Source organism: Prinia subflava, chromosome 22, assembly GCF_021018805.1.
Source record: "Prinia subflava isolate CZ2003 ecotype Zambia chromosome 22, Cam_Psub_1.2, whole genome shotgun sequence".
NCBI classification, from domain to species: Eukaryota; Metazoa; Chordata; class Aves; order Passeriformes; family Cisticolidae; genus Prinia; species Prinia subflava.
In genome coordinates, this window is record NC_086268.1 from 5,515,718 (window position 1) to 6,081,690 (window position 565,973).

Below are 565,973 nucleotides of genomic sequence, written 5' to 3' on the forward strand. Positions count from 1 at the left end.
CTGACAGGAGGATCCAGGGGCCAAACCTTCTGCAAAAACTCACCTTACACCATCCTCTGGGCATGTGATGACCTCCAAAATTCATTTTCCCAAAGAAATAAAACAGGAAAAAATGCTCAAACCGAGAGCTAATGTTGCCCACGATGTTTCTGGAAGGGATTTTTGCAGGAGTTTCCTTAACAGACTCCTCTGCATTTTTGCTTTTATTAATGTGGCGGCATTCCCGAGGCTGCTGCGATGCTTTTGCATGAGCTAAAACATCTCCTGAGTTAAAAATCCAACAAATCCAGCCCCTCAGGCACCTCCACAGTGGGAAATGCTAAGGAGAGAGGAGGGAAATGCTGGATTTGGGTGTCTGCAGATGGAATTGCTCCAGCTTTAGGGTTTTTATTTTTTTCTCTAAATAAATATTTCTGTCCTGGAGACACCAGGCGGATAGGGCAGTTTAGAAAATTAAAATACTTCTGGAATCAGATTGGATTTCCAGTCCCCAAAAAACTGATGTTATTGGGAGATTCTCTCACTTGCCCCTAAAAATCAGAGGGAAAATGATTCCACCATTCTTCTCTGCTTGAAGTGGTGCCTCACCATCCTGGAGATTCATTGGTGCTCCACATCTCCATCCCGAATCCAGCACCTACATCCTGCATCCCACTCCTGCATCCTGGATTCTGCATTCCATTTCTTCTATCCCAGAGCTGCACCCTCCAACTGCATCCTGCTTTTGCATCCCACACCCATCCCTGGATCAGCATCCTGTGGCTGTCGCCTGCATCCCAAATCCTTCATCTGCACCCCTCATCCCATATCCTGCACCATGCATCCCACTTCTCCCACCCTGCAGCTGCATCCTGCATCCCAAATCCTGTATCCATACCCTGTGCCCTGCATTCCATGCCCTGCATCTGAACCCCTCACTCCACACCCTGCCCTGTGCATCCCAATTCTTGCAGCCAGCATCCTGCACTCTGCATCCTGATTCCTGCATGCCAAATCTACATCCCAGACCCTGCAGCTGCACCATGTCCTGCATGTGCAGCCTTCATCCCACGTCCTCCATCTGCACCTGCATCCTGCCCCTCCTCCTACACCTGCACCTTGCATCATCCCTGTGCCTACACCCCAAACTCTGCATCTGCATTCCACATCTTCCCAACCCCTGCATCCCTCATCTCCATCCTGTCCCTGCATCCTGCATCTCCACCCAACCTCCTGTATCCCACTTCTCCATCCCACCCCTGGCATCTCCATTCCACCCCTGGCATCTCCATCCCACCCTTGGCATCCCACCTCTCCATTCCATCTCCCACATCCACGTCTCCATCCCACTGCCTGGATCCCGAGGGCACCAACCACCCCAGACAGTCCAGTTGGCCTCACCAGGAGCTCCCAGCCCACCCAGGGCCCTGGCTGAGTTCAGCCCTTGGTCCTTACTGGGGCACACTGGGCCATACTGGGCTGTGCTCCCAGCACCCTGCCTGTGTCTCATTGCCACCTCCCCCAGCCACAGGACAAAAACTTCATTGCAATGAAAATTATTTGTGAGGCTGCATTGGTCCCTTCCAGTCCTTCCTTCCCCCTGCTTCCTGGTCCCATCCAGGCGTTTCTCCAGAGCAGGTGTGATATGGTCGAGCTGCATTCCCAACCTGGCCTGCACACAGGGGACTGGGGAGGTTTCCCATCCACAGGGGCTCTGCTCCCCTCCCCAGCACATCTGGCAGGCAGATGTGGCCAAAAGGCCGGGATCTGCCTCCCAGATGGGGGACGAGCTGCAAAATGTCTGTCTGGGGTTGGAAAGCGATAACTTCTTCCTTGGAAGGCTGCATTTCCTGGCTCGTTGCACGCACTCCCCATCTCCAGGGATGCTGCAAAATCCCTGTGCAGAGCTGGGGCTGCGCTGTGGTGCTCTGGTGCTGCAGCATCCCATGGCCTGCACCTCCATCCCACTTCTGCATTCCATGTCCTGTGTCCACATCCCATCTCCTGTGCCCTGTATCCCACCTTGGCATCCCAAATCCCTCTTCTGCAACCCATGCCCTGCACATCCTTCATCTGTGTCTTATATTCCATGGCCCTCATCACCTGTCCTAGATCCCACCTCTGCATACTAAATTCTACTTCTGGACCCCACGTTCTGTATCTGCATCCCATATTCTCCACTGACCCTTTTATCCCATGTCCTGTGTCCTGCATCCCACATCTGCAGCCCCTCTCCTGTGTCTCATGTTCTGTGTCTGGAAAACTGCATCTGCCTCCTAGATCCTCCATCCTGCATCTGGGAACCTGTGTCCACATCCTAAATTCTCTATCTGCTTCTTAAATTACTGTTTCTTTCCTAAATCCTGTGTCTGCATCCTGAATCCTGCATCTCACATCCTAAATGCTTCCACAGTCCCTGTTCTGTGCCCCACATCTGGCTCCTTGTATCTGCATCCCAAATCCTGTGTCTCACATCTGCATCCCAAATCCTCCATCCTGTGCTCTGCATCTACATCCTAAATCCTCCATCCCCCCATCCTGCACCTCTGTCCTGAATCTTATGTCCTACACCTGCATCCTAAATCCTTCATCCTCTGTTTATATCCCAAATCCCATGTCTCCATTTACATTCCAAATATTCCATTCCAAACCTGCATCCTGGCTTCTCCATTCTGTGACCATTCAGCATCCTCATCCCCCACCTGCATCCTAAATCCTCTATCCTGCATTTACATCCCCAGTCCTATGTCCCACATCTGCATTCTAATTTCTCCATCCTGCATTCTGTATCTACACTGTGAATCCTGCATCCACCATCCTAAATCCCATATTCCACATCTCCGTTCTAACTCCTGCATCCTAAATCCTACATTTTAGATCCTATGTCCCTCATTTGCATCCCAAGTCCTCTGTCCTGCATCCTGCACCCACATGCTAAATTCTGTGTCCCCATTTCAATCCTAAATCGTCCATCCCCCATCCTGCATCTATGTCCTAAATCCTGTGTTCCATATCTGCATCCTAAATCCTCCATCCTGTATCTACATTTGAAATCCTGAGTCTCCATGCAACTCCTAAATGCTCTATCCCACATCTACATCCGAAGTCTTCTATCCCACAGTTGCATCCTGGATCCTCCATCCTGTGTTTTGCAACTTCATCCTACATTCCATGTCCCACATCTGCATCCTGAAACCTGCACCTGTGTCCTAAATCCTACGACCCCATCTACATCCTAAATCCTCTGCTGCATCCCATGTCTAAATCCTAAATACTCTATCCTGCATTGTGAGTCTACATCCTAAATCCTGCATCCACAGCCTAAATCCTAAGTCCCATATCTGCATCATAAATTCCATTTCACATCCTGCATCTACATCCTAAACCCTCCATCCTGTGTCTACATCCCAAATCCTATGTCCCACATTTGCATCCCAAATTCTCTGTCCCACAACCAACACCTACATCCTAAATCCCCATCTAGATCCTAAATTCTTCCTGTGTCCTAAATCCTACATTCCATCCCTGAAGCCTGAATCCTCCATCCTGCATCCAGCACCACATCCCTAACTCTGCATTCCCAAACTCTCTGTCCCACAACCAACACCTACATCCTAAATCCCCATCTAGATCCTGAATCCTCCGTCTTCCATCCTTCGTGTCCTAAATCCTGCATCCTATCCCTGAACCCTGAATCCTGCATCCAGCACATCCATAGCTCTGCATCCTAAATTCTGTGCCACAACCAACATCTACATCCTAAATCCTACATCCCCCTCTAGATCCTAAATCGTCCATCCCCTCTCCTCCGTGTCCTAAATCCTGCACCCCATCCGTGAATCCTGCATCCAGCACCACATCCCTAACTCTGCATCCTAAATTCTTTGCACCACAACCAACACCTACATCCTTAATCCCCATCTAAATCCTAAATCCTCCATCCTCATCTACATCCTGAATCCTAAATCCAACATCCCATTCCTGAACCCTGAATCCTGCATCCAGCACCACATCCCTAACTCCACATCCCAAATTCTCTGTGCCACAACCAACACCTACATCCTAAATCCCCATCTAGATCTTAAATCCTCCATCCCCCATTCTCCATCTGTGTCCTAAATCCTGCACTCCATCCATGAACCCTGAACCCTGCATCCAGCACCGCATCCCTGCATCCCAAACTCCGCTCCCGGGCCGCTGCGGGCCGGCAGCACCCCCGTGCCCGCGGGAGCGCCATGAATTGGGGATGAGGGGGGCAGGAGCCCGCCCGGGGCTGTTGGTTTAAGGATTTGCCACGCTCCGGTGCCCCCGAGCGCGCCGGGCCCGCACAAAGGGCGCTTTCAGGGCCCGCCTCAGCACGGCCCCCCCGACCCGGCCAGAGGAACACAAACCTTTTATCCCCCCCCGAGTTTCCCCCACACGCCCCGAAAGAGGAAAGGAATCCCCTCCACGGAGTTCAAAAAACCAAAAGGACCCTAAAAATTCGGGTGGAAAACGATTCCCATGGGAATGGAGCCTGGTTAATGCACGAGTCCGTGGTGGAGGAGAAGCAGTGTCCAACCTTCCCTGAAGCATCCTGGGGAGGAGGGGACGTGCCCATGACTCCCCAAAATATCCCACTTACAGCAGGTAACAGGTGAAAAACGAAATTGTTTTGACAGCAAGACCCACTCATGCAACGAGTTGTGCCCAGCCTCATACCCCCCCACAACCCTCCCTTCCCCAGGCATTCCCAAAGATTTTCTTTCTTATGCCCTTAGAAATATAAATTCCTGGGGGGAATGAACCAGAAAACCCTGTATTCAGCCTAATTATCCCCCCTGGCCGCAATCTGTGATCTCTGGGACAATTAAAAGTGCTTAATCCCAGCTGAAAAGCAAACAAGGTCGGAGCGCGGCGTCTTCCTGCTTTCCCCTCGCCCGCTGCCGGGGTCTCGCTCCCCAGCTGCAATATAAATATGCAATTAAAAAATCGCCGCTAATTGCTTCACCCAAGGGGGGTTCCCACCAGGGAAACAAAAAAGCTGGGGAAAGGGATGTTAAAAAAAAAAAAAAAATAAAGAAGGGGTAAACAAGTAAAAAGTGAGTTCTTTAGCCTAGTAATTAAACAGTGATGCAGATTTAGGGAGAAATTGTGGTGCTATCTCAGGGTTTGCACCCTGGGGTGGGTTTTTTTTGGGGGGATGCTCTTTTTTGGGGGGGATGGGGTTAATCCCTGCCTCTCCTCTCTCGCTCCAGCGCTAACAACCCCTGGCAGCTCTCGGGCTCGTTAGTCCTTCCGAAAAGCAATTAAGAGAGGTTGGAAAATGAGGGCAGGCGCTGCCCTGTGACAGGGCAGGAACGGGGGGCGGGGGGGGTCAGCTCCCAAACCTTGGGGCTGGTTTAGGGCTGCAGGGCTCGGCGCAGATCCCGCAGTGGGGTTTGGGCTGGCTGAGCAAAGCTGCGCCGTCAGGAGGTGTCAGAGTGAACAAACCCCACTGCAGCCTCCCCCTGCAGCAACCACCTCACTTCGTGTCCCCCAGGGCTTTATTGAACCTTCAAAACCTAAAACAGGTGGCCAGACACCTTGACAGCGTTTGGGTGCTGCTGCCAGAGCCCAGCCAGGAGGAAGAGCAGGAGGAGAAAGAGGAGGCGGAGGTGGAGAAAGAGGAGGAAGAGGCAGAGAAGGGGTGTGAGGGCTCAGGTGCCAGGCAGCCAGACTTTCTGGGTGCTGACAATGTCGCTGAGCTTGGCCTTGATCTTCAGGAAATGCCTCTTGAACTCCAGGCCGTCGCCCTGGGTGGGAGAGACAGGGGTTTGCATCTCCCTACGCCCACCTGCACCCCCCCATCCCCTGGCACCTCCCATGGTCACCCCCGCCCAGCACAGTCCTGCACTCCCTCTACCAGGTCCTTCCCCACCCTGCGCCAGCTGTGCAGCCCCCACACACCTTGGAGAGGCGAAAATCCACCAAAATCTTGCTCTCCATCTCCACCAGGTTCACCTTGAAGATGAGTTTGTTGTTCCTCCTGTCTGTGGTTGAGATGGTGACCTGCAAAGGGGGGGAGGGTGCCTCAAATCATCCTCTGATGACCCAGCACGGGGGTCCCAGCCCCAGTGCCATCCCCTGGCCCCCACCTGGTTGGTGCAGCTCATCTTCCAGCCGTAGCCCATCCTCTCACACACCTCCTTCAGCGCACGGTAGGAGCCGTCGGCGTCCAGCTTGGTGAAGAACCGCGTCATCCGCTTCACCAGCCGCTGCCACGGGCTCTGCCGCCCCCAAAAACACCCCAAAGGTTACAAACCCCGCCAAAAAGGTCACCAGCCCCACCAGGCTCCAGCCCCAGCTCTGACAAATCCCGGCCTTGGGTGAGGAAATGTTGGGAAGCTGCACCCCCTGATGGCACGAGCCGACAGCCGCATCCCAAACACCGGGAATGCTGCACAGCCGCGTCCCCAGCGGCACCAAGGCAGCCCCTGGCACCATCAAAACGCTCTTTAATGCCACATAGATGATGCAAAGTTGCACCCCAGTGGTATAAATAGAGCAACAATGGACTCTGGTATTGTGATTGGATGCAAAGTTGCGTCCCAAATGCTGCAGAGCTGTACCCTGGAAATGGGAAGTTGCATTTTATTACTCAAAATGCTGCAAAACTGTGCCCCAAATACCACAAGGTTGCACCCCAAGATGCCAAACCTTGCCCAGCTGCACCCCAATGCTGCCAAGCTGTTCCCTGATGCAAAGCTGCTCCCCAAACACCACAGAGCAGCCCCCAACCACTGCAGAAAGCAATGCACAAACATCCTGATGCCATAAATGATGCACATTTGCACCCCAAATCTTGAGACGTGGCACCCTGAGTGATGAAACTCACAGCTGCATCCCAGCCTTGTCAAGCTGCTCCCTGATATTCCACATACAGCAAAGTTGCTCTTTAATGTGGTATTTATGATGCTAAGTCACACCCCAATATTTTATACAGCACAATGCTGCACCCCAATGCTGTAAATCAGATGTTGGACTGCCCCTTAAGTCCCTGGCAAAGTGACAAATTGACACTAAAAGTGTTGCAAATTTGCACCCCAAATCCTGCACCTCACACCCTCAGGCGGTAAATATTCAACAGCCACAGCCCCAACACGCTGCCTGATATTACAAATATGACAAAAGTTACTCCTTGATTTTACATATCTAAGGCAAAGTTGCACCCCAGTAGTATAAAAGGTACAACACTGGATGCTGACGTTGTAAATTGGATGAGACTCTGCCCCCTCAAATGCTGCAGAATTCCACCCCAAGGCAATAAATCTCACCCAGCCACACCCCAAACACTGCCAAGCTGCTCCCTGGTGTTATAAATATGGCAAAATTGCTTCTCATCATCATATATATGATGCAAAGTTGCACCCCAGTTTATACAATGCCACACTGGACCCCAGAGTTGTAAACTGGATGTGAAGCTGCGCCCCAAACACCTCAAGGCCATGGCAAAGTGTCACCCTGACACTAAAAACACTGAAAAGCTGCGCCCCAAATCCTGCAAAGCCGCACCCGAGGTGATAAACAAGAAGTTACACCTCCAGTACTGCCAAGCTGCTCCCTGATATTCCCCACTGGGCAAAGCTGCACCTCAAACACGGCAGAGCAGCCCCCAAGCACTGCAAGGTGCACCCCAAACACGGCAGAGCAGCCCCCAACCACGGCAAGGTGCACCCCAAACATGGCAGAGCAGCCCCAAGCACTGCAAGGTGCACCCCAAACACTGCAGAGCAGCCCCAAGCACTGCAAGGTGCACCCCAAACACGGCAGAGCAGCCCCCAACCACGGCAAGGTGCCCCCCAAACACGGCAGAGCAGCCCCAAGCACTGCAAGGTGCACCCCAAACACTGCAGAGCAGCCCCAAGCACTGCAAGGTGCACCTCAAACATGGCAGAGCAGCCCCAAGCACTGCAAGGTGGACCCCAAACACTGCAGAGCAGCCCCCAAGCACTGCAAGGTGCACCCCAAACATGGCAGAGCAGCCCCCAAGCACTGCAAGGTGCCCCCTGACACCCTCGGCGATGCCGAGCTGCGCCCCGAACACGGCGAGGCGAAATCCCAAGAGCATCAGCCTCGCCCAGCCGCACCCCGAACGCTGCAGGGCAGCATCCAGACATGCCAAGAGGTGCCAGGTGTCCCTGCAGCCCCTGACCTGGGAGGAGCCTGGGGTGCCCAGGAGTTGGCTGTTGACCAGCATGTGCTCGGGGCAGGCGGGCTGCGAGAAGCTGAAGCCCTGCACCAGCTGGTCGATGCTTGCCGCGCCACTCTCCCAGGGCATCCCGCCCGTGCCGGGCTCCGGCTGTGACGTGGAATAGCTTGCCTTGTCCTCACTGCAAGGCAAGGGGGGACACACGGGTTAGCAGCGCCGCACAGAGCCGGAGGTGGGAACTGCGCGGGATTTTGCAGGATCTGGGACCATCGCGGGGGTTGTGCGGGGTTTCCACGCGACCACCTCCGGGAGGAAAGGCGGGGAAAGCCCCGAGGCGTGCAAGGAACTGCAGACCCGTGTGGAGGGAAGCAGAGGCTCACCCCAGTGCTCCCTTCACCGGTGAGAAGTCTGTGTCAGATCGGATGTGCTTGGAGAAGCCTCCAGGGGAGTCGCTGACCCCCCCCGAGGAGAGCCGAGCCCGCTTGACATCTGCAAAGGGACAGGACACCCAATAACCCCCAAATCCGGGGGCACCAGCGCGATCCCCCGCAGCCCCTTACCCTTTTTGAGGGGCCTGCTGTACCACCGGTCCTTCTGGATGTCGGGAATGGTGATCCTTGCCGTCGGGCTCTCCGTGAGGATCTTGTGCAGCAGCGCTGGGGGAGACGAGGGGGTGGAACACAATATGGTTGTGTGTGTGTGTGTATGCACATATTTGTGTGTATACATATGTACGTGTTTGTGTGTATATATATACGCATATATTTATGGACCTGCTGGGTGCTGGGTGCTTACCCAAGGGAGCCGAATCGATCTTCTTCCAGGGTGAGAGGTAGGTTTTCTTCTCCTTCCAGTCGCTGTACTCCTGGCAGCTGTCGCTGGGCTGGTCCCAGGGCAGTTCTGCCGGGAGATCCCACTGCTGTCACCCCCTGGTGCCACAGCCCCCCAGGCACACACGTGGCACTGCAGGGACAGGGTGTGCCAGGTGACCCTGCCCTGCCACGGACCCTGTGTGCTCCCCATGCAACCCAAACCTCCCTGTGCATCCCACACCTCCCTGTGCATTCCAGACCTCCCTGTGCATCCCAGACCTCCCCTCTGCCTCTCAAAACTCCCCTTTAGTCTCATACATTCCCTTTCTGCAGCCCTCTATTCCTTCCATACATCCCTATGGATATTCCAAACACCCCCCTCCATGTATTTCACATCTCCCTTATGGATCCCACACCTTCCATCTCTGTGTCTCACACATCCCTGTGCACTCCATGCATCCCTCCCATCTCATGTGCTCCTTCCCCATCCCGTACATCCCCTGGTGCAATCCATGCACTTCCCCTCACGCATTTCACCCGTGCACCCCTTCTGCATCCCATACATACACCCTGTACACCCCACAAATACTCCCCCGTGTCCTCTGCGCCCCTCCTGCATTTCCCCCACACCCCCTGAACACATCACGTGCATTCCAAACATTCCTAGAGGCATTCCTGTGTTCCCACCTCCACTGGCCACATGTCACCCCCTGTGAATTCTGCACATCCCAACATTCCCACCTCCGGCCAGCATGGACATCAGCACATGTGAATTCCATCCATCCCAACATTCCCAGCATGGCCATCAGCACCTGACCTCTGTGAATTCTGTACATCCCAACATTCCCACTTCCAGCCAGCACGGCCATCACCACCAGGTCACCCTCTGTGAATTCTGCAAATCCCAACATTCCCACTTCCATCAGCACATCATCCCCTGACAATCCCACCCATGGCACGCTCCCACCTCCGGCCAGCATGGCTGTCAGCACCACGCCGCAGGCCCAGACGTCGACGGGCTCAGCGCGGAACTCGGGGCGCCGCAGCAGCTCGGGGGCCACGTAGGGCAGGGTCCCGCACATCTTGTTCAGCAGCCGCTCCCGCCCGTTGTGCCGGAACACCGTGGCCAGCCCGAAATCCGAGATCTTCAGGTTGTCTGGGCCCAAACAGAAGCGAAAAGCCAAGTTAAAACTTGAAATCAAAAGTCAAAATTACCCTAACCCCCCAACAAAATTAATTTAAAAACTGAGTTAAATTTCTATTTAAATCAAAACCTAAGTAAAAATTTTAACTACAAATTCAAACCTAAAATTTCTGATTAAAAATTTCCCATTAAAATTTTCTCGTTAAAAATTTGGATTGAAAATAAGCTTAAAATAAAAATTCAAGTTAAGATTTTAAAGTCCTAAGTTTAAAAGCTGACCTGAAAATTTGAACCTAAAATATAAATAGAATTGAAAGAAGACATTAAAATTAAAATGCAGATTCAAATAGAAGTGTAACTTAAGAATGAAGCCAAAAAATTGAAAAATTTTAAATTAAAAATGCACAGTAAAATTTAAATTCAGAATAAAATTAAACCCCTGCATTAAAAAACCAAATGCAAAACATTAGCATTGAAATTAAAACTTTAAAAGAAAGATTAAGAAACGAAAACTCAGTGGGGGTCGGAGAGGGCCGCGCCTGCGCCCACCTCGCTCGTCCAGCAGCAGGTTCTCCGGCTTCAGGTCGCGGTGGGTGATGCCGATGCTGTGCAGGTACACCTGGGAGGGGGGCAAGGGTCAGCACCATGGGGGAATCACGGGAAGGGTCAGCACCGTGGGGGGATCACGGGAAGGGTCAGCACCGTGGGGGGATCACGGGAAGGGTCAGCACCGTGGGGGGATCACGGGAAGGGTCAGCACCGTGGGGGGATCACGGGAAGGGTCAGCACCGTGGGGGGATCACGGGAAGGGTCAGCACCGTGGGGGGACCACGGGAAGGGTCAGTGCCATGCAGGAATCGCAGGAAGGGTCAGTGCCATGCAGGAATCACAGGAAGGGTCAGTGCCATGCAGGAATCACAGGAAGGGTCAGCGCTGTGGGGGAACCATGGGAAGGGTCAGTGCCATGCAGGAATCACGGGAAGGGTCAGTGCCATGCAGGAATCACGGGAAGGGTCAGTGCCATGCAGGAATCATGGTAAGGGTCAGTGCCATGCAGGAATCATGGTAAGGGTCAGTGCCATGCAGGAATCACGGGAAGGGTCAGTGCCATGCAGGAATCACGGGAAGGGTCAGTGCCATGCAGGAATCACAGGAAGGGTCAGTGCTGAGTGGGAATCACGGGAAGGGTCAGTGCTGAGTGGGAATCACGGGAAGGGTCAGTGCCATGCAGGAATCACGGGAAGGGTCAGTGCCATGCAGGAATCACAGGAAGGGTCAGTGCCATGCAGGAATCACGGGAAGGGTCAGTGTCATGCAGGAATCATGGTAAGGGTCAGTGCCATGCAGGAATCACAGGAAGGGTCAGTGCCATGCAGGAATTGCCACTGGCACCAGCGGCATCGCTGCCTCCAGCGCCACCGCTGACCGCTCACCACACCGGCGATCAGCTGCTGGAACAACCGCTGCGCCTCTGGCTCTGGCATCCCAACATCTGGCTCTGCATGTGAGGAAGAAGAAGAGCAGTGCTCAGCCGTGTGGGGATGACAATTTAGGATGCCCCGTTGCCCCTAAAACCCCGGGCAGCCCCATGCCCACCAATGCGGTCGAAGAGCTCTCCGCCACGGCAGTACTCCAGGAACAGGTACTGCGTGGCCCCTTCCCGCCGGTGTCCATAGAACCGGACGATGTTTTCGTGGCTCAGCATCTTGTTGATGCAGATTTCCTTCTTGATGTTCTCCGGGCACTCAGCCGCGCGCTTCATGTCCACAATCTTCACAGCCACGGCCTCCTCCGTGCGGCGGTTCATGGCCAGCTGCACCCTGCGGTGGGGGCATGGAACAGGCAGGGAATGGGCACAGGAATGCTTCCCCCAGAGACAGGCAACAGGCAGGGAATGGGCATGGGAATGCTTCCCCCATAGACAGGCAGCAGGCAGGGAATGTGCAGGGGAATGGGCATGGGAATGGGCACAGGAATGGACACAGGAATGGACACAGGAATGGACATGCGAATGGGCACGGGAATGGACATGGGAATGCTTCCTCCAGAGACAGGCACCAGGCAGGGAATGGGGAGGAAATGTTGCCTCTGGAGCCAGGCAGCAGGAAGGGAATTGGAGGCAAGGAACGGGCTGGGAATGGTCAGCAAACTCTGCCCCTGGAGACAGGGAGCGGGCAGGAAAGGCAGGCAGGGAAGGCAGGCACAGGCAGGTGCACGGTGGGCACACAGGGTGTGCAAGGGGATGTGATGGGCAAGCAGGGGGCACATAAGGGCAAGCAATGGTGCTGCATCAGGGGCACGGACGGGGCATGTGATGGGCGAGCAGTGTGGACTGGGCAAACTGTGGGCACACACACGGCCTGTGATGGCCAAGAGGCGACCAAACAGTGGGCACGCAGTGGCCGTGCAGGACCACGCAGGGACAAGCAGCGGATGTGCCAGTGGCACACGGGGGGCAAGGGGGACAGCAGCCACGCAAGGGACAGGGTAAGGGCCTGGGTCGCACAAGGGGCAGGGCAGGGGCGTGCAAGGGGCGGACCCGGCCGGCAGCAACCCCGCCCTCCCCGGCCCCGCCGCACTCACTCCCCGTAGGCGCCTTCGCCCAGCGTCTGCACCAGGTCCCAGTCCTCCACGAAGGGCACCGCCATCCCCGGCCCCGGGCCCGGGCCCGCTCCGGGCCGCGCTCCCGCCCTCGGTCCCGGCAGCCTCCCGGCCACGCCGCCTTTTCCCGCCAGAGCCGCGAGCCCCGCCCCGCCGGCGCACTCACGTCACAAGCCACGCCCATCACGTCACCCAGGCCACGCCCTCACCTGAACCCCGCGCCCGTGCCAGGCCACGCCCCCCGCCTCTATTTCCATTCGAATCGATTAAAAGCAGCTTAAGGGGCCCCAACGCCCCTCTGACGGAATGCGGGAAACAAAACCACCAAATTTATTTTCATTTATTTGTATTCTTCACAATTCCTGGTCAATCAGCCCCGGTGAGAGCCGCAATTCCTGATTTGGCGACGGCTCCGTGTGTATATAAAAATCACTCCCGGCAGGATGGGGCAGGCAGGGTGCTCCCGCCGCTGCCTGCACTTACAAACGGTATAAAACAAACCCGAAACAGCCCCCCTCGAAACCCCACCAAACCCCCGAATCTCTGCTGCACAGGCCAAGGCTGGGTCAGTGCGGTGTCCGGCGCGGCCGGCGCCGGCTCCTCTACGTCCTCGACAACCCGCGGTTGTCCAAATCTTTCACCTGGGCAGTAAAAGAAGGTTCATTAGGTAGAATTCTACATTTTTTTTCCCCACACTGGGTGGGTCTGGGCTCATTCTGGAGCCGTACCTTGTATATTCGGACCAGCCAGTGCTCTGTGGTGTACGCCTCCTCCAGCACGTCCAGCTCAAAGTCCTTGTTGCCGATTTCGGCGTTCCTCACCCGGTCGTAGCCTGGCGGTCGCTCTAGGAGAGGGCAAAGGACAGGCAGTGCTGCTGCATCGTACCCCGGAGATGTCAGGGCGCAGTGGGGCCCCCCAGAAGTGGTGCCACGGCCTGGGGGTGACTCAGGGACTCACTGGCCTCAGTGTAGACCTGGCCGAAGCGGTAGTAGCACATCTTGTACATGAGGCAGTTGAGCAGCACCGGGGAGCCCTCGCGGTCGACCCGGAACTCCCCGGTGGGGGTGTAATAGTCGTGCTCCTTGATGTGGCGCCCCGTGTCCGTGCTGCCCCCGATCCGCACCATCCACAGGAACTTGTTGATGTCTGCAAGGCAGAGTTGGGGGCAAAGAATGAGGGCTTGAGTTGATTTGGGGGGCAAAGACCAAGGGGTTGAATTGGGGTGAAAGAACAGGAGGTTGGGATGAGGTAAAAGAATGAGGAGTCGAGCTGGGGGCCAGCAGGGAGGGTTGAGGTGATGTAAGGGGGCCAAAAGCAAGGTTGAGTTGAGGGAGACTCCAAAGGCCCGTGCAGCTCCAGAGAGGAGCATTCCAGCCCCGTTTTCACTCCACAACCCCAGCTGGAAGTGGGACTCGGTCCCCAGTGCCCCTGGCTGGGTCTCACCCGGCTCACAGCGGGATCTTACCGTCCGATGAGTACCCGGTGAGGCCGCCAAAGATGACCAGCACGTAGCTGACGTCCAGCTCCCTCATGATCTCGTAGGCTTTCTCCTCTGTCGATGCCATGGCCTGGGGCAGACGTGGTGTCAGCCAGTGCTGACGTGGTGCCCACAAAGGCTGTCCATGCAGCGGGGCAGGGAGGGGCTCACCTGGCCGACGCGTGAGATGTGCGTGTTGTTCCAGGTGTTGTTGTCCACCAGGATGGTCCGGTTGGCCATGGCAGTGATCTGGTACCCGTAGTCCCACCAGGACATCACCTTGGCATCCTGCACCAAACACCGGCCGTGCATCAGCCCCTCAGTGGGCAATGCCAGGTGCCCAAGGCCCCAACCCCCCGTACCTCGGGCGTGTTGTGCCGCAGCCAGTAATAAGCTTCTCGGAAGTCGTCGAAGATGATCCTGCTGCCATCCCCGCCGCGGGCAGAGAGGACGATGGAGGGGGAGGAATAGGCCTCGCTGGTCACCCAGGTGGAGTGGAAGGTGTAGGTGATGAGGAAGAACGCCATGACCAGGATCATGCCGCTGGCAACCTGTGGGAATAACCCAGGGTCTCAGCACTGGAGGGACGGGGCTGTCAGCCTCCCGCACTCAGCCCATCAGGACCAGGGGTCTTCCCGAGCTGGCCTGGTGCTCACCTCATTTTTAATGGGGTAGGTGGAGTCTTGCTGCTTTTTGCTCTTCTTGTCTGGCCGGCTGATATCCAGGTTCTTCATGTAGGTGGACAACACTTGAGAGACCCCGATGCCGGACAGGATGCACATCACCGGAGCCAGCACCAGCATGAGCCGCACCTACAGCAACAGCAGGACTGTCGGAGAAGGAATCCAGCAGAAATCCAACAGAAGAAGGAATTGGATGCCATTCCTAATCCAGCATCTCAAATTCAGTGGCTACATCAGCCTCAGGATAAACCCATGGCTGTTTTTTTATGTGGGGAGCTGCCACCATCTCAGACACCCCCGAGGGAAATGCCCTGACGTGCTCAACATTGGCCCACATGGGAAAGTGAGGTCACTTAGCAATCTTAGGTGGAAGCAAGGATTGGTAGTTGCCTCCACACCAGAACTCAATAATTTAGTGTTCAGGGTGCCACAGGAGGAGTGGAAATGGGCTCATCAGCAACTGTTAGTCACCAGTCCCTGCTTGAAAACCCAGAGAATTTGTTTGAGATTGCACTGGGAGCTTGGCTCTGGGAGAGCAGGAACACTGACCAGGCAGTGCTGGCCACAGGGACACGAGTAACACCCAAACCACTGAGTTTTGCAACTTCACCTTTCCTCACTGCAGGGAGGGGTGGAACAAAACCACATTTAAGGTAGGAAGAGAAGCCCTCAGGGTTAAAAAGTCATCACCAAGTTCAGAAAAACAAACTGAATTGTTCTGAGCACTCGAAGGCGGTGCTGGTGCCCACAGCCCTCACCATGACAGCTGAGAAGTACATGCTGGTCACGCCGTACATGATGATGAAGATACGGGCGTCCGAGAGGTTGCTGAAGCAGTAGTAGAGACCAACTGTGAAGGGGGAGAAAAAGGGGTCAGGCTCAGCTCAGAGATGAAATAAAACGAGGCACAGAGGGACACAGAGGGACACAAAGGGACACAGTGCTCAACAGCAGGCTTGGCACGGCCAGAGGAGGCAGGAAAACCCTCTGGTGACTAACTCAGGGTCCGGTGACTCACCTGGGAACATGAAAACAAGGAGCTGCAGGTCGAAGTAGTAGGAGGACCACGTGGTGGGCTGGTGCTCAGAGACAGAGGCGATGATGGGGATGTTGTTCTTGGCGTAGGAGGGGTCCAGCAGGGAATAGAAACGCCCTGTCCATGGGGAGATTTTCCCTAGGAAAGCGGAGAAAAAAAAATCCTTTTTGGATCCAGCAGAGTAACAGGCAATGTCGACAGGCACTCTCCCAGGGAAGCACATGTGAGGCTGAATGGGTGATCCCAGACCTCATTTACAACTTCTATGACTCAAACCTGCCATTTGAGAAAGGAAATACAATGCAATTTCACTCTAAAAAACTCCTCCCTGCCCAACCTTTTTTTTTTAGCATTTCTTTGCTACTACAGAGCAACAATCAGTATCTGCAGCATCAGCCTGGTGTCCCCAGAGTCTCTGCCTCTCCTATCTTACAGCTGCTGCTTAAATATTCCTTGCTAATGCACAAATTTGGGCTTGTCCCAACCTCCCCCTTCGAGGGGACTCACAGGCACTGGCATCACAGAAACAGAAGGTTAGGATGGACAAATTCCATGCCTTTGGAAACAAGGAAAGAGAGTGAAAAACCCTTGTAATGGCCACAGCCTGAGATTACCTGTGAGCATCAGCACGGCCCCGATGGAGAGGAGGACGAAGCCGACCAGGGAAATGACACTCCTGAAGAGGATTTCGAACTGCTGTGGGTTCAGCTTGCTCCGGAGGTAGTCCACAAAGGCGTGGATCTGGCACAGGCCGAAGACTCCAAGGGCAGCCATATGCTCCGAGGAGAGGACAGGCTGGGAGTGGGGCAGAGCGTGGTCAGTACGGAGACAAACAGGAGCCATTACCGGCTTTTTACACAAATCACTGCTGGCCACAATCTGTGCCAGCCACAGGAAAACCTTCAAATGTTCCCTCCCTGTGATTGGCACAGCTGGCACGAGTCCTGTTCCTACATCTGCTCTGATTCTGATAAGAGTCCACATGGAAAATTAACCAGATTCTCTTGAAAACATGAGCCAGGGAGGCCTGTCTCCTGCCGCACAAAGACACACATGGCATGAGGCTTCCTTCAACAAAGATATTTTAAAAGACAACCAGTGCTGGGAAGGTTAGTAGGAGCTTTGAAAGTCATCCAGCACAGCCAAAGGCTCATTTTGCCAAAGGTGGCAAGGAATCAGCACAATGGAAGCTGGAAGAAGGAGTCAGCACCCTTGCTATAAGCTCAAAGAGCAACCAATTATAACCTCAATGATGAAGGCAAGAAGTAAAACCAGATGCCAGCACGCTGCTTCTCTGTTACAACCCATCCCTGAGCCTGCAAACCCTCCTGGTGCCCACCTGGAAGCCAACAAAGGAGATCTGCATGGAGAGGATGGTTCCCAAGCAGTAGACTGTGCAGTAGGCTACGTAGATCCTGTGGGAGAAGCGCCCAGTGAGCATCAGCACCAGGACGTGCAGGGGGATGAGGTTGATCAGGAAGACGTAGCCGCCCCACGAGGAGACCTGCCAGGACACAAACCAGACACACACCCACAAGTTCCAGGACTGAACAGCTGCAGAGCTGAGGTGAAGCACAGAGGTTCAGCTTTCCTGGGATCACAGGAGGGATTTTCACACAGCAGCAATACCAGCTGGGATCTGCTCTATCTTAGGGCATCCTCCACACCCCAGCTGCCAGAAACATGGATTTTTCAACACTACTAAGAACACCTCACAAAACCCCACTAGTTTAGGGAAAAAAGGACCCATTCCATTTCCACCTCCACAGAGGTTCTAGCTCTCTGGACACAAACACAGGAACAGCACAGAATAGCTTCCTGGTGAGTGCATCCAGAGGAATCTCAGAGTCAGTTTTACCCCAGAGCAGGGAGGAGGGACACTCACCATGTAGAAATAGGCAAGGGCACACATGGCTGCCCAATAGATGGAGCCAGTTTTGACGGCCTTGATCCACATGTAGTAGGTCAAGAGCATGCAGAATATGGCGATACCTGCGGGAGGACCCGGAGCCGTTAATGTCATCCCTGAGGCACGGCAGAGCACTCAAGCCATTAAACACATATCTGTAAATGCTTTTGCTGCTCCACCACACAAAGAGCCAGGCCTGGGAAAAGAGCTTGATCTCTGGTTTCTAGATTGAAACACTGCAGAGTTTGCGTCTAACAGCTCACGTGGTTCCTTCCAGCCACACCAGCTGGAAGAACTCCTACACAGCCCCAAAAGCCCAGCCACAGCAAAGGAACTTGGATCCTCTTCTGCCCCAGGCATGGGCAGTGAGATTGCTGCCTTTGCCAGTCCCAATGTCACTGCTGGAACAGGGATAAAAGCAGAGGGGAACCACACATTAGCTCCAGTTGTAGGCAGAGTTTGGGGAGGTGACAAAACCCTTTTTGACTGGCAAACAAGGATAGTGGAGTAAACTCTCTGCCAGAGTTGGGAAACACTCCATGGCATGGCCAAGAATGACCAATGATCTCTGATGGGTCGAGTTTGTACAGCAGAAACCCAGCAGGGTCCACCGGGAAAGGACAGAGCCTCTATTGTGCCCTGTAGCGCCTTCCAGCACCACCCTCCAGCACCCAATATTCCTTAAAGGGTGACAAACTCACCTTCATTATCATAGGAGCCAGCAACAGATCGAGAGATGTATCCAGGCACAACAGCAATCATGGCAGCAGCGAGGAGTCCTGCCCCTGCATCCTGGGAAAAACAGCCAGGAGAAAGACATCAGGGTTTAGGGGTTTTGTTACTCAAAGGAATAAAAATTGAGCGTGGAAATAAAGTTCTCAAATAGATCTCCGACTTCCCAGAAGGTCAGGGTTTTGAGGAGGGTGGTGGTCACCTCCTGACCCAAATGGAAATTAGCTCCTGCTCCTCTGGAAAGCCAAAGCCTGTGGAGCACACCCTGCTGGCCCCCGTACCTTGAGCTCTTTGGTGAGGTGGTAAGTCACGATGGTGGTGAAGGAGGAGAAGAGGGGAGCCAGGAACACGCAGACGTTACGGATGTCGATGGTGATGTGGAAGAAGTGCAGCACATGGTAAATCGCTGCTGATGTGATCATCAGGCCTGCGGATGGAAATGACACCGTTACCAGAGTGCTCCAAAGAGAGACTCGCCAGGAAGCAGCTGCTGCCCAGGATGCATCCCCAAGCTGCCCTCTGTTCCAGCTGGCACTCCTGGCTGCAGTCCGCACCCCGATTTTCCCTTGCACCAGCTTCATTTCAGCTTTACCTGGGTAAATGGTACCCCCAATGATCCTGCCCAGGGGGTACCACGCTCGGTCATCAAACCAGTTGTGGAATTTGTAGAAGCCCTCCTCAGCCAGGAAGCGGGTGGTGCGGTAGTTGAAATACCTGGAAGGGTGACAAGGTGTGACAGTAGTGTGGGGGTGGATCCCGTGTGTTCCATGCACAGGGAACTGGCCCAGTTTCCCTCAACTGTCCCAAACCTCAGCTGCAAAGGCTCATCCTTCTCCCAGTGGGCCTATTAGTGTGTCTACAAAGGTGACAGTGTCCCCTGGGACTGATTCAATCAGCAACAAGCTTGGGGCACTGACAAAAATTGTGCCAGAGCGCTCTCTCTCCTGCTGTGCCCAGGTCAGGAATAACCATCTCCCAGGAGAAAAGCACTGGCAGGTGATTCTTGGATCTGGGTTGCAGGAAGAGCCTGGGGTACCAAGTAAATTTGGGTGGGGAAGAACAAAACCAAGCTGTACTAAAACACACCCTCCAGATCCCACATCCTCAGTGGGGATTAACTTGAGCCTGGCACCATCGCCTGAATTCCGTGTGCTCCAGAAGAGGAAAAGCCCAACAGGCCCCCAGGAAAGGAGAGGACAATACTTACGGGTCAAACTCATGGATGACACTTTCAAATCTTAAGACGGAAAAAAGTCTCGTGGAGAAAGCTGCAAACACAGAGGAGGGGCAGAGTGAACACACAGAGCTCACGAGTTCCCCTCGGTTTTCCTGCACCACAAGCCATCCCTGAGGGCACAGACTTACACAGGACAGCTGCCATTGACAGGATGAGGAGCTTGAGCAGCGTGTCCTGCTTCTCATAGGAGAGCCGGAGAAACCCCAGCTTGGTCATTTTCACATCAAATGCGGGGCCTGAGGATCCTTGAACACAATCAGGAAGATATCAAAAATATCAAAGAGCGACTCAGACCACATTGTCTTTAAAGCCTTCATGAGCCTTTGGACTTTAAATCCCCCACTCTGGCCCAGCCTTCATCCCTGCCAGGTGCTTGTGCCTCCCCCACTCCTCACCTCCTGTGCTGTCACCTCAAATCCTGGCTGGTTTTCCTTCCTTTACCGAGCCCAGAACTTCTCCGGGGCAGAGGACGCGCCTGTTTCTCTGTGCACAGAACAAAACCCCCGTGTAAACTTGAGCAAAACCCCTGCTTTCCCTCTGGATGCTCTCTGCAGTTTAACCATCACCTACAAACAATGTACAAAAAATATAATAATCCATGCAGAATGCAAGAAATGGGTGCTTTTTCTTACACACAGGAGATCTGAATGGCTTCTGGTTACTCCCACTTTGGATTACTTATGTCAAATATATACATCCCAGTAGTTTGTTAATGCAGACCAGGATAATAAATCGGTTTTGCTCACACCAGACAATGTGACTGTTTAATTCAAACTCCCTGGGGGGAGGAAAAGCCACAGAAATCGTGGAGTTGCACACCAAGGAAGTGAAACTCTAACTGAAGAATCACAGCTTTAACACCTTTCTACATTGAAAACACTCAGATTTCTTCAAATCGTCTCTTGTCCAATTAGTCAGGAAATCCCCTCCCAGTGCCCCGGGCAGGCCCAGTCCCAGCACGGGTGGGTAAATGTGCAGTTCAGGTCTCTACAGCATCAGGAAGGACGCACTGGGACAGGCTGAGATTTAAAACCCAAACGGCCTGGAAAAGCCTTCCTGTGCCCAGAAGTGATTCTGAGTGGCGCACACCGGGCACTGCCCGGTACAAAAATGCCGTGTGGTGGTTATTTCCTGGATCCCTGGGATAACGCAGCAGAGGGTAGGTGCCTCCGGGCACGGGTGGCGCTGCCCTGGGGTGCCCCGATGTCCTGGGGGGACCCTTCACCCCCCGGGAACTCCCAGTGGCACGGAGCACCCCCGGCCCCACGGCCCCCGGGCACCTCCAGGCTCCGGCCCCTGAGCAGCCCCAGGGTCTCAGCGCACACGCCTGGGGAATCCTCAGCCCCCCGGGCTCCCTCTCCCCACACGCCTGGGCACCCTCCAAGGCCCGGGCACCCCGTGACCCCTCAGCTCCCTCACCCCACACACCCGGGCACCCCCCAGCCCGGGCACCCCTCCACCCCCAGCCCCGGTCGGGTCCCGGTCCCGGTCCGGTCCCGTCCCTCACCGCGGCCCCGCCGCCCCGTCCATCCGCCCCGCGCAGCCGCCCTGCTGCCGCCGCCGCCAGCCCGCACCCCGCCCCCGCCCGCTTCCCATTGGCCGACGCGCACGCCACTCCAGATGCGGCCGCTCTCATTGGCCGAAACACGGAACAATCAATCGGGCGCGGGGCGGTGCATGCGGCTCACGGCGCCTCCTGATTGGCGGAGTGGTAGGTGGGCGGTGCCGGCGGCGAATGAGCCGTGACGTGTCCGTCCGGGTTGGCGGGGCGGGCTGGGTCACGTGGGCGCAGGCGGAAGCGGGCATGCCCGGCCACGTGGGCGGCGGAACCACTGCGGGGCGCGGGGGGAGCCCGGCCCGGAGAGCCCCGGCCGGAGTAACGACAGCGGCAGGCGCAGAAGGGCTGAGAATCGTGGTTTCTCCGTTTAATGTTTCAGTGTGAAAATACTAGAGAAAAGTTGATAAACCGGCCCGAAATATCCAAAGGGGTTTGAACGTCACCGGTTCGTTCCCCGACCCGACAGAAACGGTACATGCACGGGAGGGGGACGCTGTGCTCGACGGCAGCGGGAGCTCCCGGAAATGCCCGCCCCCCTCCCACGACCTGAGTTAGGGGAGATGGAGGGAGCGGGAAGGGGACGAGGGGACACGGGGGACACACGGGAGGGACACAACGGCAAAACGGGGCGACGGCGTTCCCACCCACCGGCCCGAGGCTGGGAGATGGCACGGGAAAGGCGTACAAAAGAGTCCACTATAAAACAAACGCAGGGCACAACCCGGCTCCTGGAAACTCACAAAGGTGTTAAAAACCCAGGTTCTCCCCGAAAAAACTTTCCAGGGGGAGATGCAGAACTGACAGTGACACCTCGTGGGGCTGGGTGCTGCCTGTCCCTGGAGATCGGGGGCGCAGAAGCCCGTGGGGGTCCCCCCTCCCCGGGCTCTGGGGGCAGCTCAGTGCCCCGGAGCAGCCGCGTGTTTGGCAGGAGAGGGCGAAGAGGAGGAGGAAGAGGAGGAGGAGGGGGAGGAGGAAGCCCCGCTCAGGGCGGACTGAAGGTAAACGGTCTTGTGAAAGAGTCTGTTGCTGAGGAAAACCACCAAGGAGAAGAGACGGAGCTGGAAGTGGCTGGAAGGGAAGAGAGTCCATCAGCTCCCGATGGCAGCAGCGCCCCCGCGGGGTTGTGGGGAGCGCTGCGGGTGTGGGACAAGGATCGGGGAATGAAGGATACTCACTAGGTTTTGCCGGGGGTCCTGGCTTCGTTGGCGCTGATGATGAAGAGAGGGAACAGGATGGAAAAGAGGCAACCGCTGCAAGGGAAAAATAAAATGGAATAAAAGAAGCGGCACTTGGGGGTCAGGAGGAGGAGCAGGGCCAGAGTGGCTCTCCCACCTGATGATGTAGGAGGACTGCATGGCTGTGAGAAATGCCAGGGGCAAGCCGAAGCCAAAGTAGTAGGGCCAGTTCCTCTCGATGTTGGACAACCGTTGGTGCATTTCGATTCCTGCCAAGAGGAAAATCCCATGGAAATGAAGCCATGGTGAGGAAACACCCTCACTACTGAATCACAGAACCATTTAGGCTGGAAAAGACCTCCAGAAAAGACCTCAGTCAAATCTCCTTTGACTGATCCCCACCTTGTCAATAGGCCAGACTGGACTGAGTGCCACATCCAGTCATCTCCTGAACAACTCCAGGGATGGGGACTACACCACCTCCCTGGGCAGCCCCTTCCAATGCCTGACCACCCTTTCAGTGAAGAAATTCACCCTGATGTTCAATCTGAAACTCCCTGGCACAGCTTGAGGCCATGTCTTCTCATCCTGTCACTTTTTACGTGGGAGCAGAGCCCAACCCCCACCTGGCTGTCCCCTCCTATCAGGAGTTGTGCAGAGCCAGAAGGTCCCCCCTGAGCCTCCTTTTCTCCAGGCTGAGCTCCCTCAGCTGCTCCAGACTCCTCCCCAGCTCTGTACCCATCTCTGGACACGATCCAGCACCTCAATGTCCTTCTTGTCTTGAGGGGCCCAAAGCTGGACACAGCACTTGAGGTCTGCCTCAAGGGGCACAGAACGGGCCACAGGGGGACAGGCAATGCCCTGGAGCTGTGGCCACACTGGGGCTGGCACAGGCCAGGCACCACTGGCCTTCTTACCACCCAAGCACACTGCTGGCTCACATTTAGCCTTCATCCCATATAAAAACTGATGGGAGATCAGCCTCTGACACCCCATTTGGATGCTCCTTCAGCAGAGAAACACTCAGTCCAGGTAGATTGCCCCTTTCCACGCAGGGAGGCTCCTTCACCTTTGTTAAACCAGCGGTACTCGAAGCAGTAGAGCGAGTAGAGCAGCGACATGTGCAGGAGGCTGATCAGCTGCCCAATGAGGTCGATGGGGAACAGGCTCACGATCATTCCCTGGGGCAGGAAAGGAGCAGATTGAGAGGGGAACACTCTGGGTTTGGGCAAGGGCATCCCCTGAGCTGCTGGGGTGGTTGCCTGTCTCACCTGGATGAGGAAAAGTGCCTGCAAGAGCAGGTTGAACAGCATGTCAGCGATGATCTTGCTGACGCTGGGGAAGGGGTGAGGCTTCCTGCCCGACACTTCGAACGCCAGATCCGCGATGTCCTGCCAGCACAGACAGGGCGTGAGGCAAAGGGAACTGCAGAGCACTGCGGGCTTCAGGGAAATCAAACCCACAGTGATGCTCCTGAGCTGCTTTCGCCCATCAGGAATAGACCCAGAACCCATTTTGGGGTGGGATTTCATCTCATGCCCCCACGTCACCTGATCAAGCCCCACACAGTGAGGGAAATCCCCGTTTGCTCAAGGCAGGGCCCAGGTTCCTGTCACCTACCTGAAACCAGATGGCATTGACCACCTTACTGAGCACAAAGAGGGGCAGGACCCAGAGAGCGCTGAAAATGGAGGTGAGGATGAACTCCAGCCAGGACCAGACATCACCATGTAAGGAAGGGTCACCTTTGGAAGAGAGACAGTGAAGAACTGGTGTAGGAACCTCCAAATGCTTCCTGGCACAGCCATCAAGGAGTTTCTCCTGACTCTAGTCCTCTAAATGTCTTTAAAAGCACATTTCCACCCACTAGATTTTTATTTAAATGCAAGAACACAGAGACAAATGTGTTTGAAATGGCAAGACCCCTGGGCTGGGTCCCTGACGTGCACAGGCTGGCAGCAGGGTGATCCATCCCTGGTTTTCTACGGGATGATTGATGATGAGATCGGTACTGGGAAGAAGAGGAAAACCACACATAGACAGAGGTGTGAGGAACAGCTCAATAGGAAAAGACTCTGAACTCATGCCATGGACTGCTGAGCACCCTGGAACACCCCAAGGGGAAAGGCACCCACCGATGATCTGCGCCGTGACCGACTGAAGGACGGGGATGAACACTCGGTAGAACAAGAAGAGACTAAGCTGCAGGGAAAAACAAACAAGGGCTCTCAGTGAGGCACTGCACGGGCATTTTGTGCTCCAGTGGCTACAGATCCAAAGGCACATGTGCCTCTCCCTCCCCAGTGATCCACAAATACAGAGGAGTAAGGATTTCTGTTTAAATACAGCCACAACCTGCAGCTGAATGCTTAAACATTTCCGTGCCAATCCCTTGTACTCTGCACCACTGTAATGAGAAAATGAAGCCATTTATTTGGTTATTCAATTTCTGAAGTGTTGGCTCCATTAAGGATCAGCAATATGAACCAGGCACGGTCAGAGCTGAGGAAATGTCTTTAAGACGTCAATATCCAATTAGCAAAACAGTATCCCAGGCTGCAGCAAAGCAGGAATTGCATATTCAGGTGGAGAGCAGTCTCAAAGACTGGGAAAGCAGCTTGGGTTTCATATATGGGTCTCTTGAGTAAGTCTGTGGTCTTGTATCCCATAGTGAATCTCTTAAAACACAGCATTGGGATGGGAATGTGGTGGTTCCCAGCAATTCCTGCTGCCAAGTTGATGGCTCACCACTCACAGCCTACGAGGGCTGGAGCAGGACATGGGTTTTCACAGGGGTTTTCAAATAAGAACCGTAATAAATAAGAAAAATCTCCACATACCCAGAAGACGCCTCCATTCCAGGCACAACACTGAAATATCCGGCTCACTATCCGGGGTTCACTGCAGGAGAGAGGTGTGTTAATGTCCCAGCACCTGCACAAATGTCCCCTCACAAGTACCAACTGCTTCTGCCCCACGTTTTGGACACCTTGGAAAAGTCACCAAGAACCAGCTCAACACCAATCGTGCTGATTTTATCCAAACACAGAAATCCTGGAAGGAATCCCTGCACAGACTCACCCCATGTCTCAGCCAGTGCACTTTCTACAAGACTTACATCAGGGAGACTCAACCTTTATTAATTCCCCAAATCTGCACTGAAACAGAAGAAAAGCAAAGTTCTCTTCCAGATTTTTAGGCACATATTGGAGATCTCGGGCTTTGTCCTCTCCAAACTCTTGCCACAACAAAATTAGTACATTTTGGGCATTTTCTGGTCTTGGAAGAGGCTGTTTCAGCTTGGGGTTTTGGTGTCTCTGGACATGAAAGAGCAGCTCTGTGGGACTCTGCAGCACTTTCCAGTCAGCTCTTGACACCAGAGTGATTTTGCTATAAAGAAAACTAGCAAAATTCAGCTGTTTATTTATATAAACAAAATGAAAGTTATACTTTTCTTCAGAGGCAGCTGAGATGTGGAGCTGCAGAAACCCCTGAGGAGTATTGGGATCACGAGACACTTTTTTTTCACCTTTCAGCCAGCCACAATAATTGGTAAATATTAGTTTTAGAATGTGCATTACTGCCCAAAACCGCTGTGTGAGGTGCCAGCCCAGTGCCACCAGGGCAGCACAGACATCCTGGCATGTCTGGGAGGCAGACAAGGGAACAGATGCTGTTTGCTCCTCCATGGGGATAATTCTGACATTTGCAGAACCACCGAGGTTCTGCAGCTCCAAACTCCACAAAACACAGCAGGGCTGAGGAAAAGAGACACTCAATCTGCCCTGACATGGACACTGGATCCAAGCTGCTCTTTCTTCCCTGATCCCACAATTACCAGCAACAACAATGGATCTGAGACAGCACGTGGATTCAGCAGAAAAAGAAACCCATAAATCCATGTTCTTTCAGAGGTAATTCAGACTGCAAAGGTAAAAGGTCTGACTTCTTATCTCATGGTAACAGCTCCAGCTCCATTATGCAGTGCAAAAAGGGAGTTTCATGCCACGTGTTTCCCATTTATTGGCTCTGACTACCAGAGGAGAAGGGAATTACCCCATTTCTGAGCAGCCACGCCCCACACTCACTTCTCTTGCTTCTTCTCTTCCATGTGAAACCTCCGCTGGGCGAGCGCGCTGTTGGCTCTCCTCCGCCTCTGCTCTTCCCTTTTCTGCTGGATCCGGGCATCCAGCTTGGAGATGGTGCAGATGCCCCAGATGGAGTCCTTAATTCCCTGTGGACACAAGGAGGGAGGAGCAATGGGCTGTGGCTGACCCAGGCCAAACTCTCCTGGTGCACGGCTGGCCTCGCTCCCTGGCTGCTTGGGCTCAGCCGGAGCCAAGGCCTGGAGCAGCAACATCACCTCTCTTCCATGGCCCAGTGACCTGAATCACTGCACATTCCAGCATCACCTCAACCAGCAGTATTTTTTCTGTAAAGGTGTAATTTCTCTTCCAATCTGCACTATTTTAAACCCTGGCAAAAAAATCAGTCGGATCTCTCCCAGCCTTGTCTGGCAGGAAGCCCCTCATCTCCTGCCAGCTCTCTGAGGCCACTAAAATGGAATTACACCAATATTTGGGATGTGCAAAGTCTGACTGTATGTTAGGAGTTTGATGCTTATTCCTTCACAAATAAAAGCATCTGTCCTCATCCTAGAAACTTCCTCCCACCAGCCACATCCATGCAAGCCTGGGAATAGGAGAGTGCCCAGAAGTTTTTCCTTACTCCATGTTTGGAAGATTTGCAGAGCTGCCTCCTAGGACTTGGCTGGTTCCGAGAGGTTGTGGCTGTCCCACCCCTGGAAGTGTCCAAGGCCAGGCTGGATGGGGCTCAGAGCAACCTCGGACAGTGGAAGGTGCCCCTGCCCTTCCATGGAACGAGAAAGGCTTAAAGGTCCCTTCCAGCCCAAACCACTCTGGGATCCTGTTCAGTTATCTGCAGCTCCAGGTGACCCCATAACCATCGTCATCCCAATCTCCTTTTAAAATAAAGATCATAAGCATGAGCCAGGACAGTGTCACCACCCTGGTGGCAGTTAGGTTCATGGAGCTCTTGACCAAAGAGGATCAATTCCACTGCCAAATTCATGTCTGAAACAGCAGAGCTGGGCCCTGACCAAGCAGCTCTTCCAGCTGATGTAGGAGCACTGGGAAATGACACAACACCTGCTTTTAGGCTGTGGCCACAGGGCTTTGATCAAACATTTGTCTGTTTTCCAAACCAAGTTATTTCTGAGCATGAGGTATTGCTCACTGTCACAGCATGAGTGGCTTTTGCCGTGTATTTAACCCTGGATGATGGAAGACAGGGTGGGAGCAGTGAGGTGACACAGACCTCATTGCTGGGACAGAGCTGCTGTGGTCACAGACATTCATTTATTATTGTTGTTATTATTATTAAATTACACACAATATTATATATTCTATATCAAAAATATTATAAACTTTGTGTGTTGTTATATGTTTCCACTTTATAATTAATATTATTATTTATATTATCGAGATTTTTCATTAATTTGTGCCCAAAGAAAATCTGTCAGAGGTTCAGCAGCAAACACTGAGCCCTTTGCAATAGACACACCACACAACAGTGTTGAAAAACACCTGGAGACCCTTTTCCCTCAAATCCCCTGATGCCATAGGAAGGAGGGTGCTCCTCAAGAGCACAGGAGCAGCCCCAGGGCGCGGAGCTCACCCTGACGAGGTCATGAAGGAAGATTCTCACGCTGTCGGCCATCTCGACTCCAGCATCACCTCTGCTTCCCAAACTATCAACTACAGGGAGAGGGGGAGAGCCGGGCCCAAGCCTCTCTCATCCTGGAGAGATGGGAAACGGATGGAGCCTGTGGAGACAGAACACACAGGGCCATGGCAGGACTGGAAACCTTGGGCTGACCAGGAACTGCAAGTCCAGTCACACCCCGGTGATCTCCAGCAGAATTCCCGGCCCTCACTGGCTTCCCATGGGGCACAACCATCCTGCAACAGGCCAGGGAAGGGACCCACCCTGTTCATATCACCCTGTTAGCGAGCTCAGGATTAGAGCAACAGCTCTTGTAAACCACCGCAAAAATAAAACCAGCACCTGAAACACGGCAAAAAAGAAACCACCAGCTAACAAAACTCGTGCTTTCCCAGCAAACGGCTCATTCCTCCCAGGCAGAGCTCCCAGCAGCTCGGGAGTCAGACCCCGGCTCGCCAGTGGGGCTGCTGCAGCCGCGGGACACAAACAACTAAAATTCATTTCAAAAAACGTGTTTGTTTTGGTTATTCCGAGTCAGACCCTGCCGGGGTCTAAGCTGCAGAACCAGAGTCGGCCTCCAGATTTATTACCGAGGTAATCACAGGCAGCTTCCGCCTAAAAATCCGAGTCATGGAATACCCTGAAGGGGAAGGCACCCACAGGAATCGCGCCCTGCTGAGGGGTGACCTGCGGGTCCGTACGCCCTGACAGCTGACAGGCTGACCCTCAGGCACCCGGGCAGGGGCAGAACCCCCTCGTGGCTGCCGGGGCTCTGCGTGACCCCATAATTCGGGGAGGGCCGTACTTTACCTCAGGGCTGTCCCCACAGTCTTCCCACCCAATGTGTTTGAGGAGGGACGGTTCCCAAATGCCCTCAGGGCCGCCCCCGCAGTGCCCAGGATCCCCTCGGGGTTTGTTTCGCCACGGGAGGCCCGCGGTTCCCGGCGCTGGCCCCCGCGTGTCTCTCCGTGTGCCGCCCCCGGCCCCCCGGTCCCCCCGCACTCACCGGGGCCGGGCCGGGGGCGCACGGCGGGACGGGCCCGGCTCACACGGCCCGGCCGCGCCCACCGCGCATGCGCCGCGCGCACCGCGCACACGCACTGCCGCGGCCCCGCCCGCCGCCGCTCGCTCCGCCCGCCGCGCGGGCCCCGCCCACCCACGGGGCCCCGCCCACCGCCCCGGCACCGCCCTTTGCCTCCAGTGCGCACGCGCCAAAGGCCAATGCACTCGACCCCCCGCCCCGAATGCTGCGCGTGCGCGCTGCTGCGTCCCGCCGCCAGAGGGCGCCACGTGCACGGGCAAGGGAATTGGGGACGGGGGCGTAACGGGGGATACTGGGAACACTGGGGGATACTGGGGACACTGGGGGATACTGGGGACACTGGGAGGATGCTGGGGACACTGGGGGATACTGGGGACACTGAGGGGAAATTGGGGACACTGGGGGATACTGGGTATACTGGGGGATACTGGGAACACTGGGGGGATACTGGGGACACTGAGGGGATATTGGGGACACTGGGGTCTACTGGGAGCACTGGGGGGGATACTGGGAACACTGGGGGGGATACTGGGAACACTGGGGGGGATACTGGGGGGATACTGGGAACGCTGGGGGATACTGGGAACACTGGGGGGGATACTGGGAACACTGTGGGGATACTGGGGATATGGGGGGATACTGGGAACACTGGGGGGATACTAGGGACACCGAGGGGAACGGGCGTACTGGGGCCAGGGGTACTGCGAGGATACTGGGAACACTGAGAGGATACTGGGAACACTGGGGGAATACTGTTGATACTGGGGGGATATGGGGGGGAACAGGCGTACTGGGGCTGGGGGCACTGCCGGGATACTGGGAACACTGGGGGGATAGTGGGAACACTGGGGGGATACTGGGGCTGGGGGCACTAGGGTGATAATGGGAGCACTGGATATGGTAATGGGTACACTGTTACTGGGGTCACTTGGGCAGATACTGGGGGCACTGAGGGGATACTGGGGATAATGGGAACACTGGAGGTAGGGACAGAGCAGGACAGTGGTGGGGATACTGAGGATACTCGGGCTGGAGGCACTGGGGGAATATTGAGGGCACTGGATCATAATGGAAGTACTGGGGGAAATGGGAGTTCATGGGAACACTGTGGGGACAACGTGGGACACTGGGGGAACAACACGGACACTGGATCTGGAGGATAGGAATGTAATGGGGGTACTGGAGGACATTGGAGGGATAATGGGAGCACTGGGAGAATGGGGGACTGTGAGGACACTGGAACTAAGGGGAATTTGGGGAGGCAATACGTAACATTGTGGGATACTGGGGACACTGCGGGAACATAAGGGGGATACTGGGAGGGAATGGGGTGTAGTGGGGACACAGAAGTTGTGGAGGACATTAGAATTCAGGCTACTGGGGAGGATACTGGTAGCACTGGTGGAGGGAGCATAGCAGGTGCAGACCCCATTAATTACCTGGCATGCTCATCATCCATCCATCCATTTTATTCCTACAGGACACGACCTCTGGCCTGGGGAGGGGGTGCACGGTTGTGCCTCAGTTTCCCCCCTCCCCACCCCCATCAAATCACACTGTGCTCCTCCAGTGGCTCCCCATCCACCAGCCTGTCCCACCCCAGCCTCCGCAGATCCAGGGTCTCATACCGGCCCTTCATCACCAGCTCGGCCACCGCCCTGCCAGTGGCCGGCGCGTGTTGGAGCCCGTGGCCGCTGAAACCCGCGGCTGAGAACAGGTTTTCCAGGCGGGGGTGTGGGCCCAGCACCCCGTTCTGGTCGAAGGTGTTGTAGTCATAGTACCCAGCCCAAGAGCCCCCGACCCGCAGGGATTCGAAAGCCGGGACCCGCCGGGCCAGCAGGGGCCAGATCCGCTCCTGGAAATAATCGTGATCCACCGAGAGATCGCTGGTATCCGGCTCTTCCTCCTGGAAAAGGACACGCTTGGAGGCGTCTGATAAACAACGGGGGTGAATGATCTGAGGGGACCCCGCGGGCTCACCTCAGGGGGGCTCATCCCGCCCAGGTAATTCCCGGCGAAGCCGTCCCGACGGAAATAAGCACCAGAGGTGTCGATGAGGAAGGGGCAGGAGAGGCCAGGGCCATTGGGGCAGTGCCAGGTGAACACATACCTGGGGAACCCCCAAAGAGAGCATGAGGGGTGCTCCCCTTGCCCCCCAGTATGGTGCGGTGGGGCTGGGATGTGGAGATGTTGGTAACCCCCCAAAAACAACATTGGGGGATCATGTCACTCCTAGGTACACCGGAGGGGCTGGGACTGTGGGCACTGGGGGGAAAATTGAAGTACTGGGGGGGATAATGGGGGTAATAGGGCTATGAGCATTGGCAGGGTAATGGGGGCACTGGGGGAGTAATAGGGGTTCTGGGAATATGGGGGAATACTGTGGTACTGGGGCTGGGGACCCTGGGGGACAACAGGTGACACTGAGGGTAATAATGGGGACACCAGGATTGGGAGTATGGAGACATAATGGGGACACTGGGGCTGAGGGCACTTGAGGAATAATGGGAGCTCCAGGATGCAAGACCCCACCTCCAAATAAAAAACTGAGGAAGCTCACCATCCCCCCCAGAAGTTGGATGGTGGCGGGTGCTGGAATATGTGTCCCATTCTGTGATCCCCAAAAAATAGCACCTAGGGATTCATGTCACCCCCTCATAGACAGAGGGGTGCCAGGATGACACTCCCCAAAAATGAAAGTGCTGAGGATGACACAGGGGTGGTGGGTGCTAGAGTACCCCCCAAAACAGCACCAAGGGCATCACCCCCTGAAAGAGGAGTTGCTGGGATGTGCCCCCACTCTGACCCACAACAGAGGGGGTGCTGCCAGGCTGTCCCTGCTGTGAGCCCCCCAGTACCTCTTCCTGGGCTGGATGGGCAGCGGGGGCCGGCACAGCCCCCTGGGCAGCCCTTCTGCCTCCAGCAGCTGCCCAGCCCAGGCACCCGCAGCATTGACCACGATGGCACAGGCGACCGGCTGGTACTCCAGGCTGTCTGGCATGTGGACCTGGGAGGGCACAGACAGGGAGTCACGGGCACATGGGGTCACGGGCACACGGGGGTCACGGGCACACGGGGGTCACGGGCACACAGGGGTCACGGGCACTCCCGGGGAGCGGGGGTGTCACACACACACTCACGTGGACGTATTTGATGCGTGCAGACAGCTGTGCTGATGGCATCATGTGGTTGGCCGAGGTGACAAAACCTGGAGGGTTTTAGGGTGAGGTGAGGGGTCCTGGGGGTGGCAGGGGGCAAACCTCGCTGTGTACCCCCATCCCTCACCTCGCACCTCCCCGGAGCAGCTCTGGACTCCCAGGGATGTGGCTTTGCGCCGGAAAGCGTTGAGGAGGGTCCAGGGGTCAAACCAGCCTTCATCCTCCAGACCTGGGCACGGAAACATGGAGGGGGGCACTACTGTGTGACCCCCCCAATACACACACTTTGGGGGACTGGACCACATCCTCCCCATCTTCCCACATACCATAAGATGCCACAGCCACATCCTCCGTGTTTATCCAGGGGAACTTTGTCTTCAGCTGGGTGGGAGACAGCAAGGTCACCTGCGCCCCTTCATCCCTGGGATGGGCAGCATGTGGAGGAGGCTGTAGCATCACAAAGTCACCCTAGGACATTCCACCCCATATCCCCAATTGTCTGTTCTGTGTGTGACCGAGGGGTGTATACCTACATTTAACTGGCTGATCTGTGTTAATTTCAAAGTCAATCACTAACTGTTTTTTACCATCCGTGTTAAACCAACACATTGGGTCAGGGTGACCCCCAGCCCCTGAAACCTCCCCTCCCGGGAGGGTCCCATGTGGGTCCCCCACCTCTGGAGCTGGACGGTGGCCTCCAGGGCAGCAGCGTTCTGGGGAGATGCGAGGAACAGGTACCCAGAGGGCTGGAACTGGATGTCAATGGGGGGCTCATTCGGCACCCCAAGGTGCTCCTGTAAGGAGACAGGGGCACCACAGTGAGCAGGGCTGGATTCCCCAAATTACCCTCTGCCCACATAACCCCACGTACATTGATGTCACGGAGGAAGCTGGCAGAGAAACGGGACATTTGGATGTTTTCCGGGAGGGAAAACTGCTGCCGGATCCCCCCCGCTGACAGCACCGTGGAGGCTCTGGAATACTGAAGGAGAGGACCAGCCAGAATACAAGGGGTTCAGGGGGGTCCCCAAGGCCATACCCTGCCCGGGGAGGGGGTGTCTCACCATGGGGTCCCGCTCCACCACCAGCACCTTCATCCCGTGCCGCCTCCGGCCCTCCAGCACCTTCAGCCAGTACGCCACGGACCAGCCCACCACGCCACCGCCCACCACCACCACATCGGCCTCGTCGGGGGGCCGGGGGTCGGGGTGGGTCCCCGGGGGAATCCAGCCCCGTCCTCCGCTCCCCGAGGATGGCAGCTGATCCCGCAGGGTCTGTGCCATGCGCTCCAGGGTCTGCCCCAGCTCTGCCGGCGGAACGGGGGCTGCCGAGCCTGGGGGCACAGCTGGCAGCTCCCCGTGCACCACCCCGGTACCCCCTGCATCCCTTGGGACTCCTCTAGACCCGTCTAGGACCTTCCCAGGATACCCCCGGTTCCTCAGACTCCCCCCAGGCCTCTCTGCGAATCCCCCCAGGTCCCCTTGGGTGATTGGGAAAGCGCCCCCAGACCCTCTCTGAACCACCAGAACCGCTCCCCTGTCCCCCGGGATCCCCACCAGCCCCTCCCGGTCCCCCAGTCCGCTCTCGGGAATCACTCAAGACCTCCACCAGGCCCCTGCGATGCACCCCCTTGGGACCCCCGATCCCCACTGGGACCCTCTCTCCAGTTTCCCCCGAACCCCCCAGTTCCCTGAGACCAGCAGCCACCCAATTCTGCCCCAAGCCCTCCAGTGCCCACTGCCATCTCCCGCCATCTCACTGCCATCTCCCGCAGTCCCCGGGGATCGCCTCAAGCCCGAGCGCCATTCCCCGGGACCCCCCATTCCCAGGGACCCCCCCATTCCCTGCCACCCCCATTCCCAGCAATCCCGACCCTGCCGTGTATCCTTACACACCCCAGCAACCCCTCCATTCACTGGGACACCCCGATTTACCTGACCCCCTCCCCATTCCCGGGGATCCACACCCCGCCTCCCCTCCATTCTCCCCGTGCCCCGAATCCCCGGCGCGGTGCCAGGGACCCCTCGGATCTCACCGCGGAAGAAGTCGGCGCTGAGCGGACCCGCGGTGCGGAGGGGGCGGCCCGAGACCCCTGCCGGGATCGCCCCCGGTTCCGGGGCTCCCCCCGGGGTCCTCCCCCATCCCGGGGCCCTTCCCGCTGTTCCCCCCCCCAGCCCCCCCAACCCCAGCGCGCGCCGCGCGCGCCCCCACCGCAGCATGGCCCCGCCCCCTCCCCGTGACCCCGCCCCCACGGGCCGGGCCTCCGCCCCGCCCCCGCCCGCCGCCGTCCCGCCAATGGCGCGAGGGGGCGGGGCTTCCGGCGGAAGCGCGGGGCAGAGCGACGTGTGCGCCCCGCCGGGCCCGGCGCCGCCGCCATGCTCGACTTCTTCACCATCTTCAGCAAGGGCGGCCTCGTCCTCTGGTGCTTCCAGGGCGTGCGCGGGCCCGCCGCCACCGCCCCCGTCAACGCCCTCATCCGCTCCGTCCTCCTGCAGGTCGGGCGGGAGCGGCTGCCGGGGCGCGGAGGGTTGGGCGGGGGTCACATACCTGGGCGGGGGGAGTGGGAGAGCCCACCTGCCGCGAGGGGGGGGCGGCGGGAACCATCCGCCCGGGGAGGGGGGAGGGGTGAGACCGCAGACATGGCGGGGGAGGCGGGGATGGCACCGGCTACCTGGGAAGGGAAATCAGGTGAGGCCACGCAGCTGGCGGGGGAACGGGGACTGGGACCGTGGGGGAAACACGGGAACGAGCATCTCGGGGGGAATGGGATCAGGGCATTGAGGGGGCGGTGGATGGGAGGCCCTGCATGGGGAGGAAGGACATGAGTGGGACCATCTGCCTGGGGACAGAGGAGAGGGGTGGCACACAGGTGGGATCACCTGTTGGGGGGACACAGGCACGGCCAGCTCTGGGGGTGCGGACGGGTGTGGGGTCACCCATCTGGGGGTGTGGGACCGTCACCTTGGGAGGAGAGAGACTCGGGTGGGATCACTGGCCTGGGACGGGCAGAGAGGGACACGAGCACCCCGGGGTGGGTGGGCTCTGCAGCTGAGGGGGATGGATGGGACCACCTGCCCAGGGCGTGTGGGGTCATGTGTAAGGGATGCTGGACCACTTTGGGAAAGGGAGGTGACAGGGATGATGGTGGGGAGAGGGGGATGACAGGGATGAGGGGATGGTGGGTGCTGCTGGCACCCCCATTCTGACAGCTCCTCTCCCCCAGGAGAGAGGTGGCAACAACTCCTTCACCCATGAAGCCCTCACACTTAAGTACAAACTGGACAACCAGTTTGAGCTGGTGTTTGTGGTAAGTGACCCCCCCAGGCACCCCTGGGGTGGCAGGAGGGTCCCTCAAACCCCCTACATGTCCCCAGACCCAGAGGAAGGGTATTGCCTCAGAAGAGAGGGGAACAGTTCCCGTTGTGCTGAGGTTTGAGCAAACAGCTGTTAGCATTGCGTAGGGCTGACCTCGGCTCCCAGACTGCTTTGGCTCCTCTGTCTCTGGGATTTTGGGGGGTGAGGGGCTGTGATGAGTGTTTCAGGGGGATGAGCAGTGACCCCCGTGTAGCCAGGCTCCCTCCAGAGGGGGAACAGGGGTGTCTGTCAGCTGAATGCCACTGCAGTAGCAGCTTTTTTTAATCATCTGCAACAGGATTAAAACTAATCAAACCTCAAATAGAAGCTGCAGCCTTGTAAAACTTCACTTTGGCCAGATCTATTGAAAAAAAGCCAGAAATGTGTCATTCTTGTCACTTTATGGAGCATTTAACGCTCTCTTTTTCGGTCTCTTGGCACCTTATCTCCATAAATCCATACAACCTTCCCTGTTTACCCACAGATAAGCTAAAGGTTTTCTGCCCTTGCCCTGTGTGTCTTTCTTGCCATGAGACAGCTTTTGTGTGTTAGGGTCACCTGTTGAAGTGAAGCACTGGGCTCTTTTTCACCTTTTTGGGGGCATTTTAAAAGCCTGGGAAGATGAAGCAGCAAGTGCAGGCTGAAGCTTGTGCAAGCTAAAGAACTCTGAATTAAACAGAGAGGTTTTTGCTTGCTTGCTGCTGTTGAATGAGCTGGAAGTGCAGTGTCTGTTGGCCATGCCCCTTGGCAGGTGGGCTTCCAGAAAATCCTGACTCTAACCTACGTGGACAAGTTGATAGACGACGTCCATAAGGAGTTCCGAGACAAGTACCGCAACGAGTTCCAGCAGAAGGGCGCCCTGGGCCTCCTAAATGGCACCTTTGATTTTAAAGATGACTTCATGCGCCTCCTCCGGTAGAGAGCTTGGGTTTTGTCTTGAATTTCTGTTTTGAGCAGAGATGGGAGCGGGGGAAGAGCTGAAATCCAGGCTAATGGGTCACCTCCCTGCAGGGATGCGGAGGAGAGCAGCAAAGTCCGAGCTCCCACGGTAATGAAGACGTTTGAGCAGTCTCTGAAATCCCAGAAGACTGTCAAGTGTATGATTGAAACCCGAGGGGAGAAACCAAAGGAGAAGGTCAAGAACAAGAAGAACAAAGGTTCCAAAAAGGATGGTGAGTTGATGGGGAAGATGAATGGGAGGGAAATAAATATTCCAGAGTAATGTGTTGCAGCCTGTGCTTTCCCAATTTGCTTGGAGCTGGACTGAGCTTGTATTTGGGCTCTTCCTGTCAGGAACAGAAGCTGTGGCAGTGCCCAGTAAAGCATCTGCAGCTGACAAGCAGCACTCAGCAGGGGATAAGGAAGAACTGACTAAAGATGAAATCCTGCAGAAGAATCGGGAGGAATTCTTCAGGAGACACATGAAAGCTGGGGAGAAGTCCAGGTGGGTGATGAGGGCATTTCAGTCTGCCTGTGCTTTGAACTAGGCCATGGCTGGATCTCCTCCTTTTGGTGATTCCTGGAAGCCAAAGCTCACTTTCCTGGACCTTATTTCCCTGATTTCCCTCCTTGCTGAAAAGACTGGGAGAAGACACCTGGGGGTCCTGGAGGGGTAATAGAACCTGATTTTCTTTGCTGTGAGATCCCAAAACCCTGGGAGAGGTCCAGACCTATGTTTAGTGAGCAGACAACAGTGCATTGATACCTGGCTTGAGGGGAAGTGGTGCCATACAGGGTTAAAGTCCAGATAAACTCTGGAGATCGGATCAGTCAATTTCTGCGTTTTTGGGTAATCCAGGCTTTTATTTTTCACATCTCCAAAGGAGGTGATGGCTGCTGCTTCCCTGCACTGAACACAACACGTTTCTGGTCTTTGTTCCACCAGATCTCCAAAGCCTGACACACAGAAGGAGAAGGGGAAGAAGCCCCGGGTGTGGGATCTGGGGAACTCTAATGCCAAAGTCCTCGATTACAGTAATTCCGCTACCAACGGCAGCGCAGAGGCTTGTCCTGTGGAGGAGTTTGACCCTGACATGGTAAGGAGAGGTCAGGCTCCATTTGCTGTGCTGCATCCTCTGGGCATAATGAACCCAGCCCAGTCTCTGTGCCTGGATGAGAAGGGATCATAAACATGAAACAAGGATTGTGGCACTCAGCCCATAAAGCTGCTTCCTCCCCTTGCAGGCCCTGGGGGACAAAAATCGTGAGCCTGGCCGCCTCTATGACCTGGAGTATGAGAGTGATGATGAAGCTGAAGAGGAGAAAGTTGTCCAGAACCCTTCAAAACCCAGGTAGAGGCTCCACAGCCCTTGCTTGTCACACGGTTCTTGATTTGTCTCCCGTAACTCCTGTTCCAGTCTAACCAGTAATGCAGGAAGCACAAACTGATGTGTTTGTCCGCTCAGGGCAAGTCCTTCTGCATCTGACCTTTGCAGATGGTCACCCTCAAACCTCAATGTAACTCTTCTGCTTGTCCACAGTGCGAAGAAGGGTGGCCTGGGGGGCATGTTTGGCATGCTGAAGGGCCTGGTGGGTTCCAAGAGCTTGACCAGAGATGACATGGACCCTGTGCTGGAGAAGATGAAGGATCACTTGATTGGTACGTCTGGATCTGTGGTGTGAGGGGTTAGTGGTGGTTCCCTGTGCTCTGTTGGGTGGGCCCCAGTGTGGGTAGTGCCTGTGGTTTGGAATATTCTTGCCCCCAGGAACTGTGGTGGGCTCTTTCCTCACCCCTGAGGAGTCCTCGAGAGTGCAGCAAAAGGGGGGCACAGTCAGGTCTGGTGGGAATCCTGCACACTGACTCCATCCTTCCCTTGACACCAATGTGGGACATGCGTAACCTTCTCAGCAGCACTGACTCTGCTCTGTCTTCCTCAAAGCTAAAAATGTGGCAGCTGAGATTGCAGTGCAGCTCTGTGAATCTGTGGCCAAGAAACTGGAAGGGAAGGTGATGGGAACGTTCACCAGTAAGTGTCCATGTGGCAGCCTGCCTGTGGTTTGGAGCTCAGTATTCCCCATGTGTGACATGTGCTGTTTCCATGCCCTTTTCCCAGCGGTGACCTCGACGGTGAAGCAGGCGCTGCAGGAGGCACTGGTGCAGATCCTGCAGCCGCAGCGCCGTGTGGACGTGCTCCGCGATGTCATGGACGCCCAGCGCCATCGCCGGCCCTATGTTGTCACCTTCTGTGGCGTCAACGGTGTCGGGAAATCCACCAACCTGGCCAAGGCAGGACAGGATCCCGGACTGCAGGACTGGGGCGATGGGGTCAGGTTGTGTAGCTACTAACGGGCTTTTCTGACCTGCTGCTACCTGCAGATCTCGTTCTGGCTCATCGAGAACGGCTTCAGCGTCCTCATTGCCGCCTGTGACACGTTCCGCGCGGGAGCGGTGGAGCAGCTGCGCACCCACACGCGCCGCCTCAACGCGCTGCACCCTCCGGAGAGCCACGGTGGGCGCACCATGGTGCAGCTCTACGAGAAGGGATACGGCAAGGACGCCGCGGGCATCGCCATGGAGGCCATCTCCTACGGTACGCGCGGAGCCGGGGCGGGCGGCGCTGCCCTGGCAGTGCCCTCCTTCACGCTGCCTCCCTGCCACCCCAGCTCGGAACCAGGGCTTTGACGTGGTGCTGGTGGACACGGCGGGACGCATGCAGGACAACGCACCCCTGATGACCGCGCTGGCCAAACTCATCGCTGTCAACGCTCCTGACCTGGTCCTGTTCGTTGGGGAAGCACTGGTGGGAAACGAGGCTGTGGATCAGCTGGTGAGTGTGGAGGCTTTGCTCCTGAGAGATGAGGAGGGAAAAGAACCCTTTTCTGTAGGTTTTAGCAGAGAATTGGGCAGTGGCAGTGCCACAAATGAATTCCTTGGATCTTTTTTCTCCCTCAGGTCAAGTTCAACAAGGCCCTGGCTGATCACTCCATGGCCCAGACACCACGGCTCATCGATGGGATCGTCCTCACCAAGTTCGATACCATCGATGACAAGGTAAGGAGGCTGCTGAGGTGGCTGCAGAGCTTCCTGACCCTGACTGGAGAGGAGAGACAGGAACTGTCAAACACAGGGCACTCCTGCACTTTCTTCTTGTGTTTAAGCCATTGAACCCGAATTTACAAGTCTGGTTTCCACGCATGGGGGATGAATGAATGACGAGCTCCCTGAAGGGAGTGCAGGATTTCATGGTGCTGCTTGTCCCTGCAGGTGGGCGCCGCCATCTCCATGACCTACATCACGAGCAAGCCCATCGTTTTCGTTGGTACCGGACAAACCTACTGTGATCTGAGAAGCCTTAACGCCAAGGCCGTGGTCGCAGCACTCATGAAGGCCTAAACACCAAATTGCTGTGTGCAGATGTCCCAGAAGAACCTGCTTTACCCTGTCACCATCTAGTCTTTCCCGTGTAGTGCGGAACAGAATGGAGGAATAGCAGCACAAGGAGTACTTTTTTTGGATAAACCTCCTTTTATCCAGAAAAAGCCCTTCCCGGGGTTCCTCCATTCTGTGTCCAGTGACGCAGACTCCCTTGCAGGGAGGCCGAATCCAGAGCTTTGTATTGTTCATGCTGCACGGGGGGGTGGGTGGTGCCAGGATCTGCTGTGCTTTTTGGTGGGTTTGAAGGGTTTTTTTTGAGTTGCTTTTGATTTTTAGACCAGCTTAGGGAGGAGGAGAGAGGGACTTGGGCTTAGGGGCAGCGTTAGATCTGGCTGTTGATGTCGCTGCTCATGGCAGCCCCACTGAAGCTGATAAACCAAAAAAAGGTGACGGCCTGTGCTGGGCAGGAGGGGACATGCTAAATTGCCTTAAAGTCACCCATATCTGTCCTCACTTGGACTTCAGAGCAGGGTCCCTAGACACCATGGATTTGGGCAGGAGCTGGACAGCTGCAGCAGCCAAGTCCAGAGGAGGAAGGCAGCATGCCCTGCCTGGCACCTGCCTGCTGGTCTTGGCATTATTTGCTAGTAAAAAGGAAAAAACAAACCAAACCACATTAATACTGGAAGAGAATGGTTCTGCTGGTGGCTGCTTGCTGCTTTCCTGCACCCTTTCTCCCCCCTCCGAGTGCCTCTTGATCCCAGTTGGAAGTGCTACACTGAATAATACAAACCTCTCTGACAATGTCTTGTAGCTCTGTATTGCAGATGTGCTATAGTGCAATAAATTGAATGCTGTCTGCTAAGAGACATAATTTATATAAAATAAACTTCATAATTTGTTCTCTGTGTATAAATAACTTGCCTCCAGCCAGGACCTGTTTCCTACTGGGTTTAGGGGAGATGAACTCCCACCAGTGTGATTGTGAAGGGGCCTTTAAATGACAGAGCAGCCAAAGTTCAGTGAGCAGGCCTTTAATACAACTTCAACATACAAAATACTGTACAGTAAAAAGACAGGACTAGAAAACTAGAGCTTCCAGTAAAAAAAAAAAGCTCAAGTTTCATTTTTTAATTGAAATACAGAATATAAAAGCACTAGGTATGAAGTTAGAGAGGCTGCAGCTCCCTCAGGGACACCGCGCTCCACAGGCACATGCAGCCCCAGTAAAACCACAATTACTATGTTAGACCAGGTGTTCATCCGTGGAGGCTCTGTCCTGGCCTCTTCCCTGCCAGAAGGGTCCTGCCTCGGTGCTGACAGCAGTGGGACAGTGGTGGGCTCCAGCCTCCCTGAGGGCTGCGTGCCATGGCTCAGGGGCTGTCCCAGGAGCCCCTGCCACGGCTCAGGGGCTGGGCAGGGCTGAGGCTCAGGAGCTGCATCCTGTGTGGAAGCAAAGGCTGAAAAAACCTGCCGAGACTCCAGGGAGCAACACAGGGTGAAGCCTGGGCTCCAGAGAGCCTTCCTTACCTTTCACCTCAGTGTGGGCACCTGCAGAGCCGTTCAGCTGCTGCCCCTCCTTGGGCACACCTGGGGCAGAGCAGAGAGCAGTGTCGGGGGAGAGCCAGCTGCCCACGTTGTGGTTTCACACAGCCTTTCCTGGCTGGGTTAACCCTCAGAATACCTGCCAGCAAGGCTCTGGCCAGTGAACCCACTTTCCCCCACTTTTATGATTTATTTGTGATACCTATAGTATAAAAGCATTGGCTTGGGCTGAGCAGCACAAGGGTCAGTGAGACTAAATATCCCTTCACTAAAAAGGGAACAGCTTCACATGAAAAACAAAGTTTGCAGGCGTGGGAGGCAGCACAGCTGTTTAAACTGTTAAAACACAGTGATTTCAAAAAAGTAACCTGCAAATCCAGCTACACTTAGAGACATGTTTGCTTTTTTTATAAAAAAGGGCTTCAGGAATCTCTGTGTAGCACAGAGAACAGGTGCTGCTAACCCTGTCTGCTCTGCATGGACAGCCAGGGGTCCCCAGCCCCGTACCTGTGCGGCCCCGCATGGCGATCTCGCTTGTCAGCCGCTCGAAGTACTCGGGCAGGTCAGCGTATTCGTCTCCGTAGGAAATCACTTTGATCCCTTTGTCCAGCATGTTCTCACGGAGCTTCTTGAACTCGTCCACATCCCCCCTCCGCACCAGCATGAAGTGCTCCAGGTCTGACTTGTGCTTGACAGCCTCTAAAAACAGGGCCTGAAACGTGGTGTCATCAACTGTCCAACCACAGCCCAAGAAGAGGAAGGACTTATTTTCATACAGCTTCTGAATCTCTCGCTTTAAGAAAGGGAAAGATGTTCTCGGTCAAGGTGAGCTTCATCCTCACAAGACACAGCACCTGCCCTATCCCTGGGGAGGCTCTGCAGCAATGCCATCCTTCAGCAAGTGTGGGAAGTGTTCCAGCACCTCATCGGGCTAGGGAATTCACCCCTTCTATTTTCCACATCTAATGGATTCTCCCCCACCCTCTGTGAAGCTCAGACTGAACCCCGGCGGGAGCTGTGGCTCACCATGACCTCGGTGTTGCGCAGCACGTTCTGGTATCCGGCCGGGTGCAGGACGATGCCGCTGGGGTTGGTGTAGACGCCGTGGATGTGCAGGACACTGAGCTTCCTCTTCTCTTGTGCCCACTCCAGCACCTGCACAACACAAACCCGGGGAGATTGTCACACTGGCCACCACAGCACTGCTATATGTAACATCTGGGGAAGCATTCCAAAGAGAGTGCTTCCTCCTCATCTTCTCTCCAACAGCCTCTACACCATGGCCTGCAGCCACAGCCTGTGTAAAAAGGTGGTGCCTGTGGTGCTTGTTTGGGTCAACACTTCAGCTGACTGGTGAATGTGATGAGAAGACTGAATCAAAATGCCAAATTGACCAGAAAAAGGGGAACAAGCTACAAATCCTATGTCAGTATGTTCCTCAAGCCTACTGAGTTTTATTTTGAGGCCCCTACTGGCTCTGAGGGAGTCACCAGCTGAGCTGACCTCCATTTCAGACAGCTGCTTCTGAGGCTCTCGGTTTACTCCTGCAGACCTCAGCTCGTTTAAGCTTGCAATAATTAGAATGCTTATTTGTAACACTTTAAGTACTTCCAGCTACGTAGATTAAGAGGTCACACAGGAAACGTGAAGCACAGAAATGAGAACGAAAAGAGAGTGAGGACTGCACAGGACACACACATGGGGGGTGTTTAACATGCAAACAGAAGGATGAGATGCTCCCCACCAGCAAAACCCACAATGGAGAGATGAGGTGGGCAGGTGCAAAGAACTCAGGGTTTCACAGCCTGACTGGGGCAGGAGGGGGATGTTTGCATGAAGAGAGTGCAGCAGGAGGAGCCATTCCAGCTACTAAAGGAAGAGGACACGGGACAAGAGGGGAGCCTCAAAGGCTGCAGCCCTGAATGGCCACCACAAAAAAGCACTTTGCAGCACCTTATAAAAAGTTCAGCTTTGCATCTTGTGTGGAGTTTCCCATATTGGTTAGAAACATCAACCCGAGCCTTATGTGGAAGCAAGGCCAAGCCAGAAGTTTCAAGGACAGAGATCAAAGGAATAGCAGGCTTAAGGACTCCTCCTGAGCACTGGATGGCAGCCAGCAAAGCAGTGTTCCAGAAAGGAGCGTTCCCTCATTCCTCAGCTTGCTGCCCCGGACAGTCAGAGCCTCTGCCTGCAGCTTGTCTGCCACCACTTAAACTACTACAGTCAGTACAATGTCCTCAGGCAGCATGAGACCACATCCTGCACCCCACAGTCCCTGACAAAAGAAATAATCATCCTTTACCTTCTTTTCATCAGTCAGGTCAAGAGACTCAAGATGCTTCCCCTGGTGTGCTGCGTACAGCTCCAGCAGGTTATCAAAGTTTGTGGTTAACACAAGGGCCCCGTTTTCCATCAAGTGAAGCACAGACTGAAGCAGCTGCTTCCCAGAATCTTCCATTTTGGATTCCAGGTCATCAAACACCTCATACAAACAGTCCTTGAAAAAGGTTGAGCGAACATTGCTTGTGCGCTGAGAAGGGGAGACAGACTGAGATCAGAGCCCAGACCTTAACACCTCATGCCAAATGACTCCATGAAAAACTATCCACATTTCCCCAACACCCTGCAAAGCTCTGGGTCCTTGCAGGGCAAACACAGAGCCCTGGCTGCACTAGTTTGGGTGCTCTGCTTCAGCAGAGTCATAGGATCACAGAATCCCAGACTGGTTTGGGTGGGGAAGGCCCTTAAAGCCCACTCTGTGCCCTGGACAGGAACACTCCAAACCCCTCCAGCCTGGCCTTGAACACTCCCAGGGATGGGGCAGCCACAGCTTCTCTGGGCAATCTCACCGCCCTCACAGGCAACAATTCCTTCCCAATATCCCATCTAACCCTGCCCTCTGGCAGTAGGAAGTCATTCCCTCTTGTCCTGTCACCCCAGGCCTTTGTCCACAGTCTCTCTCCATCTTTCTTGTCAGCTCCCTTCAGGTACTGGACGGCCACAATTAGGTCACCCCTGAAGCCCTCTTCTCCAGGTTTAACAATCCCAGTTCTCTCAGCCCTTCCTCACAGGAATGTGCTCCATCCCTCTGATCATCTTGGTCCAGGTGAAATACCTAAACCCCACATCTGCAGCAGGGTTATCTCTAAGGCACCTGGCACAGTAACTGCACTGGGGTTCCCTGTACACAGAGAAATTGTTGGGGTGGGGGCTCCATTGCTGGAGAACCAAATCTGGCTATTTCCAAAAAGCCAAATCCTACACTCAGGGCAGGTACAAGCTCACTGACCGGAGACAGCTTCTGAATAAGGTCATGGGCAACATGAACCAGGTTCTTGTCCTCATGAAGACACTTCTGGAACCGTTTGCTCTCTTCATCTTCCAGGAGATCAAAGTCAATAGCAGCATCCAGAAGGGCCTGAATCAGCCCCTTCCAGGACTTCAGCGCTGGGACCTGGGGAGCAACTGCAGCACTAATTCCTGTCCCAATCACCAAAACAAGTTCCCGAGGCTTCTTGGTTTTGAGGCTTGGCAACAGCTTCCTGCAAAAGGAGCAAGGAGCACAGCTGGTACCACCATGAGTGGAAGGGTGTCTGGAGCGGTGGAATATGCAAACTGAGGGAGATGGAGGTACCCTGTGCCTAAATTTTGAATCAAATATCCATTGGGGCTCTCTGATAAAGAGCATGAGAGGAGCAGCTTGGTATCCTTACAAGACAGCAGGCAGCTGCATGGATCAGCAGCACAAATGCTCCCAATACAAGGTCCATAATTACAACATTTTTGGGAATCAAATTTGTTGCCAGGATGGTTACTGGGGAAGTCAGTGATGCCCTGGGGTGCTTCTGCAGCAAAGCTAAACCACTAAAAATTTGGAATAAGGGAAGTCTATTAATAAAAGTTACCTGGAAGGCTGGAGGGCATGGGACAGGTGTGGTGAGCACTAGAGAATGAGACACACACACGCTCTATGTCCAGAGACAAAACGTGTGTTGGATCCCATGCAGGTCGGAAATGTGATCTGGTTTAAACAAGGTGCAGAACAGGGGCCTGGAAACAACAGCTCCATTTATCCAGCACAGAGAAAAGCAAGGGAAGGCTTCCTCCTGGCTCTGCCCTGGAGAGCCCAGCCCCAGTTTGCTGAGGAACTCCCTCAGCTCTACCAGCAATCCCTCCCCTGTGATGCCTGCAATTCCAGCAGGAATGCTCCAGGCCAATCTTTTGGAATATCCCAGATGATACAGAGTCACATGAAAGGGCTGCAGGGCTGTATTCTCCTTATTCCTCCTCCCCTCCTCCCTGTTTTCCTGGCTTTACACCTGCACAGTGCTTTTAAACTTGACCTTTATCATTTATTAAGCACATGTGCTGCTTCTTGCCTTGCCTTGCCTTGCCTGGTGTCCAGCTGCTTTCTGCAGCAGGGACCTGCTGCAGCTTCCCAGGATGGGAGCAGCAGCCCAGGGAAGCAGCTTGTATGGAAGAAATGGGCTTTATCAGCAAACACGTGATATTTAGTGAGAAGGGGAGAAGAAACCAACACCACACAGATGGAACTGTGCCTTCCCTCAGCTCCTGCCTATGAAAACAGACTTGTTAACCCTTTCCTCCAGGAGGGCTTGACTGTTACTGCTGATAAACAGGGTTTAATTTGAGGAATACAAGCCTGTGTGAAGAATAAATTAGTATTCATGCTATTGAGCTAGTATGAAAACACTATTGGAAATACAGGGACTGAAATCCAAAATAATAACAAATACCCAAGTCTTAATGTCCTGCATACCTGAAAGAGGCATTCTACCCCTACTGATAAATGAACTTGTTTCTACCCTGATATCCTGAGCAAGGAAAAAAAATCATCTTCCAGTGTCTTTTCTGCACATTCCAGGGTCACTGATCAACCTCGAGACCACACAGAAATATCCTGCAGCCCTCCAGAACTTGCAAATAAATCAAATTAGCAGGAGACAACCCCCCAGATAAATTAGCTGCTTGTTCACAAGAACTTTGGAGCTTGCACCAGCCAGTCTCAGTCTCCAACAGATAGAATTATCCATCAGTCAGGTCCTCAATCACAAAACTGTAAGAACACCTATTTCTAAGCACAAGGAGCCTCAGAGTGAATTATTCAGCCTTTACATGCAGTTCAATCATACTAATCTGAGTATCCAACTCAAGCAAAAGAGCACAACCACCATGTCCGACCTGACACTGCGAGGGCACAGGACCATGGAGACAGGACAGTAAAATAAATACAGCTTTGAGTGTGACCCCATCCCCTGGCTGAGGATTAAAACCCCAGAAAAGGACATGCTGGGTGTGAAGGAGTTTGTTGCACAAACAGCAGGGAAGCCCAGGGCATGGCCAGAAGCCAGCGCGGGGTTCTTGGATCAGGAAGCGAAACAGCTGCGGTCGCCAGGGGTCACAATCCTTAAAGAACAATGCGAGGCACAGGAAAAGGCTCCTGTTAGAACAAATTCACTGGAGTATAAATAAATTTACCTGGGCTTTTTTGCAGGTGGCATTCCATCTTCCAATAATGTTTCCTTGCCCAGGCTCACCGTAGAAGCCATCCAGTTTCTACAGTAGACAAATCACCACAAGCGAAGTCACTGCACATGGACAACACCACCTGGACAACAAGGTTTTACAGAACCAGCTTTGCACAGGTGGATAAACACCAGGTTTGTTATCATTCCAAGATCACCTCTGGGCTGGGAATTGCATGTTTTTGTCGCTGAACTTTGCCCCACAGTCTCATCCACTTCCTTAACCTCTTTTATCATAAAATCCTTGGCTGTTTTGCCCAGGTGTGATTGCCTCAGCAAAACACACTTGGCCAGACCCTTCATTTCACCTCAGCTGCTCATTTTCCCAGTGAGCTGGATCTTGGAGCAGCCTCACCCCTTCCTGACAAGGCCTGTAGCAAACTTGCTGCTCGGGAAACAGTGGGAGGGAAGAGAAGACAAAGAGATTTTTGTTGGCTCCAAAAAGCCACGGAAAGCATTTCATTCCCTGGTGATGAGAGCAGGGTTTCCCAGCCCGCCATATGTCTGCAAGCACTGGGAAATGACCTTAGAGCCCACGGAAAGGAAGTGCAGTTTGAGAACTCTTTCAACAGCCCATGACATAAAATACAAAAGCTCTGCCAGCACGCAGTCCTCTCCCACTCCGCTTCTCCCAAATAAGTCTATGAAAAGGGAATGAAAATGAACACAACTGCTCACCCTCCTCTGCAAATGAACACAACTGTTCACCCTCCTCTGCTTTTTCCTTGCCAATTGTAATGAAGAGTCCAGCAAAAACTGTGTTAGACAAGGGCTTTTGGCCAGAGGAAATGCTGAGGAAGAGCTGCTGACCCAAAATCACAGTTTTTGCAGGTTTTTCCATCTCAGGGAGATCTGAGGGTTTGTTCTAGAGTTGAGATGCTGCGATTGCTCCCTGGCAGCAGAGCAGGAGACAATGGGCAGGTCTCTCCAGGTAGGACACCTCAGCTGTGCTGCAAGTGTTGCCATGGATCATGTGAGAAATCAGGCAGTATTCTAGGAAATCACCACCTTTCAGTGCTGGGTGAAGAGCGCAGGGCAAAGTGACACGCTCAGATACACCGTGTGTGCAGCCTTTACCTCCTGACCTCTTATGAAAACTTTATACAATGGCATTATGGAACGGTTTGGGTCGGACAGAACCTTAAAGCTCATGTCATTCCACCCCTCTGCCATAGGCAGGGACACTTTCCACCACGCCAGGCTGCTCAGTAATAAATCATTGTAACAACAGTAGAACACCTCAGAGAGCTGGGTTTCACCACCCACCTCCTGAAACATTACTGAGCACGTGCTGCTCATGACTTGAAATAATCACCTTTTTATCTTACTGGGCCTTACTGTAGGCCCCAGATTTTGGATAAAAGTGTCAAAGGCCTTTAGCAAGTGAGGAATCTCGTGGTTTCCCCCCTCCGTGCATGCCAGGCAGGGCTCCTCCATCACACAGTCTTGTGAATGTTGTACTCTGTATTTTTCCAACCCACACTGAGCCCAGGAGCACTTCAGTGCTGTTCTGACAATGAATCTCTTCAGCCTCATCAGCCCTGAGCATATGCAACCTGTTAGGCTTCCTGGTGAACTATTTTGGGGGGGTTAAACCTCCAAAGACCACAGTAGGGCCTCTCAGGAAGATAGCAGGACCTGCTGGACACAGGATCTGTCAGATCCACCATCAAATCCCTGCTGAGTGAATGCAGTCAGGATAAAGGGGGGGAAAAGCCCCTCTCTTTCCTTCCCAGGAGGCTCCCATCTCTTCTTTTAGATTAGCTGATTTTTCTGGAAGGACAGGCTGCTTCCACAAAGCCAGCCAGATTTTATTTAGTGGTGCAAAGATGCTTTAGATGAGCTAGGGACTAACAATAGATAACTGGAGTGTTTCAGAGGGAAGTTTCAGCTCCTGCTGGTGTTGGGTCTACCCTTGGCCCCTCTGCAGCAGCAGAGCTACAGCTGAAGGTAAATTCTTCCTCACTTTCTATACTAGATATAATTTAAGCTTATATTATCTTTGCATTGTGAATCACCAGCTGAGCCTCGAATATGGAGGCTGTTTGTAAGCTCCCATCTAGGAGCTCCCTGTTTGCTTCCAGCTGCCTCAGCACTGCTCCCATCTCACTCTGCACATTCCCATGCTATTAACAGCAGGAATGGAGCCATCAAATCAATTTTAAGTGCCTCTAAATGACATTTCAGAAGTAATTTTAAATTTAGGATAAAACACCTTTTGGAATTATAATCACCTTGTAAGGTTTTCTCATACAATGATCTTCAACCTTCAGGTCTATTATTTAGTGCAGAGAGCCATAAAGGAACAAAACCCCCATTATAAATACAGTCTAGTTCCAAAAAAGTTATTATTGGTCTTAAAAAGAATTCATGAGGATTCAGCCAAGAAATAGAAACGTCTGGTTTTCAGTCCTGGAGAGAAGCTTTGCTCCCTAGGGGGATGGATCATGCTGGCACAGCTGAGGTAGCCAAAATTAAGTGGAATTACCTCAGAGCATGACACTGCCACAGGAAAAAAAACCACACCAGGTACTGCAGGCTCCCCCTGGGAAGACAGGTGCCATGAAGGAGAGGGAGGCACAGGCATTTACAAGATAAGAGTCTCTCCAGCCCTCTTCAGACATTGGGAACTTTCCAGCTATTTAGACCACAGGGAGTTGAAGATTGTAAACACAACACTCCATGGATTCCTGGCTCAGCTGCCCCGTTCCCCTGTTCCCAGCCTTGTTCCCAGCACTTTTATCAAGGTTAGTAAGAGACTCCCTGTGTGGGATTGCTGCATTCTCTTTCTCTCTCCACATCACAGAAATCCCTTAATTCATCCTAAAGTCTTCTAGACTTCAGTTTTAAACTGTGCCCAAGTCACCAAAACTGGATAAACCCAACCACAGCAATCCCCTGTGTGACACAGACATATCCAGCTGCAGAAATGTTGGAAATACGAAGGTGTATCCCAGGTAAAAGCAAACACCTGAACACCCCATGTGTCAAACGAAGGCCGAGGTTCACACAGGGTGTGTATTTACAAAAACCTCTCTGCAGCTCTGCAAAACACAACCACGGCCACACAGCCAACACCAGAGCCCAACCTGCAGAACCAAAATGGGGAATTAATGGAACATCTTCTCCTCCAAGTCATGGAGAAGTTGCTGCTGACACCATCTCCATGCTCAGCACCCAACACACAACTAAAGCTACACTTGGATGTTTAAAATTGAAGCCAAGTGATCCAGCCCCATGCTGGAAGACAGGGTCCTCCAGAAGAGCCCCCAGAAATTCCCAAAAGAAACAGGTACAAACATACTGCTCATCCATCATTTTTAGCTTCGAGTGCTGAGAACTGCCACCAGCAAGGATGTAATTCCCCGCCTATTTTTCAGTTCAGCGACTTTAAGGCATTGTGATAAGATAGTTTAAAAGCCGCTATGTCTCAGCTAAAAGTTGAGCAGTCTGGCCAATTCCCAAGCCTCTCCCTCCATGTGGAAACTACACTGGAGCTGGATCAAACCCATCCTAGAAACACACAGGCTCCAGGGACAATGGGACCGAGGACAAACCCTGCTCCTGTCCAAGCCACAAAACCACAGGATTCAGCCTCCTTGGATGTGAATCAAAACACACCAGAGGTTTTTATTCAACGCTGTAATTCTCCACGTGCTTCCCAATGGCTCCATGAGCAAGGAGAGGGTGACACAGCAAAGCCTGCCTGAGCTCTGTATCCCACAGACCCCCACAGAAGCACGCTGGCATTCCAGGACTGACTCTGGAAAGGGAAGCAGGGAGGGGGGGTCGCACCTTCGGGGTTGCTCGAGCCCTTACCTGTCCTCTCCGTTGTGCCCTCCTCGCTAAACCTGCAGGAAAAGCAACAACACGGGGATTCAGCAGGCGGGGAGGACACCGAGGATCCTTTCCCAGGGGGAACCATCAATAAAAAGGAGCTTTTATAGAGGGCTTTGGCGCGGCGGGGCGAGTTACAGCCGAGCCGCCCGCCGCCGCCAGAGGCTTCCCGGCCCCCCGGCTCACCCCCGGCCCCGCCGGTCTCCTCCGCTCCCCTCAGGCCGCTGCGTCCCCTCAGGCCGGCGGCCATGGGACCCCCCCATTATGGCGGCCCCCGTCGCTATGGCAACAGCTTCACCACCCCCCGCTGTCTCCATGGCAACCGCGCCCTGCCCGCCCCCCGCCCCCGCGCGCCCCGCACGCACCTGGCGCCGCGCGCGCGGCCCCATTGAGGAGACGCCGCCGCGCCGCGCGCAGCCGCCTCGCGCCCGGCCACGCCCCGCCCCGTGCGACGCTTGGCCACGCCTCCTCCCGCCCCGCCCCGTCATTGGCTCCCAGCGGAAGAGGCGGGGCCAGGCGTGGGAACGCGGCGCGGCTCTCGCGGCGCTTTGCGAAGCTCTAAAGCGGGTGCGCGCATGCGTGGCGCAGTGGCGGGCTGAGAGCGGCGCCGAGCGGGTTCGTGTGCCCGAGCCGGGGCTGCGCCGGGCCTGGCGGGGTCTTCCTTCCCCCGTGCCCCCCCTACCCCTCTGGGGCCTCTGCTCCGCCAGCTGCCGCTGACTGGGTTCGTGTATGTGTGACCGCTTCTCCAGCCCTATGAGGTATATGCGGTGCCTGGGCCTGGACGGCCGCTATGATGCCTTCAAGCATCTGTGTGGCAGAATTTGGGTGTATTTAGAGCTTATCAGGAGAAAAACTATTCTGTGTGGGAGCTGCACACTGTTTTGTACTGGCTCCGTAAATGAAGCATTCATGGTGCTTTTAGGGACAAAATTAGTCTTACTTTCTCACCAGAACCACCTTTGATCCTGCCTAGCAGCACCTGGTCTTCACCGTTTCTTAAATCCACAGGCAATTCTGTAAACCACAGGCTCCTCGTGATGACCAGCCTGAAACTCCTGCTGCAGGAATTTCAGTGTAGTGCTGCTGCTGGTGGGTCAAGGCACGTTGTGAATAGAGCTGTGCCTGCTTAGTTACTCCTTTAATAATGATTATATTATTTCTGAGGTAGGGTGAAATCCAGAGGGTGCTGTCTCTTGGGGTTTAGAGTTTAGGTTTTGAGAATGCAGCGAACCCAAACACCCCTTGCTCAGGTTCCCTCGCTGAGGCGGCTCTGGGGTTTCCAGGTGGGGTGACTCACACAGGCAGGTGACTCCCCCTCCTCTGGGTCCTGTCCTCGGGTGGGGAGTTGATTTTTGGGGTGGTGGCAGCAGTGCCAGGGCAGGGACTAATGCAAAACAGATCCCCGTGGGATGAGTGGTGCCGGGCCTATGACTGGTGGTAGTCTGTGTGTTCCTGTGGGGCTCAGCACCACTCAGCCTTGGGCTTTTTCCTTTGGGATTTGGCCACCAAGGGGCCCACTGGTGTCCCCTGCTTAGTGGAGAGAAAGGCAGCTGAGGTGGTGGCAGGAGGTAGGGAGGAGCCTAGAGTCTCTCAGGGAATTTATTGTGGGTTTGGGCAGAGGCTTCCCAGGTTCCTTGCTCTTAGCACCGTGTTTGAGGGTGGGCTGGGGACCCTGCAGGAGGATCCTGCCTGCTGCTGCACCCCCAGGGTGCCTCCTAGGGCTCATAGATGGACTGGCTGGTGAAATCCTTGGGGATGGGGTGGTGTTTATGGCAAAGGGGAAAGGCCATCAGGGAGCCCCCCCCATTTCACCTGGTTTTATGGTGCTGTGCCCTGGTATGTTGTTTTGCTGAAAGTGGTGGGTGAGTAGACATGGGAATACCTGTGGAAGCCACAGCCAGGTGGTGGCATGGAGGGAACAATCAGTGTCCAACAGGAGCTCTTCAAACACCTGTGGGACACAGTGGTGGTGTAGCCATGGGGTTCCCAAAAGCCTGATGGGTGTTGGGGGATCTCCTGACCTTCTGTCCTTCCCAGGAGACTCGAAGGTCCCTGGGGGTGAGCAAGCAAACAGCAGTGTGCTGAACAAGGAGGTGGATTCAGCCCTGGGGCACAGCTGGGTCATGGTGGCATTGATGAAAGGGTGTCTTGACTAGCCCTGGCATGGGGTGTTGAGGTTAAATGGGGTGTGGGGGATATTTTAGGGGGTCAGAACACATGGGACTTTTCCCTGAGGAAAACACTTCCCTTCAGACATGGAGGTGTGGGGGTTGTTGTCCCAGTCAGCTTGCAAGCAGATGGGGGACACCAGGGTTGTGTTGTGGGGGCAGGTGCTGCAGTCCTGAAGTTGGTGTGATGGGCACTGGGCATGGGCCACCCTTTCATGAACATGTTGAGTTAGGTGAGCACAGCCATCCGCCAAGGCCAGGCCTTCAAAGGCCAGTGCTTGGAGCAACCTGGACTACTGGAAGGTGTCCCTGCCCATGGCAGGGACTTGGAGCAAGATGATCTTTAAGGTCCTTTCCAACTCAAACTATTCTGGGATTCTGTGATTCTCCCTTCTGGGGTAGAGGTGAGGACCCACCTTGGTGGGTGCTAGCTCAGCTCCTGCAGGTTGGAGACCCCCAGCTGGAGCTGTGGTACTGTGCACAGTGGGAGTGTGATGGCCACCACTCCACTTCAGGGTTAACAGCGAGGGAGATGCTGACCCAGCTTTGTACTCTGGTCCACCCTGGGCTCACTCTGGAGATGCTCCTGTGTGGGTGCCAGGGACAGCTGCTCTGGGCATCTGAGGTCAAGGGGCTTTGTTGTTATCCAGGGTGAGGACTCAGGTGAGAGAGGGAGGGACACATTCAGCACTAGGGCTGGACCCCCAGGCCCCCACCTCCTGGTGGGACACCTCCTGGATCACCTCCACTCTGTGCTGGGCCACCAGCTTGGCCATGGTGACACTGCAGCAGCAGGTGGAGGGCTTAGTGTCCACATCAGAGGTCCTGGCATTGTCCCCTAGACAGGGGAGAGATGGAGAAATCTCCAGTGCTAGGAACAGCCTGTCAGGGAGCTGGATGGGCATGCAGGCCCTGGAGACCCCCCAGATTCCTGGGGGATGGAACCAGGACTCACCTGGAGCTCATCTCTCACAGGGCATTGAGGAGGAACTGCCAGGCTTTGGGAGGTCGAGGATAATGAGATGAAGGCAGTGTCAGTTGTTGGCCACCACCAGGGGAATGAGACCTGGGAAAGGAAATACAGGAGGGATTTTGGGGTGAAAAAATCACTTGTTTGGTAAAAGTAACTTGTAAAATAAGTGTGAGTGGCAAACATGCACCTGTCAGTATTTAGTCAGGAAACCAGGGAGGAAAACAGATCAGGGTGCTGGTGAGGGCTGGGCACTCTGGCACCCAGGCAGTGACGACATATGGCGGATGTGGGAGGAGGCCCTCGGGAGGGCTTGGCTTCCTGTCCCTGGAGTCCCAGCCCATTTACCCGGCCTGGGCTTTCACATTCCCTGGCACAGGCTGGAGGTGCTGGGGGCACCTGGGTGTTTGGGGAGCTCCTCCACTCTGTCCCTGGGGAGGCAGGTGGATGTCCCTGCCCTCATTTCCACCCCAGGGCAGCTTCACTGGGAACCGCTCCTGGATGTGGAAGCTGCAAGGATGGATCAGCCTCGCCATTCACTGCAGATCCCACTAGACTGCAGAGTGAACGTGCTGCATTCTACCTGTCCTTTGCCACCCAGGTAATCCCAGAAGATCTTCCTTTGCCAAACCCAGGGGCTGATGCATCCCCTTCCCTGCTCCGGTGCCGGACTCCTGCATTCCAGGTAAGCATCCCTCCAACTTTCCCCTCCACTGCTCATTGTTCCGGTCACGCTTGAGCTTTTGGCCGTCACTAAGTGGTGACACTTGGGCACTGTGGTTTCCGTGGGCGTGCCAAGGTTTTGCTGGCGTTTCTTGCAGTCCTGTGCTGTTTTTGAAGTAGGGGAAAGGCTTCAGTGTGACTTGGGGTGTTTCATTTCGGAAGGGGTGATGCCAGCAGTGGAAAACAGCAGCTGTTTCCCATGACGCTGTTCCGGGGTGTCTGCAGGGAGTGTCTGGGCTCTCTAAACCACGTTGGGAGCACGATACTGAGGCATGGGATAGTGGGGAACAGACAGGAATGCCAGAGCAGGCAGCACCAAGGATGCACAGCTCTGGGCATCACCCACACTGCCTTTGGTTTGCCAGCACTCTGTCCATCCCTGGTGATCTCAGCTGATTCCCACTTCTCCCCTCCACAGGATCCTTTTACCACTGATGGGAATGAGGGTTTCTCCTCCCCATTCCCTCTCGGCCTTGCTTGGTGCAGGTGTGTATCTCCAGTGGAGAGAGCCAGTAACAGGTAAATATTCCTTCCCAGCACATTTTGGGGAGGCAGATGCAGAAAACCTTGCTGGGTGTGATTTTGGGGCTGTAAGAGAACACCCCAGAGGTGCAGGTCCCTGGAACAGACCACATGGAGCTCCTGGGGCTGAGACCTGCAGTGAAGTGGTTCTTGCTCTGTTTTTTATCCCTCTTTTCTGCTCTCAGGAGAGGTGTCCTGCTGGCAATCGGTGGCTGAGCAGCGTGCTGCCCATTATGGCTAGTGAGTCTAAGAATAAACCCCCTGGCTCTGTCCTCTCCCTCACAGCAGCCCCTCCCCAACACAACACTAAGGTGCCAATGGGCAATGATGCCACAGCATTCAGGTGTCGGTGGCAGCTCAGGTTTTAGGGACCAGGATGGTTTTTGGGGTCAAGGCGAGATCCCACCCACCCTTTTCCATCTGGGGGAACTCTGCAGATTGAATGATGCTGTGCTTGGGAAGTCCAGGGGGTGTCGAGCCCCCTAAAACTCACTGTGGCCTCACTCTGCAGGTTGGTTTAGGCGACTCCTGCAGAAACCCAAGCCCAGCTCAGTGGAGAGCCTCAAGTCCAGCCACTCTGCTTCATCCTCGCCTTCCTCCTCTTCATCCTCTGCCAAGAGCTCCAGCTCTTCTCCTGGCACGAGCTTGGCCACCAGCTCCATCTCCCTGTCGCCTGTGTCAGCACTGGACATCAGCGCCTCAGACAGTCCCCGGTGGGACAAGAGCTACGATGTGTGCATCTGCCACAGCGAGCAGGACATGGAGCTGGTGGAGGAGCTGGTGTCCTACCTGGAGGGCCAACCCGAGAGCTTCCGCTGCTTCCTGCAGCTGCGGGATGCGGTGGCGGGAAGCGCAGTGGTGACAGAGCTGTGTGATGCCGTGCAGAACAGCCACTGCTGGGTCATGCTCATCACCCCCGGCTTCCTGCAGGACCCCTGGTGCAGGTACCAGATGCACCAGGCCTTGGCTGAGGCTCCCATGGCCAATGGACGCACCATCCCAGTGCTGAAGGACGTGGATCGCAAGGATTACCCCAGGGAGCTGCGGAACATCTACTACATCTACATGGCGCTGAAGGAGAAAAGCTTCAGGCAGATCAGAGACACTGTCATGCGCTGTGAGTATCCTGTGGGAGGCTGAGGAAACGTCAGTCCATTGGGGTGAGGACCATAGGAAGGGACTAGATTCTGTAAGTTTATTTAAAGTTGATTTTTAGAGTAATTGTTTGCTAATGGAGCTCATCTGCTCTCTCTGCAGACCTCCAGGAACTGTGCCGGAGTTCCACAAAAAGGATGGAGTAGTGCTGGGAGCAGGCAGATGCATCCCCATGGGCATCACAGAGCTGTTGCCATTGGATCTGGATGTTGGCATGTTCCATTGGACCTTGAGGTCAAACCTGAGCTGCTCAGACCAGACCTGGGAGCCAAGGTTGGGGAATTCCCCACATCCATGAGGGACAGCAGACTGGAGCCCACCATGTCCTGGTGGCCAAAATCTCCTCAGCGGGGACAGCGACGTCTTTCACACAAACACTAAGCTCTGACAACAGGTGGTTCTCCGGGTCACGAGAGCTCTTTACTGCCCTGGCATTCTCTGCCCTGAGAGCTCGAGGACCCCTACTAAGCTGACAAGGCGCCTGCTGGGCTGTGGGCAGGACAAGTTGAGGCAGGCAGTGACTTTGCACGGAATCGTTGCGACTACGAAAATGCAGAAGTTATAAAATTTTGGTGGTTTTCCGTATTTTTGTCTCAATCCCGGTTCGGGCGTTTGTGGGAGTGGGAGCGGCGGGGGTGCGGGACCTCCGAGCCGCCAGGGGGCGCGATTCCGAGGCGCCGCGCGTGCGCAGTGCAGTGCGGGGGCGCGCGCGAGCCATGGCGGAGGGCCCGCAGCCGAAGAGGAAGCGGGAGGAGGAGGAAGAGAAAAATGGCGAGGCCGCCAATCAGGGCGGCGCCGCCGCCTCCTTCACGCTGTCGGACCTGCGGGTGCGGCGCGTCCTGCGGGAGTCGGCACGGGACAAGATCGTGTTCCTGCACGCGGAGGTACCGGGGAGTGGGGGGGCGGCCGAGGCCGCCGCCATTTTCCCCGCTGTGTGCACGGCCCCGCCCCCGGCCGCGCGCTCGGGCAGGCCCCGCCCCCGGCACCGCGAGCCCTGGGCCACGCCCCCGGGCCATCCCGGCCCGGTCCAGAGCCGCTTTTCCAGCCGGGCGCTCCCCGAACCGGGCTAAGCTGGCGGCCAAGAAGGCGGCTGGAGACCTTACTGCAGCCCTCTTTCTTGTTGGTATAATTTGGTGCTTTTGGATTCAAGCGTGTTGTTCGTGCTTGGTCGGTAAAGTGGCACTGGATTGCACGCAGCATGCCGACTCTGGGACTGTAAATAGTACAGCCATTACAGGAAAGTTTGTAAAAACTCCTGACATTGTCTGTCCATGGCGAGGGAACCATGCAGCTGCCTTGGCTCCTGTCTCCTGAAGGTGTGCATCCAAGCAGAAGATGAGGATAGGGAAGTTCCAGGCTGTGGGCGGTGGGTTGCTGCAGTAACTGAGCTGGGCTCAGATCTCCTGCTCTGCCCTGTGAGCGTGTCAGGAAAATCCATGAACGCCAGAGGTCTGTGTCCAAAAAGGAGATAAGAGGAATCCTTCAACTTTATTCCAATAAAGGGAGATCCCACTGGGCAACATCCCCGCGGGGTTTTCTTTCTGGAGGTTTCAGAGGGCACAGCCTCCCTTTTTATCCCAACTCCCGGCCACATGTTTCCCTCTTCCCCACTGGCCGAGGTCCTGGGAAGGTACAGCCTTCTGAACCGCCTAACCCCTATCCCCCTTAAACCTGTCATTTTACCCCAAACTTCAGAAGTTCAGGCTTGTGCAGACCTGTGTCTCTTTCAGGAGCCGAACTGCCCAAAGTCAATAGAGACCCATCAAATTGTTTGTAAAGGTATTAGTACACGTCTTCTCAAGCAAGCCTGAAAGGGTTGGGAACCCCAGGTGAGCCCTACTGCGCTCCCAGGTGGTGTGGTGAGGCCTCACCCAGGTCTTGTACGGACCACGAGTGATGTTGGGGGTTTTTCCACACCCACCCAGCACCTCCCAAAACCAGCACGCTGAGGCCACTGGAACGAGGGCTGGGGTTCCTTGGAGCAGGGCAACAGTAAGTGCCCCCTGCTCCAGAACTTGCTGCCTGACTGATGCAAATCTCCGTGCCTTTGCCCTCTTCCTGGGAAGTGTCAGAGATGAAATTGGTGCTGTGGGTCAGCAGGAAACCTGGGAGCATCTGGGGACATGCAGATGGGCTGAGTCATTGCCCACATCCCCTGCTCCCCCAAAAACCACCTGTGTTCCCTGGTGGGGAGCAAATTTCTGCTGTGCTTCTGTGCTATTTATTTTTGGATGGATGTCTGGCCTGCAGGACTGGGGGGCTCCAAGGTGTCTGCTGTGATCCCTGACCACAGTGTGCACCCAGTGCTGGATCAGGGTTTGCTGATGACTTTATCCGTTCATATTCCAGAAGGTTGGCCTCTCTGGAGAGGGCACAGATGCTGTGGTCATCCTGGAAAAGACTCCTTTCCAAGAGGAGAAGATCCCAGACCTGCTGAAGAAGCCCATGAACGCGGAGCTGCAGATGCACAATGACATTTACTGCACGTTCTACCTGAGCCCTCCCCCGGAGCTGAGTGGTGAGTGCCCTCAGCTCTGCTCAGGGATCCTGGGAGGGTGGCTGGGACACCGGGATGTGGTTCCCACCCATTCCAGAGGGGAGGATGCAGTGAGATGGGCAAGTGCCGCTGCTGGACCTGGCTGTGCCACCTTGGTTGTGGTTTGGTGACAGCAGCTCACCTGGCCCAGGAGGGGAGGTCAGTGTGTTGTTGCCACACTGCAGGCAGTGTCTTCTCCTGAGGCTTTGAATGCTGCCCTGTTTCATCCCCTTCTCCTCGTGCCATGGACACATGGCTCAGCGGATGAGGCACTGAATGGCCATTGCTGGAGCACCTTGTGTGTGAAGGTGCAGAAAGGCCCAGGGGTGTGAGGACTCTCTGTGGGTGACTGTCAGTGCTCTTACTTGGGTAAGAGTTGTCTCCTTCCAGAATGTTTCTCTTGAAACAGTCTGCAGGGCATGTGCAGCTGCTTCTCATCCCAGGGTGGCATCTCATGGGCTTTTTTGTCACCTGGTATCAACAGACAGCTTGTATTTGGGGGAGGATTTAAGTGCTGATAACCTCAAGTGCTGAGGCAGTTGAGCCCCATACCCCTGCTCATTTCACACATCTATGTGTTATGAAACTCTTTTAATAACCGAGTATGACAAGGACAGGTGGGCAGGTTGGGGAGCTGCAGTGGAGGGCTCTTGCCCTGTGTGTGGAGGGGACTCTGGTCCCAGCAGGAAGGTGTCCTACAGTGGTGGTGCTTTCCAGCTGCCACTGGAGAGCAGGGCTGGTCTTTGGGCACTTCAGTTTAATTACAGAATCCCAGACTGTTTTGGGTTGGAAAGAACCTTAAAGCTTGTCTTGTTCCAACCTCTGCCATGAGCAGGGGCACCTTCCACTATCCCCAGTGGCTCCCAGCCCCATCCAGCCTGGCCTTGGACACTGCCAGGGATCCAGGGGCAGCCACAGCTGCTCTGGGCACCCTGTGCCAGGGCCTGCCCACCCTCACAGGGAACAATTCCTTCCCAGTATCCCATCTAGCCCTGCCCTTTGGCAGTGGGAAGCCATTCTCCCTTCTCCTGTCCCTCCATCCCTTGCCCCCAGTCCCTCTGCAGCTCTCCTGGAGCCTCTTTAGGCCCTGGCCAGGGGCTCTAAGTTCTCCCCAGAGCCTTTTCCTGTCTAGGCTGAACATCCCCAGGTTTCCCAGCCTGTCTCCAGAGCAGAGCTCCTCCAATCCTCAGAGCATCTCTGTGGCCTCCTCTGGACTTGCTCCAGTGGCTCCATGTTCTGGCTGAGGACCCCTGAGCTGGAGGCAGCTCTGCAGGTGGGGTCTCACCTGAGCAGAGCAGAATCACCTTCCACAATTAATTCCGTGTGAATGCTGGTATATATTTAAATTCCAGAAGTGCAGTGATAAATTCCATGTCAATGCTTTCATAAACACAATAACAGCCAAACAGGTTTAATAGTCAAAATTGATCCAAGTGCCTTAAGTAACGTGTTGTCGCAGGGCCAAGTTAAATTTTCAGGATGCTTGATGTGCCTTCCCAAAAATGCTCTTGTTTTAGCTCTGTTCCCATGGTGTAGGAGGGAGCACTGTCTGGATTTGTCAGCTTGAGTTGTGCAGAACTCCTTTTCTCCTGTGAAGGACTCAAAATGAAAGATTTTGTTGTTACCCTGAGTTTCTGTCTGAGGAAAACACCATAACACCACGGGTGTTGTTGGAGCAAAAGCAAAAGCTCCTCTTTCTTGGCTGGGAAAGCTCCTGCTTGGGTGCCTGCCGTGTTCCAGCCCGGCAGGAGTTGCAGTGTTTCCCACAAGGTGGCATTGCAAGACTGAAATCCCCTGGGCTGCCTCCAGCTCAGCCCTGCCAGCTGTGCTGGCCTTTGCCTTCCTCACAGCACTTTGCTGCAGCGCTGTGTAACCTCACATTGCTCTGATAACAGAATTCCTTATTTTGTTTAAGGCTCATGCCAGGGTGCATGTTTGAATGGGGAATAAGCCTCCGGCTTTCTTCTGCTAAACTTTATCTTTTTAATGACTTTTAAATGCATCTTTAAAAGGTAAGTTTTTTCAGAAATATTACCCAGAGGTGCATCTTTGCTTCTCACCCCTCTCCTTGGCATGCCTCAACTCACTCTGGATGCTGAGCAGCCCCAAGCAGGAGGTCAGGAGGGGGCTGTGGGCCCTGGAGCTGCTGTCCAGGCTCAGAGTGGAGAGCAGGCAGGCCTCTTCTTTTGAAGCAATTAGCAGCCAATAGCTGTTTGATGGGCACATTGCATGAGCTGCTGGTGAGCAGCTGGGTTGGCACTGGGGAAACAGCCCTGAGTGTCAGGAGGGGAAGGAAATCAACCATTGGAGCTGAGTCACCGTAGTTGACACGTGGAATGCAGTTGAGATGCGGAATGTGGCTTCAAAACCTAAACAGGAGGAATTGGCTGTAGAGCTGCCGTCAGGGTTTGACTGACCTGGGGTGTCAGTGGCAATGTGGAGACCCAGGGAGCCCTTGCACAGGGTCTGTCAGCTCCTTGCCCCGTTAGAGTTACAGGTTTTATCTCCTGGTCCGTGCAAGTTCACACTTGGGTACAAGATACAGTAAAATATTTTGTAGAAAAGGCCAGACTTTGGCATTAAGCAGTTTGATGGAACAGTCCTGTGTTGTGGTGTTGTGTGATGAAGGAATTCACCTGGGGGATTTCACAGCTGAGCCCTGCCCCCCTCAGTCTCTTGCAGTCTGAGGTAAGATAGACCTCGAGACAGAGGAAGTGGTCCCGAGGACAGGGTGTGACTCGTGCTGATGCTGCGAGGAGCTGCCTCCAGAGCATTTCTCAATGCTGCCTCTGTGGTCCCACGTACCTGGGGCTCTTCATTCAGCTGGGAGTGGAGACTTCCTTCACTTTTTACTCACCCCCATGTTGAAGAGAGTTGGGTGTTGCCCTCTCTGCACAGTCAAACCAGCACAGGCCCCGTGCAGTGATGACTTGTTTGTGTGGTGACACAGGGAAAGAGAGACCACAGCATGTTACTTGAGCAAATGAGTCCCCTCTGACCTCAGGGAATTCACTCGGGGAGGATGAATTTCACTCTGGTCAGATTTTTAGGTCTGGGAGCACACCAGTGTGAAGGCAGAACCAGATGAGTGTTGCTCATCTCATTGATTTTACTGCATTTGTCAAGGCTAAAATGGGAAATAACATTTGCAGACAAGCCAGTAATGGTCAGAGTTTGTCTGAAGGGCAGCCCAAACCCCTGGAGTGAGGAGAGGGGACTTTGTGAATTTGTGTGGAGTAGTGTGTCAGAGCTGATGTGACTGTGCTGCTACCAAAGGCAGGCATGTGCAACTTAAATCAAAACAATATCCAGAAAGTGGCCTTAAAATAAGAGGCAGCTTCACCCTAGATGTAAGGGGAATCCCCCCAGCCTTGTCCTTCCCCTGCAGGGAGAGCAAGGGCTGGTCTCATAGAGCGGGAAACATTTGCCTGCTCCCAAAGGTTGCATTACAAAAGCCAGATGGTTCAATGTACACAGTCCCTGATAACATCTAGTTCCTCACACCCATTTACCAAGGAGGGCTTGATGTTTGTGGCAAAAAGCTGCCTCTTAGTGCCTGGCTGCTGCAGGACTGTGTTTCTCCAAAGCTGTGCTGGTGTGATTTAAGGGCTCTTATCAGTCCTCTAAGGAGTCTTTGCTCCCTGGCTGCAGGCTGAAGCTTATTAAAAACATCTTAAAACAAGCACAACGGGAGAAGCTCTGGCTCCAGTGCTCCAACCCAGGGTGGAGAAATTGTGAGAAGAATGGGAGAGTGTGGAAGGAAAGTTTTCAGTCATGCAGGAAGCAATCCACGTCCTAAAAAGAGTCTGGTTTCAGGCAGCGAGGAGCTGGAGAAACTTGCAGGAGCTGCAGTGGGAAGGCTGGTTCTTCTCCCTGCATTTCCATGCTTTGGCTGCCTCTGGGGTTTGCCCAGCCAAGGAAATTTCTTGCATTTACACTTAAATAAAATCTTGAGCCTGAAGCTGTGGGAGTGTGTGGGGTGGTTTGGAGGGTGGTGGGGCGTGTCATTGTGCTTTGCTTTGTGTTTTGCAGGGGTGCTAAACTGCAACTTTCCTCTTTGCAGTGCCTGTTGCAGCTGAAGTCCCCTGAGCCCCCAGGCCCTCCTGGCCGTGAGCTGCAGGGGTTGGGCAGCCTTTGCTGAGTCCCTGGCAGCATGCTTGGCTTGCCCTGGCATGTGCTGGCCTTGGAAACTGTGAGCTCTTGCAGGCTTTATTCTTCACAGCTTTAATTCATTCACTGAAGAGTGCCCCAGCTGTTTGGGACAAAGCCATGGGCATACCTGCCTGGGGCTGGGTTGGAATCTGGTGTTCCCGTGTGACACCTGTGCAGTCGTGATCGTAAAACCAAAGAGACCATTCATGTAGAGGGGGAAATTTTGTGTTATGCATTTACTTAGGGCATTATTTATTTACTTAGGGCTGCACCCAAGGCACTGTCTTCCTACCTGGTGACCATCTCAGAGCTGAGTGCAGCAGGAATGAGGCTTGTAAAGGCAAAGAAAACTTGAAAGACTGCAAATGTTGACATGCCTGTTGTTCCTGACTTTGGCACCTTCCTGCACCTGATGGTCAGGTTGATTAGGGAGCTTGTAAGTGAAAGCTCTGCTTCCTGCTAGCAAAGAGAAGAAAAAGCACCCCTGCCCAAAGAAGTAGGTTGTGCCTGCCCTGTGTACTTCTGGCTCCCTGGCAGGGTTAAATCTGTCTAAAACAGGCTGGCAGTCAGTGTTAATGCTGCACTGGGGTGGGAGAAGAGAGTGCAAGGCCTCTCCTCACTGATGTGCTGAGCTGGAGGGGGATTTTGGCAGAGCCTGGGGGCATGAGAGGATGAAGGGGATGAGGCATCATTAGTGAGCTCAGTGTGCCCTTTCCTACCTGCATGAGCTTTCTCTGCTTGTATTTCATCCTCTCCTCCTGACAACAGCTGCCTCCAGCCCTTTTTCCCTTAAGTTCCCCAAATGGTGTTCTGATTTTCTTTTTGTCTTGGGTTGTGTTTTCCTCTTGTTTTTTGCAGTAGAGGGAAGAAGTGTGTGCCTTGTCAATCTGAGCCGCCTTTTCTCCTGGGCAGTTTTCCAGCACTGTGGTGTTTCCCCTCAAATGCCCATTGTAGAGTGACCAGCCTGGGCAGTTGTTCTCTGCCTCATGCTCATCCAGGTTCCTTCAGTTAAACTTCCTGGCTTTTTATAACCTGCAGTTAGTTGAGAGTCAGTCCTGTCTTCCAGAATAAACCACAGATGCTCCGTGGTGGCCCCGGGCCGGCATTCAGGAACAGGCTGGCTGATGTGACTCAGATGTGAGCAGAGACAATCCCTGGTGCTTCAGCCAGCTTAGAAACCCACATCATGTGTCCAGCGGTTCCCTACCCCCATTTCCAGGCCAGGGCAGGTTTTGGGTGCCCCACAGCCTACGTGCTGCTCCGGTGCACACGGAGCCTGCCAGGAGCAGACTTGGAAACCGGAGCGTGGCCGTGTGCCAGCACTGGAAAGACTTTGAGGCGAGCCTGGTCTCGCTGTGGATGTTTCCTGCAGCCAAGCCCGGGCTCAGCTGCGCCTTTGCATCCTGTGTGCAGCTCCTAAGGACTGTCAGCCTCTGAGCAGGTATCAAACAGCCTCTCTGGCTGCAGTGATTGATGCTAATTAGCATCGCTGGGGCATTTTGGGGTTGATGAGACCTTTAGAAGGGAAATAATCCTAAGTGAACCACAGCCTTTCCCTTGTCTCCTCTTCCAAACATCTGCTCAGCTGCAGCTGCACATTAAGGAGTTCTATGATCTCTCATTTAAAGCACCCTGAGTTCTCTCCCCATCATGAGCAGCCAGCCCCAACTTGGGGAGGTGCCAGGGAAGCCATTATGGGTCCCCTGCACCCCCACGCACCGTGGTTATCACCACCCAGCACTGAGGGGCTTCTGCTGCAGTTCTTGCTCTATTTTTGGGGTATAAAATCAAATTGTGAAAGCTTCAGCCTGAGGCTGGCTGTGGTATTTTATCTTTTGCCTTTTTTGTTTTCTCCCTAGTGCTTTGCTGATCTTTTTAAGTGAGGAGAGCTACAGCCTTGTCTTTTTTTTCTTTGGTATTACATCATCCTGCTAGAAGTGCTAATTGAGTCCTGGAAAACAACCTTGTTTGAACATGTGTATGGTGGGAATCAGACCAGACTGCCCTTGTGGTTTGCATTTTCATATTTCATGTTACCAGCATTTTCCTGTGGATTTCATTAAGCTGGGTTTGGCATGGAATGAAAAGGCAGAGTCTCTCAGATTGTGCAGTGCTGACCTTAAAAAAACAGAAAGCAGAAAACTAAAAAAGACTCAAACCATCTTAAATCCTGGCTCTGGGAACAAATAGGTGTTTATATTCAGTGTCTAGCTAGGCTGTATACGTACTTAAAGCATGAAGCACAACTTTGGTGTCCTGGTGTGTGTGCAGCCCGTGGTTTTCTGTTGCAGACCCTGGGCACAGACTGCAGTGTTCACAGTGCCCTGGTCACTCACCTCAGTTTGATCTGAGTGGGGTTTGCCCAGCCTCATGGGGCTTTTCTCCTTCCTGCACTGGAGTTTGTAGCAGCTCTGTGTCATCTGGGAAGGCAAAGGCACTCCTGTGCCCTTGGAGCACCTTGGAGCTGTGGCAGGCTCTGTATCGCACATCCAGTCTTGGCCAAAGACGGATGTTTTCTGTGTGTTTTAGCCCTGTGGGTAGGATTTACTGCTGCTGACATCACCTCTGCCAGGTTGACAAGGTGAGCATTTGCATCCTGTTTAATGCCTCAGAAATTGGACGGTAAAGTTCTAATCTTGAGGCAAACAGAAAATGTTTTCTTTTTGCCAGGGTAAATGGTGAAATGCTTTTTGTGGGCAGAGGGTCACTCAGCCCTCTTCCCTTGGCTTATCCTGAGCTGTGTTGACCCATCAGCTCATGTTGCTTGCTTTGGATCTGTCATTGTGCTTTGCCTCCTGTGCTTGGGGCTGAAGGCCAAGCACTCTGACTGAGGTCTGGGAAGAAGCTGTTCCTTGGAGTTCATCTGGGTTTGTGTCTGGATGGAGTTGCTGGGTGCGTCCTGTGAGCTTTGAATTTAAGTATGAAGAAGATGTGTCTCTGTCCCCAGGGTCGTGTTTCTGTCCGGGTTGTTGACTGCACATAAACACTGCCCTGGGAGCCCCACCTCTGCCCTGATGTTGCTAATAGGCGTGAAAGAGCGAGTGTGGAAAAACTCAGCAAACTCCTCCACCTGAACTGGAAAGACAGGCCTTGGCTGTGCCGTTGGCTTTTTCTTCCTCCAGAAAAGCAGCAGCAGTGCAGGAGGTTAAAGCACTTACTTGCTTTCCACGTCCATTCTCCCTCACCCTCTTCAAAATGTCTTAGTGTGGCATTTTTTGGAAGGGAAAACAGATTTGCTAGGGACTGAAGGAAGCAACGTGGGTGGTAACTCAGTCAACGTGTTTGTTCCTAGAGATCAAAGCCACAGTGGTGTACCCTGCCACGGAGAAACACATCCAGAAATACCTCCGTCAGGAAGTGCACCTCATCCGCGAGACCTGGGAGGATTACAAGAACATCACCCTGCCCTTCATCCAGTCCCAGAGCTTCAGCATCCAGGTATGGGTACCGTGCCCTCTCCTGCAGACTTGGATGCCTGTGGTCTCCTCTGTCAAACGCTGCTTCACAAGGCTTCTCTGAAGCCCAGGCTGGAGAGCCCAGCTGTTCTGCCCCATCTCCCCACTGGTTTCGTTGCCAGCTCCATGGGGCTGTCCCCTCTTGTTTGGTTTGGCTGGGACATCCTTTTCCATCTTTGCAGAAAAATGTTTGCCTTGGAGGTGTACTTTCAAGTTGCCTTTCCCAAGGTTTCTGGATAAACTCTTGAGGCTTTTTTTCTCCTTTCCAGGATTTGCTTCCTGGATGTTGGTGTTCACTGGGCTTCTTAGGAGTCTCTGGGTTGTTGTGGAAATGGAAAGGCACAGATTGTGCTTGGATTCCTGCATCACAACTCACTCCTTGTGAGTTCAGCCCCTCAGTCCATATTCCCTGTGGTGAAACTGTTACTTTTAGTGTGCTACTTGCCCCAGGCAGCCCCAGCTTTTCCCTTGGCTTTATCCTTTATCCTTTTTGACTGTTTCTCTCCCATAGAGACCAAAGGAATACAAGTCTGTAGGGATCAATTCATGCCAGCCTTTGCAGAAGGGAGAATAAACCAAATCCTGGGGCTGCTGAGGCTCTCCATTAAAATTAACTCCCCAAAACTAACCAGGAGCCTTGGATGCCCCCATCCCCTTACCCCATCTTTCCTGCTGCCTTAAACTGCAGCATTGATTGGCTGGAGAAAGACAAGTGTGTGTTTCCACCAGGCCACAGCCTTCATGGAATTATTTCTCTGTGCTTTTGCTCCCAAATTTCTTACATTTCTTGGTGCAGCAGCTGCCTTCAGGAAGTTCTTGAGCTCTCACTCTGCCTCTTCCCCCTAATGCTTGTGAGCTGGTTTCAGTGCATGGGAACATATTCCTGGTGACCATCAGGAGCATCTGCTGAGAAATCATGGTCAGTCCTTGACCTCTGGGATTTAATAATGCTGTTCCTTGTCTTTATCCAATTAGCTTTGCCAAGTGGAAGGGGAAATCTGAGGGGTGACAGAAATACCAGCGGACTACAGAGGAGTCTGTGTTTCCTGCTGGAGGATACAAAGCGTGGATGCTTTCAGGATAATGGTTTTATTGTGGTGCCAGTCCCTGGACATGTGTTCTGCTTGCTGGGCTTGTGCTGGGAGCAGCAGGAGCAGTCAGCCAAGGACCTGCCCATCACAAGGCAGCCTTGGGTTTAAAATTCAGCTCATTTGATCAGTGAACTTATTTAGGGCACTGATAGCTTGGCACTTGTGATGAGAACAGGCATAAAAATCCCAGAAAAAGGCAAATGTCAATTTTCTGCTGGGTTTCCTCCTGAACTTTCCTCCCAGGGTTACAGAACAGAGTGAGCTTGTGCCATGCTGTTGGGAATGAAGAAGAATTTAATCTCTTAGATGATGTTAAGGAGAAAAGATAGCAATTTAAGCAAAAAATCCCAGATCAAGGAATGAGAAGTATTTTTTTCCTGCCAGATGTATTCAGGTCAGTTTTCAGCAATCCTAAGTGTTGATTAAATTAATTAAACTCTTGATGGATTTCCCCCAAAGTGTCTGGTGGGCACAGCAGCTCCAGCCCAGTTCATTCAGTGTATTTGTGAAACTGTCTGCACCTTCCCTGCCCACCTGGGGCAGCCAGAATATTTCAGACCTATATTTGGTGGGGAAGATGATGCTTACAAACATTTTCAGCTTCCAAGCTTTAGCAGTTTCCTGCTGCCTTGTGTTACCACCTTCCAGGGACCTGGCTGGGGACTCCCTTGCCAGTTCAATACTTAAGGCAGGCATAAGCTAGAGTATAACATGCATTTTGGAAGTGCAAAAAAGGATGCTGGAGATGAGACTGGGAGCCAGGGAGAGCAAAGATGCTTTTCTCTGGTCTTTCTCTATCACTTAGCCCTGGTATCTTCCATTTCCATAACTCTTCTCTGAATGGTGCTTTGCCTTGCAGGAGGAGCACGGGGGGATAACCAGAGCAGGGATTACAGGCAGGCTGGAGCTGGAACCTTAAGTATGGAAGAAGAAGAGTGGTGAGCTGTTTTCTAATCAGCCAGGGAGCCAAGAGACATGCATTGCCCAAAAAACCACAGGCCTTTCATATCCCTGCAGAGAGCTGCCAGCAGCCAGAGCCACTTCCAACTCTGGATGACTGCTCCTTCCTCTTTGAATAGGGAACAAAATCAGCTGAGTTCCCTTCCCAGACCTGGTTGTAAAGATTTTGCTGTAGCTTGCAGGGTAAAAAAGATGTAAACAGCCTCCTGGTGCTGCAAGAGGTGTGTGCTGAGCCCCACAGGAGCTGGGTTCCTGTGCTTTTCCTGAAGTTCTCATAATATTCTGGAGTTTATTGGTTGATTAAGTGTTTTATGACGAATTAATTACATATTATTTGGTCATCTTAAAAAATAAAATTGTGGTTTTTTCAATCTGTCCTAGTTGCAGAGAATATGCAGTAATCCATGAGCTTGGGCTAAATGCACCTGAGATGTTGGTTTTATTCTCTGCTGATTTATAAATCACCTATTTCTCTTTCAGTGGGTGTATAATATCCTGGAGAAGAAAGCTGAGGCTGATCGAATCGTCCATGAAAACCCAGATCCTTCCAATGGCTTTGTGATGGTTCCAGATTTAAAGTGGAATCAAAACCAGGTTGGTTTGCTGCTCTAATGCTGCCTGTCTGAAGTTAATCCACAGGAAATGTCCACTTTCAGACTACTAAGAGCACCCTGAGGAGTCTGAGTAGATTTCTGTGCACACTGTTGTTGGTGATGACATTACCAGGGCCTTTTTAGCACAAGCTGATTAAGGATGCTGCTGGCCCAGGTGTTTTCTCTGCTGCTGAGATGTATTTATTAGGTTCACTTTCACTTCCATATCAGCCCAAATGTTGTCAAAATGTGTTCAAACCAAAATCCTGTGTATTTGTTCTGCTGAACTTGTCTGGTTTTTTTTTATTTTATTTTTATTTTATAAGCCTTGACTTGAGGTGCAAACCAGGCAGCTGTGTTGTCCTTTGATTGCTGCAATTAACTCTCCTGCAGTGTTAAACAGATGGTTCTTGGCTGATGAGCAGCTGCTTTACCCCTTGTGGGAGTGGCCACTTGGTGGAAGTGATTTTTAAGAGCAGGTTGTAATTCTAAACTGAGAATTAGTCCTTGGGTTCCAGCTTCCTTTCATGCTTTAAATTTGGGAAGGTGAAACTCCATACACACACCCCTCCCTTGAAGCTGGTGGCATCAAAAAGTTCCCATTGTGTTTCTGATCCTCATAGGCTTCTGCAAGGGACATGTGGGGAGAGTTGCTGTATGATTAAGACTTAGAAATGGAAATTAAAACTCAAAAAAATGGGAACACAAGGCTGCTGGTGGCCAGCTCCATCCTGTGTGTCCGTGCCAGGGAGCAGCTGTTTGTGGTGTGGAGCTGAGTTGTCTTGGGGAGTCCCTGCAGGGCAGTTTCTGCTCCCTGTGAGTTCCTTGCACATCACTTACTCCAAAAATCCCCTGTCAAGTGGTGATGGGGTAACTAAGCTCAGATTTCCACTTTGCCACCAGAGGCACAGCCTTCTTGCTGATGAGATTTTGCAGGGGATACATGTCCAGCTTGTAGGATGTGCCCTGTTCAGTGCTCTCCCTGTGGGGCAGTATTTAGGGAACCTAAAACATGCAGCATGTTGTTCCTTTCCTGGCTGTGAGCAAAGCCTCGGTGGAAATCCTTGTATGCTGCAACCAAGCTTTGCAACTCACATCTGGACTGGGCTAAAATTTGTGCTTTGGCTTTCTCTAGAGACCTGCTGCATCCACATCTCCCAGCTGCCATGGTCAGGGGGTGCCTCAGTGGTAGGATTTGTCCTTAGGGGAGGTTTACCCACATTCCCATTGCTTCTTGGAGTGCTGAACAGGATCTTCTGGACTTCTCCACAACTGCTGGGCTGCTGTCTGCACCCCAGTCATCCCTGCAGCTGTCTGGGCCCTTTGCACTGCTGATCTCTTTCCCAGCATCCAGGTTGCCTTGGAGCCAAGGAATTTCTTCCTGGCTGTGGGTGGCACTGAGCCAGAGCTGATCCCGACAGCCCCGGGGCGGCCGGGAACTCCGGTTCCTTCTGCCACATCCCTCCTGACAGGCAAGGTGCTGAAGGAAACCAGGGAAGTGAGATGCAGCTCCCAGCAGGGCTCTCTGAGCCTTCCCTCAGAAGTCCTTTCAGCAGTGTGGCCTCACACTCCTTTAGTTCCTGGCCCACAGATCCTGTGAATTCACCTGTAGTTATTTCAGACTAATGGATGGGGGGGAATTTCTCTTTAGCACTGTGAAATTTGCTGGCCTCAGCTTTCTGGGTGCTGCTGCCCAATCTTGATAATGGTTTGAGTTGGTTTCTTGGTCTCTTTTTAAATTTTTTCTTTGGTGTGTGTTTTTTTTTTCTTCCACAACTTTTGAGTTGGTTTCAAATCTGCAGGAGCCCTGAGGCGTTGCCTGAAGCTATGCCTGGCATGACATCATTCCAGGCCTTTTTAGCAACAGGCTTATTTGTTTCAAACAACAACATGCAGATGTTATTGTAAGGAGAAGAGCTGTTTGCTTTTCCTCTCACCAGCCAGCCTGGAGCCAAAGAGCACAAGCTGATACACTGTCTTTTTCTGGAGCTGTGCATGGGAATCAAATGGAACCCTGAGTGTGGCTGTGTTGCCTGGTGCAGGAACAGCTCTGTGCTTCAAGAGCCCTGTGAAGGATCCTGAGGGCATCCTTTGAGACGAGCATCTATTTCCAAAGAGCTGCATTGGTTTTCTCACAGCCCTGAAGAGACCTGCTGGATCTCAAATATCCAAACCTTTGGCTTCCCAGTGTTTATATTATAAAGTCACTAACTGAGCTGGTGGAGACCGGGAATTTTATTTTTATTTTTTTAAAGTGTAATGATCCACAACTTTGTGTTGTGTTAAACATTGAACATGCTGAGTACTTCGGGAGATGCCAAAGGTTTGTCTGAGAGCTGCTCAAAGGACATATTTTAACTGCCCTGGGTTTGTACAGTGACCACTTAGGTCTTGAAACTTGTTTTTTATAGAACTGATATGACTCAAAAGTGGCCAGCTGTTTGCAGAGTGGAAAAGTAGAAAGCTTATCACGGGGGAAGTTTTCAGTTTCAATTTTAGCTGCTGTGGTTCACTGTAAACCCTCATCTGAGCGTGCTGCAGATCAACTGTCACTGTGGGGTGTGCATGGAGGGTGCTGCCAGGGCCTGAGTGACCCCACATACCTGGGTGTGTGCCTGCGCCTGGTCTCCAGCCTCAGTCACACAGAAAAAGCGTTTTTGAGGTGCTCAGGAAGATGTGGAGGTGGAAGGGCAGCACAGAGCATGATGCTCACAGTATGAGAGGGCTGGTCACTCCATCTGCCTCTAAAGCTGAGAAGGTGTTTGTGATCCCACTGTTTATGGGTTGGGATGAGGCTGTTCTCTTCTGGTTATTTCTGGACAAAACCCAGTTTCTCCAGAAATGATGCTTTGAGGTGCAGTGGGATTGTGGGTGAGCACATCCCATACTGGGAAATTCAGCCTAGTGTGGGTGTTGAGGACAAGTATCCCTGTATGGCACAAGAATCCCTTTATAGCATAAATATCCCTGTGTAACACAAATATCCCTGTGTAACACAAATATCCCTGTATGGCACAAATATCCTTGTGCAGCACAGATATCCCTGTATGACACCAGGACCCCTACATAATCGCCTGGGGAGCTGTGAATGGTGTGTCAGGTCCAAAGCACTGCTGCCTGCATGTGCTCTTCCCGTGTCCCCTCCACCCCTGTGGTGTCTCTGCAGCTGGATGACCTGTACCTGATCGCCCTCGTGCACCGCCGGGACATCAAATCCCTGCGGGATCTCACAGCCGAGCACCTCCCGCTGCTGAGGAATGTCCTGCAGGAGGGGAAGGTGAGTGTGAGGCTGGTCCCACGCTGCTGTCCTGGCCTCTGCAAAGGCACTCGCTGCTTTTTCTGGCACAGCATCTGCCTGGGGACCGCTCCTCAGGAGATAGTAAGTCATGAAACAAGGCTGTGTTGCCCTGTCTGCCCGGACACCCTGGCTCCTGCTCTCCATCAGCACTTTCCCCAGGTGCTGTAGGAATGCTCTATACTTCCTGTTAGCAGTGAGCTCTTCATATTAACAACCCTGTCCCAATCCCTTGCCTGTTCTCACCGGCTGATGTGTTTTTCCACAGGGTGTGTTTGGGAGATGGATGTGCAGTAGCTTCTCTTTCCTTCACTGCGTTAGAATTTGGAAAGTAATTGCACTAGGGAAGGTGGGAGATTAATTAAGAGATTAGTCAGGGGATTGCAGCGAGTGGAGCCGGCGTGCCAGAGTTGGCTGTTGCTGTTTATAGCTTTAATTACACTGGCTGGTAACGGATCCCTGTTACTTTTCCAATGAGTTAGAGTGATAAGGGTGAAAGGGAAAGCGATAGGGGTGGATAGCACATCCCATCATGGAGAGATAAAAGTGGGGCAGCTGGAGGCTTCACTCTATCCCCGCAGAGGCTGAAATGGAGGGTGGGGAAGAGCTCTGTCCTTCCAAACTTCCCCATTTCCCTTGCTGTGAGGAAGCTGAATTCCCTTTTACCTTTCTCTATGCCTTTCCTACCATCCAGAGCTGCCCCTTCCCATCCATTCCAAGGTTTAGTCAATGCTGAGCTCTCCGTTTCCCCTCCCCAGGAGGCCATAGTGAAGCGGTTCGGCGTGCCCGGCTCCCAGCTGCGGATCTACCTGCACTACCAGCCCTCCTACCACCACCTGCACGTGCATTTCACTGCGCTGGGATACGACGCGCCGGGCAGCTCCGTGGAGAGAGCCCATCTCCTGGCCGACGTCATCGACAACCTGGCCATGGACTCCTCCTACTACCAGAAACGGGCTCTGACCTTCCCCCTGCGGGCTGATGAACCCCTGTTTAAAAAATTCCAGGAGGCAGGAAAGGTGTGAGGAGGCAGAGGGTGCTTTTGTATATATATATTTTTAAAATAAATACCCATTTTGGGGCTTTTTTAAAAGGTTGTGTTCCTTTTATGTTTTTAAACTCTGTTTTTGTACAAGGTGGGGCTGATGATCCTTTGCTATGGAAACCGTGTTGTCTGTTCAAGTCCATTAAAACATTGAATAAACCCCTTTGAGTGTGCTGGATTTTACCTCAGACTGGGCATCTGTGGAAGCAGAGGGGTTTGGGTGGGAGTGGCTGTCTGTATCCATCTTTTCCACCCGTCCCCAGATGTCAGCCCAAATAGGGTGGTAGGTAGATGGCCAGGTCCAAAAAACCCTGCTCTCCTCAGAAAGCTTCGTGTGTTTCGTACAGATTTTCCCCTGGGAGTGAGATTGCAGCTTTCCTCGAGCAGGGAGGGGTGCATTGCTCCAAAGAGCTCCAATGACTAACCCAAGTCCTCACCCTTCCTGTCTGGCTGTGTGGAGACAAGCGCTGTGTGCTGATCCCCAGCCTGGGAGCCATCACCCCTCTGCTGCTCCTTACTCATCTGTGTCTGAAACAGCCTCCTGTGCAGGGGCAGCCCCTTCCTGACAGGGGCTGCTTGAGGGCTTGCAAGGATTATGGGTTAAAGCCCCCCAAAAGTAAATAATAGTGCTCTTCCTTCTGCTAAGGACAGGCAAGTGCCAGGAGCTGGATTCAATGATCCCTGGTGGTGAAAGACCCAGTTTCTCTCTAGGCAGGGAGCTTGCTTGGCCACCCAGCACTGGTTCCCTGGCAGCTTCTCCCCTGAGCACCAACCTCTGAAAACTTCATGAGTTCTTGGTGCCAAAAAGGGCTCTGGTTTCTGGTCGGTAACCAGGGATGTAATTGCAGGAATTATCTTGCTGCTACCCCAGTTCTTTGCTTCTTTCCACACCATGAGCTCTAGGAGGGTTTTTTTTTGCTGATGGGGGAAAACCCAGATGTGATTTATTTTTTCCAGGCTGCTGGCTGTGCTGGAGCTGGCCGGAGCGAAGTGGCATCATTGGAGCTGCCCTGGGGCTCTGCTCAGCTCATCCCTTTTAGAAATATTCAGGTCAGGCAGCTCCCTGGTGCCTTTTAGCAGCAGGGAGAGGCAGAGCAGCTGGATGCAGCCACCTTCCCTTATTTCTCTACAGAAATTCCCATTTCCTGGGTGAACAGTTGGGCTTGATGAGCTTAGAGGTGTTTTCCAAATTATTCTTGGAGTTTAGAAGTGCAATCCATAGTAAGAAAGCTGCAGTGATCTGCTGTGGGAACCTTTCTTTCTTGCTTCAGCTCTGCCCACCTCCTGAGCAGGCAGAGCAGTTGAACTGGGGAGCTGGGGAGCTTTAGGATCTGGACATGGTCAGCGGGGTTGCCTGTCCCATGGCTCTCCTCTTCCCTAGGTTTTAAATTGCTAAGGGACAGGGATGAATTTTATTTCCATACCAAAGCATTTTCTCTGCCAAGGGGGAGCTTGGTCTCTTTTGGTGAGGGAGCATTTCAGTTTTATCTCTCCACCCAGGCCTGCTCAGGAATGGAGATGGTTAAATAACACATCCTGTCTCCAAGGAAGGCTCACTGGTCCTCAGGTATTGAAAAAACACCCTCAGTCTTGAAAATAGACTCTCAGAGGGCTGTGACAGACAACAAGGCAGCACATCTTCCACAGACCATCTGCCTGGCTACAAATCGTGTTCCTGGGAGGCTGCACTGGAGAGCAGGGAGGTGCATGGAGCCCAGGCTGTCTCTGCCTGGCCCAAAAGAAGGGCTCAGGGGGAAGCATTCTGATGGATCTGGAGCCTTCAAAAGATTAACTGAGGTCCTGCAAAGCCAGATGGCATTCCCAGGCTGTGGCTTGAGGAGGGGTGAGCCTGAGGTGATCCAGGACAAAGGCAGCTTGTGCTGGGCATGAATCGTCACATTCTTGTCCCTGTGGAGCAGATGCTGAGAGCCTGGCTGAGGGCAGCCCCTTCCTCCTTTCTGAACAGCTCCCGCTCCTGCTTTGGCCTCATCACCCTCTTGGGAGCACTGTGGCTGTGGTGGGAGGGATGGCACAGCCTCTGCCCGTGCCCTGCTGGGGCAGGACACCAATTCTGTCCTGTCCTGTCCTGTCCTGTCCTGTCCTGCCCTGTGGCGGCCGCGGTGCTCCCCAAACCTTCTGTCGGCGTGAGTTCCAGAGGGTGATGGCACAGCTCGTTACAAATTCACTTCTCAAACAGCCCCCTCTTTTCTTCTCCCAATTACTCAGTGCTCATCATGCTGAATTAATCCGACTGGCAATTTATCCTTTGTAAATTAAATATTAGGGCAGGGTGTAGTCATTAACAGTGACTAACAAGCCAGTGAAGGCTCCTGGCACTCTGCTGTGGCAGCAAATCTATTCTCATTTTCTGGTGGGCTTTAAACCCCTGGTGTCTGCTGAGGCTGTGGTGGCCACAGGGAGCTCATGGCTGGTTTGGGGGTCCACCCAAGGCAACACAGGTACCTTGACTGCTCCATGGATGCAAGCAGGAGTCCTGAGATTCCTGTGGGGTGGACACTGCTGGTGTCCAACACTTGGTATGGGATCCCCATTGCTTCCCCAAAGCTCGGTGATGCCTGAGCCACAGCACCATGACCTCTTGGCACAGAGGTCTGGGCAATCCCTGATCCTGAATTTGCATCTCTGCAAGGCTTTCATTCTTCTCCCTGTCCTGTTGATGTTGCCCTGGGCCGTGGGGGGATGCTGGGGATGGAGACCATCACCCCAAAATGAGCCCATCCACCATCACCAGCAGAACACAGCTGGTGGGGACTGAGAAGATCCTGGGAAGTGAAGCTTCGCAGCCTCTTTTAATATTCTGTCTTGGGGCACAGCAAAAGACATTTGGGATGCATTATTATTGCTGGAGCTTCATTGAATGCCGTTTATTATTTTCAGATGCAATAAACCAAGCAGTAGAACCCATGAGACTGAAGGGTCAAAATATCCTTCAAGCAAATCCCTGTTGAGCTGTGGCCCCACTAATTATCCCAGATTGTCTACAAGCCCGTGGCAATTAAAACCTAATTACGGCGAGTTTGCCTGTCACCACGGGTAAAATTCTGCCCCACTTGTTAACAGCAAGGAAATCCCAGCCTAAGGAGGATGAGGAACGAGGCAAGGATTCTCTTCAAATATTCATGTAGTTCCCTTGGCAAAATCAGATGTGTCAGCTTGACGGGTATTTTACCAATTTATATTGGCACCGGACATGTGGTCTCAGGGATTGGCAAAACTCACCCTGGGCAGGGGGGATGAGTTTGAGGCTGCACAAATAATAATAAAAAAATGTTCTGAAGGTAATTAAAAAAACTTCAAAAGTTGACTGCTAATTTAGTGTATTGTGGGGTGGGATGGAAATGGAATGCCGTGGGAGAGTGGGGTGGCCTGACATGGGGCATTCCTGTGGTGAGGATTAATTTATTTTCAGGAAAAAGAAAAACGCTTAATATCACTTGATGATTTTAAGCAAAGCCATCCCCAGGCCGTTTGTGTGTCATCTCATGACGGTTTGAGCAGAATCTCAGGGGGCTTCCAGCATCATCTCATGGGGGTTCAGTGAGGGAACAGTGCAAACCCCCTGGCTCAGTGTAAATCTCCAGCAGGATGAGCTTTGTCCGCCCCCCAAAATTTGCTGTGAGACAATTTTGGCGGGTTTGGGGGGGGTGGGGCGGGGGTGTTTGCCTTGGGAGGCGCTGCCCCCAGCCCCATGATTTTTGGGGGTCCAAAGGGCCTGGGAATGGCGCTGTTGCCCTCCCCCACCTCTCCCGTGCCGGGGACGAGGGATCGGTGCCTTCATCTCCCGGGATGCTCTTCCCCTCGCTCCTTCCTCCTCCTCCTCCTCGCTCCGCCGCCCATCCCGCGCTGTGCGCAAGCGTGTCCGCCCCCCGCCCGCCCCTCCGGGCCGGCCCGCAGCCTCCCCCGCCCCTCCCGCCGCGCCGACCCCCGCCCGCCCCATGGTGAGTCCGCAGCCGGGGACCCCCGCGCCCCCCGAGCCCCCCGGGGCCGCGTGTCCGCAGCGGGTTTGCGGGTCGGGGGGTGCTGAGCGGAAGAAGAGCGGTGGGAAGCGAAGCTCTGGTGTTTTTTGGAGGGCTCGGAGGACAGGGCAGGAGCTGTGCCCGCCTGGCAGCTCCCGGCAGGGTTGGCATGGGGGGTGCAGGCTGGAGTATGGGGGTACCCCCCCTTCACCCCGGCTCGGACCCTCCCGGTGCATCCCACGCCTTTGGCATCGATGTCCTGGCGAGCGCGGCGCATCGGGAAGGGAGAAAGTGGCTTTATTTCCACGTTTTGTGGGGGTTTGAAAAATAATTATTACGACTATTTTTTTTTAATTAACGCAATTAATCAGCGCCTGAAGTGTGAGTGTGGGCAGCGGCGAGAGGAAAGCTCCCGCTCTGCCGGTGCCCTTCCATCTGCTGTCTCCCCATTCCCGGCAAAACAAACCCCCTCATCTCGCCGGGAAAAGACGGCCCTTGGCATCGCTCCTGCCCGTGGCCACTCCCGGGGAAGGAGATTCCACCCCGAAAACCCGGGAGGAGAGGGTCTGGCATCTCCCCGCAGAGCGGGGTGGGCTCCTTGCGATGGGTCTGGGTGATGGGAATGCCCGGGAGCCGGGCTAGGGAAGGGAAAATCCTCCCGGAGGCCCTGGGAGGGGAGGACGTGCCCCGTGTGCGGCTCAGGACGGCATCGCTCCCGGGTGGAACAACGGGCTGAGGAGGGTTTATGTGGTCTGAGCCTTTTTTCCCCCATCCCTGGGCATGCTCTGACTGGTGGATGGATGTGCTCCAGTAGCCTGGTGATCCCAAAGGGGTAGGAGGGGTCCCTGCCGGTCCCTCACCCAAGGCTGGTGTGGACAGAGCTGCTGGGAGCGGGATCTGGGCATGTTGGTGCAGGAGGAACCCCGTCCTGTCCCGCTCTGTGTGCCTGGAGCCCTCTTCTCCCACGGGACAGGATTGTTTCCAGGGAGAGATGAGGATGAGACCAGCAGGAGAAGGACCAGCTGGACCTTTCCCCATTGATCTTTTCATGTCAGGTCTTTGCAGGGTGAACCAGTGGTGTCTCATTGTTCTGGGGAGTGGAGAACAAAGGAAAGTTTTTCCTCTGGGTGCTTTTTTTGTGTTCCTCAGTTTGGACACCATCTCCCCTGTTGGATCAGTAGGGTGATGCCTGGTGGGTTGATGCTGGCTGCTTGGCAAGTCTGGTCTCCATCTCTTGGTGAGATGAGCTGAAAAAAAGTCTTGTGGTGGAGCTTTTCAGGAAGCTCTGCTGAATTTCCCCTTCTTTTCTGCTGAGCTCTCCCTCTGGATGCTCCTGGAGGCAGAGGATGGATTGCCCAGGCTTTGCCAGCTGTCCCTGCAAGGATGTCCATGGGACAGGCACCCCAGGCAGGCCAGAACCTGGGATCAGTGGTAGAACTGATGGTTTAAATGTCCTCTTCCTACTCTGGCTCCTAACAATGTGTCCAGTGCTTAATGAGCTCCTCATGTCGCTGTAAGCTGTAGGATGGGATCAACATGCATGCAACTTTCTCTAACCCCTGTCCCTAATCATCTGCATCATTTGAGGGCTGCTTGCTCATCCAGCTTCAGGCAGGGAGTCACTAGCAGCTGCTCCAGCAAGGCACCGAATTCTGAGGAATAATGGCTCTGTAAATGTAAACAAAAAAGGAGGAACTGTGTGTAGACAGTGATTTTAAGGGATGTCCACTATGGAGATCTGCAAGTAGGGTGTGTTCCACAGCTGGGATTGGAGCATCCTCCTGGAGGATCCACCCTGGAGGGGAAACATCCATTTCGAACTCTGGAGCAGCTGTACTGATGTCTACAAGTCTGTATTTTTATAGCTTGTGTTATCCCCATCCTTGCAACCAGCATCAGAGGTGGATGCCAGGCTGCAGAGTGTGGGAATGCTGAGACCAGTGCCCTCCCCATGCCTGTTTCAGCTGGCAGCAATTCTCAGGTTGAATCCTGCTAATTAATTATTTGGCAATATCTCTAAATCCCATGTATTCTGTTGCTTATTCTCTTTGATGAAGTGATGGTCCCATTGCTTTAGCTTTGAATATTCCAGAGCTGATGCAGGCTGGCAGCATGGAATCTGCTTCCCCACAGCTTTCCCTATTGTGCTTTATTTTTTTAATTTTTTTGTTTTGTTTTGTTTTATGTCATTTTTCCCCTTTCATTTTTTTTCCTCTGGATGTAGCCTGATGGCTGTGTAAGGAGCAGGGATGTGGTCCTATTCCTGCTGAGGCTGAGATCCTGGATTCACTGGGATCCCTCTGGGATCCCATCCTGCTCTGCCCATTCCAGGCTGGGACCCCTCCTGTACGCGGCCCCCAGGGACACTTGCATGAGTGGTTTTGGTTTTGCAGTTAGGAAAGGAAATGATTTGATGCTTTCATGCTGCTTGTTGCAACTTCTTTTTTTTTTTTTTTTTTCCTGGTGTTTCTTAAGTTCCCATCACTTTGCTTTCGCACTTCTCTGTCCTCCAGCTGTAATCCTCGTGCTTACTGAGCTTTTTCTAGGAAAACTCTGTGTCTTCGTGGGAGGGAAGGGGAAAAAAATCCCCAGTACTTGCTCATGTCTTGCTTTTCCAGCTGCTGACCCCTTGCATGTGACTGGGGTTGGGCTGGAGTTTCCTTGGAGGAAGGAGAAAGGCATTTGGCTGTGAGGGAACGGAAAACCCGAGGGATCCGCTCTCCGTGCTGGTTTTCGCCGGGGCTGGCGCGGGCTGCGGCCGCTCTCCGGGATGTGCTTTGCGCCCGCCGGGGCGCTCCGGGATCGGCGCGGGACGGGCCCGGCCCGGCCGGGGAGGTGCGAGCGGGGCTGGAGTCTGCCCGCCCCACCGGGATCTGCCCTGCCGTAAATTGCTCTGCTGGGATGTCTGGTGAAGGGGGTTTGAGAACTGCTGCTCCCTGTCCCTTGGCTCTGGGAAGGCTGGAAGGGACCGGGGACTCCCCACTGCGTCAGCTCCTTGTGGAGGATCGCTCGGTCCAAGCCAGGCTGGCAATCTCCGTCGGCTCTTCCATGCCATCCTGAGGATGTTGGGATGCTCCTGGACCATCGTGGGATGCAGCCTCTGCTGGCAGGGGATGCTCGGGGGTGGGATGCAGTGGTCCCAAGGGATGGATGGTGTAGTGCTGAAGGAAGACTTCTTACACCACAACAGAAGTTAGATCCACAAATCCATGGGAAGATTTCTGCTCCTTTTCGGAGTTTTGGTTTCTTTTTATTGTAAGTCAGAGTGACCCTAAATCACCAAATCACGTCCAGATAGGACCAAGCAGGAAGCCGGCTCCCTTTCCCTTGTTTTTTGTAGGTTTAAAAGCACATGTCTGTGCTGCAGTTTGGTTCTCCTCTTTAATCCTGGCTCTGTGAAGGAGGCTTTAACCTGAGCTCACGCCGTTGGAATTCCCTGCTGCGCCAGGGAGAGGCTCCTTGCCTTCAATCGCTTCCAGATGCCATTCCTGTTCCGGCTCTTCCCCTTGCAAAATGTCTCCCCCAGCCTGCCGAAGCTTTCCCGGCCGGATTCGACATCCCCATATCCGGCCAGGCTGAGTAAGCTGAGCCTTAATTTTTTAAGCAGAGCCCGGTGCCAGTGGCGGGAGGTTGGAACTCGCCCCGCGGTGTTGCACAAGCCGGAGCCCCGGGGTGGATCCTCTGTCAGGGTTTGAGCTGCTTGCGACATCGGGTGGATTTTTAAATTTCTTTCAAAATGGAGATAAATGAGCTGGGATTGAGTTTGGGGCTCGGGATCCCTTGCTGCTCTTCCTGCCTGCGTTGCCAATGGGGCAGAGCTTCCCTGAGCCCCAAAATGGCAGAAACTGAGGCAAGAGAGTGCTGAGCAAGAGTTGAGGAGTCTTAAACACGGCTCTGGGGCTTTGCTGATGCTATGTGCACCCAGCCAGCCCAGCATTCCCACCGTGGATCATAAAACACCCCTGGATGGGGATTAAACCTCCAGCACAGCAGCTCTGTGGCTGCTGGGCTCACCTGACCCCCTGGCTTGTGGTCTGTGGGTGGGATTTTTATGGCACGAGGATGGATCAGACCCGTCTGTGTTGGGAATGGAGGAAAGTGCTGAAGCATTGAGGGGGAAAATGAGGTGGAAAGTGAGAAGTGAGGGAGAAAAACTCAGAGAGAGGGGATGCAAGTGAACTTTGGGGATACAGGACTGAGCAGGACTAGGGTGTGGGAAGTGGGATAGTGTCAGAAATGAAGGGCAGTGAGGGGCTTTAGGGGTTAAATGTGGTGCTGCCTTCGAACAAGGAGCAGTGCCAAGGGCTGGGAAGTCCTCGGGCCCATCCCTGTGCGATCACCAGCACTACTTCCAAACCAAAAAATAGACGGGAAAAAAAAGGAATCACAAAGAACTGTCTGTTCTTTGGGCATACTCGGGCTCAACAGGTTTCACTCCCGGGTGGGGTCTGGTATTTGGGGTGGAGGAGCCGAGGGCGGCCAAGAGCCCGGCTGTCAGAGCAGGCTCTTTGTGCAACGAAAAGATGTGATTTGTCCTCAGAAACCTTACCCCGGGCTCCTTTTCCACTGCCTCTTTTCTTGTGGGGTGACGGCAGCCCTCAAGGGCTTGGGTGGTGCAGGCAGAGTGGGAAGGGATGGGCAGCTCCTGATGAAGGCCTGGGGAGCTGGGGGGGATTTTCAGTTAAAATACGGATTAACAAAAGGTTTTGGAGCCCTGACACCACGGCACCTGCCCCATGTCCCACTGCCAAAGCCCGGTGTCCCCTGCACACTGATCTTCTTCAGTATCCTGGTGGTCCATCAGCATCTGCCCTGGAGCTGGGGCTTCCCCGGCCCCTTTGCTGCCTAATTAACAACGTTGCTGCATAATCTCCCCTGCATTTACAAGTTAAATCGTCCGATTATCTGTATTATGCAAAGGCAGCTTTAAATCTTAATTATTTATTTGCATGGGGTGTCTGGAAATCAGCAGCACTAAGCATGGGGATGCTGTTCTCTTGGAAGTGCAGACTTGTTTTCAGAAATAAACCCAAAATGGGCTTTTTTTGGTGTGGTGGGTGATGCTCAAAACCCCAGCTTGGGAATGTGTCTATTTTTTCCTTTTATTTTTTTTTGGGGGTGGGGGGTGGTTATTGTGGGAGGCTCATCCTTAAATAGCAGTGGTTTATTTTTAGGTCGGTTGCTGCTTTGGATAATCCGGCTTGGCTGGGCAGCTTTGCTTTTCTCCCCATTCTCAGGGATTTGATAGAAATAGGTTTATGAAATTATTTTATTTTTAATAAAAAGTGTTTAATGAATTTAATAAACTATGAATAGAATTAAAGAAACACAGGGTTGGAGGATGCAGGTTCTGCTGGTGGTGGCCCTTTTGTGCTGTCTAGAACAGGGAGCATCCTCTGGGATGACCATTAGCGAAACGTCTTCCCAAAGTGTATTCCCACACTGGAATTACACCTTTGGCTCGGCCAAAGGATGGTTGGGAAGCGGCTGGATTATCTCCCACTAAATGCTTGCTGAATGAATAAGCTGCTGGTCCCGGGGCCACGACTGGGCTGACGTGAGGGATGTGCTGGGCTTGGAAACACCTTGCTCACGCCAGCTGGAGACGTTTTCTCTGGAGGAGGATGAGCTCACCTGGATTTTATTCCCCTCCCAGCCTGGCTTTTGCTCTCTCCCCCCTCGGGAGGTAATTTTAACCGAGGGAGGCTGGCACAGGCGATGGAGCACCGAGGGACGGACGGACAGACGGCTGCCTCCCTGCAGGTCTGGCGGGCACAAGGGCGAGAGACTCGTCCCCATCACCCCCTCCCCTCTTTTAACAGCCCTGGGGGGATTTGGTCCTCGATGGGGCGGATGATGACAGGAGGAATTTGGAGGCTTCTCCCTGCCCTGTGTGTGTCCCCTCCTGCCTCTGGAACATCCATTCCTGCCAGGATGCTCCTATACTGGGGCTGAGCTCCTCAAAGGGCCAGTTCTGGCACAGTCTTTGGCACAGGAAGGGATGTGCCCACTGGGTTTTTGTTTTCTTTTGCCCAAAGCTATGAGCATCGTGGAGGGAGATGTTGGGGAGTGGGCAGAAGGTGCCTTTTTCCCCCTCAGATTTGGAAATTGTCATTTAAACGGATGGACAGGAGAGGAAACTGAGGAAACTGAGAGGTAACACAGCTGGAGGAGGAAAGGAGCAAAATCCAGCTTGTGTAGGGTTTCTTGAGGGGCCTTGAATCAGCTGCCGGGTGGGTTGAGCTGCCTGTGGCGAGTGGTGGAGACAGCAGCTCCTGCCCTGGTGGGTGCTGGAATGGTGAAGGGACTTTTGTGGACCTTGGGCTGGGAACGACTGATTGCATCGACTCACAGCGGGGAAACCACTCGGGCGGCTGGAAACAACCCCGGGAAGACCGGCAGCAATCCAGCTCCTGGCTCTGCCAGTGGAGCTGGAAAGACAAGCTTAGGGCAAGACCTCGGATCCACCAGGATCCTGCCTGGCTGATGTGCTTTAGGGTATGGCAGTCTCCTACTCATCCAGGGCTGCAGGATCCTCCTGGAACCCCCAGGCAGCCCTGAACATCTTCATTTCCATGGGCAGGGGCTGATGCTGTGCCCTGAAGTGCTTTAGCAGGAGCTCCCCAGGGAGAGTTTAACCTTGTTAGTGGATCCTATAATTCACAGATCTAAATGAAAAGGCTCTTTGTCAGAGGCAGCAATGTTGGATGCTCTGGTGGATTCAGGGCTTCTGGAAAGATCCTGGTGCCAAAGGTGAATTTTGTGGCCTCAAGTGCATTTGGTTTGGCTGCTGATTGCCCTGAGCCCTTGGGATTAATTGCCCTCCAAGGCAAAGAGCGATGGAAGGAGGGAGCAAAAGTTCTTCGGGTGGAGAGGGAAGGTGTGACACTGGGATGGAGCCATCCCTGTCATCCCAGGCCATGTGCAGAAAGCCTGATCCCTGGCGAGAGTATCCATGAGAAACCATCTCAGGCTGCTGGGTGGTAGACAAGGATGTAACCCTCTTTGTTAAATTAATGGGATATTAAGAGGGCAGCGTGCTGTGGAGAAGGCTTGCATCTCTCTCACCTCTACTTTTTCCAGCTGGAGGAGAGAGGTGAGGAAAACTCTGGCCCTTCAGAGCTTTCCCTTGGAAGCACCTTCCCTGCCAGGGCTTAAGGAGCAGCTGACAGAGAGAGGCTTCTCTTCCTCACCTGCATCACTGTTTGTGATGTGAGCTGTCGTTCCCTCTCGTGTGTTTTTGGGGGAGAGCCGTGATTCCCACCACACCTCATCCATCCCAGGGGCACAGGGGGAAGAGCAAAGGGGCTGCCCCTCTGGCTGGCTCCTTTCCCCCTGCCTGGGAACATTACAGGGGATGCAGAGCAGAGAGGCTTTCTCTGAGTGGCAGCGTGGCAGGAGGTTTTCTGTGCGCGGCGCGGTTTCTCGGCAGGGCTTTTCCTCCCCCCAGATCATAAGGATTTTACAGAGCTGGGCCAGGATGTGCGGTTGGGAAAGTTTTAGGGGAGAAGATGCCAGAGGAGGAATGGAATATTGGAATAAGGAGCGTCCTCTACGCAGGAGGGCAGGAAAGCTGCACTCCCCTTTCCCTGGGAAAGGGCACCGCTCCATCTCGTGGGGTCTTCCTGAAAGTCCGAGCGAGTCACGGGGGGCGGATTTCGGTGTGAAAGGCCACGGGGTGTCGGGGAAAGCCGCGGAGCTCTGCGCTCCGATCGGCCACACCTCTTCCTTCAGAGCGGCCGGGAGCCCGGCCCCGGGGCTGCTGCTGCCGGCCCGGGGGAGTGGGAGGTGGGGGTCTGTCCGGGGATGGGTGTCTGTCCGGAGGTGGGGGTCTGTCCGGAGAGCTCACACTCCTGTGCCGGCTCCGCTGCCCCGGGGCCGGCTCCGCCCGGCGCTGCCCCGGCCGGGAAGCCGGGGGAGGGTGGCTGCGCTGCCGCCGTGGGTGGCTGCAGCCCTAAGGATGTTCTCCCTTCTCCCTTTCCCAGGGGAAGAGAGCGCGGCCCCCCAGATCCCGCCGAGCTCCCGCCTGCTCCGCCTGGACCGAGAGGACGGGCCGTAAGTAGCCGCTAATCCCCGCCCTGCTGGGGCTGGCTTCAGCCTCTCCCGCTGCTGGGGATGCAGGAAAAGCTGTCCCTGAGATGAGAATCCTCCTCCCTGCGTGGGTTAACGCAGCACGGAGGTGATGCTGGGGTGCAAAAGGATGGGCCGGGTTATTTGCTGGGAATCTCCTTTTGTAGAAAATCTCCTTTTGGGAGAAAAGAGCAGAGAGGAACCGAGGGGGTTTGGGGTTGGCCAGATCGGGCTGTGGGGTTGCCCTGGGGGTTCCGCTGCTCTGAATCCGGTGCAAAACAGGAAACAGAGGAGAAATCACGGGGCCAAGGTTGTACATGAGCCTTGCAAGGGGGGATGGCGACTGCAGGCAGCCTCTGAGCCCCCAAAAGGAGTTAAAAGCCACTGGGAGCAGCGGCTGCCTGCAGGATAACTCAGCCCTGGTGTGTGATATCCTTTAATTTCCCACCCCTTTTCCCAGAAGAACTAGGGCACTGCTTGAGTTTGGGTTGGGGATGGGCTGGAGCATCTCCATGGTTTAGTTTTTACCTTCCAGAGCTGTAAGGGAGTGGTGCTCCCGCTGGATGTTCTGCCTGCTGCTCCCAGGAGAGCGGGGAGAGGCTGCCTGCACCCTGCCTGACCCTGCCTGCACCCTGCCTGACCCTGCCTGCACCCTGCCTGACCCTGCCTGCACCCCCAGATCACTGCCTCCCCCTTTCTGCTGCTTTCTGGGGGCCTTAGCCCTCACCACGGGTTCAAAGCTGTTTTGCCAAAGCCGCTTTTGCTGTTGCTGCTGCATCCCTGGGTGATCCCTGAGGATGGAGATACTGGAGAGTAAACACGGCACCGAGGTGAGGTGGCAGCACAGGGGGGCTGGGTGGGGCAGGCAGGAGAAGGGTGTGGCTGGATCCATGTCAGGGGATCAGGGATGAAATTCCACAGGTCACATTATCACTGCCCTCCTCTCCTTAGCAGGGGCTTGTCACTCCGTGGGTGGCTCTGCTCTTTCCAGCAGCTCGGCCGTAACCTCCAGGGTGTAGTGAGCTGCATGTAGCAAGAAATGTGTTATTTTAGTGTTCTAAATAGCAAAAGAGCGATTAAACCTATATAATAAAAATAATAATATATAATCTCTAAAATTGTAGCTTAACTGTGGCCCTGTAGCTGCATGATGGCCCGGGTTTACCCCAGAGCTGTGAGATAATCAGGTATATCCACACAGCCGGTGTTTCAGGGCTGTAGGAAGGGATTTGTGTCCCATCCCTTTGTTTTTTTCTCCTGCAAGGATTGAAAAAAACATAGGGGGAGAGGAGAGTATGGAGCCAGGGCTGGTCTGAATTGCTCTGGAGCACATTAAAATCAACAGTGCCACGGGAAGGCAGAAGCAGCCTGGATTTATCCTGAGGACCTGCCACTGTGGAAATACTTGTTGTACCTGAGCTTATTTGCTGTTGCCACGTTCAAAATTGCAGTCTGGTCATAGGTAAATGTTTTGTTAAGACTCACAGGCCAATGAGGGGTTGTTTTCCCCTACTGTAAATCTTTGGCTGGGTTATTGTGTGCATGGGATACCATGGCAAAGGAACAGCGTTGCCTCTCTGAGTAAGAGGCAATTAAGATTCCTTTAAAGATTCCTTTAAAGTGACTCGTAGGGCTCTTAAAATAGGATAAATGTGGGTATCAGTGCACGGGCCAGGCTGGCTCCACACCCTCTGTGGGGTCAAGCCCAATGTCCGGTGGAGTTGGTTTTTGCAGCGCTGTGTCCTCAGGACCCTCTTCACCCCCCCAGCCCGTGGCCCTGCAGCTCCGGCTCGTGACATTGCTCTGCTCTGCAGTTTTTGGCACCCCTGTCCCCTCCCAGCATCCCCGGTCCCCCCTCGGTATTCCTCTTTCCCCATCCTATGCCACATCTCTTGGAGGCAGCTCATATCTGACCCCTGCTGCCTTTTGGGCTTGCAGTGCTGGTTGTTGCCATCCCACAAGGATTTTCTTCCCAGCTTGGAAAAAACCTCCCTGAGCACCAGGAGCTCGCAGCAGCCTGGGCGAGGAAGCTTTGGGATGCCAGGCTGGGGATTTGGGCGCCTTTGATGCTCTGCCAAGCCCAGGCAATGCCTGCAGTTGGCGGGATGCTCTCCCTGCAGGATGGCCCCCGGCCGCCTCCCAGGTTGCGCTCAGGCTCCGGCACGCCCGGGCTGAGCCGGCGCTGCGGGGCTCTGTGCGATCCCGGCCCCGCCGCTGCGGAACACCCGCGGTGTAAAACTGCTTCTGTGCGGGTCGGCCCTGTTCTCCAGGGAGCACAGATCTGCCCTGCTGCTTCCCGAAAGCTCCGGGTGCCTGGAAAGCTGTGGCTGGGACTGGAGGGGTCCGTGCTGTCCTGGCTGTCTGTCTGTCTCCCTTTGGTTCCCACTGCTGAGAGTGAGTCCTTAGTGAATCCTTACCCCTTCCTCGGGTGCTATCCAACTCTCCTTCGGTTAAAAATAAAGGCATGTTTTTTTGAGATAAACTGTCAGAGATGCTTCTTTTTCAGTGAGCATCCTTCTTACCCAGGGGAGCTGGACCAGGCAGTGGGTGGCTCCGTGTCCCGTGGGCACGTGGGATGGGACGGTGGCAGCACAGGGGAGGTGTCCTTGCCTCGTGTCATGCTTTTCCCAATCCATAGGTTACCATGGAAACATAAAAGTACCAAGCCTGCTGGTCCATGATGCTTTGCCAGGATGGCCTGGGACCACCATCCATCCGTGCTAGGATGGTTTGGGGGAATTTATAACCACTCCCCACCTGCGTGCTCCTTTAAAGTCCTTTAAATTCCTTTCCCCTCCTTTTTTTTTGGCTGGTGCTTGCTGCCACTTTGTGAATTGACATGACTTAAATCTGAAATGCTGGAGCTGTTCAGGGGAGATGGGAATGGGTGGATGGAGACACAGGGATGAACTCTGAGTGTCCCCCCTGGCAGGAGCGTTGGTCTGTGTGGATGTTGCTGGCATGTCCCAGGGACATGGTGAAACTGGGAGGTAAAACCCTGCTCCAGGTCAGAGGTAGACAAGGAAACTCCATGAGGCTTGGACATGAGTTGCCTCTGCACCACCCTGGGATGGGGCTTTCCCAGAAGACGGGTGGGGAAGGGAGTGGGAGAGGGGGAATGGGCCATGGGGCTTTTGGATCCTTTGTGCAGCAATAATTGCAGCCCGCGGTGCTGTGGGGGTGCATCCTCCAGCATCAAAGGAGGGCTTTTCCAGTCACTGCTTCCAGGTGTGGGGAGCTCCATCCAGCTGGGACTTTCCCCCCAGCTTCAGGGCTTGGCAGGGCAGGCAAAGCCCTGGACCAGTCCTGGGGAGGGAGGGTTGATCCCAGCCAGGGCTGAGTCTCTCCCTGCCGGGCAGGGATGCTGCAGTGCAGGATCCAGGGAGGATGGTGTGCTGAGGGGTCTGTGTTGGGGATCTGAGGGATGCTGCACTGGCTCTGAGGATGCTGTGATGGGACAGGGATGTTGCAGGGGGCTCTGAGGATGCTGTGATGGGACAGGGATGTTGCAGGGGGCTCTGAAGATGCTGTGATGGGACAGGGATGTTGCAGGGGGCTCTGAAGATGCTGTGATGGGACAGGGATGTTGCAGGGGACACTGGGGATGCTGTGATGGGACAGGGATGTTGCAGGGGACACTGGGGATGCTGTGATGGGACAGGGATGTTGCAGGGGACACTGGGGATGCTGTGATGGGACAGGGATGTTGCAGGGGGCTCTGAGGATGCTGTGATGGGACAGTGATGTTGCAGGGGACACTGGGGATGCTGTGATGGGATAGGGATGTTGCAGGGGGCTCTGAGGATGCTGTGATGGGACAGGGGTACTCGGGGGCACTGGGGATGCTGTGATGGGACAGGGATGTTGCAGGGGGCTCTGAAGATGCTGTGATGGGACAGGGATGCTGCAGCTCTGTGCATGCTGCAGGACTGGGGATGCTGTGGGGACCAGCAGGACCCTTCAGCACTGCTCCCTCCAGCAGCCCATGACAAGGACACAGGGCTTGGCTCAGACCTTCCTGCTTTCACCAGCTGCTCTGGTTTGGGCTGTGGATCTGGGAGGGCTGTGGGGAGCTTGAACTCCTTCCAGAGGCACCACGGGTGCGGGGGCAGCCGGGTGTGCTCTGTTTTGCTCCGCATTCCCTGAACGCTTCACTAAACAACCTTCCTTCTCCTCGGGGATTATTAGCCGTGTTTGCCTTAGATAAGTTTTGCATCAGGCCCAGCTTGTGTATACAAGCCTGGGAAAAAACTATAAAGCTGCCAAAAAATATTCTTTAAAGAAAAGCTGGTATGAAAAGGCAAACATTGCGGGCAGAGCAGATTTTCCTGGTGTTATCACCAGTGGAAGGTGAAGTACACTTGGTTGAGTGTTATCATTGGTGGAAGGAATGAAGTACATTTGGTTGGGTATTTTGACACCCAAGGATGAAGCTGGGGGGTGAATTTGGTGCTAAAATCAGTCCCGATGCCCAGCAGTTTCCCAGCCCTGGGCAAACAGGGGCACTCAGGCCCCCAGGAGTATTCCCAGGCTCCAGCTGAGGCAGTGGATTTCCCCTTGGGGCTTTTCTGGCCAGTTTTGCTAAGAACGAAACCTCCCCGGAAGCACAACCTGCTTTTTACCTTCCCCTAATTTTACTTTTTCCAAGAAATTGTAACATGTAAGGGGATGAGATCCCCCCTGTGTCTTCTCCCTGCATTGCTCCCACTCGTGAAGATTCAGCCGTGGGTTTCATCTTCCCAAGCAGGAAGGGCTTGTTGAGTTGGAAATACGGATGCAGGTTGAGAGCCAGGGTCTCAGTTGGGGTGGGGGATTGCTTCCCCTTTCTGGAGCCCCCAGGTAATGGTGGGGCACAATTATCCATGTTTTATGAAGGAGAAGTGGTTCAGAGGGAGAGAGGTGCTTTCCTAGGGGACACCTCACTTGTCCCTATCCCTGTCCCCATCTCTCTGCTGTCAAATGGGCACAATTTTCTTTTTCCAGTGTCCTGGCCCGTTGCTTTTAGTGTGGTGTAATTGACCTTAATTGGCTTTTAATTGCCCTTCCTGCCCTTTTTAATTAACTGCTCTCCTGCCCGTTTAACTTCAGAAACCCATGACAAGGAAGGGAAGAGCCTGGCTCTTGTGGGACCATCTTTGGTCCCGTTCCTGCTCATTCTTGATACATTTTTGCCCCCAAGCCTGGTGTTCTTGGCTGGCTGAGGCGGCGGCCCTGTTTGGCAGATGCCAGGTTTGTTAGCGGCACTTCCTTGGGCAGGGAGGGGGTGAGGTGGGTGCCCTCCCTCGGCAGGTGACTAATCCCTGGAGACTCTGATGGGCAGGCTCTGATTGACTTTGGATCGCCCAGCCTGTGCGTGCAGCTTCCCCCTTGGCTGGCATTTCACACGCCGAGCCGTGGCTGGTCGGAGCCGGGAGGATCTCAGTTACCGGGGGCAAAGCTAAGCCCAGCTCTGAGCCTGGCTTAGAGCAGGATTTACCCTGGGAGCAAAGCCTCCCCTGTACCCCAAAGCTTCTCCCACCTGGTAAGTTCATTTTGCGTCCTTGCCGTGTCCTGATGGGATGGGATGAGCCAATCCTGGGATGGCTCCGACCACGGCTCTTTGCTCCTTATTCCAGGAGCAAGAGGTTTCGGTCCCTGCTTCCCTGGGCAGTGTTTGTGTGGGCACTAAGGTCGTGGCACCTCCTTTCCCTGGGCCAGGATGGGCGAATCCAAGGTGTTGGAGGTTCCACAAGTATGTGATGCTCTTTGGTTTGATCCTGCTCAGCTGCTCCTGTCCCTTCTGACTGGCTTTGTGGTGGCACATTGGGCTTCGTACCTGCTGCTGCCAGGTGGGTGCTTAAGCTGGGCTTAGTCTCCCCCCATGAGATTTCGTGGTTGAAACCCCACTCGGGGCTTGTTTTCTCTCTCTAATTTTTTTTTTTTCCTTTGGCCTCTACTCTGTAGGGCTGAAGCTCCTTGGGAAGTGTGGCAGCTTGCCTGGCTTTGATAAGCTCTCTAAACCAACCTTTTGGCAGTAAAGAAATGGGAATTTAAATAAATAAATCCCCTGGGGAACCCTTGCACCTGCTTGTCCACAAATGCATATGGGCAAGCAGGGGGTGATGCCTCGTGGATGGGGTTTTAGGGTCAGCTCTGACGGGTTTTCCCTGTTTTCCTGCTGCAGGTGACCAGCCACGATGAGAGCTCCGGCCCTCGCCTGATCCCTTTCCTGCTGATAAAAATGATCAACAAGTCTCGTGAGTCCCACAGTGGTTCCCATCTGCCTCTGTCCAAGCAGGGATGGGGAGCCTGGGGAATTTGCACTTGGAAATCTGGGGATTGGGTGCTGCTTTGCTGTGGTCCCAGTGGAGTGATGGAGTATTGGGGAATCACAGGAGAAGGTCACAGCGGGAAGGGTGGTTTTGGGGACCTTGATTTCTGGGCTTGGGAACCTGGAACCCCTTGACTTTGTTGCATGGAAATGGGGTGGAGGCACACGGAAAAACGAATATTTGCCTAGGCTTTGATGCAAAGCAGACAGGAGGAAACAGAACATCACAATGGCTTTTAAACTTTGGACAAAACTACATGACTCATCTTTGAGCCGCTCCTTTTTGGGTCATGGTGCCAGCTGACCCAGCTCCCCGAGGAGAAGGCCCTGCCATCCTGGCTCTAGCTAGGGATGCTGTAGGACTCCACAAGCAATCATCTAATCCCCATGGCTGATGCTGGTTTTTCTCTCCCCCTCCCCTCTGGGCATGCAGGAGGGAAGATACTCGGGGTGCTGGCGCTGTTTCTGGTGATGGTTTGGTACTCGATCTACCGGGAAGACAGGTACACACAGCTGTGAGTGCTTCTTACTCAAGTTTAAAGGACCTCCTGCCCTTTCCTTCACTCCTGGGAGGCAGCTTCTTCCTGCCCATCCCACACAGGGATGCCAGAGCATGGCAGATTCCCTGGATCTGAGGGGATTGGGGAGGTGGCAGCATCCTCGGCTGCTGCTGGAGAATGGGGTGCACAGAGAGGTTCCCCCTCGGTGTGTGGTGGTGGTTGGGCTCTGTGGGGTTTTTTGCAAGTGCTGGTGCTTTTCTGAGCCCGGGAGGATGGGAAAGCCCAGCTCTCTTCCCAGTGCCAGCGATGCTGATGGAGATGGGGAAAGTGGAGTGTGAGGTTCATGAGCAGAGCAAGAGAGACCTCTTCTGATGCAAGCCTGCAAGCCCAGCAGATAAATACCCAGGCAGTGTCGGTCTTAAATCCGGCTGGAAATCTCTCTCTCACAGCCTGAATCCCACAGTGAAGATGCCTGGGGGTGCCATAGCCCTTTTGCCAGGAGGGGGCTGCAGAGGAACAGGCATCATTTGATTTAATTAACCTCTTCCTTTACAGCTTTTATTTCCCTGTGCAAGAAAACAACAAGACAGCGTGTCCTGTTGGGGAGGTGGAAAAAAAAGCAGCGCAGCTCATTGGGAAGTGAGTTTTGGGGCTGGGAGCAGGGATTGGCGGGGGATGCAGAGCCAGGACCCTCCTGTCTGTGCCACCCCTGATCCCAGCCTCACTCACCCTTTGCTCCCTGGCAGCTACACGAGGGACCACCCACTGTTCTTGCAGCTGAAGGATTATTTTTGGGTGAAGACGCCGTCTCTTTACGAGCTGCCCTACGGCACCAAGGGAAGTGGTAAGCCTGACAATGCCCCATGGGGTCTGTCTGTCTGTCCTGCTGCTGCTCCTGGGCTTTCAGCTTCCCTTTTCCTAAAGACATCCACAGGCTGATTTTGTTGGGGATTATTCCCTAGCTACTTTCATGGGTTTTAGACTCTGCAGTGTGTATCTCCTCACCCTGGGTGCACATGGTGCCTCTAAAAGCGTTTAGGATGGGCCAGATTTTACTAAGCCCCAGAGACAGATTAGCTGCCTGAAACTGGGATTAACAGTAGGAGCAAATTCAGCAGGGATGGGGCAGCACTCAGCGTGTTGTGCCAGGCAAGAGCTGCCGTCCTCACCCTCCTCACCCTCCTCACCCTCCTCACCCTCCTCACCCTCCTCACCCTCCTCACCCTCCTCACCCTCCTCACCCTCCTCACCCTCCTCACCCTCCTCACCCTCCTCACCCTCCTCACCCTCCTCACCCTCCTCACCCTCCTCACCCTCCTCACCCTCCTCACCCTCCTCACCCTCCTCACCCTCCTCACCCTGTCCTTGCCCTTGCTTTGCAGAAGACGTCCTCCTGCGCCTGCTGTCTATCACCCACTACTCCCTGCCTGAGAGCATCCAGAGGTAACACCGGGGTGGGTTTAGGGGCTTTTCTTTCTTTTTCTTCATCATTGCTGTCATGAGGGGTGGTTGGAAGTTGTCTGTTGTGGGCCCAGGATTTGGCAAAATGAACCTCTGCAACCCAGGGGTGGTGGATGGAGCATGGGAAGGTTTGGAGACTGGACAACACCGGGTTTAACCCCCCCAGGGGCTAAAATCACACAGGTTTTGGAATAGGTCTGGTTGAGATAGGGTTTTCTCTCGCAGCCTGAAGTGCCGCAGGTGTGCCGTGGTGGGCAACGGCCACCGGCTCCGCAACAGCTCCATGGGGGACACCATCAACACCTACGATGTGGTGATCAGGTACAGCCCTGGGCCCGGCCCCCGCCCCCTCCCCAGTGCCACCCGCAGCTGGGGCTGACACCTGTGATGTCCCAAAGGCTGAACAACGCCCCGGTCCATGGTTATGAGCAGGACGTGGGCTCCAAGACCACCATGCGCCTCTTCTACCCGGAGTCGGCCCACTTCGACCCTCGGGCCGAGAACAACCCCGACACGCTGCTGGTGCTCGTGCCCTTCAAGCCCATGGACGTCCAGTGGATGGAGGCCATCCTTAATGACAAGAAGAGGGTGAGTGTGGGGGGGAACCAGGTCCAGCCCCTCCCTGGCTGCTCCAGGCTCCAGCTGTCATACCACCTCACACTTGGGGACATCTGGCCTCTTGCAGGTTCATAAAGGGTTTTGGAAACAACCCCCATTGCTCTGGGACGCCAAACCGGAGCAAGTGCGCATCCTCAATCCCTACTACATGGAAGTAACTGCTGCTAAACTGCTCAACCTCTCCCTGAAGCAACCACAGAAGGTCAAACAGGTAAGGGGTGGGGATGGCCAGTCCCCCTGTCCCCCCTGAGGGGGTACAGGCTGTCCCCGTGCAGCTCCCTGAAGGCTGTGGCTCTCTGCTCCCCAGAAGCCCACCACGGGGCTGGTGGCCATCACCCTGGCACTGCACTTCTGTGACCTGGTGCACATCGCGGGCTTTGGCTACCCCGATTCGGCCAACAAGAAGCAAACTATCCACTACTACGAACAGATCACGCTCAAGTCCATGGCTGTAAGTGTTTGCCCCACACTTTTGTCCCTGTTCCCCCCTTTTTTCCCCCAGGATGGGGAATGGCAGCCCAGGAGAGCAGTGCCAGGATGCTGAAAGGCGTGGGAGGCTTTTGCCTCTCAACTCCCCTCCCATGATGAAGGTTGAAGTCCACCTTTGGATGGTCATCATCCAACATCTCTTGGTAGCCCAATGTCTTTGGAGGCATGGAGAGTTGTAGCCATCCCCAGTTTATGTGTGAGGAGAAGGGCTTGTGGACAGTGGGATTGGGGCAGGGAGGGTTCCATCCCTGCTTTTGGGGAGCTGAAGTTCCCACTGATAGGGCAGGCAAGGGTGGAAGGGTGGGAAGGGTGGAAGGAAGGAAAGCTCATGGCCCCTTCTTGCCAGGCTCTGGTGTCACCCCTTGCTCCTTGTCCCACAGGGGTCGGGGCACAACGTTCTACACGAGGCCGTGGCCATCAAGCGGATGCTGGAGCTGGGACTGGTCAAGAACCTCACCTACTTCTGAGGGCGACAGGGCTGCAAGGGGACAGACACCGTCCCCTTCAGTGGGGGGACACCGTCCCCCTCAGCGAGGGGACACAGCGCTGGCATGGCCGGAGTGAGCGAGGGCACAGCACCCTTGTCACCGCCACCACCACGCCCCGGGACTCTCGGAGCAGGGCTGGGGCTGGGGCCGCGCTGGCCCGCGGGTGCCCAGGGTGGGGCAGCCCCTGGGGGTGCAGGGCCCGGCAGGGCCGTGGCCCAGTGCCTTTTCTACTGACGCACTGAAGCTACCGAGGACTTGGAGGGGATTTTGGGGTAGGGGGGCCTCCCTCCCAGCGGGCCTGAGGGGGTGAGTCAGGGCAGGAGCCCTAGCCCCGGACATTCTCTTTCCCTTAATTCTCTCATACACTGACGAGGGCCCTGCTGAGGGGCTGATTTTGGGGGTCCTGGCCCTCCTCCCCAGGCAATGGGAGCCTTTGGAGGCTAATGTTGCCTCCTCCCTGCCATGGACCTCTCCCCAAATATTTAATTCCCCCCCTTTTATTTTTAATTTCCTTTTTTACTTGGCGGCCCTGTCCTGTGCCTTAGCGCTGGCGTAGGGACTCGTCCCCACAGCCCCCCTGGGTGGGGGCACCCTGGGGTGCTTGGCTTCGGGGTCTGCCAGGGCCCTCTAGTGGTGCAGATTAATTTAATTAATTTAAATGCTTATTTATGGTGGAGCCTTCACCCAGGGCCCGCATGCCGCTGGTGTCAGGGACAAGAGGCCTTGGGTGGGCTGGTGTGTGCTCGGCTCCAGGGGTGGGCATTTGGGATGTCCCCCCACCACGGAGGGGTTGACTGGTGCCTTCTCCCTGCTGGTGTAGGGCCCCCTCTGCCCCCATGGGGCTGCAGCTGTTGGGGGGACCCATGGATGGGGGTGTTGGGGCTCGTGCTGGCACCCAATAAAGTCCTGGTGAGGCTGGGATGGGCTGTGCACTCCTGGGGCGTGACGGGGGGGCTGTGAGGGAGGTTTGGGGCTGTGAGATGTAGGGAGGGTGGCCTGTCCCCATGCCCCTGTGTCCCCACATCCCCCTTACCTGTTCTGACGCCCCATGTCCTGGCTCCCACGCTGGGATTGTGAGGTGCCAGCTGCCCCGTGCCTCAGTTTCCCTTCACCACTGGCCATTTCTGCCCCAGGAGGCCACGGCACACCCCGGCTCCAGGCCAGGTCTGTGCCGGGGAAGCTGCTGTCCCCGCGGGGCGCCCATCAGCCCAGGCGTGCCACGAGAAACACCTCTTGTATTGACCGCGGTGCCGCGATACAGCGTGGAGAGGCCCTTCCCGGGGGGTCCCTGTGCCACCCATGTCCCCCCCTCCTGTCCCACATGGCGGGACCCCCCGACCCCCTCGAAACGGACGCTATAAGTATGGACACCGAACACCACGAAGGAAGGGGAGGAGGCGGGTGGGAGAGGGCGGCGGGAAGCGGGGGCGAGCGGCTGGGGGGGCGCGGGGGTGCGCGGTGGGGCCGGGGCCGTCCCCAGCCCCGCGGAGGGAGCGGCTCCCCGGGGCTCAGCGCGTCCTCGGCGGGGTTGTGCTTAGCATGTACCAGGGAGGGGGGATGCTCGGCCGGCCCCCTGCCCCACAGCCCCGCTCCGGGAGGGGCTGGACCCGGCCTCTTCCCCCCGCCGCTGCCGGCGGGCGCGACTGTCCGAGCGCGGAGCCACGGCGCCCACGGTGGCCGAGGGTCCCGAGCGCCCCCGGAGGGGCTCAAACGTGCGTCTGCATCCGCCTCTGCAGGGGCCGGCTGGGGTCTGAGTTTTGGGAAGACGACTGGGAGTGGTGGGAGGAGGATGCGGAGGCCTTGCTGGCCTTGTCGAACTGCACGTAGCCGTCCTGCTTGCCGCTGCTGCTGATGCTGCTGTCGCACTGGGTGTCGAGGAAGGAGCTGCTGTCGCTCATGGAGCCGCGCTGGAACTCGCGCTCGCACAGCTCGATGGAGCTGCTGCCCATGCCCAGCACGAAGCGCTGGCTGTAGTCGTAGAGGCGGCTCTGCCCGCTCAGGGTGCTGTAGATGTTGGTGAAGGACATGCCCGTGGGCACCCGCTGCTTGCCGGCCGGGCGCAGGTCGGCCGGGCAGCCCGACAGAGAGATGGTGGGCGTGGAGTGGTGCTCCTTGAAGGTGTTCACGCTGTAGTAGCCGTTGGTGGGGTCCTGGGGAGCGGGAGAAGCGGGGCAGGTTGGTGGTGGCATCCCTGGGTACCGTGGCATTTGGGGTGCCCACCCTGCCCATCCACACGGGACATGTGAGGCTTATCAGAACCATTGAATCTCCTGAGCCAGAGGGACCCACCAGGACCATCCACTCCAACCCCTGGCCCTGCACAGACCCCCAACAATCCCACTCTGGGCACCCCTGGCAGCGCTGTCCAAGCTCTCCTGGAGCTCTGGCAGCCTCGGGGCTGTGCCCATTCCCTGGGGAGCCTGGGCAGTGCCAGCACTGTCTGAGGGAAGAACCTTTCCCCGACATTCAGCCTAACCCTGCCCTGGAACAGCTCCAGCTGTTCTCAGGTCCTGTTGCTGGTCACAGAGAGCAGAGATTAGACTGTTCCTTCCTCTCAGGAAGAAGCTGCAGATCCTGATGAGTCTCCCTTTGCTCTCCTCCAGGCTGAACAAGCCAAGTCACCTCAGCTGCTCCTCGTATGAGCCCTGCAGACACTTCCCCATTTTCATAGCCCTGCTCTGGAGGACACCTCAACCACCAAACTGTCCAGCAATGTCCTCTCGTGCCACCAGTGCATTCCAATCTGTTCAGCCCCCTCCAGGACGGGACACAAGTGCCCCTTGCACACCACTGTCCTGGCACCACACCTTGGTGTTATCCCTAAAAGCTGCTGGGGCCACCAAACAGTGCCAGCATGCCAGAGCCTCTCTTCCTGCACAGGGACAGCCCTCTGGGACAGGCCACCACTGGGGACATGGCCCAAGGCCAGACAGCCTGGCAGCAGCAGTGCTGGGTGCGGCATGAGCTGGTTCTGCCCGGTGGTGGGCACGGGGAGGGGTTCCCAGCACCCCGGGGTGCAGCCCCTCTGCCAGGAGTGAGCGGGGGGGCTCTGACCCCACCTCTTCACTGGGTACAGTGGCAGGCCCCAGGATCCAACTCACCTTCAGGTTTTGAAACTCCTTCTCCTCCTCCTTGAGCACCTCGAGCTGCTTCAGCACCGAATCCTGCTGGAACTCGCCCCGGTCCATCTAGGAGAGGATGCAGGCAGGGGTCAGCATCCCTGGCACCGCCTGACCCCGGGTTCCCCATCACCCCCGGGCCGTGTGGGGTGAGCCCCACATCCACCCCAGGGCACCGGGAAGTTGCCACCAGCTGGATTCAAGGACTTGCCCAGGGGTGCCCCAGCGGTGTCCGAGGGTGGTGGAGCCCAAAAGCCACACAATTCTCTGGGTTATAAATGGTTTTCCCCTGTTTGGGACACAAAAACCGGGCTGATGCAGAAAACGAATTATTTCCCGTGGTGAGGGTTGAGGCTGCACCCGCATGCCTAAAGAAACACCTCCCAAATCGGCTTTTTAAATTTTTTTCCCTTCTTTTCATCCTTTCCTCCTCAGCTGAACTTGGCCGCCTCATTAGTTTTCCTTTGAAGGCTGGCTGTGATCGGGGGGAGGCGGAGAGGAGGGACAAGGTGCACATTAATTACACCACGGCTTTAATTACCCTTCCTTCAGCACGCGGGGCTGAGCAGGAAGCAGGATAATTATCAACCAATTTCTCAGTTGCCTTTTTTTAGCTTCTCCCGTGTTCACCGGACGCCTCCAGCCCGGCTTCTCTGGGATTACAGCCCCACATCAGCCCCAAAATCCCCTTTTATTGCCCAAATTCTCTCCTCTTTAAGATGGTAAGTGGCTGTGGAAATTCACCCTGCGGCGCTTGCTGTTCATCTCCCGAAAGCCTTTGATGTGGCTGTTTAAGGCAATAAATTAAAGTACCTGAGTTTTCCTAGGGAAAAGAAAGCCCGTATCAGCCATTGATTTGCCAGGATAAATACGAGTGTCGCCAAGGATTAAACGAGTGCAGCTAAAATGGGACGTGGAGGGTTTTTTTTGCTCTGCTAGCCCCGGCGACCCCCTCGATCCCTTAAAGCATCTCTGCAAAGGCAGAGACTGAGGGTGTTAACCCTATTGAAAGGGTTTAACCGGTCCCAGCTCGGAATGAAAAGGAAAAACCACTTCTCCTCCTTGGTTCTGGCTTTTTTTTTCGTGTTGGTGTGTTTGATCCAAGCGGGCAGGGCCAGACCCAAAGATGGAGAGGGGAGAAGGGACGTAGGAACCACGGGGACAGAGCCACTGTGACCAAACCTCCCCGGAATTAAAGTCGGGCTTGATGGGGTGTTTTAAGCCATTTCACGTTGCCTCTTGAAGTGATGGTGGGAATGATCCAGGCACTGGGATGTTCCCTGAGCCCCGTGGGGACGCTGCCTGTCCCCGGGGTTGCCAGGATGAACTGGGCCACATCCCGTGGATTTGGGGACTGCATGAGATCCACAAAGCGCCATCACATCACTGAACCTCCAATTCCCTCACTACAGCCGGTCATTAATGTCAGCTTTATCAAAGTTTTATACCATTAATTAGTGGGCGGTGGGATCCTCGTTAGTGTGATTTCCACTTTGTCATCACTGAGTGAACACCGGGAAGGGACGGAAGTTAACTCAAGTTCACTCCATCACCAATATTAACGCGGATTATGGAGAGGGAAATACCCGGAAAAAGAGACCAGAGTTGTCTCAGTGCCCCAGTGTCATTCCTGGACTCTTTTCCAGAGCCATGGCTTTCTCCAGGTGACAGCCCCGATATGCTCCGGGCCTTGCCGTGCAGACGGCTGGGGACAGACCCACCTGTTAGAGCCATGTCCCCACCATTCCCCTCCTGCCAGCGCCGTTCCCATCCTGGGAACCTCATGCCAGGACTTAATCCTGCTTGGCACTGCCAGGTGCCAGCAGCCTTCCCCATCCCCAGGATAGCGGGGCATGGCAAGTGGGGTGTAAATCAGAACCCCGCCAGTGCCTCCCGGATCAGCTGAGGGATGAGGGATGTGACAAACTGCATCCCTGCATCCCTGACCGCCACCACTGCCTCGGTTTCCCCCACTGCAAAAAGCAGGGAGCCCCTCCAGGCCCGGCAGCATCCCCTCAGCCTCGCCGTGCTGGCTCCCCGCGCCCAGGGAGCGCATCCCTGCAGAGCAAAGCGCCTTCCAGGGGCACCCAGTGCAGGGAAACCCGGGACGGGAACAGCGGGCAGTGCCGCGCCTCCCGGTCCGCTCGGGAAATGCGCAGCTCTCCCGCCTTTCACGCCACCGAATGAAGCCTCTGAGATGGAGGATGCCACAGGATATTAAATTCTTGGCTTTCATTAGTGGACACAATATGTTTTTTAAAATGCTGCTTCAGGTCCCTGAGTGTCCTCCAGACCTGGCGGGCTCGGAGTGCCTTCCCCCGCCTCGCTCCAGGTTTAATTACAATATTTCCGGCTGGTTGGGTAATTGGATGCCACCCGGCAGCTCTTGTGAGGGCCAGACGTTACCAGGGATGTTGATGACGATGCTCTAACAGCGACTTCCTCTGCTCCCGGGGAGGGAACAAGCCCATGAATAAAAATCCCCTCTGGGAATTCGCAGCTCGATGAAGCTTTATCGCCTTCAAACACCGGCTCTGGCCTCGGTGGCACGGTGATGTGAGCTCCGCTGGGGTGGGTGTGACTGCCACCACAGGAGAGGCTACAGCGCCTTGTCCCACCTCTCCCCAAAATGCGCTTTTGGATGGGCTGGTGCAGCTGGAAGGGCTCGGCTCGGAGGGAGGGATGCTCCCCGGGCTCCCGGGCGAGGCTGGATGTTGTGGGGATGCAGCCCGGCTCCAGTTTAGGCCCGGCTCTGACAGCTCAGGGCTGCCGGTGCTCCCCGGGGTGGTGGCGGTCACTGGGCACATGGAACAGGTCCCAGCCCGCGGGCACGGGGGGAGGCAGGGAAGGGGACGCTGGAATGAGCCTCGCCCAGAATGGAAATGCTGCTTCTTTGATTTTTCCTCTTCCGCAGGGATCTTAAGCTGCACCAGGGGAAATATAGGTTGGATATTAGGAAAAAGCTTTTTACAGAAAGGGTGACAGAGTACTGGAATGATCTGCCTGGGGAGGTGGTGGAGTCACCATCCCTGCATGTGTTTGAAGAGAGACTGGATGTGGCACTGGTGCCATGGTTTAGTTGAGGTGTTGGGGCTGGGTTGGACTCGATGATCTTGAAGGTCTCTTCCAACCTGGTGATTCTGTGACTCTGTGTGATCTGAGAGGAACACCTGTCTGGAAAAAGTGTCTGGTGCTGATCACCTGTGAGGGCTGCGAACAAACTAGGAACAGCCCTTGGAGCAGAGGGATGGGTTTAAGGAGACAGGAAAAGATAAACCTATCACTGGATTGATAATTTTGACTGCTCCACTCCAAATATGAACCAAAGGTGATGCCTGGATCTGCCTGGCCACCCTGGATCCCCTCTGATGGAGGGGATGATCCAGAGGTGGAGGTCTCTGCCTGCCTGGCACTTTGGGATCGTCTCTGACTGCTCATGGCAGTGAGGATGGCTCCTTTGGGATGATCAGCCCCATTTCACAGGTGGAGAGGCACGGGGTCTGACCAGCCAGGAACAAAGCCAGCTGTGGCAAGGGAGGAGGCTGTGCCACGCCGGAGCTGGTGATTCTCTTCATCTCCCTCCTCACAGCCCGGGCTCAACGGAGCTGCCTTGCTGGTGCAATGCATCCCTCAGGAGGGAGAATGGGGTTGTTGTGGTTCATTTTCGCCAGGATCAGACCCTTTACCAGGCTCTTTTGCCTCCAGCCACTGGAGCTGGCAGCCTTTTCCCTGCCCGTAGGCACTGCCTGGCAGAACAGCTCTCGGAGCAGGGAGTGGGAACGCCGCTGAGGCAATGTGAACATATGCAAATCAGCCAGCGTGACGCGTATCCTAAGGTGTTAATGAATTTATAGATGCATGAATAATTACTTGTGAAAAGCACGGTGGGCTGCGGAGGTCACAGATGGCTGGAGAATGACAAAACAGCGTTTGAGGGGACGCAGAATCAGAGCGGGACACTGTGGGAAACCGAGGAGCAAAGGCACATCCAGGGTGCTGAGGATCCTGAAATTCAGCAGGAGCAGGGGAGGCTGTGCTGGAGTCAGGGGCTCGGCCGGGAGCCGGGATTGGGTTAGGATGGAGAGCAGCGAGGAGCTGTTTGCCAGCGTGGCTGCTCCTCGTTAACATCACATTAACGACCCTGAGCCCCGGCAGGGCAGTGACAGTCACAGTTGCTATTAAACTGCAAGGTGTGATGAACACTGGTGAGGGCGAGGAGATCATCTCAAGGGATGGAGATCTCGCAGGACGCTCAGAGAAGGCAGATGGGGAAGCAGAGGGAATAATGCTGGCACTGGGAGGAGGGAGAGCTGGAAGATCCCGGGGTGAGGGTAGGGACGTGCTGAGCACTCCCTCTTCCTCCTGCTGGAGAGGTCTCATTGCTCCTCATCAGCAAGAGGAAGTTTTTAACTCAATCTTTCATTTAACTGACAAAGTTGGAACATTTTATCAGGAACCTGTTTGGCATCCAAGGCTGGGTGTCTGGCAGCCCGAGGAGGATGCCCACACCAGCTGTTGGACAGAGCAAAGATGTGGATGAAGGACAGAGGGGGTTCCTGCAGACTCTGAGGAGAGAAGGAATTGGTGAGTATTTCCTGGGAACGTGCTTGCTGAGGGGAGGTGAGGGTGGGGAGGCTCTGGTCTAGGCAGGGGAGGGGGCTTTGATGCCTTCTCCCTGCAGGTAGGGTGTCCCAGCTGTACCAAACCCCACCAGCATCAGGGTCAGAGACCAGGGACCATCTCTTCCACTCCTGAACAGCACTGATGCAATGGTGTCATTTCCAACTGCTGTATTTTCAGGGAAAATGCCTGGATTTGGCCAGGAAAGGGGAAGAATTGCCCTCTTCCAGTCCAGCCAGGCTGTGAGTCTCTGTTGTGTCTCGGAAGCGCTCGGCTTTGCCTCCTCTGTTCACACTTACACACTTCCATTGTACCATGACCAAACCACCTCTCACCACTCTGGCTGATAAACCCAGGAGCTCCACAACCTCTACCTCAGAAAACCCCACATTTTTTCCCAACGCTCAAACAAATGTTGTCAGTTTTTTCAGCACCATTTCCACCCTGCCAAAATCCTCATTGCGACATGCCCAGCACATCTCCACTCCCAGGCACAGGCTGATGTGAAATCACCCCCTGGCTCCTGCAAATAACCTAAGAAAGTCCCCAGGATGGCTCCCAAGATCCCACCACCATCCTCGTCCTTGTTCACTCCCAATGGTAAATGTTCTCTTCTGCTGAGGCTTTGTGCGTGCTTCCAGCATGGCAGTTACACTCTGGAGTGGGATTTGGGATGATCCCGATGCCCCTGTGGGAGCCAGATCTGGGTTTGGCACTGCTGATCACACAGATGATGTACAGAGTCCCATGGAGAGTAAGCTCCTTATTCCCTTCATCCCAGCAGATCGCTCCACATCCAGCCCCAGCCTCCTCTGTCCTTCCAGCCTTGCAAATCCCACCACAGACTTGCAGATCTCTCAAGGCAAAGCCCTACTGGGAACAAAGGATCTTGCACAGGAACCTCAGTGGTGCTGGGATAAGTTGCCAAATCTCCACCTCCTCCTGCCTCATTGTTTGGAGGCTCCCTGGCTGTCTAAATACTCTGGCAATCCTGACAATTTCAGCAAGCAATTCCACCCACCCTAGGATGATCAGCCTTGCCTTCCCACCAGGCATTCATGGAATGGCTTCTGCAGGCAGGACATACAATTGTTGCCCAAAAAACCTGAGAGTTAGAGGAGGGAAAAAACCACCCAGCAGCCTAGAAAGCAGCCACCAGCTTCTTCAATCCCTTCTCCCTTTCCCATTTGCTCTTTTATCTCCTTTTTTTTTTTTTTCCCTTCCTTTTTTTTTTCCTCCGGGTTTCTTTGCTGTTTCTCAGCTTCTGTTTGTCACCAGCAAGCGAAAGCCAAGACAAACTGTGGCTGAGACACAGAGAGCAGTGACCATAGCACGCAGAGGGGCTGGAGGTGAGGGTGAACCAGCATCAGGGCACACGCTGCGTTTCTGGGCTCTCGGGCATCCAGCTCCTGCCCTGCCCGTGTCTGTGGGTGCCCTGCCCGTGTCTGTGGGTGCCCTGCCCGTGTCTGTGGGTGCCCCCGGGCGCAGGCAGTGCCTCGGGGAGGTGCCACCTCCCGGTGTTACAGACCCAGGTGCAGACTGGCCCCACACCCGCGGCGTTCCGGGTGTGCACCCAACCCTGTGCACACACCTCGGTGCTGCCCACGCAGGTGTGTGGGCACAGCCCTGGCTGGGTAATGAGCTCGTTATCGCCCCGTGTGCACCCGCTGCGTGTCTCCCTGCCCTCCGCAGCTCTCCAGCTGGGAGGCGGCAAATTTGCTTTGCGGTTCGTCCGGCGGGCAGATGGGCCGCTGCAATGAACCCCTGACAGCCTCTCCCTCCTCATTAGCCAAGTTTCACTAGAGGAGTTTTTATGGCAAGAGAATGTGGATCTCGAGAACAGGATTTTGGGAAGAGCATCTCTGCCCTGAGTGGTTATTACGGGACTGACACGTGTGGGCTCGTCACCATCGGACTTTGCCCGGAGCGATCGCTTAGGGAGGGGAAGGAATTCCTCACCATCAGCTGCTTGATGGTCGGGTGCTCCTCTGCCTCCCTGCCCGAGGCCGGCTCCTTGTGCACGATCTCCACACGGATATCGTTCTTGGCAGAAACCACACCCTTGAGATCTGGGAAAAGAGGGAGATGGAAAACGGGGTTAATCCGAGGGCAGTGGTGGAGCTTCTGCAGGGACCTGGCTGAGGATTCCTGGCAGCACCAGAGAAAACAAACCCGGCTCAGCAAGCCCATTGGAGAGCTGGAGGAGCAATATTTGCGTTGCCATAAGGTATGGACAGCTCAGACTCCTATGGGAATTCCTTTTGGAGCTCGGTTGGGCTCTGCCACACTCGCGGTGCTGTTACCAGGGGCTGGGCTGTAACAGAACTGCACCCACACGGAGTGAAATCGTTGTCCAGGCTGCTGATCCGTGGGAAAAACTGCTCCTGAGGGATGGACCAGCTCTGCCCAGGCACTGGGAACCCCTGAGAAAAGCCTCCCGCAGTCTGGGGTGCAGACAACACATGAAAAAGGCCAAGCAATGAGCACAGACATAGCCAGGGACGGTTTTATCATCTCCAAGCAGCCTGGAAATGACAATGAGAGAGGAGAGAAATTCCTGGAGAGACTCCCTGCCTTCCCTGAAGGTGTCAGGCGTGCTTTGAACAAGTCATTTTAGCAGAATTAAACCACAGACGTGGAGCAGCGGGAGCAGAACGGCGGCGCAAAGCCGGGATGAAAAGCAGAGATGGAGGCAAATCTGAGCAGCGAGACCTCAACAGCTTTGAAGCTGGCCCCTGGCCACGGATCTGGCTCTCACCTCCCAGGATGGCTGTGCCAGCCCAAAACCTGCCTTGAACCGCTGGTTTGTCAGATCTACCTCCAGCTGACGGATACAGCCAAGCCAGGATTGCGGGGATCAGTCCAGAAAAGGCTGGAGCCCCCGGGAGTTTTATCTCTAAACCGAACTGCATGATGTAACCCACACCAGCTCAAAGCTCTGTCCTTGAATTCATTTCTCCCGGCATCCCTCCACACCCGCATCCCTCAGACCTCTCCAAGTCTCAGGGCACAAGGCAAAGCTTTTCACTGGGAAGTTACTATAGCTTATTTTTTTAATGTTGTCCTGCTGGGACCACGTTCCTGGTGCTGGAGCCTCTGTCTTTAATCACAAGGAGAAGCTAATCAGTGTCTTGCAGCTCCTCTCCCAGGAGTGTTCCCCCTTACATAACTCTGGGCTGTTAAGTCACTGAAGATATAACAACAGATGTGCAGTAAATGTTTTTTCTTTTCCAGAGCCTCCAGGCTCCGTGTGTTTGCACCTGGTCCTTTTATTTTGCTGCATTTTCCCAAAACACGGTCAGGAATTGCCTCCCCCATTGCTGTTAGTTGTGGTCAGTGCCTGGGTCAGGAGATTCCTTCTCCAGAGCTACTGCTGGGTCACTGTGTCCCCTTGACACACAACTGTTCCTGCACCAGGTTGTTGTTGTAAATGATGGCACAATGCTCCAGTATTTGTCTTGGGAGAGGAATCCGCAGTCATCCTGGCAGGAAATGAGTCCTTCTCCTGATATCCAAGTGCTCTGTCAATCCCATCATTCCTGAGCTGATCTCTGTAATAACTCTGCACGTTTCACACCACTAACAGTGATGAAATCCCTTTCCTCACCTTCCAGCCTGGTGTTTCTATCCTTCTGCCACTGGAGACAGCGTTCAGCTGGCATCAGCACCTCAAACCTGGGGTAAAAGCCCATCCACCTGGCACATCCAAGTCCTTCCCTGCAGGGTTCTTCACCCTCAGTGTCACTGGGGTCTGCTTCAGCTGCTGATGCTCCCAGTTCCCCCCAAACCCAAGGAGAGATTGTGTTACTGTGTTTTGGTAGCTTCCAGTGGCTTTTGGAGCCAGGTAAAGTGGAACTGAGCGGCCTCAGTGCCACCAGCATCCCATGGTGGAGCTCAGGCTGGGGAATCCCGCCTGCACTCTGGATTTGCTGCTGTCCCCAGCTGGGTCTGGATCTTCCCTTCCCAAAAGGTTTTGGGGAGGGAAGGGAGATCAGGGCAGGGATGTATGCTGATCTCTCGGATGATCTCTCACTCATTCTGATGCCAAAGTGGGTGAAGAAACCTTGTAGGGAGCACAGGAACCCCTGCCCTGGCCTGGGGACACTGCTGACCTCTCCCCAGGGAATCACCCTGCCAGAGGTGCAGCAGAGCAGGGAAGATGCCCAGGCCCAGCAGCCTCTGTTGTATCAGAGACCCGAAAACCTTTTCTAAATGGGATAGCACCACAAGCACAGTGGAGAAAAGGGACTTCAAACCCTGCCACCACGCCCCCAGTGGCCTCTTTCCAGAACTTATTTTCCCAGCCCTGGTGAGGAAAATGCCTTTTCTTCTTGATTTATCAATGGGATAAATAACACAAGGCATTTGTGGGGGATGGCCTTGTCCCCTCCTGGCTTTCCCCTTGAAGAGCAGCCCATCCCTGCATGCCTGCAGCTTGTGGGGGTCTAAATCCTGGCATTTTCACCACGTCTGGGATCTGTTGTCATGGCGTTCCTGTGAAATCGTGTGTCCTGTGAAGAGCCCTGCACCATCTGGTTCCATCAAACGAGAGGGAAATAATGAACCACACGCTCTCTGTTTTTCTGAAGGATGCAGAATGGGGAAAAAACAGCCCATGGACATGGGAACACGGCTTGGCCCTGCTTCCTTCAGGTGCTTGCATTGTCTCTTGCTGCCAAATGACCTCCATGACAACAACTTGCCTGGTTTTGGGTCCTGTCCATCAGCAATCCTTCCCCAAAAAGCAAGATAAATGACTTCCCCTATTTAATTCATTAATTCTTGCTAATGGAGGCTGTGAGAGTTCAAAAAAAATGGGATAAAACAGGGAAAGGCATCATTATCACGCTGAAAATTAAACACATTTCTGCAGTGGGGGGCCGTGTGTCCTTACTGAATCCAGCAGCAGCCTGGTGTCTTTGATGGCTTTGAAAACCATCAAGGAGGGGGAAAATAAAAGAACAACAACTGGGTTTCCTGGCACACACATGGAGACTTTGGCATCCCAGAATCCACACCACGCGTCTCACGAGCCGGGAGCAGCGCCAAGGATCTCCTCCTCTCTTCAGAGGCTTGGAATGCTCTAGACAATCACCCTCTTCTCCTTCCTGGTTTGGTGCCTTTTCATGGAGCCAACAATCCTCCTTTAATTTCCTGGTGTCTTTTTAATGAGGCCCCGCTGCGTCCCCCTCCTCCTCCTCTACCTGTGTCTCTAATGTCACTTTAACTTGTATTCCCACTGCAGCCAGACTCCAAAATGCACAAGTCCCATGAAAAACCCCTCTGGTGGCTGTCATTCCTGCCAGCAATATGCATGTCACGAAAATTGGAATTAAAACAGAAGCAGAACTGTGGAGGGTTTTTAAGCACCGATGTGGCACAGTGAGGATGCTTCTCCCTCTTGGACCTCAGGATTTCTCAAGGGAGAGATTAAAAGGTCCCCTGCACACCTCCTGAGCTGCCTGTGCTGCTAACAGGGATCAGGAGTTACCCTGGCATGTTTTCCATAAAACCTTCCCTTTTCCCACAGGGCTGCTGTTTGCAGCAAACACTTGGTAGATGAACACGAGAAGTGGCTTGTGTGGAGAAGTAAATTCAGTAAATCGTGCCGGTAAATTCAGGCTCTGATTTCTCCCTGATCCACCTGATTCACCCTCCCCAAAGTTCTCTCCCCAGCCCTTCCAAAGGGATGCAGCGTGGGGGTTGTGGATGCTGACAGCCTGGTCAGAGAGGAATTTTCAAGTATCAGGCAGCAGCAGAGCCTGTGGGAGAGAAAGTCAAATAACCTTCTCATACAATGGTCTGCAAAGCTGTGAGATAACTCAGGAAGGAACCCAAACAATCCTGCAGCTGAGGTTTTGAACTTGTTGACTTGCAAGATGTTTACACAGAGGTGTTGCTCCTAATTACCCAGTGATGGTGAGGAGTGTTGATTAAAGGACCAATGTCTTGGGTTGAAAAATGTAACCAAAATTGTGTATTCTGTTTTCATCTGTTGAAGTGGGTTGGGAGATATTGTTCTTTATCTCTTGTAACTCTAGAGGGGGAAGAGGGCAGGTGCCTTCTGTTAATGGACACCTGATAACAGCAGATAAGGCAGGGCCTCCTTATCTCTTCCTCCACCCATCCTCCTCTGAGGGACATCCCCTGTGAATGGGCCATTGAAGGCCTCTCCCATGACTGATAACATCACCTCATTCCACTGGGAGATGCTCCATCCTGTGGGAGGAGCCAAAGCCTTTCCACCGGGATAAAACCTGCAATCCCAAACACCAATTCATCTGGTTTTCCACTGAATTCTCGGAGCAAGACCAGACCCATCTCGCCAGCATTGGACCCTTTTTTCTACAGGATCATCACTGCTTGACAGAACAACCTCTGTTACTCCAGGAAGACTTATTTAGACTGCTTGCAACACCCTGACAACAGGGTTTCAGGTCATATCTCTGACTCTGTCAGGGTTTTCTAGGACTTTTGTTTGTTTGCTTGTTTTTTTTGTACTACTGGATTTGCATTTTTAATATTCCTAGTAAAGAACTGTTATTCCTATTCCCATATAGGAATCCAATTTTGACTGAAAGCTCCCAATTGCAAAATTGTAATAATTTGGAGGGAGGGGGTTTTTGCATTCTCCATCCCAAGGGCAACTCCAGTTTTCCCTGACAGATATCTGTCTTTCCAAACCAAGACAACCAATCACATCCAGCTGCCTCAGAACAGCCCATAAAATAATATGATGTCCGATAAAAACATTGCTTTTGCCTTCTGAGAAGACCTTGGAGCCTGGTGTCGCTGTCCCTAATCCAGTGGTGACAGGGCTGACACTTACTCCTCTGGGAGCGGGCGCAGCAGAAGGCGACGATGGTGGCCATCAGCACCAGGAACGCCACGCCAGCCCCCACGGCCACTCCGATGATCACCGCCATCGGCACCGACTCTGCAAGAGGAAGGAGAGGATGCATGAAGCAGGATGAAGGTCACTGAGGGGCCTTTTCCCCCAGGGACCCACCCCTGGCTACTGGCAAGAGGCTCAGGGATGAGGCCGGGGAGGGTTTTGGGGTCTCCTTGCCTGCTCCCCATCCCTGCGTGGTGATGTCAGCACGGGGACACTGCAGTTTGTACAACCCTGCTCGTTCTGTGCCTCAGTTTACCCTGGGAGGAGAGGAGGGGGGAGCCAGAGGAGATTAGCAACTGCTCTTGTTAGTGCCTGTGGGTTAGTGAATGAGCTTCTCTACAGGATGAAGTGCAATAGAAGACCATGTGTTAATAATATTAAGAGAAATGACATCCGAGCAGGCTGATGGATGACTTAACCCAAGCCATCATTCACAGCCCTGCCTGTTTTATATTCCAATTTCCTGCCTTCTCCCTTATCAACTGTCATCCTTCCCAAATTCCGGAGGGTGCTACAAAGACTGGGACAGGAGGGATGGCCCATGCTGGGGCTGAGCACTGCGGGGTGGGATGTGGGAGGCAGAGCAGGGGATGCATCCTCACATCCTTCTGCCTACAAGAACTCTGTCACCAAGTTCCTGGTGGGGATATTGGGCTCTGGCTCAGCCAGCAAAGCTGGCACAGGATGAGGAACCACAAGGGCAGCACATCCCACAGCATCTGCCCCAAGATCCATCTAAATCTGCTCTGGTGCCAATTGATGCTGGCCAGCACTCTCCCACCATGCTGAACCAAGCTGATGTTTGCAAATGACCCTGGAAACATGTACTTTTCCCTGTTTTTGTCCCAAAGTAGCACTCTATGGGACTTCTGCAACATTTTGAACATGCCTGAGTAACAGCATCCCCCTCCCAGTGACTGGGGAGCTGGGGCAAAGAAAGTGCTGTTTCCAGAGTGGGTCAGTGGCACAGGGGGGACTGGACCACTCCAGCTTCCCAGTCCTGCCCCAGTCACTGCCCTGCAGTTCCCTATGTCCCTTCCTGCCCTGCCTGCCCTACGGAAAGCTGCCGGGCCAGGAGGAGGACCCTCAGGTGTGGTAATGGCTGGGGACAATTCACATTCACCGTCAGCTCATGATTTCCATACCTGCTTGAATACCAGCTCCTGATTTCATTTCCGTACCTGTTTGAAAATAAAGCAAGTGTCCACAGCCTTGCACAGCCCACGCGCCCACCGCAGCCTTGCTGAGCGCTCAGCCCTCTGCTCTGCTCTGCTCCAGGGCCCCGTGAAGGGGATGGCCTCTGCCACCCTGTGGTGTCCCCCTGGCCCGGGGCAGGGCTGCCCCTCTGCCACCCTGTGGTGTCCCCCTGGCCTGGGCAGGGCTGTGCCCTCTGCCACCCTGTGGTGTCCCCCTGGCCTGGGCAGGGCTGTCCCCCCTGGCCTGGGCAGGACTGCCCCTCTGCCACCCTGTGGTGTCCCCTGGCCCGGGCAGGGCTGTCCCCTGTCCCTGCTGTGGTGTCCCCTGGCCCAGGCAGGGCTGTCCCTGTGTCACCCTGTGGTGTCCCCTGGCCCGGGCAGGGCTGTCCCCTGGCGTGGCCCTGCAGGGATGCCTGGATGTGAGCTGGGAGCTGCCTGGGCTGCCCGGCCACCCTCTGCCGGGACCCAGGCTCGCTGCCGAGCGCTGCTGCTGACTGGCAGAGGACCTGGAAAAACCACTGGCTCTGTTTGCATTGGAAGAAGCCCAAGGCTAATTTTAAGGGGTTCATTTAGCTCTGATTTAATCTGGACGCCAGCCTTGCCTATAAATCACGGCTTAATGAGAACAATCCACCTGCCTGCCCTGGCATTTAATAAAATAGAGGAGAACTGGAGTTCCTCCAGGAGCTAAGCATTCCTCACACAAGCCGTCTCCCTCCCCTGCTGTGGAGAGCCCCAAGAGTGGAATTTCCCTGGCCATCCCCTGGGAATTGCTGGGTGTGTGAGCCCAGCCCTGTGTGACATGCTGGCATTGTGGCTGGTGGCTGGGATGGAGAGTTGCCACCAGCCCAGACGCCTTCCTCCCCTTCACTGCCATCACCGAGGAGTAGTGGGCTCTGCTGGGAGCAGCCACTCCTGTTTCTCCAAGGCTATAAATGTTCCTCCAGCCTGGGACAGTGCCATCACCTTGTGCTGTGGGACAGGGAGTAAGGGGTGCAGGATCAGCCCGTGCCCTCCAGCCTTAGCAGGACAGATAAAATCAGGAATACCGTATCAAGCAGAGACTTTACAGGGCTTGTCCTTGCTCCTGCCCCTTTAACAAGATCATGTGCCCTAAGGATGCAATCCTACAGCTAGCACAGCTGGAGCCTTGTCACCGTCCTTCCTAATCTCCTTTTTGGCATCCCAAGAGCTCTCCTGAGCACCTCCTGCCTCTCACAGCATCTCCCCATGCTCACAGCCCAGCCAGGTGCTCGTCCCCGCTGCCCAGCAGCCCCCAGCAGCCCCCAGCAGTGCCCACCTTGCTCCTTGAGCCGGATGATCTCCGTGTCGGAGCCGAAGCTGTTCCAGGCGGTGCAGTTGTAGATGGTTTGGAAATCAGCCCGGACAATGTTGCTGATGGTCAGTGTGGAGATGACCCCCTCGTCTGTGCTCACCGTCTCCACCGTGTAGCGCCCGGAGGTCCCAGATTCCAGGACGTTCTCCTTCCAGGACCAAGCCTGCCAAGCGAGAGAGGGGTGAGCCCAGGGCGCCCCGAGCCCCCAGCACCCGCCGTGCCCCAGGGGGATACTCACGATGCGGTCTGGCGGCGGCGTGCTGCGGATGAAGCACTTGATCTGCCCCTTCTGGCCGTGCAGGGCGTGCTGGGTCTGGGTGCTGGAGATAATGGGGGGCCCTGTGGAGACAGGAGAGGCTGCTGGCACCCCGTGGGACTGCTGGGGATGGGGGCTGTTAGGGGAGCCCCGGATGGATATTGAGGTCCATCTCTGAAGGGCAGGGATGGAGAAACAGCCCCATCACCTCCTGTGATGGAAAACATGGGGTGGAGGCTCTGGGCTCTGCTGGGTTTTTGCAAAGCCCCCACAAAGCCCAGGGTCTCCCATCTCTGTACCCCCATCCCTGGTGTAAAGGACGCTGCCCCCATCTCCTTGGTGAGCCTGGTCTCTGAGAAGGGCTGTTTGCTGCAGAAGCCCAGCAGGATCCCACCCCACCTGGTGTTCCTCTTCTGTGCTCTCCTGGATTCATTAAGCAACCATTTAACTAATTGCTCTCCAGGGCATTAAAGGAAGATGTGGTGGAGAAGTTTCTACTGGAAAACCTTGATACCCATCAGCTGGGCTCTCCTGTGCCATGTGGATCATGAGAGGAGCCTGGGAGAAAGGGTAGGAAAGGCTCCTCCTGAGCCAAACACCAGCTGAAGTGGCTTGGGGTGGGAAATGTCCTTGTCCTGCCTTGGTGAACATCCTGTGATTGGGAGAACAGTGGTGGGAGAGGAGAGCATGGCTTGGTGAGATCAGCATGTCCCTCACTCTTGTAACAGCTCTGATCACCCCAGGGGAGCAGCACAAGAGCTGGTATCCTAATTGCTGTTTATTAACCTCTTTAATTAAAGCAGATTTGCATTTCCATGAGTGGCTTGCTGCTGGCAGAAAACAGCAGCAACTCAGCTGCAGGGCAGGGAGAGAGGGGTGGCAGGGGCTGTCAGAACTCCCCCTACTCCAGCTCTGAAACTTTGGGTGCTCACTCAGGTTGGTTTGGAGCACATCTCTGGGTTTATCCATAATACAGCCTTGTGGATTTAGTCTCATTTTCCCCACATCGCTGCCCTGCACCTGACATGTTCCTTCAAAAAAAGTCTCAGGGATTTGGGGTAAAGTGGGAAGAAAGACTTGCCTTGTGTATTCCTGCCTGATTCTCATCCAAATCACCCATTTATGAATTTCATGAATGCACAAAAATGTACCAAAATGCTAAATCCTTCACTCTGGGGAACTTGTACATACAGCTGCCTTTTGGAACTGTCCCAGTGACCCCTTCCTGCAGCAAACTTGCACACTCCCCACACACTTCCCACTGAGGCACAGCCCTGTCCCTGCTTCCTTACACTGTTCCAAGGGGAGATGGATGGAAAACAAGCTCATTGAAGCACAATTCACTGACCAGTGACCACGGTTCTGGCAGCTCAGGAAATTACTACTGGAAGGGAGCCGCCATCAACATCAGGAATAGCCAGGGCTGGGTGTGAAGGTCAGGACTTGTTTTTCTGTAATGGGCATAGCAGTTCGGTGGTGGAAACTGCTGTGGCCTTTTTGATTGAAGAAGGAAAAAAAAAAAAAGGCGAAGGAAAAAAAAAAAAGGCAAGAAAAAAAAAAAAGGCATTTTGTTGTGTTTTTCTCTCTAAATGCTCAAGATGTTGTTCTAGGCACGATCCCAAGGTGTGATTCTCGTTTATCCACCGCTGAAAGCCCAGCTTTCTGAAGGGTCTCAGTGGAGGTGACTCCTTGCTTTGCCTGAGGAGCCTCCTGTGGTCATTGAAGCTCCTGCCCACCTGATGATTCCAAAGCCAGCAGAGGCAACAGCAGTGATGGGATCTGCAGGCCAGGCCTAAACAGTAATAGAAAGAACCATCTCCTTTCCATTTTGATGGTTGTGTGTTACTTATAAATTCTGGAAGTGCTCCAAGAGTGGGTGACGCTAGAGAAAAATGGCTTAATAATCATTAAAAGGATCATTTTCCCCAAGGCGAGTGGATTTTAAATGGCACAAATGCCAGTGGCTTTGGCTTTTATTATTGCTTCAGGAGCTCAGAGTCGAAGGCTTATGATCATGATAATAGTGGATGACTAAAGACTATTTGTGAGATGAACATGCTCAGAAATAATAGCATGAAGTTGCAGCCTCTTCGCATTCAGGGCCGGTGTTTGATTCTCCACCAGGCTCTGGCTCCTTATGAAAGCTGCCAATCTCCAGCTTGGCATTCAGAGCCGAGTGTGAGACAGCCCACAGGCAGGGAAAAGGCTCTAAGCAATGTTGCTATGGATATAAATGATGGAGCTATTGGTGGAGGTTATTTTTAGCACCTTGGTGCCAATTTATTTGTGCGGTCCTGGCAGCTCACACAAAAGAGAAGTCTGAGGTGGGAGACTTCAGGAATGAAAGGATAGGATGGCCTTGGCTTCTCCAGTCTGCTCAAGTCCATCTGAACCTTTCTCCCAAGCACTCAAAATGGTTTGGCAGGAGAGTTTTGTTTAACTCCTTGCTTCCTGCAGAAATCTTGGGCTGGTTGGTTCTGCCTGGTATTGCAAAAGAACATCACAGAATGATTTGGGTTGGAAAAGACTTTAAAACCCATCTCATTCCAGATCCCCTAGCATGGCCAGAGGCACCTCCCACCAGACCAGGTTGTTCCAAGCTGGCCTTGAGCACTTTCTGACACCATGATGTGCCCCTCACCAAGTGGGGTGGCAGGCCAGCCCTGCTCCCAGCTCTTGGGCATGCCTGGCTTCCTTACTGGGGTGAATCCCCGGCAAATTGCATCCTGAATTAGTCACCTGGGGTTGTCCAGCCCTTCCAGCAAACTTCTCTTGCAGAACAAGGTGGGCAGGGGTGGTGGTCCCTGCTCAGCAGCCCCTGCCAAGCCCAGATGGTGCAGTGACAGATGGGACTGCTGGTGACCTTGAGGGGCTTCTGCTGGGGTGGGAGCTGCGACCAGGCTGGGTGCAGTCAACAGCGTTGAGAGGCTTTGGGTGTAAATCCAGCTGCTGCTGATTTATGATGGCACCAAGTTCCTCCCTTCCCTCGAGCCTCTGCTGCTCCAGCCCTGCCAAATGCTGCTGCTTTGCATAATCCTCCTTCCCACTCACCAGACTCTGAATCCTATCTGCTTCCTTGCAGGCTGGTGGCCTTGGCTCTGGCAGGGGACTGAGCTGCTCTGCAACCACAGCCCTGTCTGGTGAGGCTGGGTGGGAGGGACAGAAGGATGCTCTCCCACCCCAACATCATCCTGCCATGATTTTGGACGGTTTGGGTGTGGATGGCCTGGTGGGACCACAGCTCAGAGTGGCCCAGGTGATGCCCCAGTTGGGATCTCTGTGCTTGGTGGGATGGATCAGCTCCCACAAAGTCCACGTGCCCTGATCAGGGACAGTGCAGCCCAGAACACAACTTCTCATTGCCTGATTTTTCTGTGACAGAGGGGGAGGCATCTGCTGATACCAATTGTATCACCCTCTTGATTTAAAATCACTTCAAAATATGAAGCATTCAAGTTCCCCCTTGAATTACATCAGAACAGGCTTCCAGCAGAATTCATTAGCTGGATTAGACACACTGCGCCGTGCTCTGGAGCTGGAACACTGCTCCTGCTGCAGGACAGGCTGCCAAGCCCCGGCTCTTGGTGGATGTTAGATGTGGAGATGCTGCTCATGGGCTCGATTCTCCTCCCTTGGAGGGCCAGGAGATCATCCTGACCCAGAGGTGTGGGATTCTCCCTTGGTCCAACACCCGCAGTGAGATGTCCCAAGGCTGTCACCTTTGGGGCGCACCCCCAGTGTCCATCCCATGGGGTGGGATGTGCAGGCAGTCACCTCCTGGGAGATGCTCAAGGCTGAGCAACGAACCCCATGCATGGAATTCATTTGCTCTCCATCAGTTTCCCCAGGCATAAGCTGGGGAAGAAAAAAAAGTTGCTGGAGAGCTGGAGAGCAACTTTTCCAGCCAGTGCTGCATGCTCTGAATGCCCCGAGCCCATGGGGAGCTCTGCTCTGCTCTCAGGGCATCCCTGTGCCCGGTAGGCGTCAGAGAAAGAGCATGTTCTTTGTGCTAATTTGTTGCTTTGTTTTCCATGAGCTCATTTAATTGTAATTAAAACCCAGCAGCTGCTGGGGAAGGAGGCTGAAGGCTCTGAGGAGCTGGGTCCAAGTCAAGGGAGTGGTTGGTTTTCAGTCCCTGCTCTGTTGCCCTTCCTTTTCTAGGATTATAGAAACATGGAATAGTTTGGGTGGGAAGTGACATTTAAAGGTCATCCAGTCCAACCCCCTTGCCATGACAGGGACATCTTCAGCTAGATCAGGTTGCTCAGAGCCCTGTCCAGCCTGTCTTTGAATGTTTCCAGGGAACTGGGGCATCAACCATCTGCGATAGCTGTGTGTGAAATCACTGGTTGCCTGAGCTGCCTCCTGCTTATGTTCTTCTCTTGTGACAGTGAGTGGGGAGTGAAACCTGCCAGTTTGTCATGCAGGTGGGAGACAATGCAAAATTCATCTCTGCTCACACCATTTGCAGCCCTCCTGGCTCTTTCCCTGCCATATTTATGCTGAAATTTGTTACCAGCTGCTGCGAGGTCCTGGCCAGGGCATCATTAAACTCCAGAGCTCTGGGTGTGAGGCCAGGGCACATCCTGACACAGTGCTGGATGAGCCCCAAGCAGCCATGGAGGTATCCTGGCAGGAATGTTCACAAGTATCCTCACAGGAATCCTCACAGGTATCCTCATGTGGGTTGGAGAGAGTGATTAGGCTGCTGGTCTTGGATCCAGACTCAATTCCCAGCTCCCCAGGTGTACAACAGAGACAACAGCACTCTCTGACCTTGTGAGGGTTTTGCAAGATTAATCTATTAAAGATTTACAGCTGCCAGCTCCCAACTACTCAATAAACCCCTGTTGATAATAAGGAACTGTGCGGGGCTGAGCAAACGTTGATTTTTTTTTTTTTTTTGCTTTAAATTGTGCATTTCCAGGCAAAATAATGCAAAATCTACTTTAGTCCAATTGCCTGGATCCCTGTTCTAGCTAGGGATGGGATTTGCTCCAAAATGAAGTATCTGAGGGGATAATTTGGGAAGAGGAGCTGTCAGAGCAAGAGGATCAAGGCAGGAAGGGAATGGTGGAAGGGCAGCAGGAAAGAATGACAGAAGGGAAGCAGGAGGGAATGGTGGAAGAGAAGCAGGAGAGAATGAATGGTCAAAGGGAACCTGGAGGAAATGAGTAGCAGGAGGGGAAGCAGGAAGGAATGAATGGTAGAAGGGAAGCAGGAATGGCAGGAGGGAAGCAGGAGGGAATGAGTGGCAGGAGGGAAGGCATGGCAGGAGGGAAGCAGGAAGGAATGAATGGTAGAAGGGAAGCAGGAATGGCAGGAGGGAAGCAGGAGGAAATGAGTGGCAGGAGGGAAGCAGGAGGGAATGAGTGGCAGGAGGGAAGGCATGGCAGGAGGGAAGCAGGAATGGTGGAAGGGAAGCAGGAATGGCAGGAGGAAAACAGGAGGGAATGAGTGGCAGGAGGGAAGGCATGGCAGGAGGGAAGCAGGAATGAATGAATGGTGGAAGGGAAGCAGGAATGGCAGGAGGGAAGCAGGAATGGTGGAAGGGAGGCAGGAGGGAATGAGTGGCAGGAGGGAAGCAGGAGGTACCGTTGACGGTGAGTGTCACCTCCCGCTCCCCCGCACCCACGCGCGGCACCACGGCCCGGCACACGTATTTCCCAGCGTCTTCCTGGCGGACTGACTTCAAGATCAGCTTGTTCTCATTGCTCAGGACCTGAAAGAGAGGAGGGGGGCTTTCAGGTGGGCCGTGAGAAATTACAGACAAAACAAATCACCTGAGTGACAAGAACCGTGTCACCAGCTTCTGAGCATCCTTGGGAAAGCCAAGTGGACGAGCCCAAAGTTTGGCATTGGATGGAAATATCACTTACTGCTGTTGGCCAAAGTGATTACTTAAGTTTTAGCTCTCATGTTTTTCAGATTCTGTGCTGCCTAGGGGTGTAGCTCTGAGCCTCATATTACATGTTAGCAAGCTCTCAAGCTCTCTTCTCAGAGCAGGGACACAAAACAAATCCTTTTCCTGCTGGAGACCAAGGACAAGGAGTGCAGCCTTCAGGCCCAAGAGCATAAACAAGGGTGGGCTGAAGAGAGAAAACAAGGATGGGACTTCCTAACCTGGAGCTGTAATTAGACAATTAAACCCCAATATGTAAATGGACCAAAACTTATAAAAGTGTGAGACCTCGTGACCGCTTGTCCATTTGTGACCACTTTAATTCCACCTTGGGTGTAGCTTTGGCGGACTCTTGTCCTGCCCAAGGTATACCCTTAAAGGTCCTTCAATAAACTGAATTGAAATTCAATAAATATCTACTTTATTCTCTAGCTCTGTCCAGTCTCTGTTCCAGGTTAGCCTTCCCAAGGCATCAAAAGATTAAAGAAACACCACAGGGTTTTTTTGGGATGGAATCCTGTTCCTATTCATTTGAATTTTTCTAAACTCCAGTTTTGCAAGCTCAAGATACAAGAGAAAACTTTTGCTGATTGCAGTGACACAGGCAGAAAAACCTCAGCGGGAACCACACTCCACATTTGCACCTCCACATGCACATCCACAGGGGAGACTGCTGGCATTGACTCAGGGATTTTTAGCCCAGAAGTGGTGGCAGAGGTGGCAGACACCTTGGAGCAGGGTCTGGATATCCAGGGAAATCTCAGCTGGCCCTGGCCAGCCCTGCCATGGACTGGCTGACGGTGTCTCAGCCCTGTTGCTCCCCTGCCCTGCTGTGCCAGGAGCAGCTTTATTAAACCTGGGACAGCACAGAAGCTGAGGGATCTGGCTGAGGCTGACAGCAGGATCTGGGCCCTGCTGGGTTTGAAAAAAACATGGCAGATCTCAAACAGAGAATGGTTTCTGCAGCAAGGTCTGGGAGCAAACTCCTCCAGTTGCCCTTGGCTTTCTCCTTGAGGGCTCTGCAGGTCACAGCCCATCATCTCCCCTCCTCCTCAGCACCCACTGCTGGGTGAGCCTCTGGCTCTGCTGGTTGCTGCTCCCACAGCTCCAGGAATCGGTGCTGATGCAGTTGCTGGATGTGGATCTGGGTCTCCCTGTAGCGAGGTGGGGGTCTCAGCCCTAACGTGGCATGAGGCAGAGACACAGAGGGTCAGATCCCTTTTAAACCCACTGTGTTAGCATCAGTTGCAGTTAGCCATAAAAATGCTTGTGTTTACTTGGCCTCAACCTCTCTTTGGTCTCTGACTTGCTTCCCTTTTGTGAAAAAAGGAGAAAAGAGGCAATCTTGAGGGACTTCAACCTGGCTCTGGAAACAGAGGGGCTGGTGAAGAAACAGCCATGATCCCAGATCCCAGTGGGATGGCTGGATGCTGATGGCTCTACAGAGCAGCATCCTCTGCCAGCATCCCTCTGGGAAAATGGAGGTGGCTCTGGTGACCAGCATAACCATCTCTGCTGGGATACACCAGCTGGAGGGTCTGTCCTGAGATCACAGACTGATGGAATTGTTGGGCTTGGAAGGGGCTTTGGACACATCTCATTCCAATCCCCTGCCATGGCAGGGACACTTTCCACAATCCCAGGTTGCTCCAAGCCCCGTCCAGCCTGGTCTTGGACACTCCCAGGGATCCAGGGACAGCCACAGCTGCTCTGGGCACCCTGTGCCAGGGCCTCAGCACCCTCACAGAGGAGAATTTCTCCCCAATCTCCCATCCATCCCTGCCCTCTGGCAGTGGAAGCCATTCCCTGTGTCCTGTCCCTCCATCCCTTGTCCCCAGTCCCTCTCCAGCTCTCCTGGAGCCCCTTTAGGCCCTGGCAGGGGCTCTGAGCTCTCCCTGGAGCCTTCTCCTCTCCAGGTGAGCACCCCCAGCTCTCCCAGCCTGGCTCCAGAGCAGAGGGGCTCCAGCCCTGGGAGCATCTCCATGGCCTCCTCTGGACTCACTCCAGAGCTCCCTGTCCTTCTGAAGTTGGGGACCCCAGTGCTGGACCTAGCACTGCAGATGAGGGCATAGAGGAAGGGCAGAATCATCTCCTTCATTCTGCTCCAAGAAGTTCCAAGGTGACAGAACTCAGCTGGAGGGGGCAGATACAAAGGGAGAAGGAGGCTGTCCCTGGGCATTGCTGGATAGCAAAGACAAGCCCTGATGGTGTCTGGAGCAGGAGGGTGAGGCAGCCCTTGTTCCCAGCTCCTGCAGCCACCCTGGGACAGTGGAACAACTGTCTGTGTGTGAGAGCCTACAGTGACAACCCAGAGAAACAGCCATGGCAGCTGTGGGAGGGGAAACCACCAGGAATTACTGACCCACTGGGATTCCTCGGCTGATTCAAGCCATCAGCTCTCCCAAGTCTGTAGGAGATGGCCTTCACCGAGGTCATTATGGTTTGGAAGAAGCACCCCAGCAGTTAATGCCTCAGTGTCCCCTGAGGAGGAGGGGACTCAGGCCCTCTGTGGGGATCCAGCTCTACAATTACACCCTTGAGTGAAACAGCAGCGTTTCCTCATCCACAGATCTGTCCAGGTGATGCTGGGAGATGCTTTTCAAACCCAAACCTGTGTGTGCTCCTGAATGAGTCTCACATCTCAGCCCTCCTTTAGCTGTTTCCCATGGCTCTGCTCAGCCCCCCTGTCTGTAAGGAGGGATCAGAGCATCTCCTGCCTCCTGGGGCTGACTGAGCTGTGATTATGATTGGCAAAGCTCCTTATGAATTTCAGTACAAAAGAGACGTCGAGAAGTCTGCTGGGACTGATCCAAGCTCCTCCCTGGAGCAGGCTGCAGTTGACAGCAGAGAGTGCTGGGGTGAACATGTAAGGGATGTGGGATCCCAGGCCTGGGGGGCAGAAAGGACCATCCCAGGAAGGACCAACCCAGGAAGAGCCATCCCAGAAAGGACCATCCCTGCAAAGACCATCCCAGGAAGAGCCATCCCAGAAAGGACTATGCCACATAGGACCATCCCAGAAGGAACCACAGGCAGGTGAACTGCAGAACTGCTCCTCATCAGTGAGCTGCTGAGTGATGCTCTGGTCCAACCCTTCTGTCCATCACCACAGAAATAAATTCCCCCCCTCTCAGGACCCCTTTGTGTTTGGAGGAGCCAGCATTCACCCAGCCAGGAGCCCTCAGACCACGTGGGTTCTGCTCCATGGGAAGCATCCCGCAGCCCTGGACATGTTCCCTGCCCGGGAGCAGTTCTTACCACGCCCGAGCCTCGTTTCATCCAGACGATGGTGAGGGAGGGGTTCCCAGTCCAGGCACAGTTGAACACGGCGTCTGAGCCCAGGTCCACCAGGAGGGACTGTGGTTCTGTCGCCATCCTGGGCCCAACTGCGCAGAGGAAACAGGAGTTACTGCCAGGGATGGGCTCTGCCAGCCAGAAACCCTCAAACCAGACAGGCAGAGGGGGCAGTGGCAGATCCTGATGGGCCCCAAATAAAGAAAAGCCTCAGGCAGGTCCCTGCTGCAGCTCCAGAGGGAGCAGCTCCCCACTGACCACCCCCTGAGCTCGCAAGGAAATCACAGGTCCAACCACCAGAGCACTTACAATGCATGAGCTGCAGGAGAGCCCAGCAAGTGCTGCCACCCTGGGCAAGGCAGACTGAGCTGTGCCTGCTCCCTGCTGATTTTCAGCAGCTCTGCTGAGCCTGGAAGCCAGACTCAAGCCAACAGGTTACTCACAGTAGACATCCACGGTCCTGCTGATGTTTGTGCTGCCCAGAGCGTTGGTGACCTCGCAGGAGACTGGCTCAAAGAAGAACGTGTGGTCCACGATGGTTTCGTAGAAGTCACCGGAGGCTTCCTTTATAACCTGGCCTTTTTTTGCCCACCTGTTGAGGAAAACAGAGCACTGTCATGGTGCTGTTTTGTGTCTCTTGCCACCTCCACGTGTAGCTGTCACAGTGCTGGGGGCAGCACACCCGGAGTGCCCCTGATTTCAGAAGGGACATGCACTTGTTCTCAGAATCATCCCCTTCCCTGGGGATTTAGGGATTACAGCCACAGGTTTTGGAGAGGAGCCATCAGAGAGGTGCATGTTTGTACCCCTACAGAAACCTTTCCAAAAGAAACCAAAATTCTATTACCCTGTTTCACTGGGAATACACTCTCACACCTCATTCTTTAGGATTGTGAGGGACCTCAGTGATGGGATGAATGGGACATGGAGGGTCTCTTCTTGATGGGGAATGACAGCCCCTTGCTGAACGCTTGCCACCAACACTGCTGGTCCTTCCACATCAAAACCCCTGAAAACATTTTCTGCTGCCTCCCACTTTGGCTCTTTTCTTCCTTCTTTTTTTTTTTTTTTTTTTTTTTTTTAACCCAGTCAAAGAGAACTTTATCCCTTTAAGGCAGCTAAAATAACATTTCCCGAAAAGCCAAGCTGGCATTTGCAACACTGCAACTTGCAAATTGTCTTGGAGAACAAGCTGTCAGCTCAGCACTTGAATTAAGCCCTGTTTGCCAAACAATGAGCAAATCTGACCTAATGGAGCACCATCTGGCAACCTGCCACTCCAGAACGGGTGGGAAAGGCGGGAGATGCTGTCAGGCAGTGTGAAACTCCAGCCACTCTTTGGGGAAGAGAAAAACAGCCTGGGAAAAAAGCATATAATAATCCTCCCCCAACAACTGACAGGTAAATTGGAGAGAAGAGGGTTTCCCTGAGGAGACTCTGCCTTGTTGTTTTGGGGTTGTGCCTTCTGGTTGTGCTGGATGGGTTGGGAAAAACGTGGGCACTGGAAGCTGGGCTCTGGAGAGAGGCAGGACCCACGGAGGCTGCTGCCCACACGGGGTCGGTGGGGTGGTTTGGGGAAAGCTGTCCCCTTCAAGGGGAGCAGCTCCTGGTCCTCCCAGCACTTTCCTGCTCCCCTCTGCTTGTTCCTGTCACTCTGCCATGGTTCCTCACCACTTCAGTGCTGCCCCAAAAGCAGCCAAGGACAACTGGAGTTGCAGGGAGCTCCTGCTGGAGGTCCATGGACACTGATGTGCCTCCGTGGGGCTGCAGAGAGAGCAGAGTGCTGGTCCACGGCAAGCTGGAGAATACCCTGAGTGCTGCCAAGGCCAAGTCCCCGAGCACCTGCTACTGTGAACTCCTGCCAGTGAGCTGCCCAGCCTCCCCCGTGATGACACAGCGCTCCGAGAGCTGCTCCCGCCTGGCTGGCAGTGATTTGTATGCACTGACCTGCCCTCGCCTCCCATTTATCTTTGCACTTCTAACAGATGCTGAGTGGCCACTTCAGCCTCGCTCCCCTGCCTCCCTCCCCCTCCAATAATTAATCAGGAGCGCCGGCTTTATCTCTAGGGCTGCGCTTCGTGTGTGAGTGAGGGACGTTCCTGCACAAGCGGGGCCTCCCAGGTGCTGCTCCGCAGGTCTGAATGGTCAGTGACGCTTTGGTGACGCCTTTCTCCTCCCGCAGGGAATTGCAGCCCAAGCCAAGCGGCTTGCTCGGGGTCAGCCTGCAAGGCTGAGCTCAGCATCCTGAGCTTCCATTCCTGAGCTTCCCTGCCTCCCCATGGACCCGCCCTGCTGCCTCCCTGCCACGGGAGCGCTGCTGCCCGTGGTGGAAGGCATCTTCCAGTGCTGTGGCAGCAGCTGCGCCTTGGGGATGGGGCAGGAGAGGGACCTGCCAGAGGGATGGGACCTCACGCCCAAAGCTTAGCACAGCTTGGGGGGTGGACAGGAGATGTGTTCCTGATGCTTCCTGTTCAGTTTGCTGGTCCAGAAGGCCTGAAATCATATCAGGAACTGTGGATGGATGAAAGCAAAGAGGGAAGGAAGGAATGGAGGAACAAAGCTAGAGCGACAGGGAAACTCCAGCTGGTAAATGTGGAAATGCCTCATGCTCTTTGTCAGGAATATTTCTGCTCCATTAAGCTCCTTTTACAACTTTGTCCCTGTAGAGATTCCCCCAGCCATGATCAGTTCTCCAGCCTCTGGAGGGTCTTGTTCTGCTCCTCAGGTGCTCAAGGGAGGCATTTTTTTCCTGAAGCCATTTTTTTCATCAGTCAGTGGGACAGGCACCAAACTTTTGGGACAATCCAGAGCTTCTCTAGTGCGAGGCACTTCCCTGGTTATTTTGCACAAATTCACCCTCCCTGCTGTGCAAAGCACAAGAGGGAGGCTTTAAGATGAGGATAAAAGTGACTTGTGGCCTCCCTGGGTCACGTCCTTGCACCTGCCTGCAGCTCATCCTCCCAACATTCCCGGAGAGCACCAGGAACTGGAAGCAGATGGGGAAGTGTCTGGAGGTGGGTTTGAGCTGGGCAGACTCCAGACGAGATCCTTCTGGATGTTGCAAAAGAGAGAACAAGGTTTCCAAGAGCTGCTAGACATCGCAGCTGCTTGGGAAAACACCCCCCAACAACCGTGGCACGGGGCTTTATGGATTTGTTCAAAACCCATCGCCGCTGCAAAACTGGATTTCCCGAGCGCGGAGATGTGTCACAAACACCAATTTTTCGTGCTTCAGCAGAGTTCAAGGTTCTTGCTCCAGTTTTCCAAGGCTTAACATGGCTAAATCAATGTGGCTGAACGAGCAGTATGGATCTTTTATAATGTCAAATTGGTTTTTAATAATGGCAGCTGATAACCCTCTTGTAAAGCTTCCTGTGATGGGCTCGTGGACAGCCAGAAGGCAACTTACTGAGGGTTTTAACGAGCCCATAACGTGCCTTCCTCACCTATTAACCATTCAGTTGTTATTTATAAACAGATCCTGAATAAAATGCAGCAGAGAAGATGAGAGGATGCTCCTGCAGCCCCATCCACCACATCCACTGCTGCGGCTCTCTGTGATTTCTTCCCCCTGTCTCTGTGGCTGTGGTGCACCAAGCCTGGCTCCCAGCCAGCGCTCCTGGCCCTGCCAGCCTGGAGACCAGGGGCTCCTTTCATTTACTGTTGTTCCCTTGAAGGTATTTATAGATTGCAAATGTGCCACCCAGGGTCTTTTCCAGACGATATATATTTACCTCCTTTAGTCTCTCCCCGGATGTCTTGGCCACTAACTCACCCATTTGCTGATTTTCACTCTTGGCCAGGCTCCACTGCAGGGGCTGCAGGGGCAGGGCTGGGCAGGGGGGGCTCCCCTGTGCCAGGAGAGGGGTGAGGGTCTGTCTGTGGGGATCCTGCCCAGAGGACCTATTTCTGGGGCTCCCTTGGGCTCTCCAGGCTGAAGGGTAGCACAGGCAGAGGGGATGCCCTGGGACCTATCCCAGTGCCCCTGTGCCTCTCCCCACAGGGTGACAGTGGAGTTCTTAATTTCCTTCACTCTACCACTGAGAGGCACCTTTGGAGCACCCAGCTTTGAATTCAGCCCTTCTCCCACCATCCCATGTCTTATGACCAAATCAGATCATAGAATCATAATCCAGAAGGGTTTGGGTTGGATGTTACCTTAAAGCTCATCTTGTCCCCTGAGCAGGGACACCTTCCACCATCCCAGGCTGCTCCAAGCCCTGTCCAGCCTGGCCTTGGACACTGCCAGGGATCCAGGGGCAGCCACAGCTGCTCTGGGCACCCTGTGCCAGGGCCTGCCCACCCTCCCAGGGAACAATTCCTTCCCAATCTCCCATCCAGCCCTGTCCTCTGGCAGTGGAAGCCATTCCCTGTGTCCTGTCCCTCCATCCCTTGTCCCCAGTCCCTCTCCAGCTCTCCTGGAGCCCCTTGAGGCCCTGGCAGGGGCTCTGAGCTCTCCCTGGAGCCTTCTCCTGTCCAGGTGAGCACCCCCAGCTCTCCCAGCCTGGCTCCAGGGTAAAGATGTGCACATTTTCTCATCTTCCTTTCTCTTCACCAAGCACCATCTCAGTCTGTGTCCCTAGATGGGCATTTCTTCCCCTGCAGGCTGAGTTTCATTCTTTTGTTTCCATTCCCATATTTCTAATGTGCTTTTGTTTTCCTCTGGCCTCTCTGGAGGGAGTACCAGGTGCCTCCCAATTCAGTATCTTCTGCAAATTGAATTTGTTCGGGTGATGGAAGAAAACAAATTTCAACCAGGAAAGAGATATTTTGATCCAAGTTTCAAAGGGGTTATTACAGTCAGCACTGAAAAGGTAGTGATTAAAGAATGAACAAAAATAGAATACCTGCAGTGGGTCCTTTTAACACTGAAGAGGGAGGGAGGAACTTTTCTAAGGAGACATTCTTCAGGGAAATAGCATTTTTCTGACTCCATTGATTGCTTCCCAACTATGAGTACACACAAGCAAATAAGCAAGGGCAGTTTGGGATTTGTCAGCTCCTAAACAATGCTGGGGCTTTGTTTTGGTTTTTGTGTCTTAGTGTTTTATCCTCTTCTGTCTGGTTTCTGAAGGAAAGCTGCCAAACCCTGGGATGACACACCTGTGCTCTCAGTGGGATGCTCAGCTGCCTCTCCCTCTGCACAAGGGGTTTTACCCAGTTTTATCCATCCCTCTTTCCCTTGAATCCTGTTTCTGGCTGGGCTTCCAGGCTGGTGGAGCCCCCGAGGAGCTCCCCACACTGGCAGTGAGAGCACAGCAAAGCCCACAGGGTGTCAGTCCGTGGGGAGCATTGCTAACACACATCTCATCCATGCTCACACCCACCTGAACTAACACCTCCCTCTGCCTGCCCTATAGGCTTGTAATCCTTCAACACCCAGCGTGTGGGAACAAACTACTGACTTCCGACCCTGGGAAAGCTGGAGGACTCGACAGAACCTTCTTTAGAAAGGTCTTCATCAGGCCACGGCTCCTTCCAGCAGCACGGGGACTCCTGGGGGTTAACACGGGGCTCTCTGAACTCTGACACGCCCCACCAAGCACTGCACAAATCCACCCTGCAGGTTCTGAGGGAGGATTTTGGAGCTGCCAGCAGCTCTGAACGAGCACTCCTGGCAGCGTGGCTGCTCTGGTGGCGAATAACCCGGGGAAGTGGAGTGTGTCGTCGGTTTTAATTAACAATGCAAAATAAAGTGGTTGCTTGCCATATAAATCGTGTTTACTAAGAATTACTTAAAATGGATAAATATTTTCTTGGCCGCATTTTAATTGCTTAATAAAAGTACCAAGAACACCCACAAATACCTTAAATAAATGCATGGCTCAGGGAAAGAATTAATTAACATTTCATTCCTGGGAATGGCTATTAATTGCTACAAATTGCTCAAGAGAATGGGTTTTGTTGCTTTATTGCCAGCAGTACCATCCTAGTGTGTGATGTGACAGTCCCCTCCTCTCACCCTCACAGGAGAGCTGTCCCAAGCACCACCTCCAATCCCCCGAGGCCCCAGAGCCTGGGTACCCTCCACGGGGAGGAGATGGTGCTTTGTCGATGACGTTCTGCCATCCTTTGGAGGTCCAAAGAGGGACAGGGACAATGGATGATGGCTCCTGCCAGTGACAGCCTTGTGAGAAATGATGGAGTGAGGTTCCCAGCCCGAGCAGTGTCACGGTACCCCCCGCGCGGCTCCGGCGTGATGCATCGTGCAAATTATTTCTTTATTACGGGTGAATTTTCATAATGGTGATGTATGGGGCTATTCCTCCCTCCCTAATGAAGACATGTGGGCCTCGTGCTGTTCCTCCTCCACTCCCATGCCTCCCTCTGAGTGTGGGCTCATTTATCAGCGGGCAGGCTCTGGGTAACCTCTCCCCCACCAAATTACACGGCCCAGCCTTCCAGATTGGGTTTCATCAAGCTCAGGAGGAAAGAGCCCCGAGAATTCTGGCTGGGGCTTGGCTGGCTGTGGATGCTGGATGTGAGAGATCAGGCTGCAGCACAGTGTCTGTGTGAAACTGAGGCACAAAACTCTCTCACACAGGCCTGAGAAAGCGGCCTGAGAAACTGTGAGGAGGAATTCAAACAGTCCTTGGAGCAGGAAAAAAACCTTTGCAGGTGGTGTTTGTGTGACTGGTTGTTTACTTGCAAGAAACGGTCGAGGAGTGTTGTTCCTGACTGTCCAATGATGGTCTTGGGTTGGTTTGCTGAGCAATAAAACTATTATTTCGGAACTGTCTATAAAAGAGGATTGGAAGAATAAAGATCGCTCTCACTTGCTGTAAGTTGGGAGTCATGTTGTTATTTTCGTGCCGTCCATAATACAATAATGACAGCTGGCCCTTGAGCACGGGGACTGGGGTGTGCCACCACAGAGCCAGGGAATTGCTCAGGTTGGAAAGATCATCAGTCCAACTGCTAACCCAGCACTGCCAAGGTTACACCAACCCTTGCCCCTAAACACCACAACCACTCGTTTTTTTAACAGGGATGGTGATACCACCACTGCCCTGGGTAGGCTGTGCCAATTCCTGACAGCCCTTTCCATGGAAAAAAAATTCCCTAATATCCAACTTAAACCTGACCTAGGGGAACTTGAGGCCGTTCCCTCTCCTCCTGTCCCTGTTCCCTGGGAGCAGAGCCCGACCACCCCCGGCTGTCCCCTCCTGTCAGAAGTTGTGCAGAGCCACAAGGTCCCCCTGAGTCTCCTTTTCTCCAGGCTCAGCCCCTTTCCAGCTCCCCCAGACACTCCTGGGGCTCCAGCCCCTTCCCCAGCTCCACTCCTTTCTCTGGACAAGCTCCAGCACCTCAATGTCTTTTTTTGTAGTGAGGGAGCCAAAACTGGCCACAGGCTTTGAGATGTGGCCTCACCTGTGCTGACTACAGGGGAAGAAAGCACATGGGAAGGGATTTCCTTGTGTATCGTATCCACTGTACTCAAAGGAAAGGTTTCCAAGCCTCCAGCTCCCATCCTGACAGACCTCCATGCACACACAGCTGCTGTGATGACCTCTTCCCAAACCTCTCTATCCCAGTTTAGGGACCTTGGCTCCACTAAGAAGTGAACCTCGAGTTCTAATGGTGGAAATGCCACAGCTCAGATGCAGAGATGCCAAATTTGCTCATCTCCTCCTGCCTATTTTTTTTTTCCTTTTTTTTTTTTTCTTTTAATAAATAAACAAGGAGAAAGATTGCAACTTTTTCCCAAATTTTCAGACTTTCACCGCTTACAAGGACATGTTTGGTGTCTGATTGGGCTCACTGCGATGCACCAGTTGCCGCTACTGGGGTTGGATTGTTTTTAAACACTCTGGGATTTTGATGATCATAATAACACCTCACTGCAGAGGAAAATTCTGGCTTGATTTTCCATCTCATCTCGGCTCCAGCGCTCCCACTCCTGCCAAGCCAGGAGGCTGGGATGAGCCTGATTGCTCATCAGCTGCAGTCTTCAAGGGCAGGGCCTGGGTTTTGCATCTCCTCCTCGCCATCAGCAGGTCCCGTGGGTGGAAAAAATCCATGAGGGGCTACCTAGAGCTCTCCAAATCACACTTGAAGGTGTTCAGTGAGAGTTCAGCTCTGAGGAGAGCACGGGGGAGAGATTATCAGGGACATTTTGGGATCAGGTCTGTGCTGCCCAAGGCACAGGAACCCGAAAGAATTGAGGTGAGGAGGTTTCTCTCTCCCAGATGACAATTAAAGCCATGCCACCAGTCCAGGCACCATGGCTCATTTTTGGTGAGAAACCAGTCAAAGGAGTCTTTCTCTTAGCAGTGATCAGAACAAATTGGCTGCAGAAGCGAGAGGGAGAAGTAAACAAAGCTGTTAACTTGTCAATGACTTGACCGATCAACCGTGGGGAATAGTTGCAGAGGGCTGATGAGCCGTGCAGATAATCAATGGAGCCGGCACTGCCGGGAGAGCTCCGGAGACACCGAGAGGCCACGGAGCCACGGGCTGGGCTTGGCCAGGGGATGGTGGGGAATAAAACCTGCCCAGGGCATGTGCACCCCAGCGGAGCAGAGCTGGGAGGATCACGGAGGGCATGGCCAAATCCCATCCCACCGTGTCCCCCTGGCTCCTTCCCTGCACCAGGGGCTGGGAGGGACCCTCGACCCTCCTCTGGAAGGAAACCAGAGAGGCCCTGCTGGAAAAGCTGTTAGTGTTTCAAAGGGAAAGCATCAAGCTTCATGGACTGGGTGATTCCTTCTGCAAATTGAGCTGTTCTCGTGACAGATCAAAACAAAATGCAGACGCTTTAGACGTTGTGCTGTTTTAATCCTGCTGTTTAAAATTTCCCCTCCTCCTACACCCCATCACATGACAGGGCTGGGCACAAAACCTGTCCCTATTAATCCCTGTTTGGCATTTCTCTTGCCACTCTGCATGTTTTTCTGCCCCTCCCCTTTCACAAATTCACAGTCTTTTCCAATAAGTCCTTTTCCCTCCAAGGAGGGGACTTTAGATTTATAAATCTTTGGTCCCAGAGCCATGGAATCATATGAAAATTGTACTTTTCTTCCCGAAGTTAAATTATGAACATTGAATTCCTCGTTTTAATGTATGTGGAGAAAGTTTAAAACCATTCAGACTATGACAGCCAGCTGCCAAAACTGCTTATCCTGGGGAAATACTGGGGATGTGAGTCACCCCCCAGCCCTGGATGAGCTTGGAGATGTCACCTCTCCTCGGGGAGTTTTTTACCCCTTTGGCAGTGATGCTGCATTTCATTTCTCCTGCCTACATCATCTTGACTTACCCCGCCACACAATAGACATGACTAATAGCTTAACTATTATTTTGGGTAATCCAATTTCATCACGTGGTTTGTGTTTTCTCAAATCGTTTAACAGGATTAGTCCTTTCCGGGGTCTTCCTACCCCACTCCACCCCCGTAGCAGAATGTCTTTAGCCAGATTTATGGATGCTGGCAGGTTGAAGAGCTAATTCTCTGCCGTGTTTAACCTCCTCCTCAGTGCAAAGTGAATCTTAGTGCTGTGAAGCTGCTTGAATTTGCCTTTCCCTCTATTCCAGTTCTTATTTTCCACCTGTGCTTGAGGCCTTTGCAACTTTACACCTCAAAGTGCAATTCCGTTGGGATTGGCAGGAAAAAGACAACGGTGAATGGAGACAGAAACTCAGAGGTCTTCATCAGCATAAGAAGCTGCTGCCTGGGGATCTTGAAAGTGGTGCTGGGCTGGGACCTCATGTTCCAGATCACTGGAGCTGCCAAATCCACAAATTTCAGGGCAGAAATGATTGGCACAGCAGGCAGGAATGGCTCATGCCTTTCTGCACATGGAACTCATGCAACAGAGAGTTGCTGAGTGTCTGTGTCTTCTCCAAGGATTTTCTTTTCCTTGGCTGGCTCTTAAAGCTTCTTGGAGGCTTTGACCTGGCCCTGAGTTTGGGATGTTTTCAAGGGCTTTGTGGTTTGACCTCTGTAGCATGAGAGGGTCTGGCCTCTCTCTGGCATGGCAAGGGGAGACAGACCTCAGGCCAAGTTTATATTAACTCTTCAAGGATGGTGGTCAACCATGGACAGGTCAAACAGCCCAGGCAATGCTTTGGGTCACAAAAATGTTGCCCACCAGCCTCAGCAGGCTCTGTCTGATTTTCCAGCCCCAGCAGTGCTCCTAAAGCCCCTCCTTACCTATGACAGCCACTGTTCCCATCCCATTGCTCAGGCTTGTTCCTTGTGCTCTGTCTGACTCCTGGCATGTCCTCAGGTTGCTGTGAGGCACAGCTCCTTCTCTGGCAGGTTCCCTGGCCTGCCCTGCCAGAACAGTTAATTATTCAGGGCTCAACTGTGTCTAGATCAGATGGTTCACATTAGGATTATCAACAGGATATCAGGTTCACGTTAGGATTATCAACAGACACAGCTGAGTCACCCTGGGTGAGATGGGCAGAGCCCTAATTTTGTGGGAATCTCCTCACAGAAGGTGCCAAGGGCAGGGATTTCTGTGTGAGGAACTTGGACTTCTGCTGGCTGGAGTGTGAGCAGCTTGGGAATCTGGCAAGTCATGAGGAGGAATAATAAATATCCAAAGTGTGTTCCCTCATGCTAATGCAAACACACAAGCAGCTCACAGGGGAGTAGAATAAAGTTATGAGTTCACCCAAAGATCTGTTCATCTTTTCAGTATGAAATTCATCCATGGAATAACAGAATTGCTCACTTTGGAAAAGACCTCCAAGGTCGAGTCTGGGCATGACCTGGCACTGCCAAGGTCACCACTAACCCATGTCCCCAAGTGCTACAGGTACACACCTTCTAAATCCGTCCAGGGATGGGGACTCCACCACTTCCCTGGGCAGGCTGTGCCAGGGCTGTTCAGCCTTTTTGGACAAGAAATTGTTCCTAACATCCTATGTAAACCTCTGGTGGTCCAATGTGAGGCTGTTTGTTCTTATTCTATTACTTGTTACTTGACACAAGAAGCCAATCCCCACCTCACTACAACCTCCTTTCAGGCAGCTGTAGAGAGCAAGAAGGTCTCTCCTGAGCCTCCTTTTCACCAGCTGAAACAACCCCAGCTCCCTCAGCCATCCCTCCATCATCCATCCATATATCCATATATCCATATATCCATATATCCATATATCCATCCACCATCCATCCATCCATCCATCCATCCATCCATCCATCCATCCATCCATCCACCCATCCATCCATCCATCATCCCTCCATCGCTCCATCGCTCCATCCATCCATCCATCCATCCACCCATCCATCCATCCCTCCATCACTCCATCCATCCATCCATCCATCCATCCATCCATCCATCCATCCATCCATCCATCCATCCATCCATCCATCACTCCATCCACCCAGCCATCCATCCATCCCTCCATCGCTCCATCGCTCCATCCATCCAGCTGTCCATCCGTGCCCAAAATTATGGTCAAGTCCCTCTTCTCTCCCAAGCCTCTGGAATGCCCTTGACACCCTGACACAACTCTGCCCTTCTCAGCCATGTCATGGGGAAATAACCCAAAGTGGCTGTGTCCTCGTACAACAGACTGACCCAAAGAGATCTGTGATTATCTATTGACTTCTCCACAAAACAGCATGAAATGTCATTAAAAAAAAAAAAAAAAAAGAACATCTCCAGAAGTAACAACCATGAAGTTCTTCGCTACCCACTTCAGTAGCAAAGTGGAGCTGAGCAATAAATGCTGGTTGATGCTTTACAAACAAGTTTCTAATTCAGAGACAGCATCCTGCCTTTTCTCTTTGCTTTAATATTAGCCAGCAGCTTCTAGAGTGGAACAGAAAGCCAAGGGTATCTCTGAGCCCTAAAGTGAACAGGGTTGCTCCCCAGTCTCATGTTGGAGGAGACCAGAATTTGTCTGGGGTCTCTCTGGGAAGGGGTGTGCATGAGTTGGTGCTGTGTACCCCAAACAGTTGTGCCAAGATAACTCCATGCCAGGTGGAGAGGATGCTCAGGGTGCACAGCATGTCCTTGGCACAAGTGCCACTGTCACACAGGTTTGGGGAGGAAAGGCTCCCCTGCCCCAGCTCAGCCTGAGCCAGCTCGATCCTTTCTTGTTTTTGCTGCTTCCTAACGAACTCAGCCTGACTTCCCAGCTGCAGCTCAGCCCTGGATCCACATTCCAGCAGCTGACGTGTGGCAGGATGAGCCCTCTGGCTGCCAGTGTCCAGTCAGGGGTCCTGTGGCAGTCACCAGGACACCTGGTGGTCCTGGAGGGCATGTGGGACCCACGGGGTTTGTTGTGGGACACCAGCACCCACTGGGTGTCCCCATTCTCCTGCCATGCCTGCTGGCCTACGTTTTGAAGCTCTCCTGACCACTCTTTTGCAGAGATGTGTCCAAGGGTGGCACTTTGGGAATGAGTCAAATGAACAACCACTGATGCTGCTGCAGTCACCAAATCCCCACTGGTGTACTGGGGCAGAGACAGTGACAGCAGTAGATGCTCACAGATTTGTCCTCCATTTAAACACGCTTCTAAGCCCCCAAAATCTGAAACAGAGGAGCAAAGAGTGAATAAAGGAGTGAAATCCCTTAGAACAGCTCCTGCAGGGCTGTGCTGGGTGCCACCTCTGTCCCTGTCCCACATCCTCCTTGCACACTCTGCTTCACCTTCACGCCTCGCTCGTCCCTGGTCATTCTTCCCCTTCTGGCAGAAAAGCCTCAAACAGAGCTGAAGACCTCTTAAATCAACATCTTTCCTGACTCAGAAGCTGTAAGAGGATTCATTATTTATGTGGCAGAAACACAAAAGCTTAGCATATTTTAAGCTGTCTGAAACAACTTCAAGGCAACTCTTCCTCTGTCTTCTTTTTTTTAACAAAACACATTGAGATGTCTCTGAACAGAGCAGCGGGGGAAACTGTATTTTTAATTCTAAAAGATAAAATAATATGTACAGATCGAGGGACAAAATGAAAAACCCCTGTAATCTAGTTTGGGATCACCAAGGAATGCCCATTAGGGGATGTTCCCTGTGAGGTGTTGGCATAATCCTTGGACAGACTCCATTGTGACGTAGCATCGATGTTATGGCAGTGCGAGAGGTCAAGGAGACAGCTCTGCTGCTTCACAAGCACACACAGCTGTATCCTTCAGAGGCAGCAGCAGAGGAGGTGCTGGGTGTCTTTTTTCCCCCTCTTTCTCCCCATTTTTATATTTTCAATTTAGTCACAGCATCTCTAATTTCCTTAGATCTGAAGCCACCTCGTGAGACTGGAAGGGAACGATATAGAAGAAAGATGAGGAGAAAAAAACCACCAGTAATCTTGTAAAAGTCAGTTTTGAAAAATCAATTTTCTTGTGTGACAAGATTTGCTTAAGGCTTTTCGTTCTGTGAAATCAGCCCATCATCCTGTGGGAACGCATGAAGGAAGTGGCAAGTATGGTTTGGAATAACTCAGATTAAAGACTGCTAAATTAGGCTCAAAAAGCTGCTGCTTCTTGCAAAGGGAGAGGACATCTGGCCAGAGGAGGCAATGATGTTCCCTTCCAAATCACATTCCCAGCTCCAGGAGCAAGTCTTGAAGAAGGTGTGACTGACAAGGCTGGGAAAACACAGCCACAGCCCTGAGGTCTGCTGGAAATGAGCTGCTGCTTTGGAGACAGGCTCACTCTAATGCTGGGAAAGGGCTGGAGCAGAGTCTGGAAAATCCACAATGCTGCTGACTCCTGGGGTGGTCCCGGCTGGGATGGTGATGAACACCACCATGGGGCACCCCATGTTTCTGTGAGCCCTCCTGGAACTCCCCACCCCCTCTGGCAGCCCCACCATCGGAGAGGCCCCATCCAGCCCCGGGCTGGCTGCTCCATCACTCTTTGCTTTGGTACCTTTCATCCTGTGTGCAGCAGGAGCTGTGCCCACCAGTACAAAGCGCTTTCCTTCCCCCTCCTTTCCCCCTCCATCACACTCTCTCTCCTCCACACTCTCTCCTAATTAGTTCAAGCTGCCTCTGAACATCTCCCACCCGCTTGTTCCCATTACCTTGACAAGCCAGGGAATGGGAAGACAAATCTCCCTGTCCTCACACCTCCATGAGGGAAGGCTCTTCCAACCTTGTCTTCCCACTCTCACCTGGAGCTCTGTGCCTTGGCAGAGCCCCCTCAGCAGCCCAGTCTCACTTCCCAGCTGCAGGGATAGTTGTGCCTTTTATTTTACTTTATTTCCTTTTTTTAAAACCTGTCTCTCCACCTGCCACCCAGCCATGCTCCGTTCCCTGTCACAGGGAGCTGGCAGATGGGGCTGATGCATCACAAAGGAGATCTGAAGAATTCATTTCCTGGTATTTTTTTTTTTTCCCCAGCTTTCATTTTCACTTCAGAGCAAAGGTCCAGTTGTCTGTGAGGAAGCTACAAAGACAAACCCAGGCAGGAAAACAGAGATAGTCAGGAAAAATGTTACAGTGCTGATAACTTGAGACCTCGGTGTGCTTTGCATTTATTCAACTCCCGCTTTGGCTGCATTTTGCTGTGTCTATAAATTAGATTTATTCTGTTACTGCTGTGAAATGCCTGCGGGCCCCTTCCTCACTCCAGCTTCTCTTCCCTTCCCTGCCAAGCTTGGCTGCAGGAGGCAGCAGGAGAGGTGACAGCCCTGCCGAGGGACAACATATGGACTCACAGCGTCCGCCGCTGGACAGACGGCAGCCTCGGCCACTGCAGCGGGATGGAGCAGATGGGAGCGGGGGAGGAGGGCAACAAAAACTGCACACTGGCATAAATGAGAACTTTCCCAAGCTGGACTGGAGGAGGGAGCTGGTTCTGGGGGGAAGAAGGTCCAAAGCGTGCCAAGAAATGGCAGCAAAACCAAACTGACCATTCCATTTCAAGATGCTGAAACGCCTCTGGTCTGGACCAGACATTTGTTGAGCTGCTCCCCACCTCATCCCCCTGCAGCCTTCTGGGCAGCTGGGACCCCTGAGGCTCTGCAGAAGCTCTTGTGGGGCTGCCCTGATGCCTTGGGAAGGCTGACCTGGAACAGAGACTGGACAGAGCTAGAGAATAAAGTAGAGATTTATTAAAAGGCCTTTAATAAAACCTTTAATAAAAAAGGCCTTTAAAATACCTTGGTTAGTACAAGAGACTGGCCAAGGCTACACTCAAGGTGGACCCAAAATGGTCACAAATGGACAAACAGTCACAAGGTCTCACACTTTTATAAGTTTTGGTCCATTTGCATTTTAATTGTCCAGTTACAGCTTCAGGTTATGAAGTCCCATCCTTCTTGTTTTCTCTCTTCAGCCCACCCTTGTTTGTGCTTTTGGGCCTGAAAATTTGTACCAGTTGTCCTTGGTCTCCATCTGGAAAAGGATTTGTTTTGTGTCCCTGCTCTGTGCAGAGCTGAGTGACCCTGACTGTGAGCTCAGAGCTGCACCCCTGGGCAGCACAGAGTCTGAAATTCATGAAAGCTAAAACTTAAGGCATCAGCCCCAGATCACAGAATCCCAGAATAATTTGGGTGGGAAAGGACCTTAATGCTCATCTCATTCTAACACCTTGCACTAGACCAAGCTGCTCCAAGGCCCATCCAACCCAGCCTTGAAAGGGTCCCTGTGCAGTCCCCAGAGGAAGTCTGGATGATTTTCCAGTGAGTAGGACACTGACTGCAATGGATGTGGAGAAAAGTGCCTGAGCACCCACAGACTTCACACCTTGTCTGCAGCCACTGGGGCCCTGCAGCATTTCAAACCCTTGACAGTACCTTTAAATATTAAGAGAGGTGTGATTGTAATTTAATAAGAGTTAATATGGCAGATGCCCCTTCTCTGGCCAGTCTGGTTGTGGTCTCAGTGTTCAGAAGCTCTGGGAATGCAGGGCACGAGGGGTTGGTCACTTTTATCCTGGATATTCCATGAACGGGCAGAGGAAAGCAAGGAACTCAAAATCACACCAACTCCAAGGGGACACTTTTCAAAGCCACCAGAATTGCATATTAAAATACATCCAGGTTTTACAGTGCCAGAAGAGGGAAAACAGCCTCTGCTCTGGCTTGGCTGGAGGCAGTGTCCATTAAATGGATCGTTTGCCACTTCTCTCTCAAAAGTTGCCAATGAAATCATCGCTCTGAATCTCTGATCAGCTTCCCACCATCCAATAATCCCTTCTGGCCTTTACAGCCTACAGATCTGGGAACATATTCAGCTGAATGGAAGAGGCAGGGACAACTCTGGTGTCATGAAAGGGTGTTAAACTCCAAATATGCCTTTCCCTGGCCTTTCACCCAGGAACAGGGATCTGTGCACACCCAGAAGCTTGACTGACCAAGCAAAGAAACAATGGAGATCTAGCTGGAACAGAGACATCTTGGTCCCACTGTCTGGAGTGATTTCTCCTTCTGCTCATCTGACCTGTCAGCAGCAAACAATTCCCATGGCTCTTCCTTCCCTAAGACCTGAATTCCCTGACTCTGTTACAGATATTGCTTCCTCATGCTCAGATAAAACAGGATGCATGCATTTATGAGCCCAGCTCTCTCACTGCCTGGATGTGGGAAGCAGTTTTATTTCACCTTCCCTTTTATCCTGCTAAGGATGTGTCCCTGGAGGCAGACCTCTGGCATGGGAACAGGTCTGATCACTGTGAAGTGTGAGGAATTAGGGATGGGATTCCCTGGGTTCTCAATGAGAATCAGTGATGTGGGACAAGCGGAAACAGCCTCAAATTTCATCAAGGGAGGTTTAGATTGGCTATTAGGAGACATTTCTTCACTAAAATGTGGGTCAGACATTTGAACAGACTGCCCAGGACAGTGGTGGAGTTCCCATGCCTGGAGGAATTTGAAAGATGTGTGGATGTGGCACTTGGGGACATGGGTTAGTGGTGGCCTTGGGAGTGCAGGGTTAACAGTTGGACTCAATGATTTTAGAGGGTTTTTCCAACATAATTAATTCTGTGATTCCCTGACTGGCTGACCTTCATTCTGGGCTTCCCCCTCTGCCATAACCAACCACTCAGGGACAGCAGGGAATGTCCCTTGGCTCTTTCCTTGGGATTTGTTTTGGAGAAGCTGGGTCTGTATGTTCAGCCCATGACTGACTGATGATGGAAGTGCTCCTGGCAATGAGCTGGTCTATCCAGCCACATCCACTAGGGCAGTGAAAGTGCAATGATTCTGCCAAGCCAAGCAAGGGCTGGCCAGCTGCTCATTCCCTCCTCCATTCCCCATCCGTTTCATAAGGCTTTCCCAGTTTTCTTCTGCTTTTTCTGCTCTTTGCCAGGCACCAAAGCAATACTGAGCCATGGAGGAGCTGGTTCAAGTGTCTGAGCAAACTTCCAAGCTGTTTCCAGCAGGACATGGGGCATGTGCTCTTAAGATCTTGACTCCCCCGTGGGAGCTGAGGCATCTCACGAATAAATCTGGTGAGATGCCAGCAGGTCCCCAAATGGGGCACACAAAGCTTGAAGGGTAAAGAGCAGCAAAGCTCTGTGGAGTTTGAACTTCTCCCCAGGTTTGTGGGAAGGTGTCTCGGTGGGAGGAATGCCTCCAAGGCGCACAGTGTAAGGCAGGCAGGCCAATGCACAGATGATGCACATTATGATTTTTTCTTTCTCACAGCTCCTTGATGTCAGGTGAAATTTTTCTCTATCTACCTGAACTCACAAAAATCTGCCACTTTTTTCCCCAAGGCCAGCAGCCAAAACACCCCAAACCCAAACCTGGGCATGTAGGATCCTTGGAGACACCAGGTCTACCGAAGGCTCTTGAGCTCTTCATCCACTTGTTTTCCTAAAGCTGGGTGGGAAATGCCTATCCTGTGGAGAAGGCTGGAGAAACAGGACCAGGGATCTTTTCCCTGTTGTTGTCCCTTTGTTTTCCCAGGGCAAAGCCAGGGGGAAGCCAGGGCACTGCCTCCCACCAGGTGTGTTCGAGCTCCAATGCCTTTAAAGAAAACCTTGTTAGGAAGCAGTTGAGTTTGGATTAATATTTGATGAGCGACAGTGAGCTGCTGTTCAGAGATAAAACACTATTTACTGAGCAAGGGCTTTCATGCCTGCCCGAGCTTACTGAGCCAACAAACAAACAGTGCTCCAGGGGGAAGCACGAGGAGGTGAGGACAGGGGATGCTGTGGGATGGCTCTGAGCTCGGCACAGCATGACCAGGGGGATGGTGGGGCTCAAGCCCTGAGCTGCAGCTGCCACCCACAAAGCTGGTTGGTGCAGGAGGATTTGGGCAGGCAGCACCCAGGGCTTCAGTCCAGCAAGAGTGGGTGAAACTTGCTTGGACTGCACCTGCTGTGATCCCTGTTTGGCCAGGGGATGGGAAGAAGTGGGGCACCACCATCCCTTGGCTGGCTGACAAATGAATGACCCCCAGCTCCTCCTGACCTCTGCTCCTGCTGCAGCTCCTTCTGGACCTTCTGCACCCTCCTTCAGCTATGGAGAGCTGTGTGTTGCTCATAGCTGCCATGCTCAACACCTTGCAGCAGCTGGGAGGGATGTCTCCCTCTTCCCAGCTATTTCTGTGTGTCTGTCTGTCAGTCCCACACCTTTCTTTGGAAGTGCAGTAGTCCCCAGAACTGCAGCTGGTGCTGGAGGGTGGCTCCACGTGTCCCCCTCTGCCTCCAAAGATAACATTATTTGCAAAGGTCTCCGCCAGCCCTGGGGGCGAGAGCTCTGTGTGGATGCACACAATGAGATTTGTATCAGTGCCCTGCCTGCACCAACTCCCCATCACTCCGCAAAAATAATCACCAGCCCAGGAGCCCGAAAGGCTGAGGGACTCTGCCTCCTGCAATATTAAACCTTCCCATTTTCTTCTGCCACTTTAAAGATTCTCTTTCTTACTGCGAGTGATAAATAATAACAGCAAAAAAACACCCCACAGACACACAACAGACATCAAAAGCCACGAGAAGATTGGCAAATAGAGAGATCTGAGGGGAGCAAAGAGGAGGCCTGGTTGGGAGTCGCTTCACGTAGCCGCGACTTCTGTTGCTTTCCATTAATTTTACCCACCATCGCAGGTAGCAGAACAGTGGCGACAGCTAATTACTCTCCCTTTCCCTTTCCTGCCCGTTTGCTTGCAGCTAAAGAAAGCCAGTAAATTCCCAAAGTCCCCCCCTCCCCATCCCAGAGCTGTCCAGGGAGCCGCAGAGGCACGTGGGAGACGGGTGTTGAGGTGGGATGTGCCTGCATGTGCTGCTCTAGCCTGGCACCGGGCTGGCAGAGGCTGGCAGTGGTTCAGGGGAGGGGTGAGGAAAGGTTAGTGTGGTCCCCTATCACCCTTGGGACACCAGGGAGCCTCTTTGGGCTCCCAGCCCCACGCCCATGGTGCTAAAGCAGATGGGGACACATCCGTGGAGGTGCTGCTGAGGAGCCCGGGTCCCCTTGAGCCTTTTCCAAGTGGAGGATGCTGTACTGGCAACACCAAGGAGTTTCTGGTGGGCTGAGCTGCTCTTCAGCTCCAAAGGGAACGTGACAGAGGTGGGATAAACCCACCAGATGGGGTATAAGACCCTACAGAAGCTGCAGGATGTGTCTGTGCAAAGCTTGCTCCATATGGAAGGAGGGAAAACATCCAAAGGAGCAAACCCCTGCTGTCAGAGGGTGAATTCACCCCTGTGCCAGAACCCCCTGCTCAGGATCACTGTGACACCTCGCCAGCCTCTGCCCTCCACTTGCTTCTGGTGACACTGGCCTGTCCTGTGTCCAAAAGCGAGTGACAGCCTGGGTGACATCGTGGGCAAACAAACCTCCCTGGGGAAAACGCTGCTGCCAGCGAGAGAGGAGGGCTGGGATTTCAGCTCCAGCGTCCTCAGCTGAGGGAAGCAGCAGAGGAGCTGTGCCTCCAGCACAGGACAGCCTGCCCCAGCCCTGCCTGCCTCCCAGCATCATGAGATGCCAGCAGATTTTAAAGAAGAGAGATTCTCACTTAGAAAATGCCACTGAGGACAAAGATTTTGTGAAAATCTGTCAGTTTTGAGAAAATGCCATTAACCCTCTGCCTTCAGAAGAGGAAATACTGTGCAGGCTGTAACTTTCCACTCTGGCTCTGGGAGTGGATTGCTCCAAGGTCTCTTTTCCAACCAGGTTTTTCTTGCATTAAAATCGACCTGTGTGTGATTATATAAGCGAGCACAAAGAAAACTTCCTAAGGAAAAAGCAGCTCAATTTCATCAAAACTATGTTCTCTACAGGGGCAGAGGGGGATTTTTGTCTCTTGGGAAATTGTGTTGAATTTTCTTTTCCCTTACCCTCCTAAGAGAATGAGAGGCCTGGGCTTAAAATCTTGGGTTGGCAGGACCACGGAGGTGGTTTTAGTGGCTTTATCCTAACAAAGAGCCCAGTTCATGGATGCTTCCCAAGGGAACATCTGTGGCTGAGTGATTTGACCTCATGTGCTTTTCCCAGGAAGAAAACCCAGGATGCAAACCCAATGCAAAACCTATGGCTCTTCAGAAACTCCAGCAAGGTGACAGCTGGCTGGTGTGTTGGTAGCAGGGGTGGTCCTGTGGAGCTGGCTGTGGACTTATGCCCACAAAAGGGGATTGAGGTTGTTTAAACATTTGTCCTTTGTGCTCAGAGTTATTTACTGACAAACATATTGGGGAGGGATTAAAAATAAATATTGTCTGAAGATCTGGAATCTCTGTCTGAGCATGAGGGAAGCCATAGGAGATATATTAGAGTGGTCCTTGCCCAAGGACAAAAAAAAAATCACCCTTCCTATTTTTTTTTTAAGGCAGAATAAGTTCATTTTCACCAGTGGTGGGGTCCTGAGTGACCCTGGGGATGGCACCAAGCTCACGTTGTGCCTTCTCAAACCTCCAGACATCTCAGTCCTGGGGCTTTACACATCCCATCTTTCTCTCCTGGCCAGTGTTGAGGTTCAGGGGGCTCCTTGCTTGGATGTCCTACTCCAGAGGGTTCCAAGCTTCAGTGCTCAAACATCTGCCACTTTTACATAGTGAAGAGCTTTGGGACCTTATGGAAGGAAACAAATCCCCCCTCCATCAATCAGAGCCTTTAAGCAGAAGGAAGCCCCAGCGAGCACTGCTGAGTCCTGTTTGCTTGTCACAGTGGTAGGGAAAAAGCCTCGTGTGAAGTTTACGTGCTAAGGGAACTCAAGAAATGAAAAACCCAAAGTGACTGAATTTGTCATGCTTCTTTTTTTTTCCTCCTGCCCAAAACCTTTTTTATGGGAAAGCATAGCCTGAAAAAACCTGCAATTAGTTTTGAGAGTAAAATATATTGTGAGGTGAATCCCAAAGCCATTTGCAGCCAAGTAGAGTCATGGAGGCTCAGGGGACAGGAAGGGTGACAAGACCTCTGGCCTCAGGATGTGTGAGAAGGAAGGAAGGGGGCAGAGGTGGGCATTTGCAGCCAGAGGAGAGAGCAAAAACCCGCACTACCAAGATGGCAGCAAAGATGGGAGAGGAGTGTTGGGTCCACCTCTGTTTGGTGGAGAAAAGCAACACAACTTGGCTTGGGCACAGACCCCAAGCTTGGAAACAGCTAAGCGGAATCACAGAATGCCAAAATGGTTTGCGCTGGAAGGGACCTTAAAACTCATCTTGTTCCACCCCTGCCATGGCAGGGACACCTTCCACTATCCCAGGCTGCTCCAAGCCCTGTCCAGCCTGGCCTTGGACACTGCCAGGGACCCAGGGGCAGCCACAGCTGCTCTGGGCACCCTGTGCCAGGGCCTGCCCACCCTCACAGGGAAGAATTCCCTCCCAGTATCCCATCCAGCCCTGCCCTCTGGCACTGGGAAACCATTCTCCCTTGTCCGAAGTCCCTCTCCAAGGAAGTGGAAACCCTAGACTGGAGCCTTCCAGTCTGCTCCAGTGTCCAAGGGATCAGCCCCGCTGCATTCAGGGGTGATGTGGAAGGTTTCTTTGTTAAGAATCAGTCTGATGAAGCAGAAGTTTTGCCAGGGTCTTGCCACTGTCTGGTTCCTTGACCAGAGGTGATTGTTTTGCCTTGGACTGTACCAGAATCAATCCTGGGGTAAGAACCACGTGGGTCCTTCCTCAGCCTGCCACACACTTTGTTTTCCTACCAGCTGTAAATATGAAACCAGAGCTATTTGTATCTTTGACATTAATTGACTTCTGGAATTAATAACTCTTCTGTGTAACCAGGAACACAATTATTGCTTTGTTGTGCTGATATCCAGCTGGAAGGGATCGTTCCTACCAGGAAACTTGATTGTACTAATTAAGCTGTATGAGGCGGGCCATGGTAACCTGTCCCCGGAGGTGTCTCCTCTGTTATCATCCATGGATGGTTCTGCAGAGCCAGAAAGGATGGTGAGCCTGTGTGCATGCTCAGGCCTTCCAGGCAGGAGGGGTGAGTGGCTGATGGATGAGGCAGGACAGGGATGTACCTGGTTACACAAAGCTCTTTTCTCCCAAAGTGTGCTGACAGCCTGCCCTGCTCCCCATACCCCTATTTTGTCTGCTCAGACAAAAATACCCCTGTGAGACGAGGGGTGTTTTCTGATGCAGACCTCAGACCCAAAGCCAAGGGCCTGTGGCAGTGACTCTGCTCAGTGCAGAGCATCTGCTCTCCTGCTCATCAGTCCCTGGATGAGCACTCACAGAATCACAGAATGTCCTGAGCTGGGAGGCACCCACAAGAATCACCAAGTCCAACTCCCAACTCACCAAGTCCAACTCCTGGCCCTGCACAGACACCCCAACAACCCTGGGCATCCCTGGCAGTGCTGTCCAAAGGCTCCTGGAGCTCTGGCAGCCTTGGGGCTGTGCCCATTCCCTGGGGAGCCTGGGCAGTGTCCAGTACCCTCTGGGGGAAGAACCTTTCCCTAAATCCAACCTAAACCTCCCTGGGCACAGCTCCAGCCATTCCTTCAGGTCCTTTCCTTGGTCACCAGAGAGAAGAGAGGACCCATGGAGCCTCGGGGCTGGCAGGGACCCCATGCACTGCCTGCACCCCAGACCTTTGTCAGCAACAAGTGACGCATTTCCTCCTGCTCCAAATCTCCTGCACCACCTGTGCCCTGCTCTGAGCTCACCGTGCCAGTGCAGAGGCACTGCAGACTGTGGCTAGCAGAGATGACCCCACCCACTCAGGGAGAATGTCCCACTCAAGGGGATCCCATCCCCTGTGACCCCTCACATCTCCAGCACCTGCACCTCTGCTCTGGTCCCTCCCGAGCTCAGCTCCACCATGCTGGGCACAGTTAGGGTGGTTGCTTAAGGGCCATGTGGAGATGGTGATAGAGATGCTTTGCTCAAACCATGAAAGAGTGTGCAAAAAAAAGGAGAGGCATTTTCCCATAATAGACTTTTCACTCGGTGTGCATTGCTCAAGATGTCCCCAAACAGATGGCTCTGCCAGCTCAGTGCCAGGCCTCTTAATCCACTCCAGGCGCCGACAGATCCCTGACCGAGGAGCTGTTGCAGCAGAACGCAGCAGACACCTGGCGAGGGGCAGAAGAGGAGCCTCTCAATGTGCAACAGCGTCATCAAGGCCAGAGCAGCACCAGAGAGTGACCAGAGTGGGGATAAGGACCCTGCCACAGCAGGGAGGAGGGGCTGGCTGCAGCCATCGCATCCCTGGGCACGGCACGGGGGCAGCAGAGGCCACGGGGATGAGCCCCAGTGAGCACCAGGCAGTGAGAAACACGTGAGGGGTGGAACGGCCACCAGAAACCACAGCCAGAGGTGCTCAGCTCTCCTGTGTGGGGCTGACTTTGTTCTGAATTTAGGCTTCAAGCTCTGCTAGTTTCTGTGTGAAAGGCAAGTGAGCAATTTTCTCGTGTTAGCCTGAGAAATCTTAAGGAGGAATTCAAACAAACCTTGGGCAGTGAGCAACCACCTGCAGGTGGTGTTTTTCCAACACATTTACTGACTAAAGAAATGTTTACAAAAGGGTGTAGACACTGAATAACCAATTGTGTTCTTTGTACTGAACTACTCTATAAAAGTAGAATTTAGAAGAATAAAGTTTGCTCTCATCTTTACCATCATGGAATTGTTATTCCTGTGCCATCTGAAAATCAGTAACAACACTTCTGGGTTGCCTGGGTGAGGAGTGTTGCAGAGGAAGGTGAGACGCTCTCAGCAGAGGGCTGGGCGGAGGTGCCAGGGGTGCCAGGAGTGCCACCTTACCTGTACTGGGTGACAGCAGGGTTGGCCTTGGCGGAGCAGTGGAACTTCACAGTGTTGTCCTCCAGCACCGGCTGCGGCTCCACGGACAGGTTCACCAGGGGCGGGTCTGCAGACAGAGACAGCCCCATGAGCCACCCAAAGACACGGTGCTGCATTCCCCCCCTGCTGCCTGTCACTCTGATTTTTTCAGCCTTCTGATGTTTTCATATTTTCTGAATTCTTTCTCACATGAGTGTTATAAATAGAAGTAATGTTTATATTAATACAAGTATGTTTTTCATTCCTCTCTTGAAGAGGGAGCAATTGATGGACTTTTGGTTTGACCAGCGGAGTTGGAGATATAGCAACCTTATCCCCCAATCCATAGTCTGAGTGAAAAAACTATATCTATTGGAGTCAGATAATAAAGGTTGCTTTTTCACCCTGTGAACACATGGAGTCTGTGCGTTCCTTTCTTGTCTTATTGTGACAGCTGCCTGCCAGGTTCTCAGGCTACAAGGCAAAATTTGGCTGTAAGAAAGCCTGGCAAAAGCACTGACTGTGACAGCACAAAATGGCAGAATGGCTTGGATTGGAAGGGACCTTAAAGATTGTCCAGTTCCACCCCCTGCTACAGGCAGGGACACCTTCCACTAGACCAAGTTGCTTCAAGTCCTGTCCAACCTGGCCTTGAACACTTCCAGCTTCTCTGGGAAACCTCTGCCAGAGCCTCAGCACTCTCACAGGGAAGAATTTCTTCCTGAAATCTCATCTAACCCTGCCCTCTGGCAGTGGGAAGCCATTTCTCAGTTTAAAGCCATATAACGATTGTCAGACAGGCCGATGCCATGAACGCTGCTCTTCTCTTGAAGGGCTTCAGTGAATAAGACAGGAAGAGGAGCCACAGACACCATTTGATGTAACATTTCACTTGGAAAATGTGACTGCTGCCTCTGATTCTCATTTAAGGACATAAACTCGCCTGCTTTGAGACATACCAGTTTAATATCCCGCTGTATAACAATGATTTTTTGTCTATCCTCTAACTTTAAAGTGGCATTTCTGCTCTTTCATCAGCCTAATCATCTCTGCCAAGGCCTTACTGGTGTCATAGGCTGCTCCAGTCTTCCAACTGCTCCTCAGTTTCTCTCTTTTTCACGTGAGAAGCATCTAAATGCTTTAGCAGCAAATAAAATTTAGAAAAGAACTGACAAAAGCAAGTGGAAAATGGGCAAAATGTTCAGATGAAGAATATCCAGAGTTGTAATTTTTCATGATGACTGAGGTGGAGTGTCAGGCCTTCAGCTTTAGGTTTTAAGCATGGGACCTAATTTGAGGGGAAAAAGCAGAAAGAAATGGATCTGTGAAGGGTTTTTTTGGTGCCTGAAGAACGAGCTGTCCCATAGCAGAGGGGCTCTCCTGCCCTTGAGGTTGGAGTCTGCTGCACATATGCAAAACCACATCCTAAAAACAGGACATGTTACGTGTTCAACTTTACCTGCAGCCTCCCTCCTCTTCCAAGTATTCCAGCAATGTCCTTCCCAGCTGGAAAATGGGGAAAAGGGGGCAGAGAAGGAAAATGGGCAGAGAAGCTGGGTGGTACCCTGTTGCCCTGGTTTTTCTGTTTTTTTTTAAAGCCTTCTACTTTTTCATAAGATGGAATCAGTTCTTTAGTTCCTGTACAATATTAAGAGTCAGTTTTTCACTTTTGCACACTTTGGAACATAAACAATTATTGTTTTTGTTTACTGTCCTTTGTTTACATATTTCTAGCCTGAAAATAATCTTGGTTGACAGCTGGTCTGGCTAGTGGGGTGAAGGTGTCGTAACCCCAGAAGCCAATCCATAACCAGACCCACAAATGTATAAAAATGGAAGAACTAAACAGGCTCGCCCTCTTTTTGGGGAGCAGCTTTTCACTGCAGAGGTGCTGCCCCCATGTTGTTGTTTTGTGTGCTGCTTTCACAGCACCCCTGGTCCAGGGCCCCTCCCTTGGCCTCAGCTGTGCTGGGGCACCCCAGAGCCCTGGGCTGGGTGTGGGGTCAGCGCCGCAGGGCTGGACACGGCCCAGGGCTGCAGGGATGCTGTGGAGCCACGGCTCCAGACAAGCCCAGGAGTGCCCTTGTGTTGAACAGGGATGGAAGCTCCCTGCTGGCCTCTCCCTCCACCACCCCTGACACATATCAGGGTCCTGCCGGGGTCACCTGGCTCTGGCAGCTCCTCAGTGCCTTTTCCCAACTGGGCATACTGGTGTGGGAACTAACCCCAAAGCCACCCCGGGTCATTCCAGCCCTGCCAGGTGCAGGGTCGGCAGCCTGGGGACAGCAGCGGAGGTGGCCTCGGTAGTGACCTGGCTGGGCAGGAGGGAGAAGCAAAGGCGGGGTCCCGGCGGAGCTCCAGCGCCTCCTTCTCCTCCGCCCCGCGGTGTTTACCCAGCCGGAGCCTGGCTTTGTTGTGAGCAAAGCCACCTGCCTTCCTGATGGGAAATTATGACGGGGAAATTATAGGTATTTTCAATTTACCCTAATTTCATTTTAAAATGTGCAATTCAAATGACAATAAAGATGGGCGCAGTTGGGAATATAAATGAGCTTCCCTGACATAGCAGCCCAGAGATGTATGGCGGGCTCCTAATTCATTCCCAGGCATCCTGACACTTCCCTATTGTTAGACAACAACAGCTAATCACCTTCCTTTGTTAAGTATGAATCACACTTCTCTTTAGTAGCTTCCCCATTGTTTGATGGGTTAGGAGCTGTGCCTACGATTTACAGAGAGGAGCCTCTTTGTATTAAAATGAGCCCGTCTCCCTCCTGCAATCAAAATAATAAAAAAAATAAAATTAAAAAGACAAAAAAAAAAAAAAAAAAAAAGAGCAAAGGAAATGAATTAAAGTCTTTGATCTCGCTTTTCAAAAATGGGATTGGGCTTTCGAGTATTGTGGGTGCTGTGGATCGCGTGGGCTTGTGTGTGCCAGAGTGTTTCGGGGCATTTTAAAGGGAAAAGAGACACAAATTGTAACTCATCAAGATGTAATTCCACTCGATTACAATTATAATTCCTGCCTGGCTTCTTGTAATGAATTTGAATGATGGAATGAGATAGAGCCAGCCCACAGGCAGTGGGAGGAGAGAGTGCGAGTGCTCGTGCAGGTGCCGTGTTGCACCGGGATGGGCACCGGGACTGGCACCGGGATTGGAACCGGGACTGGAACCGGGACTGGCACTGGGACTGGAACTGGGACTGGAACTGGGACTGGAACTGGGACTGGCACCGGGACTGACACTGGGACTGGCACCAGGGCTGGTACCAGGACTGGGACTGGGACTGGGACTGGAACCGGGACTGGCACTGGGACTGGCATCAAGACTGGCACCAGGACTGGCACCGGGACTGGCACTGGGACTGGTACCAGGACTTGCACCGGGACTGGCACTGGGACTGGTACCAGGACTTGCACGGGGAATGACACCAGGATGGGCACCAGGACTGGCATGGGGACTGACAACAGGACTGGCACTGGGGCTGGTACCAGAACTGGCACCAGAACCATTCGTCACCAGCCCCGCAGCCCGGGAGGCACCTTGACAAACCTCTCAGCTCCTGCTGTTCCCACTCAGCACCTCAGGACTGTCCGCAGGCTGAGCTGTGTGGGCTGTGCTGGCATTGCCCTGCCAGGTGCAGATCCCTCTCCGTGCCCCTCTCCTCTGTGGACAAGCCCTTCCAAACCTCTTCACTAAGCCTAAGAGGCCACTTCAGCCCTGGGCTATGCAGCCCCCAGTGGGAAGCACAAAAGCAAATCAAACACTGCAAAGCTCCAAGGATGAACACAGCAGGAGACTCTCCTGCACAGCCATGTGGCCCTCATCACCCTCCACTTTCCTTCTCCTCCCACCTCCTGCAGAAACATACAGATGAAGCCAAATCCCTTCTTGGTATGACAGAAAGGTGTAAAAATGAGCAACTGCACGTGTGTGTGCAGAGGCTTGGAGCAATGGCTTTGGATAAGCAATAACCCTGCTCCTCCCCATCCCGGCACAGCATTGCCATGGAGCCACTGGGCTCCTGCAGTATAAATAGTTTATGGCATATCAAACTATTAAACATGATTTTAATCCCACTTGTGATGTTCGAGGCATAACTCACAGGAGGCTGACTTTGATGTGGCTGGTGGAACGGAAATCACATTGAACAGATGTTCCAGCTGGAGCCGCTTAGCGTTTCCATTACAGACCCTGCACTGGGGCTTTTTCCTTTCTCTTTCTGCCAACCCCCCTTTTTTTATATATTTGGAAGGGGAGGGTTTTATGACTCAGCTCTTTCATTGCTGCTCTGATGGTCAGGCATGAGATTGATGGGACCCCAACTTCAATTTCCCATCAGGTGAAAGAGGATAATCTCTCCCACCATGCTCACCCTTCCTAGGGATAACCTCCATCCTGGTGTTCTCTGCTGCCTGTGAACATTGGCTGATGTTCTTTTGAGTTGCAGAAGAAAATAAAAGAAAGCAGTAGGAGGGATTTACCAGGCTGCTGCTTCTTGGGAAGGATTATTTTTGGTTCTCTGGGATTATTTTGCAAGGCCATCTCTCAAACCATGCAGCTGGGAGATGTTTGCTGTGGTGCCTCCACTGCTGGAGGTGGAGAGTGCAGGGTCCAGGGCGATGCTGCAGCTCATGCCAGGCTGGGAAGAGCTCCCCAGCCAGCAACTGCTGCCTGCTTTTCCTTATTCTTGCAGAAACCACTTCTTTCCCCAAGGTGCTGCTTCTCTGCTGGATATTGGAAGAAGACCCATGAGCAGGACTTCCCAGAACAATTCCCAAGGGGAAAATTAGTGGCCCAGGTATTTTTTGCTTAAGAAAAGCACCTTTAGCTCTTTGCAAAGTGCTCGCAGTTGGTTGTCTACAAGGCTGGGAGTGAAACCTCATGAGCTAAAGCTGGGTTAAGAGTTGCACTTGATGATCTTAGAGGTCTTTTCCAACCTTAACAATTCTGTGACTCTGTTAATAGATGCAGCTAGAGCAGGCTTTTGCATCCAGGTCAAAATCCATCCCATCTCAGCTTGGTTAATCCATCTTAGTATTTTCCTATCCCATCATCCATCCAGCTTTGGGAAATTGATATCCTCATTAGCCCCCATTAAGAACAACATTCTTTTAGTAGCTGGGTAGAATATTATTGTTATTATATTCACAGCATGGAGTATTTAATAGCTCAGAGTGGAAACTGGTGTTCTTTATCAGGTTTTTCTCTTTCCCAAGCAGATTGCAAGTGGCTCGGGGATTCAGCTCACGTCTCCAGCCCACACTGTACTGCCCGGTGTAATGATGTCTCTGCTCCACGTTGTTTGTGTGAGTGTGTCTCCAGCTATTGTAGCTGTTTGCTGGCTGTGAAATAACCCAAGCTATTATCTCATTTTATCTGCCCAGTTCTGTCAGGACATGCAGCCAGCGACCCAAGAGCCTGGTAATCTTCCGGCAGCAAAAGCTGGAAGTCTTAAATGGTGAATTTTCTGCTGTGCTTGAGTTTGTTCAGTTGAGTTTGCCAGTTTTAATTGGTCTCTGGAAAGCAGCTGGCATGCTAATACTGAACATCCTGCTTTTGCAAGTCGTGGGTAAATAACAGCTGCAGGAACTGGGTGTGTGAATGGAGCCTGGCTGGAAGGGGTCAGGAGCAATGGCTACTGCAGAGGAGGAGGGAAGAGGCCTGTGAATTTTGAAGGATGGCAGGTTTTGCTCTGTGGATTTACAGTAAAGGGTGAATAGTACAGCTCTGAACACAGCCCTGTCCCCTGAGGTGGTGACTGGCTTTGTGTCATGCGAGGGACACTGTTCCGATCAGATGTCTCACAAAAACATCACTGAACTGCCTGTAAGTCTGGAAACACATGATTCTGCACCAGAAACCCTAACAGGACTTATCTCTGCTACTGGCCATGCCCATAGATGTTGATTGCTCACCCAAATCCCTTTGGGATCCATCCCTGCTCCAAAGACACCCGAGGGCCTGGATTGGGGCACGTTGGTCCACCCAGAGCACAGCAGCTGGTGCTGCTTTTGCTCAAATCCATGGACACGTGGGAAGCAGGATATCCCTGCTGTGTGGGCCTTCCTTGGTGCTCCAGGGGAGTCATGAGATCTCCCAGCTGTGACTTCACTCTGTCCACACACCAGTACATCCCAGTAAAGAGAGACCCCCAGTCCCAGCATGCTGCTCCTGACTGCAGCCAGAGCGCCGTGGGGCAGTGGTGGGGAGGGCAGAGGACCGGGGTCCCCCAGCAGCCAGGGGTGCTCAGCTGGCTGTGCACTCACGCTGGATGTCGATGGTGACAGAGGTCTCCTTCCCGCTGGGAATGGCTTTGTTGGTGGCACGGCACACGATGCTCTCCCCGTTCTCGATGTCCGAGGGCGCGATGAACAGGGTGCTCACGATGCTCTCCCTCTTGCCATCACGGAGGAGAGTCTGTGAGGGGGAAACAGGGATGAAGAAAGAATTTCCCCACTGGAGAGGGGCTCCTTCCCCATCCCCAGGCTCAATAAGAGCTTCTCAGCCAAGCAGCTTCCTGCAATAACGATTCCTCCGGCTGGAATCTGCCAAAAGCCTTAGGGGAATAACAAAGACAAATTTCACAGCACTTCTCTGGGAATTGAGCTCTTAACTCCCATCTGCTTCCCTGCAGCCCTGCTGTGCCCAGGCCAGGGAGGGAAGCTCCAGTGAGACACATCACCCACAATCCCAGGAATGAGGGGGCCAAAAGGCTTCATGACCCTGCTGTCATCTGCCAGGTGAGTGCACAAAGCTGCCTGGGCATTTGTGGGGGGCGATGGGGGGTGATGCCAGCTGCCAGCAGCACGGACAGACCCTGGCCATGGGTCCTTGGCTGCCAGGCTGTGGTCTGGCCCAGCCTATGGTAAAACATCACCTGTCAGGTGTTCCCTGATGGGGGCCAGACATCCAAATCCTGGTGGTAACCAGCTCTGCCTGCTTGGCCTTGGCACTGTGCTTCTTCCCTGGATTTATCTGACTTCAGCTGTGGTGCCCTGCCATGCCTCTTTTGGGAGCACAGGAGCCTGGGAGCGCTTCCTTACCACCCCCTAATCCTCCTGCAAGTTCTTACAGGAGGGCACGTCACCCCATAACCCTGACTTTGATAAACTGAGCCCTCAGAGCTCTCAAGATGTTGAGTGGTTTTCAGTCTTTTAATCATTCTCCAACCTCTGACCTTGCTCTGGTTTATCAACAGTGGATTTTTGACCCTGCCAGGCAGTTTTTCCTTCTAAGTCGGTATCCTTCAAGTTTGTTCCTCACACTGTAAGACAGAGCTTTATTGGGAGATAAACAGATGTCAGCAAGATGTGTGCATGTGGCACTTGGGGAAATGGTTTAGAGGTGGCCTTGGCAGTGCTGGGGAAGTGGTTGGACTTGATTTTGGAGGGCTTTTCCAACCTAAATGATTGCTTGATTCCAAGACTAATGCTTTCCCTGGGCTCATTGTGGCACAGCCTTCAAACTTCACATAGGTTTGTGCCTCTCAAGCACATGAGACAAGGAATGATGCTGAGAAATTGTCACCACAATCAGCCCAGAATCCCAGAGCCATTAAGATTGGAAAATCCCTCTGAGATCGAGTCCATCCATTTACCCAGCACTGACAGCACTGACTCGCCAAACCACCTCCCTCTCCACCACAGCCACAGGTTTTTGGAACACTTCCAGGGATGGGGAATCCACCACCATGCTGAGAGCCTGTTTCAGTGTCTGAATACCTTTCCAGTAAAGAAATTTTCCCAATATCCAATCTAAACATCCCCTGGAACAATTTTAGGCCATTTCCTCTCATCCTGTCCCTTGTTCCCTGGGAGCTCAGCCTGACTCCTGTCCTGGCTCCCTCTCCTGTCAGGGAGTTGTGGAGAGCAAGAAGGGTCCCCTGAGCCTCTTTTTCTCCAGGCTGAGCTCCCACAGCTCCCTCAGACACTCCTGGTCCTGCAGCTGGTCCCTCCCCAGCCCTGTTCCCACCTCTGCACACAAATGCAGGATGCTGCTCTGGCCTTGCTTTGCTGTCACCCTGTGTGCTCTTCCCTTGGGGAACAGCCCCACTTTTGATGCTGGGATGGAGGTGAACCCTAAATCTGTGCAGAATTTCCCCTGTTTGAGGTTAACCTCCAAATCCTGCAGGATCCTGTAATGCTCCCTGTCCCCTTCAACACGGATCAGGTGGATTTCAGTCAGCTGTGGCTGTTCTGTGCTGCCTGGCTGGGATTGCAGGGGGCTGCATATGGATCAGCTGGTGGACCGGAAATTCAGAGTAAAAAAGAAATTATCACTCAGTGTGAATGGTTTCAGGCAGTCTGTAACTCAAAGAGGGCTTCTTTTTGGTTGGCTGGAATATCTGGATCCAAGGAAAGCTGGGTTGGGTTTCAGTTTTCATGAAAAAGCAGAAAGAGGCAGATTGAGGAACTATTTTACAGGGAGCTTCAAAAGGGAAATGTTTCTAGACCACACAGACACCAAAAATACAAACTTGCCACTCAAAGAAATGTCTAAAATGGTCTTGTAGTTTTTCTAAAGGCTGATTTTCTTTTTTTTTTAATGTGGAAGGGCCTCATGGAAACCTTCAGGAAGTCAGGAGAAAATGAGGTTCAGCCTCAGAAACAGAGGTTTTCCTGACTCCAGGCAGAGGGAAGGATGCTTCCCTCAAGCAGAACAGGGCTCCCCTCCCAGCCCATCCCTGCCAACAAAATGCCATGGAGATCTCTGTGCTGTGGGAGATGTATCTGCAGCCTGGAAAACTCTGCTTTGGAAGGGGGTTTTGTTGGAAATATTTTCAAGATGGGCATTCCCCCTTCTCTGCCCCCCACTGCTTGTGGGTCTGAAACGGAGAGGGCTCAAAATTTTTTTCCTCAGGGCCAGGCCTGGCAGCCCTGGAAGGGAGAGCTGGGGGTGAGGGGGATAAGCTGTGAACAACAGCACGTCAACGGCCTGGATTTTAATTAAATCCACTCGATTTGAGTGGGAGAGAGAGGTCAGTTCTCTCTGGCTCTAATTAGTGCTGCCTCTCGCATCGCACGCAGGGAGACGGGGCAGGTTCCCCTCTGCTCGCCCCCGCTGCAGGGAAGCAGCTCAGCTCCAGCAAGGAGGAGGAGGAGGAGGCAGGGAGGATGTTCTGCCTCCTCTGCTCTCCCCAGCAAATCAGGGTATTGCTGGAATGAGGCTGGATGGAGGCTTCACAGTGGCAGCCGAGGATGAAATGTTTATTAAAGATCTTCGGGAGCTCGAGGAATGGCTCTGACTGCCCACTTTGAAGTTTTGGCTGCAAACTGACCCATTTTACTGTTTAGAAATTTTCATTAAAACTGTCGAGTGTTACTGAATCTTTCACACTCACCAACCATCAGGAGCCCATAAACGGGAGAACATGTGGGGGTCTCATTCCCAGTGTGCTGCTGATCGCTCTTTGATGATTTCCTTCACGACCCAATAAAGACTTTCTGTCTAAATTAAAAATATGCCAAGAACCCTGATAATTTTTCATGGAAAACTGCAGTTGGAGGAGGGGACACCCTTTTGATCCAGAGGTTCTGTTGCAGGACCAGAACCAGGACTGGGTCAGTGCTGCTGTACACAATATTAACAGCACACCCAGGTGGGATTAACAGGGCAGGAGTGGCCACACCAGGTGATTACGAGCTGGGAGAAGGTACAAAAAGCAAAATTCAGAGCAGAGCCCATTTTGGTGACAGTTTGTGTCTTCTCACTTCCATCCTCCTGACTTTTCCTCCCAGCCTCCCCACTGGGAAGGTTTTATGGAGGGATGCAGGGTGAGAGTCTCAGCTCTGCAGAGCTGAGGGTGCTGCTCCAAATGCTTTGGGGTTGTGTGAAAGTGTCAGGCCTGGTACCCCTGTCATGAGCCAGGGAAGAGCACAGGCCTTGTCCCAGCCCATCCTGCCTCACCTTGGAATAGGTGGCTCCGTTGATGACTTCTCCCCTCCGCATCCAGATGATGGAGGCTGCTGGCTTGGCGTTGTCTGCGTGGCAGGTCAGGTTCAGGGGATCTCCTGCTCTCAGGCTGATGATGGGCCCCCCCATAATGACAGGGTCATCTGGAGGAACTGCAAGGAAAGCACAGAGCAGACAATGTCATCTGAAGCATGAAACCTGGAGTCACCTGTGGGGCTGGGCTGCCAGGACTGGCCTGTGACCTCTCAGACCCTGCAGGTGGTTTGGGATGGCCATGGCAGTGCCACTCCTGTCTCCAAGTTAGAGCCACCTGCCTTTTGCTGCTCTCATGAGAGCTGTGCCCCAGATTTGAACTCCAGCAGCAGCAACTGGGGAAGTTTCTGAGAGGACTTGGGCAAGGTGGCTGCAAGCTTTGCAGGAATATGAGGGATCAGGTCTGTGGCAGATAAATCCACCGAAGGCTACTAAATCCTCAAAGCCCTGGATGTCCCTGAGCTGCAGACTCTGTGAGGATGGGAAGTACTTGAAAGCAATAGCCCTGCTTGAAATAAATATCCCTGCTTCCCATGCCTGTTCCTCTCTTCCTCCCTGGCGATCTCTAACTGGCTGCTGCTGGACACAGGGTGTGGGGATTGGAGGATTGGGTGTGACCCCTGCTCTTCTGACTGCAGAGTGGGAGGGAGGTGAGGGTGTTTGGGGGTAGAAGGGCAGGACAAGTTGGATTTGGACCTACAGGACTCAGGGTGGAATAACCTCTGTGACTTCCAGGTGCCTGCTTTTGAGGAGGGCTCCCTTGGCAGCTCTCTGTCCCAGAGGGACCACGGAGGAATGGGGGAAGCCCTGGGCACTCCCTGCTCTCTTTGATGTCCCTGTCACTCCTCACAAGCAGGTTTGGTCTCTTCCTGCCACAGGGAGGCTTCTCAGCACCTCCTTCTGGGAATGCAGATCTAGCCAGGGGGGGCACAGAGACATTTAAGACCTTGGTCTTCCTTTGTAAAAAGTTTAGTTTGTAAATGAAACAAATTTAGTTTATTTGTTCTTTCTTTTTGTTATGGATTTTGGAAGTGAAGAATGTGTTTTGATATGAGAAATGAAATATTGGTTAGTTTTGAGTTGTAAAATTGTATAAAGATACGAAAGATATTGATGTAAGGTATTATTGTTAACTTTTTTAAAAACTGACTTTTAAGAGATGGGAAATCCAGCTGGAGAGAGAGGCTGTTCTTTAATCCTGCAGAGAGGAGCTTTTATCTCTGCCACCCTGATGGGTCTGCTCCATCCAGGATCTGTGCTGGACATGGAGCTTTGTCCAGCTCCTCATGGAATCAGAGCATAATCTGGGTTGGAAAAGACCTTTAAGATCAAGTCCAACCATTCCTCCGTTACTGCCAAGCCCACCACTAAACCATGTCCTCAGGTGTCACATCCACATGGCTTTTAAATCCCCCCAGGGAGCAGTACTGCATCCTGTTCAGAGGTGAGCCATGAAAAGTTCAGCCTTACTGACCATTGGTGGGTGTTTCATCAAGAGATAAAATATTCCTGACTCAGTAAGACAAATGCACTTTTACTTCTGCTCTGTGAGAGACCTGAGTTTGGCCCTCCCTCTCCCTGGCTCTTTACAGCATTCCCAATTCCATGGATACCTCACATTATTCCAGGGAAACAGCAGGGAACTTCCCTGATGCTGAAAGCTGCTGGGAACCTCCTCATTGAGAGCCCTTCCAGCCCAAACCACTGCCCAAAAACACTGAGCTTTTCCCAGCCACGACCCTTGGGAAGCCAAATGCTGTTCTTGCTACAGACAGATGTGTTGCCCATCCATCCATGCCTGTCTGGGGGCTCCTGGGGCCCACGTGGGGCTGGGAGGCCAGCAGGAATGTGAAGGACACATGAAAGCCATTCTCAAGAAATGGGAAATTGCTCAAACCCTGCTCAGAAGTGAGTTGTTGGAGCCCTGGAAGCTGAGAACTTCAGGCTTTCTGTGCTGACAGGCACTGACCCTCAAGCAAGCATCACATTTGACCTGAGGCTGTGGAACAGGCTTCCAAAATTGAGCGATAGCACCGGGATTATGGCTGTGTAGTTTGAATAGAATTGTGTAATATCACCGGGTGGAAAACTTAGAATTTAAGGCTTTAGACTATAGTAAGATATATATAGCAATATGGAGGATTTAGGATGTTGGCTAAGTTCTTCTTTCACCTTCTTCTTCATGGGTTTGGGTGGTTTTTCCTAATTGGGTGGAAAGGTCCACATTGCAGACCTTGGGTGGTCAATTATTGGGTTAAAAGTATAAACAACATAGGTGTCATCTCGTTAGAGGATACTTAGCACTTAAAAGACCTTGGAAAGAGTTAGAAACAGAGCCATTTTCTACCTTGTTAACTGGGACTCACAATTCCTGAGACTGCACTGCAGATAAGAATTAATAAACCTCTGAGTCTGAACACGAAACTGCAGCTCCCGTGCATTTAATCCCAGCTCTAACACGAAGAACAGAAGATAACAAACCAACAGGGGGTGGCAGAACCTCCAAACCTCATCATCCTTCTGAGGGGATGTTGGGTGAAATCCGACAGTTTTTTGCCAAAGTGGAGCTGGTTTTGTTCCGAGTCAGTGCTGTTCCCCCTCAGAGCCAAAGTTGGCCTAAGCCCGCTCTGAAATCCCCAAGCTTGTCTCTACTCCTCAACTGTCCCCACGTTGTGGTTGGCTGAGGAATATTTAAAAACTCCTCCCTGGCTCCTCCAGCGCCCGGCTGGGGTCGGGAATTGGGAAGGGATTCTGTTCCCTGACAATGCAGAGGTGGCTGCCTGCCCCAGGCCGGGATTTGCAGATGTGCTGCGGGCACACCCCGCTGCGCACACGCTACTGCCAAGCGCCGGGAGTAATGGGATTTTTCAGCTCAGTGGGTGGAACCCAAGGACGGGGGGAAAAAGCTTTTCTACACGGATCCAAAATGTACTTTTTATTTTTTATTTATTTATTTTTTTTTCAGACTAAAAGAGTGGAAAAAGAAAGTGAAAATCTGTGGTTTGGGTTAGCTGGAATGCCTGTCACTGAGATTTTAAAGTGGGAACAATTCTGCTCCATTCTGATGTTATTTAACTATAAAGGAAGTATGAATTTTAATTTAAAAATTATTTATTTTATTTCATTGGATGAGTTTATGCTGTTTAAAACCAAATCTGGCATTTTTCAATAGTTTTTTTCCCCTTCACTGAATGCATTAATTGAATTTGACCTCTGGTTGTAAAAAATATTGAAAATTCATCTTGTAGAGTAGGGAATAAACCAACCCACAAATCTTTCTCTGAAGACCCTCTTGGAATTTAATAAAGAAACATTTATGGTGGGATGTTTGACATTCCTGCCTTTTTTTCCTCATATTCCTCCAGCAACATCTCCCCTGCAAAGCAATATAGTGTGTCCACTAGGGGATATTATGGGACAGGGGACAACATAAGGCAAACAAGCATGGAATCACTTGTGTGGCCTGTGCCAGAAATCCTCAGTTTTTACTGTTTTGGTCCTGTTTCTTCCTATGGGATCAGCAGCCAGCCTTGAGGAGCTGCTTATGGCAATGAGGAGAGGATGGGTTCTGGCTACCTCTTCCCAAGTAAATGGTTTTCATCACCCAGTCCTCCAGGTAGCCGTGAATTATTGATGTCTCCAGGCTCCCTAACAGGGAATTTGCTTGGGGTGGAGAGTCTGATGAAGAGGAATCAGTGATGTCTCTCTAACTTCTGCAATATGAAGGATGGATGCATTCCTTCCCCACCCCAACTCCAGCCTGGGAGAGGAGGCAGAGGAGGAGGAGAACGAAAAGATGAAAAGGGGAGAAGAAGAAAGGAGGGAAAGCAAAAAGAGTAGTATAGAGCCATGATCCATTATTCATCCACTGTGCTCCCAGGATTGGTTGTTATTATGAGGCACCACTACAGAATCTGGTCTCCTAATTTCTAATCACGTAGCTATGGAAGCGCTAGCCTTCGTGATTAAACCAGGGCTATAAATAGGAAGAGTTGTTTGGGGTTGCAGGGGGTTATACCTGACAGCAAAGCAAATGGACTTAACCTGCACATGGTCAGGAAGATTCAAATGATGGAGAAGGGATCCAGGGCAGCTCAAGCCCACAGGAACAGAAAGCTGGATGGAAAGGACCTCAAGATGCACCAGGGGAGTTGTAGTTGGGATATTAGGGAAAAATTCTTCACTGAAAGGGTGGTCAGGTGGGAACAGGCTGCTCAAGGCAGTGGTGGAGTCCCCATCCCTGGATGTGGCACCTGGGGACGTGGTTAGTGGTGAACATGGTGGCAGTGCTGGGGGGATGGTTGGACTCCATGGGCTTACAGGGCTTTCCCAACCTGAATGATTCCAGAGTCTATGACATGCAGCTTTTTAGGGGGTGGGAGTCCCCCTAAATTATCCCCACATGGACATGAGAGTGACAGTGAGACCTTCTGGAGGTTAATCACCCCAGCAGAAGTCTCCTGTTCCCCACATTGCCCTCAAGACCTCAGCTGGACACTTGTCCCTCTCTTCACTGCAGACAAAACTTTCCGAAGAAATGCTGACAAACTTCTCCCTGCCAAACCCCTCATTTTCTGTCAAAATACAGGAATTGCTGAGTATTTCTAAACCAGTCCTGGACAGGCTTAAATCCATTCTCCATAGCTCTGGGCTGCCTGGATGAGAGGGGACAGCTTGGGGTCTCTGCTCCCTGCCCTTTGGAAAAGTGCACTCACAGCACATCATCATAACGAAACACAATTAAATGATGGTGCTCTTGGTGCATTCTTCAGCTTTTTAAATTAGTTATTGGAGGCTTTCCTGCACACTGTCCCACCCTGCACAATGTGATTAATTAGTGAACCCCACAGAATTCTTCAGCGCTGGGCTGAGACCCCAGGCTAAGGCTGCCTTTGGGTCAGGAACGACGTGGATCTCTTTCAATGCTCCCGGCAGCTGGACGAGGATGTGGCAAGCAAACAGAGCCTCAGTCATTAGCAATATTTACTGAGACAACAGGATCCTCCAGCAGCCAGGTCCTGGAAGTGGAGGAAGCAAAAAGCCCTGCAGCCACCAGTACATTTTCCCTAATTAAGGCTGCTTTCCTGTGTTGTGGCTGGTACCTTACTGCTGCTGGGTTTGTGTAATCAACCTCCTCTTCTTGGGGCCAACCTCTTCTTCAGTGTTAAGTGATTCAACCCCAACTCCTGCTGTTGGGAAGGACCAGCCAGCTGCTGGGCTGGAGAGGCAGACACTGAGCAGCCCCTGAGGCTTGCCCTGGGCCAAATATCTGCAAGGAATGCTCAGCTGGTGTTAGACTCAGCACAAGAGTCCCCTGTGGAAGAAAATTCCTTAGATAAGGCCTTGCTGATTGCATTGCTCATCTTCATGGCTCCCCTTCCCCAGGGGCTCTGGGCCCAGCTCATGTGGGAGTTTAACAAATAACAGTGACCAGAGGATGCTCCTGGTGATCACAGTGTGCCATGGACCACTGGAGGGTGCTTCCTGGCCCCAAAGCTGAGAGAACAAGTGTAAATCATTTGGGCGTGTTCAGCTTGGAGAGGAGAAGGCTCCAGGGAGAGCTCAGAGCCCCTGCCAGGGCCTGAAGGGGCTCCAGGAGAGCTGAGAGGGACTGGGGACAAGGGATGGAGGGACAGGACACAGGGAATGGCTTCCACTGCCAGAGGGCAGGGCTGGATGGGAGATTGGGAAAGAATTGTTCCCTGTGAGGGTGGGCAGGCCCTGGCACAGGCTGCCCAGAGCAGCTGTGGCTGCCCCTGGATCCCTGGAAATGTCCAAGGCCAGACTGGACAGGGCTTGGATCAACCTGGGATAGTGGAAGGTGTCCTTGCCCATGGCAGAGGGTGGCACTGGATGGGCATTAGGGTCCCTTCCAAACCTATTCTGTGATGAATCAAGAGCATCCCCAGGCTCCCCAGTGGGGACAGCTGCCTCGCAGTGAGCACTCGGTGAGAACACGAGGCCCTGTGGAGATGAAAAAGCCAAGCTGAGCACAGGTACCTTTGCTCCTGTGTTTTGTCTCTGCAGTCAGAGAAGCCCTGGGGAGCCAGCCCAGAGGGATCCAGCCGCCTCAGCTGAGCCTCTGTGCAGCGAGGGAGGGTGTGGGAGCTCTGCTCTGCTGTGGCAAAGTGTTTGTGCATTCAGGCACGGCGTTGCAGCTTGTCAGGGAAGCATGTTCAGCTCTTGTAGACAAGCCAGGCTTATGAGGCATCACAGAGCAGGTGCTGGGCCTGACCGGGCCCGGCGCTGCCCTGACCCGCACAGGCCGCTTGGCCATGGGGAGGTTTTGGAATACAAACCCTGCAAACAGAGCCTGCCTTTGCAAATCCCATCTCTGCTCCACGCTGGAGCATTTGGAGTCCAGGTTTGCTGGCAAGGCCCTTGTGAAAGAATCAGGATTCAATCTGCAGCCTCTGGAAGATGCTTGCCTGGAAGATGGTGATCCTCTGATCTCGTGGAAGGCGTTCCTGCTCGTGGCAGGGGTTGGACTAGCTGGCCTTCCAACCCCACATATTCTGTGTATTTATTATCCTGTCCTGTCCAAAAGGTGGTCAATGTATCACGACTTTGGGGGTGTGACTTTGGCAGTAAGCCCTTGCTGATGATATCCAGCAGAATGAAGAGTTAATTGGCTGTGGTATCGTTTCCGTGCATCATTTGGGAACATCCTCTTCTCTGCTTGAGAGCTGCAGGGAGCTGCCTCCTCTTCCCAGACAGTGTCTACTTTCCCCACCAGCCTTGGGGGCATTTTGGAGCTTTAGTGGTGTTGCTCTGCATGATGCTTTTGAGATCCTGGGGGGTTTTGGCCACAGTCATGGATGTTGAACTCCCTGGAGCTGATCAAAGGAAAAGAGCAGCTCCCCTACCAGGAGAAATCGGCAGAGGTTGCCTTGTTTAACTGGCAATATGAATTGGCTTCATTGGGGTGAGTTACAGTGAAAGAATCAGGAGCAGGTTGGGAGAAGACACAGGAAAAAGGAGGAAAATTTGGATGCTGGGGGAGAAAGAAGGTTCTCTGTTTCATCAAGTGTCTAGGAAAGCTTTCTAAAGGGAGGAAAAGAGTTAGAACACAAAACTGCTTTTAAGATGAAGCTTGCTACACTGGGTAAGAGAATCCCCTTACAGGGATTGTGTTTCTGGCAGAGTTTTCCAGCAGACTGCTCAGGGTCTCGCTGTATTATCAGCCCTGAAGGCTGTGAATTGTGAGGGCCTAAACCACTGCAGAGCAGCTTACAGCTCCAGGAGTCTTTAGCTTTCCATTTATCAGGCCTTTACACATTTAGGATTCAGATTTCCAGCAGTTCTTCAGAGCTAGGAAGGATATAAACAGACTCTTAGGTTTTGTGCAACACTTGAAAAGCAGGGATTTTGCTGTCTGAGCATTGTCATGGGCTGGGCTTCTCAGGGCAGCACCAGCTGGGGACTTGGGGCAGGACTGTGGGGCTCGGTGAGCTAAGATCTGGAGGAAACCTAGCCTGGATTCCAATTGCATCCTCCCCTCCACTGGCTTAATGTGTATCCATTCTACCTCTCCCCTTCCTGATGTAATTAGGACTTCAATCCTTTTGTTTTGGCAGGTAAGGAAAAATGAACAACACAGAGTGAATGGTCTGAGTTTAAATGGGGTCAGCACAGGGCTTGGAGCCCTTCCTGACTCCAGGGTGTAATATTCCCCCTTCAAGTGTGACTGATCAGATCTTCCTTTGCAACCTACATCTGAAACCTGGAGACCATTCCTGTCTGCAGCTGCTCAGCAGGAGGAGGCTCCACTCTTCTTATCCTTACCTTTGCATCCTGGGCTCAATCCCAGCAGTGTGGGATTCTGCCCTTCTGCTCTGCCCTTGTGAGACCCCATCCACAGAGCTGAGTCCAGCTCTGGAGCCCTCAGCACAGGAAGGAAATGGAGCTGCTGGAGTGAATCCATGGAAATGCTCCGGGCTGGAGCCCCTCTGCTCTGGAGCCAGGCTGGGAGAGCTGGGAGTGCTCACCTGGAGAGGAGAAGGCTCCAGGGAGAGCTCAGAGCCCCTGCCAGGTCCTAAAGGGGCTCCAGGAGAGCTGGAGAGGGACTGGGGACAAGGATGGAGGGACAAGAAACAGGGAATGGCTTCCCACTGCCTGAGGGCAGGGCTGGATGGGATACTGGGCAGGAATTGTTCCCTGGGAGGGTGGGCAGGCCCTGGCACAGGGTGCTCAGAGAAGCTGATGCTGCCCCTGGATCCCTGGCAGTGTCCAAGGCCAGGTTGGACAGGGCTTGGAGCAACCTGAGACAGTGGAAGATGCCCCTGCCCATGGCAGGGGGTGGAATGAGATGAGCTTCAAGGTCCCTTCCAAGCTGAACCAGTCCATGATTCTCTGATTCTGCAAAACAATCCCTGGAGCTGTCTGCACCTTCCCTACACAAGACAGGCTGAAAACAACCCAGCCCGTATTGTCCATGGTCAATTTACAGAGGCCACGCTGGCTCTGGGATGAGCTCTGGCGCTGTTTCCAAGCATGCAGCCCCCTCTGTGTGCTGCCAGCCTCTGGCCCTGCTGAGATTGGCATGGCACAGAAGGCTGGTGCTTTGTGTGATGCCTGCATGACTGGCACCCTTCCTGCATCAATCCCATGCCAAGCCCTGGCAGGGTCACCAGCCCTGGGACGGGTGGCAGTGGGATGGGATTCTTGCTCCATGCCATACAGAGCTGTCCCCTAGTCCTTGCTCGGTCAGGGAAGGATGGGAAAAGGAGGATGTTGTGTCTACAGGTCCCCTGTTGTCCCTGCTGTGTCCTGGCCACATCTTCCCCAGCCTGATGCTGCCTCATTCCTCCTGCCTACCCATGGGAGCTGAGCCTGGACAGCCTGAAAAATGCTGGGCAGCTCCTGGTGCCCCGGAATGGTGGCGGCTGCTGCTGGGAGAAGAAGGAGAGGAAAGAGATGCAGGCAAACAGCACAGCCAGGGGAAAACACACTAAAAAATAAATCAAAAGAAACAAGGCAAGCCAGGGAGAAAAATAGTGATGAAAGTTTAAATAGCGCATCTCTCTCTGGGTCCTATTTGTCTTGTGGCACTTCGGTGTGTGTGTGAGCGGGAGGGGCCCAGGCAGCTGCCAGCAGTGCTGCCTCCTGTCCATCCAAGCAGACACCTGTATCCCTGTTTCCCTCCTGTCTCTGCAGCTGAGCCTCATTCATGGACCCTCCTCACATCAAGGAGCTCATGAGAAAAAAACCACTGATATTTCCTAAAATTCGCCCTTCCTACCGCACCCCCCCCCCCCCCTCCCTTTTTTCTTTCCTGTTTTCTGCTAATGATTTGTCTCTTTTTTCATCCAGCCTCTGGAAGTCTCACACATTCCACATTTCTAGGGTCAGCAGGATGGATTTCTCCAGTGGAACAATGTCTTGCTGGAGAGTGCAAATCCCTAAAATTCAGAAATGATTCCTAGAGATGGCTTCATCTCACTGCAGCAAAGCTCAGCTCTGCTTTCCCACTCAGCACCCTGGAGGGTCTGATTTTCCTCCATCTAAGCCCTCTCCAGGTCATTTCGAGGAATATCACTGGAATACTCTGCTTTTGCACGCTGAGGAAGGGTTTGCTCCTAGATTCTTGGCTAGAGAGTGTTTTAAATATTCAGTTTTCACAATGGATTGGAATTAAACCAGATGTCAAAGTTGTGAAATCCTTTGTGAGAGCTGGCTCTGGGCAGGATCCATTTTGGAGAGCACACAAGCAGATCTGACATGGGATAAGTGAGCATTTGTGTTCTATTGAAAAGCCTTCTATGTGAGGAGAAAGAAGTTTTGGCAGCCTCCTTCCACACTTCAACAAAGAGCCAGACGCTGTGCAGGCAGGTGGCTGGCCAGGTATGGAATGTTCACTCTGCAAAGAGCAAAAAACTTAAAATTTTCTCTCCCAGCTGAAAGGGCAACACAATGCCAAAGAATATATTGCATTTGTCAGGTCCTTGTTCTATTCTCCCCACCAAGGCAGCGTTTTTGGATGGATCATGTCAACAGCTACTGCCAAGCCCTAACTCAGGGTGGGGGGATTTGGAGGGAGCTGTTTTGCTTTGCTGTGTCTGCTCTGGCTGCCTGTAAAATGAAGATTGTTGCCCACAACTGAGAGAGGTGGGTCCGTGATCCAGGACAACCATGATTAATGGCTCCAATTCTGCCTGTCAGGATGGTGGAAAGTCAGGGTAAAGCTTCCTAGATGTATCAGCAGGGATGGGAGAGGAATGGAGGAAAAATTACCTGCCCACCTGGCCTTGTTACCACTGATGTAATCGAATTTCCTGATAAGAGCCCCTATCACACGCAGGATCCTGTGTTGGGGATGCCCCTCCCCAGCACAGGCAGCTGAGTATAAAATCCTGGAACTGTGGAACAGTTTGAGCTGGAAAGGACTTTAAAGCTCATCTTGTTCCACCCCCTGCCATGGACAGGGACACCTTCCACTATCCCAGGTTGCTCCAAGCCCTGTCCAACCTGGTCTTGGACTCTTGCAGGGATGGGGCAGCCACAGCTTCTCTGGGCACAGGGGAAACTGAGGCACAGATAGACCAGGTGTTCAGAATCCCAGACCTTCCCAGCTGGACTATCCCTTCATACCTGCTGTTGTGCAGGCCTCCTGCTCTGCCCAGCTGCCCTGCACCAAGACCTGTGCCAGCCCCATGCAAAGCCCCCACCTGCTTTGGAGGGACAGCAGGGGCTGTGGTTTGGGCATCCCACATGGGACCTTCTGTGAGAAAAGGAGGCTCAGGGGGGACAACTGCCTGACAGGAGAGTGGAACCAGGTGGAGGTCTGGCTCTGCTCCCAGGGAACAACAGACAGGACAACAGGAATGCATGAGGGGAGGGTCAGGTTGGACATCAGGAGAAATTTCCCCATGGAAGGGGTGCTCAGGCATTGGAAGGGGCTGCCCAGGGTGATGGAGTCCCCACCTCTGGAGGTGTTCAAGGAACAACTGGATGTGGCACTCAGTGCTCTGGGCTGACAAGAAGGGATTGGTCACAGGTTGGACCTGGGAGGTCTTTTCCAGCCAAAATGCTTCTGGAACTCTCCAAATGAACCTGGGACTCCACAGAGGCTGCAGCATCCTCACTAATCCTACACCAGACTGGTTAGAGATGCTCTTGGGGCTGAAACTAAAGAGCACAGCCCTGGGTCAATCTCCTTTGGAGGCAGCAGGGATCTGGTAAATTCAGTCCTGGAGCCCCTGGGAATCAGGGAAGAGCCCACGAGACTGCAGAGATGCTCCAAGCACATCTCGCTTTACTGCAGCTACAAACACCCTCCCACAAAGAGAAATACAAAGCTGAAGGGAAAAGCTGTGGTGTACCCTGGCTCGCCTCAGCTGCAGGACATGCCTGAACCTTCTCCTGGAGGGGGATCAGCAGGAACATCATTATCTCCCCAATGTAGGGCAGCACCCCTGCCTCCTCCTCCCCCTGCGCGCGGCTCCCGGGTGCAGACTGACAGATCAGAGAACGCAGGCAAAAAACCGAATTCATTATTTTTTCCATATGTCAGATAGTTTCAAATTGTTAAAAAAAAGAAAGAGAGAGTGAGAGAAAGAGGGGGATTATTACTGTTCATTAAAATATAGGGAAAAAAAGGAAAAGAGGAGCAAAACCCTGAGCTGGTCCCCTCCTTCAGGTGAGAGTGCTCTTAGATCCCCTCTCTTGTAGGATGGGGGGAGAACTCCTGCCTGCCTCCTCCCAGGAGGTGCCATGGAAATCCAGCGATGCAGAGCACAGTGGGATGACACAGGAGACTGGGACCTGGTCGTTAAGGTTTGGGGCTTGATTATCTGGATCTGTTTTGAGGCTGCACGTGCCTTGAGCTCATTAGTCAACACCTCTTCTGTTAATTAGCCGTGGTATTTACTATCCTAACAGCACCTTACAGGCCCGGGAGCCTCAGCAGAGCTGAATCCTGCATTTCCCTTGGGATGGGCCTGGCAGGGAGCCTGGCACACCAACCCATGTGTAAGGAGCTGGAAGGGCACGAGAGCAAGGCAGGCACCTCTCTCATTGTGCAGCACCAGGAGACCTCCCTGTCTCAGCTACGTCCAGGGCAGATGGTGGGTGGGTGATCCCAGGGGTGGGCACAGCCCTTCCCAGCTGCCTGCAGGCTGAAGAGGGCGAGGGGAGGTTTGTATTTTGAGCTTTGCTGCTTCTCTGTCCTCAGTCCGGGCTCCTGTCTGCTGCTCAGGGACAAGAAGACAGAACAAGATGCAAATTTCCAGCTCAGGAGCTCATCTTCACCGTTGTGGCCTTGGTGCTGATGCACTTGCTCAGTGCCAGAGGCTTTGCTCTCCCTTCTCCCATTTCCCTGCCTGGCACTGCTGGGATGTGCAGGTACCTGGTCTGATCCAGATATTCCAGACTCAGATGACAGAGAAGCACCTGCTCTCACCAATGCCAGGCACTCCAGTGCAGGATGGAGACATCACAGGGGTGCTTCATCATTCCCAGACTGCACTTTGGGAGGGATTCTACCTTCCTTTGGGTCTGCAAGGACTGATTTTATTTATTTGTTTTTAAGGTGAAAGGCTGATTTTTCTTTTTTCTTCTCTTTCCCTTAAAGGCCACAGCTTTGTCATGTGCTCCCCCTTAAAACATTCCCTGCCCCAAAGCCGTGGCTATTGCTGCTTTTCCCAGCTGCAGCCCAGGGCTGGAGAAAACCTGGATCTGGCTCCTGGGCTGTGTCACTGAGGAAACTGGGAACAGGAAAGGGTGAGAGAGACAAGACTTTAGGCCAGGCTGGGAAAATCTCCCTCGCATTTCCTTTGCTTAGGATTTAAAATATGACTGCCATTTCAAGGAAGAAGGATGCCTTTTCATTTGTAGAATCTCATAATTGGTTTGGGTTGGAAGGGACCTTAAAGACCATCCCATTCCACCCCCTGCCATGGGCAGGGACACCTTCCACTATCCCAGGTGGCTCCAAGATCCATCCAACCTGGCCTTGGACACTTCAAGAGATGGGGCAGCCACAGCTTCTCTGGGCACCCTGTGCCAGAGCCTCAGCACCCTCACAGGGAAGGATTTGTCCCTGTGGTTTCTCTGTCCCTGGCTGTTTGCACAGCAGGAGGATCAAACTGAGGGAAAGGATGAAGATTTTTCCCACCTGTTCAATCTGGGTCACTAGGGTGGGGATTCCCCAGGATTTTAGGCTGTTCCCTTGTGCTGCTCTCCATGGACACGTTGGGATGGACACACCAGGGCTGGGAAAGCTCCTACCTCACTCTGCAGGAATGATGAGAAGATTTCTTGACCCAACCACCCTTCCTTGGGCATGGATCCTTGTTCCTAAGTACTGAGTACCTGACATCAGCACAGACTGAGTTTGGAGGGATGGAGAGAGCATGGCTGACTGTGATGGAGATGGGCTAATGTGGGATCACAGGAGGATGTGGAGTGTTCCCTACAGCTCATGTCTACGCTGTGGCTGTTGGAAACAAAGGACAACCACGACAGATCTGTCCCTTTCCAGCACCCATTCCAGGCCATGGCAGTGAAGGCCTGGCACAGGTTGCCCAGAGCAGCTGTGGATGCCCCTCGATCCCTGGAAGTATCCAAGACCAGGTTGGACAGGGCTTGGAGCACCCTGGGGTGGTGGAAAGTGTCCCTGCCCATGGCAGAAGGGGATGGAATGAAATGGACTTCAGGGTTCCTTCCAACTCAAACCACTGCTGGATTCTGTGAATACTCTCATTTGCAGATCGCCAATTGGAAGTTCTTACATCCCTCCTTCCTTGGCAGGAACAGGCTGTGCATCGTGTTGAGTGATGCTCTTTCCAGCTCCACAGGAGACATTCCTACTCAGATCCCTGGCTGTGCTGCTGCAGAGGAATTGAGGGCAGCTCACACCAGGGACGTGGAAATTCAGTGGTGAAGAGGCACCAAGATGGACGAGGCGGGAAGGGCTGGGCTGGGAGCTGGGAGCTTTGATCTGGGTACCAGCCAAACCCTCCCAGGTATAAGACACCACCAGAAATAATAAATGAAGGCCTTAGAAAGAGATTTATCCCATGTCCCAGATCTGTCAGTGCCTTGCTTCCCTCCCCTCTCCCCAGCACCACGGGCCTGCAAACAGCTGGACTCAACCCCCCTGTGGCAGCTCCAGCCAGATAAAAACACTCCCTGTTCAACACACCCAGCCTGAGCCACCTCAGGCCTCTCACACCCCACATCCTCCCACTGCTGTGCTGGGCAGGGTCCTAAACCCTGTCCCTCACTCAGGCCAGGGGAATCCCAGGGATGCCATGCTAACCATCTCCTCAGGGAAAAGTGTAGCTGGAACTGGACATCCAGCTCTGCCAAACAAGCAACAACCCCCGGCTGTGCTTGAAGCACCGTGCAGAGCATTTAAAGATCAAACAGACCGAGCCCCTGATGATGTTGTGGCAGATCCCATGGGAGCTTGCTGGACACCAGGGCTGTGTCCCTGAGCTGCAGGGGTCACGAGCTCTGCAGACCTTCAGCCGCTCTGCAGTGAGGGCTGGGCAAATCCCCACGGATGAATCCAGCATCCATCAGCTGAGCTGGATCAATGCAGTGCAATTCCTTATCTCCAATGTGGCTGGGCCACACATTTCAAAGGAAACCAAACCCAGCCCGTCCAGGAGGGAGCACGATCAATCCCAGTGTCCCTGCACTGACACATGTCTGGGTTTGGGCTGAATCCCTTATCAGGCAGCGGCACAGCTCCACAAGGGAAAGGTTCAGCCTCACAGACACTTTAGTGACCTTGTCTCCCCTCCAGTCCCGCAGCCTTTCCCGGGATTATTCATCCTGCACAGATCATTAGCACACCCCCATTTTAAGATAAATTACCCAAATCTTTAAACCTCTTCTCAAAGGGAATCCCCTGGGGTGGCTGTTCACAGTCAAGTCCCTCTGTGAAGGCATCCCTTTGGAGCCAGAGCCATTAATACTGCATTCCCAGAGAGCCTGCAAATTGCATAGTAGCAGGAAAATGGGGCTGGAAAAACAGGAATCCTGCTTAAAGCCATGACACAAGGATCCTGAGCATACTGGCTTTGGGATTGCTCTGCCCCCATGATTTACCAGAGGTTTTTCTTTGAGAGCAACACAAAGATAGAGGTGTCATCCATCCTCAGGGACACGGTGCCTGTGCACAGGACCCTGCAGGGAAGCAGGCAGGTTCCCTGGGCTTCATCCTCTAGAAATGGTGACAACCCTGCCAGAAATGGTGGGATTTGTACCCCAAAGTCCAGAGGAAAGGATGCCAGTGGAGAGAAGAGGGACTGGAGAGCATGGGAAGGCAGAGCAAACACAACTCGTTAGAGAAGGGAGTAGATGTACTACCTGGGGCTGCTCCAAAATCTGCTCCCAAATGTGTTTTTTTTTTAATAGGATATTGATTTTGTTTCCTCTTCTTCTTTTTTTTTTAAATTTTTTATTTTTTTTTTTAATTTTGACTGATGGAGTGTTTTGGAGAAACGTCTGCTTTGGTGGAATTTTATTCTTTTTTAATTAAGGAATCAATAGCAAAAAAAAAAGGCAGCAACATGTCAATACGGGAAATGTTTTGGTCTCGTTCCTCTTGAAAGGTGATGGCGAATCTGAGCAGGTCTGGCCTGACCTGGGAAATGAGGCGAGGAAAGAGCAGGGGAGGGAGCATCAGATATCTGAGTGATGGCTCCCAGGAGCTTCTGCAGCAGAAATAGTTGTGTTATAGTTGTGTTTCCTTCTGACTTTTTTTTTTTTTTTTTTTTCTCCTTCTTGATTTTTTTTTGTTTTCTCTTTTCTGGCAGTTCTCATTACTGTTCTCTATCCAACACCTCTGAAATGTTATTGGCTGACAAGCAGCAGCTCCCCTAGGGCTGTTCCCCTCTTTAGACTGAGACATGCACAAAGCAATTAGGACAGCACTAACAACATCCCAACTCCTGGTTCCTGCCCACAGATCCCAGCTTCCACTGTACCAGGATCCCCCTCATCAATCCTACCACACCAGGTTCCTGCTCACCAAATCCACCACACCCAGTTCCTGCCCACCAGGTGTGCTGGGCTCTACCAGGTTGAAGCAGAAATGACCCTGCTCAGGCACAGCAAAGGAGCCACCAAGGACACAGAACAAGCTGAGACGCGATGCTGCTGTTGGTAATGGAGTATCAGCTTTTCATTCCATGGGGAAGCCCCCCTTGAGGGGTCCTACCACACCTTTTCCCATTATTCCCACTATCCAAGTGCATCAGGAGCTCTTGCTCAGTTTGAGTCACAAATCGATCCCAAAGTTTATATATCATAAACCCATAAATGGTAACAGATAAGTAACCAGGTAAGTAAAATCACTGGTCTGGAGCCCCAAGGTGATGCCTGTGGGATGCTCCAGCTCCCTGGCTCTGAGCTGTTCTGGGTCTCTTTCCAGTGCAGCCATGGACAGCACAAATAGTTGGAGCTGCTGCCAGGCCATCGTTGGCCACAGCTCTTTTTCCTGGTGGCAGAGGCAGCCCAGCTGAGAGCTGCAGGGTTTGGGATGCATTCCTGGACTGCTGGCAGCCACACATCCTGTGGGATGGGGCGTGAGCTATCCCATCCCATCTGCCACAAGGAGAGGTGGATCTGCTCCCACTGCCATGGGGAGGCCACTGGAAATGCTCAGCTTGTCCTGTTGGCATCAACCCTCAGGGCCGGCCACGTGCCCAGGGCTGCCAGGAGCCCCCGTTCTGGGGAGATGGATTTTCCTGCTGGGGAGCACAGAGAGAGGTGCCACTGGCATGATCCAAAGCATCCATCACCATCCCCCTCCTGCCTCCTGAGGGGTTAATCTGTTGGGTCCCGGCTGCCTAAAGGAAGTGAAAAGAGATGAGAAAGCCCAAAATTAGTTGGCCCAAGGGGCAGGACAGTACCTTGCTGTGTCACAGCTGAAGGGAGAAGGGGAGAAGGCAGGACAGAAACTGTCCTGGATGGAAAGGAAATGGAAAAAAAAACCCTACTAAGGAATTTAGTTTGGTTGTTGTTGTTGTTTTTTTTTTGTTTTTTTTTTGTTTTTTTTTTTTTTAATAGTTATCAAAAAAGGAGATGTTTGGGAGATGGCAAAACACAGGTTTTGGGTTTTCCCTGGCTAACCTTTCATTTTGAAAAAGCTCGTGAAGTTCGTGGCTGCTTTTAGGAACATAAACCCCTCTGCTGCCCTGTCTTAGCTGGAATGCTTTCCCAGCTTTGAATCCCACAACAAACAGCTCCCAGTGAGTTTTAATGGAAAACCAATCACTCAGCCCTGCACCACTGGCTCCGTCATTTTATGAGCTCTCATTTTGGGACAAGATGAGCCTGACCAGAGAGACAGGGCATGCAGGCCTGGAGGTGGTGGGTTAAATAGAACAGACTGAGGAAGAAGAGGCAAAAAGCTGGGAGAAGGGGGAGCCAAGCAGTGGTTGGTGGGAAACTGGTTGGAAAAGGATGAGGTCCAGCCAGGACATGTGGGCTTGGAAGGCAGGGGAGTGATGCAAAGCTCCTTCCTGAGCTCCCCACTGATCCCTGTAGCCCATGGAGCCAGTTCCCAGCCCTGTCCCTGAACCTTCACTGTTAGTCATGACAGCCTGATGGTGCCATTTATCGAGCCTAATAATTAGAAAATACCACAAGGTTCAAAAGTGGAGAGGCTGTTCAGAGGTTGATGAAGGAGGGAAGAGACAGCGGGATCCAAGTCCCAGCTGCAGCAGGAGGGGACAGCCAAAGCCTGGCTTGTCCCTGTGTGACCAACCTCCTCTGGCAGCAGCAGATTTCAGGGCAGCAGCCCAGGGTGCAGCCCCTGCAGAGGCAGCTGGGCCCTGTGTGAGCTCCCCTCGGCCCATCCCGCTCCCACGGATCCGGCAGCATCCGCCGCCCCGAGCTGGCTCCCGGCAAAGTTCTCTCCTTCCTTTTCAAAGCGCTGGAGACGAGGACGGCACATGGGGGAACTCCCAGCCCTTGGGTACTTGTCAGTTATCCCTGAGATGCTCCAGCTAATTATTTTTATCCTTCACGAGTTGTGTGGCATTCGGCAGGTGTGGAAAATGGGACATTCTCGGCATCTCTCTCTCTGGTGTGGGCTAATGGTACCTGTAAATTGCTGCTCCGTGTCAGGGGATCACTGTTCCTAATCAGGCTGAGATTTCTGATGGGCTCTATGCTGACCACATCTCTTCCTCCCCTGCTTTGCTTCAGGATGTTTTTTTTCAGTGACAAAAGATTTTCCTTCCCCTTGTGCCCACCTCAGTCTATTATGGCTTGCAGGACTCTGGCAGGAGGGAGGCAGGAGTCTCTGGGAAGGGATGTATGGACTGGAATGCCATTCCTTTTGTGGCCTGCAGACCACCAAGACCATCAGAAAACTGTCTCACAAGGAGGCAAATGACTGCTTTGGCTCTGCAAACACACGGTTGTCTCCTGTTCCTGTCTTTTTTGAGAAGCGGAAGGTGCTGAAGACTGGAAGGTGAATTTGTGCTTTCCCTGGGCTCATTCCTCCTGGAGACCTTTGGCCCTGAGGGCTGTGAATGGAAGAGCTTTTCAGGAATGGGGGGCAGGTGGTGGGGGTGAGCTGTGGGTGCTCTCCATCCCCAGAGAGCCTCCAAGGCGCGCTGTGACCGCGGCATTGAACGCTCTGGGTGGGGATGGTGCTCACAGACCTGGCGGTACCACAGCGCCGTGGGAGCTCTGCCCACACACAGGAATTCAGGTGGTGACAAGACAAGGCAGAGGAGAAGGTGTTTGTTTCCCATCAAACAAACAAACAAAGCAACCAGATCTGCTTGTGACTATCTTCCAGCTACTCCAGGCAGCGACAGAGGAGTTGGTTTGTTGTTTACCCACTTGGAGGGGAGATAAGGTCAGGAAATCATAGCTGGCTTTGCAATCCTGTGGGGGAGAGCAAAGCTCAATCTGGCAGATGAATCACTCGCTATTGACTGCTCTTCTCAATTATTCCTCCATTTCAGGAGAAACCTCCAAAACACACACAAATATTTCCACCCAGGCCACAGCGATGCTCGATGCTCTCCCAGCTCTGCCTCACCACGAGTTGCTGCAAGTCCTGTTGCAGATTCTGGGTCAGGGCAGATCTTCTCCTGGAGAAGATTTTTGGAAGTCAGTGACTGCCATCACAGCCATGGGACAGGTAGGAGATCTGCAGGCAGGGATGTCGGGCCTCAGCACAGGCTGCCTCGTCACAGCTGGATGCAAACTACCATTTGCATTAGGTTAAAATCTTGAGTAAATTGAAATCACAGCAACATCTGCTGCTTTTTCATTAAGCTAGTGTTGACACCAGAGGAGGGGGACCTTGGAAAGACAGATGGAAAGGAGGGGGAAAGGTGGATTGACTCAGCACAGGCTCTTGAATTGCCTCTGGCAGGAGCCATGGGCTGGTCCCAGGCTGGGCATTGCAGTTTGGGTAAAATGACCTCAAACAAGAAGGTCCCTCCACCTTGGGCTCTGCTTTTCCCCCAGAGAGGGATCAGGGAATGCAGGGCACAGCTATTCACCTAAGGAGTCACCTCCTCCCCAGAAAAGGGGCCTATGGCACTGCCAAGAGAGCTCCCAGGGGTCTTGGATTGGTTTTGAGAGAGCCTCGCTTGGCTTCTGCAGAGCAGAAGGGATGGGGGCGAACATCTGCCAGCAAACTGAGCGTCACCAAATCCACAGCAGCTGTGCCCTGCTTGTCACATCATCTCTCACTCTTCTTCCAGCCCAGATTCTAAAACCATCGGAGGCGAGGAGGAGTGGAGCTTTTCATCATGGAAAAAACAACACAATGCTCATCCTCAGCACTGCAAAGCTTCAGAACATGACCCTGGCATGCTCCACCAATAACAGAGGCAAAGCAGATTTATTTTCACTAGAAATTCCCTCACTTCTTCATGCAGTCTCAAGGCTTTGGGAACCTGACATCTGATTCTGGAGTGCCACTTGTGCAGCGCAGCTGTTTCTAAGCCTCATCCCAGGGCCTCACAGCAGCAGCTTCCCAAACAAACTCAGCTCAAATAAAAAGGGTTATACATGGCTGCAAACAGCCACTCTTGTGCCAGAGCTTGTTTGGAGGATTGTTTGTGGAGGAAAAAAAACACACTGAGGAGCATTTGTTGGGCTGTCCAGCTCTAGTCACTGTAATCACTGACATGGGGCTGCCTCCATGGTTGCTGTTCCCACTGCATTCCATGCTGGGACAGCACCCACGGCACACTCCAGAGTCCTGGCTGTGGCACTGCCAGCACAGTCACACCATCTGCAGCCATGGAAGGGAGGGAAAGCCTTATCTGTGTGGGGAATTATGGGCTGGCACTGGTTTTTGGGGAGCACGCCTCTGTATTCCATAGGCAGGAATACACTGCAGCTTCGGATGGGTCCCCTGAGAGCACAGAAGTGATGGACTCACAGTCCCAGCCCCAAGTACCAACGTACTGGGACCGTGCTGAGGACACAGGGGACACTTTTACCTGCTGGAGAGACACCAGCAAGTGCCAGTGGCCACCTTAGCCCTGGTCACTGCACTCCAGGGCTGGAACCAGCACCATGCCAGCTCAAGGCACAAAACCAGGAGCATCCTCAGAGCCTGTGGCTTTGCTCCACACACAGAGCTGTCCCTGCAGGTCCCTCCCTCACACTGTACCACCCACCAGCATCATTCCATGATTTCCCAGGCTGTGGCTCACTCTGGCTATGCCAAGTCCTGCCAGCTCCTCTTGAGGGGCTCACACAAGCTCATTAGGACTGTGGTTGACACTGGGATTTGCCACTTGAGGTGGCAAATTTGTTTCTCATTTCTCTGGTGATTTTGTTTTCCCACATCCCCAAAGAGAAAGGGATGATTGTTCCCATTTGTCCAAGAGGAGTGTCCAAGTGGTCATCGGGTGCCCTAGCAAAGCCAGGGATTAACACACCAATTCCTGTGTCCTTGCTCTGCTCTTGTCCATGTTTGGGGCCCAAGCAGAGAGCAATTACAGCTGACAATGAGCTGCAAAGATCGTCTGGAGATCCTGCCAGGATGAGCAACACTGCAGGTCAGGAGAGCAGGAATACTTCAGGAGAAATGACTCATTCCAGTTGAGAAAAGGATGCTGCTGCTCCTGCCCTGGGCTCATTTTGTACCAATTCAGTTCATCATTTGCTGTGCTGCACTAATGCAAAGGTGACATGAGGGGCAGGGCAGGGAGAACACCCAACATGGGGGTTCAGCTCTGCCCTGCCTGGAGCAGGGTTGGTTTCTCCTTTGTTGGATCCTCGAATGGGTCAAACAGATTTACAAACCTAAAGGCTTGATGTGGCTGCCTGTTCCCAGCAAACCCTGAGTGCTCTCTGCAAATAAAACCCCCAACACTCACCAGATTTCAAAAGTGATTTGGATGAAGGAATTGTCCCCAAAGCAGGAAGTGCTGTTAATTTTCTCCTTCACTGCAGCAAGGCTGCTCGAGGAATGGGGTGGGGCTCCAGGCAGCCGTCCCAGCCCTGCCCGGGTGGCATAGCAGAATAATTCCCAGCTCTCATGAATATTAGGTGTGATGTGAATAAAGAACACCCACTTTCCTTCTCTGATTCCCCAGGGCAGAACCTGCCGGGGGAAAAATCCTCTAACACAACCTTCACCAGCCCCACAAGGGAAATGAGTGGGGCGCAGGATGGGAGCAGCATAAACACCCTCAGAGGGCTCTGCCCTTCCCACCTCCCTGTTGGCACCTGTCCCTCCACCCTGGTACCCACAGAGGTACCACAAGTGCCCCCAGGGGACACTGCCAGCACCAGCCCCTCCAGTCCTGTCACTCCATGAGCAGGGCAGGGGTCCCTGCTGACTGCCAGCTCTGCAGGCACTGGGAGGAGCAGGCAAAACCCCATTAGAAGTCATCATGCTTGCATAGAATGAACAATAAACTCCAACATTTCATTCTGGACAGACAAGATGGAATTCTTCAGTTTTCCAATGACAAAAAACCTGAAAAATGAAGGTTATTCACCTAATTTTAACTCAGTCATTTCTTTTCTTTCTTTCTCTCTGTAGAAAAGAAATCGAGGAAAGAAGAATTACAAAGCTTAAAACCTCAACGACGTCATGTGAGTGTCTTCCACTGAAATCAAGGAGGAAAAAGAGCATCTTGGCTGTTCACTGATAAACTTTTCATGCCAGCTCCTGCATCTTCCCAAAGTATCTCCCCAAAGCCCATGGGAAGTGTGCCCTGTGTCCATCTCCCTCCCGTGCTGACGGCACTGTCTGTATTAACAGCAACCTTAGCACTGCAGAAGTGCCACCACTCCCTGCCTGGCCTGGGTTTGCCCATCTAGAGGCCAGCTGGGAATTCCTGTTCAAAGTGGAGCTGCCTGGATGGAGGCTCAGCCTGCAGGAACTGCAGATGGAGGGCTAAACCAGAACTGGGGTGGAGCTCCTGGATTAAGGGGAAAAAACAAGAGTGGCTAAAGATGCAGTAACAGCCCCATGTCCAGCGGGGCTTTGATAATGGGGATTAGGGATGAAGCCATCAGGTAAAGGTGGAGAAGTTGGTGAAATTGTAGTAAGACACAATTTTCAAAGTCTGTCAGATTCATGGGTTTGAACTGGAAGGATGATTTATCCAAAGGCTTGGGTCAGAGACTGTGCTATTCTTTCCCTCCAGCAGCCTCTGCTACACTATTCTTTAGGATGATTCAGCCTCCTACACGACAGAAGCAAAGCAACAGTCCATGTTACCCCCCACTGCCACTGCCAAAAGTCTGATCATCCATTTTCTGGAGCCCTATGGACAGAGCTGGCTCTCCCAGAAACCACATTCTGCTCACCAGTAATTCCCTTCATGCTGAAAAAAGAAAAACCCTCAAACCACCTGATGATTATTTTGTTTGGCCCATTGCTATTAAAAAATCTCCCAGTTCCTTGTTGGACGATTGCTCATAATGCTGAGCACCAGCCTTGGTTTTGGAGCTATTAAGCCGCGTGTTAAATGTGAGTGAGCGTTGGGTTTAGGATCGTTAGGGGAAATCCACCCCATTTCTGCTATTGCTCTGAGCATAGCCGTGCCCTGAGCAGGAAGTGTGGGATGGGCACTTCGGGATGCTCTCAGCATGGCAGAGACTCACAGGCAGAGCTCATTGAAGCTGGGGGGGCTGAAATGCCACAGGTTTGGGTCTGGCCCTGTGGTTTCATGGAATATCCTGAGTTGGAAGGGATCCACAAGGATCATCGAGTCCAGATCCTGGCCCTGCACAGACCCCAAACAACCCCACCCTGTGCTTGGGAGCTTTGAGCTCCTTGAGCTTTGGCAGGCTTCAGGCCTGAGCTTTCGTGGAGCAGGAGGAGTGAGGAGATGCGAATGCAGATTTCACTCTGAGGCAAACCAGAGAAATGAGTTGCTGCCACTTTCTGTGTTTTTTGCCCAGTCAAATACCACAATCAACACACAGAGCAGTATAACCAACCCAGAGGCAACTCCGTGGAAGAAAATAAAGGGAAGCAGATGAAAGAAACCCTCTTATTCTTAATTTACTCCAGTTAATTTTAGTCTAATTTGATCACCATGTTCTTCTGTAAATATCAGCCTTTCTTTAATAAGGCAGCGTTGGCCACAGAGGCTGTGATTGCGATGTAATCACCCGGTGTGTCGTAAAAGACTTTCTCTGTTAATTGTTAGGAGGAACTGGAGCTATTCTGAGGCAGGTATGGGATTGCAAAGAGAGATAATTATAACCCGATCTAATTAGTAATTATAGCAGACCTCTCCTAGAAATTATTTTTTATTTAAATATTCCCCTGGTCCTCCTGAGCAGCTGCCAGGAGGTCCCTGGGTGGCACTGGTGCCAGGACAGGGTTTGGGCACTGGGCTGCTGTGTCGCTGTCCCCATGGCCTCACCCCGGGATGTGATGGAGCCTCGGCCCTGGCATCTGCCAGGGGAGGGAGCAGGGAGACAGGCAGAGCTGAGACAGGAGAGGGTGCTCTCGCCGCAGCAATGGAGACGTGGAGGCACATGGGGTGTCCTGGGGGGCTCACAGGGTGAGGGTCCTGCTGCCTCGACCTGCATCCCAGGAATGCTGCTCCTCCTGGAGTCTGCAACAGCAGCAGAAATCAGAAAGGGTTTAGGGGAGATGACAAGACAGGAGAGGCTACACAGAAAGCTGGGAGTCAGCTGGGAATGGCTCCTGTTTCTTTTTCCAGTTGTGTTAGTGGACACAATCCCCCCAAACCTTCCTGTGACACAGCTCCGACCCCAGGACAGAGCCCGGGGCTCTCAGCCAGAGAGACACATCCAGGCACACCCAGGGTGTGGCAGCTTTCTAGGTGGGTGAACTAGTTTTGTCTCAGTGGAGGTCTGCCCAAATCAACTGTTTTTCAGTTCAGTTGCAGCAGAATCCTTCATTCCAAAAGAGAAACATTTCAAATCTCTGCAGTTTTCCTCTCTCACTCTTCTTGCTGCCTCTCCACCAGACAAAGGTATCGCTGAACAGCAAAATACCTCCAAGAGCTGCCCAGGGAGCTGAGACAGAAACCAACAGTACCAGGAAATGGAGCAGCACAACCTGAGGAGCCTCTGCATAGAAATCCTTGCTCCAGGATATTTCTTGAACCTATATCCCCTTTTCAGCTCTTCCAGAGGCACCATCCAGAGCAGTGGGTGCTCCCTTTCCTCCCCATCCCACTCTGGGTTTTTATGATGCACTGGGACCACCCAACGTGCTTTGAAGGAGTTGCACAGCTCAGCCCCTGCAGCACAGACAGGCAGGACTTTGCTGCCCAGACTGCCAAGAAAGGCTGCAACCTCAGGAACCAGGCAGAAAAGTCTCAACAAGCAGAAAACTTCAGTGGTGGAGCGGGAGCTGTCCCGACGTGGTCCTTTCTGCGAAGACAGAGCTGGCAAGGTGTAATTAAACACAGCTACTGAAAGCTGGCCTTAAAGGATTTAATCTCTGAAATCCAGGCTCTAATTATGGGGCTGCACCAATTCTGACCCTGAACTGATGCGCTGTTTTTTAATCGAGTTATTTCTTCCAAGCTGAGCCGTCTCCGGGGGCTCGCCTGGGCAGCAGCGTTAGCTCGCAGCTGGGAACGGGCTAACTAGGCCAGCACTGCGGGAATTCTCTGGGATTGTTTTTTTGTGCACGTCTCAGTATCATTCCAGCAGGGAACACCTGCAGACAGGAACCTGTGAGCAGCACACGTGTGTGTGGCAGGGGGAACCACGGCAAGAGGAGCAGGAGGCAGCAGGCGAGGCATGGGGCTCACTGTGTCCAGGGGGATGCTGCTCTGAGAGCGGGATGCTAAACCTGGAGCAGGACGCTAATTTGAGAGCACAATGCTAATCTGAGAGTGGGATGCTGCTCTGAGAGCGGGATGCTAATTTGAGAGTTGCATACTAAATGAGATCTGGGATGCTAAACCAGGAGTGGGATGCTAAACCAGGAGTGGGATGCTAATCCAAGAGTGGGATGCTAATCTGAGAGTGGGATGCTAATCTGAGAGTGGGAAGCTAATCTGAGAGTGGGATGCTAATCTGAGAGTGGGAAGATAATCTGAGAGTCGCGTGCTAATCTAAATCTGGGATGCTAAACCAGGAGCAGAATGCTAATCTGAGAGCAAGATGTTACTTTTAGAGTGGGATACCAGTCTGAGATCAGGATGTTAATCTGAGAGCAGGATAATAATCTGAGAGTGCGATGTTCCCTTGACAGCAGGATGTTAATCCAAGAGCAGGATGTTAATCCAAGCACAGACGCCCATTTCCCAACCCACAGTGCCATCCCTGAAACAAAAGAAATCCCCCTGAAGCCCTTTGCTGTGGTTCAGCTGCTGTTGCTGTGTGTGGATGGATAGACCACCACCTCCACCTCCATCCTGAGCTGGCCTGGAGCAGGATGTGCTGCATCCCGCTGTGTTATCACCATGGCTCCCACCTCTCTAATCAGGGCTTCTCACTCCCAGACAGAGCTGCTGACCTTGATCCCTTCCAGTTCGAGGCCCCTCCATGGCAAAGTGATTCAATTAAGCCCTGGTTCACAGAGAAGGGTGAAAACAAGGAGGGAGGAAAAAAGATGTGCCCAAGAACAACAAAAATCCGCACTCCTGAGAACAATTTCCTTCTATGGATTTTTAAGACCAGCGGCTGGAGAATCACTTTCTCGTTTCTGTGCTGTCTCTCCAGTCAATAAATAAGAGGGAAATAAAGGATTTCAGAGAAAATAGAATGCAGTCAAAAGGTAAATTGTGGTCTTAAAAGCCCCTAAGAGACTGTCACCGACTTTGAAATGTTTCCTAGTTTGAGACCATTTCTTCCTGACTACATGGTTTCCGCTCCTTTATTTGCATCTCTGGGAGGTAATCTTTAAAACTGATTTTCCCCTGGTTGCATTTCATTGGCAAAGAAACTAAACAGGCTGCTGCATTACAGTAATAACATCAACACTGCAGCCACCTTCGCCTTAATTATTTCTCTGTCTTGCCAACAGAACCAGTTAAACGAGATTTATATTTGGGTGGAGAGGAGGGGGGTTAAGTGGCAAGTGTGTGGATGGGTGAGATAACCTGGAAAAACCGATTTCTCTCTTGTTATGTGTCACCAGCAGTAAAAAAAAAGGTAAAACAATAATAAAAAATACACGAGGTAAAAGGTTTGGGCCATTTAAGTAATAATAATGTCAGCGTTTCACCTGTCTCTTGCTTAATTATTTCCTTCTCTCAGCCCTGCCACCTGAACCAGTTTAGATAAGATTTCAGTGTGGATAAAGAGGAAGAACCTGTATTCTCCAAAGCAGATAAGCTGCTTTTTCCAGTCAAAAAGAAGAGAATACGTCACTAAAGCCTTCCTGCTGCCTACTCCAGATTTATCAACAGCCTCTTAGCAAAAGTCTTGCCACTAAAAGCTTGTGAAGTTTTGCAAAATAGTACCAGATAAGAGAGAAGCACTTGTAAAGACAAGAAAGAGGCTGGATGTGCAAAGTAGCTTGTCACAATCTGTGTCCTGCCAACACACGCTCAAGGTCACCCCAAAAAGCCCCAGGGAGGGGGAAACCTGTGTCTAAGGAGAGTCCACAGGCTCTGTGAAGGTCTCCTTGCACATGCAGGATGTCCAAGCTGCCTTCTGAGCTGTGCTTAAAAGTCAACTCCTTCTATCCATCACCAAGGGGCTTTAGAACAGCACGGACTTGCCAGGAAAGGAGCTTGATGGAACATAAACCCATAGAATCATAGAATCTCAGAATGGATTGGAATGGTTGGAAGGGACGTTAAAGATCACCTTGTTCCAACCCGCTGCCATGGGCAGGGACACCTTCTACCCAACCAGGCTGCTCCAAGCCTCAAGCTCCAGAAAATCCCACTGCCACCATCCTTCCTATCCACTTCCACCGTAAATACAGCTTGGATCTTCCATCTGGCTCTCTCTCTTTACTGACATCACAGAGATCACAGAATCTTAGAATCCCAGACTGGTTTGGGTTGAGCAGAACCTTTAAACCCATCCAGTTCCACCCCCTGCCATGGACAGGGACACCTTCCACCGGACCAAGTTCCTCCAAGCCCCATCCAACCTGGCCTTGAACACTTCCAGGGATGCAGCAGCCGCTCTGGGCAATCCTCACAAGGAAGAATTTCTTCCCAATATCCAGCCCAAATCTCTCTCAGTTTAAAGCCATTCCCCCTTGGAGCCCTGCGTGCCTCTGCAGCCGGGGAGAGGAGGTGGGACACTGCTGCTGTGGGTGCACCAGGCTGAGGGCGGGTTGGGATCCACAGCTCTGGGTGCCTGTGCCTGCTGCTTCTACCCAAACCCCCCAGCCACGTGCTCCGCTGCTGCCAAGGCGCCCGGCGCTGCAGATGGGCCTCGAGGGTCTGTGTGCAAACATCCCCCCACAGCTCAGGCGCCCGCCAAGCTGCGGCAGGCGGCTGGAACCCGTCCATGGCGGGAGAGGGCTGGGCTGAGCCGGAGCTGCTGCCGGCGGAGGATGAGACGCTCTTGGCTGCTCTGCACTGCACGACACCTCTGGTAGTGCAGAGGAGTATTTTAAAAGGGAGAGAAGCAGCTCCCCAGTACAAAGCCAAGAGTTTTTCCTCTGCTTGTACTGCAGAGTTTACTTTTATTATACAATTTTCACCCTTCATGGCTCAGATGTTTTGCCAGTGTTTCATTGCTGACCCGCAGGCCAATCCTCAAAGCAATATTTGCTCAAGGTTTTGCGTGTATGTGGCTTTAAAGTTCTTTTTGTAAAAAATAAATTCACTGTGCGCAAAACTTTTTTTCTTGATTTATAACAGGCAAGGGAGTGATGATGGATTTTTGTGCTGGAAGGCAGGAGAGTAGATGAGGAGGGTGAACCTGAGCAACCGGGGATAGGGTAAAGTGTCTGCCCTGGCAGAAGGTTGGAATGAGGTGGCCTTTAAGGTGCCTTCAAACCCAAACCCTTGTGGGATTCTGTGACTCTGGTGCTTCCTGGGCTGTGATGTATGTGCAAGGCAGAGCAAAGCCCTCACTGCAGGAATGGTGCTTGTCCCTGTGCACTGCCTGTTCTCAGCTGCTGACCCACGAGGGCCTAGAAACTTCCCCCAGGAACCACTTCCCAGCTCTGTGCTCTCCTCATCACCCCAAACCTGGAAGCTAATTTGCTGCTCCTGCTGCATCCAGCAGTGTGGCTGGATTTGGCCCCGTGGCTCTTCCCACAGAGCCACCCTGCTGCTGTTTTTGCTTCTGAGCTCCTCCAGCTTCCTTTCCCCGGCCTTGCCTTCCTACCCTGCCTCGTGTCTGATTATATTGGGTCTGCATGTGTAAGCACAGCCTCCTGCCATCCTAATCATCCAAAGTGGCTATTTGAATAACAGTTGTTGGTGCCTGTAGCTTCCTGTAATTTTCCAAAGGAAACAAATCCATGCAGACTGCAATTTTGCGCCTATGAATTTTGAATGAATGTCTCTGAGAGCCTCGATTTCTCTCTGCCTTCCGTCCTCCCCTCCCCTCGCCTGCCTCCCAGGCCCAGCTGAGCCAGAGGCTGCCACCAAAAGGGGCATAAGCAAATCGCTCCTTTCAGATGGAGGATTTGGGGCTGGGAAGACTTCATTCCTCCCAGGACAGGCACCAAAACACAGTGGCATGGGCAGAGCTTGCTGGGGGATGGCTGAGTTGCACCCAACCCATGGGAACAGATTTGTTCCACAGCATGACAGAGCAGAGCATGGAAGAAGCAGCATCATTTGAGCATCAGGTGTCAGGATTTTGCCTAGTGTCGCTATCTCCAAAGTAATTTTGGGAGGTCCCTGACTACCCAGCTCTGATGGTACCCATGCTTTGGGGCTGTTCCTGCTGGCCAAGCTCTTCACCTTCTAACTCAGAGCAGCTGGATGACATTTCTCCTCCAGAGCTGATATTCATGCCCCTATTTATTGTGGAATCATGGAATGGTCTGAGTTGGAAGGGACCTTAAAGCTCATCTTTTTCCACTCCCCTGCCATGGGCAAGGACACCTTCCACTATCCCAGGTTGCTCCAAGTCCTGCCCAACCTGGCCTTGGACACTTCCAGGGATTGGGCAGCTTCTCTGGGCAATCTGTGCCAGGGCCTCCCGACCCTCACAGGGAAGAATTTCTTCCCAATATCCAACCCAAACCTACTCTGTGTTATTTTAAAATCATTATAACCTTCTCCCTCTCAAGTTTCCCCTCCTGTTCCTCTGCATGCCGTTTTATGACACTGAAGGTTCTCCTTTTTTATGACATTGTTGTTTTTAAAGTGTTTTTATCACCTGGTTTTATTACTAAATTACCGTAGAGCACCCCAAGTGCTGTAGGAGCGAAGAGGGAGAGCGGTCTGGAAATGCAGCAACTCCTTCCTGAACAGCTTGCAGCCTCGCCAGGGAAGGGGCTGTGATTTGGTGATGGATGGAGTGCTTGTTATCCAGTATATTTTTATCCATACATATATAAAGCACTTTGTGATCCCAGCGGATACAAGGCACTATATAAATGTAAATCATTATCATTATCATTAAATACCTTCTGTATCTTTTAAAACCTACCCGTTGGAATCAGATACGTATGGGGCAGCTGCTATCTGGGTTTTGTTGAGGAACCAAATGTGAGAGCTGCGATTTTTGTCTTCGTTAGCAATTAAATGGGATCTCATGAAAGACTCTTATTTTTCCGTTGCAATTTTTTCATGCTGCCACTGATTTGAAAGTCACTTCTCACCCACTAAGAGGAATCTCTGCAGAATTCCCTAGCAACAACCTGAATAAGAAGCAGCCACCTCGGGTGTGAGGATGTTCCTGGGATTATCCGAACCCGCTGCAGGCTGTCCAGCGCTCATCGCCATGAGGACAGGGAGAGGGTCCATGGGGTCACGGGGAGGAGAGTTCAGCTCCTCCATGGTTTATGACTCAGTGGAGATTACAGACACTTGTCTCCACAACTGTGACTCTGCAGTGTTTCTGCTTGGCTGCTGCCCAGCCCCAGGAATGCACCAAGCTCCTGGACGCCCTCCTGTCGCAGCCAGAGCCGCAGTGAGTGCAGGGACCATATCCATGACCCAAAGGCTCCTGTTCCTGCCTCACCCTGCTCCTTTTTCCTGTTCTTTAAGGGAGGGATTTGAGCCTGAGGGATCTGAAGGATTGCACATGGAGGCTTTGGCACCACAGAAATGACCTCAGGCCATGTGTGTTTCCATTGAGGCTATAAATGACTGGATTCCCTTTTCACCCAAAGGACAAACAAGCACGCAGCACTGACAGCTCCTTCCCCGATTTTCCTCCCCTATTTGGTTCCTAAAGCCTGTTTTCCTTCCTGCACTTCCAGGAAAGCCACCCAGTAACAGCTATTTACAGCTTCTCCCTGTGGGAATTCATCTCCAGCTGCATTATCCTAGAGTTGTAAAATCCTGGAATGGTTTGGGTTGGAAGGGATCTTAGAGATCATCTCCTTCCACCCCCCTGCCACGGGCAGGGACACATTCCAACAGACCAGGTTGCTTCAACCTGCCCTTAAACCTCATGTTTGGGAGCCAGGAGACTGGTCTAAGGTAAAAGTGCACTTTCCAGTACAATTTTTTTATCCTTCTGATGCTCCATTGGCATTTCCCAAAGGGACATTACTGAAGCAGCGTCAAGCTACACTCAGAATGTAGCAAATGGCAGGTCCTGGCCCCAGAGAGGGGATCAGTTGTTCTGAGCCCCCAAGGGACCATCACCAACAGTATTTCATTTCCTCTCGTCATGACAACCAAGGGGATGGATTTGGAAACCTTGGATATGTCACAGGTCTGATTCCTGGCCTTTAAACCCCACTAACCTGCAAGCAGTGGCTTGCAAAGGTTTTGCAATATTTAGTTAATGGAACAAGGTTTTTCCTCGTTCTCTATTTTTTTCCCCATTTTTTTCATTCTATTTTCCCCAGCCTCTCAGGAGCTGCAGCCTCCCGCTGCCCAGGGGAAATCTTCCATTTAGCTACATTTTCCTTTCTCATTTCATGCTGTAATGGGGATTCATCATAGGTGTTAAATCCATAATTTGCCATGAATCCCTTGTCTCTCTCTATGGAGGTCAGAGTTGAGTTTAAAGGAACCCAATATTGTGGCTTTGTGGCTGTCCCTGGGGGAGAGTAAAGCCTGATTCCCCAGTGCAGGAGGAGGCTGGAGAGTCCTGGGTGGGTCATCCAATGCCATGTCCATGCTTTCCACCTCACTTTGCCCACTGAAGGGGGCAAATTTGAGCACAGCTGGCACCTTTAATGTCAAAAAAGAGTAATAGCCCCTTCCAGAGGGTCATTTGTCCATCTTGGCATGTGAGAAATATCCTGAGGTGGGAGAGGTTATTCTCCTGTTAATGACCAAGGACACCCACAGGTCAGTCATTAAGGCATGACTGTCCAGTTTAACAGCCCAGTTGGAACCAAAAGGAATGCCAGAGCTCCAAACCCATCCCAGTACTCCTGCTGGATGGGAGGCTGGCATCCATCACGCTGACAGGGGCACCAAGAGCAAGCAGCACCGGGCATGCACCGTGACGGATGTGTAACAGAGAGATCCATCACGGGGCTCCCAACCCTTCCTTCACCAAGAGCTGGGAGATGCTGGCTGAACTGGGAGCTGAGAGATGCTGGGAGCTCTGCTGGGGAGCCTGAACCATCCAATGGATGCCAGAGAAGCTCAGAGACAGCAGGGCAAGGCTGGGCAACACTTCACGGAGCAGGGAAATACAAGACAAGCAAAAAGGGCCGGCCAAGCTCTTGGAACCAGGAAACAACATTCCTGCAGGCTGGGCACGGGCAGAGGGCTGGGGTCCCTTCAGGCCACCTCTGCCAGAGCGGCTCCTCCGCTTTCGCGGCCGGTCCTGCCCTGCCAGCCGCCGGTTCATTTGTCACCCGGGCGATCGATAGCAGAGCGGGGGCTGTCACTCAGGTGATGTCACGCTCCGAGAGTCTCGTTCTTCTCTGCTGGTGACAAGGGGAAGGGGAGTCAATACTTGTGTCAGGTCACTAACAACCCACCGAGGGCCTGGCTGCGGCGGCTCCTGGCGCTGCAATCGGCACCGCATCCGTGTGCGCAGCTGGGAGAGGCACAAAGGGGCTGCTGTGAGCACAGATGCAGATGCAGAGGAGCACGGGCAGGATGCAGATGGGGGAGCTGGGTCTTGATTGGCAAGAGGGAGAATCGTGCGTAGGAGTGAAAGCAAGGCGAGGTTTGCATGTGCGGGGTGTCTGGCTTGTGCAGAATGCGAGGTGTCAGCAATTCAGAAGAGCATGAAGCAAAATAATGCCTGCTGTCCACAGGCAGCCCGGGGAGGTGGAGACGCTGGGTGCAGCAGAGGGAAAGGCTGCTGTGATGTGGAGGGAGCCACTGGCCCCCTGATGGCTTGTGCACACTGGGGGAACTGCAGTGAGGTGCAGAGGGTTCATGCCCAGAGCAGGAGGGGGTGCAGACACAGGAATGAGTGATGAGCACAGCAGCACAGAGGAGTCCTGACATGCAGCACCCCCACATCATTTCACAGCACCCTCATGGCCATCACAGCCCGGACCAACACAGGGCCAGGGCAGTGGCAGAGCCAGCAGAAGGGGCTGGGAAGAAACGAAGGGATGATTAAAAATCAGGAAGGTTTCTTTATAAGCCCTCTGTGCTTTGCATCCATCAGGTCAGCCCAGCCCAGCAGACTGCAGAGAAAAGCCAAATGCTTCGTGTTTGATAAAACCTCAGGTCAGAACCATGATGACCTCCCTGCATCGAGACAAGGAATCACAGATTGGCACAGGAACACGAACATTAATCATTTCTATCCGTGTCTCTTCTTATTTACTCTGTGGTACTTCAGTCTTCAGTGTGCATGCAGGTAGGAATGCTGGTGTGGCTCTGAGGGTTTAGGGAAGGGAAGCTTTGATGGGAGAGGCAGCATCAGTCAAGCCCAAGGCCCAGGGCATTACGAAAAGACAAAGTTTGTAAGAACTGTGAGAGCCCATCTGGAGCAGAGGCAACATCAGCTTAGTGCTGGCCTGGCCCTGCTGAACTTTCCCCGATGTGACTGAGCACCAGCCCCTGCTCAGACACAGCCCTGTCCTGTGGGGAGGGACATGGACCTGTCAGGGTGGGCCCAGAGGAGCCCAAGGAGATGCTTCAAAGGCTGGAGCCCCTCTGCTCTGGAGCCAGGCTGGGACAGATGGGGGTGTTCATCTGGAGAAGGCTTCAGGGAGAGCTCAGAGCCCCTGCCAGGGCCTAAAGGGGCTCCAGGAGAGCTGGAGAAGGACTGGGAACAAAGGCCTGGAGGGACAGGACACAGGGAATGGCTTCCCGCTGCCAAAGGGCAGGGTTAGGTGGGATATTGGGAAGGAATTGTTCCCTGTGAGGGAGGTCAGGCCCTGGCACAGGGTGCCCAGAGCAGCTGTGGCTGCCCCTGGATCCCTGGAAGTGTCCAAGGATAGGCTGGACAGGGCTTGCAGCAGCCTGGGATAGTGGAAGAGCAGGGAAGCAGAGCTAAAGGACCTTTAATATCCCTTCCAAGCCAAAGCATTCCATGGCTGTATGATATTTATAATTTTTAATGTCTGTAAGGTAAAACAAACCCCTTCCTTAGCTTTTTCCTCCCCACATTTGTACAACTGCAAAGTCATTACTCCACTGCTGTGACCCTGGCAGAGCTCAAGGTGGGTAGCTCTGTCCCACGGAGGGTTTCATCCTGGCACCCACCACCAGCCCAGATGGACCTACTGGGGATGTGAAGATGTCATTTTGCTTGTCTCCTTCAAAGTAAGGAAGAGCAGAGCTCATGTAGATGCTGCCTTCCCTTCTTCTCCTTCACCTCCTCCTCTTCTTTCTCCTCCTTCTCCTCCTCACAGACAGGGTGCAATCCCCTCCAGAATGAGGGAAGCAGCACTTCCCAATACCCAGGTGAAACCCCCTTGGGAGGACCCATCTCAAGACCCAGTTTTTTAGCCCACACTCCCTCTCTCTGGTCTGTTTTCCAGCTCTAGACTGCTCGAGGCAGTGGGTGCCTTTCACCTTGGAGCCCCTGGGTGTGCCTGGCAGCAATGGTCAATCCCATGGAGATGCCTTCCCACCCCAGAGCCACACAGGGATGTGAGCAAGGAAACCCGGCCAGCCTCTGCTATCAAAAGGAGCTGGCTCAGAGAGCTGTAAACTTAAGCTGCTCAGACGTGACATCAAATATTTAGGTTATTTGGGATTTGTGCTCGATTGTTTGATGTTTCTGTTTCGTTCCCAGTAGAGCCAGTTGCTGTTTTGCCACTGAAAATATTCCCAGCAGAAAATGCAGCTTTGTGAAGACCCAAAGTTGTTCAAGGAGAAGAGACTGTCTGGAAGAAAATGATCACATTTTCATCACTCTTTTTTTTTTTTTTTTTTTTTTTTTTTTTTTTTTTTTTTGTTCTGAATTGACATCCCAGCTCTACATGCTCTGAATTTTACATTCAGAGAATTGAATTCTATTAAAAAGTGTGGAAAAAGGGTTCCAAGCTGAACTGTTTCTGGATTTGAAACATCACCTCCTCACATTTTCTCCTGGCTGCTCAGCATTACAAAGAAATGTTGAGAAAGGGCCTTACCCAGGATATAACCTCTTTATTTCTGATCAAACTGCACTGAAGAGCTTGAAAGCTGGAAAATGCAGATGTCTCAAGCTGCCAGCCATTGTTTTGGTAATGGAAATGCTTACTCTGCTATGCAGGGGAGGAAGGAAAAGACTTGGCAAGAAAGAAGATAGGAATAAAATAAAAAATAAAATAAAAAGAGGAAAATGGCTGTGATTGAATGTGGATGCACTTGACACCCCAGTGACCCTCCTCCTGTCCCTGCCTTGTGCCATTGTAGGAGAGACAGGAGCTCTCACTTCAAATTAACTTAATCTGTACAGTTAAATAATTCATGTTGATTTAAGAAAGCTTTATTCCTAATGGGACACACGTGAAGACAGAGTTAATATTAGAAGAGGCCGTGGAGGGGAGGAGAGAGAGAATTAGACTATAAAAGGTGAAGGTACAAGTTAATTGCCTATCAATTATTCACCTTAAGTCTCTGGAAGTAGCTCCCCTGCCTCCCTCCTTACACCCTCATATTCCCTTTTCCTTCTTGTGGCCAATTTCCCACTGGCACCTCTGGGATCAACTTTTTCCCTGTGCCAAGCGAGTGGGGCCTGGGAGCTTCCTGGGACAGCCCGAGATACATGGCCGGGCTGGAGGTGCCACATGGTGTCACCATGAGATTTTCCTAGTTTGCTGAGCGTTTATATTAAAGTAGAAGTGTGCACCTTCTCAAGCTCGTTTCATGTAAGCAAGGAGACTGTATTTGTAAATACTGTCATTGTTTTCACATTCTTCTCCAAGGAGAGGAATGACTGTGTGACAGTCCCTTTGACCAATGTAGTTGAGAGGTGGGAATACCACCCTCCAATCCATGGTCACCTTGCTAAAAGTATATAATAGGTAGTAACAAACAAAGCAAAGATTCTCCTCTGCTGATTGCTGCTCTCCCAAATTCCTGAGTCTCCGTGTGTTACTTGAGCAAGGCTAACAGAGACAACATGGCCCGTGGAGGAGGCCAGAGCAGGACAGCCTGGGGAGCCTTGGGCTGCTCCTGCCAAGCCGCCATGAGGAGAGGAGCCATCCTGTTCACCAGCACCTCGCCATCCATCGGCTTCATTGTCCTGGTTCCTCCATCCTCCGGGCATGGCGGGTCCTGCCAGCCCTGGTCACTGTAGGCTGAGGTGTCACCGCAGGCTGAGGTGTCACTGCAGGCTGAGGTGTCACCGCAGGCCGAGGTGTCACTGCAGGCCGAGGTGTCACCACAGGCTGAGGTGTCACCACAGGCTGAGGTGTCACCACAGGCTGAGATGTCACTGCAGGCCTAGGTGTCACCCTATGCTGAGATGTCATCGCAGGCCGAGGTGTCACCACAGGCTGAGGTGTCACCGTAGGCCGAGGTGTCACCCTAGGCTGAGATGTCACTGCAGGCCAAGGTGTCACCACAGGCTGAGGTGTCACTGCAGGCCAAGGTGTCACCATGCCACGGCCACATGGGCACTGTGAGTCAGGGCTCCCCTCTCCCTCCCTGCTCCCTCCCAGGGAAACCAAAGCTCTCTTCAAAGTTTCTCCTCGCTTGGCTGCCTCCGAGATCTGGGAACTCAACACTAATTAACGTGTCTGCAAATCCCAGCTCGGCTGCCGGGGCCTCAAATTCCTTCACGGTCCCGCGAGTGCAGAAGGATCCACGAGCGATCCCTCTGGCTCCTGAAGCTACACGGCTGGCAGATGCATATTTTAACAACACACATCTGTTGGCAATATAATCTCTTGTATTTGCCCTCCCTGCTCTGAGCTTTGATGGAAGACCGGAGGGAACTCTCCAGTGGTTACAGCCAAAGTGTTTGCTTTGCAATTTCACTCGATTGCTGCCTGATTTTATTTTTAAATTTCTCCAAGTCCTAATCAGGCTCTTACTTTATTTAATTAATACCCTGGCTTAGTTAAATAGATCATAAATTAAGCAGCCCTGCCATTAGAGATGTACCAGGTTGCAAATAGCCCTCCAGTGGCTTCCCAGAGCCTGCCTGCCTTGGTGTCCCCTGCCAAGCTGCCTTGACATCCTGTCCTGTACTTGCAGAAAATCTGGATGCCTCCATATGTCTCAAATCCCATCCCATCAGATTTGTCAACCTTCCCTGCCTGGGGCAGATATCCTGAGGAGATTGGGCAGTGACTCCTTCCCCAGAGTTTGGGCAGAGGTAGAAGGGAAGGTGAGGGAGACCTGGAGAAGGGGAACCCTCCAGCTTTGGGATGCATTAACAACATTTCCCAGCAATATTTGTCCCTGGAACTCCACAAAGAAAAGATTTTCCCTGATGCTGATGACATTAATAGGTTCGTCTGTTTGAGTGTTTGGACTTCCAAGACTATGGAATGATCTGTTCCACTACATTTAACCATGTAGATTTGAAAACAATGTGACAAAACCTTAAATATTTAATTAAAATATGGTGTAGCTCTGCATCTGAGCAGAGAAGTAGGAGGCATCAGCCCCATGAAGCTGTTGTCAGACAGGAATGACAGCAGTTGAAGCCTGAATCAGGAGGCATTAGGGGATTTCTTGATACCAAGGAAGTGGAAAATCTGGCAAGGACAGACAAGGCAGCACCAACCCATACAAAAAAACAGGCAGGGTTATTTTTCCAGAGACAAGGCTGGGGGTGATAGAGTGGGACAGAGTTCCCCAGAGCTGCCTCTAACACCCAGCAGGCAAAGAGCCCTTGAGTTACCCAGAAACCAGCAGCAGACGTTGGGCTCCCAGTGACCAGAGCCTCTCAGCTCTGCCTCAGCTGTGCTCGATCGCATCCTTGAGAGGTTTGAGGCTGGCTCCAGGGATGCCTTAGGGATCCTCTCCTGCCCAGGGGAAGTCTGCAGCCTCAGGTGAAGCTGGGCAGACTGGGATGAAGGAACGCCTCCCAGGGATCTTCCTGTGAGCAGCTCAGGCAGCCTGGCACATCCCTTCCCAACCCAGGGAGATGAAATCTGGGAGATCCAGCTCCCTCCAGACACAGCTGCTTAGCTCACAGCTACAGCAGGCTCACACGCTGCATGCTAAGAGCAGAGATGTCTGCACAGCTGGTGGTACTGCACATCTGGAAGCACCAGAAATGTCTCTCCCCCTTCACAGACACATGTTACTCCCTGTCAGGCCATGAGTTCAGCCTGAAAGGCTGCACATTGTCCCCAGCTGTCAGAAACACCGGGGCTTAAGGCTTCTACTCTTCATGTGCCACTTCTGTCCCTCCACTGGGGTGGCTAAAACACAGAGCACAGATCCCACAGCAGCCCCTGCCCTCGCTGCCAGCACAGGACACCCCATCCCAAAGGAACAGTGTGAGCTGCTGATAACCAGCCTCCTGCAAAGATGGGATCATCACTTCTACCTCCCCAGCCAGCCTGAAATGTCACAGAATCACACAGTGTCCTGAGCTGGGAGGGACCCACAGGGATCATTGAGTCCAACCCCAGGCCCTGCACAGACACCCCAAAAATCCCACCCTGTGCCTGAGAACATTGTCCAAATGGTCCTGGAGCTCTGGCAGCCTTGGGGCCATGACCACTTTTCTCCACTCAGAACATCTGCATACATACCAGTAAAGTTAAAGATGAGCTACCAGTGGGTTCCAAACCCACACTGGCTCATCGATTTGGCCTAAATTGAACACGCTGTAACTTTAATTTTCTTAAAAGGAAAACACTCTGCAAATATAAGTCACTGAACATCTTAGGTAAATGTACCAATTAGCAACTACCATGTATATCCACATAAACATTAACTACCAGCTATTCAACACATTCCATAACCCCAAAGATAATAACGATTTCCTTTTGATCCATAAAAACATCTCTCTGCTCAATCAACGCTTCGCAGCAGCTCTGACGTACGCCCTGGGACTAAATTAGTTTTGAAATCTTTAGCTCTAATTAAATAACATTATTTCTTTTGTCTGGCTCCCGCAATGTATTCTGCTTTCACAACAGAAGGAGGGAGCCCAGGCGAAGGAGGGGTTGTCAGTGAGCAAGACAACGTTCCCCTTTCCCATTCATTTCCAGGATTATTTCATGTATGGGCACATGTCAGAACTCTGAGCTGCTGCCAAGGTTTGATTGAGCAGAGGGAGGAATCAAAGGAAAATCATCATTATTGTCAGGGTCAGGGAAGGAAGGGCTGGCAGCTGTGAAAGTTTGGGAGTAGGGAACGTTGTAGGGTTGTGGAGGGAGGAAAACTAATGCAGGGGAAATTGCAAACCAGGAATTTGAACTCATTTTCATAGTGCAGATTCCTGTGAGGTGCACCTTCAACCACAGCTGGTACCTTAATTCACTTTTTTTGGCTGCTTAAAACGAATCAGTGTTGATCTGACTAAAAGCACCGAAATTCTTGATTTGGATCTTTTTAAAAGGTTGTGTTTTTTTCTCCCGAGAAACTAACCAGGAATAAAAACAACAAGGAAAAAAAAGAAATCCAATCTTCAATTTAAACAAACTTAAATATGCAAATGGTTTCACTTTGAGGGTTGAAAAATCAGGATGAATCTGGTAGCAGCAATACAGACTGGTATTTGTCCAAGCTGTTCAAGAAAAATACCATTTTCATTAACTTGTCTGAAGCCACGTCCGTGCCGGGAAGCCTCGCTGACGTGCCTGCCTGTTCCCAGCACTCCTGTGGGGAGAGCCTCCCTCCCTCTCTGCCAGATGGCAAACAAAGCCTTCCTGCTCTGCCGGTACTCCCCACACATCTCCCACAAAAGGGTCCTCTACATGATTTGGGGAGCCACTTCCAGTTTGTAATCCCAGGCAATATCCTCCTGTGCTGCTCATGGGAAAGATGAATTACTGAGAAACACAGGTGATAAAATATTAGTATGTAGACAGCTTAAAAATACTGCAATAGTATGAAACCAGCCTTTCCTCATGGGGTGGAGTCATCCCAGTCCTGTAGACAGGGTAACACATAAGTGATGACACTGACACTCTTCATATCTTTAAATTTATGGACAGACTCTCTCGAACTGAGGCATAAATCCATAAAGCTGAAGTGCCAAACACTTGGTGCCTGTTTTACTCCCAGAAATGTCATACGCCACCCCAGAACTGCTTCACTCCCCAGGCAGCTTCCTTTGATCCTGTTCTCAGGACTGAGCTGCTCCCCCACTGCTCTCACGATGGATTCATTCCCAGTCCTCTCGATCCAGCAATGAAACTTTTTGTCAAAAGCCACTCAGTGGGACCATGAAGGCAGCAAAATCCCCAGCAAACACGCTGAGGGTGCGAGGAGCCGGGACTCACCGAGGACAGTCAGCCGGGCAGGTCTGGATCGGATGGCTGCTTGGATGGCCTGGCACTCGTACACGGCGTCATCCTGGAGGTCAGCTCGCAGGATTTTCAGGTGGTGCTGACCCGACAGATGGTCTCCTACCACCAGATAGCGTGGATAACCTGCCAAAGGCAAAGCACGGGTCAGGAGGCAGCTGGAGCCATGAGCCCAGGGATGGGGAGAGCAGAGCATGGCTCCAGAGCCCCAGTATCCCACAGCAATTCCCAGGATGCAGGCAGCTTCCTCCCCTCCTTGGCTGCCAGCCCAAAGAGAGAGAGAGAGAGAAAGAACCTGCCAAATTCAGGAAAGAGACTGCACGTTTTGCTCTACAGGTTCAAAAAAGAAGTGCTGATGAAGAAGCATTACCGAAAGTCTCAAGCAATCATGGGATCATCAAATGTTAGGTGTTGGAAGGTTTGGTTTTGACCTTAAAGATCATTGGGACTCCAGTCCCCCTACCCTGGGCAGGAACACCTCCCAGTAGATCAGGTTGCTCAAAGCCTTCTACAGCCTGGCCTTGAACCCTTCCAGGGCTGGGGCATTCACAACCTCCCTGGGCAAGAAAAAGGGATGAGTCCTTCCACCAGGAAACCCAGCACCTCCTGCTCCTCTGCAACCCCTCATGGAATATCCTCCATTCCTGAAGTCAGCTGTGGTGACACCCTGGAATACAACCATGGTTAGCTCTGTGTAAAGCCTGGGCAGGGGTCTGGGGTCACCAGCAGCCCTGGTCAGCCTGGCTGGACACACAGGATGGACACCCAGGGGGAAAGGCACCATCCCCCCATCCTGTTGGTGCCCAGTGCCCTGTGTAACACAGCACTGGCACACACTTCTGCTTCTGTTGTTTCTCGAGTTATCAACAGCAGGATTTGCTCTCCTGAACCGTGAGAAGTACAAATGATGGGTTTGTTTGTATTGTGCTAATTAGACACTGGCTGAGCTGGTATCATGCGAGCTGGCAGCTCCTGTGGCTTCCAGCAGCCCCGGCTCTGTTAATTGTGGAAGTCATTCACATCAGCTCCCTACTTCACTGGAGCTCTTGTTACCCAGTCATGTTGCAAGGTCTTGCATGGAAAGCTCAGCTCTCTAATAGATGCAAAAATCATGGCTCAGAGCTTTGAAAAACAGGCGAAGATGGGGCTGCTCACTCAGGCACGGCTGTAAATGAGCAATTATATGTATTAATAAAAAATAGAGGGAAAGAAGATGCAGGAACTGTACTTTAGGAAAGAGCAGGGTCCCTGGAGACCAAAAAGCACAGAGCCTCCTCTGGCTTCTGAATGCTGCTTCTTGCCTTGGGGAAAACTCTCTCAGGTCACCAGGAGCTGAGCAGTGTCACACGTGTACAAACTCCGAGAGCCTGAGGGGGACACTGCAGCTCCTGAAGGGCTCCATGTCCTCCCAGGCTGTTTCCAGCAAACACTCTCCTTACTCACGTGAAATATTTCAGTTTCAAATTAGTGTTTTCCAGCAAAATATACAGAATAAACTCTAAACTTCCCCAATATTGCACCAGTCCTCACCCAGTTTGCACCTGGCTCCAGGGATGCCCAGGAATCCTCTCCTGCCCAGGGGAAGTCTGCAGGCTGAGGTGAAGCTGAGCAGACTGGGATGAAGGAATGCCCCCAGGCATCTTCCTGTGAGCAGCTCAGCAGCCTGGCACAACCCTTCCCAGCCCTCAATCACAATTAACCCTCAATCACAGTGTGGCTGCGGCATTAAGGAATATGAGTTCTGAGGAATTTGGTCACCAAACTCTAATTTGCCAAAACTAAAGCTTGAGGAAGCCATAAACACTTGCCCAAAGCAAGCAGAGGCTTGTGGGTCCCTTCAAACTCAGGATATTCTATGGTTCTTTTAATTTTTGAGAGTATGAAAAAGGCACTTTCAACATTTATAAAACATTTTGTCCCACATTTTGGAAAGGTGACATTAGTTTCCAAGGAAATCAAATCAGGGTCTTCCAAAGGGTCAGGCAACACCTGTGGGAGCCAACAGTTTTGTTTCAGGTCAGAGTGAAACTGATTTTGGTTCATTCCAAGCACCAGTTTGGGCAGACTGGAAGGTGTTGGAATTGAAATGAAAACATTACTCCCCAAACAAATGCTGGGCAAGGAGAGCTCCTGCTTTCCTTGTTGATGGTGGGTGATGTCCCGACTTACTTGAGAGATCCCGTCCGACGCCCAGGGCCAGCCCGTCCTTGATCCAGAGCACGATGCCATTGTACTCGGGGATGGCGCAGAGCAGCGTCACCGGCTGCCCCGCGATCACCACCTGGTCCTGGGGCTGCTGCGTGAACGAGGACGCCTGGCCTGCACAGGGAACAAGAGAGCAACAGGGCCCCGTCAGTTCTGGCCTGCACAGGGAACAAGAGAGCAACAGGACCCCGTCAGTTCTGGCCTGCACAGGGAACAAGAGAGCAACAGGGCCCCGTCAGTTCTGGCCTGCACAGGGAACAAGAGAGCAACAGGACCCCGTCAGTTCTGGCCTGCACAGGGAACAAGAGAGCAACAGGGCCCCGTCAGTTCTGGCCTGCACAGGGAACAAGAGAGCAACAGGGCCCCGTCAGTTCTCCAGGGGTTTCCAGCGCAGTGGGGTTCTTTGGGATGCAACAGTCCAGGATGCTCCTGACACAGTGTGGGGCTGACATTGGTCTGAATTTAAGCTTCAGGCTCTGCCGGTGTCTGTGTGAAAGGCAAGCGAGCAACTTTCTCATGTTAGCCTGAGAAATCTTAAGGAAAAATTCAAACAAACCTTGAGGAGTGAGCAACCATCCACAGGTGGTGTTTTTCCAACACATTTACTGATAAAAGAAATGTTTACAAAAGGGTGTAGACGCTGAATAACCAGTGATGTTCTTTGCACCGAACTGTACTCTATAAAAGTAGAATTTAGAAAAATAAAGTTTGGTCTCATCTTCACCATCATTGAGAGTCATGTTGTTATTTCTGTGCCATCTGAAAATCATAACAACAGCACAGCACAAATGGGAGCCTGAGCTCTGCAGCTCTTAATTATGTGATTACTTAATTACGTGATTGCCCCATAGAAGATGGAATGGTGTGGGTTGGAAGGGACCTTAAAGCTCATCCTGTTCACAGGAACAATTCCTTTCCAATCTCCCATCCAGCCCTGCCCTCTGGCAGTGGAAGCCATTCCCTGTGTCCTGTCCCTCCATCCCTTGTCCCCAGTCCCTCTCCATCTCTCTTGGAGCCCCTTTAGGCCCTGGCAGGGGCTCTGAGCTCTCCCTGGAGCCTTCTCCTCTCCAGGTGAGCACCCCCAGGTCTCCCAGCCTGGCTCCAGAGGGGCTCCAGCCCTGGAGCATCTCCGTGGTCTCCTCTGGACTCATTCCAGAAACTCCACATCCTCCCTGTGCTGAGGATCCAGAGGTGGACACAGCACTTAGCGACAGACAAATATTTGCAATATTTTCCCTCCCTAGGGGGAAAAAAGCTCCAACCAAGAGGCACCAGAATTTCCTGTAACTGTTTTATTCCAAATTGTGGTGGTAGTGTTTCAGCCACAATGATCACAGACAGAGAAGCAGCAGGATGTTCAGCAGCAGCAATATTTTATATTACACATAATAAAAGAGGATGTTGGTCCTCTGCTTCTGCGCCTTGCTCCCACCTCGTGTGCTCTCTGAAATCAGGATGTGCAGATAACAACCTGCTATAAAACACGCAGGGAAACAACCAACTGCTGCTGTTCTCCTCCCTCCCCAGGTGTGACCTCCTGGCATTTGCTGGGAGCTTCCCACACATCTGGAGGGAAAAGGAGGGCCCAGCTCTGCCTCAGCACTGCCTTTCGCCAAAGCTGCATCCTCAAACTCACAGATCTCTCTCCTCACCCTTCCCTACCTGGAATGCTCCAATAAGAAATCCCAGCCCCAGGTCATCTCCTGCCATGGTGAGGTGTCTCACACCTCAGGTGTGACATGGCACTCCTCATTTTCCATGGGAAGTACTCCAGTCACTGTAACCTCTTCCACAGCAGGGTTTACTGAGCATTATGTTTTATTTTCACTCTCCCTTGGCTTTGCTGTGATTGAAAATCATTCAGAGAATCAGAGAATCCCAGAATGGTTTTAGCTGGGAAGGATCTTAAAGAAAATTTAATCCCACCCCCTGCCATGGGCAGGGCTTCCTTCCACTGTCCCATGGTGCTCCAAAGCCCATCCAACCTGGGTTGGACATTCCAGGCATTCAAACTGTTAAATCCTGCTTTTTTTTTTTTTCTTTCCATAATGAGGGCATGGGACAACCCCAAAATCCCCCTGCAGAGCCACAGTCCGAAGCTGGAAGATCCTGAATGTGGGGCCATTTCAGGCAGACCTGCTGATATCTGGGCTCGTGTGAGTACAGTCTTTTTGTGAGCTGGTTGTAGAGCACTGCAATTTCTCTGCCACCACTTAGTCTTGCTCTGGTTCACGATTCAGGAGATGATCTGGGAAAGAGGTGTTGAGGGAAAGGCAGAACCACTGAATTGCCCCTCCCTGAGCTGCCTGTGGGGTTTGTAGGACCAGGAGCCTCTCTGGATGGGAATTATGGCCCTGCATCAGGCAGGAATTGAGAGCTTGTGCCCTTCACTGAGGGTTCAGTCCATGGAAGGGGACTGGGCTGGAGGAAAAATTGCTCTTTAAAACCCATTTGTCAAAGCAGGACAGTCTCCATGTGATCCACCCCGAATCAATTCAATCCTAATTTACACCGACTCCATTTAATCATTGACTGATGATTAATCCAGAACCAAGGTTAAGTGTGACACAAGTTCTTGCATCTGAACTTGTTTCCAGATGAGCTGCTGGGCCTTTCCTACAGGGCAAGGCTCCAAAGCTCCATCATTTTCCAGCTCGTGCTGTTGAACCAACGTGTGCCCCCACATGAGTGCTTATATTTCAGTTTAATTTATTATAGCTTCGGCTCGCTCTTAGCCACCTAAAGGAGCACAGGGAAAAGCAGAGCTGTCCTTTCTAAATTCCAGATACTTTAAATTACAGGAAAGTAAAAAGCCCAGCTGAAATTTCTGCAGATCTTCAGGAGTACCTTGGGCACCTTATTCCAGGGTATTTGAGAGATCCCAGCTCTCCCAGCACCCACATTTCTCCAAGGAATTCTGATTTTCACCTCAGATACTCCAAAAGACCACAGTGATAGCTCTTGGTGTTGTGCTGCAATTCCAGAGGAGAATCCAGTTTTTCCTGCTGGGAGACACTCACTGGAAGTCATGGTGGCCTCTGACATGAGCACAAACCCTTGTGAAGAGTTAAGATTTAAATATTTCATTTCAAAGTGAATATGAATCAGCTCTGTATGTTTTGTTTGTGGATTCATAAAGAACAAGTACTCCTAGGACAGCAGGGAAAAGTGGGATGAGAGAGAAAACTCAGAAAGCAGAAAAAGTGGGTGTTTTGCTTTGTTTTTTTGTTGTTTTATTTTAATACCTACTTTCCACCCACTAACTGGGTTTTCACAGCTCACTCTGTAATCCTGACAATTCTCAAGGCAGAGCTGGGCGAGCAGGGACAGCGCAGGAAGGCAGCAATAACCCAAAAAGATTTGTTTTATCGGGGAGAATTATCAGGTTGTCAGCTGGGAGCTGCACGAGCCCTAATGAGAACGCAGAGGCACAAAGTGGTGTCTGTGCCCTCTGCAAATGCCCATTAAGCACAGGCTTCATTTGGTAATTGCTGCTGGAAATGGAGCTCTTTTTATGTTTTATTTTTCCTTTTTCTCTTATTTCTTGATTTGTTTTAAAGACGAGCTGATGGCCACGGAAAATCAGAGCAGAAACATGGCATATGTCTCCTGTCTTTTCCTTCCCTGTGTTTGTTCAGTGTGAAGAATTGACACTTAAACCCATTTTTTATTCATCCAGGGCTCCATTTCAGCTACAAACAGCTCAGACTCAGTCACAGTAGAGGAAAGATGGGTGTAAGGACCTTAAGAGCATTACCTGGCCCAGTCCCTGCTCCACAGCAGGATCATCTCTCCCTAAATCACAGATAAAAAAAAAAAAAAAAAAAAAAGAAAAAAGTACTGAAGGCAGAGCTCAACTCGCTTTCAAATCAGCTTAAAGTCTGATTACTGGGTTTAACTGGGTTTGGAAGATCAGAGACCCGTCCACGTTACAGCTTATGTCTTAATGTCAAAGGAACAAGTAATTTGCAGAAAAGTTTTAAGGGAGATAAGATACTTGACAGAAAATAACTGAAAATGGGGAGATTGGGAGAGGGTGATTTACAAATGCAGGCTGCATTTTCAGCTACAAGAAAAAGGGCTGAAGGATGTCAGCTGGGTATTTTTCCAGGAATGTTTAAGACAGCATTACAAAATGATGCTTTGGTTTCAAAGCAGGAAGATTGGCTCCAACCTGTTGGGCAAGCAGGAGCTTCCCAGTTTCTCCCCTTCCACTACAGAGTTTCCAAAAAATACTGGTTAATCCAAATCTCTGTAGAAATAGAAGTTCATAGAATCATGGAATTGTTTGGGTGGAAAGGGAATTTAAAAGCCCATCCAGTACCACCCCCTGCCATGGCAGGGACACCTTCCACTATCCCAGGTTGCTCCCAGCCCTGTCCAGCCTGGCCTTGGACATTCCCAGGGATCCAGGGGCAGCCACAGCTGCTCTGGGCACCCTGTGCCAGGGCCTGCCCACCCTCCCAGGGAGCAATTCCTTCCCAATCTCCCATCCAGCCCTGCCCTCTGGCAGTGGAAGCCATTCCCTGTGTCCTGTCCCTCCATCCCTTGTTCCCAGTCCCTCTCCAGCTCTCCTGGAGCCCCTTTAGGCCCTGGCAGGGGCTCTGAGCTCTCCCTGGAGCCTTCTCCTCTCCAGGTGAGCACCCCCAGCTCTCCCAGCCTGGCTCCAGAGCAGAGGAGCTCCATGGAGCATCTCCATGGGCTGTTCTGGACTCGCTCCAGCAGCTCCATGTCCTCCCTGTGCTGAGAACCCAGAGGCAGATACAGTTCACCACATGAGCCCAACCAAGAGTCCAAGCATGGCACCCTCATCACCCATCCCCTTGTCACCTCCTGCTGCACAAAGAATCTCCAAATCTGGATTTGGGAAGTGCTGCACAGCAAAGCAGGGAGATGCAGCAACATATCCATGTGCCCCCAACCCAAGTGTAACCCCGTTTTACTTCCACACCCCATTTCCCCTCAAGTGTAAAGACTTGGAATACTTTCAAAGAAATGGCTCAGTTGATGCCTGGCTTCCTGGGAACTTCGCTGGGAGTCACTGGGTGCTGACTCTGCCCCTGAGGGTCTCCATGTGAGGATCTGTTCATCCAGCACAGCGATGCTCTGAGCAGAAGCAAAGATCAGGGCTATGAATTCATTGTTGATTTTTTGGGTTTTGTTTTAAAAGCAAACAGATATGGAAATGAGATGCTAACGATGCCACTTGGCCACGGTCCAGCACAACCCCAGTGTCCCACCTGCCCTCTGGAGCTGCCCTGCAGCTGGAAATGTGTTGTCACCACAGGTCACCTGCTGTTGTAGGTGAGGGTTTGGTGTCAGAGGAGCTCTTGATCCCAGAGCCTTCCCCTCTCCTCCTGGTTGCTGCTTTGCCCCACTCCCTGAGGAGCTGCCAGGCACCAGCAGGACCCCCTTGCTCCTGCCTTCCTCAAGGAGTCTCTCTCATGGGGGGCACTCCTGCAGCCACTGAAACCCCGAGGAGCAGGGACAAAAGGGGACAATAAAGGCACCATGGTGAAGAGCGAACAGGCAAGAACACTAACGCTGCTTTCAAAAACCCCAGGCAGGACCTTTGTGAAGTCACAGATGTGTCATAAAAGCTAAAGGAAGGAAAAAAGAGGAATAAAGAAAAAACCACTTTAGAACTCTTTATATTTCCTTAATGGATTTTGCACCTGTGGCTCCTGTTTTTCAGTGTTTCTCTGTAACGTTGCCTTGTTCTTACGAACAAAGGCTGAGACTCTTCTCTGTTTGTGACTTCCAAGGGAAATAACACCGCCAGTGCCAGGGCATTGCTTTTCAGATGTCCTAACGCCCACGGATGGCGAGAAGGCCCAAAAATCCTGTTTTACAACCCAGAAAACAGAGGAAGGCACCTACACAGTGACATTGCCACGGTCTGTGCTGCAGCAGGACCTTGAAGCCTCTTCCACTGCTGAAGCCAGAGTTGGTGACAGGCTTTTAAAGCTCTCTGAAGACTGAAATCTGTTTGCATGAGTTCCTGGCTGAATTATTTCAGCTTGCAGCCTCCTGTGCCCAAACCAGCAACTGGGAGCAGCAGAAAGTTAAATTTTCATTACCCAAGAGGAGTGAGTATTGTAGTAGGAAGCGAGGGACTCACCGAGGGAACAATGACTCATTAGAAATGGAGACATTGTGGCTGCTTTTATGTAAGTGAAGCTTTGAATGTCCATTGTGCTCTGAAAAGAATTAGTCCTTTTTGTTGAGAAGAGCATAGAAGTGGAGAAGGAGGACTATGAGCTCCTTGTCAAAATATTACTGTTCTGAAATGAAAGGCCTGGTGATTAGGAGTGGTGGGACATTCTCCTCAGTGGGAAGAGCTGATCCTTCCCTCGTCTTGGAGCTGTCACGATGCGTGGTAGGAGGATGATAAAGGAGCTGCTGTGTGACATCGTAATCCTGCACAACATCCCTGGAGGGTCCCTCTTCAGACCACGCAGATCTCACCTGATGGAAATCAGGGCACTTCAGCCCAGCTCAGGGCTGGTTTCCTGTGGCACGATGCCTGGAGATGGAGCTGTCTCTTGGCCATGGACATGACTGGGAGGAGATGGCTCCGTGCTCAAACTTTCCCAGCAGACTGGGGCCTGTCTCTGCACCACCCCACTCCTGCTGTGGCCCCGTGACAAACAGGCTGGTTCTCAGTGCTCTTTGGGTCCCCTCCCTGGAGCCAAGGACACCGAGCCCCCTGCACAGGGCCCGTCGTGCCCCAGAACACGCGCCCGCATTGATTTTCAGATGAGTAGGAAAAGCAAGCAGACAAAAGCTTTACATTATTTACAAAGCTCTCTGGAATTGTCAGTCATGGCAAAGCACAGGGAAGAGCTGTGCAGGCAGCAGAGCTGCTCATTTCCTGCCTGCATCCCAATTCCCTCCCTGGTGGGAGACAACACCCAGACCTGCACTGAGCTGGAGCCCAAGGCCTGGCTGAGTACAGAGCAGAGGGAACAGGAAGGAAAGAGGGAGCCACATGTTCCCAGGGGCAAGGATTTCCCAGACAAGGACAGAGATGAGCTTTTCTTACACCACTGGAGAAGATACAGAGCTGTGGCTGCCCAGACACGAGCAGAGGGATCGCACCAGTGATGCTGTCCTCAGTGAGGAGATGTGGATGAGCCTCCCCACGGGGGAGCCCCTTGCTGCTGATGGCCACAGCCATGTCAGGCACTTCCTTGGGCTTCATGGCACAAATCAGAAAGAGAGGTAGCTGGAGTTCAGCCCTTGCATAAGATTTCCATTTTTTTAAAATTTGGCTTCCTTGGGGAGAAAATAAAATCAAATCTGTTTGAACAAAAATGTCAGTTTGGCCTTTTTTAGAGTGACTGTGTAAGTCTGACTCACGTGGCCTCAGTGCTGAGTTATTCAACTTGAAAGAAACCAAAGCACAACACCTTCAGTCAAGGGATGACTCAGGTGAATGGGATGGTGCTGGTCACTCACCAGCAGAGCTGTCTGGGCTCCAAGAGGGAAACAGGAGCTGAGCTCGTGCCTTGCTCGCCCTCAGACGTACAGGGAGATGAGACTTTGGAAGCACAGCCTGGGGGTCCCCAGTGAGCCTGTGCAGCTCAGAGGGGAAGGTGTGGGATGCACTGAGGTGAAACCAAAGCCAAAGAGATGCACAGGAAAAGCAATGAAAGGTAGGGCAATGAATCTGGAGAAGGGGCTGGAGCACCAGGAAAGGCTGAGGGAGGCTGCAGGAAAGGAGGCTCAGGGGAGCCCTTCTCCCTCTCTACAACTCCTGACAGGAGGGTGCAGCTAGGTGGGGGCTGGGCTCTGCTCCCAGGGAACAAGGGACAGGACAAGAGGAAATGGCCTCAAGTCACAGCAGGGGAGGTTTAGGTTGGATAGTTTAGGAAAATGTTCTCCACAGCAAGGGTTGCAATGCACTGGAAGGGGCTGTCCAGGGCAGTGGTGGAGTCCCTGTCCCTGGGGTGTTCCCTGTGGATGTGGCACTTGGGGATATGGCTCAGTGGTGAACATGCTGGGGGTGCTGGGTTGAAGGTTGGACTTGGTGATCTTAAATTTTTTTCAAACTAAGTGATCCTTTGGTCCTAATGCCAGCTGCCAGAGTGGAGCTCAAGGTGCAAAGCCGGCGCTCTGCTCTCCTGCCTGGCCTCTGGGAACGCGTTGTCTCCTGGCCATGAGCAGCTCTCAGCAAGCTGAGCTGAGCTCATCCTGCAGTGATGTCAGATATTTTCCTAGCGCTGCTTTGAGAGGAACCATCAACATCCCACTGTGTCCACTAAGTAGCTTCAAACAGGAAGCAGGGAAATTTTGAGTAAGATATTAAACCTTTCAGAGATCTTTTTGTCTATTAGTCACACAGGCAAGAGATCTGAACTATTGAGTGTTCCGCTGGCTTTGATACCCACATGAAATCCCAGCACTGCTTTCAAAGTCACTGTGAGGAGTTTGATCAGCCATGCAGAAAGGGCTGAAATGTCATCGCCTGCTCTGTTATTAGCTGCCAATTGGGAAAGGTGTAAGAGTATCCTTACCGTGGGATATTTATTAGCAAACTCTTCCCAGCAGCAGCCTGGAGAATTACCTCTTGTGAGATTAAACTCCCGTTCCTGGGACCTGCACTGATAGGAAACAAACTAATGGACTGCATCGAGGTGCCAAAACCAGCACTCAGGTGACCTGATGGGCTGGATCATGCTGAATATTCCAGCTCCATGGATGGCTCCAGGCTCTGTGGATGGCTCCTGGCTGCTCCACTCTCACAGCCTCACCTGCTGCCCAGATAACACCGAGCTCTGAGCAGGCAGCATTACAGCATTATCTCCCGTTAGACAACCTGCCAGAGCTGCAGTGTGTGCTTTGGGGCACACAGGGCTTTTGCAGGGTTGGAGGTAGAGGCAGCAAACTGGATTAGGTGATGTTTTACCCAGGGGCCAGCACAGGAGGAGGGGGGAAAGCAGGTGAGGTGTGGTAGGGGGGTGGCAGAGGAACGGAAGGGTCAGCAAGAGGCAAAGCTGGTGGTGTCACTGAAGCTGGCAGAGGGGAGAGGTGTGAGAGCTTCCCCACACCCTGGGCCGGGGCCAGCACCTCATCCCAGTGCCTGGGCTGCCGTGACTCCCTCTCCAAGGGCAGCTGTAAGCTCTGAGCCCCTGCCAAGGCTGCACAGGGCACAGGGCTCTCCCTGTCCTTGCTGGGAACAGGGACAGTGGCACCAGCAGCTGTTCAGAGGCACTGGGAACCTGGGCAGGCACTGAGCACCAATCCCTCGTGGAGACAAGAGCAGGGGGAAGAGATTTCCTCACATTGATCCACCTGCAGGCCTGACTCCACTGAGCACTGCCAGTGACTCCAAGAAATATTTTGTTAGAGGTGCTCCCGAGGAAGCCGTGGCACAATAAGAAATCACCATTTGTTCTCCTGTCAAGCTGCAGTGTCCTGGCACAGCTCCCCGGGGCCAGGCTGATGGGCTCAGAGGGGGAGAACAGAGCAGGGGATGCTCCTGCTCCCGTAATTCCAGCCAAGCAGCTCTCTGTGGCAGCTCCAGCTGCTTTCTGGATGATAACTCTTTGTAGTTCAGAAAGGAGGTGGCAGCTCCCCAGCTGCAGGAGCCTTGCACAGACACTCCTGGGACCCAAAACCTCCCACTTGAATCGGCTGAGAAGAAAAAGGAACTTTTCCTTCTAAAAATAACAGCAGATGTGCAAACCAGTGGGCAGCAGCCTGCCTGCACCAAGACTCCCAGATAAAATCCTTAAGGATTTTATCCCCTGTGACCTTCTGAAATCTCTCAGGTGATCCCCCTTTCCTGGATTACAGCCAATCCAAGTGCATCCCCTTTGCCCACCCTTTGTTCCCAGATCAGGGCTGCTCTTTTGAAATAGAGTCCTTTAAATCTCAGCTCATCTTTGAGTTAGAGGGCACAGAGGACACTCGTCCGTAGGAAAACGAGAAGGATGAATAATCCATTTCACAAACGATTTGGAGATTTCAAAGTCTGGCTCTGCTCCCAGGAAGAGCGGCAACTGGAAGTTGTGCAGTTCACGGGGTGGAAAATTAGAGCAAAGAGCTTGCCTTGGGTCGCACCATGTTTCACTTCCATCCTCGTTTTTCAAAATCTGTTATCGCACGCTTTGAGGCACGGAGAGAAATCAGAATGGAGATGCAGCTCAGAACAGAAAATGCAGATATTTAATGTTACATTTTCTGCACATGCAAGGGGGGTTCCATGGTCTTTAAGGCCTCCTGTAACCTGAACTGCTCTGGCATTCTATAATATTGAGTGGAAAATTCTGCTCCTTCTCAAAATAATTTCAACTAGTCTTGCTACAGATTGGGGAGACATTGTATAGATTGGAGAATTCACCCAAGGAGTGGTTAAATGAGTCTTTCTACGGGGTGTTTCCATCTCTGCAGGTGTTGGAAGCACCACCATGGAAGACTCCCCTACCAGACACTTCCCTGAACAAGAAACATCTTGATGGCACCAAAGCTCACGGGTGGAGGGAAGAGAAGGAATAAATCTTATTATTGCTGTGGGAGTCTGAGAAGCTGCTGTCTGTGTGAAACATCACCTGGGTGGCTTTTGGGGGAGCTCCTGGGCAGATGAGCTCCGGAATATTGCAGAGCAGGCTGCGGACTCGCTCCAGCTCCCGCTGTTTACCAGAGCAGGGCGGGATCGCTCGGGGTTGTGCTGTGTGAATTATCAGATCTGAAGATGAAGTGGAGTGAGAATTAGCAGGTTTCTGCTATAATTATTGTTTGTTTGGATTTTTACAAGTGGAAGTGATTGTAAATATGTGCATTTTTTTTTTCTACACATGCAAGATTCATATTTAAAATTAAAACAAATTATTCTGAAAAACAGCCCAAAGTGAAGTATATTCAATACACTCATAAAAAACACGGCAGGAGGAAGGCAGGAGGGGTTGGAGATGCTGAGATGAACAGACAGGGAGCAGATCATCTCTGAGCAGGAAATGTTTCACACACGTGCCCATCTTGTTACCGCAGGAAGGTGCTTAAAAATTCACCTACTTCTCTGTCTGTATGTGGAAGCTTAATAAAAGCTCCCCTCCATGAAAATCTGTCCCCAGAACCAAGGAAATGCCTAGAAAATGCATTTATCCATCAGGGAAGAGGCCAGTGACCTGCACAACTGCTGACAACAACCACCTGGTGCTTTTTACCTGGGTTTTCCCCAGTAAAGCCAAGAACCATGAAAAATGAGAAGCAACGAGAACCCGGTCAATATTTACAACCCTGCAAATGTTTTATCCCCCAGGTGCAGCCCTGGGAGAAGGCACAGGGAAGGGGCTGTGCCTTGTCACTGCCAACAGACCCTGTGGCTTCTCCCCTCCCCTGCTGGAGGAGAAGGGAGGGCTCTGAGGGGACTCGGGTTATTTAACACGGATTTTGCTGTTTGTTTTGTCACCAACTCCTTCTCAATGGTGCCCACTGCAGAGTCAATGGCTGTCTGGTGCAAAACCCCGGTCCAAGAGCAGATTAGCACATTCCAGCCTGCTGTGTTAATTAGCAGGTAATGAGAGATGCTTGTCAATAAACTCAGCTGTGCCTGACCCCCCTCCTGGGCTGCTGCCTGCAGGACTGGGGAATGACAAACCCTGCTGGGGTCACTGAGATAATGCTGTGCTCTCAGCCCAGAGCAGAGGCACAGCTTTGGGAGAGTTCACACACCCAGCACAGCAACCAAACCCTTTCACTCAGGTTTTTGGGGGACAGCTGGAGGAAATGCTTTTCCACCTGGTTTGCTGGTAGAGGAGCCCTTGCTCAAGGTGCAGAGCTGGTAGTGTAAAGCTGAGAGTCAAAATGAAAGGAATTCATTATCATTAATCAGGAGCTGGACTCAGTGATCCTTGTAGATCCCTTCTAAGTCAGTGTATTGTACTATTGCATTATTCTCTAAGTACAGAATTATACTCTCTTGGAGTATATTAGTGGAAATCTCTCCCCAAGGTTTCCTCACTCTTGAGAACTTATCCGCAGTGGGGATAAATATCCCTAAGGAAAAATAAACAAATACATAAATAAAAAAAGAAGGCTCTTTTGTGGCTTAAATCAGAACAGACTTCAAATGCAGGTCCCTTCTCAGGTTGAAATCCTGACAAATGGTGAGAGGAAAGTCCCCAAACAGTAACAGTTACCTGTGCCATTTCTGGCTTGAGGAAAAGCTCCCTGCCTTCTAGGAGGCAGGAAAATAACCTGTTTGAGGCTTTAGAGAGAGACACATAACCATCACCATCGTTTTTAAGAAGCAATGTGCAGCACAGTGCCTTACGGACACCTATAAATTACCCAGCACCCGCCTGCCAGCTCAGCCTAAGCTCAATATTGCCTGCAGTAATTATTTGGATCAAATGCAGTTTATCTGCTTCATATTTGTGTTTCTGTGCTCTCTGGTAACTTATAAATGTCATTGGAGTGTTTATTTGTTATAATGAAACTTAATGACGTTTGAAACCAATGGCTGTGGTTGCGGGCTGCAGGTTTGAAGTAATCTCTTCATCTTTGAAGCAGGAGGCCCAAAGATAACATTAAATTATCCCAGAGAAAAGGAAGATGTATGCAGACAGATATTCAGGCCTGTGTATTATTCATTGGAGAGATGACTAGCAATGAGCCACAGTGCCTAAGGCGACGGACTCAAAGCATTGTCACCCAGCGAAGGCAAATGTTCCTGTCCAAGGGGAGCCAGTTGTCAAGCCACAAGCCCAAGTGCATCTCAATCTGCTGTATTAAACCTTCGAAGGCATGCTGGGGCGGCTGGGTGCCAGACACCCGTGTGAGATGGCTGGCAGGGAAGAAATGAGGTGGGGCTACTGCAAAGCACAGCGGGGCTGTGTTAGGAGGGGGAGTATCCAGCTTTGTGAGGCATCGGAGGGGTGGGGAGCAGAGCAGGAGCTTGGCAGTGCTGGGACCCCATCCCAGGGTGCTGAAGGCTGTTCTCCCTCCATGCAAGACCCAGAATAAACTTTTCTTGCTTTGCTTCAGGCACTGCTCCTTGTCCTCCCTCCTTCTGAATAATTTCCTCCCTTGGTTTCTATTTCTGCGTGTATTTATAGACTCTGGTCGTGTCTCCCCTTGAGCCTCCTCCAGACTATATAAATTTACCTCCTCCAGTCTCTCCTCTTACAACCTGCTCTCTAATCCCTGGGCCATTCCTGCCACCACAGTCAGAATTCTCCCTGGCTTTGCTCCGTGCTCCCCGCTGCAGGGACCTGCGCTGCCGCTGTGCCGGTCCCACCGCAGCCCACGTGGAGCTGCACAGTCACTGCTGCCTGATCACCTGGGGACCTGCTGAAGCAAAATGCCCGTGGCAACAGCCAGGAACATCTTTCCCTCAGCTCCCTCTGTGCTGTCAGGAGTGTGGAAGTATCCAGCACTCAAAGAGCTTTAACCCCTGCAGCACAGCTGAGCTGTGGAACTTCTGCTTTTTGAGCTGCTTTCCTTCACGTGGGCGGGCTGGTGCTCCCACCCCTCCTGCTCAGGCTGCTGCATCTCCCAGGAATACGGAAACAGCCTCACTAGGCCCCTCCTCACAAGGGCAGTGAGACTTCAGGGTCTGCAGGAAACTGGACCCCAGCAAAGTTTGGCTTTTTGTCTTCCCCTGCTTCTCCTTCACGGTGTCAGACAGGTCTGGAAGCGCCCTGTGCTGCAGCCTCTGCCCCCAGCAGCAAAGCTCCAGCCTCTGCTCTGGCCCTGAGCAACGGGACAGTGTGGCCAGAGGGTGAGGGAAGGGGTTCTGCCCTGCCCTGCCAGCAGTGCTGCCTCCAGCTGTGGGGTCTTCATCATTGCAAGGATGAGAATCAACTGGAGCAAGGCCAGAGAAGGTCATGGAGATGCTCAGAGGGCTGGAGCCCCTCTGCTCTTGGAGGCAGGCTGGGAGAGTTGGGGGTGCTCACCTGGAGAGAAGGCTCTGGAGAGACCTTAGAGCCCATTCCAGGGCCTAAAGGGGCTCCAAGAGCGATGGGAAAGGACTGGGGACAAGGGATGGAGGGACAGGACACAGGGAATGGCTTCCCCCTGCCAGAGGGCAGGGCTGGATGGGAGATTGTGCAGGAATTGTTCCCTGGGAGGGTGGGCAGGCCCTGGCACAGGGTGCCCAGAGCAGCTGTGGCTGCCCCTGGATCCCTGGCAGTGCCCAAGGCCAGGCTGGACAGGGCTTAGGGCATCCTGAGATAGTGGAAGGTGTCCCTGCCCATGGCAGAGGATTGGAACAAGATGAGTTTTAAGGCCCCTCCAACCCAAACTGTTCCATAATTCTTTGATTCTCTGATACCCTTCCTGCACCTCCATAAGCCTCTCCTGTTCCCAGGGCTGTTGTGCAAAGCCATTCCAAATCCCTGAGCAACCCTGAGAGTGTCAATGTTCAGTTTCAGTTTCATGTGATTGTAGGGCGAGGCTGTTTCCCCCCAGATCCTCCAAGGACCAGCCCGTGGGGCACATCCGTCACTGGCATCTCTGTACCTGCCACCAGCTGAGGTCCTGCCCTGGGCACCTGCAGTGCAGGGAGGTGATCCCTGACAGGGCAAACCCTACAAGCAGACACTCAGTGCTTTGTTCACTGATCACCAGGAGCACAGGGAAGCCTGGGGAACTCCTTCCCTTCACCCACCCGAACACCTGCATTGGAACCTGAGGCCGTTATTGGCAGACGAGCTACCTGATGACAACTGACAAGAGAAATTCATCTTCATTACTCACAATCCTTACACAGCCAGACCTAGAGAACCCCCTGCAAGGATCTCACCACTGAGAGCTCATCCAAACCCCAGCTCTGATTTCCCTAGGAGCAGACCTCTTTTCCAGCTGGGAGCACCTTGGATTAACTAACCTACCTATCCCTGGGTTCTTGCAGCCTCCAGAGCCTCCCATCCACACTCCCACTGGAGCTAACATTGCTTAAAACCTCGGTGACATCGATTAATGAGGAGGAGAGAGCTGTGCAGGGCCACCTGCGATGACCTTGATGGAAACCCTTGAAAAGGGAGTTAATTCCGGACTCTGGCCGCGCTCGGCTCGGAGGGGATGCAAGCTCTGCCGTCTCCCAAGCAGCTCTGGAAACAAACAAGTTGACAAATGAGGCTGCCTCTTAATGAAGCCGCAGCCAAAGTCAATACTCGGCCCTTCTATCAGGGCACAGATCAAAGATGGTCTCAAGGGCAAACGACCTCGGCAGGGGTGGGACAGCTGTCACTCGGAGGAGGGAAGGGATGGCTCGGAAATGAAAAGGAGCAGCCTCAGAAGCAGAGGGAGACAAGGGCAACTTGCAGAAGCAGAAAGGAAAAGGATTCAGAAGAGGAGACATGCAGAAGGTGGGGGAAGCCTTTCTTCCAGGCTTGGAGTGCTGTGTCTGCAGTTAAATCTGTTTGTTAAGGTGCTGGCATTCTGTCCATCTCCACCATCACTGCTGCACATCCAGAGCTACTTCCTCACAAACCTGTATTTCAGCAATTTCTCTGCAGTTTTACTTCTTTTCCCACCCAGCTGAAAAAAGACTGGGATGGGGAAGGATTAAGGTTCCCCCATCTATTTACAAGTATCTTGAGAGGTTTAAAACTTCGCCTTCAAGTTAGGTACACTTGGGGTGATTTTCTGAGGGTGGGGATGGACAAGAAGGAAGGAAAATGGCATAACAGATAAGGAGACACCTCCCACAACAGCAAATCAGCTCCCCAATATCCACAGCTGTTTGCAGGATATTCTCACCAGGCAGTTGAGCCCTGCAGCTGCTCTAGATCCATCAATGTCCACTGCACTCTCCAAGCCACCACTACAGGCCATGGCCTGTCCCAAAGAGCAGCCTCACTGCAGGGAAGGGCGGGACAGGAGCTCTGTGGTGGACACTGTGAGCTGGGACTCACCTGGGACAGGCCACGCCTGATCCCAGCCTGGCTGTGGACAGCCCCTGGGGATGCAATTCCATACCTGGGCTCTGGCTGAGGGAGCAGGTTCCTGGGGCAGGGATTGTTCCCTCCCCGTTTGGTAGGTGCCACAGCACCTGGCCAAGCAGGGACTTGACCCTCAGCTGAGGGCTTCTGCTGCTGTGTGAGCCCACCCAGTCCTTTTCTGTCTCCAGAAAAATCTACCGGCAGCTCGGCTCCCCCTTTGAAAGCTCCAGGATTGAACACTGGTCTGAGCTGACAGCAACAACGACCCAGCACACTTATCTCCAGGTCAACCTAAATATTTTATTTAGCTTCTAAAGGAGTCAATGCCTTTCTCTCTTTCTTCCTTTATTTTAAATCTCGGAATGCTACTGACTCTCATGAATATTGATGAGGATCATTAGTCACTGAACATTTCACTTCCCTTCTCTTTTCCCTCGTCTATATAAAAGCTTCATCTTTGTTAAAGAGAAAAAAAGAAAACATCTCAAGTTATATCTCTGGATATGCTTTAAGATTAGCTCCGTTAATACATTTATAGAGGAGTAAATACCCATGGGAGCAAATACTGGGAGTAAAAGGGCACGGAGGTATTGACCCCAAGACTGGTGCTGCACTGGAGAGATTTGGGAAGGGTTGGGCTGATATTCTTTGCTCTGTGAAGGTTTATGGTGGCAGCCTTGGGTACTAAATAATCCTTACATTGGCTGCCTGGCAGGGGGATTCCACTCACTCTCCCCCTCACACATGATCCCTGCCTATCCTGCAGGGTTTTGACCATTCCCACTCCTTCCATCTTCATCAGCCTCAGCCTGAAAACTCCAATCACACTGAGTGAACACAGGCTGGGGGGTTTGGCCAGATACAGCAGATGGGGCAGACAAGAAAAGCAGGACCTGCAACGTTCAGCTGGACACTTCACAGCCACATTTCCCTATTTCCTTATGATAAGAAAGGATTTTTAGAAGGGGGTAAAATCAAGTCAGCTCAAACACAGTCTTGTGCATTGCTGGGTGCTTGGCAGTGTCTTTCAGTCAAATCCTACACAGTCCCATTTCACTGAGGAATGGAAGCAGGATCATTTTGCTGGCCTGAAACACACAATTTCATCCCATTTTGTCGTTTTGGGAAACAGCCCTGCCTCACACTGCTCCTGTAAGAGAGGAGCTTCATGCTGCGGGTTGGGACTGCAGGGATGGTGTTATGTGACACACAGGGAAACCCTGGGGATGGAGCTTCAAAATGAGATATTTAAGCCTTTTCCAGGCAGCAAAGGCACTGGCTCCCCAGTGCCCAGAACACCAGAGGGTTTCATCTTCACACCAGGCTCAGCTCCCACCCCACAGCCTGTTGGGCTGGAAGTGCTCCAGCACTCCAGTTTCTGCTCACAACTGCACAGCAGATTTCCTTGTGCTGGCTCGAGAGCCATTTCAATGGCAGGCCTGGCTGTTTGTCGATCCTGAGTGTGTCTCAGGGTGGGACTTACGAGGCTGCAGTGGTTTTAATTGATATTCTAAGTGACAGGAGCTTGGTACTGCTTCATTGCTCCAGTCTGGGCAGCAGCAAACCATCTCTGCCTGCAGAAAGCATGTGGCTACCTCCAGGAGAGCGAGGTTGGGGATCCAGAGCAGGCAGGAACAATCCTGGTGTCTCCGCTGCAGTGTTTGTGCCCCACAAGTGGCCCCAAAATAGCAGAAATGATTCTCTCCCTCTCTTCAGCCTTGGGTAGAGATGTGCTGTCACAATCCTGCCCCCTTTCTGACCAAAATCTGGATTGTTTTCTTGACAGCAGTGGCTTCTAGATACCTTGAGAGCTGCAAACTTCCTCACAGCCAGGCTATCGTGTCCATGTCAGGGGGGTTTACAGCATCATCAGCACCTGACTCGATGGCAGAGCCAGATCTGCCTGTCCAGGTTCTGCTCTGGTGCTCACCATGTCCTTCAATGGTGGCCTGGCAGTGCTGGGTTATTGGTTGGACTCAGTGATCTCCAAGGTCTTTTCCAATCCAAACAGTTCCATGATTCTGTGTCAGCAGAGTGACTGGGGTCACTGATCACGCTGCTGCCAGCAGCCTCCCTGGCAGGGTCCCCGTGGACACGAGGGAGGAAAGCTAAATCACAGACCCCAGGCTGCAGCAGCAGCTCTGCAGAGAGGGGAGAGCTATTAGCAGATACAGCTCCAAGGGAAACTCAGCCTGGAGCAGCCTGGAGGTGGGAAAGCCAGAGCTGCCATCTCCAGACAGAAGCCTTGGACCTCCTGTCATTCCTGTCTCCCCACCTCCTGACTGAAAATAAACTCGCCCAAAGCCCACAGCAGCAAAAGATGGCCAGGCAGCTGTGGCAAGGTGATGTCCACAACCTCATCTCTGCCTGCTCCAGGTGCAGTTCACAGGACAAGCTTTTATCAGCAACTTGCCATAGTCCTCAGGTGCACATCTCATTTCAGTGCCAGAAAGGATCTAAAGGGGCATGGCAAGGGCAATGGAATTCAAGTGGCTGAAATAATCTATACTCCACCCTAGATATTGATCCATGTATATAAATAATGGAATCCAAGAATGGTTTTGCTGGGAAGGACCTTAAAGACCATCCTATTCCACACCCTGCCATGGGCAGGAGTACCTTCCACTAACCCAGGTTGCTCCCAATCCTGTCCAACGTGGGCTGGAACACTTCCAGGGATGGGGCATCCACAGCTTCTCTGGGAAACCTGTGCCAGGGCCTCCCCACCCTCACAAGGAAGAGTTTTTCTCCCAGCAGCGCATCTAATGCTGCCCTCCTTCAGCTCTAGGCCATTTCCTCTGTCCCACCACTACATGCCCTTGTGAAGAGTCCCTCTCCAGATTAACATTCCTGAAATGTTTTTAGTGGGCCCCCAAGGGAAGCCCCTGCAAAGGAACACATTGCAGAGGATCCAGGTTCTCCTGCACACACCTGCAGGCTGAACAGCGAGAGAAGCAGCTCCTGAAATGTCTGACACTGGTACTCAGGGAGTGAGGAAGGATCGTATTCATTTATTTAAGACCACGCAGCAATAGCTTTCCACAGGGGACTGCTGCTCAAATCAATAGATAAAATGATACCCTTCGACCATTAACTGCTACAACAGCACTGTTACCGTAAAGCTCCCGAGCTTTGCATCAGATTTATGACCAGCAGAGTTGTTCAGCCGCTCTGCAGCCGCTGTAGACAACTGGAACATCGTGGATGGAGCTCTCCAAAGGAGCAGAGAGCAGCAGGAAGCTGGGGAGGACGCAGAGCAGATGACACGGGATCCTTGCCTCGGCAGCATCCTCGGGATGTGTGTGCTGCACCAGGACTCGGCTCACAGCCAGAGAGGTCCTGCCTTACCCAGGTCTCCGGCTGACGTGACCCAGGCATGGTTTCCCCCTGACACCAGACACAGGCAGCTCCTACACTGGTTTTCCTCAGGTTTCACTTACATCCCTGCCTTGTTCAGCTCCCAGACACACAAAGCGTCACAGAAATATCAATGAGACCTCTGAGATAACAACGAACCCTTAACAACTCCTCGGGAGCGGCTCTATCCACTCTCCTCTTCCTTCCCAATGCCTTTGTCAGATAAAGAACAAAAGGCTCAACAAAAGGCTCGGTGCAGTTTACCCAGAGCTGCCAGCCCTCATCAATTGTGACAGCGTGGGGACACGAGTGACAATGCTGGGAGAGGGGAGCTGTCCCACCGCAGAGCTGGGAGCCCCCGGAGGGGGTGGCACCTTCACTGGCAGTGACAGCAGAGTTAGCAACCAAGTTCCCACCACATCCCTCGGGGAGATCAGCTGATAAGGGAGCCCTTGGAGATCAGCTGAGATCAGCTGATAAGGGAGCCCTTGGAGATCAGCTGGTAACGGAGCTGCCACCGCTGCGGCTCCCGGGGCAGTTTGTGCCAGGGATCCTGCAGCGTGGAGCAAAGCTTGGCAGGAATCCCATTCCCAGAGTGCAGACCGTGCGAAGCCCAGAGGGCAGAGCAGTGGGAAGATGCTGGGCTGGTGCTGGAGTTGTTTCTGGGCTGGTGAGCTCTGCTGTATGCACAAGAGGCTGAGCAGAGCCAACGCTGTTTGAACTAAACCGAGTGACATGTCACAGGTCTGGTCCCAAAGACAGACCCTTTCCACTGTCAGGCCAGAGAACCAAGAGAAGTTTGACCTTCTACAGCAGCACTGAGGTTGTTGGTTGGCATCTGGTAGAGGAGAAAGGTCACATTTTACAGGGATAAGAGGGACTAGGTCCTATTTATCCTTGAGGCTCAGGAAGATTCATGCTCAGCCTGTGCTGCTGCAGATGTAAAAGTCACTTGCAAGATCCAGATTAAGTGTTCCCATAAATCCAAGTAATTCTGAGGCAGCAACTGCCTTGCTGGGCTGTTAATGGGTGGCACAAATATGCCACTGTGCCTCAGTGCCACGCTCTAATCAGAGATTTTCCTGGCAGGGAGGGTTCACTGAACCCAGTTTGAACTATGGCAGGGAGCAGAAGAGGCGGTCAAGTAGAGACATTTGGAGCAGAGGCACAGCCAGCTTCTCTGAACAAGCCATTTTTTCCCAAAAGAGCAGAGACTCCATCCCAGAGCCTTGGCTGGGTTCTCTCCAGGCAGTAACACGGGGCCTGACAGAGACAGGAGCTGCAAATCAGACCATTGTAGAAAGGCTGCTCAGGCTCCAGGAGGAAAAAATATTGTGAGTCCCTCTGTTCTCCACTGGAGAAATGGAAGGGTGTGGTGGGATGGATGGTGACTGATGGGACATCAGAAGGACATGGAGCTGCTGGAGTGAGACTGGAGGGACCATGGGAGATGCTCCAGGGCTGGAGCCCCTCTGCTCTGGAGCCAGGCTGGGAGAGCTGGGGGTGCTCACCTGGAGAGGAGAAGGCTCCAGGGAGAGCTCAGAGCCCCTGCCAGGGCCTGAAGGGGCTCCAGGAGAGCTGGAGAGGGACTGGGGACAAGGGATGGAGGGACAGGACACAGGGAATGGCTTCCACTGCCAGAGGGCAGGGATGGATGGGAGATTGGGAAGGAATTGTTCCCTGTGAGGGTGGGCAGGCCCTGGCACAGGGTGCCCAGAGCAGCTGTGGCTGCCCCTGGACCCCTGGCAGTGTCCAAGGCCAGGTTGGATGGGACTTGGAGCACTCTGGAACAGTGGAAGGTGTCCCTGCCCATGGCAGGAGGTGGAATGGGATGAGCATCAAGGTCCCTTACAAGATAAACCATTCCACGATTCTGTTGATTCTGTGACTGAACTGGGCTCAGATCTGCCCACAGCCCCACAAGCAGCAGTGCATCCACACCCTGTGCCCACCACATTAACCAGGATTTCAATATTTGTGACATGCTTTAAAACTTCAACCCAGTTTGGTGTTTAAATCCATCTCCTTTCCTCTTTGTCCTCTCTGGTGTTGTATTTCCCCAGCTCAGCACTGCTGCCCAGCTCCCCAGGGACCCCAGCTCTGCCCCGCAGCAGCGCTGCTGCTGCAGGAGCTGCAGCCCTCGTTCCTGCAGGAGCTGCAGATTGCCTCAAGGAAACTATTAAGGAGCAGTCAAATAGAGCAACCTTTCATTGACAAGGCACTCGGCCCTTTAAACGATTCCAAATAGTGTTTTCTTTTTATTGCTTTCTGCAGTTTAACAGCCCCGATTTCAAGTTACTTTGGCTTATGATAAACTCTGGATCTGTAACGCCTCTATTCTCTTTCTCTTTGGTCTCTCTCGCCCACTTCTTCTTTATGTTTTTATTAAAAAAAGATCCAGGAAAATAGATAGCAGATTAAAAGGGAAACAAATTGAAATGGGTCAAATGTATCTTGCTTAGATGACAGCCACCCCATTAGATACTTTTAAACAGGACAAATAATCCGTTTGGAAGCATAAGTGGGCTTTTACATTTATTCTAAATTACAAACCAAATGATTGCAGCCTCAAATGGAAGCACTGGCTAATTGCACTAATATCTCACTAATTCCAGCACCAAGGAATGGGGGAAAAACGAACTATTTTCACCATTTTACCAATTATTCAATTTAGGCCAAGGTACATTATGCAAACCCTGAGTTGAGCTTCCTCTCCATTTTGTGATCTATGACAAGGACTGGAATTCCAGTTATTAATAATGGAGGAACTATAATTATTCTAAGGATGGGTACGAGATAATTACAAGCCATAAACCCAGCTTTCATATGCACACAGAATTCTCTGCCCATGTCTGGCAGCACCATATCCTTGCTGCAGACTGGAGACTCCCTGAGGCTCAGGACAAACCCCCACGTGGAGCTGAGGCGCTCGCAGGTCACGATGTGAAGCCAGAGCTGGGAACACGAGCAGGGGCTGGTGGCTGCTCAGCTCTGCAGGAGCTGGGCTGGTCAGAATCGACCTTCCAGAGGCTGGAATTAGGTGATCCTGAGGGTTCCTTCCAACCCAAACCACTGTATGTGTCCATGGTTCTATGATCCCTAGAAGCTGCAGTCTGTGAGGGCTGCATGGACACAGGAATCATCCCAAACAGAGCAGGCTGGTGCCTCTCCTTGCATTTAGCCCATCACCACTGTCCCTGTCTCTCTGGGCCGACTCACTCCTCTCCCCTGTCTGAGGTATCTGGATGAATCCCATTTTTGCAGGACCTCCCCCTTCTCCCAACAACTTGCTCTTGGAGCAAGTCCAGAGGAGGCCATGACCTTGACAAGAGGACCGGAGCACCTTCCTGGAGAAGACTGGGTTGGGTGGAGGCCTTACAGCACCTTCCAGTATCTGAAGGAGCCACAGGGAAGCTGGAGAGGGACCCTCTCAGGAACTGTACTGATAGGACAAGGGGGAATGGGTAAAAATGGAAATTTAGACCAGATATCAGGAAGAAATTCTTCACTGTAAGGGTAGAGAGATACTAGCACAGGTTGCCCAGGGAAGTTGTGGATGCCCCATCCCTGGGAGTGTCCAAGGCCAGGCTGGACAAGTCCTTGAGCACCTGAGTCTAGTGGGAAGTCTCCCTGAACCTGGCAGGGGGAAGTTGGGACCAGAAGATTTTTAAGGTACCTTCCAACCCTTAACATTTTGGGATTCTATGAACAAAAGAACAACACTTTCCATTAATCCCAGTGCCTTCCAATAAGATCCCAAACATTCAGAACAGAAGAGTCAAGGTGAGATTGCAGCTCAGACTGCAAAACTTTCAAGGCCTCACTCTTCACCCTCCCCAAACTGAAGATTTGTCTTCTGCTGCCCAACAGCCCCACATGGCTTTTAAAGAAAAGTGGTGCACCTTGGATGTGGGCAGCCCTTCCCTGAGCTGATTTCTGCAGCCCTCACCCAGCAGAGATGATCTGCCAAGGTCTCCCTCTCTCACAGAAGGCAGAGCCCTCATTGCTGCAGCTCTGCAGCACAGGCTGCTGGCTCTGCTGTGCTTTGTGCAGTGCATGGAGACACCTTGAATGCAGAACCCAGCCCTGACAAAAGCAGAGAGCGGCTGCTGCCGGAGATAACTGCAGCACAACCTTCTCCTGGCACAGCAGGCAGTGCGTGCATCCCTCTGAAGAGGAGGGTTTGTCCTTCCCCGAGCACAGATCATTAACCACACACTGCTCCAGGAGGAAGACGCTGCACCAAATCCTTCTGTCCCTCTCCCCAGCTGAGCCTGCCTTCCCCGCTCCATGCTGGGCACGAGGATGAAGCTCACCCCTCATACTGCAAGGGCTGTGTCCATCCCATGGAGATGCCACCTGGCCTCCACAGGTGAGGACACCAGAGCCAGTGAAGTGTCTGGAAGGGGAGGTCAGACGAGGGCAGGGAGCTGCCCTGCCCCGCTGCCCTGCCTGGGGGGACATTGTTGTAGGCACCTTGCCGCAGCCGGTGGGAACAGGTGGTGGAGGTGAAGGCTGACACCTCTCAGTGCTTAATGGTTCCCGTTAGCAGCTTTATGAATGGCAGCCAAAAAGTGCCATAATTGCTGCAGTGACGCTTGCTAATGACTCGAGTTGGATCTGGCAAGTAGTCAAAGGCAGGAGACAAGAAGTGAAATTGCAGGAGCAGCATCTGAATTCCTGCCTTGGACCGCTGCAGAGGAGAGCGGAGCAAGCCCAGCTGGGGACCCGCAGGTATGGACAGGGAGGGACCAAGCATGGGTGAGCAGAGAGAGGTGTTCCAGCACACTCCATGGCTGCCCTTGGGGAGTGAACTGCATGAGAAAGGAGAAGAGGGGATAGAAGAACAGGCCCAAATTTTCAGAGTAGCTCAAAATCCGTTTTTTTGGGGGGGACTAAGGTGACCCACCTCATAGAAAACATCTTTCTACTCCAAAATCACCTTGAATCAGGGTGGCACATGCCCTGGGAGAAGCAGGGTAACTCAGCTCACCTCTAGCCTCAGCACCACCTCCCTTGCACTGCACATGCCTTGGGACACCCAGCCCACCCTCCGTGGCTCCCGCTGCTCCACCCTCGTGGCCAAAGGAGAGCCATTCCCAAGGAGCAATCCAGCCCCTCCTGAGCTAACAGCACGCTCCTCCTGATTATGTATCTGTTTCTGAATGTTAACAAACAGTCGGCAGCAGCTGATTGAGTGGGTTATTAGCAGAATGAAGACAGATGGTGGAGGATTAACTCCAGAGTGTCTTTATTGCGCGGCCGTCATTGCAGACAGCTCTCCCTCTCCCTCTGTCTACAACTGTCACCAGCTCCATTTCACACCACAGCTCCCAGAGCACGGGCCCAGCATGAGACCAGCCCATCATCAATCACACGAGCGCAGAGCAGCCACGCTGGAGCTGTGCCTTCCTGCTCCCCAGCCAAATTCCACCCCCAAATCCAGACTTCTCCTGCTGAGGCTTTACAAAGCGAGAAGTGGCCGCACCTGATGCAGCAGAGCAGTGCAAGGGCAGTGCCCAAACTGGGTTTGCTGTGCCCATCAAGTGGTGCCTGACAGCTGGGAGAGGCTCCAGCACTGCACCTGGAGCTGCCTGATCACTGCACAGGGACTGAGATGAGGAACTGGTGGAACTGATGTGTGCAGAGGCACATCCATAGACACCAACCTCAGCTTGTCATCCTGGGGCCCAGCCCAGCTGGGAGAGCCACATCTGCAGCCAGCTGTGCTAATGGGCATCATCCCTTGCCAGCTGGGCACAAACAGCACAGGGCCACCAAAGTCCCTTGCTGGGCTTCTCTAACCCACACCTATCTCACCCTGCTGGGAGAGGTTGCCAAACTGATCTGTGAGCATCCAGACTGGATCTTCTCTGTGGGGACAGCCAAAAACACCATGTTCACAGAATCACAAAATCACAGAATCACAGAATATCCTGAGGTGTGAGCAACCCACAAGGATCATTGATCCAACCCCTGGCCCTGCACAGACCCCCCAACAATCTCACCCTCGTCATCCCTGGAGCTCTGTCCAAGCTCTCCTGGAGCTGTGGCAGCCTCGGGGCCGTGCCCATTCCCTGGGGAGCCTGGGCAGTGCCAGCACCTCTGGGGGAAGAACCTTTACCAACACCCAACCTAAGAAATTATTTCCCCTCAGTAAATGATTCTTCCACACTATCAAGGCTTCCAACTCCTCTTGTGCTTATGTAAACCATTGTAGATGTCTCCAGTAAATGACAGGAAGGTTCTAATGGTCCCTGCAATTATCTGCTTTCTCTAGGATGGAGACCCCACATCTGATATTATCCCACTGCCCCACTGCCTTCCTGTGCTTTCAGTTCCTTCATCTCCCTTGTAGTTATTAATAGGGCTGTTCTTCAGCCTCTTTTTAAAGGGAGAAAAAGCTCTCACTTGGCAAAAATACAAAAGGGACGCTGCTCTCTCTCCTCACCCTGGCAAAAGAATTGGTGCTAAGAGTCTGGCTCAGGCGCCTTGGGCAGGAAATTTCTGTAGATGACCAGACACCTGACCCCACCCCAGCTCACACACCATACAGCGTGGATCTACACTGCAATCCACCAAAACCCTGGGAAGCTGGATGTCTGTGATTGTCATCTGTAACTGCTTCTAATGAAAACACAAGTCCTAGGTGGTCTTTGTAGCCATGGAAATCCCCCTGACTTTTGTTTTTGGCAGATTGTACCTTTAAACATAATGGCCCTGCAGCCTGCAGGGGACAGAAACTGGCTGCATGTCAGGCAGGAACACTTTGTTCCCTTTCCCTCACAAAAGCTTTACTTTTGGCCTTTCATGTGTCTTTGTTCTCTCCACACAAAGCCATGCTCAGCCTGAAAAGGGGGCTCACTTCATAGGCTGATGCAGGCTCTGAATCCATCAGGGGACCAGAGCAATCCCAAAGGACTGGCAGGATGCCCAGGGCCCTGCCAGCTCTCCAACGCCCTGGGAGCATCCCCATGGTCTGGGCACAGCCACAGGCAGCCTGTCCAAGAGGTCTGAGGGACAGGAATGTACTGAGAGGGAGGCTGCACCTTCTCACAGCACTCCTGTCCCATGGGGCAGCCCCTTCCCATTAAAAACATCCTTTAATCAATGTTTAAAGAGTGTGTGGTAATTAACAAGCACGAGGTGAAGTCTTGTGAAGTACTTTCCCCACGTTATCAGCTCCGTCTCAGGGCTCCTGGGAACGTGAAGGAACCTTTGATCTTCTAACTGATATTTGAGCCATAAACTCGCCTCTACGAGAGTTTTACTCCATGGAAACAAACTCACCTTTTACTCTCATGGAAAAAGGCTTCCTGCAGGAACAGACACCCCCATGGCTAACTGCTGGCAAAACTCCATCCCATGCAGGGAAAAAGAATCAGGCAATAGTTTGGGTTAGAAAGGACATTTCAGCATCATCCAACCTGGCCTCTCTGCAGTGAGCAGGGACACGTTCCTCTGGACCAGGTTACTCAGAGCCCCATCCAGCCTGACCTTGGATGTTTCCAGAAAAGGAAGCACAGTAGGACAAGAGATCACACTCTTCATCCCAATTATTTCCAGTCAGAATCCCTAAAAAAGGTTAAATCCACTCTTGAATCAAGTTTACAATTCCTAGAGTGACCTCACAGGAGCCAAACTCTCCATGACACATCCTGGAGACCCTCCCATCTCACAGGGCTCTGGGCTTCCTTGTCTCATCCAGCATCAATCAGAAGGGGTTGCACCAGGACTGGCTCCAGGAAAGGAAGCTACCAGAAGCAAGGATGTCAGTTCTTCTGTGCATAAATAGTTTTTGTTTAGTTATTATGCTTCATAATTATTTATGATATTTCTATGGATTAATCAATGCTCATAAAGTACTTGAGGAATGACTGGAATATAAAATAGGGAAATTTTAGCAGAAGTTTGAAGAGCAATGTAACGGTGACTCTGCGAGGTTCAAAGGCACTGGAAACTGGGATTCTGGAAGTGTTGTGGTGGCCACTGCCACACAACTAGGACAAGAAAATAGATGCAGCACTTGCTGCAAGAGCTTCCTGTCTGACAAATCCTTTCTGTAGGAAGACACTGGGTTTTGGATGTATGGAACTACAAAGCTCCTGCTCTTCTCTTGCAGCTTCACACAGGGGGCTCCCCACACGCAAGCCCTCTAAGATTTTCCAGAGATCAAAGGGGAAGCACCCTCCTGGGGGTGTACAAGAACCCAGCACCTCCTTAGAGGTGAAGCCCCTCTCAATGAGATTGCTAAAGAGGAAGAAGAGAAGGTGAGGGAGCTGCTCACCTTCAGTCATCCTGCGGTACTTCTCCTTGTACATGAACCCCAGTACTAGGCAGCATCCTCTTCCTGGGAGCCCCAGTTCTGCAAGAGAAGAGAGCGTGGGGTTAGACTGGGCTGAGGATAGGAGCAGGCACCTGGAGCTGCTGCAGGGGGCAAATCCTGCTGGAGACACCCTTCAGGAAAAGCGCCAGGAAGGTGGACACGTAACTGAAGGCTTTGGTCAGCCTGACAGAGCTGAGCTTGGCTGGACCCCAAGACAGTGCATCTAAAGACAGGAGGGTCAGCATCCCCTCCCTGGCCTGTCCTTAAGCACTCCTCTATTCCGAGTGAGGGAATGAGCTGCATCTTCCTCCACAGCAGCGTGTTGCAACAACAGGACTCTTTTATCCCTTCCTCCCAAAGTGAAACGAGAAATGGCCCTCAGTAGGGAAGATAACTCTGGCCTGAGGAATCTTGCTCTTTAGAAGTAAGCAAGTGACCCTGTGAGCTGGAGAGTGCCAGAGTCTGAAGAGGCGCAGGCCTTTGATGCCTTGATTTGTTAATGGGGCTTTTTGACTCTTGGTAACAAACAGAGAGATCTGAGCGTGGGTTTTTCCAGAAGTAGGCTGTGAGCACAGGCGCTCTCCCCGCGCGCGTCTCAGAGAGGCAGAGAGCTCTCGTTCTTCAAACAAATCCTCCTGTGTCACAGCGCAGAAAAATTAAGGTACCGTGTCCCCAGTGCCGCCTGCGGACCTGCAGAGCTCCTCGGGGGCTGCTGTGCTCTGCAGAGCCCCGCTGATCAAAGCCCCTTTGATGTTTACTTAATGTGGCTGTGGCCTCTGCAGAGCCCCTCTGCTGCGGGAGGAGCGCAGGGAAGTTGTGCCGCTCGCAGGAGGGGAAGGCGGCGGAGCAGGAGGCTGGAGAGCCAAGCAGGACTGCCTGGGAAACTTGGGGTTGAATCGCAGATCTGGATTGTGTCCAGAGGAAGAGGGAAGAGTGATGGGAGGTGCAGATCCACGAGGGTGAGACCCAGATACAGAGAATCCCTGCCTGACAGCACTCGCTGCCATGGCGTCCCAGCTGAGTGGTCACTTCCTCCTCTTGTGCACAGTAGGAAGCAGAATTTGAGCCTAAACCTAGGGAAAAACAGACTTCTTTTGATGCCAGGGCACTCAGGGTGTGCACAAACCCAGCTAAAGCACTTTCTCTAGCGTTATATAGGGCTTCACCTTGCAGGAGGTTTGTGGTCCTAAGGCTCCCACCAGGGAGGAATCGGCATCTAACTGAAACAAGTCACACGTGTAATCCCACCGAGGCTGATGCTCAGACAAAAGGAAGTCTCTTGAAATAATCAAGAGTAATTGAGAATGAATAAAGCTGAAATTTAATTGGTCCCCTAAATCTGCCTTGTCCTGTAGGGAATGCCCTGGAGAGAACAGGTGTCTCCAGCTTTCACAATGTCTTTGGGGGTGCTTGCAACTCTCTCACAAAAAAAGGTGGTGACTAACTCAGGAGAAGATGTCTAAAGAGCAGGGCAGATGAAGCAACCACCAGAACTCTCAGTGGTGTCTTGAATTAACAGGAAGGGGTAATGAGCTGCTGTTGTCCACCTCTGATGGTGGAAAGCAGTTCTCTTGCTCTCCAGAACAGAGATAACGTGCTCCACCATGGTCTGCACAAAGTGCACAACCACAAACACACTCGAAAGGCGTCAGCCTGCAGAGTGTTGGATGTCTCTGACTGCAGGGATGCGCAGCTCAGGCTGCCTCCCTGAGCCAGATAATGAGAATTGATAAAACCTTGCTGACCCTGGGGGGTTTCCCTGCAGGCTCCTGTGAGGAGCACACTCTCCATGTGCCTGGCAGGGCTGTGAGCCTGCCTGGAGCCGCAGGGCCGACTGCACAGAGCCAGCAGAGCAGGTGAGAGCCTTTATGTCTTTATTGATAGGAAAACAAAACCCCATCGATTGCTATTGAGCCTCCGACGAGCACCAAGGTATCAAAGTAATTAAAACAACACAATTAGATTAGCGTCAGACAAGGCAGCAGAGCCCAGTGCAGCTGAGCAAGCCAGCACTGCTGTGAGTCAGACGTGCCCACAGGGGCCCGTGTGGGCTGCTGGGTTTTCACACAGACGTGGGGTGAGGGGGCCTGCCACACCCTACACACTCCGTGACCACAAACATCACCAAGATCTGGAATGGTTTGGGTGGGAATGGACCTTAAGGACAACTTCCACTATCCCAGGCTGCTCCAAGCCCTGTCCAGCCTGGCCTTGGACATTCCCAGGGATCCAGGGGCAGCCTCAGCTGCTCTGGGCACCCTGTGCCAGGGCCTGCCCACCCTCACAGGGAGGAATTTCTTCCCAATCTCCCATCCAGCCCTGCCCTCTGGCAGTGGAAGCCATTCCCTGTGTCCTGTCCCTCCATCCCTTGTCCAAGGTCCTTCTCAGCTCTCCTGGTGCCTCTTCATGCCCTGGAAGAGGCTTTAAAGTCTCCGCAGAGCCTTCTCTTCTCCACATGAGCATCCCCAGTCTGTCTCCAGAGCAGAGGGGCTCCAGCCCTCAGAGCATCCCCATGTTCCTCACTGCAGCAGCTCTAGGTCCTTCTAGTGATGGTGGCCCCAGAGCACCCTGAGCCAGGGCAGTGCTGGGGGCAGCAGGAGCTGCAGTGTCCTGGGACAGTCCCACCACTCAGGTGTCCAGCTCTCACCTTCCCCTTGCAGTGAGCAAAAAGCTCCCAAAAAGGAGGCTGTGGGCAGGGACTCCAGCCCTGGGCAATGGCTGTGCTGCCCAACAGGTCCCAGGCCCAGCTGAGCCCAAGAGAGGGAGGGAGGCTCAGGCTGAGCTGGATCTAGAGGAAATGTTGGTTCTTGCCTCTCTGGAGCCTGGCTCAGCAGGCTGCTGTGGGTGCCTGTCTCCTGTTTGCCTCCCCAAGGGGTGCTATAATTAACACTTATAAACCACTTTGATATCCCATGATGAAAGGAGCTGTACAAAAGCACTGCCTTATAATAATTCATACCATAAATTTGTGAGAACATGCAAAAATCTTTATAGCTAAAGGCACCTTTAAATACTTGAGAGCGCCTTTAAAAGGTAAAACACTTCAAGATGACTCTGCTCCTTAAGGATGTCTCACCATTTTGGCTTTTAGTGGCTACCTAAGGCTAAAACAGTTGAGCAGATACCCAGCATTTTAAATACCTTGGCTGTAGGAGGTCTGCTGAGACACACCAAAACCAGAATGTTTTAACCCTTGAGTGTCCCCATCTCCCCCAAATCAGTCCCATTCATTTCCTCGTGATGACAATTGAATTTCTCAGCATGGCAAAAGTAGTTGCAGCTGGAGTTGATCATCCCACACATTGTGATGAAATGGGAGCTAAAGTATCCTGGTTGGAAAACACACAGCAGAACCACGGTTTCAGCTCTCTCAGAAGTGCCTGCATTAATTCACCCCCAGGCTGGCAGAAGAGCCACTCACTGGGCAAAGCAGGAGCAACTTCAAACCACAAACAGCCAGTGACAATGGAGCAAAAGCCAATTAAAAGAAACAAGACCTTGGAGTTTTTGAGAAAGGGGGTGCTTTCATCAGCCTGGGAAATTGAGAGGAAAGATGTTTAGGAAGAAAGATCTCTCAGTGCTGGCCCAAACTACAGATTCCTCCTGCTTTTTCTTCAGTTCTTTCATTGTATGGGATTTCTTTACTTGATTTTAAGGCAATTCCTTCCCTCACCACTCAGGAAGGGAAGGAAATATCTGATCACCGGTGCACTAAAGGCTAAAGATGCAAAGCTGTAATAAGGGTTTATTAACATAATTATAATATGTACTATTGTGTAGCTATATCCCACCAGGAATGATAATAAACATTTAATAGCCCGATAATACCTGTTTAATAATTTTTCAGCTCACCCTGTCTAATTGCAAGTTTATTAAAGAACGATAAACTTTATAATCGTTGTAAAGGCATAATTGCAATTCCATTGCTTATTTAATATTGAGCTAATGATATTACAACTAAGTTATATTTTCCCATACATATTAAATATCAATTAGCTGGTTTAAACTATTGATTTGTATTTAATTAACTATGCTATTATATACCAATTAAACTCTTATAAGAGAAGCAGAAACAGCTGGTCTCTTAAATTAAATTTTTAAAACTTTGTATTAACATAAATATCACGTTTTCATTTTGTCATGTTTTCCTTCTACAATTTGCTACCTGTAAATATTTTTTCTGATTGTGTGTTTTACTCATGAGTTTAACTCTGCTTTCTGGGATGGGGAGTGGGCAATGTCCATGGCAGATATCCTACAGTCCAAAATGTGGGAGCTGGGACAGGCAGAGGGCTGGAAAAGCCTTATCTCACCTGGGGATCCCATGAGCAAAGAACTCAGCTGGGAGCTCCTCAAAGAGCACGCAATTCTCCATGGAAAGAAGCTCAACATCTCCCTAAGCTGGCCAGCAAGGTGACAGGAGAAGATCCTACGTCACCAAATCGAAGAGATTTTGGTTATTACACACTTTGATGGAGAAACCTCATCCTCCTGCTTAGGAGTTTCCTGTCCTGGTGGGCACAGATGCCTGCTGTGTATGGGTGCCTTGATAAAGAAGCAGAAAATATGGACAGAAAAGCCTCCCAAGGCTTGCCATGCTCTTGGCTTCACTGTGTCTAGGGATGCTGCATCCCGAAAGTTTCAAGAAATACGTGAAGGAGCATTTTCTTTGTTTTTCATCATCTTGATTTCCAGGCTCAGAACCATCCAAACACCCCTGTGACCTCTTCTTCAGAGGACTCTGCCCTGGGCACCCACGGAGCAGCTTTTCCCTCCAGGTTCTCCTGCCACGAGTGCCGGGTTCGAGGTTCCTCCCTCGATGTCTCTCCTGAGTGTTCCTGAGCCATCCAAACTCCTGCTGCCATTCGGCAGAGAGCAGACAGATCCTGTGGCACGGAATTTCTGTATTACACTGTCGAGTCTGCAGAGCAATCCAAGATCTTCAGAGATGAAAAAAGCCATAGGAATGCACAGTATTGTTATTAAATCTGTGCCTGGTTAATTTATAAAAATATATTAAAAAACCTAAGAGGCTTCCCAGATGAGAAAATGGGCACATTACTGTTTGAAATATGAATGAAGCAGAGATCAGTGTTAAATGCCGGAGTGGTATTGTATTTTATTCTACAGTGCTCTGCAAAAAAGTTGCATTTATAAACCCATCTATTTTATTATGTACTCGCAAACCACCTTGTCATCCATTTATTGCACAAATAAAATCTTAAAAGCAGAGAATTAGTTGAGTGTGTCCCTGTGGGACCACAATCTGACTTTAAAGAATCCATCAATGAAAGAAAACAGATGGAGCAGAGATGTTTGCCAGCTCATTGCTCCGAGATGGAAAACAACAACTGGCTATTCTCCCACAGCCCACAGACCTGGAAAGAGAGAAGGACGTCCAGCAGGGCTTGCGGAATACTGTCCCCATTCAGGAGCCAGTTCTGCTTGAAGAATTTATCATTCCAGTCTCCTCTCCTATTACTGTACAGGGTGAAGACCTTGGGGAGGACAGCTCAACTTTGCATGGTGAGAGAAAACTCTCCAAAATTGAGGCGCTGCGTAGAACCTCTGTTAAGACCTAAATTTGCCTTAAACACCACCAGAGAGGCACCTGCCTGCATTTGGGAACAGCAACAGCACAAACCAGTGCCAGGGCTGTTGTCCCTACTGGGAATTTCTGCTGCGGAAGGGTGAAGGTCTGGAGGATCCTTAAAACTTCTCTCAAACATTTCGTTTGGGTTAAAAACATAATGGAAAAAGACAGGAAAGCTTGGATGTGCTGATTTTCGTTGTGCCTCTTTCAACCCAGTAGAAAACCGGAGTCTCCATAACCCAGGAGATTCTTTGGGACAAACAACTTTGGATGGGCACATGCCTTGAATATTGGAGTGCACTGGAATCCAGCTCTCCAGATGCCTTGAAAGGCATCAGCACTGGAAGCTTCAAGAGGAAGAGCAGAGAAACACACAGGAGGCAGCTCTTGCCAGGAACAAGCTCTGCCCTGGTACCAGACAATTAAAAGTTGCTTCTTAGCAGGAAACACAACTGGCAGAAGGGGAAAGAAAGAAGAGGGATTTGTGCTGCTGAGCAAAGAGAATGATATCCCTTGTGCTCCCTGGTTAATGAAGGGAAAAGAGGCACCTCCAAGTTGTAACTCAGCACGGGAGTGTTTTGAAGAGGTTTTTTTTCTCTAGTGGCAACAGAGAGCCTTTGGTCCCTAAAGTTCAGAACTGAATCTGTCTGTATTCCCCCCTCTCCTCCCCAGCCCTTCACGGCTGATGCACTTTTTCTGAACCTCTCACAAACATGTCCAATTTGGGGACCATCTGACAAGTGAAGAAAAATCTTCACAAACCTCAAATCCAGTCATTTTTTGGATTATTTTTTTTCCTTTTCCTGAAGTTAAGAAATCTGATGGAGCTGCAGTAAGGAAAAGCAATTCACCCCAGAGCAAGGTGGCTGTGGGTACTTGAACCTTCCCACACAAACAGCTTTCACAGCTTTGTGTGCACAGGCATGTGTTTACACTGGTCAAATTGTCCAAAATGCTTTGCCAAGGCCTTGGGGCAGCAAGTTCCACAGCTTAACTACATCTCATGTGCAGGAGAAAGTATAAAAAGTATTTTTCCTATATTTCCTACTATAAAAGTCATACCTTCCACACAGGGTTTTATGTGAAAGAAAACCAAATAAAAGGTGATGTAGAAACAATCTGTTTTCTTCACTACTGAGTATCAAACCCACTCCTGTTTGCTGAGAGCTGGGTCAAGTACCCCACACAGTCAGAGAATTCCACGTCATGGCAAAAAACACACCCAGGCACCAGAAAAGGCTGGTGGGGCTGCCCAGGATCCCAAATTCAATCAGCAGTCCCCTGTGATTTTGGGTGGCACCTGCTCCCTCCACACCCCCCTTCTGAAGGCTCCACTCTTGTGGGGTCAGTGTTTCCTTCCACAGCCTCGCAGGATGCAGGGTTAGCTCCAGCATTTTCTCCCAGTCCACATGAGTTTTAGGGTAGTTTTCAAGAGCTGCTCCCCCAGGCTCCTCGCCTGGCTCAGCCCCTGCGATGCTCCTGCCTTGCTGCAGCCCTGGAGCTCTGCTCCTCCCCGTGAGACTCCTGTGTTGTTCAGCCAGCTCCCTGCTGCTGGCTCGGACCTGGCTCCAAGGGCTTCCCAGGGAACCAGTCTGCCTCACCACAGCCCATTGTACCTGCTGCCCCTGCCAGCTCTTCAAACGTTCTGTTCCAGGGCAGCGAGCTGCTGCAGGGAGGGCTGGAAGAAGCCTTCCAGGGAAATCTGATCAACAGGCAAGCACCTGCCATGCATTCCCCAGTCTCTCCTGTGTTTCCCCAGGTCAGCCCCTGAAACAATGTTTTCTTCACACATCACCATCACTACAACGTTGGCCCACCAGGAGAAGATCTGAACTGACAGGATTTGCTGATGCTGGGAAGGGGGGTGGCAGGGCAGCCAGGGACAGGGCAGGAGAACCAGGGACAGGGCAGGGCAGACAGGGACAGGACAGGACAACAGGGACAGGGCAGGGCAGACAGGGACAGGGCAGGGCAGACAGGGACAGGGCAGGGACAGGGCAGGGCAGGCAGGTGTTGGGCACATCTGTCTGGGCCTCACTGCAGTGGCTGCATTGCACCAGCCCACACAGATCCATGTGCTCCATGGAGCTCCTCGAGCCCCCCAGGACATGGCCAGGGCAGGAGAGGGGAACAGGCAGTGTCCCTCACCCTGTCTGGCTGCTCCACCTCCTCCAGAAATCCCTCTGCTGGAGCCAAGGGCTGGAATGCCCTGGGCTGTCTCTCACTTCTCCCCATGCTCTGCTTGGCAGCTCAGCCCTGGGCTGCAGGGACTTGGGAACCTGCCTGCCAGGGGCTGCTGTGGCACTGATGCCACGTTACTCCCTCCACCCACCTTCTTCCACCCCCCCAAACCCAGGGGCTGCACATTCAGCTCCAGAGAGCACAAAAGTGACCCCACCCTCCACGTATGAAACCCACCCCAGCTTTCTGCAGCACCTCTTCCACTGAAAAAAGCTCTCCAGGGAAATAAAATGCCTTGATGGGGACACAGCCCAGCTCCTGGAAAAGCCCCAGGGTCTACAGCACACGGGATCTGTGTGAACCAGGGGGGCTGCAGGGGAAGGGGTGTTTGGAAGATGGATCAAGCTGGTCCAAAGCTGTGTTGAGCCTTCCTGCTCCATCTCCAGTGATTGGATCAGGATGTGCTCCTACAAACCAGGAGGGCTTTCACAGCAGGGATCGTGAGACTCTGAGATGCTCTAAAACCAGCTCAGAACAAAACTGACAGGGAGAAAGACACAAAATCCACATATTTTGATTCCTTAAGAACGCAGTGTTTTCTCTGAAGGCCTGATTTCCCTGGGGCTTCTCATTTCACTGATAGCCCCTGCACTGTTCCTTGCTCCTCCTGAAGCACCCCTGCATGTCCCACCCCAGTCCAAGCAACATCAGCCACAGACACAGCACATTATCCTGGAGCCTGGTGGGAGCATCTCATAGTGGAATAAATAACACTTCTTGTGCTCCCCTCTCACTCATTTACATGCAGGGCTAGAGTTCCACAGCAGGAGTGTCCCTGCCTCACACCCTACTCACAGCACCTTGTAAAAACAAACCAACCAACCAACCTACAAAAAAACCAACCCCCTTAAGGTGAAAATCCAACAAAATAAAACAAAACAAGCTCAACTGGGAGGAAAACATGGCAATGGAAACACTTTGCAATAAACCCTGGAAGTCCCCACGCTGCTCTGACAGATTGTGGATAAGCTGTAGAGAAAAATAATAAAAATAAACCCACAGAACCGTAAAGGTCACATCCACAGCCGTGCTCTGGATCAACAATGGCTCCTCACACCTCCCACCTTGGACGTGTTCCTGCCTAAGCCATCCTTCTCACAAGCCTGGGAGATGGACAGCAGCACAGGGAGGCACAAACCACTCCTGCCCTGGGAGACGTGCTGGGATCAGAGCTTTGCTCTGCCTGGCCTCAGCCACTGCCCAAGCGCCCCAGATCCTCCTGCCCCTCATCCAGAGGGTCCCAGTGCCCAGCTGCTCCAAAGGCTGCACGTGCTGGACAGCCCAAGAAGCTGGAGGAGCTGTGGCACTCCCCTCCCCTCCCCTCCCCTCCCCCCCCTCCCCTCCCCTCCCCTCCCCTCCCCTCCCTGGCAGGGAAAGCACTGCAGCACCGTCCTCCTCTCCGTGAACACACACGACAGCCCGAGCAGGGATCCCTGCTGTCCTCCTATTACTGGGAAATCACACTCCAGACTCACAGGCTCCATTACTCCTGTGTATCTTATAATTAAATTCTATTTGCTGGTTACCTCGCAGCACGGCTGCAATTCTTCCGCATCTGAGGCGTTTTAAAAATATCTCTGATCTTCAGCTTCTATTTCATTTTTCCTCTCTTTGGCAACTCGCAGCTGTCTCTTTTAACTGCCTTCCTACCTGTGAGGTGGGAAGGGGCAGGAGACCTGCTGTGACCAGTGCACGCTGTGCTGTCTCCTCTCCCAGATGAAGGGATCAGTGACGTGAATGTGTTATCTTGGGGCAGGCCCACGGCACAGGTTAACCCCCATTTCCTCCTCAGACAGCCAAACCTGAATCACTTCTCAGGAATTTGAATGGGAGCTGATGTTCCTAAACAGCCTGGGGAACCTTGTGGTGGTGTCGCCAAACCATCACAGATGAGCAAACTGGCCAAGGAGGAAGCAATTCCAGGGTAATCCCAATTGGAGGTGCATTTGCTGCAGTCCCTGCTCCTCCCCTTCTGCTCAAACTTTCTGGAAGAGCTGTGGTGCTAAATGGAAGGGGAATCATGAGAACAGGTCCCAACCCTCCACCGAGGAACAAGGCACCAATTACAGGGTGGGGGAGAAAGCCATAAGAGTTAAGGGGTTCTCTCATCACTCATCACATTTCCGTCCCTTTCTGCTTTGATTGAGGCATTGAGGTTTAAGTGCTGGCAGGGAAGGCTTTGGCCACGCTCAGCAGGAGGAGAAAGGGAAGTGAGTGGGCAAATCTCAGGCTGTGGGAGGCTGATTGCTGCCCTGTCCAGACCATGTTCCTTCCACATCCCAGTGGGAGCAGAGTCCCAGGGAACAAATCCATCACCCAGGCCATGCAGGCCATCAGGAACCTGAAAAGGGAGGGGTCTGAGAATGCTGTTTCTCTTTGCTCCTCATTCCTGATGCATTTCATGATCTGCAGAGGTCACCACTCCTCTCTTTCTCTAGATGGAAGCCTTGTCATGTGGCTTCCACCTAGAGAAACACCCCACCCTCAGGCTGGGGTGCTTCAGCTCACCCTGCCTGGCACTGCTCTCCCTGCCCGGCTCCAGAGAGAACACCAAAGGCACTGAGCATCCACAGCAACTTCAGGCTACAGCATTCAGCCTAAATCTTGTGATATTCGTGTCTCATAACCACCCCTCTCCCCTTTTTGAGCATTTTCAGTTTCATATTTGGCCTGAGAACTCACGATTTCTGTAACTGGTCCCACTAGCTGGATCCTCATGCTGCAAACGCTTTGCTAGCAATGCTCAGCCCTCAGCTGAAATCATTGTGGTTCACACCACGTTAAACCCTCCTGCCACCTCTACAGGTGCAATTAGCACAGGTAAGGGGTAGGAAGGTGAACCAGGGAAGATGGGTGAGAGGGAGGAACCAAAGGAGGCACACGAGGCAGAGATCTCCCCCACCCAGCAGTGGGGTCTCTCCCACCCAGCAGTGACATCTCTCCCATCCAGCAGTGGCATTTCCCCATCCAACAGTGGCGTCTCTCCCATCCAGCAGTGACATCTCCCATCCAGCAGTGACATCTCTCCCATCCAGCAGTGACATCTCTCCCATCCAGCAGTTTCCCTCCTTATGACCTGCCCTGACCAAAACCAGCCCCCACTCGGGGCTGACCAGTGGCACTGATGCCTTTATGCCCCTTCCCTGCTCCCTCCCTGCCAAACCCTGTCACTGCACACAGCTCCCACTGCCAGGGGGGCACTTTCCCAGCACTGGCCATAACTTGGATGAGCTGTGGAAACAGCTCCCCTGCTTCCCCAGCGCTGCTCCCTCACGCACTCTCTCAATCCCATTAAAAGTAATGGGGTGAGATTGTCCAGCCCATTACTTTCAATGGCTCAGTTTCAGCCAGACAGCCTAAAGCTCCCATCTCCTCCAAACAGCCAGCAGAGGAGCTCCAAAACTCCCCATTTCATTAGCACATCGTGTATTCCAGCTTGCCAGGGCTTAATTGGAAAGAGAGCCAAGCCTGCGTTAAGGTTTGCTAATTGCTGCAGGAGAGACACGAGCACTCCTTGCACCACTGGTGATTATCTCCTTGCTCAGCAATTTTGGGTTCTCCAAGGTGTGAGGTTTTATGAAAATAGTCCAAGTTAGTTTAAAAAAAAAAAAAAAAAAAAAAAGGAGAGACATAAGCAAACACAGCCACAGGAGAGGGACTTTATGGAATGATTGTGTGCTCCAAGATTCTGCTGGGCTTGCTGGTGCTGGAGGGGAAAAGCAGTTGCAGGAGGATCTGCCAGGAAGAAACACTGGTCTTGCAGAAAGCCAAGTGAAAATTGTATATTTAAGATGCATCACAGGAGCTGCAGTTTGAGTCTTTCTGAACTATAAGTCCAATAATCCACTGAGGGCAGAGACAGGCCAAAAATCAAACCACTTTGCTTCCAAGACAGTTTGATACTACAAGATGCTCAGAAAGCTGTGCAGCCAAACACTTCTCTTTGGGAGACTGAGAAATCCCATTTCTGGTCTGATTTCTGACCTCGCCTTCTGCTCTGGGTTCATAAAGCCTGTCAGAACTTGATCACACATAACCACGTGCCCTGTTACAGCCGGGGAAGGGATCTATTAGGGATGTACATAATGATGGATTTGGGAGACTGAAATAATGACATCGCAACAGCTGGCTAAAAATAGTGGGAAGAGCTGAGTAGTTAAATCATAAAATACCCTGAGTTGGAAGGGACCCACAAGGATTGAGCTGAACTCCTGGCTCTGCACAGGACACCCCAGGAATCCCACCAGGTGCCTGAGAGTGTTGACAAATGGTTGATAAACATCTCCTCTGACCATAAAACACCAGAAAGCTGCTGGTGACACTCACAGCCAAATGCTGGAAGCTTCCAGCCCAGCCTGGACTGTTCTTGCCTCTGAGCTGAGCCAAGAGCAGATTAGGAAGTGCAGCTCTCCTGCACCAACGCCTGTGAGGTCTCTGGTGGCCCCAGGGGCTTGGGGCTGTGCCCTGCTGTGATGTTGGGTCTCTCTGCTGCTGCTCCAAAGCTGTTAGCAGGGTGATGCTCCAGTCCTGTCCAGTCCAGGACAGATGGTAATAAATTTTCCAGTGGCTGGAGCAGAGTGCAGCAACTGTGTGATTAGCATCTTTTTCTCCACTGCACATTTCATCTGTAAACTAAGATTAAATACCTGGAGGAAAAAAATCTGCAGGCAAAGGGAACTTTAATATGTTTTCACTGCAGAGCTCCCACGACTGAGAAAACAGCTTGGATCCAAGTTTGGGGTGGCTTGTGGGGCGAGGAGCTTTCCCCATGTGCAGTCAAGTTATCCATGTTTCATGAAGGTGCCCTGTTAGAACCATGGAAAGGAAGGGTTGGAAGGAACCTTGAAGATCATTTCATTCCATCCTCAGGAATACCTTCCACTGTCCCAGGCTGCTCCAAGCCCTGTCCAGCCTGGCCTTGGACCCTGCCAGGGATCCAGGGGCAGCCACAGCTGCTCTGGGCACCCTGTGCCAGGGCCTGCCCACCCTCACAGGGAAGGATTTGTTCCCAATATCCACCCTAAGCCTGCCCCCATCAGTGTGAAGCAATTCCCCCTTGTCCTGCACTGCCCTCTAACACTGCTGCACCTCAGGATTCTCCTGACTGGACCAGTTGGCCTCAGGAGCAGCGCTGTGAGGAGCAGCAGGGTCTGCAATCCCCTCAAAGTGAACAAGGGGAGCAGAGCCGCTCCATTACCTGCCTGGCTTTGAACTCTCAACTCATTTAAACCCAACAAAACCTATTCCAAATGCCTGTCAAGCCTCAGCGACCTCACTCGCCTGCAACCTCAGTCAGAGATAAAACAAGGGAATGAGTTTCATGAATCGCATGGGAGATGAGGGATGGTGCCTGCTGTTGAGAAAGAAGGAATCATCACCTACAATTTCAGCAACCATCAAAACATTGCTCTTCATCACTGTAACAGGAGTGCCAGGGCAGTGATGCTGATAGGGCACCTCAGGTGGTGAGCACATCACCATTTTTTAAAAATACAAACACAAAACCTAACAAAAAGTCATACACACAGAGAAAAAAACCACCACAGTTCTTGTTTTGGGGTGCATCTGACTGACAGCCATAAGAGTGGTGTCTGGGATTGTGAGCCCTCCTTCCCAATCCCAAAAAATAACTGACTCTGCACCCCCCAGGTGTGGCACCAAGCTTTCATTTTCCTCACATATAGATATCACCAGGTCACGCTGCACGTGACCCACTCCTTATGGGAGATACTGTCTGCTCCAAGGGGAAAAGGCTATGGGATTTGAATGCTGTGGCTGCACTTGTAGGAAATTCTTTTTTCAAGCACATTCTTGCCTAAAGGAAAATTCCAACATGCCCAACAGACAGGGCTGCAGGTCAGGGAAATACCATGCCATAATCTGGGCTGGAAGAAAACTTAAACGCCATCCAGTGCCACCCCCTGCTATGGGCAGGGACACTTCCCACTATCCCAGGCTGCTCCAAGCCCTGTCCAGCCTGGCCTTGGACACTGCCAGGGATGCAGGAGCAGCCACAGCTTCTCTGGGCACCCCATGCCAGCGCCTCACCACCGTCACTGTCAAAACATCTTCCTTGTAGGCCGATATCACCCTTTGCTGTTCTATCTGCAAGCAGCTCTAAGCCAGCTTTGCCCATTCCTGCCCATCCTCTCTGCACAGGGAGCCAGGGGAGCCAGGCACACACAACTGCCCTGCCCCGGATTCCCCAGGAGCAGGAGGATCCTCCTTTGGAGCACTGATGGATGGGCAGGCACCACCCGCCTTTCAAAGGACATTACATGCCACTGCTGTAATCAATAATGTATTATTTCCTCTGTGTTTTATATCCTGGTGTTTATTATGTGTAAATAGGGATTTACAGTGATCTGAGCGTGTTCATTTGATGCAGCTGACACCCTGCACGTGAGATCCGCCAGCCGCCCCTCGGGACCTGCGGGGAAATGAGACCAGGCTTCTCCCACAAAGCCCTCTTTGCCAAAGAAATGGGGAAAGAAGGGAAGAAGAAAGGGAATAAAACAAGGCCAAGGTAGAGAGATCAGAGCCTGTGCACATGGGATGGAACGCAAAATGAGTGCCAGTTCTGGGATTGAGAGTCATGCTGGCATCACTGTGAAAAGGACGTCAAACACTGCTCTCATCTCAAGTCCAAGGTGCTGCTTCCAGGAGGAAAAGGAAGGTTGGAGTGGGGGGAGAAACTTCCCCTTGAAAGGCATTGGCATACCTATGCAAAGTTCCTTCTTATTTGATCTCGGGCACAAAGAGCAGAACAGAAGCATATCATCCTTTGCAGCTAAAATGAAAAAATAAAGAGGACTTTTATCCCAGATCCATTTATCTCAGGTAATAAATTCTGCTCCTGCCTGCAGCCAGTCAGTATTTTCCAGGTGGGTAAATTTCTCGCTGAAAAAATGAACAAAGCAATCAAAATAATTTGCTAATTCATTTCATACTCCTTTTTTTTTTTTTTTTTTTTGAAACCTAAACTGCGAGTTAAAACAAACCCGAATAGCCTGGTGTGTTGTGTCAATGTTTTGCTCAACAAATATCAAAGCAACACTGAAATTCTTAATTGTCTCTTAAGAGATCTTAAGACACCTCCAGAGGTTTCACGGCAGTTCCTGGCAGGAGGGCGGCACCGCAGCTGGATTGAGCAGCCAGGTGTGGTTCCTGTAGGATGGCACCAGCCTGGGGTGTCCCTAGACCTTTTGGGAAGGGACAGCAGCTGCAGCACGTCCACCCTGGAACACCTTGGGATGTGAGGACACCGTCCTGCCCTCACCCTCCCAGTGCAGCCACAGATGAAGTGACCTGAGCTGTCCCGGGCAGGTTCTCACTCCTGATCAACGGAGCAGCTCAGCACAGCAGTCAAGAACACCCCTGGGAGAGGCAGGCTCTGAGCAGCTTCCCTGTGCCAGGTTATCCCAGCACGCCCAGCTGTGCCTTTCCCAACATCTGTGCCCTGTCTCCTGTCCTCTCAAGCTCATCTCAGTGCATCCAGCCAGGGAAAAACACGGCTCTGCACCAGAAACAACCCCCTGAGGATCAATCCTCCCTTCTGGCTCTGCCAAAGCCTCCTCATGCAGCCTGGTCTGTATTATTTACTCATCTGTGTTATTTACTCCCAGCTTAGCTGGGAAAGAGCAGCCACAGCCTTTCCCTGCTGCTGGGAGGATGCAGGGACCGTGTTTCTGTCCCACAGGGGACTCTGTGCAGCACAGCAGAGGAGCAGGAGCCTCTCCTCACTCCCTGAGCTCATCTGCCTCGCCAGGCTCCTGCACCATTAAACAGCTGCCACGTTCCACCTCACAGCTTCTTGCAACTCAGCAGAAAAAAAAAGGAAAAAAAAAAAAAAAAAAAAAAAAAAAAAAAAAAAAAAAAGAGGGGGAAAAAAGGAGGCCTAGCAGAAAAAATAGATAAGTACCATAAAACACTGGAGAAAACAGACAGGCCCCCATTGGTCAACAGCTGTGCACTGCTGTGGCACCGTCCTCGCTAGAAGACACTGCATTAGGGGAAGCAATGATCATCATCATTAAATGCCTTGATGGAACTCGGGCATCTGGTTTGCAGCATTTAGCTGATGAAATAAATAAGGGTGCTTTTGGCAAACACACAGGGAGCAAACATGAGAGGATCACAGATGCTGGAGGGATTCCAGCTTCCCTAATAATGTCCTTCGCTTTTGCCAGCTCAGGGACTTCCCAGAGGAGAGTCCTGCAGCACATGAGGGCACTCACACCACTGCCAGAAGGCTCTTTGGGCAGGCAGATCCCATCACCAAGGGCACTCAGCCCTCCCGGTGTGGGAAAAGAGACAAGAATCTGCATTAAAGCCTGACAGAGACGCAGAGACTCAATGGCACAAGTAGAAAACCTGCTGCCCCATATCCCCAGCCCTGAATGCTGAGGGATGGATCCACAGGGCTCCCTTGGGATGAGATGAGCAGAGTTCTGGTCGCCCCCTGCCATCTGCCCACATGAAATACCCTTGTTTGGGACTCGCTGTCTGAGGAAACTCCTCCTCATCCCTGGAAGTGTCCAAGGCCAGGCTGAACGGGGCTTGGAGCAACCTGTTCTGGTGGAAGGTGTCCCTGACCATGGCAGGGGTGGAATGGGGTGGTCTCTAAGTTCCCTTCCAACCCAAACCATGCTGGATTCTCGGATTCTGTGGGTATCCCACAGGGAATTGCACTGCCAGCCCTGCCTGCAGCGAGGACAGTTGCCCACCTCCTCTATCTACACTTGGAGCAAGTCATTACTCCACAGACCAGTTGTTCCTTCTTCCATTTGCATCCCAGGGATGCATCTCTGACCTGCAGGACTGCTTTGGGTAACCCAGCAGACACTTGGGCTGTCCTATGATCACGAAGTTGCACAGCCCCAGAGATGCTTGTTTCCCATACTTCTGTCTCTGGTGGCTTTTTACTTCTGGCTAAAGTGCAGCCACAGGCCAATCTCAGTGACTGATTGGGCTGTGTGATGCAGTCCCAGCACAATGAGATTAGAAATGATGATGACTTACATGAAATAGCTGAACACAATTCTTGTGGCCATCTATTTCCCCCCTTCCTTTTTCAAAGACAGCAAGTGAGAGGCGCAGAGCAAGTCTAGAGGGATAATAAAGATACCAGTGCTTGCCCTGCACATTATGTTAGGGCAGCTGAGGTCCAGGAATGCAGCTGGATTTACAGCAGATCAAGACAGTGTCTTTCACCTCAGTGTTCCATAATCATCCTCCCAGGCAATGGCAGAAACATCTCCCTCCCTTCCCCAGCCAGAGGAAGTAGGACTGGGCACAGAGGACAGCTGTGCACTCCACACAGACCCCCAAACCTTCTTCTTGGGCAGAACAACACAGGAATAACTTTGGAAGGAGGAGACAGAGCTCCTTTGTAAAGTAGGGCTGGTGGGTTCCCTAAGGAACATGGAGAAATGCCAGACCTCCCTCCACCACAGCATCACAGCAGAGCAGGGAAGGTCCTCCCTGGACTACAGGACACAACACGGTGGCATCCTGAAGGCCTTAAAATAGACATTCCCTCAGCAAGGTTTAAATGGTCTGGGTGACAGGCAGAAAAAACTGGTGACCACATTCCCTGGTGGAATATTCCTGTGTCTGCAGCCAGCAGCAGGCTTGTGAGACTGGTGAGAACATGGTGCAGCAACCAAGAGGCTGGAGGGAGTGGGACAGAGCTGCTGACCTTTCCCAGGGTTTATCCCAGTACTGCCAACCCTGACAGGAGAGTTTCATCACTCAGAGCTGTGTGGGATGGAGTGAAGGAAACCCACATCAGGGACCACAGCTTAGGAAAAGTCTTAGGAAAGAAGTTTATCCATCATCAGGAGGCAGAGGTGACATTTCAGGGAGATACAGGCGGCGTCACAGCCCTGCCAGGCCATGGAAGAGAACGGGATTAATGAACTTTGAATGTCTGATTTGGGGGGACCCCAACAACTTCCTGCTCTCAAAGCCACCAACAGAGCAAAGCACACATCAGGACCTGCCTGCTGCAGACAGTGGTCCCAAAAATCCACCCCCAGCCCCTCCTCACAGACACCTTTTCCTATGGAAAGCACCCCCCAGAGCACCTCTGCTTCTCCCATCAGCCTCCCACCCCCATCTCCACATGTGCCCACCCAGAGGGAACAGCAAGGTCTTGGGTAAATTTAGGGCTGGATTATAGCCCAGCCGACTGTGAGTAACCTTCCGAAATGAAGGTCAGTGCTGCTACCTTGGGATGTGGTTTTCTTCCATTTATTTCTTGATGGGAAAGCGATGGAGAGTGTAATTACTGCTGTACTACGGCACGCAAGTGGTGAATGTCCTAGTCCAGGGAAAATGAGGATTTGGATACAAGTTCTGTGCGGAGAGGGGGGGAAAGGGATGTTAAACAGCCAGAGAAGGGGTGTTAAACAGTCAGAAAACAGGTGTTAAACAGTCAGAAAAGCAGTGTTAAACAGCCAGAAAATGGGTGTTAAGCAGTCAGTGCCAGCTCCCACCGTGCTGAGGGAAAAGCCACCAGGCTGTTCCACCACCCCATGCATGGGCGCTGCTGCACGGCAGCTGAAGTGCAGGGATGTGGGCAGCAGCATCCATTGCCTGCCCTCAGCTGTGCACTCCTGAACCTGCAAAAAGCTTTTAAAACTTCCTGTGACCCAAGCAGCTGCAGCAAGGCTCAGCAAGAGCTTTGGAAATGTTACAGAGATGATGGCAGCAAACCGTGGGATCCTCCAAGGCTGGGGGCATCCCCATCCCACCTCTCTGCAGCTACAGGCACATCAAATCCAGGTGCTGTGGGTGGCAAACTCCTAAGCAAGTCCTGCTGGGAGCTCAAAAAAAAAGCAGCTACTCCAAGAAGCAAAATAAAATCCAAACCAAACCGAACCCCCACAGTTACTGCTTCAGCAACAAGCCAGGAAATAGATGTTTGGTTGAAGAGATGTTTTCACCTGGGCTGAGACACCCCCTGTGCCCAACAGCCCTGAGGGAAGGCAGCCACGAGACCCCAGCACACCTTGGGGCTGCAGAACCTGTGGGGTTTGGGAGCAAACCCCACATCCACAGCCTTCCTGCAGGGCTTTTGGAGGGCGGGCACTCGCTGTCTGCACAGGGTGCTCTGCCCTGGGGCCAGGGAGCAGGGCCTGCCACCCACCACACCAACACTGGGGCACCTGCCTCATCTTCTCACCTCCCCACAACACCACAACATCACCACAACATCACCACAACATCACCACAACATCACCACAACATAGCCCTGTCGTGGCCCTGATGGCACCCCCAGCAGCAGAGCTGAGAGGAATGGAGGGAGCAGCTGCCCCAGGGCCCTTCTCAGCTGACCCCTGGCACCTGGCACTGAGGAGCCCCCACGCACTGGGCACCTGAGAAACAGGTTCAGGAAATCACAGAATGTCTTGAGCTGGAAGGAACCACCAGGATCCAACCCCTGACCCTGCCCAGACCCCCCAACAATCCCACCCTGGGCACCCCTGGCAGCTCTGTCCAAGCTCTCCTGGAGCTGTGGCAGCCTCGGGGCTGTGCCCATTCCCTGGGGAGCCTGGGCAGTGCCAGCACCTCTGGGGAAGAACCTTTCCCTGAGATTCAACCTAAGCCTGCCCTGGCCCAGCTGCAGCCGTGCCCTGGGTGCTGTCCCTGTCCCAGAGCAGAGCTGGGAGCTGCCCTTGGGAGGAGCTGCAGCCCCCAGAGCTCTGCCCTCATCTCCTCTGCTCCAGCTGAACAAACCAAGGGCCCTCAGCTGCTCCTCATGTGCCCCTCCTGCCCTTCCCCATCCTCATGTCCCTCCTTTGGATGCTTTTTAAACAGCTTTAGATCTTTCTTATACTGTGGCACCCAAAGTGCCCCCAGCACTGGAGGTGAGGCTGCCCCAGCCCAGAGCAGAGCAGGACAATCCCTCCCTGACCTCATTCCCCAGGACACGGTGGCCTTTGCGCTGCCAGGACACACTGGTGACTCATGTCTAACTTGCCCTCAACCAGAACCCTCAGGTCACTTCCCACAGTTCTTCTCTTCAGCTCCTCCTTCCCCTTCCAGCACCTTCCTCTTCCCTGGGACAAAAATCATTGTGAATGATCCCAGAGACACCTGAGGGGAAAAATTAAATTCAACTCCACAAAGCCCCTTCCCCTTGCTACAGGTGGCTGAGAGCTGAAGGCACCTTGCCTTGAACATCCCCCTCCATGCTGACAGAGACCCCAGGCAGGCTCTGCACACATGGCTTTGCTTCCCTTCATGCTTGTATAAAGAGAAAAGGACAAATAAATTGAGATTTATGGGATGCCAGAACAGCTAATTTTTTTAAAAATCATTTTTCCTTCCCCACCCCTGAATTCAGTGTTTTATTTTCTTCCCTGCAGTGGCTGTTTGGAGGCTGCAGATGGAGTGGGGAGAGCAGCTGGCATCTCCTTGAAGAGAGATCAGTGACAGCAGGATGGGCTGGGGTGTGTGGTGCCCTCACAACATCTCATTGGTACATGGTATCCAGTACTGTACCTCAGTGTGGACTGGATATCCTGGAATCCCAGAATGGTTTGGAAATGACCTTAGAGATTGTCTCATCCCACCCCTGCCATGGGCAGGGGCACCTTCCACTGTCCCAGGCTGCTCCCAGCCCTGTCCAGCCTGGCCTTGGGCACTGCCAGGGATCCAGGGGCAGCCACAGCTGCTCTGGGCACCCTGTGCCAGGGCCTGCCCACCCTCACAAGGAGGAATTTCTTCCCAATATCTAATCTGGAAGCACCTGAGGAAGGCCCAACCTGGTTTCCAACATTTGAGCATCAAATAATGTAGAAATTACTTTGCTCCACCTACTTGCTTGGCACAGGGGCCCTGTGTGCTGGAAATCAGAGGGAAGTGGGAATGGCTGGTGGGCTCCTGATGGAACCATCTCCCACAGCACCTCCTGAGGCCCCCAGGCAGAGGCAAGACACCATGAGCAGAGAAGGGAAGGGAGCTGGGGAAGCACCTGGAGCACAAGACTCATAAAGAGCTGCTGAGAGAGCTGGAGGGGCTCAGCCTGGAGAAAAGGAGGCTCAGGGGGGACCTTGTGCATTTCCACAACTCCCTGACAGGAGGGGACAGCCGGGTGGGAGTCGGGCTCTGCTCCTGGGGAAGAAGTGACAGGACAAGGGGAAACGGCCTCAAGCTGCACCAGAGGAGCAACCTCACCGTGATGTCTGTAATCTCCCCATGGTCTCTACGACCTTTCCATGGTGTCTTCAGCTTCACCACAGTCTCTACAGGATAATCAAGTCTCTACAGCTTCACTGGTCTCTACAACCTCACCACGATGTCTTTAACTTCACCATGGTCTCTACAATCTCACCATGGTCTCTACAATCTCACTATGATGTCTTTAACCTCACCACAGTTTCTACAACCTCTCCATGGTTTCTACAATCTCTTTGTGGTCCCTCCAGTCTCGCTAGGGTCTCTTCTGGCCTGTCTGGATGCAGACACGTGCAGATGCACACCCTGCACGTGTTCTGGGGTGCACACCTGTCCTGTGTCACACAGGTGTGTGCTACAGGTGCAGCCCCTCCAGCACACCCCTGCCAGCACACACAGAGGCATGAATGCTGCATCCACACACAGGAATGAGAACATCTCACAGATATGTCCCTTTTCCAGAAACCAGTGCCTGGTTTCTTCTTTTACTGGGAACCGCAAACTGGTGTTGCATGGATGGGCTGGATTTTCCACCCTGTTTTTAAGCTGCTCCCTGAATCTGCACTCTTCTGGGTCTCCCACCCCCCCAAACCATCTCTCTCTGTAGCTGCTCCTTTTCATGTCCTGTCTGACTCCTCAGGGACAGGAGGCAATGGTTAATATTACATTTTCTCCTTCCAAGCATGCAAATGCCCAGAGTGGAGCTGAAAACAAGCTGACTCCTGACCAGAGCGGTGTGATTAAGAAATGCAGATTTTCCCTCTCCCTCCAGTGCCGCTGACTGCAGTGGGGTCTGTGTCACCTCTGCACACCGGCTCTGCCCAGCAGCTGCCTCAGGCAGCCCCTTTTAACGCAGTCCCAGTGACTGATTGCTCCCTGGCCCTACAGGGATGCTGCTGGCCCCCGACCCGCTCCTGCCAGCCGCAGGATTCCGGCAGAGGGGCTCAGCCCACGCCAGCCCTGGGCTCATCTCTCTGAAATTCCCTCCCTTCCAGCACGGATGTGCAGCACGAGCAAAGTGACAAGTTTGAGCTGCCGTCAGCAGAGGAGCCGATGGTCTCATCTGAATAGCGGTGCGCAGGTTTAGGTTTTAATTAAGCCCTTGTGGCTTCCTTGAAAGGTTGGAGATGACACAGCCTCCTCTGAAGCTGGCCTGGGGAGACACCATGAGTCAGCACCAAAGCCTGCCTGCTCCTCCAAATGATGTGAAATTGGGACCCTGGAAAAAAGGATGGATTCTGAAGAGCAGCAAAAATGTTGTGGCTTTCTTTTTTCCTGAGCCAAGGCTGGCTCTGGGAGGAGGGCAGGCTCCTGCCAGTTCAGCCCTGTGCCTGGTGAGCCATCACTCTCCATCCCCGTGCCCGGCCGTCCCTTCAGGGTCTCGCAGTCTTTCATCCTGAATTTATTGCTGCTCTCCATGCAGATGCCAACAGGGAGCCGCTCTCCCTTGCATTTACCCTGCTGGATACACAGCTGTCAAACACCCTCAGTCAGAGACCTGCTGCTGCCCTGTGAGCCCTGCATCCGCCCGTGTCCATGTAAATCCCAACCTGTGCCTTTGTTCTCTGGACAGAGGAATGTGCATCTTCCCTCCCCCTCCTGTCCCACAGTGATGTAGTTTAGTCCTGACTAGAAGATTCCTATCAAACAATATAAACACGTTTGTCAAAACTGTTCACAGTGCCTGGGCTTCTCTGAGGAAATGATGGAGAAGGAGCAATGTTTAATTCCCAGGTCGGTGGGATTTGCAGCACTGTGTTATTTGAGCTTTGTTTCCTCCACACTTCCTTCTCTGCTTTTTTCCTTTTCAGGATGGAAAATCCCTCAAGCTAAAACATTTTTACCTGGCACTCATTTCTAACCTAAACAAACAAACAACAAGAAGCCAGCTTGGTGGTTTTGAGTTGGTTTATGAAGAAAACAAACCAAGCAAAGATGCAGAGCAATTTTTTGAGGAGGGCTTGCTTTTTTTGGTTCAAACAAGAACAAAAATGTTCATTTCCCCCACCAGCCCTCTGGCCATTTTAAACAGGGGAGAATGGGGAGAAATGGGTTTATAGCTGGGAAAATGAGATGGGAAAGCCCCGTGGCAGGAGACATCATGGATTAGGGATTAGCACAGGGAAGGAGATGCCTGTTCCAGAGGATCATCAAAGAGACCCTGAATTTCACAGGGGCAGCTTCAGTGATGAGCGAGGGGGGAGGAGCAGAAGGAAAAGGAGAAGCATGAGGAGGAGGAAAAGGAGGAGGAAGGCTTCTACTGACAAAAGACAAAGTGGAGCTTAAATGTCACATCCGCTGATGGCAGTGCCCTGTGTCCTCCCGCTGTGACCTCCTGCCCCTCTGATCCCTGGCTGTGTCTGGAGGGGAAGTGGAGACATCTCCCTGCTGCTGTCTCACAGTCACAGCCTGCAATTCCCTGGACTCTGTCTGACAAAACCACCCAGAACAGCCTCGGCAAACGTCCCCTGGACAGCACGGAGTGGGAATTGACACCGAACACCATTTCTAGAGCCACTTGTGCCATGAAGCTGAAGAGCTCTTCTGTGCTATCTCCTGCTTTGAAGAGCTCTCGGTGTGACACGAGGGCTCAGGTCAAGCATTCTCACTTCCACCGGTTCCATCCACTCCTCGGAAACATATTTCTAGGAGAAGAGGGTCTGTGCTCTTCCCTCTCACATCTTTAGGCAGCTTTTCATTCCCTAGTTCTTGTTTGCCTCATTTCTAGCAGGTTAAGGAACAGCTCAGAAGATGCACAAAAAGGCCCAAACCCTGTTATTATTTACACATCTCCACTCCCCAAAACCATTCCAAGCACATAAAAAATGTGTGTGAAACCAAGGTGCTTTCAAAAAATAAAATTTAAAAAAAAAAAAAAAAAGATGAAATTGTTCAGAAATAGAAATAAATAGCAAACGACTTTTGTGTCCTTTTTATTTGCTCCCTGGCTCTGCAGAATGTAAAGGTTATGTTTTCCAAATTTTCCCTGCTGCTGTAAAGATCAAACAGTCAAAAGGCAAGGAAGGCTGAGCCCCTCATTTCATGTCATGACTTCAGGAGCTGGGCCCTTTGGAAAAGCAATAAACATCCTGGGCCTGATGCTCTAGAGTATTGGTGAGATTTGTGAGTAAGAACAGAATTTTGTGGGCCTTGACTGTCCTCAGGATCCTTCAGGGGGGACTTTTGGTTATCCTAAATATAACTTGCTTTTTTTCCAAAGTCCTCTCTCACCTGGTTTTCGCTAAAGGCTGTGCACGGGGCTGTGAGCTCTTCCACACTGAAAGCAGAGATTTCCCTTTCTTCTTCCCACGGCTGTACCTGGGCCCATGGGATGCTGCCTCAGCTCACTGTGCCTCTGTGTGTATCTCACAGCCTGAGCAGCCTCTCTGAGATGTCAGGGCAATTTCTTTTCCCTTTTTTCCTGCCACAGGCCAAGCACAGGGAAGAAGGGCTCTGGCCCCAGGGGACCCCTGCTCTTGAGAGCGTTCCAGCGGGAGCAGATGGCGATGGCACATGAGCATTTCAGGCATCACTACCGCTGTGGATGGGCTCACCTCAAGGAAACAGAGAAACCATTTGTCCTGCTATTCAATCCATGTCTCTATCCTTGGCTGACACAACTCAGCCTCGTCGGTGCACACGGCCAGGTCGCTGAATTCAGCTCCCTGCAAGCCGGGGAAGGGGAGCAGGAGGGCTCCCGAGCACCTCCCTGTTTCTACGGTAACACAGCAGCCCTGCTCCCTGCCTGCTGGTGACTGCAGCAACACTTTTCTCTAACGGTCCCACTCAATCCTGACTGGGAAACAGCTCAAGCCAAGGGGAGGGATGCAAGCAGCCCCCCCCTCAGCAGAGGGGGAAGCTCTCCCCACTGCTCACAGCCACCCCGACAGCCACCCCAACCTTTTATTGAGTCTCAAGCCATTCCCTTTGCCTGTCGCTCTGTTTTATTTCCATTACCTTTCAGCAGGGAAAGATTTAGGATCCATCTCCCTGTTTAGCAACATCCATTTGTAACAGCGGGATCGCTGGGGAGCAGTCAATAAGTGCTACACCGGTCCATCCCTGGAAACCATGCAGCAGTTAGTGCAGAATATGAAATATATATGGCTGCCTTCACCTAATCTAAAACTGTATCAAATGGCTCTTAACCTTGCCCGAATGAATTCAATTTGGCTACTGGATGTGGATCCAATCCTTGGGCTAGAACAGAAAAATCACTTACTAAAGCGATGCTCCCGAGGGACGAGCCTCTGAAAGAAAACTCGGAAAGGTTTCCAGTTCGCCAGTCCTATGATAGTTCACGCAAGACAAATCTGGAATGATGAGGTCTTTTCGTCAAACACAAGCAAACCCCAGGAAACACGGGAATAGCATTACAAGTGCATTGGAGGGGGGATTGTTAGGGAAGCTCAGGGGAACGCAGGGGAGTACAAGGGTGGGCAGAAGATGGGATGTGAATAGGAGGATCTTTGTGTATTTCTGGGGGTCTCATGAGAGAGAAGGTCTAAAGAGAAACAGAGTGCTCAAAGTAAGGGAAACAAAAACATCTAACCCTGCTCTCTGGCAGTGGGAAGCCATTCCCTGTGTCCTGTCCCTCCATCCCTTGTCCCCAGTCCCTCTCCAGCTCTCCTGGAGCCCCTTTAGGCCCTGGCAGGGGCTCTGAGCTCTCCCTGGAGCCTTCTCCTCTCCAGGTGAGCACTCCCAGCTCTCCCAGCCTGGCCCAGAGCAGAGGGGCTCCAGCCCTTGGAGCATTTCCATGGCCTCTATGGACCCACATGAACAGATCTGTGTCCTTCCTGCACTGGGACCCCCAAGCTGGACACAGTATTCCAGGTGAGGTCTCATGAGAGTGGAGCAGAGAAGCAGAATCAGCACCCCCAAGCTGCTGGCCACGCCTGCACATTCCTGGGCTTTATCCCTGGAGTACGGATGGCTGTGGAGGAGCCAGGCTGCTCTCACAGAGGAGGCCGCCTCTTCCCCGTGGGGGACACTCCAGGAGAGGCTTTTCTGTGCAGCAGGGCTGTGTGCCCCCAGGATGGCAGCCGGACAGCGGGATGATTTCCCCTGGCTCGAGAAGCGCCGCGCTCCCGGCCCCGCGCTATTGACTCCCGCCGCAGTTAATTGAATTGTCTTGTACTACACTTTGTTTGAGCCGATGAGTGATGGCTCTCACTCGAGCATTCAGCTCCCGGTGAAATAAGGACAGAGACACGTCCTGGGTGCCAAACCCCCCTGGCCACCAGCACTGCGCCCAAAAGCTGCTCCCCCTCCCTGGGGACCCTCTGTGCTGGGCACCAGCAGGAGCTGATCTGCCTCTGGGCCCTTTTCACACTGAGCATTAAAGGATGATGCTTTGGGGGAAATCGGGATGGCTGCCTGTCTTGGGTTGAAAAATGTAACCAAAAATGTGTATTCTATTTTCATCTGTTGAAGCCGGTTGGGAGATATTGTTCTTTATCTCTTGTAACTCTAGGGGGAGAAGAGGGCAGGTGCCTTCTGTTAATGGACACCTGATAACACCAGATAAGGCAGGGCCTCCTTATCTCTTCCTCCACCCATCCTCCTCCGAGGGACATCCCCTGTGAATGGGCCATTGAAGGCTCTCACAGGACTGATAACATCACCTCATCCCATTGGGAGATGCTGCACCCAGCGAGAGGAGCCAAAGCCTTTCCACCGGGATAAAACAGCAATCCCAAACACCAATTCATCTGGTTTTCCACTGAATTCTCGGAGCAAGACCAGACCCATCTCGCCAGCACTGGACCCTTTTCTTTTCTCTACAGGGTCATCTCTACTTCACAGATCATGTGTTACTCTAGGAGGATTTATTTAGACTGCTTCCATCACCCTGACAACAGGGTGTCAGGTCGTATCTCTGACTCTGTCAGGGTTTTCTAGGAATTTTGTTTGTTTGCTTGTTTTTTTGTATTACTGCATTTGTATTTTTAATATTCCTAGTAAAGAACTGTTATTCCTATTCCCATATTTTTGCCTGAAAGCTCCTAATTGCAAAATTGTAATAATTTGGAGGAAGGGGGTTTTTACATTCTCCATTCCAAGAGAAACTCCGGTTTTCCCTGACAGATCCCTGTCTTTCCAAACCAAGACACTGCCCCAGGGAAGCAATGGGGCTGAGGGGGAAGGATGTGAGGAGGTGCTGCACAGACCACGAGCAGCAGGGCGGGGAAGGGAGAAGGATGTGAGGAGAAGGGAGGGTGAGCAAGGTGAGCTCAGCAGCTTCATCTGGCGCCAGGGGCTGCGGGCCCCTCGGCACAGCTGGGCTGCGGCGCACGCCGTGGCTAATGAGGCATCTGCTCGGGCTGACAGGCGGCATCTGCCGCCGCTCCCCGCTCCCGCCGCACTCCTGGCAGCCGGGCTCGGCCTCCCACGCAGCCAGGTGTGCCCACCTGCGCTGCCCCCGCGGCCCCCGGGCGTGCCCCAGGCAGGGACAGCTCTGCCAGGGAGGGGAGCATCCAGGGATGCCTGCAAATGGAGGAGCCTCAGCAGGGAGGGAGCAGGGACCTTTGCTCCAGTGCATACCCGTGTTCTCCTCTAATTGCTGGTATTAAGCCATGAAATTTTATGTTTGCCGTCTCTTCTTTTATGCCTGACTCCCTGTTTACAATCTCTTAGGCCAAGCTGCCAGGCCTGGCATTAAAATATCCTGCTCAATTACTGTGGGAGCCCAGGGCAGCGTGGGCAGTGTGAGCAGAGCTGTGGGATGCACTTCCAGCCAGGAAATGGGAAACGGCTGACCAGGACTGGCTTTAACTGAGGTGGAACTTGGCAGCTCAGCCAGAGATGGCTCAAAAACAAACCCCAAGACTGGAGTCATGTTGAGATGAGGAGAAAATTTGAATTTGGATTTGGCCTCTCTCTAAACTAGAAGTGTTGGAGATGGGAGGGTTTTATTTTCCCTTTGAAAAGGGTCAGTTTGGAAGCAGAGGAGACTTTTGGCTTTGTTTAGGGACTCTGTGGTGGAGGCCAACAAGGAGCAAGGAGGTTTGGCCAACAAACAGAGGTTTGCCATGATTTTTCAAGCAGGAGCATCTGTCAGTGCTATTGGAAGCCCCTGAGCCCCTGAGCTCTTCTGAGTTACAGGTGCCTCTTGCCCAGGACAGATGAATTATCAAAGGTTCTCCTCTCAAGATTAAATCCTAATCAAAATCTTGATCACTATTGGTCATTAAAGAACCCACACCATTTTTCTAATCAAGGAAGAGGAAATCCACTACCTCAATCAAATCCTTGTTAATTAGATTCCCAATTGAAACTCAATATCTTCACTCATTTCCTGGCCTGTTTGGCTGCACTGTTGTACCACATGGGAAACTTTTCCAAATGTGTGGGTCTGAGCACGTGGTAGCTGTGAAATCCATCTGTGAAACTCCTGAAGCCCTGAGAGATCCATCACAAACGAGTGTGGAATGGGAGACATAAATCCAAAGGCAGTTTGAGCACCCTACCTGAATGGCAGCGCTCCTGCTTTGATTTTGCCATCTTTAAGGGAGAAATATGTGTTTCAGGGAGACAGGAGCTTATCAATAAAAGTAACAGTGCTGAGATAACGGGGGCAGGCAAGTGGTGGGTATAAAGCCCAACCTGATTTTCATATGAGGAACACAAGGCACCTGGGTTTTGCTTCATGCTGTGCTATAGAGGCTCTTGACCTGTGACAAGGAGCAGTTTTCCTTGCTCTGCCTCACTTTCCCCAGCTAAAAACCAGGAACAACCTCACACTGTGGACATTCAGTTGCTCAGTGATGATGAAGGCCTGTCACAGGCCCTGAGGGGGCTGGAGAGCAGCTTGGCACCCCCTGAGCTCTCCTCTGCTGAGTGCAGAGCAATGAGCTCCACCTCTCACATAGGAAAGTGGTGTTCATACAGAACAGGCAGGAAAATGGGTCTTTTTCATGTTCAGCCCAGCCTCAGCACCAGCTTTGCACAGGGACATTGCACCCTTCAGACCCCCTCAGCCACCTCCAGCATCACAGGTGAGGCCCTGCACAGAAGCTGACAGAACACACTGCCAGGCAGGGGATAAAGCCTGGGTTTTGCTGCATTTTAATCCAGCCCAACTCTTCCTCTTTGCCAGGATCCCAACAGCATCTCCTCTTTGCCCAGGACCCCATCTGGCTCCTGTCCTTCCGCCCCACTGCAGCCGCATCCCCCTGCTCCTCCCTGGCTCCACACCAAGCGCTGTGAACGGAGCTGGCCACTCTCAGAAACTGGGGCTCGGCTGGGAGTGCCTTAAATCTGAGGCCCTCCCTGGATATTTCCATATTTCGGCAGTTTAATGCATTGTGTTTAATGTGCTCAATTTGGAAGCCAGCAGGCAGCGCAATTTTCAGGTGCACACAATGTGAATAATGAAAGTCTCTGAGTCCCCAGTTCTCAATCCACCTGAGTCCCTGGAACTGGATTAGAGAAGCGAGAGAGGAGGACTAGCCAAATGAAAGTCAGCAGCTGAGGGATAAGGGACAGAAATGAGTCGAGGGCTGATGGATGGATTTTGGATGTCCCAGCCAAACTAGAGGACACGCTGTACCGAGCTCACGCTGGGCACACCATCTCCAGGAGACATTTAACTGGCCTTAATAATGTCAGTGTCTCTTAATGAAAATAGTCTGTTCCACTTAGTAAGTACAGTGCAGGCTCGAGCCATCAATCCACCCAACCCGGGGTTTTCCAGCACGGGAAGTTCGTTAGTGCCACTGCAGCCTGGAGCTAAACCAGGAGCTGGGCAGAGGAGAGCATCCTTTCCCTGTCCATTTCCAGATTAATCCCAGCCTTACAGAGTCACTGCCGAGCCCCCCACCAGCGTGGCTCCCTGTGGTACTGATGTGTTTTCCCACTGTGAGGGTGGGAGCCCTGCTGAGGCTGTAGGACACGGCTGGCACTGGAGAGGCACCAAAGGCTGGCGTGGTGGAGAGCCCTGCGCTGGGTGTGCTGCCCTGTTCATGTCCCATGAACTTCCAACCTGCTCTGAGGGAGAAAGCAAAGCCACTTCCCTCGGTTACCTCACCCTACGCAAAATGAAGATTCATTTTAGGCAGGTGTAAAACCCACAGAGACTGTTAACTCCATTCAATGGAGTGGAATAAACATCTCAAGGCACATTATCGGCACGGGAACGTCATCCTCTGGTCCTCTGGGGACAGGGCAAGAAGCAGAGGAAAATACTCCCCTGGGAACACGTGGGCTGAAGCAAGAGAGAAATTCGGGGATGCAGAATTAGCTGATGATAAGGGACCTGCAGCTGATGGAAGAGGAGTTCTATGGGAAACAGGCCCCCCAGCACAAAAGGCTCTCAGCCCATAATTGGGGCTGCCAGGCTCCAACTTAATAATGCCAGTTAACAACAATATTAATAATGAATCCACTCGTGTGGGATCTGCCTGCACTGTGCCATCGGGGTCCTTCAGAAAGCAGCACTGAAGGGAAATTGAAACTACTGAGCAAAGTGATAGTCTAACCTCCCCCGTAACTCGCTCGGTTATCACGATGTAACTTAAAATCTGCTTTAGCAATTACATTCCTCACAAGATCTGAAGTGGTGGAAAGGAGAATTATAATGATAATATTAATATACAGCCTCTTCCTAGCGAGAGCAAGTCATTAGGCAGCACACAGGAAAGATGCACAGGCAGAAACAGATGGGAAAAGCGCTACATCAAGAGTTTAAAGGCAGGCTTACAAAGGGGGAAAAAAAGCTGCAAATTCTAAGTGGATTATGGAAGGCAGACTGCAAAGGGAAAGCGAGAATTGCTCTGCGCCGCGCCGGAAAAGGCTGTTCACACACGGCTGTGAGAGGGGGATGGATGGGGGGAAGATGAGCACCGGTGGCACAATAAGTATTCCAGGGATGTGCTTTGCTCCCTATAATTCCAGGTGCTGGATAGGTTTTTGTCTCATGGGTTTGACCAGGCTGTTTCTCCTCAGCACAGACAGATCAGTACCTCTGCCAGGTGACACCTCCTGCCTGTGACAGATGGGCAGCGAAATTTAGGTAGGATAAATCTCAGCCTGGTAGCAAAGTGCATGAGGATGCAGAGGGTTTGCTGAGGAGAGTCTAAAATCAGTGTCGTTAAACCCACAGTGCTCTGTGAGGTATTTTCATCCAGCAAAAAGCAGGAAATCAGAACTTCAGAAACACACAGGGTTTATCTCTCCTTCCCCCTAAAATTTGGGCATGTCTTCCCGCTGCCTGTGGCTATCAGCCCTTGGGTGGGTTCATTAAACACAACACTGTCCCCACTTCTGTCTTCATCCAGCTCTTTGCACCTCTGCCTGCTGAGGAGAAGGAGCCCAGGCAGCTGCTGGGTGGCTTTTCCTCCTGTTCCTGGCTAGAAGGAGCTTTGATTTACACACACATATAGCAGCAGAAAACCAGCAGCATCGGGTTGTCCTTGGTGCTTGTGATGCTCCCCTGAGCCTGCTGCACACATGACTGGGGAGATGAAGCAACGAAAATAAACTCAGTGACCCCCAGTGGTTTCCCTGGGGTGAGGGGGGACAGCCCTGCAGCCCACCTGGGTGACCCCTCACCCAGATCCTCGTTGGATCTTCCCAGACCTGGGCACTGCCCAGGCTCCCCAGGGAATGGGCACGGCCCCGAGGCTGCCACAGCTCCAGGAGAGCTTGGACAGAGCTCCAGGGATGCCCAGGGTGGGGTTGTTGGGGGGTCTGGGCAGGGCCAGGAACTGGACTGGATGATTCTGGTGAGACCCTTCCAGCTCAGGAAATTCCACAATCTGTGATTATTTCTCTACATGCCAGTGCCTGTGATATTCATGATTTTGGGGTTCCATCCCAGGCATTCCCCTCTCCCTGGCTGACTCGAGGAGCTGCAAGCCCAGCAGTTTCCTCAGCTGCTTACAGGAGCTGGGGTTACCCCAAGCCCAGCCGGGGACACTTGAGCAAAGCACAGCGAGAGCGATTGGCACAACTGTTCTCATTCTTTCACCCCTCACCGAGGCAGCAGAGATCCATCGCACACAACATCCCTCCAGAACCTGCACCCTGCACCTGCCCAGGCCCCTCAGCATGGCCACAGCTCAGCCAAGGCCTCTCCCAGGGATGCTCTCCAGGGGTTTGGCTCCTGTCTCACATCACCTGCCATGAGGCACTCCCTGGCTCAGCATCCCTGGGAGCTCCACGGCTCCAGGATGGCACAGACCCCTCAAACCACCTCGACTCCCCAGCAGAGAGTGGGACCACAGGGGACAATTTGGACTGAAGGTGAAATCACTGCCTTCAGGAGAACTCAGCAAGAATTCCAGCGGCTTTGGAGGAGGAGGAGCGACCAGCAGGAGGTGGTGAGGGATGTTTTTGTGGTAGGAGTGAGAGGACAGAGGCCTCTTCTGCCACATTGTCTTAATATTTCAGCCTGCTCTGCCATCAGCCAATTGAAATGCAATTATCTCCCAAACACTCAGCTATACATTACTCCCTTATTGTTATCTTCCTGGATTTTTTCTGCTGTTCTATGCCAGATAACCTTAATTTTTCCCCATTTGTTCCAGTATATAGCTATTTGTTTGCAATCATTGCCTATTAGATAGACAGATCCTGCAAAGAAGCCAACATTTTCCCCCCATAATGCAGTCACAAAAACTTCTAATAGTTTATTTGATCAAATAATCATTGCCATATCAAAGCAAAACTATTTTCTCTTCAAAACTATGCATTTATTAAAATGTAAAGTAGTCTGATCATATTGGGAGCAAAAAATAAAAATAATATTATGGTCCTTTGCAGGAAAACATTGCATATTTATTTTGGATGGCTTCCCTGGAATTTTAATTTAGGCCTTTATATATTTATTTCCCTTGCCAGCCAGCTGGGGAGTAAACCTAGAAGGTTTGATGTTCAATTTTTTTTTAATAGAACTATGTTCAGGACTTCAAATTTTATTTTTAAGAGTAATTTTTGACTTAGGGCAGAGATGCTTTTTTCTGCAGACTAAGATCCATACAGAAAACAGCATGTCCTGCTGCTGGAAATGGAGGGGCTGGCACTGAGAGGGTCGAGCTGCTTGGAGAAATGAGGAAACTGGGAATTCAGGCAATGGGCAGACTCCTGCTGGGAGCTGGGCTGAGGGAGCAGCTCTGAGTTAGATGAGGAGTCCATTTGAAGGGGTTTTACAAGCTCAGAGCATCCATTGCTCTGTGGCTCTGAGCAGAAAGAGCTGCACTTCCCAGTCCAAGTGTTCAAATAAAGCCACGATTTATGGCCCCACCTCATGGAACCAGCTTTTTTTTTTTTTTTTTTTTTTTTTTTTTTTTTTTTTTTTTTTTTTAAAAAAGGAAATCACAGGCATTTATAAAAAAGGTAAATTTTAGTGGTTTCTTTCTATTTCCCTTCTGAGCCTCGAGCTTTTAAGGGGTTGTATTTTAAAGCCTTCTCTCTGCAACTGCATGAGACCAGAACTTTTTAAGATGCTGCTTATCCCTCTTATTTACACAGCTCCAGGGATTTTCAGACATCGGCACAAACAGGGTGATGGGCTTTTCCTGTTGGGAAAAGGAGGATCCACTGGAGGGAAGGTGTCCTGCAGGTGTGACCCCTGGGCCACACGGGCACAGCAGTGCCAGTGCCTCATTTTACAGATGTGGCACAAGTGGGGTCACATGGAGAAGCCCAGAGAGTCCCTGCTCCCACCTCCAAGGCCACCCTGGGTGCCAGCACCCAGCAAGGTTAACAGTTGCTTGCAGCAAAATTAATATTTAAGGAGGATGCTAAAACTGTAAGGGCTGGCATTCGTAAATCTCCCTTTACTATGCCACTTCCAGGCAAACAAGCTCTTTTTAACAGCACAATCTCCACATCAGATGTGTGCCAGCTCTCTTTGGAGACTGGACATTCTCTGCTGGAGCAGTTCTGGGGCAGGACAGAGGGTGCCTGTCCCCAGACTGGCCAAGCAGCAGGGGCTGCTCCAGCTCAGCTGAGCAGGAGGGGGAACCGAGGTGTGGAGACGCTCAAAGATTTTGTAATCCCACTTTAGCCTGACACAAATTTCCCTGGGGCCACATCAGCGCTGGGTCTGCTGCACACATATGTTGGGTCTTAAATTCAGCCTCCCCCTCTGTGACCTCGGCAAAGCCCCGGCACAGTTGGGTACGTGCAGCTCTACAATAAATCAGAAGGGATGTTTGTAGCAAAAAGCTGCTTGCTTTACACCAGATGTCATTTTTGGGGTTGTCCTGTGCCAGGCCAGGACTTGATGATGCTTGTGGATCCCTTCCAGCTCAGGAGATGCCACGATTCCATGAAGGAACCCCCTTGTTTGCTTTACAGCAGGACTTGGGGTGACTTCCTGGCTAATTTACCAACCTCCACTGCATGGGTTCTCTCACTGCAACTCCCCTTCATGCTGGGGGAGCTGTGTCCATGTCCTGGGCACCCTGAGGGATCCAGGAGGATGAAATCCATGCCCAGCACAGGGATCAGCTCTCTGAGTGACACTGGATGAGTCAGGGTGAACCAGGGGCTGGTTTCCCCATGAAGAGCACTCTGAGTTTGTAACAAGAACTGGAACTGCATCAATGCTCCATCACAGTTTTCCTGCATTAATTTTCCTACATTTCCTAAGATTGTTTAGGAAATGTGGTGGTGGGGCTTTGATCCCAGCTGGCAAATTCCTGATTCCTGGCAAAGCCCTGAGTGCTGAGGGGATTTAAAGACTCCAGCATGAAGGTTTAGCTCCTCAAGGCATTGGTCCTGCTGGAAGGGCTGTGAGATTTTCAAAAGCCCCCAGCCTCAGGGTGGAGTCCCCTCTGCCAGGGAAGGGGTCACATCAGGGCCCCACAAGCTCATGAGATCATGAGCGAGGAGTTTAGAATCACAGAATTAACAAAGCTGGAAAAGACCTCCAAGATCAAGCCTAACCTTTCACCAAACTGTTGCTATGAATTTTCCTGGTTTGCTGAGCGTTCATATTAAAGGAGAAATGTGCAGTTTCTCACGCTAGTGAATTGTAAACACAGGACCATGTTTTGTAAATATTAGCAATGTTATGAATACTTTCTCCAAGACAAGGGGAGGTTGAATGACAGCCTCCTGGACCAATGTGACAGGAGAGGTGGCGATACCCTTCTCCAATCCATGGTCACCTTGCCACAGATATATAATAGAAAAATAAACTAAGGGCAGGCTTCTGCCCTGCTGCTGTTGTTGCACCCAGATCTGTGTCCCCAGTCTGTTTTCCTGGTTGGGCCTCCACGGTAATAACCAAACATCACCACGGCCACTGAACCACACTGCCACGTGCCACATGTGCCACCACCCTGTTTTGGATGGTGACTCCACCAGTTCCCCCTGCAGGCTCTGCCAGTTCTCTCTGCTGCCATGCACAGGCAGCTTTTGCTCAGGATTGGCACCAGCTGGGCTGGCACCAACGATGGGGCAGGCTCAGGATTTGGGCACTTCCTCCCCCACCTCCTTAAAAATTAAACTGAGAGCTGGGTTTCATTCAGCAGCATGGGGGCGGTTGCAAAAAAAGGAGAGGGTATTAAATTAAAGTATTTTCATTTTAATATAATGCACCATAACTTGGGGGAGTGGAAGAAAAGAGACTCTTTGGATTCCAGCTATTTAATAGGTAAAGAAAAAGCCATACAAAATGTGCTTCTATTTCCTAAAACACCCATATAATATCTTCAATTAGGGTCCAAGCACAGGAAAGATCATTATTAAAAATGAGACCCTCCAGGAGTTTCCTAAAGTGTTTGCTTTTTGCTGTGGTGGGGAAGATTGCTTGGAATAATATAATTTTGTGTGTTCAAAGACTCAAGAGTACGCTGAGTGGGGAACAGGAGAAAAACCCAGCTAATGGTAAATGATCTCTTAAAAGCAAGGGAGAGGTTGGAAAAGTGGATCCATGCAGAAAATAATACACTATTATTTAAAAAAGTGAATTGCTGAAATGACACTCTTCCCCGATTCTGTCTCCAGAAAAACCATCTTGGCTGAATCCTTAATGTAGGGGTTGGGATTATTTTTTTTTTAGTGACAGTGTAAAACCTGCAAAAATATCTTAGTTATTTACCAAGTGATTAAACCCCAGTCATTTATTACAGTTTTACTAGAACATTGTTTTCCTGGTTCTTCCAGGGTTTATTGCTTCCAATATAACACTCCTCCCCCTTTAATAATCCCCATTGCTTTGCCTCTATTGCCTTATATTTTTAGATTTCTTTTAGCGTTTTGCATAAAATTCCAGCTCTAATGGGCTTTATAAAATGAGATGTATTGTCATGGATCCAAGCCCTTATGAAGATAATTATCTTGTCCATTTGTGTTTTCATTATGTTGAGAAATACTTTTTCTCTCTTCCCCCAACATTTTATTTCCCATCCCAAAACGCAAGGGTCCTTTATTTTTTAATTTTCAATCCATTGGCAATGGAAGAAGGAAATCCAAGCAACCACCATCCTCTGTTTTTGGCTGATGGAAATTCGTCCCTGAATCCTGGAGTGGAGAGGAGGGGAACGGTGATGTTTGTGGGGTGTGAATGACACTGTGGTGGGGCACAGGACAAGGTGAGAGGGAGGATGGAGGAGAGAGGTGACAGAGCCAGGTGTACTCCGAAACGGAATATGGAGCCAAAATACTCCAGCAGCTGATGGGAACACCAGAAGGTGGGAGCAACTGAGGGGGAAAATAGAGAAAGGACACATCAGGTCCAAAGCACCAAACACCCCCTTGTATTTTTGGAAGGCATCCAAGTAAGCAGGGCAATCCAAGGCCAGCAATGGAAAAGTGGAGCCCAGAGATTCCTGTGGAACCCAGGGCAGGGCACTGAGTCAAGAGGGATTGAGCCAAGGGTTCAGTGCAAAGGATGGGACAGGCTCTCAAGGGGAAACCTCCCCTTTGGAGCTCCCAAATGTGGCTCCAACCCACGGTTTAACCACGGATCACACTGGGAAAGCATCTCCAGACTGCCTGAGGCTGTGTTTTCCACCAGGATCATTAACTCCATCAGACAGAGCCTGTGTTTCCCTGTGGATATGCACGGATCCTGACCCAGTCAGGCACTGACCCAGTCTGTCAGTCTTCTGGGCTCTTTACTTCCATACAAACACGAATTATCGTCTGAGAACTGAACACACCTCCCAGGGCCCTCATGGCTCTGGAGAGCCAACAGCAGGCACAGGAACACAAGGCAAGGATGCACCCTGGAGAGACTCCTCCTGCAGAGGTTCACTGACGACTCTGAAAGCCTCCTGCCTTTTCCCTGAGGCCCATTGTACGGAAATGGGAATATGTGCCATTTGCTCAGGAAAAGCTCCCTTGGAGCTGGGAGAGCAATCACAACTGGTACGTGGGGGAGGTGGCTCTGTCCTTGTATGGAGTTAGGCTGGGTCTATATTTCCACATTCCCATAAAACTGGGGTTATTATTTCCACTTGAGATGCATCCAGAGCTCCTCGTAGAGCAATGACAATTACAGAGCAACAGCGACGTGCGAGCTGCACCATTCACCTGCCTAACAGGGCCCCTGTGCACAGCCCAGGCTGTACTGGGAAATAACTTGCACTGATCCAGCAGCACAGCACTGCCAGGAGCCATGGAGACAAAGACTGCACCAGGACCAGACCCAGGGTACCACGGCTGCACCAAGGAAGAGCCAGATCCTTCCCTGGTTAAGCAAAAAAAAAGAAAAAAAAAGACACTTCTGGTGTAAAGTCAGAAACAACCTGGCTTCAAATCTGGAAAAGGTGGCCCAAGTCTAGGGCTAATACAATGGCTTTCCCCAAGGATCAGCTGCTGCAGATATCACTTCACTCACTCTCGGGGCGTTGTTGGTACCATTAATCTTGATGAGGTTGTGAGTAATGAGGTGACCCACCCCAAACACAGATAGCACAGTGGCCCTTGCGGGTCTCACGCCCCAGCCCTGTAGGACACTCATGGCTTGGGTTCCTGGCATCCTCCCTGCCATGGGGGACATGACCCCAACACCCCAGCAGGACATTGGGGTCATCCTGCACAGCCAGAGAGGAACAGGGCAGAGGGAGGAGCTGTGAGTAGATGCATTGCTGGAGCTACAACCCAGGTTTCCTCCCTGGGCACTTCCAGGTCAGCCAGGCTCCACCTCAGCACAAGGATCCAAGGACAGCCAGAATCACTGCCTGTGTGAAGGCAGAGGGTGAGAGTGGGTTTAAGTCAAACCCTCCCACCTCAACACACCCTGGACCTAAATGAGGTGCCCACATCCAAGTGACGGCACAGTCCCTCCCAGCTGGTGCCCCAGCTTTGGCCTTCCTTTAGGAAAGACAGGAAGCAGAAACTGCTGACTGAGTTTGCTCCCAGGGAGCATCGGTCCCTCTGGAGCAGCTCGAGGACAGCAGGACAGCAGCCACAGACCCTGAACACGCCAGGCCCCTCTGGGATGTGCGGGGTCCCTGTGCTGGCACGGCCCCCTCGCTGTCAGCACTGCTCCCCTTAATTAAAGGTGGCGTGGTGGCTCCCCGTGGTGAGTGATGCTGCCAGTTCTGCTGTGCTTTAGCAGTGTCACATCGAGGAACATCACATCCTAATTAACCCATCCTGTCAGGTCCAGCAGTTGGCTGCGGAGCACGCTCCCAGCAGCTGTCACTGGGACCCAGCCGAGGGACCGGGGCCACCTGGCTAGGTGGCAATGCATTGTAGTGAAGGTTTTATTTAAGGAGAAAAGGTCCTAAATTCAGGATTGTAAGGTGGTGGTGGCTTTGACCCTGGTGGCAAACTGGGCTTTTTGTCTGAGGGCTGGGTGGAAAGAGGGAAGCAAGTCTTCCCATCTCATCCTCATCTTGTAAGAGGACAAAAGCAGCATCCAGCCTTCATTCATGCCTAGAAAGCAGAAATGAGTTCAGGTTCCCCAGTGACCCTGCACAAGGGATGGAGAAAGTGTCTCCAGGATGGACAATCTGGCTCAGGGTCACTTGCCATGTTGGATGCTACAACTTTTCAGTCCCCAGCATCATGCATGAAAGGAAAACGGACTTGACACATCCAGGGACTGAACCTGTGCACCCTGGCTGCTGCTGCTCTGCTAATGATTAGGCAAGACAGCTTGGCACGGGTGAGTGCCAGGCCCAGGTGTCCCAACCTCTCAGCTCTTCCCAGGATTAAACATTTAACACTGCTGCGCTCTGGGCTCGGACACAGCCTGGCTGTGACCCCAGCTCGAGCCATGATCCCCTTCCCAGCCCAGGGCCGCAGCCAGAGGCCTGAGAAAGCACCAACAAGGGGCATATACAGGAAATGAGGGCTTTCATAAGGGGTTCTTTACCCACATTATAGGCTCTGTTTTAATTCTGCATCCTCAAGTACATCTGGTCTCCTTGGGGTGAGGACAGTGTTCTTCAGCAGCTCAATTTGGAAGGGATCATTAGTGCTTTAATTGAAAATAAGGCAAAGAGCAGTGGCTGTAAAAGGTCCTGCGTGGATGCTGAATGTTGAGAGATCAGGCTGCAGCACAGTGTCTGTGTGAAACTGAGGCACAAAACTCTCTCACACAGGCCTGAGAAAGTGGTTTGAGAAACTGTGAGGAGGAATTCAAACAGTCCTTGGAGCAGGAAAACAACCCTTGCAGGTGGTGTTTGTCTGACTGGTTGTTTACTTGCAAGAGATGGTCAAAGGCTGTTGTTCCTAACTGTCCAATGATGGTGATGTGTTGGTTTGCTGAGCAATAAAACTTTATCCTTTCAGAATTGTCTGTAAAAGAAGATTTAGAAGAGTAAAGTTTGCTCTCTTTTTGTTTTAAGCCTGAAAGTCCGTGTTGTTATCTCATACTGTCCCTAATACAACAGTGACAGTCCTGTGGCACCTTGGACAAGAAGAGGGTTTGGGGACATGGCACTGGCCAAACCCCACTCTGATGCAGCTTGCAGGGATCAAGCCTGGAACCCCCTTCAATTCCAGGAGCACGGACAGGGATATTCACAGCAAGATGCTCAGCAAAAACTCTGCAGACCTAAAGCTCCTCTGGAAATGTTCCTGCTGGGTCAAAGTGTGGTGGGAGCTGCAGGCCCTAACAGGCCCTCCTGAGCCTCCAGCAGCCAAATCAGCTCTTTCCATGGATTTAAGCATCACCCACCTGGTTTCTCCATTCTGCCTCGTGCAAGGTCATGAGCAGCCCCACACAGGGATGGCCTGGCTGGAGCTGGCCATTAGCCAGCCTGGCAGTGAGACCAACAGAAGAAAATCCCTGGAGCTGGGATCCTTCCCCCTGAGATAACAATTTCTGCTCCTTCCCTCTGCTGCTGGTCCCTCCATACCCCATCAGCAACCCAACCCGCAGACAAAAAGGGCTTTTCCAAGCAAATGCACATCCAAGTCAGTGGAACTCATACAACTTTGATAACAAGACTTTAAAGGGTAAAGCCTAATGAAGGGATCCAGAAACAAGCTGCAAACGAAGGCAGGATGCAGCTTTTTAATTAAAACTCTGATGCTTTTTCATCTCTTTCCCTCTCCCTCGCTCTTCCCCCTGCCGATGGAGGGGATTTCTCCATCTGAGGCCTGTTGCTGTACAAAAAGCTCAGCTTTAATATTCCCTTTGATTAAATGCGATTTTTTTTCTTCCTCCTCTTCTGGTGGTGGTGCCGTTGTGCTCCTTGGTGAGGATTTAAAGGAGGAAGGGCCCTGCCAGGAGTCAGGCAGTACCTGCAGAGAGGGAGGGAGACACGGATCCAGCCCATGCTCCAGAGAGGGTCAAAGCACTGGGGTGGCCAAGTGCCTGTGGAGCCCCAAATGTGCCTTTTCCCACACGTGTCTCTGCAGCACCTTTCCCTAACACCAAACAAAATATGCTGGTACAAAGGGTTAAGCAGCAAGAAAGAGGGAGAAGATCAGGCCCATCTGAGGGGATGATGAGACGCTCTAATTTGATTGATTTTCAGTGAATTCATGGCACTTCTCATTTGCAAATCCCCTCCTTTTAATTAGCTGATGCTTGTAGCTATCACATTTGATTCTCATTACTTAATTAAATAGGGTCCTGCACCTTTAGGCTGTGCTGGGAGGAACCAGCTGGAGGGAGGGTTGGAAGGAACGGGGCATCCTCCAGTATTGCTCCACGCTGGCTGTGAAAGCAACATGGACCTCAGCATTGCCTTGGATAGCCCCAGCTCCTTCCCTGGCTGCATCCTGCTTGGCAGTAAAACATCCTCAGACTGAAAGGGAACAGAGCCTGAGCTCTCCTTTCAGTGCCTGGAGAGTTTCCATCTGCTCCAGGTGATTGTGTTCAGGAGCTGCTTGAGAACTGCACTGGCACCAGTGGGATTTAGATCACAACTGGGTGGGAAAAGATGTCTTTACCACTCTCATGCTCAGCTAAAGAGGCATCAGAAGCTGTTCTGGTCCCCAACCCACTGCAGCAGTTTATCTCGACAGGAAAAGCTGCTAAAAAAGACATGCCATTTAAAATCCACCAATATGGAAAAAAAATCCAGCAAACTGCCTGTAAACTGTTCTGTTAATTGGTGCCACAGTGAAATCCAGACCTTGGGAATGCTGACAGTGTTTGGCTGAGTGGCTTGTGGCAGGGATGGTGCTGGCACTGGGGCCTTGTTGTGTCTCCTTGGTGGGAGGTAACTGGGACAGATGTGCTGGCAGGCACACCAGTTGTATTTCTCCTTCTCGGCTGTCATTTCCCTGCCCTGTGTTCCTCTGTTTTATCTAAGCACCTTCTGGCATGTTTGCACGTTGTTTTTACACCATCCCAGTTGAAATGTGCAGCCTGTACAAAGGGTTTACCGCTGATGCAGCATGCTTGACTGATTTTGGGGTGCTTGCACCCCAAAGAAACTCATCTCTGTCCACAGGCATGGTGCTCCAGAGATGAATTGCTCCAAAGCCACATGCAAGTGCCCCAGTCCTACAGATCTGCAGCTCTTTCATGGCACATCCTGGAAACACTCCTCAAAATACCCCAAACCAGCATGGCCAGACACTTTATGCCATGGCTGGGCAGCTTTAGCCCATGTCCAAGGTTGTGTTGGCACCTAAAGCATCCCCTCACTTCAATTCCAACCTATTTGCACCAACAGAATGATTTATTAAGAGTTATTCTTGTTCCCACTCTCCATGGATTTGGGGTGCTGGTGGTGCTCAGATGAAGCCCCAGCTTGAGGGACACCCCTCAAATTACAGCTCCTTTGATTTGTGATAAAGGCAGACGTTGCCATAATGACATCCTGGCTTGACGAGGATTTCTGTGGGTCTTGGTTAATTGTCTCAAAAGCACTTTGAGATCTGGGGATTAAATGGGTGACTGAAGCACATTGAGGAGTTATTATTATTATTATTATTAGGGATTTCCATTTGGACCTTCCCTGTTGGAGCATAATATATTCCATCAATTATAGGAGAGCAGCACAGGGCTGAATAGCACCCCGATAATGAAGGGCTCTTTCATTTCCCCTGCACATGCACAGACCAGTTCAGAGGCTGGGAAATGAAGGTCTCCACCGATGGCATTTGAGAATTCTTTCAGCAGAATAATTTTATGGTTCTTGACTCAGGAAGTCAGTTTGAACTTTGGTTTTAGAGATAAAAGGACTGACAAAGCATCCCCACAGGACGCCTGGACTCGTTTGCATTCATAAATGTGGAGCCAGCACCAGAGCCCTCTTCCACACGCCAGGAATTACCTTCGCTCAAAGGTTTTTCTGTATTCACTTATCATCTAATGAGCAGTGCAAGAAACTTCATTTTAAGGAGAAGGGGAAGGAGGATTAAAAAAAATCCTCTCTTGGTGGATGCTTTTAAATGGAATTCGATTTCTGTGGCTTTTTCATATACTGCCAGTGAGGAAGACAAGGCAAAAGAATGAAGAGTTAAAGAGATGCAGAGATGAAAGGAGCACCAGCCCCTTTAGGTGGGGACAGGCTTGCAGTGATGGCAAACTCTGCAGAGCATGGGAGAGCTGGGAGAGGGCAGGACAGGCAGGAGAGAGCTGTCCTGGGGAGGAGCAAGAGGGCAGGGGAAGGAAAATACTGCTGGCAGCTGGATGGGTGATTGTTCCCTGGGAAGACGGCTGGGTGATGAGTTCCATCACAGCTGGAAAAGTGCAGGTCTGGGATGCTCTAACAATGCCTGAGAGCTCGTGCCTGCTGTCCCAGGGTCATCCCAATGCCAGCCCGCAGGCAGGACACCCAGAGGGAGGAGAAATGGGACAGCAGTGACACAGACATCACCCCACACAGGAATCAAAGGGCCTGTGCCAGCTGAGGGCTGGTGTTGAAGGGGCTGCTGAAGGAATAAGGCAGCTCCTCCCCATGGCAGCCGCTGCTGCTGCTCAGGGAGACCTTCACTGTGGTCAGTGGGGCCACAGCCGTGGTGTCTGGGCATGGGGACAGACAGACACAGCTCAGAGGGACACTGCTGATGGCTTGGGAACGCCAGCCAGGCACTTGGCATGGCAGAGGAGAAATGCAACAGGCTGGGGAGGAGAGGCAGCTCCATCCCCCCGTTGCTGGATCCTCCGCAGTGATCCCTGCCTGGCCCTCCCTGCCCTCTGCTGCTCCAGCGGGTCCCTGGCAGGACAGCACAGAGAAACGAGAGGTTTCCAACAACACAAAGTCCAAGGAAATGTCACATGCTCTGTGGCATCTGCACACCTCCTCATGGTGGCTGTGTGGTGCCCTTTGCTGCTTTATCCAAGGGAGCCCTGACCTTCCCTGCACACATCCCAGGCTCTGAGCTCATCCTCTGGTAAAGCAAGGAATGCAGGGATCTTCAAACATTGACACTCACCCAGAGAGCACCACTGATCTAAGGAGCCAGGAAACACCCAGCGAAAAGGCTCCTTATGCTGCTCCTCAGGGTGAAGAATCACCAGCAATTAATTTTAGTCTTGCAACAAAGCAACTAACCATGATTTTCTTTGAGATGTCTGCACCAAAAGTGGTGAAATGTGGATTTGCCTGTTTATCCACCCTGCCATTGCCATTTACCCCTTTCCAGCTGCCAGGGAGCACAAAGCTTTGGTTTTGTTTCCCCACCTTGATTTCCCAGAGCTTTCTTTTCCCAAGTGTGGTGACCTGGCGAGGGTGGCAGCCCCTGAGGACCTGGGGACCAGAGGATGGGTGCAGCTCCAGGTACCAAGACACAGTTCCATGTCCTGCTACTGAAAAGGACCTCGGTGGTGACCCTGGAATTTGTCTCTCTGCCATTTAAGCACATGGCTCAGCAAAAGGCTGCCCAGGACAGATGGTGTGGAAAGCTGCTCTGCACAAGCCTGTGTAAACCTCTTGAGCACGTAGGCCCCAGTGCTTCCAGCCTTCCAGCATGAGCTTAACTGCCCAGTCCAGCATGAGCTTAACTAACTGCCCAGTCCAGCATGAGCTTAACTTCCCAGTCCAGCATGAGCTTAACTGCCCAGTCCTGCCCCAGGCCTGGTTTAGCACAGTCCTCACCCATTCCTGACGTTTTGAGGCAGATTATGCCAAGATCAGCCCGACTACTTGTGGGCTTAAATGTAAGTGTATGCTGAAATACTCTGAGGCATCAAGACCTGAAGAGCGAAACCAAAGCTCAACACAAATAAAACACTACAGACTTGGCAACTCCTGATCCCTCACAGCTTCTGAGGCAGGAAAAAGCAGAAGCCCACGGCAGTGTTTGGGGCTGGACACCAGCAGCCCCAAATCTACACAATCTACTTCCCCAAAGTGTGTTTGAGCTGCAGCTCTGAGCTGCCAAGGGCTGTCAGATTAGTATTCTGGGCCAGGCTGATTGCGTTCAGATATATTGCTGACATCAATCACCTCTTCCCAAACTCATCTGTCTGGATCAGTCAATTACAAACTTATTTTCAAGCTGTGGGTACTCATCTGAGATAGACCCAGGGAAGGAGCTAAACTCATTTAAGGGGGTTGACCTCTCTGCCTGGCTGGGCTGTGGCACGGTTTAATAACTCCTCTGCTCCATCCACTGCAGCCCGGGCTCAGACCAGCTCCCAAACTGCCACGCTGGGACAGCACAGGTGCAGCCCACCCTGATGGAAGGAAGGTGCCACGATGGCCCCGTGAATACTAAATAAATTCACCATGATCTTTGCTAAGGCCACGGATACAAAACGAATTCATAATGATAAGACAATTAACCTGCTACCTTTCTCTGCCTTTAGATGACTTGCAGCATCTTTTATTGCCTCTGCCATGCAAATTGCAGGCACAAAGGTTGTTTTTTTTCCCCAATAAAATTGTTCCCATCCTTCTCTCGTCGCATTCCCCCACGTTAAAAGCTGCAATCAGTGAGACTAGCCTTGGTTCGTCCACTTTTTCTTACTAAGAGGTACATAAATAAAATAATAACAGATGATTAATAACCCTGAGAGCTTTCCAAATATTAATGAATTGATCTTGTTTCTCGAGAAGAATGGGAGAGTTTTAGATTTAAAGCTTTGATAGATTTTCTCCTGAGAAGGCGCGGTGATAAATACTGCGTTAAAATGCTATTTGTATCTGTGTTGCTAATATTAAGTTCGTGTGTTCATAGATTTGAAAGCACAGAAGGAGAATTATGTCACCTGCTCTGACTCGTAATGAAGGCCATCGACTTTCCCCCGGCGAAATGAGTAGAATTGAGTAAAACTGAAAAGATACATTTCCAGGGAAGTTCTCTTTGAGGGCCCTGCTGAGCTTTTCCTTGGGGCCCACCTGCCAACCACCCTTTGTTCATACAGCCAGACCAGGCATGGGGCAGGTTGGATCATCAAATCCATCTCCAAACCCACATTTCTTGCCTTACAACCACCCCTGGTCTCATCCATCCTCTGTTAGAGACAACACCACAAATCATTCTGGCTGCTCCTAAGCAGAGAAAAAGCCCAACAGCCCTCCTGTGCAAATCAGAATCAGAGAATATCCTGAGCTCCAGGATCCTGGTGGGTCCCTCCCAGCTCACGAGCTCCTGTCCCTGCACAGACCCCCAACAATCCCACCCTGGGCACCCCTGGCAGCGCTGTCCAAGCTCTCCTGGAGCTGTGGCAGCCTCGGGGCCGTGCCCATTCCCTGGGGAGCCTGGGCAGTGCCAGCACCTCTGGGGAAGAACCTTTCCCTGATATTCAACCTAAGCCTGCCCTGGCCCAGCTCCAGCCATGCTCTGGGTGCTGTCCCTGTCCCAGAGAGAAGAGATTGGCACCTGCCCCTCAGGAGAAAGCTGCAGATGGTTCAGCCTCCCCTGAACAAACCAAATCCTCACTGATCTCTGGGATTTTGGGAGAACCAGCTCTGCCTCTGCAGTTGTTTTGTGCAATCACTGAGAACCTGTCCCGGATAAAAACATCTTGCCTAGGCACCCTCAAAATCCGGGTGAAACAAGAACAATTAATAAATATTTGTAAAGCTCTCAGGTTTATTAATGAGGCAGAAAGTACCACGGTCCCTCAATTCCACAGAACCCAGAGCAAACATTTGTGTGAAAAACAACTAAAAGACAATCTAGACATGAAGAAGATCCCAGGTCTAACCCTGTCAAAGACTTTTTTGTGTCCTTCCCAGGCAGAGAGATGATGCAAAGCAGGGTCCTGGCTGCGTGAACTTGGCCCTTTCGTGGTGGTGCTAATGCTCGTGCACACAGTAATTAAGGCTGGATGGATGAAGGCTGAATATTGAACTCTGAAGTCTGTGAAGGTCAGGGATGTGCTACAGGAGAGGCAATTTATCCCTGATCTGTAATAAGGTCTCACATCTGACCTATTAACTGAATGTTACATGATATTAATAATCTCCCTACAGATCGGAGAGAGACAAACAAAAGTCGAGTTTGGAGGTTGATTTGCTGGAGTTAATCCATCAAACACTCTAAAAATCTACAGTCAAACTGATTATTTTTAACTGAATATGCCTTTCTTTGATGAGACTGTGTGTGCATCACACTCCACACATACCTTTCGATGTAATAAAGATCGATGAATTATTCATGCCAACATTATTAGTCCTCTATATAGGACACTCTCCTACAGATGGGTGAGCTCCTTCCAATCAGAAACCTCATTTTCTGAAAACTGAAGAGTCAGATAATGTCCCAAAATCGTTGACAACCAGCTTGAAACACTTCTAATTGGAAATACTCTTCTTCTATGGGAAAATTGGGAAGTTTTTATCTCTGCCTTCTCAAAGCACAGCATTAGGATTTTTTTTCTCCTTTGAAATGATGGTTTGTTTTAAAGTTCACCTAAATTTAATGTAAAGCTTTTTTTTTTAGAAGCACCACAAGGCAGTCCTAAAAATCCAAGCACTTCAGTGCAGCTCCAGCAATATAATTCATTTTAGCCAAACTCCAAATGTTTTGTTTTCATGCTATCAGAGGGCTTTGATTTGCTTTTATTGTTTCAACTTTATAATCATACAATACCATAAACCAGAAAAGAAACACGCAGACCTCATCAAAGCAATGGGTTGCTATCAGGTTATGTTGATATAGCAGGAAAAGAATGGGAAGGTTGTTTTTTGTTGTTTGTTTTTTTATATATATTCTTCTAGAAAACATTTGATTTTACAAGAAATCCCATCTTTTATTGTGCTTCAGGTGAACTGTGCTGTGTTGTCTGTGCTGGGAGTCTCCTACAGAAGGAGAAATCGTAGAATCACAGAATCATGAAAACTTCTGAGTTGGAAGGGATTCACAAGGATCATTGAGTTCAAATCCTGTCCCTGCACAGACACCCCAACAATCACACCCTGTCTGTGAGAAAACATTTAATTGTTTAATTACAATTGTTTAATCATTCCTGGAGCTCTGGAAGCCTGGGGGGCTGTTCCAGTACCCCACCATTCTCTGGGAGCAGAACCTTTCCATAATTTTCAACCTCACCCTCCCCTGGCACAGCTTCTTGAATTCTCTTGGGGTGCCCGCTGCCAGTTCCTAGCTCTGGAACATGATGAGTGGTTTATTGGAAGAAGCTGTGGCATCTTGGAAGAGGTTGTGGCATTTTGGAAGAGGTTGTGACATCTCACCAGCAGGGACAGCCTGCTCCCCAACCAGCCAGTAAGGCTGGAGAACAGTCTGGTGAATTCAGAATGGTTTGGGTTGAAAGGGATCCTAAAGCCCACCCAGTCCCCCCCTGGCCATGGGCAGGGACAACTCCCACTGTCCAGGGTGCTCCAAGCCCTATCCAGCCTGGCCTTGGACACTGCCAGGGATGGGGCAGCCACAGCTCCTCTGAGCAATGCCAGGTAATGCTTACCCCCTTGTGGCACCATCCATCCTACAAGGGGGAAAGAAACCTTGAGGGGCCACCAAGATTTGCCAGCTGAGAGACTTGGGGAGCCAAGCGCCAGCTCCGCGGGGTCACACCAGGGTGAGCTGAGCACCTCTGAGCCAGGGAGGGATGGAGGAGCTCACAGCTGGCCCTGTCTGCTGGCAGGAGGCCACAGGGGACCCTGCCCAACCCCACCCCGTGTGGCACCGACTGCTGCAGAGCTGCCAGTGCTGGCTCTGGACCAGCCCAGGTGCCACACAGTGACCTGTACAGCTCAGCCAACATCCCCGAGCTGCTCCTGCCTCTGCTGCAGCACTCCCTGCAAAGCCCCTGCTGGGATCTCCACCCCTCCCTGCAATTACTGCAATGCAGATCTCTGCTTCATTAGCCAAAAGTTCCATAAACTCACCCAAGCCCTTCCCAGCCGCCGTGCTGTGGGAATGTGCATGGACAGGGCAGGCTCGTCCCTTCACCCTTAGCTTTGTTTTGTGTCCTTAATTCCAGCTACACTTCTGCTGGAGGATAAGTGACAAAGCCACTGCTCAGATCCGTGCCAGCTGGAGCTGAACAAAGTTTTTCCAGGCTATTTGATTCTCCCAAGAACCTGCCCCCAAAGATCTTCAAAACAGGGAAGAAACAACCTGAACCACTCAGCTGGAAGTGGAGAGAGGAGCTCAGAGCCTTGTAAAGCATGACGGGCTCCCCTGGCCACAGCATGGAATTAAAACCCTTCAAAAAAACCTCCCAAACTGATGTTTTTAAGAAAAGGGAAAAATCAGAGCTGTTGGGGACCATTTTGCTTGGGAAAAAGGGGACAAAGCACTGGAGAGGCAGACGGAGGGAAAACACTCCTGTGCACTTCCCATGGCCACTGCCACTTCTCACTCCATTTCCCCAGCTGTCCCCAGTCTTCAGCTTTTACAGGAAAATGGAGTTTCTCACAAAATGCCAGAGTTTCTCAGTCAAATAATAATCCTTTCCATGAAACACCACTAAAATTATTTTACAGCAGTTGGAGAGGTCATCTGCTCCCCACCAAGGTCATAGAGGGAGATTTTCCATACTGTCCCACATTCCTTGGTGCAATGAGTGTGAGGAGTGTGGTTCAGTCCCTGTAACAGGGGTCTGGCTGGACCCCAGATCCTCTCAGTCAGGGGATTTCCAAACTCAGAGCCCCCCAGCACCTCCATGCACACCCAGCCCATCTCCTGCCCCTGTCCACTGAATTCCTGGACAATTCCCAGCCGTGGGATTGAGGAGTTCAGCCCTGCAGAGGCTGGAAGGCCTCCCAGGCTCACATCACCTGCTTCCAACATTCTCTGTGCAGACAGAAGTGCAAAGTCTAGGAGGGCCAACTACAAAATCAAGGGGATGATGTCATGTCCTGATGAGAAATGGAATGTTCATCTTGTCATTGCACCAGCACAAGGTACTGGAATCGCCTGTGGCAGAGCTGCAGGGGGATTTTCATGGGACAAGCCAAATGCCCTCTCCTAATCACTCTGCTCCCTATCCTTGCCTTCAGAGGATGCTCCAGGGCTGGAGCTCCTCTGCTCTGGAGCCAGGCTGGGAGAGCTGGGGGTGCTCACCTGGAGAGGAGAAGGCTCCAGGGAGAGCTCAGAGCCCCTGCCAGGGCCTAAAGGGGCTCCAGGAGAGCTGGAGAGGGAATAGGGACAAGGGATGGAGAGACAGGATAAAGGACAATAGGTCTGGACTGGATGTTTGGAAGAAAGGCTTAGTTGTGAGGGTGGTGAGGCCCTGGCACAGGGTGCCCAGAGCAGCTGTGGCTGCCCCTGGATCCCTGGCAGTGCCCAAGGCCAGGTTGGACAGGGCTTGGAGCAACCTGGGATTGTTGAAGGTGTCCCTGCCCATGGCAGGAGGGTTGGAAAAAGATGACATTTAAGATCCCTTTCAACCTAAATCATTCCACACTTCCATGACTTTATGATTCCTCCTTGTGGGAGCCCTTTGAGCACAGGATGAGAGGTCTCGTCCCACCTGCATCAGAGAGCAACACTCACACCCCAGCTGCCCGGTGCCCTCCCTGCTGCTCCTTCCAAACTGGGACATGCCCCTGGAGGAGGGGGTTTGTATGAAATCCCATGGGGGCCTGGTGGGGGAGTTGTGTGCCAGAGCTGGATTTTAGAAAAGGGAAAAAAAGAAAGAATGCAGGGAGAGGCGAGCCACACACAGCGAGACAGCTGCAGTGGCACACGCACGCCAACAGCGCCGCTTTTCCAGAAAATGAGCTTTTGATTCCTTTTCAATTTTGTTAAAAAATGACAAATAAATGTCTTGATATTAATAAAAAAAAAAAAAAGATCCTCCGTTGGTGTGAATGTATAATGTGATTTGACATCCAGAATGGAATTAAATTAGCGAAATACAATGGGCTGGAAAGTAGAGCTGCTTTCCCTTAGAAGATTGGCATCGGTGCGGAACCAAAGCCCGGCATTCCGGGCTGGCACGCAGCTACTGCTCCTCACAAATCTCAGCTGGTTGTCTGCAGCAGCCAAATCCTCAGGTGGTGGAATTTGGCACGAGCCCCCAAACACTTTCGTGGTGGAATTTGGCACTGGCCCCCAAACCCAGACCCTGCCAGTGAGGATCCTGCAGGAGGAGCGCTCAGCGTGCACATTTCTGTGGGATGCCAGTGAGGGGACAGCACTGTCCTGCTTCTCTTCGTGTCTCATGTGGAGAGGGATGTTTAGGAGTTTCAGGGGTTGGAATCTCTAGGTGCAAAAGGGTTGAGAGCTCAGATGGCCCTGAGAAGTGGCACTTCCATGTCTGGAGGACATCAGGGGTGGACAACACACCCCAAGGCTTAATACAAAGAAACATCAAGAGAAAACAAGACTTTTCCCCTTGAAAAGGGCACCTGAGGCAGGGAACAGACTGGAGCACTTGATCCTGTGAGAATTCTGATGGAGAAGGCTGGCATTACACTGTCCCAGGCAGTTTTGCATGGATACACCATGCTGCTGCTCTGGGGAAGGGTTTTACACATGCATTTGCAGGTGGCAGTTCCTCGCTGCTCTCAGAGCTCTGCCTACCTCCCTCATTTTGCTCATTTCCAGAAAGTTCAATTTAAATGTCAAATTTAAATGTCAAAGTGCTGAAAACTTGTGAATCAAAAAAACACGTGAAGGGGTCAGAGAAAGCACCTAACATTGCTTCCTTCTGCAACTCAAACCTCTGGAATTTGGTCAGGCACTGGCACTGGCTGCCCATGGCAATTGTGGAATCACCATTCCCTGAGGTGTTCAAAGCTGTAGATGTGGCACTTTGGGACAGTTGTGGCCTTGTCAGTGCTCGGGGAACAGTTGGACTCAATGATCCAACCTCAATGATTCTGCATTTCTGCTCCCATGGGTGCCCTTGAATGCTGACGATGCTTCCCAGACATCCCCAGGGATCTCCAGGGTCTGGCAGTGCTGGTTCCCACCACCCCAACCAGCGACTCACCCTGATTCCTGAGTATCCATTTCCTACCAGCTCCCAGGCAGGCCGCATTGTTGCATTGTGTAATAACGTATTGATTAGCCAATCACTCCAAATTTTAGTACTGTGCCTACAAGATAATTAAATTATCTGCCTTTGTTTAAATTGTGATTTTATTTACTCTTGATTCTACTCTATAAAATTCACAGGCTTACGGTGTGTTATGTGCCTTATTAGCGCTTAACTCCAGTGCTAATTTTCAATATCCCATCACCACAAGTATTAAGTAATTGCTGCTGTTTATTCTTGGTGATTGCACCACGCTCGATCCGCATGCAGTGTCACAAGCACCCAGCGGGAGCTGAGAGGGGCCCAGTGCTCCTGGGGGATTGTCTTGGGTTATGTAACCAAAAAAAAGTGTATCCTATTTCATCTGTTGAAACCAGCTGGGGAGATGGTTTTTTACTTCATCTCTTGTAACTCTGGGGGGGAGGGGGGTGGATGCCTTCTGTCAGTGGGCCAGCTGTTAAACCAGGGGAGCAATGCTCCTTATCTCTTCCAGGACCCATCCTCCCTCCAGGGGATATCTGCTGTTAATGAGCCATTAAGGCTCAACACATCACTGATAAAATCAAATCATTCCATTGTGAGATGCTTCACCCAGTGGGAGGAGCCAAGCATTCCTACCTGGATAAAACCTGAGACTGGATTCTCAGAGGAAGACCGGACTCATCACCACTACAGGATCATCTCTGCTCCAACAGAACCACCTCTGTCACTCCAGGAGAACTTATTTGTTTGTTTGCTTGCTTTTTTTATATATATATATTTATTTTTTTTTAAATTTTATTACTGCATTTGCATTTTTAATATTCCTAGTAAAGAACTGTTATTCCTATTCCCATATTTTTTGCCTGAAAGCTCCTAATTGCAAAGTTGTTATAATTTGGAGGGAGGGGGTTTTACATTCTCCATTCCAAGGGAAACTCCAGTTTTCCCTGACAGATACCTGTCTTTCCAAACCGAGACAGGGATCCAGGCAGCTCCAGCCCTCGACGTGCATGGAATGTGATTTCCCACTTTGTCTTCCTTCCCTTAGGTAAGGAAAGATCCTGTTGCCACACACGTGCTCTGAGAAGTGGAACCAAATCTCCCAATTTCTGCAGCCTGCTCCCTGGATTTTGTCAGGGATGGAATGTTTGGGCATGCAGAGCTCTGTCCAGCTCCAGGGGCTGGGAATCGTGGAGCACCTATGGACACCCACCCAGTGCAGGGCAAATCCATCCTCTCCCACTGCTGCAGGACCAGGGGCAGCCTGGGTGCACAGAGAGAAGGTGACTGCAGGGTGGAGACATCGAAGATGATTCCCCAGCTGCATTCCTGGCTCTGAAAGCCACCAGCAGCGGTTCCTGCAAGAGGGAGGATTGAGCCATGGAAATGTGAGGCTGCCAGGCCTTCCCACCCTGGTTTTCTGGAGGTGTAGGAAGGAATGGTATTCAAGACATTCTGCTGGCCCTGGGGCGAGTGCAGGAACGATACAGCCGCCTCTGGGATGAATGCAGAAGAGATTTTAGTGGGTTTAGATTGGTGTGACATGAATTATTTTTCATAATTAACGAGACTGTTGATTTTACATGGTAGGTGTTCAGGTACTCTGGTGATCCGTGGCTGTTAAACACCCAAAGGTAATTCTAAATGCTGTTGATCTATGTCTGTTCTCAAGGGATGACTAATCTACATTTCTCTTCTCCCTCTACAATTAATCCCTGGATAATCTTATCTGCAAACACAAATTTGGTACCTGGAGGCAGATGAGTCACAGACTGGCAGCGGAGGTTCCGTTCAGCCATGGGAAGATCTCTGGCTCAGAGGGAGCTGTGGGTGCTTCCCACCTGGCCCCAGCTGCCACCCTGCCTCTCCTCGGGGATGCCTCACCATCAGGTCAAGCCCAACCCAGCTGCTACAGAGCTCTCCAGGCTGTTTCCTAATCCCCATGCACAAAATCACCTCAGCCTCGGGATCCTGCTCCTCTCCCCACAAAGCCTTCCTGCATCATCCTCCCCCTCCATCGCCCTCCTCCCTCTGCCATGGGCTCAAGCCCTCCCCTGAGCCTTCCTCCCTGGGTACCACAGTCCTTTCCTCTGAGCTGTGCAATGAAAACTCTCCCTGCTCGTGTCCTGCCTGAATCTCAGCTCAAAGATCACTGTCACTGTGCTCTGCCCTCCTTGTGACACGGCTACTCCTCCCATCCTTTATCCCAGCTGGTTCCACGCTTCCCACTACACTCTTGTCACACCCTTGGTGCTTTTTTCCACCCCTGCCAGCCCCTGTGACTCTCAGTAGGGGCTCCTCCAGCTCTTCCTTTAGCCTCAGCACCTCCAAAACCCCCTGGCTGGCTGGGACTGTGTCCCCACGTCACCTCTGTGGATCCCTTTCTCCCTGAGTGCCTGATCCCCTCTCTGAGCCTGGCTGGGCCAGGGGGGTGGATCAGCCCCACATTCCATGGGATGCTGGACAAGGAAGGTGCTGCACTGCATGAGCAATAGTAATAATACAAAATGTAAATAATTACAAGGATTGCTAGTGCATCAGCTGCCAAGGAGTGAAAAATGAGCTGGTTCCAAGGGTGGCAATGGCACCGTTTATTGCAGGAAAGGGGACATGGATACCTCCCAGTGTGAGCTGCTGGGCTGGAAATGTGGACACCCTCCCACCTGATCTCCAGAGCACAGCCACAATTCCCAGAGGGTCTCTGTGTGACCCTGGCAGGTTTCACAGGGAACACAGCAGAGCTTCCCCATGCCTTGGAGACTGCAACTGAGTCCTTGGATGGAGCCAAGTAGTTTGGTCGCACTTTAAAATAAGTGTCAGTGGTTCATGCCTAATTACTCCTGAATTAGCTAGGTGATTCATCAGGTCTGATTATGAATGCATAATGAATTTACCAAATCCACATGTATTAGTGAGACATTAATTCCATACGAAATCCCACAATTCATTCATGTGCCATTTGTTTTCATTCCCTTCTTTTAATAAGCTAATTAGTTCAAATTATTTGTACTTCACTAAAGGCTTGAAACATATAAGGAATGATTAGCTTAAAACTCAGTAAATGGACAAGTATGGAGCTCACATTAATTGTGACGGGAGGTTCATAAAGAATTATTATCTCTCAGCCATCTCTGTTTGCAGCAATAATAATGATGTCTAATCGTGACAAGTGGATAAAACATGTGAAGCCCTGAACTAATGCAGCTGTACATGAATTTCTAAAATGAATATCTTCAGGCTCGGTGCTTGCCTTTGAAGTCGAGCTCAGCAGAAAGTTTTGTCTCTCCCTGACAGAAAACAAGACCACAGCTTTGGGGTGGATCCACCCTTTTCCTTTGCTGAGTCTCCCTTCCTTCCCCAGCATGCAAAGAGGGATCAGGAAGGGATGTGGAATTAAACCCCACACTGTGCCCACACCATTCAGCTGTTCCACTGCTGGGGCAGGGTTGTGGCATCCCAGGTACACCTTGCCCACCTCACAGCAGTGCAGGAGATCAGGGGTTTGCTTGCACCCAGACTTCCCTGCTCCCCCCAGCCCATGCCCCAGACCCCCAGAGCTGTCCAGGGTTTGAGTGAAGAAGGAGGAGAAGAACACCTGCAGTTTTCCTGGCCTAGGTGCAGGAGGAATGGAGACAGAGCAACAATGCCCCAGGCAGGTCCAAACACCCCCTCTGGAGCAGTGCAAGGATGAGGAAGTTTTTTAGATAGAAGAGGAGGAAAAAAAGGCAGGATTTGTCCCTTTAGAGAAAATATTCTTTCCCACTCAAAATTCTCTCCCAAGCACCATTGCCTCTTTCTTCTGTTTTTATTTTCCTTCTCCATTTACTTCTATTCAAAGAGGGGGAAAGCCTCCTGCTGGCTCCTGCTCTCTCTCAAGCAGGTCATGCCAAGGCTCCCAAGAGAGGCCTGCCAAGGAGCTCAATGCCTCCCTTCACTGGAGGCTCAGGGTCTGGAAAAGGCTTTGTTTGTTTTCCTGCAAACTTTGACTGGCTGAGAAATGCCACCCTTCCACCCCCTCAACACCACCCTGCTCCCCTGCATTCCCTCTTTCTGAAGCCAGACACTCCTGGCCCCTTCCTTCCTCCTCTCCTGCTGCTTTCTGCACTTGGCTTTTAGTGAGGACCTGAGGATCATGGAATGTTTTAGGTTGGAAAAAGTCTCTGAGATCACATTGAGTGCAACCATTAGTGCAGTTGGATACAAAGGATCCACAAGGTGTTGCAAAGGTCATATCTGAGCTCAGAGCTGTGGGTCACCCTCAGGAAGGATGCTGGCAGGGGTGCACAAGGCTTTGTGCACTCAGGTGATGTGATATTTGGGAGCCTGTGTAAATGTCCACAGGGAATTTTGTGTGACTGGGACAACATTGCATTAAAATTGCAGCACTGGCATCCACCAGTAACCAACACCCCCACCCCCAGTGAAAGCACATCTGTGCCATCTCTCTTCCACCAAAGCCACAGCAGCAAAAGATGAACCTCTGCTGAGGGCCCACTTGGTGTTTTGGGGAGAAGAATTATTTTTGTGGTATCTCTGACCTTTGGAGGAGATCCTGCCCCTTTGCTTTGGGAAATTGTGAGGTCCAGCCAAGGAACATGTGGCCCTGCCCTGCTGTCCTTCAACACTATTCCCTTCAGTATTACATATTTTGCAGACAAATGTATATATTTTATTCACTCACACACTCAAATTCAAGCCCAGTGTCTTGGAGGAGGAGAAGATGGAGGAGAAGGGTACTGCAGAGGGGGAGAAATGCAAATAAATGATGGATTGACTTTCCAGGGGTTTGTTTTGGAGCCCTGGAGGTGAAAGTCTCCCTTTGCCTCTCAGATTCAACACCATCGATCTCCTCCTAAGCCTCATCCTCTGCACACACAGCACAGGTAGGAACTGATGAAAGCTGCCCAGTGCTGTGACTAAAGAGCTCTCCTGTCCACCACATCCCAAACAAGTGCCTGGCACTGCAGGGGCAGGGATGGAAGTTTCCCATAGGACCCGTGTGGCACAGAGGAGGCAGTGAGGACAGACGTGCTCCACACACAGGAGGGATGTAGCAGCTCCTGGGTCGAAGTAGATCTTGTATTTACTCTTTTGTGGAACCAGAATTACTATCAAATCACAAAAAAAGGAGGTTTGGGTTCTATCTCCAGCCCAGGAACTCTGTAACTCTCGCCTCTTCCTTAGATTCCCCAATACAGGACAGCAGAACAGGGCTCCAGAGACAGCATGAAAGTTTTGGAGAGCCCTGGCTTCTGATACCCTGGAGGTCATGGCACACAAACGAGCAGGTGAACCCTGTTACAAGCTGGGTTATACACAGTGATTCACAGGCAAATATAAACACAGATCCACAGCCTGGGGCCTGTAAACATCAAGCACTGGCAGCAAGAGCAGCATCCAGACCCTGACCTGCTCCCCAGAACAGGCAGTTTGCAAGGAGAGAGCCCTGGGGAGAAGGGGCCCTGCAATTTCAGGTGATGACGGGGTGACTGGGCAGAGAGGGGCAAAGCATCCCGTGGCAGTGCCCACCACATCCAGCCAAGTGGGCAGACCTGCAGGATGTGTGCTCCAAGATGCTCTGCAAGTGCCCCTTTGGGTGCAGGAGTGTGAGCCAGGGCAGGGGTGGGGATGGCCAGGGCTGGGGACGCTCAGCAGAGCCCCCAGCAGAATCCAAGGGTGGCCTCATTTCCTCAGTGAGTTTTCCATGCCTGACTCAGTTGTTTGGGGTGACCCCTACCAGCTGCTCCTCACAGAGCTGCTCTTCCCAAGCACCTGGAGCTTCCCCGTGTGCCTGCCCCCCCAGCAGCCCGTGTGCCTCATGTGAGGAGGCACCAGCTTGGAATTGTTTTCTCAGGGCCTTTTCCCCTGTTCTGGAGGAGCAATAAAAGCCTGAGCAGCCAGGAGGGATTAAGGGATTTGAGGAGAGTTCTCTGAAGCAAACCCACAATGACACAAACTCCGTCACCAAATACAGGTCCTGCCACTTCGCCCCAAATTGTCCCCATGACAGCACCAACCACAAGTGTTTGTGCAGTGAACCCACAGCTCTGGGGGGACAGGGGTGCAGAGGAGAAAACTGCAAGGGAACTGTGGTGATAAACAAGGTAATCTAATTTTCCACAGAATCCCAGAGTTCCTGAATGGTTTGGGAGGAACCTCAAAGCTCCTCTCACCCCAGCCCCTGCTGTGTGCAGAGACACTTCCCACCATCCCAGGTAGCTCCAGCTATGGGATCTGATAGTGCTCAGATTGGAGGTTTTCAGGCTGCAGGCACAAGCTTGAGCCTGTGGGAAAGTCAAGCACAGGGCTTTCTCACTTTGTCTGGGAAACCATGAGGAGGAATTCACACAGTCCTTGGAGCAGGAAAACAACCTTTGCAGGTGGTGTTTGTCTGACTGGTTGTTTACCTGCAAGAAATGGTCGAGGGCTGTTGTTCCTGACTGTCCAATGATGGTCTTGGGTTGGTTTGCTGAGCAATGAAACTTCATCCTTTCAGAACTGTCTGTTGTCACTGTTGGACATGGAAGAACCACAAGGACTCAGAGATGTCCAAGTGGGAAAGAAGGGGAAGAACTTTACTTTCTTTCATATTTATACATTTTCTGGCACCGGTTGTGGATTGGAGGATGGGATGACCCCTCCAACCACACTGGTCAAACAGACAATCAATCAATTTTTCCCCTCCTCCAGAAAGGAATGTAAACAGAAAACAACTGTTAGGTAAACAGAGCTATATTTACATTAAACGACTGTTAGAATCAGGAGAAGGTAAACAATCAGAAGGCTAGGAAAATTCCAAAAGAACAGGGCAACAGTCTATAAAAGAGAATTTTGGAGAATAAAGATCACTCTCAGTTGCTAAATGAGCTGGGAGCCATGTCATTATATTCCATGCCATCCTTAATACAATAATGACACTCCAACCTCTGTGCAGCCTGGCCTTGGACACTTGCAGGGTGGGGCAGCCACAGCTGCTCTGTGAACCCTGCATCTTCCCTTAGCTATTCCAACAAAACCAACACGCGGGACAAAAAAAGCAGCAGCACCATCTGATTCCTCAATTTGGGGCTGATTTAACTCCCTGAAACCCCCGGCACAGAATGCATTCAGCACAGAGGTATATAAAATATTCCAAGCAAATCAAATACACAATAGGTTAGGAGGAATAAAAGCAATCAGCCAGTCTGCCACTAATGAATTCAATAGCAGCAAAGCCCATTTCCTTCTGTTGGTTTTCTATAAACAATTTACAGAATAAATGTATTTTTGAGGTGTACAAATTGGTCGGTATTAAGATGCTTGATAAACAGTTTCTGAGGAAAGACAGGCTGTGAAAGCCTTCAAGTACTTCCTGAAATGCTAATTTATTTGCTCGCACCCTCACTTTTAACGGAGATGAAGCGTTTTGTGCCGGGAGTGAGTTAAAATCCTGCGGAAGAGAATTATGGCGGAGCTGGAATGAAACCCAAAGGACTGTGTATAATTAGATGGAGACACACAGTGCCAGCTGGTTCAACACCACCTCGGATTTGCAACATATCCGTGTTTTATTATGCGTAAGAGAAGACATCAATAATAAACTAGTGGGATATCCAGGTGAGAAGTTTTTCCAGTGCAACCTCGCAAAGTTGCATTGATATTGTTGCTGTTTTCCCCAGTCATGAATGCTGAAACACCCCAGTTTCACCATCATTTTAACCCCAAAATCCCATTGAAACTACACAGTGTGCTGTTACAACTTCAAAAATCCCCTAAGTTGTGGTTTGGCTCTTTGGTGCCCGTCACCCCTGCAGGGCTGACTGGGGTAAGCAGTCCTTGACTGTGGGGTTTGTGCCTCAGCAGAGGATGGGCCATGGGTGTGCAGGATGCTCCCAGGGCCACACCAGCACTGAGAGCACATCCAGTGTGGAATAGGAATTTTCTGGCTGAGGAGCTCTGGAGAAAGAGTGAGAGGTGAAATCCAGCTCACAGTCAACAGGATCTTACCCTGCAATGTCTGAGAGGCAAGAGAAATTACCCATCATACAGGAATGGCTTGATCTGATGTTCTTCCTATCCCTCAGAGAAGTCCATAAAGCAGAAAGGAGCAAGGAAAGTGGCCCAGGAAGATAATGAAATTCTAATATCAGAGCCATCATGGCAGGAAGAGCAAAGGACATTGCTTAATGCAAGAAACATGTGCTGAGCCAGCAAAATTCTGGCTGCCATCTCCTGGGGCGGCTGGTGGGGCAGGGAATGAGCCACTGGCACCAGTAACATTTACCAGGGTGTGGAGAAGGAGGGCACCAAGGCACCTCTGGCAACCTTTAACTCCTAAATCCATCAGTTCTTGAAAATAAGAGAGAGACTGCTCATGTTTTGATAACTCCACAAGAGCCTGTAGACATTATGCAAATGCTCAGGGAGCGCTGTGAAGAATAAGGCCAGGACACCGAAGGCAGGGAGTTTATAATTGCTTTTTAATATATTTTCTGAATTCATTGTGCATGCGCTATCTGTCCCAGGGGCTGAGCTGGCAGAGGGGACAGTGTCAGGTGGAATAAATAGGATCTCATAACTTTAGTCATTCTGTATTAAATAGCATTGAGCAGCACAATAAACAGAGGGACTGGGAAGCACATGCAATAAGGAAATAATTCAAGCGCTGTGCATGCAAATCTTTCTCTCTCAGATCACCCTCATTAATCACCTTGTGCTCATTTATACACTTAAAGAAGCCATAAACAAAGGCAGAGATGGTTCCTCTCATTATTAGTTTTTTTATTGAGTTAACTTCCAGAATATTTTATAATAATAGTCATGGCTGGTGATGGAGTTGCCTGCTCTAACCAGCTCATAAAGTTCCCCCTGCTCCTCCTGTCTTGGTGTGATATAGGTGGTTATACAGAGATTATGAAGCTTATTGAGTCCAAAGAGGGAGATGTGATGGCAGCTCCATCATTTCTCCTGCTTTTGGCTTATTCCAGGCTCCAGAAGGCACCAGGGGTTCAGCACTTTGCTATGGAGACACAGAGCCTGAGGAGAAGGGAGGAGGGAGATGGATGAAACCCCAAATCCAAATCAAAACAACTTGTTCAATTGTGACAATTCCCTGCAACCTCTGTGTGTCTCCAGGCTCCCTGGAAAATAAGGAAGAAAACAACGCCCATTTTTCTCTGGGCTGAAAGAACCTGGGGCCAGCCCAGGACCAGAGAGCTGCTGGGAGTGGGTGGTGATGCTCCCAGTGGTAGTTTTAGACCTGATGAACACTATTCTGCAGCCTACATCATTAGAGGATTTTTGATTTTTGTTGACACTCTGATTGTGGCCAACAACACTGCATGCTCTCCTCCCTCCTCAAAGAGGTCATGGCTTCTTTCTAAATTACTGACTGCTGCTGTTCTCTGGACAGAGCCAGGCAAAACCAGCCTGAAGTTTAGTTAAAGAATAAGGAGAGGCTGCAGGAGATGCTCAGTCCCTTTGGGAAATCAGGACAAGTCAGGGAATAGAGAAATAAGTGCATCCTGATCACCTTCAGAGCACTCCACCTCCCTTGCACCCACCTCCACCCCCCTGGCACAGCTCCCCCTTTTCAGAGTCCCTAAATCCTGGCCAATATATCCTGAGTGCCTCATACATAACTCTGTCAAGTCAGAAGATTAAGTGATGTTAACTTAACTCTAATATGAGGCTGGGTAATAAATTTCCCCGGGAGCTGCGGGAAGTGGGCGCCGTGGCGGAGCGTCAGGTGCCTGGCAGCACTAACACACATCTTAGGGAACTTATCATCTAATTAGAAGGGATAAAGCTGATTTTTCCAGTGTGGTTACATGTGGTAATGAAGCATGCAGAAAGCCACGCAAGATAGATGGCCACTCTCACTGCTGAAGCTGAAAACTTGCTTAACTTAACAGTCTATTTATTACATTTACTCCCAAGCGTCTCTGCTTAATAATGCCAGCTCATCCCGTGCCCTGCAATTAAAACCATTCCATGTGTTTGGAGGGCTTGGGAATGGGATTTAGCACCCTGGGAATAAGCAGGAGTTAAAGGTTGGTGCCTTCCCTTCTTAAAAACGCTCCTTGGGAAATCAGGTTTGTCCATGGCTGGTTTTGTCCACCTTACTGAAGGGTCAAGCTGCTGAGGGGAGTTTGCTGCTACTTCCCTGGAAGTGTTCAAAAGCCATGTGGGAGTGGCACTTGGGGACAAGGTTTAGTGGTGGCCATGGCAGTGCTGGGTTAATGGTTGGACTCAAAGGTCCCAGAGGGCTTTTCCAGCCTAAATGATCCCATGATTCTGTGATTCTTTATCACCATCCCACAGTTCCCAGGCCACCACATCCCCATCCAGTGGCTGATCCAGTGGGACATGCAGGCATCCTGCTGCTCTCCACCCCAAAATGGGAAATTCCACCGCTAGCTCGGGGAGAAAATTCTGCCAAAACCCAGTTTGAATGCAAATTTTGCATCCAGCCCTGTTTATCCACACTTAATCCATTTGTCACAACAATCGTCGAAAAACTTTTCTTTCCAGCCCCTCCAGAGCCGAGTGCGAGGGATGAGAAGTAAACTCATGCAAGGACAGGGGTTTAAGCATCCCATTAAGATTAACTTATCTGCTGTAATTGACTTAACTAGGGGATTTTTAATGCTTTTCAAGGTTTTTTGGACGACGGTTTTGCAGCAGCCAGCAGTAAAGATGCTCCTAAAAAAACCATAAGTATCTAGCACGAGAAGTCCATAGCTAAGACTTTCTAAGGCAGTGATTCCAGGGGATTTAATAAGAATGTAATTTGTATAATTAACCATTCATCACTGTCAATTTCATTAAATGAGTGCCAGAAATATTACCTTCACCAGCACGACCTAACAGGATTGGAATATATTATGTGAGAAATGAACACTTAGTGGGGTTTTTTCCTCTCTCTCCTTTTCCGTGCCTGGTCTCTCTCTGGCTGTCACAAGGAGATTTGCAAGGCTGTGAAATAATTCAAAACAGTACTAAATGAAAACTACTAAAGAAAATGTGTGGATTTGGGTAACCAACCCTCATCATTATGTATGAAAGTTCAAGTCAAAATGTTTTCCCTTGTTCAAAGAGGAAGGGAGCGGAGGAGCTCCCGTCGGAAGGCTGCGGTGCCGGGAGCCATCTGCTGAGGTCCTCAAGGATCTTCTGCAGCATGAAGGCAACCAAGAAAGGGCTTGTGGGGTGAAAAAAAAGCAGTCCTAAACATCTAATTTTGGTTCTTTCTATTTTGGGGTAGGGGGATGAGCGACAAGGGGGTTGGAGAGGCAACACAACGAGAGTTTCATGTGCACTTCTCACTCCTCTGTTGGGTACAGAGAAACCCCCAGACCCTTTATCTCCAAACTCCCACCATTTGTCACAAGAAAATAAAGGAGGATTTCTTGGGCAGGGCTCCTAAAATTCCTGTTGATCAGCCATTAGAGGGCAACATCACACAAATTCATCATAGCAGCACAAAAGCCCATCCAAAGTGTACCAGAAGAGGTTGAAGGGAGGAGAACATCCAAGGAGAACATTTCCATTGGAGGCACGTAGGGAAGAGTTGAGATTTTACCTTTAGACATGTTTAATAATCTCTTCAGATGTGAGAAATGAGGAGGAACCGAGAAAGCAAAGTTGGTTTTTGTGCTTTTTTTCTCCTTTCCTGTGGGTTTCTGTGCCTCTGCCTCGTTTGAAATGCAAACGAAGATTTTATGAAAATGTTCATTTCACAGGTCGTGGTGGCTGCGATCACAGGGAAGAGGAAGGAAGTGGTGGAGGAGCAGCTAGACAGACAGATGGGATGCTGGAGAGATGAAAGGATGTTTGCAGACCAAGAAACTGAACGTTTCTAGATGCTTTTTTGGGATAAATTCCCCACCAGGGCACAGAGGAGACTTCAGCTTCGTTAGAATTAAGAGCAAGTAATGAAAATAAATACCAGTGATATTTAAAGAAGGCAAAACCTCAACACATCAACAGTATCACCCTCCAACAGTGGAGTGGAGAACAGCAGATGGGAAAAATCGATTCTCACTCTCTGTGCCTCACAGAAATTTCTGCCTTTCTCATGAAAACAGAAAACTGCCCTTTTTTTGCTTGTTTCAAATTAGATGCAAAGGTGGGTAGGTGCAGAAGCTGAGTCTGGCTCCTGTGTCCTTCCCTTCAGAACTCCCCAGGAGCCAAGTGTCCTCTCTTTGTCCCTGACATGTCCTGAGAGTTCATGGCTATTTTTCATATATTCCTCCTTTTTTTCTCATCTACAACAACCATGCATTGTTGCTCTCTGGCTTAAAACTCTGGAACAAATCAGCATTTCAAGTCAAAATGTCAATTCAAAATAAATGTTTTCATTTAATTTCCTGCTAAAATGTCATTGCTGCCAGTTTATTTGGGGGTTGGGAAAGAAAGAGAAGGCTTTGAAAAATATGGACTCTAAATTTCAAAAAAATCATTGCAGGTAAGGGGTCTGTTTCCTGTTGCAGTTCTACCTGTGAGACAAACTGGTCATCCCAAACCTCTTTGGACTTCTAAGGGCAAGAGCAAAATCTTCCTGACAAAAGATATCCTGGGATTCGGGGTTTTCTGCTTGAATTTCATCCTGAGGAAAATGTGGATTTTCCGTCAGGATTTTCTTTGCCTGCTAAGTGGGATGATGCCAAGGGCGCCTGTCCACCCTTGGTTCGGGGCTGAGCCATTCCTAGTGGGAACAAGAGGGATTGGAATGAAATGATCTTTCAGGTCCCTTCCAAGCCAAACTATTCTATGATTCCAAGAACCAATTTCACCTCATCCCACTGAAAGCAGCAGTTTGGACTTTACGGTTTCACCATGACAAAGATCCACGTGGGTTTCCAAGGCAGTGATTATTTTTACAATCCTCTCTCCATTTTAAATCCAGTAGGGAAAGCAGAGTTGGTCGTGTCAGATCAAGCACCAAGAGAGAGGGAAGAGAGGATGAAATGTTCATGAGCTCTGTCCATTTGTGTGTGTTCCCAGCTCCCTGTGCCTGTCCACTGCCACCCCTGGCAGGGCACCAACCTTGGGATTGAAGTGGTGACGGCAGCCCAGGAGCACCCCCAGCACCAGCAGGGTCCCCCCAGCCCCATCCTGCATCACCAGCTGCCATCCCAGGCAGGAATTAACACCCAAATGGTGGAAAGTTGGGGCTGTCCCATCATCTGGGGAAGTGAACAGCCCTGCCAGCCCCACTGGGGTGAGGTGGGGCTGGATTTGGGGAGGAGTGCCCATCGCTCCGGCACGGTGCGTCCTTCCCCAGAAAACAGCACTGGAAGGACAGAGGGAACCTTGGGGTCCTCCCCCTGCTCCCAGCAGGGAGGGAAGCTGCAGTTTCATACTCAGGGGTGAAGGATGGAGCGAGAAATAAATACATAAAGGGACAGGAGAGAAGAATTTATTGCCTGCTAAAGGTGCAGAGCATTTAAATCCGAGAGATAAGTAATTTTATTTATGTTGATGCCAAAGTAAAGAAGATACATGGCTTTCTTAAGAATAACTCGCGTCTCCTCGGGCTGGTCAATGCTGAAAGCCATATAATGATTTTTTTTTTATTATTTTCATTTTTCCTCCCCCCCCTTTATACATGAAGATGGATGCTCACTAACGGCATCGTATTGTCAGGGCTGTAAATTAGGGAGCAGGGAGAGATTGTTCCCTATCCATCTCTCTGCCCTGGGAGGTGCTTGGCAAACTTCTTTCAAATTTTGGGCTGTGAGCTGCACTTTCTCAGAGAAATCCCTCCTCCCTTTTCAAGACTATCCCTAATTTGTCCTTTTCCTACTTCTAATGGGACATGGTGTAAAGTTAATTGACTGCTAAAGATTGGTACCAATCAGGTGGAATGAAAAAAGTAGGGAAAAAGGAGGATGGAGCAGAACCAGGGGCAAGGGAAGGGAAAAATACTCAGAAAAAGGAAAACAAAGAATCTCACAGATTTATCTGACTGGAAGTAGCAGCATTGTGGGGATCTTCTTCCTGCTTGGAAGAAACCAGAGAGGGTGTGAAAAAAAATAGAAGGGAAGAGGAAAGGAACAAAAATAGGGAAATAAGCTGTGGTGGAAATGACCTGAGGGGTGAACACATTCCTGACTGCCTCTCCAGCCTTATGGAGCAGCACCACTCACACATCTAATCACAATTAAATTGCAGGGAGAGACTATAATCCAGCCCTGAAAGAAAGAGGAAAAACTGGATGCTCCCTGAGCTGCCAGCAGTGCTGGCACCGGGAGGGTGAAGCTGGGAGGGGAGAGGGCATTGCTGCTGGGCTCCTATGGCCAGAAGAGCAGCTGGAGAGCCACAGAGCCCTAAAATCCCTCCCACAGCCCCTGCAGCCCCTTGGTGCCATCCAGGAGCACTGAAGGAGCACCGGGGTTGGCACCTGAGCTGCTCCTTCCTGGCACAGCAGTCTGACAGCAAAGGAGCACTGGCAGCCTCCCACAGTGCCTCTGCATGGCTGGGATGGGGATGGGAGCCAAGGAGCCAGAGAGCACCGTGCCAAAACCAGCCCCAGCTGAAAGCAGAGCCCAGGGGCTGTGTCTGTGCAAGGCATCTCTCAGGAGAGGAGATGGGAGGGGTTTTCCAGCTCTGAGAGCTGTCCATGTCCCTGCTCCTGCCCCAGGATGTCAGACAGACAAGTGTGAGCTCAGCACGGCCCCAAAATGTGTCTGATTGCCCCAACAAAGCAGGACAGGGACCATGGGAGAGGCTGGGGGAGGCTGAGTCCCATGGAAGCAGGGCAGGTGGGATGGATGAGGTTTGGGAGGCTGAGCCCTGTCGAAGCAGGGCAGGGAGGATGGGAAATGTTTTGGGGGGCTCAGCTCCGTGGAAGCAGGACAGGGACCATGGAGAAGATTCTGGGGGGCTTAGTCACATTGAAGGAGGACAGGGGCTATGGGAGAGGTTGTGGGAGGCTGGAGAACAAAATGGAGAGTGCAATGGAGAGACATCAGTTTTTGGTGCACAAACAGGCAGAGGCCCTCAGACCTCCAGGAGCTCCAGCACCTCCAAGCACTAAAAACCCACAAAAGGAGCATTTTTTGGCTCACGGCTCAATAAAGAAAGATCAAAAGAGATTTGAGGGTCCCTTCCAGCAGCAGCAGCTAAGGGTGAAGAGAAAAAGCTGCCCCTACCCTGCAAACACCAATTTCATCATAAATAATCAATTCCTTTCTCATCTCCCACTTGCCATATTTTGCTTGCAGCTTGTTTATTTTGATGCCAGCTTATTCATTTTTACTGAATCCTTATTTTATTTCTGTATTTCCCCATGTTATATTGATTTACAGGACATAAAGGAGTCCTCAGTCTTCAGGCAGCCTCAAGGTCTGGCTGGAGGACTTTGAAGCAAAGGATTCTGACAGAGCTTTTAAGACCATAGCAAGAGGGAAAATAAATGTATTACACACATATAAATATTCAGGTTTGTGTGTCAGAGTGGTTTCCATTCCAAAGGAGCTGCTGTCACCCCTTGATAGGAGTTTGGGAAGAGTCAGGGACAATGTGGGACATTAGGAAACAGTGACAGGTTCACCACAAACACCACCCCCAGCGTTATCACGGGAGCTGGGAGAAAGTTTGCACCCAATTTATCATCTTCTTTCCAAGAGCAAGAAAAGCTGACAAAGGACATTGTGAATCATCCGAGTATTCTCTTTTACTATTATTATTTTCGTGATTCAGAAAACTCAACAAATGGCCAGTGGCAATGTTTTCAAACCAAAGTGACCATAATGTGAAAAATAAATTGTTGAGAAATAACCCTTCAGTGCTGAAATCAAATGTCCTGACTTGGGTTTAGAAAAAAAATAAAGCAAAAAAAGAGCAGTGAGCCATCCAAAATAATTCTTGTTTAACTCCTCTTATTTAGCACATCAAATACTGAAAATAAATACATAATTAACACAAAAAAATAGTGATTTGGGTTGAAATGGGGCTGTAATTAGCTGTTCCCTTTGCTGCTGGCCTTGAGAGCTGCCTCCCGTCCCTGCTGCTTGTACACATGGAATCATGGAATAGCTGGCGTGGGAAGGGACCTTTTAAAGGTCACATAGTCTAAACACGCTTGGAAATGTCCCTGGTGAGCTGGAGAAACCCAGAAATCACCAAACCTACCCCAAATCTGCCACCTGAGGGTGGATTTCCCAGGGAAACCCTGCCAGGCATCCCATGGCATCCTCACCCACGATGGGTGCTCTGAACCCCCAGCAAAGCCAAAGCCCCACCAGAGCCTTTCCCTCCTCCTGGAATCCAGGGATGCTCCAGCCGTGTCCAAGGGAGTGCGGAACCGCGATTTGGGCAAGGCAGCAAACGGCTGAGGACAGAAACAGCAGCGTAAAACTCCTCCCCAGAGCACAGATGGGAGGGAGAGGGTAATCTTCTGGAAAAGCCTCTAATTGTCTGCCCACACCAATAATTTCAGCGTGCTCGTCCCCCTCCCCGTGTGTAATTACACCGCTCCATCTGTCTATCAGCAGGTTTTTACAGCTCCTGACGGCAGCCCGGCGCTCAGCCCCGCAGCCAGACCAGGGCTGGGTGGGGTTTTTCTCGAAGATTTAAGGATGTTTCTGACACACATCCCAAAGACAAGGCTCTGGGGATAGCAAATCCCTCTCAGGGGCTGGCGAAGGCGCTGTTAAACCCCTCGGATAATGGCTACGAACTGCACTCCAGTGCCAGAGCAGGAGGGGGGCTGGTTTGTTTGAAGCAGTTTGCTGTTGCTTTAGGGCTGGGCTTAATTTTTTTCTTTAGGAAACCCTCCTTTTTTAATTCATTCTCAGTAAGTCTGGCCGCTCTGCAGCAGCTCGGCGCCACTTGAGTGAGCCAAGATAAAAACCCAGCCGGGAGCGCTGGCGCTTTCTGGGAGTGAGAGGGAGCCCAGAGGGGGGTGTTGCAGTGGCTTGGCTGATTTTAGTCTCTTCTCCCATCCCTTCCCCACGACAAGCAGGTGAGGGTGCTCCATCCAGGGAGGTTTGGCATTGTGGGGTAGCCTCCAGCCCCTTCTCTTGGGAAACTGGGGGTTTGACAAAACTTTGCAAGCCAGAAATTTCCAATAAATCCAGCAGGGAGGCTCGAGGTGCACCACAGTTAGAGAGAAACCAACAAAGGCCGTATTCATCCCAACAGAGCCTTTGAAAGGGCGTAGCAGGGCGTGTCTTTGCAGAGAAAGTAAATATGTAAAAATAGACATAAAAATAAACCCTCACAACACTGAAAAAGGCAGCTCCAGCTAAATGATGTCCATGCACTTCCATCATTTCACAACATCAAGGCTCATTTTTCAATATCAAGGTCCTTTAGATGATAAATGAGCTACAGGATTTGTGGTGGGGTGATTTTTCAGGCTCCTTTCCAAGAGGAATTTTGGGATAAGGCATGTCCAAAGCTATCCATCCACTACCCCAAACACCAGGATCATGGAATCCCAGAATGGTTTGGGTTCAGAAGGATCTTAAAGCTCATCTTGTTCAACTCCCTGCTGTGTGCAGGGACAGCTTCCACTGTCCCAGGCTGCTCCAAGCCCTGTCCAGCCTGGCCTTGGACACTGCCAGGGATGGCAGCCACAGCTGCTCTGAGCAACCAATTACTCACCAAGCTCTGAAAGAGCTTTTAAGCTTAAAGACCTTTGTATCACAGAATCCCAGACTGGTTCAGACTGGAAGGGACCTTAAGGATCATCACATTCCAGTTAGGTTTTTAAAATCCAAATCACACTTCTTTCTGCCCTTTTTTTTTTTTCCTTCTTGGGACAGAAGGGATTCCCTTAATCCACACAACTAATTGGATGCAGCAGCTCGTGCTGCCTATCGATGATAATCCAGGCACAGCCTTGTGATCTAATGATATTGTGATCTAATTCTTGTTGACACAAACACCCAGGAACTCCCCAAATTTCAGGAACGCTCAAGACTCCCCAGGGAGAACAAAGAGCTTATTGCTCTCCTTAGTTTGAAGGTGGGTTCAGCCCATCTCTCTCATTTTTTGGATAAGCTCACAGATCCGTGTGTGTGTGTTTTTGCCCAAGAAAGGCAAAAGAGCCTTGGATACTAAATGACCTGAGTGTTTCCAGCCTCCTGGAGAGGCCCTTGTGGAAAGAGCCATGCACGTTGCCTTGGCACACAGAGCTGGGCATGGGGAAGTGAAGTGGGTTTTACACCAGGGAGGCAGGAGATATTTCCCCTCAGGCTGGAGGTATTTGGATGGCAGCATTCCCTGCCCCAAGAGCAATCCTGCCCCACTGCACTCTGTGCCCAGCACTTCTGGCAATCCCAAAGTCATTAACATTGGAAAAGGCCTCCAAAATCATCCAGTCCAACCCTCAACCCAGCACTGCCAAGGCCACCACAACACTGGGTCCCTAGGCACCACACCCGTGTTTTCTGAACCCTTCAGGGACAATGATCCCAGCACTGCCCTGGGCAGCCTCTTCCAGGGCTTGCCCACTTCTCCAAGGGAGCCTCAGAGTTGTCCTGACAATGCTGGGGTATCACAATTCCAAATCTATCTGGGAATGGAGGGATGTATTCCCGCCTGCCACCATCTTCCCAGGCAATTTAAAATTTGGGAGGTGACAGAATGACCACCACTTGAACCTCCATCCCTCAGGAGCTCCCTGTTCTGTGGCTCTGAAGCCATGAATGATGCTCCTCTCACACCCACACATGTCCCCAGCCAGTAAAAATAAATATATTTATCCCTGTGGTCACTGGGTTTTTTCCTTCCCCTCTTCTCAGTGTTTATCACATTTTCTCCTGGCAAATTGCAGCACTGCTTTGCTTTTGAAAGCAACTAAATGAGCCTGTGAAGTCAAGCATTGGAGAGTATCAGAAAGTCTGAAATAAATAATATCAGAATAATGATCCTGTAATAGCACAGATTGTTTGTTGTTGTCGGGTACTTTTCCTTTCCCCCCCTCCTGTTGTTATTTGTGCTACAAGAGCACCCGGTTGGGATCCTTGTTTCCTTTTTAAAAGCCACATTAAAAGGGGAAGTAATTAAATGCCGATTAAAGGCAGCAGTGGCTCCCCTGCCCGCCTTCCCATCTCTTTCCAAGGCGAAAATGTTCGCAACAACAACGTTTGAAAAGTCACTGCTGACCGTGAAGGAACCGAAGTGTCTGGATAATGGACTGGGAGCCTTTCCCCTTCACATCAGCAACACAAAGCTCCGATTCCTGTGGCTTTTTGTGCAGCTCATTCTTCCCCCCAGGGCACCACGGTCACCCAGATGCTTGGATGGAGTTTTATTTCCCCCTCTGTGGGTTTTCAGCACTGCACCAGTGACTTCTCCCAGTGCTAAACGGGATTTCTAACAAATAACCAAGTAAAAGGCGAGGCTGGTGATTCCCTCCCTAAAGCAGGGCAGGAGAATGCCTGGAAGCAGCGCTGCCCCAGGATGGCCACGGGGCTGGCACAGGCAACCAGCCCTCCATGTGCCAGCCTTCCTCATGAAAGGGGAAGGAGCCCTGGAAGAGCAGGAGCTCAGGGAAATCATTCCTAAGTGCCACTCTCCATGAAGAACCATCACCTCTCACATTTATTCAGGCACAGGCTGCTCCATCGGCGCCAGGAGATGATGGTGGGGAACTCCCACTGCACCAAGGAAAGGTGGCAGGGAAAAAAAAATAACCCCCATGTAATTAAGTGTCTCCAGTAAAGTGTTGATTTAGATTTAATAAGAATGTTATTCTAAGTCAAACAAATGCCAATTGGTTATTAAGAACCTCATTACTGCAGTGGAACACCTGCCACCAATGGGTTTTTTCCTTGTTTTCTGGCTGCAGACTTGTTAAATCTCAATAAATACCCTTTTAATAATTAATTAGGATTTAATTAATAGACAATAACAGTTGAGAAAGGTTGGTGTATCCTTCTGTGTTGAGCAGGAGCTGCCTGGGAGCTGAGACACGAAGCAGGGAGGGACACAAGGGCTTGTCTGCATCCAGACTTGGAGGACATTGGACCTTCATCCAACACTCCTGGTCTGCACTGTGCTGAGCACCCACCTCAGTCCAGAAAAATGGTTTGATTCCCTTGGGATCACGCCCTGGACCTGAGACTGCCAGGTGGATGCAGCTCATATACAGACAACTCTGGAGATGCTGGAATTCCTCACCAAAGCCTTGACAAAGTTTCTGGGGCTTGAAAAGCTAAAACCACAACAGTCAAAAAATAAACAAACAATTTCCCCAAGGAATTAGAGGGATTTGTTTTGACACTGGCAGAAAAAATAAGAGGGATGCATTTTCCCCCTTTAGTTTACTTTTAATTTCAAATTATTCCTCTCTCTTAGCAGAACCTGTACACAAACACTCGTTGCTAAGAGGGAACATTGCACCTGGGAGTTGAGCAAAGCTCTGCATTTGATCTCAACCTTTCTTTGTTTTTTCTATCACTGGTTTGCTGAAAATCACAAAGAATCTTCCTTAGGCTCAACCTAAGGCAAACCCCAACCCCACCCCCAAGCCTCTGGCAAAGCAGCTCCTCACACAATTCCTGTTCCCTCTTCCCTTTGATGATCCGCCTCAGCTCTTCGCCTCTGGAGCCCGGGGTTCATCACCTCTGCTCAAAATGTGGGAGCATCGCCCCTGTTCTCCCTCCCTGGCAGGATGTAAGGGAGTCTCCTTGAGGATCAAGCCATATTTACAGGGGTGATCCAGCAGGAGCTGCTGCAGCACTCTGATGTCACAGAGTCACAGAATCACCAGGCTGGAAGAGACCTTCAAGATCATCGAGTCCAACCCAGCCCCAACACCTCAACTAAACCATGGCACCAGTGCCACATCCAGGCTTTCCTTAAACACATCCAGGGATGGTGACTCCACCACCTCCCCAGGCAGGCCACTCCAGCACTTTATGACTCTCTCTGTGACAAACTTCTTCCTAATATCCAACTTATATTTCTCTTGGTGCAGCTTGAGATCCAGCGTCCAATGTCTCTGGCTCCCCAGCAGTTCCCCCGTATTGTTCGGGCACAGGAGCCACATCCTTAAGAGACACGGGGGTGATGTGGGCATCCATTCCCTCCTGATGGGTAAAATCCCCTCTGCTTTGCTCTCCCAGGAATGCGTGACCCTCGCAGGATGGTTCATTGTGAGTCCTGGCCCTTCACCCTTGTGAAGAAAGAAGGGGAGTAGCACCTCCAAGCCACGGGAATGCAGCAGCTTCCAAAGGGCTTAGCATTTTTATAAGCAAGACCAAGGAGGGCAAGGGGGTTGTGTGTGCAAAATGCAGCCCTGTGAGCAAGGGAAAGGCCCCTTCTTTCCAAGGAAAAGCTGCCCAATCTTGGCATCATCACACACCAGCCCCAAAAGCCCCGGGGGTTTCAGCTCTTTCCCTGGGGCTAATGAGTCCATCCTTCCTGGGGTGAAGGTTTATTCCACTCAAGCGGGGTCTCACCACCTCCCCAAGGAGGATAAAGAACCTTGGTACTGGCTAGAGACTGAGGAATCCTCAAGTGGTTTGGGTGGGAATGGACCTTAAAGCTCATCTTGTTCCACACCCCTGCCATGGGCAGGGACACCTTCCACTGTCCCAGGCTGCTCCAAGCCCTGTCCAGCCTGGCCTTGGACACTGCCAGGGATCCAGGGACAGCCACAGCTGCTCTGGGCACCCTGTGCCAGGGCCTGCCCACCCTCCCAGGGAACAATTCCTGCACAATCTCCCATCCAGCCCTGCCCTCTGGCAGTGGAAGCCATTCCCTGTGTCCTGTCCCTCCATCCCTTGTCCCCAGTCCCTCTCCAGCTCTCCTGGAGCCCCTTTAGGCCCTGGCAGGGGCTCTGAGCTCTCCCTGGAGCCTTCTCCTCTCCAGGTGAGCACCCCCAGCTCTCCCAGCCTGGCTCCAGAGCAGGGGGGCTCCAGCCCTCAGTGAGGTCCCCTCCAAGACTTTGCACCCCCCTCTTCCCCATCAGCCCCCATCCACCAGGCGCTCACACGGATTCGGCCAGCCAAGGGTTACCTTGTTACTTCCTTCCTGATTTATGTAAACTCCTGCGCCGCGTCCTAATAAGAAATCAGTTCCTGTCATCATCTTTATTTCTTATTCCAAGCTGCAACACTAAAACACTTCACGGTGATTACAAATAGCAAAGTTATTTTTTGCCAAGTCCTCGCATCAGAACTTAATAGCACGGTGTAATGCCACCCCGTGCTGATGTGTGGCATATTTAATATCCATCTTTCTTGGAAATAACAGTGCTCTGAAATTAGAAGGGACTTAAGCAGTGAAATAATTAATGTGGATAACCATCATAAATGCCACAAATGGAACAAATACAGATAGCAGCGAACCGTGATTGTTAATACTCTAACCTGGTGTGACAGAACTTTAAAAAATGAGACCCTTTTCACCAGAGACTGGTGGAAAATTGGAAAAAAAGGGGGTTTTTCTAATTGCCTCGTCCCTCCTTGTTAGCAGCCACCCAGCCTGCGAGGCACACGTGGTACCTGCACTCCCAGCCTGCTGCACCCCATTAGCAACAGGCTCTCATTAGGACCAGGCTTATCAGTGCTAATTATTTGGGTTGCTATTAGAGGGAGCAGCAGAGGTGCAGCACAGTCTGCTTCACATCTCAACTTCAGCACAGAAATGGCTGGATTGGACTGGACCCACCCCATATATCCCTTTTTTTTGTGGGGAGGAAAAGTCTCGTGGTGAGCCCTCAGTGCCTTTTTTGGGTGAGCATCCTTTCTTTTGACTGTTTGGTGGGTGCTCTTTGGGCCAGGCATCCTTTGGCTCTGGGCAAGTGGTGGTTCCAGCCTTAAATCAGAGAATGCCAGAACGGCTTGGATTGGAAGGACCTTGAAGATCATCTCTTCCCAAGCCCGTGCCATGGGCAGCGATGTCACCCACTAGATCAAGTTGTTTCCCTACCCAAACTGGCCTTGAACACTTCCTGGGGTGGATTAAACATGCATTAGAAGAGGAGATTATAACAGAAATGAGAGGGAACAGCCCCTTTGTCCATAGGAGCTGCAACTGGCACTGTGGAGGGACCTGAGGGGACACAGAGCCCGTCTGGCACAAACAGGAGGGTCACGGACTGCAGGACATCTCATCTCAGCCCTGCTGAGTGGCAGCATTTTCCCTCCTTCCCCTGAGACCTCCCTTCTTCCTTTCCATTATCTCTCTAAATCCAGTCCGAGGGAGTGCGAGGACTGTTCCTCACTGACCCACGCTGTGCAGAAATGACACAGACTCTGCTCTGGGGACAGAAGGGCAGCAGCTCACTGCCCCCTCACCCCCTGCACCACACAGCAGGACGGAGCCTGTGGGGTGTGAGGTCACGGGGACATCGTGGACCTGTGAGTTCACAGAGAATTTGAGGTTGAAGAGGTGACACCCAAGGTGTTTTCAGCACTGGACAAGGCTCGAGTCCCCAGGCCCCAGAACAAGGTCACTGAACAGCACCTTGAACATCAGCAGCACCAGCAAAACCACGGAAACCACAGAATCACAGGATATTCTGGGCTGGAAGGGACCCACAAGGATCATCGAGTCCAACTCCTGACCCTGCACAGGACACCCCAAGAATCCCACCCTGTGTTTGAGAGCAATACTCAAGATGGAAGTGATGGACCCTGGATTAAAAAAAAAAAAACCTTGCAAAGTCCTCTTCACTCCAAACCACTCAGACCACAGCAGGTTTCATGCCCTGGGGACATCTCCCAAACTCATACTCAGGCATTCCCTAGACCAGGACTTGCATTGCTCTCTGGATCATAGCCATGACCTTGTTTTCATCCCAAGAGCATCAAGGCCTCAGCAGCCTGGAGCCTGCTCCACATTGCCAGATCCTGCTCAACACTGGGAATTTCAAGAACCTCAACATCTGCTTGATGTGATGTTTTAAATTCCCTTAAAACTCCTTTTTTTTTCTCTGAGATTTGCACCCGTAGCCTCCCATGATGATCAGAGAGTTTCAGAGGGCTCTTGAGTCAGCTGCAGCTGAATTTTGGTGCCTTTTGCAGCACTGGGGTTTGGCAGCATTTCACACATCTCCCAAAGCAGGGACAGGTGTTTTTACACCCAGCCTGTCCTGCTAAAGGAGCCTGGTCTGCTCGCCCAGCCCTTGGAAAACAAATCAGGAAGCAGAAAAGCCGGAGCCAAAGTCAAATCTGAAGCAGACAGTGATTCTCCTAACTCCCCTAACGGAGGAGATGTGGAAGGAGCTGGCTGGCAGATGGGTCCCCTTGGGGTACATCGGTTTGTCACTCCCTATAAGGCGTCGCAGAGCAACCGCCACGCACGATCCCTCCCTCTGCCCGGAGACGGGGCAGGAATAACCCTGGCAACATCCCAGCACCCTCCTCCCTGCGGGGAGGGAGGCAGGGCTGTCCTCAAGGCCTCGGTGGCCACAGGAGCGTCCCTTCCCTCCTCACCTCCGCAGAGTTCCCCGTGGAACTCCGCGCACACGGGCGGCGCGAGCGGAGCCGGCCAAGGGTTATTTACGGTGCCAGCGTGAAGTCATTGAGGCAGAGGCGAGCGCAGAGCGTGACATCCTGTGATGTATGGGTTAGGACAGCTTGGTGCTGAGAATGCCATGAAGTATTAATCTCAAGGAGATGCTACTGAACTCAAGAGAGACTTAACATCAGCACAGAGAGATCAAAGATATGATATCTCTGGCAGAGCGCGCTATCAGAAGTGATCATAGGAAAAACAAAGGGGTCATTTTAGTGCCTCCTGCATTAGCAGAGCGACTCGTAGCCTCCAGGCAGAGGTGAACAGCAATTTTTTCCCGATCCAAACCAACGTGCACGTGGGATTTTCTGACATTTCTGTACATCTCATTGTGGGCTGCCAATAAATGGAGGCATAAGAACGTCAAGTCGCTTTTCTCTTGGAACTCGTGAGCTGCCCTCGGTATTTTTCGCTTTTGGAGCTTTCCAGACAGCCCACAATCTGAACTCTTAAGACCTCTAAATGCAAAACTTCAGCAGTAAATGAATGCTTAAGCATCTAGGTCACAACAACATCTGCATGCCGGGAAAATCCTGACAGGAGACTCAGCCACTCTCTGTGCAAGGGGAAAAATGAGAAATCCTGTCCTGGCTAAACCGATGATAGCTGTGGGAAAGGGCTTCGTGTGGTGTTGGATTTTCACCAGGCACCAAAAAGCCCTGAATGTGTTTTGAGCTGCTCTTTCCCAAAACCAGTTTATGCTTTCCTGTACTGAGGGCCAAAAAGTTTAGCAAAGAAAGTGTTTGGTCCATCAATGCTTGTCCTTGGGATGTGGGACCAACCTCCCGTGAGCTTGGGATGCAAATAGCCCAGGAGTGACTGGAATATTTTGAAGACAATCGTGCCTGGAAATTGTTAGTGGTGTCCATCTGGTGCTGGAGAGGGAGGGCTCCCATTGCTGGCTGCACTCGAGTGCCCTGGGAAGGAGCAGCACACAGATATTTCATGGGTAAAGCTGTCCTGAGGCTCATCCCAGCTGCCAGCTTAGAGAGCAGCAGGATTCCCTTTGCAGCATGGAGACCCCAGGAATGGGCATTGTCCCTTTCAGACTTGTCCCCCCATGCTATGCCTCAGTTTCCCCAAGTGTATAAATCATGGAATCAGAGAATCACAGATTATCCTGAGCTAGAAGGATCATTGAGCCCCACTCCTGGCCCTGTGCAGACACTCCAACAATCCCACCCTGTGTGTCCCTGAGAGCATTGTCCAAATCCTCCTGGAGCTCTGGCAGCCTCAGGGCCGTGCCCATTCCCTGGCCTGGCAGGGCCCAGCCCTTTCCTGCTCTCCAGCTTAAACCTCTCCTAACACAGCTCCATGCTGTCAGAGGCAGTGAATGCTCTCCTTTGAACAGCAGCTTGGGAGCTGCAGCACAGAAGGATGTGAAGTGTTTTCTGGTTCTCCAAGAAAACAGGGAAGTCTGGAGACTTCAGCTAATGGAAAATTGAACCCTGTGGGAAGTTCAACCTTCATGCAGTCCCCCAAGAACCTCCTAAGCTTGAAACATCCAAAAGGCTCATGAAAATACAGTCAAGTGAAAAAACAAGCCACCTGAAGTTTTCCAGTTCAGGCCCTCAAGGCATGCCCTTCCCGAGCCCCCACTCCGCACCCGTGGCACAGGATAGAGGCACGTGCTCCTGCAGCTCTCTGCAGCCTCTAAATCCCCTTATTCCATCTGCAGCTGCCTGCACTTTCAGGGGGTCACTTCCCAATGCTTTTTAATTACTTCCATTAGGTAACACTGTGCCCTGAAGGCTAGTTGGGAAATCCTCTGTAAATCACGGTATTATCAGGACTAAGGAGAATTCGGGCTCCCCAAGGACAGAGCTATTGAAGTCCTTGTACAGAGAGGGCAAAAGGCACGGGGAATAATTAAGAGATTTGCTCTATAGCCCAAAGGTGCTCAGTGCTGGAGTCCAGACAAATGTGACACTGATTTCTGGCCCTTAATTCAAATGTGCTGGGGAGGGAAGGGGCTGCTCAGCTTGTCTTGCACGGCTTCGGGCCTGACCTGAGTTTTCCAATTATGTTCTCTGCTATATTCAGGCCTCAGGTGTGGTAATTCCACATGCTCCAGGCTGGAATGGAGGAGGAGGCAACACCAGGAGCAACTGCTGGCTGCAAGAAAATTGAAAGTCAAGAAACCAGCAACATTTTGGCGGAGATCCCGACCAGGAACACACAGGAACCTGGCCGGGAATGTTTAAAACTAATTAGGACAAAGCCTGGGAAGCAGACAGCAGGATACAAGGTGGGACTGGATGTAGGGAAGAAACCCACAGAAGTCCTGTCACGTTAATTTTTAGGGGTGCGGTTGCCCCGTGGGGCTGAAGGAAACCCCGCATGTGTCTGGCAAGAGAAGAGGCTCCATTCTTGCTCACTTCGGGATTTCTCACTCCCTGGAAAGAAACCTGCTCCTCTGGCAAGATCCAGGCTCTCATCAGCTTTCTTATGCCAACAGCCAGGCAGGAGTCTGGTGGCCTCCTGTATTGTCACATAACATAAAGTCTGAATCATTGCTGTTCTGCTTCCATCACTGTTAATATTCTTAAAAGGTTCCTGGAAACACATTTACACATGGCTACATGAGCTGTTTCTGCGTCGTCTTGAAATTTAAATGTGAGTTTTAGCCAGGCTTTTGATGTGCTGTTTACTTTAATTATTGTTCTCCCCCTGTCTGTGTCTTGCCACGATGTCATTTAATATTTTATACGTTTCCCAAAGTCCCCTTTCAGTCTCCAGCGTGCGCGGCTCCGCGCTCTCCCCCGCCTCCTCCCCACCCCACAACTTGCACTTCTAACTTTTCAGGGGCCGGCTGTAAACAAGATGTGGCATGTCACTGAGATTATCCTCCCGTGGTGACTGCAGAGGGGATAAATAAACCAGGAAACAGATGCTTCCCAAGCTGGCACGGGGAGCCGATATCGGCTCCGTGCAGATGCGCGGCTCCTCGCCCTGGCACCGGCAGGTACCCGGCAGCCAAAGGGATGGGAGGGTGCTAAAAAAAAGCATCTGCAATCCATGCATCTTTCAAGGATACACTGGAAAATCCTGGAAATCTGCTCCTTTCCTCGTGCCTGGCACAGCTCTGTGTTACCAGATTGCTTCAGCCACACAGGAATGCAATGAGTTCACATTGCAGGTGCCAGAAGATGGCACTCCAGAATGCACAGCTCTGTGCCTGGCTTTGCCAGCCCAATAAAGCCGAGGATGTCTCCCTGTGGCTGCTTTTATACCAGCTCATTATGTTAGGAAAACTTTGGTGTGAGTTCTGCATGCTGTGAGCATGAGGGCTGTTAATTTGATATTCTTTCTCTGTAATGTCCAATCCAGGACACGTCTCCACGGCCAGGGTGAGGGATGGGGGATATAAGAAACTCAGCTTATCTCATTTGTGAGCTCCCAAATGTGAGCCAGGCCGGGACCAGGAGCCAGGGAGGGCAATTCAGAGCAGAGAGGAGTCTCCACAACCACCTGCATTCCTCTGCTTGGGCGCCCTGAACAGCCTCCCCTCTTGGCCAAAGTAGACCCAGAATATTTGGGCTGAGTCTTGAAGGCTGCATCAAGACAAGAGTTCTAATGCCTCATGATATCAAGAGCTGGTGACCCTAATATGGATTTTCTTGCAGGGGCTGGGAGAGGAGTGATGGAGAGGGATGTGGAGAGCCATGGAGGGACACAAACACCTCCTCACTGTTCAATATCCCCTTGGCAGGGAGGAACAAAGTCTCTCTCTGCCATTCCCCAACCTCTGCCTTCAGGAGTGAGAACCAGACCAGCTGAGTGAACCCAAACCTTGGGGTGAGGAGGGACCTGCTCAGAGCTACGAAATCACACAACTTTTACAGGCACTGCAAACGTGCTGGGGAAGAGCGAGGCACAGAGTGAGGCACAGGAGGCAGCCAAAAGCAACGCAAGAAAGAGCTAAAAAAAGACGGCTGATGAAAGTAGGCTCTGAGCATCCTGTTCTGGGCCTGCTGGGGCAGTGCTGTGTTCACACCTAATCCAGCTCCAGCCACGGCTGGGTGAGCAATCAATAATGCTGCGATGGCACGGGCGGCTAAAAAGTCTTGAGGGACAGAAATCCGATGCTGAACTCCAGGTAACGTGCTGAAGGGGGGCGGCGAGGCTCTGCCCAGGCAGCTGTCATGGCATGACAGCCTGAGGAGAAACTGAAATGACTCACTGCCAGACATCCTGGCTGGATGCTGCTCCCTCCTCCTCCTCCAGTGCTTCGGGGAGCAGACTCCAGCTCAAGCTGTCGCCGCTCCGCTGGGCTGCCACGCCAGATGGGGCTCTCCCAGGTTTTGGAAGCACCAAGGCTTTCTCCAGGCCCCTGTAAACGTGCCCTTGGAGCTGTGCCAAGGAACCTGGGATGCTCCAAGTGTTTGCCACAAGTGCTGGATAAAGAGGATGCAAACTCCAGCCTCCCTTATCCTGGTATGTGATGGAAAGAGCACCCAGCACGAGCCATGGAGCAAAGGAGATCAGTCCTGGGAAGGTCTGTTCAGCCCTGTGGTTATGGCTGAACAGAGAGGATGGAGGGAGCAGAAGTACGAGGAGCAGGGGTGATGTCTGACCAACCCACCATCAGCAGCACAACAGCAGGAGGGTAAAGCATCATCTCCAGATGCAACAGGAAAACAATGACCTTGACCTCACTGCTCTCATCCTGGCCTCTGGAACCTCCAGTGTTTTCCAGATCAGAGAACCCAGATGAGGAAATCCAGATCAGCATTTTGGGTTTTTCCTCTCTCAGAAACTCCATTTCATCTTTCTTTACTCCCTTTACCTTGTCCTGGTGTGTCCCACACCTGTGTGACCTGCTCTGCCCAGGCAAGGGGACACTGGGCTCCTGCTGTCCCTTCATCACATGTGCCCATGGTCCTGCTCAGAAATTCTTGGAGCATCAAGCTAATTAATTTATCACTCAATGAAATTGCACTGAGCATTAATGAAGCCATTTAGTATTCACGCAGAAACTTCTCTCTCCATTTCCACAAGTGCTCCATTGTAGATCAGCATTTGTTGGGCAGTAATTAATGGTACTTAATCCTTAAATCCTTAAATTGTTTCTAATTTGGTAAGCAGCAGAGTTGCAGCAATCCATCTCTTTGCTGCATTTCTGTGGAGCTGTTTGAGACCCTCGCCTGGGTTATCCAGAGGTTCACCAGGGGCTGTGCCAGGGCTCTCTGACTTTCCCTCATTTCTGTCGGTGACTTTCTCAAGAATGACTTCATCTCTTTTACACCTGTGTGTCCATTTGTGTAACTAAGGAAAATGCTTATTTTCCCTCAGGAGGGTGAGTCGACACAAAGAGCTTCTGAAGCAAAGGGATCGATGTGTGGGAGAGTAGAGATTTCCACCTTCTGCTTCCCCTGTGTGTCCAGGAGCTGGGGGACACTGAGGCATGAAGTGAGAGAACAGGAGCCTTTCACCCCTTGCTTTGCTCTTTGGAATTGCTGCTCTTTCACCAAGAGATGAAGCAGCACTCACTGCTCCTCACACATTTTATGGAGGTTCTGAGCACGTCCCCATGCAGCCACAGGAATAAATGAGTCCTCCTAGAGTGAGCAAACCCTTCCCTGATATGCAAACAGAGGCAACAGACAGGTCCTTTTCTTCCCCCGTGGTTTTCTTTTGAAGGCAACCAGAGTTTCATGTCAGAACAGCAGAACCAAAGGCGATACAAGGTGCTGGAGAATTGTATTCCGAGAATTAAAGGGAATATTGGGTCACTCTCCGTGCAGCTCCAGGGGCTGGCTGAGAGCGTGGAAACAACCACAGGATGTTGGATGACTTATTCCTAATGAAGCTGCTGATGAAGGTGAGTCCATAACACTCCATATTCCCTGTTTCATACCCCAGCAGAAGTGGGGATTTTACTCCTCTTTCAGGTTTCTTGCTGAAACCAAGCTGGTTTCTCCTCTCTTCACTGGAAGACTTTTCAGTCTTATCCACAGTATTCACTTGAAGAAAACCACCCCTTATTTTGTACACAAAGCAACCCCCCACCCTCTCAGCTTTTCCTCACTGACAGCTTTCCAAAAAATCTTTCTTTTCTGGACACACTTTGCATTTATCCCGCTGTGCAATGCCCCAGCTTCCCACCTCTCCAAATGTTTGGATACACTCTGTGTTTGCTTCCTCCAACAGTGACCAAATATTTGAGGTTTCTGGTTTGTTTGGTTTTCTTGTTCTCCAGTGAAAGTAAGCAGGGAAAGAAAAACATAAGGGGAGGGGAAACACCCATAAATCTCCCAGTGGCTACTCATCAAGCTGAGCCAGAGAAGAAAAAATTCCCCTTTCTCACCCCTTTTCTGGCCACCTCATCCCCCCATTCCTGCCCCACCACTGGCAGGGCTGTATCAGGACAGATTATTGCCCAATGAGGAGATAAACCCCAAAAGGAGGACAGGTGCTGTCATTCCATGTGCCAAATCCGTAGCCCTTTCTAAGTCCCTACTGTAGGATTGTGCTGGAGAATTGCAGACTCATTCCTTGCACAGATTCTTTTGGCAGAGGTAACCTCCAGCCACCTCCAGAAAGGGATTGAAAAAGTCTCTAGTTTGCAGTTGCTGAAGGGGTTGGATGAGAAGAAGCACTTACAACATTTTCTGACACCACACTTTGATCAATTGGATGGATTTAATATTACAGAAATATTTCATTTTTCAATGCGGATGGGAGAGAGAGAAAAAAAAAATCTAATCATCCATCCAGCAGGCCTCTATATTTGTCATAATTCACTGGAAAGAAAAGTAAAAAATACAGTCCCCCAAACCTCTGATTTAAAATCCAACTTAACTTGAGGTAATTTCCATCATTAGTTCAAACTGTGCGATCTTCACTCTCTCCTTATTTTTCAAGCCATTGTTCTGGTTTTTTCCAAGGTATTATTTAACCAAAGCAGCATCTAATTGTGTTTTCCCTCTGCATTCATTTTTAAGGAGGTAATGAATGGTGTGGGGGAAACAGCATGATGAATTCATGCCAGGGAAGGTGGATGGGGCAGAATCCCACACACAGAATCAAATCTGTTTTCACAAATACCTAAAGAAGGAAAGATTCCACCTGGAGAACATCAGGGAGAGGTTTCCACCTGCCACCTCTGCAAGGTGACACTGAGGAGGCACCTTCCCAATAACACAATTAAGGAATTAATGGGAGACTCCTCAATTCTTTGGGAGGTGAACCAGGTCAGGGACACTTAAACAAAGTCGTTGCTAATGAACTTGGCACGTTCATCAGGCAGGAGGTGTCCCAGAGCCTGGCTGAGCCTTACAACATTTATAGTGCAAGTCACCTTCTCCTTTGAAGGAGAATCAGTCCCAAAGCCACCCTTCAGTATCCAAAACCCTGTTCCCAGGAATACTCCTTAACGATGATGGGCCTGCCACCGCCTTGTGATGGGAAGGAGCAACAGTGTCGGTCCTGCCTGGATTAGAGGTTTGTGATCTCCTCCAAATGAAACCTCTTCTAAAGTCATCACTTTTCCCTTGATCTCTTTCTTCCCGTCTCCTTCTGCCTCCTATTTCCTTGGATGTGTAAATCAGATGATGATGGGGGAAGAGCAACTTTATCACACCTTGAGACAGGGCAAGGTCTGGAGGAGAGGAACAACCACAGACTGTCCAAGACACTCAGCAAAGTGCTTCTGTTTATCTGGTTTCTGGCCCTCTTGAAAAAAATTCTCCAAAACCCCATGAAATAAACCCAGCCAAAGTGTTCTGGAGAAATGAGGTCAACAGGAGAAACACCCAATTAGCGGTGTTTTGTGGCTGGATGTGGTGTGCCAGCTGGGATTCAGGGAGTTGCTGTGCCTCAGGAAAAAAGAAGAGAAGCTTAAAATAATAACATCTAGTGCTCAGAGAGCATTTTGCATCTTCCCAGTGTGACATGAACTTTAATTAGTTTGTGAGTCGAGACGCTGCTGGGCGAGCGAGAGGTATCGGTGCAACATGACCAATGCCAGGAGCTCGTGTGGAGCTCTGGGGGCTGTGTCCAGTTTGGGGAGAGGGACAACCCCAGTGCTTGCAGGTGGCACAGGGAGGAGGAAAACTCCTGGCAGAGGGATGGAGCTGTCTGAGCTTCGAAAGGGGCACTGGTGAATTCAGCTCCGTGGCTGAATTCCAAGACAACGCTGCTTGCATGGAGGTGAGGTCATGGTTCAAAAAATAACCCCCAAATGCCCTGGGCTAGAGCAGCAGCACCTGAAATGAGAACTGCATTCACTGAGGATGGAAAGCCTCCCACTTCCATCCTGCAGAGGCTTGGGATGCTGCTGGAGGCACACCATGGGAAATGTGGGAGCTCAGTCAAGGCAGGCAGTTTGGGTTGGACTTCAATCTTCCTCCAGAAGATGTGTGGCCTGAAGGAGATTTCTGATATGAGACAGGGGGCAAAGGGAGAATTTCTCATTTTCCCATTGGAAATATTTCCCTCACAGAGCTGGTTCATGCCAGGAAATGCTGTTGCTGGTGTGGTTCCTGGCTGAAATGGTAGCCAAGAGAAATTAAATGGTTGGGAGATTAATGAGGTCTCTCTTCATTAGCAACCCAATAATGTGGGCAAAGACTTGTTTATTCTCTCCCTCTGTGCCACCACTGCATTTGCCCTGCTCCCTGCTCGTGGTGGGTGCTCAGGAGGGCTCACACTGATCCAAGATGACAAGAGATCTCCTGGAGCCCGCCAAGCCATGGCTCGTGCTTTTAGAACTGATGGCCTGGGGTCAACACCACGCTGATTTTGGCCAGAGGTGCAGCTCTCTGGAGCTCACTTCAGTGCAAAATCCAATTAGCAAACAAGTGAACAAACCCCTTCGTGCTGGCCAAGCCACCAGTGGGGTGGGATTGGGAGCTGGAACATCCCACAGGGAATGAGCAGCTCCCACAGAACAGGCATGAAGGGCTGGCATGGAGGCTAAGGGCCAGACTGATCCAATGCAACCCCAAATTCAGCCCTGCAGCCCTAGAGATGGTGGTGGTCTCTATTCAGGTCAAGTGATGAGTGAATGAGAATTTATTTATCCCTTTCTGCTCCTGGCCCCAACATTCCCTGAAATAGCAGGGAGCAGGCTGGGGGATCTGCCTGGTCAGTGAGCACCCACACAGTGGCTGAGATCATAAAGAATAATAAAGCTCCTGAAAACATCCTTCAGTGAGTAAGAAATCAGCTTGGTTTTGACCAGGCATCCCAGAGGCTGAAAGTGGAATAGCCATTCAATGAAGAATCAGCACCTGGTTTTACCCTGAAATACTGAAACAATGGCACAAAAATGAAACAAAAAATGGATCACTTGGTGAAGGGGCTGCAGATCAGTGGGACACTGAAAGCAAGAGAAGAGAGAAGAGGGAAAGGCACAAGTGCTGTTCAGCTGTCATAGCTCCCGGGTCCTCTACTCTGCTCAGCTTTTGCCCTCGTCTGCGAATTTGCTTACTCCCCCAGTAACAACCTGGTTTTCCTTTACTGGAGACAGCTTTAGCCCGAGGAAGCTATGGAAAGCAATAAAAAAAATAAACTGTTTCTGGGTCACCACCAGTCCCAGTCCCTGGGGGTTATTTAAACAATGATTTCTCCTTCGCCTCTGTCAGAGCTGAGACTCAGCCCCCCAAGGTTGTTCCATCAATAACTCCTGAACCACCTTAAGGGCAGCAGGCTCACCCCCAACAGGTTTGGCAGCCAGAGCCTCCCAGATCACAGGTTTTAGCTGCACTGATGTATTTAACACAAAGAGATGATGCTCCGGAGGTCAGGGAGAGGTGTCACAGTCCGGGCAGGGCTGTGTGTGAGACACTGACCCCAACAGCCACCCATGACCAGCTCAGCCACCTCTGAGGGCTGGGGTGTCCACAGGAGCCTCTCCTTGGCTTTGTGTCACCCAGAGATGCTTGGGACAAACACTCTGCATTCCTGAAGGCTTTTCCCTCAGCAGCCATTAACCTCCATGGCACACAGCTCACTCTGGAAAAAAGCAGACATCCCAGTGACACCCCAGTGACACCCCAAATTCACCCCAGGCCCAGAGGGACAGTCTGTCACAACTGGGATGAGAAAAGAGGCACTGAGGGCTGCTCAGACGATGGGAGCTGGCAGCAATATCCTCACCAGAACTGCCATTCCCCAGGGACACCAGGCACCTCCAGGGGCAGAGAGGCACTTCCCTGGGACACCCAGCCCATAGCAGAGGTTTTCTGTAGGGATTTACAGATAAGTGACCTCTCTTTGCTGTGAGTGCAGCCAGCACATCTCTATATGGCCTTCAGAAACCCATCCTGCAGCTTGTGACTAAATTTCCCATTTAGAGACACTCCAAACAGAACCCCTGAAGAGAATACTCCCATGGAGCCGGGCTGGGAGAGCTGGGGGTGTTTACCTGGAGAAGAGAAGGCTCCAGGGAGATCTTAAAAGTCCTTACATTGCCTAAAGGGGCTCCAGGAGAGCTGAGAGGGACTGGGGACAAGGGATGGAGGGACAGGACACAGGGAATGGCTCCCACTGCCAGAGGGCAGGGCTGGATGGGAGATTGGGAAGGAATTGTTGGCTGTGAGGGTGGGCAGGCCCTGGCACAGGGTGCCCAGAGCAGCTGTGGCTGCCCCTGGATCCCTGGCAGTGCCCAAGGCCAGGCTGGACAGGGCTGGGAGCAGCCTGGAACAGTGGAAGGTGTCCCTGCCATGGCAGGGGTGGGGAACAGGATGAGCTCTAAGGTCCCTTCCCACCCAACCCATTCCATGATTGGAGCTTCCCTGATTACCCTGATTGTGTCCAAAGAGCCACTTCAGCTCTAGCAGGGTTTCCATGCCAAAAACACCGGCAGCATCCCATCAAACCAAAGCTTCAAGGAGCTTCAAGGTTAAGAATTCCTGGCTGTCAGGGAAGCACCAAGGAGGAAAACATTGAGTAATAATAGTGATAGTGATAGTATATATATAGTATATAGTATATAGTATATAGTATATAGTATATAGTATATAGTATATAGTATATAGTATATAGTATATAGTATATAGTATATAGTATATAGTATATAGTATATATTAATAGGAGAAGGAGAAGGAGAAGGAGAAGGAGAAGGAGAAGGAGAAGGAGAAGGAGAAGGAGAAGGAGAAGGAGAAGGAGAAGGAGAAGGAGAAGGAGAAGGAGAAGGAGAAGGAGAAGGTGGAGGAGGAGGAGGAGGAGGAGGAGGAGGAGGAGGAGGAGGAGGAGTTTAGAAAGGAAAAATGATGAAAATCCCAACACTTGAAGCCTTCAGAGTGCAGTCAGACATTCCAGTGCTCCCAGCCATGGGGATGGGCTGGGTAAAGTGATAAGGGAGGCTCCTCTCTCACTCCAAGCCCTGGCCCTGTAGCTGCAGCTTTATCCTCTCCACACACATCCAGCCATCCATGAGCTCTCCAGGGCCCAGACTTGCCTCCCATCATGCCTAAAACTGGTTAGGGAACGGTCATGGCTCAAAAGACAAAAGCTTGGAGCATCAGTCTGCCTGTCAGGCTCCTGGCTGGGAACAGCACCATGGGGACATCGAAACCCAGCGCTCCCTGGAGTGCTCTGGAGCTACTCTGGAACAAATCCTTGCAGGACTTAAAAAATAATGAGAAAAAAACCCAAGTGGATGCACTTCTAAAGGAAAAAAAATAATGTTTTGACCAACCTTCCTTTGCTGATGGCAGATTGCTCGGTGAAATGGGTTTGGACCAGCCCAAGAGACATATCTGATAAGAAATATCACTCTGGGAGCCTTGTCCCAGGGGAGTGTAAGCAAATAAATCCCCAGGAGCCAGGGAGACAACGAGGCTATCTCTGACCCAGACCCCAGCCTTCCCCACCACCAGGGATGCTGCATTTGTCATTTCTCTCCTGTGCATTCTGTAGGAGCCTCAGCTCCATTCTCTTTAGATGATATTTATATTTTTCTAATCTACTGGCTGTGATGGATGGGAAAGAGATTTCTCCCTGCAAAACCATTTACAATGGAAAAAAGCCACAAGCACAATATAGAACTCGTGTGAGTGTGTGTGTGGTGCTTTAGACAAATAAACATTGCTCCTTTTTCTAAAACATCCCAACATCTTGTACAGGAAATATTAGATCTCAGTTGACTGGAAAATGAAACCAGCTTTATGTTCTCTTCCAAAGCCTCTTGTGATATTAGCAATATTTTTTTCCCCTGTCGAGAATAATGGCTTTTCTACAGGCCAGCAGATAGGAAAGTGCTTACAGAGATTTCCAGATGCAAAGACTTCCCTGCATTACCTTGTCTTAATGTACTCCAGAGTTTGGAGCAAGTTCCTTGATGACTCTGGATAATCAGAGCCTGTGGAGAAAAGCCATGTCAAATCAATCACTCACTGCAAAAGCTGGATAAGATGATGATAAAGGAATCCCGTGGGAGTCCACACAGGTCTTGGGAAGCTGCTTTAGGGCTGGTACAACATCAGTAATCCCATTCCAGGCGGGGCACGCTGAAGGCAAAACGATCCAGGTTTGGGGTTTGGGTGGTTTTTAGGAAGTTCCTCCCTGCTGATGAAGGATGAAAGGAAATGGACCCCCTCAAGTGCAACACAACCCCCTGGATTCTGCCTGTGGTGAAGCTGTGTCTGGTTGGGAAGGGCAGAAATTTCCCCCACTTGCCCCGAGAAAAGAAAATCACTTGTTGCCGAAAAATGGAGAATCAGAGAATGGCCTGGATTAGAAGGGACCTAAAGCTCTTATTCCACCTCCTGACATGGCAGGGGCATCTTCCACTGTCCCAGGCTGCTCCAAGCCCTGTCCAACCTGGCCTTGGACACTGCCAGGGATCCAGGGGCAGCCACAGCTTCTCTGGGCACCCTGTGCCAGGGCCTGCCCACCCTGCCAGGGAACAATTCCTGCCCAGTCTCCCATCCAGCCCTGCCCTCTGGCAGTGGAAGCCATTCCCTGTGTCCTGTCCCTCCATCCCTTGTCCCCAGTCCCTCTCCAGCTCTCTTTTAGGATCCCTTCACCTCCTGGAAGGCCACAATTAGGTCTCCTGGAGCCTTCTCTTCTCCAGGTTGAACAATCCCAAATTTCCCAGCTTTTCCTCACAGCAAAGCTGCCTCATCCCTGTGATCATTTCCCTGTCCTCTGCACTGGCTCCAGCAGCTCCAGCTCCTTCCTGTGCTGGGACCCCCGAGCTGGAGGCAGCTCTGCAGGGGGGTCTCACCTGAGTGGGGCAGAGGGGCAGAATCATCTCCCTCAGTGTTCTGCCCATGCTGCTTTTGAATCCCAAGGAGTGTCCAAACCAATCCCAAACCAACAGAATAAGCTAGAAAACAGCTCAGACTTTTTTCCTGACATCCTTGCTGCCCATGCCATAAAGCCTGGAAGATCAAAACCCCAGTCCCAAACAATGGGTTGCTATTTTTTCTTCTGTAAATTGAAAGCAGGCAAGGAGTTCCACAACCCCAAATCCTTCTGAAAGCAAACACGATATTGTTTTTTTTAAGCCACATTTTGATGAAAATCTGATTTTCAGCCACAGTAAGGTTTCAGTGGAAATGTTGGAGTAACCCCACAGAGAAACCCCTGCACAAGGAGATGTTTCTGTTCCCTTTAGGATGGGAATTGCAAAACAAAGGGCATGAAAAAATCCTACGTTGTCACTACTTATCATTCCCACTTAACAATACAAGATATATGATAGGAGCAAAACAATTTGGTGGCAGAACATCATAAATGAAGTCTGTTTTCCCTGGAAACTGCATAACCATTTGAATTAATTTAATTTGAAATATCAAATTAAATTAAACTGTAGAATAATCCCCAAGGGGAAGCATATTTCATTTGCAATGTCTTCTGATAGAGTATTCTCTGCCAAAAGTTTTGCTATGCATCTGGCTTTGGATCTAAATTTATTACATTAGCTCTGGGAAGACTTTTAATAGAAAGTGAGATTAAAGGGGAAGGAAAAAAAAAAGGGAACTTCTGATGGGGAAAAAAAAAGACCCCAAAGTCGATAAAGAGCAAAAGAAGTGCTGAACACGGATGGATGTGGGCTGCTGCAGCTCACCTGCCTCTGCCTGTGCCAGCTCCAAGCTCCAATCAGACGGGAATGAGACGTGTCATTAAGCAATGGGAGTGCAGAAATGTGTGTATCCATATGCACAAATGGGATGTCTTCAAATCCACCTGACAGGCTCCGACATCTCCCGACTATTGCCAGCCAGCGTAATAGCAACCCACGGGGGGGAAATCAAAGAGGGTCAGAGATGATGAGTGGAGGAAGATTATGTGCTTTTAAATCAGCTCTGAAGGATGGAGACAGGAAGGGAAGCACTTTCCTGGTCAGGTGGAGCCAGGCTGGGATTTTTGTTTCCAAAGGAGAGTGAAGAGGAAAGGGGAAAAAAAGCAAAAACTCGAACCTCACCAGAACAACACTGTCTTATTAGTAATAGCTACCTTGCTTTTTAAATAATCTCTGAGATAAATACAATCTAGGACGGATCTCAGAGACTCTTTGGTTCAACAGGTTGGGAGGAGGGAGGTGGTGACCCCATCAGTTTTCAAAATATAGGTCACACACAAAAGCAGCACTTACAAAATGAACGCTCTTGCTTTTCACGGCGAGAAATTGAAGAAAATTGCAGCCAGCAGATGCCTGTAGGTTGATGCAGTGGGAATAATCTATTTCTTTCTTTCTTTTTCTATTTTTTTACAGTTTCCCCTGCGAGCAAATACAGAGCAGCAGATGTTGGCATGGAAGAAGGGATTTGCTCTAAACAAACAACCCACTCCCTCCACAAAAAGCTTTGTACCAGACCAAAATCAAGCACAACCCCTTCACTCCCTCCCCTTCCCCCACCTGCCCCCCAACAACACAAATGCTCAAAGGTCTCTCAATCAAAACAAAAACCTTTGGGACTCGAACCACCAGCACTTTAGCCACCTCCCAGTTTGTTTTAAACCTTGATTGGGGGAATTATCCTGACAGGAAAATTAGCGGAAAGTCAATAAACCCGTAGCCCCGAGACAGAGCAGGAGGAACTGGCGGGACTCATTTGCTCACGCACGCGAAGGCGCTGGCGACGCGGGGCTGCCCGGGCTGGCAAAGTTCATTATGATTTTGCCCGTGAAGCCGTGAAGTGCAGGTAATCATATTTAAAGAGATAAGAAACACAAGGAGCGCGGGCCTGAGCTGCGACACAGAAATTCTCATTTATAGCAGTCACGGCTGGAAAATCAATACCCACTTTTGGATGCAAAAGGAATGTCAGACTTGACAAAGCTTCTTTGGGTTTTTCTAACCCCCTCCCCCCCATCCCCCTCCTCTGCTCTGCTACTCCTTCAAAACCAAAAAACACGAGGAGATTTGCATGCTCGCAGCATCCAAGGCTCCCCCCAACTTGGCTCACAATTCCTTGAGATTTTCTCTGGCAACAACCTCATTCCATCTATCCTTGTCAGAGTGCATCTTCCTCCCTGGTCCAAGCAAATTGTCTTCATGCCACTTACTTGGATCCTCCTGCGTCCCTTCTGCGCTCACATCGGCGGATCCGGCTCCAGTGCCAGAGGGGAGATTGTATTTACATGGGAATTGAGGAAATCTGCTCCAAAAACGCATTTTGGGGAGAGGACAGATTATTCTGCATCTTCTTTTAATTAATTTTTAAGGTGATAGGAGAATCGTGCATGTTTTCCCTTTGCCCTCTATAAAATAATGAATTATTTTCAGCAAATGCTTCAACAGGCCCTGGTGTTTATGAACTTCCCGTGCTCAAGCCTCGTTATTTATGAGCTGATTCTTTCTGTAGCATTCCTGGGGGATGCAAACAGATTTCAGCCTTTGGGTTGCTGGGATGATTCACTGTGGTATCACAGAGGGCCCTGCCTGGGATCTGTTGGGATCAGGGTGACCAAACATGAGCACTTCGCTAAAAGAAGGAGCTGCGGCAGCTGAGAGGAACTTCCGTGCAATTTGGGGACCAACTTCCCAAAAACCACTCCTGACCTCCACAACTCCTGCTGCTTGGGCTAAGATAGGACAGGGAATCACATCCTTGCAGCCTTGTAAATTGGGCAGAGCTGCTCCTGCTCCCAGCAGAGGGGATTTTTATATCCCCAAGATTCTCCAAAGTGTGATCCCAGCCTCGGTGACAGGAGCTGAACAGTGGGGACTGATGATCCCTCCTGTTCTCAGCAGGAAGGTGAAACACAACTTTCTCAGAGCTTGTCCTGATCCTGCAAGCACAGGTGAGGAAAACAGAATTTCCATCACATCTCTACCTAAAAAAGAAGTATCTCCATGGCTTGCCGCACTAGAATGTGGAGCAACCAGGAGCAAGGCCTTGGCACATGCCAAAAACTGGATGTACTGTGGATGGGCCGACTTGGGCTCACCTCATCCTGATTGTCAGAGTTGGGAAGGCAGAGTTTGGTCCAAGCAACCTCTGAAGAAAAAAAACTCGCCAGGCAGCCCCTTGACTGCATCCTGGAAGCTGTAACTGTCCTGGATGGAAGCAGGTCAGTAGGGGGATCTCACCAGGGGCTGCAGTGACAGGACAAGGGGGAATGGCTTCAAACTGAAAGAGCTGGGATTGACTGGATGTTAGAATGGAATTGTTCCCTGTGAGGGTGGGGAGAGGAGTGCACAGGGTGCCCAGAGAAGCTGTGGCTGCCCCATCCCTGAAAATCTTCAAGGCCAGGTTGGACAGGTCTTGCAGCAAGCTGGGATAGTGGAAGGTGCCCCTGCTGGGGGGTGGATGAGTTTCAAGGTCCTTTCCCACCCAAACTATTCCACAATTCCACATGACCTACATTTGGAGGGAGACTCTGGTGTTTGTGCATCCCACACTGCAGACGCCGTTCCCGACGCCCGGAGCCTCCCCGAGCACCGGCAATCAAGAGGAAAAGTTCTGGGGCAAGCTGTGAAATCTCTGAAATGAAAATCAATTCCATCTCCATTTCACAGGGCCTAATGTGGCATTTACAACATAAACAATCGCTTCTGTTAGGGAGGGAAATTAAAAGCCGTGCTACATAAAAGGGAACAATGTTTAAAGTTCTGCTGGAAATGAGCAGTTGGATTGGAGATAATTACAAAGGGGTGCCAGGCACGGAGTCCCTGCAGCACTGAGGGAGCCACAGCAGCCACAGCTCCACTGCCTCAGGGACAGAGCAGGGGGACTCAAAAACGAACATCAGAGCTGGTGGGGGTGCTCTGAGGGAGGCAGAGGATGGAGCTGAGCTTCACAGGACAGGCAGGTTGCAGGAATAGCTCTCATCTCAAACAGTCACCACCAAGCTCCTCCTTTCCAGCTGGAGAGGAGCTTCCTGGAGCCAGAGAGGAGCCCAAGCCAGAGCTCTGAGTTAATTGTACATCTCCACCTCTCAGCAGGGTCAAATGGCTCTGGGATGCAGAAGTCCTGGCATTAATTTCCACTCTGTCCTTTAATTTCAGCACAGCAGTGGGGCTTGTGAGCTACCCCTGGCTGGACTGATCCTGCCATGGGAATAAATTTCAGCTGGGAAACGTGAGAGTGTTTGAACTGTGACAAGGGTGAAGTGCTGGAAGAGCATCTTGAGAGTGCTGTCAGGTGATGCCAGCAAAGAATTGAATCAGCTGCGGCCCAAGCTCTGGTGCCTCTGCAAACTCAGCCCTGAGATGGGGATGCCTTTGAGAGGAGAGGGCTGGATGTGCCACAGAATCACAGAATCATGGAATGGTTTGGGGTGGAAGGGACCTTAAAGCCCATCCAGTCCCACCCCTGCCATGGGCAGGGACACCTTCCACTAGCCCAGGTTGCTCCAAGCTCCCTCCAGCCTGGCCTTGGGCACTGCCAGGGATGGGGCAGCCACAGCTGCTCTGGGCACCCTGTGCCAGGGAGGAATTTCTTCCCAAAATCCAACCCAACCTTGCCCATGTCAGGGTGAAACCCTTCCCCTTGCTCTGTCACTACCTGCCCATATAACGAGTCCCCCTCAGGGCACCGTGGGACTGCTCCTGGGGACTCTCACCCACCCCCTGGGCAAGGGATGCTTCCCAGCTCCAGCTGGAGATAGAATCTGTGTATCTCCCCCTGCCATAAACCCTTGGCTTTTCCTGCCCAAAACCCAGCAGGAGCTGTAGGAGACTCCGAATCCCTGCACTCTGCTCAGCTCCAACACAGCAGCAGCACCGTCCATGGAAGGGACTGGGATGAGGCTCCAGGTGCCAGCAGGGACAGGAAAACACCCCCAAAAGGACTGTGTGAGCAACCAGGGGCCTTTTTGTCTGCACAAGAGATGACTGAAGAGAGCCACAGGAATAATTTTCCAACACAGAAACAACCAGTGGCAGGAGGGAGGAAAGCTCCTCTCTGTGTCCACAGAAGATCGGATAAAAAATAATAAGCTTAAATTGCAGCAAGGAAATGTTAAGAAAGACATTAGAAACAGCTTCCTGAAAAAGAAATAAAATAAAAATATAGCTTTGCACAATCTTGGTTGCTGCACTGCTTAGACAAACCTAGTCCAGGTGTGGGAAAAGCACAGAAGTCCTGTCAGATGGGCTTGGTGATGCACTCGCTGGTCAGTCAAACCCTCCCCATGCACAGCCATGGAAAACTTGCCATAAGGGAGCATCCACTGGCAAAGAAACCAAACAAACTCTGCAGGCTTCCAAGCTCTTTGGTCCTGTTCCTCACCTGTTTCGGGTGTTCCTGAGCAAAGCTCCTCTGCCCAGGATTTTGTTTGATCTAAACACGGCAGAGGCACGAGCGCTTTCCCCAAGCCTTTTTTCAGCCCTCTACATGCACTGAAATCTCCTGATGGAAGAGGTCAGATCCTATTTTTCCTGGTTCAGAAAAAGAGATTTTGCAGGAGAAAGATCTTTCCCTGGCAGAAATGGCACAAAAACCCAGCAAACAAAACCACAAGGTCCTAATTCCCCTGTGAACAGGGAGTAGCTTTGGGGGAGGACTGGCTTTCATGGGATGTCTTGATTTACCTTGATCAGAACAATTTAGCAGACATTTCTTTCAAAAGAGCACTAATCACTTTTTTCCTCCTTCCTGTGCATAAAATAAGATTGAAACACACTGCACAAATTGCTTACCACAGTCCCAAAAATGCTAATCAGCTGCAAACATCTAAATCACGGCTCGAGCCCCAGCCTGGTAAGGTAAGAAAACAGTGTCAGTGCATAGAGAACTATTATTTACTGGTGTCAGAAATAACTCTGGCATTTCCATAACTGTGAGCCTGCATGACAACTTCCTCCGGGAAACTGCTTCAGCTGCAGAAAAATCCATGACTTGAATGAATTGGGTAATTTTTTTTATAAGGAGCAAGGAAATATGAACTGGGATGCAGGCGCTTAACCTTCCAAGGGCTCTGTCAGCTGGTGATCTGGGGAGAAATGTGCTCTTTAATAAACAAACCAAGGTACTTTTCAGTGCCTTGCCTGGACATGCTAATTCCTGCTGTGTTGTCAAACCCAAATGTAGGTGGCAGCACCAGATACTGGAGCTGGTCAGGGCTTTGGGACATCAGTGGCTCACTGGAAGGACATCTGTGGAAGCCTTGGGTGTCAATGGTCTCTCCCCATCCCTGCTCTATGAGCTGCCCTCCAGCTCTCCCCCTAAGGCATCCTGCTCTTCTCTGGGACTTCAGCTGAGCCAGGATGGAGAATTATTGCTGATGGATGCCAAGCCTGGCTGGTGGATGCCTCTGCTCTGTCACCATCCCACTCCAGGCTCCAGCAGACCTTGGGAGCACTTCCCTTTGAAAACCACCACACCCAGAGGTGTCCTCTACTCCACACCTCTCCTGTGACACATCCCTGTCCCACAGGCAGATTCCTGCACGAAGAGCCCATCTAAGCATCCCTCCTGTTGGATAAAGCAGCATTTTAACTACAGCTCCAGCCAGCCTCAGCAGCAGTAGGTGCAGCTGCACACCCCCAGCTCCAGCAGAGCCTTATCACCACTGCCAGCTGTTCCCCCCTCCAACCTCAGCTCCTCCTTTCTTTTGGGGAGCACTCCCAGTTAACAGTATGTCAGAACCATTTTCCCTCATTTTATGACCCTCTGGGCTGGCAGCTCAAGTTAATACTTAGATTTATATTTTCCTGAGATAGTCCTGTTGAAAGGAAAGAGGGAAAAAAAAATCCATCTTGATTTGCATTCCCTAGGGGAATACTGGCCAAGTTCATACAGATTTATGAGGATGGGGGTAGATATTGACTTAGTCTCTCCAAGGGCTGTGCCCTCCAAGGGACACAGAGGACTCTTATCTTGCTCACACTGTTATAAAGCCTGGGTTGATTCCACTGAAGCTAACTGAAGATTTACACCACTACAACCAAGATTAAAATCTGGCCCTGACTCCAGTCAAATCAAGTGAGCTACTGAGGATTAGGGCACTGCTAATTACTAATTCTCACTGCAGCCACCGAACAGATAAATTGAGTAATGAAAGCGTAGTGGATGGGGAAATGCTCCTGGGCTGTCTCCAGATCAGGGAGAGGCAGGAGTGCTACACATCCACAGCAAAGGGAACAGAGGGAAATGATCAGCTGTGGCCACAGGAACCAGCTCCTTTCGCAGGGAGGAGGAGCAGGGCTTTGTGAGGAGGATGCACAGGGAGGGACGCAGGTCTCCCTTTCCTCCCAGCAGACAAAGCAACAAAGCCTTAGCAGGAGCTTGAATGAAAGGCTTTCTACACAAAGGTAACATAAGGGTGAGACAAACCCTGCTTTTCTCTCTCAGAAACAATCCCCCTCAAACCTGCAGCTGAGCTTCCCTAGCGGTTGCGCTGCTGGAGCCATTGCTTCCCTCTGCGGAGCTCGCAGCAGACAGCAGGGTCCCTGCTCGCCCTGGAGGAAGGGCTGACTTTTCCCAGGCATTTCCCCAGCCTCAGAGGCCCCCAGTGTGGTGGGGAGATGCTGGGGAGGAGCACGAGCATTGCTGCCCACTGCATGGCACAGCCCGGCCGTGCCCAGCCTCCCACCGTGGCAGCGCTGGTGCAGCCATCCCTGCATCCCCATCTCCCTGCCAGGCCCTGTCTGCCTTTACCCTTTCCCAGGGAACAGCCGAGGTAAGGCTGGGCATATGCTCACTGATATTTCAATCCTCCAATTAACGGGAAGATAATTCATGCATTTGAGCATTAAAAAGGTACTTAAGTCAGAATAAATTCCGCTTCATTGTTTTCCAAGATCCACCTCCCGCTCCTGCAGCTGAAGGAAATTTCAGAGGCAAACACAACCTGCTCCTCGCTCCATCTCTGCTGGCCACTAGATCCACCAGCACCCTGTGTTTGCCCACTAAAGAATTGCTTTGTAAAACCAGCTAGTATTATTCAGTTCAGTGTATTCCAACCTGAGGGTGCAGCCAGGGAAAGTTATTTTAAGCTAATTGTCTGGGAATGTCCCTCCACGCATGGAGCACCCGCATCCCTCCGTGTGAATTACGTGTGATGCTACAGAGGGGAGAGTTAAAAGGATCTGGAACAAAGAAATATTCCTGTGTGCATCACCTTGAAACAAAACAAAGTCTTATTTCAAAGGCTAGCTGCTTTAATCTTCCTTATAATGGGTTTCCATGTTCCTACAGTTTAACAGGTTTGTGGCTTCTGCATTTAGCACTGGAATAAACAATGCTCCAGTAATTGCCAGGTCACTGGTATTTACTTCTGTCTTTTTAAAAACCCTCCCAGCACAGCTGCCTTGAGTGGGATAGACTGTAATTTTCTTTACTGTCTCCCACTAATGAAGGCAAGAGGGCAGGAGGACCAAGTCAGATGGTGGAAAACGAAGCCAAACAGCCTGGTTGACTTTCAACACGATATTAAAATAAACTCCCACCTGTAACAGATTAATTGGCCTGGTCTTTGGCAGCCTGACGGGAAATAAAGACCATTGCTCGAAACCCAGTGCATCATTGTTTTTAATTATAGCTGTTTTTCTCAGCTGGCCTGGTGGAAGGATTATTTTCCCACATGAATGTCTCCTGGATGATCAGACAATGAGGATGGGGCCAGTGCAAAGCATAGAGAGGGGACAGCAAGCCAGGTGTGCTCCCTGAGCTGGGATTTATTGTTTCCTTCAGTGGAAGGGGTCTCTGGGCTCCACACACCTCCTCCCAAGAAACAGTGGGCACTTCTGTCCATGCTGCTCTCATGGTGCAAAAGGCAGAGCCAGAAGCAGGGACAGCTCCTCGCTCTGCGGGGACACGGGCAGGGTGGGACCGAGGATGAGGCTGGCACAGGTGACATCACATTTCTGACCAAACAGAGCTGTGTTGGATGAGTCCACAGGCATTTCCCAGCTCTTAGGAAAACCAGTTATTTTTCCCAACAGAATAGAACAAAAGCTGTCCTGTATCCCCTCATCCTCCTAACTTCTACCCTGGAATCACATCAGCACATTCCCTGGCTGCTCCTTTTAAAGTCTCCATATTCCTTAAAGCTGAATGGAATTCTTTGCCATTTTCTGGCTGTGAGTTGGCACAAATGCTTATCTGTATCCTGAAGAAAAGCCAAGCTGCATGCAGAGGTCACCCAGCAGACACGGGGAGAAGTCCCTGCTCCAGGCAGAGCATGACAAGAGTTTGCACCTCTAAATTTAAGCTCTTTCTGAAGGTTGAGCTATTAATTACAGCTCTGGAGTGTTTCATGACAGTGCCTATTCACTGCCTGTGCTCTGCCACGAGGTGCTGGAATAGCACCAGATAATTCATGGAGGGGAACAGGAACGGAGGTTTACAGCTCATTGGGAAATTCACTTCCATGAGAAAGTGCAGCAGAACACAATGGAGGCAGTGAGGATTTCACCACATCCCCTTTTTATGCTTCAAGCTGGTGGGTCTGAAAAGCAAGGAGTGCTTAGTCTAAAAACCAGCCATCAAATTTTGGCCAAAATTAGCAATATGTTCTTTCTTTGCTACACTCAAATGTTTGATGGAAAACAGACAGCTCCTGCTGAAAAGCCCATGCTAAAAAAAACCCCAACTTACTTTCTGTGGGAGAGGGGGGAAAAAAAGAGAACACAATCTGCTATCAGCTCAACCATTATTAAAGGGAGAAATCCTAATCCCATATGCCGCCATTTACTCAATGATCTCCACTACATGTACACAGTGTCCTTACAAGGGGGAGATGAGAAAAAAAACCCCAGAAAGACAAAACAGGTTCCCCTCCAAACTGATTTTGGTAATAGAAACTGAGCAGAGCAGATGACAAGACCCTCCATCCGTGCCCTGACCTGGACAGTCTCAAGCTGTGGCCTTGGGGAACCTCACGAGGTTCAACAAGGCCAAGGGCAGGTGCTGCACCTGGGCCAGGGCAAGCCCCAGGATCAATCCAGGCTGGGATGAGGGGATGGAGAGCAGCTCTGGAGAAGCACTTGTGGTGCTGGTGGGTGAGAGCTGGACAGGCCCTGGCCCAGAACCCCCCTGTGCTGGGCTGATCCCCCAGCGTGGGCAGCAGGGGAGGGGGGATTCTGCCCCTCTGCCCCGCTCAGGTGAGACCCCCCTGCAGAGCTGCCTCCAGCTCGGGGGTCCCAGCACAGGAAGGAGCTGGAGCTGCTGGAGCCAGTGCAGAGGAGGCCACAGAGATGTCCAAGGGCTGGAGCCCCTCTGCTCTGCAGCCAGGCTGGGAGAGATGGGGGTGCTCACCTGGAGAGGAGAAGCTTTGGGGTGAGTGGATTGTGGCCCTCCAGAGCCTGAAGGAACCGACAACAAAGATGGGGAGAGACTGTGGACAAGGAATGGAGTGACAGGACAAAGCGAATGTTTTCCCACTGCCAGAGGGTAGGGTTAGATGGGATATTGAGAAGGAATTCTTGGCTGGGAGGGTGGTGAGGCCCTGGCAGAGTTTTCCCAGAAAAGCTGTGGCTGCCCCTGGATCCCTGGAATTGTCCAAGGCCAGGCTGGATGGGACTTGGGGTAACCTGGTGTACTGGAAGGTGTCCTTGCCCATGGCAGGAGGTAGGACTGGATGAGCTTTAAGTTCCTTTCCAACCCAAATCATTCCAGGATTCAATGATTCTATGACTTCTCCTCACTTTATTTCTAGGCATTTTTGCTTGGCCTTTTCATTGTCTGCTGTACCACCGGGGTTCAAAAAGCCCACAGAAAAATATGACAAACAGAAAAATATCTCCATGGAATTTGAGAGGTGATGCTTATGGCAGTAAGATCCTTTATGTTCTCTACAAGCTTTAAGAAATCTGAGCAGAAGCTGCTTTCTGAGGGAAGAAATCAAAGAGGTTTTAAAAGCCCCAATGCTGCTGTGAGATAACTCCAGAAGAGGGAGTGCACACGTGTGCCAGGGGGAGCAGCCTCCCACATCGTGTTCCTTGCAGGTAACGAGGGGATGGTTCATTACAGACACTTTCACAGAACTTGACGTCTTAAATTTTTTACAGCAGCCATGGGCATGGCAGGATCTGGTGATTTGCCACCTGCGCTGAATTCATTACCTGCGAAGATGCTACCTTCCTAAAAGCAAAAAAAAGAGAAGGAAAAGGAAAAGCAAGAGAGGTTCCTCCAGCAGAGACACACCGTGTGGCCTCCTCTGTGAGCAGCAGGCCCGGCAGGCGGTGCTGGATGAATTAATGCTTCATTAAGGACCTCTCCCAATTCTGGGGCTCTGATGTGGTGCTGAGCACGCTGAGCTGGAGGAGCTCCCTTCCTGATGAGCTACAGCCCAGCGCCTTGAACATTTGGGTTATTAGAGTCGGGAGAGCAACTCCGAGGTTATTGCCTCGCTCCAAACCAGCTCTGCATATTTTGTGAGTGACTGAAGACTCTGCTGCTTTTTCTCTGCTTCTCTCTCACAGCACAACGGGCCCTGCCGAGCCCCGGAGTGGCTGCGTTTGGCGGTGACAAAAAGCTCACAGTTTAGCTCCGGTTGGTTCCATCTCGTCATAAACTTTACAGGTTGCTGGAGGGCCCTTTCTCCATGAAGAACGAGCGTGGGAGCGTGGGCTGCACACAGCAGTGAGGCTGAGAACACAAGCACCAGTTGAGATTTGCAGGAGATGATGGGGAATTTTGCCTTGCGACTTCCATTAATTTCCGTCGCAGCCGGGTGATGTTGAGCACATGATTTATCGCGAGTCTCGCGCTGGTTTGTGTTGCTTTTCAGAGCAAAATATAACCTTTCCTTTAGATAACAACCATCCCCTCTCCCAAAGTCCTGTCTCTGTCAGTGGCGCGTTAGGAGCATTAATAAAAGTGAGTGGAGAATTAATAAATTAGCAGATACCTCACAAAATTCAGCGCAGAATCCCAGAATGGTTTGGGGTGGAAGGGGCCTTAAAGAACATCTCATTCCACAACCCTGCCATGGGCTGGGACACCTCCCACTGTCCCAGGTGGCTCCAACCTGGCCTCGGACACTTCCAGGGATGGGGCAATCACAGCTTCTCTGGGCACCCTGTGCCAGGATCTCACCACCCTGACAGGGAAGCATTTCCCAAAATCCCATCTACTCCTCTTTCATCTTAAAGCCATTCCCTCTTGTCCTGTCACTCCAGGCCCTTTATGTCAAAGGTAATGGGGAACTGCAGGTTTGTTCCAGATTTTTGGCTGAGAAGGGCAATAAAGGCCCCAAATCAGCTTTGGTAACCCAAACTTCAGCATAGGCTTTGCACCCAACACAGGGAGAAAAAAGGAAAAGAGAGAGAGCCAGACCGCAAAATGAGAGTTTCTATTAAATCCAGGCAAATAGGGTGTACATGCACCTGTTCCTTCTTCAGACACCTCTCAGCAGATGTAATTAAATGGAATAACCAGATTTGTGGCATTAGAACAGCCCAGTCCAATCCCAGGTTGTGCTGCCACTGAGGAGGAAGAAAGGAGGTCTTGGGAACTTGTGAAATAATTTTAATAATGAAGCCAAGCCTCAGGTGAAAGGTTTTCAGCAGCAATCACTATCCACACCTGTTGGGCACTTGGAAAGAGCTCATGCATCTCACTGTCCTGCCTGCATTTATAGACCTTCCTTGCACTCAGAAGGGTCCCAAAGTGATTAGAATTGACTGGCTACAGGATTCATTTCCCTGGGCCTGAGCTGCATCGATTCTGGTGTAGAGCACAGCAGCTCTTTAACGATGAGCAGTAACAAACCGTGAGAATTCGAGGCAGGAGGTCAAGAACGACTCGGCCACCCAAAACCACACACAAAAAAAAAAAAAAAAGCAATTGAGGAAAAATCAGAAAATCACTGTAGTTAAAATAATCTGAAATTTTAGCAGAGCCCATGGCCAGCACCTTTAAGCTTCTGGAAATTTCCTTCAAGCCATACACAGGCAGGTGATTACTTTCCCAATTTTGGTTGAAAAGCCCAATATGGATGTATAGAAACTCCCAGTATTTGCTGGGTACAACAGAGGGAATTACCAGCCTTATTTGACAGCATCTTGAGCTTTCTGATTGATTTCCTAGCTAAGCTGTTGACCAGGGATGACCCAGCGAGGATGGCAGCCCCAGCTTGTGCAGCTCCCTCCAATCTGCCTGGAGAGTGAGTGATCCCCGTGCACCAGCAGTGACCCCTCAGGCAGAACAGTTTCTTGGCACCTTTATTAGAAAACACTAACGATATGAGAGCAAAGACCCCTGGTTTTATTTGAGGGTGCACTAAATTATTTATTTTCCAGCGAGACTTTCAGCTGGTCTATCTGCCTTGCTCTGGAAATCACCGAATCCCAGAGCAATTGGGGTTGGAAGGGATCTCTGGACATGATCCAGCCGAAGCTCCCTGCTGAGGCAGAGTCACAGGGAGCAGGTGACACAGGAACACATCCAGGTGGGTTTTAAATATCTCCAGAGACAGAGGCAGAGACTCCACGACCTCTCTGGGCACAGGACATGCAGCCAGCAGGAGACACTAACCTGGATTTCTGAGTGTCAGACCCTAATTCTGACAGCAGGGACCAACTGAAAATTACCTTTAATACTAAAACCCTTTACCCTGGCCATGACCTCCAAACACCCTGGATCTCTCTGTAGTTCCTACAACTTGACAAGAGCACAGTCACACCTTGGACATTCCTTCAGGGCTGTGCATTAGATGTGCCAACCTCCTCCCAGCCGGGCTCACCTCCCTCACCTCCCGGACACACCATTCCCAGGAACACCGTGCAAAAAGCTTTCATGCTGCTGGAAGGACCATGGGGAGAGAGGACACAGCCTGTGCTGAGCCTGCCATTAGCACAAAGCCTGCAGATCCAGAGACACTGAGGCAGAACTCACCTCCCACAAGGCTGGACCTCCCTGCACTGCAGGATTTACAGGCACACACAAACTGCAGAGCAGGGTCCCTCTCCAGCCTCCATCAACATCGCCCTCCCTGCCTGCACAGCTCCTTTCTAAGCCTCGGCTTCACAAACACCTCAAACCCTACAGTTTCAAAGGATGGTGTCTCCTCTCTGCACCCTGGCTGTGCTGCTTTCCCAGTTCCTGGGAAGCCTTTCCCATGGCCCTGGCCGTGGGCAGGTGAAGCCGGTTACTGCTGGCGGTGCCGGCTGGAATGCCCCGTGGTTCCCAAATGGATGAAGAGAGGGAGAGGTGGATTCCATGGCACACAACTTCTCTAAAAGAACCAAAACATCTGCTGGAAACATCTGTAGCCAGCTGGGCCTAGAGAAGGCTGGCTAAAGGATGGATGAGTGCCTCAAGGGACCCAGAACTTCCAAAAACTGTAACACTGCCTGAGCGGGGCTGTCCCAATGACACCAAAGGTCTCTCTTAGCCGGTTCAGAGCTGCTGAGCCCTGGGGATGAAGATCCTGCTCTGAAGGTAATAAATCAGAGATGACAGAGGGAAAACTAATGGGGAATGCATGAGGCAAAGAGCACGGGAAGTTGGCTAAGAGATCCCAGAGACCGCTTGGGAGAGAGTTCATTACTTTTCTCAAGTCAGTGCTGTTAATTACATTCAGGACTGAAAATAAAAGTCATCTCTAGGTGAGGAAGCTTGACAGGGCTTCGTTGTATTTTGTGTTTGCTGAGTTACCTTTCCTGCACCGCTCACCTGGTGGGGAAGGTTTGCTCGGACTGTGGTGACAGCAGATAAATCACTGGCTTTGCTGCCATCTTTGAAAAATGAATTTCGGGCCCCCGCATTTCTCATCAGTGCATCTCCCTTCCAGCTGCCTCCTCACTGGCACAGGAGGGCTGGAGGCTGTTTTAAGTGGAAAGCCAGGACAAATCTGTGGCTGAACTCCTCAGGGCAGCTTCAGAGGTGAAGTCAGAGCTCCTGCCCCGGGGGCTGCTGCAAACACAAACATGACCTGGTGGGTGCCCACCAGCGGGCACTGAGCCCTAACCTGAGCTGGGATCTCTACAAATCGTGGTCTGGGTGTGTTTTTAGGAGTGGATGGGCAGCAGGTGCCCTCACCTGAGCCAAACTGAGCTTGAAGAGCCATGCCAGAGGCTGAGTGGTCACTGCTGCCCAGCACCCACTGTGGGCACGTCGGGGTGCTAAGGAAAGGCTCCCCAGAAGCGAAATGCTGGGGACTGTTCTGCAGGGCTCATCCAGGCCAGCAGGCTCAGCTCTTCCAGGAGGAGCCAGCCTCCCCCACCAAATAAATCCAGCCGCTGTAAAAGAGCCGGATCTGCTGGTGATGCCGCAACCAGGTGTTTGAAACAAAGGCATGGGAAGAGCAAAATTAGGTCAAATCTGCTGATGAGAGATGAGTAAATAACAGTTGCTATTCCAGGGAGCTTTTGTTCTTGCTAAAAGGAGAGCAGGCAGCTTTGCAGATCTGTCTCCTCTCATTCCTGCTGAAGCAGGGGTTTAGGCATCCTCAAAGTTTCATGGGAGCATAAAAGGAGGCTGCGGGGAGGGAGGGGGGTTTAAACTGTGCACGCTCATGGAAATGTGTAGCTGAGGCTGTGAAAAGTGATTAATAGAGCCAATCAACAAACAATACTGAGAATATTATTGAAAGACTTTCTTTGCGAGTGTCTGAGCACGATGGACTGACAATATAGAGGAGTGCGCTGCTTTATAACTGGAATTTTTTCTTTGCAAGTATAATAAGAAAGTGGCTAATAATAGGATGGAGAATATTTTCAAGGTGTGTTTTATTATCCACTTATCTCTGACGCTTGCCAAAAGAGGCCTGAATATTCCTCAGTACATTGGAGACTTTCTGGCAGGGGAGAAAGACTGATGAGTGCTATAAAATAGGGAGTTAATGAAAGCAACTACATCTAAATGCAATATCTGGGTCCCATGGCTGAGATTTCCTGCGGACCGACACCGTATCCCTCTGTGGCTCGGGCTCTGCAGCCAAGTGAAATGATGTTCTGTGCCACAGGAGGTGGGGGAAGCTGAGAGTCATTGCCAGCATTTAATGACACAAAAGTAAGATCGTGGAACCGTAGAATGGGCTGGGCTGGGACCTTAAAGATCATCAGGATAATTGCCATTATCTAATTTGCTGATAAAAAGGAGTTCCACAAGCCCTTGCTTCCCAGAGGGATGCAGGCAGAGAAGCTGGCAGTCTTCAGGCAAAGTAATTCGAGAAAAAAGCCCAGAGTGCTTTTTTTCTCATACAGAGGGAAATAAGGGGCCATAAATGCTCAGTTACACACATTCCCCACCAAAGCATCCGGGATTACCTGAGATCCCACAGCTGCCAGCAGCATCCCAGAGCCATTCAAACAGCAGGACCCCCCCGGTGTCCCCCGCTGGGGGAAATGTTGGAGTTTGGCTCATTTGTCCTCTCATTCCCCCGACATGATCCCAACCAAGCTGAACATGCAGGAGCTGGAGATGTGCTTTATGCTCTTTGTAATACCAGCTGACAGTAGATATATATATATTTATATAAATAAAAAACCCCCCTCTGTACACAAAAATCTATCTATATTTGAAGCATCTAAAAGAATTACTTCGCTGAAAAACATGGGAGATGTTGATGGCAGTAGAAGCTGTCAGAGAGGCACAGAGATTTAGCACTGCTGGGCCTTAAGAAATGCTGTTTTTGTGGATGCTCCTCGTGTGCTGCAGCTTCCCCAGCTCAGCTCCATCACCTCCCCTCATCGCCACAGCCCTGGCATCTCTCACCTCATTCAAATTCCAGAGGTTCCTCTCTAATGTGCTGAGCAAAAAGCTTCCCACCTCTTATCCCAAGCTTTCAATCTCATGAGAAATATTAAAAGGAAAACATGAAAATTACAGGAAAAGTATCCAAAGGATCGTAACCCGCCACAGTAATGAAAAATCCAATTGGGCTTGGAGTGGAGCTAGGCTGATGTAAAATAAAGAGGAAAATGAGGGATGTTTAGTTCTGCCTGCGGGAAGTGCCGCTGTGTGGGGCAGGAAACAGAATGCTAAATAAAACCACAGATGGAACATTTATTTGGAATCACAGAATTATGGAATATTCTGATTGAGAAAGGGACCCACCAGGATCATCCAGTCCTCACTGGCACAGGAGGGCTGGAGGCTATTTTAGATGGAAAGGCAGGACAAATCTGTGGCTGAGCTCCTGCACAGACCCCCAACAATCCCACCCTGGAAATCTCTGGCAGCGCTGTCCAAGCTCCCCTGGAGCTGTGGCAGCCTCGGGGCTGTGCCCATTCCCTGGGGAGCCTGGGCAGTGCCAGCACCTCTGGGGAAGAACCTTTCCCTGATATTCAACCTAAACCTCCCCAGCACAGCTCCAGCCGTTCCCTCTGGATGCACTACAGAGGGAAGATGATGGGTTCAGATATCCCTGGAAAACAGCAGGACCTTTGGAAACTGGCTGGGGTAGCTGGTAGGGAAGGAAAAGGATGTGATGGGGTGCAAGTGCCAATAGCAGTGCCCTGCTAACACCCTTGCCAGGCTGTCCCTCAGGATCCCTGCTAACACCCTTGCTAGACCATGTCCTGATGGACCATCCCTGGATGGAGCCCAAAGTTCTGCTGCCAGGCCCATCCCAGATTGGCTGCATCACCCTTTGTGCCTCAGTTTTCCTCTCACCAAACCCACTGCAGCCTTTTGTATACCCCTCTTTTCCAACCCCAGCCCCCCCCACGTCCCTTCTCTTAGCGTGAGTTAAACCCACAAACCCCACTCCCAACCCCGATTGCTCCCTTTGCCAGGCGTGGAAAAGCGAATTCCCTGTCAAGACGTGCAGCCTCAGTTCTCCATCACACCCAGCACTGCAATATTCACGGAGCCACTCAGACACAGGCAGGCTCTATTAGTGCTAATGAAACTGGGGAGCCCAATTCCCCACGCAAATGAACTTGCAGGAGGGGATTACATCTCCTCACACGTGTGAGGTTGAGATCTGGCATCCGTGGCTCTCTTAAAAAGTCTGACCTCATTCCTGCCTTGTAAACACCCTTCTAAGTATGAATAATAACAAAACCCCCTCACTTTTCTTGCAGAATCATTACATTGTTATATTATTTCCCTATTCATGCTGTCATTAATAAATCACATTACCCAAGATGTTCACATTTATTAGACTATTTAGAGCTCAGCATCGCTGGCGTGGGTTTGTGCTCATTCTGTTACCAGAGCTCAGGGTTTGATAATAATTTCGGGTCCCCAGCACACATCTTTGATTAAACAATGCAAGAGGGGACAATAGTCCTGAATTAGCAACGCCATCCAAACATCCCAGTGTCAGGGGAGGGTCAGGACAGCAGCTTTGGGCTTCAGGGCCAGCTTGGGCAGGGCTTGGAGCAGCCTGGTCTAGTGGAAGGTGTCCCTGCTCATGGCAGGGGGTGGATGAGTTTTAAGTTTCCTTCCAACCCAAACCATTCTGGGACTCTACAGAGCTCCTGCAGACATTGGTAAAGGGAAAGGAAAGACTTACAGGGGGTAAGAGATGCAAAGGAACAAACAGAGCTTAAAGGCAATGGTCTCTCCCTTCTCCAACACCAAATTAATCCAAGAGACAGCAGGGATAGCTGAATTCCTACAAATTATTGCTCTGCTCACTTAAATTGCCAATTATTCTGAGTGATGCACAAGCCCATGAGAGCATTCCTTACTTGCCAACCTGACCATGGAATTTTTAGCCCATTTCCAGGTGTGACCCTGGTCACACTCAGTGAGCTGGAAGACACAAAGGGCCCTGAGAAATTAATTTCTACCAAGTCTGCAGCCCCTTCCCTGGGGCCCTTCAGGCCACAGAGAGTTTTAATGGTGACACACAAAGTGTGTGCACACATCTGTGTGAGCTTGCAAAGCCTTGCTTCACCAAGAGAAGCACATGGGCTTTGTGAGGAGCTCAGTGTGGAGTCAGGAGACCTCACCCAGGGTGTATTGGGAGAGAAATTGAGGGACAAGAAGAGGAGGAATTTACTCAGTAGATACACACAACACCAGCATAACAAATCCAGGGTCTTTACTCTTGACTTCACTGCTGAAGCCAGAGAATCACCATCCCCTGGCGCTGGTGCAGTGGGATTTTGAGATGCACCTTCTCTGCCAGCTTCCTTGAATAAAGTGCAATTTAGCACTTCAGGTTTGTTTGTGCAGGCTCAGCCTGGGGCTGCTGCACAGCGAGGGCAGGCAGAGCTCCCAGGGCAGCAGCGAGAAAACAAACCCGGCCCTGGCTGGTGCATGTGAGCAAAAGGGAATCATATGGTTGAAGAGAAGAGTAATTGTAGTGGAAATTCAAAATCACTTCACTGAGCCCATTTCATGCTGTCCTTGTTGATCCTGTAAATCAGCAGCGGCAATTTATTCCTAAACAACAACAATCCTGAATGCGGAAGAAAATGAAATAATTGTGTTTTGACCAGCTTGAGACAATTCCTCCATATTTATAAACACAGGTGTCGAGTGTAAAGGCCCTGTCATGCTCATCAGGCAGCACCAGGCTGGGCTGTGCAGCACGGCCAGGGCAGGAGGCTCCTCCTGCAAAACTTGGCCAAGGGTTTGGGATTCCCATCTGGCCTCTCAGAAACCAAAATAATTCATCAGTGTTTCAGGGAGAAGCAAAGCCAAAACAGCCAGAGCAAAACATCCCCATGTGTGCATCTGAGCCCCAAACCAGGACTGTCCTGCTTCTGGCATCTTCCTGAGCCACCCCCAGCCAGCCCATCTCACTCCCACACCTTTACCTGAGCTCTGCTGCTTCATCTCTGTTCTTGCTCACGAGAGCCCTCACTTCCCAGCCCCTGGGGCATGCACAAATCACAGAACCCCCGAATGGTTTGGGAACGGACCTTAAAGACCATCGTGTTCCACCTCAGGGACAACTTCCAGGCTGCTCCAAGCCCTGTCCAGCCTGGCCTTGGGCACTGCCAGGGATCCAGGGACAGCCACAGCTGCTCTGGGCACCCTGTGCCATGGCCTGCCCACCCTCACAGGGAACAATTCCTGCACAATATTCCATCCAGCCCTGTCCTCTGGCAGTGGAAGCCATTCCCTGTGTCCTGTCCCTCCATCCCTTGTCCCCAGTCCCTCTCAGCTCTCCTGGAGCCCCTTTAGGCCCTGGCAGGGGCTCTGAGCTCTCCCTGGAGCCTTCTCCTGTCCAGGTGAGCACCCCCAGCTCTCCCAGCCTGGCTCCAGAGCAGAGGGGCTCCAGCCCTTGGGGCAGCTCCATGGGCTGCTCTGGACTGGCTCCAGCAGCTCCTCCTCTTTTCACATGCAGAGAGAACATTCTGGTTTAAGCTGTCCAAGGCAGGCTGAGCCCTGTGCTGCCCTGCACACGCAGCAGGGGAGGCTCAGCCGGGGGAGGAAGGGATTGTCTGGAGGGGGCACAGCTCAGACCTGCTGCAGCCTCCCAGGGCCTCCCCAAACCTCAGCTCCATCGGCGTGCAGGGGCTGGAACACCCTGCACTGCCTTTGGCTATCTCAGAGCCCTTCATCCTTGATCAGAAGATAATCAATTGGCGGAAAAAGGATCTGACATCCAACCACCTTTGCTTTTAACCGTTCTCAGGATTGTACCTGTCAGTCTCTCACACTATTCCACGAATCCCTGGGGGATTTGGGACTCCCTCAGCCTCTGTGCCACCTTCCTAAGAGCTCTGACAGCCTCTGCATCACAGAAAAGAGGTGCCAGCAGCCAAGACCCATCTGCAGAGGAAACCAAGGTGTAACAGCTCTCCAGGTGCATCAATCAAAGTGTCTTCTAGGGGAATATTCTGCCTTTTTTCCCTAAAAAATGTATTTGGCAGATGATGAAAACATTGTCAGACTTTGTCTGCCTCACAGCTCTCAGCAGAAGACCTCTCAGCTCATTTTCCACTGTCTCTACTCCAGGTGCCAGATCCTTTATGATCCCCACTGGATCTAGCAGCTGGAAAACCTTCCAGCCTCTCTCCTTATCCGTTTCATTAATTATTATCTTTAGTTTCACCCTCATTTCCTTAAGCTGTTTTGACAGCCTTGTTGGTCCATCAATCAAGCGTCTTGTAAGTACTTTTGAAAATCTTGGTGAATCTCAACTAAACTTGACAAGGGATGATGAGACTTCACTGTTAAAGGGAAAAAGGAATATCAGAAAACCTAAAACAAACAGCAACAAAATAGCAAGATGTAAAAAGAGGCTGGGTAAAGGGAAATGTCCCCTTTCTCTGGAGGTAGAGAATATAAAACATAAAATATAAAACTTCTTCCCCCCTCAGCACAAGTTCCTTATTCCTGTGCCCCTGGAAGGGGGAAGGCAACACTCTCCTCCCAAGAAAACCCCAGCACAGGCTATGAGACAGTACCCAGGAAAGTTTAACTGTAATAAATGGAAAACTTTCATCAGGATGTTTGTTTGAAATCTGTATCACAGACAGGGAGGTGTGCCGGGGGAACACACATCACCTCCATTAAGATTCTGCTGTGCATGAGGATCAGGAAAAGCCTCCTGTGAGAAGTTTGCCCTCTGAGCCTGCTGTACCTGGAATCTCTAGAGACAAAAGACAGTTCCAACACATTTTATTCTTTCTTTTCTCCCTTAAGCCTAAAACATCCCCATGGCACTTTGACCTTCCAGTTTCACTCCCACTGTAATGAGCCCCAGGCATCCCTTTGGCAGGATCCATGAGGAACCCCTGCTGTGACACTCCCTCCTCTGGCTGATGACAAAGATATTTCCTCAGTGTTTTTCAGGGATCGTTCACAAATCTCCCCTTTCCAGCCCAAAATCAGCTGCCTGGGTCTGCTTGTGCTCAAGTTTAATGATGCCACGGGCTCCAAAGTCCAGGGAGATCATTTTATGGGGTTGTGATGATGGATTGATAAAAGAAGGAAGGGGCCATCCCACAATTTGCCAGTGCATGCTGGAGGAAATGTACTTGGGCTGTCATTTGGGCTGAGATGGACAGATGGAATCAGGGCATCGCTGCAAGGAAAATGATGGAAATATGAGGTAATGCCAGTTTTTGCTTCCTCAGGTTCAAGTAGATGGTGCAGGATGAGAGGAAAACTCATCGAAGGGCTGGGGGGATGCAAAGCAGCTTTAAGAGGACATATAGGGGCAGGCTACTGTCTCCTGAGGCAAAGATGGATTGCTGGACCACTGGAAGTTTCTCTTGTCCATTTAATGTGCTGACACAAAGGCTCCTGTTAGATCCAAGCTCTTGCCAGTGCCCTCATGAGTTGGTCCCTGTTCCCAGGATTACTCCCTATCTGTCAGAGTCTGGGTTTGAGCCCCCGCATCACCCTCCTGTCCTTGCCTTCCAGCCCTCAGGGAGGTTTTAGCCTCTTCTCCAAGGTGTCCAACACCGGGCACTTGGCACCTAGCAGGGATTTCTGGATTGCATTTGGAGGCTGATGCCCACAGTCCAAACCACAATTACCTGAGATGGTTTTGCTTCACACAGTGATAAAAAAACCTCTCTGCCGTCTCCCGCTGCTGCCCCAGACTGATCCCTGATAAAGGTGAGAATACCTCAGACACACACAGAGCTGCATTTCCCATTACTGCTGTTGCTATTGAAGTTATTAAGATAATTGCTGTGCCAGACTTGCCACAGCGGTGGCTGCTAGGAGCTGGTAATGCTGCCTGTTTTACACTTGTGGGGATGGGTAAGTGAGGGAGATTTACACGCAGGCTGACAGTCAGCTGCATTCCCACACCTGATAATTTGCACTTGGAGCCCGACTGCAGCCAGAAAGGCCAGAGCCTCTTTTCCAACCTGCTTGTTTTACGTTCACTTTGGTTTCGCTATCAGCTAAACGCACTCAAGGGTAAAGACTCCTGGGGGACCTGTGAAACGGCTCCACTGCAAACAAAACATCTATGTTTGTTGCCACGGCAATGGTAAATAACATTAAAATGGAACACGGGCCCCTTTTGCAGCAGGACAGGTGGGCTGATGCCTCTGCAAAGTGGGGGAGTGGAGAAAAGCGGGGGACACAGCTCGGTGCCTCTGGCTGGCACACGCTAGGGGGTTCCATGCTGGGGGCTCCTGGGCCCATAAGGAGACACCAAGGACAGCTTTGCATCCCAGCCAGGATGGAGAGGATGGATGTCTTGAGTTGTAATATCTAAGTAAAAATGTGTATTCTATTTGCCATCTGTTGAAACCCGTTGAGGAGGTGTTTTTCTTTTTCTCTTGTATAACCCATTCCTCATAACTCTGAGGTGGAGGGAAAGAATGTCTTCTGTTAATGGGGCAGCTGTTAAACCAGGGGAGCAATGTTCCTTATCTCTTCCCATCCTCCCTCCAGGGGATATCTGCTGTTAATGAGCCATTAAGGCTCAACACATCACTGATAAAATTAAATCATTCCATCTTGAGATGCTTCACCCAGTGGGAGGAGCCAAGCATTCCTACCTGGATAAAACCTGAGATTCAGAACAGCAGAGCTCCTCTTTTCCACTGGATTCTCAGAGGAAGAGCAGACTCATCTCACCACCACTACAGGATCATCTCTACTCCAACAGAACCACATCTGTCACTCCAGGAGGATTTATTTGGACTGCTCCCAACACCCTGACAACAGTGTGTCAGGTCATATTCCTGACTCTGTCAGGGTTTTCTAGGACTTTTGTTTGTTGGCTTGTTTTGTTTTGTGTTTTGGGTTTTTTTGTATTACTGCATTTGCATTTTTAATATTCCTAGTAAAGAACTGTTATTCCTATTCTCATATTTTTGCCTGAAAGCTCCTAATTGCAAAGTTTTAATAATTTGGAGGAAGGGGGTTTTTACATTCTCCATTCCAAGGGAAACTCCAGTTTCCCCTGACAGATACCTGTCTTTCCAAACCAAGACAATGGAGAAACCTGGAAAACCTGAGAGGGGTGGTGGTGAGGTCTTTATAGCTGGAGAAAATGCCAGCTTGGGGCCATGCCATGTCCCTCCGGCCACCAGCACTGAGTTCTGCAGTGCAGAAGTCTCCAGGATGACCTTTCCTAGACAGACACTAGAAAGCCATTACTGAGCACAAGCCAATTTGCTTTGCAAGTCTAAGTGGCAATTTTCCTTCTTAAATACATTACAGTTGAAGGTAAATGGCTATAAACAGAAAGTTACTCCTCACTCCCTCCGCAGAGACCTCTCCCTGTGGTTATGAGCTATGATCTTAAAAAATACTGTAGCGAGGCACTAGCAGCACAGGACATGGTTGTTTTCAGCAAGTGACTTCTGTGCCAGGCTTTTATTAAGAAGGAAAAAAAGATTAAGTGATAATATCCGCAGGGGGCAATGACTTCTTCAAATATCCTTATGCAGCAATTTTACCAGGGAGTGAAAAATTAAGAGCAAGGTTTAAGGTCTCCTGGATTTTATTCTGAGTAGGTGCACTGGCTCAAGAACAGCAACTTGCCAAGCACCTCATGAAAATTCAGCAGGACCGGGTCATAAGCTGTGGTTACGTGAGGAATTTCAGTACCAGGAGGAGGAGGAGGAGGAAACACAGGGACTGCAGAGAGCTTCCCCCAGTCCCACTGCAGGCTCCAGAGAGCTCCCACGGCTGAGGAAGGCCACGGTTACAAAAAGGGGAGGAGGTGTGTACAGCAAGGGAGACCTGCCCTGCCTTCCCACCACTCACAGGTCTCACCTGAGCCCCAGGAGAGCTTGTCCTGCCCTTCTCCACCTGCAGGTCTCACCTGAGCCCCAGGAGAGCTTTTCCTGCCCTTCTCCACCTGCAGGTCTCACCTGAGCCCCAGGAGAGCTTGTCCTGCCCTTCTCCACCTGCAGGTCTCACCTGAGCCCCAGGAGAGCTTTTCCTGCCCACCTCCACTCAGGACTGTGGTGACCAAACAAAGGCATTGCCCCTCCCAGCCCCTCCTTGTGCCTCTCAGCAAACAACCTGAGATTAAACTCTTTAATTAGCGGCTCTCAGAAGCATTGTGGGATTCCTTCTTTTTGATCAACTCGTTGGTGTTTCCTGTCCAACACCTGCCTCCAGCTGCAGCGCGGCGGCTCCAGACAGCCTCACACAAAAGCAGGGCAATCACACAACCCACCTCAGAGAATTTAATCCTTCCCATCTCTTATTTTGGCCTGACATTTCTGTTGATTAGGAGCACGCTGTGTATAGCACTGTACATCTTCATTGGGAACCCTTTTCTATTAAATGTAATTATTTCTCCCTGTGGCTCGCATGCTAAAGATGGGCACTAAAATGCAAGTGGCTGCTGCAGGAAGGGATCACAAAAGTCTTTTACAATCCATGTGCATTGCAGCAGCGTCCATGGACTACCTGGACTACCACAGGTTTTGGAGGTGAGCAGGACCATTGGGATGAGTTACTTCCACCTCTGGGCTCAGCAGGAATGGTTTGGGGTGGAAGGAGCCTGAGGAAACACCACACCACAAGGGCTTCCCCTGCCAATACCTGGCTGAACAACACCTGGGTGTGAGAGAACATCTGGTTTGCACTGAAACTCCTCCAGTAACAAAAGATCTACTGTAACCCCTGGCACCCAGTGCCGGGAGATAATTAGGCTCCTGTTAAAGGTGTTGCTTATTTTCTAGCCTGAATTTGTTTTCTTCTTTCAGCTACTGGGTTTTAGTGCCTTACTGATGGCCAGACCAAACCACCATCCTAATGCTATCCTGGGATCAGGCTATCCCTGCCTCTCACCTCTCTGTATGTTATCCAAACATGGAAGAGAGAGAAAAATTAGGGGTGGATCAAGCCCTAAACTTTTGGTTTTTTCCCCTAAGCATTTTTTTGTAACATTATTTTGTCTGAAACTTTTTTTTCCCCAAAAATGTTATCAGCTCGACCTAGCCAAAAAGCATTTACAAAGTCATTTTCAAAGTGGTGGTACATCCTGTTCTGGCAATTTGGTATCAGGCCTGAGCTCTTTTGAAATGAAATGGTATTTTAGAAGTATTACAAAAGTAAGTAAAAGTATTTCTAAGTACTTCATTTGAAATTAAATGCTATTTCAAAAGTAAGCAAGAACCATCAGAGCACAATTTGAATATGTTGAATGAAAGAATGAACAATTTGAATGCAGGGGTTTGTCTGGGTGGGGGTTGGGGTTTTTTATTTGTCTTTAAATGATGTTTTCAATGTTTCAAAATGTTGTCATTTTGTCGCATTTCAGGCTGAAATTGCCCTTCTTGAGTAAAGAGGTGAGCCTAGCTAAAACCTTAGGACAGGAATTTCAGACGGCCAGAGCCAGAGGGAATAAGTTCCACCCTTGATTCCAAATGATGGCCAAGCACACAGAAAAACAACCTCCATTAGCAGCTCCCTGGCACCGGGACCTGTGTGAGCCTTTTCAATTCCCAGAGTCTCAGAACTTGAAAAAGCCATTCCACACTTATTTAGTGGAATATCTTTATTCAACCCTAAATGTATGCAATCAGCATTAGGTTGATGTATTCCAGCCAGCAGCAACTTGGGGGACCCACTTGAACAGGAGACTTCATGAATATTCTACAGACTGACATTTGTTTGCAGTATTTGAATATTTCCTAATAAGCAGGGGAAAAAAAAAGCGTTCCAGGAGGCCAAGCTCATAAATGCTTTATAAAGCCAGGTCTCCCCTGAAATATCATAAATGGCAAACATTGCTCACTATACAGAAATATGCAAAAAACCCTGGGCATTTCCAGCACCTGAGCTCCACTTGGAGCTCTCCTTTCCTGGCTGGGCCTGGTGGGCAGTGACTCCCAGCTCCAGGTCTCTTCCATGGGATGGAAGAGAAGAGGTTCCCACCACTCCTCGACACCCCTGACGTCCCCAGAAGTTTGTGTTTTGTTTTGTTTTTTTTAATGGGAGCAGAAAATAGATGTCTCACAGTCATTCTGTTGGCAGTATCACAGAATCACAGAGCGCTTTGGGTTGGAAAGAATCTTAAAGATGATCCAGTTCCAGTCCCTCACTGTGGACAGGGCTGGCACTCTATGGCTGGAGAAATCCCTTCTTTTAAGGGAACTCTTATCAAGGATTATTAGTATTTTTTATGAGTCTCAGTCCTGCAGCAGCATTGCAGGAGTGTTTTATTTTTTACTGCTGTATCTTTTCTCTTTCACATCATAAACTTCAACCCCTCAAAGTATAACTTTCAATCTATGCCACCCCCAGTACTTGAACACAGGGGAAAAAAAACCACACTCGAGGTAACTGCAGCCATTAAGGATGTGAACACTTATTTCCTCCTGCTCCTCCTCAGTGACCCTTATTTAAAGCATTCCAAAACTCCAGCCTTTTTCCAACCTTGGCCTGTGCTTGTTGAGGGCAAGTGAAATGGATTTTCATTTGCTCCACAGTTCTCTCCAACCATTCAATCTTCTGCCCTTATTTATCCTTTTACAAAGTCAGTGAGTCCCTATCTAATATTAATATTTCTTTGTGTTGAAAAAGTACAAGGATTACTCATAAAATCTCTGCCCCTGCATATTTTGAAGAGTAAATAGGGGGATTTTGAAAGCCTATTTGGCATCGGCCTAAATCTGCCTTTCAAAGCTCCTTTGTGACCAAACCAGTTGTCCAACACACTCCTCATTGTCTCAACAGCTTCATAATTCCAACGGCGCTGTCTCGCTCCAAACAGATTCTTTCCAGCTCCGGGATTAATCCAATGATGTACAGCCAAAGTCAGGGAATTCAATTCCTCTTAAAACACTCAGAAAGCACCAAAAAGCTTCGATGCTGTTTGGAGCAAGCAGGCCAGATAGCTTGAGTCAGACACTGAGGGATGAATCCATCACCTGAGATTTTTTTTTTACAGCCAAAAGAGTGGAAGGAGCACTTTTAGCAGGCAGGTCTCCTCAAATGCCCATTTTCAGCTGAGACAAACCATCCCTGAGGTTGTCTCTTTCCATTTGCTATAGGTGGGTAATGCGACGGCTGGCTCTCGCAATTAAGGGATGAATATTATGTGTGTGTTAACAGAAGTTTTATCGATGTACAGTTATGTTACTGTGGTTTGTTGTTCGGACATCCTCTGTTCTCTCCACAGCCCCCTTTCCCCACTGTACGGTTGCCAGGGGATGCCCTTGGTAGTGGGGACGTGTGGAAGGAGGCCCTGTACCTGTGCCCCGTGTGCCGGGCAGCTGGGAGGAAGGAAGGCTTGTTACTAGGAGGCGTGGCATGGCAACACCTGACATCCAATCAGATTGCAAGAAAGCAGAATCCACCAATGGACGGCGAAGAAGAGTTGATTGGCAGCCTTTGGGAGGGGCCAGGGTTGGCTGATGCAACACCAGTGGTATAAAAGGCGGAGCAGCCATTTTGTAGATGAGCTCATGGCTGCTGGGCCACCAGCTCCCAGCACGCTGTCCTTTTTCCTTAGTCACTCCTTTGCTGTATTTGTTAGGGTTCAATAAACCTTCTGAAATTTTAAAGTGAGCGATGGTTTCTCACAAAATTGTTACAAAGTAGCCAGTCACCATGATGAGGTGAGCTGGTTTTTTTATTAACACAACTGGAAACAGGGACCTGGGATAAGCCCAAGGTCCCCAGCGACAAAGCAGACTTCAAATAAAAAAAGGAAACAGCACAAGTGCAGGGTGCTCCTTCCGTCTTGAGGACCTCCGCAGACACCACCCCTGCCTGAGGGAGCCCTTTTATAGCCTCTGAGTGGATCCAAACCATGTCCCTTCTGATTTTCTCCCATCTGGGGCTCCTGATTGGTCCAACCCAACAGCGCATTTCTGTCCGATCGCTGGGTAACTCCGTCGAGGGATTGGCTGCCGCTGTGAGCCAATCCAGTTCTCCCTGATGTTACTCCTCTGGTCAAAGCTCCCCTTTGATGCTCACTTATCACAAAGCGAAAAACCCTATCTCTGAATCCAAAGCCAGCTTAAACAACCCCACCGAACAATAACCCACAACTGTCCTGTTCAACTTAATTTACACACAACACGTTGACTAAAATCCCACGAATCTGGGAGCACAAGGCTCACAGCTCATGCTTGGACACTCCACCTGGAACATTAATCCATCCTCAGAAACACCAGCCCGACACAAAATCCTGACAAACTACAGGGGCTGCTTTTCATCCCAGCTTCATTTCAGCTGTTTTCCCTGCATTCAAGAGATTCCTTAATCCAATCAAGTGCTTATTAACTGCCCTGAGCTCCTATCAGCAGAGATGTGCTGCTGCTGCCAAATTAATGCAACAAGAATTAAGACACTCCTGGAATGTTTTATCCCACAAAACCCATGCATGCATCCAGGTAAGGATGTCCTGATGGAGTTCAGGTCGTGCTCCTGCAGAGCCAGTGGAGGTCCTGGTCCCATTTTGGGTCTGGTATTTTCACCATCAACCATCTGGAAATGTTTCACTAATTAAAGGCTCTCCCTGAAAACTCAATTTGGCGAAACTCCTCCAGCTCTGCAGTAGATTTGACCTTGGTGACCCTGACTATTGTGCTCTGCAGGTTGACAAGGTGCTGAATAAACAGGTAAGCACAGATTTTGTTGCCTGTACTAATAAATCAATTTTAATTACGGCGACAACATCAGCAACAGAATCCAGTCAAACTGCTGGTCCCATTCTTTTCCCACGTTAACTATCCCAAATTAAAGGGTGAATTGCACTCTGCTCGGGGTATTGTCATGCAGACGAGGGAAAACAACTCGCTTTCCAATTTCCTCATGCAAATGCAGGCGGAATTGTTGAGACACAAGAATATATTTTGCCATCTCAGTGGTTCTGTAGAAGATAAGAGGAGCCGCGAAAGTTTTGCAATTTGTAAGCTGGCAGCTTATTAAATAAATAAATAAGAACCCCCGCCCTGCAAACCCAAATGTTTAAATAACATTACAAGTAAACTGTCAAGGTCAGCAAATAATACGTTTAAACAATCTTGTATTCTTTTTGCCTTTCTGCAAAGACTATGCTATAATTTATGGGTTTATTTCCTTTTCAAAAGAAGTTTCTTGATACAGTCTCAAACTCCAGTGGAATATTAAAAAAATAATAACAAAATATTCCAGCCTGAAGGCTATTGCAGGGTGCTCTGCATTCCTGAGCTGGTGTCTGTACCTTCCTAGCATGAGGCAAGAGGCACTGCAACACCAATTTTTGTGAAGTTACACCCTACCCAATAATTGCAAGAATCCAGAAAAAGGTTTAAGCCAGACCTGGTGCACAACACCCACCACAAGAAGAAATAAACTTGTGTGGATATTCAGAAGAGCCAAAGCAAAGGGGAAAAAAAGGCAACGCTGTCATAAGCAAGTAGGACCAGATATTATGTTTACCTTTTCAGGACCAAATGAAAGCTCGAGAGCAATTATGTGAGTCTGAGCTCTCCTCCCAGGCTTCTTATGTTTCATCTCCGTGACTCCATGTGTCACTTTTTCCCTTTTATCTCATGTCTGAGAGGAGCCCCTGCTCCTACAGGAATGCTCTCCATGCCCTTGGGGTTTGTATAGAGGCTGATCCACTCATCCTGATGGGGACATTTCTAGGGTGTCACCAACAGCTGTGGCCAGTGGTACCACTAAACACCACCCACATCCACACCCCCCAGCTCCTGTGGCTGTGGGGGCAGAGTTTGTTGGTTCCCACACTGAAGTCACCCCCAACACCACTACACTCAACAACAGGAGCCAAAGCCCAGGAAGTGAGACACTGATTCATCAGGCAAGGAGAGGAGATCACAGAATTATTGAATCCTTAGGGTTGGTAAAGACCTCCAAGACCATCAAGTCCAACCTTTGACCAAGCTGAATTCCAGGCCCACTAAACCATATCTTGAAATGACACATCCACTTGTTTTTTGAACACTTCTAGGGAGGATGACTCCTCCACTTCCCTGCTCCAATGCTTAACCACTTTTCCTATGAAGAAATTATTCCTAATAACTAACCTGAACCTCCCTTGGTGCAACTTGAGGCCATTTCCTCTTGTCCTGTCACTTATTCCTGGGAGCAGATCCCGACCTCCCCCTGGCTGCCCCCTCCTGTCAGGGAGCTGTGGAAAAGCAGAAGGTCTCCCCCGAACCTCCTTTTCTCCAGTCTGAAGAACCCCAGTCCCCTCAGCCACTCCTCCTGGGACTCCTGTTCCACATGTCCCACCACAAGGCTTCCCATTGCCTGGGCCACTTCCCCTGCTCCAAACCCAACCAGACCCAGCCCAGCCAATGTCCCGTAGGGATCAGCAAAAGTTGCTTCCCTCTTCTCCATGGTTCCATCTCAGCTGCTCTGACAGGCTCTGCCACTAGAAATAAATTGATATAATCCTTAAAAGCAGCCTCATGGGGTTGGGAGGAGGGAGCTGAGCCTAGCTGACCATGTGCACTGAGCAGAGAGGGATTGGGCAGCAGGATTGGGAAGAGGCTCCTGCCGAGCGGCTGTCAGCCCACCCTGGCTCTTTGCAGGGACTAAAAGCATGTAATTCCCAACTCCTGCGTGCTGCACAAGTTATCATTTGGAAGTTGTTGCTCTGCAGTGACTTGACAGTCTAACAATGCAAAATAAATCTATTCACGCTGCTTTGGCGAGACCAAATCCCGGGAATGTGCCGCAACAGCAGAGAGCAGTGATAAGTTCTTGTAACTTACAGCAACTCGGTGCTGTCCTCATTACCATAAATTATCTTCCTGCACACACAGGAAACCTTTCCAACGGACTCCAGCTTTTATTCCCTGCTCTGTGTTAAAGCTGGGAGTACTTTGTGTGAGCCCAGAGCCCTCCTGATAGCGCCGGGTTTGAAGTGCCTGGAAGCTGCAGCGCTTTTCCTGGTTCTCTGACCAGAGCATTGGTGTTAGCAGTGCTTTCTGGAGGTGTGTAAAGAGGATTCATGGCTGGATTTTGTGCTCTCGAATGCACAGGGACTTTGCTCATCGTCTCCTGTAGGTCTCTCTGTGCAGCCTGGGTAGGGCTTTGTAGCAGAATGTGGTTAAAAGGAGGGGGAGAAATTTCTGCCTCAAGGGGAAAAGCAGAACCAAGACAAATTCCCGGAGCCCAGGAATGAGGCACCAAATTAATCAAAGTGGACAGGTGAGGGAACAGTGCTCTGCCTATCAGTGGGATCTTGTTTGTATCAGTGTTGATGAGAAAGGACAGTGAGACATCTTCATTTTGCCTGATCCCTCGTGGAGCCAGCTGGGGCGTGTGCCCACAGCCAGGACCAGGGAAACACGGTTCCCCACGGAGATGCTCCCAGTCTGGTACCAATTCCTTGCCTCATCTCCTGCACCCTGTGCACACTGGAGCTCTGGAAGAACCTGTGCATGCCCACTGCTCCACCCAGGATCTGCTGGCCAGCACACCCTGCAGTGCTACAGCAACTGGAGATCCCCAGGCCCTGCCCAGCAGCAGACAGGGACACACAGGGCCTTGACTGAAATAAAAGTGGTGTTTTCTTAATGCTTTGTGTGGATTTGTACTCAGGAAAGTTGCTCTGTGAGAATGTTTGGAGCTCCAGCCTGAAAGGAAACATTTGTTCAGGATAAGACAGCAGGGATTGGGATGGGCTGGGAGAGCTGGGGGTGTTTCCCTGGAGAAGAGAATAATCCAGGAAGACCTTAGAGCCCCTTCCAGGGCCTAAAGGGGCTCCAGGAGAGCTGGAGAGGGACTGGGGACAAGGGATGGAGGGACAGGACACAGGGAATGGCTCCCACTGCCAGAGGGCAGGGATGGATGGGAGATTGTGCAGGAATTGCTCCCTGGGAGGGTGGGCAGGCCCTGGCACAGGGTGCCCAGAGCAGCTGTGGCTGCCCCTGGAATCCTGGCAGTGCCCAAGGCCAGGCTGGATGGGGTTTGGAACCCCCTGGGATAGTGGAAGTTGTCCCTGCCCATGGCAAAGATGAACTTTAAGGTCACTTCCAACCCAGACCATTCCTGGATTCTGTGCTTTCACAATCCACTGTGATGGGTTGACCTTGGCTGGACACCGGGTGCTCACAGAGCTGCTCCAGCTTTCCAGCTGGACAGTGGAGATAAAATAAGATGGAAAACAACTCACAGGCTGAGATAAGGCAGTTTACTAAAGGAAAAGCCAAACTCTGCATGCACAAGCAAAGAGGAAAAAAAATGTTTATTCTCTTCTTCCCATCAGCAAGGGATGCTCAGACACTTCCTGAGAAGCTGGGCTTCAGCACATGGAGCGGCTGCTCCAGGAGACAAATACAAATAATGAGTGCTCACCCTTCCTCATCCCTTCCTTTGCTCTTTGATCTCATCTGGGAGTCTGGAATATCCCTTTGGTCAGCGTGGGTCAGCTGGCCTGGCTGTGTCCTCTCCTGGGACCTTGCCCACCCCAGCCCCTGCGTGTGGGAAGTGTTGGCAGACAGTGCCCACACCAGAACATGGGTGTGCTGTGAACACCTTCCCACTGCCACGGGGAGCACAGCACCGGGACGGCTGCTGTGGGAAATGAACTCCAGCTCAGCAGACACAACACAGCCCCTCCCGCCCCAAAAATGCACCTGAGCTGGCACAAAGAGCATCCACCCTCCCCGTGCAGCTCGGCAGAGGTGGCAGAATGGGAAGGGCACATGAGGGACTTCCTTCCACAGCAGAAGATGCAACTGCAGAAGGCTCCAAGCAGCAGACTCAGCAGCCTGACAAAGCAATTCTGCACCTGAATATCCTGGTTTTTCCCCTCCAGGTGGATTTTGGCTCTACAAAGACTCCAGTGGGGCTACAAGTTCACATTAGCAAATTGCCAAAGCAGCAGCTTATCTCCAAAATCCCTTTTTGGAGAAAGGCTTTTGGAAGTTTTCTGTTTGAGATTTAGGGCTTTCTCCCAATTTTTCCTTAAAACAGACTGCTTGCACTGGTGCAGGCAGAACTGACTGCCTTGTGCAGGGGACGGGAAAGCAGATTTAGGGAATGGGAGGCCCAATCCCAATGGCCAGTTTAGGTGTCACACACGTGTACGAGCCATGTGCTACATATTGCCCACCTCTGTCCACCTGGAACTGAGGACCTCCAGCTTGTTCCCTTGAAATCCCCCAGCCACCTGATACCAGCAGGAAGCAATTTTGATGTTGAAGTATTTTTTTTTCCAAATCACAGGGGTCAAATTAAGTTTGTTTTTCCTCTCTATTCCAGCCAGGCTAAAAAAACACACTGCCAAAATCCCCAGTGCCATGAAATGAGGGAATCTCACCCAAATCCCTCTGTCACTACAGGACACGAAATAAACCACTGGATGATCTTTAAGATCCCTTCTCACCCAACCCATTCCATGACTGTGAATTCTCAGAAGGCTAGAAAGAGTGAGCAAGTGGTTTATTCAAAATGTGATTTCTTTATGTACTATTTACAGAGGCCAGTATGATTGGTGGGTAAAGTTAACCCCTCTTCAACCACACTGGGTAAGCCAGAGGGGCATCAAGAAGTCCCTCCTCCAAAAGGTATGAATAACGTAGATACAGTTAGCAAAACATCTCTTTTTGTTCACAGCAAATCACCTGGGAAAGAAGTTTCACAAACCAGAACATCTCAGACATGAAATCAGGGCTACATCCCCCCACCCTCCAAAGCCAAGCTGGGAGATGTGTCCCTATCCACACCTATCCACATCTGCAACTCGCAGTGCCCCCAGTTCCCTGGGCTTGCACTAGCGCAGATCCAAGCCTTGTGTTTGGCTGGGTTTTAACTGAGTGGCGTCTCCCCTCCCTTTGTTGGGGGATCAGCTCTCGGGGAGCTGTTCCCAATTTATTCCTGAGCTGGATGCTCCGTAAGCTCCGACAGCCCTAAGTGTTCCTTGACAGGCGCTTGGAAATGTAATGCGCCGCAGGTTGTGTTTCCTTCCTCCTAATAGGATGCAAAGCTCTGTTTTCAAAAGGATATGCTAACATTTTAAGCTCTTTTTGTTCGTATAAATGATAATGTAGTCAACACAAGGGCCTCATCTCTCCTTGAAGTGAATATTATTCCTATTCACCTTAACATATAAGCACCAGGCTCAAGAATAAACCTTAGCCAAGCTCCCCCTGAGTGGGCTCATCCAAGGCTTTGCTCCCAGAGAGGAGCTGGTGGAGGAGAAGCAAATCTGGCCACTGCTGGAAACCCAAAGGATGGACCTGAGGCCTCCTGGAATTGTACAAGTTACTGCAGCTCCTCCTTTAGTGCCACACAAAAGGAGATCTCACTGTCCCAGAAGAATGATTTTCTAGAGAAAGGAGGCAATAAGAATTTGTCTGAAAGAGAGAGGTCAGGGTATTGTCCACGACATAAGGAGACCTTTGCTGTGGGCAAACTAGAGAGAAAGTGAAGTGAATCCACAAAAGACAAAACCCATCAGTCTTTAGGGACATGGACCTCTCCAAGCCCCTTTCTCATCCTTCCAGTGCCTGAAGGAGCTGACAAGAAAGATGGAGAGAGACTCTTTACAAGGGCCTAGAATGACAGGGAAAGGGGGAATGGCTTCCCACTGCCAGAGGGCAGGGCTGGATGGGATATTGGGAGGGAATTGTTCCCTGAGAGGGTGGGCAGGCCCTGGCACAGGGTGCCCAGAGCAGCTGTGGCTGCCCCTGGATCCCTGGCAGTGTCCAAGGCCAGGCTGGACAGGGCTTGGAGCAGCCTGGGACAGTGGAAGGTGTCCCTGCCATGGCAGGGGTGTGACTGGATGATCTTTAAGGTCCCTTCTCACCCAACCCATCCCATGACTCTGCCACTGTGACTATTTAGGCTCGTGGTGCTTTTCCATCCTTAAGGACCAGGATTGACTCCACATGCCAGCCGCTCTCTGAACGAATCCATCCTGCTGTCTCCAAAAGAGACAATTCCTGGCGAAGCACATGAGCAGCACTCAGATGCAGGGAGGGAGGAGTTGAAACCCGACAGGTTTTGCTGCTCGTGAGGTTTTGGAAGGCGCTGTTCTCCTTGTTTTCAGCGCCCGGGCTCCTCGTCACACCTGTCTTACACACAACCCCTGACAGGTTCACAGTCAGACCTGTCTGCCTGCTCCTGGATTACAAAGGAAGGATCAATTCCAGCCTGTCAATCCCTCCATTTCATTAGCGACTGATTGGGAGGCATCACATCCTGTCTTCCGAGAGTCAAACCCGTAAACAAGACAACATTGTTAAAAAATAAAAAAAAAACAACAAAAAGCAAACCACTAAAAAACCAGCTAATAAAAAGCTCTGACTGCCAGATGCCAGGGATTGCTATGAGACTGCAGCAGGAATAACAATTTGGGAGATAATTGAGCTATTCCTGTTGGCCGTGAAACCACAGCTCTGGTGGGACAGGCAAAAAGAGGCTTCCCTAAGTTATTGGACACCTTGGAAGATGCTTTTCCTTTTAGGATGAGAAGGAAAAAAGGTGCCATAAGGAGAGAAGGGGAATTGCTCGGAAAAACATCCCTCTCTCCCATGATTTTCGATACAACCTCACCATTTCCAAAGCTGTGGAGGTGCTGGCTGGATTCCTCAGGAAGGACTAAATTCATCCATGTTTTTTCCTAAAGCACCAACTGTCACGACTGTCAATTCAGCTCCTTTCATGGAGATTATAATTCATATGCAAAAGCAAAAAGAAAAAGGGAAAAAAAATTTAAAAAAAAAACACAAAAAAGGAAAAGGAAAGAAAAGGTATTTAATTGGCAACTGAATTCTTCATGAAACAAAGAGATGGATTCATGCAAAGAAGAATAGGGAGAGCTGTTTTGATATCTGAATTTTAATGACTCCATGGCATCCCTATTTGTTATGTATCTTCTTTCGAAATGTCACGGCTGGCTCTAGTGGTAATTACTGAATTTCAACATTTATAGAAAAGCAGCACATACAGTATGGAGATAATTGCCCAGTTGGAGAGTTATTGAAGGATCCAGGTTCCCCCCCTTGCCCTCCTCCCTCCTTCTGCGACTACAGAATTTTGGTAATTATCACTAGAGCCACTTGTTAAAAGAATCAGAAAGCAGGTAAACAACAAACACCAGTGTAGTTTATTCATTAAAATTCAAAAAACACATCATCATATTGATCTTGAAATTACAAACTGCTACAGCTTGCAAAAAGCAGGGCCCTCCTGCTACCCCGGCGTTTAGTGTTGCTGTACATCATACACTGAGACACTTTCCTGATAGGAATTGTTATGTAATAAACACTATTGTGGGGCACTTACAGGTAAAATAAATCAATTTATCCAGGTTATAACATCAGCCATGATCAGATCATAAATCCTGGGGTGTGGGGTGGATCTGATTTCAGCACAAAGCAGAGAGCACCCACCAGGCTGCAGCTCTCCAGGGAGAAACGCACTCCAAAGCACTTGGGGAGTTTGATGTTTGTGCTTTGGCTTAAACTGCAAGTGCCTTTTGGCTGTGGTCTGTCCCAAAACGCCCCTGCATCCGTAACAAAATCACAGAGGAAAGGGCAGCTCAGCTCTGCCTCTGCCCTGCTTTCACCCATACCACTCCTGCTCTTTGTATGAATCACTCTCTCCCTCTCACAGACAGGAAAATCCAGACACTCAGCTCTAAATCCCTCTTGATTTCTCTCAGTTCATCACTCGAGGGCTGTGTGGTGTCCCACACCGCCCTTGTGCCCACCCCAGGAGTCACAGCAGTGCCCGCAGCAGTGCTGGCTCCGCACAGAACTCAGGCTCAGCTTCAAACAGGTTCTGAGTTTCCAGAGCACGGGATTTTGTGGCGCTCCAATCTTTAATCAAAGTCAGGTACAAAGCAAACTCGCCTGCTTAGAAGTGGGGATGTGTTAGAAGCAGGGGCATGGGTTGGGGAAGGTAAACACACGGGGATATAATTAAAGGAGAAACGACAGTTAACGACAAGAATCTCCCGGCTTTTACAAAAACACAGAAGGAAAAGACCATTATACAGACACGGGAGATAAGTGGATCCAGCACAGATAAGACTGACAGAGGGAAATTGGAGGCAGAAGAGGATAAGAAGCTGACACCGACACTTACAATATTTACTTTTGCATCTGTGTTCACAAATGAAGAGGATGAGGATTTGCCTAAGTCAGGGATCAGATCCCTGGGGAGAGGAGAAGAGGAATTACGGAGTGTGCAGATAACACAAGAAATGGTCAATAAGAGCTTAGGGGAACTTAAACTGACACAAAGCATTAGGGACCAGATGGCAACGTGTATGAGGGATTTACCAAACAGGGGAAGCAATGACAGGGCAGGACTTCAGCCCTGTGGATTCCCTGAAAACAGGGAACAGAGAGTTCCAGCAGCAGGTGGACATTTACACCAGAACCATCAGTGACTCTCAAAGACTCTGTTACTCTGAAAACTCACTCCTGGTGATGCTACACACAGCAGGGTGGATTATCCCAGCTGCCTAAGGCAATAATTTTTTGGACAAAAAAGTCAGTAATTCCATTGCTCTGAGGGCTCCTCTTGAACTGCTCTTCCCACCTTTATTTTTACTATTCATGGCTTAGCCTGTCCAGGAGAGAATTAAAATCTGGGTGTTTTCTGAGGGCTTACAACTAAATCTTAGATAGAAAAATCAGAGCTGAGCCGGCTTTCTCAAACCGCCCCTCAGTGAGACAGTTAATTGTAATTAAATCCATCTTTATTTAAGACCAAATATAAGATTTTCTTAACTTAAGCCTCCCTCCAAAACCAACACAACGTGATCACCACAAAGCTGGAGTGGTGCCTTCTTCAATCCAAACCTTAGGGCTGGGGGAATGCAGAGGGAATCAGCTGCCCATCGACTGGAACAAGAGTATTTATTTGGAAGCTCATTTTTTAAGGGGAAAGAAAGGCTTGAAAATGCCCAGGTTCATTAAGAACAGCCAAGATGATCTGATGAGAAGCAGATCAATCCTTATTAACTTGTTAGGAGCCTTTGAAGAGGTTACTTGAGTTGGTGGACACGGGAGCTGTGACTGGCACCTCTCACTGGCCAGGGAGTCAGGGATGGTGTCAGCCCGTGGGGCTCACATGAATGGGAACCACTGGAGGGCTTGGAGAACCTCCAGGTTCTCCAGTGAGAAGTCTGGGGAGAGAAAGGAGATCCACAAAGACACCCCACAGTGTCAGGGGCTGCCCTGAGATCCTGCAGGAGGCTCCCTGGGGAGGGTAGGAGCAGTTTTACAGCCCACTCTGCCCACAGCCTGCAGAGTAATTTAATGAATTTATCGTCTGGACACACATTTGTAGTGTAACCCCCAGCTTAGCCCATTTTATTGCACCTCCCAGCTCTCTGCCTAAGCCACAACTCAGCTCTACGACTCCCTGGCAGGCCTGAGCACCCTTCTCCTACTAAAGTTTCTCCTGGAGCCAAGGAAACGGGAATCTGGCCAAAAACACTGATGGAAAGGCTGAGTTGGAAATATTACACAGACCAGGCAGGACATCCTTCTGGACATCTTTCACCCTCATCTTATACCCATCAGTCCAGACTGAGCAAGCCATGATGTCTTGGACATAATCCCCCTTGCCATTCCAGAGGGAACTGGGGCTGGGTTGGTAATAATCAAATAACACTCCACAAAATGAATATCCCTCCGCCATCATTAGGGATGAACGTTACAGAGATGAAGCAGTGATGGGATAATGAGGTGTGCAGTGGGGGAGGCTGGGAGCCTGCCAGACAGGGAGGATGCCACTTCCTATCATTTTTCATTGTTAAAATTGATACCTTGTGCCACCAGCCTCTCCCCCAGGTCCACGTTCATCCCAATTAAGGAGTCACAGCTGATCTCCTCGAGGAACAAAAGTGTCACTGTGTTCAGCTGGGGCGGAGCAACTTTGCCTCCCAACTCCCACAGCTGCTGGACAAGACGCTCCCACCCCACCTGATATCCTGTTTCTTCCACACAGCAAGAAAAGGTTTATGTCCCTGGAATGTTTTGTTGTTCTTGAGCGGGTGAGAAGATGAGCTCACACCTTTCCCCCTCCTCTGTGTCCACCTCAGCAGAGTGAGGTCTACGGCCCCCAGGGAGGATGGTGCTCCACCACAGCCCCTCTAGACAGCTGCTGGAATCCAGGCAGTGTCTGCAGCTGGGTTTGCTGTGTGGGCAGTGAAGCACCACCAGTGACGGGTGCCAGATGGGATAAAGCAAACTTGGAGTCTCATTCATGGAACTCATTAGGCTGGCTTTGAAAGGAACACGCCGATAACACCCCTCAGAGAGGCGCTGCAGACCCAGATCCTACCAGGCAGCAGAGACTCCCTCTCTCACACCTGACTAAGTCCCCTAATCACAGGCAAAACTTCAATCAGCGCTTACAACAATCCCACAACACAAATCCATCCGACGCTCCATTAATGCTCGCAGTATGACTTGTTATCCACAAAGGAAACACTGCTGGGTGATAATGAAGGCGTTCGATTGGGATTTCGAGATGAGCAACAAGAAGTGCCTGCTTGCCAGAGCGTGACACTCCAAGCTGGGATAAATAAGCTCGTGATTGCTGCGCTCAGCCCGAGTCACCTGTGGCTCCACCGAGGAACCTCTACTTGCCCACCACCGCTGTCGACTGGCGGGGATGACCACAAGGACAGGGCTCTGCTCCCTCTTTCCTGTTTCCCAGCCAAGGCCTGGGCTTCCCTGGCACAGGATTCACATGTTTGTATCACCACCAGTGCCATGAAACTCAGCGGGGTCACGGGAGGTAGCAAAGCAGAAGTGGCTCATTGTGAGTGGAGCATTATCTCCATTAACTGAGGCTGGGTAAGAGCTGTACAGGCCAATCTTTACCCATTGTTCTCTCCAGAGGACCAGCTCACCTCTTTGGGCTCTGAGCCAGCATTGATGTGGAGGGTTTTATGCCCTGCTCAGGATTCTTCATTAAACCACCCTGGCATTTCTGCCAGCACAGGGTCATGATTGCAGTGCACAGCCTCATTGTCTGCACCAGAGCAGCACGAGCTCGGCAACAGAGGAGAGGAAAATCACAGAAGTACATTGTTTTTCCTGACACGAGGCTCGGGGAGGGGCTGGCATCACTGAGGACTTGCTGTCTTCACAGCTGGCTGCAGCTGCCCTGTGAAAGGCAGCCCTGCCCTGCACCACCAAGCACCAGTGTCTTGTCTCACCTGCCTGGCCTGGGATGTAAAAAAGCCCTTCCTGAGCCTAGGCTGCAAAACTCTAATAATTCTGGTGCCTGGAGTCCTGACTGGAAGCCTTATTTTATTGCCTTCCTGCTACTTTTTTGCTCAGAAGGCAAAGAAAACCTCAGAGAAGTCTAAACCCCCTCCTATTTTGGTATTTGTTGGCACAGAAAGCAGGGGAGCTTTGCTGGGGCAATTCAGAACACAATAATAATGACAATGATAAAAAGTACAAATATATAATAGTCTCACATATGTGCATAGGACCATCATTAGCAGGGAAGAAATTGGGGCTGAGCGAAAGCTGGAGAGAGCAGAACTTCTCCAGGCAACTTCTGTGCCACCCACAGGTTTGCCTTCCTTTCTCTCACAGATGAAAAACATTTCAAAAACTCGAGGGATACATTTGGAGACAGTCTCCACTCACTGCCTATAAAAAGGGGATGTGTCTCCCCCAGACAGCAGCCCACTTCTCCTGTGTGTGTGGCAGCAGGAGCGTGACCCTGGTGGGTTTGGAAGGAACCCAAGGTTGGTTTGGGTGCCGAGGGTGAGTGAGGGCAGTTGATGCTGAAAGGGAGGAGCACTTTTGGACAGACACTGAACACCTCAGGCTTCAGGCCTCGAAGTAGATTTTGGCAATTAAGAGTTAGGGTAGCACCTGTCTGGAGGCAGGGGACTCTCACCTCTGCCTGCTGCAGCATTTTTTCCAGTCTTCCTTAGAAATTCCTGACGCTGGTCCCAGGCAGGGACAGGGCATGGAATTGTTGTCCTCACTGGCAGCTTTGGGGACTGTCACTGAGCCCAGTCCCCACACACTGACAGAGTGAAGCAACTCGCCCTTCCCCCTACACCACACTGTCCATGGCACAAACTGTTCCCCTCATTCCCAAATACTGCAAAAGGCAGGATATTGGTGAGCCAACAGGTAAGGGTGGCTATACACAGCAAAATAATACACCTATGGCCCCTCCCAACTTGTAAAATATCCTATAATTGCTCTACAAAGCTTTGAGTTGGTCAGGAAGGAGCAGCTGAGCAGCTGATGGGGGCTCTTCCCCATGTACCTGTAGGTGCTTTACTCACCCCCCTTCCTTTTATTTTTAATATCATCACTGCTCTAAAAATAAAATCAACTTGACACTGATGAAAGCTGAAAAACCCCACCAGACCAGTTTCTCCATGTGCCTGACTCCAGGGCCCCTTGATCAAATTGTTCTCCTTCTCCCTGCTGCTCCCCACGAACTCCTCAGCTCTGCCCAGGGGGGACAGGGCTGGAAATGGAAGCCCAGGTCTCCCTTTGGCATCGAGCTGTCAGAGACAGCTCTGTGAGCGTCGTCAGTTCTGCGCCTGCTCCTCGGAGTGAAGCCCGGCCTTGGAAATGGAAATGAAAGATTCCTTTCCCATTCTCTTTTCCCTGCCAAGCCTGTAACAAGCTGGAGATGGGAAGTGCCAGGAATGGATGAAAATAGAAGGAAAATAGCTGATAGTATTTCAGCTAAACCAGCCCTAGGACGAGATGGGGAGCATCTCCTAAGGGACCCTGACCCTCACATTAAAGCCCTGAAAACAGGAAGGTTATTTCTCCCACGGGAAACAGTCCTGCCCCAATTAGCAAATTTTTCAGCCCAGATGGAGCAGGGTGATTATCTACCATAACTATCACTGCTGCCTTCACCTGCAAAAAGCCCTGCCTGGCTCCACAGCCCTTCCCTCTCCGCCCAAAGCACGTCCCAGCTTTCAGGCTTCACCAGCTCCTCCTTTCAAGGCTGATCAACCTTGGCTTGTAAACGAGGTGAGGGGCTGCAACGCTTGCTCCCGTACAAGCTCAGTCCTGCAGCATATTTAGGAGGTTGGCGGGGGAGGGAGAGGAGAAATAACCCATTTTGCTGTGACTGGAAACCAAATTATTCCCGAGCCAACATGAAAAACCCACTCATGAACTGACCATGGCTTCTCTTCACTCCCACTTGATATTTTTCACTGGGATGTTTCACCCAATGAATCCTGTCACCATCCTTTGCAGGCAGTCGCCAAGTCCCAGGAGCAGCTGCAAATCTTCATTAATAAAATTTCAGGATGTGCTTTGTTTGGGCTGGAGACTGCCACTTCCCATTCTGCCACCCTGCAAGTGTGAGGTGGCTCCGGCACCGAAAGTTGTGTACAAAAAAAAGCCGTGAATTTGAAATGAGAGCAGATGTTGGCAAATGCCATTATCCAGCACGTGCTCCAGGAAACAGCATTAACATTTCCCAGTGATGGGCCTTGGAAACTGGGTGCTGCAAGGGATGTGTTCGCAGTTAATGGGGTCCCTTCATGGGTGGGGTCACATCTGCTGCCCGTGGGGTGGGTGTGGAGGTGACTGGGTGTGAGGGGTGACCGTGGGAGATGCCACAGGCAGCACCTGGCTCTCCTCAAGCAGGAGCTCTGTGGTCCCAGAGCGTCAGACTGGTCCTGCAAATTCCCCAGGTTTGGTATTCCCTTCATGCAGAGACACTGAACACTGACTAGAGGATAAACAAGGCTACCCCAAACATCTCAGATGGTGATAGCAAAAAGCTAAACCAGCACAGAACATTCTCCCTGTGCCATTCCCAAAATCAGGGTGAGGGGCAGGTGAGATGGAACCAGGCTGCTGCTCTCAGCCTGAGCCTCCTGCCCAGGTGTATTTGTACTTCTGCGAACACACATTCATGGTGCTCAAAGGGCGAAGCAGCACTTTTGTTGCTTTGCCCTTTGAGGGCAAAGGGGAGGTCAAAGCCAGGGGTCAAAGCAACACTTCAGGCAGCCAGGAGGGTTCACAGAATATCCTGAGTTGGAAGGGACCCACCAGGATCATCCAGTGCAGTCCCTGACCCTGCACAGACCCCCAACAATCCCACCCTGGGCATCCCTGGAGTGCTGTCCAAGCTCTCCTGGAGCTCTGGGGCCGTGCCCTTTCCGTGGGGAGCCTGGGCAGTGCCAGCACCCTCTGGGGAAGAACCTTTCCCTGATATTCAACCTAACCCTGCCCTGGCCCAGCTCCAGCTGTGCCCTGGCTCCTGTCCCTGTCACAGAGAGCAGAGGTTGGAGCTGTCCCTCAGGAGGAGCTGCAGCCCCTGCTGATGTCTGACTTCAGGCTCCTCCAACAAGCCAAGTTTCCTCAGCCACTCCTCGTTCAGCCCCTTGAGATCCTTCACCATCTCAGATTTGGCTTCACTTCAGCAGCAGCACAGGATGGGGTAAAACCCCGGCACCTGATGCTCCTGGGTGCTGGCCTGGGTGGTGAACCCCAGCAAGAGCCCAGGGCAAAGGTGCCTCGGCCAAGCCCCCGAATTTGGGTGAAAGTTCCAGTCTGGGAACACTTTGCAAGTCATGCCCAGTCACCTGCATGGGGAGCTTTGCTGCTTGCTGCAGGAGCGTCCTCATGCTGGGGATCAGCTCCTTGCAGGCATCCCAGGTGAGCTCCGTGTTCCCTTGGATATCCCTGCTCTCTGTGCCTGCTGCCTTCACACCCCACAGCTGCACACAGCCTGCCCTGGCAGCACACACAGCTCTTGTTCAGGGCTGAATCAAACCCAGCCAGGCCAGAGAATTCCATTTAAAGCCACAAACGCTGCCTTTAAATCAAGGTAATGCCGGTTCTCACAGCCAGGAGCTGTCTCTCCTGCTAACAGGATCATTCAAGTCCTCTGATCAGGGATGCTTTGTTCCCACCAAATGGGAACCATTGGTCACCCTGCCCTGCACAGCTTCACCCCTTCCCTCCCCGCCTGCTCTCAGGATGAGTCAGAGCAGAGCTGTGGATGTAGAGCACAGCAGAAGGGGCACAAACACGGGCACAGCTGGATCCAGGCCCTGCAATCCCATCACAGCTGGATCCAGGCCCTGCAATCCCATCACAGCTGGATCCAGACCCTGCAATCCCATCCCGAGCGCGGCTCCGGTGGCCTCCCCACGGCTCCTTCCCCTCTCACTGCCTGCCAACCACCAGCAGCTTCTGCTCCTCCTGCTTGCAAGTCAAAATCTTGGAAATTGAGGAACACAGGAAAAATATTTGCTCGTTATCCAACCAATTAGTTGGTGGTAAAGACAGCAAACAGAAGCGAAGTCTCCGAAGCACCACATTTTTCTTTTAAGTGCTGTAAGCAGCTAATGACTCCGCAGAGCTCTGGGAAAACAGATTGGAGGCTCCAGCGTTTTTGAAAATGTGAAAATAATCTGGAGCTCACTGTGTTGTTTAGGTCTGAAAAGAAAAGCTTTGGGAAAGACATCCCAAAAGCTTTCCTCTTTTCTTCCCCCGCAGACCATGGTGACATCCAGCAGCCTCTGCAGGTACCACATGCACCTTTTCACCTGTCAGATAAGGGCAGCATCGATGTTCCCTGAGGGACAGGGTCATCAGTGTCCCCAAGGATAAGGAAAGGGTCCTCCTGCTTCCCAAGCTCCACCTTGGGGAGGAAAGTAAATGAAAATACACTTCAAACTCACCAAACTCCTGATACCACCACTGTCAGAAGGGTTAAAAAACACCATGAGCACACTGCAGCACCTAATTCCCAGGAGAAAATTTGCTGTGGGTTCATTATTGGTTATTCAGTGTGTGCAAGTTATTCAACTTCATAACCAGATCCAGATTTGATACCACAAACCCCCACGCTTTTCCCCCAGGTTCTGACCAAAATGCACACGCAGCACAAACACTCTGGTAATCCTGATGACTTTGAGTCATGGGTGTCACACAGAAATCAAATTAGTTATTTTCCTATCCCCACATCCCCTCCCAAGCTGCTTCTGTCCCAAAATTGCCTCTTACATTTTCTGTATACAGATAGTAATAACTAAAATAACCATGTGGATGGATATCACGAACCTGGAAGGTAATAAGAGGCAATGACTCCAGTGACTGAAATGAAGGAGAAAGACAGTTAATGAAATAGAGATGCCTTCCAACAGCTTTTAAATCAATTCACAGAGGCAATTTAAACAGCCCATCCTGTCATGATGTTTAAAATATGTCAATTCTGCTACTTTTTCCCCATTTCCCTTTTTGGCTGAGTTTCTTTCAGTTTTCCCTTTTGGTTTAAAAAAAAAAAGGGGGGGGTAGTATAGAAAAACTCACCTTCTTGGCTGCACAGCTTGAGCTTGCAGAGAGACAAAAATCTACTTGAACACAAGTGAAGTAACTCCAATGACAGAGTGCCCTGGTTAGAAAATTCCTAATAAATCACCAAAACCAATTGCTGCTCCAATGCCACATTTGACAAATTGAAAATAAATTGCATCAATTGCATAGGAGCCAGGAGAGCCCAGTTCAATATTTTCTCCCTAATACATCTACAGGTGGTGCTGGGGGGGACATTTCTATTATTTATTTATTTGTCACTCCGATCGATGCCGTGTTCTTTTCCGATACACCCCTGCTCAGTGCTGGTCAGTAAATATTCATCTCTTCCCTTAATTAATGTGTGTTCAGGAATAGCCAAACACTGCATTTCCCCTTCTGAACAGGGCAGGCACTGAGGTGGTCAAACTCACACAATTATGAGCTATTTTAGTGAAATGATTTGAAATCTGAGGTTTTTGTTCAAACACCCTTCAGCCTAAACACAAACTCCCTCATCTCAGCTCCCTCCAAAATCATGGGGAAGGCCAACATCTTCTTGAGCACAGGGTTTTGAGGAGTGTTTTTCTTTACCTGTATGTATGGCATTAATAAAAACTAAAGTTACCATAAGCTGAAATAAACTAGAAGAGGAGGGATTTAAATATTGGGAAAGAATCCTTCCCTGGGAGGGTGGGCAGGCCCTGGCACAGGGTGCCCAGAGCTGGGGCTGCCCCTGGATCCCTGGCAGTGTCCAAGGCCAGGCTGGACAGGGCTTGGAGCAGCCTGGGGCAGTGGGAGGTGTCCCTGCCATGGCAGGGGTGGAATGGGATGGGATTTAGGGTCCCTTCCCACCCAGTCCATTCTGGGATTCCATGATTCCCACCAGCCTAACACCACATGCAGAATTCTGCAGCTTTCTACAGCTCCAACAGGTCCCAACAAAGTCAGATTTTGGAGTCTGCCCACTCCATCATAAAGTTCTCTCTTCAAAGCACAGGAATTCCATCTAAGGCCAGGCGAAAAAAGGACAAAATGGGGATTGTGGCTATATAAAAACACCTTGATCCTCTCTGCAGACAGGGATGCAGCAATTGGAAGATAGTGGTCAGATAACACCATCTCCGACTAAATTAAGCCTTGCCAGGTTAAGGCCACTAAAGCCTTCCCTGTGCATTGCACCACTTCATCCCAGGCTCTCCAGCCCACACTACAGGCAGAGCTCCTTTCATCAGGGAGTGTTTAATACCAGCACTTCTCCTCAGGTCTTATTTTGCTTCCCATTACTCCGAGGCAGGATTTTTTCCTGGAGCTCACCTCAACCAGCTCAGCTCCTTGGGTGAGTTCTGTCCACCCCGTGAGGGCACGACCTGCTGGAAATCCAAATGTGCTGTGACTGTGTAATTAAGCCTCTGTAATTAAATTCTCTTATAAAGCAAATGCAGCAGAGCCAACTCCTTCTCCTCCCTGCAGGACCCAGCAGGACCATGGAAATGAGGCTGGGCCTGCTCTGGTTTACCCGGCAGCCTTGAGGCTACGAGCACAAGTGCCACAGGCTGTGAGGGCAGTGCCACCACAAACTGCTCTCTGGGGGGATTTGTCCAGCAGTTTCTACCCTCCCTATCCGCCTGCATGCTCAAGGCTGTTCCCAATGCCAGGAAGAAGGTTTTTTCCCAAAAAGGCTTTTCTAAGATTAAAGCAAGGCATTTTCATGATCCACCAAAACCACCTGTCCCTGTCCTGACACGCTCAGGCTCTGGAGAGAATCATTAGTGATTTTTGCAGCAGGCAAACCCAGAGAAAATGTATTTTCCCTGTTAAACTCAGTCTTGGAAAACAATGGAAAATGCTGGCTCTGATTTCAGCTAGGAAAGAGCAGAAGCACCAACCAGTCCTGCTGTCCCCATCCCTCCTTGTCCGTCCCTGCAGAACAAACAAACACAGCCTGTGAGCCCGGGAGGACATCTGGCCCTGGGAGTTCCAGCCCAAACAGCTCAGCCTGGCACAGACAGAGGAGAGGGAGTGCAGGGTCTCGTGGGAGGTGTCACAGAGCCCAAATTACACCTTGTGGGTAGCACAGCCCCACACAGCGGGATCTGCCTGATATTCACAGATTTCCTACAGGCTGCACAGACACAAACCCTACATTCCACACAGGCAGCTGCAAACATCTCATTCCTGACCGGAATTGCTCCTGTTAGGAACGATTTCTAACAGTGATGCTGCTAAGTCAGTGCCTGTTGTCCAGCTGCCAAATCCTGAGCCCCAAACCCCTCCAGCCTCAGCCCTCGTGCTGCTGTCCTATGGCACAGGGGCTGGAGATTTGGGAGGAAGCCCAGCCTGTTTTCCCCAGCCTAGCACATTTTTTGTGTGGTTGCTAATTTGTGCAATTATTAACTGGAAGCAAGCAGAAAATGGGATATATGGGGGCTATGGGGAACTTTTGGGCCATTTGTTGCTCTGCCCTGAGGAAAGCAACAAGTGGCCACATCACCCTGAGGGGTGCAGGGATTAATTAGGGTTAAGTGGCTTCACTGTTGGCTCCAAGGACTTCCACCACAGGAAAAGCAGATCCCACACTGCCGGAGGATGCTGTGGAACAGGGATCCCTCCATCAACCTCCCAGGCACTGGTGAGACAACGCCCTGCTAGAAATTCTAACCCCATCCCAAGGAAACAAAAAGGAGCTTCAAGATTTGACACAAACCCAAACTGAGTCCCCGGAGACAGGACTGGGAAAAAAAAAAATTCCAGTGAAGGGCTTTGGCATTACTACGGTTCACAGTCCAAAAAAAAGTGGGCTTTGCCACGGCCCTGCTCTAAAGCTGTGCCTCCTGCATTAAGGGAAGCATAATTCAGAGTCGCCAAATCCCAGGCAACAAGCCCAGGCAATTGTGTTTGTGTCTCTACTCAGGGTAAGAAATTAGTTATCTGCCTAAAACAAGCAGGCAGTTTCCAATGCTGTATTTGTGTAATTTGCATGCCTCAATAATGTTTTATGTATTACGCTACTTATAAGCTAAAATGTACATGCACGCTCCTGCAAATTTAGGTAAATTATGAATAAATTAAATCTTATCTAAATAAACAAGTGTCTTTTTGAACAGAAATGCGAGCTGTCATGAATATTTAAGTGGACAAGGATAAATCCTCTTCATACAGTGTTACTTCAAAGAGGATTTTAGAGCTTCCTGATTTTTAGTTAGGGGAAAGTAAAGAAAAGAAAAGAGGAGGGGAAGGAAACCTCAGGCCCAGCTATTCTCCAGAGAAATCACTATTGAGGAATCTTGCCCTGTGGGGAGAGGCAGAAAAAGCTCTTTTTTTTGAAGGCCTGTGAGAGGTTTTGTTGTTATTTTCAAGCAAAGGAAGACTTGGAGGTTGGGTTTGCAGGAAGGAAACTCGAGCAGAGCCAAGGTGAGGAGCCCATGGAAAACCAGGGCTGGGAAAGGAGAAAATGGGGACTTATAGGACAAAGTCAGCATTGTGCACCACTGACACATCTCTGCATCCAGCTCATTCCGGGGTGGAAAAGGGGATCCACAAGTTTTCAGTACAGTGCAGCACCTCATGAGAACTTTGGGCAGGCGGTGCAACCTCGGGGTTCACTGTTCTCAACTGCACAGGGGAGATAAACATGCAAATCAGACGAGGTAGGAGATGGTGTGCCTTATCTGCCCGCCCGAGCCCATCCCTCCTAATTGCGGCTCCGGCGCTCCTCGCCCGGGTCTCACCCGCGGCTCCAGGGGGCAAAGTGAGTCTTAATTAACTGAGTCTGTGAAGAGCTCCGAGATCCTCAGATAAAAGGTGTTATGGAAGGGCAGAGTGTTATCAGCTGGAAATAAACCCTGGATAATCTTCTCTCATCCAGAACTAGATGTCTCTTAATAATAACCCTGCGGCGCCACGGCAGTCCCGATTAAAGCCCATCTGGTGCTCCAGCAGGAGCCATGTGGGAATCAGGAGGGCCGGGGGCCCAGGCAGCAGCTTCCCTTTGGTAACATCCACTGGCACGTCCATGCTCCTCACTGTCCATAGCCTGGGAGTCCTAACTCCTGCTGATAATCCATGAATTCCCCACGCGGCGCCGAGTTCGGAGAAGGGCACACAGAGGACGTTCAGCTGGGAGGAGAACCAGCACTGGCACAGGGGAACTGGAGAATGCTGTTTTACACAGTGCCAGGGAAAAATGCTCCAGGTTTTTACCTGGTAAATTGGAGAAAGTGTGGACATTTTTATTCGGAGGAAGAAAAAGGAAAAAAAAAAAACAACACAGGAATAAAGGACCTGGTTGGGTGGATTCTGCTGTAGGACATGGAGGTTTTCCTGCATCCAGGTTGGGTCTAAGGCAATGAAGGGCTGAAGCTGTTTGCCCTCATGCCATGGGAAATACTCTGCGAGATTTCAGCCCTGCTCACACCTAAAACATGGCACTGCCTCTCCACAGGATGAGCCTGGCAGGAAGCTCTCATGGAGCCAAAGGTGGCACAACCAACCCAGCTGCTGATGCCAAGAGCCAGAGCAAGGGCTCCTTCCCCCAGTGCCAGGGTTGGGACACATCAGTGGAATTACCTGGGTGCTTCCTCACCAATTCCACCGACCCCGAGGGAGTTTGGCCCTGATCTGCTGCCACACCCCAGTGGGGACCTTTCCCTTCATTCCTGGGGGGCCTGGCAGCCGATTCCTCTCCCTGATGGCAAATTCACCTCCCCAGGAGCAGGGACCATCCTGGCACGAGAGCCTCAGGCACCTCTTTGTCCATGAGATTCCCATCTGCCTGTCACCAGGGCAGCTTAAGAAACAACAGTCAGTAGGGACAAACCAAAAATGCCCCTAATGAGCCCCTTCAGAGCACACTGGGACTGGATTTGTTAAGTTATCATTTCAAGGTGTAAATGAACAATCTGGCTTCACAATGAATGTTATTAGGAGATAATGGCAGTGTCACTGGAACATGCAAAGCCACTAAGGCCATTTCAGGCTGAGAAACAGCAGCAGGAGACACTTAATGAACTGCAAAGACATTGCTGGGAGCACACCCCGGCTCTGAGAGGGGCCTCCTGCAGCCAACCATCACATCAAATCACCACGGACACGTCACTCGTCCTTCCAAAACCACAGCTCCAAACCCTGCTCTGTCCTTTCCTGGCACTCCTCTTCCTCACTCCCTCTACCTTTGCCCCATGGGGTCACTCAGCCCAGGCCTGGATCTTGCTGTGAGAGGGACCAGAGGCTGATGCAGCCTGGGGAAACCAAGTCCTTGTGTAACCAATGTGTCCCCAGCTGGCAATGGAGGGGCAGCAGGAAGCACTTCCCAAAGGAATTGCTGCCCATCCTCCCCATACAGATTGGTCCTACCCAGATTTTCTCATCTTTCAAGTTTTGAAGGAGTCGGGGAGGAAAAGAGAAGGGGAAAGAAAAGATCTTTAAGGTCTGTTGGCTTGTCAGATCTTAACCTTTAAATCAAATGCAATTTTTGGAGTCATACAAGAGTAAAAAGGCTTATGAGATCAGTGCAATTTTTTTTTCTTATCAGTGCATTCTGCATTTTCCCAAGTCAGGCAGATCAGTTTTGGTCTGAGACCAAAGCCTTGGAACACAAAAGCAGAGGTCGCCGCCTCATCCGAGCATCCTGGGGAAGTTGTTGAGTTTTGCCCTTCCTGAAGGATCTGCAAGAGTCATTTACAAAGGCCCTTGGTGGCCTCCCACCTGCGCTGTGCAATTCCACGCTAATGAGTCAGTCCCAGTGCTCCTGCAGCCCCTGGGGAAACAATCTCATCCTCGTTCCAGCTCAGCTCTTTATGAAGGCATAATTACAGTTCTAGCTGAGGATTTTAGCCCAGGATACTCATCTTCAGTGCCATTTGCTGCCGTTCCCAGGAGAAGATCCCAGCACGTGCCTGGTAACAGCAGCTCAGAGCCAGCCCTGCAAATCCCTGCCCTTCGTGGCCAAGGGGCTCCCGAGCCACCCTTGGAGAGACTCCCAGCAGGGGGATTTGAGCTCGGCCAGGCAGCACAGGGCCATCCTCCAAAGGGAAAACAGACTGCTGTGGTGAGAGGAGATACAAGAGCACCTCTGAACTTCCCTGAGTGCTGCTCATCAGCCAGGCAAGGCTTCACATTCCACTGACACCCTGCAGCCTCACGGAGGAGGGACCAGGGCTGGCAGTGCTGGGTTTGCTCAGCCCCTGCTCCCATGGGAGAGGCTGAGGGCTCCCACATCCAGCTCTCCGTGCAGCCCTGGTAATTCCACCCCTAAGCGCCAGGGACGAGCAGTGTGACAGTAAAAGTGCTGACACAGCCGTAGTAAGAGAGCAGCACGTGCTGTGTTCACTCTGGAAAGGTGTTCTACAGCTTCTCTTACCCACTGCTGTCCCCCCCTGACATTTAATCCATCAAGCTAAGTTGGAAGCAAGCCTGGGGGGGAACAAAAAAAAAATCCCAACCGAAACCCTCTAAGATGTGTCCCATTTAGCATCCTCACAGCTTCCAACAACAACAAATTTACAGCGGAGAGAGGGAGGGCGAGAGAAGATGAATGAAATTGCCTAAGAGAGGGAAATGAGCAAACCCAAAAAAGCAATGCCTTTATTTAAAAATATATAGTTGAGAAGTCTAATCACAGAGCATTCAGCTGTGAGGTCTATCCATTATCAAGAGACTGACAACACACACCAGTAGCCAGTCGGAGAACGTTACTTAATAAATCAAAGCTGACAAGCGCTCCCAAACTGATATAAAAATGCTCTTTAATGTCTGTGACCTGCATAAGTTTTATTCATTTTACTTTCTAAAATAATAGATGAATAGCAATCGAAAACAATCTATTCTGCTCAAGTAGGCATCATACATCTTTATTTTTCAAGTGGTTATGGGAAAGAAAGAGAAGTCCCTGGGTGTGGAGGCACAGGGCAGGGCCGTGCATGCCATGGGCACCTCTGAGGTGAATTCTCCCTCCAGCTGTTTCTCTACCCCTGCATTGCTTCTCCCTTCCTGAGCAGTCAGCAGCCGGTTGATGTGAATGTCACTGGCACGTTGGAGGGGCTGGAGGATGCTCAGCTCCATGGCTGGGCTCAGACAGGCCCCACACGCCAAGGGCACGCCTGGCACCCGCCCGTGGGCTCAGCGCGGCTCAAAGCTCCTTGGACATCTCCAGGCTCAGCATTCCGAGTCCTCATCCATCCTGCAGCTCCCCTGCAGCCCCTGATTCCACCGTGTTCCTGTGAGCCTGCATCCCTGACAGGAGCTTTTATATCCTACACTTCAGTGTGAACGAGGGTTTTAGGGAGCAAGGAGCATCCACGACAGCCCCGGTGACCATCACGCCTCCAAAAGGCAGAAGCTGTCAAGGGAGGACACTCTGACTGCCAGAAATGTTGCTTCCAAAAATTAGCTTTGGCTGCTTTGGAATCAGCCCAGACTCCCTGATAATTCAGACCATCAGCTTCCCTGCAGGGTGGTTGTTTAAAAAGCAAAATAAAACAAAGGGAAGCAGTTTCTCCACTGCTCTCAGTTTCCATCAAATTATGATCTTTCAGGAAAAAGATTGAAATTGCTCTGTGTGTGTCGCCTCCCCCACCCCACCTCTCAGCTTTCAGAAGAAATAAGGTTTGATCTTTTCAAATGGAAATTAAGCAATTTGCAAAATATGTATTTTGGCATTTCGGCAACTTGGCTTTCAAAACAAACTGGGGGTTTATTGATTCTGTGAACCACCACCAGAGTTATCTGCAGACCATAATTTTCAGCTTTAATGAGAAAAGCAGCTTTTCATTTGGAATAATAAGTGCCCTGCTCTTGTGTTTTGGCCCATGCCCTCCTCTCCCATCAGTGCCAGGGACCTGGTGGAGCACAGGCACGGATGGATGCTCCTGACATCCCAGTCCAAAATCCCAGCGTGAGGCAGAGGGGAACCTTCCCTCGATTCTAATCAGCCTTAATTCACACAGTGGCTACAAAGTGGTTGGGAGGACTGGTCAGGCATAAATCACGATCCTTCCCTGCAAGTTTAATCAACTTCCAACTGAACCAAGCACCTTTCTGGTGATGAAAAGGACCATAAAACCACGGAGAGCGATATCCCGCGTGTTATTGCTTCCATGGCCTTAGGTCTGGGAGCAGCAGTGCCATAACCCTGACGGGAGCATCTTCCATCATCTCAGCACCGATAAACATCCATCACTCCCTTTTCTTATACAGGAGAAGGGATTTGCAAGCTGCTTTCCATCTTCTGAGTGCCCCAGCAGAAGAGTCTGCAAACAGGGAGCACCCAGCCCTTTCCCAGGCAGTGCTCCAGGAAGCACAGCTTCAGTGGGAAGTCGTCCTGCCTGGGGCAAGCAGACTGGCAGGAGACATGGCCAGGGAAAATCTTCTCTACCTATAAAACAGGAAGGGTAATTCTGCTTTTATATGGCAGGAACAACGAGGATAAGCTTCTTACCACCTGTGGAATGCCCAGTGCTCCATTAAAGCAATGTCCCAGCAGGCAGAAGGATCACACTGGATGCAGGAGAGCAGGGAGTGTACTGAGCTTAAAATAACGCCCAAAAGGAGCAGTTCAGCAGGGAGACTGGGGTCTGGCTCAGCATTTGGGATGTTACATCCTGCCCTTCCACAAATCCTGCTGTGATCAAACGTGTGAACAGGCATGGGAACAGCAAAAAGAACAAACAAGGAGACAAAACTCAAAAAAATGGGAATTATGCATGGCAGGCCTCTGAGATGTGCCAACAGGGCTCCAGCAACCAGCTGCTCCCTGCTGATCCACAGCCCAGGAAATGAGGCTGCACGAGACAGGTGAGAGGCAGAGCCTTATTGAACATGATAACAGGAGATGTTTTACCTCCTGATTTACCTCCTCCAATTACTGAGCTGTGGCAGGTTCGCTCCTGCACTGCCTTTCCCCCAGGGAGGCTCCTGCTCCGTTCCCTGCTCAGGTGAGACATGAAGGTTCCAGCAAAGCCAGAGAAATCTGGGAAAGGCTGGTGAAGTGATTTGGCCACTCCAGATGGAGCCTGAGCAGGCTGAGAGGATGAGTGTGCAGGGGATGAGCACCAGGCACATGAAAAGCCACAAAGAGGATGCCCAGAGCAGCTGTGGCTGCCCCATCCCTGGAAGTTTCCAAGGCCAGGCTGGACGGGGCTTGGAGCAGCCTGGGATAGTGGAAGGTGTCCCTGCCCATGGCAGGGGTTGGAATAAGAGTTTTAAGGCCTTTTCCAACCCAAACCATCCTAGGATTCTGTGAATCCCATTTCCAGTGAGCCCCAAAAGCTGCGACCTTGCTGGGAATTGCTTGGTTTGGGGACATTCCCTGTGGAGCAGCAGTGCTCACCCTGGTTCCTGGCTACAAAACCAAACAGGACGTAGGAAACGTATGGAATAAAGAGTTTCAGAGAAACAGAAAATATTTGTGCATGTCACCAATGCCAAACTGCTAATGCAGTTTGCTTTGTTTTTCAAAAGCCAAACGTTTTACCGTCAGCACTTCTGAAATAAAGTAATTTGACATTTTGGAAATAAATTCCTTTTGATAGAACATTTTAAATTCAAATTACTCTAAAAACAGAACGCTAAAGCAAACATGAGGGTTAAATAGTCCCAAACCCCACAGACGAACATTTTGCATAGTTTTACAACAATCTGCTTTAGATTCTCCTTTGTGGAAAAAAAACCAAGCAAGAACTCCAGCGCTTCTGGCATGGTTTGACCTGAGTTATTAGGGGTTTTTTTTCCTCCAAAGCTTTTGGCTCAGCCACAGCACTGATCCAGGCTCTATTTAGAGAGACTGACACAGGCAAACCTCCCGTGGTCAGAGCATCCCCTTTGCCCAGGCATAAAAGAACCTATTTTCAGCCTGGCCCCATTAACAGGGGCACGGCCCCCCCGCTCCACCTCCCACCCCAGACTTCTTCAATAGGAACATGAATATCAATAAAGCATTAATGAGCAATTTTCCCAGCTTCATCGGCTCTTACTGGAAATAAACCCTGACATCTCTTCTGTCATTGACTACCTCTCATCTCCCGGCTTGCCTGCCCTGACAGATCCCCAATAGAGCCTCGCCTTGCTCTGCCTCTCAGAATAGCAGCTTTGCTCCGTGGGCCTGGGGCCGTGTCTGGGCTTCAGCTCCCTCTTGGGCCAGTCTCAGATGATCTGAACCCATGCCAAGGAGTAGCCCAAGGACTTTGCTTTCTTCTGAAGTAACTGCTGAAGGGTTGGGGATGCTGTCCTGGCTGCTGGAAGGAGGCAGACAGACAAGGGTGGGAGGTGCAGGTACCAGGTGTGTATTTGGCACTGGCACAGGTTGCCCAGAGCAGCTGTGGCTGCCCCATCTCTGGAAGTGTCCAAGGCCAGGTTGGACAGGGCTTGGGACAACCAGGAGCAGTGGAAGGGCATCCTTTCACCAGCCTCCCACATGGGCATCTCCACCTGCCACAACCAAATCCTCCTTCCAGTGAGATGGTCCCTGATCCTTGATAAAGCCAGCACTGCCCAACCCATTGGAGCAAAATGGATGAGTTAGGAGTTCCCTTCAGGTCCCCTCAATCCATTCTGCTTATTCTGCATTTCTCCAAGTACCAGGAGGAGCTGTGTCCCCAGTAAAAACAGCTCATGTGTGTCTGAGCTGCCTCAAACCCCTCCAGGGTTCTCTCTCCTCACAGAGAAAAGGATTTTCCAGATGCTCAAGCTAAATCTGTCTACTAGAATTTAAATATGGGATTATGACCCTTCCCCACTGTGGTCAGTCATGATTCCCCTCTGCTTTGCAGCAGTTTTTGGCATGTCCAAGGCTGTTGGTGCTGTTCTCCCACTCTCTGTGCTCAGCTGCTTCCAGACCACCCCAGAAAGGCACAAGGGAAGGAGTTACAGGCATGGGAACTGCATGGCCTTGCCAAATAAAAAAAAATCCAGCATAAAAAACCCAAACACCCCAATCAACCTAAAACAAACAAAGAAAAATCCCAAAACACCAGAGGGAAAATGGAATTGTCTTTGAAACCTCTCTAAAACCTCAGCAGCAGGGAAAATGGGGGTGGAACCATGGTAGTGAATGAAAAGTGTGGCTGACCCATGTACTGCCTGGGGAGGCCCAGGAATATTTTGTGAGGATGGTTTGCAGGGAAATAAGATATTAAAAAAAAACCTCCTAAGATGGAAATAAAAACAAAGGGGGAATTTTATCACCCCTTTAGAGCAGAAGGTTTTCCTGCCCTGTCATTACAGGAAACCTCTGCCATAAATTGCCCCCAACACAGAAGATTTCCTTGCATGAAGAAAGGATTGTTTCTGCCTTTTCCCCTTCCACACATCATTTACAACATTCTGCAGTGATTTACCAACATCAGCTGCACTCCCTGGCACAAAAGTGAGAGAAGCAGCTACAGAAGGGTTTGTTCTCCATTTTTCCATAAGGCATCTCCCAACCTGCCCCGAGCCATTCCCACTGCCCTGCCCCAGGGGGGCACAGGGAGCAGCTCCCCTGGCTCAGCCCTCAAGCTGAGGATCCCCCCTTGGAGGCTGTTGGAGAGCTCTGCCCACCCTCCCTAAACCTGAGCTCTGCTGCATGAGCACCCTGGGCCATGGGGTGTGTCTGAATTCATCCACTGGGATCTGCTGCCCTCAGCAAGGCAGCACCACTGAAGGCAGGGAGCACATCAATCAATGTAAAAATAATAAAAAACCCCAGCCCTGTATGGCTTTAAGTTGTACATTCAGTGGGACTGGGTGGGTGAACACCAAACCCATACTCAGGCACATCCCAGTGCTGCTCTTGGGGCGAAAATCAGGGAGATTGGAGCTGAGACCAACTGTTTGCTCAGATGCTGTTCTTTATCCTCATGTTAACACCCACATAGAGAGAGAAAACAAAATCAGGGGAAAAGCTGCTCTTTCCAAGACTGACCCAAACAACAGCAAGCAAGAGGAGCTTCTGCCTCCCTGCAAGTCCCTGAAAGCTGTGGCCAGGTGGGGGTCAGGCTCTTCTTCCAGGTCACAGCAACAAGGGAAAACAGCCTCAAGTTGCACCAGGGGAGGGTCAGGTTGAATATCAGTGAAAATTTCTGCCCTCAATGAGTGGTCAGGCATTGGAAGGGGTTATCCAGGGCAGTGGTGAATTCCCCATGCCTGGAGGTGCTCAAAAACAAGCAGATGTGGCACTGCATGACACGGCCTAGTGGGTATGGGAGTGTCCCAGCAAAGGATGGACTTGATGATCTTCCAGATCTTTTCCAACCTCAATGATTCTGTGATCAGATGTCTCCACTTTCCCAGATCCAGTGAAAGAGAAGAGACATTCCCAGGGTTCTTAGTCCCAGGCCACCACAGGAAATGCTTGGGTTGCTCAAATGCTTTGGAAATTTGCCTCAACTTCTAAACAAGCAGCCAAGCCAGCACAAAAGAAAGATTTATATATATTTGTTGGGGTAGATGAAAATTTAACAGGAAAGTTTTACAGATATGAATGTTTAGCAGAAGGTTCTCTAGAAGGTTCTCTAGAAATGAAGGCAAGTTTTGATATAGAAAAACAAAAGATGTTTAAGTTAGGGATTGCTGAGTTAGTTGTTACTGAACAAAGGTTGAGATGAGCTGGAAAGAGACTGTCATGGCTACAGCAAAGGATATGCTGACCATAAACAAAGAAGCTTTTATCAAGCAGAAATAAGTCTTAAAAAGCAAAATATACCATAGGCAAACAAAAAACCATTTTTACCAAGGGGAAACAAAGTCTAAGAATTTTCCACTGCAAGAAAACAGAAAACCAACTTTGAGCTTAAACTGTAACATAATATGGTAATATCAGTAGTTCTGATATATAGGTAAATATAAAAGTATTGTGTATGATGCTGATTGGTTTCTGTGTATTAAGATGTTCAGCAAAGAAACCTATATAACACATTGTAACCAGAACCAAAGTGGCTTCAGGCTTGCCTATGAGCTGGAGCTGGCAGCTTTAGGCTGGGCTCTGTCACCCATGAGCCAGGCCTGCTGCAATAAACAGCATTTTGGAAAAGACCTGCCTGCTGTCCCCACATCTCTCTCATCAGGCTCTTACATATATTTATATAATCATGGAATCCCAGAATGGTTTGGGTTGGAAATGACCCTAGAGCCCATCCTGTTCCATGCCCTGCCATGGGCAGGGACAACTTTCACTATCCCAGGCTGCTCCAAGACCCATCAAACCTGGACCTGGACACTTCCAGAGATGGGAAATGTATACTTATATTTATATGGAGCCACAGAGCCATCCAGTTGCCCAGCCAAGACTTCCTCCAGTGCCTCTCCACACTGGTTGGATCCTCATAGGATCCTCCCTCAGTCACTCTTGGGGCCAGCCTGGCCCTGTGGGTGAACCACACAATATTTTCTCACAGAAAGAAATCCATAAAAGTCAAATTTTCTCTGAGCAAAAAAAAAAAAAGAGGGAAAAAAAGTCAGTTTTGACATGACTTTCATTTAAAGAACTTCTTTCCCTTTTACAAAGGATGAGTGCTTTAAAAATGTCAAAACATTGGATTTATTTATTTATTTATTTGGAGCAAAATGACATTTCACTTGGAAATGTCAGTTAATTTTTAGCTTTGAAAGTTTTACAAGATGAAGCAGTCAAACTGATTTTTTTGACAATACCAAGGCAATTTCAATGAACTTGACTGGAACATGTTTTGGGAGGGAAGTGCAGGGTTTGAAGAGATAAAAAATTACCAAAAAAAAAAAAAAAGAAAAAGAAAGGAAAAAAAAATCAGTGCTCTTCCAAAACCTTTAGAACAACAATAGGGAATGAAAAATATCATTTGGATCCTCTGAAAGCTATGAAGAAAATTGCCAGCTCAAGTGCTTTGTGCCCTGTCGGTATTTACAAGTTTTACTTGAAGCAATTAAACTTCCTGAGTGGATTTTGGTGATTGCTCAGAATAGAAAGTCTAATGCTGCTCCTGCAGCTCTCCTCGCCTCCTTAATCCGAGGAGAGGCGGGAGGAGAACGCTCCCTGGAGAAGGAGGTTCCTGGAATTAACGCTCCTGGCTTGCTGCTTCTCCAGCCCCGGCTCTCCTGGAGCTGCCAGCACCCAAGGGGGACAAGGGAATGTCCCCTCCCCTTGGTGCCACTTCAGCTGAGACCTGCCATCCACGGGAGCTCATCTGGGGAGAAGCTGATGCAATTTAACGAGTGTGGGAACAGCTGCTGATCCGTTCTCTTCTCGCTGTTAAACAGGAGGGGAAATGACCAGGGGAGCCCAGGGAGCTGCCAGCCCTGAGCCTTGGAGCCAGCATGGACGTGGGGGAGTTTGTAAGGGAAGGATGGAGAGGACCTTCACCTCTCCACGTCACTGGCCCAGCTCTCTGTAGGATGGGTATCAGGTGGAATTTCTTCATGGAAAGGGTGGTCAGGCATTGGAAGGGGCTGCCCAGAGTGGAGTCACCATCCCTGCAAGTGTCCAATTAGAATTATGGTCTGGGGTGACAAGGTGGTGTTTGGTCACATGCTGCACTTGATGACCTTGGAGGTCTTTTCACATCTTAACAAATATTTGATAGAACAGCAGAGTCATGGAATGATTTGGGTTGGGAGGGACCTTAAAGATCATCTTGTTCCAACCCCACTGCCACGGCCAAGTGAAGCTCTCCTACATCCACAGGCTGAGTTACTGAAAAATGGGATTCAGGATGAGCACATGGCTTCCCTGTGCAGCAAAACCATTCACTAAGAGTTTGGAGTAATGTTCAGCCCCCTCCACCAGGAAATCCTGAACTGATAAAGATTTACCACCAACCTCTTTTTTGTGGTGTGCTCCTCTGGCACAGGGGCAACCTGTGCCAGAGCCTCTCCACCCTCACAGGGAATAATTCCTTCCCAATGTCCCACCTAACCCTGCCCCTTGGCAGTGGGAAGCCATTCCCTGTGTCCTTGTCCTGCCCCCAAAGCCCAGGAGGGGCACAGGCTGGTCATGGGAATGAGCAACTCCGTGGGCAGCCCTGTGGCCCCTCCTGATGCCCTTGGGACACTCACAGACAATTCCAGCCAACAGGACAGATACTCCTCTGCTCTGCTGTTCTGTTGGAAAAAGTCCAGAGAAAGCCATGGAGATGCCCCAAGGGCTGGAGCCAAGCTGGGGTTGCTCAGCCTGGAGAAGAGGAGGCTCCAGGGAGAGCTCAGAGCCCCTGCCAGTGACTAAAAGGGCTGACAAGAAAGATGGAGAAAGACTTTTTACAATGGCCTGGAATGACAGGACAAGGGTGGGGTTAAATGGGATACTGGGCAGGAATTGTTCCCTGTGAGGGTGGGCAGGCCCTGGCACAGGGTGCCCAGAGCAGCTGTGGCTGCCCCTGGATCCCTGGCAGTGCCCAAGGCCAGGCTGGACAGGGCTTGGAGCAGCCTGGGACAGTGGAAGGTGTCCCTGGCACAGAGAGGAGCGCGATCATCTTTGAGGTCCTTTCCCATCCTGACCATTCTGGAATTCTCTGACTTCTGTGAGCAGAATCCCTCCTGCAGACAGGGTTTGTGCTGCAGCAAAGAACTTCCCCTGCACACTCTGAACTCCCATCACTTTCCAGCACTGAACAGTTTTGTTGAAGGACCCACTGAAGACTTCTTTTTTGCCAGGGCAGGTCCTTCAGAGCGTGGGGGATGCCCTGTAGGAGAACATGCTGTCCCCACTGGCACAGGAATGGGCAGTGCTGCAGACTTTGACCCCAGGTAAAAGCCAGGCAAAGCTGCAGCACTCTGTACCTCCAGCTGCTCCCTGCATCCGCAGCTGCAAACCCAACACCTCCAAAGCCACGGAAACGCTGCACGCAGCAATCGCCCGCTGGAAATTTAGAGCCAGCAAGCTTTGTCAATGAATAAGTGTTCCAAAACAGTAAATTAATAAATTCCCCCGAATCCATAATAGATACATCTTTGTTCAGCCACAAAGCTTTGATATAAATTGTAGCTTTTTAGGACTGCACTGTCAGAAGCGTAATATATCACCCGAGAGTGGATCCGAGTTCAAAAGTACATATAATAATATAATTAAGATGGCTTGACAAGAATGTATTTTAAAAGTATAAAATACCTGCAGGTATAATGGCTTCATAAAGTCTGTCAGATTTACTTCTGCTGTGAAGAAATTTAAAATGTTTTACTCTAATGCAATGCAAATTAAGCCAAGGATATTCATATAACAGAGTCCTGAAGAAAAAAACGAAGTGGAGAGAGGGAAGAATCAGAAGTCAAGAGCAGAGCAAACAAGGTGCTGAGCTTTCCAGGCAACTGGGCTGCTCAGTGGAACCACCAGGAGCCAGCAGAGCCGAGTTTGATGCTTCCCTTTGCCACCAGAGGCGAAGCCAAGGGATGAGTTTCGTTCCAGATGTTTCCTTGGTGTTGCTATCCCAGATTCCCCACCTCGCACTGCAGCACTGATGTGCTTTATGGAACCAATTGTAAGTGGAAAGTGATTTTCTTCTTTTTTTTCCTTTGCCTTCCCTTGCTGCACTGAAAGCTTATAAAAACAGAGATGTTCAAAGGGGAAGGAGAGCACGAGGGGGAAACCAAACCCAACCCTGCCAAAGCTCCTGTGCTTTCTTCACTGGGCATTCCCTCTCCAGGGGTGGGTTGGGACTCAGTCTTGGACACCTCCAGGGCACCTCACAGCCCCTGCCCCACCGCCAGCCCCTGCCCCAAGCACCTTCCAAGCACAGTAAATATTTGCCTGTTTCCAGGAAGAAAAGCCATTAAGAAATCAATAGCAGAATGTTAATAAAATACTTTTCACTTCTCAGTTTCTTTGGCTCCAGTGATTGTGTTTGGATTTAACTCTGACAGCTCTGCTGAGGCACACAAATCCCTCTGACAGCACAGGCAGGGAGGGACCTTTCCCCTCCCTCACTTCACATCTGGATTTTTTTTTAGGCAATATGAATTTATCTCCTTTCTAACAAGAGGACACCGCTTTCAAAGGCCACTGTGTGCAGCAGCTGGGACTTGGCCACTCTCCTCTTTCATCAGCTTGGGTTTGTGCCTCAGTTTACCCATCCAAACCACAGAGGCTGCTCTCCTTGAAGACCCTTAGCAGGTTCTGTCCACAGCAGGACTCTTTCAGGGTCATCCTTCCCATGCAACAAAACTCCTTTGCTGGGGCTTTCATTCATTTTCCCATCTCAAAGGGAAAGCAATCATATTTTTAATCTTTAATATAGTGCCTGAGGGCATTTGGGATTCTTTTCCCCCTCTGTTCCCTACTGAAAACAGCTTTAACGTTCAGTAACCAGTTCCAAGAGGTGGGTTCCAGGAAAGCAAGACATAAAATATTCAGAAGTTTGCAAGCAGCAGCAACACTTACAAGGGTGGAACAGCCCCACTTTTAGCAGTATTTGGGACAAAGCTGAGCTTAAATATTTTTTTAAAGCTGGGAAGGAAGAGAGGGAGCGTAGAAATAAACCAGACACAGCATAAATAGCCAACAGTCCCAGCACTGGACCAGCTCTCTTCCTCATCCTGTTGTAACTCTATCCTACCTTCCTTTGCTCCCCTCACCAAAAAAGCAGAGTCAGAAAATCAAAAAGCAGAGAGCGGTGACAGCCAGGGAGGGACCAGGCTCATCCCTGCGACAGGTGGCAAAGTGCTGGGCTGCAATTGCTGCTGTTAAGTCGCAAGAAAACAAAGATGTCAAGAGTCTACAGGGAGAGCAGGGAGGACGCAAATCAAGATCCATTTCCCGGTGCCTGTGCCAGGTGGAAAAGGGAAGTGTGAGCTGATTAAATCTGAGCTGGCGTCAGATGGGGAGAAGGCTCCTTCCATCTGTTTGCTCGAAGCCATTCTCTGGCTGGCAGCTCTGAGCGAGCTCAGGTGAGCAGAGCCTGGCCTGGAGCTGCCTGCCCGTGTGCAAACTGCTCCTGGCTGGGCACTCTGGGCATGGAGGGACAGAGCAGCTCTGCTCGGGCTCACCTGCTGATCCCTGCATCCTCCATCTCCACCTGGCTTCTCCCCACACACACCCCGCAAGTTCTTTCACATCCAGGGATCCTGGGTGCTTCCCTGAGTGCAGCAAGGGTTCCCTTTTCTGTCTGCAGAGCAGAAACAGGGATGCTCCCCACACTGCAGGGTCGTTCAATACAGGGCTGCTGGCCACTGAAATAATGAAATCCTGGATTGGTTTGGGTTGGAAAGGACATTAAAGCACATCCCATTCCCCTCCCTGCATGCACAGGGACACCTTCCACTATCCCAGGCTGCTCCAAACCTCATCCAGCCTGGCCTTGGGCACTGCCAGGGATCCAGGGGCAGCCACAGCTGCTCTGGGCACCCTGTGCCAGGGCCTGCCCACCCTCCCAGGGAACAATTCCCTCCCAATCTCCCATCCAGCCCTGCCCTCTGGCAGTGGGAAGCCATTCCCCCTTTCCCTGCCATTCTAGGCCCTTGTAAAGAGTCTCTCTCCGTCTTTCTTGTCAGCTCCTTCAGGCACTGGAAGGATGAGAAAGGGGCTTGGAGAGGTCCATGCTCCCAAACACTGATGGGTTTTGTCTTTTATGGCTTTACCCCACACTTTCTCTGTAGTTTGCCCACAGCAAAGGTCTCCTTATGTCGTGGACAATGCCCTGACCTCTCTATTTCAGGCAAATTATTATTGCATCCTTCCTCTAAATCATTCTTCTGGGACTGGAGGATCACCAGTCCCTCCAAGCTTGTGGTATCCAGCACCTCACCAGCACCACTGAATTTATCCTCCACCTTCACCAGACAGACCTGCAAACTCAGGAGCTTCTCCAAAAGAATTTCCAGGTTCTTGGGAGCGATCCAGCTCCACCTCTGCAGTGCACACATCACACTTCACTTCGTCTTTTTGTTGATTTTCTCAGTTGTGCAGCCACCTGAGGTAGTTTGTTTTTGATCAAATAACCACAACACTCCGGAAGCCAGTGCTCCATCAACAGACTAAAAAGACTCTTTTGCATCATGGCTTTTTTCTGCTGCATGCTCAGTCTGACAACACTTCCTGCGAGGGCTAGTACTAAAAAAAAAAGTAATAATAAAATGCTTTCCTCTATTTCAGCTTTTATTGGCAATCCATTCTCATTAAGCCAAACACATTTGTCTTCATAACGTGTACTTCACAATTACAATATCAAAGGGTTTGTATCTACATAATAAAAATGATCTATAGAATAATACAAGGGGAAAACATCGTAACATAATGTTGTTATTAATGAATCCAGCGGGATGTAGGGGGGGATATTCCCGTGGGGCACCTCCAAACCCTTCACTGCGAGCTGCTGGGGAGTGAGCTGGGCTCTGGATCAGCATCGGGAGGGGACGGAGGGCAGGTGGCAGGGGAAGTAAAGGACATTCACAGTGACAGAGGAGAGGCAACTCTGAGGGCTGTGTTAGCAGGGGGATGGCTCAGAGGCTGCAGAGTGGGAGTCCAGCCCCAGCCCCAGCCTCATCTGCCTATCCCGGGCACAACTGAGGCACCACAGCCCCAGAGTCACAGGTCACAGAGTGTCCTGAGCTGGAGGGACCCACCAGGATCATCCAGTCCAGCCCCTGGCCCTGCACAGACCCCCAACAATCCCACCCTGGGCATCCCTGGCAGCGCTGTCCAAGCTCTCCTGGAGCTCTGGCAGCCTCGGGGCCGTGCCCATTCCCTGGGGAGCCTGGGCAGTGCCAGCACCTCTGGGGAAGAACCTTTCCCTGAGATTCAACCTAAGCCTGCCCTGGCCCAGCTGCAGCCGTGCCCTGGGTGCTGTCCCTGTCCCAGAGCAGAGCTGGGAGCTGCCCTTGGGAGGAGCTGCAGCCCCCAGAGCTCTGCCCTCATCTCCTCTGCTCCAGCTGAGCAAACCAAGGGCCCTCAGCTGCTCCTCGTGTGGCCCCTGCAGATCCTTCCCCATCCCCATGTCCCTCCTTTGGATGCTTTTTAAACAGCTTTAGATCTTTCTTATACTGTGGCACCCAAAGTGCCCCCAGCACTGGAGGTGAGGCTGCCCCAGCCCAGAGCAGAGCAGGACAATCCCTCCCTGGCCCAGCCAGGCCTGGTGTCCCCTGCACACGGTGGCCTTTGGGCTGCCAGGGCACTGCTGTCCCATGTCCCACCTGCCCTCACCAGAACCCCCAGCTCCCTTTCTGCTCCTGGACAAGCACCCTTGGTGCCCTGCAGGAGCTCTGGGTCATTCAGCCTCCTGATGGGAACATTTTGGGGCTGCCAGTGTGAAATTGGGGAGCGGGGGCTGGCAGAGCCCCCGTGCCCAGGCGGGGCTGATCTCCACAGAGCCCTGCACAGGGATCAGCTCTGCCGGAGCCACCTCAGACACTGGAAAAAGCTTTTCAACACTCCACCTCTTTAATTCCTTTGTGTCTCCCAGACAGGATCCAGCAGAGCACCAGTGGGTTGATTAAGCTACATTGTACGAGATTACAAAGAACAAGGATAAATAGAAGGGGGAGGTTCCCGCAGTCGGCAGAGACGTTTTGGTCCAGAAAAGTGGGGGAGGAGGAAATAACCCTGAGCAAGGAGGCTGGAAGGCAGAGCTCTGCAGCAAACAGGGAGACTGCAGAGACTCAGAGCAAGGGGGAGGACATTCCAGAGGTACCTAGCAAGCAAAAATCATCATACATTGAATAAAAATAATAGCATGCTGTTATTTAAAACAATTAGTACTTTTAATAATAGCAGCAGTATAAAAATGGGGGTGAGGGGAAGGTGGAATGTGAGGTTTAATTCAAAATTTGTGTTGTTTGCCTAAGCCTCTTCATTTCCAAGGTTCCAAGGTGGGAGCACAAGGCCCCTCCCTTGTCTGACCCCAGCTCAACATTCCCAGAGCCAAACACACAAAAAAGGAGCTGAGCCTCTGAGCCAAACTTTGTCATTTAGAAGATGACATTTGTGTTCCACCAAAGCGAGAAGGTAGATTTTGCATAAAAGGGCACATTATTGACCATCATTGGCAGCTGCTGGCCAGCTCCAGGAGTTTAACCAAGATCCATGGCTGGCTGCAGCAAAACGCAGCCACACAGAGGGCCTGGGATGATTTTTTTCTGAGGCAGCAAACATAATGATGCTCACAAATGCAAAAAAATCCACCCCAATACTATCAACATCTCAGAAACAGTCGCCAACTAGAAAAAAAAAAACCCTGGGAGATTAAGCAGGCAAGGCAGTGACAGCAATTCTTCTCAATAACTTTGACGTGCTGCTTGTCGCCCCGTTTTTTCTCCCCTTCCTTCTTCAAACAGACCAACACAAACAGCATTTGAAAACAGCCACTTCAAACCAGGAGCCGGAATTCTGGACATCAGCGATGTCAAACAGCAGCAATTCAGTGCTTACAAATAAGTTCTCACCTCGTGACAAGAGAAAACTGATTTTTGCCTACAAGGTGTTTGTCAAGGGGAGCGCTGAGAGCTGCAGCTCCCTCCTCGCTGGTTCTCACGCAGGGACAGAGCGTGGGATATCAGGGAATATCCTTCAGATATCAGGGAAGGGTTCTTCCCCCAGAGGTGCTGGCACTGCCCAGGCTCTCCAGGGAATGGGCACAGCCCCGAGGCTGCCACAGCTCCAGGAGAGCTTGGACAGCGCTGCCAGGGGTGCCCAGGGTGGGATTTTGGGGTGTCTGCGCAGGGCCAGGGGTTGGAGTGGATGATCCTTGTGGGTCCCTTCAAACTCAGGATATTCTGTGATTTCATGGAAGTGAAGTGCATTGCCCATCACCAACAGTCCAGGCAAGGGAGAAAGTCAGGATCAGAACTCTCTGCTTGGGAACACGGCTCTGGAGATGCCTGCCTTTCACCATATTCATTTTATTGAAAAGGGAAATGTATATAAATAGCCCTCCCTCCCAAATTCTGTTTGTAATCTTGGTGAATAACTATTGCTTTAGGAGGGTAGAATTGCTGACTCCTTTATTTCTGAAAAATGTATTAGAAAACCTTCTCTTTATAAGAAAAAATGAGAAAAACAAAATCAATAGAGTATGAAGTAGCATGAAAAATGCATTTTAGAGTCTCTCTCTGTTTTGGTTGGGTTTTTTTTGTTTTTTTTTTTTTGGTCCAACATTGCTTTCCTGCAAAGCTTCTGCAGAAACACACATTTAAATGTAAATGTTCTGAAAGTAAATGGGTAAGGACGGAAAAGATGAAGAGGAATTGTGAGCCACTTGCAACAGCTCCTTGGGATAAGTAATGCAATGAACAGTGACAGGCCAGGATGGCACATGGGACTTCCCTGGCTCTTCCTACGTCAGTGTGGATGTGTTCCTGCTGGAAGACAACAGGCAGGCTCTGCTGCTGCCCAAATCCCAGAGTACCAGAATCAGACACTTGGTTGGGAAAGGACCTTTAAGGTCAGCCAGTCCCACCCCTGCCATGGGCAGGGACCTTCCCCTGTCCCAGGCTGCTCCAAGCCCTGTCCAGCCTGGCCTTGGACACTGCCAGGGATCCAGGGCCAGCCACAGCTGCTCTGGGCACCCTGTGCCAGGGCCTGCCCACCCTTGCAATAAATTCCTTTTTCCTAATACTCAGTCTAAACCTCCCCTCCTTAAGTTTAAAGCCATTCCCTGTGTCCTGTCCCTCCATCCCTTGTCCCCAGTCCCTCTCCAGCTCTCCTGGAGCCCCTTTAGGCCCTGGCAGGGGCTCTGAGCTCTCCTTGGAGCCTTCTCCTCTCCAGGTGAGCACCCCCAGCTCTCCCAGCCTGGCTCCAGAGCAGAGGGGCTCCAGCCCTGGACGGTCTCTGTGGCCTCCTCCAGCAGCTCCAGGTTCTTCCTGCACAGGGAGCTCAGAGCTGAGGCAGCTCTGCAGGTGGGGTTTCACCTGAGAGAATCAAATCCCTCAGCTCCTCATGGCTACAAAGCTGAGAGCTTGGGGGACCACACTTAGAGGCTTTTGGGCAAAGCAGAAACTCACAGCTCACCAGGATGGAAAAGAATAAAATCCAGGGAACCAACCCTCACAATAGACAAGAAAGCAGAAGGTCAAACACAACAACATAAAGACCCCCCTGTGCTGTAATTCCTAGATTTCCATACATGTCCCTGAGCTGGAAGGGGATCTACAGGGATCCTTGAGTCCAATATTTAGCCCTGCAGAGGAGAATCCCAAAAATCCCTCCCTGAGAGCATTCCAGACACTTCTGGCTGCTCTTCACTTGCCCAGGCAGTTTTTGTCCTTCAACAGAGCAGGTCAGAGCCTGGCATCTCCCCCCAGCCCCAGGACCAATCCAGTGCATCCCCAGCCCTGGCAACGCCCCACCCCTGAGCATCTCCCAGGATCCCTCCTCCAGCCCTTCCAGCCCTCATTAGCAGGAAGGAGAGGGAATTAACCCCCCAGCTGCTCGGGAGGTGTAATACCAGATCTCATTTCATAGCCGCTGTATATAGGCCACAAGCCTATAATCATAATAATACAGATGTGAGATACAGATGTTCCGAGCCCGGGTGCATCCTGTTAGAGCAGTGACTCAGTCTGGTGCTAAAGCTGAGCTAATACCAAGCTCCTGGGAGGATTAATAGACATTAACAGGGCATTATCCAACCATTAAACACACTTGGGATCTGCACCGGCCCTAATGCTCCCCATGGCCCCGGTCATTCCCAGCAAGGTCAGGGATTCTGAGGGATGCTGAGCTCCCTGGCTGGCACACAGCAGCCAACGAGCTGCTCCTGAGCAGCAATCCACACTCCATCCCTGCTAGCAGCTCCCGGAGAAAGGATATCCCCCAAATGGGAAGGGATTTGGGGGATCCCAACCCCAGAAGTGCTGCCTTGCTTCTGTAATGCCAGACACCTCTGCTAGAGCCAGCACCCGGCCCGGGGAGGAAAGGGAATTGTGTTTTTGGATAAGCCAATATGCTCAGGTGGTGGCAGCTCTAAGGCTGGCACAATTCCTGTCCCACCTGGCAGCGACAGGCTCAGACTGAGAGGATGAGAGGAAATGGCCTCAGGTCGTGCCAGGGGAGGTTTAAATTAGAAAAAAATCATATGAGGAGAATTTTCCTCATGGAAAGGATTGTGAAGCATTGTAACAGACTGCACAGGGATGTGGTGGAGTCACACATGGAAGTGTCCAGCAAACACATGGATGTGGCACTTGGGGCCTTGGGTTAGAGGTGAACGTGGTGGGGCTTGGCTCATGCTTGGCCTTGATGATCTTAAAGTTCTTTTCCAATCTTAGTGATTTCTGTGATTCCCTGACCACCTTGGATGAAAAGAATCAGACATTACTTCCCTGACACCTCCAGAAGAAAGTGGAGAAGATGTGTTCCTGCAGAAGAAGGGGGACTGTTTTCCTTTGGAAACAGAAGCCCTGATAAAGGCAGAGACAGAAGATGGGAAGCACGGACTGTTAAGGCCATTCCTCACTATTTCCTTCATTACTACAGTAAGGGAGAAGAGGCTTCCCAAAGGATTTGTTCAAAAGGCTCCTCTCATGAACAATCCAAATAATTATTCCCCACTCCAGAAGCAGCACTAGAGCAATTTTGCAATGCCCAAGCCTCCACAAACCATGAAGAAACCTTGTAATGTGGAGAACTGAACCACCCAGACCAAACACTGAGCACTGGTAAGAAATATCAGGGTTCAATCCCATCAGAACTGGGGGCACAACATGAAACTTGTAATTCCAGAGCCCAAACATGCACTGCTTTAGCAAAAGGGATAAAATCCCATCAGCCAGCAGTGGAAACAGGCTTGTATTATCCTGGTTTCCCAGGCAGGAGGGATGTGCCTCAGCCAGCACAGAGCACCTTAAAGAAAAGAATCTGAAACACTCCATGGCCAGCAATTGTCGCATTGACCACTTCACCTGGTTTATCATCATACACTGCTTTTCCCTTCTACCTTTATTCAGGTCTATCTGCACCTATCTCTCAAGATTTATTGACTGAACATCAGTGAGGTTTTCTCTTCCTTACTCGGCTCTGAAGGAAGGGGGAAAAAAAAAACCTCTTGAAATTATTTGTATTCTTCCATATAATACCTCTTTCAGACACCCGTCAGAAAAGTCTTTTGCAAGCGAGGAAATAGCCAATATTTTAGAATCTGCAGTGAGGCGCTTCAGCTAAGCTCACTTTATTGTAAAATTAGATGTCATTGTGAGAAGTACCCATATAAATACAAGTGCAAAGGGCCCTTGTGCTAATGCGGGAGCCAAGGTAACAATGTGCTATTTCTACCTGTCTGTAAAAAACTTCCCTTGATAGCTTCGCCCATATAATACACAGCATATTTACATCCAGCATTAAATAAATATTATGCAAAGAGTACCGCGCTCTAATATCCAAGTGTATTTATGAAAAGCTAAATTATATTGCTGAGTTTATTTTAGCCCTAGAAAGCCCCGTGGGGAAAAGATATTGTGCGTCTTAAAAGGTAAATGTAAGCTCTTCAAGAGAAAGGAGCCTTTACTGGAAGCAGCACATTGTACCTGGGTAAATCTTGGAGCAATTACACAGCAAAGTTTTCTTTGATGAGGCAGAGATGTGATGACATGTAATTACTTTTTCAATGCTGCACTGTGTGTTTATCAAAATGTTAATGCAAGCATAATAACAGGCTGTATGTTTGTGCCGAGAATGTCAGAGCCTCCAGATGTCAATCACATCTGAAAATAAAATTGCAAATAAGTAGGAAGGCTTGATGGCACAAGTGACAGCCCAGTCCTCGGGCGGCTGACAGGCACCAGCTCCCTCTCCCTCGGCGCTTTGTCACTGTAATGCACCTAATGGAACAGAGATTCCTTCTATTAACCCAAATGGAACAGGCTGGCTCCAGAGGGAGCTAAGCCATGCATGGCCATGGACAGAGGGAGGCTGCTAATGAGCACTTCTGTAGGCAAAGTTTGATGGGTTTCTCATTTCCTCCGTCCCTCTCGTTCCGAGCACAGACATTATTCGGCTCCTGCTGCAGGAAAACAACCTGGAGCAGCTGCACTCCCAGGTGAGGGTGGAGGATTGGAGCCTGGCAGATGAGCCCGCAGCACCCCGAGAGCCAGCAGCACCTGCCACAGCACTGCAGGCAGCGGCTCCATGGCACTGATGCCTTGTTGGGACTGCCTAAAAACAGAGTGAAGACAGAATTAAGGGAATAAAAAGCAGTTCTGTTTATGGAAGGGCCTTCAGTAACATTTAGGGCAGACAAAGCCCCCCAGGGGCTGCACCCAAAATGGACAATGGTCACGGGTTTGCACACTTTGATAAGTTTGGTCCATTTGCAGATTGGGGGTTCATCTTCCAATGACAGCTCCAGGTAATGAAGTCATTGACCCCAAGTTTGCTGCCCCAACTCACTTTTGTTTCCATCTCTCAGGCCTGAGGCAGTGAGGTGTCCTTGATTGCCAGGCCTGGAGAGGAATTTTTGTGTCTGACCAAAATGGGAAAGCAGTAGCAGCTCACACTGTGTGTGGAGTTATACACTAAAGAATGGCAGGATTAGAAACAGATGAAAAATATAAAAGCTAAAATCTTAAAGCCTCAATACAATCACAGAATCATGGAATGCTTGGCTGGGAAGGGACCTTCAAGCCTACCTTGTTCCACCCCCTGCCATGGGTAAGAACACCTTCCACCAGATCAGGCTGCTCAGCATGAACACTTCCAGGGAAGGGCAGCCCACAAAAACTCTGGCATCGTTTCTTACAGCAATTTGTTACTATAAAAGTAACAAATTGCTGCCTAATATCTCATCTAAACCTACATCTTCAGCTTTTCTGCCTTTTAATTGTCTTAGATCCTATAAAAAATTTGCCCTTTTTTTTTTATAATAAGAAAAAACCAAGACTGGAATGCTTTTACTAGTGATGAGGTGCAACACCTGGATTTCCAACTCTCTCTCACACTCAATACCATGCCAGGTGTCCAAGCACATGCTGGAGGGAGAGCCAGGCACTGCCTCAGAGCCCAACCAGCAGGATAATCAATGGGATGAGTGAGCAGAGAGCTTTGGAAAAACACGTTAATAAAGTCAGGGAAGATAATGTCAGGATGGGAAGAAGGCTACTTGGCCTTCCCAAAGCTGCCTGCCCAGGGAAAACGGCACTCTTGGAGAGTGGAGCGGCAGCATTTGGGGCCAAACATCTTGAAGGCAGCCTGAGCATCTTGGAAATACAGCTGACAGTTGCTTGGCAACTGCGGTTACAGAAAGATTTTCCAAGTAAGCAGCAGGCTGAGGGAAGTTTAGCATCACAGGCAGTCAATAATCCCTGTTTGCGGCGGGTGAGAGGAGCGCGAGGGGAATTTCTAACAACCCCTTCCCCAAAATAGCACAGACACCTCGTGGGGATGCACGTGAGGCCATTTGATCAGGAGCCAGGGGAGAGGGCTGTTGGGACAAGGCAGTGACAGAGAAGTTGTGTCTGTCTTTCCAAGAGAACCTGGAGTCAGCGTGGGATTCCAAAGAGGAGGTTCTTTGCTCTGCAGACCCCCTCCCCTGCCTGGCTCTAGCTCAGTACAGTCAAGAATTTTGGATTTCAAGGCTTTGTGTATCACAACATGACCAAAAGCAGTGTTTCGTGAGCAGGAGGCTCCACAACAGCTCCTGCCTTTCAGGAGGGGTGGAATAGTCAGCTGTCAGCAGGAAAACATCCAAGCAGCTCTGTAACAAATGGAGACAGCACTACTGAAACCATCAAAACAGCCAGCGAGTCTCACTTGAGCAAATATACTGAAAAAAGGGGGAGGAAATAGCAAAGCTCACACATTTGCTGTGGTAAGCAGCTTAATCCTCAACAAAAGAAAACAGGGAATAACCACTTGTTGAGGGAAGATGCGCCACGTGCTGATTCCAGGCTGGACCAAGCACTGAAACATTGGTTTCATTTATCCTTCCAGCACGGTGACAAAATTGCTTAGCAGAAAATTATTGCCTTCAGAGGGCTGCTGGTGACGGCTGACTGAGCTGAAGATGTGGAAATCGCACCTCAGATGAGTATGCAAAAAACCCCAGCAGAATGGAATAATAATAATAATAAAAACTCCCCAAACCAGCTTTTCCTCTCCCCTCTCTTGTTTCTCCTCCCCACTCCAAGAGCGCTTGGTCACAGCCCTTCAGTGGATCCCTGCACTAATGCCTGGGATACTTAACCTTTGCATTTGCCACTCAGCAGCTGAAAAATGAATCCTCTTGTTTTTCTCTCTTTTTTTAGAGTAGCTTTGGGAGCTGCCAGCAAACTGAGTGTCATTTGGACACTGACATGAAACTCAGAGTGCCATAACAATTCACCAGGGCTTTGTGAAGGACGTTACTGTCATCACCATCATCATCATCATCACCCTCAACCCCACCTTGGGAGCAGCTGAGTTAATGTTTGGAGTCCTGCTTAATTGGCTCCTCTAAGCTGAGCCTGCACCATGACAGCCTAAAAAGAAAGGATAGAGCTTTTCCAACGAGGTGCCTCTGGGAAGCTGCAGCCAGCGTGAGGGATCTGAGCTGTGTCTGACGAGGCAAGATCTCGCCTTCCTCAAAGCAAGGGCCTTACAATGCAAAATGTATTTATATTTTGGTGCTGCTCTCCAAAGCAGGTGTTAGATAATTCAGTAATTAGTATGCACATCTAACTTCATTGCAGCCTCTGTTGATCTCTCAATTAGAGTTAGCTGGGTCCTCTGAAGTTTGCAGTAGTTAATTAGAGCATTATTGAACAGCCAGGCTCTGCGGGAGGGCTCTGCCGGCAGCTGCCGCCTCCGGCTCACGCCGTCCTGACCCCCTCGTGTCCGGCTGCAGGGGTGGGAATTCTGCCCACGCTGCCCCGCCACAGCCAGCCCCATCAGGGGCTGGATCACCCTTCAGGTCGCTTCCAACCCAAGCCATTCTGGGATTCTGTAAGGTACCCTGAGGAGCTCTGCATGCTGCCATTAATGCTTGTGGGGGAAAAAATGGGATAAAACAAAGGAATCTAATCCAGCAGCAGTGAGACCAAGAGGGAATAAAAAAACCCCATCCCTACAGCTTTCAGTGCAGAACTCAGACCCAACAAGGCGGGGAGCACAGAGAGGGAGAGTTTAACAGTGGGATGCAACACAAAAAGAAGTTTAAAATACGAACAACATGCACTGGAACTGTTTTCATAGAATCACAGAATCACAGACTGGTTTGGGTTGGAAGGCACCTCAGAAGATCATCCTGTTTTACTCCCTGCCGGGGGCAGGGACACCTTCCACTGTCCCAGGCTGCTCCAAGCCCTGTCCAGCCTGGCCTTGGACACTGCCAGGGATCCAGGGGCAGCCACAGCTGCTCTGGGCACCCCGTGCCAGGGCCTGCCCACCCTCAAAAGGAAGAATTCCTCCCCAATCTCCCATCCATCCCTTCCCTCTGGCAATGGAAGCCATTCCCTGTGTCCTGTCCCTCCATCCCTTGTCCCCAGTCCCTCTCAGCTCTCCTGGAGCCACTTTAGGCTCTGGAAGGGGCTCCGAGGTGTTCCTGGAGCCTTCTCCAGTCTGAGCAGCTCCAGTCTGTGGGCCTCTCAATGCCTGAACAAACCACAGCCAGCAGTTTAAAACCCAGTTCCCAGTAAATAATTGAAGGTGTCATGTCAGCTGCAACACCTGAAACCTGTTTTTGAGAAGCTCCTGATAATCACTGAAGTACAGCTTAGCATTTATCCTATAAATATTAGAGGAGGCGTGTGTGTACATCATTCCAAAGCAAGCCTGGGAGCTGAACTTTGGGGAAATCCACAGGAAGAATACGTGAAGCACAGAAAGGCGCACGATGCGACACGATCAGAACCGGGAGGGTTTTCAAACACTTGTCTCAAACACAGCTGATGATTTTTACAAGAGCTTCCTGCAGAAACGCCGGGCTCTGGGGACTCAGCAGAATGTATTGTCCAGGTCCGAGGTAAATAAACACCCTAAAAGGCAGCACCCACGGGAATCTCTTGGAGACTCCAGGAATTTCAATGTGATACGGATGCAGAACAGATGTGGGGCCGTAGCAGGGCTGCCGAGGGAGACCCAGAAACCCGGAAAGAAGGAAAACCCAGAACTCTGAGGCAGCAAACCTCCTGCAAGCCTTGAGAAATGAACCCATGTTTGATGCAGATCCCCAGCCAAGCTCTGGGCTGCCTCCCAAATTCCCAGAATCACCAGAGGACGCCGCCTGTGGAGGAGCTCCATTAGCATGGACAAAAGGCCCGGGTGGCACATTAGGGGCTCCAACACCTGCTGTGAGGAGCAGGTTCCTTTCCTGGTGCCTTTATCACTGACCTCCAGATGGAGGTGAGCTCCACGGCAGGCTCCGAGCAAGGCTCGGGGAGAGGCATAAACAAAAAGCCATGTTTTGAAAAATTAAGGAAGCAATTTAGAAGTGGGTAATTAGATCTCCTTTTCGTGCTGCACTGGGAAAATTAAATTACTTTTTTATGAAGGTGTGTGTATCAACTCTGAGAGCATTGTAGGGGAAGATTATTTTTCTAATATTCCTTCTCCCTCCCCCCCACCCCAATTCCCCAGCTCTCTGCTCCTCATGCATCCAAGGAAGTGGCACTTGTAGCCTTCAGCTGTGGCAGGCGTTCATCTCCAATAATTGCGTTTGCTGCATAAATTGCCAGTGACACGGAGAATAAAATTAGTTTAAAATGAACCCAAATGGCAAATCTCAAACAAGTATCAGATGGAAGAACTCATTAATCCTCATTTCAAAATGGGCAGAGTTTTGGGGCCAAGCCTGCGGGGGGTGGGTTCTCCTTGAGATGGTGATGGAGCTCATGAGGTGGACCAGACTAACAGAGGTTCTGGTCCATGTGGAACTGCTGCCTGTCGAGGCACTGATTTCACTCTGCTTAGAAAACCCTTCTCACAACACCACAATGAAGGAGAAGCAGGTGAGCAGCTCCACCCTGCACTGCCCAACTCACCTCAGGAGAGAACTGCCCAGGAACCACATCCCACCAGGCTCCTGCCTGCCAACAGCTCCTCAGAGGGAATGCTACAGCCCCATGGGCATGGGCCCCCACAGAATTGTGAAGGTTCAAAAAGAACTTTCAGATCATCAAATGTCAACTCAACACCAGCACCATGTTCACCCCAGACCATGTCCTCATGTGCCACATCCACATGTTGTCTGAACACTGCCAGGGATGGGGACTCTGCCTGGGCAACCTGTTTCAGTGTTTGACAAACCATAGGGTGAAAAGAATTTTCCCAATGTCCAATTTAAACCTCCTCTGGTGCAGCTTGAGGAGGTTTCCTCTCAACCTATCACTTGTTACTTGGGAGCAGAGCCTGACCCTCATCTGGCTGCCCCCTCCTGTCAGGAGTTGTGCAGAGCCAGAAGGTCCCACCAGGGCCTCCCTTTCTCCAGGCTGAGCTCCCTCAGCTGCTCCTGGGGCTCCAGCCCTTCCCTGGACATGCTCCAGCCCCTCAATGTCCTTCTTGTGAGAGTCCAGAACTGGACAAGGGATCAGAGGTCCCTCAGCAGTGCCAGTGTCACGGGACAATCGCTGCCTTGGTCCAGTGCCCGCAGTGGGGCTGGCACAGCCCAGGGGCTGTTGGCCACGTGCCCACCTGGGAACACCTGGCTCATGTCCAGCCACTGCTGACCACCACTCCCAGCTCCTTTCCCAGCCCCTCCACACCAGCCAGGAGCTCTGCAGAGGGTTGGTGTGACCAAGGGCAGGACTTGGCACTCCCCTCTTGCCTCACATGCACTTTGCCCTCTCACACAGAGCTTTTGTTACTGCCTGGCCCTGGACAGAGATCCTGCATTGTGGCCCCACCGTGTCCGGTCCCCAGGCTGGGTTGCTGAGCTGCTTTTGCTGACTTTCTTTAATGAGGTTTATTGTTTGTGCTGCATAATTTTCAAAGGCATGTCACCCACTTGGAGATGGCCCTCAGATCTCCAGCTTGGGGAGGGGGAGGGTCCTTTGAAGCCACAGTCATTAATTCAGGAGCTGGTTTCTGCAGTTAAGAGCACACGTGTTTGAAGCACACAGAAGCCACCGTGGAGACATCTGAGAGGTGTCCCATGATACTGCACATTAGACAGAGCGATTATAAAACTGCCAGGCCTGCCATCCTTCCCTGCTTTGTAACTTCCCTCCAGATATCAAAAAAAATGTCTAGAATATCAAAATATCACTGTCTGGCTCTGATGATGATCTTAGGACTAAAGACCACATGGAACAAGGAATTCACTTTAATTATCAGCAGATCCATTTCTCCTATCCTCATTGTTGAAAATGAAAGAAAACCAAAACAAATCAGAAACAAACAATAAAAAAAAAAAACAACCTCTCAAAACTTCCTGCAGGCAGCTGGGAAGCTGAAATGTTGTGACGCTGAGAAGTGAATGTGTTCATAAGCCAGGAATGCAGACAGGCACAGTTTTGTTTTTAACATTCCCAGTGGCTTTCCACCCCTTTACTTGTGGTTCCAGTGGAAAGAAAACTGTCCTGGTCACACCAATGCTGTTCCTGACACTGTCACTTTTGGTCTGCTCAACGAACTCCAAGCCTGCCTTCCTGTACATGTGCCATTCATCAGCAAGACAGGATGAAGACAAAATTATTCTCTTTATTGGGAGAGTAATTGATCACCTGTATACAGGAAAATACCCAGAGCACAGCCTCCTGCAGAGATTATTCCTTGGCCAACCTGTCTCTGATTCTTGTCTTATCCAAAGAGACTGATCTTCCAAAGTTTTAGCTTTGGGGAGAGGACTCGCAGGCTCTTGGGGATGAAAGCCTGACCATTTCTCTTTATTTTCCCTTTATTTCTTCCCTTTATGTTCTTTTTATGAGTTGCATCAGGGCAAGTTTAGATTAGCTATTAGGGAAAGAGTGGAAAGAGTTGTCAAGCACTGGCACAGACTGCCCAGGGCAGTGGTGGAGTCACCAAACCTAGAAGTGTTCAAGGAACACTTGAGGCCATGGTTTAGTGGTGAACAGAGAATTACAGAATCATTGAGGTTGGAAAAGACCTCCAGGACCACGGAGTCCCAGCTGTGCCTGTCCCCCCCCCTTGTCACCAGCCCAGAGCACTCAGTGCCACATCCAATTGTTCCTTGAACACCTCCAGAGGTGGAGACTCCAAACCTCCCTGGGCAGCCCCTGCCAATGCCTGAGCACCCCTTCCATGGAGAAATTACTCCTGATGTCCAACCTGAACCTCCCTTGGTGCAGCCTGAGGCTGGTTTTTCTCATTCTGTGCCTGTCCCCTGGGAGCAGAGGTCTCTCCCATGGTAGTGGCACTGGATGGATGGTTGGACTTGACCCTGGAATATTTTCCAACCCAAACAATTCCAAGATTCTATGATTTGTTGTTGGCAGCACAGGTGAAGGCTCTGACCCCAAATCCATGGTTGCAGCCTCATACAAGAACCACCTTTTTGGCAGAGCCACCAGCACCAACTGCTGCTGGAGGAATTCCCCTGCAATTGCCCCCAGCTCTCCCGTGGTTTCACCCATGACTCCAGCGTGATAGTTCTGGTTTCTTTTTTCTCTGCCAAAGTTAGGACTAAGACATGAGAAACGTGGTTTTTGAGTTCAGACTTGGATGTTTATTATTTCTTATCTATTAACAGACTCACAAGGCGTGGGCTCTAACTAACAAATTAGAGAAATGAGGTAAAATGGAGTGCCTCTGACTCTTTCCAAGGCTATTTAAGCACTAATCACCCAATAACGAGGTGACACCTATATTATTTATACTTTTGACCCAATAATTACCAACCAAGGCCCACAATATGGGCCTTTTTCACCCAGTTACAGAAAACTACCTACATTAATGAAGAAGGAAGAAGAAATTGAAGAAGAAGGACTTAGACAACACCCAAAGCCCTCCATCTTGACTCACATATATTACTATATACTAAAATCTTAAATCTAAGTTTTTCACCCTGTGAGATCACACAATGCTATGCAAACTACACACCCACAACCCCGGTGCTATCACTCAGTCTTAGAGGCCTGTTCAAGGCCTGAAGTCAGATGTGGTGCCTGCCTGAGGGCCAGCACTCCTCAGCTCAGCCAGAAATTTTCACCCTCCAGGGTTCCAACACTCCAGCAGAGGGAACTCGCCTCAAAAGGGCACTGGAGGGCCCAACAGTCACAATCCCCACACGAAAACCCTCTTAGCAGTCAGCAGACAACAAGAGCCACATTAACAAGCTGCCAGCGCAGGGAACCAAGCTGCTGCTGCTCATTATGGCAGGAAACTTCTCCCCCTGTTCCAACACGGGCGCAGCCTGGGCATTGCTGGCCCCGGTATCACGCAGGCATTTATTTTTATATACCTCAGCAATATGTAGCAATTAGCGGAGGTAACACTAATTAGATGTTACATTGTAATGCAAGTCCCTCTAAACTTAAGTCATAACATACCTCTCTCCTAATGACTGCAAGGTCATTTTGGTATTCCGCGTAATCGCTCGGATGCTAATGAATCGTTTGCTATGCATGGGAACATCCCAGCTTTTCCCTGGGTGGTTTTCACCATTTACCAGTGGACACTTGCTTTAAATTGCTGCTGAGCCTAATGTGGTCTTGAAGAAGCCACCTAAGCACCCCGATTAATTGCAGCAGTTTCGTGGCTCCCAAGAAAGCAAGACCTCATGGCAGACCTGCTCCAAGGGCAGGGGAACGCTTGTTTGAAGGGATTACTTTGAGATTACAATGGCGTGAGACTCCAGGAGGCAGAAAACCTGAATTTCCTTTGTGCCTCGTAATGGGAAAAGCTGGAAGACAACAGGCTTACAGGCAGCTTAGTGCTGTTCCTGTGTCTTCTCTGTCATCTATGTCCTAATCTCCTTAGGAGCCAGCACGGCACCACGTCAGGAGCCCACACTTTGATTTCCTCACTTCCCCAACCTACAGCCACCACCAGAGCTGAAAAAAGAATGGAAATGGCGGCATTTGGCAAAAGTAAATTCATTAAAAAATTTGAAAACAACGTTCATGGGCTTAATAATTAGCTTTTTAATTAACTTTCTATTCTCCTCTAATTACTCTGCTTGCAAAGTGAAATTATAAGATGTAATTGTTTTACTAAAAGGAACTGGATTATTCCAAGATCAAAACCATGCATGCCATAGGCAACGGGAATAATGGAGGCCCCAGGCTTGGACCTGTTGATTTGGGGAAGTCACCGTGGTCCCTGCACAGCTGGGCTCTGGTGGGATCCTGCTGGATCTCATGGTTTGGAGCACAGAGCATTGCTGCTGGGAATTCAGCCAGGAAGAGGCACTGCCCGGACTGCAGGATGTGCAACAACTCAACTCAGGACAGACCTCACTTCCAAGGACTTCCCTGAAGCAAAACCCAAAAGAAAATCTGCATCCTGTCTTCAGCACAGAATGGAAACAGAGTCCTGGAATTGTTTGGGTGGGAAGGGACCTTAAAGCTCATCCAATTCCAGTGCCCTGCCATGGGCAAGGAAAGCTTCCACTATCCCAGGCTGCTCCAAGCCCTGTCCAGCCTGGCCTTGGACATTTCCAGGGATCCAGGGGCAGCCACAGCTGCTCTGGGCACCCTGTGCCAGGGCCTGCCCACCCTCCCAGGGAACAATTCCTGCCCAATCTCCCATCCAGCCCTGCCCTCTGGCAGTGGAAGCCATTCCCTGTGTCTTGTCCCTCCATCCCTTGTCCCCAGTCCCTCTCCAGCTCTCCTGGAGCCCCTTCAGGCCCTGGCAGGGGCTCTGAGCTCTCCCTGGAGCCTTCTCCTCTCCAGGTGAGCACCCCCAGCTCTCCCAGCATTTCCATGATGGGAAACTGCAACAAATCAGGAGGCAGGGAAGAGTATAAAGAAGTTTTGGACCACTGGCTGGAGGCTGGGTATGGCAGACAATAAAATCAGAATGAACAAATGACTCATGACTTATCTCCTGAACTTGGGTCACTCACTAAACTCCAAGGAGAAGCCATGCTGGGATGCATTTTCCAGGGCCCCAGAATCAATGCCTGCAGTAACTAAAGCACTTTAACATTAGCTGGAAAGAGCTGCAGGGTTGAGTCTTTAAGCTCTGAGTGTTCCTTTCTGCTGGAGTGGCTGGATGGATCCGGCCTGGCTGTTGCCACAAGGGTCACAAAGCCCAGCAGAAGCTGGAAGCATCTCCTTGCATAAATCAACGGGCTTGAACTTGCTGAGAGAAATTTGCCAACAAAGAAAAACACACTGGAAGCAGATGGAAGAAATCCTTCGACCCCAACTACGAGTCCCTGGAGCAGAGGCTTTGTGATTTTAAAAGCAATTTAGGCAGATTTCACTGCCTGTCTGGGTAGGAAGGCAGGGGCAGGTAGGCAGCTAAATCCCTCAGACCGCTTCCTGCATCCCAACCCGCGCCTTTAGCGTGACTTAAGCCAAGGCTCTGCACACTGCACACGCCAAAATAATCACGACGGCAGGATTTTGAAATTCTAAAGAGCCCTTTTTCACAACCCGCCGAGCTGAGGGAGTTCAGAGGCGGCTCTGTCGCCGTGCCGGGGTCTGAGCGCCGAGGAGAGGGTGCTGCAGTGGATTTGTTGGCTGAGAGAACAGTCTTTTCTCATGCTCAGATAATGCAGAAATAAAGTGCATTTGTAACAGACAACAAAAGGATTATCCCCCATTCATTTCAAAGCACCTTTCATTCCACTCAGGGATTACATTTTCCTTTACTTATCTTGCAAATGGTTTTTCATAAGAGAGCGTGGCTTATGGCAAATACCAGACCGTGGTTGGGACAATGGGAGTGTGTTCTGCAGGAGAGAGATCCCGCTCCCAGCACAACTCACTGCTGTAATCTACTGCCTCACAAGGACCACTCTTCTCAAGAGCAGAGGAGGATCAGCTCGGAAACCTTGGCACACTTCAGATTTGGGGCAAGTTTCTTACAAGTGCAGCTTCGGCGTTCACATCTTGTCACTGGAGGGGAACAGCAGAGCTTCGCGCTTCTGTCGGGTCCGTCTGCCCAGAACCTCAAAGCACCTCTGCAAACACAAATCCCGTCCAGTAAACAAAATCTAACCCTGCGTGGCCTCTTGGCTTGCTGGAAAGCAATTGCTTCTGCAGTTCTGTGTGCCTGGGAACCAGTGCTCCACAGCAAAATTCAAGGGCTCCCCACACACAGGAGAATCCAGGGCAGAGACACACCAGAGCCTGGGGCAATCACCACACATCCCCTTTTCCAGTGAAGATCCAAGAGGACTGAGATGACTCTGCTCCAAAAAAAGACTCAACATTTGCACCATGAGATTTCTTAGTTTTCTGAGTTCATGTTAAAGTAGAAGTTTTCACCTTCTCGCGCTCTTTCATGTAAACAGGAGGTCGTGTTTTGTAAATATTACTACTGTTTTCACATTCTTCTCCAAAGACAAGAGAGGTTGTGTGACGGTCGTTTTGACCAATGTGGTTGAGAGGTGGTGATTCCACTCTCCAATCCATGGTCACCTTTCTTAAAGTATATAAGAGCATATAATAAACAAAGGGCAGATTTTCTCTGCTTTGCTTTCTCTCACAACTTCCAAATCTCAGCGTGAGGTCATTTGAGCGTGGCGAACAGCGACAAACATTTCAACTATCAACACTAAACTAGGGACCACTGGCAAGAGCTGGCTCCCCCCAGATCAGCAATTCCCATCTCATTCACTCAAAACCTTAGGATTTTACAGACTACGAGACAAGTTTGCTTGGTCTCAGCCCAGATGTGAGCAGTGAGTCGGGAATACCAGAGCTGGCCTCTGCAAGTCAGGGGAGGGGGCCAAGGGTGGTGCAACTCACTGGTTACAACTCCCCTGCCTCTTTCTGCCTCCCACTAATGCAGAATTCAGAGTTCCTCACACACACACACAAAAATAGCCTGGGCATGCAGTGAGCAGGTGGTTTGGTGCTGTCTGTAAATCAGTGACTCTTGGAGAGTTATGATTGATTGGAGCTGGGGACGGGACACCTTTCCATGCCTAAAAGACAAATAGTCCCTGCTTGCTCCATCTTAGCTTTCCAAATAAAAATGGAGAAGAACACAATGCTTGCCATTACGGTGTCACTCAGCCAAAAAATAACCCCCTGTGTTTGTCAGCCCCCAGCCTAACAGAAAGCCTTCAGTTATCTCTGCTGTCCTGCTGTTCCTGATAAAGTAACTTACAGCATCCTGCAGGAGCTGGAGGAGCAGCACTGCTGCTCCCTCGTGATTTATTCCCCGGATCACCCTCAGAACCCCCAAAATGCCAGTGTGTATTTCCCTGTCCCCAGAGAGATAACAGTGCCACAGGAGCATAAACAGTCCTGGATTGTCCCAATGACACATCAGCTGCTCCTTTTGAAAACCAAAGGCAGCTGGGTGCAGCAGAGTAGCACAGGGGGCATGGAATTGAGGGAAAAGTGGGAAAATGTCCCACTGCTGTGGGAGCTGGTCCCCCCACTCATGCATTGATCCCAGCAAGCCCAGAGTCCCCAGGGCAAACTGTAACTGGAGGCAGGAGCTGATGCACAATTGGCCCCGTTTGCCTTCTCATTGATCAGCCACTTTCAGCTCTGTGTTTATGGAACTGTTTGGTCTCACACAAGACCTATGGGGCTCCCCTCCTTCCTCCCCCTTCTTTCTAATGGATTGAAATTTTTAAAGGAAAAAAGAAATCCAGACAATACGACCGCACTGCAAATCAATGCATCTTGTGGATAATAATACCCGAGATTTATGTAACGCTTAATGTTTGCAAAGTGCCTTGGAAAAAATAAATTAACCTGCAGAACTGCATTGCAATAGGGGAGTGTCATCATACAGCTGTGCCATGGGGAGGAATGGATTCACAGGGATTCAAACAAGGAAAGTTTGAACTGATGCTGTTTTAACCACCGGTCTGGGCTGTCCTAGGGACCCTGCATCGATCTCTGCAAGTTGCACAAATTAAAGATTCTGCTACAGATGCCCAGTGACACTTGTTTGAGTCAGGAGACCAAGGAGTGAGAAGACCAAGGTTTAAATCTTGCATAAGAGCAAACCCGTGAGAAAATACCCAAAGCACTGGAACCCTTGGATGTCTCAACACATCCTTGGGTCATGGCCAAAGTCAGGACCTCGTGTAAAACCATCCAGGCCTGGGACAAGCAAAATGCTAAAGGTGGCTTTGCTCCAGCAGTAAAGTTGGAAAAAAAAGGGCAGTGAAGTTGGGGAAGGGTCTGGAGAGTCACTCGTATGAAAAGGAGCAGCTGAGGGAGCTGGGAAGGGGGCTCAGCCTGGAGAAAAGAGGCTCAGGGGGGACCTTCTGCCTCTGGCAGGAGGGGACAGCCGGGGGGGTTCGGGGTCTGCTCCCAGGGAGCAGGGACAGGAGAGGGAACGGCCTCAAGATGTGCCAGGGAGGGTTCAGGTTTGAGATCAGGAGGAATTTCTTCACACAAGGAGTTGTCAGGCATTGGCAGGGGCTGCCCAGGGAGGTTTGGAGTCCCCATCCCTGGAGGTGCCCAAGGATGTGGCACTCAGTGCTCTGGGCTGGGTGACAAAGTCGGGATCAGCCACAGGTTGGACTCAGTGATCTGGGAGGCTTTTTCCAACCTCAGTGATTCTGGGATTCTCTGAAGGAACAGACAAATACCAGCACAAAAGGTGATCAAAACATCCAGGGTGGTTCCTGGGCTCAGTGGTGCAGCAGAAAAACCCTTTTGCACCTTTGCCAAAAGCTGGCAACTCTGTCCAGACACACCCTGCACCTACAGGGGCAGCTGGAGCACCACAGGTGTCCGGGTAGATGTCCCACACTGCTTCATGGCCAAGTCCTGACCTCCTGCATGGAGGCTGGGCCCTGGACCCTGGGAAGGGGCTCTAAGCTCTCCCCAGAGTCCTCCCTTCTCCAGGCTCTCCCAGCTCTCCCAGCATTTCCATGATGAGAAACTGCCTCAGAGCAGGAGGGAGGGGGGAGTGTAAAGATGTTTATCAACCTTGCTGCATCCATGGCCCCAGAACTGTAACTCAGTGCTGATGTGCATATCCCAGGCATGGAAAACCACCACATCCCTCACTCCTGTGTGCAGAGCTCCCCGTCCCAGGAGAGGCAGCAGGAGAGCCCTCCCATCTGTAAACACGGGAGCGGCGTGCTTGCCAGAAGATGGATTACTTGTGCAGATGTTGGTGCTCTTCAGAGCAGTTTCCACGTGAAGGTGAACAGAAGCACGGCACACTTCAGCAAAAGCTCATTTAATTCTCATCATTACCAGGTCTCTAATGCATAATTGATCCTTAGCTCGTCGGATAACTCCGGCTCCAGCAGCCTCAGCTCCGAGGGACGGAGCCCTGCCTGTAGCCAGGAGGGCCCCAGAGAGCACAAACCAGTTCAGTGAAATGGGGAAGGCACAGCTCAAGTGCAGGATGGCTGGAATCAATACAATAAATCCCCTGGCCCCGGGGCAAAGGCTCTGCTCTCCCTGCTCCAGCCCCACACACATTCCAAGCTCAGAGCACTGATGTGAATGGAGGCTCTCAGCTCCGAGCTCCAGGGAACTGCATTTGCCTCTGAATTGGAAGAATTGGAATTGAACCTTTCCCAGGGTTTCTGTCCTCAGTTTTGCTAAAAAATACTTCTGCAGCTGAAAGCTATTTGGGTTTTGGTTTGTTTGGATTCTGTTTCTGGCCTAATCTAAGAGTTCTGTGTGCTGTAACCCAGGGCTAAACCTGTTCCCAGGTGGAATGAAACCCAAGGCAAGGCTTTTTGCTCAATTTTGATGCATGAGCACAATGCAGGCTTGGGATGCACCAAAAATCTCAAGGTTGGCTGAGCACTAATAACAGGAGGTTTGTAGACTATCTCTGCTCTGATGGTATTGATGGAAATCAAATCCTCCAGAAGCCAAGAGCTGCTCCCAGCAGTGTCCACACATAAAACACATCCATGCACTCACTCCTGGTCTGTTCTTTGGCATAGCCAATGAGAGCTCTGCAAAGGAGGGTCTGGCTGTCACAGACTCTTTCACAGGAAGGTTCCCAGCCTGCGTTGTTGACCAGCACTGAGAAATCCCAGATTTTCTGCTTGTCCTTCTGGCTTAGTTGACGCTCATCCACAGCACTGTGTAACAGGAATGATTCTGCTTTCCTCATGGAAGTGAACCCATAACTCACTAATCCTGGAGCAAAGCAGGCTGAGAGAGGGGTGAGTTAAAAAATACCCCAAGCCTGGCATTGTTTGTGGAGCAAGAGGAGCCATGACGCCAAAACACAGTTGGCTGCCACCTCCCCCCAAGCTCGCCTCCCTCCAGAGGATGAAAAGAGCAAGTAATTAAACAATGGGTTTGCCATAAGTGCTGGACTTCAGAGGCTGCTTTTCCCTTTCTTCTTTTTTGTACGAGGAGGAAAAGGGGAAAAAAAGATTTAAGATAATGGCCTTTTTTCTCTTCAGAATAAATTAAGCTCAAAGATAGAGAATCCCATTACTAATGCCTTTTAGCAAAGCCCAGACATTCTTTTAAAGTCAAACTTTAAAGTCTAACGTGCAGTGATCTCGTCGAAATCTTTCCTGTAATGATATTTAAGTGATGGCCAAGTATATCAGTGGGTTCAGGAGAAGTGCTGATTGCATATCTTCAAGGGAATGAGGCACTGCAGAGCTGTGGCAAAGGAACCCATGCTGCTGATATAAAAGTTGCCTTTAAAACTACACACACACAGTTGCTAGTAACTAATTATTGCAGGAGTCATGACAGAAGAAAAGAAAAAGGTAAAGGAATCAAGGCAAAGGATCCGCCTCGAGGAGGGGAATGTGGGACACGCGGCTCTGATGTGCGATAGGGAAACTTGTTCCCATCCCTTCTGTGCACCCTTCCTGAATTTAATATTCTTTTCAAACTCTTCTTCCCTTTTTGGAGCAGGAGGAAAGCTGACAAAAGCACGATCTTCACATCTGCTCAGGGAAAATAAAATATAGAAGATAAGGTGGTGATGGGGGGAGGACTGACACTGCTCATGTGGCTCCTTAGAAGAAGGGCACCCTTAGGAGACGCAGCTGGGACGGGCATCTCACCTCACACACCTGGCTGGATTTGGGGGCCACAGGCCCAGGTGGCCCCTGGTGCTGCAGGTCTTGGCCCTTCTCCAGCCCCATTGGGACGAGGCTGCAAAACCCAGAGCGCCACTCTGACCCCAAAAGCCGGGTTTTTCTGTGGAGGCAGCAAAAGTCAGACCCTGAGCGCCAGAAGGAGACAGTCCCTGTGTGGCACTGAGCTCTGAGGGCACAGGGAATTTATAGCAGTGCCTCCAGTGCCAGGGCAGCCTCTCCATCTGCTGCAGCCTCTGCAGCTGAACCACTGCCCCAGGCTGGGCAGAAAGAGGATCGGGGTCACAGCAAAGGGGGAGGAACTCCCTCTGTTTGCTCTGCAGAACCCCTTCTCCACCCAGCCCCGGGGCTCAGGGGCTCTGCCGGCCTGAGCACAACTTGACAAGGAGGGAAAGGCAGCAGAAAGTGGAGAGACAAGGGCTGAAAAGCACCAGGGAAGCAGCAGGTCTGGCCAGGCAGGGATAGCTGAACTCCCTGAGTGCTTCCCAAGCATTGCTCTGGATGGATGCAGCTTTGACCCACACGTGCACCCTCATCCTTCAGCCTCTCTAAACCACAGGCTCAAAAGTTATGGACAGAAGCTTCCAGGCTAACCCCGCCTTTTGGAAACAAAAAGGCAGCAGTGCCTTAGTCCTGTGTCACACATAAACATCCCCACACCAGCTGCAAATCTGTTTTCCCTCGGTGCTGTCTGTAAAGACACTGCTCTTGTTTTAGGCAGGGTGGTAGGAGAAGTTAGAAAAGTTCCTGTATGGACACAGGGGTGAGGTGGCATCAGCTGAGCTCCTGCAACCAGGTTCAGGCCCTCCCAGAGCTGCTGAGGTCCCGCCTCACCCATTTCAGGGCTGTTTGCTGCCACAGCAATAAAATTATGTAATGCACAAAAATCATTCCATCCATACCACATCCCCTCATTTCTTCCCCTAAACAGTTTTGCTACATGGACCACCCAAGCACAGACCCCAAAATGGAACAGGAATTCAAACAGCACCAAACATCTTTAACCCTCAAGAGCCTTTAACCCTTTAATCCTCTCAAGACAAGAGAACATTTCAGTGCAGTCAGGAATCAGCGCCTGCTTGAGCATCCTTCGGTCCCCACGGAAAGCAGGAGCTGCAAACAAGAGCCAGCACCTCCAGCTCCTGGCCTCTCCTCCAGATGGGCTCATTGCCACCTCACTGCCTGATGGGCACATCCAGACGCCTCCCCTCCGTTTTCAAAACAAGCTTTTGATTCGAGGAATTACAATTTAAAGGATGTTGAACATTAATGGTCATCGACTGTACATTTAAGGGGTAAAATAAGAGCAAGTCCCTCTGGCAATTACCTCTCCAGGAACTTTGGGCTCTCATTTTTCTGTTAACAGTACAGAGATCAGACTTACACATTTATTAAGAAGAGGCCACTTATGTTCAGCTTGGCACAAACACGCTGTCAGCAGTGGTGTTTAATTAGGGATTACAGCCACGGAACTGGATAATCAGGCCTGCTAATGAATCAGGAAGCTCAGTAAAGTGCAGAGATAAAGATTTTGGCTGCTTTCCTTTACCTACCCGTGCTCCTCCTTCACTGTATCCCGCTCCTTCCACCTAGAATTGCAGGTTTGGAGATGTCAGAGCACAAAGACAAAGCTTCACCTTGCAGTGCAGCCCAGGTGAACGCAAAAAGCCTCCACAACATCAGTGAATATTCACAGTTTGCTCTGAGATCCCTAAATAAACAAACAAACCCCATCATTATTGCCTTGCTTCCAGGGAGACCTGACCAAGAGAGAGCAGTTTCACTTCCCCAGCACTGCCAGCAGGAAGGTGCAATATTTAAGGGCATTTTTATTGGTTGGACACTGAACACAGGGTGATACATTTCAAGCCTCATTTGGCACAAAATTGAAATGGTTTGAGTCAACATTCAAGGTAAACGTCTGCATTTTTATGGCCAAAGGCCTCAAGTTATTATTATTTGCTTGTCTGCTGTTTAAATTCAGCTTTGGTATATTTACTGCATCATCCTAAACTCCAATCAGACTGATTGCTGCCGGGGATATTATGGCTGGGAAAATAGGTCTTTTGCTGAGGCACTGAGAGGGTAACAGACTTCCCTTTGCAAAGTCGCTCATAAATAAGAGGTCATATCTAATAATGTTTGCTTAAAACTTCTTAGCAGAGCTTCTGTTCTCAGACACTGCTTGGCTTTTTGGTTTCAGCTTTAAATAACTGCATGGGGATGGATTTGCTGGTGAGAGCAGAAATAATCCCCCTCAGCTGTTCTACCCCTGCATGTGCACAGGGCAATGGGGATGGCGAGAGAATAGTGAGGAAAGGAGAAAGAAAAGTTTATTCTAGAAGGCAACAAAAAAAAAGTTCATCACCCAAAGCCTCACAGAGCTGGTGGTACCCACCCCTCACTAACCATCCCCAGCTACAAATCCCTCCAGGCTGGGGATGAGGGGATGGAGAGCAGCTCTGGAGAAGCACTTGTGGTGCTGGTGGGTGAGAGCTGGACAGGCCCTGGCCCAGAACCCCCCTGTGCTGGGCTGATCCCCCAGCGTGGGCAGCAGGGGAGGGGGGATTCTGCCCCTCTGCCCTGCTCAGGTGAGACCCCCCTGCAGAGCTGCCTCCAGCTCGGGGGTCCCAGCACAGGAAGGAGCTGGAACTGCTGGATGCTCAGAGAAATGGAGCAGCTCTGCTGGGAGGAAAGGCTGGGAGAGCTGCGGATGCTCACCTGGAGAGGAGAAGCTTTGGGGTGAGGGAATTGTTGCCTTCCAGAGCCTGAAGGAGGCAAAAAGAAAGATGGGGAGAGATTGGGGATGAGGGCTTGGAGTGGCAGGACACCAATTTTGGGCACTGCTGCTCCCTTCCACAGCCCTGGTGTGGCTGCAGTGACCATGCCAAGGCTGATGGATGGCTGTGGTCTGCAGGAGGTGACTTTCTAAACCATCCCTGAGCCCCTGCATTCAGCAGTGACATCAGTCATTAATCCAGCAAGCACCTCTGCAAGGGCTGGGACACTGCAGGGGGGATTTCAGGAAATTTCTAGAATATTCACTCTACAAGTACATGACCACAGAGCCCCATCAAAACCAGGAAGCTGAGGGGGGATCTTGGATACAGAAACACACGTGACAAACTGAAATGGAGGCAGAGCACAAGGGCCAGCACCCAGAGCTTTGTCATCCAGAAGGATTTGCCATTAGAATGACATCCCTGAGTTACTCTCTGGCATCGGATGGGGACGGAGCTAACTTGACTTGTGACAGGCTCCTGAGCATGGAAAGGTCGAGGAAAGGCTCTGCTCAAAGCTTCAGACAACCCAGCAACCAGGGCACTGCCTGGGCAGGGAACTGCTGAAGAAACAGGGTTGGCAAAGCCCTTCCAAGCAGAGGTCGTGGCCAGGGCCTGGGGGAGAACTCGTGCACCAAGGCAGGAGCACGAGGGTGGACAGGGAGCAGCTCCTGGGGAGGGGGCACTGAAGCAGTTTCCCGATGCACACACATAAATGTCAGTAAGCAGCGTGGATGTGAACCAGCCCTGACAGATGGAGGCATCCTGGTTTTTGTTTGTCTCCAAAGTTGTCAGTTCAGGTCTCCAGGTCAGAAATCATTTTATCTGTTAAACCATATGCTTTGTAGAACAAAACGCCTGGCAGACTTCAAGGGACATGTATTTTAAGGAGCACAGTAACACGATGAACATCACCAGACACTTGCTTCCCAGTTGTTATTGCTGTGGTACAGGCGAGGCTTTTCTCCTCTTGCCCCGACTGTGGCCTGCAAGTCACTGAGAAAAGAAAAACACAACTTCACTCCACTTCAATTTAACCATTTATGAGTATCCTGGTCTAGAAATTCAGTAAAGAATCATATAAATATCGTTATTGTTCATGGATGGCATGAGAATAACATGACTCAGCTTACAGCAAATGAGAGCAATCTTTATTCTTCTAGATCTTTTCTTTATACAGTACTTTGGTACAATGAATATGATTGGTCATTCAGAGCTTACACCTCTCTGTAAACATCTTTGCTAGCAAACAAGTTAGAATAACACCACCTACTAATGGTTTTACACCTCCCAAGGATTGTTTGGATTCCTCCTCAGGTTTTTCTCAGGCCAGAGTGAGAGAGTTGCTCGCTTGTCTTTCACACAGACTCTAGCAGTGCCTGAAGCCTAAAATCCCACCACTATCAGTACCCACATATGAAGGCTTGTGCAGGAAGGGACCTTAAAATTCATCTTTTTCCACCCCCTGCCATGGGCAGGGACACCTTCCACTGTCCCAGGCTGCTCCAAGCCCTGTCCTTGGACACTTCTAGGGATCCAGGGGCAGCCACAGCTGCTCTGGGCACCCTGTGCCAGGGCCTGCCCACCCTCACAGGGAACAATTTCTTTCCAGTATCCAACCTCAGCCTGCTCCAGTCTTTAAATGAACAGCAGCCTTTGGGACACAGAGCATAAATCCCATCCCAGGCACCCTCCCACTGCAGGAGCATCAGTTATCACAGCTGAGGGTGCTCTGCCTGCAGCAGGCTTGCTTTCACCCCACATGAAACAACTACACCCAAACCTCGGGTGAGGGGAGTTTTCCAAGGCTCAGCTCTCAGGGGATGACCACTTAGGCTTTGTCTCTGCAGAATCTGCAGAATCTTTCTCCAGACACTGCACTAAAGGCAGGTGAAATTTCCTGCTTTGCATGATCCCCATTAACACCCAGCAGTGCCTGGGCTGAGACAGGAGAGGCCCCCTCCCCTAATTGCTTTTCCTCATGCCCTCCACTTTGTACCAAACACCCCCTGCTCTATTTTAGGCTGCCCTAAGCCTGCGAGGGCCAAGCCAGATGCTGTTTTCTTCCACTGCCCACAGCTCTGACAGAGCCCAAGCAACAAATTCCCCCTCTCCTAAATGCAAATAAATAAAAATAAATGATAGACAGTCTATCAAACCGATTAGGGCAGACATAGAGAAAGCATCCCCAGCAGTCAGGTTCAGGGCCATCGTCTCCAGAACTCAGAGGAATGTCCAGGAGACATCTCCAAGCACTAACTCACTGCCTCGGGGTCAGGGGTTCAACTCACACACAGCATTTGGGGCAGGATAACAGATGCTGCTGAATGTTCCTTGCTGAAATCATGTTAAACCATCTTTATTTTTCTTCAGCCAATAATGCAAAGTCTTTAATCCCAGCTTGTGGACAGCCTAATTAAGCAGTGAGCAGAGAAGGTTGGATTCTTATCTGGTGAATAATTAGAGCTTCCCACCCCACCCAGCCCAAACCCCATCCCCTCTGGAAGCACCCAGGCTATTGCAGCTGGACATGGGGCATTTGTCATCCTTTGTCCAAAGCCATGGATCATGTTGGATGTGGATGTGCCTGCCTGGAGCTCACAGATCCTGCTGGAGCTGCTGAGGGAGCACAGAGGGGCAGCTGCTGCTTCTCCTGTGCCCGAGCCGTGGTGACAGGGAGCTGCAGAGGCAGGTTTTCCTTTGGGATGATCAATTCCCAACCATTTTCTGTTGAAAACCTGGCTTTGACTGAAAAGCTGGCTTTTCACTAAAGAAAAGATTGGCTTTTTCCACCAAAGAAAAGATTGGCTTTTCCCACAAACCCTCAGAACCATCAGAGGGAAACCAGTGACAAGCTGGACTTTCTTTTGTCAAAAAGGCAGCAAAATCCTGAACTAATAAGCCAGGAAGGATAAACTGCTCTGTTCTATCCCCAGGACTCCTAAAAGCTTCACCTCCCATCCACTGCCTCTTACCTTTACACACCTATTGTGTCTTTGCAGTGAAAATAAAGGCAAGAAAAAAGGCTCAGAGAATTGGGGTGCTGAGTATTGCAGTCAGAGAGGAAAAAAAGCACCACAAGGGCTCAGACTGGCTGCCCATTCTGGGGGCTGCCTGGGGGGAGCAGAGCATCTCTCAGGACTGGTTTCTGAGCAAGGAAAGGAGAGTTTGGAGGCCAGCACAAAACAGGGACTGGTCAGGAAATGCTCCATGTGGGATAGGGCTTGGAGCAGCCTGGGCTGGTGGGAGGTGCTCTGTCCATGGCAGGGGGGGTGAGATGAGCTTTAAGGCCCCTCCCAGCCCAGCCCAGTCTGGGATTCCATGGTCTGTACCCCAAACCCCCGTGATGCTCTCAGACACACACAGAGGTGCCTGAGAGCACCAGCACTTGGGCTTTGGCAGGAGGATTTCAGTGCCTGGCTTTATCTAACATTCAAACTCCTGCAGAGCAGAAAAACAATGTGTTTCCCCCCTCCTTGTTCCATTAGTTTCAAACAGACCCTGCAAAAAGAAACATCTTTTTCCCCTGCCTGTCCTTACCTTGGTCTCTCACTGCTCACTCGTGTCCATTTCTAATCCTCACTGTCAGTCCCTGTGCTCTGCCAAGACTCTTCTTCCTTTTCCCTAACAGCACTGATTTTTAATTCCAAAAAAATGCCCAAATAGAAAAACTTCTTCTAGTGGAACTTCCTCCATGGCAGGGGGTGTAAAGAGATTTTTTTAAACTTTTTAGTGTAATCATGCTGCTTTAGTACAGTCTATATTCAATAATGTTTCCTGTCAATTACCACAAAAAATGTGGGGTTTTTTATTTGTAAAGATAAAATTTAGCCTACTATAACCCAAAACCATTCTGTGGTTCTGTGGAAATAAAGCTGAGGCCATTTCACACGTGCTGGGGGATGTAAGATACAACATCTTCCCTCAAAAGTGACTCCTCAGTGTCGTTATTGTATTAAGGACGGCGTGGGAATAATGACAGGGGTCTCAAGTTTATTAGCAAGGGAGAGTGATTTTTATTCTTCAAAATCCTCTTTTATAGAGAGTTCTGAAAGAATAAAGTTTCACTGGTCAGCAAACCAACACAAGACCATCACTGGACAGTCAGGAACAGCCCTCGATTGTTTCTTGCAAGTAAATAACAAGTTAGACAAACACCAGGTGTCCAAAGTGGGATATCTACAAGGATATGCAGATATAAAAAGGATTGTTTGTCGCTGTTTGCCATGCTGAAATGACCACACGGAGATGGAACTTGAGAGAAAAGACAGAGCAAGGGTGGAAAACCCCGATTTGTTGTTTTCATCCTGTTATGTCCTTTTAGAAAGGTGACCGTGGATTGGAGGGTGGAATTCTCACCTCCCAACCACATTGGTCAAAAGGACCAATGTCAAACAACATTCTCCTCTCCTGGAGAAGAATGTGAAAACAATGATAGGATTTACAAAAACAATCTCTTGTTTACGTGAGCAGAGCGAGAGAAAAGTGAGAAATTCTACTTTAATATGAATGCTCAGAAAACTAAGAAATCTCAGTGACAATTGTTCGGATTCCTCCTTATGGTTTCCCAGACCAGAGTGAGAAAGCCGTGTTCTTGACTTTCCCACAGGCTCAAGCTCATGCCTGGAGCCTGAAAATCTCTCATTTGAGCACTGCCAGTTCCCCTGTCTCAGCAGCCCCCCGGGCCTGACGGGGTGTGGAGGACAGGCAGCCGCAGAGGCTGGGCTGGGCAGCACCGCCGACCCTGGAACAGCAGAGGGACAGGGAAAGATACAGACTGCTGCTCTTCTGGAGGCCAGAACAGAAGGGAAGACACCGTGTTTGGTCACTCTGACCCGCTGATGCTGACGAGAGAAGAGATAACAGGGACACTGCTGGGGACAGGAGGGCGTAAGGACATCACCAGTGTAGGAGGGATTGGTGGGAACATCGTGTTTCCAAAGGGCACCGGGACAAAGGGGGCGAGTGGAAAATTTCGTATGAATGTATAAATACTGGTAAACCTGGTGTAATAACCTGGCTTTGCTTTGCTGGCACAGCAGAGCCTGTGTCTGTCTAATGAGTCCTCCAGACGAGGAGCAACAGGACTGTCAGGAGGGTCTGGGAGCATCAGGAATAGAGCAGATCCAACAGAAAAGAGGGAAAAGCCCTCTCAGATCACCAGATCCAACCCTTCCCCCAGCACTGCCAAGGCCACCACTAAACCACGTCCCCAAGTGCCACATCTGTGCATTTTTGAACATTTCCAGAGATGCTGACTCCACCCCTGCCCTGGGCAGCCTTTTCCAGAGCTTGAGCCCCCTTTCAGTGAGGAAATTTTCCATCATATCCAATCTAAACCTTATCAACCCCATCATTTTGCACTTGCAGAGGCACACCAAGTCTTTCAAGTGCCACCAGAAATGCCAGTGGGGATTAGGCACAGGCCAGCCAATGGTTCCCTGGAGATGCTGGCCCTTGGGAGCTCTGCCAGGGCACTCCTGCATCCCATGGAAATCCTTGGATGGGGCTGGACACAGCCCTGCCAGCTGAACCAATCCAGGGATCAAAAGGGCCAGGACTGAACTCCAGGCAGCCAGCAAGACCCTTTGCCAGAGATTTGGCAGAAATCTGTAAGAGCAGATCCATCCAAGAGGCACCAGATTTCCCTGGCATATGGGGCAAGCAATTTCTGCACTGCTGTGCCTCAGCCCAGCAAGCTGAGGCTGTTTCTGTGCACTCAGAGTGGCTTAAGAGGACGTTTTCCCTCTCTTTGCAGGCTCTGATGTGCTGAGGTAGCTTGAATTAATTACCAACTTGCCTTTCCCAGGGCACTGTGGGACCCTGGGAACGGACAGGATCCCTGGAATCACACAGCATAACCCCTCTGTGTCCCACACGGTGCAGCTGCCCCTTGGAGAGCCTCTGCCATGGTGTAGAGCTGCATTTCAAGGCACATTTCATCCTGGGGACACCCAGAGCTCCTCCTGAGGAGTTTGGGGATACCAAAGCACAGAGCATCTGTTTTTCCAGGAGCAGAGATGCTGCCCCTGGCCACAGAGCCTGCAGCATCTGGGAGAGATGAAGGTTCCAATTCCATCTCAAACCCTCCACCAAAAGCACTCCTTGCACTCTGCCCTAACCCCACACTGTGGCTCTGATCCCAGAGCAGTTCAGTGCTCAGGGCAGAGGGAGGGGCTGTGGTTAAAAGCCAAGGCCTGGACACAGCTGCTCTGGACTGAGGTCCCACCTGAGCCATGGGTTCCCTCCACGACCTCAGACAAATTCTCTTCCATCACCAATATGTGGTCGTGGTGCCCTGAGCCAGGGGAATGAGGAGACATTTGAGAGGCACAGACAGAGTGCAGTGACAAAGGGGGGTACCAAGATCCTGACTGACACTTTCACAGGGAGATTTGGAGTTTTCTCCAGCCCAAAATTCAAAGAGGTGCTTCCCCAAATTGGCATTTTCAGATAGTTCAGTTTCTGAGGGGGTTGACATGCAAAAAAAGTCAGAGAGGGGGTTTGAAGTAATTTTGCAAATCTGAGCTACATTCAGAGAACACCTTCAGCTCGTGAAATGAAAGTATTTTCAACCCCAGAATTCTTTATTGCAAGGAGAAAAACGTGATCTACATTTTTTAGTCACTTTGAGATTTAAATGTAAACATTTTGTTTGCAGTCTACTCCTGATAGATCAATAGGAAACTTCACTTTGGTGAATAGAAACCACCTGTATTTAATAAACAACCAGAACAGACCCCCCAGCCTGCTGGGACCCTCAACCAGGTAGCAAACTAGAAAAAGCTGTAATTTCAAAGTGCTCTGTATTTTACCTCAATAAAGCTTTGTCACTAAGAGAGCTCCAGGAAAAACTACCAGTGGGATAGAGAGGCAGCCCTGGCCCCTCCTCCTACAAAGGAAAGCAGGGGAAAAAAAACCAAAAAAAGAATTTTGCCAACTTCCTCTGTCCCTAAAAGCCCAGGCTGCAAGTGCAGCACACCTGGAAGCAGCACGGGCACTTTGCTGCAGCCCAGAAAACCTCTGAACACAGATTAACACCAGGGAACATGAAATCCATTTGAAGCTGAGGAGTGATGAGCAAAAACCTGTCCATGGGCATCAATCCCTCTGCTCCCAGGAAAGGCACATTCCCAACCCAGCTGTGATTTGTAGCCACGGCGCTGAGGGAAGGCAGGACCAGAGCTGTCTGCGATGCTCCTGCCCTGCCCTGGCAGAATCTCCCTCATCTGCAGGGAAACTCGCTGCTTTCATGGCTCCTTCATCTTCCTGAGCCATCAATCAGCGAGCCAATAATTGGTAAACATGCTCCAACTTTCAACTCCGGCTCCCTTGGAGGAACAGATTCACCAGCAGCTACTTCAAAACCCTTTGGGCACCTCCCTCCCCGTTCCACGTGTTTATCACTGCCAGCGAGCAGCTTCTAAAGCGTTTGTGCTGTGCCTGGAATTCAGTTGCTCCAAATTGTCTCTCAAGTATTGCATGTACGAGTTCAAAGCCTCGAGATGTTAACAGCAGCAACACACCCCAGCATCTTTCTGTAGTCTTACTGGGGAATTTAAGTCCAAAGAGCAGAAACTCTATTTCTTAACAAGTTTTTCCTTTCCTCCTGACGTGCAGTTTTACTCTCGGTGTCTCCTGCCTGGGCTGGATCACCGGTCAAGGAATCAAAGCTTGGTTCAGGCTCCTCCAAGCCCTCACTCTGCTGACACAGAGTGTGCAGCACAAATTGACCTCTGGGGAAGGTAAGACCCCTTGGAGCTGTTGGCAGCCCCACAAACCTAAGGCAGAGCTGGACACCAGGCTGTGCAAGGAGCCCCAAACAAAGCAGAGGTCCCACGGAAGGGAACCCACAGCAAAGCAAAGCTCTCCACAGCCCTGCAGAGCTGTGCAGGGGGACACCCCTGAGGCACAATGAGCTGGGAACACACCTGGGACCTGCCAGGAGGGACATCAGGCCCAGCATCCACAGCCTGGAGGGGAGGGGATGCTCCTGCTCTGCTCTGGGCTGGGGCAGCCTCCACTCCAGACCTGGGGCAGTTCTGGGCACCTCAACACAAGGTGGAGGTGTAAAAGTGTTAAAGAGCATCCAAAGGAGGGACATGGGGATGGGGAAGGATCTGCAGGGGCCACACGAGGAGCAGCTGAGGGCCCTTGGTTTGTTCAGCTGGAGCAGAGGAGATGAGGGCAGAGCTCTGGGGGCTGCAGCTCCTGCCAAGAGCAGCTCCCAGCTCTGCTCTGGGACAGGGACAGCACCCAGGGCACGGCTGCAGCTGGGCCAGGGCAGGCTTAGGTTGAATATCAGGGAAAGGTTCTTCCCTCAGACAGTGCTGGCACTGTCCAGGCTCCCCAGGGAATGGGCACAGCCCCGAGGCTGCCAGAGCTCCAGGAGAGCTTGGACAGCACTGCCAGGGGTGCCCAGGGTGGGATTGTTGGGGGTCTGTGCAGGGCCAGGGGTTGGACTGGTTGATCCTGGTGGGTCCCTTCAGCTCAGGAGGTTCTGTGATTCTGTCCCAGCACCTGCCAATTCACAGCTCTGAATGCTCAGGACCCTTCTGCCCCAGAGCTGCCTTTGCTGTACCACAGGGTAAGGCTGAGCTCATCCTCGGGGGCTGGAGGGGGGCACAGCCCAGCCTGGATGAGCAAAGTGTCATTTCCACCCCACCACAGCACTGCAGAGGGGACTGTTCCCTCATCAGTGCAGAAAAGCACTTGTGGATAACCAGGAATGCCCCCCGCCAGCATTTCCCTGTTTTCTGCTGCACTCTTTGTGAAATGACTCAGAATAACTAAAACCCTGTGAAGTTCCCAGGTAATTTTCATTTCGCTGTGATCCGACCGTCTCCTCAGAGCAATGAGACCTCTCAGTGCCAAAATTTAACAACTGCAACAATTCTCCTTAACACCTCCTGCCAGCGATATTGTTCATCGCTGAATTGCTTCATTAATTCCAAGTCGATACAAGCAGCTTCCTTTTGTCAATCTTGCTATATTAACATATAATTTCAATGTTTGGGACCATTTTCAGGCTTGGAAATGAGATTAGCGTCAAGTGATTAAAATAAGTTCTCAAGACCGGGCAAAATCACCAGCTCACAAAGGCTATAGATTGATCTTTGCAATGGTGAATGTAACAACTATTCCCAAATTACAAGTTTACCCTTGCACCACTCAATTTTTGAAAGCTGTTTGCTTTCAGTATCTTGTTTTTGTTTTCCCAGGAAATCAACATGGGCAGACTTCATGGGAATTGCAGCCTTGATTCCAAGGCTTTGCTGGATGAGCCCCGGTGCTTTCGCTGCTGATGGGATGTCAGGACTGGCTGTGCTGAAGGACATGAGGTGCAGGGAAGGTGGGAAATCCTCCCAGTGCCCCCTGCTCACGTCCCCTCAGCCCCTCGCTGTTCCAACTGCATGTGACATCATCACCCGCAATTAATGAATGGGACTTGTCACACGGGATGTTGTCTTCGGTTGAAAAATGCAACCAAAAATGTGTGTTCTATTTTCATCTGTTGAAACCCATTGGGAGATATTGTTCTTCTCCTCCACCCATCTTCCACCAAGGGACATCCCCTGTGAATGGGCCATTGAAGGCTCTCACATGACTGATAACATCACCTCATCCCATTGGGAGATGCTCCACCCAGCGGGAGGAGCCAAACCCTTTCCACCGGGATAAAACCTGCAATCCCAAACACTAATGGAGCTGGTTTTCTACTGAATCCTTGGAGGAAGACTGGACCCATCTCGCCAGCACTGGACCTTTTTTTCTACAGGATCATCTCTGCTTGACAGAACAACCTCTGTTACTCCAGGACTTACTTGGACTGCTTCCAACCCTGACCAACAGGGTGTCAGGTCATATCTCTGACTCTGTCAGGGTTTTCCAGGACTTTTGTTAGTTTACTTGTTTGTTTTTTGTACTACTGCATTTGTATATATTTTTTTAATATTCCTAGTAAAGAACTGTTATTCCTATTCCTATATTTTTGCCTGAAAGCTCCTAATTGCAAAATTGTAATAATTTGGAGGGAGGGGTTTTTACATTCTTCATTCCAAGGGAAACTCCAGTTTCCCCTGACAGATACCTGTCTTTCCAAACCAAGACAGATGTTTTCCTGCAGCAGGATTGGTGAGCAACCAGGGGAGGCAGTTCCAGCTCAGGAGCAGGGATCAGCTGTGGGACACTGATGCTCTTACCCCTTCCTTGGTGCTCACAGGAGGCTCCCAGCAGGGGCAGGCTGGACACAGGCAGTAACACACGAGTGACCCATGGCCCCCGGTGACCTGGCTGTGACATCAGACTGCCCCCTGCCTGCTCTGTGCAGGGCCCATTATGATTTTTGGATAGCATGAACTAACAACATATCTCTTGTGATACAGAAATGAGAGCAATCTTTTTTCTTCTACATTCTCTTTTTATACTGTACTTTGGTGTAATTCATATGATTGGTCCTTAGAGCCTACACCCTTCTGTAAACACCTTTTCCAGTAAACATGTTGGAAAAACACCACCTGCTGATGGTTTTCACTGCCCAAGAATTGTTTTGGTTCCTCCTTTATTTTTTCCCCAGGCCAGAATGAGAAAGCTGCTGGCCTGTCTTTCACACAGACCCTGAAGCCCATAATCCAGACCATTGTCAGCCCCACACCCAGACCCAAAGGAGTCCATTCATCACCCCTGCCCAGGCAATTAAAAGCAAGCACGGGCTGTCCTTGAGCACTCACGAGGTTTTCTCCACTTGCACGTTCAAACCTCACCTGTGGTGCACACCCGGGGTCAGGGGATTTTCACTGCACCCATGGTACAAGTCCTGCTTTGCCCCTCCTCCCTTCACCACGGCCTCAAGGGCCTCCAGAGCCTCCTGGGGAAATCTTTTCGGGTGGCATCACCTTGGGGACATCCCCGACCAACAGCACCAGCAGGGGAAGGTGTGAGGACATGCAAGTCTCTGAGGAGGAGCTGGATACCAACAACAGAACTTTCCTCAGGGGCTAGGTGAGCCCTGAAGCAGGAACTGCCATGCTTGTCTCAGGGAAACCTAAAAACGAGAGGAATGGACTCACAGGGAACCAAAACCCAGAGCTTTGTGGAGAGGGAAGGAATCTCGTAGTAAAACAGAGATCAAAGATGTGCAGCTGATGGAGCTGCTGAGGCTCATTAGGTCTGGAGGGAAATCAATGCCACTGAGCTCACGGGGAGTTCTGATGGAATCTCCTGAAGTTTTACACGAAGCTGAACTCCACAGGTCGGGTGAGTCTAGTCCCCTCAGCTGCCAGTGAGAAGTTTTTAATTCCATGGCTGAGAAGTTGGGAAATGAGATCAACCCCCTCCAAAGCAATACGGGCAGAAAGGAAGGCTCAGAGCACCCTCAGCAGGGGTGGAGAGGAGCTCTGAGTGTAAACCTGACTTCAGAGGGTTTAGCACAGGGGGAGAAGCTGCTGCTCCATCCCTGCAGATGTGTTTGTAGCCTGTGTCCATTGTCTCAGCTCTTCACGAGTTCCAGTCACAATCCACTGCTCCTTTTGTGTATAAAAACAAGCACCAAAAAGAACAAATCAATGCAATCTTGGGGGTTGTTTCCTGTGGAGCTCCCCTGACAGTGGCATTTCTTCCCTCCACAGCCAACGTTTATTTTTCAACATCCTGCACAGCGTGATGGTGCTCTGCTCTGTGTTCACCCCCTCCAGCCCTCACCCTGCTCTCCTTTACCATCTCTAGAAGGTCCCAGAGGTGCAGCACCACTGCAGGTACTCAGGCACCCCTGAGCAGGTTCACCTCCACATCACCATGAAGAGAGGACCAGAAAGGTCTTTGTGACACACAGCGAGCTGTTTTCAGCACCAGGCTGTGCAAGACAAGGTTTGGGAAACAGGAACCTTCCTCTGCCATGAGACCTTTCCAGGGAATCAGAGAATCTCCTGAGCTGGAGGGACCCACCAGGATCATCCAGTCCAGCCCCTGGCCCTGCACAGACCCCCAACAATTCCACCCTGGGCACCCCTGGCAGCGCTGTCCAAGCTCTCCTGGAGCTCTGGCAGCCTCGGGGCCGTGCCCATTCCCTGGGGAGCCTGGGCAGTGCCAGCACCTCTGGGGAAGAACCTTTCCCTGATATTCAACCTAAGCCTGCCCTGGCCCAGCTGCAGCCGTGCCCTGGGTGCTGTCCCTGTCCCAGAGCAGAGCTGGGAGCTGCCCTTGGCAGGAGCTGCAGCCCCCAGAGCTCTGCCCTCATCTCCTCTGCTCCAGCTGAACAAACCAAGGGCCCTCAGCTGCTCCTCCAGGCACAGGGGAGAGGTCATTCCAACGAGAAGGAGGAGGAACCTCCCCAGAAGGCCAGAAGAGAGGCTGAGTTGATATTCTCCTCAGTCAGGCACGTCTGGAAATCTCCTCAGCCCCTCACTGGTGCCTGAGGCTGTTACGGCTCCGAGTCTTTGGCTTTCATGTTGGAATGAAAATATCATGATGTACAAATTATTACTTTGTAATTAATTATGCAGAATAACTAAAGTGAACATGACTTCAGCATTATGACAGCTTTGAAATTTACCACTTTGCAAATTAATAAGTAATGAATCTGGCTTGCTGGGTATATGTTTAATATAAGAGAAGGTTACCTAAACAAAAAGGAAGGACTTCAGCTGATTTGGCCATAGGAGAGCAAGAAGAAGCCTCAATTTTGTTGGCAAGGAGGAGAGAGGAATATACACTTTTTGTACCCTTTTCAGCTGAGAGACACTGGCAGGGATGTGATGATCCCACTCAACTCCTGCACCCAAAATTGACTCAGATTTCCCCAGACTTGGCAGAACTTGTGGCCTCCCTGCCACAGCAAGAGCAGGGAAGGAGAGATGAGGAAATGTCTGCAAACAAGGTTTGTTTAACCCAGGCAGCTGAATTCAGGGAAGGTTCTGGGGTCCAGGAGAATTCTTGCCCTCAAGAATGCCAAAGCTCCTGTGTTCCACAGGCAGCTCTGAGCAGCGGGCAGAGTGCCATGAAGCCCTGGGCAGGGCTGGTCACTCAGCACGTCCCCACCCACAGACCAGGCTCTGACGCTGCCACCTCAGTCCTGACCAACCTTTCAGGCCCGTGAGGCACCAGGTTCCAGAGGCAAACACCCATCCTCATGTGAGCTTTGCTGCTGGGCTCCTGCCACCCACCTCGGGGGGTCTTTCCCTTGGCTGCAAGGCTGGGAGCCCAGCCAGGGCTCTTGGTATTCCTGAGTTGTTTCTGCTCTCACTGCCTGGCTCTCCATGGGCCGAGGGCATGGCACAGGACCCCAGGGGCCAGCTGAGCATGGCCAGCCTCAGCTCCAAAGGCTCTTGCATTCCTCTGTTCCTTCCCAAGAAGGGAAGGGACCAAGGCATCATCGCTCCAGTGTCAGTTTGTGCCTCTGCACAGATCTGCAACACATACACCAAATCCCCTCCATTCTGTTCAACTGCCTGCAGACTTTAAATGTCATTTAAATCACTCCCACTGAAGTGGCAGGGCTGTGCCGGGAACTACAGCTGGGAGCTGACCTTGGCAGTGGGGCAGCACTAATCACAGTAATTAGAGGCACATCCCTGCATGTCAGCCTGTTATCCACGGATCCACAGGACACCTGTGGTGCAGGATGTCCTGGACTGACCATCAGCTCCGGGGTGAGCATTTCCCAGCTCTTCCCACTGCAATAAATCGCTCTGTGCATGCAATAAAACCTCAACAGCCACCGAGGACGTGGCCCCAGAAAGCAAACCCTGCTCTGCTCCACCTGGTGAGCCGAGGCAGTTCTGGAGCACTTGTCTCACTGCACAGGCTCGACAGAACTCCCAGAGCACACAGAGGTTTTCCCTGGAGCCAGATCACACCTTTAGAGGGGACAAGACAGGCTACATCCACCCGCCTTCCCGGGAGCAGAGTCACTGCCAGCCCTAAACACCATAACCATGCCCACAAGCCATGGAACAAACATCAGTTTCCCTCCTGGAGAGAGCACAGACGTTTTTCTTCTGCACAGGGACACGTTTCCAGGAGTCAGGAAAGGTTTAACAGGCCTCTCTCTGCGTGGTATTTTTCCAATAACTTCTTTTGTGTCAAGGACTGAAAATGCAGCTAATTTTGGGAGGACAGAGGGGGAGAAAAAAATCTTAGGGGAAAAAATCACACCCAAGAGAGCTGGCTGGAGTGTAAAAATAGCTGCTGAGCTATTCCCTAATAGCCCCTGTGGTTGGGCAGGAGGCCTCAGCCACTGACAAGGTGCTAAAGAGATGACGGGTGGCATCTCAGCACTTTTTCCATGCCAACAGGTTTCAATGCAAAGACAGCTGAGCTTTTTCCCCTCCTCCCAAAGGACCTCACATTTTCTTAAGAAGAGGGACTGGGATATTTATGTGGGATCAGTCCATCCCTGAGCTCTGCAGCACCAGCCTGTGGTTTGTCTGGGGGCCCCCAGGTACTGTCTGAGGGACCTGAAGAAGCCACAGCCTGGCCAAAGAGCTTTGGAGAAAAAAAATGTTTAAAACCTTAAAATAAGACAAGAGTGTTCCTTGGGGTGGAACCAGCCCTGCAGCAACCATGGATTTGTCCCTCTCTTGCCCAGAAACCTGCATGACTCCCCTGTCCAGTGTGTGCAGGGTGTGAATCCCAGCCCCCAGCATGCCCCTGGGATGTCCCAGAAGGGCAAAGGCTGCCTGCAGACCCCTGGTGTCCACACAGAGTTTGGGTTTGGAGAGACTGACGTTCCCCAGAGGAGGAACAGCACTGCCCACTGAAAGAGGCACACAGCAAGAACCATGCTGTTCTTGAGAAGGCAAAGGGGAAGGGCTGTCAGCCTGGGTCTGGACCTGAAGAGCTGCACAAGCTCCAGCAGAGCGTTTGGACCACAAGCCCCACAGGGAAAGGGTTTCCCTATCTTTTGACTGATACATTTTGTGGGTCCCAGAGGAACACAAAGAGCTCTGGGTTGACTGCTCCCTACCCTAAAACCAGCTGAGCTCCACTGTCTCAGGACCCACTGGGAGCTGCTCTCCATTTTCTCCCCTTTCCAACTGTAGGAAACACTGGCAGGGATGTGATAAACCCACACAACTCCTGTCCTCAGAACTGACTCAGGTTTCCCCAGACTTGGCTGCTTTCAGCTCAGCCTTCTGCCAAGATGTCTTTGTGCCTCTGGGCCTGAACACACATTTAAGGTGCTCACAGGGCAGGGGGGAGCCACAGCAACGCTCCCAGGTTTTCCCTGGATTTGGACTGGTATGTTTTGTGGTTCCCAGAGGGAGACCAGAGGAACAGAACCAGCAGGCTGGACTTGTGGGCTCACTGCTCCCACCCCAAACCCAGCTGAAGCCCTCAGGACCCGCTGGGAGCTGTTCCTCACAGCAGCTGAAGCGTGTTTGATTAATTCCTGTCTCTGCCTCTCTCAGCCAGGTGGGGAAAGTCAGCAGTGTCTGACAACAAGGGCAGTGCCTGATTTGGGTTTGTCCTGCCCAGCAGCTGCTCCCTCAGCACGGGAGGGGTTGCAGGGATGGAGTGTCCGGGCGGGTGGCTGCACAGATCCGTGGGATTTAGGGATTAGGGGAGCAGATTGTCAGATTGGAGGGGGATCAGTGTGAAGACTGAGTGTGAGAGCAGATGTTGGTGATTCCAGCCCCCCTCACTGCTCATCCCCTCCCCAGCGCTGTCCCCTCCCAGCATTATCCACTCTCAGCACCAGAGATCTCCTGTCATCCCTTTTTTCATTTGCCAGCCTGGCTCTAAGGGAGCCAGCTGCCTTCCACAAATCCACAGGCAAAAAGACTCAGTTAATATAAAAGATTAAAGGTGTCTATCTGGCTGTCTTTCCTGGTTTCTTTTGCCCTTTCTCCATGGCACAGGCTCCCTCCATCACTCCTAAAGTCACGTCCTTATCCCCACAGTGGGAGCACTCAAAGCCCCTCACCTGCACAGCCCTCACCCTCTGCCCAGGGAACAGCAGGACCTCAATACAGAAGTCCCCTCTTTTCCTGCTTTTAACCTTTCCTACCCAATCCCCTGCGAGTTCCCTGTGCCCACCAATCCTCCTGCTCCTGCAGCAGGCACGGGAGACCCTCTGTGCCTGACCCGTGCACCTGTTTACACCAACAGCAGATCCTCTGCCAGCTCCCTCCCTGCAACACTGGCAGAACATAACGAGTCCCCAAGGCCTCTCTTCCAGGAGGCTCCAACAGCTCCCTAAAAAAGCCCCTCCTGAGCAGCTTTCTCAGCTTGACCTCTGTCCCTCCTTGCTGAGCACGGCCGTGGTTAATGAGCCAGCCCTGTGCAACGGGCTGGGCCGAGCTGGAAGCATTCCACTGCCATCCACGGAGGGGGCATTGGTCATTAGCCCAGGTACCCCCAAGGCTGGGATAAAAAAAGACTCAGCAAACAGGGAAAGGGCACCAAAATGCCTGCACTGAGCAGCAGCAACGTGAGAAAGAGCGACTCAGTGGCCAGGCAGTGCAGGACGGGTGCAAAATGGAGAGGGCGGAGGTAAAGGGCAACAGCTCCCAACAAATCAGCTCCCTTCCAAAAAACACCCTGCACATCAAAAGCTTCAGACAGAGGTGAAATATCAGCTGCTTCCCACAGCCGCTTTCCAAAGGAGCTGAGGGGGATCCAGCACTCACCTCACACCCGTGGCAGCGGGGAAGTGAGGACAGGCCCTGGAGCTGAGGCACAGCAGCACATAAAGCAACCAGACACAACTTGCTAGTGTCACAGAATGGGGAAAAAATGGAATAAAAATAAAATAAAACCAGCTAGGATGGCTACCACCAGCTCCCGTGGCTGAGCAGGTCCCTCCTGCTCAAGGATAACCATTCACGGGGGGAGGAAGGCCAGAAAAAATCAGTAAATAACTCTGTGCCTGCATTGCTTATACAGGAGAGAAGATTTAATAGACAGAGAGCACGGAGTCTTATCAGCACAACTCACGCTCAGTAGTGCAAGGGAGGGCATCATACATTAGCTTGCTTTGACCTGCAGGGCCCTCAGTGGGAATTTTCTCCACCACACTGACACGATGTTGTTTAGATGCAATGCACATCTCGCCTGCATGGAAACATGCTGACACTTTGGAGGCTTTTGAATGCAGAGAAGGAGCACAGAGAAAAAAGATGTCTCGGTCAAAATGTTTCTCTAATGGTTATAGATTTAATTCCATGGTCTGGAGGGAAGGGTGAGAGATTATTTTTTTTTCCTTCCTATTTCCTTTTCAGAACATGAAAAAGAAATCCAAAAGCGTATTACTGTCCTGCTCTGCTTCGCTTTTCTTCAATTCTGTGGTTTGGCTCTGGCTTTCTCTTTCCCTCCCACCTCCATCAGCATATCCAAGACCCAGGGAAGATCTGGCTAAAACTGCTGATAATTTACCTTGAATAAAACATTCCTGGGTTCCTCTAAAAAGGAGTAGTTAACATCGGATTTCTCAACACACAAGGCAAAATAAACAGGGAAATGATTTGCCCAGCCATGCTGGTACTTTAAATTCTCTCAAAGAACTGGGTTGTATCCAGAGAGATAGAGATATGATACATTCTTTCAGCTGAAATTGCTTGTAGCCCCTCAAATTTCCCTCTTAGCAGCTGTATTTCATCTCAGACACATCTCAGAGGGCACCAGCACCCGAATTCAGGAGAGGAGCAAGACCAAGAGAACAGCAGGAGGCCCCTGGGCTTGGCTTTGGCTGTGAAGATTAAAGCTGTCGCAGTGGGGCACCAGGCACGGTGAGGAGCATTTATAGAGACCACAGAAAGAAAACAAGAAAGAAAGAGGAGCATTTATAGAGACCACAGAATCACTGAGGATGGAAAAGGCCTCTGAGGTCACAGGGTCCAACCTGTGAGCCACCAGCACCACATCAGCCTGACCACAGCACCAAGTGCCATGTCCAGCCTTGCTTAAACACCTCTAGGGACAGGGGCTTCAGCACCTCTGTGGGCAGCCCATTCCAATGTCTGATCACCCCTTCTCCAAAGAAATTCCTCCTGTGTCCAACCCAGACCCACCCTGGTGCAGTTCAACACGCTGTCCTCTCATGCCCTCATTAGCTCAGAGCAGAGCCCGGCCCTGCCTGGCTGCCCCCTCCTGCCAGGGAGCAGTGAGAAGGCACCTCGGAGCCCCCTCTTCTCCAGGCTGAGCCCCCCAGCTCCCCCATCAGGCCTGGGATGCCCAGGGACCTCTCCCACCACACTCCCAGAGCAGGTGGGTGCCAGGGCCAGCACGGGGCTCTGCAGACAGAGCAGGCAGCAGGTGCCTGGCAGTGCCAGCGTTTGCAGCAGCCCAGAACTGCAAAAGAGCCACCTGGGGACCAGGAGAGCGGTGCCAGCTTTCCTGGGCACCAGGCAGCCTCATTTGTCTCCATCAGGTGCAAATGGGCTGTTCAACCTTTAAGCGCTTAATTAGTTTCCTTTTTGTTTTTAAAAGCAGCACTTGGGTGCCGGTTCCCCGGAAGGGGAGCAGGGAGTGATGGATGGGCTGGGCACAGCAGCTCCATCCTTCAGCCTCCCCCCAGCCCCGGGAACCGCCAGGGAGGGGCTGGGTGCGATCCCAAAGCTCTGCCCCAGGAAATGCCCAAAGATCTGGGCTCAGCCCTGCTGCTGCCCAGAGGAGGGACTGGTGCCAGCCACCCCTGTGTGCCCACACAGGGCACAGGTGGCACCCCCGGGGGACAAAGCACCACACGGGCCCCCATCCCTTCCTCCACCTCAGCTCCCTGCGCCAGCCCTTGGGAGGCAGCTCCAAAAGGGAGCTCTGCCTGTGCCAGCAAGGTGGGCAGGAGCTAGGGAGGGACAAATCTGCTCCGGCTGGGGTCATGGTAGGTCAGAGAGATAAAACAATACACGTTGGGAAAGCCAGTGACTGGATACAGGATTGATCTGCTGTGCAGGCTCCAGGCTCCTGGGGTGTGAACGCTCCTTACCCATTGGAAAAGGGCCCCCAGAAGCCCTGGGTACCTGCATTGCTGCCCCCCAGTACTCACAGTTGTTTTCTTTCCTGTTTAATTCCTCCTAACTCATTTCCAAGACATCCCCCTCCCTCCTTTCCCCATGCTTTTCCTCCTAGATAAAAACAATATGTGGTGCTTTTTTTATTCCAGCGGGGTTCCAGCTAATAAAAAGATTTATAATTAAGCCAGTAGATTTCCTTTTGCTATGCTGTCCTGGATTATGAGAAAGTATATTTATATGCAATTATGAAATGAACAGTATTTCTTACCCAAGTGAAGCTTTAAAAGTCATTATGAATCCATTAACTCAGCAGACCTTACAAAAGGCCTTCTCTGCTCTGGATTTATTTTAATTTAAAGCAGATAGGAAACTTTTCCCCTCCTTATTTTTTAAACTTGGCCTTTCTGCAGTAGGAATGTGCAAAAATGAACAACATGCATCAAATTCAGCAGGAAGGGCAACCTCTGGTGGACCCAGCACCACTTTGAGTCCTTCCAGAGTCTCTGCCCTGCATCCAAGTGCTCTGTGATCCCAAACTATCAGAGAGGATGGGATGGGATGGACCGGACCTTAAAGCCCATCCAGTCCCACCCCTGCCCTGGGCAGGGACACCTTCCACTGTCCCAGGGTGCTCTAAGCTCCCTCCAGCCTGGCCTTGGGCACTGCCAGGGATTCAGGGGCAGCCACAGCTGCTCTGGGCAATCTGCCTCCTTCTGCTGAAACCTGGAAGATGCAGAGTTTTGGAGCCTCCCTTGACTGCCCCTTTCTGTGCCTCAGCATCACTGCCCTGCAGTTCTGGAGTTCCTCTCTGTGGATTACAGGGAAGGATTGAGGTGCTGCTCACAGGGATCTCCTGTTTCTTCTTTGCTTCCCTGCAAAGCCTCACCTGGAGATCCCCATGGGGCTTTATGTGATGCTTCAAGCAAACACGCTGGAAGAGACAGCAGACAAGAAATGAAGATGGGAAAAGTCAGAGAGGAAAGCCTGCCACAAACTCTGCTCAGAAAGCTGCTGCAGCACTGAAATCCAGGTGGGAAGAGGCGCAGAAGCTTTAATCAGGATGTGTGGTCACTGCCTGCCCCTCCCTCCGGCTGCTCCCAGCCCTCCCCAGCTCTCAGAGCTCTCTCACTGGAGCAGCTGAGCAGCTCTGCCTGCACAGGGGACACGATGCAGCCCTGGGCACAGGTTCCAGGGGCTGGGGCATCCCAAGGAGACCTTCTGGACCCCCAACAGCTGAGGGAGTTTCTCCTCCCAATCTTTAGTGAGGTCCTCAGTGTCCTGGAGAAGGCTCCAGGGAGAGCTCAGAGCCCCTGCCAGGGCCTAAAGGGGCTCCAGGAGAGCTGGAGAGGGACTGGGGACAAGGGATGGAGGGACAGGACACAGGGAATGGCTTCCACTGCCAGAGGACAGGGCTGGATGGGAGATTGGGCAGGAATTGTTCCCTGAGAGGATGGGCAGGCCCTGGCACAGGGTGCCCAGAGCAGCTGTGGCTGCCCCTGGATCCCTGGCAGTGCCCAAGGCCAGGCTGGACAGGGCTTGGAGCAGCCTGGGACAGTGGAAGATGTCCTGCCCATGGCAGGGGTGGGACTGGATGGGCTTTAGAGTCTCTTCCAATGACTCAATGATTCAATGACTCTCAAAAAGCCCCACCTGCCCCATCTGTAGCTCTGTCTGACAAGATGGGACCATCTGCAGGGTTTTAAACAACTCGTCAGGCAGAAGGATGGCCTCCACCCAGCAAAATACGCTCCAGTCCCAACCATTCTTCACCATTCCTTATCTCCACGCGGGCTGAGGATGGTTCATTTTACTCCCCTTAAGAGGAAATCCATCTCCAAGTCACCAAAGGAGCCTCAGCTACAATGGCCTTTTCATTAATGTGGTGGCAATAAAGCACAGCAGCATCCCCTGGCTGTCACGGGCAAGGGAGCTGGCAGGAATATTAAAAGGGAATTTGCTGGCAAGTGGATGCAGGGAGGAAGGCAAACCCTCTGGTGGGGCACAGCTCTGCCCCTCCACCACACAAACTCCACCTGGAGAGGGGCACCATCCCTCAGGTGCCACCAACCTTCCCTCAACTCCTGCTGAGCTCAAGACAAGATCTGGGTGCTCACTGGGACTCTCCTGTCACTGTTTGACACAAAATAAAAATGCTTGACTCCAGTTCAGCAGGCAGACGAGAATCAGAAGGCTTTATTTACAATTCATGCAGCCCTTTTATAACATGCTGTGCCAAAAGGCAAATTATTGGTGCATAGGATGGACACCTCCCTCCATTGGTTACAAACAACACCTGGGAGAGAGGTTGGTATGGGAAAGGAAAATTTTTTACTTAGAAATGTTATGGGAAGAAAAGTTATTTACACAAAGTTGCTTGGGAAAGGAGAAACTGCTGAAAAGTTTCCCTTGGAAAAGCCAGCACCCCTCAGGCTTCAGCAATATGGGGCCCACACTGCCCCCAGAGCTGCCAGGCTCTGTGGGTGGCACAGCCCTATGCCCCTGCACCCCAGGCAGGGCTCGGAGCTGCTGCAGCAGCTCTTGCCAAGCTTCACTGGGCACCTCCAGCAGGCAGAGGCACCTGCCTGTCCCTGCTCTCCTGTCCAGCCCGGTGGGGCTGGGAGTGCTCTCAGCCCTCAGATGAGTTAAGCCTCCCTGACAGGCTCGATCTGCCTCTGGTTCCCCGTGATGCTTTCACTTCCAGTTGGCTCTGGCAGCGACAAACCTGCTCTGACACCTTGGCTGTGGCTCAGTCTCATTCTCCCTGTGTGATCTGCTTCTCCCTGTCTCTTTGCTGTGCTCACTGTGAGCTTTGCACTGACAAACCCATTTTGATCTCCTCCCCCTGTGCTTCCCCCTCCCAGTGGCTCCATCTCTGCAATTCCTCCAGATACAGCATGACTGCTTTATTTAATAAGAATAAAGGAGTACCCGTGCCCGGGGAGTTCTCTGCAAACCAAATGCTCTGGATTTAATCTGGGGAACACAGTCACAGTTGGTTTCATTACACTTGCTCCCTTGGCCCATAACACTTGCTTTCTTAGCTATGGATTTTTCAATTCAGCGGGAGCAAAATTCCCCATGTGTCTTGCACCACAAGGAGCAGGGCTCTGAGCTCCTGCTCCTGCCTTAATCCCCGTTTGCAATTTACAGAAGCTTTGGCTGAGGGTGAAAGGTTCTGTGTTTCATTAGGGAGCCTCGCAGGGACCTCTGCTAACCTGCACTGTGCAGCACTCCTTGTCACAGCACAGCAGCTGGAAAAAAGTTCAGTGTCTGGGCTGCATCCCCAGCTCCAGCTCCCATCCCCTGTGCCAGCTGCCTGGAACAGCCACCAGTGCACACAGAACTTTGAAGAGCAGCCCTGCTCACAGGTGTTCTGCCCACAGGTCCGCCCAGCCTGCCCCACAGCCAGCTCTGCTTCGCATCCCCCTTGAAGTATTTCCAGACACACCAAATAATGATCCACTGCAAGAGAGTCTTGCACCTGCTGCGGGTTTTTTTTTACCTCCTCGAGCTCTCGGAGCACTTCAAAGGGGAAAGAGCTCTGCTGTGCTCGTGCTGCAGAAGGGGAAAGCTCCATCCACGAGGCAGAGGTGGAAAAGCACAGGCCCCGGGCCGGTGCGTGGGGACCAGCCCCCACTGCCTCCAGCAATCGATGTGTCTTTCCTTTAACACCCACCTAAGGGAGATCTTTGTATCCCTTTCTCCGTGTCTGTGCCTCCAGAAGCACAGACCCTTCCTCTGATCAGAAATACATCATCTCAGAGCACACGTTTGTGTTTAACAAAACAGCCTTCCTTTAGAAATGTACCTTATTGTACTGGAGTCCATCTCCTCAGAGGTGCCTTTGTCACCTGTGCAACAACAGCAGCTGGCATCCCTGGGGACTCAAAATCCCTCTGGGAGGGATCTGTGCTGCAGGCAGTGCTCCCTCGAATCCCTCTCCTTTGCAGCTGGCCACTAACAAAACACGAGCACAGCCTGCTCAAAAATCAAAGCTGGAGGTCAAGCAGCTAAAAGCTCCAAATTTGACACTTCCTATCCCATTCATGGGATTTCAAAAGAGAACACCAGCTTGGAAATTACGCTATTAGTAGCAGCTCCTGGCTCTTAGCTCTGGAAAATGCTGCCACTCTCCTGTCACACCATGGGATTTGTCAAGCAGAGGAGCCCAGCCCCTTTGGTTGCTGTGGGTTATTAAACGGGTTCAAGCCCCACGTGGAAGGGGTGGGTGCTGGAGATGGGGATGCAGCAGGAAGGGCCTTGGGAGCAGCAGCTGCTCCACGGCACTGGCTGCTGCTCTTTGCTGTCCCAGGTCACGAGTGGGAGCCAGACCCTAAAGCTCCAGGTCTGGGGCACCGGGGAGAGGGAGCTGCTCCCAAACCCAAAGCAAGTCCTCCGACAGCTCCAGACTCACAGAACCCCCAAATGGTTTGGCCTGGAAGGGACATTTAAGCCCATCCAGTTCAACCCCCTGCCCTGGACTGTCCAGGCACCTTCCTGTGGACACCTTCCACCAGCCCAGGTTGCTCCAAGCCCCATCCAGCCCAGCCTTGGACATTTCCAGGGATCAGAAATCTACCACCTCTCTGGGCACCCTGTGTCAGAGCCTCACCACCCTCACAGAGTAAAGGATTCCTTCCTTACATGAATCAAAACCTTCCCTTCCTCAGCTGGAATGCTGAGCCTTTGCCAAATTGGCCACAGCCTCTCCCAGCTCTAGGGCTCCTCATTTCATACCTCAAACAGCTTTATCACTTCAGAATGCTGAGTGATTCCCTGATTCCATAATCTTGGTGCCCACCTCTCTTGCAGCTTATGCACACAAAGCAGAGGAGTTCAAACCTCTCAGCCTAAAGCTTGAGCTTAAAATGCAGCTGGCACTCGGGTGGACACTTGCAGAGGAAATTTCAAAGCCTTGGTGTGTGTTCCCAAGCAGTCCCTGTGAACCCTGTGAGATCTGCTCCGGCAGATTTTCCCAGGCAGGCAGTGGCGAGAACGCGGGAGGCAGAGAGCACATCTTTAAATTTTCCCCAAGCTGTCTCCTGGACAGACAATCCCATTAAGTGAAGCAGAGGGACCTGAAGCTGTGTAAAAGCAACAAGGTGAATCTCCTTAGCGCAGGAGCCTGACAGATGAGAGCAAAATGCCGGATTTAACTCCAGTGTAACACAACAGAGCACAACGTGTCACCGGAGGGTGAAATGCAACCGCGGTCTGCAACCCGCTGCACACAGCCAGGTGAGCTCCCAGCTGCCAGCAGAGATCTCATTTAGGCTTCCCTCTCCAAACAGAGGGACTTCATTTGGAGATAAGACAGTAAAATGAGACAGCTTTGAAGCAATATGCTCAAGGTCACCTGAGGAATTAATTGCAGAGCAAGAAGCAAACTCGAATCCAACCACGATGCACACTTAGCCCCAAAGCCACTCGTTATAAGACATGCCATTTATCAACATCTATCAAATTAGGCAGAGTACCATAAACCCAGGCTTGTGGAGCATTTTTTAAAATGGCAGGAGAGGAAATGCAGTTTCCCGGGTCTTAAGAGCATCTCATGGAGAAAAAACACTGGCGTAATAAAAGTATTTTAAAAGGCACCTCATGTACTATTTATCTACTGCTCAACAGTCTCCCTAAATCTGAGCGCAACACGTTGGGAACGGGGCTCTCAGACACATAATTTAAAGTGTTACTGAAATTTCTTCCACGCAGAAGATCAGCCACTGAGATCAAAGGCTGACGCATCCAGTGACTCTGTCTGTGACAAAAGAGAGAGATTTCTAACAGTGAATTACAGTGTTAAACAAATCGAGCTCGTCTCCCCCAAGAACGCTTCCCTTGGCACTTAAGAGTACAAAGTTTGTGTTAGATAGGCCACTTGGAGAGAAGTAACAGCCTGTCTGGGAGTGACTCATGGGAGGAAACCACGGTGCTGGAAGCCTGGGGAGAGGAGAAATGCACCCGGAAATCAGCCAGCAGGCCAGAAATCAGGGAGAATATTATAAAGTTCTGGTAAATGTAAGTTGGAACAGCCTCCCCAGGGGATGGGCATGGCATGAGGCAGCCAGAGCTCCTTTGGAAAAGGCTCTCAAGGACAGGGTGGGATTGTTTGGGTGTCTGGCAGGACCAGGAGTTGGACTGGGTGATCCTTGTGGGTCCCTTCCAGCTCAGGATATTCCATGATTCTATGTCCAGGTCCCAGAGAAACCACATAAACCATCTCTGCTCAGCCTCCCTAAAGCAGCACCTGCCCAGGAGCAAACACCTGTCCTCACACCTAAAGATCAACACATCCCTCAAGGAACACAGTGAGAACTTGGGAACATAGAGGCAGGAGGCTCCTGCCCCGTTTGGGAAGCAGTGGGAATGCCCCATCTTCAGACACGCTGTAATTCACCCACCTGGGAGGACATCACAGCATCCCAGCCCCAACCATCCTTCACCATTCCTCATGTGAGGAATCACATCCCTTCAATCCTTCTAAGTTTACCACCAGGTGGGTAATGTTAAAGGGAAATTCCCAGTGAGGGCTGGCATGAGCAGCCTCCCGGTGCCTCCACACCAGGCACTGAGGCACAGCTGGAACTGCTCCTCCCTGGCTGGAGGCTCTTGGACTGCAGCAGTTCATAAATAAACAGAAACAGCTTTCTCCCAAGCTCCACGGCGAGGAGGGCTGTGCAGGAGCCTTCCCTCCAGTGCAGTTGTGTGCCCTGGCTCACTCCTGACTTGTTCCCTGGCGCTGCCTCTTTGCTCCCTGCCCGCCTTGATGGGATTCCCCTGGATTCCCCCCGGAGCTCTCCAGCCCAGGCTCTTCAAACAGCAGGAGCTGCATTTTTGTTGCAGGTTGCACCGAGTTTGGGAATGGCTTTTTTCTCCCCTCCCGGCTCCGAGTGTTTGGTTTGTTTGATTTTGCTGAACCACAGGCATATTTGCTCTAACGATACAAGGAATTCTTTGCTGGGTTTTCCCCACCAGATTCCTGCCCTGAATATCAAATACTCAGGGCCGTACATCCACGCTTGCCACCTACATGCATGCTCAGATTCCTCCCATCAATGGGAGCAGGGAAGGCTTCCTTTCATTTATTTTATTTACAGGATCACAAAGCAATTTCAGAGGTGTTCTCTGCAGGGAAAAAAAATACCTTCAAAACATGAGAAACAACCAGTAAAACAGCGCTGTCTTGGGTTTTTAGGGAGGTTCCATGCAAACAGCAGGGAGCAGAGGGAATCCTGCACCTCCCCACTGCCGTGGGCACACACCAGACTCGCCTTTCTCCACCCCCCCCAGATGCTCCCAGGGTTTGGGAGCTTGTGCTCCCAGGTTTTCCACTTTCACCTGGCACAGGTGGAGGCTGGAACTGGCTAACACCTTTCTCACAGGCTTGTGGGAGCACACTCAGCGAGAAAAGGTTCCCAAACCAGCTCCTGGCACGGCAAAGGGTGGAGGAAGGGAAAAAAACCCCTCCTGCTGCTGGTCTCAGACCTAAACATGCCCGAGCTGATGGCAAGGCAGGGTCACCGACTGCCCCGCGCTGCAATGAAGACAATGCTTGGGTCCTCCAACCCCGCTGCTGCTTTCCAGTCCATTTGCAGCTGGAAATTGCTCTGGTTTTCCCTGCCTCTCCCCGTGCCCTGTCACTCCAGGTCCCCTGCCCGCTCCCCTCCCCTGGCTGTATTCTTCTCCCCTGGTTACCGTGGCTAATGTCAGAATCATTCCATCTGACAAAGTCTCTGCTCAGCCGCCTCTCCCCTGTCTCCTTGCATCTCTGTCAAGGCCCTTTCCACATGTCTGAGCATTTTAATGACATATGGTGCCGGGACAGGGGGAGGGAGCGGGGCAGGGAGACAGAAACCCAACACCCTCCGCAGGCGGGCAGGACGCGGGGAGGTCCTGGAAGACAACAGGTGGTGAAGGAGGCACCTGAGGAGGATGACCTTGGAGGAAGCTGGTCCAGCAGAGTGCTCAGTTCTTCTCTCACCTCTCTCACAGAGAAGAAAAAGGCACTTTTTGAGGGTTTCTCTGTCAAGAATGGCTGATCCTGCTTTGCACCTCTGTTCTGGACCCCTACATTGTGGCCACCAGAGCTGGTGGGGCCACCAGCCACACACAAAGGCACAGCCCGACTCTTCCTTGGCCCTGGAGGTGTTTTATTCTCCCACGGATTCGACTCACACCCTCAGGCTGGGTTAAAGTCGGGCAGGCCACACACACCCTGCGGTTTGGCAGAATTTTACTGGTGTAAGAACCCACCAAAGGCTGCACCACAGCCACTCACAGTGCCCCAGATGTGGGGCTCTGAACCTCATCCCCGAATCCAGAACGATCCCAACATCACCTCCAGCCCAGCCACCTTTCCCCCCAGTCCTGCAGACTTAAGGCTACTTTTCTCAAAGCAGCCTTAGCAGATCCCAAAGCTCCCAGACAGCTAAGAAGCTCCCAAAGTCCTTATAAGACAGGATATTCAGCAGAATCCTAGCGGATTTCTCCTTGAGTAATTACGTTTTGTCTTCTTATAATCCTCCTGGTGTTTAATTCTTCTTCACCTGTCGTAAACTGGTGAGAGATGTGGCAGATGATGACAGTGGCTTGTGCTCCAGGCAAGAAAACAGAGTGATCTTGTCTTAAAGGGACAAGAGACACTCAGCCAGCCAGAAACTAAAAAGAAAATGGACCCAGATCCAAATTACTCCAGCATCCCCCCAGCCTGGCAGCTCCAGGATGGAGGTGACAGCAACACCCACGTTTGAAGCTCCTCGTCTCTTCAGGAGCTCTAATCCCATTGCAAGCCAGCTGAACTTGAGCTCAAGATTTGGTAAATCCCATCTCTGGCAGATTAAGGAGAAAGCCAGCAGGAGCAGAAATCCTTCACAGCACCAAGAACTTGCTGCAGAGCCCTCGAAACTTGGAACAACCTGGGCTGCTGGAAGGTGCCCCTACCCATGGCAGGAACAAGATGAACTTTGAGGTCCTTCCCAATCCAAACCAGTCTGGGATTTTAGGATTCTCTAAGACCTGGCTGCACAGGGAACAAAGCATAGACGGGATGAATCTGGCACATATGAGTGGATTATGCTTTTTCAGCTTTATTCAGTGGCACTGCAGCATCTGGTGTTTATTCTCTATCCCTCACATATTCCTGGGGCTTGGGGAAGCTTCACAAGGCTCTCCAAGTACAGCAGCTAAGAGCACACTCCCAGTCTGGCTCTCACATTAAACACTGGAACAGAGGGAAGCAGAGACAAACAGGTGCACAGTCAGTGTCCCAAAGTGTGGCACTGGGGACCGAGAGGTGACTGGTGAGGGGAACAAGTAGACTTCTCTTCTGAACATTGTATTTTATAAACTGCAACAAAGCCTTGAATGAAAATGAGCAACCACCAAAAAAAAAAAAAAGCACCTCAGTTCCCAAATGAAAAACGAGCCCCCAAAGCTACAAGCAAGAGGCTGGTGCTGCCTGGGTTCTTTGCTCTCTGCATTGTATTAAAAACAAGGATGTCAATAAAGAGTGCCAGACAAAACAGTCATTTGTCAGCTGACATGGGGGAAGGATGAGGATCCACTTCAGGAATTTATCAAGGAAATCTGTTGAGCTGTGCAGCTTTTTTTTTTTTTTTACGAAAGATGCTGAAGAGAAAGCAGCTTCCCAGCTGAACCTGTAAGCTGCTCAATGAATTATAAAGCAGAAATCTCCCCTTAACACCCAGCATTACCTGGCAGCCTATTTACCATTTCTGCCAAGGCTGGAAAGCTGGCGGATCATGGCCAGAGCCTTCTGTCCTCCCCATTTCCAGTCAGCCTGGAAATGGCTGGGGCCTCTGAGCTGTGCAGAGATTCTTCTAATACAAATATCTGCCTACCCTCCTCGGGGGGTGGGGGAGAGGGGAATATTTCCAGAGTGTGCTCAGTGCTGAACAAAGTTTGTTTGAACTGGGCTTAACTGCAACAAGAGCAGCATTAAGCCAACCCCAAGCACTTGTGAAAACACTCTGCTTTAAATAGTGCCTCTTCAAGCTTTAACGTCATGTAAAGCTCAAGAAGATTTTATGGGCCACCGAGAGCATCTAAAGCCTTGGCATCCCATTTGCAATCCGGGCAGCTCTGCAGCAGCAGCACAGGGGAGAGGAGGTTTGAAGGGTGGCTGTGATGCCCCAGCAGCAGCACAAGGGGCCCTGCCCAGCCCCAATCCAGCAAACCAAGCTGGAAACCAGCCCTGTGCCCCTCTGACCCTGCAGTCCTGCAGGTCTCCAGCCACAAGGTAACATCCAGACTGAGTGCTGGGCGACTCCTCAAGGAAATGATTCCTCAGCACCCCCTGGATGCTGTTCATTCCTGTCACCAGGGTCAAAAGCTGCACTGTTGGGCCAGGCAGGCACTTTGCATGCTCAAAATTCATTAAAGTCAAATACTCCTAAGACTTTTTACACATGAAAAAGCAGATGAAGGTGAGGCAGAGCGGTGCTGTGCAGTACAGGCAGAGTTTTATTTAATGAAGGTATATTTACTCAGAAGAGCTGAAGGGCTGCTTCTTCACAGTAGGTCAGGGGCTGCTATGCAAATACTAATAAATATTTTGCACTTTTCAAGAATGCTTTACCCAAGTGCTCTGCAAGCGTGAACTGCACTAAACCTCCCAGGATCTGGAAGGAACGAGGGAGAGAGCAGGAGCAAACACTTTGTCCATGACAGAGAGACAGAAGCGTCTTGGGTTGAAAGCAGAGACATTTGACAGCACCAGCAGCTTTCCCAGCCTCCCTACGGAAGCTCTTTCCCATCCCTGACCTCACACTTGTGTGGTTGGCAGCTTTCTAGAAACAGCAGCTCCGCATGGGCTCAGAAAACAGAGTCAGCTGTGGTTCCTCACTCCCAGCAGATTTCAGGAGGGATCCTGCCTGGTGCCTCAGCTGCTCCCGAGCCAGCTCAGCTTGCAGGTTCTGGCGAGGCACAGAACAGCAAAGCTCCTTATGAAACACTTCACACAGGACAAAAGCCATCACAGGGATGAGTTCATCAAGCCTGCAGAGATTTGTGCTTTATTAACTCGAGTTCCAGGAGATCTCCTTGGGCTGGAGGACAAAGTGTGCAAAGGGGCTTGCTGGTCAATTCAACAGCTCTGAAAATCAGAGGCAGCTGATGAAAATTCCATGGAGAGGAGCAGCTTCTGCCCTGCAAGACATTGTGGGGAAGAAGAAATAACCAAGGATGGCTCCAGGCAGAGAGGTATTACAGAGAGACTCAGGAGAAGGTGACACTGAGGTCTCAGGTTCCCAAAAGCCTCCTCCTGAGGAGCTGTAAGATACCATGAAAATTTATGGAAGCCTAAAGGAGCAGTTTTCCTTCCCTGTGCCTGCAGGTTGCACCCAGCACCCTCTAACAGTGGAGGGCTGGGAGCTGTCCTGAGGGACGGGAGGAGATCCACAGCGCTGGGGGCTGGGGCTGTGCAGAGCTGGGATCACACCACAGGACAGCAGTGTTTTACCTCTGAGACAGCAAATCCAAGCTGCTCCCTTCAGCTGTAGCCCCATCTCTGGAGGGGTTTGAGATACAGACACCAAGCCCTGCTGCTGATGGTGGAAGGGGCAGCCCACAGATAAAACCTGGAGAGCTGCAAGGGGGAATTCCCACAGCAGCAGAGCCCGAATGCCCGGAGCCAGCATCGCTGTACTTCCAAGATACCAACTTATTTTGGAATCGATAAGAGGATTATTGATCCAGGAAGGAAATACAGACTGGCGAGAAAGGCTGGTCAATAGTAACCCCTGTGGGTAATAAGTTTTAATGGAGACCAGGAAAAATTCCAATCTGAATTTTGTGCTGGGGTGAAACTCTGCATACGCTGATTATCTCAGCCCTGGAGCGAGGCAGAGACTCCTCATTGATACCTGCTGATATTCTCAGTGACCAGCTCAAGTGCCAAGGTCTGGGAATGCACATCACTGCTGAGAGAATGAAAAGAGAAACCCCATTAGCTGCTCCCAGCGATCTGTCTGGCAGAGGACAAGCTGCTAATGCCGACTGCCTTGAAAATCAGAGCAAGAAATTCAACCTGCACAGTCAAGGCCAGAGTCAGGCATGTAACTCAGTGATGGCAGCGGTTCAAGCACTTAAACTGTCTTTTGAAACCACAGTAAAATTCTGCTGTCCCATCCCTCTTGGAAATGGACTCCACTGAATGTCAAGGCCCTGAAAGGCAAGAACACAACAGCAACAAAAAACCACCCCCAGCCAGCTCTGCTCCACTGAGGCTGGGAGGACTGCAGCAATTTTCCTTCGCTTGTCAGCAAAATCTCATCGGCCCCATAAAAATACAAAAAGGGGTTTAAGCTGCCAGGAGGGCATCCTCAGTACTGGGGCAGGGGCTGGGGAGAGACTCCACACCACAACTCTGACGGGGAGAAGATAAAGCCTTAACTCCAATATTTCGGAAGCAGCAAAATCCCACCTTCAGGGAAGTATTTCTGGGGTGCTGCAGATCCACACAAACTGCAGGAGCACCATCCTGCAGCTCCAGGGGAAGAAGAACCAGTTCTGCACTTCAGAGACAACAACAGCTCTGACCTCTATTCACAGGTTTGTAAGAAGCCATTGCCTAAACTCCCTCTTTATTCCCCAGTCAATACCTGCAAAACAGCTTTAGAAGAACAAACAGCTCCTTCTGTCGCTTTGAAAAGACTCAGGCAGGCCAATACTGCCTTGGGATACCTGAGGTAACCCCAAGGCATGAGGAGCTGCAGAGGGAGGCGGGGAGGGAGGTTTTGGAGCAGGGTTTTCCTCAGAGCGATGCTGGCGTAGAGGCTAAAGGCTGCCGGCACCCAGGGAAGGAACTGGCAGAGTCTGACAGCGCTGCAGGAGGATAATTGGGCAGACAGTGCTGTGCAGACGAACTAAAGTGTTTACTGGCTTTAATATTTAATTGTGTCAAATGAAGAGAGAGGAGCTGGGGAACGGGAGCTGCAGGGAGAGGCACGTGCGTGCCGGGGGCTCCGCGCCTCCCGTGCCAAGACGGGCACCCAAAGGAGCCAAAGCACAACCCCTGGCTGGGATGTGCCCAGGGTGCTCCCCTGGCACAGGAGGGAGTGCTCCAGTCTGGGGAACACAGGGTGGAGGCAGCGCTGCAGGCACAGCAGGGAAAGGGAGAGGCATCACAGGCAGCAGCCGTGAAAACAAAGATGGGGAATCCACCTCCATGGGACCTGGCCATGGGCTCCATCCATCCTCGTGGGTAAGGAAACTATTGGCACCCACATCCCCACACAGAGTCACTCAGAGGTGTGAGGCACCCGAGAAGGGCTTGCCTGAAACAAGCAGGGAAAGCACTGCTCCTCTGCAGGATGGCTTTTCTCACTAGGTGTTGGAAGGGGAGCAGGGAGGTGAAGTCACCATCTCTGGAAGCGTTCTGCCTGTGCCACTTAGGGATGTGGTGCAGGGGTGATTGTGGTGGTGCTGGGGATTAGGGAATCAGGAGATCTCTTCCAACCTTGATGAGTGTGGGATACACACAGAGATGCCTTGCACTGCCACTGCTCCATTCAAAGGCTTGGAGGGAAGGGTACAGATCCCCTGCACCCTGAAAATCCCAGCAGTTCACCCCCTGGTCCTGTTGCCTCTGGTTATGGTTGTTCACCTGTCTGCAGGAAAGGGCTTTGCACCACTGTTTCCCCTGGGATGGAGGCTGGGAGAGCACAATCACTGTCAGACACACTCAGCCCTTCCCATTCCTTTCCCAAAGGACACCAAGCCAGCTGCAAACAGGCTGAAAGCCCTACATCCCAGCAAGGGAAAAGCCTGGACTGCTGTGTTACCAAAGCCACTGTTTGTGTTCTCTCTGTGCCTTTGGCCAAAGCCAGCGTGGAAATTCAAAGGAAGGCTGGCTCCATAAATATTGCAGTGTGAACAACACAGGGCCTTTGCTGGATTATCACCGCTAAAAGGAGCTGCAAAGCATCCAACTCCAGGAATGAAAGATGCTAATGGAGCGTTCCCAGCGGACAGCAGGGCTGTAGATTACAGGGAGCTGCTTTCACATCCTGCAAAATGTGCAGATTTAAATAACGCTCCCCTTTCACACGGAATAAATCTCAGCTCTGGCCACAAACAAATGCGGCTCAGGCCCTCCCCGACCCATTCCAGGGGCAGATGGCTTGTGGGAGATAGAGGTGATGGATGGAGCACCTGGAATTTGTGTGCACTGGTCCCAAACACCCTCTGAGACGAAGGCAGTGCCATGCCTGCATGTGCATCTCTCTACCCACAGCACGCTTCAAACGCACAAAAAAAGGGTTAAGACAGATTTTTCTCTCCAACCTTTTAATTAAGCCATTAGTCTCTTCCCCCTTAACCCAGGAATGAGAGGCCTGTCTTCACAGGAGCAAATGATTTCCCCAGAGTAATGAAGATGCATTATCATAAAGAAAAAAAATCATTAGTTGCTATGTCCAGAACAATGAGATTGCTCAATTACTGCACTAAAACACATCACAGCCTTCCCAGCACTCCATGTGCAAACCTGGAGGAGATGCATCCAGATGGATGTGCCCACAAGAACAGCACTTGTTCAGCAGAAGACCTGGACCTCTACAAAGGTCCTGCCCTAATGATTTCCCTTTGCTCCCTTCACATTTTAGACACCACAGCAGCAGAACCCAGCAGGATTTGCTCTGAGTGCTTCACAGCAAAGGAGTTGGGGTGTTGGCAAGGGGAGTTTCCCTTCACACTGAGAAGGGCCCAATTTCCCTGGTAAGGATTCCCCGGGGAACAGTGAACACTTTGAGGGAACTGATGGTGAAACACAGTCAGCAGTAGGGATTTGGGAACCCAGCACAGCACCAGTCACAGCCTTATGGAGCCCCTCGGGATGAGGAGGGATCAACACCAGACGCTGACAGTGGGTTTGGTTCCCTCACTTGGAAGGGACCCACCAGGATCACCCAGCCCAGACACCCCAACAATCCCACCCTGTGCCTGAGAGTGCTGTCCAAAGGCTCCAGGAGCTCTGGCAGCCTCGGGGCTGTGCCCATTCCCTGTTCAGTGCCTGACACCCTCTGGGGGAAGAGCCCGTCCCCCACATCCAGCCTAACCCCTCCAAAGCTCTTGGCCAGCTGCAAAATGCTGCTCACCCCCAACTTATCTAAGGAGGATGATCCAACCCCCAATTTCCCCTCTCCACCGCCCCCAGGATGATTAAGAGCAGGATTTAGTCACCTAACCAGGGTCCTATTATTTCTTCAAATGGATAATTTCAGTCCTTCTCTCACCTACTGAGATACCCATTAAGAAATGACTCATTAACTCTTCCCCCTGCATCTTTGGCACAATAATTCCAACACAGATGTGGGTCAAGCAAAGCTGTTCATGAACTCCCATCAAGCCCATTTGGCCTGAAAGGGGAGGAGTGGGTGTCAAAAGTGAAAGTGGTTTATTTAGACATTTTCTCCTCTACATGAAACATTTGGACTTTTTCCCCCCCAAGACATCTCTGAAGTTAATTAACTTATAAAAAAGGCTTTTAAAGTCTGAACAGAAAACCATATAGTATCTAATGAAATGTTTTATTTGACCTGAAACAAATATTTTTGGTCATGTTTTTGGTTAACCCAATACAGAATTTTCTCTTCAGTTTTTCAGTTCAGACAGAGAAGGGCAAAAAGAAAAAAAATCTGCTTCAGAGCTGCAAACAGCCCATTCTGTAACAGTTGTCACAGAGACTGCAGCTTATGTTAATATTAAAGTACTGCTTTAGCAATTTATGAACATTATCTGGAAAGCGAAGGCACAAATTAGCAGAGATGAAGGAAGTTACCCGACTTAATGCATTTTTGGCACTAATATCTTCCTATTGTTTAACTCATCTGAAAGAGCTACAGGTCTGCAGTGACAAACCAGGGAGAGCTTGATGGTTAACACAGCCTGGAGATGGTTCCCAGGAGGGTTTCCACCCATTGGAGGACAAGGCACACTGGAGTGGTTTGGGTTGGAAGGGATCTTAAAGTTCATCCCATTCCACCCCACTGCCATGGGCAGGGACACCTTCCATATCCCAGCTTGCTCCAAGCCCTGCCCAACCTGGCCTGGGGCATTTCCAGGGATCCAGGGGCAGCCACAGCTGCTCTGGAAATTCCATTCCAGGGCTTCACCACCCTCACAACTGAAGGGAACCACTTCTTCCTAATATCTAAACTTACCCTCCCTCAGCTTAAGGCCATTTTCCTCTGTCCTATCACTTAATTCCCTCATCCACAGTCTCTCCCCATCTTTGTTGTCGGTTCCTTCAGGCTCTGGAGGGCCACAATTCACTCACCCCAAAGCTTCTCCTCTCCAGGTGAGCACCCCCATCTCTCCCAGCCTGGCTGCAGAGCAGAGGGGCTCCAGCCCTTGGACATCTCTGTGGCCTCCTCTGCACTGGCGCCAGCAGCTCCAGTTCCTTCCTGTGCTGGGACCCCCGAGCTGGAGGCAGCTCTGCAGGGGGGTCTCACCTGAGCGGGGCAGAGGGGCAGAATCCCCCCTCCCCTGCTGCCCACGCTGGGGGATCAGCCCAGCACAGGGGGGTTCTGGGCCAGGGCCTGTCCAGCTCTCACCCACCAGCACCACAAGTGCTTCTCCAGAGCTGCTCTCCATCCCCTCATCCCAGCCTGGATTGATCCTGGGGGTTGCAGCACCTGCCCTTGGTCTTATTAAACCTCCTACAGATCATTCCAGAAGGAGGTTTTCAGTACCCACATCCTGGTGACACCACAGAGAATTCAGTTCCTGGACTTGATTACCCTTCCAAGCCAAACCATTCTTGACACAAAGAACGTGACATTTCAGTATTTTGGGGAAGGCTGGGGACCTCAGGAGAGCGTGGTGTGGCTGCCAGGGGGTCATTTCCAGCCAGGATTGGTGCTGAGCTCCGGGGCAGCAGCAGTTTCCAGGAGCTCTCCCCACGGCAGCAGGAGGGAGGATCCCGCCCCGCCGGTGCTGCATACGGTGCTTGCCTCAGTTAAATGCAAACCGGCAATCTCTGCCTTCACATGTGACAATTGCCATGCGATTTCTGTCTCATTAAGCTCTGAAATGTAAAACAAATGGGATTTATGTGGCTGCTGCTCGGCATTTGCTTGCACGGAGTCGAGGCTTGCTTTTAGTGGCTTTTCAGGCTTATCACTGTCTTATCTCGTTTGGCTCCTGAGCCAACGCGGTACCTGGTGCTTCCCCACCTCAGGCTGAAGCAGCGTGTACAGAACAGACAGACCTGGGGCAGATCCAGCAAACAAATCCTCCTGGTTCCCCCCAGGCTGTGACACCAGCCCTCACAGATGTCACACGAACCTTCCGTGCCTCAGTTCCCCCCACATGCCACTCTCAGATCCACTCGGCTCATTCAAATTCCAGCCCACCAATCCAGCATGTTTATTTACAGCACTGTGCATGGAATAACAAGCTCTGAAACTCAGTTCTTTGTAAGGCTGGCAGGAAAAAAGCTACAGGCAGCATTTGGGAGGTATTTTGGAGAACGTGGACCATCAGTGAAGTGCTTTCCCACACACAAACCAGGAAGAAACTACAGGCTGCTTACATTTGATTCCATCAGTCATTCCCAGAGGTACAGGGATCCTGCAAACTCAGTATTTGGGATGATTTCACTGGTGCCACTGGTACCAGGCTGCCCTGGCCGATGCTCAGGACATGAAGCTTTATGACCTCAGGTGTCCAGGGCTATGACTCTGATCCTTTTCTTCCAGCTACAAAGATCAACCACCCATCAACGCTCCACAGACTGGCAGCACCAACAAGGATGGTCACTGAGTGTCCTGGAGATGTCATAGAATCGTGGAGTCATTACCATTGGAAAGATCTTTAAGGTCATCAAGTCCAACAGTCAAGTCAAGGGGATTCACTTAAACCACTTCATCTGGGGTGCCCCATCCCTGGAAGTGTTCAGGGCCAGCTTGGACGGGGCTTGGAGCAACCTGGTCTAGTGGAAGGTGGCCCTGCCTGTGGAAGGGAGTGGAGCTGGATGGGCTTTATGGTCTCTTCCAAATTCAAACATTCTGGGATTTCCTGGGTCCTGGAGAGGACCAGCCTCCTCTTTGGGCAGCCCAGCTTGATGCTGAATTTTGCCGAGAGCAGCTCAGTTTTGGGTACCCAAGTGGCCACTGTGAAAGGTGTGGCATTTACTCAAGGTATCAAGCCAGTGCCCAAACCACCATGAATTAGGCACCCAGAGGCAGAACGTCACCAACCTCTGGCTGCTGTTGGCTCCCCCAGCCTCGCCCAGGGGTGCTCAAGGGGCCAGAAACAGCACAAGGATGCAGCTCCAGCCCCACACACCCAAGGCCACCTTCCCACCCCACAGAATATTGTCACCTCAGGCACCAAACACCCTGCGAGCAGCAGGGCGAGCGCGCGGGGAATTTTAATGCTGGAGGCACAAAGCGGCACAGGAGGAGACGGACTCTGGAGCGCCTGGAAAACCAGGGAGGAACACCAGTGAGGAGGAGGTTTCTATGGGAAGCACAAAGCCAGGTGTTGTTCAGCACAGCCCCGTTCCGCACGCTCAGGAGGACAGCCTTGGACAAAAGCAAGAGCTCCCACTGATGCCATTGTTGAGCTCGTCGAGCTGAGATTTCTCTGGAAGAAAAGCGGCCCTGCGACAATTGTTTATCACCACAAAAACATCTTCCTTCTCAGCTTTTGTTGGTGCAACACAGACCACGTGTGGCTCCAGCCAGGGAGAGAAAAGCTACCAACAGGATCAAGGAAGGCTGAGATTAATCTGGTTTAACACAGATAAAAAAAAACCATCTTGAGCAATCAGTTTTAAAATTAATATTAAAGTTGTAAGTCACCTTTGACTATATTAAAATACAAACTGGAGCACACAATAAGCCCCAAATAAGCCCCACTGGCAGTCAGAACAGCTCCCTTATCAACCTCTAACATCCCCTGTAAAATAATAACTGGAAGCCAGACTGCTCTGAGAGAAACTCCCTCTCCTGGGGCAGTGCAATGTGACCCAATTCCTGCTGCCATTTCAGGAGCCTTGGCTTGGCCAGTGTTCCCTGTGCCAGCAACAAACTCAGCTGCAGCAGGAGTCATCTGGGAGGGAGAGCTGGCATGGCAAGGCTGAGCACCGAGCTGTGCTCTGGATGTGTCTGCTGGGGCACCGAGTCCCAGCACAAAGGGACCCGGTGCTGTAACTCAGAGGCCTTGGTGTCCTCCTGCCCCCCAGCAATGCTGCAGAGTTTTGGGAACTGGTTTTCTCCCAGCCCTTGGCATCTCCTTCTCAACATTCCCAAACTTTCTTGGTTATTGCTTTGCAAGAGGCCGAGAGGCTCCTGTTGAGGGAGCACAGCGTGGGTGGGACAGGGCAGTGCCAAGGGAAGCGGGGCTGGGCAGCTGGGGAGTGATGGGCAGCACAGCCCAAGGCCCTGCCCAACATCCCAAGGACTCCAGAAATACCAGCCCCATAACAGGGAGAAGGAACACAGGGAGCTGTGGGCAGCACCCCGAGCAGCACCCCAAAGTCAAGGAGAGAACGGGGACACACTCTGGTTCTTCTGCCCGTGGACCTCTGCAGTCACCATCGAGTGGCCCGTGCTGGCTGCACCCAACTCTATCCCAGAAATATTTCACCCACACCCAGGTAACACTGGGGTGACCTAAAGAGGCACCTCTGGGTAGCTAAGGGGCTGAAACTGTTGATCTCCACACAGGCTGAGCAAGGCTGAGCCGAGGGTGCTGGAGCAGAGCCCTGCTTACCCACACAGGGGAGGTGGGTCTTGGGACAAATCTGAGGCTCCTCGTGCTGCCACAGAGCTCTGTCACCAGGAGAGCTGCACGAGCTGCTCCCCAGCACACGGCTGCCTGCTGGAGAGGGCTCCAAATAAATAAATAAAGCCACTGCCTCATTAGCATGCAAATGTATTCAAGCCCCATTTCAATTTGAATTCTATGCATACGATCAGAGTGCAAAATGCAAATTATACAAATGCACCCATAGGAAGAAACAAGCAGGAACTCTGCACAAAGGGATTAGGGCCAGGCTACTTCCCTCAGAAGACTCCAGCGCTGGGGGGGCTCTTGTTGGGGAGGATCCTTTAATGGCCACCAGTCACGCTGCACTGAGCTTTGTTACAAACACTTGGAAAAGCATCCTGACTCCAGAGCAACGGCTGGCTCGAAACTGGCTCAGGGAGAGGAGGGGAGGGCGGGCAAACAGACACCAAGAGGTGCTGTGGTCTCAGCACTCATGGCCAGGGGTCTCCCCAAGGCATCAGCACCCATTCAGATCGGCCTGAGAGAGCAAAGGTGTCCCCAGTGCTCCTCCAGCAGCCCCCAAAAGGCAGCGTCAGCCAGGTCCACCCAGCAAGGCAGGGAAATGGGTCAGGACAGCCAGAAAGGGGCAGCAAGGGGTGTCTCGAGCAGCAGAGACCATCAGGAAGAGGGTCACCACCACTGTCCCCATCCCAGTGACAAGGGAGGTGATGCTCCCCCAGTCTACCCCACCTCTCCTTCCCATGGAGGTTTGGCCAGGAAGGCTCTGCAAGGTGTGGGAGGAAAGACAGAAGGCCAGCTTGGAAGGTCCTCAGCAGACCAAGATCAGCTCAAGAGACCCCCTGAATGAACCTGATCTGAGCTGAGTAAGGCTGAGCTCTGCTCCAGCACAAGCCCCAGGCCCTTTGTGCAGGCTCCAGGCCCAGCAGCCCGGGGTGTGGGAGATCCTGCTCCCAGGGACGCACCGAGCCCGGGCAGAGCAGGTGAGAGGCTGTGCATGTTCATCTCTCCCTCCTACGTGTGCGAAATTCTCAACCCACCATTATCGTATTACATTTTCATTTTAAAGTAAATATCTGTTTTCAATTAGTACTTACCGTGAGGGGCATGCATCACTGAGAACACTTATTTCTCTTCCTTTCATTATTAGATTAGAAGTCGCTCAAGTTTAACCACATTTAGCAGCGGCAGACACCCAACTGCTCTGCAGACACTAATCCTCTTCCCACCTCCACCCCCACAAAGGTCCCAATCCAGCCGCTGCAGCCGCCCTGTCAAGGCTCCAAATCAAGGTGTGACATGAGCCTGGTGCAGCCCTGGCCAACCTTCCCAAGCCCATCCAGCAATTCCCTGCACATCCTCCCTCCAGGCTGATAAATTTCCATTGTTTTTCTTCCATGTCACAAAATCCGACCCTCTGGCTATTGCATCTGCGTACCAACAAGGGTCACATGGACTCTCCCAGGATGGCTGAAGTGAATAAAACTGCCCCAAACCTCACAAATATAATCAGGAGCATGGGAGGGGATCAACCATGTCTGGTGCTCCACCTGCTCATTCGGTCCTGGGTTAGCACTTGGCCACCCAATATCCTTCCCAAGTCCCTCACTCCTGATCCCTCCCCAGGGAGCAAAGCCCTTTCTCCCAGTGGGATCACCAGTATCCTTCCTAAGTATCCCACTCCTCGTCCTTCCCCAGTAAGGAAAGCCCTTTCTCCCAGTGGGATCACCCAGTACCCTTCCCAAGTCCCTCACTCCTGATCTTTCCCCAGGGAGGAACGTTCTTTCTCCCAGTGGGATCACTCAGTACCCTTCCCAACTCTTTCACTCTTGATCCTTCCCCAGTAAGGAAAGCCCTTTCTCCCAGTGGGATCACCAATATCCTTCCCAAGTCCCTCACTCCTGATCCCTCCCCAGGGAGCAAAGCCCTTCCTGCAGTGAGCTCATCCCAAGCACTCCCAGGCACCGCCTGCTCAGCCCTGAGCACTCTAAGCATAATAGTACTATTATACCTTGCTCATTATGCCTCGTTTTTATTACTTGGCCTCATTAAGTTAAGAAGCCTCTGTAATTTAACTGCATCTCTTGGTCTCCGCACGGGGGCTCCAGCTGTGCCTGTCGTCAATCACTTTATTAAAAACACAGGACAAAAATTACAATTATCCCCATTACTGCCCATCAATCTCTTCAATTGCCCCTTAGGTCCTTTCTTTACCTGCTCAATGCACCAGTGCCAGACAGATATCATTGGTGCCCTCAGAGTTTTTCCATACTTTCAATAATTAGGGGCTGATTTTAAGGTGCTTTCAGAGCCGAGCAAGTGAGGCAGATGCTGGCACACGATGGCCTCGTGGTGCAGAGCAGAACAGGCAATAAAAGCACGCAACCAGACCAAGAGAAATAAACTGTGTTAGACAATAAAACCTAATTTTATCAAACCCGGCACAAGATGCTTTACAGACACACAGATCAGATTAACACTGGTTTAGAATTCAATATACTGTGACAAATTGGGATGTTCAGAGAGCCACCACGGTGGCTCACTGGCCAGGCCAAAGACAAGAAGAGACCTGAAATCCATTTCCAAACCCCAGAGAAAAAAACAGCAATCAGCAGACAAATGATTTTTACAACAGTTTCTCCTTCATCCACCACACAGATACTCACCATCCTTTGTGCAAAAAACCCTTCCTAAACTCCACGTTAAAATTTCAGATACCAAAACACGGTATTTTGCCAAGTCTACTTCCAAGGCTCCAGTCCCTAACTCTTGGATGTTTCCTGCTCTACAAGTTTCAAAAGTTCAACTTTTCCTCCTGATTTTGAACAAGATGCTCCCACTGGGACAACAACTCCGATCTGCTCGAGTCAGCAGAAACTTGCAGGGGTTAAGAGAACTACACAGTTTTCTGTCTGTCCTTGGGAGAAAGCCAAACCACAGGGAGAAACCTCCCTGCTGCAGGAAAAAATCACTGTGCTGGATGAAAGGTTTGCTACAACCACCCCTGCAAAGACGTCGCCAAGGGACATCAACCCCTTGGCATCTGCTCGTGGTCCTTTTCCTTGAGATGTTCCACTCTTCCCCCCTCTCCTTCCCTAGGAGAAGCAGCCTTCCTTTAGCACTTCCCTTCCTGATTTTCTTCCATCACAGAAAGAGTGAAACGAGGCAATTTGGGAAGACCACAGGAAGCTGCACAGAGATGTGTAGCAGACAGCACCTTGTTGCAGTCAGGAGGGGAGGAGGGTGAGAAGGGGCAGCCCTTTCAAGGCACAGCGTCCTTAGGAGCAGCTCAGCATGGAATTGTGGCAATCTGAACGCCCTGGACCGCTGTGGCTGCTGCTTTTCCAGCCAGCCCACTGGATGAGAGAGAGCTTTGAGGATTTCAAAGGGCGCCGTGCTCCCCAGTTTATCACAAGTGTCTATCTTAAACCAACATTATCATTTTAAGCATGACCGGAGCAAGAGGAATCTTCAGCAGGCACTCCTGCCGCAGGAGAGAGACAGAAAAGACCCCTCAGACTCACAACCCCATGCAGACCCCGACACAGGCAGCCCAAGAGCTGTGCTGCTGCCATCAGCGCAGATCTGTCAGGAGGGACATTTACACTGCTCCAGGCTTGACAGGAAAGACATTTCTGCTCTGCCATGAAATTCCTCCTGCTGCCCTTTCCAGAGTGTTACCGCCCTGCCACCCCAGTGGAGAGGAACGGATGTTTTCCTAGGGGTGGCAGGTGATAGAGAGAGCCACCCCCTCCCAAAATGCTCCCTACGGCCACTGCCAGGGGGAAAGAGCAGCCGTGGGGTGACACCCACCCCAACACCCAAACCATGAACACAAAGGCTGCACGCACCACAAATGCCCAGAAAAACTTCCCCCTCACCAAAGCAAGAGCAGATGACCATGGCCAGGATGTGGGGCTGGAATGACCCCAGCCAGGATGTGGGGCTGGAATGACCCTGGCCAGGATGTGGGGCTGGACTGGGACAACTTTAGGCACGCAGAGACTGAGCTGGGCTGCTGAGGTTGTCCAAGCTGCACACAGAACAGGGTTTAGGCACATAAAGGCTGAGGGACAGCAGCACTGAAGATGTTTGCCCTGGTGGGGAAGCTCCTGAGCAGGCCAATCCAGCGGTGTTTTCTCCCAGGTACAGAGGGAAGACCCTGTCTTGTTCCCTGGCAATTCTCATTACTAGGAGGGCAAATAAAGGAAATCACAGGAAATCTACCATCAGTAAGCCAAGCTTCAGCTTAGACAGAAGGAGTTAATTTACAGCCACTCCAGGCTTTGATATCTTAAACCTTTTCAGTGTCTGGACAAGATGAGGAATAAGTACAGACAGTGTCAGACTCTGTGATCGGAAGGACAAAACGCTGCAAACAGCTGTGCCTAATTTTAGCATCTGTTGGTTCTGTTTCTCCAGCACTTGTGGAGGGTGGGGGGTGGCCCCATCACTCCCGGCTTATTAAAGACACAGCCAGAAGGAAAAGAGGCGAGTGTTGAATCACACTCCGGGGATTAGCTCAGGGGAGAGAGCAGGGAACAGCACACAGCGCTGGCCGGGAACGGCAGCCATTCCCTTCCCTGCTGCAGGTTATCCCGCACGGATCCACGGGGAGGGTGGAGCTGTTCTTGGAGGTGAGGAGCCCCTTGTGTACATTTATCACTGTGGGGGGCACAAAGGTGGGTCAGACAGCCCCATGTCCCCCTCCCACACCCGTCCTGCCTGTGGAGCAGCCCACGGCACTCACACACAGTGTGCTCACGGGCAGGGTCACCTCGGGCTCCTCCTGGACTCGTGTCCAACCACGCACTGAGGTGGCAACTTCAGAGGGGCCCCAGCTCTCCTCCCGCCCCAGCACTCAAGGAATACACTCTGCATTCCGAGGGAATGGCCTTGGCTGCTGTGCCCCAGAGCCCGGGCACGGTGCTCTCAGCACCCCCGGGGAGCCCAGCGGGTCACCTCGGACCTTTCCCCGGAGCCGGAGCCCAGCGGGACCTCGGACCTTTCCCCGGAGCCGGAGCCCAGCGGGACCTCGGACCTTTCCCCGGAGCTGACACCGGCAGGTGCGAGCGGAGCAGCTCCATGCGAGCGCGGCTGCTGCCACCGCCAGGCTGAACGGCAACAGCGAGGGTAAAACCTGCCGCAGCTCCGCCAGGTGACCTGCTTGGGAGCCAAAACACTCGGGCATTGCTTCCCCTGTTCCGGAGACACCCCCCGTGTTCTGCGGCTGTTCCCCCGCGCTGGAATCGCGCAGCCCAAGCAGGCGAGAGCCGCGGGCGGGTCCCCGGGAATCCTGCGGCTGCCGGGATGCTCTGGGATGCTCCGGGATGCTCGGGTCACCTGGAGCACCACGGCCGCTCATTAAACACACACCCGGCGGGGAACCAGTGCTCGCAGGGCCGGAGGCAGCCGCAGACATCAGAGGGGGGTTGATAGGCTCATCTGAGCGGTAAGGATTTTGTCTCCAGTTATTTTTGTGCAGCTGGGAACAAGTGGCTGCAGTCAGCACCTCGCCAGCTGGGGAGAGAGCGGCGGCTTTGCACCGTCGGGAGTGGAAACATGGCCGGCTCAGCCCCCACCACACTCCCTGCTTTCTTCTCCTCGCTGGCAGAACTTGTCATGGGCTGACCGAGGTGGCACCAAGTGACATCTCAGGGTGACAGGTGAAGATGCAAAGCGAGGAGTGGTAAAGAGCAGGGTTTTCCTGCAGACAGCTGGAGGGGAAGATTCAAGCTTGGGCTGCCTCAGCAACACCTCCATGTGCTGGCTGGGTTTAAATCCCTTTGGAGAAGCCAGAGGCCTTTTCCTGGTGGGCAGAGAGAAGCTCTCACCCAGCACCTGAGGGCAGAGCAGCTGGAGGTGACCCTGTCCCTGCTGCACTTGCAGCCCCCACAGCATTGCCGGCACAGACCAGTGTCACCCTTTCCTCGTGGGCTGCCTCTCTGGGGCTTTGTCTGGAGGTGAATCAGGGCTTACAGCTCCTCACAAAGCAGTGACAGCTGAGCCTCATCCTTGGCCTCACCAGCTGCAGCCCAGCAACTCCCAGTTTGTACTGGGAAAGGCAGGGGCAGATCCAGCCAAGCACTGGTCACCCGAGCAGATCTGCTCCTCCTGAGCCAGCAGCCTCACCAGATCCAGCCAACATTGGCCAAACCACGTTTTCATCTTTGTTTTGCAGCCACTACCAAAGAAAGCGCAGGCCTGGTAGTCCAAAAGGAAGGTCCACACATCTCTTTGCACTCCATGCCATAGAATCAGAATGGTTTGGGTTGGAAGGGACCTTGAAATGCATCTCATTCCACCCCACTGCCATGGGCAGGGATGAGATTCACTATCCCAGGTTGCTCAGGTTCCCATCCAACCTGGCCTTGGACACTCCCAGGGACAGGGCACAGCTCCTCTGTGCCAGGACCTCACAGGGAAGGGTTTCTTCCCATCATCAGCTACCCCTGCTCTGAGGAGCTTCTGCACACCTCCACATCCCTTTCTGATCCAGGGGCTTTGGATCCATCCAAAGCAGCTCCTTCCATTCCACTTTTTCCAGAGACTCTCAAAATCCCTGCTGTTGTTCCTGCCGTGCTGGCCATTATGCAAGTTCGGCTGTCTTAACTCGCTGCTGAGCATACAAGTGGGGCTGACATTTATTTAATCCTCATAGTAATGTTGACTGTGTACTTACTGAAACACCTCATGCTTATGGAAGACATTTGTTTCCAAGCAGCTTATGCTAAATTGCAGTGATATAAAGGAAACACTTATCCAATATTGACATTCACTGACTGGCAGCAGACTGCTTGAATACTCATTTATGCTGGGGGTGGGAGGGGGACGGGACAGCAGGCACCTGAGAGGGATTCAGGCCCTTCCTTTCTGCTCTTTTAATGAGTTGGATGATTTTAGGTTAATGATAACCTGCCCAAAATGCAAGGTGGGCCTCCAAACCCTGTGGCTTCTTCCGCTCACTCCCTGCTTACATTGGGCCCACAGCACAAAGATTGATCCCTCATCCATGAGGAGTCTGAGGAAGCTCATCCCTTCACCATCGGTGCATATTTCACCTGTAACTGCAGTGTGTGCTCTGCTGGGCAGAGCTCCTCAGAAAAACCACAGTATCGAACACTCTCCATTTCTATTTCCCCTCCCACAACGCTGGGGTTGCTCACCCAGAGGGCTCCTGGAAATGTTCAGCTTTAGGTGCTGCTGCAGCCTCCCAGACCCGGCCCAGCCGGGCTTCACCTCCGCCTTCACCTCGTGTCATATTGAGCATGACAACCCCAGAGCCCAGAAGATAAATCCAGCAGCCCTTAGGAGGTGAATTGGCCACCACATGACCACACACATGTGAAACCCGCACGGCAATTCCACCCAATGCAAAGTAATTGAAAACAAAAGACAGCATCTATTATCCGAGTTGAAAGTCTGACCGTGCCTGCATCAATGGTTAATGAGCAGCAGTTATGGCAAAGCCCTCAAAAACCAATTACATCCTGCTCCACCCCAAATGCAGCAGACCAAAAGCTGCTGTAGCTTTTGTTGCGAGTGGGGGCGTTGAATGAACACATTAAGACAAGATCTTATCCCCAAGTTAGCATCTGAATTTAACAATGCGAGTGTTCCACCTCCCACTTCCCCAGCATGTGACACTACCCGAGGCAGGACGCCCAGAGCCCATCGCTCACAGGCACTAAAAGCACATTTAGATTTTAAGCTGTTTAATGCAAGTCGGTAAAAGGAAGAGCCATGTAACAGCCAAGTGACCTCCAGCTCCTTCTGCTCCGCTTTGGAGGCTGCTGCTGCCACCAGGGAAAGGCAAACACTTGAGTGTGGGTCTTGCCAGCGAGGCAATGAATAAACAGGCTTGGCTACACTCAAAGGGCATATTGAACCAGGACATCTGTTAGGCCACCGTTTCCAAGACCAAATCCCAGCATTTTCTCGGTCCTACCACAAGGCACAATTCAGAAATAGATACTTTCCTCTTCCCCCTTCCAGCAGTCTGGAGTACAGACGTGCCATGAGGTGCAGTGAGGTGGAGCAATGGAAACCCACGAGTTCTGAGCAGCATCAGGATCCTGCTGATCAACCTTTGCCTGGAAAGACGAGCACAGGTTTTAAACTCATTTCTTCCTGGCCAGGAAATTCTGCACATCTCCTGGCATGTTTGAAATGAGTACTGGGTTCCCACATCCCTGCAAGAGCCAGGCCATGTGCCAGCCCTGAAAAGGCAGGGCAGACCGCCTCAAAAACTCCCAGCTCCACCAAACGCCTTAAATCTCAGCAAATAAGAGACTGATTTACAACCAATTTGTTTCACTACCTATTGATTTATAAAATAAGCTTGTACATGGTCACTGTGGCTCTGCCGCTCTCTCTGGCCAGAGGTAGCTCTCAATGAAGCCAATGGAAAGACTTGTATTGCTGCTGAACAGAAGATAAATTAGGGCCTTCAACAATTGTTGGTATAAATTTGCTGGGCTTTAAAGTAAATAAATAAATAAATAGAAGCTGTTTAATCCTACTGGAAGGATTCTGGAAGTGATGTAAAGCCAATTCTCCAGCAGATTTCCATAAAGCCCCCTGCACGCAGCGTGCTGCGGAGCTGAGAGCGCTGCACAAACTCGCAAAGCCGATCATTAAATCAGAGGTTTGGAGCAGCCACACTCTCCATCACAGGCTGCTCACAGGAAGAAAACAGTTTATTCAAAGCCCTTGATCCTCAGCCAACTCACAACCTAAGGGGCACATTGGCCTCTCCCCCCTTTATTTACAGCTACAAAAGAAAGAAGAGCACGGAGTTTTTTTATCCTAATGTTTGCAGTCCGACCGCAGAGCGGCTGGAGCTGGTGACACGCGGTGCTGGGAACCTGTCAGGGATTTCTAGGCACGTTCAGACTCCAGTTGGTGTCCCCTAAACCAACAGGAAAGCACAGAAATAATCGACATCAGCCCGAGATGTGCTGTGCATAAACTGCCTGGGCACCTCTGCTTAACCTTGGAAGGGGGAGGCTGGTGGGGATGCAGCGTTAGCTCCGAGGAGGAACATCTGCCCGGCTCCCCTCCCTCTGGCACAGGGCACCTGAACAAAACCCCAGCTCCTCCCTCCTGTGCTTTTCCGAGAGCTGAAACCTTGCAAGAAAACCTGATTTGAGCAAAGTCATCGGTGGTCCTCACGTGGCTCTCACTGCAGGAGGTGCAGATGGGAGACGAGAAACCAAAATTGTGTTAAAACAGGCGTTGGAGGAGGCAATTCTGCACCACTCCTTTGGGACAGCACAGACTGGACAATACCAGTTTTAACTTGAGGCCTATTTCAGTTTTCTTCCCATGCAGACCAGTTGTGAATGCACTGCCCCTGCCAAGCCTGCACCTTTCCACCAGCAGCACCTCACAAAGCGCTTCCCAAACCATCTCTGCCTTCTATTCAACCATTTTCAGTTCACAGAACATCCTGAGGTGCAACCTCCTGGGCTTCAGCAGCTCTTCCTCACCATCACTTTTAAAGCTCACTGGATGCTTCCACTCCTCGTACTTCCCAAACAGCTCCCAGTGCTGACACTCACCTGCTGGGCACAGGGAACAGCCCAACACCCTTCCCTTGCAAAGCTGCCCTGCTCCCCACATGGCAGGAGGAATTAATATGGAAGAGGGACCCCTACCACAAATTTCCAGGCTTTTCATTTACAGACCTGTGGTTGTCAGACACAGAACCCCCCCAGTGTCCCAGCTCTTGCACACACACTCCCAGCACCCCAAACCTCACATTTTTCCTCATCACCCACTAACCACCCCCAAGATGCGAAAATCCTCGTCTCTTGGTCCTAACCAGTGTTGGTGGGTGGAACTGGCCTGGTTTCTCTCGTCAGCATAATTTCACCCTTCTCCACCTGGGGGCTGCTGCTGAGCCAGTGGGAAGTTGAGCCACTGCTGCTGATAACGGGCCCCTCTGACAGAAGATTGTAAAGCATTTGCTTCCAGGGAGGAACCAAGTGAACTGTGAAGGAGAAAAACATACCCTGCAACACCCAGAGAACTCCGTATTCATCACCCTGAGGGAAAGCAAACATGCCTTTGGAAAGAGAGCCCCAGACAGGCAGAAATCTTCCCATCCAAGGTAAATTTAAGATGCTGCCAAATCCATCTAGTGCAGGCCAGTGAGAGGAGGTGGCTGTAGGTGCATCTTCAGTGGTGCCCCTCCCCACAGCCCCACCTCCCACACTGAGACGCCTTCCCCAGTGGTTTCCACCTCCCCCAGTTTGGCTGGCACTGGAGCAGGGGAGGGATGGTTGAGTTATTCCCCAGGCAGAAGCAAAGGCAGGCAGATTCATGGCAGCAGCAATTCCTTCCTACCAAGGCTACCACACATCCCCATCCCATCTCCACAGGAGGCCAATTTATTGGGACTTTCTCTCCATTCCACCAAAGCCGTGGCCCTGACAGCTTTGGTGAGGTGGTACAAGGTGATACCAGGGAAAAACCAGCCCTGGAGCACTGACTATCAACTCTCAGAAAGAGCCAGCACAGGCTGCCTCAGACCACTTGCAAGGGGGAAAGACAGAGGATGCTCCAGGGAAGGCAATTGTCCTGCCCAGGTCCCCTGGAGCAGTGAGCTGTGGGACAGATCCTCCTCCCCAAGGCTGAGCCGTGCCTGGGGGGCCCAGGTGCAGCACAGCCCCAGACAGGAGCAAAAAGCAGCTTCCTCCTCCTGCAGGCTCCACTGGAAGCCCAAGTTCCAGCCTGCACGGGCTGCAGGAACAGCAGGATGCCAGATTATCACTGGGATGCCCATGAAATACAAACCCAAGGGCACAGGTGTACAAATCCCGTGACGGAAAATGTTCTTTTGGAGAGTTTTGGGATAAGGAGATTTTTTTTTTTAAAGTAGTGTCCAGACCAGAGATCTCAAGTGGGGTTTTCAGCAGAGGTGATCCTTCCATCCCTGCTGCCCTTGGCTTTGGGGAATTTAATTATGGCAAATCCCTTCAAGCCACTTCGGCAAGAAAACACAGCCCTGCCTGCCCCCCTAGGCCACCAAAAAGAGCTCCTGAAACTACCAAAGGGCAGAGCCAAGTGATTTGAGTCCCTTGAAGTGAGTTTTGGATCACCAGCTCCTCCTGAGCGAGGCAGGGCTGTCCCATGTGTGGGATCCCACCCCGCACCTTGGGACACCTCTGTCACAGACAGTGACTGCCACCACACCTGGACCACATCTGGACACACCACAGCAGCTGCTCCACAGGAGGCAAACACAACACGTGCTGCAAAATCAGCTTCAGCACCTCCATGCAGGCCTTTCCTCCCCCCCAGCACCCTGTGGCCGAAGGAATCCTCTGCCTTAAATCCTGTTTGGAACCCTTTGCACGGGAACAGCCACGGCGCTGCCGCCAGCGCCTTTGTCGCGTACAGAGAGCGGCAACTCCACAGAAATGCTCTTGGCTCATCCTGAGGGAGAAAACAGCCGGGAAAATGCTCTGCGAGGCACTCTCCGTGCCTCCTAACCCGGCGTGAATAAGCAGGTACCAGATGCACGATCCTGCTGGAACAGGCAGGAGACAAATCAGCTGAGCTCAGGCAGCAGAGCCGAGGAGCCGCCGTGGCTTCCCAACGCGAGCGCTGTTGAAAAGTGCATTAACCCACATTAAAATCATGGCTGCAAGAGGAAGGAGCGGGGGGAGAACCCAACAAACCCCGGCTGGATCCCGCTCACAAACTTCTCCAGCCCCGCTAGCAAACTGCCATTTGACCTGCGGGGACTGACAGGATCCGTGGGAGCAGCGAGGGATGCGGGAAGGCCGGGAGCAGCTTCCAAACTGCTGCTGTGCCCGGCCCCGCCGCTGCCCTGCTGTACCGGGGAGAGTTCAGATTTGTTCAGCCAGAAACCCACACGGAGGACACAGTGGGTTTCTTTTGTGCAGCAGCAAAGGCAAATGCAAACACAGCTTTCTCCCCGAAGGAATATTAGTACAAGCAGAGAGTGAGGGGAAGAGAAAAAGGGGAAGGGAGGACAGTGTAGGAGCCCAACACCACATCCGAGCCCAGGAAAAGAAGAGGGAAGGATAACCGAGAGCACAGACACCACAAACACGGCGTCCCTGCTCGGGGAATAGGGTGAAACCCAGCGTATGGTGGGGGATGTTCAGCACTAATGTCTGGCTGAGCAAAAAAGCAGCTGCCCGTGGTGAAGCACTACTCTCTCCGAAAGTTTTATCCTTCATTTAATCAACAGATGGACTAGCTGCGTGGGTTTGGGGTTTTTTTATCCCTTTTTTCTTTTTTTCTTTTTTTTTCCCAAGCATCCCCAAGCCGTACCCTCACAAAAGCTGGCGTGGGGACCACGGCGGCGTGACACAGATGGGATTTGACACCGGCGTCGGGAGGGGATGAGCAGCACAGAGGCGAAGCCGGGGTTTGGCTGCAGCTCAGCGTCCTCCACAGGTGACAGATAGTCCAGGGAGCAGGCACACAGCAGCGTGTCAGACACAGCTTCCCAAAACGCACTCCCTTCCCAAATCCCTATTTTATTTTTTTTATTTTATTTTTTTTTTTTGCGTGGGAATCAAGCAGGTTGTAAAGTTGCGGGGTGGGTGCCTGCGGATTCCCACGCTCCTGCCCTCGCTCCCGCGCCGCGGGGAGCTGGGATGGGGCGGTGACACCCCCGCGGGGTGCCCACCTCCCCCGGGCCGGCTGCATCGGAGGGAGCTCTCCTTCCTCGCAGCCCCCCGGCGCAAATCGCTGCCTTCCCCGGCGCCACAGCCGCAGGCTCCCGTGCCCGGGCTGGAGCCGCTGCCGCCAGCCCGAGCGGCTCCTCCGCTGCCACCGACACGGAGCATCCATCGCCTCCTGCACCGGGGGAAGCACCGGGCGGCGGTGGGGGCCATGGGGAGAGTGGGGGGGCTGTTGCTCAGCCAAGCCATGTTTACACACAAACACCATCCAATTAACCAAGCCGGAACGGAAAACACTCATTTGCATACTAAAGATCTTTTTTTTTTCCTTATTTTTAAGGGAAAGAAAGGTAAGCTGCCTCGGCGGGAATGCAGGGAAAACTCTGCAATCCTCCCTCTCTCCCCCGCACCCTTCTCCCTCGCAAAACCCGCACGCAGCCCCCGCACCCCACCGCGAGCCGGGGACCCCCCCCCGCCCCCGGGCTCCTCCCGTCCGCCCCGCTCGGAAAGTGCGGGGTCCTACCGTGGCTGAGCAGGAGGCACCCGAGCAGGAGGAGGAGGAGGTCTGCCTGGAAAGCGCTCATTCCTCAGGGTGGGCTCGGCGCCGGGCTCGGGGCTCCGCTGCCGCTGCCGGCGGGGGCTTCAGGCCGCCGCCCGCCGGCTCCGCTCGCGCGGCTCCATCGCCGCCCCCCCAGCTCCTCCCCCGGCAGCGCTGCCTTCACTGGCGGAGCCTCGGCGGCGCAGCCCGGCTTTTGGAGCGGGGGGGGAAGGGGAGGGAGGCAAAGTGCCGGGGAAAGGGGGAGTAACTTGCGCGCAGCCGGCTGGGCGCGGGGAGGAACGTTCGCGCATCGCCCCCTCCCCAAAGCTCCGCGCTCCAAGGCGGGGCGGGGGGCGCAGGGTGCGATGGGGGCACCGGGCGGGTGTTGGGGCCGCTCCTGCCTCAGGTGTGCGGGGGGAAGGGATGCTCGCCCCCCTCCCGGCGCTGCCGCCGCCCCAACGGGGCACCTAAAGCAGGAGCGCCAACACCCGCGCGGCTCTCCCGCCCCGGCTCGGAATTTAGGGTCTGGGGGTTCTCTGCACATCAGTCCCGGCACCCCTGGACCCCTCCTCACCTTCCCGGGGAGCCCTGAAAGGAGAAGGGGCAGCCAGAGCCTCACCCTGAAAAACAGGGGAATAATCCCCAAATCTGGGGGAATAATGCGTGTCCCCCTCAGAGAGAAATGATATCTAATAACCTCCCACAAGTCCAGAGGGAGCTGGAGATTGGGGGGGGGGCATCTGGAAGACCCCCAGAGCTGCACCCTCATTTCTTCCAGGAGGGGAGCAGCAGCTCTTCACACCTCCATAAAAACATTCACTAGAGCTGGGAGTAAAAAATAAAAATACCCCTCCAATAAAGTTTTGTCTGTAAGGGGGGACCCTGTGCAAACACTTCCTGCTGTCATTTTGCAGGACTGGGGCAAGAGACAAAAAGGCCTTTTCTCTCCTTTAATCACCATTTTTATCCTCTTTTTTTTGATTTTTTTTTAACCTGCTTTAATTTCATTTTCACCCAGTGGGAGTTTGAGGGCAGAGCAGAGGTGCCCGAAAATCAAACCGGAGCAATAAAATCATTGCTTACCACTACACTTTGTGTGGCTACTGATGCCAGGGCCTCCCTCATCACCAGTCTGAGGGGCATGTAGGGCTGGCTGAGGCAATTATTAAACCAAAATGAGAAAGTAATCACAGCTGTGGACTCTAATTACTGCAAGGTGAGTTTGAAAAAAAGGCTGCACAGCTCTCCCTGCTGTTCTGGGGATCCCTGCTTACGTTTGTGGGACCATGGCTAAACCGTGGTTAAACCATGGCTACCAGCCTTGGTCTGGCTAAAAAAAAATATAACTTTCCAAAACCCACTTGTGCTAACAAGCTAAACTGGTGCCAGGTGGTTAAACCTGGCTTAGGAGCAGCGCTGAGCTGAGCTTTATTGATTGAAACGCAAGCACTGCACGCAGGCTCTGCTCTCAGCGCAGGGAGAGTCACCCTGCAAATAAAGAGCTCTTATTATTATTTTTAGCCTGCATCCCTAAGGAAATCAAGCCTTTTTGGGTTTGTCCACGTGTGTTGGTTTGCCCATCCCTGCCTGCTGGTGTTCCTGGGAGAAAAGAGGTGCAGAAGTGGGGCTGGCTGTCTGGAACTGTCCTGTTGCTGCATTTTTCCTCTCTCAGGGGTAGTGGCACCCCTGGAATGCATTTCCCACCAGGACATCACCTCCAGCCTGGCAGGGATTCTGGCAGTGGCCACAGCCGCAGTGGTGTCCCCGTGCCTGGCAGGTTACAGGTGGTGCATTTTTTGGTGTTTATATTTTCTGGCAGTGGCACTGATTTAAATGTGCGTGGAATAAATTGCTCAGTGCCTGATTTCAGTGGGAATTAGATTTCTGAATAATTCCCAGGCTCTCCCTGTTGTGTTTCAGTTTATTCTGCAAAATGTTGTTTGCTTGCAGACGAGGGGTACTAATGTATATTAAGGCTGCTACACAAGTCAGGCTTTCCTGTGAAGCTTCAAAACACCATTAACATTTGCATGGCAATTTCTCCTTTTCCCTTCACAAAAAAATATTATTCCTTGCCTGCATCCAAAACAGCAGAATTTTTAACTTCCAGGAATAATAGTGAATATTTTTCTCTTCTTTATATTTTCCTCCTTCTTTCTTCTTCCCAGTGAAAACATTTCAGCTGGAAAATTCTCATCATTGCAATACTGACCTTTGCAAAAGGCTTTAAATCCTTGAGTGGAAGTAGCAGGTAAGTGCGAAGTTTTATTAACTGATTACCTCTGTGGTTTCGACTACATTGGTAGTCAAATTTGATTTAGAGGACCAGGCATGTAAAAAAAAAATAAAATCAGCTTTGTGACATAATTTTGGCTTGCTGCAGCCTGAGCGGTGTCCTGCAAGATCAGCTCCCCTCCACCTGATTCAGGAGAGCAACCCGAGTGCAAACTGATTATTAGCTTCTCCTCTCGGATATCTCATTTAAATCTGCTCTGTGTTGTGGAAGGAAATGAATCATTCCAATTAAAAAGCTGAGAAAATCAGGGAGCTGGGGGGAACAGCCTTTGGGGAGGAATATTAAGCGGGCGCTGGGACCGGGGTGTGTTTGTGGCTGAAACCCCACGTGGGCTCCCCTGGCAGCCCCTGCTCCCAGACCTGGGAGTGGTGGGGCCGTGTCCACATCTCCCCAAGGAATTTGGGGTCACACACCTGCCCTGTGCAGTATTTAAAGGCAAAGAGCAATTCCAGAAGCTGGAAAGAGCAGATGCCCAACCTCTCCCTTCCTTCTGAACATCAGTGGGGATAAAACAGGTAAATTCCTCTTCCCTCCCCCCTTTAATTTTTTTTATATTCCACATTGACAAAGGTAATAGATATGAAACACCACAACAATGAAAGCCCAGACTTTCTCATGCCTTTGCCTCTCTTACTTCCAGGCTATTTACTGAGAAGTATTTACTGGGAAGTGCAAGAAACAAAATGTTCTGAAATGCTGCAGCAAAATGGAGGGGAAAAAAACCCCAGAATAATATAAAACATGTAAGCAGCTTGATCAAAATGAAGCAATATTGACAGAAAATGGGGTTTTAAGTAGCAGGACAACAGCAACTCAGATGGATTTCATTCTTGTGGTATTACAACGCTAAGCCAAGCACCTGGAAGAGAGAGAGAGAGGAAAATAATCACATTTCCCTGGTTTAGAAAATCTTTTCCTTGTCATTTAAAAATACACATGACAAGTGAAAGCTGTGCAGAGTCCTGCTGGAAAAACATGGAGCTGGAACTTGGAGGTTTTCCCTGCTCCTGCTTCAGAGCTGCCCCTGTGGTTTAAGGAAACTCATCCCTTGTGCCTCAGTTTCCTCTCTGCAGAGCACCGCTCCCCTTTGTCACCTGTTTGCAACACAAAGGCTTCCAAGGGTGGGCTGGCTCCTGATTAGAAAGGAAAAAAAATGGATAAAGGGAGGGAGGAAGGAGCAGCTGTCCCTCCAAATAATAGGAGTGAGGCACAGCCCTTGTCCCACGCTGTAGGACCTTCTGCAGTTGTGGGGCTGAGAGGTCGCTGAGATGCCAAGATCATCCTTGGGGATGGCAGGAGGCAGCGAAGCCAGGCTGAGGTTTTTTGGGGGGTATTTGGGGCTGTGTTTTTCCTACCAGCAAACCAGGGACATCGGGGCAGGAGGCTGCTCTCCCAGGAGGGCACCACCTTCCTGGGATGCCCTTGGAGAGGGCAGAACACAGGGAGGAAAAAGGGAACCTTTTCTCTTGGCCCCAGGTAGACGCAGCTGCCACTGCTTTTCCCTGCAAGAGTGAAGGCAGCTGCCTCCCAAAATTCCCCAATTCTGCCTGTCCCTCTGCCCAGGACATGAGAGGAATTGGAGTGTTCCTGCTCTGGCGCTGCCCCCTTTCCAGAGCAACCCCAGCCAAAAAGTGCCAGTCCCTTCCCACATCTCCCACCGGATCCTCTTTGAAAACAACCCAGGCAAGGCCAGGGAAGCAGCTCAGTGGGGAGAGCCTGGGCTCTTTTCTCTCCTTGTCTCCTGTTCCTCCCGGCTGTGTGGAGAGCTGCCAAAGCCCCTCAGCCTGTGGCACTCGATAAAGCTCTTGTACAGCAGGAGCAATATGGGCAGCGATAGGCAGGGCCTGGGAACAGCCATGGGGAGGGGAGAGAGAAGCTTTGAGGGTTAAAAACAAAAAAGAAAAGAGCTCTGATGACATTTTGGGTTCAGGTGGGGAGAGCTTCCTACACCAGCCTGGCAGTCCCCCTGCCTGAGGGGGGCCAGGGGGGGCTGGCAGCTGGGAAGGCTGGAGCTGGGTGTCAGGAGCAGGGATGGAGTCGGGACCTCTCCTGCTGCATCACTGCTGAAGCCATGCCCTGGAGGCTGCAGCAGCCTCAGTGAACACACAGGGCCTTGTCAAGTGCCCCTGGAGCAAACCTGGATGGAGGGACAGACTGGGGAAGGGGAGGCTGGAGAGCAGCACCACGGGAAGGGAGCTGGGGGTTCTGCTGAGGGCAGGTGGGACATGGGACAGCAGTGCCCCGGCAGCCCAAAGGCCACCGTGTGCAGGGGACACCAGGCCTGGCTGGGCCAGGGAGGGATTGTCCTGCTCTGCTCTGGGCTGGGGGGGCCTCACCCCCAGTGCTGGGGGCAGTTTAGGTACCACAAAATAAATTGATCCAAAGGTGTCGGAGAGTGTCCAAAGGAGGGACATGGGGATGGGGAATGATCTGCAGGGGCCACACGAGGAGCAGCTGAGGGCCCTTGGTTTGCTCAGCTGGAGCAGAGGAGATGAGGGCAGAGCTCTGGGGGCTGCAGCTCCTCCCAAGGGCAGCTCCCAGCTCTGCTCTGGGACAGGGACAGCACCCAGGGCACAGCTGCAGCTGGGCCAGGGCAGGCTTAGGTTGAATCTCAGGGAAAGGTTCTTCCCCAGAGGTGCTGGCACTGCCCAGGCTCCCCAGGGAATGGGCACGGCCCCGAGGCTGCCAGAGCTCCAGGAGAGCTTGGACAGCGCTGCCAGGGGTGCCCAGGGTGGGATTGTTGGGGGTCTGTGCAGGGAGAGGGGTTGGATTGGATGATCCTGGTGGGTCCCTCTGGCTCAGGATATTCCATGATCTATGAATTCCTGCCCTGCCATGCTTCCCACACCCACTCTGCCCCACTCACAGCCTCGGCCCATCCCAGCCTGCGGACCCTGATGGACCAAAGGCACAGAGGTGGCCAAACCCCATCACTGACATGGTTCTTGTTAGGCCCTTCCTAACTTCCCCCAGATCAGTCCCCAGGCCATTCCCTGGAGGCTTTCTGGCTGCCTTTCATCCAGGTCTTTTAATGCAAAGTTATTTTAATGCTGTGCTTTGCATTCTGCTGCTTCCCCTCTCTGCTGTCAGCGCTGCCACATGAGGTGAAAGCGGCTGAGCTGGACTTGCTGGAAGGTTGTGCCTGGATGGGCTGGGTGTGCTGTGCCTGCTTCTGGAATTCGGGATTTGTGGGGTACTGCTGAGAAGTTGGTGGTGAAGAAGGATGGCTCCCTAACCCCGGGCTGAAGCTGCACAAGATCCTTCCTGGGATTAGGAGGGAATTGCCACCGTGCAAGGACTCCTTGCTGTGAACAGACATAGGGAGCACCAGCCAGGCTTCAAAATTCACAGCTCCTGTTCCGCTGCCCAGATGTGCCCAGATGTGCCCAGATGTGCCCAGATGTGCCCAGATGTGTGTGGGGGGTGTCTCAGTGTCTTGCTGGTGTTACAGGAGAACTGGGGCCGGATTTCACCCTCCTCCACCTGCCCCGAGGTGGTTGATGATATTCAGATCTGGGCAGATTGTCCCAATCCATGGAAAATTACTCAAACTCTGGCTTAGGGTGTTGTTTGCATGTCTGAACATGATAAACACTGGCCTGCATTAGTGCTTGCCAAGAATCACCATCTGATCCTGACGTTTTCCAGGTCCCACAGAACTTTCCCAGCTCCACAGGGACGTTGGAGAGAAGGGAGAGAGCTCCGCAGCTCCTCCCGTGGCTGCAGGAGAGGAGCTGGCAGCAGGAAAATGTGATGGGAGGGATGTGCTAAGGCTGCTGGACACTGTCCCCACCACCAGTTATGCTTTTTAATGTAATTTTTGGCGATTTTTCATCCCCCAGCCTCGCTCTGGGATCTGGCTTGGACATTTTTTTGCTGAGGAGATAAAAACCAGTGCATTAGAAAATTACGAATGAGCTGCAAAGGGTTAAAGGGAGCATTTGTATAAAAACAATGAATCCCATTTTTTGCTTGATTGGCACTTTAATTAGGCCCATGTCCTTTTGCTGCCACTGCAATCCGATTGGAGGAGAATGGGAAGCTTCCACACCGTTATATTTATCTCAAGATTACAAGATTTCCATTTTTTTCAATGCAAAGGGAAAAAGAAAAAAAAAAAAAAAGAGAAAAAGAAAAGGGAAAAAAAAAACCCTGCTACTTTATAAACGTGGCAAGGGAACGATATTATTTAGGGCTTGGTGAAAGTGTGGCTTCTTGATTGCAGCGCAAGAATTAATCTTATTATGTTAACAAGGGATTGTTATGCTAAGGAGAAGAGGGAAGAAAAGTTCTGTCTCTCAAGTCTGCCAGGAACAGGCCGGGACTGCGCAGGCTCCAGAGCCAGCCTTGAATTTAACAGCTCCAGTGGAAAGAAGAAAGCCAGAAGTCCTTGTGGTTTTTACAAGGCGATTTCCCTCATTTTCCTCTGCTTTTAGGGGGAGGTGTAAATGCAGCCCGCAGCTCCCGGTGCCCGGGAATCCCCTGGGGCCGGCTCCAAATCAGCTCGGCTGGTAAATAAATTTACCTGCTGGTAAATAAAGGTTCAGATGGCACTGCCCAGCCACAACCTGAAATCCCCAACACCAGCTGAGAGTTGGAAATGAGGCCCAGCAGGGTTTTACACCCACATCAAAGATCACTCTGAGTCTGTCAGAGAGGGGGGAAATGGGACCCTGGAGATGTCCAGGTGCTCACCTCTGTGGGAAATGTGTCTTTGTGGGAAAGAAGGGTCACTTTATCCACTGAAAAACAGGGGAAAAATTGTTCTGTACTACTTCTAGTGCTTTCAGGCGTACAAAGGGAAACCTTTGGGTAACCCTGAAGCTTCTTCCCCATCCCCCAATCCTGAATCCCAATATCTGCGGTCTAGGGAATAAACATTCCCCAGCGTGTGTCCACATCCTTCCCGCCACCTCTCCGAGCTGGTTGTGCTACAGGGTGAGGAGCACGAGCTCTGAGACAATATCCAGCCCCACTTTTTCCTCTCTTTTATCCCAGGAAGATTTCAGAGCCCATGATGAGTGTGAGCATCTCTGAAAGCAAAAGTTGGCTGCAAAATTCCAGCCTGTCCCTGGGCTTTGCTCAAATCGAGGCAAAGGCATTTGTTGTGCACTGGAATAGTTTATTCTTCGAGCAGAGATAGAAATGATGCTGTTTGATTGAGGTGGCTAATTACACAGCTTGGAAAGTAAATTACAGCTATCAAATACCCCAGTGAATATTCCCTTACAAATAGGCAGAGAAGAAAATGAAATTTTTTGGGTTTGCTGGCAATTTGGAAATAAAAACATTGTCTCTGGTGGCGAATGTAAAACCAATCCCTTTCAAATTCTTCTGCAACTGCTAAATTCAAATGATGCTTTGCTGCAGACCAACCAGACAGTTCACCCTGATAGCTCTAAGCTACTTTTAATTTTTCTATTTTGAGGGTTTGTGTTTCTTTGTGACTTTTGGAAACACTTGCCCTCTCTTTAGTGTCTAATCTTTTCAGTGAAAAATATTAATAGCAAGTTTAAAACCAGATAAAATTGCCGAAGTGGAGTAAAAAATCTTTACCATACAGAGTAAATTGCTTGGCAGAAAAGTTTAATAGGAAAAAACCCACCCTGAGCTATCCGTCTTCTCAATTAGTAAATACACAAAAGTCTCAATTTCATTCCCACGGGCTGGAAAGATTTATAAGCAAGGATTAAAGTGAAGGAGAATGTGGGGAAGAGCAGCAAACGCCTGGATTGAGGCTGGGGCTGAGCTGATCCATCTCCATCTCATCCCTGTCCCTCCCTGCCTGGATGAAATGGCTCTTTGGATGCTCTTTGCTTACCCAACCCCTCCCAGAAGGTGCTGTTGCTTGTTTTTCTGGGACGACACTCCAAACCAGCCCTTAATTTTACCTGCAGCCACATGAACTTGGATCCCCTCCTAAATATCAACCTCCTGGGGCCAGGCTGCTTCCCCAAACCTCCCCTCTGCCCGTGCTTTTGGGCTGGAGGACTGGAAGCACAAACTTCCCATGCCCTGATTTCCCCAAGAACACAACAGGTGCCTGGATGGGGGAGTCAGGGAATGTTTCCCAGGCCTTTTTGGTGCAGGACTCCTGCAGCAATGATTCCAATCTCCCCGTTCGCCTCCCTGCCGAGCCTTCAGCCTCTCTGGCTGGGTAATGAAAGCCAAGCGTCTCTCTGGGTGTCTCTGCGTGCCTGTAAATTCCTGGGGCCTATTAGGATCAAAAAGAACCCCATCGATTTTCTTGTCTTGTCCTCTTTCCTGGCCTTTAGGAACAAACCCAAAGCCCACAGCAATCCCCCCTCCCAGCCACCTCCTTACATCCTTGTGCACCCCAAGGCTCAGGCAAAGCAGCACTTCAGGGACACTTTGGCACCTCCTGATTTGCCCCGTGCCACCCCTCTGTCCCTGGAGAGGAGATGTTTTGTTGTGCAAGCAGCACATGAGGTGCTCGGGGGATTTGTTATCCCATTCCCAAGGGTACAGTGAGGGCTGGGGGTGGATGTGTGGGATTTGCAGCCCCAAGGAGCCTGGGGGCCTTTGGGGTCTGTATGGGAGGAGAAGAAACAAGACAACAAAACACTGAGATGTGTGCCAAGGGAATCCCATCTGAGCCCTGCTCCTGGAGTGGCAGCAGCTGAAACTCCCTTGGAATCTGGATGAGGGCAAACACCTTGTGCAAGGTGCTGCTGCTCGGTTTGCTGGGCCCAAATGCAAAATAAAGCTTCTGTTTCATCATCAGCCACAACAACTTGTGTTTCCTTTTCAATATCCAGCTGTTGGGGCTAAAAGTTTGGTCCTGAGCATCCCTGGCTATCAAAGCATCCCAGACTCACAGGCTCCTCTGCCACATCCCACTCTGCTGCAGCCACCCCGGGGACTGAATGGAAGGGGAAAACCCTGAGTGCACTCTGTGCACTACGAGCCACTGGCTGCACTTTCAGAGTGTGTTCCTGGACACAGATGGGCAAGGCATGTCCTGGAAGGGGAATTTTGCCCTGCTGCGTGACAGGTTTTGTCCTAGCATGGGTCAGAGAAGGCCCAACCTTGATGGGTTTCATCTCATTTCAATTACAGTCGCTAAAGCGTTCGCTCACATGAGCTGAGCCTGTCCAAGAGGCCTGGACTGACAGGCCATTAGGGAACAGTTATTTATAGCAGGCCATGTTAATTTTACAGGATCACAGACCAGTGATTCAGTGCCTGGTGGTGCTGAAAGGAATCACTCACAGCAATAAGTGGGAGCTGACATGAAAGCACCTCCGTGCAGCCAGGAGCTCCCGGGTCAGAGCAGGCAGCAGCACAGGAAGGGGCCACACGGAGCTGCGGGGTGGGTCATGGGCAGGGCACCCACGTGGGGGATGCTGAATGATCCAATCATCCCTTGCAGACCTAGTTTGGTATGAACTGATGGGCTGAGACAGGGAGGAGGTCAAGGAAATCCAGGGAAATGGGTGATTTGAGGTGCAGGGAGGGGACACGGGGCTGGGTGATGCTAAAGGGAAGGGGCTCCTTTCCTGCAGTACCTCCAGGTTTTTCCCTCCCTGATTTGGGAGCTGTGAAGAGCCCACAGTCTGGAACAGCTGCTTTTTCCTCCACTCCATGGCATTTTCTTGAACCACCAGGATGCCCAGTTCTGCAAAAAGGCTTTGCTCAGCCTTTATCTGCCCCAGCAAAGGGCCTGGAGGCACTGAATGAAACATGCTGGAGATGAGGGAGGAGGAGGAACAGACAAAAAAAATATAAAACCTCCTGCATTGTATTGAATTCCCTTGAATTTTAAAGTGCTTCACGCTTGAAGCTTTCTGGGTGGAAGAACAGAAGTGGGGAGAGGGAGAAAAGACAGGACAAAAGGAGCGCTTCCAGACATGGCAAAGGATGGGCATGAATTGCTCTGGCTCTGGGTAGGGCCTGATCCAGATGGTGCTGGGGGACTTTTCCCACAGGCTTAGAGCAGAGCCCTGCTGAGGACAGCTGGCCCAAGACTGGCTCTGGGGCTCTGGGGTCCTCTCCCCTTCTACCAGCCCATGGTAATCTCATGGTCATCCCAAAATGAGGGAGCAGCACGGTTCCGGGGTGGCTGCAGGACAGGGCAGTGGCAGGAGGGGGGCTGGCATGGGAATGCTGAGGACACAGCCATGGACAGATGGACCAGCTGCCCATTGCTCTGCTCCCCATGTCCCAGTGTGCACCAGCCCCGGGAACATCGAGGGGGGGCCATGTCCCAGTGTGGCTCCCCCAGGCCAGCCCCACCCTGCCCCGGGGCTTTCTCTGGGCCCATGAGGGATGGAGACATCAGAGGCAAATTGTGGGGATTTTGCCCCAAATCCTCTGCATCACACCCTCCAGAGCCCACTAGGAAAGGGGGATTTTCTCCAGGGGATCTTTTCTGGGGATCTGGGCTGGCAGCATTTTCCTTCTCAGGGGCACAGAGGCTCCTCCTGCTCCTGCAGCCGGGCTGTGCTGAGCCGTGTGCTGGCAAGCAGCACAGACAAGCCAGTGCTGAGGGGAAGGACATTTTTCCTGTAATAAATATAATAAAGGGACCATCACTGCCCTGGAAGGTGACCCCTGGAGTGCTCCAGGCCCCTGTCCCCGAGTCACCCACCACATCTCAGCTTGCAGACAGTGCTCACACCCACATTTTCCTGCCAACCTCACCCTGTGGGTGATGCCAACCTCTGACAGAACCGGGCACAACCCAATTACACCCAACCTCCTGCTCCCCTTCTCCTGCCCAGCCAGGGCACCTCACCCCTGCCTGCTTGTCTGCCCAGCTCCCTCATCTCAAGCCCCCTGGACATGGGGCTCTCCTTTTTTATGCACTCCTACAGCATCTCCTGCAGCCCTGACCTCGGCTGAGCCATGCAGGCCATGAAATAATCTGATAATCACAGCACTGATAGCAATAATCATCATAATAACCCTGGTCCTGGCCAGGGCACCTGTCACCTGGGCATGGAGTGTCAGTGACAACCAGCTATTACACACCTACTGTAATTACAGTGGTGCCAGGGCTGGGTGTGAGGAGGGGAGGGGGAGCAGAAAAACAAACCCAGCTCTCCTACAGGAAAGTTTGACAAGAGCAAGGCAAGGGTTTAACTACCAGCCCAAAGAGCCATCCATGATACAAGGGCAGAATGGTTTGGACTGGAGATGGACCCTGAAGCTCATCCCATTCCACCCCTGCCATGGGCAGGGCACCTTCCACTGTCCCAGGCTGCTCCAAGCCCCAGTGTCCAACCTGGCCTTGGACACTGCCAGGGACAGAGCAGCCACAGCTGCTCTGGGCACCCTGTGCCAGGGCCTGCCCACCCTCACAGGGAAGGATTTCTTCCCAGTATCTTTTTCACCTAAATTCCTTGGATACCCTGGCCTGTGGTGTTGCACTTCCACTGGGATAACAGCAGCAGAATGCCCACATTCCCTGTGAGCCCCAGCTCCCCCCCAGCCCAGCCCAGGCCATTCCACCCGCCGCCCTCCCGGTTGTTGCTGTCCCCACTCTGGCACATTAAGCCACCGGAATAAGTCCATTGCACGGGCCACTTCACCTCTTCCCCTCTACCTGCAAGGAATCCCAGCTCCTGCTATTCCTTTGATGCCTTCCCTTCAGCTGCCGCGGAGCAGAAATGCTCGTATCAGCAAACAGATGGCGGCTGAGGCATGTAGCATAAAATATATTTATCAAGGCAAACAGCTGTAGCCCATTTCATTCTGAAGATTTCTATTAAAAGTTCTCTGGAGCTACAAGCTGCTCCGGCTCTGCAGCCGGAATAAAGCCGAGGGGACAAATGGCTTTTTGCAGAGCCTTTCTTTCCCCTTCCTTGGCTCTGTTTTTTCACTGCCTGAAGAAAGCCCAGCCCAGCTCTGTGGCTGTGGCATATTGGGGGGCATTTTTTAGATCACTGTTGTGCCCAGCCATATGCTCTGGTTGGGGCAAATTACCTGGAAAGGTGCCAGGAGCTCCAAGACTTGGGACAACACTGGGACATCAGACCTGCAGGGTGGATCACCTTCACTTCCAGGGGTATCTCTGCCCAAAGCACCCTGAGCCCCGATCCAGGATGGATGGCTTCCCATGGCCCTTTGGCAAAGTCTAGTTTGCTGTTTTCCTTATTTTCACCCTGAAAAGGCTTTGCCACCACATTTACAATGAGTGAGAAGGGCCAAGTTTGGAGGAAATGCGAAGTTATGCTCAAGAGTAAATTAATTTTCTTGGCAGACGTTCCTTGTGCGGCATCGGAAAATTCCCAGCTTTTGCCACAAATTTCATTGAAACGTTGACAAATATCACGAAATCTTCCATGCAAATGGGAATTTCCATATTTTGTATTAAATATACTCTCTCAGTCCTGCTGTAGTGACACACGGAGAGCTGGGCAAAGGCATCCCCAGAGGGGGACATGCCACCCTCTGAGGCCACCTGCCACCAAGGCCAGGACTCCGAGGATGCCCAAAGGTAGAAGATGTGACTTGGAGAGGAGATGGGCTGAACATGGAATGATCTAGAAAGGTGAAACCATGGAGCTGCCTCTGCCTCTTCCATATGGATGTGCCACCTCTTTACATCACCCACTGCTGTCCCAAATCCCCCTTTTCCCTGCATTTCTCTGCAAAGGAACGGCTTTTCCAAAATGATCCTCCCAGGCCCCAGTCATAAACAACATTTTCTCCTCTCTCTTTTTTTTAAAAAATCCCTTTTTTCTTGCTTTTCTGTCTTTTTTTTTTTTTTTTGGTGTAAAATATTCCTGGCAGCCCCTCCTTTGTAACCGCCTGCCGCTTCCCCAGCCAACAGCAACGCATTTCATCCCAAATTCAGCTTTCTATTTTCAGGCGAGCGAGCAGTGGGATGAGGAGTTTGCCCTAAAAATGTGCTCAGAGGAGTCAGGCTGCCATATGTGCCTGGAGAAGTTCCTCGCCAGCCCCCTGAGCGGGGAATCCTGGCAGGGGCTGTGGCGTTACCCGGGAGCAGGGATTTGGCCAGCTCTTGGAAAAGACCAGGTGGAAAAGGGTCAGCTGGATGGTGAGGGTGTCACAACTTGTGAAAGAGGGCGTTCGTTCCAGCTTGGCTGCTGGGTGTATTCTCTCCCTCTCCGTGCCTCAGTTTCCCCAGTGCTGTGCATTGCTCTGCAAATTCCATGTATGGAAATGAGCGGGGGAAAACAGCACGTGTGGTGTTAGCAACATGGATAACACACCAGGAGTTTCCTTTTACACTCTGGGGGTGGAAAATGTGCCTCAATCACAACACCGGCTCTACACCTCCTCACCCTGGTTGTTTGTGATGCCCCTTGAATCAGGTCTGTGTGGGATGGATGCAAGGAAAACCTGCCAGAGGCACTTGTCCACTTCCAGAGGAGCCTAAATGATTCCTTGATTATCTCATTACTGCTCCAGTAAACAGTTCAGCTCCTTGAGGTGTGCACCGCTTCACTCGGGGTGACACTCGAGCTGTGCTGGCAGCTGAGGAGATCCTGGAGGACCCCAGCACCGGGATGGACCCCACAGCTTCTGCCTCTGTCCTGAGCTGTGGTGGGGAGGCAAAGGGAATGGAACTGATGCCCCTTTTTGGAGGGTATTTATCAGTCAGGGTTTATTATCAACCCAGAATTATTGCAACCCAATAATCATGGAACCCCAGGATGGTTTGGGGTGGAAGGGACCTTGAAGCTCATCCCATACCTCACATGGGCAGGGACATTTTCCACTATCCCAGGCTGCTCCAAGCCCCATCCAGCCTGGCCTTGGACACTGCCAGGGATCCAGGGGCAGCCACAGCTTCTCCGGACACCCTGTGCCAGGGCTTTGCACCCTGACAGGGAGGAATTTCTTCCCAATATCCCATCTAACCCTGCCCTTTGTCACTTATGTCTTCACTCTGGGCTCTGTGACTGCTTTGCGAAGTGCTTGGAAGCAACTGTGTAAATAATGATGCCAAAAGAATTTGGGGATGGGTGAATGGATTCAGAGGGTGCTGAGGGGGGTGGGATGTGCTCAGTATTTGGCCTTCCTACTTCACTAATCCCAGAGATTTTATGGCTTTCAAAGCCCTGGGGAGGATGGTCCAAACTGCCGCACGTCTCCTGGATTTGGAGACTGGGACGTGGCCACAGCAGGGGAAAAGGGAGCTGCATCTCACCTCCAAAGGAGAGACATGAAGGAGAGGCAGAGGAGAGAGATCAAAACAAGTGAGGCAGCAGCAGGAGGCAAGAGAAGAAAGGCAGCAGGAGAACAAGACCGGTCCCAAAATATCCCTCGTGTTTCCTGCGCCGCAGACCAAAGCTCACACTGCGAAAGGCTTTTTGCGAGGGGAAGAGGCTCTAAGCTCTGCTCAAAGCTCTGCCTCGGGGTCCCTGGGGAGCCGTCCCTGCGCTGAGCCGGGAACGGCTCCCGCTGCGTCCCCAGAGCGGTCCCTGCGGGGCTGCCTTTGATCGGAAACGCTCCAAATTCTTGCTGAGATGGAGCCTGAAGAGGCAAAGCTCCACCTTGTCGCAGTTTGACTGGTTTCTTTTTCCCTTCCTGACTGGTTTGGGTTAAACAGCAAATCCATTTTCAGGTGGAGGAACTGATTTTCTGGGTTCAGACCCACCTGCTTCACATACTCCCAATGGATTGTGAACACAGGAGTGGGAAGGGGAGTGATAAATCCCAAATTTCCTGATTAACATTCAAATAATGGCCATGTAGATAAGTGATACAAATTTATTTGGTGTGGTAACAGGTCAAGCCCCTAATTTGAAGGGATCATGGCAATTTGGGAGCATCTCTTGTGCTCACCAGCATCGACTAATCCTGATGCGGATGGAGCTGGGATGGTGGGCAGGTCTCACCGCTCACTCCTGCTGCTGTGCTGCCCTTTGGGGACAAAAAGGTGTAGGGAAGAGCATAACCTGGCTCTGCACAGTGATTTCCCACTCTCTCCACCCTTCTTTGGGCTCTTACTGGTTTCCACCCCCTCCAGCCACATCAGCAAAAACACCTTGCAGCCCACAACCTGCCCCGTCCTCCTGAGGATTAAAATGGCACCTGGATAATAATCAGGGCACTTTATAGGGAACTTAAACTGGAAGTCATTGGGCAGAAATAGCAATCCACCTGCCACCCTTGCCCTGTGCCACTGTAACCCCCAAAGTGCCCTGAAAGGGGCTCTGAGCATCCCAAGGTACGACCAAACACAATCAGAGCTGAGGAGTGTTATTATAACAGAGGCTAGAAATTGGGAATGAGATTAAAGAAAACACTCTAAGGTTTGGAAGGGAAGAAAAATCAAAAATCAAAATCAAAGTGCAAGTTTCCTGCATTTGTTGTTTAATAAGAGCCATGATTTTATTGTGCTGCTGTACTGACAACGGCCTTGGCGGGGCCTTTCATATGGCCTTGGCAATTAAATTCCCTTTTACTACTGCAAGAAAAACCCCATTTGGCACCTGGCAATTCCTTAGTGTCTCACAGCCCTCTCCAAAGGCGGATGGGTCAGTCCTTTCCTGGGGCAGAGGACAGCAATCATTTTATATGGACTGGCAGGGTCTGAAGGTCCTGGCAGTGCTGCTGAAACCCGACGGGAACGAGCCCGGCTCTCCCTGCTCCTGTCCAGAGGGAGCTTTGGGCTCGATCAAGCTCATCCTTCTGAAAGGCACCTGGGTTTTATCCACACACATCAAGAGGTGGAGCATTTCCCATTTTGCTTGATAATTTATTCCCAGGGTTAATCATCCTCCCTGCTAAAAATTCAGCCTAATTTTGATCTGAATGTGTCTGGCACCAACGTCCTGCAGCGACTGCTCGCTTTCTTTCCCTGCCCAGCCTCTTCTCCCTCTGAAGCTCTTGGATGTCATTACAGCTCCCTTTTTTTCTGGCCCTCGAGTGATTTTCCTCCAGCATCTGCAATTTTGGCAGGCTCTTCTCTGCCCTCCTGGATTCCCATCGTGGGACCTGTCAGAGCCTCATCACACCTTAGGATAGATCTCAAAGCACCTAAATAATATCCGCACCCCCCAGGGTCCTTCTGCAGGATTAATTTTCCACTTCAAGATAGAAAAATGCTTTCCAGTTCGCCGTGTAAAATAAACAAGAGGCGTTGCTCCTTCCTCAAGCAGCTGCTTGGGGCTGATTTCCCTGGAACATTTTGGGATGCTGACAGCCCCATCGCTGCCGCCTCCCTCCCTCCCTCCCTCCTCCCCTCGCCCGCCTTTGCTTCCCGTGACACGGTGACGGCCCCGGCGCAGGAGATTAGCCCGGTGTCCGTGCCTCGGAGAAGCTCCGCTTCCCTTTTATCTCTGGGAAGCAGGCACGCTGGACGTGAGCCCTGCAGGGATTTATCGAGGTGCCCTGGATCTGCCTCTTCCTCCTGCAGCAGCTCCTTTGCACCTACGGAGCACCAGCCCCAACAGGAGCAGTGAAAGGAGGGGTGCAAAGGGCATTTTTGTTATGCCAAGGGCAATCCCATGGAAATTTTGTGCTGAAATATCTTGGAGATAGCACCCTTGGAGTCATCTCCTTTTTCCTCTCCTGGTCGCTGCTTTGAAATTCCTGGGTGATGCTTTGGTTTTTTACACACAATGAAACTCTGGCCTGTCCAGGTCACACAGTGGTGATTTCGGGGGCTGTTCATGGCCACAACGCGGCTCCGAGCAAAGTAAAGACACCGGGAGTGGTGCAGGAGGAAAGGGATGCTTGGAAAAGGGTGGGAATGTGAAAATCCCAATGGTCACTGGGATAAGTTGGGCTGGGGGATGGAACACAAGGCTGCGGGGCTTGGTGATAAGGAGATGGTTCAGACCCCCATATGCTCTCAAGGGTGTTGGAATGCTTCCTTTGCCTCCCTGGCTTCCAGGGATGTGATATAGGTACCGTGGGGTATGGAGGATATTCCAGAATATCCTATTCAGAAACTTCTGTACCCCATGGATGGACCTGCAGATCATCTTCATCAGCCAATTCCTTACCCTCTTGCATGAGATCCTTTTTGACAACACCCCAGGCTTTCTCCTGATTTTTGGTGTTCCCAGAACCTTCAGGGATGCTGCCCATTTTTGCTGTCACATTGGGACAGAACAGAGGAGGGACTGTGTGGCAAATCACGAGGGAAAGGCCATAAGGGAGACAGAGGAGTCCTTCAACTTTATTCAAATAAAGGGAGAGTCTACCGGGGCACACACCCGCGGGGTTTCAGAGAGCACAGCCTCCCTTTTATCCCAACTCTGGCTGCATGTTGCCCTCTTCCTTTCCCCACTGGCCGAGGTGCTGGGAAGGTAGAGCCTTCCCGACCCGCCTGCCTCACATGCCCCTTAAACCTGTAATTTTACCCCAAAGTTCCGAAATTCAGGCTTGTGCAGACCTGTGTCTCTTTGAGGAGCCGAGCTGTCTGGGCTCTGCAATAAACCTGCTGCTTGGAGTCGGTGGAGACATTCAGACCCATTTCAAAGCCGTTAACACCCAAACCCAAAATTGTTTGTAAAGACACTGGCACACATCCTCCCTATCAGGACCTCCCTTCCCATTTTATGGGAGTTTTCTGGGCTCCTGCCTGTTTTTGCGGCGGGTGCAGATTGTACAGCAGTGGCTGTGGGAATATTTGGGAATGTGTCCAGGGGAGCCGGGTTATCCCCTTTTCAAAGACAGGAGAGCTGAGAAAGGCAAAGATTAAAAGCGTGCAAAGCTTGTGTTTCTGGATGCTTGGCTGCATCCCGAGCCCTGTTTTCCAACGAGAACAGGCTGCTCTGAGCACTCAGTAAATCAGGGCCCCGTAAATGCTCTCAGAGAAGCACTTAAAAATCACTCGGTGGTTTAAAGATCGTGTCCAGTGCTCGTGTCTGAACCGCCTGGAAACGGCTGCCGTGCCCAACATCCCCCACAGCCACCTGATGTGGGAACCTGGTCCCTCCCCAGGAGATCCCAATACACTTTCCAAAGGAGAACCGAACAATTAACACCGGTTTGCAAACGGGGAAACTGAGGCACGCTGTGGATTGACCTTGAGTTCCCATCAGTTGGCCTCATTTCCCTCCGGGCTGGGCTGTGGTTGGAGATACAGCTCCAGGGGAGCGCTGGCTCCAGACACTTCCAGGTGGTGGTTGAGCCTTGACTCGGCTTGGCCAGGTTGGAATGTGCCAGTCCTGTGGCCAACGCTGAGGAGGGACACGCATTTTCTGGCTGGATGAGTATTTTCTGGCTGGTTTGGGGGTCCTTGGGGAAGAAAAAAAAAAATTCACTTTGCTTAATTTTCCCCTGAGCATCCCTCCCGTCCCGGGAGGATGGAGCGGCGCGGGCTCTTCAGACGAGCAGTCCTGCTCGTGCATATCAATCCCATTTTTATTTCATTCCTGCCCCTTCCTTCCCCATCTCCACGCTCAGGAGACGCTCCCACCTCCTTGGCAGGGAGCGAGGAGGCCGCAGGTTTGCAGGGTGCGACACAGGTACAGTATTTCACAGCTGGTTGCTTTGTAATGGGATTCTTTTATTGGAAGTTGTTTCCCGGGATCTGGCTCTGATTAGCAGATGCAAATGCTGCCCTGCATGCTGATGGCTCCACTCCGGCCCCGGAGCCACCGGGACCCGAGGGAGGGTCACGACAACACGAACCGAGCAGTTCAGCTCCCGCTTGGACACCTCGGCCCGTGCTCTGCGCGACCCCCGGCTGCCCCAGCCCATCAATCCCGGGAAAGCCGCGTCTGGAGAGAGCAGGATGCAGCCGCAGGCTGAGGAGCAGGATGAGGGGCTGGCAGGTTGAATTAGTGCTGGGAGAGCAGATGCACATTTAAACAAACCATCCGCTCTCGAGAAGAAAACAATGACTTAGTACTTCCTAATTACCATCCTGAAGTCAAGCAATTACTCCTTATTCACACGTGATTACCAAGAATAGCTTAAAATGAATAAACATTTGAAAAAAAAAAAAAAAGCCTCTTACTAAATTTTCATTAGCCACCACAGTGAGTAAGATATTTACACTCGGCACAGCCCCCGTAAACACAGACAAGACATTACTCAGTAAATGAGTGAATTAGTATTGTGCTAATTGCTAGAAATTGTTATCAGGTTACTACAATTACCACGAATTCCGGGAAGGATCACCCTTTTTTGGTTATTTTTTGAAAAATAAAAGAGAAATCTTAGTGATGTGGTTGGTGCAGTTATAAATAACTGGGGGGGGGGGGGGCAAAGGGCTGTTCCTCAGTGGAAAGAGGAGAGGAGAGGAGAGGAGAGGAGAGGAGAGGAGAGGAGAGGAGAGGAGAGGAGAGGAGAGGAGAGGAGAGGAGAGGAGAGGAGAGGAGAGGAGAGGAGAGGAGAGGAGAGGAGAGGAGAGGAGAGGAGAGGAGAGGAGAGGAGAGGAGAGGAGAGGAGAGGAGAGGAGAGGAGAGGAGAGGAGAGGAGAGGAGAGGAGAGGAGAGGAGAGGAGAGGAGAGGAGAGGAGAGGAGAGGAGAGGAGAGGAGAGGAGAGGAGAGGAGAGGAGAGGAGAGGAGAGGAGAGGAGAGGAGAGGAGAGGAGAGGAGAGGGACATGGTTAAAGCCCACACGGCAGCTCATACTTTATTTCTGAGACCGTGGGTCTGGGGTATGTCTGGGACAGGGCTGTGGGTGTTTTGGGTGGGAATTGGCAGGGGTGGAAGTGGAAAAATGCACGAAAGCACAAGATGATTTCAGCCTTGTGCATCTCGTTTGTCATCATCCACAGCCACCCAAACACCCACAGGGACACCAGACCATGTGCCCGTGGGTGTCACTCCAGGAATCCCATCCCACGAGCCTGCCCACTCCGAATTTCCAGCACTCCGAACTTCCAGCACTCCGAATTTCCAGCCTCACCATTGCCTTGCTACCTTCATTGCTTGGGGCTCCAGGGCCCGAACTGAACTGTCCCTCTGTTCTCTGCCCATCACCATCGCTTTCTTCGAGGAGGGTTCTACAATAAGGGAGCAGCAGAGATTAAAAAAAAATATATTGGGATACAGGGGGAAATCACAAAAGTCTCAAGGTGGAGATTCTTTTCTTCAGCCAGAGGTGCCAAACAAGGATTTAGGCAAGATTTTGGACTTTGGGAGTGCTTGTAGACTTTTCCAAGGGAGCTGGTTTAGTTCACTCCTGCACCTCCGGGGTTTGGGGAGGAGGAGCCAGCCTGGGCATGGTGTTGTGCAGACAACCTGGTCTGTGCACCTAAAACCTGTCTGCTCTCCTCGCTAGATCAGTTGGTCTAATAAAAGATTTTATCTGCCCCTATAAAGCGTCTCCTCTGGCAGCCTCAGCCCCGACACAGCTGCGGCTTTCCCAGAGCAGACACGCCGGGTATTGCACTTTGGGCAACACTTCTGCAAAACTGGGTGCTATAAATCCTCCTCGTTTCCCCTCGCGTGAAGCAGGGGATAATGAGCAGGACGTGTGAAGTCTTGATCAGCTGCTGCTGGTGCAGCACACCAGTGTTTTCAGATGAAAAGCAATGAGGGGAAAAAAAAGTGGTTATTAGAGCAGAAGCACATTAGAAATAAAATCTAACTTTCCATTCTGCCTCTGGAGCTCGACATCACTGTGAGCCATGGCATTTCCATCAGGGCTCTGCTTGTTATTCCATGGTTGGATTTTGAATACCCCACCCAGGGGCAGCTCAGATCCCGGGGTGTTAATCTGGGCGTGGGTGGAGATGGGGATCACTCACCCAGTGACATTAATTGAGGTCTTGGGGGTGTCTCACCCCATGTAGGTCTGTGGGCACGTGTCAGGAGCTGCTGGCTTCGGACAACTCTCCCCATCATTCAGGAACAGAGTTTCGCATAGGATTGGAGCCACCCTGCAGGTCTTAATTGATTTATATTAATAAATATAATAGATAAAACAATGTTACAAAGGTTGGGGGGAGAAAACAGACCCCTAGTTTGAACCTCTCGGGCTCACATACACAGGCAGAGTGAGGGAGAGCATTTGCAGATGTCTGCAGGTGTGCTGGGTCACGGTGCTGCAGCTCAATCAGGACCCTCCTGCCCCCTCAGATCATGGACACAGGGCTGGAAATGCCTTCAGAAATCGGTCTAAGCAGCCAGAGTTTTCAGTCTGCTCTTGAAAATAATGAGGGAGATTTAAAAGCAAAAGGAAAGACTGAAAAAGGCAGTGATTTGGGTTCTGCCCTCTGTGAACTCCGTGGCTCTGTGGTGCCGGCTTCACACACTCATGCTCGGGACGGCACGATGGAGAAAATGAGATTCTTTATGGAAAGGGATCCAAGCCCTTGTGTTCCCTGTCCTGCCCTCAGCCTTCACCTTGCTGTACAAACAGCGGCCAGAGTGCTGCTCCCTCGGGCCTGGAAATGTGCAGGATCCGCTGGCAAGTGGAAGTAACTGGTGTAGTCTCGACCCTAACGCACCCAAAATGAGCTGGAGGGATGCTGAGCTCGGAAACAACCGGGAGACAGGAGGGAAAAGGAAGGAGTTGCAGGGATTTGAAGAACTTCCTGCAGTATCAAGGAATTCCTGCTGCTCCACGGCTAAATCCTCCACCCTGCTGGATTCTGCTGACCCTATCCTGTTAGGAGAGCAGCTGGTGGCTCTGCAGGGAGAATCCTCCCTGGGCTGTGGCTGCTGTACCCTCGGACACCCCTTCATCCATCCATGAGCTGACCACATGGCCCACATGGGGGTTAGGTGTGGATACCCCTGCATCCACCCGAGCTGAGCACTTGGCCCTCACGGGGGTTAGGTATGGATATCCCTGTATTCATCCAGCTGATCATTTGGCCCTCACGGGGGTTAGGTATGGATATCCCTGTATTCATCCAGCTGAGCACTTGGCCCTCACTGGGGTTACGTGTGGACACCCCTGTATCCACCCCAGCTGAGTACTTGGCCCTCACGGGGGTTAGGTATGGATATCCCTGTATTCATCCAGCTGATCATTTGGCCCTCACGGGGGTTAGGTATGGATATCCCTGTATTCATCCAGCTGATCATTTGGCCCTCACGGGGGTTAGGTATGGATATCCCTGTGTCCACCCCAGCTGAGCACTTGGCCCTCACGGGGGCTCGGCCGTGCCCGGGCCGCGGCAGCGCCGGGCCCGGGAGGCCGCGCGGGGTGAGGGAGCGGATCTCTCCCGGTTCCTAAGCATGAGTCAGCAGGATCCCTGCCTTCAAAGCGGGCTGCTCTCGAGAAGGCATTTGCATTTCACAGAGCTCCTGCTCTGCTCCCCCACTGACAGCGTTTAGCTTTTGTTTAAAGCCGGGCTCCTCCGCAGCGCTGCGAGTGCGGGAGACAAGAGGCAGGAGCCGCTGGGTTTGATCATTTCCTCCTTTGGCTCTGACAACCCTCCCTCGCCAAGAGGAGCCTCTTGCAAAATCCAAAAATCCTCTTCCAAACAATAAAGATGAAGGCTAAGGGGACTGAGGCCGAGATGTGCTCACACCAATGCCTCAAATCGGTGTGGGCTCCTCCACTGGGGTGGGACACCTGCCTCGGTTCGGGTCGGGAATTGTCACCCCGAATGGCTGCAGAACCCCAGCTTGGGGCCACCAGCACAGGGAGGACACGGAGCTGCTGCAGTCAGTCCAGAGCAGCCCCTGGAGATGCTCCAGGGCTGGAGGTATTTGGGGTGGGACAGTCAGAGAGGTGCCTCTGGTGGCTCTGGAGCCAGGCTGGGAGAGCTGGGGGTGCTCACCTGGAGAGGAGAAGGCTCCAGGGAGAGCTCAGAGCCCCTGCCAGGGCCTAAAGGGGCTCCAGGAGAGCTGGAGAGGGACTGGGGACAAGGGATGGAGGGACAGGACACAGGGAATGGCTTCCACTGCCAGAGGGCAGGGCTGGATGGGATACTGGGCAGGAATTGTTGGCTGTGAGGGTGGGCAGGCCCTGGCACAGGGTGCCCAGAGCAGCTGTGGCTGCCCCTGGATCCCTGGCAGTGCCCAAGGCCAGGTTGGACAGGGCTGGGAGCAGCCTGGGACAGTGGAAGGTGTCCCTGCCATGGCAGGGGTGGAATGGGATGAGCTTTAAGGTCCCTTCCAATCCAAACCCTTCTGGGATTCTGTGGCTTACAAATACAAATGCAGATTTGCAAATGTAAATGCGGGTTTGCAAGTAGGCATTTCACCCCAAACTCTGGGGCAGCAAAACTTCCCGGATGGTACCAGGCAGATGCAATGGGTGACGTTCCATCCTTTTCCGTTTCCACTCACTAATTCCTTCCACTGGAAGCAAAACCTCAGCAAATGTGGGGAATCTGTTCAGCCACCCAACACCTGGCTGAGGGAAAAAACCCATCAAGCTCAAAAGAAAAGTCCAGATTAGTTTGTATTTTCTTATTCATTCCCCTATTGGTTCTGAGTTTTCTTCTTTTTTAAAGGAAAAGAAGGAACGTGGGGAGTTATTTCAGTGTTTTGAAGCGATTCTATTTACTGGGAGCTGAGAGGATTGATTTACACAACATGGGGAATGCAGAGAGGGTGAAGGAGATCCTGGGGCAGGGCAGCAGTGTTTGATTTCAGGGCTGCTTTGCTGTGAATTCTAATGCCAGGAGCAACTTCAATCCATGGCCAGCTGAAAATGAAGGGCTGGGAATTGTTTTGCTGAAATTGGGATTAGGAGTGAGGAAAAAAAGAGCACCTTGCTGTCCGAAAGACTTTTTGCAACACTCTCTTGGTGAAAAATAATCAAGTTTTAGTTGCTTATGGATTTCCTTCAAGGTGGTGGGGGGATTTTTTCTGTTATACTTTTATTTTTGATGCCATTTTTTTTAGAAGTAATGGTGTAGAGGAAGAAAACATCATAGAACCAAGGTTTTGTTTACAAGGAATTATGAATCGAAGGAAAACCCAAACATTCAGTTCACAAAGTGTACATTTAATATGGTGGAAAGTTGCAAACAAGCCAAAACAGGTATTTTTTGGATTAGTTCACTTTCCAGAACATATAGAGGGAATTTTGTGGGAACAACATCCACTTGAGAAGCTTCTTTTGGGGTCTCTTGATCTCAAGCCTTTCTTCCTGAGCTCTCAGGTTTGTTCTCCCAATATATAAACAAAATTCCCCACATCAGCATCTCTCCAAGGGGGAACCTCACCCCAGTCCTACCCGTTGTCCTTGGACCACCCTGATTTGGAAATTCTTTCCAGCCTGAGTTCTTGTCTTCCTGAAAGCCTGACCTGGTGTTTTGTGACCTTTGGGAGAGCAAAGGAAAAGGCCAAACCTGCTGCCGGGAGCAAGGCAGAGAGACACCAGGAACCAGTGACTTTGCCACTCCTCTTACAGTGTCATTATTTCCTGCTGATTCAGATCCACAAGACCTCAAAATTACCCAGATTTTTCCCAAGTTCTACATCAATCATTACACAGCTGCAATATTCCAAATGAAAAGCTCAGACTTGATTCTCCATGACTTTATTCATCTATTTTTCGTTGTCCTATGGAAAAGGCATTGCTTTCCCATTGGAGAGGGTGGATTAAAGGGATATGGCAGGGATATCACGCATGCCATGGTGTCCCCTCTGAGATCCAGCTGCACAAGGACATCAGGACAGGATTGTCCGAGCAGGAATCACAGGAGGTTTTTGGAGAACACAAAACAAGCTGGGAATGCTGGAGCAAATGAACAATTTGTAAACCCTCGGGAGGCTGGAATTTTTTGGCTCAAAGGTACAAAACTCCAGGCTTTCAATGCCAGGTGATTCATGAGCAGCTCCACAGAACCGGAGTCAGCTGGGCAACATTTCCTCGTTGGGAATAGAACCAGTGGGCTTGGAGCAGTAAATAAGGAAAAATAAATTGATGGCAGCTCTGGGCATTTTCTGCTGGCTGAGGTAAAGGGGTAGAAAGGGAATAAAAACACAAGTGTTGCATTGGGGATGTCGCACAGCCCCTGGCACGACCACAGCCCTGCCAAGGGGACCTGGAAGTTTTGGGGTGCAGAGCAGAGCATGGGGAGGCAGAGGGTTCCAGCCCAGAGCTGCAGAGCTCAAAAGAGATTTGTGAGCCACATCTGGGCAGGGCATCTTGGTCTGAGGGATCATCCAGAAGATGACAGTAGGATCACAAAATCCTGGAATGGTTTTGTAAAAGGAATCCTAAAGCTGAGCCCATTCCATCCCTGCCATAGCAGGGACACCTCCCACTATCCCAGGCTGCTCCAAGCTCTGTCCAGCCTGGCCTTGGGCACTGCCAGGGATCCAGGGGCAGCCACAGCTGCTCTGGGCACCCTGTGCCAGGGCCTGCCCACCCTGCCAGGGAACAATTCCTTCCCAATATCCCATCCAGCCCTGCCCTCTGGAAGTGGAAGCCATTCCCTGTGTCCTGTCCCTCCATCCCTTGTCCCCAGTCCTTCTCCAGCTCTCCTGGAGCCCCTTTAGGCCCTGGCAGGGGCTCTGAGCTCTCCCTGGAGCCTTCTCCTGTCCAGGTGAGCACCCCCAGCTCTCCCAGCCTGGCTCCAGAGCAGAGGGGCTCCAGCCCTCAGAGCAGCTCCATGGCCTCCTCTGGACTTTTTCCAGCAGCTCCACATCCTCCTGATGTTGGAGGCTTTGGATTTGAATTCAGCTCTGCAGGTGGAGTCTCACCTGAGCAGGGCAGAGGGGCAGAGTTCCCACTCCCCACACTGAGGGATGATCCCACCACGGGTTTGTCTCTTGCTGCACTCCCAGACCTCACAGCATCCCTCAGCTCAGCCCATGTCACCCCTGGGCTGCCACGATGACAGAAATCCTCAAACACATTCCAGGGGGTTTGGCTCTAAGCTCAGCCTTGCTGGCGCAGCTGCTGCAGCTCAAGGACCTGTTGGAGTGGCTGAGCTGAGCCCCTGCTTTGCCAAAGCAGCTCCCAGCCCCCAGGGCAGCCCTGGAGTGCCCCAGCTTCCCCTCACACGGTGAACTTGGGGGGCTCAGCACCAGCTGTGCAAGGCCCAACACTCGGGGAGATGGTGGGAAAAGCATCACAGCATGAGAAAGAGTCAAGAAATAATTAGGTTTACAAAAATCTGAAAGCTTTAACTAGTGCTACTAGTAACAACATATTATGGCAGGAGCAGGGGCACGGAAGGGATCGGGGTATTTGCAGACCCAGCGAACCCTGGGATCCAGGTGCCACGTTTTGACTCTGTGCCACCTTCTCCGCTGGATTTTGTTCCTGCCTGAGGATTATTTTGCAAAGAGTTATTATTATCCCTGATTTATTGCTCTGCACTAGGGGGAACTCTCACTTTCCGCTGAGACAATTACGGAACCCTCGCCGAGAGCCACTTCAAGGAATGGCAGCCTCTGCTCCAGCCCTGATTGCAGACAGGCAGGGGGATGTTGCTTTTCCAAGGGTTCTGCTGATCAGGCATTGAGCTTCATCCCCCCGTTACCTGCAGATGGGATTTTCGTCTGTAGTAGACCAACAGTTTAAAGCCTCTTAATTATTACAACAGCAGCTTGTGGTTTGCTGGGGTGGAAGTTTCTTTTTTAGCCTTTCTGGGAAGTTTTCCTTTCCTTTTTTCCTGGTGCTTGCTGTTCTGGGAAGCAGCCATGCAGGCACACCAGGGGATGCATTTTGCTGCTCCTCTGTTTTGCTCTCCTCCAGCTCACTCCGTCTTTTTCACATCCCTCACTGCCACTTCCCATCCCACTTTCCCAGGCTGATACAGCCCTATCAAGACTATAATCAGAATAAAGTCAATTAAGGACAGGATTAGACTGAGGGGAGGTTAATAAGACTGTGACAACAGGGCATTTATTCACGGGGCTTTCCCTTCCACCCTTCACTGTCCAAGTCTATTTTCCCCAGCCCATCAAATCCAGTTAATGCTTCACCAAGCACACTGTGAGCTCTGCAAGGAAAAACTGGCTGGAAAATTAAAAAAAACCCACACCCCAAAAAGGGGTATCTGGACCCAACAGCCCCTCATGATGACACTGCTCCTGCCCTGCCTTGTGCCCGTTGGTGCCACGCTGGGAAATCAGAGTTTCTTCTCCCTCAAAACCCATTTCAGCTCTTTCTTTGCCCTTCTTTTTGCATTCTCTTCTGCCCTTCCTCTCCATGAGACTTGGAGAAGAAAAGGAAAATCATCATTTTGAGGTCCAGCACACGTGGACATGCAGCAGCCTCCCCTTTCTGGTTGGTGGATCACAGGACACCAGGAGCACAGTGCAACCTGAATGAACCCAGCTAGGAATTTCACCCTTCTCTGCCCCGAGCCAAGCAGGGTTTTATTTCTGGATGATTTTGCCCCACAATTCCTTGGAGATGACCATCTGAGTGCTCTCCAAGCTTTGCTTCCCCATCATGATTGTTCCATGGAGATGTCTCCTCCCTGAGCAGCTTCTCCAGCCTCTTCAGCCCTCCCTGAGGGGTGAGCAGGACACATTTGTGGCTGTTGAGAGCACATGTGCTTTCCTCTTCCTGGGTAAGGACAGAAATGCCAGCAAAAAACAGGGTGAATTTGTGGGTGAGAGCAGCTGAGGGTTTATGGAGTCCTTGTTGGAATTCTCGGTGTGGATAATGAGTCCACCTGAAAGTGGGAATAACCCCTGATTTACAGAACAGATTGAGGTGAGCTGGGAGTGGAGAGAAGGGGAATCTCTCCACAAATTCCAGTAAATTTTTGCTGTTGCCACTGTGATTTTCCCAGCTTGTTGCACTGAGAACTGACCTGGATTCAGTGGTACCGGCTGCCTCCTCCAGGTGGGAACATCTGTAAATCCCCTGGGGAATGGATCTCCTTTTTGGCTCTCCAGGTCAGTGTCCCAGCACCCAGAGCCATCATGGTGGGCATGGTACAAGCCACGGGAATAAACGAATGGTGCCCAAATCCCAAAGATTGCGAAGTAGAAACACAGCCAGTGTGGAGCCTGGGAAAGGTCCCAAACTTGTCAGGAAATACCTGTTTTGGGGGAGAGGGATGTTTGGACTACAACACACTTAACAATCCTGAACAATTTCAGATCACTGGCTCCTACCCCGAGCATTTATTGGCTTAATCATCCAAATATATTATTTTTCTTTGGAATCCTTGGGCCTTCATGTCCATGTGTGCTGGTTCCACATTCCCCTGGGGTTTGTCAGAGGGACCAGATCTGGTCTTGGTGATTGCAAGCAATGGTGAGAAGATTGATTAATGTACATACAAAATTATTCTGAATAAATTACTCCTATAAATAGTCCTAAATAAACGCTCCCCATGCCATGATTACATCTGCAAGTTATACATAAATAATAATATAGTAACAATAACAACAACACTAATAATAATTAATAATAAAATAATAGCTTATTCTGTGAATAAAAAAAATTGTGCATTTAATACTGGAATGAATCATTTCCCCTGAGTTTGCCCAATCCTTCATTTTCAGTTCATCTATAATTTTTATTTCCAAAAAATCTTTTGGAAATGAATTCCACAGTTCAACAACCATTTTCTTTAAACCTACCCCTTGCTAATTTTATCCAGTGCCAAGTCCATTTGAAATGGAAACTCGCAGAAATGAGGATTATAATTTTGTCCTCTCTACCCCATCCCTGGTTTGTAAACTTCCATCAGACCCTCCTTCGGCTGCCTTTTTTCTGAAGAAAGAAACCCAAGCTATTTAATCTCCTTTGGAATGAAACCTTTTGTGCCTTTGCTGGTTGTACCCAGGAGGAATCGATTTCATTAAGCAATAAAAGTTCGTTTGTCTGCTTTAGCTTAATTCACTTTCTGAGACGCAGGAAGGCACTCACCCAGGTGGAGCGAGAGCCACAGGAATTCCTGCTTGATTACCTTGAATTCCCTCTTTTCCTACCAAAAGCCAGGAATATAAAGTTGATATCCTGAACATGAAGGATTATGGGCTTAGGTTTTGCAAAACTTCTCAAGATTTGATGATCCCACAACTTTTTTCAGTGGACTTTGCTGCAGGTTCCATGTTGAGCACGATGGGAAGCAACACCCAAAGCAATCCCAAGGTCTCCACGTGTCCTGGATGTGGGGATTTTAACTGAACCCAGGAAAGCTTGAAAGGAGAGAAAGTGGAGGTGTGGAGGCTGGGGAACCGCTCTGCAAACACCCACCTTGTTTTGGTGCTGCAGTTGGAGAGTTTCTTCTCTTTTCTATGTTCATGGTTGGGAGAAAGTTCCTCATGGAGAGAAAATGCTGGAAAGAAACCAGAGCCACTTTCCTGAGAGCCTCAGAGGACTTGGATTTTAGAAAAAAATAATCTCGTTATTTTCCCATTTCTTCCAGCCTTTGCGTAGGTGTGCTCAAAACAACCTCAAAATGCTGCTGACCTTGGCTGGGTGTTAGGGATGGATTCCTGCCCACTCCGTGCCGGGAAAAGAGCAACAAAATCCTTCAAAACCCACTTCAAACCTTCCCAGAGTCTTGATTACTTTATCCCCATCACCTGCCCAGGGGCTGCCTAATCCTCCTGCAGCCCAGAGCCAGTGTCACCTCTCGGGGGAGAGCCTCGCCCTCTCCCAGACCTTTTGTGGGAAGAGGCACCATGATCCAATTTCCTCCTAATTGCACTAACAAGGATGAATTAGGACTTTCATCAACAGGGGCGAGCGATCGGTTCGGAGTCAGCCATGGGCGACGGAGCCAGAGATTAAACAAAACTATCATGTTAATGTCTAATAATACAACAGCAAGTGGAAATTAAGCACAAGACAAATCTGCTGCGCCGGCGACATTGGAGAGTTTGTTCTTTAAACACAACGTTATTTTAAAGGCAATGCTATTATTAGGGCCATCTAACTTAATTTCGGAGGCATAATAGAAAAGTAAATGTGCCGCAGTTGCACTTTATGTGCAATTTCGAAAACAAACCCAAAGTGAGGGAGAGCGCGGCGTGGGACTGAAATAGCCACTCCAGCTAAATTCCTCTTTGATATACGTTAATTATCTCCAGCAGGGAACGGACAATTTCATTTGGAGCAGTGGGCTGGATGCTCCCCGCAACGGGAGCCAATCGCTTGATAAAAACAGTGCCATAAAAACAGTGGAAGCATCAACAGGGGGCCCCCCCATCCCCCTGGAAAACCCCTGCTTAACCCCTGTCTTGCCACGATCTTGATGTGAGCTGAGTGGATTTGTCCCACATCCCTCATCTGGGTGACCATTTTCCTAGAGCAGCCGGTTTATTTGATGGGACTGGAACTTTTTCCTACTTTGACCAGTGGGAAAATATTTCCCTCTAGGTCCATGGGATTTGACCCCCCCCTAAAAATGCCCGAGCAAAGCTTTCCTTGAGCTTTCCTGCAGTGCTGAGAACTCCCCCTGTGCCTGTGCCATGTGATCTTGGGATTGATCTGAGAGTAAAGTGATGCAATCTAGTCCCCTGCACGCATTCTGTTTTTTCCAGTGGTGATATCATTTTTCCCTTTTATTAAGTTGCATAAAAATGGCATCTTAGTGCTCGAACATCTCATCCTGCACTTAGGGGAACATTTTAGAGGAGTAGCAGCATTGAAAGCTTTTCTTCTTTATTAATCTGGGACATTGCCCTGTGTTTTATGGCAAAGAGGGGAGTAGAGCAGGTTGGAATGGTCATGTATTGCTGCTCAGATCTCCTCTTTTGGGGGATCTCCTTTTTTCTGGGTGTCACCTGCCCCAAACCCCAGGGATGGGTTCACAGTGGTGAAAATCTGGTGTTGGGTGTTTTTGGCCGCTGATGTTTAAGAAGGGGACAAATTGTGCCTCCTGAGCATTGGGCAAGGAGAGCATTGCACAAAAATCACAGTCAAAGCCATCTCTTGCCTGGCCCCTCCTGAGCCTGCTCTGAGGGTCTCAGGCTGAGCCTAAAATAGCTGAAAAGAGGGAGGTTTCAGAGTGCTTCCAAGCCATCCTTTCTGTCTCATTGAAGCTGAAATTCCTTCCCTGCCAGCCGGGGCACTCAGCGCATATTCAGCGCAATATGAAATTCCTGCTCAGAACCCCCCAGAGAGGCTCCTATCGACTGTCCTTTAAATAGAATTAAAATTGACTCGAGACAGATCTGCAAACCTATTGAATTACTCAGTCCACCACTGAGCCCAGGCTGGCCCTGCAGGAAGAGATAAAACCGCCCTGAGCAGAAATGAGTGGACATGATGGACATGAGGATGTTACAGTGGGGACCTCTCGAGAGGGCCTTGCAAAAATGTGTGAGCTGGGCAGGAAATAGGATCAGAGGTGTGGGTTGGAGGAGTTTTGGGGGGCAGTGGGTGAGGGGCAGCAAGAGGGGGTGAGGTGCCCCCATGACAAGGGGGAGACTTGTGGAAAAATGCAGAGCCTGTTCATCCTGAGGTTCTTCCTCCCCAGCATCAACTCACAGAATCACAGAATGATTTGGATTGGAAAGGAGATGACTTTCTCCTCACCCAGGTGTTGGGTGGGTGAACACATTCCTCACATTTGCAGGGGTTTTGCTTCCAGTGGATGGAATTAGGGAGGGGAAATGGAAAAGGATGGAACATGTGACCCATTGCATCTGCCTGGGGCTGTTGGAGAGACTTTGCTGCCCAAGAGTTTGGGGTAAAATGCCCATTTGCAAACCTGCATTTACATTTGTAAATCACAGAATCCCAGAATGGTTTGGGTTGGAAAGGACCTTAAAGATTGTTCAATTCCAATCCCCTGCCATGGACAAGGACACCTTCCACTGTCCCAGGCTGCTCCAAGCCCTGTCCAACCTGGCCTTGGGCACTGCCAGGGATCCAGGGGCAGCCACAGCTGCTCTGGGCACCCTGTGCCAGGGCCTGCCCACCCTCCCAGGCAACAATTCCTTCCCAATATCCCATCCATCCCTGCCCTCTGGCAGTGGAAGCCATTCCTGCCCCTCCGTCCCTTGTCCTCTTCAGCTCTCTTGGAGCCCCTTTAGTTCCTAGAAAGGGCTCTGGGGTCTCCCTGGAGCCTTCTCCTGTCCAGGTGAGCACCCCCAGCTCTCCCAGCCTGGCTCCCTAGGAAAGCATCACACCTTGACCTCCACACTAAAATAATCAGAGAATCACAGGACCATGGAATATCCTGAGCTGGAAGAGACCCACAAGGATCATCCAGTCCAGCTCCTGACCCTGCCCAGGGTGCTCCAGCAGTCTTACCCGGTGCATCCCTGGGAGCTGTGTCCTGAGCTCTGGCAGCCTTGGCTGTGCCCATTCCCTGGGGAGCCTGGTGCCCCACCCCTCTCTGGGGGAAGAACCTTTCCCTGATATCCAAAATAACCTTCCCACACACAACTCCAGGCCATTCCCTCAGGTCCTGTCAGGGAACACCAGAGGGAACAGATCAGTGCCTGCCCCTTCTCTTCCCCAGGGTGGCATGAGGAGAAAAAGGCAGGAGCTGTTCACAAACCTGTCCCCCTCCCTCAGCCGTGCTGTGGGAGCTGGGAAAGGCCCAGGATTGCTCAGGAATGCTTCTGAGCTCTGTCTGGTGTGGATGCACATCATGGTTCTGCATCCAGGGCCTGTCTCTGGGCCACATAATGGGCTCCACTGGGAGCCTGGCCCACGGTCCACAAATCAGCAAACATGGAAACTCACCAGTGCTCCAGTGGCATTTTAAAGACGTTTATCATGAGTGGAATTAACAGGGTACATCCCTCTGGAACCTGTTAGCTATTTTATTCAGACCCCCACTGACAAAAAGAAATAAATACTGTGCATTTATTTTGTTTGGAAAAAAATTCTCTTTAGGGCATTGGTGCTGTTCAAGGCTGTGAGATTCCAGGGGACAACAGGAAACATTTCATCATCTTCTCTCACTGGTGGAGGACAAGAAGTATGGGTCACTTGGAAAATGAGTAATTCCAAGCATGGATAACCTCTTCTTCCCAGGCTATCCCTGCTCTGGGAAGCAACGTCAGGTCTGTAGGAAAACCCCATTGATTTGGGGCTGGATGCTGTGGCAGGGAAGCACAAGGGGAGCACTGGGATATATAAGGGAGTGTTTTGGTCACCTGGCTGGGATTATTTCCTATTCTCCTCTCTTTGGTGCACAGGTTTGCTCAGGATATGATCTCCTTGGTGTCCAAACAGGAGGAAATGCTGGCAGGGCTCGGGAGCACCCCTGATTTATACCTGCGTGCCAGCCCAGCTCACCCCAGCCCAGCCACGGCTATTATTAGCTGACAGATTTTAAAGAAAAACTCTATAAATCTCCCCTTGTGCCATAAGTACATTCCTGCCTTGGGAGACCACAGAGAAGCTCATTATCCCACATCCTGAGAGAGAGGCATGTGTCATCCACAGTGACACTCCGAGCATCCTCAGGTTACCTCTCCGGCCAGGCCTGGGGAGCTTTGCTGCAGTTAAAGAGAGTTGGATGCTTGCTCAGGGCAGAGGAAGGGAAGATGTGCTGTTTTGGCAAGTCAGGAGTATGGGAAATAGGGTTCCTGGCTTTCGTTCCCTTCTGCCTGACCACAGCAGGGAAATACAAACAATAATTAGAGGGGAGAAGGTGTGGGGGGTTGTATTTGAGGGCTGATGTGAGCTGGTGTCAGGTGGGACTTTGGTCTGAAGGACAGTTTGTTCCCAGGGCTTTCCTGAAATGGAAAAAAAAAGGAAAACAAAACAAAACAAAACAAAACAAAAAACAAAACAAAAAACAAAACAAAAAAAAGGAGGTTTTTGTCTGAATGTGGGTCTGGTGCAGTGTCTGATGATGCCCCATGTACCTGGGAATTTCATTCACCTCTGGTGCAAATGCCTCTGGTTTTTTCTTGTGGATGGGAACAGCTGGATGGAAAGAACTCCCTCAGCTCCATAATTCCAAACCCCCGGACGTGACGTGGGTTTTCCAATTCCAACTGACTCCAGACCTCCACAATTTTTTTCCAGTGTGGTTTTTTTTTGGGGCTTTCAGACTTTCTCCTCCAGGTGCCAGGCACAGCTGTGGCTCTCCATTAAGATGTGCCACGGAGCAGCAATCGCTGAGTCCAAACCAGTTCTCCAGATGGAGAACTTGCCAAGTGTTGGATAAGCTGTAATAGTCTCTTGTTGTGAGAGCACCCCGCTGACACAGGCTCTGATCTGAAAGGAGTAGGAGCAGAATTAAATTCCTTTGCTTGAAATCTGTCCATTATTCGTGGGCATTGGATTGCAGGAGCAGAAAAAACCCGCTCTGGAAGCAATAAAACTGCTCACTGTGGAGAGCCCTGAAGTGTCATGTGCTGGGTGTTGGGAGAAATCACACGAGGCAGCTTTGAAACCACAGCAGCTCTGGTACCTGGGGCTTACAAGAGGGCTTTTTTCCCCAAGGAAAGACACAATGCTGGAAAAAGTATGGGGGCTGGAGAGCAGGGAGGGAGCATTGAATTGGATGCAGGTTGCCTGAAGCCCTCCCGATGCAGAGCCAGTCCCGCAGTGCTTGGCTCAGGGAAGTCACCTCAGGACACGTTTTTAATATAGTTGGAAGCCTAAAGGTTCAGCCAGGTGCCTCGTGGGATTTGCAATAGCATCTAAGAGCTGCAATTCCTTGAAATCCTGCGAAATGCGTGAGGAATGAGCTGAAGTTGAGGGAGAAGAGCAGAGTGGAAGTGGAGCAGGGTGTTGTATGGCTTCACAGGGGAGAACCAGAGCAGCTGTGCTCCAAAATACCCTGGAGTTTCTACCTTTTCATACCAGGAAGATTGAAAAGAGGGTTTTCTCTCTGAAAAGAAAGTTTTCTTCCTGAAAAGCATGGAGCTGCTCTGAGGGCTGGAGCCCCCCTGCTCTGGAGCCAGGCTGGGAGAGCTGGGGGTGCTCACCTGGAGAGGAGAAGGCTCCAGGGAGAGCTCAGAGCCCCTGCCAGGGCCTAAAGGGACTCCAGGAGAGCTGGAGAGGGACTGGACACAAGGGATGGAGGGACAGGACACAGGGAATGGCTTCCACTGCCAGAGGGCAGGGCTGGATGGGAGCTTGGGAAGGAATTTCTCCCTGTGGAGGGGTGGAATGGGATGATCTCTAAGATCTCATCCAACACAAACCATTCTAGGATACTGTAATTCTATTCTGTTCTCATCCTCCCAGCCTTGCCCAGCTGCCTGTCAGCCCCTCTCCCATCCCTGCTGCCAAGGGAAGACTCTCCCTTCTCCAGAGCTGCTGAATCCTTTTATTAAGATGCCTCTGGAATTGATGCCCTTTCCACTCCCTCCCCTGCCACTGCCCTGATCTTGGTGTCAGCTGCAGACTCTATCAGGGGTGATGGGATGTTTTCTTCCAGGTCATTGATAGAAATGTCAGCTGGAGCCAGCCAGTCCTGGCACGCAGCGGGAGCACAACACTCTGTTGATTCCCACTCCAAGAGGTGCCTTTTGGAAGTTGTCAACCAGGCAGTTTTTAATCCATCTAATTTCTGCCACAGTGATTTCCTGCCCTCCCAGTTTCTTAATCAAGATGACACGCAGGACCCAACCTTGCCGAAGCTTGAGTACGTTGTGCTGACAACGTCACCTTTATCAGCCCAAATTTATAACCTCATCAAAAAAAGATATCAACTTAGCTGGGCAAGATTTATTTTCCATAAATCCTTGTTGATTGTCATCTTTTATGTTATTCCCTTTAATTCCTTATTAAACAAGTCCCGTAGCCGACATCCCATTATTTCACCCAAAATCAATGTCAGGCTGACAGGGCTGTAATTACACAGGTCATCTTGTTTATCCTTCCCACATATTGGCACAACACTCGTTTTCTTTCGGCTTTCTGGATCTCTCCCAGTGCTCAAGGGTTTATTGGAGATCAGTATCGCAGGCAGACCTGTGTCTGACTGGGTGGCACAGGCAGGGATGGGATGATTCTGCATCCCATATGGAGATCTCATGATTAATCAGAATTCTGAGCTGTTTCAACTCTATCCTGATGGGATTTAAACCTTTTTTTTTACAAGTGGAGAAAAGTGTTCACACCCAGCTTGGATGGTGTAGTGGAAGATGCCCCTGCCCACAGCTGGAGGGCAGAACAAAATGAGATTTAAGGTCACTTCCAATCAAAAGTGTTCTATTATTCCATGAAAATGGGCAGAAAACAGCTAAACCCAAAACTCATGCTCAGCACAACCCGTCCCCCCAAACACGTTGGTGCTCTGAAATCTCAAGGGTTTGATATAAATTATGCATTTATGGATGTGTGTAGGGATCACTCTGTATATGTTTTTATTTTCTCCTCAATCCTGGGTTTCTGGCCCAGGAATATTAAGTTTGTGCCTGGATGAGCAATTGCTACTTACACTGACGAGGCTCTCACATTTCAATCTCTATTTCTCACTTGGGTTATAGACACTTCCCAGCATCGACTGCCTCAGAACCTATAAATTAAAACTTCCACGTTCCCTCTCCTCACTCCCAGTTCAGCAGAGGACAGAATATCCATCTGGGCGTGTTTTCCTTGCCTCCACCTCGGGTGAGAGCCGTGCTATCAGCCTGGTTCCTCACGCTGTTTGGACAGGAGCATCAAAGGCAAGGGAAGGCATTTTTCATCAAAGCTGCCAGATTTCTCAGCCAATTTTAAGTGGAAGGGGCTCAGCTGGGGCATCTTGTTCCAGCCCCACTCCTTTGCCCTGGGGAATTTCAAAGGAGCCTCCAGCTCTGATCTGCACATCGAGCATCCCCTGCCCTTTGGAGCAGCTCCTTCTGCTGCACTCAGCAACAGGATGGAGCTCAGCCCGTGGGGAGCAGAGTGATGGGGGAAAGGGGGAGGTAGGAAAGCCTTATAAAAAAATTCCTGGGAGCAAGGATTGGATCTGAGCTGGTGCTGCACACATGGGACTGCGAAATAATTAGGAAGGAGGATTGCATTTCTATGTTTTTTGTCATTAGGATGTTTTTCCCCCAGGGCAGCTTTACACCTACCTCATGCTGGGAGGTTTCTTTTCTGGTTTTTTTTTGGTGTGTGCTGATATTGGGATTTACCTCTCTTTTCTCCTCCTGAAATTCAGCTTTCACTGCACCCTTCCTGCAGGATGTAGGAATGATTTCTTCCTTGAGATGGGAAGGAAACTCAGGCAAAGAGAGTGAGCCAAGATGGGTGCAGCAGGGAGGGAGCACTTCTTGGCTGTGTTGCAACCTCCAATCCTACCCAAGGCTGAGCAACTTCAGTAACTCTTCAGGGTCCCAAATCTGCTAGAAATTGCTACCAAGGATGACAAAGTTCCCATCTCATGAGTTCTTGGGAAATCTACTGAATTTCAGCCACTTTTTAGCCAAGGTCAAAGTCTTTCCAGCCAAATCAGCTGAAATCCTGGCCTGGTTCCTCATCCATCCCTGGTGTGGGGTTGCCACATTTGGGACTGTCCAGATGCGAAAGGCTCCCTGGTGTCACCAGCCTTGCAAGATCTGGCTTTTCCCATCCCCTCTGCCAGGTTTGAGGAGTTTCATGGCTGTTTTTTCAGAGTTTCAGAGAGTTTTCAGAGCCTCACGCCGGGTGCTGTCTCTGTGTCTTCAGGCCTCCCCCAGGATATGACAAGCCAGAATACACTGCAGAAGGAGTTCAAAATTATCTATCACCAACATCCACTTAATCCATCGTCAGGAGAAGTGAAAAGCTCTCCAGGCCTGCAGGAGCTCGGAACAAGCCGCCGTTTCTTATGCTGAGCCTGTGTTCCCACTTGTCAGTTTGATTTCTCAATGCTTTGCAATCTCTGGTACTCTCGGGCAGGAGATGGCGTCACGTCCATCACCCGTTATCGCTCAGGCCCCGTGTCTCCCTTTCTTCTTTCTCAGCCTCTTTGCGATCTTGAACCACTGAAGAAAAAAAAAAAGGAGAGAAAAGAAAAGAGAAAAAAAAGAAAAAGGAAAAGAGGCAGAAGCAGAAGCGGCTTTTCAGTTCCTTATCTGCTGCAGCCTGGATTACATCCAGGCCTCTTGCTATGATCCTTCAAGTTCCTGCTAAACATGCCCTGCATCTCCTGATAACATTAAATCTGCATCTCAGGTGGGTTTATCGGCACTTCTGGGTACAGGAGGGGAGGGGGTGTGGGGAGGGAGCAGCATAGGCACAGGTTATGTTGTGCGAGGAGAGGGCAGAGCAGCACGGGCACCTCCTGCTCAGGTTTGCTCCCAGTTGAGTCTGGGTGAGGATAAAGCAGGACTAGCCCAGGACACCTGTGGGATGGGCTGAGTTCCCCAGAAGGTGATGAATTTGTAGGTCAGGGAGGTCCTCAGGCTGCACAAGGCTGAGGCAGTGCAGGTCACAGTTTCTTGGTATAAAGAATTTGGTTTTATATCTCATTACTTGGGATGAGTTTAAGAATCCAGTACCCCATTGTAGCACTGCAGCCGCTGGGGAGTGAAAATTGTTGGTGCAAAGAAATCAACTTCCAAATTCATGCAGAAGTTAATGAAGAGAAAGAGAGTCTTATTTTGGACTCATTACAGTCAGCAGTGATGTCCAATTAAGAGAAATCCACAGCGTATCCCCAGCAGTGATTTAAAAATAGCAGCTGTAGGCTCCGAGTCATCCTGGGCTCCAAAGGAAGGGAAGTAGGGGTTTAACTCTTTTCCTGCACCCTTTGCTTCATGAGAGCAAGGCAGGATTAGAAATCCATGAGTTCTGACCAAGAGCGTTCTCAAGCCGGCTTGGCAAACCCTGGCTTGTTGGTCACTTCTCTGCTGGCTGTTGGTGTTTTTAGTTATCAGAGCTGTTGGATGTTGGGGTGGTTGCCTTGGGGACTGTTGGCTGTTGGTCACTCGGGCTGTTGGCCATTGGGTCTGTTGGTCATTGGGTCTATTGGCCAAGGGTGCTTTTGGCCATCAGGGCTGTTGGCTGTTGGAGCTGGTGACCATTGGGTCAGTTGGCCATGGGGACTGTTGGCCATGGGGACTGTTGGTCATCGGGACTACTTACCATTGGGTCTGTTGTCCATTAAATCTGTTGGCCATCAGGGTTGTTGGCCACTGGGGCTATTGGCCATTGGGGCTATTGGCCATTGGGGCTATTGGCCATTGGGGCTATTGGCCATTGGGGCTACTGGCCATTGGGGCTGTTGGCCACTTTGGCTGTTGGCCATTGGGTCTGTTGGTCATCATGTAAACAGACCTTCAGGGCCAAAATGCCATCAGGGCTGTTGGCCATTGGGGCTGTTGGGGCTGTTGGCCATCGGGGCTGTTGGCCACTAGCTCTGTTGGCCACTGGGGCTGTTGGCACAGACCCAACCTGGTCTCTACAGGACCATTGCAACTGCTGCTAAAACCCCTCAGGGTTCAGAGTCCTGATTGAGCCTGGTTTCAAGAAAGGTTGAATTTCCTCTTTTACCTTTCCTGGAATCCCCACGGAGCTGTGGAGGAATGAAGGTGCCTGGACCCGGACATGGATGATTTCTATGGCACATCTGAACCGAGCATTCCCAAGACTTATGGCTTGTTTTGGTCCCAACCCCAACGCAGCGGGTGCAGTGCTGATGTTATTGATACAGGCAGTAATTACATTTTCACACGGGCATTTTTTTCTGTCTCTACACCGTGTTTATTACAGACTTTCAATTATTCATTTTTTCCCCTCTCTTGTTATCCCTCCCTGTTCTTCTTTGCTGATTTTTTCTGGCCTCCTTGTCTTATTTTTCATCTGCTCTTTGGCTTTTTCTTCACCTCTAATTCCTGTGTTTCCAGACCATCTCTCTGACCTGGACAAGGACCCTGAAGACCAGACCTTGTCCCCATCCCTGGACTATTTTGGGATATCTCTTCTGCGTTCAATTTTCTCGCCACCCTTTGCCCCAGCTGATTTTTCCGCACCGCCGAGCTCCTTCCACAGAGCTCCCTGGTGCCTTTTCTGTTACAGAATGAGAAATAAAAATGTGGTGCCTTTGTTGCTGCTCATCTATCTGCCGTGCCCAGGTGAATAATGCAGGGAAACATGTATGTATTTATACAGCAAATGGGAAAATACATTTCTTAAGATGAATGAGGTTGTTTTCAGCCTTGATGCACCCAATAAAATAACCCGGTATCAAGAGGGAGGTTTATTTTGAAGTCTGGACGTGTCATAATATCAGCTCCCAAGCAGGACTTCAAATTATATAAATCAGAGAGATGAGGAGAGGGGAAAGGCCGGGAGAGCAGTGAGTGCAGAGGGAACGTGGCCATAAAAAGCTGGAAGCAGGTGTGGGATGCAAAAACACAAGGACACGTCAGTGGGACGTGCTGGATGGAGACTTGAGCTGAGCTTTGACACCAGCTTTTGTGTCTTCTCTTTCTTTTGGTTCATGTATTTATTTTCCTCTCTGTGCCTAGCTTGGGAGGAAAATCCCCAGGAAAAATGGTGGAGGTTGTGGAAACCACAGTGTTGAGCTGCCTGGTGAGGGGACACCAACCATGAGCTTGTCCCCAAGTCTCTGGGCACAACAACCCCTCCCTCAGGGAATCCTGCTGCCCCCTTCGAGGTCAGCTTCAAATCCACCTTCAAAGTCCCATGAATTTCCATAATTCCCTTGAAACCCACACCAGGAGCCTCATGCTGGCCACAAACTGCTGCCAAATGAGTCAAGATGTTGTAATAGGTTTATGAGCAAGCAGCAAGTTGTTGTATTTGTGCGAAAAGAGTGTTTTCTCTGTTGAAACCACGGATTTTTAATACTTCTCCCCCCCTAATAAAAGAGAGCTGCCAAGCTTCCTTGTGTTGGTGTACAGATTTCTGCTTTCCTGGTGGAAATTTGGGGGTGTGTCTGGCGTGCCACATGCTCTTCCCAGCTGAAAACTCGTTTGCTGTGCCAAAGCAAAGTGGGGGAGATGTGGAAAAAAAATAACAACCCAGCCTGTAAGAAGCCGTAGGCTTTATGTCACAGCTTTGCCTGGCACAGAGGGAAAAAAAATTCCCATGCTGTCTTCCTGCAGCCTGGAGAGAGCCTTCCCTGCTCCAAGTGCAAGGCAGAAGTGTAAAGCATGTTGTGATCTCGATTTAGGATCACTGCTGTTATTTATCCATGAGGTGTCATCCAGACAAGGAGCAGGAGAGGAGCCTGAGGGGGAAAAAAGCTGCTGGTCTTTAGAAGTCATGGGGCTGAAGAGCTTCCCCCCAGCTCCTCCTCACATTCCTGGTGGGGGATTTAATGGCTTTGGGGGATGTTTAGCAACTGGATTTTTTTCAGGGGGGAGACGAAGCTGTAGAATGCGGAATTTCTGCTAAAAGCCTTCAGTGAAAAGGGTCGAATCCATCTCCCAACCTGGGATTTGAACACTGTGTGGATGTGGCATTTAGGGACATGGTTTAGGGGTGGCCTTGGCTGTGCTGGGGGAATGGTTGGACTTTTGGAATGGTTGATTGATCTTAAGCATCTTTTCCAACCTAGATAATCACTGACATATATATATATATTATAATATATAATCTATCATAAATAATATTATTCTATGGTCTCATGGTTGAACCCTGCTCTAGAGGAGGGAGCTGCAGCCTCAGAACACTTTTACCACTTTTTTGCCCTTTATTTTTTAAGAGTTTCTGATGTTTTGGGAGCACATCTCCCTGTGCTAGAACACCTGTTCCCTGCATTGTTTTTCTCCCAAATTTTTCATTTTGGGGGAGGTGCTGCTAAAGCCTCTTAGGAGGAGCTTCCTGAGGCCCAAACCTGGGAACGTGGCTGTAGAAATTCCTCAGGAGAGGCAGCTAAGTAAGGGTCACCCCCCAGTTTGTCCATTCCCCTCCAGTTTTGGCTTTGTCACAGAGCTGTGTTTGCTGCTCACAGCAGATCTGTCTTGCAGGGGATGTCTCACTTGCCGGGAAGGCTTCATTCCCAATAATTTTCAGACATTGCTGCCCTCATGATTTATCCGCCTTCGGTTTAGATCTCATTTTTCCCAATTTTACCTTTGTCTCCAGGAAAGCTCGTCTATTTTAGTGCCATTTCCTCTCTCTCTCTGTGGCTCACATGCTCCCTGTAGCCCAAACTTGTCTTCTTTTCATATTTATTTCAGTATTTGTCTTCTCCTCCCTGTGCCAGCTGCACTCTCAGGATTTATCTCCTCTCTTTCCATGATCTGTCTCGGAGTCCAGTGATTTTGTTTTTCTTTCTTCAGCTGTTTCCTTGGGCGAGGTTTAACTGTGGTGCTTGCTGAGGGCTGAGGGATGTGGAAAGGGAGAGGAAAAGAGGGTGGGAAGGGGTTGGGAGTCTTGCCCCTGTTTTGACACTGATCTCCAGGGATCAGCAGTTCATTGGGCACAATATTTTCCAGTGTTTGATCGATATATCCATGGCTCCCCTTGGTGCCACAGAGCTGTTATTTCCCAAATAAGGAGAATTTTGGATTACTTTGAAACCTCTTGAGCGTCGTGTGCTTCTCACTCTGCTGATTCTTGGTGCAGCACAGGCTTCTCAGCCTCTGCAGAGGTTGGTGGGGAAACATCCCCTTGCCTCAGTTTCCACTTCTGTAGGGAAAAATAACGGTGTTCATGCCCATGTTTCACAGGGATCCAAAACCTTTTCCAGCACAGGATTTAATTCAACAGTGGAAAAACAAGGACTTTTCATAAGAAAAAAGCCCAAACTGATTTTTCGTAAGTCAAACTTAATGGAATTTTTTTTCCCACTTTTTTTACAAAATATTTGGGGTTTTTTCAGTGGGATACTGTAACGATTTAAAAAATCAAACAGGTTGTTTCAAAAAAATCATGCTGAAAAGTGATTTTTTCTCCTCCATGTGTGGCCCCTTGGGGGTTTTCAGTGAGACTTTCCAGTTTTGGGTTGGGATCCAAAGTTTCAATCACAGGCACCGAAGGAGGATGAAACCCCCTGGGGAAATTGTGTGTGGGAAAAGCTCCCTGGGGTCACCTGATTCCAGCATTTTGGGTTAATTTATTAATTGGGGAATCTGTGGAGCAGAATCTACAGGGCTCTTGTTGCTTCCCGCCTTCTGCTGCCCAACCAGTCACGCCAAATCCATCCTGGTCATTGCCTGGTCACTGGGACATGAGGTGTGGTGTAATACCCTAAAAAGTGCCTTTCTCCCCTCCCTGGCAAGCACTGCAAGGGCTGGGGATGAAAACAAAATCCTCCCTGCACTTCCCATGCAGCCAAGCCTTGTGCCCTGGGGAGGGCAATGCTTCATCCCCTTGTTTCCCGTCAGCATCTCCTGATTGCCAGGTGATAAAACGGGAATGCAATTCCCAACCTCCCCTCTGGGTACATCTGGATGGACTCCCCATCCCCTCAGCACAAAATGCATCCTCCACTCCCCTGCTGGCATTTTCCAAATGTTCCTAAATATCCCGTGCAGATGGTGAATGTGCTTCCCTTGGGTGAACCTGGTCTGGGGCAGAGACCATGGGGGGCGTGGGAATTAAGGGATCTTCCTTATCCTCCATGGAAGCTCTTCCAGCCTGGAATTGCAAACCCCCACAGCTGAGAAGACTCCAATGCTTCCCTTACCGTCCTCCCCAGCAATTCCAGCTCCCTGGTAATGTCTCCCAACCCCTGAGGGTCTTTTTTCAAGGCTTCCCTTTTATTTTGTTCCTTAAGCTTTATGCCTTCAGTAGTTTAAAACTCAGCTTCTCCCTATTTTCATAGATACTGAGATTGGGCTTGACCAACCGTATTCATTTTTCCATACTTTCATCTTCAGGAAAGAAGGAAATCTCTTCCTGAAATACCGATGTTTTTATCTGTTGGCTTGGGATACCCAGCATCTTTCCAGCCTGGCTGGAGCAGATGTTTCTCCTTCCACTGAGCTGCTGACTAAACAGAACCCCCAGCAAAGCCTTTGGTTTGGATTCACCCCAGGAACATCTTCCAGGGATAGGATAATTTAAACTTTTAAATGAAAATTAACAACTCAAAGCTTTCCATCGCTTCCCTCTGGCCTGGCAACCTTGTGGCACATCCGTTTTTTTGGGGAAGAAGGGAACTGAAATAACAAGGTATCAGATGCCTGCTTTATCAAAAGCTTGGAAGCAGCTGATGTGCAGATGTTGCACTCCCAATTTATTGCAACGACAAAGCCATGGGAGGGATGAAATGGAAATTTGGGGAAAGAGAAGGGGATATTTATGGACATGCTGTTGCTTGTGCTGTGGGGGTGTCTCCCCTTCCTGAATATCAGAGGGAAGGGGAAGGAGGAGGTGGGGAGAGCTTCAATTTTACAGAGAGCAGGAATAGGTCTGGAAGGGAAAATAAGGGGAAAAAAGTGGATTTCTCCATGTCTTAAGAATTTACTGAGCATCATGAGACAACAGAAAGTGGCTTCTTCCAAAGGCTGGAGACTGGAGATTTAATAGGTGCCTTTCCAGGCTCCAAGGACGATTTTTGCCTCATCCATGACAGATCTTGCTGGATTTCGAGGGGTCTGAAGGGACAGGGCTGATGTTCTGTCCCTCGAGCACATTTCCACAGCGGAGCCGTTGGCGCCAGCACCGTCTGCCTGAGGAGCAGCTGAGGAGTCAGGGACTATTATTGCATCTGTCCTCTCCCTGAGCCACTTCTTTCCAAGCAGTGATTCAGCTCCAGCTCCTGAGAGCAGCTTTCATCACATCAGCCACTCGGGCCACCAGCAGGGCTTGCACAGAGGGGCTTCTTCAATGAGGGACGTGCAGAGACCTCGTGCCAACCTCGGGATGCTCCTCGGAACCTCTGTGCCAATTCTGGTTCATCGAGCCCAGTCCGCGCTTTTTGGGAATTACTCAGCAAAGGGGTTCAGCCCCTTGTAAAGCCTGAAGCACCTCCAAGCCTCCTCCCTCAGCACCCTTTACTTCCCTTCCCCTGCGGCAGAGCGAGATCCCTCTTCCACACTTCCCCTCTGGCTCACAAGTGTGGGCGAGGAGAGCCCCTCATGGCTCTTCCCTGGTGTCTTCTGCGGGAGCAGGCCCAGCTCTGGCGTGGGATTTGTTGGGCAGGGAGCATATGCCCGCCTTCCCACCGCATATGATCCACGGGATGTTTGTGGGGATCTAATTGTGGCGCCTGTTTGTTGTGAATCCGTAATGAGGGGCCGGAGCAGATGGCAAAGGCTGGCTGCCAGTCACGCTTCCGCAGCGCTGCGTTTCCCTCAGGAGCACACAGCGGGATGGGACGATGGGGCTGGTACAGGGAAGGACCCCACAGGTCAGGATTTTGGGTCGGGAAACCGATTTCTTTGTTGTGCAGAAGCCCCTCAGCCATGACATCAATTACATTAAAAACAAGTCCAAATCTGACACTTAAAGCTGATGGTTTCCCCACCTGGCTCCAATGTGGAACCTGATTTTCAACACAAAGCCAGGGTGCAAAGCTCATGTCCCATCCTACACCAAAGTAGCATGTGGGAGGTTCAGTTTGGGGGCAAAGTGGGGAAAATTCTCTCTTAAAGGATATGGCTGCATCCTCGCAGCCTCCCTGAGCTAAATTTGAATTTCCCAGCTACCTGAACCTTCTGGGAGCCCCACGCTGGCGCCATGCTATAAATATGGCTGAGAAGGCACTTCTATTATAAGTCACCAATTTCTGGAAGCAGAATTGGGCAAATTAGAGAAGAAAAAAATGGAATAAAATAAAAGGAGAGTGGAGAAGGAGGAGGAGACACCTCAGCAGTTTGCAAGGATTTAGTTATCCGTGCTTAGGAGATCTTCCTGGGGATGGCTCAGAGAAAATGCCGACCCGAGGAGGAGCCTGGAGAACAACAGCAAACCCAGCAGCAGAGCACAAAGTGGATGGAGCCGCCACGTTTGGAAGTTAATTAGCACTGGGCAGATCATTAGCTACAGCAGCCCTTTTAATTAGAGCTGCAGGGCTCTGTTTCACTCTGGATTGGCACCGTAAGGTTGTCTCCACGCCGGCATTGAGGCTTCGTCGGGCTGAGATTTCTCCTGGGCGGCTGCTGCCATCCCGTTGCTTCTGCCACTGAAAGGTTTGTTAACATCCTCATCCCTGCTGCCCCGAGTGGTTTGGGAGGCAGAGGCCTCTCCCTTGGTCTTGGAACTAAATCCAGCTCCAGAGGCCAAACTCAGAGCATCAAACTGCTTTTGTAATTAAGCTTGAGGTGGCTTTGCTTTGCTTTGACCTCATTTAGGCTCCGTTTGGGCTCTCCCAGAAGTGAAACGGCCCCTTAATTGCTCAAACAAAGACAGGCATAATTAATAGCCATTTTATCAAATTGCTTCTTTGAAATGCTATGAAGAAAAATAACCCTCAAACCAAGTAAGGAGCCTTCCTCCATCTCTCCAGAGTCACTGCTTCTGTTTTCAGCCTGTGTGCCCTCTGCATTCCTAAGGCTCTGACACAATTCCCTCCAACCTCTCCCCCTTGGAAAGGGCAAGGGGAAGGGTTTTAAACTGAAACAGCAGAGATTTAGACTGGATATTAGGAAGGAATTGTTCCCTGTGATGGTAGTGAGACCCTGGCACAGGGTGCCCAGAGAAACTGTGGCTGCCCCTGCATCCCTGGCAGTGTCCAAGGCCAGGCTGGAGGGAGCTTAGAGCACCCTGGGATAGTGGAAAGTGTCCATGCCCATGGCAGGAGAGGAGCTTTAAGTTCCCTTTCAACCCAAATCTTTCCATTATTCTGTGATTCTCTCTCCTTAAAGTCTGATCTCTCTTACCCAGCTATTACTTTTCCTTGCCCTTGGGTGGCTGCTCAGGACTGGCTTTGCCATCCTGGAAGGGGGAAGAGATGGAAAAGGATGAGGCTGTTATTGGCTCATGATAGGAACACAGTGGCAAATTTATTTTATTAAGATCTGATAAGAGAATGGTTTTTCTCCTCCTTTCTGCCTCACCTTGAAAGCACAGTCTGCCTCTGTCACGTGCGACCTTGGAAGTGGTTACTGGGCTGGGCAAACCGCTCCCATTTTCTTGGAATGTCATCCATTACTCAGCTCAACCCTCCCGACAGGAGGAGATGAACACACCAGAAAGGAAAAAAGGAGAAGCCTCAAAGAGAGCACAAATTAAAGCGACTGAGATCAGATAATGAGGAAATACAGTTAAATTGTTTCCTTCCTTTCTTCCTCTGGGCTGACCCTGGGGAAAATCCATCTCATTTACCATTCTGTGATTTTTCTGCAGGTTTGGGGAAGAGTGAGGATGGAGCTGGAGGTGCTGAAACTTTTTCCTCTCCTCTTTTCTCTTTCCCCAGTTGTTCCTTGACCTCTGCAGTTATCTCCAGCCTTATCAGCAACACAAGATGGCTTTTTTCACATCAGTAAGCACCATCCGAAATAAAACAGTCAGAAAGAATAAGAGAAAAACAAATCAATGGCCACAAACAATGGTCCAAAAATGCATAAGGACTAGTTTTGATGAGGACAATTTATAAAAAAGCCCTATACCATAAAATCTTTGAATCTTTCCAGCATTAATTGCTTAGTTTTCCCCTGGGGAGAATATACTTCTCATCCTGAGCTGAAGATGGTTTGGTTTGGCCTCTTGGGTTTATTTTATTTTATTTTACTTTACTTTTTCTCCTGCTTTAAATGAGCTTTCAGTTTAATAACTGACAATTTTTTCTTTCCTTGGGGTGCTGAGCCTGTGTTAGGCCACCTTGGGGTGCAGGACACCCCTGGGTGCTTGGGCTCAGATCCTGCCTCCAGGAGCAGCAAACCTTGCCCTGCCCATGCATCCACGGGGGTGCAAAGAGCATTCCCCTTTGGCAAGGGGATCATTTGGCCAAGACCTCAGTGAGCTCTGATGTGACCTGGATCAGGCCTTTTTACCCATTTTGCCTCATTTTTGAGGACGGGAAGAGACAGAGACAGGCTGGGGATGGGCCCACACATGGAGCTGGGTGTGGGATCAGCTCTTTACCCCCCGGGCAGCTTGCTGGAAGCAATAATTAAAAGTCATGTCAAAACAGTTTTGAAGCATTATTGCTTTATTTTTTCAGGCCAGAGAGGAAGGGAGGAGGGACAGTTTGGGTACAAGCAGCTCCTGCCCGTGGCTGAGGTGAAATGGCAGCAGTCTGGCGCTCTGGGAAGGAGCTCAGGTGTCCCTGGGTGTGGTTTGGGATCACTGTGGCCTCTGCCAGCACAGCCCTGTCCTCCTGCTGCCTCTGCTCTGTCTCCGTTTGAAGCTGAGCAGGTCTGGAGTTCAGCAGAACCCCCCGCTAGATGTATTATTCATTTCTGCGCTTTAATGATGTGATAAAGTTGCTCGAAATAGGGAAAGGCTCATTAAACTGCCATTTGAATATAGAGCTCAACTCCATTTGAAGGGAGAGGGAGCCAGGCCTGCACCTTCTCCCCTCCCTTCCCCGTAGCCTGGAAAGAGCCCCCAGCTCGGTGTTGTTGAGGAGATTTGTGCTGCTGAGGGGCTGGCGGGAGGGAATGAGGCACTGGGACATCCTGGAGCATCCAGGAGCGGCAGGGCTGGGGTCTGGTGTGTGGGGGGCTTTGCCTCCCCCCTGGTTGAAAGCACCGAAATCAAAGGAGGAGCGAAGTGCTGGAATTTGCTTCGGCTTTTCTGCCAGAGGCAACAGCATCTATAAAAGATGATCTGGGTCCTCTTGGTCCTTTGCATTTCCAAAAAAAATCCCTTGAAGGCTCGGTTGCCCCCTCTCCCCGGCAGAGCTGAGGTGGGCTGTGGATGCTGTAGGACAAAGGAGTGGCCAGCCCTGCGTGTCCCACCCAAAGCCACTGGGGGCTGTGACAGCCCAGCCACGCTGGGCCGGGTCATTAGAGGTGAGTAATTAACTCCAGCGGGGTTTGTTTAGGGTTTATCCAACCCCACGAATGGAACACTTCCCCTTGCTGCCAGCCATACCCCAGCTCTTTATGTTTTTCCTCTCCTCCCTGTTCTCCCTCCCCGCGCAGGGATCTTGCTCCGCTCTCCTGATCAGAGGTTGGCTTTGATCTTCCCCAGAGAAGCCGGCTCGGTGGAGATGCTCAGCAGCCCTTGGAAAATAATTGCACCTCTCTGCAGTTGAGGAGAGAGAGACGAGTCTGGCATGGCCTCCTGCCTGTGGGCTCTGGGGCAGGGGTGCTGGGATGGGATCCTGAGCAGGGACACTACAGCGAGTCTGAGCAGGAAATGTGAGCAGGGAATGTGAGCAGGAATCCTGACAGGGATCCTGAGCAGGGATCCTGAGCAGGGATACTGAGCAGGAATCCTGAGCAGGGATACTGAGCAGGGATCCTGATGGGGATACTGAGCAGGGATACTGAGCAGGGATCCTGAGCAGGGATCCTGACAGGGATACTGAGCAGGGATCCTGAGCAGGGATCCTGACAGGGATCCTGAGCAGGGATCCTGAGCAGGGATCCTGAGCAGGGATCCTGAGCAGGGATCCTGACGGGGATCCTGAGCAGGGATCCTGAGCAGGGATCCTGAGCAGGGATCCTGACGGGGATCCTGAGCAGGGATCCTGAGCAGGGATCCTGACGGGGATACTGAGCAGGGATCCTGAGAGGGATCCTGACGGGGATCCTGAGCAGGGATCCTGAGCAGGGATCCTGACGGGGATCCTGAGCAGGGATCCTGAGAGGGATCCTGACAGGGATACTGAGCAGGGATCCTGAGCATGGATCCTGACGGGGATACTGAGCAGGGATCCTGAGAGGGATCCTGACAGGGATACTGAGCAGGGATCCTGAGCAGGGATCCTGACGGGGATCCTGAGCAGGGATCCTGAGCAGGGATCCTGACGGGGATACTGAGCAGGGATCCTGAGAGGGATCCTGACAGGGATACTGAGCAGGGATCCTGAGCAGGGATCCTGAGCAGGGATCCTGAGCAGGGATCCTGACGGGGATACTGAGCAGGGATCCTCCCTCGCCGTCTCCCCTCTCTCCTGCCCCAGGTTAATCAGACCCTGTGAATGGGCCGGTACAGTCCTCGTGTGCTCTTAGTGAAGTATTTGGGGAAAAGGTGTTTGCTGCTATGTCTGAAGCTGTCTTTTCTTCCAAAAAAGTTGACGTTTCACCCCAAAAGCTGGTACTGGGTTTGCCCTGGCTGTGGGTGGCTCTGGCACGGTGAGCCTGTGATGGGGACGATCACAGCAGGAGCAGCCTGGAGAAGGGGAGCTGCCAAAGATGTTGTGGACTCCTCATCCCTGGCAGTGTCCAAAGCCAGGTTGGATGGGGCTTGGAGCAGCCTGGGATGGAGGAAGGTGTCTCTGTCCATGGCAGGGGTGGAACAGGATGAGCTGTAAGGTCCCTTTCCATCCAAACCATTCCATAATTTTGTGGGATTCATCCACTCTGCCATGGCTTTCCCTGCAAACATCCCTGTGTCCATGGCCAAGGCTTTCTTAGGGCACAGGATTATTTTGCAGGGAGCAATTGGCCCATTCACCTTTTTTAACAGCTTCTGTCCTCTCCCTGTAGCTGGATTTAGGGATGGAGATTGCAGTGGGATTTACAAATGCAATAATAAATCCCAATGACCTCATGGTAGGAAGACAAAACCTCCCAGGACATGAATCCCAAAGCTTTAATAGCTCCATTGTTGGGGTTTTTTTGAGTAGTAAAACCGGGTTGTTGTGGGTTGGGAACCTCCAGGCAGAGGTGGCAGAGCTCAGTTATTGTGGTGCTTTGTGCCCCTCAGTTTGGGTTTGCTGGGCTGCTTCTCTCTGGGCTGGGATTTGGAGCCCCCTGACCTGCTGCACCTCCGGGTGCTCAAACCTGACACAGCTCCGTGGGGGGAAAGCTCATTAAGAGCCCTGCTGTGCTGACCATCCCCAGCTAATTATGAGCTGCCTCCTTAAATTTCCCTTGGCTTGTTTCTATTGGAGACAGGATTTGTCTCTAGTTGAGGCTGTCATTGCATTTCAATTCTCCTCTCTGCACACCGGGCTTTGGGTAGCAGTTTACTTTTTTTTTTCTCCTTTTTTTTTCTCTTTTTTTTGTCAAGTGCTTTGAGAGAAAAGTGTAATGGAAATATGGTGTCATTGTTATGATGATGAGGGGACTATTTGTGATGTGCCAGCACCCTTCTCGCTGGGATCTAACCATTTGAGACATCCCCCAGGTGGCATTTTGCTTCCACAAAGCCAAGCACTTATGCAAATACACACACATGGAAAGTGCCTGTGTGCGTGTGTGAGTGTGTGGGGATACATAGATCATGTGGGCGTGATTGGAAAGCAAATTCTATAAATAAATCCCATTATCTTATTACACTGTAATTTTCTATCATTATCCTGCAGTGTGGATCGGATGCATCTGTGGGTTGCGAGGAGAGCGAGGGGCTGGGAAGTGGCAAACTTTGCTGTCTAGCACAGAGATCCAAGGGTGGAGGAGATGGGAAGGGCCTGGGGATATCTGCAGCCCTCCCCTGCCTTGCAGAGAATTTGAGACCCCAAATCCACTGGGATTATCCCCAATATTCTGCCTGTGCTGCTCCTCCCGAGCCACGTCTGAGCAGGATGTGCTGTTTCTCAGGTGATCCATTTTAATGGTGATGGGGGAAAAAAATTAAAATGAAATAAAATTAAATAAAAATCCACTGTCTGGTTTTTAGTTCGAATGGATTTGGCTTCTGCTTCCAGCTTTTTCTTCTGGTCCTGCCTTTGGCTGATGGATTAAAGAGGTTTGGCCGTGCCCGGTGTTTTCTCCCTGAGAAGGTTCTGTAATCAAATCACTCTCATTCTTCTTCCTGATAAGATAAAGAGGTGAAGCTCTTTGAGTCTCCCACTGTAAGGCATTTTTCCTGGCCCTCAGGTTATTTCTGGGCCTTTCTCTGCACTCTGGTCAATTTTTCAGCATCCTTTCCTTTTTCCAGCTGCATCCCTTGGGACTGCCGGGAGCAGCTCAGTGTTGTCCCCAAACCCTGCTGTGCTCAGTCTGCCTCTCCAGCCCCTGGGATGCTTTTCCTGGCTGTTGTGATTGAAAACCATGGATTTTTCTGACCCCAAGACCCCACTTTTTCTAAACAATCTGGCTCCAAGCTGCCTAAAACTCCCAAAGAGCCTTGGGACTCTGACTTGGAGTCACCATTCAGCAGAAAGATCAAAAAAAAGCTTCACCAGAAAGCCTCAGCCTCATTTGAAAACCAGCACCAAGCTTTGGCATTTTGATTTCAAACATTTTTGTCTAATCCTGTTATCCAAGAGAGGAGACAGGGCTCCTGAAATGACAGTTTCATGGGTTTTTTCCCTGTTAACTCCAGGCCTGCAGTCAATTAAACAGTAGATGAGGTGGATCATCATCATGGTGCCTGTTGTGAATATGGTGTTTTATAGGGGTGTGTGGGAGGTGGGATCTGGCCACTCTCACCTGGGATCTGGGATAAATATGTGAATAATTGCCCATGGACTCTGCTCTGGGCTGATGCTTTGACCAGGTGCAAATAACCTGTGAGAAGAATAATTTTTTTTTCTATAACCTGAGAGACACTGGGATCATGGGTCTTGGGATTCAGATCCTGGGATCCTCACCGTGGGCCTCACTTGGATCATTATTTCACCAACTTAATCATATTTGGGAGATGCAGCCACATGGAATATTTGCAATTGAATTTCTTTTTTGGCTGCCTTTTGGCCTTCAATGAGTGAAAACCATTATGTTGGACACTCCTCACATAATGAACTTTTGGGAACGCGAGAAAGCAGCTCGGTGGCATCAGGAACGTTTTGTATTCAGAAGATCAAGGCTCCGTTCCACGACTCCTGGAAATGAACATTTGAACAGCAGCAAATGCTGCGCCTGGAATGGCTGAGGTTCAGTCCCAGGTCAATGGCTGCATTTTCTCTCCATGAAGTGATCATTAATTTCAAGTTTACGGTTTATTGCCGTAAAGGACTCACAAAAAAAGAAGGACTGTGCCATCCTTTGGGTTGGGCACGTGCTGCTCCCTCGTCTGGGTAAGCAGCACTTTCCTGGCAGGCTGTGAGCCTCACCAGCTGCTTTGTGAGCTCTGAAAAAGCTTTTCCAGGGCAGCCTAAGAGATTTTTTATGACTCTGTGTGTTTATTGCATTCAGAGTCCGACGCTGGAAGTACCTGGTTTAACAGGTAAGGGGACACAAAGGAAACAGCCCCTATAAAACTGTTTAAAGCACTGTGCAATGTGCTTCAGATGCTTCCCTGCAGCTGCACACGGGGTTTGGCTCCCAGCAGAGAGGCTGTTCTTACTGGAAAGCTTCTGGTGGATGTGAGCTGGAGTTCCCAGGAGAAGGGGAGGTGTGAAAATCCATCTTCCTGCCCTCCCCATTCCTGTCACTGCCTGCCAGCCTCACCCAAGTAGCCTCAGAAATGAGGTGAAGCCATTTCATTTCCAAGTTATTTTGAGCAAGTTCAAAGTGCATCATACCAAAACAGAGCCAAAGAGGCTCTTGGAGAATTGTCCCAGCCGCAATTGCATCGTCTTCCCAAAAAGCTGGAGCTGTGGGTGGGCTGGGAGTGAAGCCTGGAGTTGTCACAGGGTTTGTTGAACCCCGTTGATTTTGTGGTGGCAGCCCAAAGGCCTGGATTTGACACTAAAACCTTTCTCTTTCCCACTGCCAAGCCCTGTCATTCTGGGTTTCTCTGATTCTATAATTCTATGATTTTCCTGTGCCCCTCTCAAGGTCTGCAGAGCCCCAGGGAAGTGCCACCATCAGGGAACAGCAAGATGGATGTTTTTGGGGTGAAAACTCCCTAAAAAGAGAAGGAACACAATGATTTATCCATGAGGACCTGATGGATGCTCACAAACCTGGTGATTCCTCTCCTCTGTGGGATGATGAGTGACAATGATGCTCCTCAGCATCCATCACCTGCCCTGTCCCTTCCCAGTGCCAAACACTTTGTACCTCACCTGGTGGAAAAGGTTTTGGAATTTGGCAGAGCCCTCAGCTGTTGTTGGAAAGCTGCTCATAAATTAAATCCTCTTTTTTTTTCCCTCTCTGGAGAGAAACCCTGGATAAGAAGAGTCCGTTGCAAACCATCGGCCCCCCAATATCTCCAGCCACAAGGAGCTGAGGAGGGGTTGGGTCTTGTGGGGTGCAAGGTCCCAAACTCCTCCTGATTCCCCTCAGTCCTTGACCATCACCCATCACTCAAAGCTAAAAGGGGGAAAAAGCCATAAAACCAATGCACAGGCTGGAAAATTTATTCTTTTAGTGAGGACGCAGCGTTGGATGATCCCACAGGCTGCGAGTTGTTACTTGGATATATTGATTTAAAGTATCTGTCGGGCTTGATTTTTAAAAGTGTGCTTGATTGCTGGCAGGTTTATAGGATTATGGGTTTAATTGGATGCCTGTATTTTACTGGATATAAGTGGAATTTATGGCTGTAGTCTCTGCTGGGAGAAAAGCATCCCTCTGTCACCCTCCCTTCCACCAGCTATGGGTGGCAGAGAGGGCTCGGGGCAGCAGAAGAAAGTGAAAATCCATCCCAAAAAGGCTGCCAGGGAATTAAAAATGCCATTATTAAGGTTGCAGAGCCAATCCAGAATGAAGAGTCTCAGGAACTGAGCCTACCTGTGAGCTAAAGACAAGGCACTTGCTAATTGCCTGATTGCACATTATTTTCGGAAGGGCTGATCTGCATATGCCAAATTTGCATAATGCAAATGTTCTGTGGGAATTGTAGCAGGGCCTGAGCAGGTGAAATGTTGGGGCTGGATGTGGTTGGGCTGTGCCCTTCCAGAGGAGCCTCTGAGTGTCTTCCCCACCGTGCAGCTGGGTGGGAGCAGAGCCAATTAATCCCAGGAATTGATTAATCCAGAGAAGAGACAGAATAGAATAGGAGAGTGATGGAAAGGGCTGGTAACAAATCTCACTGTCCTTCCAGGGCATGTCCTTGCCTTCAAATTCAGCCTCACTCCATCAACTTTGCTCTGCTCTCCTGGCTGGCAACAAATTCTGCAAGGTCTCCTCTGGGACCTGGGGAGAGCTCTGCCTTTCCATCTCTGCTGGGCTGTGCAGCTCTGCAGTGGCTTCTGCCATGGCACAGCTTCCCCTGCCCCAGACCCTTCCAGCTCCACCCTTTGTGGGGCACCCCAGGCAGGACTGATCAAAACCAGGTGGTGGGAGCCCGGCCTTGAGCAAAAATGAGGATATTTCCCTTGCAGCCTCCTGAGGTGCTTATTCCCAGGGCAGAGGCAGACCCACCGAGCCGACAGCAACATTTCCCAAGCTCGAAGAGACCAGAAAAATCTTCAAAGAGCCTCTGAGCCAGACACCTCTCCCAGTTCTGAGCCCGGCCTCGCCTCCGGCAGCGCTCTGACATCCTCTCCTTTCATCCTGCATGAGAACATCTCTCTTCCCAAAATGCTCCGGGGGGACCTCTTCCCTTCCATCTCCCCCCACCTGTTTCATGTCCTTTTAGAACTCTAAAGTTCTTTTTGCCTTCCTCGAAACCTTGCCCAGGTCTCCTGCCCTGCTGAGTCCTTCCCACAAGGACTCTGTTGACCTCCAAGGAGAGTTTGCTGCTCTCCTCGCAGGCTCCTTGTTTTTTCCCAGGTGCAATTTTTCTTGCTCACTTTTTGATGGAAAGTCTTTTCCTGATGGATAGAGCTAAGTCAATCCTTCCCCAATTCCTGCTGTCTTCAGCAGGGGAGAGGAGGGGAAAAAAACCCTTTTCCTTTTGGTCTTCCATCACCTGTGCTTCCAATCACTCATGTCAGGATTTCTCCTCTCACCAGGATCTTTAATGAGTGCAGCCAATAAAGACAAACTCGTCTCTCCCAAGCACATCCAAACTGCAAATGTTTTTCATTCCTTGCCTTTTTTAATTGAAATCCCAGAATTGTTTCAGATGGAAAGGAATTTAAAGTTCATCTAATTCCAACTCTGTGCCATGGGCAGGCTTCCACTGTCCCAGGCTGCTCCAAGCCCTGTCCAGCCTGGCCTTGGGCACTGCCAGGGATCCAGGGGCAGCCACAGCTGCTCTGGGCACCCTGTGCCAGGGCCTGCCCACCCTCCCAGGGAGGAATTTCTCCCCAAGCTCCCATCCAGCCCTGCTGTCCTTAAGCTGAAGGCAATTCCCCCTCATCCCATCTCTCCAGGTCCTTTCCAAAAGTCCCTCTCCAAACCTGTGTGCAGTGTAAGAAGTCACCAGAACACAGCAGGAGCTTTTCCTCCATGGGATCACCACTGTAAATCCCTCTTCATTCCTGCCCTCCTGCTTTCCACCCTCTGCCCTCCCCACCCCCTGGTGTTGCCATGGAGGCTCAATCTTCACTCCAAAGGTGCAGTTTAGAGGTTAGAAAACCCAAAATGGACCTTAGGAGGGTGGTGAGAAAATTGCTGGAGCAGCCAAAGCTTCATCTCTTGCCTTGGGCAACTTTATCCCAAGTGTCTGCAGCACTCATTATGTGCACCCAAGGCAGAGAGGAGCTTTACATCACTTTCCACTGGACTCAGGGATGAAACAAGGAGTAAATGATGGAGAAAATATCTGTGCAAAGGGGAAAACAACACGTAAGGCTCTAATTAAGCTCAGCTTTTCTCAGAGATCCTTTACTAGAGGGTGCTGCTGACAAGGCCCCCTCAGCAGATGGATCCTGGGGCCTTTGCCCCTTTGGGAGCTGTAATTTTTGACAGACAGCCTGCTTATTTTAAACACTTTTCCCTTTCCTCTGAGGGTTTAATTGTCTTTTAAAGAAAAAAAATTGCTGTCAAAAAATCCCAAATTGAATCAGTCTTCTTTGTCTGAAATGGGTAACGTTTGGGGGGGATTTGTTGGTAATAATAATTAATCATAAACTCCATTTTATAAGGCATAAGGACATAAGGTGTTATTAAATCCTGCAGAGACCAAACTTCCAGCTGGTAGGAGCTGGCAAAGCTCTGCAGGGAGCAAACCCTCAGTCACACCAGGTCTGGTAGGAAGGAAATAAAGCAGGGAAGGAGCAGGGATGGGGCTGGGACACAGCACGAGGGGGGCTGGGGCTCTGCTCTGGCTGAGGGGACACTTGTGAACACAAAGTGACCTGAAATTCAGTAGATTCCATCCAACAGCTGCTGGCTGGCTCTGAGCTGTGCTGTTGGAGCTGCTGGATTTAGAGACAAATCCACAGAGAGGTTCCTTTTGATCCTGGGAGAGTTCATGCAACCCCAAATGTGCCTCCCTCCAAACTGGATCCACTTCTGCAGCTCCTGGCCCATCCTCGACCCAATGGCCTGTAGATGATGCAGCAGGGTGGGAAAGAAGAGGGGTTTGCAGAGGTGATCCCATGGAGGAAAAGCTCGTGTTGTGTTCTGGTCACTTCTTACACCCTGGACAGGTTTGAGAGGGACCTTTCACAAGGGCCTGGTGTGAGAGGGTGACCAGGAATGGCCCATCCTGGATGGAGTCCAGCCCATCCCAGACTGAACCCAGCCCATCCCAGACTGAGTCCAGTCCATCCCAGACTGAACCCAGCCTATCCCAGATTGAGTCCAGCCCATCCCAGACTGAGTCCGGCCCATCCCAGACTGAACCCAGCCTATCCCAGATTGAGTCCAGCCAATCCCAGACTGAGTCCAGTCCATCCCAGACTGAACCCAGCCTATCCCAGATTGAGTCCAGCCCATCCCAGACTGAGTCCAGCCCATCCCAGACTGAACCCAGCCTATCCCAGACTGAGTCCAGTCCATCCCAGATGGAGTCCAGCCCATCCCAGACTGAACCCAGCCTATCCCAGACTGAGTCCAGCCCATCCCAGACTGAACCCAGCCCATCCCAGACTGAACCCAGCCCATCCCAGACTGAACCCAGCCAATCCCAGACTGAGTCCAGCCCACCTTCGACCGAATCCAGCTCATCCCACCCCAGCAGGAGGCTTTGAAGGCTGTGTTGGTGCTGGATTCAGGGCGATTGAAGAGCGGTTGGAGGGAGAGGGGTGTGAATACTCTCACACACAGAGACTCATTAAACAGACCAAAATCCTAAAGTGAGGAGCAGCAGATCCCTGACTATTGCATTCCCAGCCAGGAAGGGCTGGGATTTGCAGCCACTGGGATCCATAAAGCAGCAGTTTCTCAGTGCTCCCTGAGCACCCTGGGCAGTATTTTGGTCACCTTTGGCTTCTCCAGGCTCCGTTGGTGAACTGGGTCCCTGCTCCTCTGCTGTTGATCTGCTCTGGGAGGCTGGACCCCACTGCCAGCAGGGCTGGATGTGCTGGGGGCACCCTGGGCTGCAGCTCCTGCTCTGCTGCTGCCACCAACCCTGCCTTGCTCCATGTGGTGCTTTTCCATCCTTGCCTGTTTGCTCCAAGGAAATGAGGAGCGTGGATTCGAAAAATCAGAGCCACCCTTGGCTGGGAGAAAGGGGTCTTTAGGGATTAAGAGAGCAGGAGAGGAAGGAAGGGGTAAGGTGGGATGGGATGGGATGGGATGGGATGGGATGGGGTGGGGTGGGATGGGATGGGATGTGCTGGGATGGGATGGGATGGGATGGGATGGGATGGGATGGGATGGGATGGGATGGGATGGGATGGGATGGGATGGGATGGGATGGGATGGGATGGGATGGGATGGGATGTGCTGGGATGGGATGGGATGGGATGGGATGGGATGGGATGGGATGGGATGGGATGGGATGGGATGGGATGGGATGGGATGGGATGGGATGGGATGGGATGGGATGGGATGGGATGGGATGGGATGGGATGGGATGGGATGTGCTGGGATGGGATGGGATGGGATGGGATGGGATGGGACAGGATGAGATGGATTGGGAAGAGATGAAATGAGACGAGACAGGATGGGACATTGATGGAGCAGGACAGGATGGATAACTGCCCTGAGGGATGCTGCAGGGAATCAAGAGGGATTTTCTCACCTTGAGTCCAGCAATCTCCTTTGAGGGAGCCATCAAGGGTGCTGTGCAGAAGTAGCACCATCATTCTCCATGACTTTCTCCCACCCTCCACAAGGATTTTCCAGCTCCTCAGCACTGAGTGCCCCTCAGTGGATCCCAGGGCAGTCTCTGGCACCCTGAAGGATGGAAAGTGGGGCCAAACCTGCTGCGGGCTCTGACACCGCTGAGGTTGGAGGATGAACAAAGTGAAGCTGTAATTTCTTCTTCTGTGAAGGTCAGGTGGCAGCAGGTGACGCCCACAGGGGATCTCCACACCTGGCAGGAGGCTGCCCTGCACTTCATAAATAGATATTTATGCTGTAAACCCAGTGTGGAGCAGGAACTGGGATCAGAAGGAGGCTGACAGGGAGTTTAAAGCAGGGAGGGACCCCGAGCCATGTGCAGGCTCTCATCTGTATTTATGTGTGGCCATTCCCTCTGATCTCCCTCAGATAGAACAAATTGATCCCTGTGGTTTTGGGAATGCGAAATCCAAACTGCAGACACAAATTTAAGTCTTTTCAATCTCCCATCCCTGTCCCTGAGCTCGGGGAGGTGCAGGGAGTCTCGCTGACTCCATAAAGTTCCAGGAGCTGATGTGCCCAGCTCCGAGCAGCCTCATCTGTCTCAATGGCAGCAATGAGCCTGCAGGACCTTGGATTTATTCCCATTTTTTTGGCAGGCATTGAAACTTTGTGCATCAAACAAGAGGCAGTCCTGCCTCAGCACAATGGGGAGCACGGTGCTCTGGTGTCCTGGGACAGGCTGTTCCAAAGATGAACAGGGAAAGAGTCAATCCTTCACAAATTTACCCAGCTGGGCATTAGCCTTGCATTAAAACCTCCCATCCCTGGCTTAATGCAGCTTAATGACTTGTTTCCCCTCCTAATTGCTGCTTGGCTACCAGCAGCTCCTTCCATCAGGTTATTCCGCAGGATGCCTGGGTGTTTTCCTGCCAGGCTACAATTAATTCACAAACCACTGGAGTGCAGGAACAGTTTAAGTGGTCTCCCCACATCGCATTACCCTGCACTCCTCTTTGCTGAATAACAGCTCCCAGCCCATCTCCCAGGGATCCTGCCTTCCCAGGCTGGTTTCTCTCCAGCCCCTTTCCACTTCAATAATGTAAATATTTAGATCAGGGAAGAAAATGCTGTTATCACAAAGCTTCTTTTCTTTCTTGCATGGAAGGTGTTGAGCAACCAGGAATTCCCTGCTTCTTCCAGGTTATTGTGAGGAGTACAGGTACTGATGGGTGAGTCCCAAAGGCTGATGACCATACAGGGTTCCATAGGTTGTGATCCCAAAGGGAATTCAGCTTTGTAAGGGAAGTTTGAGGCCTGGAATGGGGAGTTTGGGGCACTGCTTTGCTCAGAGCAACTGAGGCCCAGGCCCTTCCCAGGATCATTCAGCCACAGAAGGTTTGGGTGAGAAGGAACCTCAAAGATCACCAAGTCCAACCCTGCCATAGGCAGGGACAGCTCCCATAGACCAGGGCTCCATCCAGGCTGGCCTTGGACACTGCCAGGGATCCAGGGGCAGCCACAGCTGCTCTGGGCACCCTGTGCCAGGGCCTGCCCACCCTCCCAGGGAACAATTCCTTCCCAAGATCCCATCTAACTCTGTCCTGTGGCAGTGGAAGCCATTCCCTGTGTCCTGTCCCTCCATCCCTTGTCACAAATTCTTTTCCTTAACAACTGAAGTCTCACAAACCCCAAGCCCTCTTGTGCCCCCTGCAAGTTTTCCAAGCTGCTCAAATCAAGGGTTTCCTGAGAAATAATTGTTGTTAGAATTGGGTTGTTGCTGCTGTCTTTGATTTGCTGCTCTGTGTGACACTCTGATGTCTCTGCAGCTCTGAGAACTCCCTGTGGAATTAAATGCAGCCCCGTGGCTCTCAGTCATGGAATTGGAGAATATCTGGAGCTGGAAGGGACCCACAAGGATCATCATGGCATCGAGTAATGTATCCATGCTCAGCACACCTGGAGAGGTGGAACGTGCATCCACACCTGGCTTTTGGGGGATGCAGCTCTCACTCGTGGGTGAGAGCTCATGCTCAGCACAGAGCCATGGAGCCCCAGAATGGTTTGGGTTGGAAGAGGATTTAAAACTCATTCAGTGCCATCCCTGCCATGGGCAGGGACACCTTCCACTATCCCAGGTTGCTCCAAGCCCCATCCATCCTGGCCTTGGACACTTCCAGGGACCCAGGGGCAGCCACAGCTGCTCTGGGCACCCTGTGCCAGGGCCTGCCCACCCTCACAGTAACATCTCCTGGGTAATGGTGATAACCAAGAGATGAGGCTGAAAATCAAACAAACCCAAGGTCTGGAGCCTGTGTAGAGTCCCCAGATTGTGGCCAGCTCGGGGTGAAGCTGGCAGCACCATCAGTGCTGTGCCAAAGCCACTTTGGCCCTGCAGAAGCAGAAAGGAGCAAAGCACCAGAGAAGAGCTGCAGCCTGTCCAGATCCTCACCCTGCTGAGACCTGCCCGAAGGCACCGAGTGATCAGCGCTGCTTTAGGCCCTTCCCTGTGCTCTGAATCGTGTTCAGGGCTGATTCTCCAGCGGGGTAGGAGTGGACCTGACTCACTCCCGGTCCCTGCGAGCACCAGCCCAGCACAAAGGCAGCAGCCCTGGGAGAGGCTGCCGGAGTGTCTGCAAGCTCTGACTATCAAAGCAACATTGATTACATGAGTTTTGCAAAGGTTTCTTTGCAGGGAGGCTTTCAAAGGGGCCAGGCTGTCAGGCACTGGATGGTGGATGTGATATTGAGGCCAGAGATCCTGCAATATTTTCCTAGATTAGAGATTAACGTGCTTCTAATTAATTTTGATGCTGTGTAATACGATAAAGTTGTGTCTTTTTTTGTGGTGCTGGGCTAGCTCATAATCCAATCTTTAATTATTATCTCTCGCTTTTAAAATAAAGAAAAAGGCTATTACGTTATAATGCCGACTAGGCAGCGGCCGTCGGGAAGTGAGGGCTTTATACATTGATGGAGGCTGTAAATTTAAAAGTCTTTCTTTCCATTTAATGAGCTGGATTGTCTGAAGGATCTGACTGGCAAGAGTTTTGAAACTGTAAAGCCTCCCAGGGGCTGAGCACAGCCTCTAACCTGGATATCAGGGGAGCGGGTGGGGATGGGCAGAGGCACTGGCTGTGCTCTCGTTGAGCTCTGCCAGTAAAGGCAGGGCTGAGAAAGAGCCACAGAAAAGAATTCAGGGGCTGGCAAAAAAAAAAAGAAAAAATAAAAAAAAAAAAAGAAAAAAAAAGAAAAAAAAAGCTTTAAAGTGCTCCATCTGCTTAATTTATTAAAAAGGAGACAGAGAGGTGACTTGATTACCATGTCTAAGTAGCTTCACTGGGAGAAAATACCAGATACTAAAGGGCTCTTTAAGCCCTCAGAGAAAGGCAGAATGGGAACAAATAGTTTAAAGGCGGCCACGGAGCAGAGTTAAGTGAGAAACTGCAATTTTCCCCAAAATATTGAGGCTGTAAAAGCATCGGGGGAGGAGGGTTCTGCAAGGCTCCTGACATCTGTGGAACAAGAAGGGATGTCTCTCACAGGGACACATGCCAGTACCCATCTTCCCGAGAGCTGCTGGGGGCAGATCCCCCGGGGTTTGGGGTGCAGGAGCTCATCTTTGAAAAATCAGCCTGAGGACCCTGAAAGCATTGCTCAGCCTCTTCCCAAAATGATGCAAGCAGAGCTTTTTCCATGCTGGCAATCTCCACGATGGAGAGATATTTGTCTTTATTTACCACCAAAGGCATCAGCAATCCTTCCACTTTGTTTTCTCCCTGCGAACAAACAAACAAACCAACCAACAAAAAGCCTTTGCTCCTCGGGAAACTTTTTAGCAGTCATGAGGTGTCCAAGGGCCGCCTCAGATGCTGCCTGAGCCGTCTCCTGCTCCCTTTCAAGGCTCGGTCTTCTGGGTATGCATTTGTTTGCTTTTGTTTTGCTCTCAAATAAAGTTGTAGCTTTGTTCTTGCCTTTCCAGACGCCCTTAGTATTCCCAGGAAATAAAGCTGCCAGCTCCCGCCAGCCTGACGGGAGCGGACACTGATCAGACACGCGATTCCCCAGCAGTTCTGTTTACCAACACCAGGCCCTTATCTCCAGCTCTGCCCAGCTCTGGAGAGGCTCCCCTTGGCCCTGCCGTTCCCCCTCCCAGTCGGAGCCGTGATTTGTGTACCCAGCTCTGCCCTAATCTCTCGCCTTGATCAGAGCTTCATCCCACTTAGCTCCCACCTGGCTGAATTTTTGACTTGATAAATTGGACGGGGATTTTGGTGGGATCTCAGGGCCTTCCAGGCTGCTTGTTGCTTGGCTGAACTTTGTCAAACACAAACCGACGCGGGATTGTCAAGGGAGATTCAGATCCACCGAGTCAGAGGGAGCTGGAAAGGCGTAACATGGCTCCAGCCCCAGGTTTTGTGCTGGGGTGTGGGATGGGAGACATCAGGCCTCCTTGGACAGGAAAAGGAGACTTCTCTGTCCTTCAGTTCTACACCCACGTGTCTGCTGGAGCTGTTTTGGCTTCCAGCTGATCCGGCGGCGGTGCTGAGTTATGGGAGCGCCGCTAACGGCACAGCCTCACCTCCTGGGAAAAGGGCTCCAGCTGAATTCCAATCTTCATCTCGCCCATGTAGCCTGCACATACTTATGTGCATCTGCTGTATCTAAATATTTATTTGTGGCGCACCAGCAGAGGTCCTTTACCTCTCTATTTACTCTGCTTTGAAGTATTGATCTATAATTACTCGTGAGTACCTTGCCTGTAAACATTTCCCTGCAGATGTACTTATAAATACCACTTACCTAGACACCCCCCTGCATTTTCACCTGTAAATATCCCTTGCCAGGAAAGGGCCATGGCAAACTTCTCTAAATCAGTGGGAGGAAGAGACTCTCCAGGACATTTTGTGCAGGTGGAACAGAGCCCAGCGGGGCACAGGGTGCTGGGGAAAGTCTGAGACCATTTTGTGGTTTCCATCTGTCCCCTCAAGAGGCAAAAGCTGCTGCTCATTTTTCTTTCTGTGGCTGACCTTAAACTTCGCTCCTGTCATTTGAGAGGTCAGCAGGAGTAATTAGGAAGTCCAGCTATATTCCAGACTTATTGATAATGGTATTAATATAGAGCAGCTTTCAGCCTCTGAAACATCAGGGGCTTTGGGGACCAGATGTTTGTGAGTGTCTATTAAAGTCATCTGCTCCAAACCGTGCACAAGGATCAGGAAGCTGAGCATGCTCGAGAGCTCCAGATGTTCCAGATGTTGGAACAGCTGCTGGCAGAATTTCTCCTACAGCATCACAAAGGTCACAATCTCTACCAGTGAGAATCCTCCTCAGATATGGGGATCATTTAGATGATAGTGCCTCAAAACCAGGATCCTGACTGGACAAGGCATCTTGGATGCGTTATGGATAGAAATTTCTGGCTGAGAGCACCAAATAAAGCCCCAAAGTTTGCCAGACACTGGATCACCCTTAATGATGGAGACCTGAGGATTCACAGAAACTGTAACTTCAGGTCTCACCTGAAGAGGTGCAGCCCCATAAATGTTATTTTCCATCACCAGATGAAAATCTGGGAGTCTTTTCTCAAGTGCCAAATGCTTGGAGGGAGATGTGAGACACCGGATGGGCTGGATGGCCTTGAAGAAGGGCCCTGGAGGACTCTGAGTGAGACCAGCCACGGCTCATCTGTCACCTCCTTGCTCCAGCCTCTGATCTACTTTGGAAGTAAAACTTGGATTTTGCCCGTTGGAAAGATATCTGGCTCTGGAAACCAAAGATATTTTGAAAGAGGAAATATTGTCTTCATCCCTGTTGGCTTCATTCCTGATGTTTTCAGCTCTGCCCAAGTCCAGGGGAGATTTACTTTAAGAGCAGCTCTGAGGGCACAAAGGAACCTTCACCAGGGTCCTGGTGCCCACCTCAGGAGAGAATCCAGCCTCTCCCTGAGGGAATTTGAGCACAAACCCAGCATGGAGTCAGTCTGGAGGCCCAGAGGTGTAATCCAGGCTTAGCCCATACTGACAGCTGTGATTCCTGGTTTCTGTGACCCCACATCCAACTCATTATGGAAAAAGAGATTTTACTTTATGCAAAGTTTCTGTTTGGAAAGAGCTTGTAGACGCATCTGATGGGAAGAGCTCTTCTCCAGAAAAATGAGGAAATGAGGTGCATCCCTCCTGCACTGGTGGGGCTGAACAGACACTTCCCCACTTTCACCTCAGCCCTTGGATCACTCCATGCCTTGGTGCTCTGCTTTCTAAACTGGAGAAAAAAAAAAAAAAAAAAAAAAAAAAAAAAAAAAAAAAAAAAAGGAAAAAAAAATCAAAAGTGTGGGTTTCCATGGAGACAAGAGTTCTGCTCTCAAATCTGAGGGCAGGCAAGCTCTGGATTTGGTGTTTTGATGCAGATGCTTGTGTTTAACTTTAGGGGAAGATGTTGGCTCAGACTGGAGCTGTTTGGAGGGGATGTTTTTTAGTGTGGGGGGTGTTTTGTAGGATTTGGGGGGATTCCACTGAAAAGGGGGAGGAAAACCCTCTTCAGTCCTTTACAGAGGAAAAGAACCCACAAACAATGGGGATGGTGGAGTCATCTGGGGCACATCCAGCCCCTCGAGGTGTCCGTGATGGAAAATCCAAGCTCCACCCGATGCCAGCAGGGAGAAGATGTGTCCTCTCCCACCCTGAGCACTGGAGAAAACACAGATGGCTTGACACAGGTGGGGAAGGAAAAGGACCTTGGGTTGCAGTGTGCTCTGCTTCCCTCACATCTGCTCTCCAGGCAGGAATTTTACAGGCTCCATAATGATGTGTTGGGTTCTTCACTCCGGCTCATGAGCTCTTGATACTTTGGGCCTTAATTGATTGGCTTTTCATGGGCTTGATTGCAGCGGCTCGGAGGAATCAGAGCAGCAGAAGGTGACAGGAAGCGTTAGCACTTTGGAGAGCCTGGCTAATGATTTGTGTGTGCGCAAAAAACGGGAATTAATTCTCGGGGAAGGAATCCTGCTTTGAGGGAAGTGAGACACCAAACGTGCTAACGATCTGTCAGAGCCGGTGCTGAGGAGCTGCTGCCCCGGGCTTGACCCTCCCCGGATTCTGAGCAGGGTGGTTTGGAGACACCCAAACTATGGGCTGGGATGCCACCCCTGGAAACTCCTTCCACAACAAGTCCATGGGGCTTCCTATGGCTTCCCAGGGTTCAGGAAGAGTGGGCAGGTTGCCGCTGAAAATCAGTGAGGGAGTGAAATGCCAACAAAGCCATGGGAAGCTTCATGATTTTATTTTTTTTTTTAAGATACTCTTATATTGAATAGGGAGACAATGAGGAGAGAAGGTGGAGGGTATTTGCAGCAGAGCTGGGTAGAGAAAGCCCTTCCTGGTTCATGAATCATAGAACAGAATAATGGAATGATTTAGGTTGAAAAAGCCTTCAGAAATCATCAAGTCCTACGATTCCCCAGCACTGCCAAAGTCACACTAACCCATGTCCCCAAGTGTCCATGTGGCTTTTAAACCCCTCCAGGGATGGTCACTCCACCACTGCCCTGGACAGTTTCAATCCTTTCTGTGAAGAAATTTTCCTTAATATCCAACATAAACCTCCCCTGGTGCATCTCAAGGCTCTTCCCTCTTGTCCTTTGCTCCCTGTGAGCAGAGCCCAACCCGGCCTAGCTGTGCCCTCCTGTCAGGGAGCTGTGGAGAGCCAGAGGAGGAGACATCAGAGCATGGATGAGGGCGGGAGGAGGGATGAACGCTGTTCCTCTGTGCATCCCCAGTGTGCAACAACCCCCTGGGAGAACCTGGTAGAGAAATGTGCAGCCCCTGAGCCTCTGATACCCTGAGAGTGTCCCAGGCCAGGCTGGTTGGGATTTGGAGCCACCTGGGATAGTGGAAGGTGTCCCTGCCATGGCAGGGGTAGGACTGGATGAGCTTTAGGGTCCCTTCCAACCCAAACCAGTCTGACATTCTGAGATTCCCTGGGGCTGTCCCTTTTTCCTCAGTGTATTTGTACTTTCTTGCTGGAAATCTGGGAGTCCTCAAAGCCAACCCTGATGCAAAAGTGGCTCCTGCAAAAGGCAGCTTTGAACCCCTGCTTTTATTCAGGGATCCTGCCCCTCCATGGGGAAAAGTTCTTCCGGGAGGATTTACTCATGGATTCAGTTCTGGCGCCAGTCCTGAGAGCAGACCGGAGAAAGGCAGCTCTCCTGAACTCTCCCTACAGTGGGAATATGAATGTTTTGTTTCAATAACATTTAACAGTGATTGCCTGGGTGACCTCTGCCCTGCTGTGATTAAATATTAATATTCTTCTAGTCTGGGCTCCTGCTCTGCTTTTCCTCCTCTGGTTTCTAAATGAAGCTGCCCGGCCTTGGCCTTTCTCTGGAGCACGGGGCTGGAGTACGGATGAGGCAGTGCTGCCTCCAACCACCTCAACCAGAGCTGCGAGCTTCGCTCTGAGCTTTACAGGAAAAAGAAAAAAAAAAAAAAAAAGAGCTGGGCTATGAAGTTGCTGAACTCGGGGGAATTTAATAACACTCAGCCACCAGCAAAGCGATTAAATGCTGGCTCCTAATTCCGTGAGTGCCTCGCTGATGGCTTCCCCGGCTGCCCGCGGCACAACGGGACCGATCCGCGGAGGGGCCGCGCGTTACCGCACCCGCCCGGCGGGAGCGGCGGCAGCGGGGATGGAGGGGAGCGGGCAGGGGCCGCAGGTCGGTGGCTGGTTTGCTGTGGGGTTTGAGGGCCTGCTTGGCTTTGGGGTGTCTGATGCAGGGAGAGGGGGTGTGTGGGGCTGGATGCTCCCAGGGGAGGAGGAGGAGGAGGAAGGCAGAGGGTCTGGCTGAGGCAGGGCTGTGCTCCTGCTCCTTTTCTGCTGGATGCTTTCAGGTTTCAGCTTTTGACTCAAAATAAGCTCCACTTTGCCTTAAATTTCACCTCTAAGAGATTCCACTTCTATCCATTTTGCTCCAGACAGTGCCATGTTCCTGATGCATCACCCTCTTTTCCAAGATATATATATATATATATATATATATATATATAATTTTTTTTTTTTTTTTTTTTTTTTTTTAGAAAACTCCGGATGTGTTGGATTTGGGAATGCCTCAGGGGTTTTCTTGCTCCTTTCTGTCGCTGTGCCCAGGGAGCAGCAGGAGCCAGTCCCCGGCACAGAGCCCGGGGCGCTCCGCAGCCGGCACAGCGTCCCTGGCCCCCTCCGTGCCCGCGCCCTCCCTCCCTCCAGAGCGGGTGATTTGCCGACCTTTCGACGGGAGATGTTCATTGCCCAGCCAGGCTGATCGGGAGGGTAACGCTGATGGAGGCGGTGATGCGGCTGTTCCCGACGCGCCCCGGCGGGCCCGGGGCACTTCCACGGAGCTGCCAAATGGACTCCGCTGCCGCGTCCCTGCTCAGGCCGAGGGGATCATTTATTTCAGTTTGGGGGATCGAGGTGTGTGAACGGCCGTGTCTCGCTGCTGCCGAGGCTGAAAACCTGAAAAACCTGAGCAGCTCAGCAGCTGTGCTTTGGCTGAGGGGCTCAGCCCAGAGGAGCCTGCATGGAAGGGATGGGAAAAGCATCTCTGGGCTGCTCTGGATGCCACATCCCATATTTGGGTACCATATCCCATATTTAGGTACCATATCCCATATTTAGGTACCATATCCCATATTTGGGTACCATATCCCATATTTAGGTACCATATCCCATATTTAGGTACCATATCCCATATTTGGGTACCATATCCCATATTTCAGTACCATATCCCATATTTAGGTACCACATTGCATATTTTAGTACCATATCCCATATTTAGGTACCATATCCCATATTTTAGTACCATATCCCATATTTGGGTGCCATATCCCATATTTGGGTGCCATATCCCATATTTCAGTACCATATCCCATATTTAGGTACCATATCCCATATTTCAGTACCATATCCCATATTTGGGTGCCATATCCCATATTTAGGTACCATATCCCATATTTCAGTACCATATCCCATATTTAGGTACCATATCCCATATTCCTCCAGCTTCCAGCGTCCCTGCATCTCTGCTTTACAGAGGCCAGCCACATCTAATGGTGGGGTGAGAGCAAGACGTGCAATTCCATGGGGGAAAGCAGGGAGGGCAAGGAAATTTCCTCATGGAAAGTCATGGCTGGGTCACTGGGAGGCAGTTAATCCTTTTAAACAGGCTCAGGGCACTTTGGAAAAGGAGTTCTGTGCTGAAAAGGTTCTGTGTGTTTGGTATAAAAGGGTTCAAGGGCCTTTGGTATGAAAGCCTTGCTGGTCCCAGCCCTGCCTCGCAGGAGGAGGTGGCCGTTCCCTGGAGATCTGCTCCTTTTCCAACTCTTTGGCAACAGCCACATTGTTCTAGCTCCAAAAAATAACAAAGCTGGGGAAGGAGAAGGACAACAAAATATATCCCACTGTAAACAAACATGTCAATTAGTGTAATCAGCTCTAATGAGGAAAGGGAAGCCAAATTCCACACTTTGAGTGGAATTTGGGCTGGCTCATCGCAGGCAAGCCCGGCTCCTTCACCCCATGTGTGTTGAGGGGAGTTGGGGGGTGATGGCCACAGCATCCCTGCTGGATTTGGGATCAGGGCTGTGCCACTTTCCCTCCAGCCCCTGTTTTTGGGAAGTGGATGGAGGGCACATCCCTGACTCACAGCGCTCAGCCACAAACAAAAGGCACTGATTTATAATTTGCTGTTATTGTGCTGCTCCTCCATCATCCCCAGCCAGCCCTGCCAGTTGGGCCTTGGGACCGGCAGGAGGAATTGCTTTGCCTTCCGTCTGCCCAATAAATAATAATAATAATAATAATAATTGACATAATGGCAATAATAAAAGCCATCCATCTCCCCCGCCGCCCTCCCCGGCGCGGCGAGGGGAGCCCAACTTTTGGTCTCCTTTATTTGGAGGGGGGATTGGGTTCCGTTGACTTTAACACAAGCTGTCACCAAACAAATCTCCCTGCGGCACAACGGGTATTAAAACCATCTTTCATGGATTCAAATCTTCCAAGAGGGGCCATCAGAGAAATGAGGACCGGGGCTGGAGGCTCAGTGTTATTTTGTTTTTTCCACCTCCTGTGAGATGTTAAGGACTAAAGATCCTCATTTGGTCCTCAAACCCCATCCAGGGATGTCAGGGCTGTGCCAAGCCTAGGATCGGAGGGGCTGGATGCTCTCCAGCAAAAAATTCCATCAAAATTAACAGCTGTCCTTTGCACCTCCCCAGATTTAATGATTTTCCCATAATTAGTGGTGCTGGGTCAGTTTTTATGGGCTGGGCATCTGGGACAAGGGGAGAGGGCGAAAGATATCCTGGCAAGATGGTGTGAAACACAGTAAAACCTTCCAGCAGGGCTTGGAGGGGGTCCTGGCTGTGTGGACCCCATTGGGAAGAAGGAAAAATGGGATAAATGAGGGGGGCAAGGTACCCAAAGGCTGGAATGTGCTGGCTGTTTCTCATCCACATCCTGACCCTGGGTGCGTCCCTGCACCCTTTGGAGACCCCAAATCACATGGCTGGAGGTCTGTGTGTGGCAAGGACTGGTCTGTGTAACACAGCTGGGGGTGAAGGCTGCTCCACAATGGAAGTGCTGCAGCCCAAATCCCCTCACAGCCAGGAGTCCTTTCCAGTGCTTGTTGTGGTAGGATTTATGTTACCCACCAGAGGCACTCAGGAGCGTCCCGAGGCCTTCCAGGGTCCAGGCCCTGGAAATCAGGTTCCCTGTGAGCACTGAGCTTGAGAACAAAACAAAAGGAAAGTCCCTGCTCATTGCATAGGGGGTGGAGTGGATGATCTTTGAAGATTCCTTCCAATCCAGCCCAACCCAATCCAACATATTCCATTCCATTCCATTCCATTCCATTCCATTCCATTCCATTCCATTCCATTCCATTCCATTCCATTCCATTCCATTCCATTCCATTCCATTCCATCCCATCTCCTCTCTTAAAATGAAGAAACACATTAGGAATTCTGCCCCTCCTGACTCCCTGACTCCTCTGCTGGAAATTTGATTTTCCTTTTTTTTTTTTTTTTTTTTTTTTTTTTTTTTTTTTTTTTTAATTTTTTTATTTCCCTCCCTTTTCCTTCCCCCTGGAAAGCTGGTTTGAGGGACAGCTGCTGGCTCTGCTGCTGCTCCTGCAAACAGCCAGAGAGCTCCCACACAGCTCCTTTGATGGCCCAGCAGCACAGAGAGAAAATAAATCCATCGTGAGGCAGCAGCATTGCCTTCCCAGACGGCTCCACGCTCCCCAGCAGAGCCAGTGAAGTTTCTCCACAGATCCAGCTGCCAGGGGAAGCGAGGGCCAGAGGCACCAGCAGAGCTTTTGTGTTCTGGAAGTGAATGTAAGGGTTATACACCAGGCCCCTGCATGGTCTGCGTGGGGACAGGAGGGTGATGGGTGTGTGAGGAGGAGGGTGCTGAGCTCTGGAGCAGGGATGAGATCCCGTGTGGCCTGTGAGGGACACACATGTCAGCCCATTCGGGATCCTGGGGGGACTCTGCTGTGAGCAGGGCTTAATCAGAGCCTGGCAAAGCATTTTCCTGAGGGTTGGTGGGACAAGCAGCAGCAAAAAGGGCCAGAACGGAGTCGTTTCAAAGAGAGTGGGCAAAACATAATCATATCCAGGGAGGACTAATCCCGGATTATCATCAGGGGTTGGAAGGGATAAACCATATCTAAGCACACAGCTTTCATCCCACGGGGCTGTCAGAGCAACCGCAGCCGCTCTGGGGCGCAGGGACCGGAGCGAGAGAGGGAGGGGGGGACCTCTGCCAAGGGCATGGGGGGATCTGGGGGCAGCTGGGAACCCTCACTGGGGGGACACCTCAGCGTGGGGGTCCTGGGCTGGGCCGTCCCCGTGTCCTTGGTGCCTCCTGGGTGTCCCAGTGGCCGGCGGCTCCCTCCCGCTCTCATGGCCGGCGCCGTGACCGCTGCTGGAGGATGTGGCTGCTCTCCTCCTTATCTTTTTGGCTTCTCTCCTCAAGTACAAATTGACCTCTCAGAATTTTCTCCTTTAATGCCCTTGTTCTCAAATGTTAATAACTGGTCAGTGACAGGCTGATTAAGCCTTCCTTCCTCCCTTATTTAGATTGGTGTCACTGCAGCAGCTCGAACGGGGCCGTAAAGAACATTAACACCCGCTCGGCACTGACAGGGCAAACTATTCCCTGGGAATTGATAAGGGCTTTTTCTGGAAATGAATTTGGCACTGGCAAAACAAACGGATGCCTTGAGCTCCATCCATCTCCCATCCTTTAATAACTTTCATTTGTTCGGCGCTATCTCCAGCACCAATTAATGTAACGAATGCCTTTTGTCCCAGCACAGGCTTCTGCAGGAGCTTCCAGTGGGACAGATCCACTTCCCTCCTCTTCCCTCCCCTTCATTTCTTGGCTTCAAGTGGGGTTTTTGCCCCATGAGCAGGGGCTGAGTGGCCCAAAATAACATCCTTTTCTTGTGGCATCAGGCCTGGATCCATGTCTATATCCATACCTCTATTTATATATCTATACCTTGCTCTAGTATTGATATCTGTATCTTTCTTTATCTTATCTTTATCTACACTTGTATCTGTGTCATCTATATTTGTATCTTCATCTGCATCTGTAGCTATTTTCATGCCATTCATATCCATAGCCGTATAATTTGTATACATATCCATATAATTTACATCCATATTCATCCAACCTGTATCTATATCCATAGAGTCTGCACCTGTAGCTACACCTATATCTGCCTATATATCCATATCCATGAAATTCATGTCTATATCCATATCCTCAGCATGCACATCCATGTCTATGTCTGTAGCCATTTAAATTTTATCAATATCAATATCTATTTTCTTGTCGTCTATATCCATATCAGCTTTATTTGTATCTGTATCTGCATCTGTTGCTGTACCCATCATTCCCATCCACAGCCATGTAACTGATAACCATATCCATATAATCTATATCCATGTAATCTGTATCTATATCCATGTAATCCGTATCTCTAGGTGTACCTGCACCAGTACTTGTCTATATATCCATGTCTGTATCATCCATATCCCTAAAATCTATGTCTATATCTATGCCCTTAGCACATATATCCATATCCATATCCATGTCCATGTCCATCTCCATGTCCATCTCCATACCCATATCCATTTTCATTTCCATATCTACCATATCCATATCCACCATATCCATGTCCATATCCATGTCCATATCCATGTCCATATCCATGTCCACCTCCACCTCCACCTCCACCTCCACCTCCACCTCCACCTCCACATCCACCTCCACCTCCACCTCCACCTCCACATCCACATCCACATCCACATCCACATCCACATCCACATCCACATCCACATCCACATCCACATCCACATCCACATCCACATCCACATCCACATCCACATCCACATCCACATCCACATCCACATCCACATCCATATCCATATCCATATCCATATCCATATCCATATCCATATCCATATCCATATCTATATCCATATCCATATCCATTTTCATTTCCATATCTACCATATCCATATCCATATCCATATCCATTTCCATATCTACCATATCCATATCCATATCCATATCCATATCCATATCCATATCCATATCCATATCCATATCCATATCCATATCCATATCCATATCCATATCCATATCCATATCCATCCCTACCTGTACCTGTACTCACCCTGGCTGAGAAGGAGCTGAGGGGAGGAGGGAGGGGGTTCCCATGGAAGGATGAAGCCGCCACCCACGGAAGGCCCTGGATCCCTCCTGTGCCAGGGCCTCCCCACCCTCGCAGGGAAGGATCCTTCCCCACCATCCCATCGAAACCAACCCTCTTTCAGTTGGAAGCCATTCCCCTTCATCCTGTTTCTCCAGGACCTTGCAATAGGAACCTGGAGCTCCAAGCGGACAAGGCTGGGACCCCAATTCCCGTCGCGTACCCCAGTTTTGTCATGTTAAGAGTGTTTAAACACTCCATGAGCGGGAGCGTTGCCAAGGAAAGAGGCTGGAGGAGGGATGCAGCTTCAGGATCAGCACACAGAGCAACCCTCTGATGTCTGAGCATCCCGAAATCCCCCAGCACCCCAACCCCTCAGAGGGCACAGGCTGAGCCTTCCCAAGCCCAGGATTTGGAACATGAAGCCAGTGATTTAATTGCCAGCAGAGAGAAGAAAAGAGAGGATTTTTTTACAGCTGGGTAAGTGCTGCATGGGGCAAGTCAAGAGTTTCTCCTTTTATAGACCTTATCCCGCTGTTGGGATATAATCTCCTCCTTGTGTCCCTGTAAATACCTTCCTACAAATTCAGAGTGGCCTGGGGCTGTCAAGTGCTCCTCCTGCCAGCCTTGGTGAGATCCAGGAAATACCTGGGAGGTTATTCCTGCTAAAGGCGCTGCAAGACCGCTGCAGTGTTTGAAACAGTGTTTGAAACACGCCTGGCCCTGGCCAGGAGAGGCAGAAAACCGGGAAGAAAGAGGAAGTGCAAATAGGAGAGGATCGAGGCAGTGCCACAGCGGCTGGGAAAAAGGAGATATAGAAATGTGAACGTGGCTTTTCAAGAGCGAGAAAGAATCAGCCCGAGGCTCGGTCAGCTGTCACCAGGCTGAGATAGGGGCGGGGGAGCTGCAATCCCATTTAGCCACAATCCTCAGGGAAGGGCTGCACTGGGGGAGGCAATGGGAGGCAGCACGGATCCAGCAGGTGGAAATTCCTCTTCCAGAGCAGGGATCAAACCTCTCCACGAGTGACTCTGGTTCTCCAACAATAAGAAATTGGGTACTTGATCTCCTTCCACCACTTGTGAGCCACTTTTATTTTTGTGGTGAAAGGACTTCTCTAAGCCTTTGCTGAGGCTTTAGTGCTCAGTCAGGCAGAGAAACAAATGTGAAATCGGGGGCCAGCGCATCCAACTCCTTCCCTGGTGCTTGATTAAATGGGTAGAAAATAAATTCCAGCCTCCCATTTGCTTTCTCTGGAGCTGAGGCTGCTTTTTTGGAGCAGTGGGAAGGTGGAGGCTGCAAGCCCAGGCAGCTCTGGCTGCTCTGCCAAGAAAAGCACTGGGGGAATGGGACAAACACAGCAGAAAAAGCCCATCTTACAAACAAAGCCTTGAAGCTGCACTTGAAAATGAAGAAAAATTCATTTCCTGGTGCAGCTGAATAATTAAAGGGGGGTATCAAGGGTGCAACAAAGTTTGGGTTGGAAGGGCTCACTGTTCTCTCCCCATCCTCAGTCTGTGAAACAACATCTGATTTCTCCAGGAAGGGATATTTGGAGCCAAAAAATCCTAGAAGGAGGTGCAAGTGCAGTTTGGAGCCCCCAGCTTTGTCTGTCCCTATGAGGAGTCCAATTGCAGAGACAGAGGCTGGGTACAGATCCAGCTGTGGCTGCTCTGATCCCTGGGGTCCTTCATCCACAACATTCCAGCTGTGCTGGGTACAGGGGCAAAACTTTTATTATCATATATGGGCAAGAGGTGCTAAATCTAAAAAAAAAACCCAAAAATCATTGACAATATGTCACTGAGGACAGATTTTGTCTCCTTGATGCCCTGAACAAGGCACCAAATGGGGCACCCAGGCCATACCCAGCCAGAGAATTGTAGGAATTTATTCAGGATAAGTTTTGCAAGCCATTAAAACATTGTGGGGTTTGCACAATATAGATTTTTTCCAGGATTAGGAGTAGCCTGCTCCATCCCTACTGGCCGTGCTCCCTGTGCTCTGTTTCTATTTTATGTTGGTCATCACTGGGACTCCTTGATCCCAGGTCTGGCTGGGGCAGTCATGAGTCTGTGGTCTGCTGAGACCCAGAGCTCCAATATCTAGAAATAAAGAGTGAATAACAAAAATGAGAGAGATCCAGATATTTCCAGTTCAGCTCTGAGTGGAACAAACCTTTCCTATGTATTCCTTTTTCTTTTATTCCTGCAGGGACTGTTGATTTTTTCCCAACACCTTGTGGTCCCAATAACTCAGAGCAGGCAGCAGGGGCTGGGATCGGGATTTGATTACTGATCTGATTTAGGCTGTCAAGCTGGGTGTCTCTCTGCAGAGACTGCAAGTGTTTCATGGACAATTTGCAATGAAAGAGAGAAGCTTAAGGAATGATTTATTCCGTAACAATAGCAATGATAATAACGGAAGGGCTGGATGTGGGCAGCATCCAGCACACAGGGAGTCACTTCCACAGGCTCTGGAAGCTGCTGCTACACGAGTGATAGGGACAGATACCATTCAAATGGGAGGAATCTAAATTTCAGATTCCCCTGGCACATTCTCCTTGGTGTAAAGGGAGGATAAGGATGCTGGGTGTCTCCTGTGATGATTGAAGTTGGTTGTTTGAGTGATTTCTGTGGGGAAATCAAGGTGAGATCCATGGCAGCCCCTGCCAAGCCCCTTAACTTATCCCTGCATGGTCCCTGTGGTGGGGAGGACCCTGTCTCACCCTGCAGGGATCCTGCAGGGGCTGGAGGCTCCAGTGACGTGGGAATGGTGAGGAGACAGTAAATAGGTTGTGCATCAAAGCACAGGCATTCCCTGTGCCTGCATCCTTCCTGGCAAGAGGCTGCAATCAGATGCTGGGAGATGTGGAGCCAAAAGGAACCTTGTCCTTTCCACACCTGTGCATTAACTGGGATTTTATTGTGGGGAGGATGCGCCTCACCTGAGAAATCCTTCAGATGCCACAGCCAAGCTCCTCTCTGATGAAGTGCCAAGAAAAGCTCCTGAGAGGGACCTTTGACATCACTGGAGAGGTGATGAATCAGTAAATGCAGCTCGTCCCATCCCGTCCCATCCCATCCCATCCCGTCCCATCCCATCCCATCCCATCCCATCCCATCCCATCCCATCCCATCCCATCCCATCCCATCCCATCCCATCCCATCCCATCCCATCCCATCCCATCCCATCCCATCCCATCCCATCCCATCCCATCCAAGGCTCTGTCAGCATGGGAGGGTGGGAGCCTGAGAGGAGGGATGAGGGATCCAGGCTGCCTTGGGAGCAGGGATGGTGGGTACAGGTTGCCTTGGGAGCAGGAATGGAGGATCCAGGCTGCCTTTGGAGCAGGGATGGTGGATACATGTTGCCTGGGTTTCCCAGCTTCATGTCAGGGGGTTGGAGTCACCCAGGGGCTGTGGCAGTGCTGGGCCATGGGGCAGGGACATCGCTGGCACCTCTGTGGAAGGGGGTGTCCTCAATACCATCATCAGTAGGGTCGGAGTGACCTTATCAAGGGTTTCTGAAGATCCTGGACAGCCTTTACAGCTGCATCTCCAAAATCCTCATTCCCAGGCATTGACACGTCCTCATCTGAACACATTCCAGCCCCAGACATTAACTTGGTCCAGCCTCATTACCCACTCCCTGGCAGATGAACATCTTCCTGTGTATCCCAGCCAAATCACCTCCCTCCCCCTCCTTTTGCACTAATTAACACCACCTCCAGGTATTTACTGTGTGGAAGGATCCATCTCCCTCTCCACTGCAGAACCTTCAGTCGCTGACAGCAGGAGCCCCAGCCATGCCCAGATTGATGTCACCACACTCCAAACACCGTGTCCTCTGGTGGAGCAGTGGAGCACAAAATGCAGGGATCAGTGCAGGAGAACATGGGCACGCCTGGGCAATGTCACTCCTCTGGCAGGGAAAGCCAGAGTTCCTTGTCCTTGACCATTGCCTGCTTGTCTGCTCCTCCTCAGGGATCTCTGCTCCCAGGGAAACTGGGAAAACCCTTCTGCCTGATGCTGGCGGGGTGGGCAGAGCCTCTTATCTCTCGCACAGATGCCAAGCCTGGGTTTGCAAACTTTTCTTGCCTCCAAAAGCAGCTTAAACATTTCAGCTCTCAAGTGAAGGGCAACCATAACCCAGCACAGCACTGAAGAGGTTTAAGTCAACGCCAAACCATCCTGACCCACTTCACTCCCTGTAGTCAAGGAGATTTTTCCTCTTTGGAAGAAAAGAGATGGCACTGGAGGGCCTGATTCTCATTTACACTTGAGCTGCTCTGAACATTAAAGGGCTCTGGGAGCTGCATTTGCAGCCTGGAGAGGCTGGAGAGGAAATGAGGATCCAGCCCTTGAGCTAATGAGGAGTTCAGCACCTCCCAGAATGGGCATGGAGTGGGAGCCTCCCTTCTCCACAAAGCACCAGGTGCCAGCACCAGGGGCAGGGGATCCTAAAGAACCCATTATGCTTTTTAGGAAGGACTCACAGCCCAAAAGACCTGCCCTGTGAGTTGTCTATCCCACTGCAAATTCTCACAGCTCCAGGCAGGGGTGAGCATCACCCTGTGCCAGTTCCAGCTCTGGTGGCAGCCAGTTTGTATCAGTCCCTTGGCACTGCCCTTACTGGGAGGGCTTTCTCACAGAATCATAGAATTTATTAGCCTGGCAAAAATCTCCAGGATCACCAAGTCCAACATTTAACTCCCCACTGCCAAGGCCACCTCTGACCCAAGTGCCACATGTCATTTAAACCCCTCCAACCATCAGTGTCTCCACCACTGTTCAACACATTTCTGATGAAGTCCATGGAATTTTGCTGACAACAAAATGGCTTTGACCAGCTGGAAAGGAAAGAAATCCCCCAGACCCTCCCTGCCAGAAGCATTTTGTTGAAGTCAAACTGTTGTGTTGAAGGATTTTGGGGTGTGCATGCCCAAAAGCACACACCTAAAATGAGGATTTATGGAGACCTCCCAGTTTCTAACCCCAGGCTCATCTTTCCACAGGTAGATCCAGATGCAGGGCGCTGGGAATGTGTTGTTTGAAGGAGTGCATCCATAGATGTTCATCTGGGCCATGGAGGCTCTTGGGGGATGCAAAGTTAATGGGAATGAGCAGAAAGCAATGAGGTTGTTCCCAAAAGGAGATGGATCCTGCCTGTACATATTTCTATCTGTGACAGAAGCAACCACACGTTGTCTTTGTGTTACATAACTCCAGCAGAGCTTCCCCTGAATTTATCCCCACAACCAGGCCCCCTCACCCATCGCTCTGTTACAGCTCAGTGGCTGAGGGTGTATCCCCACCTCAGCCCATCCTGAAGCTGCTCAGGGCTGCTCCAAACCCTCCTGGGCATGTGGAGAACCCCAGGCAGGTTTGCCATGGAGGTGCAGTTCTCACCATCGGGTCGCAGATGGATTTCCTGATGGGAGAATTAGGAGTAAGGTGGGAATCTGGGAAAAACCACGGCCTCAGGGTCAATCCACTCTGAGGGGGGTTTTGTGATCAATTTGTGCATCTGCTGAAAATGATGTTTGAGGAGGACCAGAGCAGTGTGAATTCAGGATTATGTTAATGAGATGAATAATTTCAGGTTAAAAAAGAATTAAAGAGCAGCAAACCTTTGAAAAACGCTGAGCTGCTCATGCTGGTACCTCTGAAGTGAAAGGCTTTGTTTCACAAATGCCAAAACATTTTGCTGCGCTATTTTTGAAAGCTCTGAAAAGCTTTTTCCCCCCTTTTCCTTCTCTCCAAAAGGTGAACTAGAAGTTGAATTAATTGACAAAGCCAAGCCCAAAGGCTCGGTTTCCCTGGCTGCAGGAGGAAATTGCCACGTGGGTGAGCCACGATGGGTTTTGTCTGCCTGCTTACCCCGATGCTGATTTTCCCTCTCAGTGTCCCCAGCTCCAAACCTGCTAGGCACAATTCCTGCTGCTCCAGCCACAGCCTCAGCTGCAAGTCCTTCAGCTGGTCCTTGTCTCCATATGAATAATATCTTTTTTCTCGCTACATGGGGGAAAAAATAAGCAGTGGGAGATTTATTTTCCAAAAAGACACGCAGCCTCTTTTGTCTCTGTCTGAATAGCGAGTGTTGCATTAATGAAAGATTATGGAGTAACTACAATCTTATTTTTCCATTTAATGGTCCCACCTGTGTTTAAAGCTGTTGTTGGGATAAGGCATTGAGGGATTGTCACAGGGAACAAACCTGCCCTGAGGAAGGGGAAAGTGGGGCTGAAGGGGTGGGTTTGCCTCTCTGCTGCCTCATTCCAAGCCAACACAAAGCAAAACATGGTGGTTCCAAATGACTTCTTGGCTAATTTCACTCCAGGAGAATAAATCTGAGCCAGGGACAAACTCCATGGCTGGGATAGGTAGATTTGGTGACTGCCACCTTAACTCCCCCATGACACCCAGCTGAAGGAGGAGAGGGCCCTTTCACCCTTTGCCTGACACAAACTGACTTTGGGAATTGTCTTGGAGAGTCCAAAAGCTTTTCCCTGCTCCAGTCCCAGTCTGAGCTTGTTACATTCTCTCACCCCTCCTTTGGTCTTCTGCAGGGAGAACTTGTCTTATTTCCATGTTTCATGCAATTTATTGCATTACAGCTTTAGCATTTTCCTAAGCTTTGCCTCTTTCCAGAGCTGAAATACCCCCCAAAATCCAGCTGAGTTCCCCCAGCTCCCTGCAGGAAAACCCTGCCCTGTCTTCCCTAACACCAAAAAAAAAAAAAAAAAAAAAAAAAAAAAAAAAAAAAAAAAAAAAAAAAAAATCCCCAAACCCAATAAAAGAGTAAAAAACCCAACCATGTTTCCTCCGAAGGAAATAAAACCACTTTCTGTATCTTTATATATCATAAAGGTGCCAGGAAGGGCACAAACACCATTTTTATTTTTTAGGTTTGCAATTCACATTTAACCTGGAGCCATCTGTTCTGTGAGCAGCCTGGCAGTTCCAGGGATGAGATGTTCCTGTGCACGCACGGCTCTCGCTCCAGCTCACTCCATATTCCAGCTGCTGTGGGCAGGTGGCTCCTGGCTGCTGCCTGGCGAGCCCTTGGAGCTCCTGGATGGGAATGTTTCCACCCCTGCCAATGCCCCCAGCCCCAAAATGCCTCTGGAAACAGCCAGCCATGAGCTGCTATCACTGCTCAGCAGAGTCCCCAGATTTCGGGATTTAGGGTTGTTTGAGCCCCTCCAGGAGCTCCCCTGAGCTCCCACCTCCTTCTGGAGGGGGGACTCTCATGTCTAGTGAAGCTTGGGCTTGCAGTGCTGCCTTCCTCTCCACGCAGCCTCTGGAGCACCTTCTCCACTCCTTTCCTCAGGAAAGATGTTTTTGGGACTGGTCTGTGTCTCTGGAAATCGGGTTGGAACTGGGCCCCAGGGATTAAAGCCCTGAATTAAGAGGTTTGTCCCACATCTCCTTTCCCAGCCAGAGGCACTGAGCTGAGATTTTATTTCAGGCGGCTCCTTAGAGGGCAAAATGCCCCATAAGGAGACATCCGATCCCTTCCCTCATCCCTTGTCACTTGTCCTTCCCTGAGCTTCACTGAAGCACAAAGCCACCACCAGGATTATGTCTCATTCCAGAAGAAGGCTGGAATTTCTTGGCCATGGAGAAGGATGACCCCAATTTCCCAAGTGCTCTGGTACCTCCATGACAGCTTTACAGTGGCATGGCCTGTAGAATCGTGGAACCGTGGAGTCGTGGAGTTGTGGAGTCATGGAGCCATGGAGTCATGGAGTCGTGGAATCATGGAGTCATGGAATCAGGGAATCGGGGAATAATGGAGTCACAGAGTCACAGAGTCACAGAGTCATGGAGTCATGGAGTCATGGAGTCATGGAGTCATGGAACCATGGAGTCATGGAATCAGGGAATCAGGGAATAATGGAGCCATGGAACCATGGAGTCATGGAGTCATGGAACCATGGAGTCATGGAGTCATGGAATCATGGAGTCATGGAGTCAGGGAATCATGGAGTCATGGAATCATGGAGTCATGGAATCATGGAGTCATGGAGTCATGGAATCATGGAGTTATGGAATCATGGAGTCAGGGAATCATGGAATCATGGAGTCATGGAGTCATGGAGTCACAGAGTCATGGAATCACAGAACCATACAGTTATAGACTCAGGAAATCATAGAGTCATGGAACCAGTCGTGGAGTCATGAAAGAATCACAGAATCATGGAACCATAGGATTATAGAATCAGGGCATGCCCTGGGTTGGAAGGGCCCTTAAAGCCCCCTCAGTTTCCCCCCCCTGCCCTGGGCAGGGACTCCTTCCTCTAGCCCAGGTTGCTCACAGCTCCCTCTAGCTTGGCTCCAGGGATGGAGCATCCACAGCTTCAATGACACAACACCTGAAGGTGCACATGTATAGATGTGGCCTGGACGTGTCCCCAAAAGCAGGACCAGGACTGTCCCTTTCCCACAGAGTCCTGAGAGCTGCCTGCTGACCCTGAGGAAATGCAGGAGGACACAGCCCCTGTCATTAACAGGCATTGCTCATTATTAACAATAACCAAAGGATTTGTCAGTATCTGGAATTAGCTGAGCATGCAGGGAAGGGAAGGGCTGGGAAGTGCCCCCAGTGGTGCCTCTGCCTCTCCCAGCTCCGTGTTCTTGATATTTTATTTATCCAAAGGCTGGCAGAGCCAGAAGGACATAGAGCTGAAAGGGGAGCCTGAGCAGGTTATTTTCATTTTTATGTCCATTAATGTCCATTAATGCAGCATCACTTTTAACCGCTCATTCCTTCTCCTCACTGCAAAAAATCCCTGCCCATTTCTCTGCTGCAGACACAAACCCAGGCTCGGGATCAGCTCCAAGCACTGAAAGTCTTTAACAACCCTTAATTAAAGGGCATTTGGGGAGCAAGGGCTGATGAGAGGTGACAGCAGGAGCGTGTCCCTCCGTGCCTGGCTGTGGCCTCATGAGGCTGCTGGGGTGGGGCAGGCTGGCACCGCTGGGATTGACACAGGGAGGCTTCCTCATCCTCCGAATACCCTTTAATTGTGGTGATGGGCACACGGGTAGAGAGCAGAGTTGTGGAGTTTTGTCTTTGGCTAGCAGGGGAAAACAGACTCTGTTTCCAGCTCTGAGCAATTCCTGGGCATGTATCCAACCCCAAATCACAGCATTTGCATCCTGGACCAGAAGTTTGTGGACATGAAGTGTCACTTTTGGTGGGATGGTGAAGTTTTTATTTGAATACGTCCTTATCTTTGACAAATATTCCACAAGAACAGCTGAATGCTGATGGTTTCCTTTGTGCCTATGGATACTCCCATTACATGAAGCCTTTTCTCTGCACAGTTCAGGTATTTTGTTCTCAAGATGTGATGTTCCACGTCGATCTTTGGTGGCAGAGGAAGTTTTTCTTTTCCTCCCCATTTATTTTTTGTTCCTAATTCCTCAGTTTTCTCTCCTGCAGCACTCTTGGAAAAACCCTTATGGAGACAAATCTGTGCTGTGCACATTTGGCTCCTGGAGCACTCAGAAATGCTCCTTTTCTGTGGCTGCAGCAATAAATGTTATTATATAGAAATGCTGTGTTATCCCATTGTTAGAGCTACGAGGGGAATGCAGAGGAGCTGCGCTGCAGGTGGGGGACACTGAGTGAGAGGTCTGGGGAGCTCGAGCCACCCCCTCTTTGGGATTCAGAGCCCTTGGGGAGCAAATCCTCGGCACTCCCAGTCTCCTTCTGGGGGGTTAATCCACATCTTGGCAGACAGAGGGTTTTCTTTTCAGTGAAGCAAACCCATCCATGCTCTGGATGTTCACCTAAAAGTCATTCCTTGGAGCAGGGTGACTTTGCACCTCTTCCCTGCTGTCCTCTTCCTTCGTCCTGCTGTGCTGGAATGGATCCTGCCTGTTCCCACCCCGCAGTGCCTGGCACAGCTGAGCCTCTTCCAGATCTTCAGGGCATGGTCCTTGGTGGAACCCAGGTAGGGGCAGGTGGACAAAACCAAAAGGATCTCAATGAGCATGGGATCCTCCCTTCCTGTGGGGAGGATACAAACTCCTGGAGCTGTCCACCCGGTGGGTGGCAGGGTCTGGGCTCAGGGGCTTGGTCAGCTCTGCCTGATGGACCCCTGTGCCCACCAGGAGAGGGGCAAAGTGCCCGTGCCAGGGGGGAGATACAGGGACCAGGGGAGAGGGAATTGTAAAGTGTGGGGTGGAAGTGTCAGGGGTGGGAGGCAAATAACAAGAGAGAGGTGGAAGAATCAGGATGGAGGTGGAATTATCAGGAGGGAGAGGGGAAAAGGAATGGGGAGGTGCAAATGGCAGTGGTGAAATGGAAACAGGAATGGGGAGATGGAAATAGCAATGGAGGGATGCAAACAGGAATGGGGAGGTGCAAATGGCAATGGTGAAATGCAAACAGGAATGCTGAGGTCCAAGGTCCAGGGATGAGATGGAAACACGAAGAGAGATGCAAACAGCAGAGGTGAGATGAGAGGACCACCAGGGAGAAGATGGAACTTCCAAGAGGGGCATGCCAGCACCTGGCAGGAGATGTGAACCTGGAAGTCCCAGAGGTGAGACAGAAGTGTCAGGAGTGAGATGGGAGCACCAGGAGCTTTTCACCTCCTCCTTGGATCCACATCACAGCTTGAGCCTGCTGCCCTTTTGAAGGTTGTCCATAAATCCGTGCTGGAGCAAAGGCTTGTTCCCAGTCCCAGAGGTGTGAGGCTTTCCCCATCCTGAGGTTTTCCCCCTCCCCAGGCTCGCAGAGAGGCTTTGGGGCACAGCTGGATCACGCGGCTGAGACAGAGGGAAGTCTGGGCTCCGGGCGATCCTGGGAAGAGGCACAGAGATAAAAGCATCCCCTGCTTTCCTTCACAGCTCACTGAAATCTGTGCACATTGAGTGCTTTGATATGGGAACAGCAATATCAAACACATCCTGGATCGGCTGGAATATGGCCAGGGGGAAAAAAAAAAGGAAAAAAATACAAAAAGAAAATAGAGGTGAAAATCCCTGTAAAGGCAAAGCAAAGAGCAGCTGAGATTAATAAATTAAAAATACAGAAGTCACCTTTGTCCTTCAGATTCCTGGCTTGGACTGAGGGATGGGGGAAATTCCCTTGTTTGTGCTTAGGGGGGTTAAAAGCTGCTGATTTACAGAGCCCGAGTGCAGCTCCGCATCCCATAACGGCTCCCAGGGATGCAGCCGGGATGCAGAGCTCCGCCGCCTCTCTGGAGTCCTTCCCAAAGGTGAAACATCCACACGTGGAGGGCAGGAGGCTCGGAGGGAAGTGCCAGGGGAGTTCCACTGCCTCCCTGGCTTGGGCTGTTCGTGAAGGGAAGGGAGGGAACGCTCAGCCCGACCTGGCAATGTTACAGAGATTATTGAGGCCTTGGAAATTCGGTTAGGGCTGGAATTGGCCAAATCAATCATTGCAAACCAGTTCCTCGATGATCTCTGCCCTCTTTGATTTGGTTTAGGAGTAGCTCACGATGGCACTGGGATTTTTTTACAAAGTCTATGCAAAACCTCAGTGTTAAGTGCAGGATTCCTCTCTTGTAACGAGGAGTTAAAAGTTCCCTTTCCAATCCAAACAAGACATTTGGAGTTCATTTTTTGCTCAGGGGGACCTTTCCTGGTTCTTTAACAAAGGCATGAACTGATATATTTTTATTGATTTTCTTGTTCCTGAAAAACAGATTTTCCATAATAACCTCTTTTACTTGTAAGCCATAAAAAAAGGAAAAAACAAAAGAAAGAAAAAAAAAAAAAAAAAAAAAAGAAAAAGATAAAGTGGCCAAAACACCGCAGGGGAAAATGTTATGAGATATCAAAGAAAACAACTTTCTATCATGTTTCTGATACTTTCCAAAATGTTTCTCTCCTGCTAAGAAGCAGGAAGGGCAGTTTGGGATCAAGCCCATCCTATCTCTTTCCAATTCAGGGTTTTATTTGGATTTTGGAGTTGAACTCTGTCCTGTCCCTCCTGCTCCATCCTCAGAGGGTTGAACCCTTTTGTTTCCAGCTGGAATGGGCTCTATCACAACATGAGCTTTTCTCCCTAGGACATCACAGAAACACATTCCACCAGGAGCATCCCAAGGCTGGTAGGAACCACATGGCATCTACAGCTACTAACCCTGGAGCAAAAGCATTTATTGCACTCTTTTTTTTTGCTATGATTTTGAAAAATCCTTGGCTTTGCCTTCTTTCAGGCAGGATGAAGATGCAACATTCCCAAAATTTCTGCTTTTTCCTCCCCAGGCTGTGTTGGGTGTCTGCAAATCTCTCTGAGCTCCCACTCTTTTACTTTTTCCCCTTTGAAAATTTCCATTTCAACAAACAATCTCTTTTTTTGGGGATGGCAGCAAACAGGGAAGAGTGGCTGGCGGCACTGGAGTGCTCATCCTTTCCAAGCTACTGCCACCAGCTGCATCCCAGCCTCCCCTGAGCAGGGACACAGACCCTGCAGGTCTAATTTAGGAGGGCTTTTGCTTCTCTGTAGTGGGAAATGGGAAAAAAAAGTGCTAATCCAGCTTTTTCTCACATTTAGACACGATGCTGGATGTTTCCATGTGGGATGGATGGATGGATTTTCTGGCATCTCCATGATGGAGGCAGCTGGGCTGGGCTGTTCTTCACTTGGGGGGCTCTAAGGAGTAAAGAGAAAAGGAAAAACATCAAATATCTGTGTGGTCCTGGGCTGTCAAGGCCAGGAGTTGCCTCTTCCATTCAGAAAATTCAGACAAATTTTATTTTTCTTAAATAAAAAAATATTTTTCATATTAAAAGTGTCCTCTGAGGTGAAGGAGAGACAGAGTCTCTGCTTGCAGGGGGTTGAGGACCAACCCAATGGGTGAGGCCCACCCAGAGCGTGAATTTGCTCCTGACTCCCTGTCTCCATCTCTGCTTTTGGAAATTATTTCTGTATTTTCATTAAGGCTGGCCTGGGAGCTGGGCCCAAACACTCGACAGCAGAAGGAAGTGGAGAACAGAAAAAGCAGGTTGGATTTCCCACCCCTCGGGTGAAAATAAGCACATGGAGGCAGACGTAAAAAATTGAAATAAAATGCAGGTGAGATCCCAAACACAGGGAAAACACACCTTGGATCCTGCAGAGTGAAGCTTTTGGGCGTTTTTTTCCCCAAACCAAGCCGTGTTTTGTGGCAGGGGAGGAAGAGATGGGCTCTGCAGACAAACCCCGCCGGCTGCTCCTCCTGCTCCTCGGGCTCCGAATAATCCAGAGCTGCGGAGGGAGCCTTCGGCAGGCGGTCACCCTCCAGCGAGCCCGGGATGGGGTCGCTGGGGCTGCACGGAGCTCTCTGAATTGAAGCAGTGGAGTGTGAAATAGGAATTACTGACAGCTCTTAAGTATATCAAGAGAACAGCCCTATTCCTTAATACAGAGCTGCTAATAGACATCTAAAGACCTATAAAGCAGACAATTCCTCTATATCATCCTAGTTAAATCAATGTACTTATATTACTCTCATCATTTTCCCTTTAACGTTTATTACATTTTGCCACTGTAATTTATTTTTTCATATCCATCAGCCGATTAAAGACTTTATTCTGAAGATACACACACAGCCTTGTGACCTACTTGAGGCTGACCGAGGCTGTTAAATAAAAGCAATTTGGCGGAGGAGGTTGGAGGGGTTTTGCCCTTCCCCTCTCCCTGTTTTTTTTGCCCTTGCACCGGGAGCGCGGGAGATGGGAATGCGGGACTACCCCGGCACCAGCACGGACGTGTGTCCTTGGGAAGCCTTGAGCAGTTTTTACTCTGTTTTACACAGTCCTTGCCATGCCTGGAGACCTGGAACACCCCGAGCTCACAGCTTTGCCTCCCCAGGCCAGGAGAGAAGGGCGGGGAGGCCGTCTGAGCTCCCGAAGTTGTTCCCCAGGTGATCCATCCCCTCCCCACCGTCCCCGCGTTGGTGACGGGAGGAAGGAGCAGTTCTGGAGTGCCATCTATTGATGCCGTGCCTCGGAGGAGCAGGGCAGGGTCCCCCCGCTCCCTCCCAGACACCGCGTCCAGCCCAGCCCAGCTTCCCTCTGCTCTGGCCGTGCCTGGACCTGCCTCCCCCTGAGCTGATCCCTGCCTTGGCCAACCTCTTGCTTTTTATTCATTCCTCTGCCTGAATTATTTAAACATCCCCACTTAGACTTTTATGTGTCCGGAGCCACTCCTCTTCCTCTATGTCCCAATAATTTCTCCCTTGGGAAAGAAAGGAATAAATTACTCTTTCACTGTTTGGGCCTGTGTGCACCCAATACTCCCATTTTGTTGGATTTGTTGTCTTTTTTTCACCTTTAATTTTTTTTTCTTTTTTTTTTGCAGAGGGATTATTGTGGTACCAGTATCAGGAGAAGTTTTTCTCAGTTTTCACATGATGTCAATAAAGAGAAGCAAAGCAATGGGGGATGTGGAGAGCTCCAGGTTGCGCTGGTACCTGGGGGGTGTTACTGACCCGGAGGAGACAGAATGGGAAAAAATACTCAGTAAAATGACTGAAAGAAGGTTGGAGTGCCTGAAAATAGGAAGAACATTCCATAATCTCGCAGGGAAATAAACCCCACAGATGCAAGGATCAGGAAATCCAAAGCTTTTGTGCCTGGGGCTGTTGGGTGTGGCTTTCCATGAGGAAACAGTGGAGTTGGGATGCAGCAAGATCAGCTGCTCTGGGATTTTTAATTGTATTTATTATTTACCATGGACATTTATGGCTTTTTACTTATTGCTGTAAATAAAGAGGAGTTGATTTGACCTCTTCCCTCCACGTCACCCTCCAAAAACCCAGCCAAGAGCCCCAGCACACCTGGACCTTACAGGGTAGAGAGAATTCCTGGGCAAGAGAAGGTGGATCTTGTCCAAACAGCCACATGAGGAAGGATAAAACCCTCAAACTTCTGGCACAAAATCACCCAGAGATAGGAGGGAGGGAATTCAACTCCCCCATTTCCATCCCAGGTGTTCAGGGCACCTTTTCCTCAACAAAGCCACCTCCCAGGATTGAAGCTTCCAGAAGTGAATATTTCCCAGTTTTATTCTCCCAAATCTTTCCTCCTGCCCCAGCAGCTCATGGTCCTTATCTCAATGAGGCCCTGAGCTCCAATCCTCGGCACTTAGCAGGGAGGCAATGGCAGCTCGGAGGGTGCTTTGCTCCAGGAAATTATCTTTTCTCCCTAATTATTTCCATTTTGTTTGGCTCAGTGATGCCAGGATGCTCTCTGTGCTTCATCCAGAGGCCATCCAGGGAAATGACTCTCTGAGCTCCACAAAAACGATGCCCTGGGTGCCAATGGATCCAGCTCCACTTTATTTTTAGAGATGTTTTTATTTCCACACTCCCATGGTCATTGGAGAGCCCATGAGGATCAGGGACCTTCATGGAGGTTACAGATGGGAATGCTGCCCTGCTCTGCACCAAAATGCTCCTTTTTGACTGCAAAATGGGCAAACTAAGCAAAGTTTTCCCTGCGGAGCATAACTGGGAGTTAGTTACCTTGGGAACGAGATTTATCTCTTCACTTGTTCATGCTTAATCCAGGGAGGGCACTTTTAATAACCAATTGATGGGAATTGCTGGGGATAAATTATGCATCCCGGGCCCGGCAGTGAGTTATGGACTTCTCCCTCCTGCTCCAGCACACGAGGACCTGGCTCCGAGCTGCCCCTGTGCCCTTTGGAAGTGGAAAATCCATTGAAGGTGGATTTTTTCCTGGCAGAAATGGTCCTTTTGACTTTCCCAGCCCAAATCCCTAAGCCTCATTTGAAAGTAGCCGGGTCAGCGTTGTCTCCAAAGTGCAAACAGACACTGGAAAATGTGGAGAGGCTGAGGAGGGGATGGGATATGATATTTATATTTAACATCTATAAAATATACATCACACTCTTGCAATGAATACAGGGAGGGGTCCTCCCCTCATTCCATAATCACAGCAAAAAACTTCCAATATGGCTTGGAAATGACATTTTTTAAAATTCATCCCATTTAAAATATTAATCTCGCATGTTATTAATAACGTGAGGCAGAAATGTATATTTTAAGTGAAGGTTTTTATCATCTGACTCTCGCTCTAATGCGCGGTTTGTCCTTTTCCTGCAGACATCCATCCTGTGGACATCGCTGGGAGATGAAAACTTAAATCGGAGTCGCTCTTGAATTTTTCATCTGAGCCTGATTCTCTCTTTAATATCCTATTTTTATAAAATAATCATCGTCCGGCTCGCAGGGCTGGTAAAAACAAGCCTGATGTAGATGTGAAATGCAGTCCTGTCCATTCCCATCTTCATTTGCAGCTTGGCCAGGTATCCACGGGCCACGAAGCCAGGGGAGTTATCCTGGGTGTCCCTCACCATCCGGTGACTTAGAGGGGAGTTCAGTCCTTGTCAGTTCTGCCAGATTTGATGGGACAAAATTGCTCTGGATTTGAGGGTTTCCATGAGTTTATCTGGTGGTTTTCCTGCATTTATTTGGGGACTCCCATGAGTTTTTAGGTGTTTCTGCTTCCAAGGTCCCTTTTGCCAGCCTGTTTTTCCAGGCATTGCTCCCTTTCCATGGGAGACACACTTGGAATCCCAACCAGCCATGATTTTTGGCATGCTGCAGGGTACAGGAATACACCAGCTTGGTAATTTTTCAAGGAGATGCTTCCTTCCAGCCTGCCTTGGATAAATCCAGGGCAGGACTGTGCAGCTGGGACAGCCCAAGGCTTTCCCTGCACTCCTGGGATGCTCAGCACCAGTGGGACACTTCCCCTCTGGAAATTCAGCCGGAGGATCTGGAGAGGGAAAGGTTAAACCAAGGAAATCAAAAATAATACAGAGGCTTTTCCCTTGACTTCTCTGCCTTGGCACCAGCCCTGTCCTGCTGCTCAGGGAGCGTGTCCCAGCTCCCAGAGGGGTGCTGCCAGCCGGGGCTGGCACCATTTCCCCTCTCCTCTCTCCCCGCTGTGCCCCACGCTCCGTGAGTCCCCGTTCCGGATATCCCACACCCCGCTGAGCCCGCTCCCGGGGATCCATCTGCAAGCAGAGGGTGGGATCCTGCCATGCCAAGGCAAGAGTGGTTTTTAATTAAATTCCCACATCAGGGTTTTATCGGCGGCATCAGGCAGGCAGAGCCTGGCACCCGCGGGCAGGCACCGGCTTTGCCAAGGAAACCTTCACGGGATGTGGGATGCTCATCCCTCAGGGATGATGGTGGGAAAAGGCTTTCCCTGTACACCCACATCCCTCCTTCCCTCTGTCCCCGCCGCCCTACGGACAGTGCTCAAGGATAGGGGAATATTTGCAGCCCAGGGAGTGACAGCAGGAGCTGGCGCTGCCCCAGCGTGAGGAGCTCCGGCTTTAATTAACTCCCAGCAAAATTGGCAGGGCCTTATCTGGAGCCTCCACCAGCACATTGCAGCCCTCGCGTCCCGCCCCAGCAGCAAAACTGGGGCAGGGAAGGGCAGAGGGAGCTGGAGATGCTGGTGGGGACACAACTGGTGGCAGCACCACCCGCCCAGCTGGCCTCACACCACTCTGCTCCATGCTCCAAAGCAGGAAGGCACAGCCTTTATTTCCCCCTCCTTTAAAAAATATAATAAAAGAAATCGCATCCAAGGCTGTTTCTTTTTTCTTTTTTTTTTCCTTTTTTTTTTTTCCAGCTGCCCCAATTATCCCATTTGTTCAAAGCAAAATCTTGCAATTCGAGGCAGTTTATTTATTCTGCCCGAGCCGTGTTTACAGCGGCGCATTGGAGCACTGGGGGTGAGTTAAGTGGTGCTGGGGGTTGGGGAGGGGAAAAGGGGGGGAAAAACGTCTTTTTGGGCAAAAAAAAATTAAAATAAGGAAATTAGAAAGAGCCATTTTAGAGAGGCAGACATCAAAGGCATCATTTATATTTCAAATCGTGGGGAAATAACTTTCTAATGAGGAATCATAATGGGGAAAGTGAAGATGCCGGCGTTATTGCATCGCCAGCTTCAAAACCCTCCCATTGTTCTACTTGAGAGAGGAAAATAAACCCTGAACCAGTCAATTAGAGGGAAGAGGGGAAAAGTGGAATAAACTATCAGATTTTAAAGGAGCAGCTCCATGGTGGGAAGAGCCTCCCTAAAAATTCAGGGTGTTGTGCTCCAAACCTCCTGCTCCCCTCTCTTTTCCAACCTGGAGATTATGTTTAATTTATTTTATTTTAAACATATCCAATCCATGCTAGTCCCATGGGGTGCTCCAAGGATCTCCCATCACCCCCAAACCCAGACCATCACTTCTTTGGCTCAGAAGGACAGGATTGATCCCAAGGATGTTGCCCTGTTCCTGACAACTGGGGTGTTAAAAACAGCTCCTGCTGTTCCAGGATTAATGAGTTGCTGTCTGGGAAGGACGATAGAGCTGCCAACCAGTGTCACTATTGTCCCATTCACAGGAGTCAGCTCTACTTATGATTAATTATTATTATTATTACAACCACTTGGGGAGCAGCAGGGGAAAAAGAAAAAAAAAAACAATCCAAGGGGTTTGTTTGGAAATTAAATGCCCATTTTCCCCAGTGGAGAGTTTGGGAAGACAGGGATCATGGTATTTGCAACGCCCGAGGAAGCAGCTCTGGGAAGATAAGGGCTGGTTGGGAGGAAGGGGCTGTGGAGATGCCGAGCCCAGGGAGGTTTTATGGAGCTGCTCTTGGCAGGAGCAGCAGGTGACTCTGCCGGCTGCACGTGCTGAGACAATGAACACCCTTGGAGCTGGGAACATCCCCAAATCCAGGGGAATGTTGGGAATCGTGGCCTGTCCTGCTGATCTGTGGCACTGCTGAACTCTGCCCGTGGATGAGCACCACGATGGGAGCTGCCAGGGGCCCGATCCGGCACCGGGATGGAGCAGAGAATGGACAAATTCCATTCCTGTCTCCTGCCAAGGCTTCAGGGATTTGGGAACTCAGTCTCAATTTTGTCTGATTCCTCTTGTTCTCTTTAATTGGACTCACGCATCTAAACCCCCTCGGCAAATCTCTGCTTTAATCTCCCCATGCCCTGGTTCATCATCTGTTCAATTATTAACATCTCTAATTACTATTAACCACAGCTCTCCTCCCCACTTGCCAGCTGGCTGTTTGGCTCCCAGGATGGCAGAGGGGGATTTCAAAGAGCCCAGTGGCTTTTTGTGGGGCACTCAGGGATTTTTGTGTCCTTTGGGAGCTGCCAGATGCCAGGATGAGTCTCAGGGTGGCTTCATCCCAGTCAGGGATAAAGTGCTTCAAAGAGGGGGATGAGAAGAGTTTAAAGAGCTGAAAGGGACGATAAAGCCAGATGGACAATTACCAGGTGGGCAAAAGGGGAGGGATAAGCTCCTGGGATCACCTCCTGGATGCTGCTCATCCACATCCAAAATCACCCTGAGTTTGCTGTGGGCCATTCCCTTGTGTGCCTCAGTTTTCCCTGCAAAAAGTGGAGCTCGTTGCTGCAGCTGCAAACCCAGCACTGAAATAAAACCCTTGACAGGAACAAATGGAAGCAAAGCTTTCCTGAGAATCTTCTCCTTCACGTCAGATTTCCCTTCAATTCTGATTCCCCTTCATTTCAGACAGGAGAGGGAGATTTCAAAGAGCCCAGTGCCTTTTTGTAAAGCATCCAGGGATTTCTGTATCCTTTGGAAGCTGCCAGCTCCAGGGTTGGGGCTCAGGGCAGATCCAACCCATCCAAAGGCAGGAGAGGAGCTGCCATAGGATGTGAAAGGGATGATAAAACCCCAAACTGGAAGGGACGGGCTCTGTGCAGCATCTCCTGGAGGGTCATCCCCATCCAGGGCAGGCTCAGGCTGGATTTAGGGAAAGGTTCTTCCCCCAGAGGTGCTGGCACTGCCCAGGCTCCCCAGGGAATGGGCACGGCCCCGAGGCTGCCACATCTCCAGGACAGCGCTGCCAGGGATGCCCAGGGTGGGATTGTTGGGTTGTTTGTGCAGGGCCAGGGGCTGGACTGGATGATCCTGGTGGGTCCAGCTCATCCTGAGCTTGCAATGGAAGGTTTGCTTCCTGTGCCTCAGTTTGCCCCCTCCAAAATTTGGACATCGTGATACTGAACCTGCAAGCCCCACATGGGAAATAAAGCTCTGTAAGAAAAACAAATCGAAACAAAACTTTCCTATGGATCTTCTCTCCACTTCAGATTCCTGCCAGTCCTGGTGCCACACCAGCCTTTGGACCTGAGCACTTTGGTTTCTCCATCAGCACCGCAAACCCAGGTGGAAAACTTGCTCCTCATCGGCCTCTCCCAGAGAGTTTGTCAGGAAGGAGCAAGGAGATGTGTTTCTCCCTGTACCCCACAGCCCAGGAATGTTTGTTATGCAGAATTGCTCGTGCTGCTCTCCTGGGAACAGCGTTGGGTCTGGAGATAAATCCTTCCCTCAGCTGCTCCGTGCCAGCTCCGTGCTGGAGTGGAGTGCTGGGATTGTGTCCCAGCCCTGGCTGATTTATGTCACCAAACAGCACAGAGGGAGCTGCAGTTTTTACCCTCAAATACACAATTGATGCTGCATTTTCAGGTTCATATTTGAGCAGCTGAGCTGGAAATCACCTGTTGGAGTTGCCCAGGAGTTTGGCACAGTTGGTGCTGCTGCCTCTGGAACTGGGGAATATTTAAAGTCAGTGTGCACCAACATGATGCTGCAAAGAGGGAAACTCCTTTCTCTGAGTTTTTCACCCCAAATTCTCTGCCTGCATCTACTTCCCTGCCTTAGTTTCCCCCTTGCATGCCTCATGTCCAGTTTTAGGAACATGCTGGGACAGGAGCCACTCAGCACCGCAGAGCTGCCGGCATCTCCGTGGGCTCAGGCCTTTCCCTCCCAGCAATCCGATGGATCAACACTCCCGGGAACCGCAGCAATGAATTTTTCCTGGGAGCCAGGAAATTTGAGCCCCAGTTTGGTTGTTTTATTAAACACACAACAGGGATCCCTCAGGGGAACCATGGCGGGCAGTTCCGGAGCCGTGGCTGGCGTGGTGGATAACGCGGCTCCGCAGGTGTCAATTCCTAATTCGCTGCAGAGCTTCACCCCAGGGACACGGCAACTGGAAAAGAGGGAATTTGTTCTGGTTCAAGAGCTCAGGAGAGACCCACCCCGCTGGAAAGGGGAGAAGAGTTGGGGTAACTCAATTAAGTTTTGTGTGTTTGGAGCCAAAGGCGTGCGGAGGTGAAAGGAAAAGGGGATGAGTGAACCCCCCATATCCCAGTTTTCTTCGCAAAGGGATGTGCAGCAACTTGGGCTCAAGCACAGGCTGCCATTCCCTAGAATTGTTGGTAATTTTTCTGATTTCCCATTGCATAAACTCCATTTTAACTGAAGGGGAGGATTACAGAGGCGGCAGATGAGACAGAGCAATCTTGGCCACTAATTGGAATTAAACTTCTCCTTTGGAAAACCTCGGCCTCCACGTGAATTCAAATGGTTGCACTGTGATCAGTGTAAATATTCCCAAATATTCCCATTGCTCTGCAGGGAGAGGGGCTGCCATGGCCAAAAAAGGGGTTTTATCAAAAACGAGGCATAATCATGTTCACAACATCCAGAACCTGCCAAAAAGTCCTCCTCTCCAGAAGAAAATGTGAGGCTGAAACTGCCCAGAGCCACAACACTTATGAGAAGGAGGAGGAAATCTGGATTTGGTGCTATGGAGAGGTTCTGGAGAGAGCTGGAGTTGCAAATGTTGGTGTATAACCATTAAGAGCATCATTGCAGGATGATCCCAAATCCCTGTTTCCCTGAAAAGGTGATGGTGGTGAAGGAGGCAGGAGCTGTGAATAACATCCCATGGAAGGGAGGACTGAAGGACCAGGAGCCACCCCAAAACATGCAGCAATCTCAGGGGTTTCTGGAGATAAAGCTGAAGTAGATCTTTTCCAGCTGGGAACAGATCACGGTCCATGTACTCTTCTCTGGGTGCAGGAATGGGCTCCTGGGTGTCTCCCTGAGGATGCACATCTCCACTCAGCCACATGCTGGGACTCCAGGATGAGCACAATAACAACCCAAGGTCACCTCTCCTTTTACTCCTGTGAGAAGTTCAGCCCAGCCTCTCTCAGGGCTCATTCCCAGCTCTCCAGATTTCCCTCTAATCAACTTCAGGTGGGAAAAGCCCCGAGCTGAGGCACTGCTGTGCTCAGGGTCAAAGGAATGTGAAAATTGGAGGGGTTTGCCTTAAATCCCTTGAACCAGGAGCCTCCTAGGAGCCCTGGCTTTTATTGAAAAGCAGAGTTGGTGGCTTTGGCAGGAATAAGCTTGGGAAGAGGAACTGCAGAGGGGTCAGGGAGGAGGTGGGAATGAAAACCACCCACCAAAGGAGCTGGAGGTACATAAGGACTTCTGAAAATCATGGATCACTCCTGACACCTCCCAGACAACCTGAGCCATTGTTTGTGCTGTCAAAAATAGAAATGTGGAGGGAAGAGCCAGACTGCTCTTGGAATAACTCTGACATGCCCCATTTGTAGCGGGTTTTTAGGTTTAGTGGCTTTTTTTTTCTCCTCCTGGCAGAATTTAGAAGGCTTGCAGACCTCCCAGAATATAAATATCTGTAGGGAATTGCTTCCTTTCCCAGGCTGCTCCAGGGGTGTCCATTCCTTGCAGTGATTTTTGCTCCCTTAGACGTGCAACATCCATGGGCTGCCCTTCTCCATCTCATCCCAGGGATGTCAGCTCCACTGACAGCTGTCAGTCTCAGCCAGCTCAGAAAGAAGGCTCAGGAGAATTGACTCTCCTGGTATTTATGGAATTTATGGAATGTATGGAATGTATGGAATTTATGGAATTTATGGAATTTATGGAATTTATGGAATTTATGGAATTCCTGACCGAGGCCTGTTATCACAATCGCCCATTCCCATCCTCCATCCCGGGAGTTGCACACAATTTGTTTCCCATTATGGATCTGCTGGAGTCTGAAGGAATCAACAGGGGCTGTTTTCCATGCCAGGTGCTGACGTGGCACATCGGGGAGTAATGAGAATATTTTGGGATGTAGTTCTGGTAAATACTGCCAATGCCATTCCCCATTCCGCATCCCAGACAGATTTCTCCACTGGATGTCCCATGCCCAGATCCTGGCTAATAGAAATCCTACTATTTATTTTATATTTTATTTTATATTTTACTTCATATTTTATTTTATATTTCATTTTTTATTTTTTATTTTTTATTTTGTTTTGTTTCACTGTATTTTGCTTTGTTTAATTTCATTTTATTTTATATTTTATTTTATTTTATTTTATTTCAATCACACATTGATTTTTTTTATTATCCCTGGGTATGTCCTGATCTCCCTGGGCTCACTGGCTGCTGTGAGGGATTCTGTGGGATCTGGATGCTGCATCAGCAAAGCACCACCACCCTCCTCCCTGACTCAGCATCCTCACCTTGTGCTGTTTGAGCCACAGCAGCTCCTGGGTGCCACCAAACATTGGGAAGAAATTCCCTTTCCACTGTCCCCCACACAGGATGCACTTGTCCTCCCAAAGCTGCTGGAAAATGCCCTTTGGTGGGGAAACACCACCTCAGTCAGCAGATTTGGGGTCCCAAATTGTCAACACCCCCCTGGAAATGTATAGAGAAGAAATATATAGAGAAGAAATATAAATAAAGAGGGGATTTATTTTATTCTTGGAGGCATGGAAAGCTTTGGGAAAAATAAAAATGATGTTGGTGGAGAAAGTGCTGGAAATTGAATTGTTTGATGGGGAATGATCTGTCCAGGGGGACTTGTCGGCACCTCCTGGAGGAGATGGACACAGTGCAAGGCAGTTCAAGAATGAGTGGCTAAATTAAGGTGATCAACGCCCATCTGAGCCCCCAGGGAAGGGCTGATCCCCCACCCCATATCCTGAGGGAGGGCACCTCCCTTCCCCAGCCTCTCTCCAGGACTGTGTCACCAGCTCCTGGGTATCTCCCAGTACCACACTGCTGGTGTGGAGCTTTTCTCTCCTTAGGAAAAGAAAAAAAGAAAAAAAGAAAAAAAGAAAAAAGAAAAAAGAAAAAAGAAAAAAGAAAAAAGAAAAAAGAAAAAAGAAAAAAGAAAAAAGAAAAAAGAAAAAAGAAAAAAGAAAAAAGAAAAAAGAAACAAGAAACAAGAAAAAAGAAAAAAGAAAAGAAAAAACCCAAACCAAACAAAAAACAACCCCCAAAAAACCACCAAAAAACCCCCACAAAAAAACAAAAAAAAAACCCCCACAAAACACCACCACCACCAAAAAACCCACACCAAACTGAAATCAAGATATTTCACACAAAGCTTTAGTGAGCTTCATATGCTCCCTGCTCACAGCCACCTGCTTCCAGATGGCCGGGACACATTCCCATCTGGGATGGGAAACTGCCTGGATTTTGGATTTCCTCCTCAACACACAGGCTGGGGATAGGGTGGGACCCCACTCTCTGCTCCAGAGGACACAAGGAAAGTGTTCAAATATTGATGGACAGAAGGATTGAATCCCAGGGAAGTGGTCACAGCCCCAAGGCTGACAGAATTCCAGAGGTCTGGACAATGTGGTCACTCTTGGGGTGCCCTGTGCAGGGCTAGGAGCAGGACTCCATCCTGGAGGGTCCCATCCAGCTCAGCGTATTCTGTGATTCTGGAACGTCTCCTGTGCCCTAAGAAGATGGAAAGAAGGAGGTTTTGGGGCTTTGCCTTGAGAGCTGCATCCTCAGCGAGGCTGTCTGTTATCCTGGTGATCCAGAGCGGAGTCTTTAATAACTGGAGAGGACAAAGAGCCGCGCTTGTTGTCGGAGGCGTGCAGAGAAAGGTTGGGGCTGTATCAATTAAGATAAGAGCCCTGTCTGAGGCAGCTCACAAAACCAAGGAAATGCCTTTAACCTCTCATTTCCTGGCTTTGGAGGCTCCCAATCCGAGCTGTGGTGTCACCAGCTGTGACAGTCCCTGGATTGTGGTTCCTAATGAATTACCAGCTTTATTTACTGATTTATTTACCCAGTTTGCTTTCCCAGGCATGAGCAGGCCCTGGGATCTGCGAGGATGTGGGATGAAATCTCTTCTGGAGGCTTCTCCCTCAGCAGGGCTTTCATGACACTCTTTGGTGACAGCAAGTGTGGCTTTGTCACAAGTGTCCCCTCCCACACCTCACTCCCCCCACCTCAGAGCAGTGTCCCACTGGGGTGGAGCTCTGGATGCAATTTCGTGTGGATCTGGGGATGGAGACTTGCCTGGCTCAGCTGCTCAGGGCCACCATGGAGTGACACATCCTTGTCCTCCATCTGGGGACAACCCAAGCCCTTGATTGAATCCTGTTTTAATAAAAACATCTTGTGTAAAACACAAACTGCACCTGCCCGGGTGGTTTTGTGCCCAGTCTCCCCAGCGGGGCTGGAATCACTGCCACGGACTCAGCCTTTAAAATCAAATCAGGAATGAAGCTCAGTCCCAATTTAAGCCCCAGACCCTCCTGACACTCTCTGGTCTGTGATCAGTGACGAAAAGGGATGGTCCATCTGTTAAGAGCTTCTCTGTCCAGGAGTCCTGAGCTCAGAGCGACGCCAGGAATTTCAATTATTCCTGCAGCTCTTGCTGAGGACAGATCAGCTCAGGCGTGCAGCGTGTCCATGCTCCCCAGTCTGGATTTTAATTGGGAAAAGCCAGGTTTGGGGCTGTCAGGCGTGCCTGGGAACACGCCAGGGTGCTCAGGAGTCCAGCACCATGACGGCTCCATCCCGGAGCAGGCTCAAGGATTTCAGCTCCTTCTGGCCCAGTGCTGCTGTAAATCTTCCCTGGTGTTCAAACCCTGACCCAAAACGAGCTGAGAAAGTTTAATGCATAATTGAAATAAAATTTCTATTTCCTCTTTGGATTATCTTACAAAATTTTAATTTCACAGAAAAGTCATTACTTCATTTGTTTTGCTAATCCTTCGGATCTGCTCCGCACGGAGGATGATCTGGAGCATTATTAGAGTCCCTAATAAGATCTCATTTCCTCCTCAAGGCCACCCGGTAAAGTCTGAACAAACAACGTGGAGCTGCTCCTTCAGCCGTGCTCAGGACGCTCTGGGCTGGAGGCAGAGGCCTCCCACACCTTCCTGCTCCTCATCCCAGCAGGTTTGCTGTGCTGCAGCCCTGGGGTGGGACAGCTGCCGGGTGTTTGGGCAGGAACCCCCAAAATACACCATGGAAAGAGCTTTGCCAGGCAAGGAGCCCGTTCCACGAGGAGCAGCAATAGGAAAAGGCATTTGGGCTGGAGGAGGAGAGGAGGAAATGGGGGAAGCTGAGGCAAGGCCATAAGGGACATGACTGGATAAAGCCTTCCAGAGATGCTCCTGAAAGCTCCCTCCAAGCCAGAAAGAAGTGAATTAAATTCCCAGGCTTCATCCTCCACTGTCTCTCAAACAACCCAGCAGGAGCAGCTTTGTCCTTATTCCAGGGACAGATGGGAATGTGCTCCCAGTTGGTGCCATGGGGTCTCCGTCAGGGTGGGAAGGGCAGAGGGGACCTCTCCATTCCCCCAGCATCTCCCTACTCCTCCCTTTCTCCTCCCAGGGTGCCTGGTTCAGCTTTGAATGCAGGCAGAGCCCAGCCAGGAGCAGTGGGAAAGATGAAGATCCTGCAAAGGCTGGGGCCCCTTTCCCATGGAGCCAGGCTGGGAGAGCTGGGGGTGCTCACCTGGAGAGGAGAAGGCTCCAGGGAGAGCTCAGAGCCCCTGCCAGGGCCTAAAGGGGCTCCAGGAGAGCTGGAGAGGGACTGGGGACAAGGGATGGAGGGACAGGACACAGGGAATGGCTTCCACTGCCAGAGGGCAGGGCTGGATGGGAGATTGTGCAGGAATTGTTCCCTGTGAGGGTGGGCAGGCCCTGGCACAGGGTGCCCAGAGCAGCTGTGGCTGCCCCTGGATCCCTGGCAGTGCCCAAGGCCAGGCTGGCCTGGGACAGTGGAAGGTGTCCCTGCCATGGCAGGGATGGGAGGAGATGGATTGTAAGATCCCGTTTTTAAGAACCCAGGCCTTTCTGGTATTCCCTGATTCCCTGATTCCCAGAGCAGTAAGGGAGGAGCGAGCCCAGGGGGCCCGGGGATCGCTCCCCCCGGGGTCTGTGGGGTTCTGTGGGGTCGCGGCTCCCACTAGTGGCTTCTCCCAAACGCACTCTCCCACCTGATCCCTGGAATATTGCATCCTGGAATTTGGGGGGCCACAGGCATGCTTTCCTCTGCCCTGGGGTGCACAGGGATGCTGCACAGAGCAGGAAAACAGGAATCCCGTTTCACCACACCTTAACTTTGTAAACCGTCCCCAAAAAAGCCCTTTTGTGCCACTTCACAACCCAAGAGATGCCCAAATATATCAGGGCAAGCCTTGACCCTTGTCTTGCTGAGATCTCCCTGGGAAAGAGGGGTCTGCCCACTGAATAACAGGTTACAGGATGTCCTGGGAGTGCTGGGTTTGCAGATCCTCTGGAATATCAACCCAGTGTTTGCTGAGTTACTCTGACAGCTGTTTCCAGAGTCTGTTTCCAGAGGTGTTAATAAAATACACAGAACACACTGTGAGGGAGACCTGGGGAGCTTCGAGTGCCTCTGAAAGGCTGAACTGGCAGCTGGTTCCAAGAGGAATCAGTGGAAAATTCAAATTTCATTGATCAGCACCAAAATAGTTGCTCCTACTTTGTACAGTACCTCTTGGATCGCTTTAGCTTCCCAAATCCCCCCAAATCCATCACTTTTTAGGTAATTACTGCTCCATTACACCGAGTTTACTGTGATCTATTTGCAATCATAGAATGAATTATCCCTTACCAGGGAAAAAAAATGTATCAGTTTGGGGGAGCACGGAGAGAAGGGAATAAAGAGCAGAAAATAAAATCAATTCATGGCTCCATTAACACCCAACCACAAAGCTCCTCACCACAGTCCATTCCTGTACCTACAGCTCCTGGGCAGCCAGCAAAGAGCCTAAAAAGCAATTACAGAATAGAATTAAAATCACCTTTTTAAGCGAAAGTTCTCGAGACGCCTCCCTGCGAAGATTTAATCAGGCGGGTATTGAGTGCCAGCACGATAATTGATTATTAAATCACTATAAATACACATCTGTACAAGGCTCCAGTCCAATTTCCCCTCTGCAATAAATATTTCTCGGGGTGTTTATTTAATCCACGCCTGCCCACGTGAATTTCGGTGATGGATCTTCGGCTGCCTGGATGCAAAACAGAGCCCCGGCAATGCCGCCATCCATCAGCCACTAAGTTGCTGTTAATAACATTCCCCAGGGAGAAATTCCAGGCAAACAGTTATGAATTTAGTGATAGGGAGCCTCAATCTTCTATTTAAGGAGGAAAGGTGAAGAGGAGTGCAAGGAGAAGGCACTGAGCTGGGCAAGGATGGAGGGAAAAATTCTTGATGTATTTGGAGTTGAAATACCTCCTGAAGTGGATTTTTTTTTGTGTTTTCCCTTGATTTTAGGGCAATCAGTCACAAACCTGTGGCTCCCCTTGCCTTGTCTCTCACTGGGGAGAGGATTTGGGGAGAGAGGAGAAGAGCAGTTCATGAGCAAAGAGTCTCCAAACAGCTCTAATTGGTTCAGCCAAGCCCCAAAAGTGCAGAAATTACAGGGAAATATGAGCATTCAGCAGGGGGAACGAGGGAACGACAGGGATAATAAAAATGTAAATAACCAAAAAATCCCTTCCTCCTTCAAAGTCCAGCCCAAGAGTTTCATACCCATAGGTTCTGGCCTGTGGCTTGGAAATGCTGTTTTCATGGATCTTGGCTACCCAAATGGGTTAAAAATATCATGGTTTTGCCACAAAGCCAAATCTGTACAGCCAGGGGTTCTGATGGACAGCAGCTCTGGAGATCCTTCCATCCCTCCTCCCATCCATCCTTCCTCCCATCTTCTTATCCTTCCTTCCATCCGTCCATCCTCCCATCCTCCAATACTTCCATCCTCTCATCCTTCCATCCTTCCATCCTCCAATCTTCCCATCCTTCCATGTTTCCATCCTTCCATCCTCCCATCCTTCCATGTTTCCATACTTTCATCCTTCCATCCTTCCATCCTTCCATCCTTCCATCCTTCCATCCTCCCATCCTTCCATCCTTCCATCCTTCCATCCTCTCATCCTTCCATCCTTCCATCCTTCCATCCTCCCATCCCTCCATGTTTCCATACTTTCATCCTTCCATCCTTCCATCCTTCCATCCTTCCATCCTTCCATCCTTCCATCCTCCCATCCTTCCATGTTTCCATTCTTCCATCCTTCCATCCTTCCATCCTTCCATCCTCCCATCCTTCCATCCTTCCATCCTTCCATCCTTCCATCCTTCCATCCTTCCATCCTCCCATCCTTCCATGTTTCCATACTTTCATCCTTCCATCCTCCCATCCTTCCATCTTTCCCCCCACCCTTCCACCCCTGTGTTCCTGTGTAGGGTTCATTGCCATTCTCATCCTCTTTTAGCTGAGATCAAAATTTAACGAGGACAAAAGAAGCCCTGAATGAGGAGATTTTCGAGGCTGTTTGAAGATCTAATGAGAGCAGGGAATGATGCATAATTAAACACATGGAGAATCCAAATCCCAGGAAAGGGGAGCAAGGGCTCTGCCCTGGCCATGCCAAGGCCCTACCCCACCTGTGCCATGCCCTCCCTTCACCTGTCCTAAAAATGAGCAATTTTTTAAAAGTTTCTTTAAAAAGCCCTAAAAATCTCCATTTTCCAAGAGGGAAACTGAGGCACAGGGATTCCAGAATCACTGATGTCCATCAGACCCCTGGAAACCCCTGGAGTTGAAGGGAAGAAGGGAAACTTCCCTGTTGTGCTTAGGGATGAAATGCATAGTGAAAAAACAATTTTCCTTTGATTTTCTGGGACTTCCAAACTTTTCCAAGGAGTTGCCCAAGTTGGGTCGACCCACTGCTTCAGAAGAACAATCCCTAGCATCACGAGGAAGCAGCCTGGGGGATATTTTGGGATAATTCACCTTCTTTTCTTTTTGTTTATCAATATTTCCTGATAGGGAGTTGCAAACTCCATCATGGAAGGTTCCCAGCATCCCACGATTATGGAGCGATAGCTCAGAAGGGAAAATGGGATGCTTTATTTGTTTTTTTTTTTCTTTTAAAGGTGTTTCTCAGGATTATCTCACCTCCATCCCAGCTGCACCCACGCATGGATAAATCACTTCTCCGGTGTCACTTTTTGAAAGGATAAATGTTTCCGCTCCCAGGATATTTATTCCTTTTTGCTCTCGTTTGACAGACAAATTGCATCATCCCAGGATTTCCCCGGCAAACTTTGGAGCAGCCAGCTTGCCCCCAGGGATTTATTTCACTATGAAACTGTCTTCTTTTGGAGGGGGATGTGGAATTTTGGGTCAGCCCGATGGGTTTTGTGAACAGGCTGAGATTCGTCAGTAGATTTACATTTCCTGGACTGACCAATTTAATTACATGTTTGACAAAGATGGGAGTGTGATGGGGATGGAGCTGGGATGGGAGAGCAGGGGCCTCCTGGTTGCAGTTTTCCAAGCAAAAATGAAGGTAGAGATGACTTTCCACCTCAGATGTTTCTTTGAAGTCCAAAATCATCGATATCTGCAACTCCCTCCTGAGGGAGTTGAAGGGGCAGCTCTGATCTCTGCTCTCTGGGACAGTGACAGGACCTGAGGAGCAGCTGGGGCTGTGCCAGGGGAGGTTTAGGTTGGATTTCAGGAAAGGTTCTTCCCCAGAGGTGCTGGCACTGCCCAGGCTCCCCAGGGAATGGGCACGGCCCCGAGGCTGCCAGAGCTCCAGGGGAGCTTGGACAGAGCTACCAGGGGTGCCCAGGGTGGGATTGTTGGGGGCTCTGTGCAGGGCCAGGAGATCCCTGTTGGTCACTTCCAGCTCAGGTTATTCCATGATTTCTCACTTCCTAGAAAAGGATCCCACCGTATCTGCAGCTGCAAAAGCCCTCTGAAAACCCCAAGTTAGGGACTGTCTCATGAAATAGCCTGTGAAAAATGAAGGATTTATGGACCAGTACATAAAATCCTGACCTGCCAGACTGCTCTTCTGTGTCTGGACATCCGTGTTTTCCCCGAAATGCAAAGGGGATTTTGGAGTCAGCACCATTTGCTGTAAGAGCAGGGTGGTAGAAAAGCAGAATCCTCTAATGGCTCGGAGATGTTTTACAGACCTTAATAACTGTGGGCTCACAACAACTCAGAGAGAAATAGGGAATGTAATCGTCCCCATTTGCAGGAAGAAGAAAAATAGATACACACGAATCAAATGAGGAGCTGAGTAAAGTCTTACCAAGAGCTGGGGGAGCTCTCCATTACCTGATGTCTTAAAATCAGTGCTGGATCTCTTTATATCAATCATACTCTGCCTCTGCCAGGAAGAAGAAGTGGCTGGGTTAGAAAAAGGCTCTTTGCCTCTCTCCCTCCTTCCATTTCTTCAGGAATGTGTTTGTCGACTGAAAAATGAGGAAAATTCACTTTTCTTCAAGCAGCTCCAGCCCGACTTTATGAGATTGGTCCTGATTTTTTCAAGGACATTCCCAAGGAAGAAGAAATGGGCCAGAATTACAAACACCGGGCTCAAAACCCTCCTGTGTGAAGATAATCCTTGGATGTTGCAAGCAGATTTGGCGTGATGGAAAACAAATCAGATCTTCAGGCCTGACTTTTTCTCCAAATATTTTGAGATGGGGCAGATTTGTCCTGATTTCCCCAATGTGTCCCCTTCTCACACATCCTGAGCATCAAAAAATACGAATCCAAAAGATAAGCAGGAAAGGAATTTGGGGATTTAGGGGTGCAAGTGTGCAGGGACATCTTCCACTACCCCAGGTGGCTCCAAAGCTTGTCCAACCTGCCCTCCAATGCTTCCAGGGATGGGGCAGCCACAGCTTCTCTGGGCAACCTCTCCAATGCATGTGAAACATGAGGCAGACCAGATGTTCTCTTCCCAAATTGTTGAACACGGAGTAGGGAAGCTGAGAGGGATTAGAGCCTGGCACACAAACCCCAGCATGAATTCCACATCCAGCCAGTGCTGCCAAAGGGGCTTTGTTTGCAAATTGCCTGCAAACAGATTGGAGAAGTCCCGGCCACATTCCTTGTTTGAAAATTTTTTGCAGATTTCTTCATGGTCTGAGGATGGACTGGAGTCCAAAATGTGATTATGGAATCTGCAATTCCCAGTGGCACAATTCCCACTGGCCGAGCAGAGGCCTTTTGATGTTTCTGCACCACAAATACACAAGGAAGGAGTCCACAAGTCAGTTTTAAAGCTGGAAGGGAACAAAATCATCCAGCTGGACTTCCAAAAGTTCTGTTGATTGTAGCTTGAACTTCCCAAAAATCAACTTTTAGGAAGAGTCAGTGCCTGGATTCAGCACCTTGAAGTGGTGGAGACTTCACTGCCTTCTGGCTGAGCTGAGGTTTAATTCCCCTCCTGCTGAATTTGCATTTGAACATTTTTAATTCATATTCAGCTCTTGTGATGGCTTTGCTGAAGATCCTTTGGCTCTCTGGGGCTCCTCCCAGTGTGGCTGCCCATGGAACAACAATATTCCTCCATTCCAAGTGCTGCACTTGGGTTTTCCAAAGCCAGGACCCTTCATTTGCGAATCTGGGTTCCAAATCAAACCAAGCTTGGATTCAAAGCAAGAGAGCACCTCTCCTAAAACCCAACTGGCCCACCACAAACTGGGAATTTTGTGATCAAGGAGAGATTTTGAAACATCCCTGGCAGGGAAGATCTGAAGAAAAAGTTTGTTTTCTGAGAAAATTCATGCCGGCAGAGCTCGGCTGGCTCTGTTCAAGGTGAGTGAGCACAAAAGGGTCAAGCTGCAGCTGTCTTTGGAATTAGAATAAATTATCCTCTTTCAGATGCCTCCTTAATGGCTCTGCTCTGCCGGATCTGCTCTGACCACACGCAGCTCGGAGGTGAGCTGAGACTGCTCCTAATAATCAGCTCATTACATCCATGAATTATGCACACAGCCAGGTTATGCAAAACAAGCCTGGTGTTATTACTGAACTCCTGACACCAGCCCAGCAGCTGGAGGCTCCCTGGCTGTCATCCTTGACTCCTGGTGAACATGCTGGCCAATATTGCCTCCGTGTGACTCCGTGCTCTTCCATCTGTCTGCACACCCCCACTTTTTGGTGGTTTTTTTCTGTCTCAGGCACCTTTTGTTAAAAGCTTGTTCAGTCTCTCACAGGAGATTGGCATGCTCCATGCTGGGGTCACATATCACGGAAAAAATGCATTAAAACTTCACGTAGACTTTGGGTTTAGGGAATTAAAGGTATTTGCTAAGCTCAGGGGGGAAAAGTGCTGGGCATGGCACAAACTGGGATATCTGGTCCTTACAGCCATGGATTTCCAGTCCAGACTCCCCAGTGCTCCTGCTCCCTTATCAATTCAAGCCTTGGCATCTTTCTGGGAGATCCAGTTCATGCTCCAAACTCGGATCCTGCCTGTGCCGTGCTCTTCCAGCTCTTCCCAGGAGGCCTGGATCCTGCAGGAGCTTCTACATGCTGCTCTTGTCCAAATATTATTAAAGATGAGTATTCAAGGAAATTTGTTTTCCACTGTTTTCTTGGCTCTGCGCAGTGCACACTCAGTGTTTAAACGATATTGGAGAGTGTGGATGGGAGGGAGAGAGGAAGAGAAGGGGAGGGAGGGAGGGAGCACATCTGGTGCTTTGAGGAACAGTGTTTGAAGCTCAGAGCTTCTTCCTCTCAGCTTCTCACAGGGCTGTGCACGAAGAGCCCATCGAGGAACCTCTGGACTGACCACACAGAGGGGACCTCTGACACTTGGGGAACCATGTGTTTCATTTATCTGTCACCTTTGTTTACTCTCATTTGTATACTTAACTAATTTGACTTGACACAATAAGGGCATGACCATGAGAAGCAAAAGACATTGCTTAAATATTTCATAAAATGTTTAAAAAAAAAGAGGCGTGAGAGAATAAAGTCCTGGCTCCTTGGTCCTGC

General features: G+C 51.2%; 10 protein-coding genes across 27 annotated transcripts; 4 read left to right on the plus strand and 6 right to left on the minus strand.

Moving 5' to 3' along the window:
* Positions 1–5,486: 5,486 nt before the first annotated feature.
* CHEK1 (checkpoint kinase 1) lies at positions 5,487–12,853 on the minus strand. Its single transcript, XM_063417782.1, has 12 exons — positions 12,689–12,853; positions 11,702–11,925; positions 11,539–11,603; positions 10,655–10,724; positions 9,929–10,117; positions 8,945–9,049; positions 8,710–8,805; positions 8,530–8,638; positions 8,153–8,330; positions 6,096–6,227; positions 5,908–6,009; positions 5,487–5,753 (listed from the first exon to the last, which is right to left on the minus strand). The coding sequence occupies exons 1-12, from the start codon at positions 12,751–12,753 to the stop codon at positions 5,658–5,660; spliced, it is 1,431 nt and encodes a 476-aa protein (XP_063273852.1). The 5' UTR covers positions 12,754–12,853; the 3' UTR covers positions 5,487–5,657.
* Positions 12,854–13,028: 175 nt separating this feature from the next.
* On the minus strand, positions 13,029–21,367 carry STT3A (STT3 oligosaccharyltransferase complex catalytic subunit A). Its single transcript, XM_063417728.1, has 19 exons — positions 21,288–21,367; positions 20,176–20,263; positions 19,909–20,025; positions 19,751–19,811; positions 19,136–19,257; positions 18,825–18,970; positions 18,513–18,603; positions 17,788–17,894; positions 17,242–17,406; positions 16,517–16,697; positions 15,885–16,040; positions 15,625–15,716; positions 14,840–14,995; positions 14,546–14,734; positions 14,355–14,471; positions 14,172–14,274; positions 13,664–13,852; positions 13,435–13,550; positions 13,029–13,347 (listed from the first exon to the last, which is right to left on the minus strand). Exons 3-19 carry the CDS (start codon positions 19,994–19,996, stop codon positions 13,309–13,311), a joined length of 2,118 nt encoding a protein of 705 aa, XP_063273798.1. The 5' UTR covers positions 19,997–20,025; positions 20,176–20,263; positions 21,288–21,367; the 3' UTR covers positions 13,029–13,308.
* A 317-nt stretch (positions 21,368–21,684) lies between these two features.
* EI24 (EI24 autophagy associated transmembrane protein) lies at positions 21,685–29,403 on the minus strand. Of its 2 annotated transcripts, none has more exons than XM_063417729.1 (11): positions 29,265–29,403; positions 28,211–28,358; positions 26,602–26,747; positions 25,354–25,414; positions 24,649–24,715; positions 24,134–24,258; positions 23,785–23,904; positions 23,583–23,694; positions 22,671–22,782; positions 22,514–22,588; positions 21,685–22,406 (listed from the first exon to the last, which is right to left on the minus strand). In XM_063417729.1, the coding sequence occupies exons 2-11, from the start codon at positions 28,250–28,252 to the stop codon at positions 22,235–22,237; spliced, it is 1,032 nt and encodes a 343-aa protein (XP_063273799.1). In that variant the 5' UTR covers positions 28,253–28,358; positions 29,265–29,403; the 3' UTR covers positions 21,685–22,234. The 2 variants fall into 2 exon arrangements, with proteins under 2 accessions (XP_063273799.1, XP_063273800.1); XM_063417730.1 differs by lacking the exon at positions 29,265–29,403 and adding an exon at positions 29,069–29,205.
* Positions 29,404–30,537: 1,134 nt separating this feature from the next.
* On the minus strand, positions 30,538–34,677 carry FOXRED1 (FAD dependent oxidoreductase domain containing 1). The gene is made up of 10 exons (XM_063417963.1): positions 34,494–34,677; positions 33,523–33,764; positions 33,330–33,440; positions 33,134–33,252; positions 32,785–32,879; positions 32,586–32,687; positions 32,441–32,508; positions 32,159–32,307; positions 31,281–31,410; positions 30,538–31,206 (listed from the first exon to the last, which is right to left on the minus strand). The coding sequence occupies exons 1-10, from the start codon at positions 34,675–34,677 to the stop codon at positions 30,847–30,849; spliced, it is 1,560 nt and encodes a 519-aa protein (XP_063274033.1). The 3' UTR covers positions 30,538–30,846.
* A 97-nt stretch (positions 34,678–34,774) lies between these two features.
* SRPRA (SRP receptor subunit alpha) lies at positions 34,775–41,046 on the plus strand. The gene is made up of 14 exons (XM_063417691.1): positions 34,775–34,953; positions 35,682–35,765; positions 36,564–36,727; positions 36,824–36,984; positions 37,106–37,256; positions 37,698–37,848; positions 37,997–38,103; positions 38,293–38,411; positions 38,692–38,778; positions 38,866–39,038; positions 39,129–39,342; positions 39,416–39,579; positions 39,705–39,803; positions 40,017–41,046. Exons 1-14 carry the CDS (start codon positions 34,834–34,836, stop codon positions 40,143–40,145), a joined length of 1,923 nt encoding a protein of 640 aa, XP_063273761.1. The 5' UTR covers positions 34,775–34,833; the 3' UTR covers positions 40,146–41,046.
* Positions 41,047–41,145: 99 nt separating this feature from the next.
* Positions 41,146–51,534, minus strand: FAM118B (family with sequence similarity 118 member B). Of its 4 annotated transcripts, none has more exons than XM_063417695.1 (9): positions 51,421–51,534; positions 51,038–51,069; positions 47,172–47,249; positions 44,962–45,214; positions 43,975–44,202; positions 42,699–42,827; positions 42,180–42,384; positions 41,658–41,717; positions 41,146–41,587 (listed from the first exon to the last, which is right to left on the minus strand). In XM_063417695.1, the coding sequence occupies exons 3-9, from the start codon at positions 47,240–47,242 to the stop codon at positions 41,244–41,246; spliced, it is 1,290 nt and encodes a 429-aa protein (XP_063273765.1). In that variant the 5' UTR covers positions 47,243–47,249; positions 51,038–51,069; positions 51,421–51,534; the 3' UTR covers positions 41,146–41,243. The 4 variants fall into 4 exon arrangements, with proteins under 4 accessions (XP_063273765.1, XP_063273763.1, XP_063273764.1 ...); XM_063417693.1 differs by having other exon boundaries at positions 42,180–42,465; positions 47,172–47,301; XM_063417694.1 differs by lacking the exon at positions 51,421–51,534 and adding an exon at positions 51,242–51,265 and having other exon boundaries at positions 42,180–42,465.
* A 58-nt stretch (positions 51,535–51,592) lies between these two features.
* Positions 51,593–57,164, plus strand: TIRAP (TIR domain containing adaptor protein). Of its 6 annotated transcripts, none has more exons than XM_063417699.1 (5): positions 51,601–51,813; positions 54,668–54,878; positions 55,335–55,435; positions 55,950–56,555; positions 56,696–57,164. In XM_063417699.1, exons 2-5 carry the CDS (start codon positions 54,835–54,837, stop codon positions 56,737–56,739), a joined length of 795 nt encoding a protein of 264 aa, XP_063273769.1. In that variant the 5' UTR covers positions 51,601–51,813; positions 54,668–54,834; the 3' UTR covers positions 56,740–57,164. The 6 variants fall into 6 exon arrangements, 5 of the variants coding, with proteins under 5 accessions (XP_063273769.1, XP_063273772.1, XP_063273770.1 ...); XM_063417702.1 differs by having other exon boundaries at positions 55,335–55,402; XM_063417700.1 differs by having other exon boundaries at positions 54,795–54,878.
* A 7-nt stretch (positions 57,165–57,171) lies between these two features.
* DCPS (decapping enzyme, scavenger) lies at positions 57,172–73,733 on the plus strand. Its single transcript, XM_063417698.1, has 6 exons — positions 57,172–57,477; positions 58,943–59,111; positions 66,574–66,719; positions 69,268–69,381; positions 72,547–72,657; positions 73,434–73,733. The coding sequence occupies exons 1-6, from the start codon at positions 57,310–57,312 to the stop codon at positions 73,698–73,700; spliced, it is 975 nt and encodes a 324-aa protein (XP_063273768.1). The 5' UTR covers positions 57,172–57,309; the 3' UTR covers positions 73,701–73,733.
* A 3,915-nt stretch (positions 73,734–77,648) lies between these two features.
* Positions 77,649–96,546, plus strand: ST3GAL4 (ST3 beta-galactoside alpha-2,3-sialyltransferase 4). Of its 7 annotated transcripts, XM_063417740.1 has the most exons (13): positions 79,874–80,952; positions 81,038–81,276; positions 85,683–85,752; positions 91,383–91,498; positions 91,931–92,003; positions 92,511–92,592; positions 93,133–93,216; positions 93,324–93,421; positions 93,960–94,020; positions 94,264–94,359; positions 94,437–94,626; positions 94,724–94,867; positions 94,964–95,405. In XM_063417740.1, the coding sequence occupies exons 4-13, from the start codon at positions 91,466–91,468 to the stop codon at positions 95,198–95,200; spliced, it is 1,098 nt and encodes a 365-aa protein (XP_063273810.1). In that variant the 5' UTR covers positions 79,874–80,952; positions 81,038–81,276; positions 85,683–85,752; positions 91,383–91,465; the 3' UTR covers positions 95,201–95,405. The 7 variants fall into 7 exon arrangements, with proteins under 7 accessions (XP_063273811.1, XP_063273810.1, XP_063273808.1 ...); XM_063417736.1 differs by lacking the exons at positions 79,874–80,952; positions 81,038–81,276; positions 91,383–91,498 and adding exons at positions 85,039–85,485; positions 95,526–96,546 and having other exon boundaries at positions 94,964–95,107; XM_063417737.1 differs by lacking the exons at positions 79,874–80,952; positions 81,038–81,276; positions 91,383–91,498 and adding exons at positions 85,043–85,485; positions 95,526–96,545 and having other exon boundaries at positions 92,511–92,580; positions 94,964–95,107.
* A 102-nt stretch (positions 96,547–96,648) lies between these two features.
* Positions 96,649–459,124, minus strand: KIRREL3 (kirre like nephrin family adhesion molecule 3). 3 transcript variants are annotated; one of them, XM_063417731.1, is made up of 17 exons: positions 458,449–459,124; positions 226,321–226,398; positions 198,748–198,897; positions 196,555–196,704; positions 156,255–156,412; positions 152,615–152,765; positions 146,326–146,431; positions 122,695–122,843; positions 122,216–122,343; positions 118,651–118,777; positions 113,038–113,138; positions 112,764–112,962; positions 111,413–111,448; positions 110,202–110,309; positions 105,332–105,441; positions 98,735–98,821; positions 96,649–97,783 (listed from the first exon to the last, which is right to left on the minus strand). In XM_063417731.1, the coding sequence occupies exons 1-17, from the start codon at positions 458,507–458,509 to the stop codon at positions 97,340–97,342; spliced, it is 2,343 nt and encodes a 780-aa protein (XP_063273801.1). In that variant the 5' UTR covers positions 458,510–459,124; the 3' UTR covers positions 96,649–97,339. The 3 variants fall into 3 exon arrangements, with proteins under 3 accessions (XP_063273801.1, XP_063273804.1, XP_063273803.1); XM_063417734.1 differs by lacking the exon at positions 226,321–226,398; XM_063417733.1 differs by lacking the exon at positions 111,413–111,448.
* Positions 459,125–565,973: the final 106,849 nt, after the last annotated feature.

Coding starts and splice junctions, on each gene's coding strand:
- CHEK1 (XM_063417782.1), bottom strand. CDS start 12,753: ATGGCGGTGCCCTTCGTGGAGGACTGGGACCTGGTGCAGACGCTGGGC. Junction 6,228..8,152: donor GCACCCCAGGCTCCTCCCAG/GTCAGGGGCTGC, acceptor TGGGGGCGGCAG/AGCCCGTGGCAGCGGCTGGT. Junction 6,010..6,095: donor AGATGAGCTGCACCAACCAG/GTGGGGGCCAGG, acceptor CCCCCTTTGCAG/GTCACCATCTCAACCACAGA.
- STT3A (XM_063417728.1), bottom strand. CDS start 19,996: ATGACCAAGCTGGGGTTTCTCCGGCTCTCCTATGAGAAGCAGGACACG. Junction 14,996..15,624: donor TGTACTTCTCAGCTGTCATG/GTGAGGGCTGTG, acceptor CTGTTGCTGTAG/GTGCGGCTCATGCTGGTGCT. Junction 14,472..14,545: donor TGCGGCACAACACGCCCGAG/GTACGGGGGGTT, acceptor TGTTTGGTGCAG/GATGCCAAGGTGATGTCCTG.
- EI24 (XM_063417729.1), bottom strand. CDS start 28,252: ATGGCCGACAGCGTGAGAATCTTCCTTCATGACCTCGTCAGG. Junction 24,716..25,353: donor GGAATGGAGGCGTCTTCTGG/GTATGTGGAGAT, acceptor TTTTCCCTGCAG/CTTAGTCTCTTCTTGTTCTA. Junction 23,695..23,784: donor AGGCACTTTTCCTCATCCAG/GTGAGACAGGCA, acceptor TTCCTGCCCCAG/GGAATGATCGTGAGCCTGTT.
- FOXRED1 (XM_063417963.1), bottom strand. CDS start 34,677: ATGCTGCGGTGGGGGCGCGCGCGGCGCGCGCTGGGGTTGGGGGGGCTG. Junction 32,688..32,784: donor TGTGGCTGTGGCATCTTATG/GTATGTGGGAAG, acceptor TTCCGTGCCCAG/GTCTGGAGGATGAAGGCTGG. Junction 31,207..31,280: donor GCGGGATGAGCCCCCCTGAG/GTGAGCCCGCGG, acceptor GTCCTTTTCCAG/GAGGAAGAGCCGGATACCAG.
- SRPRA (XM_063417691.1), top strand. CDS start 34,834: ATGCTCGACTTCTTCACCATCTTCAGCAAGGGCGGCCTCGTCCTCTGG. Junction 38,104..38,292: donor CAGAACCCTTCAAAACCCAG/GTAGAGGCTCCA, acceptor GCTTGTCCACAG/TGCGAAGAAGGGTGGCCTGG. Junction 39,804..40,016: donor TCGATACCATCGATGACAAG/GTAAGGAGGCTG, acceptor TTGTCCCTGCAG/GTGGGCGCCGCCATCTCCAT.
- FAM118B (XM_063417693.1), bottom strand. CDS start 47,242: ATGGCTTCTACGGTGAGCCTGGGCAAGGAAACATTATTGGAAGATGGA. Junction 42,828..43,974: donor ACCTGACTGATGAAAAGAAG/GTAAAGGATGAT, acceptor TGTGTTGTGCAG/GTGCTGGAGTGGGCACAAGA. Junction 41,718..42,179: donor CGCCATGCGGGGCCGCACAG/GTACGGGGCTGG, acceptor GCTCTGCCCCAG/GTGTGCCCAAGGAGGGGCAG.
- TIRAP (XM_063417699.1), top strand. CDS start 54,835: ATGCATCCCCTTCCCTGCTCCGGTGCCGGACTCCTGCATTCCAG. Junction 55,436..55,949: donor GTGGAGAGAGCCAGTAACAG/GTAAATATTCCT, acceptor CTCACTCTGCAG/GTTGGTTTAGGCGACTCCTG. Junction 56,556..56,695: donor CAGAGACACTGTCATGCGCT/GTGAGTATCCTG, acceptor CTCTCTCTGCAG/ACCTCCAGGAACTGTGCCGG.
- DCPS (XM_063417698.1), top strand. CDS start 57,310: ATGGCGGAGGGCCCGCAGCCGAAGAGGAAGCGGGAGGAGGAGGAAGAG. Junction 57,478..58,942: donor TCGTGTTCCTGCACGCGGAG/GTACCGGGGAGT, acceptor TTCATATTCCAG/AAGGTTGGCCTCTCTGGAGA. Junction 69,382..72,546: donor TAAAGTGGAATCAAAACCAG/GTTGGTTTGCTG, acceptor GTGTCTCTGCAG/CTGGATGACCTGTACCTGAT.
- ST3GAL4 (XM_063417735.1), top strand. CDS start 85,055: ATGCAGAGCAGAGAGGCTTTCTCTGAGTGGCAGCGTGGCAGGAGGTTT. Junction 92,004..92,510: donor AAAAATGATCAACAAGTCTC/GTGAGTCCCACA, acceptor CTGGGCATGCAG/GAGGGAAGATACTCGGGGTG. Junction 93,422..93,959: donor CTACGGCACCAAGGGAAGTG/GTAAGCCTGACA, acceptor CTTGCTTTGCAG/AAGACGTCCTCCTGCGCCTG.
- KIRREL3 (XM_063417731.1), bottom strand. CDS start 458,509: ATGAGCGCTTTCCAGGCAGACCTCCTCCTCCTCCTGCTCGGGTGCCTC. Junction 156,413..196,554: donor TGCCCGGCTGACTGTCCTCG/GTGAGTCCCGGC, acceptor CTTTCCTTGCAG/TTCCTCCAGATGACCCTGTC. Junction 122,844..146,325: donor CCTGCTGTCACCCAGTACAG/GTAAGGTGGCAC, acceptor TTTCCTCAACAG/GTGGGCAAAAAAAGGCCAGG.